Source organism: Melospiza georgiana, chromosome 1 (assembly GCF_028018845.1).
Source record: "Melospiza georgiana isolate bMelGeo1 chromosome 1, bMelGeo1.pri, whole genome shotgun sequence".
NCBI classification, from domain to species: Eukaryota; Metazoa; Chordata; class Aves; order Passeriformes; family Passerellidae; genus Melospiza; species Melospiza georgiana.
Genome location: NC_080430.1, coordinates 152,206,973 through 152,783,688, shown reverse-complemented (window position 1 = coordinate 152,783,688; position 576,716 = coordinate 152,206,973). Strand labels below are relative to the sequence as shown.

Genomic DNA, 576,716 nt, shown 5'->3' with positions numbered 1-576,716 from the left:
AAGAGTTTCTGTGGATAATTCCATATTCCTTAAATTTTCACACTGGAAAGTTTCAAGGAAACCTCTCCTTCTCTGGAGAGACAAGGATCCAGAACTAACCAGGCTAATGAGGCCAAGCCAATAAACATGGAAAAATGTGAAATTCTTAATCTATAATTCAATGGGGTCATGCCATCCCACCGGGTCCTTGGGCAAAGATGTGTCCCCAGCTGGGATTTCCTTGCACTATTTTGCATCCTTTTGAGATTGTTTGCTGGGCAATTGGGCTCTGGGTTGCAGGGATGCAGGAGTTGGAGGGTTTGTAGCATTTTTTTAGCCCAAGGCTGGGGTAGAGGATTTGTTCTTAGGCAGCTAATGAGTGTGTGGAGACATTTTAAAGTGTCCCTGTGGCCTGAAAAGGGACCCATTTACCAACAGCTCTGAAAGGGTTCTATTAGGCAGGAACTACCAAGCAATTAACGCTGCTACTTCTCATTAAAATGAGCCTCTTGAATGTAATTAAAGGGTTCCTCAACCCCTCAGGCAAGGCCAAGGGGCTGCCCGGGTGTCAGCTGCACTCAATGCCCACACCAAACCCTTGTTTAAATCTCCAGCAGGCATTTTACAACTCTCTCTCCCCCAGCCATCCTGCCTAAACCCGGGATTTTGCTTGTTATTCCTGATTTTCCTATTCAGGAGACAATTCTCTGTTTTTGTTTTGAAGGACACCACGCCTAAATTCCTGACCTCCAAGATATTCTCCTGCCTCCAACTGCATTATTGACTCACCAGCATGTCAGGATCTCACAGCTTTTTAGGTATCTGAGGCTGCAGGACACCCACTCTTGCACTATTTGCTAGTTTTTTTGTGTGTGCTAACAGTGAGATGGACTCTAGGAAATGACAATTTCTGTCTTCAGGTTTGGACAGAGCTGAAATCTCCTCGTGGGTCTGCACCAGGTGGCTACACAGAGGAACAGGGCATCCTTTTTTCGTGTTTGCAGATTGCTTTGAGTTGTCTGACTGTGAAATATATCTTGGGAAGAAAAGAAGCAGCCTTGGATGAATGCAACTACTTGGGAATAGGGAGAAAAAGAGTGACTTACAGCAAATGCTGTCATCTCCGAGTTCAGCACCTGTGGATGATGAATTTGTGATTCAGCCCTGATCCATGTACAAAGAGGTGTTGTAGGACTCTATTGCTCAGCTGGACCTCTTGACAGGAGACAAACCCAGGCATTTTCAAACGTGATTCATCTCTCAGCATTAACTGGTTGCTTTAGGATGAGAGGAATTTCCCTCTGGAAGTGCAAAGGAAGCTCAGGGCAGCTGGCACAGATGGCTCCATTGGAGGAATCCCATTCCATGTGTACAGAGGCACAACAGGGCCCAGCCAGAGCTGAAAATCTGTAATAATATCCACAATATGTGCTGTAAAATCTGTGATAATATCTGCAATAATAAAGGGAGCTGCTTCTGGGTCCAAGATGTGCCTTGGCCTCTCGGGGGGCTAAACTGATTTCTCAATCCCATGGCTGCTCCACTTCGCATTCCCACTGTTTATCTCCAAAGCAGCCTTCATGGAAAGCCTGGGAGAAGATGAAAGGTGATTTACACACAAAATTATAGAATCACATAATATCCTGAGTTGGGAGGGATCCACAAGGACCATCACGGCCATCTCCTGGCCCTGCCCAGGACATCCCCAAGAATCCCACCCTGTGGCTGAGTGTTGCCCAAATGCTTTTTTGGGCTCTGTCAGGCTTGGTGCTGTGACCACTTCCCTGGTGAACCCATTCCAGGGACCAACCACCCTCTGGGTGAAGAATTTTTCACTGGTATCCAAGCTAAACCTCCTCTGACACAACTTCAGTTTGTTGTTGATCTGTTCAGTTGAGTCCTGCCCTGCTCACCAGGGAGAAGAGATCTTTGCCTGCCCTTCCTCTTTCCTTCATGAGGAAGCTGCAGACCCCAATGAGGTCTCACTTCAGCCTCCTCTTCCTCAGCTGAACAAACCAAGTGGCCTCAGGAGCTCCTCCTGTGGCCTCCCCTCCAGACCCTTCACCATCCTCATGGCCCTCCTACGGTCACTCTCAGGTTCCTTTATATTCCCTAAATTCATATACATATACAATTAATGTTTAGAGCCTGCTGTGAGAATGTTCTTCAGGGCTTTGCAAGACTTCTCCAGGGCAGGTGGGCACCACCAAACTCTCACTCCAAAGGTTCTTATCTACAGCAGACATTATGTTTGTGGATTTAGGGATCCACAACAAACAGGACTCACCGCTCACTGCTGCTAAGAACCCAAGTTCATTAGGAGTGGGTCTTTTTTCCCCCCTTGGTTTTAGATGATTAAGAACTTTTTGATGGCTCTGCCCTGAGTCTTTGCACTGACTCAGTGGGCTGGATCTGTCTGTGGGGCCTCACCTGCAGGACATCAGTGTGAAGAGCCTCCCACCATTTGTGCCAAGGCTGTACCAACAACAGGAATAGCCAGGTACCACCGTGTGAGCACAACTATTCCTCAACAGGAGGTGGAGACGTGGACATTTCTTGTATCATGTAATCCTGGAATGGTTTGGGTTGGAGGGGACCTGAATGATCATCTCATTCCAACCCCCTGCCATGGGCAGAGACACTTTTAATAAGAGCAGGTTGCTCCAAGCTCCATCCAACCAGGCCTTGGACACTTCCAGGGATGGAGCGTGTGAAAAATGCCAATCACTTGGTTTTAAAATTTTAAAAGCTTAATAGTAATAAAATGGTTATAAAAATAGTAATATAATTAGAGTAATAATAATTTGGACAATTTGGATAAGGACAATATGAGACAATAGAAACAAAGAGTTATGGATGTCCAGGTGCCTTTTTCTGGGCAGTACGAGCCTGAAAAATGACACACGTTAACAGAGGATTAGCCTTTAAAAACAATAACCTGTACCATATTCATACACCTCATACATGATGCATAAATTCCATTCAAATGCAGGATTCTGTCTGGTCAGCGTCAACTTCTTCCTCCTAATCCTAACAGCAGCTCCAATCCTGAGCGAGGTGGGAAGAAGTTTGTTTTCCTGAAAATGGAGCAATAAATTCTCTTTCTCTGAACGATTTAGGTGTCCTGTGGCTGCTATCTTGCTGCTAGTTCATTCTTTTAAAAAGTATCCTACAAAACATACTTTCTATTTTAATATTTTGTTATAACCTAAAGCTATTGTTTTAGGTTTAACTATTGTTAAACCTAAAACTATTTAACACACTACTTAAGAGAATTAATACAGCATTACTCTCTAATACAACACATATAATATTCATTTTATTATTTGCGAAAAGCCAATCATAAAATACGCATTTTTCACAGGGCAGCCACAGTTTTTTTTTTTTGGAAACCTGTGCCAGGGCCTTGCCACCCTCCCAGGAAAGAATTTCTTCCCAATATCCCATCTAATCCTACCCTTCTCCAGCCTAAAGCCAGTAATCCTTTCTTCCCATGTGAGCTTGCTCCTTGAACTGAGCCATTTTTTGCTTTCTGGTGCCTTTGGAGCCTTGAGCTCCTGTTTATTTACAATCAGCTGTTCTGTTTAACTGCAGCACTGCCATTTCCTCTCTGCTGTGCTCCGGGATTCCTTTCCTGGCATGGAACAACCCATTCTTTCCCTCTGTTGTTCCCTGTGCCAAGTTATTTCCCTTTATCCCTCCCTCTACCCACCACCCCCATGGTGATTCTTTCACTGGAGATCAGCCCCATTCACTCGGCCTGGTGGATCTGCAGCCTGGACTTTATTTAATGAATCTCTCTGAAGCTGTTATCAGTGCTCCCAACACTCTTACCATGAATATTCATGAGCCAAGCCACTGCTCAGGAGCTATAAGGGAAGGCGACAGTGCCAGTCAGCAGCTGCTGTGGAGACGGATCCCAGCCTTCAGCTATAATTACACCCGGAGATGTGTTGTCAGAACAGCCCTCACTCACTCAGATTAGGGCATTCCTGATATTTCAGGCATGAAGAGGGCATTCACTTATTGCCAGCAACAATATTTCAGGCTTGATATTGCTCCCCTCACAAAAGCAACGCTGCCTGTTGCATGCTAAACATCACAGCAGTAATGCAGTGAAAATATAAAGAGTGCAGCCAGGGATGGGGCAGCTGCCTGCAGTGAAATGGAGTGATAAGAATTGACTGAGGCACTGCTGGGCTCACTTAGTCATCAATAAATGCTGTCTCCCCACACCCACAAATGATAAGATCTGAAAACAAATGTAAGCAATATTGATTTTTATTCTTTTTTTAAATTTTTTAAGCCTGGAGGATTCGCAGCAAGGCCTAAATCCCAACCCTTGGTGCCTCGGGAAATTGTTATTAGTCCTTGGGAAATGGCATTCCAGGGAAGGACATGGATATTCTACATCAGCTGCTTTGAGTGTCACGGGATAAAGACCAGCTATGCAACTGGAAGTCAGCTTTAGATTCAAGGGAAGGATGGCAGATCTTGCATTTCTGGACTAAGACTTGAAGAGCTTCACCTCTACTCTGTCATCTTATTCTCAACCAAATCACTTGTTGCACTCCAGCTTGGTTTGTTTATTCATTTTCTGTGAGAGAAGGAGCAGGAGCTTTCCCCTCTTTCTACAGATTAAGGGCTTGGAGCCCTGCTGTAATGGAAGGTGTTCCTGCCCATGACAGGGGGGTGGAATTTGGTGATAATCAAGGTCCCTTCCAAACCCAAATGAGATGATCTTGAAGGTCCCTTCCAGCCCAAACCCCTCTGTCATGTTATGATTAAATGAAAAATCCAGAAGCACCAAGCTTGTGGCTGCCTTTGGCATGGGACATCTCTCTGTGGTGCCAGCTCTCCTGCTCTGATGATTGGCTATTACCTCTGGCATCACAATCGGGGGAATTTTGGGCCTGCAAAAACCTCCTCTGTCTTCTGTAACTGGATTTTTGATTGTGGTGTTTGTTGTTGACCTGATTCTTTACCCAGTGGGCAGTCAGGAACTGGAATGGGCTCCCCAGGGAAGGGGTCACAGCGTTTGGACCACACCCTCAGTCACATGAGTGATTTTTGGGGTGTCCTGTGCAGGGCCGGGAGTTGGAATTGCCTTTCCAGCTCAAGATATTCTGATTCTAATCAACCAATCTCCTTAAACACCCTCCTATCCAAAATATGTGTATGAGAAGCATTTTGGCTTCAATAAAAAATGTCTTAATGAAACAGGGCCTTAAAATCTGGAAATGCTCATCAGGAAAGCTCTGGAAAACTTGGATTCTCTTCTCTGCACCTTGAGAACGGGACTAAGTTTGCTGTGGGGGGCCCATCTGTGCTGGCTGAGTAAAGATCCTTCAGCAAGTTGTCTGAGAATGGTCTTAAATATAAATTGAATTGGATTCTGGAAGGGACTATTGGATCAGTAGGTGCACGCTGCAAAGCTGAGTGAGTAACCAGGACCAGAATTCACAGCATGGAGAGAAGCCCCGAGGTCAGACTCATTCTGAATTCACTGCTTTAGCCCAGGTTTGATCATGGACAGAGATAAACCTCTCATCTCTGAGTGATTTACACCCCTCTGCAAAGGACTGAGCCTAAAGTGTTGTTCCCAGCAAGGACTGGGAATGAGTCACCGCAGTGAGTGAAAGGAATGAGGTAATGCCTGGTTTGACCACAGGCCATCGGGCTTTGGATGTCACAGCCAAAATGTGACACTTGTCTGAGTCAGACCCAGGCATGAAGCAAAATAGAAGAGTTTAAACCCTCTTTGAGGTGTTACAATAAATTGAACTACCCAAAACCAGCCGTGCCAGCAACTCAGCACTGCCTTGGATGGCACAGCCCTACTAATGATTGCAATGATGGAGAGGCAAAGGGGGGCATGTGATAATTCAGGTTGCTTGTATTTGATTTTTTTCTCTTTTATGGGTCTTTTCTCATTTTTTTGAGGCTGCATTTCTGTATCATCATGTCAGTCTGGTCCAGAACGATTTAATTTTGAATTTTCTAGTAAACAGAGTCAAGACTTTCACACAAAGCTGTCTGCCCTCTCTTCAGCAGTTCAGAACCACCCTTGATCTCCTTTTGCTGCTAAAGGTCTGATCTGCATTTCATTCAAGATTTACCCACTGTCAAATGGAAGTGTCCTTGGTCTCACCAAGCCTTCCAGCTCTGCCTCACTCTGAGTCACAGAGATGCTGGGAGAAGGTTCCTTGCCACAGGCAGGACACAGGGATTTTGTGGATGATTAAAAAAAAAGATTTATTGCTAATAAAGTGTCTGAATATTGCCAATGCAGTACCTAATTTTTAAGTCTGTCATATAATTACAATGGATTATTTTATAATCAGGTTGTAGTCACATCTTGAGTGCTGTGTGCAGTTTTGTGCCACTCACTTCAAGAAAGACATTTAGGGGCTGGAGCATGTCCAGAGGAGGGAACAGAGCTGGGAAAGGGTCTGGAGCACCAGGAGCAGCTGAGGGAGCTGGGAAAGGGGCTCAGCCTGGAGCAAAGGAGGCTCAGGAGGGACCTCCTGGCTCTGCACAACTCCTAGATGGGAGAGTGCAGCTGAAGGGGTTGGCCACTTCTCCCAGGCTCAAACTACACCAGGGGAGGTTCAGATCAGGCATCAGGGGGAATCTCTTCATGGAAAGGGTCATCAAGCATTGGAATGGAATGCTCAGAGGGGTGGTGGAGTCACCATCTCTGGAGGTGTTTGTGGGAAAGCTGGACATGGCACCCAGTGCTTGGTGGTGTTTATCCTAAGGTTGGAACTGATGATCTCAGAGTTCTCCTCCAACCCAATCAATTCCATGGCTCTGTGCTGTCGGGGTCTCTAGCTGGTCAAAGTGATCCTGAGAAAAGCTGGAAAGTCTCTTTTCCCAGCCTGGCGCTTGAAGAAGGAGTCAGGGCTCTTCATTTCTCAGTCTCAAGGTTGTTTATTGTATCTTATCTATAAAAAATTTTCTCTTGCCTTGCCGAGGTCCATCCAGCAGGACAGTTCCAGGCACTCTGCCTGCCCCTGGGGTGATGTTATGTCTTTATACTAAAAACTATGTGTACAATATTTACAATTACTTTCAAATACCTACCACCTATGCTAGACAGTGAGCTTCTACTCTAAACCAATCCAAAAGTGCCAACATCACAGCAGAAGATGAAGGCCAAGAAGAAGAAGGAGAAAGGCTGGACACACCCAGATCCCTCCATCTTGCCCCCCTGAACCCCCATTCTAAAAACTCCAAAATCTACTTTTTCACCTCATGATAAACTCACTATCATTCTACTTAATTTGTCGTGGCTTGCAGATCTTCATCTAAGTTTGGTAACTTGCTGCATGGGTCATAATCAAAACCACAGGCATTTTGGGCTCTGTGCCAGGGTCTCTGAGCCCCCTGTCAGGGGTCTTGGCTGCTCAGGACAGACAGAACGATGCCCTGGGTCCTGACTGGGTATGCTACATCTCTGACTTGCCCAGAGGCAAAAGAATGACACCCAAACCATGTCCTGTGGCTGCCATGATGCTGAGGGCAGGTTCTGCCTCCCACAGGCTTTTCTTGGCTTACGCCCATTCAAGCCTTTCCTCCTCCTGCACCAGCAAAAGATGCAGCTTGTGAATTATCCCCCGGCCCTGGCCTGTTTCCCCCAGTATTTACAGCCCCTTCCAGTCTTTACAGCCCTCCCTCAGAGTATCCCTGGTTATGAAATAGCTGCTGCTGATTCTTTTTCCCTGAGAAATAATTCAAGCACAGAGGGGGTCTCTTGGCACCCAGTAGAAAACATTGCTGCCAAAAAAGAAAATCTAAATGCAAATTTAGACCCACTTCAGGTTTCTCCCTGCTGGCAGATGCAGTCAGATCTCACTTCCCTTCTTCTCTCCATTATAAAGTCATGGGTATTTCCTAGACATCTCCAATGAGAGCCTGGGAAGAGGGAATGGGGGTAAGATTTTCCCCATTCCCAGAATTTTGCCAGATTTTCCCCAGAATTTTGTTTATCAACAAACAACGTTTATTTCTTACTGGCAGGTAGAATGCTCAACTGGGAACTTAGGACAAGGGGGAATGGCTTTAAGCTGAAAGAAAGTAGGTTTAAATTGGATTTTAGCAATAAATTTTTCTCTGTGAGGGTGGTGAGGCCCTGGCACAGATAAGTTTTTGACATCCCATCCCTGGAAGTGCTCAAGGCCAGGATGGGGGACTTGGAACAACCTGAGATGGTGGAAGGTGCCCCTGCCCATGGTAGAGGTTTGGAATGAGATGATCTGTCCGGTCCCTTCCAACCCAAAACATTCCATGATTTTATGATTTTCTGAACCTTTATGACTTTTATGACTTCCTCTGACTTTTCCCACCTTAGTCCTGGCCTTGCTGCATCCTCCTTTGCCTCCGTCCTTTTCTTGGCATTGCACTTGGTCTTTGCTCCACTGTAGGCAAAAGGAATGAGCTCTGTATTTTGCCCTCAAATTTTCCTGGAGAGAAGGCAAAACCAGTGAGTTTCCATTCAGTGCTGATGTCCAGACTTGCCTTTCTTTTCTGCATCAGCTTAAAACTGATGCAGAGTCTAAGCCTTTAGACTTTGCTTAACAGCAGGATGTTTATTCTCTGTGGCTGAAGAATCACAAGGACCTGAGCTTAGGACAAGCTTTTTTGAAAATGAAAGTCTTGGAGAAAGGATAATTTTTCTCTCTGTGGCTTCCGAAGCATTTTGGGAAGGCCAAAGTATCCTTTTCCCTCTTTCCTCCTTTGAAGTGATGGCCTTATTTATCCTCATGTATCTTGACAGGAATCAGGCACTGATGAGTTAAAGAACAAGGTAAAAAAGTAATAGGTATTTGCCTAAAATGCCATGTAAGCAGAATTTAGATATTTATATTCAAGAATATTTTATAAGAGTCTTGCTTGAATTATCTATGAGCTTGAAATATCTTAGTACTGAGGTTTTGGTGTCCGCAATTCATTATTCACCTAATTCTGAGCTAATAAGAAGTGAAAGCACCACCCACATTAGATGAGGCCCAGAAGAAATGGTCTTGTGCTGATAAATTTGAGTTTTGTGAAGTATTTGAGCTTTCAAGGGGTGGCACAGAGGAACAGCAGTGCCTGCACAGGGATATCTCCTGTGACCAGCTGATAAAAGATGTAAACAGACCTTTTTTTTCACAGATATTGAGCTTTTCAGAGGGAAGAAAAATCTTTTCCAGGCTCAGCTCTAGAGGCAGGGAGTTCAAAACAACAAACTTTAGTCACAGACTGGAATTCTGGTTTTGTTTATCTTGGTGGCAAAAGACAAAAAAAAATGTTTAAAAGTCAGTTCTGAGTGAAAGGTTTCTTTTCCCTCTTGTGGCATTAAAAAATCATAACCTAACTCAGCTAATACACACAGCAACCAAAATATCTCTGTAAAATGAGTAATTAAAAGGGCGTTTCAAATGAGTTAGAGACAGGAGTTCAGCAGTTTGGGAACAGATTGTCCCAGTGCCCTGGTGCCAAGCAAGAAACCTTGGGGAGAGGTCTCTGCCTCGCTGCCCTGAAATTTGTTGGGGTGTCTGACCCACACAAGTCTGCAGGCAACTCTTCCCTTTCTCATTTTCCATGTGTTTTCCTGGCCACTGCCCGGGGACATCCATGCACAAGAGGTTGGAGGGTGTGTGATGGTTTGCAGCAGGAATTAATTGGAACTGTGCCTTCATTCCAATTAATTGGGAAGGGGAGCTGGGAGGACTTGGGAGCTCTCAGGTGCAGGTGGATAATGTGGGAGCTTGGGCCTTGGGTGAGATGACCCCAAGATCCTGAGATCTTCAATAAAAACCATCCTGAGAAACTCAGCATTATTGGCAATGAACATTTGCATCCCAGAAAACCAAAAGTGTTCCAGGAAACCTCAACAAAAGCAGGAGCAGGTTGAGGGAGGTGATTCTGCCCCTCTGTTCTGCTCCTGTGAGACCTGCCTGGAGCACTGTGACAGCTCTGGGGTTCCCAGAATATGGATGTGGAGCTGCTGGAGTAAGTGCAGGGGATGCCATCAAGCTGATGTCAGGGCTGGAGACCCTCTCAAAAACACAACACAAAAATATTACAGGGTTTAGGGGTTTTTTTTTTTGGTTTTTTTTTTTTTTTTTTTTTTTTTCCAGTTAGGCTGTAGAAAATGGATAAAGATGTAGATGAAAAGAAGAAAAACCACCAGTGCTGACACCTGGCTCTGCTGGGTGGTACAACAGGACAAGAGGCAATGGGAAGAAACTAGAATGAAGGAAGTTCCACCTGAATGAGAGGAAGAACTTTGCTGGGATGTGACCATGCAAGGGAACAGGCTGCCCAGAGGGGGTGTGGAGTCTCCTGCCCTGGGGATAGTCAAAATCTACAATCCCAAAGATTGTGGACGCAATCCTGAGTTACGTGCTCTTGGGGATTCCCTGCCTGAGCAGTGAGGTTGGACTAGATGATTTTGTGTCCCTTCCAAGCCCAGCCATTCTGGGATTCTGGGATTCACATGGAGCTGAAGCACAGCACAATGGGTAGATCTAAGGCTCCTGGAGAATATTTTCCTTCCTGAGGTTTACCAACAGTGCCCAGGGCTGACAGCAAACCCTTGGGACATTGTTCACGCCAATCTGACAATCCCAAGTTATCACTTCCACGTGTTAACTTCCTGGCTCTGCTGTGGAGCCAGGCTGGGAGAGCTGGGAATGTCCAGCCTGGAGAAGAGGAAGTTCCAAGGAGACCTCAGAGCCCCTTTCAGTGTCTAAAGGGGCTACAGGAGAGCTGGAGAAGGACTTGAAACATGGCACGGAGACACAGGACAAGAGACAATGGCTTTAAGCTGAAAGTGAGAAGGGTTAGATGGGATATTGGGAAGGAATTCTTGCCTGGGATGGTGTGAGGCCCTGGCACATGTTTTTCCAGAGAAGCTGTGGCTGCTCCATCCCTGAAAGTGTTCAAGGCCAGGTTGGACAAGGCTTGGAGCAATCTGGGAGAGTGGAATGTGTCCCTGCCCATGGCAGGGGTTGGAACAAGGTGATCTTGATGGTCCCTTCCAACTCAAACCATTCCATGATTCCCTGAAAACATTCTGCAATTCCTACCTGCATTTCTTAGTTCTTTTAAGCTGAGATTTAAAAAATGCTTGGTGTTTGTCAGTCCAAAATATAGAGGTGTATGAACACAAGCATACAAACACAGAAAGAAATATTTCCATAAGAGGAATTATCCCAAAACAGGCCTACAGGAAGGAGTATCTTTTGGGTGAGTAGCAGGGATTAATCTTTTCTATTGTTTCTCTCTCCATTTTCAGACCATAATTTTATCATTTGTTGGACTGGCCTGGCAAAGCAAAGCTCTCAGTAAATGATATTGCCATGAAAACATCTCACATCTCACTGCCATCCCTGTGATATCCAGAGTGTGCCAAGGGAATGCACAAACCTGGTGCAAGACCCCGAGATGGGATGAGGGATCAAGAGCCTCAGCTGAAGTGAGGAAGATGAGGGGAAACGCCTTGTAAGATACTCAGACAGTGATGGAGAAGAGATTCTGTGAATGGAGAATTTCAGGAAAAGCTTGGGCTAAAAACTGGAATGGAAAGCAGTGACCACCTCTGAAGAGCAAGGATATCACATCACATTTTGGGCTGGCTTCAAAACAAACCCAGGCTTTGCAGAGAAATCAGGAGCTGGCCTATGAGACAGTGACTTAATTAATTTATGCAGCTGAAGCAGCACCTCTGGCTTCTTCCTTGCCTTTTTTCTGGGACTTACATGTTGGAAAGATAAATAAAGAATAAACTCTGTTTACAAATGAACCACAGGGCATTTTTGACCATTAAAGGTGTGAAAAACTGGACTGTGATGCTGCACCGCTGCAAAGCAGAGAATGCTGTAGTGAGAGCAGAGTTTCCATGTTTACAAAGCTGGGAGTTTATTGGAAATATCACAAACCAGTCCACTCACCTTCACTCAGGCAAGGTGGTGCAACATGAAATCCATGCAGGCAGGAAAGGAAAACCTGCAAGGACTGTCAGAGCTAAAGAAGAGTTTCTTTTAATAGAAAAGGCTGGAAGAGCTTGGCTGGAGCTGGAAGCTGAGTAGGAGTGGGCCTGGTCTGCAGACTCTGCCTCCAGACAAGCAGCAGGAAGAAGGAAGAATTATTTTAGCTGCAGGATGAAGCTGGCACCAGGACAAAGAGCTAAAAACTCATCTCAAATGAATGTTGGCAGTAAAGTAAAATATTTCTAAGCATGAAAGGCAAAGAAGGTTTTGGAACAGCCTCCCAAACGCCCACCAGGTTTGGGATAGGTTTGAGATCCACGTGCGAGCAGGACTACAGAAAAACCATGGAGCTCAAGGAGCAGAAAACTCTGTGAAGTCATACATCAGTCTGAGAAACACATCCTGGCAACTAAAACTAAAAGAGGAGACGTTTGGATTGGATATCAGGAAGAAATTCCTCCATGTGAGGGTGGTGAGGCCCTGGCACAGGTTGCCCAGAGAAGCTGTGGCTGCCCCATCCCTGGAAGTGCTCATGGCCAGGCTTGGAGCAGCCTGGTCTGGTAAAAGTTGTCCGTGTTCATGGCAGAGGGTTTGGAACTGGATGATCTTGAAGTTTCCTTTCAATCCAAACCACTTGAGCATCTAAGTCAAATCATGCTGCAAATGCACTGAAGGAATCCTCAAGGATTTGGGAATTCTCTCTTTCATCATTCCTGCTATCTGGTCTTGTTCCACAAGGACATGAATCCTTCCCCAGAGCTGCCTCCATTTCCATGTGTGGAAAATTAAGAATTTTCCATTCAAAAAACGTCCTGGAAATATGAAAATAAAAACAAGGTTTACTTCAAATATATGAACATTCACTCAAAGAGTGGTTGAGCATTGGAACAGATTTCCAAGGGAAGGAGTGGAGTCACCATCCCTGGAAGTTTTTAAAAAATGAGTAGATTAGCATTTGTGGGCATGGCTTAGTGAATGTGGTGGTATTGGATGGAAGGCTGGACTTGATGATCTTGGAGGTCTTTTCCAGCCTTCATGGTTCTATAATTTAGAGGCCACAATTTCCCCACTCACAACTTAAATGTGTTTACAGGAGATAAATATCCCAACAGTGTTTTCACTATATTTGATTAGGGTTTTTATAATGCTGCTTTTTTTTTTCTTTAATGTAATTTAAATTGCATTTATAATTTTGAAGGATGCTATTAACTGTGGCAGCTATAAAAACCTTTTATTTGTGTAAGGGCTGGGTAAACATTTTCATGGTGCTCAGGAGCACTGTGGGTTTGTCTCTTTGGGGAGCATCCAAATAAGTCTCAGCACAATCTCTAATGTCACCAGAAAACTTAAATTCTGTGAATTGAACAGTTTTAAAGTTTTTCCAAGAAAGATAACAATGAAACTGGTTCTCATTTAATTTGACTGCAGGCTGGATGATACTCCCAGGAACAAAATTCCAGTCTGGGGAAGCTGGAGATGATTCATTCACTGCCCTGTTCCTTTGGTAAATTGGCTTTCCAACCATGGTGGTTATAGGAAGAAAAGAAGTCCTTTGCAAACACAAAATCTTGGAATGATTTAGGTTAGAAGGGACCTTAAAAATCATCTCATTCCATGCCTTTCCACTATCCCTGGTTGCTCCAAGCCCAATCCAATCTGGGGCAGCCATAGCTTCTCTGGGAAACCTGTGCCAGGGCCTCAGCACCCACACAGTCAAGAATTCCTTCCAAATATCTAATCTAAACCCACCCTTTTTGCTTCAAAACCATTGTCCCTTTTCCTGTCACTCCATCCCTCATCCCAAGTCCCTCTCCAGCTCTTCTGGAACTCTGAAGTCTCCCTGGAACACTCCCTTCTCCAGGCTGAACTGTCCCAAAATCTCACAGTAGATCTGCTAAGGTTTAGTTGGTTAAGACAACTCAAAAGCTAAAAAAGTAAAATTTGGATTATTATTAAAAGGAGGAAAAAGAGTCACTCCCTGTATGACAAACCTGAGTAATTTGCTTGTCATTGTCGCCTGTGCAAAGATTCCATCCACCACTGTTACTCAAAAAGGTGTTTGTGGGGAGAGGAAAATTTACATTCCTGTATCTATTTGTTATTTACTGAGGGGAAAAAAAATCCCAGTTATGGATGGGGTTTTTTCACTGCCCAGAGCTTGGTATTCATCATCATGAAATAGGGGAAGGAGGAAGGCAAAGGGAAGCTTTGCCTGCTCTATTTCAGGTTTTCACTTGGGGCTGGATGAATAACTAAATAAAATATCCACTGTGCGGAGTCTTGTTCTCATACAGCCTGCAGGAAGTCACACAATATTCCCTACTTGCAAACAAGGAGTAACAACTTAATTAAACTTCCTAAAAAATCGTGTTTGCTTTTGCACACTACTGAGGAAAAGGGATCTTAGCTATGACTGCAAACAAGCTGTAAGAAATAATAACTTTTCAGGGACAGAAAAGGCCTTTTTTCATCCAGGTTTTCATGCAAAGAGTTTGTATTTGTCAGAAGACGTCAAGTTTTAATTAAAACCAGGAACACCTTAGAATTGGATTTAAAAGATTTTGAAGATAAAGAATTTTCATGCTTTGAAGGTGAGCAGTTCTTATTTTTTAGCAGATTTATCCAAAAAATTTATTTGTTTTTCCAACATTTGAAGACATTCTAGGTGAAAAATGTAAAGTGTTGTGGAAGGAGGGTTTTTTGATGGAAAGCCAGGAATCATATGTAAAGAAATACTAAAGAAGGATTGAGTTCTTTCCAAATAAGATTAATTCAGCTCTTCTTTTTTTTCCCTTTTAATTCTGAATCCTTCTGATATGAGGAAACCTACAGAAATATAAACTGGATTTACATATTCCTTCTTTTGTGCGTTTTCAAAAATGAAATCTGGCTGACAAGCATTAAAAATGACAAATTAGCAAAGAAAATAAACCAATGTTCTTTCCACCCTCTATAAATAAATCCCTGGGATATGGAACAGAAATCTGTGAAAACATTTGCTGTAAATGTTAGTTCAGGGCAGAGAACATAAAGGAAAATTTAGATATCATCCAGCATATGCACAAAGAAAGTTCTCCATGGTAAAATATCCATGCTAAGCAAAACCAGCCTGAACTGGAATTCACCTTTAGTGCGGTGACAGCCCAACAAATGTTAAAATGCAGCAGAAACAGAAACAAAACAAATCCCCAGGACAGCAGATTTTCCCAAATCCTCTTCTCTTACAGATTAAAATATTAATTATGTCATGAGAATCATGACAGCAGTGATTAATGTTTCTATAAGGAATGTGCTCTGACAGCCAAATCATGATCCCTCATCCCTGGAAGTGCCCAAGGCCAGGTTGGATGAAGCTTGGATCAACCTGGAAGATGTCCCTGCCTGTGGCAGAGACGTGGAACAAGATGATCTTGAAGGTTCCTTCAAACCCAAACCATTCCATGATTTTCCCATGTATCAATTGCTAATTCCACCAAATTTATGGAAGGGAGTTGAATTCAGAGTTCCGATGTGGGAACCCAGAACATCCCTCTGGCTGTCCAAGACGGCCAAGACCCCTGGCAGGGGACTCAAAAGCCCTGGCATGGAGCCCAAAACACCTGTGGGTTTGATTATGACCCGTAGAGCAAATTACCAACCTTAGATGAAGATCAGCAAGCCACAACAGTTTAAGCAGAATATTAGTGAAGTTATCACAGGATGGAAAAGTAGATTTTAGGGTTTTTGGTATGGGGATTCAGGAGGCAAGATAGAGGAAAATAGGTGTGTCCAGCCTTTCTCCTTCTTCTTTTTGGCCTGCATCTTCTGCTGTGATGTTGGCACTTTTAGATAGGTTTAGAGTAGAAGCTCACTGTCTACCATAGGTGATAGGTATTGGAAAGTAATTGTAAACATTGTACACATAGTTTTTAGTATAAAGACATAACACCACCCTGGGGGCAGGCAGAATGTCTGGAACTGTCCTGCTGGACAGACCTCGGCAGAGCAAGAGAAACTTTTTTATAGATAAGACGCAATAAACAACCTTGAGACCGAGAACTGAAGAACTCCGACTCATTCTTCAAGTGCCCAAGCTAAGCAAAGAGACTTTTAACAATCTCGGGATCACAGTGACCCAGAAAGGCCCTGAGACTCCATGCCTTTCCAGGAGCACCACGATGCACAAAACCCAAGAGTTGGTTCTTCCTTGTGTGGTACAAGTGAGGACCTACATTGAAACACTGGTGCTGCTACCCAGGGAACTGTTCATCCAACTGGAGTGGGGAATTTGGGAAGAATTTCTGCATGGAAAGGATGGTCAAGCACTGGAAGGGGCTGCCCAGGGAGGGGCTGGAGTCCCCATCCCTGGAGGTGTCCAAGGAATGTCTGGATGTGGCCCTCAGAGCTCTGGGCTGGTGACAAGGATTGGTCGCGTTGGACTTGATGATCTTGGAGGTCTTTTCCAGCCTCATTGGTTCTGGGATTCTCTGGATTGGGCTTATATTGGTCAGAGAATCAAAATTCCCTGGAGCCAGCTGAAGAAAAACTCATGGATTTGATTGAGACAGAGCCCACAGGACAAGCAAGACCACGTGGAAAACAGCCTGTCATGGTTTTGTATGAAAATAGTCAAGTAAAAATTTTATTTCTTTACATTGTCAGTAGAAAAGAAAAAGTTGTGAAGAGAAGAAAAATATTCTAAAAAAATTATTTTATTCTTACTACTTTTCTTTTAGTTACTATTAACAAAATTTTCTTTATACCCTTTTAAAATTTTAAATCTACTTTATCTTTCTCCTAATCCTACCTCACAGCAAGAAGTAAATACATAAGTAATTAACCAGCACTGAAGTCCATCACACTCATCAACACATTAATTTTAAAAAATCTCAAAATTTAAAAAAGAATCTTAAATTAACAAACCAAAACCACTGCATGGTCAAAGGTTTTATTTTTCTCACTAAACTTTTTGGTGCTGACGCTTTTTCCAGATGAAATACAAAACTTTGAGGGACTTGGTAGAAGGCTGAAAAATGTCAAGTGATGGTTGGGGATTGGAGTGAAGGGGAAGGAGGGGATATTTGGGTTGTTCATTAAAAAAAGACAAATCCCCTGAAAGGAGACATTTCTCATGGAAATATCACTCCTTTGAAACCAGACAAAAAAAAGCTTTTTTGTCTGGGACAGAGATTGAGAACAGTCTGGGACTGGGGTTGAACTGTGAATCCAAGACCTGCCTGAGCCACTGGAGGTTCACTGACTCACCTGGCACCCCGGAGAAATCCCATAATTTCTGGATAGGGCTCTGAGCAGCCTGATTTAGTGGAATTGGATGATTTTCAAGGTCCTTTCCAACCCTTCTATAATTCTAAAACTTTCTGTTTCTACGTGTTGTTTATCACATGAGTCTGTGGTTGAGAGGAGCTGCAGTTCCTCTCTTTCCCATGTGTCCAGAGTGGAGTTTACCTGACTTTGCTGGCCAAGAATACACAAAATAAAGGGCATTATCCTCTTTTCTCCTCTCATCCCAGGAAAGACTCACTTTCCAGATGGTTACAATATCATTCCAGAATTTTCTCTATGCCCCATAAGCTCTGAAAATGCATAGGATCTTCAGGAAAGCTGCCCTGGTGCACTTGTGTGGGATGAAAAGGCAGAGGAAAAGGTATTTAAAAATTCCAGCAGAAGTTCTGGAGGAAGGGAGGTCTTGAAAGAACAAGAATGGATTCCTCTTCTTGGTCCTAATTAGGATTTGAGAAATCTCTGTGGGTTAATGAAGAGCAGACATGTTGAAATGTCACTTATGCACACGGCAATTTAAGACCCTCCCTTTCTGGAGAGAGTTATTATGGGATATTAACGACCAGTGTCTCAAAATCACAATGGAAAATGAATCCTTGCAAACTGAAGACTGAGGAGGAGTTTTCTGGATGGATTACAAATGTGTTTAACACCTAACAGGCCAAAAAGAGAAAAATTAAGGAAGAAACAGCTGGAAGAAAGTGAATAATTGACAATTAGCACAAACTGTCATCCCAGGAACCACCAGAGCACCTGCTTGACAAAGCAACATTCTTTTCTCTAATGCATTTTCTCTAATAACATTTGCCCCTTTTCTTTTCAAAGATCAGTTAATTGAACTTAAACCTTAATTTAGTTTGTTTTCACCCTTTAATTGCCTCCTTCCATGTCCTGAAAATGAAGCTTTGCTTTCTGCAAGGGCTCCCTTTGAGTTGTTGCATTTAATACTCTGAAATTCTCTGGACTAATCAGAATCACTGGTTTGGACCATTTTTTCACTTTGATCAGGTTTATTTTATCTGTTCCTTAGACAGCAAAAAATCTTTCCTGTGAAGGTGAGGAGGCCCTGGCACAGGTTGTCCAGAGAAGAATTTCCATCCCTGGAAGTGTCCAAGGCCAGTTTGGTAGGGGCAGGGAGCAACATGGAATAGTGGAAGCTGTCCCTGCTGATGGCAGAGGGGTGGAGCTCGATGATCTTTAAGGTCCATTTCAACTCAAGCTTTTCTTTGATTCCATGATATCTGGAAAACTGGAGGCAAGTAGAGGCACCTAAAAAAAATTGTCAAGTTCCCAAACAACAATAATTTTGTGTTTCTCATTTTCTTAAAATCTGGCAGCTGGGGAAGCAACATTCCCTCTATATCATCCTCAAAGATTTAAGAATAAACTCTTTTATGGTTTGGTGCTCTTTTTTAAATCAAGAGTGAAAAAAAAAATCATTCAGGGACTATAATTCTTTGTACACTGAGTTTATCCCAAAGAACATTTTAACATGAATTCCTCAGTTTGGATGCTCCTCTGTTCATATTCTTCTGATCCACTTTGGACTCTGCTGGGGGATATCTGCGCCAACATTCCTTGCACCATGGCAATTTCCTGCTCTGGGAATTCCTTGAAATGACTCTAAAATGGTGCAACATTGCTGAATCCATTAGTCTCATCCCATAAAACAGGAGACACCTGCAAGCAGGTGGTATTCCCTGTTTACTGTAGTGTTTATTAGCTGGCACCATTCATAGGCTGTCTATATTTAATTCAGCACATTCTGCTTCAATTCACTGGCACGAAATAAAGCTCATAAAGCATCAAGGCTCTAAGAGAAACAGAGAACTTTATTTTCTGCAAAAAATCACCCTCATGTGTGGATTTTTGGGTGCACTAGGTACTGTGAAAGCATCAAAATGATGTAGAGTTGGTAAACCAAGATATTTTGGGGTGCAACAGTTATCATGGTCATGTTTGAAGATGCTGAGCAGGCAGCCAAAAGTGTCACTCAGTGACAGCACCCCAGCAGGGCCTATGACACACAAAGAAGAGGAAACAGAATTTGGATCACTAAAAATAGAGCTCTCCTGACATAAATGCCAGATTTATTTCCTTTGTAGGGAGGACAGAGCAAGGCTCTGAAGGTGCCATCCCTCTTGATCTTCTGTGCAAAGCAACCAGGGGGATATTTTTGTTTGGTTTGATGTTTGCTTTGAGCAAAAATAAACCAGAATAGGAACATTGCTGCTTGTTTTGACGTTAGGCATGTTTAGAGAGATATAGAAAGATGAGAGTACAAGAAACAGTTCCTTCTTTGGGTATCTTAAATTTTGTTATCTCTTGTGGGAATTGTTCTTGGAAATAGTCTTTGTCAAAATAAAATGGTTTGGCTTCAAAAAGAAGCCCTCATTGAGACCAATTTCCACAGAAAGTGACAGGTGAGGCCCAGGCACAGGTTGCCCAGAGAAATTGTGGATGTCCCATCCCTGGAAGTGTCCAGGGTCAAGGTGGATGAGGTTTGGAGCAACCTGAATGTTGGAGAGGGTGCTGAAAGACATCCTGGCCCACAGCAGGGTGTTGCAACGTGATGATCTTTAAGGTCCCTTCCAACATGAATAAATTCTCTGTTCTTAGCCCTTTTCAAGGCTCTTTTTCAGTTCTCAATGCCCTGACACAAGCTCTGACTTTTGCTTGTTGGTTAATTTTTTTTTGAAGATGGTATCCTGAGGATTCAGGGGAGACTTGTCCAAGCCAACAGATTCTCCAAGTGGCAGATTTCCAAAATAAAGAGACACAGCTCAGTCACCTCCAGCCTGTTGGGCTCAACTGGTCTTGGAGATTTTGAAGTCCCCTGCCCAGGCAGATGCTGCTTTTTAAAGATTTCCATTCAGAGATCTAAAATGTGTGAGAAGCTGAGAAGCAAAATCAGTGTTTAGAACCAGAAATCAGCAAAAATAGTGTTTAGAACTTGCCAGAGCTTTCAAAAATCTCAGTGTGGGAAGAAGAGTAAAAGGAAGGAAGGAAGTGTCGGAAGGAAGGAAGGAAGGAAGTGGCGGAAGGAAGTGTCGGAAGGAAGTGTCGGAAGGAAGTGTCGGAAGGAAGTAAGGAAGGAAGGAAGGAAGGAAGGAAGGAAGTGTCGGAAGGAAGTGTCGGAAGGAAGGAAGTGTCGGAAGGAAGTGTCGGAAGGAAGTGTCGGAAGGAAGGAAGTGTCGGAAGGAAGGAAGTGTCGGAAGGAAGTGTCGGAAGGAAGTGTCGGAAGGAAGTGTCGGAAGGAAGGAAGGAAGGAAGGAAGGAAGGAAGGAAGGAAGGAAGGAAGGAAGGAAGGAAGGAAGGAAGGAAGGAAGGAAGGAAGGGAAGGAAGGAAGGAAGGAAGGAAGGAAGGAAGGAAGGAAGGAAGGAAGGAAGGAAGGAAGGAAGGAAGGAAGGAAGGAAGGAAGGAAGGAAGGAAGGAAGGAAGGAAGGAAGGAAGGAAGGAAGGAAGGAAGGAAGGAAGGAAGGAAGGAAGTGTCGGAAGGAAGTGTCGGAAGGAAGGAAGTGTCGGAAGGAAGGAAGGAAGTGTCGGAAGGAAGTGTCGGAAGGAAGGAAGGAAGTGTCGGAAGGAAGGAAGGAAGGATGGAAGGAAGGAAGGAAGGAAGGAAGGAAGGAAGGAAGGAAGGAAGGAAGGAAGGAAGGAAGGAAGGAAGGAAGGAAGGAAGGAAGGAAGGAAGGAAGGAAGGAAGGAAGGAAGGAAGGAAGGAGGGAAGGAAGGAAGTGTCGGAAGGAAGGAAGGAAGGAAGTGTCGGAAGGAAGTGTCGGAAGGAAGGAAGTGTCGGAAGGAAGGAAGGAAGGAAGTGTCGGAAGGAAGGAAGTGTCGGAAGGAAGGAAGGAAGGAAGTGTCGGAAGGAAGGAAGGAAGTGTCGGAAGGAAGGAAGTGTCGGAAGGAAGGAAGGAAGGAAGGAAGGAAGGAAGGAAGGAAGGAAGGAAGTGTCGGAAGGAAGGAAGGAAGGAAGGAAGGAAGGAAGGAAGGAAGGAAGGAAGGAAGGAAGGAAGGAAGGAAGGAAGGAAGTGTCGGAAGGAAGGAAGGAAGTGTCGGAAGGAAGGAAGGAAGGAAGGAAGGAAGGAAGGAAGGAAGGAAGGAAGGAAGGAAGGAAGGAAGGAAGGAAGGAAGGAAGGAAGGAAGGAAGGAAGGAAGGAAGGAAGGAAGGAAGTGTCGGAAGGAAGTGTCGGAAGGAAGTGTCGGAAGGAAGTGTCGGAAGGAAGTGTCGGAAGGAAGGAAGGAAGGAAGGAAGGAAGTGTCGGAAGGAAGGAAGGAAGTGTCGGAAGGAAGGAAGGAAGGAAGGAAGGAAGGAAGGAAGGAAGGAAGGAAGGAAGGAAGGAAGGAAGGAAGGAAGGAAGGAAGGAAGGAAGGAAGGAAGGAAGGAAGGAAGGAAGGAAGGAAGGAAGGAAGGAAGGAAGGAAGTGGCGGAAGGAAGTGGCGGAAGGAAGTGGCGGAAGGAAGTGGCGGAAGGAAGGAAGGAAGGAAGGAAGTGGCGGAAGGAAGTGGCGGAAGGAAGTGGCGGAAGGAAGTGGCGGAAGGAAGTGGCGGAAGGAAGGAAGGAAGGAAGGAAGTGGCGGAAGGAAGGAAGGAAGGAAGGAAGGAAGGAAGGAAGGAAGGAAGGAAGGAAGGAAGGAAGGAAGGAAGGAAGGAAGGAAGGAAGGAAGGAAGGAAGGAAGGAAGTGTCGGAAGGAAGTGTCGGAAGGAAGTGTCGGAAGGAAGGAAGGAAGGAAGTGTCGGAAGGAAGTGTCGGAAGGAAGTGTCGGAAGGAAGTGTCGGAAGGAAGTGTCGGAAGGAAGGAAGGAAGGAAGTGTCGGAAGGAAGTGTCGGAAGGAAGGAAGGAAGGAAGTGTCGGAAGGAAGTGTCGGAAGGAAGGAAGGAAGGAAGGAAGGAAGGAAGGAAGGAAGGAAGGAAGGAAGGAAGGAAGGAAGGAAGGAAGGAAGGAAGGAAGGAAGGAAGGAAGGAAGGAAGGAAGGAAGGAAGGAAGGAAGTGTCGGAAGGAAGTGTCGGAAGGAAGGAAGTGTCGGAAGGAAGGAAGGAAGTGTCGGAAGGAAGGAAGTGTCGGAAGGAAGGAAGTGTCGGAAGGAAGGAAGTGTCGGAAGGAAGTGTCGGAAGGAAGGAAGGAAGGAAGGAAGGAAGGAAGGAAGGAAGGAAGGAAGGAAGGAAGGAAGGAAGGAAGGAAGGAAGGAAGGAAGGAAGGAAGGAAGGAAGGAAGGAAGGAAGGTGGATGAAATCTAAGTCTGCCTCTTGAAATACTGCAGGAACCAAAGCGATTTCTCCAGTGAATCATTATTTTTGTGTGAGATCAAAGGGCAGATTTCACCTCCTGGTGTCTCACAGGGGCTAGAGCGTGAAACAGCTGAGCCCCTACTGCAACACAAAAGAAACTAAAATAAGAAAAAAGAAAAGCTCACAGAATCTACCAATTAAGAGTGAACACAAATGTACCAAGTTATTCAAATGGTGGGGATCCACGGGGATATTTATATAAATAAACTCACCAACACTTTTTTTTCCTGAGCAAACAGGTTTAATGGAAGGTGATCCTGGGAGCTGTAATGAGAAGATCTTTCAGGTCCCTTCCTACTCAAACTGTTCCATGAACTTTCAGGATGTCTATCACCATTATCCCTGAAAGTTTTTCCATCTATTCCTCAGTCTTCCCCACTCTCTAATTCTAAGAATTATTACTGGGATAAAAAATTGTGTTCTTATCCTGCCACTTATTAAAAGCTTTAAACAGCTCCTGTTTTGCCCCTTGGTTCACAGTTAGAAAGAATAGACTTGACACATTTGGTTTAAATAGGAATAAACAGAAATCACTCATCCTGATAATATCTTGGAGGATGAGATTCCAGCTGAGCATGGAATTGGTGACAAGATGTCCAGAAAGGTTTGGAGAGGCCCCTGCAGTGCCAAGGTGATGGGTCCTGTAGTCAGAGATCTTTGAAGTGGATTTTCCCAAATTTTGAATTAAAGTGAGCATAAAAAAGTCCTCGTTGAGTTGTCTTTGTTTCTCTAAAGGTTTGTATTGCTGAACTCCAGCTTGATGGATGTTTTTTTTAAAGAAAGGTCTTTGGATCTGCTGGAGAAAAGGAGAAAAAAATCAAATTGGATTTGAAAACAAAGATGTCCTTTGATTGTCTTATAAAACAGATCCATTTCTCCCATCCTTAACTTTCAGTATTTTCTGGATTGTAAGAAAACTGAATTTTTGGGATCCCTAGGAAAAAGCCTCATCTCTTCTATATTTCATGAGGCTTTCTCACACATTTGCTGTGAGTTTCCTCATTTCTGCTTATTCTTAACTTCCCCACCTGGCCAGGTCCCCTTCCTGTTTTATCTCTGTCTCCAATGCACAGCTGGAAGTGGAAAGTTCCCTTGTCAGAGTGTTCAGCAGAAAATTACTCAAACAAATTGCTTTTCTCCCAACTTCTCTGCCCAAAACTTCCTAAGAAACATAAACACCGTGAGTAAAGGAACACAAGAATTGCACTCTCACACCAGGGAATCATAACCTTTTTTAAAATAACTCCAACTATTTCTCAAGTACCATTTTTGCTGTTGTTTTTGTGGAGTTGCTGCAGTGGCTTTTGGGTTTTGAGACACATAAAAATGAACATAACTTTTAAACACAAAATAAGCATAACTTTTTAATAACTATTTACTGCTTTATATTTTGACTGATTCACTGTCAAGCAGAATTTTGCGTCATTCCTCTTCTCCACTGATGGGTTTCTTTCATGTTTTTGCAGAATACCTCATGCTTGATATACTACAGGTTGGTCAATGCTGATTTTCCAAACATCCAGATTTTCAAACTATTTGTTATTACATCCATAACTTGTGCATTACCCTCAGTATAAGTTATGTTCCTACAAGGACTTCCAAAAAGAAGTCTTTATCTCAAGATAAAGATTTTCTATCAAAGCAAATATGATTTTAGTCGTGCATTGAATAGAACAGCATTAGCAGGCAAAGATTTTCTCTTCTAACCTTTGCCTGGCAGCATGTAAAATAATATTTGTTTTCCTTATTTGAAGAGGAAAATGAACTTGTTCACCTTTCTGTGAGTTAATAAAGGGAGTAAAACAATGGCACCATGAGTATCTGAGTTAATGAAGTTTATTCCCCTTCAGACTTGTGTCTTGCTGGTTTTGAATCTTGTGGAAATATAACCCTTGAGAACCTTTGAGATCTCTGCTCTTTTGCCAGAGGGGTTTTGATTCGGATGAATTAAAAAGCTGCAAGGAAAACACACAGAAAATGCAACAGCCACACACACATGACAGCCAGGTCATCACATCTAAATCCAGCTCAAAAATACTTTGGGATAGATCAGACCCTCAGGAATGGGCTGGAAGAGCATCCTTGGGGCAGAAAACAACCTCCTGCTCTGCCTGTCTCCCACCAGGATCTCTGGGCTGTGGATTGCAGTCCTTGAGAGGGGAATGTGGGAATATGAGACTGGAGGGATTTGGGTCCAGATCCAACCACCTCTGTCCTGATGTCCTCATCCATGTGCCAGCTGGAGACCTGCCAGTACAAACAGCAATGACTTCAGAATTCACAGGATCACCAAATCATGGAATATCCTGAGTTGGAAGGGGCCCACAAGGAATATTGAGTCCAGCTCTTGGTCCTGCACAGGACAACTCCAAGAATCACCACATTCCAGAGAACATTGTCCAAGATTTATGTGGGGCTGTCCAAGATCCTCATAAGGAGGGCCTCTCCAATGGGTCATTCCACCCTTTTAAATTCAATTCTTCCAGCCCCTGGTGTCAACAATCCATCCAAATGATTCTGGTTTGGAATTTTTAACATTTGAGTTGGGGTAGGATCCAGACCCAGAGCAAAATCCCACAGCATTTCAGGACTGAAGGAACAGATTGTTCCTGCTCAGAGCAGTTTGAAAACAGCGTGAAGAGATTCAGACAAGCAGACTCCAAACTCAGGGATCTCGGCACATCATCAATTCCAGTTTCCCACAGTCATTGCCCACAACGGCCATTAAGTTCCCTCACTGAAATTCAAAGAACTGAATGCGCGTTCCAAACCAATTCCCAAGATTAGCTGCTCCATCAGCTTCCCAAGGAGCTCCCTGTCCTGAGTTCCCTTTCTGTGCTTCTTGAAGACAGGAATGGAAATTGCCTCCTTCTTCTCCTGGGAACTTCCAAGGCCACCAGGACCTTTCAAAGATAAGTGAGAGTGACTTTGCAATGACATCAGGTCCCATGGATCCATCCCGTCCTCATCCATGCATTCCACAAATCTATTTTGTCTTAGTCTTCCCTGACTGGATCCTCCTTCCCTGAGGCTAAATCTTCCTTGCTGTGGTCCAGGAAACTGAGATTCCTGAAGGCTGATTTTACCAGCAAAGATTTAAATGAAGAGTACTTGAGCAATTTCCATGTTTCTTTGCCACCAGAATTCCCACCCTGCTGAGCAGCAGCCCCGCATTTTCCTCTCTCTTCCTTTTGCTGCTGATATTCCTGCAGAAAACTCGCTGCCCTTCATGTCCCTTACCAGATTTAATTCCAGATGGGCTTTGATTCCCCCATCCAGTCGTATCCATCAACTCCTTTTTATTGATTTTTTTTTCTGCAGATGGAATTACGTGGAGATCTACAACACAGGGAACACAGTCCCAGCTCCAGAGCCCATATTTGTTGGTCCATCTCACCAGGAGTTTTGCAGCTTTGCCAGCTTACACCACATATGGAGTCTTTTTTCTATGGGAAAACATGGAAGTGTTTTGTCCAAATAAAGGCAGGGAAATCTCACTGCATAGGGCTTGGAGGCAGACTTGGTTTTGATGCGTCCCACAAAAAGTCACAGAAAAAAGGGAAAGTACACTCGGTAAGGGCTGGAATTGATTTTTTACTATGGGATGGAATGCCAGGAGTGGTTTCTTCTATGTGAATATTCATGTAAAAACCTGCTGGGGTTTCTGCCAGCTCATATGGAACAAGAAAGATGCCTGTGCCACACTACATCCCAAAAATGGGGGTCTCAGGAAGAGGGAAGGCTGGGAAGTTGAAGGGGCAGAATATTTCCTTTGGTTTTTTTGGTTTTTTTTTTTTTTTTTTTTTTTTTTTTTTTTTTTTTTTCAAATGTCTTGTTAAATAGAACCTCTGATTCATATTTTTTTCATGGGGAAAGATTTCTGTATCAGGACTGCAAGGCTCAGTCAAAGACTTGTCTGGGGCTTCTCAGAGTCCACCTGGTGGGTTATTCCTGGAAATATTCCCTTCAGCAGTGACATCATTTGCCTTCCTCTTTTCTCTGTGATAATCTTCATTTCAGAATCAGCGAGCTTTACTTTTTTCAAAATTCAGCTCCTCAACACCATGAGGAGGCAAAAGGGTTTTCCTTTGCCTCTCCCATTTCCACAGGTTGTAAATGTTCTGTTTTCTCTGGGTATCATTGCCCAGTATTACTTTTATCAAGGGCCATTAACACCTCGAGTTTGGGAAACCACTGAATTTAAGATTTTTGAATGCTGATTTTCTGTTACTCATATTTTTTTTTTCAGTTCTTATATTTCTCCTGGTTATCTCCAGTTTCCCATTGGATCCTAGAGACAGTAAGCTGTTTCCAAAACACCCAGGATGCCAACTTTTCTGTTTTAAAGCATCCAGACCATGGATAACAGGTTTGAAAGCCATAATAACATCAGTGATACAAGGTACATATATAAATTTCCACTGCACACATCCAGACACTTTCAACTCAGGGAGATTTCCCACAGGAGAACTCAGTTTCTCCTGCTCTGATTTATTCTGATGCTTTATTCCTTTCCATCTCCATTCATCAAGGCTTGAATAGGATAACAGCCTTAATAGATGCTAATTAGCAATATAAACCATCCACTATGCAGTAATAGCAAACTCAGACTGAAAAAAGCCCTGTCAAAATAATGGTTGGGCTTGATGATTGAAAGGGGGAAAATGCAGTTGGATTCTTAATACTGGAGTGCAACTGAGAAAGAAAAGAGAAATTATTGCTTTTCCCATGTAGATTATAAGCAATTAAGAAGGGCATGGAATAAACCCTGGGACTTTCCTGTGTCAGCTCCTCCCTGTGTTTCAGGGTGCTGCAGGAGCTGAAACACAATTTTTGTGTGTTTATTGTCAGCTCTGGTTTGATCTCATGCTCAAGCAGGGAAGAACAACCCCAAACAGCACAGATTTCCTGCTGGAAAGAGGAGACACATTCTGGATTCAGCTCAGAGCCTTCCTTTCAGTGGGTGCAGATGTTTTGCTTTCACTTGGAGGATTGGTATGTGCTAATTGGGCAAAGAACAGTAATTAGTCAGGGTGTGTGGGAGGTGATTTGTCTGGATACCACCACAGAGCCTCCCAACAGGCCCAAAGGCTGGAACAGCCCTTGGGAACTCCCTGTTATTGCCTGGACAATTGGTTCACTGCAAACATCTGAAATTTGGGGTGTCTTTCTCCCTCTCCCCAAATCCTTTCTGCTCAAACATGGAACCATTACAGCCCATTTGGAAAACAGGCAATTTCCAAGGAAAAAGGAGGATCACTTCTGGCCATGCTGAAAGATTACATCAGACCACAGAATGGCATTGCAACAGAAATTATTTCATCCACGTATTGGCCATGTTGTGCAGAGAAAACCATTCCATAACACATGAACTTTACTAGATTTTAAAATATATTTTGTATAGTATTATATTATTATATTTATTAATTTGTTTTATGTATTCCATATATTATTATAACAGTATTATTATAATTATCATTATATATTTTGTACAGTCAAAACCCATAGGAATTCATGGGTTGGATGTTCATTGCTCCCAGGTAGTTCAGTTCTTACGAGGTATTTGGGTTGCTGTTGGATATGGTTTTCTTTTCCTCTGATGTTAATTAGGTTGTCATTCTCCTTTCTTTTATCTCTCTTTTCCCAGACCAGGTGTTTCAGATCACGCCAGAGTTGATGGTTATTGGTTATTGCAGTTAATGGTCATTAATTGTCTATCTTTTGTGTATTTTCTGAGCTACTCCCAATCTGCTGAGATGTTAAGACCTCATCAGACCTCGCCTGGTAAAACAATTTTTTGCAAAGAAACTTCAATTCCCTTCCCATGGGACAAAGGTGAACAAAAACCCCTGACTAAAGTTATATAAAAAATTTTGAACTTGGTACCATTTCCAACAGTAGGACCCAAGGGAATGGTCTGAAGTTGTGCCAAGGGAGGTTTAGGTTGGAAATTAGGAGGAGTTTTTCACTCAGAGCTGGTTGGACACTGGAACAGCTCTCCAGGGAATGGTCACAGCCCCAAGGCTGCTCAAAAAGGGTTTGGAGAAGATACTCAGGGACAGGTGGGATTGTTGGGATGTCCAGGACCAGAAGTTGGACTCAATGATCCTTGTGGATCCTTCCCAGCTCAGGATAGTCACCCTGGGAAAGACATTCTGAAATATTAGAATGACATTCTAAAGTATTCTAAAGTATTAATGCAATGCCCAATGTTTTAAAGCTGCACACGTTCTTGCCACATTCTGCTGGGTCATTTTAAAGGAGAAAACCAGGCCATTAACTGAACTTCACTTGTCACCAGCCTGTCCTGAAGTCCCCTGGCCAAGAGCAGATCCCTGCTCCAGAATATTTGGATGCCAATCAAAGTGCTGGCCATGCTGCAAGGATCAGCTGCTGGGATCATTCTGACCTCAGGAAAACCACAAAATTCCTGTGAATTTGGATGATAAAGCTCATCAGAGAAGGAACAACTTTTTCCAAGTTGGTGTCTACTTTAAAGTTGTTGGAACAAGCAAATTCCATGTTCCTGTCTCTCTGTTTATCCACCCACCTGCCTATTTATGCAGCTAATTTTCCTCAAGAGCTTCAGAGGTCCTTCTGGGTTGTATCATTTTGTGGGGAGGTTCTTACACCTCATGGGATCAGAAAAGAAATATCTCTCCCACCATCCAGCTTTTGCAAGCGAGATTTGGGGAGTAGAATGTTCATTTCCTATGAAATTCTGTGTGAAAAGCATTGGTTCCCTATATATACGTGTGAATACATATTTATGTGTATATATAAATATATGTATGTGCATCTCTGTATATATGAACATACACACACACATGTATATATAAATATATATGACGTCTGGAAGGCACTGGAAAAATTTTTGGGGACATGTCTTTCTCCTGCAATGAATGTTTTCCTGGAGAATTCAACCAATTTTCTTCTCTACCATCAAATTCCAGTGTTTCTCCTACATGGTCCTGCTTCTGAGGCATCTCTAAATTGGACTTGGTGTGTCCAGAGGAGATTTTGGTGTCTTCCTGCCTTTCCAAGAACCCAGGAATCAGAGTAAATTCCAACCAAGTGTCTTTTATTATATAATCTTGTTTATTACAAATTAGTCTACAGATGGTGTCTCTTTTCAAGTCCATCACTGAAAGCTGGAATTATTTTTTTGGTTGTTTCTATTTACAAACAACAACAACAACAAAAGATGATGAATTATCATCATTTATTCTGTAAAACCCCTGACATTTTTGGAAAGATTAAGTTTTTAACACAAATGTTACAGAACAGGAATGTCTACAGAAGAATGCATTAAATTCCAAGCAGTTCAGGCTGTATTTTCTTTCATTTCCCACTGCTCCTAATAACATTATTTGTTCCTCTCTAACCCAATCTTTCTCATTCTTTGTTGGTTTTACATTCTGCAAATGCCTGTGGACAGTTCTGCTCCCCTTAGTCAGGTATTAGACAAATTGCACACATTGTTTCCTTTTAATCTAATCTCCCTCCTGACATCTGAAATACTCAGAGTTCTTCACCATCCTCTGCAGTTTGCCAACACTTACTTGATATTTTGATGTGCTGAACCAGCACCATTCCACAGTGGGAGTCAGCTGATCCCAAAACACTCAGTCCTCTCTGTTCAGCAGCAGTTTTGGAGGAAGCATCTCATTGCTGACTGCACCAGAACACCTGATTTTGAGAAAACTGTTGCACTTGGATATTCTAATTAGAGACAAGGCTTGGCATCTTCTCCCACACAATTAATGACAGGACAAGGGGAGATGGCCTCAAGTTGCACCAGGGGAGGTTCAGGCTGGATATCAGGGAGAAAAAATTCACTGGAGGAGTGGTCAAATATCAAAACAGGCTGCCCAGGGCAGTGGTGAAGTTGCCAACTCTGAACATCACAAAAACCTTCTAAGGTTTTATGTTCTCTGTTGGACTTTGGTTCCTGCAGCAGCCAAGCCTGTCCTTCCACAATGTCTGTCTCAAAGGAAGAGTTTATTTTTTTAACTTAAAACTTGAAATTCATCACTGCCCTGACATCAGCTCTGCACCTTTTTTTTCTCCTTCCCCATGGCAGAAAAGCATATCATATTTAAAGGAAGGTGCACACCTGAGTCTTCAGAAAGAGCTGCTGCATTGCTCTTATTAAGAAAGTGAAGATGAGATGATTCATGTGGTCCAATTTCTTTGCCTTTCAAGAAAAAACAGTTTTCCTGCTCTTTTTTATACATCTTTGTTTGCTAGACTCCCCTGTCTGCCTGGGAGGCACATAAGAATATCAAGGATTTGCTACTGGTTTTGAAAATGAATGATGGAAGAAACCCAGGGTCTGGGATTTGATTGCAATGGAGATAAGCTATGACCAAAAAATTCTCATGGAAAAGGAGTGGAGCAGTTATTGCTGAGAGTTCCTGCTCTGACAGATGAGGATATTTCTACTACCAGCAGTACTCAAACACTGCAGAGCTGGATAAAACACTCAATAATAGACATCATCTCAAGGAATTTGCAGCATAAATGTTATGAAGCCTCACATCCATTAGGGAAAAAAATGGTGCAGTAAAGAGATTGTTCTGGGTTTAACTGCTGCAGCTGCTGCTTTTTAGGTTTTTTTTTTTTTTTCCCTTGTTGTCTTGTTTAGGTTTAAAGAGGATTTCTGAGTTTAAGAACCACAAAATTGACAGGTTTGGCAAAGACCTCCAAGACTATCACATCCAGTCTTTGACCGAATGCCACCATGGCCACTGAATCATGCCACAATGTGCCACATTTATTCATTTTTTTTACTTAGTCCACTGACCCAGCCTGTCCAGGTCCCTCTGTAGGGCCTTCCATGCCACAAGCAGATGGATTTCAATCCCAACACTGGCATGGTGCCCCTGGGCTCACCCAGGGAGCCTGGGTTTATCCCCTTCCCCTTCAAATCTCGTTTAAAGCCCTCCACCAGCCCCAAAACTCATGGCTTAGAACTCTTTTCCCCCACGAGACAGGTGAGACACCTGTCACCAGCAGCCTCAGTGCCCATAAAACACCAGAAAAGCCAAAATTCCGCATAAGACACGTGGATCCTATGGAAAAATAAAACCCCACTCAGAGCAGGTGTTGATTAGTTGGAGGGACACTCTTTATCAACATGAACAACGTGAGCAACCAATGGTGGGTGTTTATCCCTGGGACAAAACCAGAGAGCTATCCAGGAATGCCTCTGGCACAGAGAGGCAGCAGAATTCCGTGTGGGATGGCTCTGGCCAGCAAAGGAGTTGTCAGGAGTGGGATTCGAACCCACGCCTCCAGGGGAGACTGCGACCTGAACGCAGCGCCTTAGACCGCTCGGCCATCCTGACCTGTGGAACCTGTAGCCCTGCATCCTGAAATTCCTGTGAAATTGTTTTCCATCAAGTTTGTCTTTTTAGTGTGTGGAGCATTTCCTTGGGCATCCAGGATTCTCCTCTAGGAAGCAAAGAACAGCCTGAACTCTGGAACAGACAGGAGAGTGCAGCCAGGTAGGGGTTGGTTTCTTCTCCCAAGTAAAAAAGAGATAGGAGAAGAAGAAACAGCCTAAAATTGCACCAGGAACGGTTCAGATGGGATATTAGGACAAATTTCTTTAGTGAAAGGGTGGTCAAGGGTGGGAATGGGCTGTCCAGGGAAGTGCTGGAGTCACCAGTCCCTGGAGGTGTTCCAAGGTGTGTGGATGTGGCTCAGGGATATGGTGTGGTGGTGAGCATAGTGCTGGGTTAGTGATGGGCCTCAGTGATCTCAGAGGTCTTCTCCAAATTTAATTATTCTGTGAAAAGGCTCGGAGTTCTCTCTATCCTCACTTACAGCTAAGTTAACAATTAGTTAAGAGGTTAATAATTAGCTTAGGGTGGGCCTATCCAGTGCAAATACCAACCACCAGCTTAATGAAGGAGGTAAAAACCTTAAAGAACCTCGAGAATCAGAATAAAAAAAGAGCTACAATAATTTCTGGCATATCCCATTATCTCTGCCAGCTCCTTTTTATTTCTTTCTCTTTGTTTAATTTTTTTCTTTCCCTGCAGAGTGCTGGAATTTGTCCAATAGACTTTAGATGAATTGACAGCGGCATATGCATGAGCTGATGGCTGCTGCAGCGACAAGGTTTTCCCTTCCTCCAAAGCTCAGTGCAACTCCCCAGAGAGGATCTGAGCAAGGTCATCTCTTCCCTTTGAAGGTGGAAACAGGGGAACAGCAGGACTTTGCAGGGTCCAGAAACAGGGCTGAGGAAATTCAGTTTCAATTGAAAAGAGAGATTTCTTTCCAAGAGAAAGGGAAATTGAGGTAAGCAACAAATCTTCCAGACTGAGCAGGAGTGGCTCACAAAATATATCTGAGAAAGAGAAAGCCATGCAAAATAAATTTCACCCTTTATGCAGCAGATACTGGGGGGCTGGAACTTTAAGGCTTTTTCCAACCCAAACCAGTCTGTATTCTGTACTATTTTAAGGAGGTTGGGTGGTAAAAATCCATGGGCCTGAACAGGGCTGAGGGTCTTCATGAGGGTCTTCACAGGAGAACAGAGTTGATATTTACTGAGGCAGAAGGGGATAGGGCTCGGAGCATTCAGAGTCCCTTCCAGCTCAAACCAACCTATTATTCTATAGCTCTCTATAAAACCTATAACTATAAAATATATATATAAAAATATATAAAAATATATTTTGCATGGAACTCTAATAACTGTATCATTACAGATGAAAACTTCAGCATCCCTATTAACTTTATCCTGCTGAAGGATTTCCTGAGCTTTTAAAGGAAGAGTTGCAGGATTTCTATAATTATCAGCTGCTTCTGCCCACATTCCTGGCTGATGGGAAATCGTTAGTCTTGAGCCTTGGCTAATGGGCCATGTTAGAGACACAGAGGAGATTTTGGCACTACAAATTCGAAGTCTGTGTCGCCACTGCCTGTCACAAGGATGTGGCCTTAATGACAATGACCCTTTGCCCTGGGAGGCATCAGTGGGAGAGAAGGGAATCAAACTCCTGGGAATTGAGTATCAACCTGACATCAAAGCGATGTACCTCGTGTCTTTTATAAATTTAAAGGCAGAAATGGAGAAAAAGAGCAGGAGGGCAAGTCAGGGGTTTCTTTGTTGGTTTAAAAGACGTCCTGGTCAACCCCTGTTCCTCGAGCTTCTTCAGGCTCCTTCAGGTGTGGGTGGCATCTGGGTGTGGGTGGCCATGGGTGAGTAAGAAAGGTGTTTTGCAGAGCTCCAGCTGGCGAGGAATGAGCTGTGCAAGGCTCCGAGGGGGAAACACAATGCCGAGGGGTTTCCATTGGGTAAACATTCCGCATTTGGATTGCTTTGTAAGAGAATAAACAGCCGGCACAAAGGAAGCTGCCAACTCCCCATCAACACCACCACGTCCTTTTAAGGTTTTTTTTTTAACAGCTTCACAGACTCCCAGGCAGGATCGTGTAGCAGTTTTGAAATCAATGAGGCATTTGCCATTTCCCTCTCACCTTGCCTGCCTTTGGATTGGCACAGCTCCACAGATCAGGTTTTATGCCTGTGGATCTCTCTTGCTCTGTCTATTGTTAAAGCAAATGATGCTTTGGCTCATTCTGGCTTGGGAAAGGAGAAGGAGAAGGAAAGTTTGCTCATCATGGCAGATAAGTCATGGACTCAGAAGGAGATTTTGGAGGGTTGGGGCAGCTGCCACTGCTAAGAACGGGAGCAGATCCTCCCTCCAAGATCAGGCATCTTGAGGAGACCTCCTTCACTAAAGGTCACTTATCTAGGGGGACATCTCCAGCATTTTATGTCCCCATCCCATGTCCAGCAAGTAGGATCTTTAATCTGAAGAGGCCATAGCTCTCATTCCTCCTGTGAGAAGGGATCCTTGATGAGATTGTCTAACACTTTGTCCAATTTCATCTTCATGGATTCATGGAATGGTTTGGTTCAGAAGGGACCTTCAAGATTAACTGGTTCCAGCCTCTACCATGAGCAGGGACAACTTCCACTGGTTGCTCAGAACCCCTTCCAGCCTGACCTTTGGACACTTCCAGGGATGGGGCTTGAAACCCTTCAAGTCTGGGAACTCCACCACATCCCTGGTCAGGTTGTTCCAGTGTTTGATTGTTCTCGCTGTAAAAATAAATAAATAAAATATTTCTTATCTTGAGATTGAACCTTTTTGACGTGTCCACATTGGATGCAGGCTCCCACTGCTTGGCAGAGATTGTGAATCTAATCAATGCTCATTAAGGGAAACTATTTCAGAAATCTCTTATTTTCATTTATTACTTGACGCTGGGTGGAGAAAGGGTGTTCATTTCTTGAATTTTCTAAGCTGTGGAGGCCTTTAATTCTTCATCAAAAAGTGCAGTTAAATCAAAACCACTTGTTTAAAAATATCCAGAGTCTCATCTGCATGAGAAGAAAGGGAGAAGCTGCTTGGCCACAGCTTGGGATGTTGGATGGGGTTTTATATTACAGCCTGTACAAACCAACCTACAGAGAAATTTACTTTTGCAATTAAAAAAAAAAGGAAAAAAAGAATAAGTTTTGTACATGGATGTACCTGCGCCTGAAGTGCCAGAGGCACCTGTGTACAGTGCTGTCCATCCAAACATGAACCAGGGTGCTGGGATGTCACTGCCAGACCCTCGGAGAGGAGCGGGCACAGCAGCAGAACTGTGTGTCTATCCGTGAGCATTGCTGCCCTCTCCTGGCTCCAAAGCACACAAAAGCAGGGAAAGTCGGCTCGAAAAGGACGATGATGGCAGCAGGGAGCACAGGGATGGGTGCGGGACAGATGGGACCTGTGGAGATTGCTGCTGCTTTTGGGGTGAATGGGCTCATCCACGCTGCCGGCAGATGTCACCCCAAATAATCCCAGCCACCAGGGTCCTGCTGGCCAGTTCTGTCCTCCTGGTGGTTCCATCACTCGGCAGGGGTCACAGAACCATGGAATGGTTTGGGTTGGAGGGACCTTAAAGATCATCTCATTCCCTTTGCCATGGGCAGGGACACCTTCCACTATCCCAAGTTGCTCCAAGCCCCATCCAACCTGGCCTTGGACACTTCCAGGGATGGGGCAGCCACAGCTTCTCTGGGCAAGGCAAGGCAAGATCTCTCTGCAGAGGACTCAAAAGCTACTTTCAGGTAGGGGAACAGGGGTTTCAAGTCTTTCCCCATGAAGCTCAGACCTTCTTTGACCTTCCACATATTTGCTCAAGGCTTTTCTCACCTGTCAAGCAGTGGGGCTTTGCTGTGATTTCCCCAGAACCCATCAAGGGACTTGGAGTCTTTCTTCTCCCAGCAGACACTGTCTGCCCTAGAACAGGTATTTCTTCTCAAAAAATCACAAAATGGGTCAGACTGGAAGGGACCACAGTGGGGTCATCTGGTCCCACCTCCCTGCTCAACCAGGGCCATCCCAGAGCACTTGGCACAGGATTGTGTCCAGATGGTTCTGGAATGGGTCCAGTGAGGGAGACTCCACACCCCCTCTGGACAATCTGTTCAGAGCTTGGTCATTGCGCAGGACAGAAGTTTTTCCTCATGTTCAGGTAGAACTCCCTGGGCATTATTTTCTGCCTGTTCTTCCTCTTCCGTTGCTGGGCTCCATGGAGCAGAGCCTGGTCCATCCTCTGACCCCTCCTTGCAGATATTGCTGGACATTGATGAGATTCCCTTTCACTTTATTTGAGACTGAACATGTTCAACTCTCTCACCCTGGTCTCATAACAAAGATACTCCAGTCCTTCATCATCTTTGTTGCCATCTTCTGTTCTTCTCTCTTCACTTTCTCTGCTGCTGAATCTCTAGAGCTGCAGGCCCAGGTCTAGAAGACCAAATATAAGAGCTGGCACATGTTCTTAATCCCAGAATCAAAGTGTTTTAAAAGGTCCATATGGACAAAGTCTCACCCTCCTTTCCACTTCAAACCAGGGATTCACATCCCTGGCACCTCCTGGGACTTGTCTGGCCCGATCAAACTTACCAACTAGGCCAGAACACCATCAGGGAGAGGTTGGCAAGAAAAAAAGACCTTTGCAAAACATCCTGAGAGATTTTCTTCCAATGCTGGAAACGTGAAAGTCTTATTTGGGTCTGACAAGCTGTTGGCTCAGAAAAATCTGACATTTGCTGAACTGTTAACACGAGTTTCTGGAAAGATGTGCTTGGGTTTCTTACTCACATGGCACCTTCATGTGGAGCTTCAGGAAGAAAGAGGATCATCCCAACCTTTTCCATGGGAACAAGGTTACCTGGAGCAGTGCTGTGTGTGAGGGAGAGGGAGAAAAGTGTCTTGTTGTGGTGACAGGATGCCCCTTGGCAATCTGTCCCTGAATTTTGTGGGATGAATTCTAAATATTCACAAAATTGTCTTAGCAAATGTTGCCTCTGTTGGGGGAAACCTAATTAATTTCTTCTTGGAAACCCCTCAGCTGAAATCCTCTCCCTCTCTTTTCCTTCACAGGGAAAGAAATAAAACATTGGGAAATAAGCAACCATTCAGATTAATCATCATTTTTTCTCCAGTCAAGCAATATATGAAAAATATCTCCCCCCCCTACTTGAACCCTGCTGAGTGCAGGCCAGTCCTAACAGAAGAGAGTTCTTGAAAATAGAAGAGATAACTGGTAACTAATCACATGAAGAATGAAATAAAAATGAAAAGAAAGCTCTGAAAAATGAAAAGAAATTTCTAAAAAAGAAAGAAAGCTTCCAAAATCTATTAAGGAACACTTAGACTCTGAAGACCTTTGTATATGAAGCTGTGGAGAGCCTGCATCCCTGGATGAGTCACATCTCCAGCCAATAAACTTCATATTTCTCCTTTCCAGAAAGGTGTCTCCACCAATCCCAAGCACAACTTTTTCCAGCACATCTACTCCTTCCAGCAGCTTGGAAATGAAGAGAGGAAATTTATTCCTGCAGCAGACAGGAACACTTGGAAGAGCTGCAGAGCTGTCCACACCTAACTGTGGGTCAGCTGAAGCCAAACCCTTCTCCTTCTGGGTTTTCTCCTGTACTCACCAACCTCCATCAAATGCCAGGAGCTGCTGTTCCTGGCAGTGCAGCCAACAGTCGTGATTCCTTGGAGCTGAAAATAGGACGGTGCTGGCGGCAGCTGATGCTTTTGCTCACAGTTCCCAGCTGAGTGGGCTACCTCCAAAAAAGCAGATGGCCAGGGAGGAACTCCAGCAATTTGCTACCAAGCAGCTAAAAAGTCTCCTTCGCCCACAGCTCTGAGAGCATGCACAGAATTTCATGACACCTAGTGGGCAAGGCAGGCACAGTGACTTGTGTGGAGAGAAAGCCTCAGAAAAAAAAAACAAATAAATTGGCCCCGAGCAAAAGCAGGTATGGAATGAAATAGGAAAATAAAGAGAGCTGATTTCCTCCCTTGAAAGAGTTACAACCCCAGCAGTAACTCCAGGGGGAGACAGGGAAGAAAAACAGAATTATGGAGAGGGCAAGTGAATTGAGAAAAATCAAACATCAGGTTAGCTCAATAAAGGCAATTATATTCAGGCCTCCTCAGCCTCAGTCTGTCCTGTCTCCTGGCTGGAAAGAAAGCAGAGCTCTCTGAACAGGGACATCACCCAGAAAGTGCCAAAGAAAGGAGAAAATTTCCTAAAAGAAACTTGTGGATCTATATTACAAAATCAGAGGGAGAAACCAGGAGTGTGATCTCATAGGTGAAGTGTGACACTGGGACACATCACCCAAGTGTGGGATGTGGAATCCTCATGGCAGGGAACATATTGAGAAGCTGGATTGTATCCAGAGAAGGATCTGGAGCTTGGGAAGGGTCTGGAGCACCAGGAGCAGCTGAGGGAGCTGGGGGAAAAGGAGACTCAGGAGGGACCTTCTGGCTCTGCACAAGTCCCTGACAGGACAGTGCAGGCAGGTGAGTGTTGGTCTCTTCTCCTGGGTGACAAGTGACAGGATGAGGGGAAATGGCCCCAGGTTCCATCAGGAGAGGTTTAAACTGGACATCAGGAATAAATTCTTCACTGAAAGGCTGGTCCAGCCCTGGAACAGGCTACCCATGGACATGGTAGAGTCACCATCCCTGGAGAAGTTTAAAAGATGTGTAGGTGTATGTGGCACTTGGGGACATTGTTTCATGGTGGCCTTGGCAGTGCTAAGTCAAGGGTTGGACCTGATGACCTTCAAGGTCTTTTCCAACCTAAATGATCCTATGATCCCTTGTTTCTGTGTTCTCCCATTGTGCTTTAGAGACAGACTGCAACACATTAAAATCACCTGTCCATTCAGTTTTTAAACCATTTTTGATTCATCTTCCCTAGTAACATTATGACAATTTCATAAAAATTCAATTTCATAAAAATTCAAAATTCCCTCAATTTCCTTAAAATAACTCATCTCCAGCCATTTATTTGGAGGAATCTGACAACATCTGACCAGATGAAACCCATCTCAATGGACCAGAGCATCCTCACCTACCTACCCAAGGTTTTTGCAAGTTTTAGCACAGGGTTATACTGGAATTCAATGGATGGGAAAAAAAAGGGTGAATGCAAGATGGATTTGCAGGTCTGTGGTTTCCCAGTGTTTTGCAATTGAGTCTGAGGGGACAGATTAACCCTGAAGCTGCCAGGGAGGCTTCTGAAGCCATGGAGCATGAAATCAGAGATGAGGTAGTGCCATGAAGCCAGAGAGGACCAGTTTCATTCTTTAAGGACTTCACTGTGTGTCCACCACATCCCAGTCTTTCTATTTTCTGCCTTTTTTTTATCCCTGTGAGTGTCTCTAAACACCTTCCCTCCCTTTCCAGTGGCTCTAATACACATCCACCCTTTTCCTTTCCTACTAAATCACTCATCCCATTCTCCATCCTCCTGTAAGGAGCAAAGAGAATTTATTCAAGTTGCAAAATGTGGGGGTTTTTTCCCTTGCCCCAAGATTTTTCCCAAACCTTCTATTTGGGAGAATCCCCGGAGCTCCTGTTTGCTTTCAGTGATTACCTCAGTGACTGTTGCTGTGTTGTCTTGCTTTGCTTTCCTGGCTGTTCCTTCCCAGAGCTGTTTCGATTCCAGGTTTTCTGAGTTGTAGAGGAAAAGAAAAAACAATTAAACAAAAGAACTTCTTCCTTTGAGTCAAACACAAATTAGGCAACTGAGCAGACAGAAATGCTCACTGGTGCAGGGGAGAGTGGATTTGTAATCTAAATTACTGTGAAATAAAAGCATCCTCCTCCCTCCGTTCTCTAATTTAAACATTGTCTCCTGTTCTTCTTCCCTTTTGGTTTGACTAATTTAGTTGCCTTTGGTCTAAGGACAAGGAAATCTCATTTGTATATGGTAGAGGACATTAATTAAAAGTCCTTTTACTTCAAGCCCTGCTCCTCCTGCACTGACTGGAAGCCTCAGTCTGACTGCAGCCCTGGTTCCTGAGCAGGTCGGTAATTACTGATCTATACCTGAAGATAACGAGCTTAGGGATGAGCTGTGTCTCCCTGGGGGCTGGCTGGAAGGAGAGGACAGGCAGAGGGAAGGGGACACACCACAGCAATCCCAGTTTAGGAGAAGCTGTGACTGTTAGGAGGACAGAGCAAGTGTCACAGAGTCACAGCACCACGGAATGCTTTGGGATGGAAGAGACCTAAAATATCCTCCAGTTCCAGAGGTCCCCCATGTGCAGGGACACGTTCTACTGGACTAGGCTTCACAATCTGAATTCCAGATCCACAACTCCCCTGGACAACTTGTTCCAGGGTCTCATCACCCTCAGAGTAAAGAATTTTTTCCCAATAAAGAATTTTTTCCTAATATCTAACCGAAAGGTGCATTCTCAATTTGAAAAAAATTCGCCCTTGTCCTGCATTATTGAGATTTATTGAGTGGTGAGGTAAAGGCACAGGCTGGTCAGACAAGCTGTGGATGTCCCATCCCTGGAAGTGTCCAGGTTGGACAGGGCTTGGAGCAACCTGGGGTAGTGGAAGGCATCCCTGCCCTTACCATGGGGGTTGCAAAAAGATGATTTTTCAGTCCTTGGGGACGTTTAAGGGAGGAACAGAAGATGGAAAAACACAGAGCTGCAGGTCATTGGGAGAGGAACAAATGTAGGAAAAGTTGAGGGACAAAGGCTTTAAAAAGGCCTTCATGACTAGGGGCATCAGCACGGAAAGCACCAGGCCTCTGGGAGAAAGGGCAGCCATGGCCAGCAGGTCTTTGTGACCTGTGGTGACATCGTGCCCAGAGGCCATTGTGATATGGGTGCATGTCAGGAACCCCGGGGGCTATAAATAGCCTGCAGTGGCCACTTCCAGGAGAGCAGCTCTCTGAGGAGGCAGCAGCTTCTCTGGAGGCAGCAGCTCACCTGGGAGATTGTGGCCAATGTTCAGCAGAGCACTCCCACAATGTCAAAGAAGCAGGAGGAGAATGCCCATGGCCTGCCCCGTGAGGGGCAGCCACTGCTGTACCGGCGGCGGCAACAGGTGAGGGCTGGGGAAGGAGGAACAGCCTGCAGTGGGACCTGGGGGAAGCCCTGGGGCAGAGACAGCCAGGCCTGGCACCAGGCCATGCTCTGTGCAGGGCCCAGCACTGGGATGGCCCAGGCACAGCAATGGCCCAGAGGCAGCGAGCCCAGCTGGGAATCCGGCCCAGCCTGGCTGCTGTGGCCAGCACCTGCCTTGGGGCCAGGCCCGGGCTTGCAGGCACATGGGGGACACTGTGCTCACACAGACACCTCCATCCCATGCCTCCTCCTGCTACCCACAGGTGACCCTCAGGCAGCCACAGGCGGCACCTCAGATCATCTGGACAACCATCACACCCATCCCGTCATGGAGCCCCACCATGTCCTGCACACGCAGGGGCAGCCAGGAGGGCGGGCACTCAGTGCCCTGCAGCCGTGTCACAGGGCCACAGAGATTGTCCGTGTCGGACATGCTGCCTCTCCATGGCCCTCAGTTGACACTGGCGCCTCCACACCAACTCAGTGGTCAAAGCTCAAGAGCTTCCACGGACTGCATTAAGCTGCCCCCTCTGCCAGCAGCAGCCGCCTCTGCATCCTCTCCCAGAGGCACAGCTTGTGCTGTGGGCCCCATGGCATGGGGCCAGCCAGAGCATGTGCCACCTCCTCCATGGGGCACTCTGGCTGTGGCCAGAGCCCAGGGAACACCTTCCCTGGAGAGCACAATGGAAGGGCTCTGGCAGGGGTCAGTGGCAAGGCAGAGCCATCACCTGCCACCCGTGACACCTGCACGCAGCGTGCCACTTTGCACTGGGGCCCAGCCAGGTTGGCAGCACCTGGGATGCTCTGAGATGGAGGAGGTGATTGAGATGAAGGCAGGGCATGGTAGCAACACCTGCAAAGACCCTTATGGAGGCCTGGGCCCATGTCTGGTAGAGGACAGGTCCATGGTATGCACCTGCAACTGCCAGACATCAAATATCACTAAAGAGATGGCTGTAGAGCCCCATGAGCTGCTCAGTGCTTGCAGCTCAAACAAAGGCTCCACGGGAGAGTCAGAAAAGTGCCCTGAGCTCCTTTGCCCTGCCCAGTTGGCAGAGCAGAGCCCGGAATCTGGATATCTGCAGACCTGGAACACTTCTCTGAAGGAGCTGGAGGAAAAGCACGAGGAGGAAGAGCTCCCAGAAATACAGGCTGCAGGGGAGCAGGACAGGGACCTGCAGAGTGTGACGCTTTCCCTATTGAAAGGGGCCGAGGAAGAGGAAGAAGTTTGTGCGCTAGCTGGAGATCCCTGGGACAAAGGCCACAGCAATTTTCCCCTCCTATCAGACCCTGAGGAAAGCTCAAACTGCTCAGCTTCTCCTTTGTCTGGAGTCTCTGGTGAAGACAGGGCACCTTGTTGGCCAGACAAGCACACTGCAGTTTACATGCAGCAGTGCATAGAACTTGAAGCCAGGCTACAAATTATGCAGAAAAAGAGAGAGGTGCTGGAGAGGCTGCTGGAAGAGAAACTCCATGCAGAGCTCTTTGGAGACATTTTCTCCTCTGTGAGCAGTGAAGAAAGCCCCATGACATCCCGCTGTGACCTCATGGATCCATCAAGTGCCAGCCTGGAACCCGATGCAGACCCCTCGGTGCCACTCAGCCCTTGCAGTGTGACTGAAGACGCTGCAGCAGAGACACAGATCTTCTCTGAGCTGGTGTCTCGTGAGCTGTTGATACACTCGGTGTCTGACTCTGAGGATTCACTGTCCCTGGACACTCTTCTGAACGAGTTCCTGGAGAACTGTGATCCAGAAGAAGTGGTGGGAGAGAGGCACAGAGAGGTAGAGACCCCGTTGTCCATCCTGCCGCGAGATGAAGAGTTGGAGCCAGCGCCTACTCCTCCGGACAGCGACCTCAGTGACCAGGGGCATAGCGAGACTCTCGCCAGGGCACTGCCCCAAGGGCCAAAGGGGTTTGCGGGTTGTGCCTCGCCTGCTGATGCTGCGGACGAGGCCGAGGCAGCAGGCATGGAGGCTGGGCGTGCCCAGGCCGCCCCTCCCCAGGAAAAGCCCTGCGGGAATGAGCCGCCGGCAGGAGCTTGCCCGGTGCCTGCCCAGCCCCTGGCACGCCGCGTTCCTGCTTGCCCCGCTGGCAGCGCAGCCGTCCCGCAGCCCCCGGCCCCACGGCCATGGCGCTCCATGGCCAAGATGGCCGGGCGGGCTCTGCGCCACCTTTTCTCCTTCAGCTGCCTCAGGGGGCAGCCGGAGGAGTGAGCCCGGGGCCAGCAGCAGAACAATGGCCAAAGATGCCATGGCTCACCCTTGGGGCACCCAGCTCCCAGGGGCAGTGGCAGGTCCAGAGGGAACGGCTCCAGGGAGATGAAAAGGCGGGAGACATGGATGGATGGGTGGATGATGGCCAAGGCAACCACTTGCCAAAGGTAGGTCCTGCTGTTACAGGTCAAGTTTATGTTAAATTAGGCTATAGTTCAATTACATTGTGTTAATTACGTTATATTAACTGTTTTATGTTAAGGGTGGGCATTCTGATTAGAATGTTCTAGGAACAGTGTCCAGGGTTTGGTGGAGCAGTGATCTGGCAGGCAAGGTGAGGTCAAAGTGGGATTGGATGGAAGATCTGACCAATCATTCGAAACCCTGCAGAAACGATTGGTCCAGAATGAAAGTTGTTAAAGACCAATGAGAAGCCTGGGAATGGACCAATCACCATGCGGATCCAAAATGGACCAATGTTGGGCTCAAAGGGGGCTGTAAATAGGGGGAGTTTGGTTGAGTCAAGGTTCTTCTTTTTGGGTACTTGTTTTTTGGGGAGAACCCAGAGCACTCATGGTTAGCGCACTGTTCTGGTTTTGGCTCGCTTTGTGGCTACTGGGGCTTATCCTGGGTACTTGATTCCTTGCAAGTATTTTAATAAACGAGAATCTCTTTCTCCAGAGAAAGTTTGGCCTCGTTCCTATTTGTAACACTGCTGTCTACCTCAGCCCTTCACCCCAAGCCAACAGCAAGGCAGCCTGGTCAGGGAGAGTTGGCTGAGGAAGGATGACAGCGCTACATTGTAAAATCCCACAGAAGCTCACTTTAGCTCCAGGCCTCATTAGGAGCTGAGAAATGCTCCTCGGGCCTCAGCATTCCAGGTAAATAAAGGCAAACCCATTCTGTTTTCACAGGGCAATTAGGAAAATGCCTCCCTTCCTACCTGCATCATGGACTGGAGAAAGGTGTTAAGTCCAGATGTTTGACTGGTGTCCTCAACTGCAGAAGAAATACCAGGACCCCAGTGCAGAGAAGGGCAGGGAGGGGAAGGACTAAAGGAATACTGGTGGCAAGAAGCATTTCAGACTGTTCGGTGACAGACATCTTCACCTCCCCACTCCAGCCTTGCTCTTCCCCACAGCCTTCCAACCCCACTCTTTTTCTCCCTGCCACATCCCTGATTTTCTCCCACTTTCCTTCTCAGTTTCCTTTTTCCTTCCTCTTTCTATCTACCGCATATTTATTGTTAAATAAAATCCCAGTTGTTGATGTTTGTAGATGATGTCCTGAGAACCTTCATTTACACAGGGGCATCTATGACTAATTAGACCTTAATGTGGGCACTCTTCTGTACACCGCACTCGAGGTGTAGCCATACCAGTGCCAAGCACAGAAGGACAATAAATGCCCTAGTCGTTCTGGTGGCACTAATGCTGACACAGAATATCAGCAGGCCACTGGCATATTCCTGAACCGAAAGTTTTACCCACTTCCCAAACCCCCCCGCCCCCAGTAAGTAAAGAACAGAGATTTTGCTTGGCTTTCTTTTGTTAAAATTCTATTTCAAAAACACACTGTTTATAGTGTTTCACAGTAGTAGCTGGATTAAGTTCAAATGGAGCTTTCTCCTTTCTCATGATATTTTTACCTGGACTTGAAGACAAAGGCTGGGACGCATGGTGATGTGAGTGGGCAAAGAATTTGTCACTTTGGCACAGAGCTTCCTTGGCTGTGTTTAGGGGAGGAACGGAAAGTGGGACAAGACAGAGATGCAGTACATTCAAAGAGAAACAAGTGCAGGCAATGTCAATAGCAAAAAGCTTTAAAAAGGCCTTTGTGTCCAGGGTCATCAGGATGGAAACCACCAAGCCTCTGTGAAAAAGGGTGGCCATGCCCACCAGGCCTTTGTGACCCTCAGTGACATCGTGCCCAGAGGCCATTGTGACACGGGTGCATGTCATGAGTCTTGGGGCTGCTGAACCCTGCAGTGGCCACTCCCAGGAGAGCAGCTCTCTGAGGAGGCAGCAGCTTCTCTGGAGGCAGCAGCTCACCTGGGAGATTGTGGCCAGTGCTCATCAGAGCACTCCCACAATGTCAAAGAAGCAGGAGGCGAATGCCCATGGCCTGCCCCGTGAGGGGCAGCCACTGCTGTACCAGCGGCGGCAACAGGTGAGGGCCGGGGAAGGAGGGACAGCCTGCAGTGGGGGAAGCCCTGGGGCAGAGACAGCCAGGCCTGGCACCAGGCCATGCTCTGTGCAGGGCCCAGCACTGGGATGGCCCAGGCACAGCAATGGCCCAGAGGCAGTGAGCCCAGCTGGGAACACGGCTCAGCCTGGCTGCTGTGGCCAGCACCTGCCTTGGGGCCAGGCCCGGCCTTGCAGGCACATGGGGGACACTGTGCTCACACAGCCACCGCCATCCCATGCCTCCTCCTGCTTCCCACAGGTGACCCCCAGGCAGCCACAGGCGGCACCTCAGGTCATCTGGACAACCATCACACCCATCCCTGGGGACAGGCCCTCTCTGTTCCCCATCCCGTCCCGGAGCCCCACCATGTCCTGCACACGCAGGGGCAGCCAGGAGGGCGAGTGCTCAGTGCCCTGCAGCCGTGTCACAGGGCCACAGAGATTGTCCATGTGGGACTTGCCGTCTCTCCAGGGCCCTCAGTTGACACTGGCTCCTCCATGCCAGCTCAGCGGTCAAAGCTCAAGAGCATCCACTGGCTGTGTTATGCTGCCCCCAGTGCCAGCAGCAGCAGTCTCTGGATCCTCTCCCAGAGGCACAGCTCGTGCTGTGGGCCCCATGGCCCAGCCAGAGCGTGTGCCACCTCCTCCATGGGGCACTCTGGCTGCAGGCAGATCCCAGGGAACACCTTCCCTGGAGAGCACAATGGAAGGGCTCTGGCAGGGGTCAGCGGCAACGCAGAGCCATCACCTGTCACCTGTGACACCTGCTCTCAGTGTGCTGCTCTGGACTGGGGCCCAGCCGGGTTGGCAGCACCTGGGATGCTCTGAGATGGAGGAGGTGATTGAGATGAAGGCAGGGCATGGTGGCAACACCTGGAAAGACTCTTATGGAGGCCTGGGCCCATGTCTGTTAGAGGACAGGTCCATGGTATGCACCTGCAACTGCCAGCCATCAAATATCACTAAAGAGATGGCTGTAGAGCCCCATGAGCTGCCCAGGGCTTGCAGCTCAAACAAAGGCTCCACGGGAGAGTCAACAAAGTGCCCTGAGCTCCTTTGCCCTGCCCAGTTGGCAGAGCAGAGCCCTGTGTCTGGAAACCCGCAGCACTGGGACACTCTTGTAACAGAGGTGCATGAAAATCAGGAGGAGGGAGAGCTCCCAGAAATGCAGGCTGCAGGGGAGCGGGACAGCAACCTGCAGAATGTGTCGCTTGCCTTATTGAAGGAGGCCAAGGTAGAGGAAGAAGCCTCTGCCCTGGCTGGAGATCCCTGGGAAGAGGGGCAGAGCAAGCTTGTTCTCACATTAGACCCTGAGGAAAGGTCAAAGTGCTCAGCTTCTCCTTTGTCTGGAGTTTCTGGTGAGTAGGGGGCAGCTTCTTGGACAGCCGAGCATGCTGCGCTTTACACGTAGCTGTGCAGGGGGCTTGAAGCTAGGCTCCAAATTATGTGGAAAAAGAGAGAGGTGCTGGAGAGGCTGGTGGAAGAGATACTGTATGCAGAGCTCTTTGGAGACATCTTCTCCTCCGTGAGCAGTGAAGAAAGCCCCATGACATCCCTCTGTGACCTCAGGGATCCATCAAGTGCCAGCCTGGAACCCGATGCAGACACCTCGGTGCCACTCAGCCCTTGCAGTGTGACTGAAGATGCCGCAGCTGAGACACAGAGCTTCTCTGAGCTTGTGTCTCGTGAGCTGTTGGTACACTCAGGGTCTGCCTCTGAGGATTTGCTGTCCCTGGAAACTCTTCTGAACGAGCTCCTGGGGAAGTGGGAGCAAGAAGAAGCTGCGGGAGAGAGGCACAGAGAGGTAGAGAGCCCATTGTCCATCCTGCCGCGAGACGAAGAGTTGGAGCCAGCGCCTACTCCTCCAGACAGCGACCTCAGTGACCAGGGGCACAGCGAGCCTCTCCCCAGGGCACTGCTGCAAGAGCCAGAGGGATTTGCGGGTTGTGCCTCGCCTGCCGATGCTGATGACGAAGCCGAGGCAGCAGGCATGGAGGCTGGGCGTGCCCAGGCCGCCCCTCCCCAGGAAAAGCCCTGCGGGGATGAGCCGCCGGCAGGAGCTCGCCCGGTGCCTGCCCAGCCCCTGGCACGCTGCGTTCCTGCTTGCCCCGCTGGCAGCGCAGCCGTCCCGCAGCCCCCGGCCCCACGGCCATGGCGCTCCATGGCCAAGACGGCCGGGCGAGCTCTGCGCCGCCTTTTCTCCTTCAGCTGCCTCAGGGGGCAGCCGCAGGAGTGAGCCCGGGGCCAGCAGCAGGACGGTGGCCAAAGATGCCATGGCTGACCCTGGGGACACCCAGCTCCTCTCTGGGGCAGTTGCAAGTCCCAGAGGGAGCAGCACCAGTGGGTATTAAACTCTGGGTACACACTGATGCATGGATGGATGGGTGGATAGTGGCCAAGGCAACCACTTGCTAAAGGTAGGTTCTTCTGCTGACCCCAGCCCTCCACCCCAATCCAACAGCAAACAGCCTGGTCAGGGAGAGCCGGCTGAGGAAGGATAATAGTGCTGCCTTGGAGAATCCAACTGGAACTGACTTTATGTCTGGGCTGCATTGTGGTGTTGCATCCCCTCCCTGCCCCCAGGGAGGGGGTTTTAGGAACTGAGAAATTCTCTTTGGGCCTCAGCATTGCAGATAAAGGCAGGCAAACCCATTCTCCTATTGCAGGGCAACTAGGGAAATACCTCCCTGGATGTCCTTAGAATGGAGAAAGGTGTTTACCCCAGATGAGTCATCTGGGGTCTTCACTTGCACAAGAAGCAACCAGGACGCCAGCACGGTGATGTGCAGGGTGATGAAGGACTGATGGGACACTGCTGGAGTCAAGCATCCTGGACTGTCCTATGTTTGATCTCTTCCTCATCCCAACTCACCCTCTCTTTTCCTCCTCTTTCCTTCCCACTCTCATGTTTAGTATCTGTTTCAATCTCTGTACACATTTATTGGTAAATAGATTCCCTTTTGTTGAGTTTGGTAGATCATTTACTTGGCACCTTAATTCATGCAGAGGCATCTCTCACTAATCACACCTTAACAGGGACACACTTCTGCACACAGCATTCGAGGTGTGGCCACATCCATGCCCTGATGCGGAACTGTCTTTATCATAAAATCATTTTTCTAGAATGGGGTAATCCTGTACATATTTCCTTCACCTACCTCATCCCCTGGAATGGTCTAAAACCATGCGAGCTTATTAAAGTACAAATTCTAAACAAAAAACCAAAGAATTTATCACTCTTGTAGTATAATAGCCAAAGACTTTGGGAACTTCACTTGAACTCTTCTTCCAAAGCAGGTCTTGGGGTCAGCTGCAGCCTGCTTGGCTTGCCTTGGACTAACCAGACCAGATGGATGACCTAAAGTTTATTTTGGAGGACTGAAGAATATTCAAGCTCTTCCCTTTCTAGAGAAAACCTGGGCTCTGCTTGTTAAATCTTTCAGTGCTGGTGCAAAGTGGAATAGTCTGGACTTTAGGCTGAACCTGGAACCCAGCCCGATCCAGTGTGTGGATTTATATTTTGTGCTGCATGACATGACAGATTTTACTTCCTTAAGAAAACACTCATTTCTAAAAATATCTCCCTTGGAGCCTTGCTCAAAGCCATTTGGAAGACAGCTGGAGATAGAATTCTGTTTAGAGGTTGTGTGGCAACCCCCAAATATAAAAGGATCTGCTGTTCCTGTCCTTCACTCTTCTCATTAGGCGGTTTCTCCTGGAGGTACGGAGCTGCCTTTTTTGCTGTTGATGACTCCTGCCAATTCTCTTCCAGAAGATGGCAGAGGCCAGATTTGCTCTGCAAGGTCTTTTGGCACTGACAGCAAGCTGGGGATGTTATTTACAGAGGTTTTTTTGTGACAGTGCAGGGAGGGCCGAGGGACATTTGCCTGTGAATAGCAGCAAAATTTAAGACTCTGCTGTGGTTTATTTATGGCATGTTTCCAGATGCTGGGCACAGAAATAATTTGCTTAATAAATAATACAAATAAACAGACATCCAATGCCTTGTGCTCGCAGCCGACGGCCACACACAGAGTCACAGCCTGCCAGGGAGCTGGTGGCTTTGGAGCAGTTCTGTTTTCATGGAATCCTTCAGGTTGGAAAAGACCTTCGAGATCATCAGGTCCAATTTGTGACTGAATATCGCCACATCCAACAAACCAAGTGCAATGCCTACTCATTTTTGAGCACTTGAGGGATGATATCTCTACCATTTCTCTGGGCAGTCCATTCCAATGCTTAACCGTCCTTTCAGTGAAGAAATTTTTCATAATATCCAACCTGGACCTTCTCTGTCACAGCTCGAGGCTCTTTCCCCTTGTGCTATTCTTTCCTGGGAGAAGAAACCAACCCTCATCTCACTCAGCCTCCTTTCAGTGATTGTAGAGAGCGATAAGCTCTCCCCTGAGCCTCATTTTCTCCTTTTTAAGGTCTTCCTCAAGCCATTACTGCAATGAATGACCAAGGGTTGTACAGTTCTTTTTCCAGCTGTGTTCCTCTCTTTCCAGAGCCCCATCAAGTATCCCAGGGGACAGTGAACACATTAACCCCAGTGCTGGATGATGTGATTTCAGTATCTTTAGGCACCAGAGTTAACCTTGGGAGCATTATTACGACCACTAAAATCTGGGAAATTTAATTTACACTGTCAAATATCAGAACTGACTTCCCAGAGAAAGTGGAATCCCCATCCCTGGAAGTGTTCAAAGAGGGTATGGATGAGGACAAGGTTTAATGGGATTGACAGGTGGACTGGATGAACTTAGAGCACTTTTCCAACCTTACCAATTCTGTAATTCCTTGATTTGGGTGATGTCTCAGGTCCCCTCCACCCTGGTTGCAGAAGTGATGTGTGGAGTCACCACGCTGGCCTGGGCTTTGGTTCCTGGACCTATTTTAGGTGTCTCAAAGTGTCTAATGGGCTGTAGGAGGGAATGGGGCTCCTCTTGGCTCCCTGTCCTGTTCACCAGAAATATGTAAATGCATAGATTGGTTGGCTAAAGTTTCAATAAATTCAGTGCCAAGGCAGCTGAATCACACTCAGGCTGTAGAGAACTGGTTGATCTTGAAGGTTTTTTTCCACCCCAGCCATTCTGTGATTTATCTCGTCCTAAACCAGAGGTGCTTTTATGTCAGGTTATTCACACGCTAAATTCTATTCAGTTTGTTGACTGGATTGTCTTTAATTGTAATGAGAATTAAGATAAATAAATTAAGATAGATAAGTTTCAGACATCCCAAATTATGCAGATGAATCCCAGTCTTCTCCTGTGCCTCAGTTTCTCCACAGGAAGAATTTAATTTATGCCACTTTCTTATCTTGTAAGGCTAAATTAAAATATCAACATAGTCAACAGCAGAGAAAATGAGATCAGTATTCCTCTGTTATGTCTTCATGGATTGAAATGACTTGGTTGGGAGAAGACACCAAGTCTGGCTAAGATCAGACAGATAAAAAACATATTTAAGGCATTTTTTCCTCCTCACTTGCGTATTCTGGATGGAGTTCCAGAGCAGAGTTTTTATTCCCGTCTTTCCCCTGTTCTCTTCCCTTGAAGAGAACACATTTTCTCCATCCATAAGGATGAAGAAAGAGTCATGTCAAGAGCAGAGTGACAGTGGTAAATGGATAATAAATGTTTTTACATGAACTGTTCCAGTTATGGCTAGGGTGAAATCATTCCAGGAGACAGCAGGGACAGCACAAAGTAATTTGTAATCTTCAGGAGTGCATGTCCTGGGACACCCAAACCCAAAACACATGTTAACATCAGGACAGGGAGACTTTAAATGCTACTATTTAAAGTTTTTAAAGTTTAAAGGTGTGTCGGACAGAAAAAGGAGACAGAGGGTGCTGACAAATTCCTAGGGAAATCAAGGATAGTAGAGGGAAAGTATGTAGACTGGAGAAACAGAAAAAAAAGAGAATTATTAATTTTTTTAACATTTGGTGTCTACTCTGGAGCCTTTCTTCTTCTGTTTGAGGTAAATATTTAAAGTTCTAAAAGATGGAGGAATATTCAGTGAAGCCACTGGAGTTTATACCCAAAATTCCACATCCACCAGCTCTGGAGGAAGATTTTCATGACCCAGCTCAGAAGGAATCCTTTACATAAAACATCAGAATAATTTGGGTTGGATATCCTCTTTTGAAGTAACCAGTCCAAAAACCTGTTCTAAATAGGGCCAAGCAGTTCAGGTCACCCAATTTCCAGTCAAAATTTTAGTGTCTCCAAGATGATCCATTTTCTCTTAAGGAATCCTTTCCTTAGGAATAATAGGATTTTCCTTCACTTGGAGTATGGACACATCTTCTACTCCCAGCTTCCCCTTGGAAATCCTTGTAATTCCAGCCTTCCCAACCTTCTTGGTTCACTCAGTGTCTTTTTTGAACCCAAAAAAGGGTTCAAAAAGGGTTCACAAGGGTTCTCTCTTTTTGGGAGAACCAAAAAAAAGGACAGATTATCTGTATTTCTCTTTCTTTCCTTAGGCAGCCGGAGGTCAGTAACGTGCCTGAGGCTTTCCAGGTTTAATCCTGCTCCCTGAATAAAGGAGACAGGAGTCAAGTGACAAGAGAAAATGTGACCAATTCCTGGTGTCTTCCCTGCCCTTCTGGCCTTTCCCTGGTGCTTGGCACTGAACGGCAGCTCCTGTTGACAGTGGAATCAGAAAGGCCAAATATCTTTTAAAATCAGTTTATAATTAATTGAATGCTGGGATTGCCAGTCACTTTAATACATGTTCATTATCACTTGTCCCCTGTGATATAGGGTACAACCTGAAGGAATTGAAATTAATGGATGGCCTGAGTACCATTCATCAGTGATCAGCAGCAGCCACGGGGTGTGTCAGAAGCAGTTTCCTTCACAGTATGAAAGAGAGGGAAGGAAAAGTTCACACTTTAAACTTCCATTTCAATACACTTAAAAGCCAGATTAGAATGAAAAAGGTGTTTTTTCTCTCAGCTTGAAACCTGAATGCAGAACAAAATAATTCGATTCCATATTTGAAGGCACGTCCCACAGAGTTATTCAGTAATCAAAACACATTTGCTGTTTTCCCTTTGCTTTCATGGATACACACATGGAAATGTGTGAGTACTGCCTGAAATCAGCCTGGGCATTGAAGGAGCTGGCAAAGCTTGACCCATTCTCTGTTCCCAAACCACCCCATCCAGGAGGTGATGGAGTGACTCCACTGAGGCTTCTGCAGTGGCTTCAAAGGATCAGGCATTTGCTCCAGTGTGCACATGGAAGAAATGTTCATTTTCCCCCCAGAGGGACAGAAACAGGCATGTTCATATTGCTCTTTCCACCATTCTGAAGTATCCAGGCTGTTTGTTCATCCCAGGATCAGCTAATTCCCAACAATACCTTGTCCAAGAGGACTGACAGGGTTTTTTAGAGAGCCCTTCTGCCAAACTCTTCATCTCTCAGCAGTGAAGTGTGAATGTCTTCTTCTCTGGGTGACAAAAGTCAGAGGGAGAGAAGGAAAAAACTGGTGGCAAGTGGAAAGCTCAAGATAATGGAAGAAATTCCTGTTGGATTAAATCCTATAATTAAATGTTTGTCTGCTACAGACTTCTTTCTTGATGGGGAAAAGAGTCAAGTCAGCCTTTGGACTTGTGCTACCTGGACTAAGAAATCAGAGCATCTCAGGGAGAAGAAAAAATTCCTCTCCCCAATCCAGAGCCAAAGTCCAGGAGATCAAGCCAGTTCAGCAACCATCCTGGCAAATATCAATGCCTGCCTCCATCTACTCCTGCCTCTGTTTTAGGCAGACTGTGATTAAAGATCAGCATTGAACAGCTCACAGATCATACAGATAAGCCTAAACAAGCTGATAACATCACCTCAGGCCCTGAGAAATGTGTTTCAAGGGTGTTGGTGACAGATCTTCACCCAGAGCGTTGATGTGCCATGGTGGGAATTTTTGTCACTTTGAATTCAGCTCCAGCCTGGTGGGACTGAGCAGCTGCCGGTGCCAGACCAGTAACAAACCCAGGATGACAAAGTCATTCATTAAAGTTGGAAAAGACCTTTGAGATCAACCATGACCACTAAACCACATTGTGAAGCATCATTTCTACTCATTTTCTGAACAGCTCCAAAGATGGTGACCCCAGAACTTCCCTGGGCAGCCTGTTCCAATGCTTGACCACTCTTCCAGTGCAGATGTTTTTCCTAATATTCAATGTAATTTTTCCTATTATCCAGCTCATCACTGGACTGCTGCTATGGACAGCTCACACAGCAGAAAGCACTGCATTTTTGTCTTATGGTTTTCCTTCTGGAGAAGACCAAAATGTCTTCTGCCAACAGTTTAAGGGATGTTTTAGGGAACACTCAGGCTTCAAGGGATGAGTTTTGGGTGAAAATCAGAATCTGAGAAGACAAAAGATGCTGTGCAGTTAGGAACTGACCACTTTGCCCCTGTGATATGGAAATAGCTGTTCTTTCTTACTGCTGTCTCCATTGGCCTGAGCAGAAACGCTGGAAATACAGCTGGAATTATTTGTGCTTATATAATCAAGCCACATCTATGCAAAATTGCTTCTTAATGACTCATCACAGCACACTGTTTGTCTTCTCCTGCCAACCAGCTGACTGAGAGGAGTTGCTAGACCTCAGATTCCTCCCAGGCAGCCTCTATAAACATTTGAGTTTTATTAGCTGTTTATAAATTATATCAAAATACATCAGGCACCCATGGGCAGGGACAGAACAGCGATTGCGACATGTAATAAATAACAGGAGCATGGGATGAAAACAGATATATACATTTTAAAGTGCACCTGAGGCACATTAGAGTAATTGCATAATATGTTTTGACTTAATAAGAAGATGCACTTTGTGTAAAGACAGCGCTTAAAGTGGCTTTCCCTGACTGATTTATGAAATGTAAATGTTTACACATCCACTGTGTATCCTGGGGCTTGGAGGAATAAAGTCAAAACAACCTTGGGGGTGGGAATACATTTCGCTGGGTACAGGAAAATCCTCCTCTCACTTCCACTTGACCAAGCTGGAATTGTGATGAGCTGTCTCTGAGGACAAAATGGGGCTTAGAAGAGGCAAAATAGATGCACACAAACTCAAAATGCACATTTCTTCTCATATGACAAACAAAATAATGAGATGTTTGAGCAGCTTCCACGGGGAGATGATGGTTTCCCTGTTGTTTGATTTCATTGAGATGCAATGACCTAAACCTCCCCAAAAAAGGAATAAAAAGAAATGCTTTTTGTTGGTAAAATCAGACATTATGTACATAATTATGTGTATAAATTATACAGATATATAGATATGTGTATCCCCAGAGAGGGGGTGGAGTCACCCTCCCTGAAATCATTGAAAAAATGAGTAGATCTGGCACTGGGGATAAATTGTAGTGGGAATGGTGGTGTTTGGTTGAAAGTTAGACTTGATCTTGGAGGTAATTTCCAAATTTAAGGATTCTCTGATTTTCTGTATCCTAAGTCAGAGAGACAATTCTCAAAGGACCAAAGGAGAACAAACCAATAATTCTTGCTAAACCTGAAATCTCTGACCTTAGGCTTGACAAAGGACTTAACACTTCCTTCCTGGAAAAGACTTCCTCTAAGTTTAGTTCTTCTGCAAACTTTTGAATGAATGGAGTCCAAACCCCTCTGGGGAGATTCCCACTGACTTTATCAGAGTTTAGATCCAATTCAGTATCCCTAAGTGGGAATTCAGGATAGGCTCACCTTGAGTTAACACTGATCTTTTGAAAATTGTGGGCTTGTCTACATATTTTGAACACACACTTGTAGTTAATTGCTTATATGATGTCACCTATTTCTGGATCTCAGATTATTTTCCAGTTATGGATTCATGTGTCCTCTGAGGCATATTCAGTGTTGTCAGTTGGGCAGAATCCTTCATCCTTATTCAATAACAAATTTGGGAAGCGGGATTTCCGTACTTGTAGTGGTTGCACTGGAGGACAAACATTGTAAATAATGAACATCAACCTTTCCTCATCCTTTTTGTCCTAGTTTCTATTGCTGAGCGGATGTGCAATGAGGAAAATTAACTCCATCCCAGCCAGACCCAACACAAAGGCTGCACCTTGATTTCTCTGTCTAGTTCTGGACCCCTCATTTCAAGAAGGTTGTTGGAGTGCTGGAGAGTGTCCAGAGAAGGGCAACAAAGCTAAAGATGAAGGTTCTAGAAAGTGAGTCCCATGAGGAGTGGCTGAGGGAGCTGGGGGAACTTAACCTGGAGAAAAGGAGGCTCAGGGAAGACCTCATTGCTCTTTACAGTCACCTGGATTGCAAAGAGGAGGGTGAAGCCAGGCTGGGGGCTGGCCTTTCCTCCCTGGTAACAAGGGACAGGACAAGAGAAAAGAGCCTCCAGTTGCACTGGTGGAGGTTCAGGTTGGACATCAGGAAGAATTTCTTCATGGAAAGGGTTGTGAAGACTTGGAAAAGGCTGCCCAGGGAGATGGTGGGGTCCCCATATCTGGAGCTGTCCAAGGAATGACTGGATGTAGCATTCATTGCTCTGGTCTGGGTGACAACGGGGTGATCATAGGTTGGAATCAATAATATTGGAGGTCTTTTCCAACTTAAACAGGTGGGATTTGGTGAAAGAGGCAGACAAGCTCTGGGTGGAGCAATAGATAAAAGCTGCAGCTCTTGTCACAGTGCACAAAGGTATCAGAGCTAACTCAAACCCAGCCATGCAGCACAAAGCGAACAGGAGCTGCAAAATCCCACAAGAAGGATAAATTAACTCATGCTTCATTCCATCCTGGCTCACTTAATACACTGATACTTGAGTTAATGAATTTAAAATCAACTTGAATGCATCTCAAATGCTCTGGGGTTTGTAGACCTGGTTTCCACTTTTTTTCCACTCTGAAAGACACTCCATGTACCCAAGCACCTCTCTGGGTCCTGATTTTCTCTCTGCAAAAGGCACCTTTTTCAGTACAATGCTGTGAGAATAAACTCCAGAGTCCTTGGCTGATCAAGAAAGAGCAGATAATACCTCAAAATAAGGAGGAAAGCAACTTCAGGCACAGAATCACAGAATTAGGGTTGGAAGGGACCTCTGGAGGTCATCCAGTCCAACCCCCTGCCAGGACAGGGTCACCTGGAGCAGGAATGTGTCCAGGTGGGTTTGGAACATCTCTAGATAGGAGACTCCACACCCTCCCTGGGCAGCTGTTCCAGTGGTCTGACACCCTCCATGAAAGAAGTTCTTCCTCAGGTTGAGATGGAACTTGCTGTGTTTTAGTTTATGGCCATTGCTCCTTGTCCTGTTGTTGGGCACCTCTGGAAAGAGTGTGGCACCATCCTCTTGACACCCACCTTGGAGGTATTTATATGGATTGATGAGATCTCTCCTCTCCTCTCCTCTCCTCTCCTCTCCTCTCCTCTCCTCTCCTCTCCTCTCCTCTCCTCTCCTCTCCTCTCCTCTCCTCTCCTCTCCTCTCCTCTCCTCTCCTCTCCTCTCCTCTCCTCTCCTCTCCTCTCCTCTCCTCTCCTCTCCTCTCCTCTCCTCTCCTCTCCTCTCCTCTCCTCTCCTCTCCTCTCCTCTCCTCTCCTCTCCTCTCCTCTCCTCTCCTCTCCTCTCCTCTCCTCTCCTCTCCTCTCCTCTCCTCTCCTCTCCTCTCCTCTCCTCTCCTCTCCTCTCCTGAGATATTCCAGATTCCTAAATTACAGGGAACAACCAGGCTATAATGAAGAGCTTGCATTGTGCTCAGAGTTTGCAGCCAGTTCACAAAATGGACATTTAATTGGTGGTTTTATGAGTTTTCCTAAGCCTTCAGCAATGTCTAAATCTTTTGAAAATATGAACAGAGTCTGAAAGTGGAGTGACCCACAGCTGGACCATCCTGGTATTGGCTGGGCATTGGTCAGCAGGTGTGTATTGTACTGGTTGCTTGAATTTTATTTTTCTTTCTCTCTCTCTTCCACCACCACCACCACCACCATTATTATTATTATTATTATTATTATTATTATTATTATTATTATTATTATTATTATTATTATTATTATTATTATTATCACCAGTATTATTTTCTTCAGTTATAAAACTGTTCTTATCTCAACCCATGAGTTTTTGCTTTTCCCTTACTCCCCTCTCCACCTCCTTTATCTCTTGGACCTGGGTTTCCCTAACAGCCCGATGTTTACGGCTGGGATTGAAATGAGTTTGAAATCTTGGGGTCACCAACACTTGCCATCCATCTCCTAACCTTTGCTACTTCTTCTGCTTCCACAATTCAAATTCCCAACCATTCTCCATCCAAACTATTTCCAGAATTTCCCTCACAGTCTCTGTGACAAGTTAGCAGTAATTTTCCTTTCCTGTTGTCCAGTTTATCCTATCACAAATACAGGAGGGGATGAAGAAAGAGGTTCATGATTTTTCCCTTTCTAAGTTTCTTTAATTCTTTTCTGAGGTGGGACATGAACAAAAGTGGCATGAGGACCCCAATTTCTGTTTCTTCTTTCTCAAATCAGCTTCTCCCTTCTGGATGAGAATGGGCGGCTGTACTGAGGGCATTGTACCCAGTCCTGGCTTGGGCAGGACTGCTGGGGAGAAAAGGGAGAAAACACCCAGGTGTTTCCCAAAATTACCTCCTGTTGGAGTGTCAGCCTGAGTTTTCTATCCTGCAGAGAGCTGTTTTTCCCAATCCCTATCCTGGAAACACAGGCTGTGAACAAGCTGCTGCCCTAACTCTGGGAAAACCTTAATCTTCAAACCAAGGGTTAGGATTAGTTTGAGGCCTGAGGTTGGAATTAAATTCTGGCACAGAGGTGCAAAACTTCATAATCTTATTTAAAGGCAAGATGTGGTGGAAAGGGGCAAGAATTCTAGTAGGAGATGGTTCATATTAAAACTGAAGAAAGCACATAAGACATGAAGAGAAAAATAGGAAATAAGAGACTGATAGCATGGGGGAAAATTAGCAGGGGGAGAAAAAGAAGGAATTTGAAATAACCCCCACAAACCCAGACACAACAAAGCCTCTGGCATCTGCAGTGTTGCTCTGAGCTGGTATCAAAACATCTTTCTCCATTCCTAGGCTGTGAGATCTCCATGCTGGCCTGCTGGGACAGAGGAGTGTTTGTGTCACTGGTGCTTGTTGGTTGCTGTTTCCAGCCTGCCTGGATGGATTTGTCCAGGAGAAAAACAGATCTGGGGAGTGCAGCTGCCTAAGAGTGCCCTGGACTTTAAATCCCTGAGAGTTTCACAGAGTGAAGCCACACCTGTTCCAAATAGGGAAAGATGTTTTTGTGCAGGTGTTAGCAGAGATCATGGAAAGAGTTTTAGGCTGCATTTCAAGGGGCAAAGAGCTCAAACCAGGCTCACTGAACCCAGCCAGGATCCCAGCAGCACCACCATGTTCAGCATGTCCTCAAATGCCACATCCACAAAATTTTTAATTTTAAAACCAGGGATGGCTGCCCTACCACTTCCCTGGGCTGTCCATTCCAGTGCATGACAACACCTTTGGTGAAGAAATTTTTCCTAATATCTCACTCAACAGCTACTCAGCAAGAAGAGGAACGGGAGGTCTGGATACAGTTTCTCACAGGTCTTACAACAGTATAAATAAATTATTTATTTTTATTAGGGTTGTCCACATTTTTCACCAAGAATGAGTGCAAAAGGTTTTGTTCTGTTTTTCAAAAGATCTTTTTCCTCTCAGGCTGCAGGAACAACCTCACTCAGCTTCTATCATTTTGTTGAGATGCACTGCAATCCCTTCAGCTTTTCAATGAATGGATCCACACCTGTTTGCGTGGCCACGCCTTCAAAAAGATTTAAATTTCCCAAAAGGAGGCACAGGAGACAGCACCACCTGGGCTGGTTGGTGTGAAAAGTGCTGTGCCACTGCTGTCACCCACAGACAGCCATCCTTCCCTGAGCTCTGACTCTGAATTACTGCTGAAGCTCTGGCATCATCCCCCTGCTCTGTCTTTTTCCCTCTTAGGCTCGAATAAATTGTGAATTATTTGGGTTTTTTTCACCCACTTCTCCTTGCTTATCTGTGAAACTGCTCAACAACAAAAATCTTGGGCTTGCATGCAAAGTGAATTGTGCTTTTCAAAGAAATAAAGTGATAAGGTGAAAGCAGGGAAAAGCAAATTCTGAACAGTTGGAGGTTTTTTGTGGTTTATAAGCAAAAATAATGTGCAAACTCAATTTTCTGATACCCAGGCAGTATCAGACTATTCATGTGCTGCCAGTGAACAATAAAAGGAGGAAAGATGGTGAGGTGGATTGAACCCAAACACAATGGATTTCTCTAGGCTTCAGAGCTAATCAGAGACTCTTTGAGACACCAGAAAAGATTCCTGACTACATTCCCTGAACACAAAGCCACTAAACATCCTGTGGCTTCTGCCTCGTGCAATCAACCACAGCCCAGGGTTTAGCAAAAGAGAGATAAACTGGAGAGGAGGGTGGGAGGAGGGAGGTGCTGGTGGGTTTAGTGGATGTTTCTGATCTTCCCCAGTGGAAGAAAACAGGAATGGAATGGAATCAGGATGGCCTGGGGACAATTTCATCGGGAACAGGCTGCCCAGGGAAGTGGTGGAGACACTGTCCCTGGAAGTGTTCAAACATCACAAAACATTACAAAACATCACAAAAGTGAGCTGATGTGGCATTTCCTGATGTTGTTTATTTGGCATGGTGGTGTTCGGTTCAAGACTGGACTTGATGACCTCGGAGGTCTTTCCCAGCCTTAATGACTCAATGATTCCATGATTTTGTGATCTGCCAGCAGTCAATTCTTGGCTGCCATTCCCCTTCAGAGACTGCTCTTTCCCTGATGTCCTGGTAATTCAGCCCTGCACAAGTATCCCACTGCCAGTGTGTTATTTGTTCTTTTATCACTGCCTGTCTAGCTCCTTTCATTCTTCCTTCCCCGTTTCCCACTGTATCTCTTCCCCTTGTTTGTCCTCAGCAGCTTTTGTTTGAATTAAATCTCTTTTATTTACTCTCTGGGGGAGGGAGGCTGTTCAAGCTCCGTTTGCCTCAGAGCAGAGGCATAACAAGATGGGATGTGCTCAGCCAGCGGCATTTCATCCATCAGCACTATTAACTCAGGAGCAGAGTCCTTTCATTTTCATTCTTTCTATGTTTCCTCTGCGTCACATAACCAATTCTTCACTTTTGCCTACATCACTAACTCAATTTTTACATATTAGCCCCCTCCACCAATACTTTGCAGCCTCTATAAAAGATATTTATATTCTAATTATTGCTTTGGCCCCTGGTATAACTTCTAAGGAGATTAAACCTCAAACATATTTTACATAGAGCTGCTCCCTGCTAGCAAAGGTTTGTAGGAAACATCACTGGGAGTTTTGTTTAATCCCAAACCCTTCAGCCTTTTACATGGACACAGCTGGGAATGCATCCTGCGCCTGGACCCACAAGACACATGAGAGGAGAAATGGCCTCAAGCTGTGCCAGGGGAGGTTCAGGCTGGATATTGGGAAAGATTCCTGCACTGGAAAAGTGATTGAGTATTGGAATAGACTGTCCAGGGAAGCAGAGGAGCCACCAACTCTGGAAGTTAAAAAACCACTTCACAATGTGGTTTAATGATCACAGTGGTCAAAGGCTGGACTTGATGATCCTGGAGGTCTTTGCCAATATTAATGATTCCATGAATCCACTGTCACAAAAAGCCAAGACTTCCTGGTGAGGTTTTCTGGAAGAGCTTTGGAGGCGAGAAGTGAGAAAAAACTGCACCATGACTGAAAAACTGTGATCTTGGAGGTCTCTCCCACCCTTAATATTCTCTGTGAAACAGTATTTCCAGCAGGATGACAATCCCAAAAATCCTTTCCTTATTCCTCTCCCTTTCCACTAGAGGGCTGGAAAAGCAAAGCTTGTGCTAAGTGCAGTAACTCACACACAGAAACTCATTTATTCCTTGGGCTTCTGTGGTTATGCAAACTAATTCTTTTTGAATTAAAGAAGAAAAAAAAATGAACTATTTTAGGTATTTCCTTATTTCATCTCTTAAAATGTCAGCCAGGAACCTTTGCTGTGTGAGTCCACGATGGCACCACAGGCAGAATTTATATGAAACAAAGCAGAACCTTTATTTCACACTGGAAAAAAAGAAACACATTTGTGTGACTTGGAGTCTCCTGGGCCACAAACAAGGTGACATCTTTCTTATTTTAGACACATCTCTCATTCCTGTCCATCCATGCAGCCATCCATGTCCTCTGATGCTTTTATTCCATCAACTTACCTATTAATTTCCCTAATTATTTAAACAAAATTAGTTCCTGCCATCTGGTTGTCTGCCTGCTCGTTCCACTGGGATTTGACTCCAAAGCTGGTGTAGCTGTTGTTCTCCTACTGAGATTTCTGCCTAAAAAACAGCTTTGGGGTATGTTTGAAGTCATTTTCCTTTAAGGAATGCTGCAGATAAACAATTCCTCTTCCTGACTAGCCATGACCTCCTCTTAGGATGCAAATTACAAAATTGTTGGATGTAAATTATAAAGTTATCTGTGGATGTGAATTATAAAAAAATAAAAATATGCAAATATTTTGCTGCAGGCTGATGTCCAAGGCTAATTTTGAGGACAAATTTAGCTGCTTATCTGATACTACATTTAGATTGGATATTGGGAAGGAATTCTTCCCTGGGAGGGTGGTGAGGCCCTGGCAGAGGTTGTGCAGGGATTATGTGGCTGCCCCATCCCTGGAAGTGTCCAAGGCCAGATTGGACAGGGCTTGGAGCAACCTGGGAGAGTGGAAGGTGTCCCCATGGCAGGGGTGGAACAAGATGTTCTTTATGGTCCAACACAAACCATTCCATGATTCCCTTATTTTTAAGGACTTCTGGAGAATCAATCACTTGGAACTACCCACAGACTCAATCTCTTCAAGGCCCAAAGAAGGCAGAGAGTTCTTCTCCCACATTTCCTCATTTTTAGGGTAAAAGAAGCATCTTTTACCGGCCACTCTCTTCAGGGTGCACAGAGACAAACCCTGTTTACCAGCAAGAAATAAAAAAGCCTTGCTAATGAATTGCTGCTCTCTGATTCCTCCTCCCTCAAGCCTCCTGGTTAATGATGAGATGAACTGTTGCTGTTACATTACTCTGACATTTAGAGCACTCCGAAATTGGCACAATGTGCAAAATGGGAGAATTAAACACGGAGAAGGCAACGAGTGATGGCTGGGCGAGGAGGGGAGATCAGCCTTTGCTGACAGCAGAGAGTGGCTGAACTTTTTCCTCTCTCTGTGATGTGCTGCTTGGCAGAGCTGGCTGGGCTTCAGCAGAAACGCTGCCACAGTGAGAGAAAAGGGCAGAGAAGGAGGGAATGCTGTTTACACTAAAAAACCCAAAGTTGTTACTAAATAAATCCACAAATAAGCACTAAATATTCGTGTTTAGGAATCACATGGCTCAGACTGAGCTAGAAGAAATGCAGATTGTATTTTTTTCTCATAGAATATGGAATAATATGTGTTGGAAGGGGCCTTCAGGATCATTTATTACCAACCCCGTGCCATGGGCCTGGATAAGAGCAGGCTTCTCTTCCAAGCAATTAATTACATGAACAGAAGGAAAGTAGCAGGGAGAAAGTTTAAAACCAGCAAATAATATTAATAATAAAGCTTTCTGAAACTTTTGAAACATTCTGATTTGCACAGAGGGTAGCTCATGGTGTCCCTGTAGCTGATACCTTCTGAGTTACCAGGGAAGTTGGATTTGCATGGCAAATTTTTGTCCCTGTAGCTGATACCTTGTGACTTACCAGGGAAACTGGGTTTGCATGGCAAATTTTTGGTAGCGAATGGCTTCAAGGATGGTTTATGTGAGAAGCTGCAAGATTTCCCAATGTCCAACAGGGACAGTGGCTGCTGGCTCCAGGAAGGATCTGCAGCCGGCAAAGGTCAAGCCCATCAGGAATAGCAGGAACACCTCTGGGATAACAAATTTTAAAAGGGAAAAATGGCCTGTGTTGGCTAAGAGAAGAGTGAGAGAAACAGCCCTGCCGACACCAAGAGGTGAAGAAGGAGGGAGGGAGGTGCTCCAGGCACCAGAGCAGAGATTCCTGCAGTCCTTGGTAAGGATCTTTCTGCTCTCTAATACTTTGCAGTCCATTTTTTCAATCCATCACATCTTCCAGTTGCTCCCTGGGAAAATATAACAGAAGCCTTGTGGGTCAAGTTGAAAGGCAGGGAGAGATCACTCAGCAATTCCATCACAGGAAAACAGGCCTGATTTAGGGAAATTAATTTTATTACCAAGCAAAATCAGATAAGAACCTTTCCCCCACACCTCCCTCCTTCAGGAAGGAAGTGGCGGAAGTGGCGGAAGTGGCGGAAGTGGCGGAAGTGGCGGAAGGAAGGAAGGAAGGAAGGAAGGAAGGAAGGAAGGAAGGAAGGAAGGAAGGAAGTGGCGGAAGGAAGTGGCGGAAGGAAGTGGCGGAAGGAAGTGGCGGAAGGAAGTGGCGGAAGGAAGTGGCGGAAGGAAGTGGCGGAAGGAAGTGGCGGAAGTGGCGGAAGTGGCGGAAGTGGCGGAAGTGGCGGAAGTGGCGGAAGTGGCGGAAGGAAGGAAGGAAGGAAGGAAGGAAGGAAGGAAGGAAGGAAACATTCCATACTTTCTTGCAAGTTTCTCTGCCTTGCCTCAGCCTCCCCTAGGCTGTGGAGCATCAGGCTGACATGGAAATCCATTGGCATCTACATCCTTGGTTTCCATCTGCAGCTACTCTGCTTTCAGTTCCTCTGCTTCTCCTGGTTGAGATGTCACTGAAGCTCCTGTCAGGAGAAATAAAGATCAGCAGGGACTGACTTGTTCACCAAATCCTGCCCTCTGAAATTTCCAAGCAGGTTGGACAGTAGGAAGAAATTCTTTGCTGTGAGGGTGGAAAATGTTACCCAGAGAATCTGTGGATGCCCCCTGGAAGGGTTCAAGGCCAGAGTGGGGTTTGGAAAAAGCTGGTCAGTGGAAAATGATCCTGACCATGGCAGTGGGCTGGAACTGGATGATCTTGAATTACCAGAGAAGTATTTATATGAGTTTAGTGTAATAATTTGTTATCTCTAATATTTTCCAGCACTGCTGTGGCCCTCAGCTCCTTATTCCAGTTGTTTCCAGCTTCCTCCCTTCTCTGATGACTTCTGTTCAACCTTCATTTTGCTCTCCTTGCCTCCCTGTCCTTGCTTCAGTGGAAATGCAATTCACTGTCCCATTAAATTTAACAAAATTTGATGCAACTTAATTCTGGCCTGTTTTCAGTGGTTTTTCATTCAACGTGCCCTAATTCAATCTATTTCGACTAACTGCAACACACTTAAATGCAATTCCAGGAATTCCATTAAAAATAATTCGCTGCAGAGGAAATAAATAGTATTTGCTCCAAACAACCACCAATCGATGGGATGTGATTTGCTTAAATGCAATTGCATCCAACAGAAGGAAATTAAATCAAAGCTATGCAGTGTGTTGCAATTAAAATTCATCCCTGAGAATCAGGTCAAAGTTTAATTACTGCCAGAGAGGTTTTATTTAGCTTTCTTGAATATATTTATGCCTGGGACAAATTAGTAGCCCTTGATATCCTTGTGTATAACACTGCTATTGATGGAACATTTTTGCTGTGATTTTACACACATTGACCCAGGAGGTTCCTTCCAGCTCCACTTTCCTGTGTTTTGTGATGCTTTTTGTTTCAATAGCCTGCAATTGTTTCCCTGAGCTGCCGTGGGATGAAATCCTGTGGTTCCCAAATGCTCAGGTCCGTGAAGAGCACAGACATTTCCTGTTCTGCTGCTAAACATTCAGAGTCACCTCTTTCTGCTCCCTCCTCTGGAAGAGCAGAGACAAGGATTAAAGAGAAGCTGTTAGAGCATTTTGGGAATCAGTCTGGCTTGATATCAGTCTCCTGTCAGTAGGTCATCCTGCCTCAGAGATTTCCAGAAAAAATGCCTTTCCCTGTGCATGGGACTTCATTTATAGAACCTGAACCGTGCCTGTCTTGGTTGGAAAAGACAGGTATCTGCTAAGGAATGCAGGAGCATTCCTTGAAATGGAAAATGCAAAACCCCTCTCTTCAAATTATTATAGTTTTGAAATTAAGGCATTCTCAGGCAAAGATATGGGAGGAGGAATAAAATAAAAATAAAATAAAAATGCAGTAATACAAAACAACACTGACAGAGTCAGAATATGCCCTGACACCCTGTGTGTCAGGATGGTGGCACAGTCCCATTAAATGGTGGCTCAGCCCTCCTGCAGTGCCAGCTGTGGCTGTGTCGGAGCAGGGATCCTGGAGAAAGGTGGAGTTTTCCCCTGAAGGCCCAGTGGTAGTGTAGATGGGTTTGGTCCTCTTGTGGGAATCCATTGGGGAAGAAAGCTGCTCCTCTGGAAATCCAGTGGGAAAAAGCTGCTGTTGTGTTCTGAAACCTCAGATTATATCCAGGTAGGAATGCTTGGCTCCTCCCTCTGGGCGGAGCATCTCCCAATGGGATGATGAATTTTATCAGCCATGCAGTGACACTCACTGGTCATTAACAACAGAGATCTCCTGGAGGGAGGATTGGTTGTGGAAGAGATAAAGAAAACTGCCCAATGAACAGAAGATAACTGCCCCACCTCTAACAGATGGCAATAGAACACACACCCCCAGCCACATCTTGCATTTCCAACCTAAGACAGTTCCTTTGCCTGAGAGGGAAGATAACGGGTCTGCTGTTCACTTGCACCAATTGTGATCCCAGCTGGAGGCAGCTCCAGAGAGATTTGCCTGAATTTGTTCATCAGCAGCTTTTGGAAAGGGGTTCATCTCCTTCGGATGACATGGGAGTTTCCTTGTGAATGATTTGTCTTAAATTATATACAGAAAATTATCCTAGATTAAATGGATTTCTGTCCTCTGACTCAGAGGACTGGTTGAGATTTAAGTTGCACAATACTAAGTACATTTGAAAGAATATTTTTCTTTTTGCTCCTGTTCACTGTTTGATAAAAGGTGAAGGGTCTCAACCTCACAAAATTTATATCAATGTATTATTTGCTTCTCTAACTCGACCAGACCTTGAAGGCTTAATTCAAAAACACAATAAAGGCCTGAAAGAAACATTACATCCTTATAATCTATACATTGTGGTGTGATTAATATAATGTAAAACTAAAATGAAAAGAGAACATCCGAATGCGCCAGATAAAAAAAATCCATGTGAAATTCTTCCTTAAAATTTGTTAAAAAATCATTGCAAATAAAACACTCCTGAAAACCATTTATGTGTTATCTTGACCAGAGACAAAAGTGAATTCAGTTCTGTTTTAGTGGGAGATGGGTTTTGTCATGACTCACAAGGAAAAGAAAATCACAAATTTTTTCCCGTAGTTTGTCCCCTTTTAGTTTTGCGTCCTTCCTGCAGTGATTTGTTCACTTCTTCCTCTTTCTTCCTACTCTTGATCGACAACTTACAAAGCAAGGACTTGGCTTGGACCCCACAGAATCTCTTTGAGGAAAAGGAGGAAAAAAAGGCTTTGAAGCTTTGTAACGCTTTTTCAGAATTGTGGAATCTTTTTGCATTGCAAGATTTTAATTGGGGCTTCAGCTCAACACATCCAAATCAAATACTGGGGAAAAAAATTAAAAAGAAAAAAAAAGAAAAGCAAAGAACCCCAGCTTTCCAGACTTCCTGGGTAAATTGACACTGTAAAAAGCAACTCTGGGTCAGACTCATTAGTTTTGCAAATTAGTGAGCTCAGCATTACACCAGCCCCAACAAAATAAGGTTAAAATGTGTTGGTCTAATTAGATTCTCTTGTGCTATTTTTCATGGAAAGTATCAAAATATTAACAAAATCAGATAAACTCAGATTTCTCCGAACCAAATTGCACAAATTAACAGGATTTTGAAGGTCTCTGTAAAATCACTGAACACCATAGGGATGTGAAGGCTGGGAGAAATGTTCTCCTGAATCACATTAATTTCTCCTCAGGCCAGAATCTCACATTTCTGGTGGTTTGACACTCATTATCATTTCCTGTTAGCATTTGTCTCCCTATAATGAGCTGTGCAGTTCTGAGGGAGATGTGGTAGGTACAGGAATGATTAATATGGTAAAAAGGCAGATTTACACTCATTATTATTTCCTTCTGGTTGGCCTCAGGTCTACCTCGGACAAGATTCCTGTTGTGCGAAATTCTGTAAAAACACAGGACCAGAATTGAGGTCCAACCACAGAGCTGAAAGAATGAAGGGTTGGGAAAACTGAACTGTATCAGGAATTACAGCTTGGTTGGGTAAGAGATTCCCTTTGACTCAGGGATTTGTGAGGTTTCCCTACTCATCCAGGTTCAGTTCTTGTCACTGAAGTGGTCTGAATGGGCACAGAGTAAAAAACCAGAGTAAAATTCACTTTCTTGATTCTGTGATGTTATGGGTGGTTTAGAGCCCCTTCTGCATCAGGGAGAGAAAATAATTGACATTGAATAATCTAATCCCCCTTTCCAGCTTCTGTCACCCCCGTCAGAATAGACAGTCCTAAATCCCCTGTGCCAAAATGCAGGAAATCATGGATTCACAAAATCATGGAATCAGAGCGTGGTTTGGGTTAAAAGGGACTTTAAAGATGATCCAATTCCAGTCCCTCTTCCACAGGCAGGGACATTTTCCACTACAGCAGATTATTCTGATTTTATGAGGTTCTACCTTCACTCATGAGCTATGGACGTCCCACAGTAACTTTTCCAAAATCCCTCTCAGTACTTCCCTTTAATCTCACCCTTTATCTTGTAGGATAAGGATTGTGTATTTCTCATTTCAGCCCCTCTTAGATTAAAGCCGCAAGGCTCAGATCCACAAAAGTATTTACAAGACAAAAGATTTTAAAAGGGATTTAGCTCCTTAAACAGGAATTAAGCGTGCAAATACTTCTCTGGATTTCTGAGACTCAGATATGGCAGCACAAAGTGATTTATGAAGACAACAGAGAGGCTGGTTAATCAAGGAGACAGCTGCTCCTTTGCATTTTTTCTTTTTTTTTTGTATGGAACTTCCTGGAAGAGATTCATCCACATCTATTCATTCCTTCTTCTGCCCTAATCTTCTTTTCCTTGTTTTTAGGATCATTCCAGCACCCCACCAAGCAGTGACAGCCTTTGCTAACACCCACCAATGTCAATGACACATGAGCACCAGAGAGGAAATAGAAGTTTGTGTATTTATTGCACCATCAGTTCTTGTAGATCTCCTAGTTTATGCAAAACCGGCTGGAATTTTCTGTCCTTTGGGGGCTGAAGCTCATGAAAAGTTCTAGGAGGTGAAACCTTGAGGAGTCCCTTCTGTAGGAGGCTCCAGGTGCATCCCATCCATGGACCACATCCCTCATCCTTGCTCTGGGGTCTGGGAGTTGGCAGGTCCCAGAATATTTCTCTTGCAGTCCTGTTTTCTAATCAATGTGCACATGGAAACCGCCCTGGATCAGTCCTAAAATGACACAGTCCAAGTGTACATCCATAATTTGGTGGTTTTTCAGCAGCTTCAACAAATTAACAAATTGAGGGCTACTGCTGAAGGCAGGATGGTGTTAAAAAGGAGCTTTCTTTGAATGGTGGGAGAGAAAACCAACCCAGGTTTTTTTTCAAACCTTGCAAAGCCCTTCTGAGAACCTTGTCTGACCTACATAGCTCAGAGCGTGAAGTATCCACAAACTCTCCCATTTATTTCTCTTAAACTGCATTGAAAATTTTTTATTCTTTCCTTTTTTTTTTTTTTTTAATAGGGGAATACATAATCTTCCCCTAAAGAGAATAATTGATGAGAGAATTTATCACGTCCACTGCTTGTCTGCTCTGAAGGTTGATTTAACCTCATGATTTAAGATGTACATCTCAAATTCAGTTCTAATTTCGCTGACTTGAATTTCCAGCCACTGGAACTTGTTATGCCCTTTATTATTTTTTTTTTTTGCTTGGCTCAAGAGCAGCATCTGATAAGTAATTAGAAACTGTAATCGAGTCATCTGCTAAGCTCCGTTTCACTCCACTGAAGAAATCATGTTCCTGATTATCAGTGAAGGGCTCATCTTTCAATTTCAGATCAATCTCCCATCACATGTCCAAGCTATTCCCAACAGCTTCACTGTTATTTTTGTTGCCTGTTGAAGAACAACCAAAAAAAATTAAAAAGAGATATCTATATATATATATATATATCTTTTCTCGCCATGTTTTCTATTTCATAAGCCGTCCTGAATGGTAGTTTTTTTAAAAGCAGGAATAAAAAAAAAAAATCACACATCTTTGGTGAAAAAAAGAGAGCAGGAAGGTAGAAAAGTTCTAAGCAATGACAGTCTTTGACCTAAAGTAAAAGTGCCTAAACACAATGTACTCAGGAATAAGAGATGGGAGATGTCCTATGAGAAGGAGGACAATTTTCCCCTATTTCCAGCTTTTATTCTGTGCAGGATTTATCCTGTTTTTTCTGGCTGGCCTGATGAACAACCTCCTTACTGTTTGATCTCACAAATATCTGAGTTGATTCCTGTGCTGTCCAGAAAAGTGTCTCTGTTCAAATCCCTGAGAAAACTCTTATGTGTGTCTTGTCTCGGCTGTTGAAATGGCCTGGAAAGGCTCGGGATGGCCTTGGGGCAGCCCGCACTCCAAAGGACGAAAGGAGTCTTCAGGTTTTTTAATTCTTCAGTGTTGTTTATTAATTCTTCTCTACAATATTTTCTCCCGGCCCGACAGAGGTCCGCACAGCAAGCCAGCCATGAGCACACTGACCTCCCTTGGGGCAGCCGCTTATTTTTATACCAAAAACTAACGTGTAAGATATTTACCTTTTCCTCCCAGTACCTTTCACCCTTATTGACAAGTGCACATTCAGTAAGAACCAATCTCAAAGTGCCACCATCACCATCGAAGATGGATGACAAGAAGAAGAAGAAGAAGGACAGGACATGCCCTAATTCCTCCATCTTGTCTCCTAGAACCCCCCTGTACCGAGATTCCAAAACCTATGTTTTCACTCTATAATCAATCCATCCCTTCACCACTTATCCCCGTGGGATCCTCCCATCCTCATACAGGTGTTACGTCCTGTGCAGGATCAAAGTCTAGCCACCAAATACTTCTGGCAACGTTCGAGGACTTCTGAGCCCCCCAAGGGTTGTCTCGGCGACTTTGGACATCAGGAATGATGTGCTGAGTTCCCACATATGTGGATATGTAAATCACAGGAATCCCACTAAACGACTCTTTCCCCACATTAATCATATCCTAATCTCACATTATAATGTCAGAAATCTTCAACTTTTATGCATGTACCAAACCCCCAGTGATTAGAGTTCTTTACAAAATAGCATCTGCATAATTGCTTTTATGTTCCTTCTGTATGGTTCTGTGATGCACTCCATGATTTTCAACTTTCTTCCCCAAGAAAAAAGCACTGTTGCTTTCCAACTGTGTTGTCACAGTTCTGGTGGATGTAAAAATGTGTTTATCAGTAATTCAAATTCGGTTGATTATTTGATACCTCCTATAGCTCAGCTGTTTTTTGAGGCTGGGTAATTGGCCTGCATGGCTTATAAAAATGCTCTAAAGATTTCTTACATCTACACCTTCGTTTCCCCATCACCAAAGAGGATTTTGACACCAAACTGTGCTGTTTTTATAAGTCAAGGTGGCACAATTCCCTCCCACCTCTTTCTTCTTTTCACCTGATCCTTCTTGCTCTGTGGTGGACACGGGGGCATCACACATCTGGGGAAGGAGCTTTTTTCCCTTCCTTTTTTCCCTTTTTAATTATTGTTTCTAGCACATAATTCAATTTACACATCCTCTCTGCTTGATTGGCTTTTACCTCTGCAGCTCTGACAACAGATTGGTAAAACTTGACCTTAATAGCATGAGAAATATTCACAACACTCGGAGCTTTGCAACATTTCTATTTCTATTTCTATTTCTTTCTCTTTAGGCATCAGATATTGATTAAAGCTGGTTTTAAAAAATAAACCCTTCCACTCCAGAGAGTATGAGAATTTTTACCATAGAAAAATTCAAGCTTGATCTTTTTGGGAGGAGAAGGATTTATTTTTTTCCTAGTGGAATAAGGCAGCGGTGCAACAGGCCACCAGGGATCTTGTGAAATCTCGTTTCTCAGAAATCTTAAGGATTGGAGGCTGGATGAGGAACTTCCAGACATCTTGTCCAGCTTGTAATTTTGGAATGGGGAGCTCTAAATATAATTCAGAGTCAAGCTAGAGCCTTTGCCTGGATATTCAATCATTCCTGTGTTCTGATGCCACAGTTCATCACTCCATGAATCCCACTCGAGTTTTCCCCATGTTTTCTTCTCTTTGATTGTTCTTTGAGGTTCAGATATGGTTCTCACCAACTCAGACCTACCCTGCTCTCTCTCAAATCCTTTTTAAATCCCACTGGCATTTTATTAGCACTCTCTAAAGATGGCTAAGGGAAAATCTCCTGTCTGGACAGTGATGAGATCCAGAACCTTTCCACTGTTAAGGGCAAGAGATAACAGTGCCTGGAGTGATTCAGAGCTGCTTTAGGCATTGGAAGGTGCTCAAAGATCTCTCTGAAATCTTTTCTTCTCCAAGTCTTTCCATGATGTGTGTGCTTCTGACCTAAGAGATTTGACAAAGGAAAAAGAAATGATTTTCCCGCCCCACCCTGGTGTAGGTTTGAACCTGAATTATCCACGCAGAACACAAGGTGCAGTTGCACCATCATTTCCAGCCACAAAGATTCAAACAGACACAGCTCAGCCCAGTAATAAATAGGAGAGTTTAGGGCTAATTACAACAGGCCTTTTAATTGCCATCTGGAGTCACAAAATCAATGGAAACTCCTTGCTTCATTAAATAATTGCAGTTGCCAATAGCTGGAGCTGTTCCATTTGCAGATGTGCTAAAAACCTGTTTATTTAAGTGGTTATCTTGTTCCAAACTCCTCTTTTTTCCCCAAGGAATGAAGCCACAAAGCTGCAGAGAAAGGGAGGACATGAGGAGGAGGGAATGTCTTGGGCTGATGTGAAAGAAGTAGGGTTTGTGCTGCATTTTCCTCCAAATCTCCAGTAGTGCGTGGAGAGATGGAGGCAAATCAGCTTTGGTTTAAGTGGGAGAAAAATTTAATTTTTTTGGTGAAATTCATCATGTGGGTAAGAGCAACGTTTGAAAATGAAGTCACAAAGGTTATTCTTGTAGCCATGGACTAAATAAGATTCTGGAGGTGAAGAAATGAAGGAAAACTCATGTAAAAACCACTTTTTTCCCTTTACAAATCTGTTTTGTCTACTGGGAAAAAAAAAAAAAAAGACAGACCAGTAGCATGTCTTGAAAGCCCTCAATTACACCTCTCTGAACAAATCTGTCTTTTCATTTGTTATCTTTCTTCTACTGACTTGAAGTGCTCAAAATCCATTTAATCTTCTCAAAAATCCAATTAGATTTGTATGTTTTTGGAAATTTTACCTTTTCACGACAGGGAGAGACAACAAAACCTTCAACCAAAGGTTGAACTTTTGGTTGCATATTGGACTTGATGATCTTGGACACCTTTTCCAACCTTGATGAGTCTCCATGCTTCTAATAAGAGGAGTGGATTTAAGGAAATATCCCATAAGCATCTGGAATTTGCTCTGTCTAACAAACTTCATGTTTGCAGACTGATAATTCATGAATAAATTTGATTTTTTACCCCTAACTCCCAGGAAACAGGAGTTGTGGAGGTGAGCAGAACCAAAAGGAATGGACTTAATTGAAAGTGAGGATGGAATTGAGTTCCAACATTAAAACAAAAATGGGGCAGTCTCAGACTGTGGGATATTCTGCTGTCTGGAGACACTGGTGGCTTGTGCTCATTCTCTGCTCTCTTGAAACCAAAATTCTTCATGAAAACAACCAATTATGGAGCTTATTCAAAAGTCTCCCTTTGGTAATAAACAGCCTCTCAAACCAATCCAAGCCGCAATCTGTTCTCCTGCTGAGCTCCAAACAAGCAATCAGGGTTTCTCAAGGTATTTACACTGAATTGTAACAAAAATCTATTAGGATTAAGTGATGACTGAAACAAGCTGAACTGGAAAAATGAACAGCAGAGTCTATCAGCTTTTCCATCTCTCACCTAAATATTTATGAATTTGGTTTTTAGCAGCACCAACTGGCTGGGAGCTGCCTGAATGTGTGGATGTCTGAAAATCTTAGGTTCATTCCTTAAGGTCTGGATAAAGGCAGGGCCATCATTACCTATAAGAAGAAATCTTTATTTTTGGGAATAAAATCTGGGAAAGCACTGGGCATAAACAATAGGAACACTTTAATCAAATTTTGACTCATGTATCGTGCAACAAAAGAGAATACCTGACATTTTCAGGGAGCAGCCAGAATATGAGGGTAGAACCAAGGAAAGTCAAGGAGTATCATGTTGGAACAAAGCAGACAAGTGTCACCTTAGCATCAACAGCTTGGAACAGCCAGGAAATATTCCCTGGCTTGCAGCTTAAAATGAGCATTTCTGCTGTTCCATTCACAGCGTGCCTAAGGCAGTCTGTAGTGAAGGGTATTAAAGCATCTTTTAAAACACATTTCCTCCAAAAATGCTTGGCTTTGAGGGGACCTTGAACAAAAAGTGAATTGGAAACAAGGAGAATTATATAGCTGAATTCAGGTTCTGTCTGAGCTGTTTCAAGTGTTTGAAAGTGGAAGAGGAGACTTCATTCTTTGCCACGGGAATGGGAATTTGCCAGCAGTGCTTGCAGGTGATGTTTGGAATAATGGTTAAAGACTTATCAGTGTTCTTGAGTTTTGTATTTGCTCTCCATCCATCTACCAGAATCTGTCATATTTTTGGTCATGGTCCTGCTTAGAAGGGTTTTTTTGGTAGAAGTTTTTGGGTGATTCTACATGAGTTCATAGAATCAAAATTCATACAGTGGTCTGGGTTGGACCTTAAAAATCATGTAATTCCAACCCCCTTCCAAGGGCAGGAACACCTCCCACTATACCAGGTTGCTCCAAGCCCTGTCCAGTCTGGCCTTGGACACTTCCAGGGATCCAAGGGCAGCCACAACTTCAGCAGATAAAATACATGTATTGAAAGCTGCTGAGGGCAGTTGGAAATGAAGCTGCAAATATCCACTGTGTGGAATATTGCACTCAAGAAAGAAGCAGACTGTGAGGACTGGGGACTGATAATGATACCCAAAACAGGGAAAAATCCAAGTGTATCTCAGACCTTAAGGAGCAAAAACAAGAATACAGCAAATTTTGGGAGCTTCTTGGGCCTGATATTTCCTTATTTTTTTCATGTGTGTAAGTGACTCAGACCAGGCTGGAAAAGGGTGGGTGGAAGATTCCCTGCTCATGGTAGGGGTTTGCAACTTGATGATCAATCTAAAGCAAATCTAATCCAAAATATTCCATGATTTTATGCCTCTGTGACTCTGTGACTGCAACTCTCATGTACTCTGAGGCCTGGGTGGTTCCAGGTCATCTCAGTCATGGCCTGGTGAAGCTGCCTCTCTTCTCCAAACAGATTTTCCCATTAAAACAAGGAGCTTAGGAGCTTTTCTGTCCCCTCACAGTGCACAAGAGGAGACTGGGAGCTGAGCTGTGTTAATGCCAGGCTGTCCACCCATCCAATCCTTGTGCTCCCAGCCTTGTCAGTCTCACAGGTGTGTCTGGGCCAGATTAACTCGAGTTGCCCAAGCAGAGCTTTAAAATTGACCCTGTTCAGTGAGCAAGGGCACTCAGCCTTGCAAGGACAGATGGTGCAATTAAGGAGAGCAGCTCTGCTGCCACCTTCAACATGGTCACCCTCACTTCCATATGTGTCCTGTCATCTGAAGAGGGCTGGAGGCCAGCCAGACATCCCTGTGTTTGTGTTTCCTTGGCAGATACCACAGGAATGAGATTAAACAGCTCTGCTAGACCCAAAGATTGGGTCACCTTCAAGGCTGGTGGTGAGATGGTGACCCTCACCTCCTACAGAATAAGCAGCCTGAATTTTTATCCACTTTGGGCTTGATTTCCCATCTTTATTGCTCTGTGGAAGCTGAGGATCAGGGTAGATGAAGATGGTGTTCCTCTTTTTGATAACTGAGCTGAAAAGTCCCCCATGACAGAAAAACAATCAAGGAGTGACAGCACAGAGCAAATGTAGTGCAGCAGCCGGGCCAAGGATAAGGATGATGGACAGCTGTGGAGAAAGATGAGAAATTTTGGGGTGCTTTGGGAAGAGCATTGCCAGCAGATCAAAAGGTGCTTCTGCCCCTCTGCTCAGCCCTGGTGAGGCCCATTTGGAGTGCTCTGTCCAGGTCTCAGAACAGGAGGAACATGGAGCTCCTGGAATGGGTCCAGTGGAAGGCAACAAAGGTCGTTTGGGACTGGAGCATCTCTTAGCAGCAAAGGCTGAGGGAGCTCGGGCTGTTCAGCCTTGAGAGGAGACACAGCTGAGAGGGGACCTCATCCCTGTGTGTCCCTGTGTGCAGGGAGGGCTCAGAGCATGAACCAGGCTCTGCTCTTTGAGGCCCAGAAATGGCACCAGAGGAACAGGCAGGGACTGATCCCAGGAAATTCCACCTGGACATGAGGCAGAACTTCCCTGTGCAGGGACCAAGGCCTGAGCAGAGATCAGAGAGGGTGTGGAGTCTCCCTCACTGGAGATATTCCAGAACCCTCTGCACACAATCCATGTGCTCTGGGATGTCCCTGCTGGAACAGGGAGCTGGGACCAGATGACCCCACTGTGGTCCCTTCCAGCCTGACCCATTCTGTGATTCCATGACTTTGTGATTTTGGAAAACTCTCCCGTTTCTCTTATTTTGGTCCAAATGGGAATGAATGGATGGACACAACCCACAGACACAGGTCTGTGCCAGTTGTTGGACACTCCTATGTTTCTCCCCCAGAAGACAGAGAAAAGCTCAGGAATCTTTGACCAGCTGGTTTTCGTGCTGGGAAATAAATCTGAAAATCCAGTCTGGCAGATAAAGCTGCAGGAGCGTAAACAAGGGATAGAACAGTCAGATGAAGACTGAAATGTATCAAACAGATCAAACAATGATGGTGACTGTGGGAAAATGACACTTTGGGGGTCAAACTTTGATTCAAAACTATTTAGAACCTGTGTTTCAATGCCACAAGGACAACTACAGTGAAGACCAACAGAGAAACTGGGCATTAGAAGCATCTCACATAATGATATTCCATTAAATTCTCCTTTAAGCGGGCTGGTTTGCTCATTTGCTATGGTATGTTTTGGAAGTGATAAAGGTGTTATTTGAGGATCCCAGAAACTTCTATGCTGGAAAGAGGAGTTTTCCATTATCATTAGGGGAAGGACACTGGTGATTGCTCTGGAGCACACGTAAGGGCAAGCAGGATGATTCAGGGAACTCGTGGTCTTGGTTATGAGAAAATATTATCCAGACATGACCTTTAGTTAGATCACCTCAGATGGATAAAAACACATCCTGACTCTAGAAGATCCTAGAGGTACAGCCATGGGGAGATGTCCAGGACTTTTCACAGCAGTAACTAATTCAGAAATAAGACCTGATAGGAGAAAGAGGAAGAAGATTGTCAGAAGCCTTAGGAATCCTCAGGACAAATCACAGTAAATTATTTTGCAGCAAATGCCACCATACCAAAGGCTCTCATACCACCTGCCTCAGACAAGGAATGAGCTGGTTGGTGGCCATGTCAGCCCAGAATATGACTACCTGGGACTTGTAATGCATTAATGATTCATTAGAAAACTTGATTTAATTGTCCTGAGGGACAGGGCTTGGTGGAATCAAAGGTTGGCCTTAAAGCCCATCTGGTTCCATGGGCAGGGGCACTTCCCACTATTCCAGGTTGTTCCTAACCCCATCCAAGCTGCACTTGGACACTTCCAGGGATGGAGCAGCCACAGCTTCTCTGGGAAACCTGTGCCAGGGCCTCACCACCCTCACAGGGAAGAATTTCTTCCTGATATCCAATCTAAACCCACCCTGCTTCCATTTAAGTCCATTCCTCCTTGTCCCCTTGGTGACAGTTCTGGTGAAAATCTTTCAAACACAAATCAGTTTTTGTTCTGACAATATTCATGAAAGAATTTTAATGCTTCTCCACAAATCATCTTGGGAAAAAGTGGAGATTTTGCCTTCTCAGGTTTTTTCCCTGAGTTTTATTACCCAGCTGTCTAAAAATCCAGAAGAGATGAGAACAGTTACTGGTAAAGAAATGCATCTCTCCAAGATCTCCATGTCTTTTGTTACAACTGGTGCAGGGATTGAAACATTTATTGTTTTCCTGCAAGTTCAGATCCCACAATCCCCCATAACTCTTACTCTGACTGCTTTACAGCAAAATTCAGCCTTGAGAGGGCATGTGTTTCTCCCTGAGATATTTAATGATTGCTGAGCACAGGTAACTGTTTCTACCTGCCATAAAGTGTGGTTTGAGCAGCCATCAGCAAGAATTTGCAATTTAACGCCTCGCCAAGGCATTGTTTAATTGACAGTAACTCTCTGAACTCAACACTGCAATATTGAGGAATTAGACAGGAGAACAATTTGTGGGCAACAAGTAAGTGCTGAAGCCTCTTCCTCTTCAACTGTCTTGTCCCTTCAAGCTGTCATTCAGAACGGTCCCTCATCTCATTCTCCTCCACTGCCTTGCCTGGGTTCGCCTTGGAAGGGCTAATTAGCTGCTTGTCAGCCACTGTCTCCTCTTGAGTCCCGAAAAGGGGAGCTAAAATCAATTTGTCTTTCCAGCAACATCAACCAGGAAGGAAGGAAGGAAGGAGAAGACAGGCAGCAGAATGAGTGGCAGGGAATAGTGAAGCCCCTGAAAATAATTATGCTGAGAACTTCGACGAGTTTCTATCAGTTTGATGAGGAGAGTCTGGACTGAATTATTCTATTTAAAAGAGACAAAGTGAGGCACAAAATGGATTCACTTGTGGTCAACCATCAGCAGGAGAGGAGTTCATGGGAGTTTTTGTGGATAACTCCACTGGCACTGCTGCATTCAGTACCTTGGTCCCAGTTGTAGGGAGGTCCTTGCTGAGTTTAGGTGAGAGGTCTGGACTGCAAAGCCCACAGAGAAAAGGGATTTCTGCTACAGAATCATGGAATTAGGCAGCTGTTAAGGTTGGAAAAAGCCTTCAGGTCCAATCTTTGACCACATACCACTGTCAAAGCCCGCTAAACCAAAAAACAAAGTGAACATCACAAAATGAATAGTTTAGAGACCTAAGCATCCCAGAGATCCACTATGAAAGGCAGGATGCCCAGAGACACCAACGTAATTCTCACCTACTACTTGGTTTTTTTTTTTATTCTTGAGAAAGTTTTAGAGTTGCCACATTAGAGTGCTTTGGGTTGTTGGATTAATTTTGTGGAACTCTCTGAGGTCAGAGAATTTTCCAGTTGTTCGGAGAAAGAATTTTCTAAGAGTCCCCAGACAGGCTGTATTTTTTTAGGGAGTACAAACACTTGGCCACTCCAAGAAAAAAGGCAGTTGCATTTCATGAAATGCCATATATATATAACAATAAAATTCATTTTTCTCTAGGTGTTTTGCCCCTGTTTTTTCCTTCATCCTACAAATCCTTAGGGAAAGTCACTTCAGGGAAAAAAAAAGCTTTGAGGAAATTGCTAATACTGTTTAATACCTGGCTCACCACATCCAGGAAACCTGCTGTGCCATTGTCAGTGGATTTGAAATGAGTAATAACTCCAATTTTTGGGATTTCTGCTACTGGAAGTCATTATTTTTGAGCATAAATATTTTCCAAATGGTTGATTTTTGTGCAAATTAATTACTTGTTCCCATATTATTTACCACTGGCCCATTTTCCTCAAAGGAAAACAAAAACCCCTCTTTCCAAAGGCTTCTAAACAGTGATAATTAATATATGGCTTTTCTGGGGCACAGTTTGTTGCTGGATTCAGTTAAATCTCAGGGTTACAGAACTGTTCCAGCTTCAAAAAGCAAAATCCTTGTAGATGCTCCCAGGGAAGGCTCCAAAGCCAAATGGGAATTTTGAACTGCTCTGCCCTGTCTGGACCTTGAGGCAAGGCTGCAGGCAGGATTATCGCCAAATTCTGACCTTTTTTGGTCACAGATCTTCAGGTGCTCTTCACCTTCCAGAGGATTTGGCTGTAGCACCACAGTCAGTGCAAGGAAACTACAAAGGGCCACATCCACCCACCCCTTTCCCAGGTGAAACTTTTTCCTGTGCCTTATTTAGAGTCTTCCATGCCCTATTTAGGTACTTCCACAATAACTTGCAAAGTTGGAGAGAAAGAGACAGGGACATTGAGCTCATGCAAGATGTATGGTTGCATTTGTGAGCAGGAATGAAGATTGCCCCACTTATTTCCTCTGGAGAGGTTGAAAGTGCCTCACACTCATTTATTCTTATTTTTAACTCTAAGTGGGTGCCTGAATTGCATCGCTTTCAATGGGAAATGAAAAGTGTTTCAGTTTCCTTGATTCCTTCAGTTTCTATACTTCCTTGAGGGAAGTATAGAAAGTTACAAGTCACCTACACTGGAGTCAGTACTTCATCTTTTATGACACAGTTGAAGTAACACAGATGGGAAGGAGTCAAGCCCCAAATCTGGGCATTAAATTTGAAGGCGCTGACAAATAAAGGATGGGATTTATTGTTTTCGTTTTTTGATCATTTTGCTTGTTCCCTGGATGTCACCCACTGCGTGTGATACATAGGATAGGTCCACATCATATTTAAAGCCTCAAACTGGACAACCTCCAAAGGCTGCTGGTTCTGTTTTCATGTGTTGGTGCACCTGAGGACTCTCCATAATTTAGGCAGAATATCTGGTACAAACCCATACTTGGTGCACTTTCAGTCTCCACTACTCCAGCTTCTCTGTGACAAGAATTTCTGAGTGTATCCAGAGTTCTTTCCTGAATTCAGACATTGGGCACCTGCCCCTAGACACCCCCAATCTGCCCTTTTCCCTTTTAGGTCACACACAATCTCCTAGGTAGGTGGCACCTCAACTTGTGTAAGTCTTGGGACCTTCCAGGAAGCCCTGAGACCTTTCTGGAAGCCCTGAGACCCTCCAGGGTGAGGATCCCTTGTAGACCCTAAATTTCAGGTGTCTACAACAGATGTTTCTTCATCTGAGGCAGTTGATCGTGTATCCAATGTGAGCAAAGGAGGTGCAGTCAAGAGAATCAGAGAATTCACCCCTGGTCTACCCAAGGAACCTCATCTTTTTCAGGATAAGATGAATAATGGAAAGGTTGGGATTGGAAGGGACCTTCAAGACTGCATAGTTCTAACCCCTGTGTCATGGGCAGGGACAACCAGAGCAGGTTGTTCCCAGCTCTGTCCAACCTGTCTTTGAACATTACCAGGGATGCTGCAGCCACAGCTTTTCTGGGAAACTTCTGCCAGGGTCTCACCACCCACAGAGGGAAGAATTTAATCCCAAAATCCAATCTAACCCTGCCTCCTCTCAAATTAAAGCCATTCCCTGCTTGTCCCATCACCCCTTTTAAGAAGGACAAAACCTCTTCCCCTGACATCTGCTCATCACATTCCAAAAGTCCATGACTTCTTTGCCTGTTTCATTTATGTGACAGTTGTGGATGTTCCCTTTTAAGAAACCCTCTCCATATCCCTACAAAAAGCAGGACTTTCCAGACTCCTTGAGGTAGTTCCTGCTCATTTGAGGATGCTGGGGATCCCTCTAAGAAGGAATTATGAAGGCTTCCAGGGTTGGTGACTGCACCATTTCCCTGATACCCCGTTCCAATGCTGATACACTCTTCCAGGGGACATGGAAAGCTGTGACACACTGGGGCCAATCCAGATTGGTCATAAACCAACCCCTGACAGCTGTGGCCCAGCTCATCTTCCATTCCAAGGGCAGTGCAGCAGCTGGATGGAGCAGGAGGCTCAGTCCTGTGCAACTGTAATTTATGCCCTGACATGTGGGGAAATCTGTGCAATTCATGATTCCTCTACTGCAGATGTGACCTGTTCAAGCAGGACCCCACTTTCTGGGAAACTGAATTGTCTGAATGACTTCGTAGATGGTGCTTGCTCCAAACCTTGTGTTCAGTGTCTAAACTAGAAAGATGTCTTTTGATTTCTTTTTTCTAAGTTATGCTAAAATATACATTTTGCATGGAGAAGGGAAAGCAAATGAACAAGGCAGCATTCTCAAGGAATATTCCCTGGCTGCAACAACTATTTCAGTGCTGGAATAGCTGGGATGTTACAGCTTCCCTCCTCTGAAAGGGTCTCAAAATCTCCAGATCACTCCAGTTTCATGGTATTTCTAAACAAGAAATAGTAGAAATATAGTGATTATTGGTTAATAAAAATACATTTGATAGCTGTAATATGGCAGTTTTGGCAGATCCAGGACTTCACAACACTTTGTATTCACAATGTAAAGCATAAAATTACTCCTGGTCTAACCATGTGAACCCCATACCCACTCACAAAGCAAATGAAAATCCAAAACAATCCTGGCTAAATGGATGAGCAGCCACTGCTAGATTTTATAGCCACCTCATTGTAAGACCTCTGTACCTTCAAGCCCTTTGTTATGCATTTTAATCTCGAATTCCACCTAATAATGAAAGTCACATCCCTTCTTGGTGTATCCAGACAAACTCTTCCCACTCTTTCCTTCCCACCACTTGGTCCAACCGAGCAAACCCACTCTGATCTGAGAGATTCTTGCCAGGAGCAGCAGATGGAGGGTCACCAAATGTGCTATGTTTGCAATCTTTTCTTTCCCCCTCTTTGGTGTTATTCTTCCCTCTTCTAACATTTGACAGAAACCAGTGTGAAAACAGGAAAAAACGATGGTGTTCAGCCCTCTTTGGGGCTGTGAATATGAAATTTTATGGTGATGGAGAGACAAAGGTCACCCTCCTTCCCCTGTCCCACCTCCATTTACATTATAAATCTCTCTCTCACGTATAAATTGAGGAGTGTTGCTCACCAGTAACCTCCTTCCTCCAGAAATGTTTTCAGCTGCCTTGTTTAGACCTGGATATTCACAAACCACCAGGAGGTTTAATCTTATTTTCTAAAGGTGTGTGAATAAATTACCACAACTGAGGTGGAGCAGGCAGCACAAGGGGACCTGTGAGTGGGAGGTGAATGCCACAAGAACACTCTCATGCTGTGCTCTGATGTTGGTGCCCCACAGCTCATCCCTTAGGCTTCCATTCCAACAAAAGCTGGGATTTGTTGTTGCTATTATTATTATTATTATTATTATTATTATTATTTCCTGGTAATGTTTTGTACATCACAGCAACAACACGATAACAGCGAGCTCAGCGTGTTCAACAATATGTAAATATTTTCCTGTGGGAAATGAGATAGAAAATTCATGTCCACGGATTTCAAAAGGTCACTTAGGCAGCAGTGTTTGAACACCAGCAATCTGCATCCCAGCTGCCTCTGGCAATAATTCCTGTTTAGGTGCTTGCCAGGCATGGAGAGCATGGGAAGTGAGGTGTGTAATGGGGATGGAAGAGGGATGGAGATGGAGGACAAGAGACCAAGGCACCAAACAGGAGAGGTGAGAGAGAGACACATCAAGGAGGGTTCTTCAGACACAGAATTTGATGGTCTGAAGTTATGCTAAAGGCATTTCCTAAAATACTCATGTACAAATGGCACTGTTGTTTTGTTCCAGGGATTTTGCATCTCTTGGGGAAAAAAAAGGAATCATGGAATGGTTTGGGTGGGAGGGACCTTCAAAAGGAACATGGTGGCATTTTTGGGGGGGTCCTGTGTAGTGCTAGGAGTTGGATTCCATGATCCTGATGAGTCCATTTCTACTCAGCATATTCCATAATTTTGTGATTCTGTGATCATCCAGCTCTGACCCTTGCCATGGTCTGGGACAGCCTGGAAGTGTTGAAGGCTGGGTTGGATGGGGTTTGGAGCACCCTAGTCTAGTGGAAGGTGTCCTTACCTATGGCAGGGGATTGGAGCTGGATTATCTTTAAGATCCTATCCAACTCAAACCATTCTATGATTTTATGATCTTTTTTTGGGGTTTCCCATGGAGGAGGAGGCTTTGCACACTGAGTCCTGTTCCTGATTTATTTTAAAAATGCTTTGCTTTGCCAGGTTTCTTTCAGCTGACACATTTTATTTTCTTCATTGACTCTGATTTACATTTCCTACTCAGGCAACAACTCATGCACTTCTTTATGTTACTCATCCCTTGTCTTTAAGGCTGTTTATTTGTGATGGACTGCCATCAGCCCTTCTGAAGCAGACTGAAAAGATTAAGAAGTTGGAGATGACAAAAAGAAGAGCCTGTCAGAAGAGGGAAACCTTTAGCCTTCTTTAGCTGGGTGCAGAATTTTGGCTTGGAGGAGGTAAAATTAAAGTGGGTTAGTGTGTACATGTGGTTGGTGTTAGATCCTCTCCTCTGTGTTTCTGAATTCTGGGGAACTGGAAATTCCTCCTGAATTTGCAGGGATCAATGCACAAAGAGACATAGACAACTGAGTGGTGGTCCTGGGCCACAAGAATCAAGATGGGTGGAAGGTGCTGACACTTCAAATATCTCTGTAAAAATAATTTAAAATATCTTTGTAAGATTCATTTTAAGGTTTTCTTTAAGCAGGTCCTGAAGTTGAAGTACCTAAGAGAGTGTGCTTGAAAAGTGTGAAAATGTCACAGCATTTGGGGGGATACAAATGTTTGTTTTTCATCAGGGCCTCTGGGAAAGCACAGCACAAAGGACAGAAATCCCACATCACTGAAATGAGTCATTATTGCAACCACTTTTGGGCTGGGAAGTGGAAGCTTGGACTTGTTCACAGTGAGGAGCTTAAAGATCCTTCCAGTAACCAGGATGAGTTTGATAAAACCTGATTCTCCCTTCCTAAAGTCCTGACAAAGAGCTTTTACCTCCCTCCACGTAAGTTTTTTGATAATGTCAATATTGAAATAACATCCAGGCTTTCCTGCCAGGTTTTCACTCAGGCTTTTTTTCCTCCTTCTCTCTTTTTCTCTCTTGACAGAGGCTCATTTGGTTTATTAAAATAATGTAATGGAACTTTTAGACTTTTTTTTTTTTTTTTAACTGAGGTAAGGAGAGGGAAAAAAAATATAAAAAATATCTAAAATTTATGACTTTTTGCTTTTAGGAGGGAAGTATAGGAAGTTACAAGTCACCTACACTGGAGTCAGTACTTCATCTTTTATGACACAGTTGAAGTAACACAGATTGGTCTCACATACTTTCCTCTACATGGTCATTCCCAGGTATCAGCCTCTTGTAGCACGCACATTTTTTACTGATAACCACTTTGCACTGAGCATTCTCCAAGTCCCTCTAGCATGGAAAATGGCTGTGCAAGGAAAAGAGGTCCAGCATTGCTCAGAATTCTTAATTTTTTCCCTGATAAAAAACAAGTGCTGCCCCCTTGGAATGTAGTGGCTCCATATGAAATAAGGGATGAATTAAGTGCTCTGTGTTATGTCCCAAAGTCCTTCCAAGTTTTAATTTTCCATTTATAAAGAACACGATAATTGAGATTAGGTTTCTTCCCAAAACCAAAGGATTTTGCTGTCGAACATGGCATTTTTCTGCAAAAAGGAATTATTTACAGACACAAGAATTCCTGAAATAACTTTGTGGTTGCAGGGCCATCCCTCCATAGGTGCACACTGCGTCCTGAGCTCAGTGCGACATCCACAATTCCCTTCCTGCCTCTCATCCTGTTATCATCCCCAGGCGGGCCCTGGGTGCAGCTCCAGGAGTTGTTCCAAAGGCAGAGAGCCCAACATTCCCATACCTTTTGTTCTAAACAAGAAATAGTAGAAACATAGTGATTATTGGTTAATAAAGAGATTTTTGATGGAAGTAATATGGCAGTTTTAGCAGCTCCAGGACTTCACAATGGATTGGGAAAATCCTGATTTGCCAAATGATGACCCAAGCACGTGGGGTCTGGTTTGCTCTGTTGACAAAGTGGGAATGCAGAGAGAGAGACTGATTTGAATTTGAAAAAAATAGGGTTGTTTGGTGTTAATCCAGGCTTCCTGATACTGAAATGAGATATTTGGATTTCAGTGTCAGGTGTCTATCTTGGCTGGCTGCCTCCTGCTGACTTGCTGGGAATGGAAATCCCTCTTTGCTTCAGTCCTGACCCAGGCATGGAAATGTTTTCCAGCGGAAAGCCAGGGGAGATCTAGGAGCTAGGAAATCTTCCACTTTTTATTCCGTGGGAGATTTAAACCTGTTCACAGCCTGGATCCAGCCTGTGATGACACTGCAAACCTGCTTAAGAGCATTAGTCAGAATGCCAGCATTTATCCACTCAGCAATGACTCCTAATTCCCATTACAGGCAAATCCCCATCTCTCGCTGCAGCTTGATTACAACGGTGATTAATTTGAAAGTCAACATATTTACCCAAAATACAACATCATTAAAAAGACTAAACATAAACCTGCATATTTACAAATATCTTAACTTGATGTGATTAAAACAAACAGCCTCCTCTCTGCTTGTTTGGATCCAGGCAGATGAGCTTCTTTTCCACCTTTATATTTTCATGTCAATAGATGGCACTAGCATTTTCTCAATTTTTCTCTGCAATATTAGATTTCCTTATGATACTTCCTGCCCTCACTCGGGTTTTCAAAGGATGGAATTGCTCATTTCCAAGGGGATATTTTATCCTTAGTAAATATATAATATCACTCCAGTTTGGCTCTCAGCAAGTAAATCTTTGCATACTTCATAAAGCCTCAATGCCACAAGACTGATTTCTTTTCCCATTGTGAAAACAAAATGAATTTAAAGTTTTCATTTCCATACTGATGGGAGAGTTCACTAGGAAAAGCCTGTAGGATCTCTATATAGGGTGCCTTAAAAATCCTATGGATTTTACTCCATCATCCCAGTGAAAACAGAAAGACATGGATCCTTTTCAATTATATTTTTATTTGAAGAATGAGCAGTGGGTTGTATGAAAAGCAGAGATATTAAAAACTGTGAATAAGGTTCTCAGTTTGTTTTACTCTACTCTCACAAATACAAGAACTGGTGAAACTTCCCTTTTTATACCAGCTGAGCTTTTCTAACTAAACCTACATTTTAGGAAAACATATCTTAACATTCTAGCAGATGTTCTTGTATCTGTCAGTACAGAGTCCTCTTAAATTAAAACAAGAAATTCAGCTGGTCATCGTCATCCCAAACAATTTTTAGTTTCATTTGGCTGTGCTAAGAGAGGATGTTCATGTGAACATCTCCTTCATGGTGGGAGAACCAATGCATTTGGATATCAGAGGTAACAAGAGTAAACAGGGCCCAGATTCAGTTTGTTGTCTTGCCAGAGAAACTTTGTAAGAGCAGTGTCAAGACAAGATGAAAAGTTCGCAGTCCCAGTTCCTCAGATGTTCCTAAAAGCAATTTCTTCAACTTGTGAGGTTATGGTGAGGATTTTCTTCAACTTGTGAGGTTATGGTGAGGATAAAGATAATGGTAGGAATTTTCCTATTTCATAGAATCACAGAATCGTTTGGAGCGGAAAGGACTTAAAGACCTCCTCATTCCAACCTTTCCACCATCCCAGCTTGCTCCAAACCCTGTCCAACCTGGCCTTGAACACTTCCAGGGATGGGGCAGCCACAGAATTCCTGCACAACCTCTGCCAGGTTCTCATCACACTCACAGGGATGAATTTCTTCCTGTTATCCCACCTTAATCTACCCTTCTTCCTCTTCAAACCATTCCCCTTGTCCTGTCCCTGGAGTGCTTTGCCACGTGTGCCACACATTAAACAGGATTCAAAGGGAACTTTGGTGAATCCATCAGCTGTGGAGTCTAATTAATAAACATGCAAATCTCCTGATATCCACATATTGGTCCTGGTCCCAGTCCACACAGATTTAGGAAACAGCCACAAGTTAAATCAACAGCAGGTCAGTGATGGGAAAGTCCCCCTGGTGCTGTTCTGAGATAAAATCAGGTCATGACTCAGGAATTATGATGGGAACCCAAAGGAACAGGTGAGCCCTGGACCCCATGAGGTTTATTCTCCCCAGATCTCTGCATTACAGACAGATCTGTTTAACTCTGGCAGGTAATTGTCAGCTGGCCCAGGGCAGCAGCATTCTGCTGTTGCAATTTTATGCCTTTAACAATCGTGGTGCCTCCATTTATGAACACAGAACTAATTAACATGCCAGTTAAAACACCTGGGTTTTGACACAGGGGCAAGGAGAAAGTGCAGGAATCAAACCACTACAATTAATTATATTCACTTCTCAGAGCAAGGCACTGGTGTCCTGGGATTTTCTGCCTGTCTTCGTTGCCTTTGTTCATCTCCCTCCTTGGTAATAATGCAACACTTGTAGAAATTAATTTGGTGGAAATTGATTAAAGGTGGACATTGTTTGCCCAGGAAGGTAATTGTCTCTGACACCTGGTGTTGGGGAAGATGTGCACACAGAGATGCGGAAAGGTGCATGTTAATCTTCTCCTCTCGAGCTGGAAGTGCTAGGAGGTGAATCAAGGGGGTGATATCAACCAGAAAACATGGAAAGGAAGAGAAATAAAATGCAGATTACATGGAAGGAAAGTGAGTTCAGCTGCAGAATCCAGCAAGAGAGAGAATTATCAAGGAATCATAGGATCAGAGTATGGTTTGGGTTGGAAGGGAGCTTTAAGGCTGTCCAGTTCCATCTCTCTTAGGCAGGGATACCTTCCTCTGGACCAGGTTGCTCAGAGCCTTTCGTTCTTCCAGGGATAGAGAACTCAGGGCTTCTCTGGAAAATTTCTTCAAGTGTCTCTTTCCCTTCACAGGAAAGATTTTTTTCCCTAATATCTGATTTAATTCTACCATCTTTCAGTTAAAAACCTTGTCCTGTCACTAATTCCATAAATATAAATCATTATGCCTAACTGATTCAACTCAGTGAAAATCCACTCACACTTGAATATTTGGTTCTAATTTCTGGGCAATAATATTTCCTGTAATTAGAGTTTTGGCTCTGATCTTCATTCCTCCTCCAGTTTATCTGGGTAAGACTGTCCAGGGAACAGTTCAAACACATCTTGTAGTTCCTCCTCTAATAACTTGAATGGGAACAGGTTTGAATTAGTTATTTATTTATCCAGCCAGTCTGGAAGGTGTACCTGCCCATGGAAGGGGGTTGGAATGAGATGATCTTTAAGGTTCCTTCCAACCCAAACCATTTGAGGATTCTGTGATTTCTCCTTCTGATCTTACACACCCAGATGATGACTAGAGGGGAATCTCTCCATCCAGATGGTTTCAACAACAAATGAAGGAGAGCTCCATCCTCTTCCATCCATTTCTCTGCCAGCAGAAGTCGAAGTCTTGGGTTTCAGCTAAAACCAAGGATTGCTCTGTGCCATTTGATATCTTACCCAAGAGCTGATCCAAATGGATTTTAGCCTGGAAGTCAAGGATTAAGTTACAGACAAATCACTGAGGCATGAAGAAGAAAATGGGAAAGTAAGGAAAGGTGGTTATGGAAAAGCACAAAGAGCAAAATTCCAGGCAGGGACTAAGAAAACCCTGTTCTGATAACCAGGATCCCAACTGCCTAATAAAACTTCAGCAATATCTCCATTATTAGTGGAGTCTGAGATCATAAATGAAAAAATCATAAATGAAAAAGAGAGCAGAACAAAAATGAGAAGGAATAAGTTGGGAATGCTGCATCTTCATGAGGGATTTAAGAAAATTTGCTCATCTCTCTCTAACATAATTTCATATCTCTATTCCTTTAATATCGATTCTTTTTGTCAACCAGACAAATTATTCTGCAGTATTTTTAACACTTTTTCAGAGCACCATCTGTTTGCATGATAATTTCCCCCAAGTCCTTATAAGGGCTGTAATAATCCTTTCATGTTAACTTTTATTATTTGATTTCCAACTGCCTTAGCTCTGAAGGAGCAGCACGGGGAAATGTGTGTATTAACAAATAGCAGTTTCCCACAATTCCTACAGAAATTAATAATAAAAAAAGGATTAAGTTTCAACCACCTCATCAGGGCACAGTATTCACACAGGTGTGGGTTGGACTCACGAGGACAGAAGTGCAGAGGAACAGAACAAGCACAGCCCAGCTCCAAAATAAGTTAAACTTGAATGTTTGGGAAAGACTAAAGAACAGAGTAGGCAGAGATGATGCATCCTTGACTTTCTTCCATTTTCCAATAAATTTTATTTTGATATCTGAGACTGATGTAACTTGTCAATCAATTAATCTACAATACGAATCTTTTCTGAGTGTTCATTCAGCTTCAAAGGATGGCTTGAAAACAAATTGTATCTTGCAGCTTTTTCTCTACCTATTAAATTGTCTTTATTTCAACTTGAAATTTTCAGTTTTTCCCTTTTGGTTTTCTTCTCCCTCCTAAGGAGGTGAGAGTTAGTAGATGGGGCTGAGTTGTTGGCTGGGGCTAAACCACAACAAAATCTTTTTAAAAAATCACATCCTTTTGTTTGCTTTGTGTCTGCCTTCCAGTCATTTCTTCATCAAATTCTCGCAGAATAGGTGGTGTATGGCCAACCCTCACCCAGCTTCTCTAAATGCTTCTGATCTTCCAGCAGCAAAAAGGGGGACACAGATCTGTTGTGGAAAAGACTGGAAAGATTAAATGAATGGAGCTGAAAAGTATATTTAAATTTTTAATGTATATGTTTATGCATGCAGTACTCAAATGGTTCAGGTAATTAACCACAGACACACACCATAATATTCTATCACAACAAGGGGACATTTGGTGTTGCTACATTATTCAAAGGGGTCCTCAACCTTCAAAACTACCAAAATCCCCTTCCAAATACTTCTCCCTCCTCTCTCAAGGAAGATAATCCTGAATATACATCAGACCTGTACTGAGACCAACAAAATGCACCCACAGGGCATTTGTTGCAGCATTTACCTCTGTCATACATGAAATTTGGACCCTGTGCCCTGGGTGTTTCCTTGTTGGGAGCCAAATTCCCCATTCTGTGATTGTTCCCAAACTTTGGTAGTATAACCTTTGATGTTCACATTCCAATATTGGATTAAACATTACATGAAGACTTTGCCTTTCAGATTCCTTTTGCTGTACATCATAAATGTGCCTGCTCTGCAGAAGAGCAGCACAAGGACTTTGTTCTTTCATTCCAGCTGAGAGACAATGTCAATAGATAAGTGTGTATTAAAACTTCAAGATCGTTTTATTTAGACTTAATTCAATTAAACTTTTTTTGTGCTTTTGTTGGCAGTTTTCTATTAAGGTCATTCAGTCGAACTTGTACTTTAAAAGAAATAGCTGCAGAGCCTTGCTGCTTAATATACAGGAGTGCTTCAGGTGCCAAAGTCCAAGGTGAGTCAAAGGGAACTGTTCAGGTAGATCAGGACGTGGCAGCAAACAACCAACCCCAGCCAAGTCATTGCTGCCAACCCCAAATAAAGGTTCTTTTGTCACTTGATTGTTTAATTTGTGCCTTCTCTTTATAAAGGACCTGCTCACAGAGAAGGGTGGGACTGCACTGAGTTTGAGAAGTCTCAGTAGTGGAGCAGGGTCCCAAGAGCACTGAGAGTTCTCCAGGGGGAAAAGATCATGCTGAGTTTTAAGAACAGCAAAGATATTTTGGAATCTATGTGACAATCATCATTGTAAAGCACTGTGGGAGGACGGCTGCTTTAAAAGAACATAGAATGAGAGAATCACAGAATGTTTTGGGTTAGAAAGGACCTTCAAAGGTCATCCAGTCCAACCCTCCTTCAGTGGGCAGGGACATCTTCAACTAGACCAGGTTGCTCAAAGCCCCATCCAACCCAGCCTTGAACACTTCAGGGGATGAGGCATCAACCACCTTTCAGGGCAACCTGTTCCAAGGTTTCTCCACCCTCACTGCAAAACATTTATTCATTATTTCTACTCTAAATTTCCTTTTTTTTTTTTTTAATTTAAAACCCTCACTTTTTGTTGTCTTATCAGTCCCTGCAACAACTTGGCCCTGTTTTCCTTATAGGCCCCTTTGAGCACAGAAAGGCTTGTACAGCATCCAATACGCCCCCTCTCAGAGCCCACCTTCAACCAGATGGGAGCAAGGCTAAAGAGATTTGCATTTTGGATGGGATCTAAGTCCTGGAAGATGCCACCTGGTCAAGAAAATCAAGGAAAATGAGAGTATGAGGTTTGCTTGAAGCTTAAACAGATTTTTAAACAGACCACAATCACCCAGAATAATGGAATTATTAAGGTTAGAAAAGACCTCCAAGATCATCAATTCCAGGCTTTGACCAAACACTTCAGTTTTGGTGGGACCATGCACTGGGGCTTAGAAATCCCTGAGATATGAAACAAATTGGAAAAGGTTTTACTGCAACATCAGCAAAACCAGGAATCCTTGGCTGCTATCCCAGGTAAATTAACACTCATGCCAAGTGCTGATCTGCCTGTAACAAAGGCCTGTGAGTCTGCCACAAAGTGTAATTAATTGGATGGAAAGATCTCCCTGGATTTCAGTGGGATGTGCATCAAGACTCTCAGTGTCAAGGACAGGTCACTTCTGAAGGGACCTATCAATGCCAAACAGTGTCCTGCACACTCTTGGCTTTCACTTGTCCCAAGTCTGAAACTGGAGCTGGCAATAAATATCTTCAATTATTAGTGGAAATCTTCAGTTTGGTGATTTTGGGATGTTCCTGCCAATAGACATTTGCAGTGTCTTGGTTGATGTCTCTGCAGAGGCACTTCCTGTTTGCAAATTTCTATGCCTGAAAAGGTTCTCTGTAGTGATGTGAAACCAGGGATGCCAAGAACTGTGCCAAAGACCAAACTCCACAGATTTCATAGTCCAGACACTGAGATGTTTCAGACCTCTCCCCGTCCTACTTTCTCAATATACTATTGCTTTTTTTAAAAATTTGATTTCTCTTAAAAGAAGTCATTCTGTCACCTGAATGGAAAGCAGAAACAATAATACCTCACCAGTAGCTGACTGCAGGCAGACAAAGCTCATGAATAAATAATAGATAATAGATAGATAATATACAATTTGGGTTTGCTGGTAGTGCATGAGATCTCACCATGTCAAAGCTCTTTCCATGCATGTGTTCAACATGGTGCTGCTGTCCTTCCAAACTTCATTTAAATCTATCTTAATGAGTTTTAAAATGAGCAGAAAGATGTTAGAATTGATTAAGAGATACTGTTTATACTAGGAAAATATATTTTATTTTGTATTTTTTTTTTTATTTGTAAGAATAGACAAAAACCATTGCAAGGTGAATGCCAGTTTGTCCAGGATCGACTCTGAGAAATCTTCTTGTCAACTCCGGCACTGAATATCTTTTTTTTCCCAAAATATTTGCTTCTTTGGAGAATGAACAGTAGCAAACAGAGGGTTGGCTCTCAAATCTCTTTCTTTAAAGGAAATTATGGGGTAAGAAAAATAAGGTAAAGGAGATTGAACGACTCCCAAGAAAATTGCCAGAAAAACATTGATTTATACAGGTGCAGACCAAGTAAATATCCAGGAACACATTCAAGTCAATAAACTATGAATAAATACACTGTGTCCAAAATAACATGGACAGCAGGACCAGGGCAGTGGTGAGGCCTGGTGAGGCCTAGACACACTGGAGTGCTGTTTCTAGGTCTGGGCCAACAATTAAAATATTTAGGGGCTGGACCGTGTCCAGAGAAGGGAATGGAGCTGGGAAAGGGTCTAGGGAATGAATCATGTCAGGAGTGGCTGAGTGGGTTTAACCTGGAGAAAAGGAGGCTCAGGGGAGACCTTATTGCTCTCCACAGCTCCCTGACAGGAGGGTGCAGACAGGTGGGGGTCAGGCTCTTCTCCCAGGGAACAAGGGACAGGGAAAGAGGAAATGTCCTCAAGTTGTGCAAGGGGAGACTCAGGTTGGACATCAGGAGGAATTTCTCTGTGGAAAGAGTGGTCAAGCACTGGAAGAGGCTCCCCAGGGAGGTGGTGGAGTCCTGGTCTCTGGACGTGTTCAAGTGTGGTGGTGTTCACAGGGGTGTTGGGATGAGGGAAGAGACAAGAATGTTGACTCCATGTTTCAGAAGCCTTGATTTATTATTTTGTGATATATATTATATTAAAACTATACTGAAAGAATAGAAGAAAGGACTTCATCAGAAGGCTAGCTAAGAATAGAAAAAGAATGATAACAAGGGCTTGTGACTGACCAACACAGTCTGAACAGCTGGACTGTGATTGGCTATTAATTAGAAACATCCACATGAGACCAATCACAGATGCACCTGTTGCATTCCACAGCAGCAGATAATCATTGTCTGCATTTTGTTCCTGAGGCCTCTCAGTTTCTCAGGAGAAAAAATCCTAAGGAAAGGATTTTTCATAAAACATGTCTGCGACATTCAAGAAACAAACTGGATGTGGCACTCAGTGCTCTGTGACAAGGTGAGGATCAGTCACAGGCTGGACTCGGTGATCTTGGAGGTCTTTTCCAGCTTTTATGATTCTATGATTCTATGAAAATGGGGTTAAAAGAAAGATTTCCTCAAAAATGTCAGACATCTTGGTGGGCCTCCTGATTCTGGAGTGGGTGAAGTAGAAGCTCTCATCTCTATCACAGACTGTGTAAACACTATTTTATAAATCTCTTTAGTCTGATTATTCCTCTGCAAAGTGTTCAATTGCCACTCTTTTGTTACAGCCAGACTAGCGTATTCCTGAGATATTTAGGTAATTAATTACCATGCTGCTGAAGACTGCATTTCCTGAAGTTTACATGGATTTTCTATAATTGTATGATAGAATCATCACAGGAAGGTTTAGGCTGAAAGGGACTTTGAAGTCCATGTGGTTCCAACCCCTCTGCCATGGGGAGGGTCATGTTCCACTATTCCAGGTGGCTCCAAGCCCTATCCAGCCTGGCCTTGGACACTTCCAGAGATGGAGCAGCCACAGCTTCTCTGGGCAACCTGTGCCAGGGCCTCACCATCCTCACAGGAAGGAATTTCTTCCTACTATCCAATCCAAATCTGCTTTTTTAGTTTAGATTGTAGCTGTCATCACCCTAATTTCTGTGTGTGCTGTAGAGATGTAACTATGAGAAAGGAGTAGCTTTAAATTTCTGCAGTTTATTATCAAGATCTATATTGGCTCTTCTTGCCAGTTTAGCATCTTGAATGGCCCCACACATCAATGTCAAGAGAAAAGTTCCTGCAGCAGAAAGGTGATCCTGTTTTACATTTCCAAGTTCATCTGTGAGGTGCTGTTACGCACAGATTGAAGCATGAGATGCAATTATTCTGGAGCCAGGGAAAGGTAATAGGATGGCTCTACCTGACCTGACTTTGAAGTGTGGTTAAAACCACTTAAGAACAAGAAGAAATGTGGCTCCCTGATGCTCATTTTCAGGGGTAAAAAGTGAATCACAGAGTACAGCAGAAAAATATTCTCTTATTACCAGAAGTTATTCAAGGATTTGATGGAGATGTGCAACAGGGATGTGAACTGCAAGATCAAGTGATAGATCCAGGGCACCACAGTTGAAAATCCCATTGTGAGCTTCTTAAAATGCTGGGTTTTTCTTACATGCACAGAGCACTTTCGAAATCTAAAGATGGAAAAAGCACTCAGTGCTATTATGAAAGATTCCTCAATAATTGATTCACTATGCTAATCCTTCTCCAAAATCAACCTACATTCTTCTTTCAGTCTCTGCTGCTCAAATCCAGTCACAAAAATGGGGAAATGAACTGCTTGCAACCAGTCTCAACAGGGAAAAAGACCCCAGACTTCTCTTTCTTGTTGTTTTTCTTTGTTTATCTATTTGTTCTTGGTGTGTGGTTACAATTATTTTATTATCCCCTTCTTTGATAAGTTCCATATTTACTGAATAGAATTGTCTTCTGATATTTGATATTTGAAAGCTGATATTTTAATTTCAAACAATTTCAAAGAGCAGGAATGACCTGGATGCAGGAATCTGGTATTTTTGCAGCTCAATCTATTGGCAAAATCCATTTTCATGTAGTCAGTTTTTCAGCACTTTTGTACCTGTTGACCACACCAGGATCACTGGATTTCCAATTATAGAATTCCTGTAAAATTCCATTATGTTGAAACCGAGTAAGTGCAGCCAGCTCTTCTCCAGGGAGAAAATAAAACCAGGAAAAAAAGCCAAAAATCCTCAAACCAAGTTATGTTTTGCCATAGTGAATCAGACCTGTGTTCTTCCTGTCCCTGCATTAGAATAACAACCTCAGGGAAGGATACAGAATTTATCTTTGAGAGATCAGAGGGAAAACTACATCTAGTAGTTTCTAGAACCTTTGGAAAATACACTATATCGAGTATGGAGATCAAGACCAATTGACAACATTTTGAGTATCCTTGCTTGTTCCATTTTCTTGCCCAAAAGATTTTCAAAATTGGAGAAAAGCCAATATTTCCCTTGCTGAGGAAGCCAAGCCATAGAAAAGGGAATATCTGACTCCAGAATTTAAGTTAGAGGCCATGGGTGTGTGAATTACAGAATCACAGAATGGTTTGGGTTGGAAAGGACCTTGAAGATCATCTCATCCAACCCCCTGCCATGGACAGGGACACCTTCCACTATCCCAGGGTGCTCCAAGCCCTGCCCAACCTTCCTTGGATCCTTCCAGGGATGGGGTGTCCACAACCAAAAAGGCCAAAACCAACAGAAATCGTTGTTTTGCAGAAAAACGAGTCCTAACCACCCTCAGATCCACCATACCTTCTCAATTTGAATTTCTTGGCCTCTGCTGCATGTTTTTTGTGTTGTATCTCATCTCTGCTTTAATTTATGCAGGAATAATCACCTGCCATGTCACTCAGAGAAGGTTGGTTTCCCCTGTTGCTTGGTCCACAACAGGAGCATTGGAGCGGCAGCTGAGGGAAGCACATTCCTGTTCACAGTGAAGGAAAACAGCATCCAAAGACAATAACAGCAGGATGAGGTTTCCCTGTCTTGTGAGTTGGAAAGTCTTTGATTGGAAAAATAAAAAACCTGCCCAGTTTAGTTTAATATTTACCAAATAAAACCCAGATGAGCTCTTGTTGCTTGGTTGGCAGAGCAATGGCTCAGGGATAGAACAGAAAAATCACTGAGGTGAGACCCCCTTCAATGGCACTCTGAGGTCCTGTACATGAATTGTCACTGCTGTCATGTTTAATGGCAGTGGTGTAGATCCCACTTCTCATAATTACTCTGCAATAAACCAAAAACCAATTTTTCAATTGTTTCCTCTGCCGGTTGAAATACGCTCAGCATCTCCCACTTCCCTCAGTTCCTTCAAGCAATCATATGAATTTCAAGGATTTAATTGCAACTTGGAGACTGTTTTGTAAGACCAGAGGCCATAAAACAAATCTTATCAGCCTTGGTAGAGACACTACAAACAGTACTGTGGGTTTTGTGCCTTCAGGGGGAGGGAGAATGGAGTGGTTTGGCAGGGAAGAAGAGAAGGGAAAGAGAGGCGCAGAAAGCAGGTAGAACATGAATAATGATGGAATAATTTAGGTTGGAAAAGACCCTTAAGATCATTATTGCACCCTGTAAAGATTCACAGAGCGTGGAAGCTGCTCATCATGAAAATGCAAATGACTCCCTCTGATCTGAAGAGAGAGCAAAAAATAGTCAAGGACTTGCCAGGGTTGACAGGAAAAGTGTTCAAGCAGATGAGCACCTCACACAACCAGCTTAAATCAGGCACTGATTTTTTTATATTAACTCAACTGGTGTGCAAGGAAGAGAGAGATATTTTGATGGGAAAAGGGGAAGGAGGCATTAGCTGAAAAAGGAAAAAAGAAAAGTTTTAATCCTGTTGGTATAGAAAGAAAGGGATGCAGGATGCTTTTTCCTGACCTGTGCTTTTGAGCAAACCTGAGGGTCACTCCAGAGTCATGACAGCCAAAAAATCTCTCAAAATTTATTTCTCAAGTGAATATTTGCTTTCAAACATGACCCAGCTGCTGTAGGATGGGTGGGACTTTGAAGAGACCTGTCTGAAAGGCCACCCTCATGCAAACAATATCAGAAGGCCATTGTAGGATGAAAATGCAGGTATAAAAGGATTATTATTCAGATTTTATCTGGGAATTTATCTCTGAATGTCATGGTTCACCAGCTTTTGTGATGTGAGGAAATGGTTCAGGCAATGTGCACTACTTTGCAAAGGCGCAGCCACAAAACTTGGCCAGCACACCAAGATATTAGGGAAACGTTCCCCGAGTTCTTTTCATTACTAATGAAAATAAATAAGATTTTCACTTCTGTACATTCAGGTTAAAATATAAGAGTTACAAATCCCCAGTTCCCATTCCCTATTTTATGGCTGGAATATCTCCATGGGTTTTTGTACCTTTCTTTAACAGTCATAATGACAACTGCCAAGGAGTTTTCCAATTACAGTGAGACCATTTGCCTGATCCTGCTCTAGAATATTAAAAGAAAATCAAATTGAAGAGGGCTGATGGATGAAAGAAGAAATAAAAGGCAGACATGGGAAATAAAGGAAACTGACGCTAAAATAAAACCTAGGTGAGTTTTTTGTTTTGTTTTCTTTTGGGATGGGCTTTTTTGCGGGCGGAGAGAGAACATTGCTATTGTGATTACATTTAGCTAGAATGGACCAATCCTGATCATAAAATAGTCTTCATCTCAAAGAGACTGACAATCAGCAAATAAATCAAGGACAGGCTGGCACTTCATTTCCTCATTGTTTCTGAAGTCTGGCCTTGGCTGGGGATGATTTCAGCTGCTGCACCACTGGGATAATTTTGGGCTGCAGGGCATGAGGCTGTGGAGCCTCATGGTGGAGGGAACCACCAGTTTGGTGGCAGTGGATGCTCTCAGGTGTTCTCACAAACATCTGATTTTAGTCTTCTAAGCCACCAATATCTCATCCAGCATGGGAAGGAGGGTTGGGAATGTCCTCTATTCATAAGGAAGGCAGATTATTACCCCAACCCATGGGTGGATTGCATTCATTCCGTCCTTTCCTGGCTGGAATCTTCCAGGCAGCTCCACACTCAGTCCTTGGCATCAGTAGAATTCCCCTAGTAAATCCAGAGCTACATTCAATTCCTTCCCTGTCAGAGAGATGCATTAGGTCTTGCAGCAGGGCCTGCTCTCTCATTTCTTCCACAGAAACCCTGCAGGACTATTTTGGGCAGCCTAAAAGGAGCGGGCAGCTTCATCAACTCGTTCATGATTGACTTGGCACTGAACAAGCCTGTCAGGAGATGCAGTTTAGTGTAATCAGTATTTCCTGGGAGGCTGCTGAGCTTTTCTTCAAAGGCTTGGAACTCCCCTGGTTCTGCCCATTTAGTGGCCTGGATGACATGAAGCAGAGGCTTTTGTTGCTTTTATGTATTTCCTGAGTAAAACTTCCTACCAAGTAAACATTCTGACTTCCACAATTTTCCTGTCCAAGTTTCCAGTGGGAAATCACCTCCTTGCAGGCTGTCCCAGGGACTTCACTGGTCCAGGCTCCTGGTTGTGTGTGGTGAGAAGGGGCAACAGCAGAACTGGAAAATCTCCAGATCCATTTTGCCAACAGCTCAAGGTATAATCAATCTCTTTTCTTTTATTTTTTTATTTTTATCTTTTCTTAAAATGCAGTCTCTTGCATTCATTTATTCTTCTACTCAGCTGTGAGTTTGATGTCTTGAGACACCTCTGTGCAAATCTCATTTCAGATGGGTTCACTGGCTTATTCTTCAACTGTGAATTTTTTCCCCTTCTGTTCTGGCTTCAGGGACCTACAATAACCATCCAGCCCAGCTGCTTGACCAATTCAGGCCTCACTGAAATTTAAAGTGCATTTTCCAAATGAGTCTTAAACACTGGCGGACATGAGGCACCAGTCACTGAATCATAGAACCATTAAGGCTGGAAAAGACCTTCAGGATTATCAAGTCCAGCATTTGACCAGTCCCCACCTTGTCACACAGCCCAGAGCACTGAGTGCCACATCCACTCATTCCTTGAACCTCTCCAGGGATGGGAACTCCATCATCTCCCTGAAAAGCCACTTCTAATGTTCAACAACCCTTTCCATCAAGAAATTCTTCCTGATGTTCATCCTGAATCTGTCCAGTTTTCTTCTCAGGTTCCCTCCTCAGCCTCCTTCTCGCCAAAATACACAAATCCAGGTATTTAGTTCAGCAGCCCATCCCAGATCCCACAGATGGAGCAACAAATCCATCTTTTTAGACCTCAGGTGAGAACCATGAAGAAATGCAGTCCTGGAAGTCACTCGGTATCAAGATTTTATCCAAGCACCTCTTAGTCTTGACCAAGGAATTTCTTGGAGAATGTCTATACTCAGCCCAACTCCATAGATTTTTGGGCTGTGAAAGCAGAACATCCACAGGGCTGTGCTATTTCTCAGCCACTGTCAGTTGGCTTCCTCTTGTCATTCTCTGCATGTTCCTAATAAAGAAAATGTTCTTGTCATGAATTAACAACACTGAGCCCAATCTGTGTCCGGGAGAACATCAGGAGTGTGAAAAATCCAAAGCATCTGGCATGTTTCAGCAGGTTACTGGACTGTCTCAGGTTTTTCTCCGTGTTTTCATTATTTTTTTCATTAGAAAAATATTAATAACCAAGCAAAGGAGGACACAGCGTGTGACTGCTCAGTCAGTTGAGGAGGTTTTGTGCTGAGAGAGCTCAAAAAAGGGGATAGGTTTGTTCAAAGCCAGAAATTTGAAATCACTGGGGCTTAATCAGACAAAAAGCAAGTTTCAAACAGCTTTGGGTCTCAGCTCAAAGAAATGAGCAACTTGTGTGTCGTGTAACGTCCTCAGATTTGGGGAGGTGATGATGGTTGTCCCCCATCCATGGCCTGTGGCAACATAAAGACATGGAAATGTTGGAGCAGGTCCAGAGGAGGCCACAAATTTGACAATGGGACTGGAGCACCTCCCCTATGGAGGTGGGCTGGGACAGCTGGGGCTCTTCAGCCTGGAGAAGAGAAAATTGTGTGGGAACTTTCCAGCACCTTCCCGTACCTGAAAACGCCTCCAGGGAAGCAAAAAAAAAGGACTTTTCATCTGGAATTGCAGTGATATGACAAGGAGTAATGGGTTCAAATTGAAAGAGGGGAAACTGAGGTGGGATATTGGGAATGAATTGTTCCCTGTGAGGATGGAGGATGGTCAGGCCCTGGCACAGGTTTTCCAGAGAAGCTGTGGAAGTGTGGAAGTGTCCAAGGCCAGGTTGGACAGGGCTTGGAGAAACCTGGGACAGTGGGAGGTGTCCCTGCCCATGGCAGGGGTGGGACCTGATGGCCTTCAAGGTCTCTTCCAACTCCAGCCATTCTCTGATTCCGTGATTCAGTCATGAACCTATTGATGATAAACTCCCAAAACTCCTCTTTCTGGGGCTAAACTTCTGCATTTTCTCTATTTCCTGGCTGTCTCATGCTCACAACTTTCACAGGCAATGTTTCTCCCACTATTCCTGTTTTGGGAAAGGCTGCTTTCATCTGGCATTGTTACTCCTCCAGCAAATCCAAGATGCCATGAAATAAAAACTTAATCAAAAGATTCTCCGGCCAAGAGACAACATCTCCAACAGGGAAAGTTCACAAAGAGAAGAATGCTGGGGAGTGGGAGAGTCCTGTGGTGAGGAATCAGCTTTCTCACCCTTCTTGAAGCATCTACTGCTGCTCTTTGGAGGGAACAACACACTGGAGTAGATTGGACTTCTCTGGAGCATCTGTTCTTCATCTGTTACGTCACTCCGAGATACAGCAACAATTTTCATGTTTAAATGTAATTATTTCATAAATATTTCCTTCCGCTTGCAGGAAATCTAAATTTTTTCTACTTTTTCTCAAAGTTATTTCCTGTAGCCTAAAGCTGAAAGTTTGGTCTGTCAGTTTAGGGTTTGTCAAAACAATTTTTCCTGAGGTTGTCAGAGGGGACACACAAACAAGCACCACAAAAACCGCCCCAAAAACCAAAACCAACCAAACAACACAATTTAACATGTAAAGTCCATAGGAGCTCTTTGCCAGTTTTTTCTTCTGTTAACTTCTGGAAGAATTTCCTCAGAGTTGTAAGTCAGAAAAAGAGAAAAGAAAATATTCCAGTTCCCAAACTATACCAAGGGATAAACAGCAAAATGGTCCCTTGCAGACAGAGGATTCCTAGAAACTTCCGGCACTTTCCAGAACTAGACTGAGCTTTCCAGTTCTCTGCTTCTCTCTCAAGCTGCCCAAGTGGTTTCCCCACAGCTCTGCCCTAGGAAAAAGAATTAAAATCTTTGGTTTTGCTGCTTCTGGGACTTAGCCTTTGGCTGTGCTTAACCCCATATGATTAATTAATTAATTAATATTAATCCCATTTTTCCGTCCTCTACCCAGTCCCTTGAAGATATCTCATGTTTCTGTGCTGAAGAGAAGGAAGAATTATTTCCATGTGCTCCATTCCTTAGGAGCTCTTGGAATAACAGGTAACCCAATAAAACAAAAAAATTCTTAACCTGCTGATATAAATTTTTCTTCATTCCTCATCCCATTGGGTGGAAATGCTGTGAACATCAGCGTCAATTATTATTTTTGGTTATGTCTAATTAGTTCTTTCCTTCCTTCCTCATCCTCCCTTGTTCAGAACCAGGTGTGCCCCACATCAGGTAAAGCAATGCAATGTCATGCCACAAATCCTACATCCACTGTGTGGGAATATAATTTAAAATTATTTTGGAACACATGAATATATTACTGGGGCTGGAAGAGCCGAGGTGGCTTTGAGAGGATTGCTGGTAATCTGCTAATTAAAATGTAAATCTTAATTTTTGTTGCAGCACAAAACCTTACACAGCTGGACACACCTGAAAAGCACAGCCAGCTTTTGGTGAATGTGTGGTGCTTGTATTTTCTCTCCACACAGAATATTTATCCTTTTTTTTTTTTTTTCTGGGGGTCTTTAGCCCTTCAACTGAAGTGATAAATTCTCATTTCGTTTGCTTTACTGGTATTTCATTCAATCATGGCCCGTTGGCCCAAAGGACATTCTTTACACACCTGCAACAGAGGCAGAGAAATGTCTGGGGGAGGAATGAAATGTTTCAGAGCTTGGTTTTAAAGTTGTGACTTCTGAGCATAACAAAGTTCCTGGTCATGGCAGAGTTTGACCAGTGGAAAAGTTATTATGTGAGTTTGTGGGAAGATTTTCCCATTCATTGCATTTATTGTTTTTTCTTGACCTGCTTCCAACAAGATAAATGAACATAAAGGGCTGTATTTTAAAAGGAAGGAATGAAACAAGTGGAAAAAGCAGCATAACCATCACTGACCTGCAAGGAATCACGAGGCTCCTTCACATGATGGAAGGACAGGAATAACAGGTTCAGAAACAGAAACCAAAAGGACCCAGAATAGTAGAAAGAAATAGAAGAAAGCACCTTTTTTTTTCCTCCCTTGGCTGGAATAAGCAATGAATCAGTTAAAAGTCTTCAAAAGGGTGACATTTTTGAAATATTTTTGAAGCATTACTAGAAAGGTGCCGTTTTCCAAGAAAATGGGCTTCTTTTTCTTTTTGATATATACGAAATATACTGAGCATGATGCTGCCAAAATGCACTTGGTGGAGGAGAAAGAGAAGGAAAGAGGTAACAAAGCTCCTGTTTTCTGCCAGACAAGGGGTAACACACACAGGGTGAGCAGAAGGAAAAGGGGATGGATGAAGGACTAACAGCTTTCACCAATCCCTCTGGAAAACCTACCTTCACTGATATTGGGACAATATTAAGATCATAGAATAGCCACCAGAAAAAAAAATCATCGAATTCCAGAATGGATTGGGCTGGAAGGGACCTTCAAGACTGTTTCTTTTCAACTCCCTGCCATGGCCAGGGACATCTTCCACTATCCCAGGTTGCTCCAAACCCCATCCAACCTGGTATTGGACACTTCCAGAGCAGCCACAGCTTCTTTGGACAACCTGTGCCAGGCCCTCACCACCCTCACAGGGAACAATTCCTTCCCAATATCCCATCCAAACCCACTCTCAGATTGAATCCATCCTCCCTTGTCCTGTCACTACCAAAATCCTCTCTCCATTTTATTTGCAGGTTCCTTTCAGCTACTGGAAGGCCACAATTAAGTCACCCCAAGACTACTCCAGACTGAGCCATCCCAAATCTCCCAGCCTATCCTCACAGCAGAGCTGCTCCATCCCTCTGATCCTCTTGGTGGCTTCCTCTGGACTTCCTCCAACTGCTCCACATCCTTACTGTGCTGAGGACTGAACATGCTTGACCTTATTTTAATAATAGTAATAGTAATAATAATAATAATAATAACTATTAAATTAAGCCAGCTGCTCTGCTCAAGATCTGCTTCATCCTCTGGAAAAGGCCTTTTCCAGCATCTGAATCTATTCCCCTCTGCCATCCTAACCTTAAATCCCTTCTAACTGCATCCCTGGACTCCAGGTTGGAGGTGTCCTGCTCTTTCCTCAGTCCGTAGGCAATGAGGAAATTCCATGTGCTCATAATCAACCAACACAGAGCATGGCCCAGCCATCCCAAGGATTAAACTCCACTTTTAGATCAGGATTTCTCCTCCTGCTGCCAACCTTTTGATGTGTGCATTTCAGACAAATAATTACCTTGTCCATCGGGCATGCATGAAAACTCCATCACGGCAGACCCACACGTTCACCAGCTCCTCTTCACCATTAAATCCAATTTTCAAACATTTCTTGTCCTTTGCACAGTCCCAGAGATGCCTCATGTAGGTTTTTCTTGCTCTTTGAAGGGCTCTGCACATCATGCCTATCAGGGCATTATCTTCTGCTTATCAGTCACGCTCTCTAGTCCCTCATTACTCCAGTTCTGGGCTGCTATAATTAGACTTCGCATTTTCAGACTTCGCATTTTCAGACCTTTGTAGCAGTGATTTAGTTCACAAATCGAGGAGTTTGTTCATGACAAAATGTTTTCTTTCCTTATCAATTTCTTTCTTTTTTTTATTTTTAATTTGCCCAGTGAACCAAAATATCAATTATTTGCAGAGCTCTAATTTAGAGATGAAATTAAGGAATACATTTGCTAGACTCTGTTAACTATTTAATCTGCTTAACTAACGCCATGATGGATTCTCCATCCTTGCAACTATTAAATCAAGAACTTTCTAAAACTATAGTGGATTTTTCTTCTTTAGAAGTTAAGCTTTAGCATTAGCATTAATATTATATTTGAAGCACAAATTAGGACTGAAAAATCCTATTTCCTATTTCAACAGGCAGGAGGCCAGAGCAGGGAATTACAGCACTCCCTTCCAAGGAAATCACCTGAAATGCAGATTACACCATTTATGGTGATGTTGTATCTTGATCAAGTGCTCCAGCACCATTCATGTATGACTAGCAGACCAAAAACTCAACTCCAGCCCTCTCTGACACCAATCCTAAGGGCAGGAGAGGCAGAAATCAGAATTTCCCCTGAGGAGCAGCAGGAGACTCACATTGCCAAGGATGGATCTCCACTGAGGGAGTTTCTCTGGGGAGACTGGATTTTAAAATTTTGGCCTAAATTGAGAGTCCTAATGAGCCCTAACACATTTCAGCTGCTACAGGTGATTTTTTTCTGATCAGTCTCCCTTTTAATTCAAGGCATCAGGGCAGGCAGGGCTGCAAAATTAAAAATTAGCAGCACTTGTGCAAGAATAACTTCACTCAGAGGGTCTGGAGAGCTGTGGGGTTTTCGGAACTGCCACAGGTTCCTCTGAGACAAATCCAGGGTAGGATTGCAGGTTTAGATTAGATATTGGGAAGAAATTCTTCCCTGAGGGTGCTGAGGCCCTGGCACAGGATTCCCAGAGAAGCTGTGGCTGCTTCATCCCTGGAAGTGTCCAAGGCCAGGCTGGACAGGGCTTGGAGCAGCCTGGGATAGTGGAAGGTGTCCCTGCCCATGGCAGGAGGTGGTAACAAATGGTCTTTAAGATCCCTTCCAACCCAAAATATTCCATAATTCCATATAAAGTGACTCTACTTACGATGGCTCTTGCAACTCTCCCACCCTATTGAAGATTTACAATTTGCATCACCTTTTCAATCTGCAGCATAAATATGGCCACTAAAAAGTTAGCTTTAAAATAATTCACCCCTTAAAATTATCTTTTTCTTTTTCCTTTTTTTTTAAGGGAGTATGGGACAAGAAGAACTGAGATTGGATTAAAACAATATTTCTTTTTAACTCTTTTCCTCTTCTTTACTGAAAATAAGATGGAACATGGAGACCCAGAAGGGAAGATGTTTTATTTCATACAGTGTGGAGAGTGAGGAGGCTTTGGCCAAAGCTGGTGCCTCAGCCATTGCTATCATGTGTTTAATAAATATTTCTCTCACATCCCCAGAAGACAGAGAGAGTTGTCCTTTAATTTTAGCCCAAATATAGCTCAAATTTTTATCCTGACATCAGTCAAAGCTTGACCCAAATTTCATTGTAGGGCTCACAGCTCGCTCTGGAGTTTCTATTTAGCAAGAGCTGAGTTTTAGGTCAGTGAAAAAACCCTTCAAATTTCATGTCTCCTCCTTCACTGTAATTCCCCTTGCCTTTGAAATGCTGGAATTCACTCATTGCTGGAGGCAAGAAATGTGAACAAATGGACCACAGTCTAATTGAGTCTAATAAATCCTGTGTTCCTCAATAAAATATCACATTTTTAGTCCCCTGTTGTTTCTCTGAGACCATGCTGTGCTTTTGAGACTGCTGAGCACATTGCCAAGCACAAGCCCGAGATGTTCACATGCACCACAGAAATGTCATGTTTGCTGACGTAAAACCCACAGTTTTCACCTTGAAGCCACAATGACTGACCTGCAGCTCAATATTGATTGACCTTCAATTCAATATCCGGAGTAAAACTAACAGAAGGAATTCCAGCAAATCACACAACAACAAAAACATAACATTGTTTTCCCTGTGATTCACATCTTTCCTTCTGTTGTGTTTTCTGTCCGAGGTGAAGAAGATTAAATGATCCCCTCCCCAGGGGAGTGTTTTTAATTACATGCTGCTCCCACAGCAGCTCTGTAACAGCCTGGATGGGTTTATCCTCATTGAACCTGCAGGAGCCCAAGGTTTGGAATCTGCACTCACATTCCTCATTACCAGGAGGATTTATGGAAAGATAGTGACAGCGCCACCACTCATTAGGTAATTAGCTAATTAGTCCAATGGGAAGTTCACCCTAGAATGCTTCTAGGGAGAAAACCAGCTCAGACAATGTCTCTCACTATAGTCCAGGGAGTTTAGCAAGGAACAGGTCTTGACACTGGATTGTGACCATCCAGGTCCTTCCCAAATCACTGCAAGGTCACCAGGACAGTGAATATTCATCACATTTATGGTTTCTTTTTTTCAGCACAGTAATTTGGTACATCTTTGGTGGGTGGTGAGCATTTTTAGCCCTGTCAGGACACTGACAAAAGGGATAGAGCAAAGGGAGCTGGCAGATTTGGGAAGATCCCTCTGAGGAGTTGTTACCCTGAGGTTGTTTTCATCATCTTGACAGGACAAGAGGAAAATGGCCTCAAGTTGCACCAGAGGAGCTTTAGATTGGATATTAGGGAAAAATTCTTCACTGGAAAGGTGGTAAAGCATTGGAACAGGCTGCCTAAGGAAGGGTGGAATCACCATCCCTGGAAGTGTTCAAAACCCATGTAGATGTGGCACTTGGGGATGTGGCTTAGTGGTAGACTTGGCAGTGCTGGATCAATGGTTGGACTCAATGATCCAACTGTCCAAAGGTTTTTCCAAGGTGTAATTATCCATAAATGTTAAAAATTGTTTTGTATCTCCTAAAAAAAAAAGGGTCAGGACTTTTCTTTTAGTGCAGCCAAAGAAAATTCAGGGTTGTTGAAGTTATCAAAGTGCCTCTCCTCAAGTACCTTGATCCACATCACTCTCAGTAATGGCTTTGGGTCACACTTCATGGTTTTTGTCACCTCTGCTAAAAACTTACCCAGGAGATTCTTCATCCTCTAGATGCCTTGAATATGGAATCCTCGTAAAATAAAGTGATATTTTGAAACTTCAACAAAATTGAGTGAAGTCCCAGATATCCATGTTTGATATGGAGCATTAAGAGACAGCCCAGGTGATAAGGACTGATATTGTGTCCAGTGCCAAACCAGTTTGGGTTCACTTCACCTTTTACTGGACAGTCAGCACAGGACTGGTGAGGGCAGAAGGCTCCTGTGTCCTGCTCTAGTGAGTATCTGTGGTCATGGAAAGTTTTATTGGACCTCAGGATGATGGCACAAGAATTCCAACCTCCTGCAGGAGTAAATGAGCTTCTTAACCTGGTCCTTGGTGCAGAGACAACCCAAATTCCTCAGCAGGACCATCCTGGATTGCCCAAGTCTGTCAGTTTCTGTTAAGCTCCTGCCAAAACTCACCTAAAATCCAATGTTCTGCAAAAGTTGTTAGCATTTATTTTCAAATTCTGCTGCACCCATTAATAACCCTTCCCCTCCCTTTTCACCAAGGGGAATTTCTGTGTTTGCTTTATCCAGTGGTGCCAAGAGAGATAATTTTCACAATCAGATTTTAAAGAAAGTAGGGAAAATAATCCCTCTCTCACCTGCACCACCTTACTTTGAATTTCAATCTGACATTATTAGTATGTAACTAATGATGAATTCTTCAGAATCTGAGCTGCCAAAAATAGTGTGTTTATGCACTGAGAAGGAAAATGATGAAGTTAATGAACCTGAAGTAAAGTTTTGATCCATCACAGTAATAACAGCAGCATCATTCCTTACATTTGTCAAATGTCTCCATTACTGCAGCATCTCACAGTCATTAGTGCCTGAGCTCAACTGCCTTAGGAAAAATAACCCTGCATTTTATCTGTTAATATTTAAGGGACAAAAAAATTACAGGACTTGTCAAAATCCACCCAGGGCATTTGTGCTGTTGCTGGGAGCTAAATTCAGAAATCCCAATTCTCAGGGTAGTAATTTAAGCATCTGACAGAGCTCTGTTCACTTCCAGTCATTAACATACCACAAAAAATTTTTAAAAATCAGGATGCTGTTGGTATTGCTCTCTCCTAGACCTAATTTGGATATTAAGAAGGCAAGACTGGAAATGCTTGTCCTTGGAAAAGTGTCCATGTTTTAGTATCCAAAAAATGCTGAGAGACAGGAATAAAGGTGTGCCTTGGATATTTCTCTAAAACCTTTTAAACACTGCAGCAGAGAAAACACTGATGCTGTTTTCACGGAATCGGAGACTGGTTGGAATCAGAAACAACCCTAAAAATTGTCTCATTCCCACTATCCCAGGTTGCTCCAAGCCCCGTCCAAGCTGGCCTTGAACACTTCCAGGGATGGGACAGCCACAGCTTCTCTGGGCACCCCGTGCCAGAGGAGACTCTCACACTCTCACAGAGAAGAATTTCTTCCCAATATCCCATTTATCCCTCCCCTCTGGCAGTTTGAAGCCATTTCCCCTTGTCCTGGCACTCCACCCCACTCCCAAGTCCTTCTCCAGCTCTCTTGGAGCCCCTGTAGGAGCAATAAGTGAAATAAATTCCTGAGTGATGACCACAGCCTTTCATGCACATCCGGACTACCTCTTGTTTTTCAGATTGTATAACTGAGCAGGTTTTCAGGCAGCACATCCAGATTAATAATGTTCCTCTTTAAAGGCAGCCTTATTCCCTTTCCAGGTTCTACCTGGCAGGAATTTCCATCTTCAAGCAGAATCTTTTAATTGCTGTGTAAAGGGCAAGCCAGGATTGGATGGACAGAGTGGAGAAATATCCCTGTGGATAACCAGGGAGAACTTTCACCTGAACTAAGCTCTCAAGGAAGAGATATCTCTTCCCTCTCCTCCAAGATTTCCATTATGTTCCCTAGGAAAATTGAGGCCAGGAATGTGCTAGAAAATTGCTTTGTGGAACTAGTCTTTCCTCTTTACAGAGAGGAAAGAAAATTCTGCCACAGTCTACAGCAAACAGCCCCAAAGTCCATCTGAGGACCAGGAGACTCCTTGTCTTTATAGGGGTCAAATGACCTTCTTCTGCCCAATTTGCAATGGCAAATACCTGGCCATTTTTAGTTCATCACTCAGAGAATGAGAATTATCATCTCTAGAACAAATATGCAAGGAAGCTTAAATTCATTCAGACAGATCGAAAGTAAGAAACAAAATATCATCTTTTCATCAAGGCAGATAAATCACATTGCCCTTCACACCTCCAAACTGGTCAGAAAATTCCAGACATAAGTTCTGACCAGTCCTAACTCCACTAAGTCATGAGTGTCTGGAATAAAATAAAAACAATTGCCCAAATTTATGTTTTGGTGGGTTTTTTTCTGAAGTTTTTTGTCATATCCTGGCAGAGTCATCTCTGTTGGTCAAGATGTTGACTGACTCAGTTGCACTTGTCCAGCCTGGCCACCACAGTCCTCCTGTGATACTTCCTTGCTCTTCTTTTCCCATTTTCCCATGTCTTTTCCACTGGCCAGCTGACACTGAATATCTTAGAGCTTCATTTTGCTGTGGAGAGGACTTATTGTGAGCTGTGTTCTTGGAAACTTTTAAAAACAAGTTTTAAAAAATATCAGTTCAGGAGAGTGAAACAGATTCATTTTAATTCTGTATTTTCTCCCACTTGGAAACGTTGGCAGCTGCTTAAACTCTGCTCATGAGGGCTAAAACACTTCCTTATTCTCACTGCATTTTAATTTTCCCAAAATATATTTAATACTGCTCAAATATCACATCAAGGAAGACACTTCTCCCTGCTCTCCACCCTGACAGGGTAAACTTAAAGGAGCAAGACAAAGTGAGAGGAATCAATTTCCCCTTCAGCATAATTTGGAATACTAAATGAAAATGAACCATTTGCAGTTTTTGATGGCAGAATGAGGGAGAGAAGAATCTCTGCTATGCAGGTTTTGAATCCAGCTGTTCACAGGAGTGATTTCTTCCACAGGGCTTTGCCTGGGGTGGGAGTACAAAACCGTTTCCTATTTTCACACTTGAGCACAAGAGAGAGATCTGTGCATGGAGATCATTAAATTCACTCACTGACAATGATTTCTGCTGCTTTTCAGCAGCAAAAAAACTCCAACCTGGTCACTCCTTTCCCTTCCATGATCACGGAAAGAGGATCACTGAAATGTTGGAATTGACGTTTCCTGTTATATGAGGGCCCCCCCAACACAAGGAATATGTTGGCCTGTTCTAAGAAATCCAGAGGAGGCCACTAAGTTCATCAAGGGGCTGTCCTTTGAAAACTCAGGCTCAGAGAGATGAGATTGTTCAGCCTGGTGAAGAAGAGGCTCCAGGGAGATTTTAGAGCCCCTTCCAGTGCCTAAAAGGGACCAACAGAGAAGATGGAGAGGGACTTTTCACAAGGATCTATAGAGGTAGGACAATGGGGAATGGATTTATGTGATAAATTTAGATGGGGTATGAGGAAGAAATGCTTCCCTGCGAGGATGCTGAGGCCCTGGCACAGGTTTCCCAGTGGCTGCCCCATCTCTGGAAGTGTGCAAGGCCAGGTTGGATGGGGCTTGGATCAGCCTGGGATAGTGGAAGGTGTCCCTGCCCATGGAATGAGATGATCCCCAAAGTTCCTTCTAACCCAAACCATTCCAGGATTCTGTGATTCTATAAATATTCAAAGCAATGTTGTTTATGCAGCACTGGCCTCAGGTTTAATCCAACAGCAGACTCAGCAGTGCCAGGCACTGAGGAGGAATCTAAATGATGGCTTTTGTCTTCAGGACATTCCCAGTCCATTTAGAGGAGGATCCCACTGGAGAGCCAAAAGGAATAAAAGGAAAAATGGGCATTGTGATGTGGGTTAGCACATCCAGGGGTCTGTTTTCAGACTTCTGCCATGGTAAATGTCTATTATGCACTCACTAATTACTGTGTGCCTTCTCAATTCCCCTGCCTCCAGCAGACCTCAATGAAATTGGAAAAAACACAGTAAAAAGGTGAGGGGGATTATCAGGGAAGTGGAAAAATCTCTTTGCAAAGAATGAGTAAATAAATTAGGCTTCATCATTCCAGAAAATGAGACAGTTGGGAAGTGGCAGAGGTCTGCAGGGTCCGGAGTGGCCTCAGAAAGGGAGTGAGTGTTCATTCAGCATCTTCTTTTTAATGCAAAGCAGGACAAACAGAACAAGAGGTACTGGGATTTCTGACATGGAAATAGCAGTAGTATTATTTTTGCTCAAGATGAGCAAAATAATTCACAGCAGAAAAGAATAAAAGGACAGAATTTCTCAGTGTAGGACATAATAGTTGCTAAATATTTACACATCTTCAAAAATTGATGAGACAAATTAATGGAAAAAGTGTCAATCGGGTAAATACAATGATACCTTTTCCAATTCCAGAGGTATCTGCAGGGATTTAATTAACCTCTCTTAGTTCCAACCCTGTATTATCATAGAATCAGAGGATGGTTTGGATTGTAAGGGACATTAAAATCACCTAATTGCAAACAGCACCTCTCTGTCTATTCCTCTCATGCTGCCACTTGGTACTTGGGAGAAGAGATGATTCCCATCTTTTCTTCATCCTTTTTCTCTGGGTTCCCCCACGAAAAGATGGAGAGTCCTTATCTCTCCTTTTGTTGTTGATGTATTTAGAGAAACTGTGCTTTTATGTCCAAGTCACTGCCAGAAAACTGAAATTGGTGATTGCTGAGCACAAAAACCAAAGCCAAGGTGTTATTTTGTACCACTGTGAGCATAGGTTAAGTACAAAATGAGCCCAAATCAGGTTTGCTCCTGAAATTCTGTCTAGAAACAGCTGGAAAAGATCTGTGACCTCCATGGTGACTCTCACCACAGGAATGCCTCACAATTTGTGAGGGATCAAACACATCAGGGAAAAAAAAGGGAGAGAATCATTCCAAACAAAAGTCCATGAGTTGCTTTATGCCTAAAAAAATCAGACTTTATAAAAAATAATAAATGTTTCTCTCCCCATCTATCAGGGAAAAAAATACTGCATAAGTAAATGAAAGCCATAAAGAAGCAAAAGGGAAGATAAAAAGCAAGTATGCATTTATAAAATAGAGGCATATCCCATAAACAGAAGTGAGGCAAAGTATAAAACCTTCTCAATAAAAACCTTGAACATCACAAGGCATCACCCTCCTCTAATTAGAAACACATCTTGTGTCTTTTCAACCAGCAGTCATGATCTAGGTATTAAACTTTTATATTTTATTTTGCCTCACAGTGGCAGGTTGTATAATGCTTTGAAAATGAGCATATAAGTAAGGTTTATTATTATTTAAAACCCCAAAAGTGTGGATTGCAACATTTTAATTCCCTTTTTTTTTTTTTTTAATTAAACTGAACCAAGGCTGACAGCCTTTAGGAATTAATATATATGTAAGTATGCAGTCCAAAGACCTACAAGATCTACTATTACCCTCAAACAATCCTAAATCACAACCCTTCCCTGCTAATGCATTTGGCTTCCCATTATCCCTGACTTATTAAAGAGCTGTATGTGTCATTTGTAACCTCGAGTGTATTATAGATGGTTTATTTAACAGTTATAAGTCATTAATGTCAGGTTGCAGCTTCTCTTAAGGAAGGTATTTTTACTGTAAAAGTGGAGCCCAAGGTATGGATGGCTGAATAAGTTAAAAATCTTTGGATGCTGCTTAGTGTATAGTGGTTGTGAGCCCTCCATAATCTATTACTTTGGTAATTTTGACCTAAAAATCAAGAAGAGCTCCTGGGATAATTCAGTGATTCTTCCCCATATTTAATGGGGGATGAGGAGAATGTTACAGCAGATACAGCAGATGTCTGTCATAAGAGGAGGAGAGGGTGACATTTCATGTCTCTGCTGTGGTGGACAGTATTTTTGGGGTGATTTTCTAGCCCTTAAAGGAATAAAATAGCTCCTGGAAATGAAATACCTTGGTGTTTGATGCAGTTGAAAGAATCCTTGCTGATTCTCTATCTGGGTATCAGTAGATTCATACAAATGGATGTCCACCTGTTTCACCTCTGGAAATGAAATCATCCCTTTGGGACAGGTGGTGGTTTGTGGTGGCTGTCAGTGGATTTCACCAGGACTCTTCTAAGAGAATATTTTAGCTGAAAAGTTCCACTTGTCAGACTCCCAGCTCCTTACAGGGCTCAGCTGATCCATCAAGAGGTCTCTGCTCTGAACTCTGAAAAGTTCACAGCTCCTAAAGTTCCCCATCTGAGTCACTGCCAAAGTGGTGATGGCCACGTGGAAGTGTTCTTATTTCTGCAAAATATCTGTGTGACACCACCCTTTGCTCTTCTCTGATGCAGGGAAATCCATCAATTATTGCCCCTGTGGGCAATGGTAAAGTGTTGGAATCTGAAATGTAGGGAATTCTCAAAATTTTGGACCTGTAAGCTAAAGTTTAGAACTAAATACAAGATTTGATTTGAGACCTTGGAAAAGGCTTCTAAACTTAGGTAGTAGAAGTGAGAATGTAGATTTATAGTTTAAAGCAAAACACATTAAGTGAAAGAAAATTTAGAGTTCTAGAGCATAGTACTGTAGGTTTGTGTGTCATTACATAATTGACTAAAACTGCTTACAATGTAACATGAGTCCATGAAACAAAATATTTAAGGATTAAGTAAAAACATAAATATCCTTGTTATCAGTGTTTTATTGGTTAGTAAATCCTTAAAAGTTCTTATAACTTGGGGTCTTGTAACCTTCTGAATCATGCAGTAAAGATGTGAGCCAAACTCTCCTTTCCTGCCCATATAAAATATAAGAAAAATAAATCACATCATCTAAAAAGCTCAGAAGTCTTGTCTCTAACTCATTCAAAATTCCTTCAAAAATCGCCATAGTAAAGGACCTCACCTGTAAAGATCTGGAATTTCTTATTTGCTGCTTCTTGGTTTGTAGTTTGAAGCATGAGGAGTTATTTCCTGTCTAAAGAGTGAGATTTAATGAACCTCTCTGTATTATCCAGAATCAGAGGATTCTTTGGACATTAAAGACCACCTAATTCCAACCTCCCCTGCCTTGGGCAGGGACACCTTCCACCAGCAGGTGAAAAGATACTGAAGGCTCTTTGACCCTGCTGGAATACAATCTAAATTTCCAGGAAAAATAAACACATTGTGGATTTCAGAAATACAGTTAAATGCCCATCAGCTCCAAACACAAAATGCTCCTGATTCATATTGGGACCTCTGTACCCTGTTTGCCCTTCCAGCTGCCCACTGGCAGATTTCTGCAGGTTCTAACCAGGCTTCCCTCCAAGAGGGGAAGCTGTGGCAAGAACTTTCCTCAGTAATAAGCCCTGTAGGGACAGGGACTTTGGTTATTTTTGTGTTGTTTAAACACAGGTTGCCCATAGTTACAAACCATCAAAATAAGTGACATCTGCATTGGAGGCAGGGAAGAAAAAACCCCAAAAACACAACAACAAAACAGTTTCATACTCTTTGTCCAGGGTTTTTATGTTGTGCTTCTCTTGGGGGCCACAAAATTCCCTTCTGCCACTGGGAGGAAAGAGAAAGAAAAGCCATAAATCAGCAATGCTGAGGTCTCTGCCAGGTACAGAGCAAATGTGCAGAGAGGCAAAGAAAAGCAGATGCTGGCAGTACCCAGAGGGCTGAGTCTGCATTTCCCAGCATCTCCTGGTGAAAGATGTTTCTCTTGATTTCCACCTGAACCCCAGGCTGGCACATGAAGGGACCACTCTCCCATATCTCCCATATCTGGGGCTCCGTGTCTTACAAATCCAGTTATTTAAAGTGAAAATAGAATCATAGAATTGTTTTGGCTGGAAAAATCCCCAAAGATCATCGAGCCCAACCATAAACCCAGCAGTGACAGAGCCACCACTAACCCATGTCCCCAAGTGCCACATCCACACATCTTCTAAATCCCTCCAGGGATGGTGACACAACCATTTCCCTGGGCAGCCTCTTCCAGTTCTTTGCCACCCTTTGGGAGAACAATTTTTTCCTAATATCCAATCTAAAATTCACCTGACACAACCTGAGGCTGTTTCCTCTCATCCTGTAGTGTTTTGCCTTCCAAGTATTCAAGATTTTGGTTCTGTTGAGATCCTGTTCCAGCACGTCTCTCCTCTGATAGCCAGGAGTCATCCTCCCATTTGCAGTCAAAATTTATTTCTGGCCTAAAGAAACCTTTTTTTTTTCCTGCCTCTATTGACTTTTCAATGAAGTGTCTCTTCTCCCTCCATAACCAATGCTCCTGGTGCTCCTCTGTGTGATCATCTCATTTTAATGATCTAAGCCAGGTCTGATCTTTTTTGTTTCTTCTTCAAGAGCCGAGCTTTTCATTCCCTGTGAGACCTTCAATCACATTTTTCTTATCCTCACTTTTTTTTTTTCTTTTGTTGTTCTGGGATAATGAGATGCACACATTGCATTTATTTTATGGATTCTCCAGGAACAGGACTCTGCCACAGCTCCAAGAATTATTTCCACTAAGGAACTACTCCTGATACATCCTCACCCTCAATGGGTCCTGGTAATTTGGATCCTGAATGCTTTAAACCATTGTCACCATTATGGTTTGGCTGCAAAAATACGATTGATAGGACTGGGAGAGGATCTTCCTCGAAATCACATTTAGAGGAAAGAAAACAGCATTCAGAAACTGGCCTGTCCCTAGTTTTTAATGATCTAATCAAAGGCAAATTTCTCCTTGGCTGATGCATGTGGAAACAAAGATTAAAAGTGGACAAAGGTTTGAGAATTCAAAGAGGGACCAGACCCACAGAGACATTTTAATTTCTTCTGAAGTAAATGGGAGTGGAGTATTTAAATGACTTCATGGGTATAAATGACTAAATGGCTTGGTCTGCATGCTTTAAAAGGTTATTTTTAAAAGGTGTTTGGTCCCATTTTTGAAAGCTCTTTTAAAGTTTATTAAAGCTGAGAACTGCCACAAGAAAGATCACAAATCACAGAATGGGTTAAGTTTGAAAGTACCAAAATGGGGTCATCTGGTCCGCCCTCTCTGCTCAAGCAGGGTACATGGCACAGAATTGTGTCCTGACAATTCTGGAATATCTCCACTGAGGAAGAGTAAAAGGAAATCAAAATTTAATATATCTGATGAGGATGATGGTAGGTGTTCAAAAGTTTTGAGGAGGAAAAGTTACTTAAAAAAGGGCATCATTTTTTTGTCAAAAATCAGCAGCAGCATATGGAGCCTCTGAATCCCACTAAGAAATTACTAATTTTGAGATTCCTTAGAATATGGAGACAGGATTATTAAAAGTACTGCATTGCAATGAAGAAGTACAGGAGATAGGATTACACTGGCTCAATCTTTTCCATAGCTAATAAGCAATAATCAAGGCCACAGTTTTCAGTTGTGAGATGTTCTCTGCTCTCTTCCCACTTAACATCCACAGACAGACCATTTCATCCATGCTTTATTGTTTTCCATATTTACAGAAAAAAAAGAATTAGACTCCATCTGCAGCTTGTGAGGCTGCAAAAGGCAAACAATTCCCCCCAGACTGAAAGCAATAATAGGTTGTTCTCCATGCAAATTGGGCAAAGCAAATGCTGGATAATTGGCTAAAAATGGCTAAACTCAGATGATCTCTGTTCCAAACTGTCATTTGAGACAAACAAATGTATTTGCATGGGAGGAATTCTGCCAGGGTACAGCTGGAACAATCTGAATAGCTGGGCTGTTGATTCAGGCTAAGACTGCACCATGTGGGGTGGCTGGAGAATGGGGGATCAAAGAGACTTTGCTCCATAATTTTAGGGAATTGAAGAATATCCCTTGGGAAGCAGAAAGCTCCTGTGCTTGTGGATACCTTCAGGAATGGTTATCCTGGGACAGGCTAACAGAATATCTGGTGATACAACCAGTCTCTGATGACAGAGCAAACAACTGAGGAAGTTACAGAGTTGCATTTCCCTCAATATTCCCTCTTGAAAGCTGACTTACGAGTTTCTTTGCTGTTGAAAGTCTTTTGGGCAATGGCTTTAATTTGAAAAAAAGGATAAATTTAGATTGGATATATGTATCAGAAGAAATCCCTGTCACCTCCTGACCTGGAGAACCATCAGACTGGTAGAGACAGAGACTAAATGAGTTTTACGGCATCATGGAATGATTTCGTCAGAAGGCATCTTAAAAATCATCTTGTTCCACCCCCTGCCATGGGCAGAGACACCTTTCAGTGTCCCAAGTTGCTTCAAGCCCTGTCCAACTTGGCCTTGAACAACTTCAGGGATGAGGTATCCACAACTTCTTCGGGTAATCAATCCCAGGGCCTCACCACCCTCACAGGGAAGAATTTATTCCTGATATCTAATCATAATCATAATTGATAATCTAAATAATTTATAATCTAGCACTCACTCTCCATTGCAATTCAAACAAACAAACATTGCAATTCCCAGTTTCTCCTAATGAAGGCAGGCCCCAAAAGAGAGATAACTGGGGGAGCAAAGCCCAGTGATGAGCAACTGAGCGTCAGATGAGAGCAAAGTCCCCTCAGGAATGCACATCCCGACCATCTCCAGGGACATGGTGCTGTAAACACAGCAGGACATTTATCATGCCAAGGGTAAAGCAGGCTGACCCCAATCTTAATTGGATCTAGGCTGACAAACCCTCTGGCAGCTCCTAGGAAACAATAGTGGGATAACTGGGGAACGTGCATGGAATGTGCTGCTGTGTCAGCAGCTGTGCAGCTGGGCTCCTCAAAATCCATAAATCCATAAATCCTCATCAGAAGGAGGAGCCAGCCTAGGTTTAGAACACCTGGTGTGGGGTGTTCCTCACTCAGGGTCACCAAACATGGTGGTGTTTGCAGGGGTCCCAAGGACAAGGTGAGAGACGAGAATTTTGGCTCCATGTTTCAGGAGGCTGATTTATTATTTTATGATATATATTATGTGAAAAGAAAATTATATACTAAAACTATACTAAAAGCAAGAGAGAAAGGAGACATCAGAAAGCCAGCAAAGAAAGGAATGATAATAAAATCTTGTGACTGATGAGAGTCCCGACACAGCTGGACCTGTGATTGGTCATCAAGTAGAAACAATTCACATGAGACCAATCAAAGATGCACCTGCCACATTCCACAGCAGCAGATAATTATTGTTTACATTTAGTTTCTGAGGCCTCTCAGCTTCTCAGGAGATAAAAATCCTGGCAAAAGGATTTTTCATAAAATATGTCTGTGACAACCTGGTTGTGGGCAGGGACCGGGCAAGTGACAATCACTACAGAGAGGGTGGGGCAGGGGATGGAATACAAAAGGTGCCTTTTCCAAAGGTCTCTCTCTCAACTTGTTGTCATTCTGCTATGGAACAGCCTAGAAAGGTTGTTCCAGCAGGATGAAAGCTTTTGGTTAAACACAGAACCATGGAATCACATCGTTCTTAAAGTCAGAAAACATCTCTAAGTTCCTCAAGTGCAACAACCCCACTTCCAGGGTTGGTGACTCCACCACCTTCCTGGGCAGCCTGTTCCTATACTTGACAACCCTTTCCATGAAGAAATTTTTCCTAATATCGAATATAATCATCTCCTGTTGTAACTTGAGGCCAGTTCTTGTTGAATTTTTTTACACAGAATCACAGAATTAGGGTTGGGAAAGAACTCTGGAGATCATCCAGTCCAATCCCCCTGCCCAAGGAAGAGTCACCTGGAGCAGGTGACACAGGAACACATCCAGGTGGGTTTGGAATGTCTCCAGAGAGGAAGAATCCATGAAATCCCCGGGCAGCTGTTCCAGTGCTCTGCCACCCTGCATGAAAAGTTCTTCCGGACGTTGTGGTGGAACTTGTTGTGTTTTAGTTTATGGCGATTGCTCCTTGTCCTGTCTCAGGGTTCTGCTAACAAGAGTTTGGCATTGTCCTCTTGGCTTCCTCTTTACCTGCAAGAAGAGACCATTTTATATATATATAGATATATAGATATATAGATATATAGATATATAGATATATAGATATATAGATATATAGATATATAGATATATAGAACTAGATATATAGATATATTAACATATATGTATATAATATCTTATATAGATATAATATATATATTATAAATAACATACTACATAATATATATACATATATACTATGTATTTTAATATTTATATACATACATATTTATATAAATGTATAATAAATATATATAAATATGTATTTTAATAATGTATATAAAATCTATTCATGTATATAAATAAATATATTTATATACATATATTTATATATATAAATGTATATATATGTATATAAATATATAATTTTTTTCCTACCAGAAACCAGGGTCCAAATATTAAAACTATATGATCTTAATCCAACACACAAGGCACTGTGAGTTTACATGGCACAATCACAGTTAGAGTTAAAATAGCCAATTTGTTGCAAAGGCAAGAATTCCTTTTAGGCCTGGGACTGAAAAATAAAAAATGTTTTGAATAAAGAGTGAGAAATAAAGAGTCCACTTTCTTAATCCCTGTGGTGAAGAATGTCTCAGCAAACAGCTCATGGAAATGCCCTGAACAGAAGCATGGAGATGACAAGAAATGCAGGCTTATACAGGAGACAATTTGATTTTCTGTCCTGCTAAGAGAGAGCATTTTTAATTCTCATTCTTCCCATACCTGTCTGTCATTTTACCCTTTTCAACCCATTCTCCCAGTGCTGGTTCCTGACAGCTCTGACCTTTTGTAGCAGCTGGAGCACACGAGGGTGGACCTGACAACGTGAAAAGATGGAATCAGTGTTGGATTTAAGTGTAAGGATCAATCCTTAATATACAGCTATGTTTTGGGTTTTTAATAATTATATCTAATAAAGTAAAATAAAAAAGATAACATGGAGTAAATAAATAAATGTGCAAGCAGTTACATAAAATTGTGTGCATGCATATATGTGAGTATAGACAAAGTTTCAAGAAATAAATAACAAATATTTACAAAAATAAATATTTAGGTAAAATAATGCAGTTCCTTCTAGTAGAAATCAAAAATGTGTCAGAAAAACGCCTCCACTGACTCCTTCCCCAGACTGGCTTCAGAGTCTTGAGGCTGCTCAAGTGATGCAAGAAATTATAACAGATTTCTCGTCTTAACTTGTATTTGCAGTGTTTATTCCTCTTTTCCCCCCTGTATTTCTGACATCTCTACTCCTCAATAAAGGTCCAGAACCTTTATTGAGGAGCAGTCCAGAACTTTTATTGAGACTGTAGCAGTGTCTGCACTTTCACATGTCCATCCAACCTGCAAAAATAATAAAAAAAAATCCATAATTGTGTTTCATGCAATCACACCTAATGTAAGTAATCAAATAAATGGGCTGCTCACATTGACCTCTCTCTTTGTCTCCATTTAGCTGTGAATAATACCTGTGGATCCCTCAGGAATTTGTCCTTTAAAGACACAAGGAGTAATAAAACTTTCTACCCAGAGAGAATATTCTGCCTCAGCCTTTTGGCTGTTGGAAATTCTCCAGCGCAAGAGAAGTGTCTCAGATTTTGCGTCTCCTAAAAAGGTGACATCTCTGTGGTAAGAGATCAACCTCAGCACCACGAGGAGGTGAGGGACAGCAGCATTTTCCATATGGAAAGAGCTGTAATTAGGGCAGACTCAAAGATTTGGGAGCATTTCTTTGCTAAGACTGAATATTAAATCCTCACAGAATCTTCACAGAAGCAGCAGGAGTTTTACAGACAAGATGCGAATTAAAGCTGCCAGTCTACTCCAAAATCCAGACCTGTCTATCATCCAACCCTCCATCCTTTAAAGAGTTTCTATCCCAGGAATTAGGATCAGGAAATTGGAGCTATTGGAGATACAGAACAGGATCCTTTTCAGTTCATGCAGCAGGAACTTAAGATGAACAAATGGTCTACAGTCTGTTCCATCAGCAGTTATTGCTGATATATTCTCATCTACAACCTGGCCCAAACGTGTGTGGTCATGGCTTGCAGCTGATTTAGGCCAGGTTTGAGTTCAGGCTTCATCATGGACAAATAATTTGATATTTCTCATTACTGGTGTGAAGCAGTTAATACCACATAGAAATTCCCCATTCCCCATTTAAAATTGTTGACTAGAGCAAGCCAGGAAGCTGAAATGACATTCCTGAGGGTCTCAGACGTTTCCTTGACCCAGGAACTCTCTAAAACATATCTAATAACCAAATTTATCTTATAATAAATAAGGGAAATCATGAAGATACCTGAGGGAATCATGAAGATGTTGGACAAACTTCTCTGGCTGCAGCCTGAGGCCTTCTGGAAAGCCTGATGGAAACATTTGTGAGGAAATGTGGCCACAGAGAGCCTCTTGTTTTCCAGGCAAACAGACACCAGGAAAAACACTGGCATGAAGCTATGCCTGGTGAAGGTGATAAATCAGAGAAGAGGCCAGAGAATAACACAGGAATTGTGTCACTTCTCATGCTGAGAAAATGAGCCCAACCCAAACTCTCACTGTGTTTAAATCACAACATTCCCAAGCAGAGGCCAGTATTGGCTGTTCCTCTGCAAATTTTCAGTAAAGCAACCACACCAACCCTCCACCACTTCATTTTAAAGATCTTTTCTGCTCTACAGCCAAGGGTCAAAAGTTGAGGGAAATTAAATTACCAGAACATTGTTCTTTTATTTCATGGAGAAGCTGGAACACTGAAGCTCCAGATGGAGCTGCTGGAGGCCATGGCTGAGTCACATCTCACAGGGCTGCTGGAGTGTCCTCTTCTTTTTCCCCCCCTGTTCCAAGCCAGGTTGGATGGACACCTGAGCAAGGTGGTGTTGGAAATAGGAAATAAATGTTCTTTCATGTCCTTTCCAACCCAATCCAAAGCATTGTTTAGGTTGAGTTGGAAAGGACCTTAAAGAACATTAAGGGCCTTAAGGATCCTTTTGGATCCAATGGAATGAAGGAAGGGTGAGGACAACTCTTGTCCTGGATATTGCAGCTATAAATCAAACCTGTCCTTGAAACTGCATCTAAAATTTCAATTATAAACATCAAAGCCAATGCTACAGGCCCAAAACCTGGAGCTCTTTAAATGAGGAGCTGCTGAGCTCATTAAGCTCATTGTTGAAGCCCAGATTTGTGCACAACAGAGCAGATCCAGGATTCAGGACAACAAATCACAGAATCATGGAATGGTTTGGGTAGGAAGGGGCCTTAATGCTCATCTCATCCCACCCCTCTGCCATGGGCAGGGACAACTTCCACTGTCCCAGGGTGCTCCAAACTGCATCCAACCTGGCCTTGGGCACTTCCAAGGATGGGGCAGTCACAGCTTCTCTGGACAACCTGTACCGGGGTCTCACCACCCTCACAGGGAAGAATTTCTCCCTAATATCCAATCTAAATCAGGTCTTCAGATTAAAACCATTCCTCCTTGTCCTGTCACTCCATGTCCTTGTCCAAAGTTCCTCTCCTGCTCTCTTGCAGCCCATTTAGAAACTGGAAAGGCCTCTAAGGTCTTCATGGTGCTTTTTCTGAGAGAAAAATTAACTATATAAGATGTCTCCTCACATTTTGAATATTTCTGGAGGCAGACAGAACTATCTGTGGACACACAACATCCTCTGCTAGGATGGATAGGGAAAAAATCACTTTCTATGGACAGGAGATCATTGAACCAGGCTGTGAACTGAGTGTATGAGAGGTGTGAGACCTGGAGGAGCTACATCCCAAGAATCCAAATGTTGGTTCATGCTGCAGAGCTGGGGGGATAATGGGAATTATCCTTGCCTTTGTAATGGGATTTAATACATTAAGAAATCTCTCCTGTCTTAAATTCCATGTAAAAGCTAAAAGGGCACCAAAGACTGTGTGAGAATGGTGGTGGGTGACAGTTGCAGCTCGTGGGGATGAACTTAATTTAAAGGCCAATTGAATCCAAAATTTCCTCTGCTTTTTAAGCTGCTTATTCCAATGTTCCAGGTCCTGCAGGTAAAACAACCACTGAAACCTCTCTCTTCTCACCTTTTTTCAGCAGCCAGCAAAATAATGGTGAGACATGGGAGAAGCCACTCATAAATAGCAGGAATTAGAGGTAAGAATGGAGGCAGCAGTGCCACTGACTCCAATTCATTGTTCCCAGAGGATTTTTCCAACAGCTTCTTGCATGACCCAGCTCCTCAGTGTGCAAATGACTCAGCCCAAGAGGACGTTTCAAATGACATTTATTATTTACGTTTTTATAATGCCCTCGGACATTACTTCCCTTTCCCCCGTGTCCCCAAATCTTTCTTTTCATTTCTGCTCCAGGTTTCTCACTGAGCTGTATCATCACGACTGCGAGAGGCAGAGCTGAGGAATAAACAGTGTTTTGAGCACTGCGGGAGGAAAATAAATGCAATGCAACGGCTCATCTGTTGAAATTTTAGCTGTAACTGAGAGCACTAAAGTCTGCTCATTGTTTGTCAGGGAAGCAGTTTGTATTTCCACGTAGAATTTCCTCCCAAAAGGCTTTGTAGTAAAGATGATTTAGCAGGCAGAGCTCTTCCCTTGCTCGGTCATTTTGAAATCACATTTTGCTGTGTTTTCATGGGAACGTAAGACCAAGTGTGCAGCCAGAGTTTGCCTTTTTTTTTTTTTTTTTGTCCTGCAGCTCACAATTCTTGTTGCTTTCCCACAGTTTTTGTGTTCATTTTAGCCTGGAGGTGGCTGCTGTGAGGGGTAAAAACACAGGGATGAGGAGGAGCAAAATTATTTAAGAGTAACTCTCAGTTACAACTGAATGCAAAATGTTTTTTTTCCATTCTGAGAAGAACATTAATGGCCTGCCTCCAAATCTTCCTGTCCTTTCCAGAGATTTTTTATGCATTTCATTGCTCTTGAGGGAGAAAAAGCAACTCCTTCTCTTTGCTTGGAAAGTGGAGAAGCCACTTCAAGCAAACCTGAAGCCTTTGCTTGACTCAAAGAAGGGATTTTGCCCAAGGCAAAATTGGCCAAAATTGGCAAAATATTCCTCAGGATCATTCTGGGAGACAAGAAGGATCTTCCTTCCTTTCTCTTCTTATTTACAGTCATGTGGTGATGCCCTTTGGTCCTACAGAGCTCACCTGGCCATTCAAGGAGATGTTCAGGCTCTGACATTTTCCTTACAAATCTTCCTGAACACTCCTGAAGAGCAGCGGAGATAACTCATATGAGCAAAGGTGATGTCCCTGTCAGTGATGGATGACCCCTATTTTAATAAGAAGTCCCCATAAAATTATTTGTCTATGTTCCTCATCCATAAAGAGTGGGAAATGTTATTTATATGTATAAAATTGTCATTTCCCCCTGTATTGATGTCTGAGATGATCAGTTGATCCACAATCAGAATCATGGGATGGTTTGGGTTGGAAGGAACCTTAAAGATCATCCAGTTCCATCCCCTGACATAGGCAGAGACACCTTCTACTATCCTAGGTTGCTCCAAGCCCTGTCCAAACTGGTCTGCAACATTTCCAGGGATGGGGCAGCCACATTCACTCTCATTTTCAGGAATGCTGTTTGTGTGTCTGGGCGTGGTATGTAAATATTTCACATTTTTAAGGATAATTTAATGCAAATCTGCATTAAAGGTCACAATTATCACACAATCATACAAATCGTATCACATATCACACAATCATAGGCCAAGTGCTGATTAACTCTCCTACTTTGTTCTTTTTGCCCTTCCTTTATGGAAGATATTCATGGACAGGTTGTCACTTTAGAACACCAAGAGAGAAAAGTTTTCTTTTCCAGCTGCAAAAGAAAGGAGAAATAAAGGAGATCAAGAATTTATGAAAGATAGATTTGGCATTTCATCCCAAACCATTCCAGAGCTGAGGACAGATTGCAGATATCTTGGGCTTGTAAGTGGTGAATTGCCAGTGACCTTTGCTCACAGAGCAGGGCAGGGACTTGGGGATGAAAATTCTGTGCTGTGAGAAAGGGACTGACAATGCACTTTTGCCCTTTGCCAAGGAATGAATGGACATTGCAGCATGCAAGATACTCCAAATTCAGGCTTCTGCTGTTCTGGGCATGTTCAACATCTTCCCCTAAGTATTGTTCACTCCTGGAGGGAACAAATCCTGTCTGGAGAGACCTGAGGGGTGAGAGGTGTCTCTTTGGTGTTGAGATGGGTTTTATTGAAAGTGAGAAGGGATTGTCTCAGCGGGGACACAGCTGGGAGGCAGTGTGAGCTTGTGGCTGCTGCCCCAGAGAAGGAAAAATTGTCTGTGGCTTCTCTGATGCTTTCTTGAAAGCTGTTGTTGTTTGGAAAGAGACCAAAAAACTGCCAGATCCAAAGGAAACGTTTCAAGTCACTCAGTGCTTTGAACCAGGGAAATGTTTCAATAGAGGTTTTTTCCTTTTTGTAAAATGAAGAAAATTTAGAAATGAGAGGCTGCTTCAAATGCTAAATGTCTGTGTTTTGTATAGGGAAAAATGGGAAAATTATTGTCCTGCCTGTTTAGTTCCCCTCACTATTCCCCTGCACTGAAACCTCAAATGCCCTTCAGGCTCTTTGTTCATTTATAAGTCCCAGGAAATTGTCACCAGGTCAAGAAGGAAACTTGTCAAGAAAATACAAGGATATTTGAAAAATCAGAATCAGTAGCTCAGAATCTGTTCTCATCTACCCATGGACCGTTCTCATTCACCAACATCACTGGGGCATCACCAACCTAACACAGGAAATTTAGTAAAAATTTTTTGGAAGCTGCTCAGGCTGGCATGGGATGGAAACACAAATTCTCCGGGAATTAGTGCCCCAGGAAATTGTCACTAGGTTAAGAAGGAAACTTGTCAAGAAAATATGAGGATATTTGAAAAATCAGAATCAGTAGCTCAGAATCTGTTCTCATCTACCCATGGACTGTTCTCATTCACCAACATCACTGGGGCATCACCAACCTAACACAGGAAATTTAGTAAAAATTTTTTGGAAGCTGCTCAGGCTGGCATGGGATGGAAACACAAATTCTAGGAATTAGTGCTGACTACTGCAAAGTATCACTGTCGTCGTGATGCTGCAGCCTCGTGTGAAGGCACTGATGGAAAGGCAATAACAGCACTTGGAAAATGATAAGTGGCACATTAAACTCTGCTCCAGTTGCTCAGCTCCCAGCGATAACAAGCGTTCAGCAACAAATATTAGTTATAAAGATGCAGTGCCAGGAAATTACAGGCAGAAAAAAATCAATCACCTCTAAGGATGTGGATGCAGCACTAATCCGAGCTCGAAAAGTCAGAACTTCTGGGTTTGTGCCTGAAACACCCTGGCAGAAGATAAAGGTCTTATCACTTTGCTAAAACGAAAAGTGCAACTTTTGAAGAACTGATTTCTGAGCCTGTGGAAGAAATGCCAGCATTCATTTTGTGAATGAGGGATTTCAGTATTCCCTCTTCTGCAAACTTAAGGAAGATGGAGATATTGTGTGGTGAAGGAGACGGAATAATTCCCTGATTTGCGAATTCAGAGTCTCACCCTGTTGGTGTTGTTTGTAGAGATTCTACTTAATGCAAGATGAATAAAAGAAAATTTTCCAGCTCTCCTGGACTCTGCTGAATGGCTCAATAGCCTCCATGTGAATTTATAATTTGCTGTTGCTTTTCAAAACGCCAAACACAAAATGAGCGGGAGGAAGCCTCGGAGGGGTAGTTAGCGAGGGGATTGGGTTACTGGGGAAGATGATTGAAGAATCCCATTGTATTTGAGTTTTCCTGACATTTCCTTTGCAAGGAAAGGCAGGCTGAGATCAGCATTTCCCCTCTTCATGAAGTGTCTTATCTTGGCAGCCATGTGTTCCTGGGCTGTGTTAATGAGTGTGATATATAATACATTTCTCACCGAGCCTGATTTACAAAGGACGGGGTGAAAAACCTGCCATTCTGATGGGATGGGAATCTTAATGGAGCAGAATTTTCTGCAAATGCTACAGAGTTGTAAATAATGGAAGAAGGATAAGAATAGGCACGTCAAGTCAATACCTGAGATGCATCTTAATTGCTCGGCTCAGTACAAAAATGTAGCAACACATGTTGCTTATGGTGAACTCAGCTGGGCAAATTTTCATGGGTTTAGCTCAATTTGTGTGGCCTGCCATTGTTATCAGTCATAAAATCACTGAATAATGGAATGGTTTGGGATGTTAAAGATAACCTTGTTCCAACCCCCTGCCATGGGCAGGGGCACCTTCCTCCAGACCAGATTGCTCCAAGCCTTGTCCAAACTGGCCTTGGACACTTCCAGGGATGGGAATACATTTGTAAGGTCTTGCACCTGGGAAAGCATAAACCAGCAGTGCAGCATGGGCTGGGATCTACCCAGCTGGGAATCAGCTCTATGCAGATCCTGGAAAACACTGAGTTCTTTGTGAATGAGCAGAATCCTTCCATGGACAAAAAAAAAGCCAAGAGAATGTTGGGTGCATCAACAGTGTCATCACTAGCAGATATAATGTCATCATCCCACTCAACTCAGAGCCTGCAAGGCCACAGCTGGAATATTGTGCCCAGTTTTTGTCCCTGTCATGCAAAACGTTGTGGAGGGACTGGAGGTGGTCCACAAAAAAATGATCAAAGGTCTGGGAAACCTGACATGAGGAAAGACTGAAATTAACAAACTGTGCTTGTTCATCACTGAGAAAAGAAGGCTCAGGGGAAACTTTATTACCCCATTCCAGCATTTAAAGGATTGCTGAAAGGAAGATGGAGATTCCCTTTTTTTGAGCAGTCACATGGAAGAGAGGAGGGATATTGGGTACAAGTTACTCCAAGGGAGATTCTGACAGGACTCAAGAGGAAAGTTGTTCACCATGAGAAAAATGAGGCACAGAATGGTCTCCCCAGGGAAGTGGTGGAATTCCAAGCACTGGAAAATTTTAGGATTCAGCTGGACAAGGTGCTGGACTACTCTGTCTAGATTGTGCTTTGGCCAAAAAAAGGTTGGACCAGATCCTTGAGATTCCTTCCAACCTGACATTCCGTGATTCCGTGATTGAAAAGTAGGCTTCCCTGAGCAGAACAAAGAAAAACTGTTTGAATTAATTCAGAGGTGTCCACGAAGACGCTCCAAGAGCTGGAGAATCTCTGATTTGAAGCTAGGCTGGGAGAGCTGGGAATGTCCAGCCTGCAGAAGAGAAGGTCCCAGGGAGACCTCAGAGCCCCTTCCAGTGCCTAGAGGGGGTCCAGAAGAGCTGGAGAGGGAACTCTGACTTGATCACAAGGACATGTAGTGACAGGACAAGGATAAATTACTTTGAAATGGCAGCAGGATGGGTTGAATATCGGGCAGAAATTCTTCCCTGTGAGGGAGGAGGGCCCCTGGCACAGGTTTTCCAGAGAAGCTGTGGCTGTCCCACCTCTGGAAGTGTTCAAGGCCAGGTTGGACAGGGCTTGGAGCAACCTGGTCTGGTGGAAGGTGTCTCTGCCTATGGCAGGGAGCAGAATTGGGTGATGTTTAATGTTCCTTTCATCCCAAACCATTCTGTTATTCACTGGCTCAGTGAAATAGAGATGAAAACAGGTGGTGGCCATTAAAATCTGAAATGCTCCTTCTTGATTCATGAACTGCTCCTGTGACAAAGCACTGTCCATACACCAAGTCAAAACAAGACTATTTTTCTGGGAGTTATCCTTGGAAGTCCAGAGGCCAAACTTTCCATGGGCATGTACCTCAGGTGTTTATATCAGACTCCTTTCTGCTGCACTCAGGGCACTTCTTTAAAGATTGTTGCAATACAAGATTCCTAAATATACACCCTTAATGCAAGTGCCTTGATCCTGATGTTTACTAAACATCCACTTCTCCCAGTGGTTGGTTTTCCAGGAAGCAGAAACTTGGAATTGTACACAGTGAGTGTCTGAATTCAAAAAATGAAAAAGAAGTGGGTGGGATTCAGCTTGATGGGTACAAAATTGAAAGTCAACTTGGTTCAGTTTGGGGATTTACTTTCGTGTTTCCTTCACTTGTTATTGAATGTTTTGCTTCACCTTCAGGTTGTTAAAGTTTCAGAAAAGTCTTTTCCAGCTAGAGGCTGGAAACAAAAAACCCTGAATTTTATTTAGAGAGGAGAAGTCAAGGTGTTTTCCATCCACAGGATTTATTAGCTATTTTCAAAATGTTTCAATGGCAAATTAATACCACCAAAGGCATAACTTAATGTATTTACTGATTGAGGGGAATGGCTAATTGAACTCAATTGAAACAACTTAAAGGATAATTTTGATCCCTTTGGAAGTCCATCTCTCCTCTCCTCTCCTCTCCTCTCCTCTCCTCTCCTCTCCTCTCCTCTCCTCTCCTCTCCTCTCCTCTCCTCTCCTCTCCTCTCCTCTCCTCTCCTCTCCTCTCCTCTCCTCTCCTCTCCTCTCCTCTCCTCTCCTCTCCTCTCCTCTCCTCTCCTCTCCTCTCCTCTCCTCTCCTCTCCTCTCCTCTCCTCTCCTCTCCTCTCCTCTCCTCTCCTCTCCTCTCCTCTCCTCTCCTCTCCTCTCCTCTCCTCTCCTCTCCTCTCCTCTCCTCTCCTCTCCTCTCCTCTCCTCTCCTCTCCTCTCCTCTCCTCTCCTCTCCTCTCCTCTCCTCTCCTCTCCTCTCCTCTCCTCTCCTCTCCTCTCCTCTCCTCTCCTCTCCTCTCCTCTCCTCTCCTCTCCTCTCCTCTCCTCTCCTCTCCTCTCCTCTCCTCTCCTCTCCTCTCCTCTCCTCTCCTCTCCTCTCCTCTCCTCTCCTCTCCTCTCCTCTCCTCTCCTCTCCCCTTCCCCTTCCCCTTCCCCTTCCCCTTCCCCTTCCCCTTCCCCTTCCCCTTCCCCTTCCCCTTCCCCTTCCCCTTCCCCTTCCCCTTCCCCTTCCCCTTCCCTCTTTTAAAAAAATGAAATAAATAAGAAAAAACCCCACCAAACAACCCCAAATCAAACAACCCCATTCAGATATATCCTGGAAGAGTTCATGTGTTAAAAGTAAAGACTTTGCCTGGTCATCTTTTATTGGTGAAAAAAGCCAATAGTAAAAATAGTAAAAATAACCCAGACTCTCCAGACCACCCTCAAAACATTTTTAGACCCACTAACCTTGGTCATTTGCAAATCTTATGGTTCCCTTACACAGGACCAATGTGGCAGAAAGTTTGATAAAAAAGGAAAAAAAATCTTTTGAGCTTCTCCTTAGGTGTATGAACTTCCTTCCTACACTTGCAGGAATCTCCATCTCCTGCATGACAAAATTTTTGATAAAAGAGAAACAAAACCAAAACCAAACAAAGTCAACAAGCAAAAATACAAAACCAAAAAAACCAACCCCAATAGATAATAAAATCAGTTTTTGCAACATGAAAGCCACCAGAGCTTGTTGTTTTTTATGCTACTCCTCCCCACTCTATACAACATATTTTAACCAACTTTTTTCTTTAAATTATACACACATTAAACTTTTTTTAGCATTTATGGGAGTTTCTTTCAATGCTCTTTATTGCAGAGCTCTTTGCTAGTAAGCACATGTTAAAATAATCTTCTCCCTCGTGTCACCCAGCAATAAAATGCTGGAGAATGAGCTGGTAAATCTTAATGCATCCAGAAAAAAACCCAAGTGGGACAAAGGGATAAAAAAACCATCCCAAAAGCAAAACAGACAAAGTAAAGAGAATGAGAGAGAGAAAAATAGGAAAAGATTTTGTCAGATTGATTTTTTATTAAGAACCCCTACACTGGAATTCAGAAAATGAGAATATTTTTTCCTGAATCTTGGTGTGCTACTGCAATTCCTTTAGGAGATGATGGGCAGCTGGGAAAAGGGGATCAGGAAGGGAGTGCCAAGTTACAGGGAAGCCACAGGAGCATTTTGCTAAGGTGACACTTGGCAGGGAACAGGAGGAGCTGAGGTTTAACCACCATCTGTACTGGCAACTGAAGTGTTCCTCAGTGTCTCCTCATCCAGAAGAGTCACTCCAATGCCACATGGGGCTCGACAAGATTTCAAATCAGTTTAGGAAGAAATCCTATCCTGGTGCATTGGAGTGGGACCTGCAGGATGAACAAACAACTTATTCCTTTTTCCTGTTCTACCATTAACCTGCAGTGCTGAAAGGACACATCTTCATACCTTGAAATAGGGATGGAGAGCTGACAGAATAAATTTCTGTTGATTTAAGGCCCCATTTATCCCAGAACATGGGATAAAATGCAGCTATTTTGTGTCGGTAAAGCGCAGTGTTCGTGAACTGTAAGATGAGATTCCCAGTTAGATTTCCACAAGTATCAAGGGAAAGATATGGAGCAACACACCTGCTGTTTCTGCTACAGAAACATTGAATCTCAGGATCATTTGGGTTGGAAAAGAGCTCCTGGATCAAGTCCAACCTTTTGTTGAATATCTCCATGCTCACTAACCCATATCACAAAGTGCCACATCTATTTCTTTTTCCAGCACTTCTAGGAATGGTGAGTCCACCACCTCCCTGGAACTCTACCCAGGGCAGCCTGGAACTACACATCCAAAAATCCAGAGCTTGGATCTACTAAAGAGGAAACTAAATCAAGCACAGGTCACACTTTTCACTACAGAAATACCACAATCTCACTGGAAGATTTCTCCCTGATATTAGTTTAAGGTGGGAAAACGCAGTCCAGTCTGGAAGTATCAGAGCCATCTGAAATGCCCTTTGCTTTGTTGGAAAACATCCCTGGAAAATATGGGTTTCATGGAATTATGGAGTGTTTTGAGTTGGAGGGGGACCTTCAAGATTGTTTAGGGGCCCTGAGCAACCTGGTCTAGTGGGAGGTGTCCCTTGGGAAGAGTTTGGAATGTGATGATCGTTAAGGTCCCTCCCAACCAAAACCATTCTGTGATTCTTCAATGATTTGCAGTCCTCTGAACCAGTCTGATCAATACCCAGTTAATGAAAAGCACAAAGAGAGCTGATCACACACAGGGAAATTAGAAAGCAGGATTGGACTAATTTAATCCAAATTTATGGAATTTATGCAGTTTGTCTCCCTACAACCTGGTCATCCCTTGTTGAGTGCATAAAGAGAAAAGGGAGCATGTGATAAATGATTTAAATTATTTATTTTGGGTGTCTATGTTAAGATGCTCCAAACTCCCTTGCTGAGGTTTTCTAGCTCTCTGTGGACCACCACAGGAGTTTGGAGTCAAGAGCCGAGGTATCTGTGTCAAATCCAATAAAGTATTCTGCTTAAAATCTGGAGTCTGAGATTACAGAACCACCACAAAAGTGAAAGTTTTCCAAAAGTCCTGCTCAAAAAACCTCTGTGCCAGCCCAGAATCCTGTCCCACCACCTTAAATGAAGTAAGAGGTTTTCCATTGCTCTGGAAAACATTGTTTGTGTTTGTATTTACAACTCACTTGCCTTGGAATGCTCAGGGGAAATGTTTCTGTCATTTTTCCTTTCACACCAATGAAAGGAACCATTCCAGCTTGGCTGGTGGGGCTGAGGTGGTTTATTGCAGTGTGAGTAATTATATCAGGGACTTCACACATGAAAAATTAATGAAAGAGGAAACTGATTCATTTGTCTGATCTCCATGTGAAAGTACAGAATGAAACCTGGCAAGACAAAAAGTCCTGTTAAAACTTCTGGGAAGGTGATGCCTTCAACAAAGGCATATGTAATTGAGCATTATAGGGGCAGTTTCATTCCTTCATCCCCTGCTGCACCTCCCCATTCCAACCTCTTTAATTCACCCATTCTCACCCATAGCCCCATCCCTGGAAGAGTCCAAGACCAGGCTGGACAGGGCTTGGAGCAACCTGGGATAGTGGAAGGTGTTGGAATAAGAAACTCCTTAAGGTCCCTTCCACCCCAAACCATTCTACAGCTTTTAAAATCAGTTTCCTCTGGGTTTTGCATGGACCAAATTAAACCCATAATGTGTGAAGATAAATGTATCACTACCCCAGGACTGAGATATCACCCAGATCTTTATTAAAACTATTTTTCTTTTTAAATCACCTTAAATCACCTCCAAAGGTGATTTAAAGTTCTTTTAAATTCCCTCCAAAGGGAACTGAGAGAGAAGGAAGATGCTCTCGTGGTCCATAAGCCAGCTTGGAGACACCTTCCCTGCCCACAGTGACTAAATAGGAATGTGTGAAAGTTCATCTTTGATCAGTGTGCAGAGAAATAAAACTCCTGGAGCCAGGCACAGCTACCAGAACAGTGGATGGAGGCCAACAGCCAAACTCCTCTGGGAAAACCCAAGCCTGCCTGGGGGCTTAAGTGCATTAACCTCTGTATCTGGAATTTTCTTAAAGGACAATTTAAATTACAACCTTTTCATTGAACCAAAACAGAGATTTGAGCAAGCCCTGCAATATTTTTATTGTCTGTACCTTTTAGTGAATTAGAAAAAAAGATGTTTTAGTAGATTTTGGGGTCACTGCAGTCAACAGCTTCTTTGTGCTTTCTCTGTCAATCTGGCCCCTAAAAAAAGAGACTGATGCTTTTGTTTATAAAATCCAAGCAGGTACAACTTGTGTGGATCCAGGACTAAATATAGGGAGTTGGACCCATTTGATAAAGCAAGGGAAAAGCATCTTTGCCAATAGTCTTGCCAATGAGTAAAAAACGGCTTTAAATCAGATATTGTGGAGGATGGTGGTGTCAGCTGATGGTTAATTCAGGGAACTGGACATTAGGGTGGGAAGAACTTTGGGGAAGGCTGAGATAAAGGTCCCAGGAAGGATGAAGATAGGTGAGAAAATGATCCTTTTCCCACGTTTGTGCTCAAATATCTGGGGGGAAAAAAAAAAAAGAGAGAGAGAATGATCTGCTGCACAGAATCCCTGAAAATGATGGAGATAAAATGGGACAGAGGAGTGCAATGGATGAAAAGGCAGATAGGTCAGACCAGCCTTCCACTTGTACATGAATCTGCTTTTCTACTCAAAAAACTGCTGCTAGGGAGAATTTTTCTCATCCTGCTTTGCAGGGTCAAGGAAAGCACCATTAGAATAGCTTGTTTCAGGGCAGAGTGAGCATGGAATGTGCATGTTTAGAGTAATTTCCAAAGAACAGACAGAGGAATATGACTGGAACACCACAGGAAAACCAACAACGCCTGCTATTACTGGAGGTTTTCTTGTTTTCTCATGAGAAAGAGAAAAGAAAGAGGAAGAAGGAGTGAGAGGTGCAGAGGGAAAACAAAGTAAAAGACACGGTGGAAAAGAATAGAGGTCAAGAAAAAAAGGATAAAAGGGGATGGGACACAAAGACAAAACATCCAGGGGAAAGAAGAAGGAAGATTTGGACTGGTTTTGCCAAATATTTCTCATTCTCCAAATGAGAAATAACCAGGATCTGCAGTGCTGGCTGGGTGTGCAAGAACCCATCCAAGAGCAAGGGAGAGAAAGGGTGACAGGGATGGAGAGAAGGAGGGAGAAATTAAAGCAGCAGCGAGCGAAAAATAATCAAAGATAAATAAAGCCGACACAAAAAACGACTTTAATTTTCTCTTGCTGACACTCCAAAGTGAACCTCAGCAGCAGAGACTTTAATTTGCCTCCTCCCCACAGCCTCAGCCCCGCTGCTTCATCCAAGCCGGGGAGGCTGCTCCAAACCTCCAGCACCAATTTATATGCTAATGGATTTCGTTTGTAAATCAAGGCAGTGCCTCCCCCTCACCCCAAATTCACTGGTGCGAAGTGCTGTCCATCTCCACACACAGGGCTGGGAATTGCCCGACTCCGGAGACACAGAAGACATCAAATCCTAAATAATTGGATCATTGATGGAGTTCGTCCCCGTGGATTAAGTTGCTGTTTCATCCCAGCCCCTCACCTGCTCAGGAGGAGCCTTTCTAAGAAGTTTTATAATTAGTCAAACCTGGGAGAGGAAAAGAAAGTTCCCTTCTTCTTTTCCTCTCTGCTGTTCCCTGATTTCTTTCTTCAGAGCTCTTCTTGGAAAGACAAGGAATTGCACCACTTACATCCTATTTTCACTTTTGAAAGAGTCTGTGAGCACCTGGACAGGGCAAGTCTGCTACAACCTGCCATATCCAGGATGGGAATCAAATGGAATTACAAAGGTCCTGGGTTATTTGCATCTCCTGCTGGAAGACTCCTGAGGGACCAAAGTAAAAAAAATAATAAAAATCCTGATCTTCCAAAGGGAAGATTTCTCTGAAAGCTTTGAAAGATCAAGTCTCTTTTCTTAAGCAAAATTAGAGTTGTGTTTAATTCAATGCCAGGTTAAAATAAGATCCCCTTTGATCCCTTCTGTTCCCAGAGTGGATTTTGAAGGGAGGGAGGGAACAGCAAAAGAAAACAAAAATCCTTACTCTGAAGGATGCTGAGGGTGTAAAGTCCTTGATTATAAAGACACAAATTCAGGGTGGAAGTCTGGATGTGGTTTCTAAGTGGCAGAGAGGTAATTCCAGCCTGGAGACGGAAACTGGAACCTCTCACTGCACAAGGCTGCTCCAGAATTATGAATTCAGATTGGCAGAAAAGAACACGATTTTGGGTCTTCTCCTCTGGATTCTCTGCAGGGAACACAAAGGCTCAGTTATTTGAACAGAAAGTCCTTCCCTTGCCAAACAACCTTTGACATTCATTGGCTTTCCACAGGCCAGTGAAAACAGCTTAGTTTGGTATGCACAGGTTGTTATTTTGAGTAATTAACACCAGTCCTTAACACTCCAGGATTCCTAGACAAGTTTCCAGCAATCAATATCAAAAATGGGGAAGTTTCAGAGCAGTCATGCACTCCTACCTTTAAAGACAACCCCATCTTTGGCGATTTTCTTTCAAATTAGTTTTTTCCCAGGATTCTTTCTTGTTGCCAATTTTTGCGGTTTATGGCACTCAAAGGATTCCTCAGTATGAGCTACAGACAGGAGAAACCCACTGCTGAGTCTAGGCCGGACCCACTGGTTCTAAAGATGTCTTTTGGGTGAATTTCCCTCTTTTGAACACAGAAACTTTAAGAAATCCTGCATTAACAGCCATGGTTATAAATAACAAAAGACATTCACATTTCCCAGGCTGCAGGTCAGGGTCGCCATGGTCCAGCCCTGCCTCTGATCTCACAGTGTCCTTTCCCTTAATGGGAAGTCATTCCTAATGATTTTCAATGCTTATTTGCATAATTATTTCTACTTTGAGCCTGTGTTAACGCAGTTTGAGGCAAATGAGGCTGGCTGGGAGCAGGGTGGGAGATCTGGGGCCACCTGCTAGATTGGGGCCACCATCCTCGGGAGCTCAAGGATCCTTATGCCAAACTGGGGGAAAATGCTGGATAGACCAAGCCCAGGTGCTGGAGAGGCACATTTTGGGTGTGAATATTCCTATTGTTGCAATTCTGTCTGTCTGAGAAGAGGATGGAGCCATCTGTGCTGCCCATGGTTATGTGAGTGCTGTGTGTGTTGAGGAGTAAAGGCTCTGCTCTTCCAGCCTGTCCATGTCTGTATATTCCAGCTGGGAATACATGCTCCCCCACACTGATTTCCAGACTTGGGAACATGGATCTGGGAGAGGAGGAACACCATCAGACCACTGAGTGTGGCTGTCTCTACCACCCTTTTGTGGAACCAACAAATTCTCCAAATTTTCTCTTGAGCCAAAGATGTTTTTGTCTCCCAGTTCTCCCTCAGGTTGGGATTAGCACACTCTCAGGATCTCTAGCTGGTCACTGCGACACCAAGAAATGTTAGAAAGTCTCTTTTTCCAGCCCCGTGGTCGAAGAAGGAGTCAGAACTCTTCAGTTCTTGGTCTCAAGGTTGTTTATTGTTCCTTAATCTATGAAATTCTTTCTCCTGTCCTGCCGGGGTCAGCTCATCAAGACAGTCCAAGGCACTCTGCCTGCCCCCGGGGTGGTGTTATCTTTTTTTACTAAAAACTACATATACAATATTTACAATTACATTCCAATACCTATCACCTGTGCTAGACAGCGAGCTTCTACTCTAAACCAATCTAAAAGTGCCAACATCACAGCAGAAGATGGAGGCCAAGAAGAAGGAGAAAGGCAGGACATGCTCAGATCCCTCCCTCTTGCACCCTGAACTCCCATTCTGAAAACCCCAAAATCTACTTTTTCACCTTGTGATAAATTCACTGTTATTCTACTTAACTGTCGTGGCCTGCAGATTTTCATACAAGGTTGGTAACTTGCTCCACGGGTCATAATCAAAACCACTGGGGCATTTTGGGCTCTGTGCCAGGGTCTCTGAGACCCCTGGCAGGGGTCTTGGCTGCTCAGGACAGCCAGAGGGATGCCCTGGGTTCTGACACTACACTTCCAGTTAGGAATAACATCCTAACTCCCAATCTTTATTTTTTATTTTTTCATTTCTATTTTTATAATCAGGGGCTCTTTCACCATCAGCATCCTTCAGGTTAAAGGATTCAGCCATGAACCCCTTGATGTGCTTTAAAATTACTTAAAGGAGCCAGGCTCTCTAAGCTTGACCATAGAGGCTCAATTCCAAATATTCCTTCTAAGCTGGAATCCCCCTTTTCTGTCCATAGTTGTGCTGGTCTCACCATCAAGGAGACATCAGGACTTTAAACACCCCCAGGACCCCTCAGTTCCTGGACACACTCAGTGTTCCAAATGAATTTCACCATGTTCTTGCAAAATATCCTCTCCTGCCCTTTGCTGCTACTGGAAAGGCCTTTCCTGGTACACCCCAAGCCTGACATTTTATTTTTCCATGGCTGGGGATTGCCCTGGATGCATCCAAGCCTCTCTCCCTTGTCACTCCCATCTGCTGGGCCTCCGTGCATTTGGTTCTGTGAAATTCTGATCTGTTCCTCTCCCTGCTCTCACCAGGAATCTGCTTCTCCTTGGATGATGTCTCAATCTTTTTCTGTATTGAGAGTGTCCTTCAAAGTTTTGCCTCCAAATATTTTATTGGCAAACAACCATTTTTTTTAATCCAAGGCTTCAAATAAAAAATAAAAATATCAAATAAGTCTTCAGCTTAACAGAGGAACATTTATATTGATTTGTGTCTTACTCCTATCTTAGCTTTTTATGCCAACAGCACTTTTTCTTTATCTACTACTCACATGAATTCCCATTTTTTCCACTAACACCGCAATGAGATGTTTTGCTGAAAAGAGACAAAATATTCAGATATCAGGTCTAATCTCTCTTCAGATATCAGGGAAACCAGCTCCTTTATTTAATGAAGATAATTAGATACTAAGGACAAGAACTCTTTAGCTATCTGTGATCCATTTCCCATTTCCTTTTGATTTTACTAATTCTTACAATGGGTCCAAAGCCTTGTCTGACACTCAACAGGGATAAGCTTCGCACCAAAGTGATTTGCAGTGAGACCATCAACGAGGCAAATATTTTAAATCACTTTATTTTGATAACTAACAACAGATGCCAGCCCTGAAATCCAACCTTTCCCCATCACAGGAATCCCTGTCCATGGCAGGGGGAGTTAGATGATCTTTGAGGTCTCTTCCAGCCCAGGCCATTTTTGATTCTATAATTCTCTAATCTTAGGTCAGAAAGGAGTTTAATCCATGGGCAGCAACTGAGACCCAAAAATTCCTTCCTTACCTTCATCCTTTTCCAGAAAAATTCAGCAAAAGTGGCTGAGAGGATTTTGCACCTCAAGGGTAGCAGGGCTTGGCCTGAAGGGGTTTCTGCGGAGGAAGCAGATGGTCAGCATTTAGTCCTTCCCTCCAAGCCTGAATTTTCTGTGTTCAGGTCAAGCTCCTCTGCCTTTCCTCTGTGCTCCTGTATTTCCAGCAGGTTGCCAACACTTTTAAGAGGACGTGGACTCTTATTCCCCATGGAAATGCAAAACACCCACGAGGGATGGAAGCCTGTGCTTGCTGAGGCCTCAAAGCTCAAGATACAATATGAATAATGGGTACACGCATGAGATAATGTGAAAAAGCTCCCAATTATTTCAGACAATTGATCAAAGCCAAGAAACTCCTGGTATCCATTAAGGAACTCTTTGATTGTCCATCCCCTGAAAGCCCTCAACCCACACAGGGCAGGAGAGGACAACTTCTCTTTTCATTTGCTCATTTCTCCTGAACAGAAACTCCCCTGCACTTCCCCCACTTCCTGCAGAATTTGCCTCCTTCTTTCTCTCCTGCTTTCAAATCATTCCCAATATTTGCATAATTTTCTTTGGTCGTTGCCACACCTGTGCAGAGGCCACTTGTCAAAGTGCTGCTGCGAGGTGTTGTATTTTAATTTTGAATTTCTGTGCCTTTGAAGCTCACATTTTCCATTAGAGAGGAGAAAAAAATAGCAGCCTCCATCCTGCTGTGTACTGCATAAATCATCACTGAGTCCTGGAATGGTTTGTGTTGGAAGGGACCTCAAAAATCATCTCCTTCCAACCCTCTTCCATGGGCAGGGACACCTTCCAGTATCCCAGGTTGCTCCAAGCCCCATCCAACCTGGCCTTGGACACTTCCAGGGATGGGGCATCTACAAATTCCCTGTATAACCTGTGCCAGGGCCTCACTGTCCTCACAGGGAAGAATTTCTTCCCAATATCCCATCTAGATTTGCCCTTCTTCAGCTTAAAACCATTCCCCCATGTCCTGTCACTTCAGGCCCTTTTCCAGATTCCCTCTCCAGCTCTCTTGGAGCCCCTTTAGGCACTGGAAGGTCTCCCTGACCATCAGGACCATCTGTCCTCTCTTCTCCAAAATCCAACATCTGTCCTTTCTCTCCCAATTTAGAAGTCCAAAGGACTCTCTCACCCTCCTCAGGAGCCAGGAGATGTGGCTTTTCAAAGAAACAAACATCTGTGAAGCATCTGGATGGTGGGGACTTCATTCAGGAGTGTGCTCTTGGGACTTTATCTGCTCAGCTGCCACAGCTCCTCTGGCTGTTGTCGTGGCTGATGGCCTCTTCAGAAGCCACGTTATTCCTTCCTAATCTGCCAAATCTCTTTTTAGTTTGTGCTTTCTGGGACACAGGAGATGAGCAAGGCCCACATCACTGCCCTGGGGATTTTTTTTGGAAAATGATTGAAAATAGATCTCAGTGAACAAGCACCTGGAGATGTTTTCCAAAGAGATCTCTTGGTGACTCTGACTTCTTCCTGCTATGAGTGGTTTGGGGAAAATATGAAGGAAAAAAAAAAAAAAAAACAACACCAGTCTTCTTTCTTTATTTCTCTGTTTAGATCTTGTCCCCACAGGAGCTCAATAAGAGATATTCACCTCAGGCCCTGATTCATCTGGGACACAGACAGGAGCACAGTGAACCCAAGCACTCTTTGAGTCACAAAAAAAGAGAGACTGGAGAGAATAACGTCCTGTGCTGGTCCTAAATCTCCCTAGAATGTTTTCTTGCTCCACATGGGCCTTTTCCTATGTGATGTTGTAAAAGCAAGGTTCACTGTTATTTAATATATGGAAGGAATGCACAAAGGAAAATTGAGTTGGAATCAAACTAGAAGGATTTACAGAGAGATGTGAGACACAAAAGGGTAAAGGAGACCCTCCAATTGTGTCACAAATTTCAGAGTGCCTTCCCTTGCTGTTCAAGGTGCAGTTAGGTCCAATCTTAGTCTCAGATTTGGGCAATGATTTATGTCTGGTGGAATTATCCACACGAAGTTTATAATAATTAATACTGAGTACACAGGTTGGCATTATTGCAAATAATGCATTATTATTAATTCAGCTTGATATCAGTAACTCACTAAGGATCTGCCACAAGTAAAGATTTCTCCACCTTGGCCAAGGAAGGATCTCTCAGCTAAGGAATCTCAAATGTTGAGGGTGTCCCTGCTCCAGGGGAGAGTGTCTTGGCACACAGTCCAGCTGGAATTCAGGGACAACTCAACTGGGACTCATCCAGAGATCCAATATTGGGAAAAGGTCTCTTCAGCTTGAGGGGCAACCTTGAGAGGTGTCCCAGCTCCAGGGAGGAGATCACTTCCATGGTGGTTCACAGAAGGCTCACCTAGGTTGTCCTATTTATGGACCAAAGTGGTCAACTCAGAGTCAAATTTTACCAAATGGAAATGAATGAAACTGCAAGAGGGGAAAGAGCTGGAGATTCCCCTGGCTCTGGTCCAGGGGGTTTTCCAGATGCCTTCTGTCCCATCTGGGTCACCAGAAACTGATGCCTTGTGAAGGCTGACCTAGAACAGCGATCAGAGAGAGCTGAAGAATAAAGTAGGGATTTTTTAGAAGGCCTTAATGAATACACCTTGGGCATCACAAGAGCTCAGCCAGGGCTACACCCAAGATGAACCCAAAATGGTCACAAAATGCACAACCAGTCACCAGGTCTCACACTTTTATAAGTTTTGGTCCACTTGCATATTGGAGTTAATTGTCCAATTACAGCTTTAGCTTATGAAGACTCATCCTTCTTGTTTTTCTCTCTTCAGTCCACATTGTTTGTGCTCTTGGGCCTAAGATTTGGATCAGTTGTCCTTGGTTGCCAGCTAGAGAAGGAATTGTTTTGTCTCCCTACTCTGTGAAGAGAGCTCACCATCCCCTAATATGAAGCTCAGAACTACACACTAAAGCAGCACAGAATCTGAAAAATATAAAAGCTAAAACCTGAGGCATCACTTGTACCCACAAGTTTCTCTGTTCCCTGATAAATGAGCCTTGGAAAAGGCACCTGTTACTCATGCTTTGATCAGTGTTCCGAGCCCATGTGCATCGATGCTCACTGTGTAACTCTGCTCCCCTGTGGTTTTCCTGGAGGAGTTCTTGACTCAGGCTTTGCCTCCTCTGGGTTTTGGGCCAAACTACTGCTGGTTTGGTTAAGGGGTCGAGTGCATCCTTCAGAGCAGCCCAGGCAACAGACTTTGCATTTTCCTCCATTTTCAGCCTCTTCACAATTTCCAAGCACAGCCATGTTTTCCCAGTTTAGCAACCAAGACATACAAATTCTTGCATGTGCAATGTACAATTTATCCACCTCCACAGCATTGCTGTGCTTCATCCATGTGGGATGATGGTGAATTTAGAGTTAGAGAATGGGTTGGGTTGGAAGGGGCCTTTGGGATCATCTCATTCCACCCCCATCCCATGGGACACTATCCACCATCCCAGGTTGCTCCATGCCCCATCCAACCTTTGAACACTGCCAGAGATGGGGCAGCCAAAGGGGGTGCCAGGGCCTCACCACCCTCACAGGGAAGAATTTCTTCCCAAAATCTCATTTTAATCTCACCTCTTTTAGTTTAAAACCAGTCCCTTTGTCCTTTCACCATCTACCCATGTAAAAAGTCCTTCTCCCTCGTTTTTATAACCATCCCTGAAGTACTGGGAGGCTGCAATGAGGTGTCTCTAAGAGTTCTCTTTGCCTCAAGACTAGAGCCTGGGATGGCTTCAAGGCAGGACCACAGGGACACAGGAAAGTTCATGAGGACATCAGGAATCCCTTTCCGAGCTAAACTATTCAGTCACCCTCTCTTGCAGCCCCACCAGTGCAAACCAAAACCACACTGACCTCCTGCACCCACCACCTCGGGCGGTGCTTTCATTTACAGCCCCACAGTGAGAAGTGCTCTCTCCTTCCAGTCTCCTTGACCAGCGGTCCAATGTTTGGGTTCTCCTGCTCTCCCAGCCCATCACTTCATGAAGTGCCATTTCTTTCCCTAGTGTGACACAATTATTGAATTCTTTAGGTTGGAAAAGATTTTTAAAATCACCAAGTCCAACCCAGCACTGCCAAGTCTATGAAGGATCATGGAATGGCAGATGTAGGGTGAGAAACAACTCCATAGGAAGGATGAAGGTCTGAGACTCACCATTGAGCGCTGCTGGTTGAAGAAATGTTGGATCACAGCTCAGGGAAGGGGGAATTGAGCCAAGAGCCTATAGGGGCCTGCAGTCATTCCAGATTTTTCAGGATATTCACATTATTTAGGCCAGAATAAGAAAAATCATTTCATCTGAGAACCTACTGGGCTGTGATGGCTTTGGATGAAGGCTCTGGAGAGCAGCAGTCTTGGAGCCCATTTTCCCAAGATTTAGGTTTCCTGTAGTCCTGCCTATAATCCTGAAGTCTAACAGGTGATGGAGCAGAGTCAGGGAGAAAAATACATAATTTTTTTTTTTTTCTGGAAGATTTCAGCCATTTGAGGATGAGCACCAAGGAAGTGAATGATTTTCTGCTCAGTTAATTTTTTTTCATATTTTGCAAGTGATATCCTCAAACCCCTGTGCACTGAGCCATGCTCCTGCTCAGAGTCTGTCTGGTCATGCAGGAGGTGCCAGGGAAATCCAGGTGAGGTTGAGTCTTCCAGTACCTGATGGGGACAACAAAAAATGGAGAGGTCCTTCCTACAAGGGTACTGAGGGATTGGACAAGGGGAATGGCTTTAAGCTGAAGCAGGGTAAATTTAGATTTTGATTAAATATTGGGAAGAAATTCTTCCCTGTGAGGGTGGTGAGGCCCTGGCACAGGTTTTCCAGAGAAGCTGTGGCTGCTCCATCCCCTGGAAATGTCCAAGACCAGGTTGGACAGAGCTTGGAGCATCCTGGAATAGTGGAAGGTGTCCCTGCCCATGGCAGGGAGTGGTACAAGATGATCTTTAAGGTCCCTTTCCAATCCAAACCATTCTGGAATTCTGTGATTGGCTTTGCAGGGATGTGGGCAGGGTGGCATCAGAATTACCACAGCCCTGCTGGAAACTTTAACCCCACACCCCTGTCCTGTACCAGAAATTCTGCCAGATCTGTGCTAAATCTCAGCCCTTCACATCCTACCATATGGGGAAGGAGGCATCAGGCTGTGGGTTTGAGAAACCTAAATAAAAACAAACTTCCCTGCAGAGAAAAGGGGATTCCTCATGTCCTGCAAATGTACTTTATAGAGGGGTGGAGAGGATACAAAGCTGAAATTTGGGTAAATTCAGCCCCGTGTCATGGCTCTGGAAAGAGCAGGGAGCCCAGGTGGCAGCTGTGGGGCCAGGAGAGGTTTCCCAGCCCCCAGGAGAGATGCAAAGCACACATGGGATGCAGGCAGGGGCACTTTTAAAAAGCAGACAGGGCTGGAGTTTCCACCTCTTTTATTAGAAATAAGACACATTCATTTTGTGCTCTGAAAACTGTACAGAGAGAGAAAAAGGAAAAAAAAAAAGTGTTGACGAACACGGAGAGGGAGGAGGGGAAGGCATGGAAGGAGGGCAGGACATGGGAAAACAGGATTAACCAGAGGAGCTGAGCAGAGAAAAGTCGAATATCAACAGTTCTTAAACAAACATTTATCTCTGTAATTACATAACACCGTAAATGTCCTGCAAAGGCGGCTGCAGTGAATGGGTGAGCAGGGAAGGTTGGAGTGGAGAGGGCAGGCTTGGGTGGGCAGAAGGGAAGGGAAGGAGAAAAAAAAGAGAAAAGAATTAAAACACAGTAGAAAGATACCTGTATGCTAAAATTCATCATGTGTAATTATAATAATTACAATATCATACAACCCAGCATCTGAGGGAGGCCTTTGTGCTTTCCTGTTTCATGAATAAGCTAATATTGAACAATAATATCACAGTTTTATGAGTAACCACTTTCCGTATTTTTTTAACTATTTGGATTTATTTAAGCTTTCTGTTCCATCCTTCATATCCTATGGTTAATGGCAATGTAAATGCCACTGTCCTTGGAGATCACCCAGGTGCCCAAAGGGAATTCAAAGCAGAGATTTGCCACATCAAGCATCTCCCCATGGGGGAAGCACAGCTGAGGGCAGTGATTGCTTTGTGTCTTGTACCCATTGGTTATTTTTTCCTAAAAATGTGAGGTTTGGTATTTTTTAATGAAAAGGAGACCCAAGCACAGTAATAATTCAGACCCTGTTCAAGGTTTGCTGCTGTCTGGCACAATCTGGCCCCTCACAACCAGAGTTTGTCTCCATCCACCTCCAAAACTGGGAGAGTTGGTCCAAACATCAGACAGACAGTGCTGAGAATGACAAAAATAACAATAAAAAAATAAAGTCTGTGTGTAATGCCACTGGGATATTTTTTAATGATAAAAATGTTGCACAATATTTTTTGGGGTGGAATGCAGACGCCTCATTTTTTTTTTTTTTGTAAATAACCTTGAGAAATGTTAAATGAAAAAAAATTAAATAGTTATTATTTTTCATAGTGAATGAAAAGACTGCATTTTATGAGGGGGAATGTCCTGCTCTCCTGATCAGCTCCAGCTCTTCCTTCCTGCAGGACCACAAACCTTCTGCTGGCTCTGGGCAGCGGGGAGGGTGGAGAAGAGCCAGTGAGGGGAAAATAACCAAAACCCAAACCGAGTAAAGCAAAACAAAACATTGCAAGCCAGCAGTGAAGGGGCTGTGTATTCCCACCATCCCAAAATTTCCACAGAGCAACTTGCCTTCCACCTTCAGCAGGTGGCATCCTCACCCCATGCCTGAGCAGTCCTACGGCACAGAAAGGCATTCGAAATGACGAGAGCCAAAGAAAGGAAAGGTCTCGGGTTTCAAGTTCTCTTTTTATTGAAGAAAAGAAAAGAAGAAGGAAAAAAATAGATTATTTTGTTTGTTTTTTTTGTCTGTTTGTTTCCAAGTGGACGTTATTCGTGTTGTCAGTTTGTCTCAATGTCCTAAGGCAACGTCTCTGTTTACCAATATCTCCAGGTACAGCGGCAGATCTGTCTTTCCTTTTTTCTCTCTCTGCCTTCCAGGGAGGGGCAGCTTGGGATAAATTTGAGTCCGAAAGCAAGGACAAATAACAGAACAAAAAAAAAAAAAGAAAAAAAAAAAAAAAGGATGAGGCCAAGAGGACCTTTGCAAGGCCCGTGCTGAGTTTATCTATTTAACAGTCAATGACATGACCTACATTCTTCTTGTTGGTCTTGTTGTCTACCACCTTCCACCCTCTCCCTGGAGATGGGGCGAGCAGGATTTGGAGATTTGGAGCTGGTCCTTTCCTCCGCCGGGGAGGGATGAGAGGAGGAATCTCCACCTCTCCTTTTTCCACCTTTCCAGCCGTGGGTGACGCCACCACGTTCCCCTCCGCGGGGACCCGCTGTGACCGTGCGCCAATGCCAGGTCGTGGCGTGGCACCCAGCAGTGGCAATGTCCTTGTGGCCACTTCTTGGCGTGTCCCATCTCCTTCCTTCTTGGATGAGCTGGCGAGGGAGAGGAGGGAGAGCCAGGGATGTCCCTCCAGGATGGGTCTGCCCCAGCCAGGCCACATCCCAGCGTGGCTCCCGCAGGTGTCCCCTCTTGATGTCCCCAAACAACCCTGATCTTCTGGTGGCTGCTGGGCATCCTTCCACACCTCCCTGTGGCAGAGCAGGAGGGCTCCTGGTGTGCTGCAGTGACCCGAGAACATCTTAGCAGAGTTTGTCCCCTGCAGCCCCTCCCCACCCTCCTTCTCCTCCTCTTCCTCCTCGCTCTCTTCCAGGCTCACTCCTCCAGTCCTGCCTGGGAAAGCTCGTGTTGTCCTGAACCTACAGCTACTATACTCTATAAAGTAATATTCCCCCCTCTCTGCTGAGAACAATACAAAAGTTACTCCATCTTACCAAAGGTTTCAAAAGAAACCAAACACTTCTCTCCCTCGGTTCCGATTTAATTTAATCATTTCTTTAAAATGTGGTTTTGTTTTGTTTGTTTCGTTTTGTTTTCCGGAAAAAAAAAAAGTCCTTTTTCTTCCCTTGCTGCTCAGACCTCTGTCTGAAGGTCAATAATGTCTTGTCCCACCAAGGGGATGGTGGCCCCTGTTTTCTCCCACTCTACAGTTTTTAGTTCTAGGGGAGACTGTGCCACAGGTTCGATGTCCTTTTTAACCCATGCTGGCGGGGACTGGACTTTCCTGATGCCTTCCCAGGGTCTCTTGTTTGGTGTCTGCTGTTTTTCTTGCTGCAGGAGGAGGGAAATGTAAGAAAGGAGAAAGAGAAAGAAAGAAAAGTTAGTGCAAAATGCAAGAAATACCATGATTTTTACCTGCTCTTGTATCGACAAATCATTTTTGCCATGCAGCTTCTCATCCAAAATAAAGCCGAGTATCAATGAAAATGACACTTAGTGTACAAACTGTCGATTTTCAGAAAGAAAATGTTGTTTTTCTTTCCACTGCTACTTCCATCACTTAATGACTGGATATTTCAGCCTTCAGCTGAGGTTTTTGCTACTGAAAAAACAGTGTGGTTTTGAGAACATCAGATCTTTTTCTACTTAAACAGATGTAGTGACAAGACAATGGGTGATGGCTTTAAGATGAAGGAGGGAAGATTTAGATGGAACACTGGGAAGAAATTCTTCCCTGTGAGGGTGCTGAGGCCCTGGAATGGAATTCACAGAGAAGCCGTGGCTGATCCATCCCTGGAAGTGTCCAAGGCCAGGTTGGAAGCGGCTTGGATCAACCTGGGATAGTGGAAGGTATCCCTGCCCATGGCAGGGGGTGGAACTATAGGTGGAACTACAGGATTTAAGATCCTATAAGATCTATAAGATCTTGAAGAACTATTAAGATCTTAAAAAACTATAAAAAAAATCAAGAATTATAAGATCTTTAAGGTCTCTTCCAACCCAACCCAACCCATGTGTGAAATCCAGATTACAATGGATTCCTGAACACCCATTGCATTGGATGCACAGCTATTTGTAGACTCTTTAATTGCAGCAAAACCTGCTCACTGCTCCACCAGGGAACCAAATCTGTGCTCCTTGAGGAGCTGGAGCTCAGCTTGGAGGCTGAAAACATTTCCACCAACTCCACACCAAGCCCTGGAGGCGTTATTGACCCTCAGTATCCCCCCAGCACCCCACCATGGATATTGATCCAGAAAATCTTTCCATGTTTTTTCCTGACATGCACCAAGACAAGGCTCTGGGGAGGGCTGAGGGGATGGAAAATGGGTGTGCACCTCAGTGGGCAGAGAAATGAAAGGTTTTAACTGAGTTGTTCCACTCAACTTCTCCCCTCCAAACACCAGTGATGCTTTTCACACTTAATTATCTGCACAAAAACACTCCAGCACTGGGAAAGCAAAGGCTTCCCTGGAGGTGACAGAGCCCTTTTGAGCCACCTGCCAAAGGAGAAGTGGGAAGGGTGGGAGGAAAGCAGCTCATGGAGGATGACAAGGAGGGAAAACCCTGCAGAGAAGGTGAGGAGCCAGATGTGCCACCAGGACGTGTCACAGCTCGAGGCTGTCACCAAAATGCATTGACTGAGGGGAGATGAAGCCACAAAAAGCTGTGGGGTCACTCCAGGATGCTGCTGAGAGCTCCATAGGAAACTTCCATCCCCATCTGCTGCAGGCTCATCCAGCAGCCTCAGCTCCTCAGTTTGTCCTTCCCTGAGATGTTTTTGCCAGGCTGTTGTTTGTCCCAGCTCCACACTGCAGTGCTGACAGTAAAGCTGCTGTGGAATTATCCCTGCAGGGGCAGCTTTCCTTGGATCACCCAAGCCAGGAAATTCTGCTTGTCCAAACTTTAATGTAAAAATGAGATGTGCTTGAAGTTGGTCCTGCACCTCACTACTCCCAGGAGGAAGGCTCTGGGTGAGAGTTTTTGGTGATCAGAAGATGGGGAATGCACAAACCAGGTAAACATCTCCACATGAAGTGAAAGCATTCTGAAATTGTTTTCATTCAAAGGGAGAAAAATAAGTAAAGTACTTTTTAAAGACAATTGCTATTTGGGTTTGTTGTTTTTTTTTTTTTTTTTTTTAATGAGGTTGTGTAAAAGTATTACTCAAAAGAATGTAAAACACTAAATTCTTAATTTCTTGAAATCTGCAGCTGAGGTTTTTATTAACTGTACAATAACTCTATATAACTCTAAAATACAGAGTTTTCCTTATGCTGCTGGTGTTATTCTTACTTTATTCCATGATATAACACAACAGTGATTAATACTAATGCCGCAGAAAAAGTGTTAAAATTCGTTATTTATTCCATTATATTTTTTGGAATTTATTTTAGAACCACTGCAGCTAAAATTGGAAACCTATTTAACTCTTGTGTGTGTCTTGATGAGACAAGCTGGAAGTTTCCTGAAGGGAAATTTCCACCTACAGTGTTTTTTGGAGACCATCAGTCTGCCTGAAAAAATACAGCAGAAAGAAACACAGAGAAAAAAGCACAAATGGAGCAAAAATTGGATTGAAATTAAGTTTCCCAAAAGGTGAAGAAAAACAACCTTGGTCAAGACATAATTTTTTCCAATGAAAACCATTTTTTTCTCCTACTACTGCTGTGATGCCCCAAGTTTTCAAAGCTGCTTGTGTCCACAGCTGTATTAGAGAGCAGCACAAGTGATCTTATGCATGAAGTTCATAAATAATTTGTTTTTTCCCCTTAAACAAGAGCTCTTTTTTGATGGCATTATTTATGGCCACCTTCAGCACCAGGTTCTGTCTGCAGCCAATGCCTGTTTTAGCAGTCTCTCTCCATCTGCCACACTCCCGACCTTCAGCCTCTCCTTCATGCTGGGAGGATGCTCCCAGATCTGATCGTGCACCCTGAACGTGATCAGCAAACCTCAGAGCCCTCCCTGCCATGGGCCAGTGAGCAAGACGAGCTGCAAACACAGGGAGGGAACAGAAATTGAAGGAAAAAAAAATCCTAAAAACCTGACAAAATACAAAAATGATGAGCTCACACCTACAGCAGCGGCCTCTGATCAGCCCTGTCACTGGGGAACACCACGTAAAGGTGACAATAATCATTCAAACCCCAGATATTAAATGTTGTGAGATGCTGAGAAGAGAAAAAAAAATAAGAAACAGGAAATATTATTCTGGCAGTGAACAACTCCATTCTGCACCTGCATCTTGAATATTCTGGGCACTCTGTGGGCTTCCTGAGAGAAGGATAAAGAGAAAATTATAAATGTGGCCAGTTTCCAGCCATGGATAAAGTTATAGAGATTATGGCTGGATGTAAAAGAGGTTTGTGAAGCATCTTGTGGATGTTAGGAATGGACCACTGATGGTGGGAATTGGGATCATCCCTTCCAATAAAGGAACTCCAGAGCACCAAGGAGTGAGCCCTGGGAGCTGGGCCTGCCCACAGTGCCCAACCAACCTCCAGGCCACCTTTCCACAGCTCTCTGTCCATCCTGAAAACTTCCAAACTCATGAAAAGCACATGGAAACACTCACAAAACCAGCATCCATTCGGTGCTCTCCAGTGAAGCAGCACCACTTTGCATCAAGGGGTCTCTGGGAACAAATTCCTGCAGTTTTGGGGATCTTTTTGAAGATGCACCACCACAGCCTGGCCCTTTTATTATTCCAAGCTCCTTTTCACTCTGCCATGGAGAGGAGGCAGAAACTGCCCTTGGGTCTGACCCCACATGGTGATTTCCATCCTCCTTATGAGTGTGACATCCACCCATGACTGTGGTGGGCATAGTGACTCCAGAGGTGTTTATTCACAGTTGGAAGATGAAAAAGAGCTCTGGAAAATGAAGAAATGAAGAAGGGAGACTTGCTTTTAGTTCTGCATTTCTCAGGGAAGGATCAGGCTTCTCTGGTGGGTCTGTGAGGGAGGTGCTGGCTGCAGGAGGACTCAGTGCCCACTGGGATTTCTGAGCAAGTTAATCAGCCTGGCAGAGCTCTGGGAAGGATGCTGGGAGACAAAAGAAAATCTCCTCTTGGCACAGGACACCCTGGGAATTGGTAGCAGCCTCCTGGGAACAGCTCCCCTTTTGTTTCCCTCCATATGGAAAAAAAGTTTTTAGGGGTCTTGGCCAGTTGAGCAGCACAGGGAAATAGGCACTGGGCTCATGCTCCAACCCTGGCATTTCCCTCCAGCTTCACTGCGGGGTCTTTGCAATCCTTGCAGACAGGAGGGGAAACTGAGCTGTGCACAGAAAAGAAAGAGAAATCCTGGAGAGAGGGATGTGTAATCTGGCTGGAAAAGGCACTGGAGCTGGCTCTGTGCCTCTGAGACAGCCAGGGCTGGCCCCAGACAGGGGCTGAGAGCACCCGGAGCCAGGGACAGAGGCATCACTCTGGCCTGACACAGCCCAGGAGCTCCTGGGAAGGAGGGAAATGTTTATCAGTCCCTGCCTGGTGCCAGGGTTGTGGAGGGAAAAAAAGAGGGGTGGGAAAGGAGGGAGTACCCACACTCAGAGCTGGAGTAAAACCAGCTCCAGACTGGAGGTGTTCATCATCCTGCTGGCACTGGGAGTCTCCTTCATTCAGCCCTGACTTTCATTTTAGCTGCAAATTTTTAAGGTGGAGGGAGGGTATTTGGGATAAAAGGTGTTTAGGGTGCAGTGCCAACAAAACCCCCAAATCTCTGACAAAAACAGGACAAGTGCATTGAGATAATCCACACATCCTTCTGCTGGAGCTGGTCCTGGCAGAGTCACCTGTGCTGGACTTGTGAAGGTGTGGAAAGGTGATGGTGGTTAGTCCTTACCCTGGGTCTTCAGGGAATCATCACAAAATCACAAAATGGTTTAGGTGGGAAGGGACCTTTAAAACCATCTCATTCCAGCCCCTGCCCTGGGCTGGGACACCTTCCACTATCCCAGGTTGCTCCAAGCTCTGTCCAACCTGGAATTGGACACTTCCAGGGATGGGGCAGCCACAGAAACCTGTGCCAGGGCCTCAGCACTCTGACAGGAAAGAATTCTTCCCAATATCCCATCTAACCCTGACCTTTGTCAATTTGAAGCCATTCCCTCTTGTCTTGTCACTCCATCCCTTTTCCTAAATCCCTCTTCACCTCTCTTGCAGCGTCTTCAGGCACTGGAAGGGAGCTCTGAGGTTTCCCTGGAGCCTTCTCTCCCCCTGGCTGCACAATCCCAATTTTCTCAGCCTTTCCTCACAGCAGAGCTGCTCCATCCCTCTGATCATCTTGGAGTTCCACATTCTCCCTGTGCTGGGATCCCAGAACTGGACAAAGGTTCCAGGTGGGGTCTGACCAGAGCAGGATTGAGGGGCAGAATCCCCTCCCTCACCCTCCACACTTTCCTGTGCTGCCTCCAGGAGTCCAGGCTGGCTTCATCCTGAGCTCCTGTATCCCAACTCTTTTCCTTAGGAGCAGCATCCCTTCAGTGCATAAATACAGTCCGAGTATTTATATCCCTGCAGTGCATAAATACAGCCCAAGAGTCTGCTCTGATCTCCCACAGCTTGGATCTCCCACTTCAGCCAAACCCCATGAACTGCTCAGGCTGCTCAAGCTGCACCTCCCTGTGTTTGTTTTGTGGGGTTTTTCTTTGATTTTTTTTTTTTTTGTTAATTTTTAATTTTTAACAGCCAGTTTTTATGGTTACCCTGAATAACCTGAGGAGCAGCTTAGAGCCTTCCACTGAGCCCTCAGTGATAACTCCCCTGGAACTCCCTCCCATGCTGTCTTCCTTGCCTCTGGTGTGCTAAAAGGGTATTTCACGACCCAAATGGTCTCTCCCCACGACACTGATGACTGCAGGACCAGGATGAAGTTATTCAGAGTGTAGAGCAGGGAATTTGAAGGATAAATGTGGCTCACGCTCGTCTAATCCATCTTCGGATCAATGTCGATGAAAAGTGATTAGAAAATGGGAAAGCTGTCTTGCTTCTTTAGAGAATGATAAATTTTCCTTTCCTTCTCTGAAGGAAGGCTACTGAACTACAAAGATTATGCTTTTTTTTTTTTTTCCCTTTTCATTTAGGAGAAAAGCAAAATAAAAGGAAGTGGCTGGCTTTGTTCAGAATTTCATTAAATTAAATAGGAAAAAAGAGAGTAAAAACAATTTGTGGCTTTAACTTGGAGATCAGTTAGGAAACCTGAAATACCCAACATTTGCTGGGCTATAAAAATTTGTCCTCTGCTTCTGTATTCCCTGAAGTTCATCCATCCTGAAGGGGTGGCTGTGAGACAAATTCTAGCGAGGCCTAACAGCTGAAGGTGAACAGGCTCTGGATCAAGGAAGTCTTTTATTGACTCCAGAAAAGCCTGAAGGCTGCACAGAACACCTGTGGTCCCAGCAGCATGAGGAACAGGCTGTTTTCCAGAGCATCCCTGCTGTTAATCCAGTTGGTCCAATCCGAACCTTTTTTGGGACAATGCTTATGGTCTGTGAAGAGCCCACCTGGAGGACTAAATTCCCTAAAATGCTGAAAACACTCAGAGCTGCCTCATGGGGGTAAGTGGGGATCAAGAGCACCCAAAGCAAAATTGTTCATAGAGTCTTTTATTTGGACTCTATAAAAAATCATTAATACTTCAGAGTATAAAAACACAGGAGTTTCAATGAGCTTGTGGCACTGCCTGGTGTTGGAGCAGAGGATACAGGGAACAGATTTCTCTGGGACAAATTTTGTCCCCTAATTGTTGGGACAAAAGGTGCTGGATGATCTGCAGGAGGAGGTGAACTTCTGATTGATGGTGTATTTTGATACCTGGGGCCTGGCAGATGGTTTATGGCTGACTGAATTAAGATTTGACGTCATTTTCATAACAGAATTTATTGCAGTAATTATCAGACTTTATGCAGAGCTCCTCCCTATAAAAGCTTCACTAATTGGTCTGTTAAAATTTGCCTTTAAGCAGTGCAGGGAGGATGAAAGATGTGACACAAAGACACCCATCCCAAAAGTGGAGCTTCCCTTGCAGAGGGACACACAGCCAGCAGATTCCCAATGTTCTAATTCCTGTAGCAGAGCACACCAGGGAGACACAGCCCTGCCTGGGGATGAGCTGCAATATCCATCAATATTGAAAAAATCATAGAATTATAGAATCAGGGAATGAATTGGGTTGGAAGGGACATTAAGGTCATTTTATCCCACCCCCTGTCATGGGCAGGGACACCTCTCAGCATCCCAGGGTGCTCCAAGCCCTGTCCAACCTGGTCTTTGACTATTCCAGGGATGGGGCAGCCACAGCTTCTCTGGGCAACCTGTGCCAGGGCCTCACCACCCTCACAGGGAAAGAATTCTTCCCAATATTTAATCTAAACCCTCCCTCTGTTATCTTCAAACCCTTTGCCCTTTTGCTGTGACTCCATGGTCCTCTTTTCCCAACACTCCATTAGGTTGACAAAGCCAGTGCTGCTGGAATGGGCAAATCTCCAGATGCTCAAAAAGGAAAGCTCAGAAAAATCTCATTGTGAGAAAAGAAAGTGAGGAATCAAGACATAAGCACTGTCCAGAAGAAAATAAGGAAAAGTTAGGCAGAAAAACTTTGTATCTTTTTAAAATAGGATTTGGAGCTGGTGCTTTTCAGGATCAACAGAGATTTGGGATTTGAGAGCTGTGCTTTTTCCCAGAGAAGCTGTGGCTGCCTGATCCCTGGAAGTGTCCAAGGCCAGGTTGGATGGGGTTTGGAACACCCTGTGATAGTGGAAGGTGTTCCTGCCCATGGGATGAGATGATCTTTAACGTTCTTTCCAATCCAAACCGCTCTATGATTCTATGAATTACAAACTGAGTCCAGATTCTGCATGTGAGCTGCAGGACAGGAGCCAAAGCCATTCCAGCTGCAGGGAGGTGAATGTGGCAGGGAGCTCTTCAACATGGAGGAGAAAATCCAAGGAATCTGCAGAGCTCTGTCCAGCGCTGACCTCGGCACAAGCAAAGAGCTGCTGTTTAAAATGAATGCCAAGCCAGATGCTGGCAGGAAAAGAGGAATATGGATGTGATTCCATCTTCTCTAATGGAGCTGGATCAAAAGGATTCCTGCTGAGGGGGAAGCAGGAGCACCACTTCCAGTGCTATCAAAGCACAGGAGAAGCAAAACCTTGGCTTTTTTAAAAGCCTACAAAACCACAGACCCCTCTCAATGGCCAGCCCAAACTCAGGAATTTCTTTAGCAATTAACTACCAGGGAGCAGCAGCGTTGGAGATGTTAAACCCTGAGAACACAGATCTGTACAGGAAAAATATTTCCTGTGTAGTACAAAGCAGCTTGAAAATAACCACTACCCTGCTTTAATGTGAAGAACTCTCAGCTACAAGAATTCAAAGCTGGGTAACTCTGTGTATTTAGGAGGAAAAAGGGGAAGAAATTGCGTGGTGGAGCCTGCAGTCTGCCAGGCAAAGGTCAGGCTTTGAAAGGGAGAAACAAACTTGCAGCACGGTTTTCCAACAATGGGGTTTTTTCTTTTTTTTTTTTTGGTAGCAATTGGGGAGGTAAAGAAGGAGTCAAAGTGATGGGAGTGATTAGGAAGGAAGAACACTGCTGTCTGAGTCAGTCCCAAGCTAACATTCCAATATACATCCAAAACCTCCCTTATAGAAAGTGAGATTTATAATCCACGTGGAAGCCACTCACTGCTTATTGTAGCCTTAAAAATGAGGGTTTGGGGCATCCCAGATGCCAAAAGAGCTTTAAATTTCCATCAGGATGCCTGGTGGGGGTGGCTGGGTATTTTGATGCAAATCCTGCTGTGCTTGTCTCCAGGTCTTTGGTTCCTTTGATGCTTCCTGGTTGCAAATAAGCTGTCAGGGGGATAAATATTCCACACACACAGAGCTCATTCAGTTTTCGTCTCAGGGGCTGCACCAGCTTCCAGTTTGGTCTGGGATTAAATGGAAGGGCAACAGTGTGAAACTTCCACAGGTTTGGGAGGAGGGTGAGCACAGCAAACCAGCTGTTCCTGAGGTGCTATTTTTAGATTCTTCCGTCTCTTCAGGTGGTCAGAGAACATCTGTCCCAAATTCCAGCAAAACATGAGCAAAAAATTCCTGCCTACAACCCCAACATTTCCTTCTGAGTTAGGAAAAGAATCACCTCCACCTTCCTTGCTTCACCTGAAGTTGAAGACTGCAAGGGACAAAAAATTGACCACAGAATATCCAGAGTGGGAAGGGTCCTGCCAGGATCATGGTAAGGTCATACAGAGATCCATCAGTGCATTAAAAACCTGAGTTTTCAGCTTGGCTGTCATCAGATCTTGCTGGATGTCCTCCTACTCCAATCTTAATTCCCTAGTATGGAAAAATTAACTTTGGGAAATAATGTCTACACCCCTGAGCAGTCCATACAGCCACAAATCACAGAATCCCTGAATGGTTTGGGTGGGAAGGGATCTTAAATATTGCCTCATTCCACCCTCTGCAATGGGCAGGGACACCTTCCACTATCCCAGGTTACTCCAAGCCCTGCCCAACCTGACCTTGGACACTTCCAGAGATGAAACATCCAAAGCTCCTCTGGACAACCTGCCAGGGCCTCACAGGGATGAACTTTCCCCCAATATCCCATCTAAATGTCCCTCCTTCAGCTCTTAAATTGTCAGATTTTAAGGAAACACCAAGAGAAGAATGGGATGAAAGAACAGATTTTCTGTCTCTTTAGGAAAAAGGGTGGAAAATTCAACCATCACGTTTTATTAATCGTTGAGAATTTCTCCAGTTTTGAGGGTAAAATATGGTTTTTAGAACCCCTTTTAGAGGGGTTTTCAGCCATCACACAAAGGTTTCTACAAGCACATGTTCCTTTTTAGGAGGAGCACATGTGGTCACACTCAAAGCCATTTTGAGTGTGACCATGTTTTTATGCTGCAGGGAAGAGGTGGCCAAGGCTTGAGCAGCACCAGGATGTGTGGTCCTGTGTGCTTTGAACGCGGATCCTGCTGGAAAATGTGATTTTAATCAGGAATAGTTGAGGGTTCTTCCAGTGGGGGCATTTTAGAGTTGAGGTACAGACAAAAGATTCTCCATGTCACATGGAATAAATTTTATGCAATAAACTGGAAAAGAAAACATGGAAAAATTCATGTTCATTCCTCAAAGGAGGGAAATTCTTTATTATTGTACTCTGAGGCTCAACTTAGTTTACCATTAGGAATTTGCTTTGATTTCCAGCAAAATAACTGCAGTGAAACGATAACTGTGGCCAGTGCCACATCCCTGGGAATGCCTGGAATATGAGCAAGATTCAGACCTGACTGGCATTGCAGGAATTATCCTGCTTCCCATAATTCACTGACATACCAGCCCCACTCATTAGGAAGCTGATGGGAGTGGGAACATCCCAATCCCAGTGGGATGTGGATTAGGACTCCTCAACCACAGGTTGATGGAAAAGCAGAATTCATCCCCAAACCTGTCGCCATTTAAAATTCCCTACAACTCAAGTCTCTCTTCCCAAAAGGATTGGACAAGAGGAAATGTGCTCAAGTTGTGCCAGGGGACGTGTAGGCTGGATATTAGGAAAAATTTCTTCACTGAAAGGGTGGTCAAGAGAGCTGGGATATTGAATATTGGAACAGGTGCCCAGGGAAGTGGTGGAGTCACATCCTGGGAGGAATTTTTAGTTGTGGCACTTTGGGACACAGTTTAGTGGTTGGACTTGATGATTTAAAGGTCTTTTTCGACCTTTATGATTCTGAGTCCCTGATTATGTTTCCAGCTCTGCCAGTTACTTCTCCGGGACAGTGAGCAAAGGACATTTTTCTTTATCAAGTGTACATAATACTAACATTTATCCTAAGTTTCCATCTGTCAGGATACCTAAAAAGAGGAACACATGTGCTTGTATAAACCTTTGTGTCATGGCTGAAAACCCCTCAAAAAAGGGGTTCTGCCCTCAAAGCTGGAGAAATTCTCAACAATAAATAAAATGTGATGGTTGAATTTTCCACCCTTTTTCCTAAAGAGACTGAAAATCGGTTCCTTCATCCCATTCTTCTCTTGGTGTTTCCTTAAAATCTGACAATTTAGGAGTGCATGTGAAAGGAGCTTGTGTTTAGTGTGACATGGTAAGTGCGCTGGAGTACTGTGTGGATGGCAATTTACAATAAAATCCCTAAAAACCTGATCCCTAAAAATGGCCAGCACCATTCCTAGGAATCCACATGATGCCTGTCCTGTGCAGACATTTAATTCCAGCTTCATCTGCACTTTTCTCACCTTGGAGCTGAGGGAGGAGAGAGGAACAGCAAGAGCAGGACAGCATTGTATCCTGGAAAGGACTGAGGACAATGGGACGTGCTGCCAGGAGAGGTTGGGAAAATGCCAGGCCTTGGAGAGAGACTTGGGCGCTTGACTTCGTGGTTGTTTATTTAAAAGGGAAATCAGAGAGAACAGCAATGCAGGCAGATGGAGCAGACTCAGGAAATATCCCTTCTACTCTGGGATGAGGAAGGGTTCCGGGGTACTCCAGGATTCTGTCATGACCTTGCTCATGCAAAGCCACAAAGCTTTCTGCTGGTTAAGGAATGTTTGGATTCATGTCCATCTTAGGTTGAAAGATTTAGCTGGGGGTGTGGATTCTATTCCCATCTGTTAGAGGTGGAGCAGTTATCTTCTGTTAATTGGACAGTTTTCTTTATCTTTTCCACAACCAATCCTCCCTTCAGGAGATCTCTGCTGATAATGGGCCAGTGAGTGTCACTGCATGGCTGATAAAATTCCATCATCCTATTGGCTCAGCCCAGGGGGAGGAGCCAAACATTCCTACCTGGATATAATCTGAGGTTTGGAATATCCTTGACCCACTGCATTCCTAGAGGAGCAGCTTTCTTCTCCACTGGATTCCCAAAGGAAGACCAGGCCCATCTACACCACCCTGGACCTTCAGAGGAAAACTCCACCCTTCTCCAGGATCCCTGCTCCAGCAGAACCACAGCTGGCAGGAGGGCTGAGCCACCATGGAATGGGACTGTGCCACCACCTTGACCCACAGGGTGTCAGCTCCTGTTCTGACTCTGTCAGTGGTTTGTTTTCTTTTTTTGTACTATTGCATTTGTATTTTTAATTTTCCTAGTAAAGAACTGTTATTTCCTACTCCCATATCTTTGCCTGAGAGCCCCTTAATTTCAAAATTATAATGATTTGGAGGGAGGGGGTTTGCATTTTCCATTTCAAGGGAGGCTCCTGCCCTCTTGAAAAGACACATATCTTTTCAAACCAAGACAATCTCATGGAAGGGGTTGAGATAGGTCCAGGATGCTCTGCAGTGCAAATGAAAGCCAGACTCACACTGAGGTTTGTTTTATCACTGTCACCAGGAGAAGCACTCCATCGTTTTATAACCTAAACACACATGAAAGGGAAAACATCCTTTTGTTGTTCCTTTAATCCCTGTTATCTGCTCTTTGCCTTCTCAGGGCAAGCTGAAGATGGGGTCTGAGTTCTGATAGGGTTCTCAGCAACAAATGGTAGTAAAAAGGCTGAAAAAAACCCTTTTTATTTGACTTTTTATTGCTTTGGATATTTTTTAAACCAACACCCACTCCTGACTTGCCACTCCTGCTCTTCACAAGCTCCCCCTGTCCTGTTACATGCAAGAGAAAACTCCCAACTTGAAAAAGATTCAGTCAATATGCAAAAGCCACCTTCAGAACCTCCTTCAGCAGCTCAAAGCTCTTTCATGCTGACAGCGGCAACTTTAATTCTACATAGATGCATCTCTGAAATGCTAAAACCTTCCCAATCTATAAACCCCTCCTGCAAATAGACCACAGATTAGCTTTTACACCGCATTTAAGTATTTTTTGAGTTTACAGCTGCATCATACTAAAATAACTGAAAAAAAAAACAAACAAACAAACCAAGAGGTGACACTGAGTGAGACACATTGGGATTCTGGGCCATGCAGGATTCTTTGGTCTGAACCTGTAGACCCACTGCCTCTCCCTCTGTTACAATGGGCAGCCCATAATGACACCTTGCCACATGCAATATAAATAGGATTTGCTGAGGTAACATCTCTGGACTTCAGCACAGCAATGTGGGGTCAGAACACATGTAAGAATGTACCCCCTGTTGACAGAGTGACAGAATTATCCTTTGTCTCCTAAAAAAAAGGAAAAAAGCCCAGAGGTTTCTCTCCTCAATTAGGTGAAAAGACATCTCATAGGACCTTGGGGACTCCACCTCAAACTTAAGAATAGCCAATTGGACAGAAGCCAAAAAGTCTCACCAAAGCAATTTACTAGAAAAAGAAGAGAACAAATAAACGAATTACTTTTGTGAGGTGTTTTACTAAGAACAAGAACCTCCTGCCTTGGCTCAGTTTTTCTCTGTAAAGAGTTTTGTTATTTTGCCTTTTATTAAAACTTTTCTGTTTCCAACACTGCCACAGAAGCCATCCTGCTGATTTTATGCCATCTGAAGTGACTGAGCTACCTCGGGTGTGATATAAATCTCCAAGAGCTCATAAGACCTAGCTCGAAGAGACCCTTATATCAAACACAGACCAAAGGCTCTGTAGTGCTCTGCTTCCATCCAAAAATCCCCAAACTTCTTGTTCCATCACCCTCTGAGCTCTGCTCTTGCCTCCAAGGAAGTCTCATCAAAATAAACCCCACCAGTGCCACATCTGCCACATTGCAGGGGGGTGCTACGTCCTGGATCTGTTTTAGGATCATGGAATTCCTGAGGTTGGAAACGACCTCCAGGATCACCAATCCAACTGTTAACCCAGCACTGCCAAGGCCACAACTAAACCGTGTCCCCAGGTGCCACATCTACACGGTTTCTGAACACTTCCAGGGATGGTGATTCCACCACTTCTCTGGGGCAGCCTCCTCCAATGCTTGGCGACCCTTTCACTGCACAAATTTTTCCAAATATCCACCCTGAACTTCCCCTGGTGCAAGTGGAGCTGGTTCATCTTGTTCTATCACTTTTTACCTGGGAGAGAACACTGACTCCCACCTGGCTTCAACCTCCTGTCAGGGAGTTCTAAAGAGCAGAAGGTCCCCCCTGAACCTCCTTTTCTCCAGGCTGAGCTCCCCCAGCTCCCTCAAGTGCTCCTCACCAGACTCATAATCCAGACCCTTCTCCATCTTTGTTGCCCTCCTCTCCCCAGCCCCTCAATGTCTTTCTTGTCATGAGGGGCTTTGATTACAAATCACCAAGAATTGTTATAATTAGCTCACCTTGCCTCTTTTCTGACTGCAGGAAATTTAATTTCTTACTGTCAGCCTGGCTCTGCTGCTTGTTTTTCTCTTCAGCTGGAGCTGTAAGAATTCCTTGCAGCCCTTCAGTCCTTGTCCAGCTGTTTGGAAGGTGCCATCTGCCTGCTCTTCCTTATTTTATTAATTACAACATCAATTATTACAAAGGCTGCTGATAATTTTTTCCAGTCCCAGATCTCTGCCCCTATGAAAGGCTGAAAGGTCCTTCCCTGAGTCTGTCTCAGGGAAGGACTCCTTGAAAGGAGTCCCCTTTTCCCTAGAACTTTGCTCCTGGATATCACAGGACCACAGAATGCTTTGGGTCAGAAAAGACTATAAAAACAATCTCAATCCGACCCCCTGCCATGAGCAGGGACATCTTCCACCATCCCAGGCTGCTCCAAACCCTGTCCAAGCTGGCCTTGGATACTTCCAGGGATGGGACAGCCACAGGGCAACCTGTGCCAGGGCCTCAGTACCCCCAGAGGGAAGAATTTCTGCCTAATATTCCATCTAACCCTACTCTCTTTCAGGTTGAAGCCTTCGCCCCTTGTTGGCTGACACACTCTTGTCACTACATGACCTTGTCAAAGTCCCTCCCCAGCTCCTGTAGGGACTGAAAGGCCACAATAAGCTCATCTAGGAGTCTTCTCCAGGCTGAACAATCCCAATTTTCTCAGACTTTCCTCATAGGAAAGATGCTCCAGCTCTTGGAGAACCTTTATGACTTCTCTGGACCTGCTCATTTCCACATGCTCAGGTGATCAGCTGTCACAAATAACCTACATTTAAAAGTCTCCCCAAAATGTGCTCCCAACACCACACCTTAAATCCCACTGCTGTGGCCATCCTAAATATCCCATCACTGCCACCTTGGCCACTGCCTCAGCCCCACAAGGGAGGGGAAAATGCTTCCCCTCTTTCTGCCCTCTCCACTTTCCACCCTAATTTCCTCATGGTCATCCCAAAGTCCAGTTCCTACCCAAGAGTGGATGAATGGGGCACAAAGGGATGACCTGGAGGGGAATGACAAGGACAGACAAAGGGAAAACAACACCATGGACAGATATAGGGACAGACATCCTCCTCCTGGGCTGTGTGTGGTGCATGTATGTTTTTTGCAACATGCATGGTCAAAAACCAAATTCCTGTTGGTTCCCATGCTCCTGCTGGCACCAGGGGGCTTCTGGAAATGTCTGACTAACCTTGCTGTCCGTTGTTGGAGACTCCTTCTCCTTCTCTGCGTGCTGGAGTTTTCTGTTCAGGTCCTGGAACATGTCTTGGTGACGTTTCCTTGTGTGCATGATTTTCTGGAGCAGACACAAAGGGCCACAGGTCAGCAAACTCCATCAGGAACACGTTCTCCCCTCAGAGTTACATCATTTAACCCCAGCTCTGTCTCCCTGCAGGTGCTTAAAATAACTTCAGTATTTACTGAGGACCCACTGCAGCACTGCCTTTATTTTCAAGGTGAGATGGTGGGAGAAAGTGGGAAATACTAATTTTTGATGTAAAAAAAACAAACCTTAAACTTGCAACAATCAAATTTTTATGCTGCAGAATTTGAGCTTGACACTCAATGTCCTAAGGAAGGTTTGCTGCCCTCTTTAACTGATACCTGTCCCCATGCCCAGCCTTTCCTCAGTTTGTCACCTCTGCAAAAGTGTTCAGAGCTCACCCAAACAGGTAGAATTGGGGTAATTTCATTAGAAAATGCTCCACAATCTCATTTCCTTTTTCATTTGACCAGTCTGCATTTCACCTCTACCTTCTGCTGCCCAGAAGGAGAGGCAGGACAATTTCTAGAAGGATTTCCCTTTCCATGTATAAGCAGGCTGAATATGGATTTCCTGTGCTCTGGCAAGAGTGAAATAATTGGAGAGAGTGGCTCAAAAAATCTGGGACAAACATGTAGAAAGGGATGCACTCACCTCAAAATCTAACTCTGCATACCGGGATTTCCGCCTCTGGGCATTCAGGAGACAAAGAGATGGGTAAAAGTTAGTAAGAGGATAAAACAGGAAAAGTCCTTCTCCTTTCCCTTTTTCTACACCTTTAATGTGTTTTTCTGGCTCTCATGATGGGAAGTACCAAATATTTTGGGTTATTGAATCATTTATGTTGGAAGGGATCTTAAAACCAACCAGTTCCAACCTCCTGTCATAGGCATGAACACTTTCCACTATCCCAGGCTGCTCCAAGCCCCCTCCAGCCTGGATCACTGGGGTCTTCTCATCATGACTGAAACCATCAAAATGGGAAATAGGGGTAAAGATATAAAGGGGAAAAGATAGGGCAGGCCATGTGCCTGGCATTAAAATGAACAGCTTTGACAAATTATATTTTTTATTTTATTTTTTTTACTTTGTAGCACCTGTAGGGCTAAATGGAATGTGCTCTGGAAGTTGTGACATCGCATTCCAAAATATGACCACATGCGAGCGGTCCCTCTGGGTAATATGACACTGGCATTGCATCCTGGGCTACAGTTTCCCTAAAGTTCTTCTTTCCAACCCCCTGGGGTGGCGGGATTGAGGGCAGAGCACCACTCTGGGCTGAGAACAACACCGTGATTTCCACGCTCACCTCCAAGGAGCTCATGGAGAGGGTGGAGACGGTCTCGCTCTTGGACACCACACCCGAGTTCCCTGAGTCACCTGTATCACACAGACTGTTGGGAATCTGTGACTCGTTGGAGATGTTCTGTGGAGCCAGCTGCTGCTGCTGCTGGATCATGGAGGAACCCTGCACCTCGCTGCACGCCATGGCCACCGGCTCCCGCGGGGGACTCTTGACCACGAAGCCGGGGTCGGTGGCCATGCTGAGGTGGATGAGCCGTGTCTGAGGCATCTGGTCGATGTTGATGCTGTATTTGCTCTCATCTTTGGGTTTGGCCCTTAAGGTGGACGTGTTGGTGGGCAGGATCACGTAGCTGGTGTCCAGGGTCTGCTCCTGCGCCCGCGAGAGCTCCGAGTCCAACTTCTTGAAGATGTCCCCGTCACAGATGTAGATGGATTTCGGCGGCTGGTTCTTGTCCTTCTTCAGGGTGAGGGAGTGGTTGCTGAACTCGTTCAGGTTGATGGCCCCCAGGTAGTGTGGGGAGCCCTGAAGGTGCATCTTGGAGACGTTGGCTGGAAGACTGTTGAAGTTGGATGAGCCTTTCTGGTGGTTGAGTTTCAGTTTCTCCTCGTCGGGCAGCGACGGGCGCTTCAGGGTCCCTGTGATGGTCGAGGTTCTGCACGTGGTGATGTCTTTGTTGAGCACTGGGGAGAGAGAGAAGTGTCCTCAGCACCTCACCTGGGGTTTTGTTGGCACATCAAGACACCTCCCACAGTCACTCCCTGCCAGCACCTCTCCCAAAGAGGCACAACAGTGTTTAATGTTATTTGTATTTTTAAAATCCAGGATACCGAAGGCAAAATTAAAGCTAGGGAGGAAAACAACTTTGTTATTTTGGGAGAGTTCTCTGTGATGTGAGTTTTCCAGCACAACCATGGCCAAAACTCCCATCTAGGCCAACATGTTGATAACAATACCCTGAAAACCAAAGAGATTTTTAGATATTTAGTACATCTAGTATATGCATGTATATATGAAATTTATACATTATTAGCCTGTGGAGTAGAATTCTTTAACATAAAAGATTGCTTTCATGTAAAAAGATTATTTTGATTCAGGAAATAGCTGAAATACAACATTATTAATGATTCCTACAACCATAAAATCATCAAATGGCCTGGGCTGGAAGAGAACTTAAAAGATCATCGAGTTCCAGCTCCCTTCAAATTTAATTTTTTGTATTAACTCACTAAAACACTTCAGGTTGCTCTTTTCCCTTAACAGTTTCAGTGTTAATAAATAGGTATTTTGAAACACAGCATGTTTTGTTATGAATTTCAAACTGCTCTCCATAAAATCTTACATTCCAGTAATCATGGTAAGCCTTTGTGAGAGCTCATTATTTAGCAATTTTCAATTTCCCTTCAGGAGAGCAATTGGTGATGGGAATATTCCTTAAAAAGAGAGGAAAACTTTAAACTGAGGAGGAAGTGAACACGTCATTTGGACATTCATTCCTGCAGAACTCTGTCCACAAAAAAAAAAAAAAAAAATTGCCCATTTTCCAGGCATAACAATCTATTGCTCAGTTGATTTCAGGCCGCAGCAAAGATCTAGAGAAAATAATGATGCCAACCTTGATGTCTCTGCTGGGTGGAAAATCAGAAAACCATGGAAATCAGACTGTGGGGCAGGGACAAGGTGTTGTGGGCTACTTACCCAGGACTTCAGCACAGCAAAAGAGAAAGAAACGTATGTTCCCCTTTTACCCATTGCAAGGAGGAAATAAAAACAGGTAAATTGACCTATTTTTAGGACCAGGGACAAGGATTTTTGGGGTGAGCTGACATTATTCAGAGGAGGGATGGGCATCCCATGGCACTGAGGACACACTGACTTTTCTACCAGCTCTGAGTGGAAGTGAGGGAGATCAAACTCCCTGCCCCAGGACCACAGAGCACGCAAGGCAGGATGAGCAGGGCACCAAGGAGAATAAAAAGAGCTTGTAAAGAGCTTTTAAAGCTGAGAACTCTGGCAGCCACGAACATTTTGGCATTGCTGGCATAAATCAGAACAAGTCAAGCCCTTCCCTTGGGAGTCCCAGCAAGGTTTATTGATCCAGGCTCTTCTCCATGCTGTCATCAGTTACAGAAAATAGGTTTGGAGAGGTTTCCACTTGGCAATCTCCAAGCACGGAGTGGAATGAGCCTTCAACACTGAGCCCTGGAGCAAATCCTACCAGGGGATCAATGTGAGGGGGTTCTGAGTGGTCTCAGCCACATCTCCAATCCATCACAAGAGGGAAGATGGTGCCTCCAGGAGAAACGATGGCCAGAAACCATTGGACAGGTTCCTGGATTTTATTATTCAATAAGGAGAGTGCATGGGATGATGCACCACTCCAAAAGGTCTCTGAAATTAGGTTTATTATTGACTACTTATCTTGGCACAATCTAATAGCACTTTATGAGAGGAGCAGAATCTCCAGGCAGACAAATACAAATTCTAGAGTTGGATGCTGGCAAAAGAGGGGAAGCTTAGGCTATTGGCAAGCTGCTGATCCAGGGGCTCCTACCATGAAATCATGTGAAACAAATCAGCTCCTTCCCTTCCTTTGGGAAATTCAATTTGGGATGAAGAGGTGTAGTGGCAGATCCAGGATGGCTCCTCTAGAGGAGGAATCTGGGGTCTGCTGGGGTTTACACCTGACTCTGTGTCTGGTGAAGGCTCCCTGAGCATCCCCTCAATTCAGACATGGTCCCACACACGCGTTTTTCGTATGTGATTTCTTGGGACTGAGATATTTGATGTCAAAAGAGAAGGAGGGAGACAAATGAGAAGAGGCTGACAGCTAGAAATTAAATTAGAGAGTGTGAGACAGAAAAACAGAAAGGAAAAAAAATGGAGAGACCCTGAAAAGAGATAAATGGACAAAAGAGACCGTGAAATAAGATATCACAGGGGTAAGTGAGATAAATATACTGTGACTGTGATAAGCACAGGGAGAGGGAGTGAGGCAGAGAGATGGACAGGAAAAGATAAATAAGATATAGATAGATATTAGACAGATAAATGATAGTGACAGTGATAGACAATGCACAGAAACACAGTGACAGGGACAAATGTTGACAGATAGAAATACATAAATAACAGGTACAGCAAGACAGACAGTTGAGGACAGAGATAAATAAGTGATTGTGAGACAGAACGAAAGAGATGAATTATAGATAAATACATTAGAAGCAGATAAATAAATGATAGATGAGATAAAGAAAAGGATAAATGAAAAGGACAGGTAGATGTTTATAGAAAAGGAGAGAGGAGGGGAGAAAGAAAAAAGGCAGGGCAGGGAAAGGAGGAGAGAAAGAGAGAAAGAAAGAAAAAAAGAAGACAAGAAAAAAGGAAAGAAGACAAGAAAAAAGGAAAGAAGGAAGGCAAGAAAGAAAGGTTAATAAAAAGACAGAGAGAGAAGCTTTGTCATAGTGGTAAGTGAACACAGACTGTGCTGTCCCTGGCTTGGGAAGACCCTGGTTTGGAAGATATGAATTATGCAACTCCCAAGCAAGCTGCTATTTCTCTTGCTTGGCAGAGGGGAGAAGTCTGGGAGGGCAAATGAAAGCCTCAGTCTCTACAAAGGGTAAGAAAAATAACCTCAGCCAAAGGTCAGGCATGCCAGGACCAGGAGAGGACGAGACCTGCAGAGAGGAACAGGCAGCCAGGGAGAATCCAGGCAGCACAGACACCCCTGGGATTATTGGGAAAAGGGGCTGTCAGCTCATGCACATCCTCAGGATCCAGAGGAAGCTGTGTGATGAACACACAGCAGAAAGGAGCAGGCAGAGGAGGAGAGATCCAACCACTTCCAGGTGCACAGAAGAGCCTGGAGCCAGGTGGAGTGGTGGGAAGGCTCTCCAGATTCCAGACTTTCTACAGAGACACCCTTCATGAGCACAGAGCTGCCTGGGGTTGGCATGACCCCAGCAGGGGTTGCTGGAACAAAGAAGGATCACAGTAGGAAGAGATGGATCCCATCTCTTCTTCCTTGATGCTCTTCTCTGCCACTGTGTTACATGGCAAAAAAACAACTCCTCAGAGGCAAGGCTTGATCTCAGTTAAAAGGCCAAAAGAGCTACAGGAAAATAGGAAAAGCAAAGGGAAAATTCAGGGTGTTGCTTTATTTTGGCTTGGGTTGAAAGGAAGGGCAACCCATGTGAGCACATGCAAGGAACCAGGACACACACAAAGGAAACAGAAAGGGAAGGAAAAAAAATGGCCTAGTTCAATCCCCAAACCAGGTCACTTGCTGATTCTCACCTGTGATGTGCTCACCTGATCTACACGCCATGTCCACGTCCTTCTCGAAATCGGTCTGAAAGACAGAGAACAGAGAAGATGGGGTCAAAAGGGGGTAGTGAGGGACAGGAAAATTTGGAAAATGAAAAACCCTCACTTTGTTAGTGAGGTGGGCACAGCCTTTGCCAGGAGAATGGAGGGGAGAAGATTGGCTTGGATTTTCAAACATGGAAAATGTTTTCCCACCTGTTGGCTTTTGAATTTTATCACTGATAAAGCCAGAACATTGCTTTTCAACTGGGGTTCATCTCCTCATCCATTCACTTATTCCTGGGCTGCAGATTAAAATATCTTGCTGGAAAACATTTATGCACAACCCTAAAAAAACAGGGAACAGGTTCCTGGCCCAAAGTGTTTTGGATGTATCACTCCACACATAAATTTAAATGGATTCCCCACCCTTTATTAAAGAGATCTGGGGATCCTGCTGGGAATGCTCCACCCCCACTGGGCTTTTTTGTGATCTGTCACCAAGCCACAAGAAGTGGGAACAAGTCTCTGCTTCTGAAACTCTTAACACATAAAATCAATGGCTCCCACAGGCACAAAGGCTGAATAACTTTTTCAAGTGGTCTGCGCAGCCAAAGGGAACTCCTTTCTTCTCCCAGGAGGAGTTAATCCTGTTTCTGAAGCTTTGAGCAGATAACATTTCAAAGAACTGGATAAACTGAGTCACAGCAGGCCGTGAGCTTTCATGGAGTAATGGGGAAGCTGCAGACTGGCAAAAGGTAGAAGAGTTCACTGATTATTTCTGGTATCATTTCAGAAAGACATTTCACATAATTGTATTCATGTGACAAAATGAAATCCATTTGAATACTGAGAAGAATGTGGGAAAAATCCCCATCCCCCTGGGATAAACACTGAAATATTAGTAAGTTTAGAGCCAAGAGGTTTTTTAACTGTCTCAGCTTTCCTGATATTAATTTCCCAGTAAATTCTTTGGGATATCAAACAAATCTGAAAAGAATGGAAGAGAAATACAACTGAACTAACATTCGAATGTGCAAATGGGATGACACAGAAAAACATAATCTCATTTCCATGATAGGAGTTCCAGAAAAAAATGCAGCTCAACAGCCTGCACTAGTTCTGCAGATAAATAAATGAAAGACAGGTTTATATTTAATACCAGTCAACAAGATTTTGTGGGGAAAAAACAGTTCTACTCAGCTAAGCTCCTTTTCACTAGCTGGGCAGATTTGGAGATAAACAGAAAAGGTAACAGCAAAAATGTCATCCTGCAAAAGCTTTTGATTCCTTCGGTAATTTTACAACAAAATAACATTGTACCCCTCTAAAAATACCAGTGAGGAGTCATCACTCACAGCCAGATTCAGCAGCTTTTTGTGCTGGAATGTGAGGAAAGTGATTGTAAGCTCCCTGCTCCTCCACACACTCAAGGAAATGCAACATTGCTAAAAAACTCATAGCTGACACAGAATTTCCCAAGGTGGCTGATAATGGATGGAAATGTGGAGTTGTACAGAGATGCAAAGCTCCGGAACTTGGGATGGCGACAGCAGACTGACAATCACAGGATCCACCTGTTTTTCAGGTTGCTGAGAATCTGGAGGGGGTTATATAAATAATTTGAGGGCACGTGATTTACAGAGGGAGAATAAGAAAGCTCTGGGGGTTAACTTATGGGAAATAAGAGACTGAGGTTGACTGTGGTATCTATTACTAAACAAGCCAAAGCACCAGGCATGCAAGGGGCTCTCCAATTACCCACAATTAGGCAGAGCAAGAACCTGTCTGAAAATAAGAAGACTCTGCATTTAAATGAGAAATGAGGCACCTGTTTTTAGCAAACACCACCAAGGTGTGGTGGAATTAAAGCTCCGCTGATGTCTTGACTCCAAGATTGTGCTGTTTGAAATGAGGCCTCGTGTCCAGGCAGAAACTGCTCAGCAGTTCCTTCCTCAGTCAGGAGGGACTGGAAAAAAACATCACTGGGTTGTGCTGGAGCTCTAATATTAACCAGGAGCTCTTGGAAGTTGCTCAAATCCTCTGATTCTCCTGATACCTTTATCTTAACCTCAGAAATTAAATGTTTCTTGTATCAACTACATCATAACAGTGGAGCAGATGCAGGGCAAAGCCCCACAGCCTATTCCTTTACTGTTTGCAAAGGACTTACACAAGAGGACGACAATTTACAGAGCTTTAACTATTCCCAGTGAAGCAAAGTGAGCTTTTGAGAGAAAAAAATCCCCCGGAGACAGCATTTTTTATGGTAGTAACCCAACAGACTGTAATTAAAACAGTATTAAACTACAACTTCCTAGCTCCAGCCAGAACAAGGCAGCTTGATGGGGATTAAAAGGTCTGGAAGACATGGGAGGTGTATTTTGGTTCTTTATTTTTCTGGGAAAGAAAGGATCTCACCAAGATGTCTGCAAAACCTGGTGTGCGAGCTTGAGAACCTTAAAATTACAATGCAACGCCTCAGATTTGTGTGAAAAACTCCATTTTAAGGGCTGTGTTTGCTCAAGCAAAAGTTTAAAGAAAATAAGAATGGTGAATTCAGGATCTGGGATGGACAGAGCCCTCTGATTATCAGTTATGAGTTAAAAATCCCCCAAAAAACCCTACTAAAGGGGAAGTGGGAGATTTCCCTACCATGAGCTGAGCGTGTCCGTTCTGGAAGGACCCCCCTGAGTCTCCATTCCCTTCCTCCTGACGATCCACAACCCGGCACTTCACAGCATCCTGGACCTGCAGGGACAGATTGGCAAAGGTCAGAGTCAGGCTGACCAAACCACCTTAAATTCTGCTGAAATCCAAAACAAAAACAGCCCTTGTTAGATCAAAAGGACACGGACCCTGCTTTAGCAGCATTTCTTTCACAAGGTTTATGTGTTACATATTTCACACACTGAAGAGCAACTCTGAGTTTTTCAAGCAACCCTGGGTCACTGCCTAGGTCACTTCCATTTGCTTGATTTATACAGTCAGGAATAAAAATGTCCTTTATTTTGCAGCTTGCAATATGTTTTAAATGGATGCTCCTGCATTAATCATTGTATTGATGTCTCCAAAGTCTGTTCAGGATCCTGTAATATAAATCTGATCCCAAACTCACTGAAATAATTGGAAAAAAAAAAATCCTGGTGACTGCAATGGGAGTTAAATGCAGACTCATATTCATAATGCAATTAGTGGAAGGAGTCTCAGCCAAGCCAGTGGTGTAATTCCATTGATTTCATTGGCCTGACATAAGAAATTAATCTGTTTTACTGAATTTAAAGGAACTGTAAGAAGATAAAATTAATATTGAAAAAAAAGCCCCTTCCTGTCTCTGTTATTAATAGTCTCTCCACTCCGTAGGATGAAAAGAATAAAAGAAACATAAAAGATTTGTCCTTTTCTTCCCTGATATAATTCACCATTTTAAATCTCCACAGGGAGGCTGAAGAGAATTTCCTCAATTTCCTTGCCTGATTATTGCTGGCTGCACTTCCTAGCTGGAATATCAGGGTGTTAATGCCAGCACAGATTTCATCCTGCAAATCTCAGTGCATCTCGCCTCTCCTGAAATCACACAAATCACTTCTTTAATGTGGCAATTTTTGGAGGTGGGGTGTGAACATTCTGGAAATGAGAATTTTGCTGGTAAACAAGCAAAGCCTGACATGTTATCCCATCTCACCAAACTCCACCCTGATTCATCCCTCCTTCCCTCTGACTGAAAATGTCACGGTCATTTTTGTGGTCACGATCTCCCCCAAAGCGAAATTTGTAGGGTTAGAGAAGTGACCAACTGGCTGGGCACTTTTCCATGTGGTTTTTAAGGGAAATAACGTTAATTATGTAACAGATAATGACTCCTCCCTCTCACCTCCCGCCTGAGGATGCAGTGGACCATGACGATGACAAATCCCTCCAAGGAGTCGAAGACGGCGAAAAGGATCTGGAAAAGCGCCGAGCGCCGGTCGGTGATGGCCAGGACTGCAGACATCCAGGTGAGAGCCAGCAGGGGCAGCACCACGCAGGAGCTCCAGAGGGATGCCCTGTCAAGGGAGAGGCAAAGAGAGCTCAGCTCCACCTCACCCACTCCCAGGTGGGCTTCTAATTCAGCCTCCCGATCCCACCGGGATGCAGAGGGTTTCTCCAGCCAACATCTCCATGAGGGAGGCCTTTCCTGAGCCCCTCTCCCAGGGAAGCAGGAGGAGGCTCTGCACACTCATGCCACCCAAACAGAGGGGACAGCTTCCCAACGGTGCAGTCATGCATAAAAACGGGAGGTGGGGAGGAAGGATGCGGATCCCTCCCTCCTCCTTCCACACCCTTCCCCCTAATCCACCACCACGGCTTTTCCCAAGGGAAGGAGACAACATACAATCACTGCAGGTTGCCAAGGGGAAGGGGAACAGTTGCAGCAGAGACTGGTCTGTCACGATGGCTGTCGGTACTCGGGTCACAGACACTTGGACTTCCACAGCACATGGAAGACACCGACACTGGGACGTGTCACGCTTTCGAGTGACTCAAAACGGACAGGCAGAGAGCTGATGTGCAGACTGAAATATCTGCATTTCTCCTTTTAATCTACAGACTATGGTCCTCATGACACTGGGGACTAAAACCTGACCTGATCTAAAACCTTTCATTTCCCCATGGTCAGAAAATTTTCAGCTTTCTTGTGAGATCTCCCCAGCCGATGCTTTGGGGAAAAAAAAAAACTTTTTGCTCCATGTTTGACCATTCTTGTAAATTTATTCCTGTGTGGACATTAACTTGAGATTCAAGCCACATCTCCATTCACAAGACAGAAAACTGGACAAAACAAGTTTTCTGTGATGCTGCCCCAGGAAACTCCACTTCAGCTGTGAATGATGGCCCTGCAAATGGGAAAGCAGCTCTTTTCCCAAGGACTCTTCAGGCATCCATCTCTCCAACCAAAAAAAAAGATCCCAAACAATTTTAACAGCTGACTAGGGAGATTTTAAGTTGTCACTCATCCCATCTATTTGGCACCAAGAATATGAGGAGAATTTCTCTGTGGGTTTTTACCTAACAAACCAGAGAAGGCCTCGAATAACAAGAGGAGCTACGAGAAAACCTCCAAAATACAAACAAATACAGGCAAGACAAGAAATTACAGGACAGATACCATGAAACACGTTCAGCAGTACTTACATGGGACTTGCTCACCATTTCCTGATCTATGATCAAAGGTTTAATGTTTACTTGCTGGTTAGCTCACAGACCTCAGTGAGAGTTTTACCTGAACAAAGCTGGAGCTTGGATACAGGTTTGGACATCAGGATAGAACACCCTGGCTTCATTAAGGGTTTTTCAAGGATTGTTAACATCAGTTCTGCAATGACTACACACTAAAGTGACAGTTTATTTTTATAGTCAGAATTAGACCCTGTTTGCAAATATTCCTACAGCCTGTCCACACTCAGATCTGTTCCTTCATGGTATTATTAAGGCATTTAATTGACCTAAAGGAGCAGGGAAATGGAATTATTTTTCTTTTTAATTAGAACAAGCATTATGAGACCTCTTTGTAAGGTAAAGGACATGATATAATCCAATACCCTTGTAATTTTATCTTGGATGGCAAATGCTGTTCTTTAATGCCCAAACCAAACTGTAATTCCAAAGTATTATTAAAAAATACACAAAAAACCAGCCTGCAACCAAACAACTCCTAAAGAGAAATAACTTATTCCAATTCTCCAAAATCTGCCTCATTACACTGAAATCTCTCTTTGCTGTCAGTTGTGGTAGTGCCTTCATAAATCTGGCTAAGCAGCAACTGCATGAAAGAAAAAATCAGAGGCAGAAATGCTGAATGGAAAGATAAGACTTGGCTGATAAGGAACCTTTCTAGATGTGTCTTCCATGTAAGTGTCAGCCAACACAACATGGCTGAACAGATGAAATAATTCCAGCAGAAAGCGGAAACCATAAAGTTCACTAAAAGCTGCTGGGAAAGGTCTTTAAGAGACAACTCTGCCTCCTGGAATTATCTGGAGTGCCAGAACACTCCTGGTACCCCCATTCTGTGGATGTTACTGCCACTAATGTCCAACCTGGCAATGGATCTGAGCCAGGTCTCAACCAAATCACTGAATCTGGGTGGGTTTGCCATTCCTGAAAAGAACTGCAGGCTCATAAAAACAATGATCTGGATCTGGATCCAAGACTTAGACGTGGATTTGGGGCTGCAAGGGATGCTGCTGAGAAAGTAAATTATATGTAAATTATGTTTCTCTTCAGCAAATGGTCAGACTGGAATCCACCAGTTTCAAAATTTGCTTTAAGAATGAATTGTTTGAGTCAATTTGCTCTGCCCTTCCTACCAGGCGATGAAAACAACATCTGCCCTTCCAGCTCGGTTGATGGCCACATATTCAGCTGGATCAAATCAGGATTTTCCCAAGTTGTGCTGACTTACATCAGCTCAGAGTTCTGCTCTCTTTGTGATTCACCTTCCTGGTGCCTTCTCAGCAGCATTCATCCCTGACAAAATTGATGGAAATTCTGCTTGCTACTTAAATGCATCACCTTTATTCTCAGGCAGCAGGTGGCAACAGGTCACAGGAAATGGATCTCACTCTAATTTCACTTGCAGGGCTCTAGTTAGATTTTTGAAATATTAAACTCCAAATTAAAAGCTCCATTAAAGAAATCTGGTACAGGCTGAAATTTCAGGTGAAAACTCACAGGAAGACAAGTGGGTTTTCTGTGAGACTGCCCTTAATTCTACTTGCTGTGAGCTGAATTCATAGCAGGACTCATACTTCAACCACCTTCCCACCTGTCCCTTTTTTCAGGAGGCACGGTGAATCCTTAAAAGACCCCAGAATTATTTATAGGATTTAAGAAATATCACATTAGGGTGCTTATCACGAGATGTGATATGAAATGATCAATTGTTATACAAAGACATTGTGGCCACCTAATGGCTTTTCATGGATTAGCCATGATCAATAAATCCATTACTTTTATTGCTTGGGACAAAGGAATTAGCTGGCAGATCCTCTTATTTATCCCATTTTATGACAGCCCTCAGGACAAGTGACAGCAGCATCCCATCTGAGGTTGGAAAAGACCTCTAAGATCAAGTCCAAATCTTTTCCCAGCACTGCAAAACCCAGCACTAAACCGTGTCCCCAAGTGCCACATTTACACAGCTTTTAAATCCTTCTGGGATGAGGACTCCACCATCTCCTGGACAGCCTGTGACAATGCTTGATCATCCTTTCAGAGAAATTTTCCCCAATATCCAACCTGAATCTCTCCTGGTGCAACCTGAGGCCATTTCCTTTAATTCTGTCGCTTGATAGGAGAAGAGACCAACCCCAACCTAGCTGCAATCTCCCTTCAAGGAGTGATAAGGTCTTCCCATCCCAGCTCCCTCAACCACTCCTAATGTGCTCTAAAACATAGGATCTACCATGGGAAACACATGCTTTATGAAAGCACACACCAGACCCTGCCTTGGCAGCAAGGATTTGGCCAAAATGACAAAATCTATCTGTGGCTTTGTCCTTTTTGTAGCTGGAAGCATGGAGAGTTGTTGTCTTTGCAAAAGAAGCAGAATAAATGGATTGCACTTAGAGGAAAGCAATGGAAAGAGCAAAAAGAATGGGTTTGGAGATAAAGATCTACATGAAGAAAGATGAAGAATCCTGCACCCTGAGAAAAGGCAAGTGCAGGGGGACACACAGGACATGCCAATAAAGATGTAAAGGGCCATTACAAAGGGCAAAGTGATCAATTATTTTCATTACTCAACCTTGACAGAGCAGCAGCAACTTAAAGAAGCAGCAGAAGGAAAAAAAAAATCACTTTATAATTCAAAAGCAGCTCCTGGAGAGGAGCTCTGAAAAGGGAATTGGTTGGTGGACTCAACAAATAATGGATGGCTCCTTACACACCAGCAGTTCTGCTGCAGGAAAATCACAGTACAGGGATGTGCTTTATTTATTCTCTCGTGCTTCTCTGCTCCTCTGACTTGTATTCACAGAATTACAGAATCATGTAATGGTTTGGGCTGGAAGGGACCTTAAAAATCATCTAACTCCACCCCACTGCCACGAGCAGGGACATTTTCCACTAGACCAGGCTATTCACAGCTCCATCCAACCTGGCTTTAAACACTTTTTAAACACTTTAAAACTGTTTCTCCCAAAAGCAAGAGTGTTGTCCTGACTTTAGGGACACTTTCAGAGCAATCCCTGGGACTCAATGCCCATATAACCAAGATGGGAAACCTGTAACCAAAAAAGAGAGGAAACTCTGCTCGCTCTTCCCATCACAGGCAAAAAGGAAACACCTGCTGTGATTTCTATTCTCCCCTAAAAGATGATTCCAAGTAGCCACAATATAAATAATAAAATTAGGGGAACAGGAAATCAAATGCCTCTAAACTGCCCTGAGCAGCCTGGTCTGGTGGAAAGTGTTCATCGTGGGAGTCTGGAATGAGATGAACTTTAGGGTCCCTCCCAACCCAAACTATTCTGTGATGATTTTATGACACATGAGACAGGCAGGTGATGAGGCAGCTGTGACCAGACTGCTTCATTATTCACCTTTAATTAAGGAAGGTGTTCTCTGAGAGGCCAATAAGGACTTGCAGGACCCAGGTATTATCCCCAGGTAACAATAGGATTTCAAATTCCTTGAACCATGAGGACAACACTCTCCTGAGGAACAGACTCGTTCCTAGACCAGCCATGCATGGAAGCACTGACTCACATTAATCCTGGAATTACAATACAGGCAGAAAATTTGACATCCAAGACTTCCTAAAAGGATATTGAGCCAAGAAAAAGGGCAAAACCCTTAGATGGGAGATTTGATATGTGAATCCTAAGGATTTAGGAGGAATGATGATGATAAGGGTCATGAGGAACCCCTGACATTGGCTCTTGGGTGGGGTGCCTGGAAAAACACACTGTGCCAGGGTTTTAGTCTTGGGCCAGTCTCTTCCCACTGGTCAGAGCCTGAGAGTCCAGATTTCCAATGAGCTGCTTGGCAAGGATTCATAAAATCATGGAATGGTTTGGGTTGGAAGAGACCTTAAAGATCATTTAGTTTCAACCCCTTGCTATGGGCAGGAATACCTTCCACTAGACCAGGATGCTCAGAGCTCTATCCAGCCTGGCCTTGGACGCTTTCAGGGATGGGACATCAACTTCCATCCATCCATGCATCCATGCATGCATGCATCCATCCATCCATGCATCCATCCATCCATCCATCCATCCATCCATCCATCCATCCATCCATCCATCCATCCCTCCCTCAGCACTCCCTGCTATCTGCAGTGGATTCCCTCGTTCACAGCCAGCACCAAAAAAGGCCAAGCCCCTGAGACACGTTTTCCATCTCAGATAAAATAATTTTCACAGGTAGGAAAGACAAATTAATTACAAGGCAACATTTCACTGGCTGAGGGTGCCCTACAGGCAGCAATAAATGGGAGGAAATGTGGGAACCGAGGTCTTCCAATGGCAAAACCTGCCCAAAATCTTCTTCAGCACAGCCTAAAGGGAAGGATTTATTTAACCCACACCTGTCAAGTCCAGCTAATCTCTAACAAGTCACAGACATCCAAAGATTTCCATTTATCATTCCCCAGGTCAAGAAATCACACAATTTCCAGTACTTATTTTTCCACTTCTGCCACTCTTCTCTGCCATCAGTTCCCTCTGTTTTCCCTCTTTTACACATCCCCTTCTCCGACCACAGATCTCACCACAGATATTTCCAAAATCCAAGAAAAACAGTCTAAAGGATCTATTTCTCACTCCATGCTATCTCAGAAATAAACCTCTGGAATCTATGGGAAGGAAGCTGGGGAGGGCATGAGCAACCCCAGCAGGAACAAGGCAGGAACACCCTTGATGTGCTCTGAACTAAAAAATTGTGGCTCATTGCAGGTCAGGGAGGAGCCAGGAATCCTCATGGCATTAAATCCACATTTAAAGACTCCAAAACTGAATGACAAAGCTGCTGCAAGGTCTGGGAGGAGAGAGCCCAGAAGGGTGGCAGTGGCATGAAGAATAATCAGAGTTTTGCCTTTTTGGCAACCTCATTTACAAGAAATTTGGAGGAGGAAAATCAGGAACAGTTCAGCTGAAGGGGGAAGTGGGTCACAAGGGGAAATTAGTGAACTTGTTTGTGCATTCCTCAGTGCTCCCTTTGCAAGGATAAGAGCATGGGACACTTGAGGACAAATAACAAAATTGATACTGGACATTGTCATCTGAGGTACCCAATCTGCTGGGAAACAAAACAGAAAAAAAAAATCCTCTTACAAGAGCCCTCCAATTTCTGTCAATCCACTTAAATTAGAGAAGCAGGAATGAATAGGAGATCTGGCTTTCACATCCCTTTTTTCTCCTGATTTGGAGATGAATCAGAATTTGTGATTTATCGCAGACCAATGTCAGACACTATTGGAGAAGGACTTGAGACTGTTTAACTTTTAAAATTAATTTACTATGAACAGAAAGCCTCTCCTATTTAAGAGTCTAATTTATTAATAGTAAACCTACTGCTGGTCTAACATTGCTCTGCAGTTACAGGAATTCAAAAAGCAGAGCGAGCTGCTCATTCCAGACTTGTGATACACATGTCTGGACTGATTCCATCTCACCATCTCAGCTGGGCACTGCTGCAAAAGGTGAGTAAACGACCTTAGCAGTGAAAAATAAATCAAATTTTGTTCAGTTCTTCGTTTCACTGAGAAAACCCCAGAACCATAAAACGGTTTGGGTTAGAAGAGGCCTTAAAGAACATCTCATTCCAACCCCCTGCCATGAGCAGGGACACCTTCCAGGTGCTCTTGAGCTGATTTTCTTTTATCTTTTTACATTTTGAGATCTGGCAATAGGCTGCCTCTTTTAGTTTAGATTAATTAAAGGTAGGAATTTTCAAACTGCAAATGATCTGAGACTGTTTCCCTCACACGTTTTGCATGTACTAATTTAGACACCAAAACCAAAGTGTAGCATCGCTTGGATGTGATACAGATAATAAAATTTCCAAAAAGGAAGGAAGAAAGACAAACCTTCCCTCATCACTCTTCCTCCAACCTTAACCTTTGTGAAAAAAGCCAACCACATAAATAGCAATTTCTCCATCAGAACAAAGCTCTGGAATTATTTTTTTCTTTTTTTTTAAGCTAACTCCAGTGTCATCTAAGAAGAGATTTAACAGCATTTGACTTTTGTAACTCAGAGCTATGAAACGCTTTAAGATTTTGAGAATTAATTCCAAGTGCTTTCAGGGGTCCAAAAGAGGCAGTCAACACTTATCAAATCAGACCTGCAGGCCTACGAGGTATTAAACTTAACTTCAGCATTTCATAAGAGGAGAAAAAAACCCACTTAGAAGTGATTCACCAACTCACACTTAAACCACACTCAGTGCTCTGCAGCCTCTGGAGGAAAACACTCAAGCAGGTGCTCAAGTGGCTGACAAAGCTGGATTTTGGAGTCCCTGTCTACCACCAGAATTACTGTGAATCAGTACAGCTTGAAGTCTGGAACTCCAGGAATGGAGCATTAAACAAATTAAACATGGCTTGCAACAAATGCAGAGTCCCTTTGTCTTCCATGGGCTGGTCACATGCTTAAATCTTAAATCTAGGCATGTCAAAAAAAGCGCTTTTCAGGATCCAGCCCATCAGCTCCAGGGGTGTAGCAGGAGCCCTGCTCTACTCATGGCCCACAGAATGAGGCTGGGGAGAGCTGGGGGATGTCAGGGAGGTGGGCAGGGACATGGGGAGAGAAAACAAACACGGGCTGGTGAGTGCAGGGAAATGGAAGAGGGAAATAAAAAAAGGAACTGAAAAGCGAAAATCAAAATGAAAAGTAAAAAAAAAAAAAAAAACAAGGAAAAAAAAAAGAAAGTGGTAAGAAAGAAAGAAAGTAAGAAAGAAAAGAAGTTGAAATTAGAGGAACTAACATGGCGTTACTGGTGGCTGTGGCCGAAACTTCAGCAGAAGAAACTACTCCACACTTGGAACATTTGAGCGTCATGCCGTAAAGGGGCACTGCCATCTGACTGCAATTAAAACCAAAAGACTGAAACAAAACAAAACACTTCGCTCATGAGCACAAACGTCGAAAGGAAAGGGAAAGAGAAGCCAAAAAAGAAAGGAAGGAGAGAAGGGAGCCAACCAACCATACCCAGTTCGGGAAGAGAAATGAAAGACAGGCAGGAATTAAAACTCTCTCATCTGTACCACTCCAGATACGGGGAACGGGGGGAAATGGACAACTCAGATTTGTTGGTGCTGCTGGAGAGGGTGGAACTGTGTTGGTGAAAGTCTCGCCAGATTCAGGGTGTCTCTTTGGCACCCGGGGAAGAGAAACCAGTACTGCTCTCCCAGTCTCCCATCTCCTTCTTTTTGTTTGTTTTTTTGGGGTTTTTTTTGAGAAATTACTCTTTTCCCTCCTGGCCTTTTTGCTCCAAAACAAAAAAGGTGGCAGGGTTGTGCAGTAGAAGGCAAGAAGTAGGGCTGTGGGGGCTGTGCCTGCTTATCTGCTGTCCTAAAGCAATGCAAGGGATAAATCACTTCTTTTCTCTGACTGGGAGTTGGTGAGACCAGGACAGAGGCCACTCTTTGATTTTTGGTCAGGGCCACTTTTTGGTTTTTTGGTTCCCTCCCCGAGGCAGGATGGAACTCTTTTATGTCCTGAAGTTAATCCTGAGCTTGGATGTTTCCTTAGCCCCCTAACCTGCCCTGAAAGGAATCCAACTGGCTGATTGCTTCTGAGACATCCCTTCTCTCACATCCTGTTCTGGAGCCAAAAACATCTTTGGGATGAACCCTGAGAATTATTCCCACCTGCTGCTCCCACCTTCTTTTTTTGGATGGGACCAACCACAGAAACAGCCCACTGAGGGCTGCTGCTATGAGGGGATCTGCTACAGCACAAAAACCCTTGGGTTTCTTAGCAGCTGATGTGTGGGAACCACCCCCCATTCAGCTCCTCTTGACGAGCCCAGAAGTCACATTAACTTGGCACTGGCCCCGCTTCTTCCCAGAATTTACTGGTTGTGTGCTCTCCCTGGCCTGCACAGATCCACATCCACGTCAGATCTGGCTTGGAAAACGGGAAGGAGTCTGCAAAACATCCCGCAGCCCTTCCTGCTGAGCCTGGCATCAGAGAAGAAACGAAATCACTGCCAGAGGACAGCACAGGGTCCGTCATCCCCGGGGGTGTGGTGAGGACGCTGCTGAGGGAGGTTTGCCCCAACCAGGAGGGGTTTTACAGCCCTGCCCTGCCTGGGAGAGAGACCAGGGGGCTCCACAGAGCATTTCTTAGCTTTGGTGGCTCTCTGTTCAGTCTCACTGCAAAAAAGACATCCTGATGAGCACCAACACAGCAGCAGCAGTGGGCCCAGTGGCCCCCTTTCAAGTGGCTATTGATTGGTCTTTTCATTAATTACACCGACATAAATCATCATTCCCATCCAGAATAATGACTAAGGCATCCCACAGAAGCTTTCAGACACAGAGGAAATTAGCTCCTGTGTCCACAGATAAATATCTTCCAGGAAGGATGGTGTAAATCCTGTGAGGAAAATGGCTGAACCAAAGATAAAGTGGGTCTGGAGAGGCATTAGGTGCAAGACCCTTAAAAAATAAAAAGAAAATACAACAGCTTATCCCCAAATCTATAAGCCACAAAGAACAGATAAGCAGAGAGACAGAGAGAGGCAGAGATAGGCAGCAAAAAGAAAAAAAAGTAGATTGACTTGAGGAATTTGATGGGAAACTGTACCAGAAAAAACATGAATGACATTGAATCACAGAGAACTGGCCAGAAGACCACTGTAAACACACAATTGTAGCTGCTGTTGGGTGTGTTTATGCAGAAAGTTGCAAGCAGTGGGCACTGATGTGGGCACATTTATCTCCTAATTCCTTCTGGTTGGGGGCATGAGGTTGTTAATATATTGAATTTCCGTAGTAGGTTTAGATTGGCGCCTGTGCATATGAAAGGGAAGCTAATTAAATAATCACAGTGAATAATGCCTTCATTTAATTTAGCTTTTTCTGCTTCCTAAACATCCACAAACAGCTCATGGGCTTATCTGGTGTGTTCACTGGAGCCTGGACTTTGCTACCTTTTTATTGAGCAGTGCTTTCCACCATCCATAGCCCGAAGAGCAGGAGCTCCAACAGGAACCATTCCCAGAGGAAGGGCAATCCCAATCCCTTCCTGTCTCAGTGGATTTATCACCTTTCCCCGCTGTGTTTCTGACAACCCAGCTCTGTTCCACCCCATCAGGACACCTGCACAGAGATTATTTCACACAAGGTTTTGGGGCAAACTCTTCTTGGGCGGTTTCTGTGATCAACAGAGGTAAAAGAAAAGGTCCTCTAAGGGGGGGGGACAAGGCTCCTGTCTCTCCTCAGGAGTGGCAGAGGAAGCCCAGAGAGATTAAACCCAGCTAAAATTAGCCCTGGTGAATATCCCTGATGGTCTCAATCCTCCTCCCTGCCTGTGTGAGCACACAAATGTGGAATAAATGCTGGCTGAATACATTTGGAACTCATTTTAAAGGCTCCTGACATTAAAACATTCATTTTTTTGGTAGTAATCCCTTCAAGAGAGCTCAAACACTGGTGGTGGAGTTGGCCAACAGTAGACTGCTCTCTGGGATGGTTTTCTCCATTTCCAGACAGGTTTTGGCTTTTCTCCATCTCTCCAGGTATTCACACCCCCTTTCTCTACAGCCTGGTTTTGTGATCCACAAATAAAATCACTGCCACTAGAAAATCTGCATTTTCTGACAGATGTGACAACAATAATCACAGCTATTTCCACTAAGTACAGGGCAGAATTCTTGTGTCTCAGGAGAACTGTTGGTGCTGATGAATTTGTGACAACCAATCTGTGGAATGCATGCTGGGCTCCTCTTAACACCCAACAGATCTTTTTTTCCCTATTTTTAGGTTTGGTTTATTTTCCCACCCTTTTTAAAATTTGTTTTTGCAACACTGAACCATACTTCTTGCCTCTGCTAAAGGAAACACAACGTTTCTTTAGACCATCTCCTCAGGTCCAAACATCTCCAAGGCCGTTACTCAATTCTGATTTTCTTCAGATCTACCTTCCAACACGGTTCCCAAGCCCAGGCCAGAAGCAGAGAACTAAAGGGAAAGGGGCACCAGGGCTCTCAAAAGTGCTCCCACACTCTCAGCAGGGGCACTTGGGGAGGGAGAACAAAACCATTGAGCACAGATAAGGCTTAAAAGTGCTGCACACACACACACGGACACGAAAGAAGGGGGGAAAAAAGAGAAAAGAAAGAAAAAAACAAAGAACATCAGAAAAAAATGACTTTTTTGGTTTTGTTTGTTTTTTTTTTTGTTTGTTTTGTTGCCTCGCAGGTTTTGTTTTTAAAGCCCAACTCTGAGTGTGATCAATAACCAGCTGCTGTGTATTAAATAAGGTCACTCTGTGCAGTTTGGATTAGAGAGGGAGGGACTGAGAGGCAGCAACTTGCTGCTTTGCTAATCCAATAAACCATTTACTGCAGTGCTGACTTTCAAGTGCAATTACCCTGCTCCAGACCCTGCCTTGCAGCCTGGGTGTTTGGTGTTTTTGAGTTCTCTCTTTGTCAAGAAGGCATCATCCAGAATGAAGCACTTGCTTGCTAGCAGCTGCTCCAAGCAATGCACCAAGGTCACTTCTTCACTTATTTTTCCACCCAGCAGCAGCTGGTATCTCTGATCACCCAAATCTCCTCTTGTTTTATGGCCATGGCACTGCTCAGGCACTGAAATTCCCCTTTGCTGTACCCAGGAATCCCGAGGCTTGGTTGTGTCAACACTGCTGATAAACCATGAGCCTAAACAGGTCCCTGTGGTTTTCCCAAAATCATTAAGGTTGGAAAAGACCTCCAAGATCGAGTCCAACCTTTGACTAAACTCCTCCATGGTCACTAAATTCTATCACAAAGTTCCAGGTCCACTTGTTTCAGGAGGATTTCCAGGGATGGTGACTCCACCACTTCCCCAGGGAGCCTGTTCCGAACCCTGGTCATCCTTTCAGGGATGAAATTTTTCCAAATATCCAACCTGGACCTTCCCTGGTGCAGCTTGAGGCCATTTCCCTTTGTCCTGTCACTTGTTACCTGGGAGTAGATTCCAGCCCTCACCTCACCACAACACTCCCTATTTCAGGGAGCTGCGATGAGGTCTCACCTGAGCTTCCTTTTCTCCAGGCTGAGCCTCCTCAGCTGCTCCTGGTGCTCCAGACCCTTCCCCAGCTCTGTTCCCTTCCCTGGACATGCTCCAGCCCCTCAGGGTCTTTCCTGGAGCGAGGGGCTCAAAACTGAACACAGGATTTGAGGTGCTGGATTAGAATTTGCCTCTACCCTTGGTTTTGCCTCCACCACTCAATTAAAAAACACTTTTACCTCAACTACTCCATAGAGCAGTGTCAGGAATATTGAACTTCATCCATATTATCTACCCCTGCCCTCTGAGGCTCAGTGGAGCTCCCTTCTCCCTCCACTTTGACAGACAGGATATATCCACGGATCCTGCACTTTCTCCACCGGCCTCCAAAGGTTTCAAACTCTGCCTCCATGCAGAGGAACCACAACAGCTTTTGCTCTCCTCATTCCTTTGTGAATAATTTCTTCCTTCCAGAGCACAGCTGTTACCCACAGTGACAAATCAAATTCCTGCAGTGGACAATTGGGAGCAGACATCCTTGACTTTTCCAGCAGAGCTTCTCTGACTGCCACCAGAAGCCAAAAGGGCAGGCGAAAGGAACACACATCTGAGTTGGGCATCTGAGGAGACTCAGAGTGTCAGCCTGCCATTTCTGTCCCTTTCTCAGGGATAAAATCTGAGCAGACTGCAGGTTTGCTTCTGGAAATGGAGAGGAGAGGGGCTCTCATCCTGCTGGGAGTGTTGGCAGTGGCAAAATCGCCACTGCCAAAAGGTTGGGAGTAACCCAAGAGAGAGCCCTGCCCGGCAGCTGCTGCCCTGGGCAAAGCCCTGGGAGACACCAGGGTGGGGAGAAATGTGGAGTCAACTCTTGGATTTATACTCCAAAGGAAAACAGGTAGCACAAACCCTCTGGATTCAGGAATGGAGGCTGTGGAGAAGATAAAGAACCTCAGGAGGCAGCAGAGGTTCCTAACTTGCCTCTCCATCTGCTGCTCTGCTCTCTGCCAGACCTCCAGAACCCATTTCCTTCCACCACACACCACTGCTGTCCCTCAGACACCTGCCAGCCCTCAGACACAACCCCTCGGTCCCCCAGCTCTTGCCATGTGCCCACCCAGCAGTGGGTCTCTCTCTGCTGTCTCCAGCAGTTACTGACAAGAGCCACTTTGCTCTACCTCATTTCTGGGAGGATGTGCCAGCCTTGGCTGAAGCCATTTCAACAAAGAGATGAACTTTTATCCTTCCTCCACAGCAACACAAGGCTGCTTCTTTTTTGTGTCCTGCTGCACTGAATGACAGTGCAAAGATATTAAATCAAGTATGTTTTTTTCTTTCATTTTGTTTGAATCTGGTTTTGCCTTTTCATTTTTGTTTGCATCCCCAATCTCTTTTTTCACCCCTTGTCTGGTTATTGATCACAACCTTGGGTATTTTTGGTTTTTATTTTCACTCTTTACTTAGATGTATTGATAAGGCATACCCTGCCCGTTCCTTCAGTTTCTTATCTGTTATTCCATCTTTGGATACAAGTTTGTTAAAAACCAGAATGCCAATAACCATGTTCACCTGTCAAAAGAGAAACAACACACAAGTTTTGTTCTCAAGCGGGTCAGGTCAAGCTCGGTAACACAGAAGGGTTTCTCCCAAAGCCAGGTCACACCTCTGCAGGCCACCACGCCTCGTGTCCCTTGTTGTCCCCCCGTCCCACCTCCCCTGGCCGTGCATCAGTGAGCTCAGGACAGCAGAATGCAGCTGGCAGCAGGTCAGGGAGGCTGGAGAATCATTAAAATTGGAAAGAAAACCCTAGATCATCAAGTCCAACCCTCAACCAGGTCTCCATGAAGCAGGAGAAATTGGGAATTTCTCAGATTGGTGCAGGGCTGCTTGAACCCCAACACTGCCTGAGGTCCAGCAAGCCAAACTCCAGGCACAACAACAATTTTTTGGGCTAACCCAAATAGAGAATGGCCAGTACAGAGAAGAGCAGTGGGCTGAGACTGGCTGCTTCCCAAACCACCTTCTGGAGTCAGAAGCAGCATTAAGAGAATGCAGACAATGTGTCACAGATCTTTTCTGGTGAAACACCACTGCTGCTCTCAAATTAAGAGGTGGAGGGCTGCTGGGGCGAGTAGAGACATTATCTGCTCTGGTGGGGTGTCTTGGGAGATACTGCAGATGGCACAGCACAGAGAATTCCCAAAAAAATCAGTGATACAATTCCATGCAGTCCATTTTCCTCAGGGTGAGAGCAGGGTGTATCAGCATCCACCAGAAACAAAAATCCACAGTGGAACACAGGCTGGACAGAGCTGAGATCCTGCAGAGTGACCCCAAACTCCTCCCTATGCCTTTCCAGCTGCATCCACTGCTGCCAGCTGCATCTGCTGTACAAACCCCATCCCCAACACGTTAGCGACACACCTGCCCCACCCCTGCATGGAGGAGGTCATGATGGTGGAAAAGGAGACATTCTCCTGCCTTTGCTGTCAGTGGAACAGCTGCTGGTGGCAGAAACATGTGGTCAGTGCTGTTTTGCATGTGGAGCTTGCAGGGAAAGGTTTTAAGGCCAAATTCAGAGATAAATTAATGTGACTTTACGTGCTTGTGATTTTAAGAAATCCAAAGAGTCACCTGACCCAAAAGCAGGAACCAAACCTCTGCCTAATTTCCTAAATCACCCTCAAAACAATGATCAATCTTTCTGCTGGTTTCACCAGCTCACTGATATGGAGCCCACAGCTAGGAATTCACAGAAAATCTCAGAAATTGCAGTTAATTTTTTGTGTGCATCAGCTGCTGGGTCAGCGGACAGCTGAGACCATTTCTAGAGTTCACCATGGTATTGATTCAGAGAAACAACACTGGCAAGTCAGGCACAGTGCCACAGCCAAGGATCAGCAGGAAATCAAAGCCTGGTTATGAGCATGAAAAGAGAGGGTGAACACTTTGAAATCACTGATCCTTCACTGTGGAGGATCCAAAAAGGTTTTTCCTTGAGGTGCAGCCAGGTAGGAGGAAAGGTGGGGTTGAAATGTGGCTGGATCTATCCTAGGGGTGGCCAAAGTGTGCATCCTCACTCCTAAGGAGCAGAGGAGACAACAAAGAGCAGTTCTGCACTGGTTTTAATGAATCAATCAATTAATCCAGTACATTGATCGCCACGATCAATCCCTGCTCTGATCCTGGCTCTGCTTCTTTCCTAAGTCAGGGATACCACATGGATATTCTTCCAATAACATGCAGAGTAGCTTTACTTCTTTATCTTTGAGACAACTTCCAAAAGCAAAGCCTCAAGTCTGAAATTGCTGGAGATAACCATGACCTGACCACTGCTGACCCTGTCCTCACTTCATTCCATGAGCCTCCCCCTGCCTTCAGCCTGCACACAACCCACCAGGCTGCTCCACATCAGCTGGGCAGGCAAAACTGCTTCCAACAGCTCTGTGTTTAAGGCAGATCAGGATTTTAAGAATAAAGGTCAAACCTATATCCTTCAAAGCTGCAGCTGTTCAGTGTCAGTGGCCTGACTGTGAGTAATGAACATTGCTGAAGCTGCAGGCCAGCCACCTTCAGAGCTTTATCAACTCTTTGAGCTCATCTGTTTGCAGGTTCTCATTTATAAAAAGGCTTTCCATGCTTCTCCTTCTCCTTCCCCAAGCTCTTTGGTGGCTCTACCAGGGCAATATCCATTTGTCACTTTGGCCAGGAATGAGTCAGGGACTCTAAATGGAGGCGTGTGGCCTCTCTCTTGGTGCTGATCAGGGCCAGACACCCCCAGAGATGATTCACCACCAAATATCAGCTGCAGGAACCACCATTTGCATGTGCTGATCCCTCTGTGAGGACATCTCATTTCCTCTGCTTGGTGGTGAGGCAAATCTGAGCTGCCAAATGGAAGCAGGCTCCTGTGTTTTCCTCACACTTTAAAAGAGGAAAAAGGGAAAGATCACCTCCCTTGTTGTTGGCACAACAAAAGCAAGGTGCTTTGAGGCAGCAGAGCGACTCTGGGCACTACCAAAGCTTCCTCCCTCTGAATCTCTGTGTCACAACCCCACATGAAAGACCTCAGCTCATACCAATTTTGATTTCTCGCAGAGGAGGGGCCACTGCTGGCTGTTCTCTTTGTCACCCCGATGAAACGATGGCACCGAGGTGGTTTGATGTGCAGTGACAGCGCTGAGAACAGAGGCAGCCCGAGCTTTTGTGGAGTTATTCTCCTGTAAGCTCCTGCTGCTGCTGCTGCTGCGGGGCATTTCATCCCCCAGGCACTGCACGGAACAAAAGCCTGAACTGAAAAAGGAATTGGGAGTGTCAACAATCCCATTCCTGTGGGGCTCCTCCAGAGCCTCAGAGGGCATAAAGTTCCTCCACTGGATAAAACATGGGCTGGAGAGAAACTGCAGAAAGATGTGGGGGCTCAAACGTGGCTTTAAACCCATCAGGAATTGCTGCAGGAGGGATTTCCTGGAGCTGCAGCAGTTCTCAGATTCTTTCAGCCCTGAGGTTTCTCATGGGCAGTGAGGCCTCAGCAGCAGGGAAGGAACATCACCTTCAGTGACACCTTAAACTCAAATTATAACTGGCCAAGGTTGGTGTTGGGGCTGTGCTGGACAGAAGAATGGACTCCCCATGCAGGAGCTGGAGTTTAGGAATTCCCATTTTAACCCTGCCATCTCTTTGAATTCAAAGCAAACATGACATTTTTAGGATCAGAAGGGATCCCCACAGCACTGATTTGAAGATTTTAACTTCAATTTCAAACAAGGAAACTTGCTGACATGCACTGGCTTGGGATGGACCAGGAATAAAAGCTGGGTGTGAGGGCACAGCCTGGTGTGAAAACCATCAGGAACAGCATTTTCTGAAGGAGACAATGTCAGAGTTTTCCACCATCATCCTGCATTTCCATCCAGACACACAAAACCAAGGTAAAGCATTAATCAGATGTTAGGGGCTGAGAGCTGAGACACATTACATTTCAGAATCAACCCCGTCCCAAATTGTTGGCTTTGCTTGTTATTCCTGAAGGAGAAGTTCTTTGAAATACAAGTGGAAATAAAGAGGGGCATTCTTGGGTTGAAAGAACAAGGAAATTGCTATAAGATGTAGAGGAGAAAAAAAGAAATCTTTCAGACAAGCTTAAATACCAAAACGACAGCAGCCGCCGGTCCCACGAAGGCATAGAGGAGTCCTCCCTCTAATGACAGCCAGCAGCTGGAAAATGAAGAGAGAAGAGAAAGTGACCCAGTGGCAAATGTCCCCAACAGGCACATGTTGGCTTCTTCCCTCTGCCTGCCAGAGTTCAGCCTAGGAGGTGACACCCCACAGCAAAAAAATAAAAAAAAATAAAAATTCTCAGACTTTAAATCAAACAAATTTTGCTTCCCATCTCTCCTGAACTTGCATAAAGGCTCCTCTGCCTGGGGAGCTGCCTGCAGGATGACATTTGGCAGGGGAATTCATGCAAAATGAAGGAGAGTGCTCTGTTTCAGACCAGGTCCTGGAAGCAGCTGCAGCATTTGGCTGGCAAGATGATGCTGCTCTTGTCCTACTTACATGGGAGAAAGAGTGGAAAGAGTGGAAATTTTCCTCTGCTCATCTGCTGATCCCTGTGTCTTCCAGGGGTGCAGGACATTTCTTTCCTCCCTTTGAGATTGCCTCCATGGGGAAATTCAACAACATAGCAGCAAGGTGGGAATCTACAGCATTCCCTGAGTGGAATTTCTTATGGAATAAGCTGAATTTGGGGTGTGTGGTGCCTCTTCTGGAAACCAGCTCGTTCCTTCTCTCTCACACCACATAACCTGAGAAGGACATCTCCCTTCTGCACCGAGCAGATGTGGAATTTGGGCTCCAGAACTGCCTGGTGCCCTCTCAAACTGAGGGAGCTTTCATTTGAGACCTCTTGGTTGAGGTCGTGGACGTGTCCAAGGCCAGGTTGGATGGGGCTTGGAGCAACCTGGGATAGTGGAAGGTGTCCCTGCCAGGCAGGGAGTTGGAATGAGATGATCTTGAAGGTCCCTTCCAACCCAAACCACTCTCTGAGTTCCTGTTTTTCATGTTTGACTGTGAAGTCAGGAAGGAAAAGCTTTTCCCCCTTTCACTTGTGACATCTCCATCCTTGGAGACATTCAAAAAAGCCACCTGGGCACAGCCCTGGGTGACATCCAGGTGACCCTGTTTGAGCAGGTGCTTGGACAAAAAAACCCCCTTAGGCTCTGTGACAGCCATGAACATCCACAGCACACAGCAGCACTGGAGCTGAAATTCCTTTTTTTTTTTTTTTTTTTTTTTTTTTTTTTTTTTTTTTTTTTCAGGGAATCCAGCAATTCAGGGCATGGACACACAAATTAAGTGCTCCAGGATAGGAGAGGATGGGAATTTAGAGTGTGTCAGCAGCCCCTGGGAAAGTCTGCATGCTTTAACAGGGCAGAACCCTGGAGAAAATGTGGGATGGAGTAATCCTGTTTCAGCAGGAAACGAGCGTGCACTCAGCACAGGAGAAGAGCAGGAAACCACAATGGAGAGGGAACTTTCTCCAAGCTCTTAACTCAGCTCACCCTGCAGTAATTCACTTGCCCTGCCCTCAGCAAGATGCTTTCATCGTGCATCAGGAGCAAACTGATGCTCCCAGGGGGAAAAAAACCAAAAAGTCTTCCTGGAAACATTTCAGCTTTGTTGATCAGCCTCTTTTTTTTTTTAATTAAATCTCAGTTGCAAAAAAAATGTTAATTTTTTTTGTTGATCAGCCTCATTTTTTTTTAATTAAATCTCAGTTGCAAAAAAAAATGTTAAATTTTTTTCACCCCAAAACAAGGAACGTTTCTGAAAAGGCAGCCCCAAAAAAAATGGAAGTATTTCAAGCTGAGAATTGAAAGCAGGATATTCTGTTTTTCTCCAAGGTCTGAATCTTGTTTATGTCTAAATTAAACCAGTAATGTGCTAATTTAATCAATTCTGATTCCTTCCTGATAGCAAGTTGCTCTGTCACAAGCTGTCTGAGCAACTTTAATAATAAAATTAATAATCAGCTGAGGAGGGAGGGAGTAAAAATGAAGCTCTGTAGCTCTGTAACGACTGGAGGTCTCCCAAAATGCAAGAGGAGGGCTCCCAAATCCCAGTCCTTGTCCAAACCTTTTCATCCAATGCTCTATCCTGATTTTTGAGATATTTTTTCTCAGTGTCTCTTCCAACTGGTGGCTCAGATGAAGAAATCTGACAGCCCTGCACTGCAATTAGTGATGAGGACTTGGTGCACAGAGGGTTCTCAGCCCTGCAGGGTCCCTGGCAGCCCCTGCACCCCGAGGAGCACCAGGAATTGTCGAGGTGAGCTCACGCATCACCAAGCACCAGCCCTGATCCCTCCTGCCCTCCCTGCCACAGCACTTCTCCAAAGCATTTCTGAGGCTGTCAGAGGTGCTGGCTGCCAGCAAGGGAGAGGAAAGGGTGAGGGGATATCTGAGAGACAGAACTGACAGCAGAGCCCAGCCTAGTGGACATACTTTCAGCCCTGTGCCCACGAGGCACAGAAGTATTTGCATTTTGCTAAGAGGTTCCCTTGTACTTTCCAAGGGATCTCTTCAGTGATTTTTAAAATAAAATTATCACTGGAAGGGAGGAAGTGAGTGGTTTAACAATTCCTAAGCAGTGTTTCCTTGACTGACAGCAGCTCTTGTGTTCAGCACAAAAAAAACAAAACCCTTTTTTTTGGAAACCATCTGATCTTTTTGTGACTCTGTCACAGCACAGATGGAGGTGGTGGCTTTTGTCCTGGTCCTGGGAAGGGCTGGCTTCCACTGAGCCCTTTTTTACACTGTCCAGGCACAGCTCTCACCTCAATCCTGTGTAAAATGAGCCAGCACCAACAGAACATTTTGTAAAACTGAGATTACAGTCGGGAATCAGGGCTGGCCCACCAGTGCTTATCCAGAGCTTAACCCAGGAGCTGCTGAAGATACCTGTGGGTCACAAAAGCCCTGATGCAGTGACACTCCAGGACCCTGAGACATTTGCTGTGGTCTCAGCAAACTTCTGATGAGCTCTCTGGTGGGGAAGGATGCGAGCTCCCAGCACCAGTGGCACAACCTCAATTATTCACTTCAAGCTTTAGGAAGTTGTTTGTGAAGATTTAGAGGTCCAGAGGCAGTCCCTGGAGCACCAGCTAAAAGCAGAGTTATTATTCAGACACTCAGCCTAATCTAAGGAGGTGATCAGTGGCAGGTCCTTTAGACCTCTCGTACCCCTCAGACTTTGCCTGAGACTGGAAGTGCAGCCTCCACCCTGCCCCAGCATGCTCCAAACAACAGCAAAATATCCTTTCAAATGCAGTTCAGACAAGAGAAAGGAAAAATCCCCTTGTTGGAGTGTCCTGAGTAATAAAGGCTGAGTGGATGGCTGCTGGGAATCACCGCTCACAGAACAACAGCAAATCCAAATTCTGCAGCACATATTCAATTTTTAATCTGAACCTCTCTGTCCCTCCTCAGCTCAAGACTCAGGGCAGGCTGGCCAGCTAAATGGTAAATATTAAACATATAAACTCCCTAAATTTACCACTGAGGCTCTGATCTCTCTGCATTAAGTTTGGAGACACAGCCAAGCCTTTGATGGGGCAATTCTTGGTGGGACAGAGCCCTGTCAAGAAGCTCAGTTGTGTTTTCATTGTTAGAGAAAAGCTTCATCCCATGCACAATTAAAAAAAAAGGACTAAACAGGGTGAAATCCTGCTGAAGACTCTGATGGAGTTCGTTCCAGTGTGGTTGGGCCACCTTTGGCACATCCTGAAGATCCAGCCTCAAGACACATCACACATTTCACACCCTGCCCCTTCCACCAGCTTTGCCCTGAGAATCTTTAACACCAAGATTAATTCTGCAAGGCCTTCAACACTTGCAGCTGTCCCCAAAATGCCCTCATGATCATGTCCTGTAGCTGAATGTCAGGGATTTTTTACCACTGTGAGTGGGATGAGAAAAAAAAGCTGCTGTTGAGTGTTAAATTCTATGTTCACTTAAATATCAGAGCCCTACTTTGACTTCATGTCCACCTCCACCACAGGAGCTCATGCACTGCTCTTGGGATCAAAAATTGTAGGGTTGAAGATGCTTTAAAAGGCTCTGTGTGGTTTTTAAAAGTCCCTTGTGGTTTATCTTGTCAGCTCTTGTCCCCTCCTTCCCAGGGAGAAATGTGCTGTGATTAAAACTTTTGCTTCCTTCTGCAAGATGGAAATATTGGGCCTTGAAAGTCTGCAGTGCCCACCTGAAATGACCCATGAGTGCCCAGTGAAGGCAAAACTGGGATGAAAGGACAAGATCATCTCATTCCAACCCCCTTCCATGGGCAGGGACACCTTCCACTGTCCCAGGATGCTCCAAACCCCATCCAACCTGGTCTAGGACACTTCCAGGGATGGAACAGCCACAGCTTCTCTGGGCACTCTGTGCCAGGGCCTCATCACCCTCACAGGGAAGAATTTCTTCCCAATATCCAAGCTAAACCTCAAGTTTTGGAGTTCAGCTCTGAAATTGCTGCTGTGCAGTGCTGCCTTTGCTCTGGACGAGAGGTAAAACCAAGGGCCTCCCCACACAGAGCTTTTAAACCTTTCTGAGCAGGAAAAGAGGCCTAAGTGTGAATGCACTCCAGTCTGTCGGGACACCCTGCCCAGCAGGGCCCACAGCAATATTTGTTCCATGTTTTAAAATGCACAAAAGTGTAAATGTAAATCTCTCATTACAGAGATGCTCCATATTATTCAGCATCAGGGCTCATGAAGCCACCACTCAGTGCAAGTGAGCTCTGTTTAACTGTGGCTCTTGGGAAAGCCAATTCCAGCAGGAATTCAGAGAACTATGGAATGATTTGTGTTGGAAGAGACCTCAAAAATCATCTTGTCCAATGCCCCTGTCATGGGCAGGGACACCTTCCACTATCTCAGGTTGATCCAAGCCCTATCCAAGATGGTTTTGCACACTTCCAGGGATGGAGCAGCCACAGCTTCTCTAGGCAACCTGTGCCAGGGCCTCACCACCCTCACAGGGAAGAATTTCTTCCCAACATCCAATCTAAATCTATCCTCCTTCAACTCAAAGCCTTTATTCCTTGTCCTATCACTACAAGCCCTTGGACAAAGTCCCTCTCCAGCCTCCTTGTATGTCTTTTAGGAACTGGAAGGTACCAAAGTGTGAAATTGCAACAGGATGCAACAGCACTGGGGATGTCTGATGGGATCTTTGAGCTTGAGAGGAACTGTTGCTCTTCTCATGACTTTGGTGGGACTCACCAGCTCAACCCCACATTGGGAAATATGGAAAGGAGGCAAAAGAAGGGACCACAGAACCATGGAATATCCCAGAAAAGGCACACAAGGATCACTGAAACCAAACTCATCAAACTGGATTTTCTGGTCTGTGAAGGCCCCATCAAAACCAGATGTTTCTGGTGAAAAACATCCTGATAAAAGCGCTGGGAGCACAGGATCCCCTTCCATCCCTGGCTGGTTATCCACCCCTTGGATGCAAGGAGTAACAGAGCCTTTAGGGCTGAAAGGAACCAGACCATTGGCAGCCAAAGGAGGAGAGCTGGAGTGACCAGGCAGCCCCTGGGAACTCTGGAGAGTCAGCCCAGCCTCTTGGCCACCTCACCCTGTGCCAAATGGAGAGCAAAGCAGGAGCTCAGCAGGTTTTGTCACATGTTGACACCCTCCTGGCTGCAGTCTGTGGGGTGGAGATGCTGGCACAGTGGTCCAGGGCAGAAAACAGGGAGAGCTTTCCTGCATGTTCCTCCCTTTCCTGCCCAGGCACTTTTGTGTGGTCAACGTTGGCCAAAAAACTCTTTAACATTTTTGACAGAGCCACAAAGCTTGCTGCACCAATTCCCACCAGCCCATCGACAAAAAAAGAGAAGCAGAAATATCCAGGACCTCCCTCCCATCTCCCTGAGGCTTGTTCATTATGAATTATTCTCATGGATGTGCCCTGGAGCAAAGTGCCTGAAGGTTGACCCACGGAAAATCCAAAGGGAATTAATTTGAGATCTTGGTGATGTTTCTGCAAACCAGGCTGTGTTTTGTCCTCTCCTGAGTCAGACAACAACCACTGGGTCCCTCTCCACCAGGACACACTGAAGGTGGGACAGCCAATGCATCCTGATGCTGGCACAGACTTCAGGAATTCTGTCTGTGGATTTACACTCGAGAAATCCACAATCCTCAGCCCTCTGCTGTCGTAGACATCTTTTATGAAAAATTCTTTCCTTAGGATTTTTCCTCCTGAGAATCTGAGAGGCCTCAGGAACAAAATGTAAACAATGATTATTTGCTGCTGTGGAATGCAACAGGTGGATCTGTGATTGGCCCATGTTGGATGTTTCTAATTAATGGCCAATCACAGTCAGCTGGCTCAGACAGAGAGGCGAGCCACAAACCTTTGTTATCATTCTTTCCTATTCTATTCTTAGCTAGCCTTCTGATGAAACCTTTTCTTCTATTCTTTTCATATAGTTTTAATGTAATATATATCATAAAATAATAAATCAAGCCTTCTGAAACATGGAGTCAGATCCTCGTCTCTTCCCTCAACCTGAAACCCCTGCGAACACTGTCACACTCTGCCATACAAGAATTCAGCTTGCAAAGCAAACAGAAAACGCTGCTGTGCTGCTTTAATTCTCCCCTGCAATTAAAATGCAAACCCTGGACCATTTGGCCGTGGGTGTGCAGGATGTGGTGGGAATTGAGGGAGAGCAGGAGGTTCCACATGACATTTCCTCAGTGGGACGAGCGGAGCTGCATCTGCTGCCGGCCACATCAACAGCTCCAGTCCCAAACATTGCCCATGTGGGCTGCAAACCCCTGCCCAGGAAGGCTCTGGAAAATTATGGTATGTAGTAGGGAAGAGCTTGACTTATTGCTACATAAAATATTATCCTTGAACTGTCACTATGGGTGAAATTTCTGAGGTTTTACACAACAGAGGGAAAAAATATTTTCTCTTTTTTCCTTTTTCATTTAAAGTCGTATTAACAGTCAGCTCTGAGTGATGCATTTTTTACCTCTTCCATTATTTCTTTTCTGTTTTCCTTCCCCCATTATGAGCACATAAAAGCCTCCTAAAGACAAAATCTGTGGAATTTGGAAAAGAGGCAAACACAGAATGCTGTCAAAACTTTGGTTTTCTTAAGTCAGGCTTATTCTGCTGCTTTTAACTTAGCTGAGCAATTTTGAAAATGTGGAGATAATCAAGCACAAAAACATATTAAAAAAAAAACCAAACTGGTTTTAACTTTTAAACGTCCTAAACTTTAAATATTCCACATTCATCCCCTTAAAAAATACAATAAAAAGCTCTAAGTAAAAGGCATTTAGATCAAAGTGATGTCACAAATACAACAGTTAAACCTAATTAGTCCCTATGAACTTGTTTTTAAAGGAACACACAATCCAGCTTGGTCAGATGATGGATTGAGGAGGCAGGGATGCAGGAATTGTCCTGCACATGGAAATTTAGCTCCCAGCCTGCCTCCTGAAGTGACTGGGTTTTGACAAAAAGGATGGAGGATAAAACAAGGGGAAAATAGGAATCCTTTACTCACTAGTTCACGGTACCGTATCCCTTGGCTTTAGTAAATCCCACAGAAATGGCAACCACCAAGGCAGGGAGCCCTATGGAAATGAAACAGGAGGAAATTGGTCATTTCATCACATATGCAGCCCTTCTCCCACTCAAGAGTCACCATTTTTCCCAGAATTATTCCAGCATCATCCATTTCAGCCTGGGACAGAGACTGAGCTCAGGACTCTCAGAACTAAAAGCAAGAACTTTAATTACTCCTGTTATTTAAATAAATACCATGAGGTGCAGTCAGCTCCTGCCTTGCTGTGGTCTCAAAAGTTGTGGGGGGTCTTTTAGCAGATTCAGATGCATAAAATTTATTTATTTTATTCTTAGGTTCTTTATGGCGTCTCTGAAATTGGAATATTCAGCCACAACCCAGCTCTAAGAACCCAAAGATTAAGAGTTTTGTTTGCACTCAGTGTAGGATGAACAACCCAGGTTCAAACCTGCCCCAAATGAGACAGAAAAGGAAACTAAACCTGAGTTTCCCTATCCCAAACAGGTTCCCCAAGATCTGTAATGGAGCAGATTCCTCTGAACAACAATGAGAAAGGGTTTCAGGTCTCTTCCAGGTTCTATAAGGTTCAAAGCTCAGCTCTCCCCTTTCCCTAAAGAAATGTCTGGAGATCAGCTCGTAACATCAGGTTCTTCAGCTCTGGAGGTCTCCATGTGGCTTTTTATAGCCCTCCTCTTTGTGGCAGGAGGATTTAAGCCGTCTCAACACTAAAGATGGGAAAATCCCATTAGGAATCAGCAGGATCAGTGGCCAGCTGGGATTAGTGCCCCTGGACAAGGCCCTAATTCATGAGCTGCAGAGGGCACGGCAGGTGACTGCAGGAGATCCAAGGAATGTGCAGGCACAGCTCCCAGACATCATTGCTCTGGGAAGGGGGTCCCTCAGCAACACAAATCATCCCAAGGCTGATTAATAGTGAAGCTCTGCAGCAGCTGGGAGCCACAGGGCCAAGCTGGCTGGAATATGGAGCATTTGAGGGTTATCCTGCAGGGAAGGGCTTCTCTGCCCATGTGAGATTTCCAAGCATGGGTCACATTTCATCAACCCAAACTCAACGTGCAGTGGGTTTAAAAAGCGTCTCTTTTAATATTCATTCCTTTCCTCTTTCCTCTCCTCTCTCCTCTTTCCTCTCCTCTTTCCTCTTTCCTCTTTCCTCTTTCCTCTTTCCTCTTTCCTCTTTCCTCTTTCCTCTTTCCTCTTTCCTCTTTCCCTCCCTTCCCTTCCCTTCCCTTCCCTTCCCTTCCCTTCCCTTCCCTTCTCCCTTCCCTTCCCTTCCCTTCCTTCCTTCCCTTCCCTTCCCTTCCCTTCCCTTCCCTCCTTCCCTTCCCTTCCCTTCCCTTCCCTTCCCTTCCCTTCCCTTCCCTTCCCTTCCCTTCCCTTCCCTTCCCTTCCCTTCCCTTCCCTTCCCTTCCCTTCCTTTCCTTTTCCTTTTCCTTTTCCTTTTCCTTTTCCTTTTCCTTTTCCTTTTCCTTTTCCTTTTCCTTTTCCTTTCCTTTTCTTTTCCTTTCCTTTCCGTTTCCTTTTTTATTCTTTTCCTTTTCCTTTTTTTCTTTTTCATTTTTTCCTCCTCCTTCCCTTTCCCTTCCCCGTCCCTTTCCCCCTCCCTTTTCCTTTCTTATCTTTCCTTTTCCCTTTCTTATCTTTCCTTTTTTCTTTTCCTTCCTTTCCTTTTTCCTTTCCTTTCCTTTCCTTCCTTTCCTTTCCTTTCCTTTCCTTTCCTTTCCTTTCCTTTCCTTTCCTTTCCTTTCCTTTCCTTTCCTTTCCTTTCCTTTCTTTTCCTTTCTTTCCTTTCCTTTCCTTTCCTTTCCTTTCCTTTCCTTTCCTTTCCTTTTCCTTTCCTTTCCTTTCCTTTCCTTTTCTCTTTTTCTCATTTTATCCCTCATTGACTCTTGCTCAGCTTCCTTCACACCTCATCTGGATCAATCCTGCCTGCTGCATTCCCTAGGGTGCCATCCATACAGCATCCCATGGGAAGAAACCACATGGGAGGGGACATTTTCAGGAGTACAGCTTGGTGCAAGAGACCCTGGGAAAGAGGAAATTTGGCAAAGGACTCCGCCAAAAATAGCAACTTGTTCTTCACAAAGTGCTTCTCTCCACGTGGTAATTATGCAGAAATCCAGAGTGGGGCTGTGAACTTGGCAGCTCCAGGGACTGGCTCATTCCAAGGCTGGGTGAAAGCCTCAGTTTGGGCTGGGAATGGGTCTGGACAAGGAGCAGCTGCTATAGGTGGCAGCTATGTCGTGGTAGTTTAGCCAAAGAGAATCATAATGAGAGATGCCAGCCCTGGGAGAGCTGTCTAAGCAAAGTTAGATGGGATTAGATTGAAAAAATCCCCACCAAAAAAAATCAGATTTTAATCTATTTTTTTAGATTTTATTAAATTAGATTAGATTTAGATTTTTAGAAAGACATTTATTCCTAACTGGCCTGTTCCATATACCTGGTGTGGTGCAGGCAGCACCAGCAAGGCTTTGGGGCTTTCTGCACAAAGGGAATTTAACACTCACAATTCCAAGTAAACCCATTCAAAACCTCTTTCAAAGAATTTTGTACTTCCAGGTCACAGGAGAATCAGGCCATGTGTTAATCATGTTCCACTAGAGAAGATGTTTGCTAATAATTCCCAAGAGCCATTCTTGTTATAAACAGCTGAAGACCCACTCAGAGGCTGAGCGATGGCAGCATTAAAAATCCAGCTGTGGAAACTATGCCAGGGTTATAAAAATCCTGACAAAAAATATTTCTTCTTTATTGGGGCTAAATATGATGACTGCGCTGTTCCCAGGGAACAATTTATCTGTCTATTCTAAACCAGAGAATATCCTGAACTGGAAGAATCCACAAGGATCATCAAGTCCAGCTCCTGACCCTGCACAGGATCACCCAAAGAGTCACATCGTGAACTTGAGAGCATTGTCCAAGCATGGACAAAAATCATTAATAATAATTATTACTAATAATAACTTAAACATTGAATTGCAAAGTTGCACATCCAAGAGGAGACCAAAGAAATATAAAATAATCCTCCCTGCTGCTGAAATTCTCTGCAGCTTCAATGAGCTACAGCTGAGAGAAGCTGAGAACTTGGCAAAGACGTCTCAAACGACGGCTTAGAGAAATGCAAATGTGCAAAGAGGGGAAAGGGGGGAGAACCAGCTCATGACAAAGTGAATTGTGCTAATTATTTCAGATTATGCTCTTTAAAACATATTTTCGGCTTCTTTCCTCTTACAAGTGCCATTAATCCCAGCTCTACAGCTGAAGTCTAGCAGGATGCTAAATATCCAAAATTCCCTTGCCGCCTTAATAGGCAAGAGTGTTCTTCATTTCTTGTCCTAACCTACTCCAAATGGTTATTATGCATCATTTATCAGCAGTGCATCCTAGCTCAGAGCTGACTACATTTTACTAGCCATGGAAATTATGCTTCTACACATGTAGGGAGATTTTTATTTTTTTTTAATCTGTACAGACTACAAATGTGAATGCTGCTCATCCAAAATTCCCTTGGCTAACATGCCCATCTGTCCCAGCTTTTACAAATCAGGGGGGTGAAAAATCCCTTTTTATTACCTAGGAAAGCTATTAGTCTGTTACATTTGATATCCCTGATGTTGCTGTAGTCACCAAGGAGGTATAAACATATGCATGAGCACACCCAGGCTCCTGCAGCCTGTCCTCTGCAGGTATTGTGGTTCTGCTCCTGCTAACATGCAAACCCTGGATTTTAATAACACAATTTATTCTCTATTGTAAGCAAAAGCTTAGGAGGGAAAACGTAAAGGGATGAAGGCACGGCAACGAGGACGGCTCTTGATGTGCCAGAATAAATCACATCAGGGTGCTCGGTAAGCACCAGAAATCTCTTGCCTGGGGTGAATTGTGAGACTTCAGTAGTAAAATGAGGCATTAATAGAGCTCAGCCACACTCCTTTCTTTGCTTTGCCTCCTCACTTCTCAGCAACTTTTTGTGCCACTGCTCCTTTCAAACACAGCCTTGTTATCATTTTGAAAGCCCAGGTTTATGGGTTTGTATTTGTTTTCTACTACAGAATGCATCATTTAAGGCTAATAAATTAAACATACGGCAGAGGCAGAGGAAGAAAAATTAGTTACAAGCATCTGCAGCAGTCTCGCAGTTTATTTGTCTCCGAAAGGCGCTGCTGCCATGGAGACAGGATTTCAGAGTTTGCTTCACTCCAGGTTGCTCTGCAGAATCTTAGAACCATAAAATCACTGAGGTTGAAAAGACCTCGAGGATCATCAAGTCCAACCAGGTCTAACACTAAACTATGACCCTAAATGTCACTACTTCATGGGTTTTTGAGCGCTTCCAGGGATGGTGATTCCACCACTTCCTCGGGCAGCCTGTTCCAATGCTTGGCCATCCTTTCAGTGATGAAATTTTCCCTAATATCCCATCGAAACATCACCTGGTGCAATTGGAGCTGCTACCTCTTGCTCTATAGTTTTACCTAGGAGCAGAGCCTGGCCTCTCTGGCAGCACCCTCCTGTAAGGGAGCTGTGGAGAGTGAGAAGGTCCCTTCTGATCCTCCTTTTCTCCAGGCTGAGCCTCCACAGCTCTCTCAACCACTTCTGGTGCTCCAGACCCTTCCCCAGCTCCACTGCCATCTCTGGACATTTTCTAGCACCTCAATGACTTTCTTGTAGAGAGGAGACCAAAATTGGAGGTTTGCCCTCAGCAGTGCCCAACACAGAGGGACAATCCCTGCCCTGGGCCAGGATTCACATGGCTGGTATCATGTACCAACAGAACACACCCAACACGGAGGGAGACAGAGAGAGAAAAGTAGAAAGCAAGAAACAGACCCAACCCCAGAAAAAACCACTCTTGGAGCACCCTCTAAATCTGAACTCGACTCCTCTATTTTCGGGTGCGCCGGGCAGGAGGCTCAACTTATGGATATATACTTTTAAGCATTTCAGCCCTTCTTGAAACCCCTGCAAGGGTTCCAAGCACTCTCTTTCAAGCCTCCTGAGGAGCACCAGCCCCTCCTGCAGCCTGGCCCTTCTCTGCTCCACAGCCCCCAGATCCTCACCCCATCCGAGACACAAGAAGCGCTTGCGGATGATGCGGTTCCGTAACCGGCCCGTCACGGCCATGTAGGACTGCCAGGCCTCGGTCAGCACCCAGCAGAAAGAGGAGAGGAAGAAGAAGTGCAAGAAAGCCGCCACCAGCGTGCAGATCACCTGCAGAGAGGAGGAAAGGAGGACACGTGAGAGGAGAGGCAGGCGGAGAGAGCAGCAGGGAGCAGAGAGGAAGGAGCGGGGAGATGATTCCAAACCGGGCTCTGGAAGGAAAAGTCATGGAGATCAGGACATGGAAATACTGTTTTAGAGGGGGCAGGCTTCTCCAAAAGCTTTGACTTAGCAAAGATCAAAGCCTTAAATTTAAATACTACGTGGAAATCATTTGCTCTTAAGCATGAGCTTTAGGATAAAGCCACAGTTAACACTTTAGAAGAATTGTGGAATTACAGAATTGTTAGAGTGGGGAGAGACCTTAAAGATCGTTTAATTACAACCTCCCCAAAACAGGCAGGGACACCTTCCACTAGAAGTCTGAGCACACATCCCATCCTGGTGCTTTCTTGGCTTCGGCAGGATATATTTAATTTCCAAAACATCCAAACTATTGCCACGATCCGTACAAGGCAGGGGGGACGGAGTAGTTAGTAAACAGTGCACTAATCTCAGCTCAAAAGGTTTGCAAAGCACCACGTCCCTGGCAGCCCAGCCATGGAAATGAAATCTGAGGAAGGTAATTTGGATGGTGCCCCTGCCAGAACAACAGGGCTGAGTGAAAGAGTTAAAGCTGTGAGAGCTGGGTGAAACCACGGCTGCCAGGGGCTGGGAAAGCACTGCAAACATGAGGGCAGAGTTGTCCAAGAAAAAAGAAAGCAACGCCCCCCTAGATTAGAAAGAATTTCATAATGGTGAGCTCTACTACTTGGTGGGGAAATCTCACAGGGGAAATGCAGGCAGCTTAAGCCATTTAAAATTAAACTGGGGAAAGAACTGGCAAATGCATTATGAAGAACAATCCCAGAGTGCCAGGGAGATGGACTGGAAAGCTGACAAGCTCGTCTTTGTTTTAACTCAGCAAGGCCAAATCTTTCACTGGTGCAAATTGGTGCCGCTCTGTTTCACTCAGCCAGTTTTCCCCCCATCTGGGAGCTGAAAACTGTGAATCAATGTACTCGAGAAGGAAGTGATGGGAAGAAACTCCAGTGGCTCCTGAGGAGAAGGGAGAGCAAATAGATTTTAAAAGTGACTATGGATGGAAAAAATATATGGCTTCAGGCATTTGGGGGAGGTTTATAATCAAGAATTTCTTTGCTTTGAGTTACATGGGGAAACATGGACTTGGTTTTATGGTCAATGAACCTTTCTCTTTTTCCTCTTTTTTCAACCACCAGCATCTTTCAAGCCACAGCTCTCATGCACAGAGTGGCTTTTATCATGATTTTATCAGATTGCTCTCGATTCATCCACTGGCACCACCCGACGTTATCAGAGGCTGTGAACAAAAACAAGACCGTGTGTTCTCTGAGATAGGAATTGTATTTTTTTTGTTCCAGATTTGCATTTGACACCAAATCCCTCCATATTCTGTTTAAAAGTGGATTCAGGATGTCAGTTCAGCACAAATAACACAGCTCAATATGATAATGTCCAGTAATTTTCACATTTTACAAGAATCCTAAAAAAAGGTGGTTCCTATCCATAAGCTCACAAACCCTATATGAAACAGCAACAAACAGAGGATGCTTTCTGGAATGGATTTCAAGAGATTGCTATTTTATAACCCCTTTTTTTTCTTTTGACTGATATCAGGTACTACAACACTGCTCACATTGCCTTTTTGATTTTGTTTCAAATCAACACAGCTCTTCCTTGTAAAGGGGAGAGAAAAGCATTGCTATACAATTTTATACAATTTTACACAGAGATACATTTGGGTTTGTTGTTTTTTTGTTTGTTTGTTTGTTTTTTGTGGGTTTTTTTTCTCAAATGAGTAGCTTTGACAAAAAGGGAAGAAGAGAGGAGGGGAAGACAAAAGAAATATGCACATCTCAGCTGGATCAGGATGAACTCATCACCTCAAATGAACTTGGCCAACTGATAGGCAGGCAAATATTTGCTTCTGCAAGCTCTGCTGCAGGTTTTCCCCTGCTTGTAGGGAAAACCAAACATCCCCATGAAGGGCTAAGCACAGGGATATTATGTCCCAAGATCCAGCAGAGTCTGTCAGTCTGTCAAGGCCATTAGCCCTTGTTTTCCTTTAAGAGGAGAAATCTGCTCCCTTCCAGCACAAGCCTTGGAGACATGGCCACTTCCTGCAGCATCCCTTCCCTTTGTATCCCCAGATTGCTGACTGTAATTTTTTTTTTTTTAGCCTTTTCCCAGGCCTTTCATCTTCAAAAAGCTTAGCAAATCCAGGCATGGAATCTCGCCTTTGAGGTTACACGGATGGAAATCCAGGGAGAATTTGACATTTCCAGGGAAGCCGATACCGCAGAAACCTCCCGGAGAAGCCGCAATTATAAATCACCAACATTTTAAGGCGCTCTATTATCGATAATTGAATGTGAATAAAATCTTAATTTACACTCCTTCGTCTCTCCCCTGTATAGTTTTCTCTCTCTGTTGCCTGCCAGAGACTGTTTACTAGATGGCTGAGAGGAAATCCAAGAATAACCTTTCTATTTCTGGGGTTTCATGCATATGGATGTGCAAAGAGCTAATCTGCCTCCTGCTATTGCTGCCGGGAGCTTTGAATCCCCACCAACAGCTCCCAACAGTGAACTCCCAGAGTCACGGGACAAAAAATCCACCAGGGAGAACCTGGGTTCATAACCGTGCTCTGGAGGAGGTGGGAGAGGAGGAACACATCCAGCTCCTGTCCTGAGGTGAAGAAGAACCACCAAAGAGGAGGTCCAGCTGTGGTTGGTCCTGTTGAGCATCCCTCAGCGCTTCATCCCACGGAAAGAAGCTCCCAGCACACGTTTGGTGTGGCAGAAAACACAAGCAAGGAAAGCAGGAGTTTGGGTCTTCCTCTCTCCACCTCCTGCCAACCATGGAAGATAACTCTGCTTTGGGAGGGAGATTCTGAAGGGCACTTTGTGGCGGGAGCAGAGCTGGCCGCTTGTTTCCACACTTCTCTGCACACACAGGGCTCCAGCAGCTGGAAAGTTTTTCCTAAAACAACCTAACCCAAAGGGCCTTCCATAGAAATGAGTCCCTGATTCACTTACTCCTTCAGCCTCTCTGCAGGAATCATAAAATCATGGAACGGCTTGAGTTTTGGGAGGCACTTTAAAAACCACCTCATTCCAACCCCCTGCCATGGGTAGGAAGATTTTCTCTGCGCTCAAAGCTCTGTCCAACCTTGCCTTGGACACTTTCAGTGTTGGGGCACCCACAATTTCTCTGGGCAACCTGTTCCAGTGCCTCACCATCCTCACAGGGAAGATTTTATTCCTGATATGCTTCTAAAAGTGACACCACGCTCATGCTGCCAAAGCAGGGGCTCAAAAAACCCAGCTGGTCACTGGTTCCTGTTAAGCAACAACTAATTTTTCACTTCTGATTGTGATTTTGGCAGCAGAAAGAGTGGAGGAGGCATCTTGATTCACGTTTTTTGGCTCAACAGAGCTATGATGGTCAGAGCATTTGGGAAGAGGGGAAAATTTACCAAGAGGAAAATATTAATGGTGAGCTGTGATTTGTCATGCCAGACATCAACACAGAATCTGAAAGTGCTTGAGCTGGGAAAAAATCATAGAGGCAACACATGCCTCTCCAGCTGGGTCTGTGGGAAGAGAGCAACCAGTGCTCGTGGCTTGGAAAACCACACTGGGTCTTGCCTGGGCTGCTGGAGTCACTCTGGGATCTGCTCCGAGTCCCTTGAGGCCCTGCAGTGCTCACGGTGCATCTGGCAATGCTTCCCATCCCCAAAAAAAAGGTTGGACAGTTTTGTGCCTGTGTTCATTAACATCTGCCAAGTACTTTCAGCTCAGAGTATAAAAACTGCCGGAGAAATAAATGTAAAGCTGAGAGGTTGTTTGTTTGGGGTTTTTTTTTAAAGCCTTTTCTCAATCTGTCTTTGTAATTTTTTTGAAAATAAAATGGTTAAAGCCTTGCAAATCACCACGCTTCTTCACCATGCCATGTGCCAGCTACTCTAGGCAGATATTCAAAAATATCACATTGGTTTTAATCAAAGCCCTGAGGATGCTGACAAATTATCAAAGAGAGCGCGAGAGAGAAAATTGAAATCTGCCATTTAGCCGTGTCTTTGACATGTCGCTAATTAACAGATGGAGGAAAAATGAGGAAGCGCTGCCTGAATGGATCATTTCAGTGCTAAATCAGGGGGAAAGCAAACAAATAAACAAAGCCCCAGTGGATCCCTTACCTTGTTCCGGGTCTGGGTCTGCCCGATGAGGATGAGGGCGTTGGAGGAGATGATGGAGAGGCAGAAGTTGATGAGGATGACGGAGCGCTCCGAGCGGATGTACCTGCAGCGAGAGAAGAGGGGAGGGAGACCCACCCTGTCACAGCCTGCCCTGGGTGACCTCTGGAAAGCAGCAATCCAGGCCAGGCTCTACAGAATTGCCAATTTCCTGAAGATTTTATGCGCTGGACAGACAAGAACGAGGCGGGGAAGGGAGGGGGAGCAGATGTCTCCATCATCCCCATCAATGCTGGAGTTAGGAGCCAACAAATGAGGGGCCAGCCTAGCCTGAGCCCCTCCTAAAAACAGTAGAGTGCTGCAAATCTTCTTCAGCTCTGCCTACTTGAAACGGGGGCTTGAAAAGGAGCTTGAAAGAAAACAAACAGCCAAACACACGGAAAAGATTCCCAACCAAGAGCCACAGGCATGCTGGCGATGGAAGCAGAGTACAAACACATGCACCTTGACAACAAAGTGTGTGTGATTCAGCATTCCACTTCCTTCAGCCTAACAACCCCTCCTGGGGTGAGAAGCATTGAGAAGCATTTCAGGCTTTTATATTTTTATTTATTTATTTAATTTTTTTTCTTTTTTTTTTTTTTTTTTTTGGTACCACTTCTCCAAACTAGGTCAAATATGTAACTGCAGCTGTGGGTTTGGGACATCAGGGACAGCAGTTTGGGAGCTGTTGCTGCCTTCAGCACCTTGCAGGAGCCAGATATTTGTCATTTCTGATTTGCAGCAGAGCACCAGGCTCACTGCCGAGGTAAGTGCACCACAATTAATTCAAACCACTGGCCAGGGAGGGAAATTTGAAGGCACTTTTATGTACCCGATAAAACAAAAAGGGAACTGCAAAGGTGCAAGTCCTCAAGGACTGACTCAAGATCTGTGACCACACCAACGTTCACACACGTGAATTATCTCAAAGATGCTGCAAGTGCCCTGCCTGAATGCCAGATGAGTGAAGAGGAGATGCTGATGCTTATATAAATTAGAAACAGATGTATTAATCAACCAGCTCATCCCTGGAGGCTAATGCAGGATTATTTCCTATATTCCAGCACATCAACTATTTATGTTGGGAATTTAATTTCATTAATTAATTTTAGCCAGAGTGAGTTGGTCGTGCCTTGGCTGCAGAGTTTTGAGTTTCTGATGAGGAGGGCAGGATGGATTTGCTGCACATGTGTGTGTTCTGCCAAGGGTAAATCTGTGCTTTAGACCTAATGAAGGCTGTAAAACTTTGATTTTTCAACTCCCCCTTGAGCTGTACCTTCAGACAAACATGTATGGTGAAGATATGCTTTCCTGGATGCCAAAAAAAAAAAAAAAAAAAAAAAAGAAAAGCAAAGGTAGCATTAACTCCTACTTAATCTGCTGGAAATCTGGTTTATAGGAAGTTCTCCCTGAAACACTCCCAGCCCCAGAACAGGCTGCAAAATGTAGGATCCCTCCTCAGCAAGAAACTGGGTTGATAGGCTGCAAAATGAGCTTCTGGTTCCTTCCACAGCCAAGCTGAGCCCAAATTTCCTGACTTTACTGGGCTCCATACAGTGCTGGGCATCACCTGGACCCTGCTCCTTTTGTGACTGGAGACCTCAACTTTTTCAGGCTTTCATTGTGTGAAGTAAAACCTCAAATCTCCAGTCAGGAGCTTCTATGGGGCAGAAACAGAGATTTGGACTCTGTCCTGGTGGGAAGGGGATGTAATAAATCTGTCTAGCAGCACTATGATCCCGCTGCTATTAGCAGGAACTTCTGAAGTCTCCACTGGTCAGAAAAAGGTAAGAAATGACTTGACTATTAATCTGCACTTTAATGTAAGGGGAGATAATCCAGCTGTTTTAAGACTTTTTCCCCCTTAAGCCCCCATAAATCAACTCTCCTTTTTCCCTGCTTCCCTTCACACCCTGAGAATTTATCTTGTTCTCCAGATCCCTGAACCTCCAAAGAACAAGATGTGGGTTGGCAATGAAAAGAATCAGAATAATTTAGGTTGGGGGAAAAAAAAGTAAATCTCAAGTTCCCAGTCCAATGCTATGCCCAAAAATAGGACTGATTTCAAAGTCAGATCAGGTTTCTCAGGGTCTCATCTGACTGAGATTTGAAAATCACCAGGAACAGGAATGCTACCACCTCTCTTGGCTGACTTATTACAGCACTAAACTGCTTAACTTAACTGCTGTCCTGGTGAAGGATTATTTTGCTTTATATCCAGCTGGGTCTTTTCCTGCTGCAGCTGGTGCCTATAGACCTTTCCCTGCCTACCTCTGCAAGTTGCTTGGCTTCTCCACGACTGTTCTTTAACAGCCTCCTCTCATGCAAGTTTGTTCCCTTTGCCTCCTTTGACATTGTGCAACTCCCTCAGCATCAACTTGGGATGTGCTGGTACCTCTGCTATTGGGGGGATCCAACACTGGGCACCTTTTCCAGGAGTGTTCAGGTTGTTAAAGAAGACATTAAACAATTTTGGCCACTCTACCAACCCTGACCAGCTCTTGATTAGCCTCAAACCTTTGACCACTACCCTCAAATCCTGCAGGAATTTCATCCAGATATAAAGCCACCAATCCAGTGCATAATTCCATGATCTGGATACAAAAATGCATTTGGAGACTGTGTTAAAGGCCTTGGTAATGTCAAAATCCACACCAGCTGCTTTTCCCCCCTGTCCGTATCAGCAGTCATCCCATCCCAAAAGGAAAACAGGGCAGTCAGGCACAACCTGTCTTCCACAAATCCTCACTGTCTGTTCCCAATCGCTTCCCTGTCTATCATTTTGCCTGGAAATAACCTTTAGAGCTACTTGCTCTTTCATCATCCCAGGGGCCATGTGGGCTGACTGGTCAGTTGTTCTCTGGATGCTCCTCCTTGCCCTTTCTAAAGGTGGGGGGAACATTTGCCTTCTTCCAGCCTTCAGGAAGCTCCCCAGGTGACAGAGAGTGGCTCCACAGTCACACCAAACATCTCCCTCAGTGCATCCCATGGATTTGCAAACTCCCAGATACCTTAAACAGTCCTTGTCTCTCTTTTTCTTGGCACTGGGGAGCATTTTCTCCCCTGGATTCTGCCTCTGTGGAGGAATTTGGGTGTCTGGGAGCCAGCCTAGCCAGCAGAACATGCAAAAAGGCACTGGGTACCTTCACATTTTCAACTTCCTTATCCACTGGGTTGCTTGTCCCACTAAACACCATTTCCTGGGAAATCCCCTGATGCTGATGTACCTCCAAAACCCACTCCTGATGCCTTTCACATCCCTGACCACTTTCAAACTCAGCTGAGCTCTGACCACTCTAATTCAATCCTGAATTCCTGGGCAATTCTTCCAGAGTCCTCCTTGGTAGCCTGACCTGGATTCTAAACATTTCCTTGTTAAGTTTCTGCCCAGTCAGAATGCTAAGAAGACCTCCTGCCACGCTTGCTTTTTTTTCCTTCCATTTCCTCTTCTCCAGCACAGGATGCTCCAAAGAAAGAAATCACCATTTACCTCCAGACCCTCTGGCCAAAGAAATCAGGCATTTGTATCAGAGGGGGAAAAAACCCATAGAACTTGATGGGTTTTGCCCAAAACTACATCTGCAGCAAAGACAGAGCTACTGCAGGGTGTTGCCTTGCTACACCTCTACTGACACATGGATTCTGTCTACTTATCAAAATATGCTGTACTCAGCCACAAAACTGGGGGAAAATCACTGCTAATTTAGGGAACTTCTGCTCTAGCCTGTGTCCTACAATCACAGAATATCCTGAGTTGGAAGGGACCCAAAAGGATCAGCAAACCCAACTCCTGGCCCTGCACAGGACATCCCAACAATCCCACTCTGTGCCTGAGAGAGTGTCCAAACACTCCTTGAGCTCTGGCATATTTGGTGCTGTGACCATTCCCAGGGGAGCCCGTTTCAGTGCTAAACCACCCTCTGAACTAAGAATTATTTCCTGATACACAACCCAACCCTCCTGACACAGCTCCAGCCATTCCCTCAGGTCCTGTCACTGGTCACCAGCGAGGATCCCCACACGCTGTGTGAAGCCCTGCACCAGCTGAGACAGATGGAAAAGGTGGGAAAAGCCCACAGTCTGTTTCTCTGCCCCCATTAGACTCCTCTCCTCTCCACAAACACTGAGTCACTGCTGCCTTCTCACCGTGTGTACACACATCCCTCTCCACACAGCCACTTACTCATCCCTGCCACCTCCCACCAGGGCCAGGAGTGCCTCAGCATCCCCAGAACAGGCAGAGCTCCTGGGTTTAAAGCAAAGCAAGCCTAAACAGCCCCTCGAGAGCTCATTGACAGGCACTCAATCAATCCTCAGGAGTGAGGGAAGCTGGGGCTGCTCTCTTGCAGTGATGCAGCACTCACCCAGCTGCTGCCAGGGACAGAGCTCTGCCCTGCCCCACATGCTGATGGGCTGGTGGACGAGCTGCTCAATAGCAGGGATCAATCCCGTGCTATGGAAAGGTCACTGACTCCAGAGGCTGTAGAGCTGCAATGAGTTCAGGGATGGAAAACACATCGGGGCACTCCTGAAATGCCACTGTGTCAAGGAGCTGCTTGAAAAGAGGCATCATTTCACCTTCTCTGACCCCTGAGTGGTTGGGTTTTCCCCCACTTTTTCATTTCTACACCAGTTTTCAATTTTTTCTCTCAATTTTTCCCCACACAGGTGCTGGAGCACGTGGCCCACACACAGATTGTGCCTCCAGCTGTGACCCAGGACAGGCAGTGCAGGGATAGAACAAGGTCACTCCACTTCTGTGGCCCACTGTGTCACTGACCCCTCTGTCGAGCCTGCTAATAAGACCAGAGATGCACCATCTGCAGCAGGGATTTTTTGCAGCCATCTGTCTGCTGGGAACTGGAGTGAGGCCACCAACAGGCCACCAACAGCCCTCGAACAGAAACAACTTCCAGTTTCCAACGGGGCCGTGCCAAGTTGGCCGTGTCTGAAGGGATCACTTGCCTCAAAAAACGCTCGTGCCATTCATGCCAGTGGCTGAGTAGGTGCCACCAAGGAGCAGCCTTTATTTGGGGGTTTTGAATGGGGAGTGGAGGGGAAATTCATTTCCTCCCTGATATGTAGCTGAGATCGCCTCCCTGTTGCTCTTGCACCTCTCTTCTTCGCCGTGTTCCTCTCCCTCTTTCTCTCCCTCCCTCCTTTTCTGGTTCCCATTTACACAAACAAACCCTAGCCGGGCAAAATTCTGGGAAAGCTTCCAGATTGTCAGCCTGAGCGAGCTTATTCATCAGAAGTGTTTCATACTCAAGCTGGGTCTATGGATGCATGCTCCAGATGCCTTTGTCCAGAGTTCTGAATGGGAAATTTTCCGGCCAAAGCTCCACAAAACAGCTGAGCTCTGGTGAGTGCTCTCCACACAAGATCAGGCAGCCAGGACATGAGGAGTTTCTCTCCAGCACGGTGGAAAAGAACCACTTTGATGCTGCTCCTGTGTTTTGGAGACAATAATACTGCTGATTCCATTTCTAAGCACTCCTCCAGCTGCTGTCTATCAGAATATACAACATTTAGGGCAAAACAAAGTGGGAGCCAGGAGATAATGTTGGATACAAAGTTCCTGAGGCCATTAATAGGAAAGCACATTCACGTCCAGCAGCTATGCCTAAAATAAAAAGGACACACAGAGCGCTCAGGGCTCAGCCACGGGAATGCTGTGAAGTTTGGAAAACATGAAAACATGATCTACAGAGAAGAAATGGAACAAACTCAGCGCACCAAAGAGAAATTCTAGAGATCATTCATTCATGCTTTACAAATATTTACACAGAGAGACTCAGGATAGAGAGCCCTTCAATCAAGATATAGCTGGTCTCAGGATCACTTGGAAATGCATGTCCATCCTTGGCTAGCTCAGAAATACCCATTCAAGCCTCCCTTAAACGTGTCCTCCCATTCCTGCTGATCGTTTTGGCCATAGGCATAAGGCAAAGAGTGGAATGAGAAATTAAACAGAACACATTTGAAACAGGTCAGGCAATTTACTGTCCTCAATAACAGTAAATATTGGAAGGGTAGGGAGGGGAGCACAGTCCTGGAAAAAAATACATCATGTTATTCCAAAATGGCTCTGGCATGCTCCAAACTGATTCAGCCTCATGTCTGAGCTTGGGCTTCAGATCCTGACCCTGTTTCTGATAGGAAAGAGAGGGTGAGGCTCGAACGCTTGCTCTTTAATCTTCTAGCCTGACTTTCCACTTGATCCTGACACCAGTGACCCCAGCAAGTCACCTACCGGCGCTGCTCAGTGCCGCCCAGCCTGAGGAAAAGCAGGAGAGGACAAGGACTTGAGCACATCCAATGATACCCCAGGCACGGAAAAACCTGAGTTCTAGATAAACGTTATCATGATCAGTCTTCAGCTGCCAAAATTAACCAGCCACTATGCACTGTCACAGTATCAACAAAAAAAAAAAAGATGCATTTTTTTGCTCAGTTTTTACTCGCTTGTTTCTTTCCTCTATCAAAGCGCAGGAAAAAGTTATCTCAGTTCAACCTCTAAATGGAATTTACCCTTTCCTTCCTGCTGAGAAGAAGCACTGCACAAAATAAGAGCCTCACGCTGATCCCTTCTCCCAAAAGGATCTCCAGTAATACCCAACTGTACTCCCTGCAGCCACTCCATTTGGATTTCACAGAGATTCACCTGGTTCTGATTTGTCTTTGCTTGGCCTCGAGCCATGAAGGTCTCAGCCTGTTTGCCGTGGATTTAGGAGAGACATGGATCTCACAGGATAAACTCAGACCTTGTTCAAGGCAATACAGGGAGAAAACCACTTGCACACCTCGGGTCTTCCAGCTTAAGAGTCACCAGAATGTATCTAACAGGGGCATGGGCCAATTGTTCATTAAAGCTTTGCTTCAAAATCCCTTCAGCCTCCATAAATGACCCAATTTTAGGTTCCACCTGACCTGTGTACAGGAGCTGTCAGCAATGGGATGTACTGAGGGATCCCATATGCACCTGAAGGCAAAAAGTAGCTAAAAGTTTGGGGAGTTATTTAGGTGATTTAAGGTTAAGCTCCTGAAAAGTTCTGCCAGTTCTTCAGGCCAGATGTTTTTCATGGCAGGTCACAGAGGTTTGGATGTTCCCAAAGAATTCCCTTGCAGCAGCATCTGCCTGCCAAGAGAGGCTCTGTGTGTCCACCTCGCCTCTGACAAGGTTTCCTGGGGTACACAAAGGCATCGAAACCAGCACGAGGCTTTTGGAAATGGAACAATGTCCCTACATGAGGGCATGGCACTAATTTCACTCTGCTAATTTCTCTGGCACTGAAAGGAGAGAATAATGCCAGCTAAGCCACCAGGAGGACTTTCTGCAGGGCCCGCTCATTCCCAAACAGTTCCTCCTCAAGCACCAGGCACCCAAAACCACAGAACAAACATTGCAGGATCCGTGTAGGTCAAAAAGACAATTATTTTCCCCAAAAAGAAGAGAAAGAAATGAAAGCCATACCTCCAAACAGAGACATAAATGATAATCAACAGCAAAAGTGTCAGCGAGGATACTCCACAGCCTACAATTAACGTGACAGAAGGGACCAGCACCTTTTCCATGTTCTGAAAGAGAGAAAGTGAGACATTAAAAAGCAAGTAGAGCCAGTTCTACCATGAAAATTCAATGGCAAGAATTTTCCTGTTTGTTGCGGGGTCCACTCAGCTGACTTCCACATCACAAACAAACAGGGAAGGAGACCAGGATCTGTTTCAGCCTGACCCAGCCTTTTTGCTTTTTATTTGGACCTGATTCTGCTCCCACAAACCAGTGTCAAACCTGGGTAACAATTCTGATATCCATGGAAGGCAGGCATGTGAAAGGTGTTATGAGAGGAGGATCGGGCTCTTCACATCCAGTGTGAAAGTGGGAAGATAATTAATGAAGCAATAACAGAACAATTACAAACAAGCTCTTCTGGGACGGCGGTGATGAAGGGTGGAGGATGAAGAGAAGGTGAAAATTTTCCACCAACCACAAACATTCATCTGGAAAAGGATGAAATGAAGCAAGGGGAGGAAAAACAAGATGTGCATCCTCCCCAGGGATCCACTATCCATCAATTCACTGCTCTTACACCACTGCACAAGGCATTTTTTTCATAGAAAAGGGGATCACACAGGCTGGAAAACCTGGTGTGGAATGGCTCTTTTTTTCTGACTGAATACAAAAGAACATCAGCTCTTGCAATATAAAGAGCAAACACACGCTGTAACCTCTCTAATGAAACTCTCTGAGCATCCTGTGACTGTAACTACCCAACATCTGCCACACTGATATCACTGAACTTGCCCTGTCCTCAGCTCAGAGCGAGGAGCTCAGTCCCACTTGGCTTTCTCTGCTGCAGGCATTTTTTTTTTCCCCCCTGGCACGTTTCTTATTTCCACATCAGTGATCCCTGCTGGCAGGAAGGCAGAGAGAGGCACAGAACAGACACCCAAGGACCCTCTGTTTGGGGCCACACCGTTTGCAGAGGACAGGGAGCCCAGTCAAGGTTTGTCATTAGATTGGCACAGCACCAGCGCCTTGCACTTCACTCATGGAGATGAGATGGCTTCTGACACAGCAAGGGCTTAGCACAGGAGATAAAATAAAAAAAGAAAAGTAAATTATGCATGAATTTGGGAATGAAACAGGCAGTCCTCTAAGGACTTGACTACACCGTTTTTTTTGGCAGGCATGAGGCTGCTCTGCCTGAACCTCCAGTCAGAGGGGTGCCATGGAGCTGAGGCTACAGCAGCTCTGTTCCAGGCTACTGAGCCTTCTGTGAAGCAAAATACATCAGGCAGGGCTCAGTGATGGGTTTAAATGGAGCCTGGCCAGTTCAGAACATGGACAAACCAAACCTGTGTCCACTTACTCAAGGCCCACAGTCACAACAGGGTTGTGTGAACAATCCTGGTACACAGAGGTCAGAGCTGAATTGTCCCTGAATTTTTGAGGGCTTGGGAAAACCCTCCTTATTTGTTTATTTTGAACAAGGACACCTCTCACAGCTGAGGGGAATTAATGAGGAACAGAATTTTCACCACTCAGAGGAACTGTCAGGAAGGATGGAACAAGAACTTCCAAAATTTAGTGACACACTGTAGAAGCCTAGAAAATAAGAGGACTAACGTGAATGTCTCAAACATGGATGGTCGCGGAGCCAACCAAGAATTGTTGGCAATAATACACTGAAGAAAAAGGTGTGGCTGCAGAAGGGGCCATGCACAGGTAGGGCAGCACTTTCCTGGGAAGAAAAATCCTTGTTTTGGCACCTGGAGATTAGCACAATTCAGCAAAGTGCAGGCACAGGAATGAGGTTGAGAAATGGGCATGGATTATAGGATGGATCAAGACCACCCAAGATCCCTGAAGGCTCCTACCCAGTTCCAGAAAGGTCTACAAGAACAGGCTGTCCATGACAACTGATCTGCATGGAAAGAGAGACATCTCCAGAGAAAACTGATCTATAAAAAGGTACTCCCTGGGCTCATGGGCACCCCAGGACCCTGGACACCCCATCAGCTGGCTCAACCTGGAGCCAGCATTGGTGATTTCTCTTTTTCCCTTTCCTTGCTTCTCCTTTGTTTGTCTCTCCCCCTCTTTAATCCATCTCCTTTTTCCCTTTCACTCTACCCCTTTATCCAAAACTCACTACCACGTGCTGGCACCAGATCAGGGACTAATAACAATTTCTGTTTGTAATTCACTTATAAATCTTGGGATCCCTCTGTCTTCTGCCATTCCTTTTGATCAAAAATTTTGGGTGCTTCCTTCCCCTTAAGGGTGGGATGTCCCACACAGTCAATGGCTTGAGTACCCAGCTGGCACCAAAAGGAGTACAGGTGGTCTGAGGGATCTTCACTGGGTGCAGACCAGCTACAGACAAGAAACCTGAGCCTCACCAATCCCTCCTGCATCTCCCTCTGCTTTGAGATTCCCAAAATGCTCATGAAAGAGATGTTTCAGCTCTCCTGTGGATTCTTTCCCTAAGCCTTTACAGACACTTGGGTCACTGTGATTTTTTACATCAACTCCTCTGACTGCGGTCCCACCCTGAGAATTTACTCCTGCCAAATCTTCATGCAAGGTTAGAAGCATGTTTTTGGGAACGAGGCAAACATAAATTTCAATGAAAATATCAACGCGTTGATTTTGTCTTCCCATCAAACAAAATTGAATTTGGACATCGTCCAGGCAGGGTGAGTGCTGATATCGCATATTTTGCTCCTTATAAATTGAAATGTGGAAAGGACTCTGATTTAGTCAGGTGGGGTGTGGCAGAGATGGATGTGTAGGAAGCCACAGCTTTGTTTGTCCCCCCTGCAGAATCCTGGTGGACAACAGCCCTGTCCCAACCCAGAGGTGCATGGCTGTGACAAAAGCACTGTGGAACACAAGACACTCAGCCATGGATGGCTCCTTGCTCACTCCCTCCAAGCTCTTTCCCAAGCCCTTCCCTCTCCCTGCTCCCCCCTTACGGCAATCTGAGTTCACATCGCACAAACGGTGGCCTGGGATGAGCATCGATTGTGACATTTGATTTAAGTAGGTCTCATTTCACTGACTTTTCATGGGTAACTGGATAAAAGTGGGGGAGGAGCTCCATTAAAGCAAAGAAAGCCCGACATGTAACTCATTCCTAAACCATCAAGGGAATGGAGTTTGGTTTTTAAGAGATGAGCAGGCTGCCTTCCTAAATCCCAACACTGCAACCCCAGCTGCTCTCCCTTCCACATCCTCCCTGAGATCTCTCCACCTCAAAAGACCTCAGATTCTCTCACTGCCTTCTCCATCCACTGTCCCACATCATCCATAACCCTCTCAGAGATCCTGAAGCTAATTAAGGATCTTCCACATATACTGGATCATTCCTAGATCAGATGTTTGCTTCTACACAAGGCATTACACAAATGATGACTGGCCAAGCTTAAGCCAGGCTTTAGGGTAATAACTGATCTCCATCTGCAGCCTGTCCCACAGGAAAGGCTCTGATCTGCGCCTCCTTCTTTGTCCTACAAATTTTCACAAATTTCATGTTTAGAAGAAAGGCTTTTGCTGAAGAGATGCCATGAAGCTCATCCCTTCACTCTACAGGAAAGAAGGATGGGCCCAGCCCTGATGGGATTTTTGTTGGAAGGGGGATAACCACAAAAATCGCTGGCTGCAGGAAGAAGAGGAACTTGCTCCTTTGGGAATATTCAAATAATTAAGGTTGGAAAAGACCTTTAAGATCAGCAAGTCCAACCATCAACCCAACACCACCACCACGTTCTCCACTAAACCACGTCCTCCCTCAAGTGCCACATCCACATTTTTGATCACTTCCAGGGATGGTAACTCTACTATTTCCTTGTTTCAATTCTTTACCACCTTTTCCATGAAGAAATTTTTCCTAATATCCAATCTAAACCTCCCCTGGTGCAAATTGAGGCCATTTACTGTTATCTTAAGCAAGTCCTAAAGACTTCAGCCCCAATATCTTAGGATTCTGCTTTCTTCCGTCATTATTAAGGTTTCTTTGTCTTCCCCACCTTCCTTCTCTATCCACCAATCTTCCGTTCAGCAAACAAATCATCATTTGTTTGGTTTTTTTCTCACTAATTAAACCCCCTGACAGAAGGTGGTCAGATGCTGCAGGATCTGAGCCTTGCGAGGGAAATTTCCTTAAGGAAGGAAAAATTGGAAAATCAAGGTTGGTTGAAAAAATAAAGATGCTGCCAACAGAAAAATGTGAAGGTAAGAGAAGGAACAGCCCTATGGGATTTTCACAGCATCAGAGCTGAGGAAAAAACTGGTTATTTGCAGAAGAAAAAACTGATATTTGCAGGCCAGGAATAGGGTCCCTACCTGCCTGGACTGGAGGTGGTCCCAGAGAGGAACTGCTGAGAGGGGCCATCCAAAAACCCCCCAAAACACAGAAAAAGGTGTTCCTGTTTGGAGCTGGAAATAAAACTTTTCCCTGGGCCAGTTGGGAACAGAGCAGGTCGTTCCGAGTCGCAAGGGCTGCGGTTCTGTCACCAGGCATGACAGGGGAGGAGGGAGGCAATCAATGACATCAGCCAGGATGGAAATAACGAGCGCTGCTGCCTGGGGCCACTCTCTGTCCTGCCACCTCGCTGCTCTGCCTGGCAGGGCAGAAGGACACTCTTCCTTCCCTTTACAATTTCACCTTGCTTCCTTCTTTTTCCTTCTCTTCCCTTCTCCCTAATTTTTGCTCTCCTTTGTCTTCTCTGTCTCCTTTCCTTCGGCTATTTCCCACGGCGTATTCTGCCTTTTCTTCTTGCTCCTAATGCATTTTTCCGGCTCTCCCCCCTTTCAAATTCTCTGCATTTCTCCCCTTTCCTTCTCTGGCTTTCTGCAGAACGCTGTGAAAAGCGACTCGATTTGAGTTGTGCTTTTTCCATTACCCTGTTCTGGCTCCAGGGTCAAACAGGCTCCAATTAGAACAAAGTATTTCTTAATGCTCTGCAGTTTGCCCCAGACCTTACAACCAAGCTGTTCTTTCTGCTTTTCCCATCCTTTATTCCAAGAAAGCCTTGAACAAAGTCTTTATAGGCACAACATCACACCAATAAAATAACTGAAAAATTAAACCATTTATTCTGCTCTGAAATTAAACACAGGCACACAAGTTTGGAATTTGGGGGGACTGGGTTTTGTTTGGTTTTAGAAACGTGTTTGCTATTCATAATAGTTGCCTTGAGCCTGACTTCCTGCACATTTGAAATTAAAGATTCATGAAGTCAGAGAATTGCAGGAGCTCCAGTTGCAAGGGACATATCCAGCTTTACAACCCAATTTGCTGCTTGGAGCAAGACCAGCACTAACATCAGGTGAGGCTGGTGATGGCTTTGTCTGGATTTGGGAATTCTCCAAGATGGAGAGCTCCCGTCCCATAGGTGCCCATTCCAGAGCCACAACTCTCTATTGGCAACAGAGTTTTTCATGAGGTCGCACAAGAGGAGGTTTAGATTGGCTATCAGGAAACATTTTTTTTGACTGAAAAGCATTGGAATAGGCTGCTCAGGGAAGTGGCGGAACCTGCATCCCAGGAAGTGTTGAGGAAATGTCTGGATATTGCACTTAGGAGATGTGGTTTAGCTGTGAACGGGGTGTTACCAGGTTGGACTCGACTGTCTCACAGATTTTTTCTCGACCTAAATTATTCCACGCACCTCCCGAGCTACAGTTTGTCTTTTCCCCCTTGTTAAACCACCAGGCACAAGCCAGAGGAATTTGGTTTTATAATTTTTGTAACTGTCCCACAGGCTGTGACCAGAGTGCCCTTTACATCTTTGCAAGACCGAGCAAGTCCCTCTCTGTCCCCTCACAGGTCACAAGCTCAAAGCATTCAGGGCTCATTCCACTCTCCTGACACAGACCTGGACCAGCTGGGTGGGATTTACTCCAAGAATTGTACAGGAATGGTTTTGCTGTGCCACTGGCCCAAAGGCTTTTTACGACTCCTGTGAAATTTTTTTTAAGTCACACTGTATTGATTTCACTGTTGGTTGGACAACTCTTGTCAAAGCAGGGAGAGAGGTGTCAAAATTGCTGGAAAATAATGCTTTTAGCAGGGCTTACAGAAGCAAACAGCTTCCAGAACAAAACGAAGGTTGAAGGACCAAGAGGTGAATGTGCTCTTGTCAGCTGCCAAAAACATACCAATTTTTTTTTAATCATCAATTCAGTCAGATTCAGGATTTCTCATCCAGGCTCAGGCCCTGTGGATATCGCATTTATACTTTGTTGGGATGGGAAATTTCCATGTGCCCTGGGCCTGCTCAAGGGAAGGCTCAGTTTTCTCTCCCTGGACCAGCAATTTCCTGCAGAAAGACAGGGAGAGAGGGAGAGCAGGACACGAGCTCTCATTCCTGGTGGATGTCAGGATTGGGCCAGGGGTGAAATGAGATTTTTTGGTGGGTCAGCTTTGTCAGAAGTCTACAGGGTTCACTCAACTCAAAGCAGACGAGCAGTGAGAAAGGACCAAAAAATTCCTTTTTTTCCACTGAATCACAGAGTAGTTTGGGTTGGAGGGCACCTTTGAAATCATCTAATTCCAACCCCCTGCATGGACAGGGATGCTTTCCACTATCTCAGGCTGTTCCAAGCCCCATCCAGCCTGGGATGGGGCAGTCACAGAATTCCTGTACAGCATGTGCCAGGGTCTCACAACCCTTACAGGAAAAAGTTTCTTTCCAATATTTCATATAATTCCACCCTCTTTCAGTTTAAGCAATTCCCCCTCATCCTCTCACTCCATGGCAGCAATGGCAGTGCCCAACAACACAAAATACAGGCCCATACTGGCTACTAAAATTAAATTTATCCTGAATTAAACCTGTAAAAAAGTCTTTCTCCACCTTTCCTATAACACTTCACATATTGAAAAATAAAAATAAGGTCTCCCCAGAGCCTTCTCTTCTCCATCATTTAACCTCTGAGAAGGGCTTTGAGGTCTTGGCATGAAGGTCACTTAGAGGCATCATTAATAAATCATCTTTTCACATCTTCTTCCTGGCAGATGTTACACCTTCTCAGCTCAGCCCCTGCCACTGAGAGCCAGGTCCAGAGGATTTCCACCTTGCTTTGCTTCCCTCCTATCAAAATCACAGACTTCCCATGTCAAAGTTAATAGTCACCCATTATCAGGAACACATTTGTAGAGCTCAGGGCTCCTTTTATGTTATTTGGCCAGTCTAAGAGGCAATTCTGTGTAATTACAGCACACAAAAATCACCCGGAGAGATGTCTTAACACGCTACTATTTATTAACAATCACTAACTCTTCAGTGAGTATTGACTCCTCTCACAAGATACAACATTGACAATTTGCTTTTAGTAAATAGCTTTGAAGAAGTTTTCAGGGCAGAGGAGTGGTCACTCAGCCTCTCCTTAATGGGAATTGTCAGGATAATTTCCTCCAGGCTGGCAGGGGATTACAGGAGTTAACACTGGCCATTATGTACCTGCCAGTCAGCAATGCTCACTGCCAGGATGGAACTCCCAGAGCCTCAATGTCCAGTCCTGATGTCAAGGATGGATGGATCAGCTCCATATTAATGCTGAGGAACCCTTTCCTCCTCACCAGACAGCTGCTCCCAAATGTTTTCACCACCACTCTTTAAAACCAAGTTTTATTCGCTTTATTTGTCTCTACCACTGTACCTTGCTCATCCAAGCAACTGAAATCCTGGTTTTATGGAGCTCTGATGAAGATCCTTGAGTCACCCTGCATCCACCCCTCTGCCAGCTGTGGCTTGGGAAGCAGAATGAGGAGCTGGGGACACCAAGGAGGAGAGCAGAGTCTACCCCCAGCTCACCCTCAGGTCAGCTGTGGACTCACAGCTCCATCACTTAAGCCAATCTTTCCAAAGGCCTCTCAGCTGTTCTGATTTAAGTGGCAAACACTGGCTTTATCTTCTTGGGGGCCTATTTTGATCCCCTGGACATGGAAGGGAATAATACTGCCCCTCCATCTCTCTTCCAAAGCTTAATTCAGCTTAGATTCCTGCTGTGTGCAAATGCCTTGGGGGGTTCCTAGGGCTGTGTCACAACAAAAAAGCACCAGCACCTTATTCTCTGCTGTGCAAGACCTTTGAGAAGGATGGAGGAGAGATAGAAGAGAGCTTTTGGCTTAAGTGTTTGTGAGCTGGTCAGATGGCATGGCTGGTTTTTAAACCTTTGCTTTCTATGCATATGGAAAAATCATTCTGTTCCAGCCTTTCCCTTTAAAGAAGAGAAAATAAAACCAATTTCTACAATGAAGCTGGCAATAATCAAAATGGCCAATTCCTCCACGGGCAGCAGCTTTTGCTTCTGAGAAAACAGGGGCAGAAGCGAACTTTAATCACGTTGTGCAGCAGCACTGACACAGGCGCTGCTCGAAACAGCAAACCTCAATCTCCCCGTGTCAGTCCTGGAAAACCAAATGCTCCAGGATCCACTCCACTGCCCTGAGATGAAGTGGTACAATGCAGGTATTCATACAAATATTCAAACCAGAGGGGACTTGTCCATCCTGCTCAGTGCAACATTAATTCTCTAAAACTCCTTGAAATGAGGTTGTGCTGAGGTGAGGGTCGGCTGCTTCTCCCAGGTAAGACAAGGGGAAATATGCACCAGGAGAGGTTCAGTTTGGATATTAGGAAAAATGTCTCTGTTGAAAGGGTGGTTAAGCATTGGGACAGGCTTCCCAGGGAAGTGATGGAGTCACCATCCCTGGAAATGTCAAAAAAATCCAGGAGTAGATGTGACAGTCCCAGATATTTTTAGGGGGTGTGGTGGGATTTGATGATCTTGGAGCTCTTTTCTAACCTGAACACTTCTATGATTCAATGTCCTGAACACTGCTGGCTGCCACAAGCTAGGACACATCCAAGGAGCACAATAAAAATTAAGAATTAGGGACAATTACAGGAGCTGTTAGAGCTGCTCCTGTTCTCCATGCCTCTGCCATGAAACTTACAATTATTATCATTATCATAATAATCATTGTTACTACTACCACTATTACCATTACTGGCATTATTTTACCATAGGGACATATGCTTTGTAACTACTTTAAAAATGAATCTTCTTTCCTGCACCCTCCTGCTTGGAATTGCCCTTTCCTTGTGCTACATAGAGAACAACCAGTTCAAATTCCATAACAGACGTGGAACCTCATTGCCCTTATCCCTTGCAGCTTCCCAGCTGAGCACCTTGCAGGGAAATGTGCTAAGATTTACACATAGCTAAAATAAAATAAGTCCATAGCAGACTGGGAATGGAAAATGAGAGTAGAATCCAGACTGTGTTTATCCTGATTTAAGCAGTATTTTGGTTCCATGCCAGGCGACAGCGTTTCACCAAATTACTCCAAACCAGCCCCGCTGTTTGTTTTACACTATCAGTGGCACGCTGAAGAGCGGTGCCAGAGCAACAGCTCTCCCCACAGCATGGGCAAAACGTTCCTTCCCCATTCCCCTGCATCCTGCCCTTTGGAGAGACCCGCCTGAGGAATGGGGAACACCTGAGGTCTCAGTGTCTGCAGGATGGCTCCTGCCCCAAATATTCAGATCCCACCTGCCGACCATCACAGAGAGCAAATACCCACTTTCTCTTTCCCCCTGCCTGCTGAAGAGCAATCCAAAAGAAAAACCTTCCTCCAAAGCACAAGGAATGAACATTTGGGCAAAGACTGAAGCATCTCTTAAAACCTGACTTTATCCAAGACCCTTTAATTCAGAGGATCATAGAATATCCTGATTTGGAAGGGACCCAGTGGGATCATCAAGTCCAACTCCTGGCCCTGCACAGGACACCCCAACATTCCCATCCTGTGCCTGAGAATGTTGTCCAAACTCTCCTTGAGCTCTGTCAGTCTCAAGGCTGTGACCATTCCCTGGGGAGCCTCTTCCAGTGCCCAACGACCCCCTGGATGAAGAATCTTTTTCTGATATCCAGCCTAACCCTGACCCTGACACAGCTCCAGCCATTCCCTCAGGTCCTACCACTGTCACAGAGAGAAGAAATTGGTGCTGCCCCTCTGCTTCCCCTCGTGAGGAAGCTGCAGACCCTGATGAGGTTTCCCCTCAGTTTCTTCTCCAGGCTGAACAAATATTAATTACTTCTTGCAGATGCTCCCATCCCTCACTATTCCATCACTGAAGATCCCTGACCCAAACTAAGGCTGAACCAACAACCTTGGAGCAAAACACCCTCAATTTACTGCCAGCCCTCAGAGGCTTTCAGGGCTTTCTTGGCTAAGAAAAGAAGATGAAGGGATTTCAGCCATTTGGGTGATTCTGCTGTTATGAGGATAATGACAGCTTTATTCCCATTGCAATCTGAGGAGCCCCAGCGTGTTTCCATCCCCAGCTGGTCACTGGGGAATCACTGGTGCAAATTCCCTCTGTGTGGAGCAAAGATCTCCAAGCAGCCCTCGAGGAATCAGCCTCCAACCCCCAACTCATTCACAGCTGAGTGATTGGAAAGCAAAGCTGTAACAGCCCCTGGATTTACAGCTGTGCTGAGCTGATATAAACAAAATCAAAAGTGGCCCCAGCAGTCAGATATTCCCCACCTGGGGAGATGCTGGCATGATTGCCATGTTTAAAAAGAGGAAAAAGAACCATTCTTCATGGAAAATGAAAGCATTGTCTCACTTGTGGGAAAAGAGGGAGTCATTTTGCTTTCACAGATTTATTGAATATATTCTGTATGTTCTTGAGTTGAGCAGGGCAGGTAGGCAGCCAGCAATGGAGCTGCAGCTGAGTTTTGGCTGGCTGTAATCACACCCAGCACAATATCAGTTTCTTCATTAGACACTCCTCACATTCAGAGGGACATTTTGAGCTCAAATACACCCCATTACAACTCTGACATTACTTTTCCACACATAATGCCCATTTTTGCTTAAAGATTACCAAAATCTTACCAGCAGGTTTATCTACCCAGCTATTACCTGACAGCAAAAGTATGAAGGGCAGAAACCTTTCATAAACTGCTTCAATTTGGGCTTAAATGAACATAATAATAATGACTTATCCATTTCCCGCTGCATGGCAATTTAAGGGCAACCTCAGCCTTTCTGCAGGGCATAAAGGGCTCAGAGGTGAAGCAGATTGTCAAATTTATCTAAAGAATTGCTTTTCCAGGCCAAAGTACAATGGAGACGGGTGCAGAATAATAGAAGCAACACTCAACAGTTTGCCTGACTCTTTGAACACACCATGCTCAGTCCCTGAAGTGCTTTGAAAAGGAAGATAATCTCATTTAGCGCTAATTCTGACTCCCACCCCATGAGCCCATGAAACCCAGCCTCCAGCACCCACTCGTTACCATTTTCAAACAAGCCCCTTTGTGATGCTCCCACGCCGTCCTCCTGCCTCGGGAGAAGCTCCCCGAGCACCCAGAGCTCCAAACCTCCCCTGTGAAGCCCTGCCTGGTGCAGAGCCCACAGCCCAGCCCTGGCAGATGTGACCACTTGGCCATGACTAAGAACCTTGTGCTGTTTACACGGGCCCCCACGCCCGCCCCCATCCCAGCATCCTGGGGTTCCAGATGGAAAATTCAGCTGAATTTCCCACACTGCTGGGTCAGGGTGGCTTTGTGGCTCAGAGCTGAGCAGGCTGGAGTGGTGCTGAAGCTCCTGGCTGGTACAAACTGCAGGTTGTAAATATGAGATGACAGCGGATCGACAGCTACAGGTGGAAGTGGGAAGTTGTGGACAGACTCGGGGATTTTTGGCTTTTCCACCTGCCTTCAGCCCACTCCTCCCACTCCCACCAATGTGCTGCCCCTCTGCTGTTTTCCTCTCTTTTTACACAGCAAGGCACAGGCACAAAGGGATCTACATCACAGAATTTCAGGTGAGAGAGTGGAAAAGACCTGACAAGCTCAGCTTACGCCTCAGCCTGATACAAAACCATCAAAACCACCCCCAGCCTCTTCAAGAAAACCTGTGCTGATGGAGTCTGGGCTCTTGTCTATCCCTGCAGTCAGAAGGTTTTCCCTCGTGCCTGAATTAAATCTCTCACTCTGCAATTTCAGCCTAATCCCCAGCAGACACAGAAAGCAGATTATTCCCCTTCCACAGCCACCTTTCAACCCGTTTGAAGATTATCATCCTCTTTCCCCTCAGCCTTTTTTACTTTGAGGAAAGAGCCAAAATGTCTCACAGAGCTCAGCCATCAGTGTGGAGGCACCACACCAAACATCTCTGACACATCGTCCCCTCCCACACGCCCTCCCACACTCTGGGCTGTGCCAGTCATCCTGCCTGGACCCAGAGCAGAGCAATGCCAGGCAGGTAACACACTCTTGGTTCACATTTCTGGCCCTCAAATCTGCTCACAAGCGAGGCTGAGCGCTGCTTTCTGAGCTCTAGGAAAGGGGAAAGTGGGAACTGGGAAGCCCCTGGTGTCCTGGCTTAAATCCACAGCTCCTTAGCAGAGCAGTAAGCTGTGGCAGGGTAATAGGGCAGCTGTCACACTCACTAAGCTGCCTTCGTGGCAACGAGCCATTAAGCACTGCAGCTCAGAATAAGCACCAAACCCCTCAGGAATGCCTGGACATGCAGCATCCCAGGCATTCTCGGTGAGGCTCTAATCTGAGCTGGAGACAGGGGACCAAACCCAGCCCTGCTCCGCTCCTGGGGTCACTTGGTTAGCGCCGGCGCCGCTCTCGCCTTTCCACCAAAGGGTGAATTTGGCTCGGTCTCGCCTTTCCACCAAAGGGTGAATTTGGCTCGGCATTACTCACGCTCCAGCACTGAATCCCACAACGGCTTTAAGCTCCCAGCCACTTGATCCTGCTCCTCTCCCACGTCCCCTTCAGATGGAGAGAGAGATAGATACAGGAGGGTGATGCAGCATTTGCCTGCAGAAGAGTCCCTGCCAGGGCTGCGCTGAGCTCGGCGGCTCCGGCTGGCGGGGGCCGAGCCGCAGCCCCACGCTGCTGCAATCCCACCAGCTGGAGTTTTGTCAGGAGTTAAAGAGACCTGGGTGAATCCACCAGCGCTGCTGAGCAGGAACTCGGGGAGGAGGGAAGCTGTCAGCTGGGAATATCTCCCCAAAGTACCCAACGGATCGACAGACAGCGAAATCCGCAGACAGCCGCCAAGGAGGTGGGATGCTGGATGACTGCTTATTATGCTGAGCCAAATCCTCCTATTATTACCTCCTGTGCTACCTGTCTTCTTCTAATATATTCAAGTGTTGTCTCTGCTAGAAGCACAGCACAGCGCTGAGAGGGAATTCCTATCCCACTCGTCTCTCATGCCTTGCCTGTGTATGTTCCAATATCAATCACTTATTTGCTAATGGGATCTTTTATTAGGTATCTGTGTATGGCACACAGCAGTGGCAATCTCCAGTCAATTCTTCCAGCAGAACAACAAACCCAGGCTGCCTCTGGCACCTGGAGCACACCACAAGCTCTGTCACTGATCCCCCTCCTCTTAAAACCCAACATAAATCACCTGTACATCAACTCCGGGTCCTCTCCAAAATCAAATGAGATTTAACCTGAATTTAGTCTGCAACACAAACTGACAGATCCCACATCAGTGACAGAGCAACACTTTAAAACCAGGTAATTCCAGCAAAGCAAAGATGTAGGGACACAATCCAGTACTTTCTGTTAAGAGGGGACTTTAGAAAAATAATGGACTTCTCTCAAGAGGGGGTTAGACCGTGGGTTGGCAAGTTTGGCCCCCTAAGAGCATCACACATTCTCTCTCCTCCTTAATCACATTAACAGAGAGAGTAGGAGGGGGAAACTGTCCGCCCAGCTGGTTCCTACCCTGTCTTCTCCATTCTATCCACGCCTGCTGAAACTCAGGAGGGCTAAACTGGATTTAGTGACAAGAGCCTCCCTGCTGAGCACAGCAAAGAGCAGCCCGTGATTTACAGAATCACCAGCTTGCTCCTACAGGCTGCCACGGACCTTGGGGGAAAAGCACCCCAGAGAAAACACAGCAGCTGCTCCTGGAGATGGGCAAAGCCCAGAAATCCCCAGCAGCACTTAGACCACATCCTTCCCCAACCCCAGCACGGAGCTCTCCTGGGATGAGCAGGAGTCCAGCTGGAGTGGCCCTTTGCCACTCCCACCTTGGCATCTCCGCACCCAGGGAGAGTTCAGTGGCAACAGAACTAATCCCCAGGAAATCTTAGGCAACATTTCCAGCTCAAGAGGCACAATCAGCTCCCTAAGAGACACTCTACACACAGCAGCATCCTGGAGAGGACGGGGTGATTGCAGGAAGAGGTGCCAGCATTGCGAGCGTGGGAGCTCGCAGAGGATTTGGACCTCAAAAAGCCCAAATGTTCGTGGCTCAGCAATGTTCACCCTGGCACAGCTCCTGCCAAATGGGCAAGAGGAGGCTCCTAATGCTCTGTCAGGGAAATGACAGCACTTGGTGCTTCCTGGAGCACCCTTCAGGCTGGGGTGCAAATGTGCATGCACAGAGCCTGGGATGTCACCTGCAAGGGTGCTGCAGCTGGAGAAAGGGGAAGCAGAAAGCAAAAAAGTGTTCAGCTCAAGGTCACAATTTCACTGACAGGCACAGAAAAGATCTGGCTGTAGCCTCAACAACACACCCAAATACACCAAACTCTTCCTTAAACCCCTGCACAACCTGACCAAAGTTTGATGTCTCAAAGTCTGGCAAAACTGAAAATTTCTCTTCCTCAGAAAAAATCCAATTTTTGAATTAAAGAGTTAAAGCTGCAGAAAAAGCAGAACCAATATTAACTAAGCCTGGGAACTGTTGTGAACATGACAACTGTCAGTTCTCAAGGTATGCAAAAGGCTTTGTTCTCATCCAGACTCCAATTTCAGGCGATAAATGATGGAAGAATATAAATGTAAAAATGTTCACCTCCAAATGAAGTTGTCCAGTCTTATCTAAATAAAACCAATATAAATTTCCATCAAAATGTTGTCAGAATTGCTACACTCTTACAAAATATTTGATTCATAACATTAGCTCTTTTTTTTTTTTCTTTTTTTTTTTTTTCTTTTTTTCTCCTGGGAACCTGGATCTCCTCCCTGTGGAAGAGAGGCCCTACAAAATTTTAGGAGCTTAAAATAACCCACCTTGTGTGTGTGCACTGTCCATGAAGTACAGAGAGCTCCTGCAGCACAGGACAATCTTTTCAGGGGGAAGATCCTTGGGACACAACAAGATCTTTGAAGGTCCCTTCCATCCCAAAATGGGAGGTTTTGAGGGACAAAAAAAAAGAAATCTTGTGAGTTTAGAGAGGAACTTTAGCTTCATGGGTAAGATGCACACCAGGAAAGGTGCTTCCCATTCTTGCAAACTGGAGAGAACACTGAACAATCCTGGGATATAAATCCTGGAATCATCAAGGCTGGAAAATATCTCTGAGATCATCAAGTCCAACCATCGACCCAGCACCCAAGTACCACATCCATTTATTTCTTGAACACTTCCAAGGATGGTGACTCTACCACTTCTTGGGCAGCCTGTTCCAATGGTTGACAACCCCCTTTCCTTGAAGAAATTTTTTCCTAATATACATTCTTTTAGATTTGCCACACTGGCACAACTTGAGGCTCTTTCCTCTCATCTCACAGGTCAGCTCACTGCCTGGCCAGCACTCACTCAGGGCCAGATCTGCTACAAAAACCCCACAAAACTCAACAGCTGCTGGTTTTGCCTGTCAGAAAACACCAACACAGAGGTGAGATGTCCCAAAAATTCAGTGCAGACATAACAAACTCAGCACCCCTACAAGTTCCTGCCACCGGCTCTGAATCTTCATCAAGCCTAGGAATGAGAGGAGAGCTCAGATGCCTCCCTCTGATCAGTTTTCTGCAGACAGGACCAGTAAGGAGGGGGGAGACAACAGAGATGTATTTGTCAAGTTTTACACCAGCCCTAAGGGCTGCACAAATCACAAAAGCATCAGTTTGGGCTTTAAAGATCATCCAATTCCAACCCCCTGGTTGGACAGAGACACCTTCCACCAGACCAGCTTTCCCAAAACCCCATCCAAGCTGTGCTTAACCAAGCTTTAAAGCTTGATTGACTTTACAAAGGCCAAGCACAAGGTGGAAGGCAGCAAAGACAACACGAGCCAAACTCAGATGAGACAACCAAAGAGTGAAAGGCTTTGCTGCTCATCCTCAGGCTCCTGCTCCATTTCCTCCTCATCTCCAAAAATTGCCAAAATATATTGAAAAAGCGACCACCACAAGGCTAACATGCAGCTCTGTGGTTTCCTTTTGCCCTCATTCTCTGTTAGCACAGCTACTGTGCAGGTGTAGCACCACAGGCATTGCCCTTCCAAGACAGTCAGGTTATAAAGCTAAAACAAAAAGACAGTCCCAAAATGCTTGTCTGTGTTCCTTAATTCGAGAGGTTTTAATCTTTCACGATGGTCAAACAGCAGTTGTGCCAAAGCAGGGCATGAGGCTGCCTCTGTCAAGTGGAAGCAGCAGGGGAAATCAAACACAAATCTGAACTCCAGCTTTTGAGCTGGATCCATCACGGTTTAGGGATGTGTGTCTCCCAAACTGACTCAAAACACAGCACATTCAGCCTCCAGCTCCACTGAAATCAAGGAAAACTGCTTCCTTTCCTACTACACCAGCAACTCTCAGGTCCCAGCCCAGGCAAACTGTCCTTAGCCAGTCCCAAATCAGCAGCAACACTCGTCCCAAAAGCCTTTTTTCATTGCAAAGGAGCTGTGCCTATAGCAGGGTTACAAATATTTCAAGCTGCCAGGGCCAAAGGCTCCAGAAGGGAGATTTATAGCAATAAATAATATTAATGACACAGGCGGACGGAGCTTCTTGTCCTGAGAGCTCCAAAGGCACATGAAAAACTGCACCATAAATGTCACCACCGCAGACACCAACGATGACGAGATGCCACCTCTGGGGACGGGAGGCAACGTGGGCTTGTTCAAAATGAGATTTGGGGAGGAAAGTGAGGGAATGAGGAGCTGGATGAGACACAGACATGCAGGCTCACAGGGCAGGCACAGGCAGGAGATGGGTCCCAGCTGGTTCAGCCAGGGTGATGCTCCCCATCATCATCATCAAACCCTTGGACTGGCTTGGGGGATTCAGGAGATATCCAAGCCCCAGTTCTCCCCCCAGCACAGCCAAAAGACTCATCCAGGGAAAAATGAGTGGACTCAAGGCTGGGAAAAAATGAGCTGGGAAAACATAACCCAAGCAGCAGCCAGAGGAGTTGGAAAGAGGGCAAAAGAAGCAATTTTAGGCCTAAACCCCAAAGGAGCAGCTGTGAGTTTAGTTGCAGATATAATAAAACATGCCTGGGGGAAGGAGCTGTATCCTCCTGCAGCCAAGCCCACTCTCAAATGCAAAAGTACTTGCAAGGATGATAAAGGGCTGATATCCACCCTGTCTTATCCAGATAACACTGAAACACCTGGAGCTGATGGAGCAGCAGCATCTGGCCACATCAAATTAACCATTTTTTCCCCAGATTGATTAATTAAATAATACCAAGCAGTGTGTGAACATAAAATCTACATAAGAGAAACTTCTGCTTCAGCCAAGGCAAAGATTCCCTTTGCTTTCCCCACACTGCCTGATCCTCTGCCCAGTTCCAGAAGCTGGATCAGCAGAGGACCTTCACCAGCAGCTCAGCTGCACATCTGGGCTCGCCTCATTCCAGGCTTTGCCTTAGAAGCCTCCCTGCAGCAGAAATCCCAATTTATTTTCCCCAGCCATGCAATCTCCCAAAACTTTGTCAGGATATCTCTGAGTCCTTCCCATGCAGGGCAAGGCTCACTCGTCAACCACAACCTCTGGAGCCAGACCCTAAAGCTGCCGGAGCTTGGGGTGAAGGGTGTAGCCCTGCTGCTGGAAGGACACAGGTGACAAATCCCACCTGAGATCACCCTGTGCACCTCGAGAAGGCTGGGAATTCTCCTGGAGAGCACCAGTCCAGCAGCTGCTCCCCTGCCCGCTTGGTTTATGGTGACAGGACAAGGAAACAACAGCCCATGGAGTGCAGGGATGCCAGGACTGATGCAACCAGCTGCTTCCAGAGCCCTTCCAAGCAGGAACACGCTCCCAGCCCTACCTCTGAGCATCCTTCAGCCGGAATATCTCTACCTGAGACCACAGAGTCGGTGCCTCTGTCCAGAGGAGCCCAAAAGCTGCTCTGCTGAGGAGCCCAGAGCCCATTTCCCAGCCCTGTGGTGGCTGGGCCTGCTCAGGGCCCAGGCAAACACAACCAACACTGTGTCTTTAAAACCACTTCAGTGCAGATGTTGTTTCCATGGTAACTAGTGGACCAAATACATTAGTGTTTCTAATAATAAACCAAACCTTCATCTTGGAAAATGTGATCCCCCCTCTCCCTTTACCACTCCTCACCCTTCCTTTCTTCCTTTCCCCTCCCCTTTTGCCGAATTAAGCCAGCATTTAACAAGCAAGCCATAATTAGTAAATAATTGCAAGGGCCCAGTAACTCCCAGTGCCCAGGCAGATGGAGAAGCTTTAGGTGGAGGAGGGGGTGGCTTCTCTCTGGGAACCTGGGAACTGTCCAAAAAGGGATGAACTACTTAAAAAAAAAAGAAAAAATAAAAGAAAGAAGGAAATAAAACAAATTCAAAAGCACAAGGTGGAAGAGAGGAAGCGTCTTTTGACCACCCCAGCGCCGTCTTTAATGCCCTGGCACCCTCTCCGTGCTCTGACTCAGGGTGCAGCCGCCCAGCGATAATTTCTAGGAATCTCGCACTTTTTTTTTTTTCTTTTCCGGAGGCTCCGTCCGAAGACGCGGCACCGACTTGGTGTCCCCCGACAAGCGGCCAAAACTTCTCAACTCTTCCCTTCCACTCTCCCCGCGATTCCAGAGTGGGAACCCCTCCACACACACACACCCACACACCCCAAAACTGCGCGGGGTAGCGGGAAGGACGCCGAGGCGGGGATGGAGACGGCGGGGAGGGATGGAGGGAGGGAGGCGGAGCGGGGCGATTCCGCCCCCCCCCCCAAAAAAAGCCACGTGCGGAAGATTCCGTGCGTGGGGAGCCCACGGCAGCGAACACGCCTGCGGGGGCCGGCGGCTCCGCACGCTGAGCGGGATCCACGTCCCAAAGCACAGCGCAGGGATGGAAGGATGGATGGGGAGGATGAGAGGGAGCAGCGCGGCGATGTCCCCGCGTGTGTGTGTCAGGGTCGGGGGGAAGGGGAGAGGAAGGACGGCGGGGAAGGAAGGAAGGGGGAGGGTTATGCAAAGCCTCACGCTGTGTCGCCACGGTCCCGGTGACACCGGACTGCAGCAGCAGCAGCGGCGGCAGCAGCGGCGGCGCTCGGAGCTGTCCCCGCCGCGGTACCGGGGATGCTCCGCTGCATCCCGGGCGCGTCCCTTTCCCTCCCGCTCCATTCCGCCCTGTCCCCCGCGTGTCCCCCACGCCTACCCCGGCCCCTGCGCTGCTCGCTCGGCGGGACTCACCATGTCGGGGCTGAGCTGGGCTAAGATGGCGAAGGCGGAGAGCCGGTCACACAGGCACTTGGTCCGGGAGGCGTCGAGCGGGACCGTTCGGCAGCCGCGCCAGGACCAGGCGCCGGGCGGAGAGGCGGAGGCGGAGGCTCTGCTGGAGGGAGGGAGGAAAGCACGGAGGGAGGGACGGGGCGGCGGAGCGGGGAGAGAGGGAGAGAGAGCGGCCGTCAGGGCGGGCGGGGAGCGGGCACGGCGCCCCCCGCCGCCCCCATCCCACCAAGCCCCGGCGGACCTGCGGCTCCATCCTGGTGCTGGTGCTGGTCCGGTCCGCGGCTCCCCCGCCTCGCTGTGACCTCTCCATCATCCCCACACATGTGAGCGGTCCCCTGCAGCCCCCGGGCTAACCGGTGTCACGATCGCCCTAAGCCTATAGCCCTGCCCCACATATCCCACATACACCTGCCTAACTATATAGCTATTTCCCACATATCCCATATACACCTCCCTGACCCTATAGCCCTGCCCCACATATCCCATGTACATCCCTCTAACCCTGCAGCCTGCCCCACATATCCCATATACGCCCTCCTAACCCTATAGCCCTGCCCCACATATCCCATATACACCCCCCAACCCTATAGCCCTGCCCCACATATCCCATATACACCTGCTTAACCCTATAACCCTATAACCCCACATATCCCATCTACATCTTCCTGACCCTATATCCCTGCCCCACATATCCCATCTACACTTTCCTGACCCTATAACTCTGTCCCACATATCCCATATACACCTCCCTAACCCTATAGCCTTGTCCCATATGCCCCATATACACCTGCCTAACCCTATATCCCTGCCCCATATATCTCATATAAACCTTCCTAACCCTACAGCCCTGTCCCACATCTCATATAAACCTTCCTAACCCTGTAGCCCTCTCCCATGTCTCATATAAACCTTCCTAACCCTACAGCTTTGTCCTACATATCCCATATCCCATATACACCTCCTTAACCCTGTAGCCCTGTCCCTCATATCCCATATAAACTTTCCTGACTGTATAGCTCTTTCCCACATATCCCATATACACCCCTCTAACCCTATAGCCCTGTTCCACATGTCCCATATACACCCCTCTAACCCTATAGCCCTGTCCCATATGCCCCATATACACCCTTTTTCCCCTATAACCCTGTCCTACTAATCCCACACACACCTTAACCCTACAACCCTGCCCCACATACCCCATATACACCTTCTTAACCCTATATCCCTTTCCCACTTATCCCATGCACACTTTCTTAGCCCTATTCCCAGTCCCACATGTGCCATATACGTTTCCTTAAGCCTATAGCCCTGTCCCACTTGTTCCATGTACACACCCTAAACCCCACAGCTCTGCCTCATTTATCCCAAATACCTGTGCACAACTTCCCACCAATACATGCATGCACAACCCTAAACCCCTGTGACACCCAACATATAGATCCGCACGTGGGACACATGGATAAAAAATCCTACACAACCTGAACACACCTCCCCATCCCTGCAGTCCTGTCCCACATATCCCATTTATGGATGTAACACTATGGACCTAAAATACACCTCACTGCCCCCACAGCCCCATACACCACCAATCCCCTGCTCCACACCCCATATAGATGGGTATAGACCTCTCCCAGCCCAATTCACAGCTTCACCCCTCCCTTGTTCCTTCTCCAAAGACCAGGCCAGGACCCTCCTGAGCCCTTCCCCACATTCCCAGAGCTCTGGGCATGGCAGGGATGTTCCTCCCTCATGGTCAGAGGGACCTGAAGGCATCAAAGGGACAGATCCCTGCTTTCTCCTGGCATCCTTGCAGCCTGGGGAAAAGCAGCAGAATGGGGAAGGGGCCATAGATGGGGAAGTCTCCACAGTCTTCATCCCACAGTGGGGTGGTTTCATCAGGGAAAATTATTGCAGCCCCATCTCTGTGCGAGCACAAAGGGCTAAGCCAGGGAAAAGGGGGATCTGCTGCTCTGCCTCATGTGCTGGGACAGTGGGGACCCACAACCTGCTGTCATTTTCCACCCATTGCTTCTGTGTCTTGTCCATCCTATCTCCTGGGATATGGTCACTCAGGGAGTGCAGATGCAGAGATCAAGTGCAGAAATTCAGTAGATGGGGAGAAGCTCAGCATCCCTGTGCATAACCTGGGCTTCACAGGAGCCTGAGACAGGATGAGGAGGCAGAGTAAAAAGGGCCATCTGCTTCCACTGAAGGGACATGGGGAAAGATGTCCCATCTCCCCCGCTGACCATCCTCAGAGGAGGGGACCTGGGCAGCAATGCCAGCAGCGAGCCCAGGGCAGATCCAGATGGAGCCAAAGCTGCTCAGCAGCCTTGGGTGCACCACAGATGGCCTGGACAGCTCCGTGCTGTTGGCTCCAGAGACCTGCCCTGAGCCTCTGACAAGTTCTTTGCAGGTCTTGACCTGGTGCAGGCTCTGAGCTGCTCCTCACACAACGATTCTGAGCCTCCCTGTGCCACCATGGCCTGGGTGACAGAGCACCAGCACGTCCTGCTCTCAGTGTCCCCTCACATCCTGTTCAACATGTGACACTGAGCCTCCCTGAATTATTTCTGGTTTGGGTTAGAGCACTGTTCATAGTTTAAAAAATAAAATAATTTTATTTTATAAAAAAGAAATAAATTTATATTTTATATTTTTATATTTTTATTTTATATAATATAAATAAATTTATATTTTATATTTTTATTTTTTAATTTTATTTTATAAAATATTTTATTTTATTTTTATAAAATAACAAAAACAAATTAATTTTACTGCAGAAGTTGTATGCAATACACAGAATTTTTTTTTTTTTTTCTGGTGCCACATTTTTGAATATCTGGACCCTACTAAATGTCTGAATGTCCTATCCCTGGGAGTGCCCAAGGCCAGGTTGGATGGGGTTTGGAGCATCCTGGTCTAGTGGAAAGTGTCCCTGCCCGTGGCAGGGGGTTGGAACTAAATAATCTTTAAGGTCCCTTCCAACCCAAACCATTCTGTGCTCCCGTGCTTCTCCACCCATCCATCTCATGGGGCATAAATCTGTCTTCTCTGGATCAGCAGCTCCTCACATGATTTTCTCTGAGCTGTCACATCATTTCAGACCCTGGCACTGTTCTTTGCTCTCTTTCATGAACCTTCTGACATCCCCCAACACCCTTTTTGGAAGGGACCAGGAGATCCAAGGCCAGTCTCATGGGAAATCTGAATTCTGTATTCTCCCCCTCTATGTGCTGCTCGTATTTCCAAGATCTGCATTATTGAGTTGTTCTGTTTATCCACTGTCACTGAGAAAAACGCCTTATTTATGATGTGTACAAATAATGATAAATTTCCAGACTCCAACAACCAGTTCTGTATTCTCCTAGAAAGTATTAATTTAGCTTGACAAAAATCTATTTTCCATAAGTTGATTGCTATTAATGCCTCTGTTTTAATGAGCATGCTATTATTCAATTATAATCATAATATTACCCACAATCCCTAAACTTTTGGATCCAATTTGAGATGGATATTGTGCCTAAGACAGATGTGAGGCTGCGGTGCTTACACACACATGCTTCTCTCTCCAGATTTGGGGAACTCTTCCACCTGTCTTTTCCTAAAGAGCAATGATGCCAAATTAGTCTTAACCTGCTCTTTTAAAACCCTCAAGTTCCAAATTGCTCTGTCTTGTTACTCTTGCATACATCTCACTTTGCTGGATGATGTATAGCAGGTTTTCCAGCTGCTGGTGTAATGAAAAGTATTTCATTAGGCTGGGATGTGGATTAAGGAACCAGGCTCTCTTCCAATTACAGAATACAGGCGTTTATTGAAATTCCTGCATTATTATAAATAAATCTGTCATTTCCAGCTAGTAACAAACCAATACCATCAGGATTTATTATGGGCTTAGTAGACTCTGAATTTTGCTTTTTATTCAGTTTTGCTGGTCTGGAGAATAAAATTCCTATACTTTTCCTTTTTTTTTTTTCTTATATTTTTCAAGCTTTTAATTTGCACTGCTTGCTGTCAATTTATCCTTTGTCCAGATTTCCACAGCACCTTTGACTTTCCCTCTATAACAGACTGTTGTGTTGTTTGGGGTTTTTTTGTAGATGTTGGTTCATTTGGCTTGTGGTGGGGTTTTTTTTTAGCTGAGGGTTTTTTAGTGCTCTTTTTCATTTATGGTTTTGAGGATATCTAGAAAACTGCTTTTAAAAGGCTCCTAATGATAGAATTTTGGAATCCTAGAATGGTTTTGGAAGGGACTTTAAAGATCACCTTTATGCAACCTCCTGCCATGGGCAGGGACACTTCCCATTAAACCAGACTCCTCAGTGTCCCACTCAACCTTGGACACTTCCATGGATGGCACACCCACAGTTTCTCTGGAAAACTGGTGTCAGCATCTCTCTGCTCTCACAGGGAAGAATTTCTTCCCAATATCCCATCTTACCCTGCTCTCTGACAGTTTAAAGCCATTCCCTGTGTCCTGTCACTCCAGCCCTTGTCCAAAGTCCCTTTCCAGCTCTCTTGGAGCCCCTTTGGGCACTGGAAAGGGCTCTGAGATCTCCCTGGAGCCTTCTCTTCTCCAGACTAAACAACCCCAGGTCATCCAGCCTGTCCTTTCATCCTTAACTCTACCCTCAGCTTTTTTTTCTGTCTTTTTTTCTGCCTTTCTCAACAAATAGAAATGCTTAAATCTCCCATTTTTAGGGCATCAAATTTGTGTACATTGCCACACACAGACACCCCCTGCTCCAAGGAACCCGAACTCTCTTCAAATGTGGGAATACATTTGCCCTCACATCACTTCCAATCCCAAAGCCCAGCTTTACTCATTTACCAGCTTTCAAAGTAGACTAGGACAGATCTGGGCCATACATCAACAGAAGTAACCTCATCCAAAAGGAAGAAAAAAAATAAAGAAGGAAAATAAATCAGAAAACCAACAAGAACAGGAAACCCCAGGGAAAGTATCAGAAAACAAATAACACTCCCCAGATGCTGTGCCTGGTCTCACACTCCCATGGCAGAAAAGCTGACAGAACAGCACTGAATGCAATATCAGGATAAAATCTATCCAGGGCCAAAGCCACACTTGACACAGCCTGAAATCCATTTCTAGATGCACACAGAAAGTGCACAGCGATATTGAGGCAAGAAAAAAATTAAAAATTAAAATAACCACCTTTTGCTCTTCAAAGACCTGGTCTGGTTCCTGCTTATTTATCCTGTTGGACTCAAAGAAAGCAACTGGATCAAAGCCATCCAGTTCTTGCTTTAAAAGCTGCTATAAATCACATAAAGGATGGGTGATGTGGATGTGCTGAGTCAGGAACTTGGTGTAAATCACCTCAGAATAAGTCCAGCTACATCTTTTAATGAGAAATGAAAATCTGGCCTTCATTACTACCACTGATTATTAATTAATTAGTCATTACCAGTCATTAAACCACTCAAATGCTCCAAAGACCATGTTCATTCCTCTGGTTTTAATATCCTCAGAAGAATAACTTTTCTTTCATCCTTTCCTTCCTCATTCCAAATCTCCCTAATTACCTCTTCTCGTTGCCCTGCAACCCTTTGGATACGAACACCTCTGCACCCTGTGGGCATGGAGCTTGGAGATGGGTTGGGAAAACCAATTTGGAGGTAGGAGGATGTGAGAGAAGAGCCAAGAGCCTCTTCTCACTGATTCGCAGCGTGGATGTAGAATCCTGGAATGGTTTGTGTTGGAAAGAATCTTAAAGATCATCTTGTCCCAGCCCTGCCATGGGCAGGGACACCTTCCACTATCCCAGGGTGCTCCAAGCCCTTTCCAACTTGGCCATGGATAATTCCAGGAATGGGGCAGCTTCTCTGGACATCCTATGCCAGGGCCTGGTGAATTTATTCCTTGTATCTGGTCTGAATCTCCCCTCTTTCAGTTTAAATCACTCCCCCTTGTCCTGTCCCTCCATCCCTTGTCCCAAGTCCCTCTCCAGCTCTCCTGGAGCCCCTTCAGGCACTGGGGCTCCAGCCCTTGGAGCATTTCCATGGTGTCCTCTGGACTCATCCAGCACCTTCATGTCCTTCTGCTATTGGAAGTCCCAGAGCTGGATTCGTTGTTCCAGGTGAGGTCTCACAATAATTCCTTGTGATTTTGAGTTGTCTCATTCATGGTTTGTGACTGTTTGAGCCTGTCCAGCATCACCTGCTGCAGATCCCACACTCAGTACCACTAAAAAAAGGTATTTCTCTAAGGTCCAGGGAAACACATCTGAGTGAGTTTTGGTCTTGCTGGTTGCAGATACCTGCCCAGGTGCCAAGCTGGGAGAGCTGGGAATGTCCAGATAGTGTTTGGTTCAACCATCAAGTATTACCAAAGACCTTATAGTTCAGTGCAGACTTGAAATCCTTAAACTCAAATTTCAGAATTCAATCACTGGATTTTGCCATCTAAAGATTATTTCACTGGCAGCAATTCAAATTACACAGCAGATAGATTGAAAAAGGGCATGTTTCACATTTGAATGCAAAAGTCATTCACTTTGGGCCTGATGAAAAGCTCTGGAAGACAATGTGCTATTAATGAACAGGTCCACATGGAGAGGAACATTTGTGTGTTCGTGTGTGCCTGCCTGTAGGTTCAGGTTTCATTTGTAAAGCAGTAGAAAAGCCTTTGATTCTGCCAAAAAATACACTGGATTTGTGCTGGGAAATCCGTGCTCAAAGCTCAGAGGCAAAGAAAAGGAGCAGAATTTGAGTTCTTCACAAATATTGAATCCAGGTACGCTAATAAGGGAGCGGAATTATTTCCAGGCGGTCTCCAGAGTGGAGGCAAGAAAGAGGAAACTCCACTAAAGGGAAAACGTGGGCAGAATATTAGAGGAGAGTGTAGTCAGAGTGATTACAACCCAGTCAAAGGAATTGTAGAAATCCCCAAACCAGACTGGCGTGAAAAACGTTGTATGGGGAGGGTGAGCAGGGAACCTGACAAGTTGGTTCTGTCTCCAACGTCCGTGGTCAGATTTATCTCCGGTGTAATTCCAATGATGCTGCACAGGAAAATGTCTCACCATATGTTACAACATGACTCTGAACATCATTTGAGCACTTGATGGGGAAAAGCAATTAAGCACTGTCTTGTAGATTTAAACAGGAGCTAAGCACACGCTTAAGGACTTTCTCAAACAGAAATGCTGCTCTGAACGGGAATTTGCACAAAAGGAAAGCTTTTTTTATTGTGGGAAGAGCCACGGAGCAGAGAGAGTTTTTAAAATTGGGGGAGACGTTTGAGATCTGAAAAATACAAGGAATCTTCAGAAGTTTTCCCCAACCCAACCAGCTCTGTGGTTCTCTGACTGTTCTTGTTTCACGTGGGCCATTCCCCCTTCTCCAACCAGGCGAGTGCTTGGCACGGGTCCAGCTGGCAGATTGATTATTAATTTGGAGAACAAACCAGAGATGAAGTCAAAGTTAATCCTTTTTGTGGGATTCCCAAAAGCAATTTTCATTTCCAGCCAAAGGCTGCCCCAAAGCGCCTTTCAGACACTTTGGCTCTGCACAATAGCCCGAGATGCAAAAAAAACCCCTGCAATCATATTTCTGCAAAAAGTGTGTCAGAGTCACTGTTTGTGCAGGACCTCAGGGCTGAATTAAAGAGTAGATGGTTCCTAAGAGAAGGGGACATGAAAAGGCTTACAGCTTTGGAAAAAAATAGGCTGATTAAAAATAAAATAAAATAAATCTTTGATTGGCTGCTAAAGCAGTAACAAAGGATCTCATGCCAGAGAGGTAAATGCTGAAATTCATTAAACACTAAGCTAAATGTGGGTTTAAATCAATCTTTAACACTGCAGCTGCTTGGAATGTTTTGAACACCCTCAGTACCAGAGCAGTGATCACTCTTTGCTTAGTTGAGACCTTCCTAAGAACTAAATAAAACCAGCAAAACTCTTTCACAGGGGTCATTCTGTTATCCAAGAGATAATTTTCCCTTTCTGTGATCAATCCCCTGGTTCAAAGACAGGCTGAGCTCTCAGTTATGCTGCTGAAAATCCTGAGAGACATCTCACACATCCAGCAAGGCAGTGTAGGCTTATTGGAGCAAAACCAACCCTCCTGGAAAAATCCTGCACTTCTGAGCCTCTGAATTTGAAATGTACCACAAGTTTGGTAAATCCATGTGGCTCAAAATGAAATCTGAAGTTCCAATGAAATAAAGGATGGCCCAGCAATATCCCTACATTCATTTAAGGAAATCAAAAGTCATCAACCTTATTTAGCTCAAAACCAAGAAAGCCAAATGTGTCCTGGGCTCCTGTGCTGGATCCCCATGGTGTGGGCAGGTCAAGGGAGAGCATTGTCCCTCTGCTCTGGTGAGACACAACCTGGAGGGCTGAATTCAGTTCTGGGATCCTCAGCACAGGAAAAATGTGGTCCTGTTGGAATAAGTCCAGACGAGGCCACGGAGATGCTCCAGGGGCTGGAGCCCCTCTGCTCTGGAGCCAGGCTGGGAGAGCTGGGAATGTCCAGCTCCAGGGAGACCTTAGAGCTCCTTCCAGGGGCTCCAGCAGAGCTGGAGAGAGAATTTGGACAGGGAATGGAGTGACAGGGCAAAAGAAATTATTTAAAACTGAAAGAGGAGAGATTCAGACTAAATAGAAGGAAGGAATTCTTCCCTGAGAGAGTGGTGAGGCCCTGGCACCGGGGTGACCAGAGAAGCTGTGGCTGCTCCATCCCTGGAATTGTCCAAGGCCAGGTTGGATGGGGCTTGGAGCAACCTGGGACAGTGGAAGGTGTCCCTGCCCATGGAATGAGATGATTTTGAAGGTCCCTTACAACCCAACCCATTCTATGAGAAGGAAACTGAGGCACACAAAGGAGCTATGAATGGATGCAGACCTATAAGAGGGCACTCACAGAGCTCGGATATTTGGAATAAGCAGTCAATACTTTCACACATCCCTTAGCTGAGTTTCCTGGTTTCTTTACAGAAATAAATAAATAAATAAATAAATAAATAAAACCTCAACAACCAAAACCACTATAAAACTTCCTGCTAAACTACTCAGATTACTCAGTTTCCTTACAAGTTTTGCTTGGCACTGGTGGCCTTTACTCACCTCTACCCCAGGAGCACTGGCACTACCTCTACCCCAGGCCTGGCACTGAACAGAACAATATTCTGTCAGTCTAAAAAGATCAATAATCAGAGTAGCAGCTATTATTAAATTAGCTCTTAAAATATATATATATATATATATATATATATATATATATATATATTAAAAAAAAAAACCCAATGAAAATGGAAAATGTGGAAAAGGAAGAAAAAGCATAATCTTGATCCAGTTAGTTGGTGCAAGGAAAATGAAACCAGAGCAGAAATATTAACTTGATTTTATTTTTCAGCGACCCCTAATTCAAGGTGTTTGGAGTGATTTCCTTCAGGAATCACAGAGGCAGAATTAAGATAACAGTGATTTAAGAAAAGATTTGTGATCTGTGGGAAATTAGGAATACTTCGGATTTCCTCTTTATGTATGTGTGGGAGAGAGGAATGGGAAAAGATATAAGGAGGTGACAAGCAGGCCCTTTGCCCAGCTGTGAATTCATGAGCACAGCACACTGAATTGCAGCATTTTCAGGGGAAAACGTTATTTTCTATCTGCAAATTAGGCCCAGAAAAAAAAAAAAAAAAAAGAAAAATAAGAAGCAGCCCATATGCAGCCTCTAGTCTGAAGCCTTAATTAACATAAACAATGTTCAAACACACAAAGAAATAGATATTACCATTGAAATAAAGCATATGGCTGGCTAAATACCCCGAAGATTATCTGGAGATAATCTTTTCAGGCACCACAAGTGCAGCTGATGCTGAGCTCTAATGATTCTCATCACAAGGCCAGGCCAATCCCACCAGAGAGGGAGCTCAGCACTTCCCACCATCGTCATCCTCCTGGGCTTGCATCCTGCCTTTCAAATCCGGAGCTTGTGGTGGAGAATTAACAAGCATTTTCCCTCTTTACAGCCCTGCCCCACTGCTCCAGAAGAAGGTCTGAAATGCAGGAATCATCTCTTGAAGGAGAAATTTGTGCCATGGCTTGGTCTCCAAGCAGCTGCTTCAGTCAGGGTTGTGTTAGGTGGGGATTGGAGCAGCCTGGTTTGGTGGAAGGTGTCCCTGCCCATGGTAGGGGGTTGGAACTGGGTGATCTTTAAGGTCCCTCCCAACCTAAACCATGGTTGTATGGAAGGGTGGGATAGGGGATAAATTTGCCACTGGGCCCACAGCCAATTTTCTTGTGTTCCCATGCCAAAGTCCTTTCCCACAGGACAGATATTTCGTTGGGATGAGCCCCCAGAAGGGCTCCTCTGTCCCACCCAATATTCCACTGAACAATCCTGAAAATGGCTCAGAATTTTCATACGGAAAATGTGACACCATAGCCCAGGCAGAGGAGGAATGGAGAAACCAAAGGCACTCGGCCTTGTGTCTCTAAATCAGAAATGAGCATGGAAGTCCCTGTGAGGTGTCACAATGTTCCAAACCAGCTCAAAAGCCCCTGATCACAAAATTCGGGGGAATTCCTTCCTGACCCATCCCTAGAAGTGTCCAAGGCCAGGCTGGATGGGGTTTGGAGCAACCTGGGATAGTGGAAGGTTCTGTCCCATGGCAGGATTGGAACTGGGTGATCTTTAAGAACCCTTCCAACCCAAACCATTCTGTGATTGAATTACCTCAGTTCTAGTGGTTGTTTAATAATTACAAATCTGGTGGCTCCCACAGCACCTAGTTAAAATCAGAACTTGAAGTATCATGTGGGAGGGTTTTTTTGTTTGTTTTGGTTTTGAGGTTTTTGTTTTGTTTTGTTTTCTGGTTTTGTTTTGTTTTTCTTTTTTGGAGATTTTTTTTTTTCTGTAAGGCATATTTGAAGTCTTTTTGTCCTGTGTATTTTTTTTCCTTTAAAAGAATGACATTTTCCAGCTCCTCTACAGAACCCTGTGAACAGAAAAGCCAACAGCTCCCTATAATCCCTTAGCTTCGTGGCTTTAAGAAGAAAAAAGGAAAATAATTCTCATATTTAGTCACACTGCAAAACCTGCCATCATCAGGTCAGCTCATGGCAGTGGCTGCAGAAGATGACCTTGGACTGCTTCCATGGAATCATCAAATCATGGAATTGTTAATTTTGGAAAAGATCCTTAAAATCATCAAATCCAACCATGAACCAGCACCATGTACACTACTAAACCACATCCTCAAGTGCCACATTCACACATTTTTTTATCTCTCCCATGGATGGTGTCTCCACCACTTCCCTGGGCAGCCTTTTCTAATGCTTGACCACCCTTTCCATGAAGAAATTTTTCCAAATATCCAAAATCTCCACTGGCGCAACTTGAAGCTGTTTCCTCTCATCCTGTCATTTGTTACCTGGGAGAAACATCTGACACCCACATCACTACAATTTCCTTTCAGTCTGTTTCCACAACAGATCAACAATTTATTCATCCAGGTCTTTATCCTCTGCACTTAAATTTCTTATTGTCATCCAGAGCCAAAAACACCTTTACAGTATTTTTGGAATCCCTTCAGTGTAAGAAATCTGAGCCATAACTCCTAGATTAGGAGCTGTGAGTAAGATTGCAAATAAGATTTATAAATAAAATAAAAATTGTGCAACATTCTAAATAAATTTTATAAATAAGATATATTTTGAGGTAAAGCTGCCCCATTGGATCTTTTCTGCTACCAGAGTATCAGAACAATAAAAAATAGAGAATCATCAAATAGTTGGGTTGAAAAAATGTTTAAGTCACACTGATAACACAGAACTACAAAAACCTACCACTAAACTGTGTGCCACATCTACACATCTTTTAATTCTCCTCAGTGTTGGTGATTCAACCAATTCCCTGTCTTGCATGAACTCGTTGGGTTTCAAGATCACCTTGGGAAAAAGGCAAAACCAGAAGCTACTGTGAAAATACTGTAAGCAGAGGTTGGGACCTTCTGAAGCCGACTTTTCCAAGTGGAGGGAAGTGTATCAGTGGGACAAAAGGGGGATGGAAAGATGAGCAGGAGGACGGCTGCTCTCATTATCATACAGGGCTGCCTTCCAGCAGAGGACAAGGTGAGAGCAGCGAGTGATGGATCTGCCTCCCTCCCACCCCTGTGTGACATTCACAGCTGCTTATCCAGGCCTTGCAGGATGCTTCCCTCCAGGGGCAGCTCCTCTGGTGTCCTTGAGCTTGCATGGAAATGTTTTGGCAGGTCCTGCATGGCAAGAACAGGAGCCAGGGCTGGGCTGTTGTCCCCTTGTTGTACTGCCCTGCAGGACCCTCCTGAAATTGCCTGTTTGAGCAAAGGTGTTGTGTGCATGTTGCCGCTGGACACAAAGATGTTCTGCTCTCTCCCTCAGCTTCCATGTCAGCTTTCCTGCTATAATTTCCCAATTACCACAAGATGCCAGAGCCCTGGGGATGGTTTTGCAGTTATTGCCTCTCCAGCTAGGAAGGATCAAACTGGATCATGGTCCAAAAGATGGGACTCTGCTTTTCTGTTTAGAAAAGGATGCGCTTCACATCAGGAATTAACCTGCAGCTGGTCCAGGCAATCCTCTTTCTCTGCCCTGAATAACAGCCAGTCATCTTGTAATCACTCCTGAGAAACTGGGAAATTTTCCTGTTTTCACAGAAAACAACAACCAATGCACCCAAGGGATGAGCAGCAGCTTTGTCACATGTACTGAAAATATTCCAGGGAAAATCCTCCAAGGAACTGAGTGCATTAGCAGGACCCACCATCTCCTGCACCTGGACATTGTTGTGCCATGCTCAAGCCTCGTGGGAAAGATGGGAAGAATGGGAAAACAAGGTAGGGAATGATTTTGCTGAGCATAGCAGGTGCCAATAGAAATGTAGGACATTGCAGCCAGCAGTGAACGAGCTGGAAACGCTCCCTTTGGCTGCTCAAGGATGTACAAATGCACTTGGATTAAAGGCTGGGAGAGCAATGCAAACACCTGGGAGGAGATGTCTCACTCACACCCTCTGTTCTCACATGTCCTGTTCACTGCTCAGCATTTCCAACTCCATGAATGGCCCCAACTGAGCCTAAAATCCCTCAGAGCCCCCAGACCAGCCCTCAGCCAGAGCTCTGGGGAGCAGAAGGATTGACATGACCCCAACCATCACCCCATGGGTGCTCACACCAAACCCTGGCAATGGTTTGGGGATTTTGGAATTGTCCACTTGGGGATTTTGAACCCAAAATCTCTGGTGCATGGGGCTGAAAGGAGAGAGGGAGATGAAAGTTTGTTGCTAGCTCTGAACAGAGAGCCTGCACGTCCCAGCTCTGGTCCAGATCTCCTGTCCCTTGTGCCCTCTGTTTTTCAGCTTCCCCCTCTCTGAAATATCCATCCTGATGCTCTTCCCAGCTTTCCATGGCAAAGCCAGGGATGGAGGCAGGCAGATTGCCTCCTGTCTACCTCGAAACAGCACTTCCCAAAAGAGCAAACAAACAGTGCTGCCAACATCCCAGCCCTGTCTCCAAGAGCACAGGAGGCCCCAGGGCCAGGTTGGGAAGAAGGATGGCTCTCCTGCTACCAAAACCCCAGCTCCAGGGGATGCTGCTTCTCAGAAACCTAAATCAGAACATTTTAATGGCTGAGCACAGGGCTAGAGGATAGAGAGACAAAGAAAAATAAATCAGGCGGATGACAGAGGGGCTGGGAAAGAGAGGAGGTAGCAGACGGTAAAAGAAATTAAATCAAGAAGCAAAATTAAGGTGCTGCAGGCAAAGATGAAGATGGTGGATTAAAGATTAACCGTAACCAAGATGGAAATGCGGCCCTTTAAAAGTACAAATTGCTTCAATGCATTTCACAAAACCCACTCAAATCTCCTAAGAATAAAGTTTTCACAGATGCAGCTGGATCACAGTGAAAGAGATATCTGGACCTAAGAACTCTGGATGGCTTCACACCATCAAGTTAAAAGCAAAGGGAAGGCAATCACCCTTAAATACTGAAAGCCCTGCACTGAAGTAAAGGAGAGGGGATGCAAGCAGTTGTTAGAAAGGGTTTGGCACTGTGCAGATAAATTCTGGGGGTATTTTCAAGTCACTCTGAATCCAGGGGAGCTGCTGAGCCCTTTGGGGCTGTCTGCTCTCCAAGCACTTCCTAATTTATTCCTGCCAGCTACCTCCAAGGGAATGGTGGGTGAGCTCCACGTGGGAGTGCACCTTTCACACCTGCTCCTTCACAGCCCGAAGGAAGAGACAGCTCAGCCAACATCCCCATCAAAGTGGAGCAGGTAGAGCAGGTTCAGCCCTGGGCTCCAGCCCTGGGAGCAGAGGATCTTCGTCCCATCACAGCACATCAGGTTTTTGCACTGCTGCACATTCCTGTTCTGGGATCGCCGGGAGAAAGGTCTGTCATGCATTGCCACCTCCTTTTAGCACCAGCAACTCACATTTTCCACTGCAGCATCTAAGACCCCGTTCCTGGGAGAGTGAAGGGGGTGGAGGAACTGGATGAGGTAGTGATGTTCAGTTTTTAAAACCCTGAGGTGCTTTTTTCAAATGATGAGAGTTTCCTGGGTGATACAGATTTAGGAGCACCCACAAAAGAAGCATGGAATGCTTTGGGTTGGAAGGGGCATTTCAAGCTCATTGTAATGAGCAATGACCAAATTAGACCAGGCTGCTCAAAGCTGCATCCAACCTGACCTTGGACACTTCCAGGGATGGGGCAGCCACGACCTGCCTGTGTGAACCTGTCCCTTATGGTGCAACCCTTCTCCTGGCACAAACACAGCCTTGAGCCTCCCTGTTCCTGGCAGGATTCCCATGAGCAGAACCTCAGGGAAACATCAAAATCAAGCTCAACATGTACTTCAAGCCTCCAGCAGGACATCAGAGAGCTCTGAGTCAGGTGAGAGTAGGACAACACAGGTACACACCCCCACACGGACATGGGGATGCTGCTCTGAAGATGAGAAGGTTTAGTCAGCGTGAGCTCAGCTCGCTGCGCTTTTTTCCCTGCCACGGCTTTCCTTTGGTCCTTCCTTTCCCTTTGGCCTCCTTTTCCTCTGCACTCCACGAAATGAGCATTTCATGGGAGCAGAGCAGCCAAGTGAAGCTGAGCTGGCAGCTCCTTGAACGCATGGAATGCCTCCCTCGTTCCCAGCTCGAATTTCGGAAAGCAACATCTGCCTGCTCCTGAAGGTCATTTGGATCCTGGATCGGGGATGCTGCACCACCTCCTCATTGCTATGCTGTGCCTGGAACAGCCATAAATGTCCTGTCACATGAAATGCTGCTTCATTACAAGTTTTGGGAGGGAGGGGACAAATAAAATGCAAAGCAAACGGCAAAAAAACCACTCTGATGAGACCAGTGTGATTCCTGGGTGTAGAAAAGAATCCAGAGGTTTTGCTTTGGATTTGCACTTGTACAAGGGGAGAAAACCTGTAGGAAATTGAGATGATGCTAATGCAGTGAGGGGGCTGGCGCAGCCATGGCTAAATAAACGCTAATAAATAAATAAATGCCGATGTTTAGGATCGCGCTGTCCCCTCTCCTTGAACACGCCGTCCCAGCCCTCCTGGGGGCTGATCTGATGTTGTCTCACCAGGGGGGTCGATGTAAACATTTCCCTGGTGGGCAGGGCCCGGGTGGATCAGAGGGAAGAGGGTGAGATCCCTCGGTCCCTCGGGAGGAGCGGGAACACAGTGAGGAAGCTGGATTCAGGCTGCTGGGAACGGTACCCTGTCACAGCTTGGCAGCTGTGAGGATGCAGGGATGCAGAGATGGAGGGATGCAGGAATGCAGGGATTCAGGGATGCAGAGATTCAGGGATTCAGGGATGCAGGGATTCAGCAAAGCAGAGGGTTGTCGTGAAGCTGGAAAACAGCACAGCAAACTTCCCTTCTCCAGCCCGCACGGGCAGGAGCTGCAAACACAAATCAAGCTCCAGACCTGCAAAGCTGGCAGAGGTTTTCCTGCAGGAAGGTTTCTCCTGCCACACAATCCCAGTGGTTTTAAGTAGACTGCATGACTGGGTCTGCTCTAATTCTTGCTTTTCTGCCATGGATGTCTGGGAGGAAAGGCATGGAGCCACAGCAGCCCAGCAATTTTGCAAGGAATAAGGAGCAGGTGCTGAGCAGAGCCACACGGCTCTGCTTGTGCTTTTCTCAGGAAAGCAGGTCACGGGGGAGGAGGGGGAGTCCTTTCCCAGCTTTGCTACTGCAAATGTATTTAACCAAAGCCATGCTGGTGCCCAAACACTCTGCTGGCCCCTCTGGAGCTCATGCAAAGAGGGATTGCCATCAAAACCTTTTAAAGCCACTTTCTGCTAAGGAAAAGTGGCTTGCAGAGATACAAGCTGGTGGAAGCCTTTCTACTCCCAGTAATATTTCTTCATTAGGCTTTCTCCTCTCTCCTCCCCATCGTGCTGTATCTCTGTACATCTGGAATCAGAAAGGACAGAGAGTTCCCCAAAAATCCCAGGCAGTGGACTTGGCTTTTGTTCTATTCTATTCTATTCTATTCTATTCTATTCTATTCTATTCTATTCTATTCTATTCTATTCTATTCTATTCTATTCTATTCTATTCTATTCTATTCTATTCTATTCTATTCCGCTCCACTCCACTCCACTCCATTCCATTCCATTCCCACTTTCAGTGACACCCCTACGTTCAGCCACCCACCTTTCCCAAACTGGACAGATGTTGCAGCATCTGTGCAAGCTCACACTCAACTGTCTGCTTTGCTTTTTGTGCTGAGGTTCAGCTGAGGTGCAGTGACAGGTTTGGGAGAGCATTCATCCCAAAGGGAATTTCTGACTTCCCGCCTAGTGAGGAGATGTAGAATATTCCTCAGCTAATTAAATACTTGCCAATTATAAGGCAGCACCAATGATGACTGTGCTGGCTAAGGCAATTTTTACTGAAAAATGTCTCTGCTGTCCTGTCTGGGCTTTGCAGCACCGGGAGTGGCCTTTATTGCAGGAATTGCTGATGGTGCAGCAGCAGGCACAGTCCTAGGGGTGAAATGTCCTTTATTTTCTCCCCCCACAACCTGCCCAGCACTAAAACGCACATAAACCAGTGCCAAACACATCTATCTCTGCCTCCTCCCTTGGCAGGGCAATCATTTCAGCCCTTCCTCTGCACCTCCTGCAGACCTGAACAGATTCCCTGGACTCTGCTTCCACACTGGAACACGGTTCCAGAGGGAAAACCAGCTCCTGCTGCTCAAAGGCTTGTGGTGCAGGGATCAGGGCTGGGTGTGTAGTTCCCAAGCTGGGAAATTCAGAAGTCCCCATGAGCCTCACTGATCTCTCATGGATGAAGCCAATAACAGCTGAATGCACTCAACCCTCCTGGCACTCTCTTTGCCAGGGCCCAGGGGAGGCAGGGAGCACGGGGATAAAGCCAGGCAGTATCACCATCACAGATGAAATGCAGATGAAATCCCAGCAGGAAGCTTTTATCCTCTGGCTCAGGAGTGCTCGGTGCCAGGGTGCTTCCTCCGAAATCCAAGCTGGCACCTGGAGCCAGGGATCTCCAAAGGAGATCAGATTGCAGAGGGTGGGAAAAGGGAGATTCCTGCTGCTGCAGCTCCTTCCATCCCAGCCAGGAAGGTGGGCAGAGGGGAATGTCCAGAGGAGGGAAGCAGATAAACATCAGAATAAGGAATAAAGGAATAAACAGTGAAGATTTTACAGAGAAGAAACTTTCTGGAGCCACCAAGGAAGCAGAACAAGTCAGGGAGAGAGACTGAGTGTCTAGAAATCAAGGGGGGTCTGAGTGCATGAAGAAAATTGATCAGAACATTTAATTTGACACTCTGGAGTCCATGAAATGAAAAAAAGGTGGAAACCACAGTGCTAAGGTGTAAATCTGGCTGTTTTCTCCCCAGCCCCTCCGAAATGTCCCTGCCAAAACTGCTGGCTTGTGAATCAAGGTCATCCACACAGAGTGAGCAGAGAGCAGTCAGGTAGGTTAGGACCAAAGGGATAAAGCTGCTGGTCCCAGCCTTCACCTGCCCAAGGGTAACAGAACTGAGCAGGAAAAGTACAGTGGATGTGACAGCTCCCACTCCATCCTCCTGTTTGATCTTCCTTTCTTTCCTGAGATGACAGGAGGTGTCAGAGTGAAGGAGCGCCGCTCACAAGCTGGGGGCTCCCAGGCCACCTCTTCTGAAAGATTTTCTGGGGAGGGAGGGAGGCCAGGAGGACAAAAATAAATGCTCATTGTTCAGGGGAGCTGAGAGCAGGTCCCCGTGTCGCTCCTGCTTCAGAGCAGCAGAAAATGTTCTGAGAGTTCCTGTCAGTTCTGCTGCATTTTGAAGCCGTCTCACCCCTGCAAGCCTCCAAAGCAAAGTGACACTTGTCATTGGACCAACACTGCTAAACCCTCCAAAAACACTAATCTGGGTAAAGGCAAATGTGAAAGAAAAGTCAGAGCTGTAAGTGACCTAGAAAAGGAGTTGTTTGGGGTTTTTTTTTCAGCTCCAGTTGCAATAACAGCACGCTGAAAGCTGCGAAATGCTGGGGCATGACAGTAATAGGAGTCATGTAAGTCCTGGTTCACAGACTGCAGCAGCAGCTCTTTGCTGGAGACAGAGCAGGCAGGACAACCTCAGCTGCCTCCCAGATCCCAGGAGGAGCTGGCAGAGCTGGCAATTAGCAAAAGCATCTTTTGCACTCGTAAACTGAGCGAGTTGGGCAGAAATGAGCAGGGAAGCCGGGAAACGCCCGGTGCTGCGATACCGTTTCTAACAACACTTGGGAGGTGCTGATGCCTGAGTGGAGACAAACACAGCAGCCCTCCAGAAGCGGGGGTGGAGAGGGGAATTCTTTTTATAGCTACCTGGAAAATAAAATCAAAATATTTTTGTCCGACAAACAGGATATTCCTGGGAACACCGTGGTGGAATGCACCTCACTATCACTTCAAACTGAATTTTAGGAAGCATTTCTTTACACAGAGGGTTGTCAAACACTGGAACAGGCTTCCCAGAGAGGTGGTAAATGTCTTAAACCTGTCAGTGTTTGAGAGGGATTTGGAAAACCCTCCTAATAACTTTTGGATAGCCCTGAACTGGTCGGGCAGTTGGAGCTGATGATTGTTTTAAGTCCCTTTTAACTGAAAATTCTATTCTATTCTATTCTATTCTATTCTATTCTATTCTATTCTATTCTATTCTATTCTATTCTATTCTATTCTATTCTATTCTATTCCATTCCAATGGCAATTCTGGGATTCTTCCCCTGCCCCGCTCCACGTGTCTCATGCAAAACATTTTCAGTCTCCCCCCTCACCCTGAGCTGTTTCTCTTGGGGACGAGCAGCAGATTCTCTCCAGGGACTCATCAGTGCAACTTTAATGACTGGAAAAAATCCTTGGTCTGTAACACAGCCACAGCCATGTGTGTGCTTTCCTCATCCCTTCATTCACCTTGATCTCCATGTCTTGGGCATATCTAAATTACACCTTAGGCATCAAAAATCTCTTCCCTCCAGGTACCTTTGTAGTTGAAAGATGATTTTCGCAGCCAGGACCCAGATCCTGCAGTAATATTGGACACAGGATCCACTCCACTCTCTTTGTGTGCAGCAGCTCTGGAGACACATTTTTCTTGGATTTTAGGGATTTGCATCACAGAGTTCTGCCTCCCTCATCACTACCAGTAACCAAACAGTCCCTTGGAACAGATTTTAAATGTCAGAAAACTCTCCAGCAGTGTTTTGACCAATACTTGGGATACCAGGACTGGAAAAGGTCTGTCTGAACACAATTCCCAGCAGCAGTGATACATTACTGCAGCTCCAATTTGGGCTGGCATGGAAGATTAAAGGTAAAGAAATTCCAGTTCACAGCAAAAAAACCTGCAACAGCCCTTTGCCCAGGCCCCAGCCTAGGATTATGGGTGAAAAAAATCACATGTATATTGATAATCCCTGGGATAATCCTGTGCAGTGCCCTTGAAGCTGTCAGGAGCCTTGCTGAGGTCTGAAGATTGCTTCCTTAAGATTTGACATATGAGTTCTATGCACCATTAAATAAATAATAACCACAGCTAAAAAGGAATAGCACTCTCTTGGATCCCAGCTCTTCTGGGCTCCTTCTTTCCCAATACAGGTCACAGTTAACTTTTATTCAAGCCACCAGCAGAGCCCTGAGAGAGGGCAGGAGAGATGGGCTGCGGCTCTGCTCTGCTCCTCCTGGGTGACAGAGGAGAAATCACTCCCTGGGTTTCTCCTTCCCCACCTGAAAATGACACAGCTCTGGTTCTGGGGACAGCCCGTCGCTCATCAGTGCAATTATGACCCTTTCCATTTTTGTCTCCTAGGCTGGCTGGTGGTGGATTGGATCCATCACCCAAAAATGAAGGAGACTGATGTCCTTCCCACCCATTTTGATGTCTGTGATACCTCAGGTTTTATCTTTTATATTTTTCGGATTCTGTGCTGCTTTAGTGTGTAAGTTGGAGCTTCATATTAGGGGATGGTGAGCTCTCTTCACAGAGTAGGGAGACAAAACAATTCCTTCTCTAGCTGGGGACCAAGGACAAATGATTGTCACAGACATCTTTTCGTGAAAAATCCTTTCTTTAGGAGTTTTCCTCCTGAGAAGCTGAGAAGCCTCAGGAACAAAATGTAAACATTGATTATCTGCTTCTGTGGAATGCAACAGGTGGATCTGTGATTGGTCTCATAGAGTTGTTTCTAATTAATGGCCAATCACAGTCAGCTGGCTTGGACTTTCTGTCTGAGACAGAAGCTTTTGTTATCATTCCTTTGTATTCTTAGCTAGCCTTCTAATGAAACCTTTTCTTCTATTCTTTTAGTATAGTTTTAATGCAATATGTATTATAAAATAATAAATCAAGCCTTCTGAAACAGAGAGTCAGATCCTTCATCTCTTCCCTCATCCAAGAACCCCTGTGAACACCATCACAACTGATCCAAATCTCAGGCCCAAGAGTATAAACAGTGTGGACTGAAGAGAGAAAAAACAGGATGGGACTTCATAACCTAAAGCTGTAATGGACAATTAACTCCAATATGCAAATGGACCAGAACTTATACAAGTGTGTGAGACCCTGTGACCAGTCGTCCATTTTATGACCATTTTGGGTTCATCCTGGATGTAGCCCTGGCTGGGCTCTTGCACTGCCCATGGTGGATCCATTGAGGCCTTCTAATAAATCCCTACTTTATTCTTTACCTCTGTCCAGCCTCTGTTCTAGGTCAGCCTTCACAAGGCATCACCTGCACTTCCATCCTCAGCAGGAAGAAAAGCAGGAAAGGCTCTCCTCAAACCCGGGAAGATCAAGGCTCTTGCTGGGTCAGGCTTCAGGCCACCACCATAAAATCACAGAGTGGTTTGGGTTGGAAGGGACCTGAAAGATCATCCCATTCCAACCCCTTTCCACAGGCAGGGACACCTTCCACTATCCCACCTTCCCAAGCCCTGCCCAACCTGGCCTTGGACATTTCCAGGGATGGGGCAGCCACAGCTTCTCTGGGCACCCTGTGCCAGGGCCTCACCACCCTCACCCTGCCATGCACCAGGCTCTGGCACAGGGTGAATTTATTCCCTCAGAGAGAGCCAGCAAACTCCCTCCTGACATCCCACCAACATTCCACATGTCCATTAAACCCCCTGGAGATGCAGCTCTGGCCTGAAGCAGAAGGTAGCTCTGGGAGATGAACACTCATCTTCCAACTGGTCAGCGCTGTAATTGAATTAAAGGATTTGCAAAGCCCTGGAAAGAACCTTGACAAGTCTGAAAATCATTCTGTTCTGTGAAATTGGGCTTTCTGACCTCACTGCATCAGTTATTTTCCTGACTGAGGGGTTAAAGTGCATCCAAATAAATCTGATGGGCAGGACACAGAGGATTTGTCCTCTCCAGGAGTTTTGCTCATTGCCTTTCAGGATGGCCACTGGGAGAATCTGTCGAGTTCCACATTGACTTGGCTGTCAGAGTAGGCTGAATATTCCATGTTTTTTGCTAATCCTCTCTGCCATGGGGCTGAGAGGACATGGAGAGCTCAGGTGGATGCACAGGTTGGTGTCTCGTGCCCTCATGTCAGCAATCTCCCAGCGATGGCCTTGAGTCTCCTCATTCCACCTCATGAACACCAAAATTCACGTGGTGACATTCCCTGATGCCCACACAAAACAAAAAACACAATGGGAGCTCTTCTGGGTGACCAGTCTGACCATCAAAGTCACCTTTAGATAACCAGTTCTCAGTGATAAATAGGAATACTTATTTTTGCTCACTAACAGGAGCTCCTTGCTCCCAGATTCCCTGACATTTCCAGGAGCTGTCTGATGTTATTTAGCACAGCAGGCTCAGGGAAAACTGAGGCACGAAGCTTACACTGATTTGCCCAGACACACAGAAAGTTCATCATTAAACAAAGGGCTGCATCCTGGGCACTGTGGCCTCTTTTTGCTGCTGTTTTAGCAGAACATTTCATCTTCTAGCATTTCATCTTCTAGCATGGTGCACAAGCAGTCAGGTGAAAATGAACACAAGTCCTTTTCTCCTCTTTAAAACAGGGGCAAACTTTGCCCATCCTTGTTCACAGTGTGCCAGTTCTGGAGCCTTTTCCACCATATCCATCAGCCCTACCTGGTCCATCCTGCCAGTCCATCACCATGGACTCAAGAACCTGCACCCTGACCATTTCTCATGGAATCCCATTATGAGAATGAGGTGTCTGGGACTGGAATGGACAAAATAGATAAAATTAGATATTAGGGAGAAATTATTTTCTGGAGGGTTGTGAGGTCCTGGCACAGGTTGTCCAGAGGAGCTGTGGCTGCCCCATCCCTGGAAGTGTCCAAGGCCAGGTTGGATGGGGCTTGGAGCAACCTGGGAGAGTGGAAAGTGTCCCTGGCCATGGAACAGGGTTGGAATGGGATGATCTTGAAGATCCCTCTCTACTCAAACAATTTTCTGATTCTATGATGAAGCTTTAGAAAAACAAAATTTATTTTGGTTGTGGTGGATACTACTGTTTCTCACTTGCTGTTCAAAGATTCATTAAAAAAATTAGGCATTTTAAGAAGTTCATCTGAACTTGCCTCAGTCTTGCAAGAAAGTTGAACAAAGAAGCCTGATGGGGAAACTTCTTCGTGTGTCCTTAGTAAAGATAAAACATAAAACATCACCTGCTCAAACATCTACCTAGTACTGATGGTCCTGAGGCACTTGTGGTCATAATACACCTTCCTGAAATCATGCACAGGCTGCTCTGGAGCCCTCAGCTCCCAGCAAATCCAACATTCCAGAGGATACAGACCTGGAAAGATCTGCAGGTTTAGAGGGAAGTGGTGCTCTGTACCCAGACAGAATTTCTTGTGCCCATAAAGGCAGACTAAATCAATCCAGAAAAGAAGCACAAGGAGATAAAGCGACTCCACTCTGAATTTCCTCCCTGCACCTGAGCCTGCCTTGAAGCTGGTTCAAAGATGCACCCTGTTGTGTCACTGGAGTTAGAGCACACCAAAATCAGGCATCAGGTTTCCCCAATCTGCCTTTTCCCCCCACATTTCAAAGCCTGGAGCTGTGATCCAAAGCTGTCCACCAGCACACACAGTGCCTGGGCTGTGCTGTTACAGCCTGGAGTCTCCTCATGCAGCCTGGGAAGTCAAGTTGGATTTCCACCACAAGCCACCCTCAGCAGCCTGGCACGTCCAGGAGAGCTGGCAGGGATGCAGGCAAGACAGGGATGCAGCCACAGAACAATGGAATGGTTGGTTGGAAAAGATCTTCACTTTTCCAACTCTTGGCCCAGCAGTGCCACGTTCACCACTAAACCTCAACCCCAAGTGCCACATCTGTGCATCCTTTAAATCCCTCTGGGGATGGTGACTCAGCCACCAGCCTGGGCTTGACTACTCTTTCTATTAAGTAATTTTCCCTAATATCCAGGGATGCAGGCAAGACAGAGATGAAGCCACAGAACCATGGAATTGTTGGTTGGAAAAGATCCTCAAACCAAACTCTTGACCCAGCACTGCCACGTTCACCACTAAACCTCTCAACCCCAAGTGCCACATCTGTGCATCCTTTAAATCCCTCTGGGGATGGTGACTCAGCCACCAGCCTGGGCTGCCTGTTCCAGGGCTTGATTACTCTTTCCATGAAGTAATTTTCCCTAATATCCAATCCAAACCTCCCCTGGTGTGACTTGAGGCTGTTTCCTCCTGTTGCTTGTTACCTGAGAGAAGAGATTGACCCTCACCTGGCTGCCCCTCCTGTCAGGGAGTTGTGGAGAGCCATAAGGTCCCCCCTGAGCCGCCTTTTCTCCAAGCTGAGCCCCCTCAGCTGCTCCTGGTGCTTGTTTGTTTGGTTTGTTGTTTGGTTTTTTTTTCAGAATACACAGCACAAACACATGTGAACACAGAAACCATCCCAAACCTCACGAGGCTCCAGCTCTCACCCTCAGCACTGAGCTGAGGTTGGGAATCACTGAACCCAAAGCCCCTTCCCAGTGGGAGCATCCTCCAGGTGTCAGTGTCTGGCTTCTGCCAGGTCTGTAGAGAGAATTCATTAATTCCACCCATACTCCCAAATTGGCTAGGGAAGCAAGGGAGCATTTGATTCAGTGTCTCTGAATCCTCTGCCCTCTCCCTTTCTCCCTTCTGTCAAAAGCCATTAAATCCTGCTCTGCTGGCAGGCAGCAAAGGCCCTGAGTTCTCCTGCTCAGCTTCTCCTGCATCCTGTGCAGTGAAAGGCACTGGAGAACAACCCAGCACCTGCTTTCCCAGTTCCATGGACAATTCTGACCGCTGGGAAGGTCAAAGGAGTTCAACTCCTGTCCCAAGCAGGGATGGACACAGCCCCATGCTCTGCTGCTTTGTGCTGACAGAATTGGCCACCTCTTTCCTGAAACACCTGGAATCCAGGTAACAACTCCCAGTCCCTGATCTTAGGGGACACTGTCGCAGACATCTTTTCATGAAAATCCTTTCCTTAGGATTTTTTCCTCCTGAGAACCTGAGAGGCCTCAGGAACAAAATGTAAACATTGATTATCTGCTGCTGTGGAATGTAACAGGTGGATCTGTGATTGGCCCATGTTGGATGTTTCTAATTAATGGCCAATCACAGTCAGCTGGCACGGACAGAGTCCGAGACAGCTGCCTTTATTATCATTCTTTCCTTTCTGTTCTTAGCTTAGCTAGCCTTCTGAGATGAAACCTTTTCTTCTATTCTTTTAATATAGTTTTAATGTAAGGTATATAATAAAATAATAAATCAAGCCTTCTGAAACATGGAGTCAGATCTCCGTCTCTTCCTTCAACAGAAGACCCCTGTGAACACCATCACAAGACACCAACTAGTCCCTGATTTTCTCCCCTCTTATTTCATGCCATGAGGAGTTGGGGGCAAGGGAAAGAGAAAAGAGAGGCAAAGATGCCACCCACGAATCTCAGAGTCACTCAAAGGGGCTGGGATTAACAAATCAAAATCAGGAGGTGTCTGGCAAAACTGGCCCTTGAAATCTGCCCTTCTTTGTGCTCCCAGCAGCCCCAGAGCCCAGGGATAAATCCTCAGGCTCGGGAGGTGTGACTGAGTCTCACTGCATTGCCCTGTTTTGTCTGCTCTCACCCAGGGCTAGGAAAAGCCTCCTGGGACCATAATTCCATCTGCCTGGTTGCACACTGTGAGTGCAGTCAGACAAACTGAATTAAGGGATCTTTCTAACTGGGTTTAACACAGGGGAACTAATGGGAATATTCAGATTAACCTCCCTGCATGCCCCTGTGTAGCCAGCACAAGGCTTTCTTCCCTCACTGACATCCCCTCACAACATCCACAGGAGCAGTTGGGGAAGGCAGGATTTGCAGCTGAAGATGTGGGGAATTGAACTGATTAAGGGCAATGGAGCTGGAACAGGGGGACTGGCAAACACCAGAACATGTTTGGGGTCACATGAAGGGCAATGTTGTTCCTTCACAGCTGGATTGTTGCAGTAAAAAATATATATAATTTATAATTTGTATAAAATTATTATGTAATAGATCATTAATAGATCCAAAGGGGAGAGCAGTGCATTAATTTTTCACAAGGTTTTAGGGTTTTAACAGACCACCAGGTTAAGGGAGGTGACGTCTGCTCTGCTCCTGTGAGACCCTTCTGGACTGTGCCCAACTCTGAGGCCTCCAACTTCAGATGGACATGGAAATGCCGGAGAGATTCCAGAGGAGACCAAAAAAATGATCAGAGATGGTGCCCTTCTTCCCTGGAGCCCGGCTGGGAGAGCTGAGGGTGTTCAGTGTGGAAAAAAGAAAGTGTCAAGGACACCCTGGAGCCCCTTCCAGTGCCTAAAGGGGCTCCAAGACAGCAGGAGAGGGACTTTGGACAAGGGATGGAGAGCCAGGACAAGGGGAAATGGCTTTAAGCTGAAAAAGAGTGGATTTAGGTGAGATATTAGGGAGAAATTTTTCCCTGTGAGGGTGGTGAGACCCTGGCATAGGCTGCCCAGAGAAGCTGTGGCTGCCCCATCCCTGGAAGTGTCCAAGGCCAGGCTGGATGGGGCTTGGAGCAACCTGGGATAGTGGAAGGTGTCCCTGGCCATGGCAGGGGGGTGGAACTCGAGGATCTCTGAGGTCCTTCCAACCCAAACCATTCTTTGACTCTGTGAAGTGTCTGTATCTGGGGGAATCATTCATCCCTGTCAGCGCAGACAGGCTGTGAGTGCCTCATCTACAGCTCTGGCAGGGTCATTGATGCTCTGGGTGACTGACAGGGGGAAAGAGAAGCTGCTTCTTGACTTTGGAAAGCTTTGCTTCAAAAGACAGGCGCTGGGAGATGGATTAACTGATGTGATGAGCAACATGATTTCTGTGGGATGTTAGAGATAAGACAATTCCTGCGTGACACGTTTCTGGTGGTGGGGAGTAGAGGAACCAAGGGAGCTGTATATTCCAAATGGAATCAGACCAGCAAGGCTGGAATCACAAAAAGCCCCAAAAAGCACCCAAAAGCACCAAAAAGGAAAGAAGAGTTAAAGCCTTTCTCTTTCAACAAGTGGTGTGGAGCCCATGGAATTCACACCGTGTCCTGCTCCTTGTGCTTCCTTCAAGGACTTTTCTTTTATTGATCCCTTTTATCCTGTGCAGTCAGGAATTCAGACAGCTTGGGATTCTGCAGATTTGACACTGGATATTCCACCAAAAAAAAAATGGGAATTTCAAGCCAAGCAGCTGCACTTCAAGATTTGTGGAGTATCCAGACCATAAACACTAAAGAATACAATTACCCTATGAAAAAATTATACAAACAGTTCCTCCTTCTAGGATATTTTGGGGGCTCCTCTGAGTTGTTCCAGACAAAGGAAATGAACAAAAACACCCTAAAAAAACTTGCTCTGACACTTCAAAACTCTCCCAGTGGTTTGTGTCTCTGGCACCTCCAGGACCAACCCACACCCTACCCCTCAAGCAGCTCCTGTTTTAAAAAATCCCATAAACAGGACGGTCCTCAGCCTCTGGAGCTGTATTTTAGGATACCACGAGTTTCCAGGTGATTTCACCTCACCCCAGAGCTGAGGCAGTGTTTGTTCTGTTCTCCAAGCCTAACCTTGCTCACACAGGTCACCTTCCTAAACAGTGAGGTATGCATTTCCTCACTGATTTGCAAATCAGGTAGGTGAACGGCTTTAATTACTGGAACAATCTTTCCCAAGGGAAGCCGAGGGTGTCCTTGAATTAAAACCACAGATTCCCGAGGTGCTTTCTCTTCCAAGAGCAGAAAAGCTTTTATGCAAATATTTTGGAAGACTTGGAAAGGCCTCTTAAGATCAGTTATTGTAATGCCTGGTTATTATAATGCTTAGTTATTAAAATGAGACAGAGGAGCTGCTTGGTGGAGCCAGGTGTTCCCTGAGGGATGAGGGTTCCCCTGGCAATGCTGGATCCCACTCTTTGTGTGTCTGGGGTTGGATTTCACAACTGCATGGTCTGATTTTCTCTCCTGCACCAGGGGCTGAAATACAAGCACTCAGCTGGATTGGAGCCTGCTGTCACCAAGGAGGGCATGAGTAGTGCTCACCTGTTGCAGCCTGATCCCATGTTGCCTCTCCAGACCCTTCACAGGATTTTGAGATGGATAAATATCTTCTCATTCCAACCCCCTGCCATGGGCAGGGACATTTCCCACTATCCCAAGTTGCTCCAAGCCCTGTCCAGCCTGGCCTTGGACACTTCCAGGGATGGGACTTTCCTGGGCATTCCAGTTTCCAGGGTTCCAACACAACCCTCACACTAAATAATTTCATCCTAATATCTAATCTACTTTATTTCACTTTAAAGCCGTTTCCCCTTGTCCCATCACTCCATGTCCCTGTCAGACATCCCACACTTTGTGGTTTGTGACTGTCCCTTTCCCATCTCACACCAGTTCTCATTTACCTCTTTCCATGCTCAAAGAACATCCAAACACAGCTTTGATGGCCCGAACCCAGATTCATCAGCCCCATGGGGCAGCAGGACTGCCTTGCAACACTGAATAGCCCCACACCTTCCCCTGCAGCCACAGAATCATGGAATTGTTAAGGCTTGAATAGATTATGGAGCCCAACTCTTGACCCACCATTGCCATGTTCACCACTATACCTCATCTGTGCCACACTCACATGGCTTTTTGGACACTCCCAGGAGTGGTGACTCCACCACTTCCCTGGGCAGCCTGTTCCAAAAATTCTTCACTTTCCCAGTGAAGAATTTTTTCCTATTATCCAATCCAAAGCTCCACTGGTGCATCTTGAGGCCCTTTCCTCTCATCCTGTCACTTGTTACCTGGGAGAAGAGACTGACTCCAACCTCATTAAAATGTCCTGTCAGGGAGTTGTAAAGACACAAGAAGTGGTGCTGTCACCACCAGCAACAAACCTTGGCTCTGTCTCCCTGTTCCCATTGCCAAATGAAGTCCCTGAGCAAGGCAGGTGAGAAATGAAACTCTGGTGAAGCACAAGAACATGACCACACAACCATGGATGTATTTATCAACTCCTCCCCTGTCCCAGGAGGAGAAAGAGGGAGCAGGAGACCAGATCCTGCCTGGGTTTTCACTTCATCAGGGCTAAGCAGCCAATAATTACTCCAGATGAATACCCTTGGAGGAGAGCCAGAGAATCCCAAATCATTCTCTGATTTCAACTTTCAATTTACCCAGCCCATGCTAAGCTCATTAATCACACTCGCAGCACCCAACACAACAGAAATTAGTCCCTGATCTTCTCCCCTCTTATTTCATGCCATGAGGAGTTGGGGGCAAGGGAAAGAGAAAAGAGAGGCAGAGGTGCCACCCACGAATCTCAGAGTCACTCAAAGGGGCTGGGATTAATAAATCAAAAATCCATTGTTAATAGTACAAGCTTAAATATCCATCTAAATGCAAATGAATGAACACTCAAGGGTTCTTCCTCTTTTTCTTATTTCCAAGTGCTCTGTTTGACAGCTCCATCTTTAGAGGAAGCACATGGTCACTAGATGATTGTCTGATTCTAATTGCAATTTTACAGTCCAACCCTTCACGGCCCATGGATTTTAAGTGGCCTTTAAAGGATTTTGGCTTGCTCTGGATGGGATTGGAAGCTCAGGTGTCTGCAGGAACAGGCTGGAGATCTCATGGGAGGATTGCTCCAGGTTTCCAGCCTCTGTACCTGCTCAGTCACAGGAGACAAGGTGTTAAATCCAGAGGCTGGGTCACTGGAATCAGGTGGAATTTGGGTCACCAAATTCTGCAGCCTCAGGTGGGTGACTGTGAGTGTGAGGACCCATCCTTGGAACAGGAACATGGAGAGTAGCAAAAGAGGAATCTTGAGGGGTCTCAGCATCTTCTGAGAAAGCAACCTGATTCACAATTGTCTCCTGTATCCTATAATTTTTCTTCCTTGAATTCTAAATAGTCAAATGTTTGCAAAAATATTAAGGTATGGCTTAAAGGTTTGATTACTGGAAGGTGGACCAGCTCAGTGGAATTAATAATGTGGAGGAGAGGCCATGTGTGTTCTGACAGAGAATGGCCCTCGTTGGGCCTTTGCTCTTTGTGATAAGTCTTACCTGGAGTATTTAGGAAGGAATAGGATGGGTGGTTTCACAGCTGAAGTGGAATGAGTGGGTGACACTGGCCACTAGACGCATTGAAGCATGGACCCCCAAAGAACACACTGTGAAGATGATAATTCAAGACACAGCAAATGGGCATTTGCCATCAGCAGGCTGGCTTGGGCTGCAGGGAATGCAGCAGCAGGGAGAACAGGCAGGGAAATGATGCTGTAAATCCATTAAATTGGTCACAACTGGGAAATGGGATTTCGCAGAATGGTTTGGCTTGGAAAGAACCTTCAAGAACATTTAATTCCAACACCTCTGCCATGGACAGGGACACTTTCCCCTAGACTAGGTTAACCAAAGCCCCACCCAACCTGATCCTGAACACTTCCACGGATGAGACATCCTTGATTTCACCCATTTGCACAACCACCTTATGAGACTGATCAGTGGGAAAACCTCCAGGCCACGGAGAGAGGTGGTAGGAAGGAGACGATGGGAGCAAAGATGGGAACCACAAAACAGTGGCTGAACCATGGGATTTCCTGGCACAGAGCCACCAATCAGAACCTCTACCACATACCAGGCAACAAGTCCAGGGTGCAAAAGTTCTTGCTCCAAGCAGAAAACAATCACCCAAAATTGTGATTCCAACCCCTTGACAGTTCCAGAGCGCTGTACAAGTTTGAGGTGAGCAGTCAGGACTGGGTTTGCATAATTTGCCTTTCATTAGACTTTCCCAGGAGGCAGTAGAGGTACCAAATCAGCTTTAAAATGTTGTGCAAATCAGCTTTTAAATTATTGCACAAATAGCTTGGCAGCTCCCCTCGCCAGAGCTCGCCGGATCAGCTCTAAGTTTTGGAACATTGTCCAAGAAAAATCTGCTGACATCAGGATCTGGGGATTTTCAGCTGCCCAAGATTGTAAATGTTGGTTGCAAACCCTTGCAGGCGTGCACACACACCCCCTAAAATCCCAAAACATGGGGGAAATGGAGGCTTAGCAGCAGCATTTGCACAATCAATCTGTTGGGGGTTTGGAATCCATGCTTGAAAACTGAACCATGGCCTTGGTGCCGAGAAATTTCCTGCTCAGTCCTTAGCTCCCATTCTTTGGTGCCGTGAGGATGCAGGGATGGAAGGCTGAAAGGAGTCCCAGCATCCTGCACTCCCAGAGGGACAACAGGCAGCCCAAGAAGCTGCTGAGCCTTGGGAGGAAGAGTGTGGAGAAGCCAGAGCTCCCAGGGCAGGAATTCCTGGTCTAGGGGGTTGGAATGAGATGATCTTCAGGATCCCTTCCAACCCAAATCATTCTCTAGGATGAGGCAGAGCTGATGATGCTGAACTGGGCACTGCTTTGCCTCCAGCTCAGAAAATCCATCCAAACCTCTCAGTCCATGCTCAGCACTGGGCAAACTTTCATCTCTGTCCCATCAGGCACTTCCCAGTGCCAGCTCTGACAGATTCCTGTACCCACTCTGAATGGCATCCCTGTCCCTCAGCCACTCCCAAACTGGATTTTGCTCTTTTCATGCTCAGACTGCAGCTAATTAAATCCAGGTCTGAGCACTGCAGGGAAACATCTCCATGTTCCTGGACACAACCCTCTCTCTGCTTTTGGAAAGCCAAAAGTAATAGGATGGAGTGCAGAGCAAAAGGGGCAATGGTTCCAGCTCCTGCCTTTACTTGCCAAAAATTGTGTTGTTGTACAAGTGCTTTAATTCCATTCCAGCATGGAGAAACAACAGATCTAGCAGAGCAGGCCAGCTCCTGAACCTGTCCTCCAGTCCAACCCTCTGTGCTGACCCACACACTCTCTGACACACAGAAAATATTATAAACTCCCCTTTTGTTAATTTCTTAAAAGTCCACCTGCATCTCAACCATCTTCTGACACTGGAGCAATTTTCACTAGAAGCCAGAGGGACCAGTTCTGCCCTGGGCTACAACACAGGTGTGATTCCACAAGCAGGAAAAACCTCTGGGTTCTTCAGCTTTGCTTTGGATCCACTCAGAGATGCCAAATTAATCCCAGACCAACGGGAGCTGAGCTGAGTGTAAATATGTTGCCTGCCTCTGTGTGCATATGCTACTTAATGGAGCATAAAAGGACAAGAATGGAATCATTTTTCAAATGCTGCTGGTAATAATAATAAATAATAATAATAAATGCAGGGGCATGTGCCAAATGTCTGAGATCTCAAGGAGAGGAACTGACTGCAAGCAGAAGAGGAGCCAGGTAGCTGCTCAAACTGAGATGCAAAAGTCAGTGAAGTAAAACCGCCATTAAATCAAACACTTTGTATCCTTGTCAAGTTCACTCAGGATTTAAGACCTCACTTTCAGAGTGAGGTGTTTTTGGTTTTTTTTCCTAAGATGCACATTCTTTGACAACTGCTCCCCAAATGGGATTTATGGTCCCAACTCTTTGTGGTAACTTGGGATTGTTTTTATTTTTCCCTGCTGGCCACAAGCACATGACTCAAACCCTCCTGAACAGCACCAGTCATCGCTGGAATTCTGGCAAAAATAATTTTCTATATCACAGCAGCACAATGTAAAGTTCACATCACCTGAACTTCACCTCCACAGGCCATATTTGCAACTGATTTTTTGTTACTCCCCTTATGGTGCATGATTTGGGGTGAGCCAAGCACTGCGGAGAGTCAAGCACGGCTGTGCTGAGCTCAATCTGAAAACTTCCACAGTCCTGGGTCCCAGTTCATGCATCCTTTATGTGGAAAAATCCAAAAGAGCACTAAACAACAGCTCAGAGAGAAGCAGTGCATGTGTGAAGGAAGATACACTCCCCACCAGGGCGAAGAAAATACTGAACAGAGAGAGCAAGAACTGACACATTGCTGCTAAAATTGTGATGATTTCACCCAAAAAAAGCAAACAGACCTGTGAGAATAAAGCGAAACCCACAGAACTCACCCATCATTTTCATCCCACAGGATGCAGGTCTGGTTGGTGGTTCCCTGCCAGGAGACAAGAAAGGGAAAATAGGAACAAATCAGTGTCACGCTGCTTGTGGAGTGTCTGCACTGGAATGGAGAATGTGGGGCCTGTAAATCTCCTTCCACTGCCCTGAGGATGGGGTGTCTGGGATACACCAGAGGAGCTGTCATGGATCTCAAACCCTTGGAATGGCTTTTGCCAGCCTGGGATTGAAAAGGCAGAATAAAACCTGCCTTGGTTTGTTCTGCATCACGAGCACTGCAGAGGGATTTGACTCTGCCTCTCTCCTGACTCAACCCACGGATGTTCCTCCTTATCCCTCCTCTCACACAGAATCCTTTTGCTGCTCCCTTCTGGAAAGTGGATCAAATACAGCCTCTGCTTTCATGGGACAAAAGCACAGCCCTGCAGGAGGGGGTCAGGTGTGTTTAAAGCCCTCTGGAAGAGCTTTGCCTCTGACTCCAGCTGTCTGAGACAGCTTTGGAAAATCCCTCCAGGACAGTCCAAAGACACAACAGATCTTAATATTCATGTTGTAGAGCCTCAGGAGGGCATCTAACCTCTACAAGGATGGACCTTGGGGTATGTAAATGTCCATCCCATAAATCTACTTAGGATTGAGCAGAGGAACCTGGAGGGAATTTTTGCCTGTCTTGGAAAGCATTGAGGACTACAGTAATCTTCCAGAATTAATGGGAACAACCTTTCCCCCTGCCTTTCCCTCCTCAAGGAAGACCATTGTTACATGAACTTATTTTAATGAGTGCACAATTATTCCTGTGTGATGATGCCCACAATGAAATGGTGTGAGCTGGGGACAAGCATGGCCATGTTCCCTGTGCCAGCAGTGTCACCCTCCTGCTGCTCTGGAAATAAAGTTTGTTTTATTTTATTTTTTTTTTTGGAAGATTGAAGGGTCCTGCACCAACAAAAAGATGTCAGGAGCCCATCAAAACCGCATCATCCTTGCAGCAACACATTCCTGCCCTGCAGGTGCAAACACAGCCATGGGATGGGGCAGGTTCTCAGGAACCACTTACGTTGTACAGGTGGGAGAATTCGATTTCCAGAGGGGTGAGGAGAGACCGAGGGAATGGCTTCACAGTCACAGAGATGACTTTGGAGTTCAGAACAGTGCTGTTCCTGGGGAGGAGAGTGAAAAGAGAGATTATAGAGGGATTTTTGTGGCAACCATCACTGGTGGTGCAAGGTTTAGAGTACACAGTGCAGAAGGGGTTCACCCCATTATTATAAAATAACCCCAAATGCATTTGCTGCTGATGGACCCCATCCTCTGCCCTCTGGGCTCCCCTCACATCCAATCTACATGTGTCCTTCCAAAATCAAACCATTTTATGAACCTTATCCAACTCAGAATATTCCATGATTTCATCTGTTTTCCACAAAAATAAATCCTGTTTTGCCTCTCCAAGGCTGGCTTAGCCTGCACTGCAGTGAGGCTGAGGCATGGTTGCTTATCCATGGGGCTGGAGGCATTGGTGTGTATCTTCATTCCCTGAGGACCAAAAGCAAATGGAAGAAGGCCAAACCTTTCATGTAGATGTCTAAATGTCTCTGCCCAGACAAACATTGTAATACATCTGGCAGCCCTGGGAGATTTGGCTCTTGGGAGGGGCAACATGTGAGGAGGTATCTCCCCCTTCCTGGAAAGCCAAATTCTTTGTAGGCACTTCCCTGGATGCTGAGCATATAAAAATACAGAAATTCCTCATATTTTTTCTGCATTTTATTGGTGTTTAAATAAGAAAAAGGTCCCCACAAGCAGCAGCTGGAAGTGCTGCCATGAAGGAATTGTTAGTGGAAGTGGTAGATCCAGATCCAGCCCCTTGATATCCATGGACAAAGAAAATCCTTTCTTATCCAAATCTTCACTAAATCTGCAGGTACTGAAAATCTTTCATTTTTCTCTCTGGATTTTATTTTTATTTTAAAATATAATCAAGTGGGAAAGATTTGCACTTCTTTAACAGCAGCTGAAAAAAATAGTGTTTAAAGAAAAAAAAATATTTGGAATTGTCCATGGATGTGTAAGTGGATACTCAAAAAGCTACTGTTCCACCAACACTAGAGGGAACAATAACATTGATTTAACAGGGAAGGAAAAAAAATCAAAAATATATCTTTTCTTTAACAAAAAAGGGAAAAACTAAACAAGAAAAAGAAGAAATAAAATAATGAAGTGACAAAGCCCAACTATCACCCTGCAGAGGAAAAGTAAAGGAGTAAATCAATGGGAGCAGGCAGCTGTAAGAAGCTCAAAATGGGATCTGCTGAAAGGCAACCACCAGTGCATGTCTTCATTACAGGCTGTGTCTGCAAGGGTCAGTCCTCGGGTCAGTGCTGCTGAATATTTGCATGAGCAGTAGGGATGACACAAAAACCTCCTTGTGGAGGCTAAGGAGCAGGTGAGAATCGATGCAGCCAACACAGACAGAAAGATAATTTGATTTTTCAGCGTGGCATGTTGTTGGGACACAGGAGTCACTGGTGTGCAGACCGTGAAGGGTGATCAGAGGCCAAGAAGCTGCAGCTGAACCAGAAGTTGAAGGACGTTTATAAAAAAAAATGGAGAGCAATTTTTTACATGGATAAATAATGCTAGCACAAGGGGGAATGGTTTTAAACTGCAAGAGATGAGGTTAGGATTAAATGTTGGGAAGAAATTCTTTGCTCAGAGGGTAGTGAGGCCCTGGCACAGATTCCCAGAGAAGCTGTGGCTGCTCCATCCCTGGAAGTGTCCAAGGCCAGGTTGGACGGGGCTTGGAGCAGCCTGGGATAGTGGAAGGTGTCCCTGCCCATGGCAAGGGTTTGGAATGAGATAATCTTGAAAATCCTTTCCACTGAGATGAAGCAAAGAGCTTCTGTCTGTACCCTCCTTGTCTGGATTCCACTGTGCTGTTGGGTTCAATTTCACTTTGAGAGGAGGAAACAGCAAAGGGAGTTCAAAACAGAGACATAAAATCAATCCAGGTGCCAGAAAACAAACGAAATTTATCTCTTGGAATGCCTGTCTGATAGTTCCTTGCACATGGGAGGGCTTTTCAGTCACCCACCCGAAGGCCAAGTGCCTGGAAGTGAAAACCAGACAAATTCAGCCTTAAAAAGAGAGGCAGGCTCCTGGCAGAGAAGGTAATTAAGCAGCTGAGCAGCTTGTCGGGGGTGGAGGAGGACTCAGTGTCACGGGGAATCTTTCAGGAGGAAGATGAGTCGCTTTTCCTACAAGCACGTTGCAGCCCAGCTTCTGGGAAGGAAACAAACACGGAGATCGGCTTGAGCGGGAATTCAGAGGAGCTCAGAGGGCTCCTGAGTGGCTACCAAGGGTGTGCAAAGGGCTGTGAGCACAGTGCTAGCTACAAAGGCTGGTGGCTCTCTGCTGTCCCTGTCCTCTGCAGCAGAGTCCAGCTGGGACCAAGCGCCTCTCTCACCTCCCTGGTTTGGAAAATCAGGTTTTGTGTACAGCCCATCTCAACTGTCACAGCTGCCAAGATCTGCTGGGCTCTCTGGATCCAAGGGGACAGAGTAGTGTGTGACTCAGAGATGGAATTGCTGCTTGGGGGGAGGTAAATTGGGACAATTAGGAACAGCTCAGCTGGTGCTGTTTGTTGAGTTAAATCTACTTTTGTTTTTCTTTTTTTTTCCCTTGGAAGAATCACTCTTCATTGAATCAGAGTGGATTCAAATCCAGGGTCTGTATTTCTTATGTGTACCCAGGAACAGCTGCTCTCCTCAGTGGTCAGAAATATTTTTTACCCGTGGACAGCTACGTGGTTATTTAACAACATTCTCCTTTTTAATGCTGTGTCCATTTCCACAGCGCTGAAGTAAGAGGTGTTTTACTGCTGCTGCTGCTTCCATTTATCTTTTTTTCTTTTCCTTTGACTCTCCACAGGTGATTCAAGACTCGAGATTTTTTTAAAGAGGGACTGTCCTTTAATTAAGGAACATCTTAAATCAGCTCTCCCCTGGGAACGCTGTTTGGAGGCTGTGGCTGCCGCAGCTCCTGGTTATCAGAGCTCATTCCCTGCTTGGCCAGAGAAAGCTGAAATACCACTGGATCATTTGAGCCAATGATGTTTATTGCCCTTCTGATCTAATTCCCACTGCTGTAATGGAAGATATTACAGAATACAGTTGGCTGACTTGCTAATTCCTCTCTGCACTCACTCGGAGCTCTTTTGCCATTGCCAGTGCTAAATCTGGAGGTATTTAAATGATTATCGGTGAGGAGAGATGCACTGGTGTTTATGGTAAATGGGCTCACGCTAATCAGTGCAGAACAGATTTAGAAGGTGCCTTAGGATGCTTAATTTACTGCCTCAGTACCAGTCATTGGGGAGAAAAAAAAAAAATTAAAAAACCAGAAAAAGAGTGAGAGGAAAAGGAAGAGGAGCGAAGAAAAGGGAAGGGAGTGCTGAGCACAAAAGCTTTGGTGCCTGAGGCAGACATGTGCAGCCAGGCATGCTCTGCTCCCCTCTCTCCTCCCCTGCCTGATTTCTCTGTGCTGCTGTGCTGTGCTGCTCTCCAGGGCTCAGTGTGGCTGGCAGCTCCCCGGCAGCTTGGGAAGATCAGGGCAGCTGAGCATCCCCCATCTGTCAGGGCTGCCAAAATCCCCCCTGACCAGGAGGGCAGGGTGAGGTTTCACTCCTGGAGGGTGAAGGGTGGCAGGGAAAGGCAGCACTGAGCTTCCTCCCCTCGTGTCTGGGGTGCTGCACAAAACATTCCTGCACCTCCAGCACGCAATGCATGAGCCTGGCTCCACCTGAACATGGGGTCAAAATATTCCCACTGCAGGTAAAAATCTGTCTCATTGCAGCCAGTGATTGCTGCTTTTCCCTGGGTAACAAGTGCTCTGTAGGCAGAGGGCTCATCCTGGTGATTCCCCAGCTGCTCCCCATGCCCTCTTACCTCTGCAGGGAGAGGATGTTGCCCACGTTCCGGTAGAGCACGGTCCCAACCACGAAGACAGAGGAGTCATCTGACACTGCAGGACACCAGAGGAGAGGGAAGAAGACAACAGCACTGAGACAATCAGGGTGGCAGCTGTCCCCACAGGACACCTCAGGGCAGGATTTGGCCTCTGGAGGAGCATGGCCAGTGGTGGAGGGCCATGGCTAATGCCAACATCACTGCAACAGGATGTTGTCACCTTTGGGGTGACCCAGCATCCCAGATTTCTGCCTTCACCAAGGCTCACCCTTCCCAAATGGTGCTCCCCCATACAGAAACCCCCAAATTCCTCTGACAGCACCACAGCAGCCAAATCTGAAGGGTGAAAAGGTCTCTTGCAGCCACCTCGAGGCCTTTGGAGCCGTCCACAGCTATCAGCCATCAGAGAGCAGAGCTGAGCTGGGGCTGACAAGGCCAGAGGGAAGGGGAGAGGTCCCACTGAGCCTGCTCTGACCCCAAAACTCATGTGCTGCCTCTGGGGGCTGCAGCAGATCCAGATGAGCCTCTGAATCATCTATGTGACCTCTGGGCACGTCACTTGACCTCCTCCTTCTCCTCTTATTTATCCTCCTCCTCCTCCACTACCTCACGGTGCCCCAGGTGCAAAAAGCCAGAACTTCCCTGATAAATCACGGGCAACAGAGGCAGCCCTGGGGCTGGATTTTTGGGGGAGAAAAAGGAATTGGCTGTGTGGAAAGCAATGCTGAAGAAGCCTGGGAAAGCACCAGGTGGGGTTTCTCTGATATCTTGTACTGAGGCTGAGCTTTGTGTCTGCTTCATCACTGCAGGACAGGCACAGCTCTGCATGTCCATCTTTCTTATCATCAAATTGGGATATCTGCTGAGCACATAACTGGGAGGGACTGACAGACAGGCTTGCAGAGCAACTTTGTCACCCAACTGCATAAATCAGAGTTGGCCCATCTAAATCAACTGTTCAAAGTCAGCTCCCAGCAGTGAGGGGGTTTGGATTTGGTCTCATGAAGCTGCCTGTCTTCATCACTTTGCTCAGGATAGCTGCTCCTGTTCCCAGAGAAAAGTGAGATCAAAACTGATAGAGGTGGATTTCTGCTGGAATCACTGAGTAACCCCTCCAAATCTACACCACCAGCACGAGATATTGAATAAAAGAAAGGCAAAAGAGGCATGGGTGGTACTCAGGAAACCATGGAGAGGGAGCAATGATTGGAAATTGTTTCTTCAGGGTGGATGTCACGTTTTGTTTGCTCAGTCACTACAGCTCGGGGTCCCTGGGGCAGGTCTGTGTGAGGATACTTCCAACAGAAATCTAGAAAACAGCTCCATGGGGAGCTGGACACTTTTGGGACAGCCCTCAACATCAGAGCAGGATCAGCTCTGTCGAGGTCTGGTCCAGCAATTTGTCCAACAGGTGATTAAAGATTTCAAAAGGTGAAGCCACCACGGCTTCCACAAACTGGGATAATGCTCCCAATGTGCTCCAGCTTCTCCCAGGGAGCTCACACTGCCTGCAAGGCACAACAAAACACAAGGAGTGCTTGACAAGGTCCTTGCTCTCCCAGTGACTCACTGTTTACCCTTGGGGGTGCCACTTAACTGTTCTTGGCCTCAGATTTCCCAAGCTGAAGTGATGGCTGATGCCATCCCCAGCAGGGAGCCCCATGACAAAAGGTCCTGGTGTGACAACTCGAGGCCAAAGGTCTTCTGTAGCAACAACTCAGGCTCCAGCCTCTGTCCCAAGGAAGGGGGAGCCAGCAGCTCTCAAAGCCATGAGTGCCAAAAGCAAATCCCATCATCAACCAGCCCAATTTAGAGTCCTGCTTTTGAGAACTCGGGGCTCAATCCTGCCAAATGTTGTCTCTGCCTAAAGATGAGCACCTTGAGTGTGCTAGTTCCTGGGACCCTCATTCATCAGACCATCCCAGAAACCTCCAGTTGTTTTGGTTTTTTTAATAAATAATTTTGGGTTATCCTAGCATGCAACGAGAGATTTCCAGATCTATCAGTGAGGCCAGCTTCGTTGGGGCATCACCTCCATGCTGGGGCTCCTATCTATGCTCTGATGTGGAGCCTCAGTGATAAATGCCTCTGAATTTCAATTCTGGGGGCAGGAAATTTCACACAAGGGCCATAAATTCCCAGATGTATCAAAGCTTGTCCAAGCAGCAGACTCAGCTGCTCAGCCTGACCTGTTGACTCCCAGCTACTCACCCTCAGATGGCTCCATCAGGTTTGGATCCAGGCTTGGAGGGCAGCTAAAGAAGTGTTTGCCAATTTTTCCTGCTTCTTTAGGGAAAGATGAACATCCACACCCAGGCACTAAACTTGCCCCTGAACTTTTGTGAGGAGTTTAGTTCAAAATCTAAGTCAGGCCATGTTTGAAAGCCTTATTTGCACTCAACAGTGCTTCGATGCCCAAACATTTGTGACCAAATCCAGCTGATCTGGAAGAGGATCTGAAGACCAAGCAAACTGAAGGAACCACTCTTAGAAAATGAAGGAAAAAATTGTGTTGGCTGTGCTGCCTACCTGAGAGCCCTGAAGACAGGATGCTCTTGGAGACAGTGACCTTGTCCTCCGAGTTCTTGGCCCAGTCCACCATTCCCCTCCAGCCTTTCATGGGGAAGGTGATGTCGGTTGCTGCGTTTGCAGGCAGTTTGTGGATACCAAGGACTGGGGAGAAGCAAGAAATGAAACCAGTGAGTGAAACCAGCTTCAATAAGTTCCATGTGTGCTCAAGAAAACATGGGAAGCATTAGTGGGGAATCAGAGAGATTGGGTCTTGGGAGCCACAGGAGTGATGCTGTCTTGAGGAGATGTCTGTACATGAAAGAAGATAAAAGCAGGGCTTGTGCTTTGCTGAAAGGGTTCTGCCTGCATTACATCTGGCAGAGGAGAGTCTGCTCCAGCACCTTATCTCCAGGAGTGGTCAGCAGCAGCTGATAAGAAGTGGGAAGAAGAAGAAGACATCTCTTGGTTTGCCCTCCCAGCAATCAGCAGGACTTCCTCAGCTCCTGGCTGCATCCAGATCATCAACTTTAACAGCCACCAATGGACCTCTCTTTTGTGCACTTTCCTAATCCCATCATGAACCCATCTGTACTTTTTGGCTTCTGCAACTTCCTCTGGCAACAAGTTCCACGCTGTGATTGTGCGCTCAGCATCAATCAAACACTGCCTGCTGTTTGCTCGCTGCCTCCATTGGCTGCTGGGCTGTTCTTGTGTTCAAAAAAATAAAAGAAAGAGTCTAATTCTGCCCAGTTCATCATCTGTTCTCCATTTGGTAGATATCTCTCAGATCTCTCTGTGGATCTCCCTTCTTCCTCATGAAATCCCAACTTCTTTGGAGAAAAGCCACGCTGTATTTATGCCCATCCATGTCTTCCCCCAGACCTTTTAATATCCCACCACCTGCTGCCTCCCCTCCTTCCTTCTCTACCCACAGCCAAGGTTATCCATATTGCACAGTAATTAACAGCTTTTGGGGGTCTCTTCCCAGCGTGGGGAGTGCCAGTTTACTCACCCAGATTGTCCGTGACTTGGTAGGAATCCCGGAAATCTTTCATGCGGAAGCCGATGACATCAATGAAATCCTCCACGAGCCTGAACAGCTCCTTGGCATTTGGCCCTATCTGCAAAGAGAGGCAGAATTTGGAGTGGATCAGATCCTAATGAGAGCAGCAGGAGCTTCTCTGCAGGCAAAGGTTTCTGCCCTCACAAGTGAACTGGGAGCATATGTTGGGTATAATGGACTGTTATGGAGCTGTGGAGAAGGAGGACTGGGAAATCACAAGAGGAAGCCAAGAAAAACAAAAAGAAAAAAGAAAAAGAAAAAGAAAAAGAAAAAGAAAAAGAAAAAGAAAAAGAAAAAGAAAAAGAAAAAGAAAAAGAAAAAGAAAAAGAAAAAGAAAAAGAAAAAGAAAAAGAAAAAGAAAAAGAAAAAGAAAAAGAAAAAGAAAAAGAAAAAGAAAAAGAAAAAGAAAAAGAAAAATTATATAGTGACACTCAGATTGATAGAACTTAGGGTGGAGGGCATGATTTTAAACAAAAGGAAATATTGGAGACCCTCTGGAGAAGAGAATAACCTACCCATCTCCTTTGATAAAATCACAGAAATGCAGAATGGTGTAGGTTGGAAGGGGTCTTAAAGATCATCTCTTTCCACCTCCCTCTATTGAAAGCAACCAAACCAAAGAACAATTGTGGTCTAATGCTGAATCTCAGGCAGCCTGGTTTTCTCCTTTCCTGTTTTGTTACCAGGATATCAGTCTCTGAATCAAGTTCTTGGTCCTGGGCTGTCCTGGAGTTTCTCTGCCTCATTTCTTTCCTATTTTTCCCCATTGATAGAGACATTGGCAGTGACTCTTCTTTACCTGTACTTTGCCAACTTAAGACAGAACTGTTAAACAATAACCAGTTTTCCAGTGACAGATTCCATAAACTATAATCCACTTGAAACAAGCTCTGCTGACTACCTGCCCTCTCCTCAAAGCACGTTTGCCCACAGGGGTGCAGCAAATGCCACAAGAGGCTGAATAAAAGCAGTTCAGCTCCTCTTCTTTTCCTTTTCTACCACTTTCAGGGTGTTTTCAGTTCCTCACCATAATCCAGACATTCTGAGGTGGCTGAGTGAGCTGGAGGGACAGCTGGGGACAAGCAGGATGGGAAGGAGGCAGGAGGAAGCCTGGGCCATGGAGAGTGTGGGCAAGGAGCACAGGGGTGGCCATGCGTGTCTCTGCCTCTCTGTCTATCCAAGGAACCTTGGTAAGACTCAAACTGTCTCAGGATGACAATAAAAAGTCCTGCCAGTACAGCAGGTGTGCACAGAAGGAGGAGAACTGAGTGAGGATGCTATTTTTAACTGCACACTTTTATATTCCATTACAGATTGAAATCACAAGGTCAAACCAAATCCAGGCTGCACTAGATGCTGCATTTTAGGTTTTACCATAGAATGGTCAACAAAGCCTCTTTAAAAATCATTGTAGCCCTTCTCTGAATACTTTTATGGGATGTTTTAGTTTTTATTTTCCTGGAACAGTATCTTTCTGCCTGGGGGATCACAGGGCATTGGAATGTGTGACTGCAATGAAATAGGGTTTATTTTTAATGAGCGAATTGGGAGCCAAAGGCTTTGTTTTAAAAGAATTGGTTGATCTTATAAAATGCAGGATGTGATTTTGGTCCAGCAGTTTTAAGGGAGAAGCACAGAGACTGCTAAAACCTCTGCTGGCATCCTGTTCACGGAGATTTCTGTGTCCTAAAGTCATGGTGTTGGGCTGTCAGCTCAATTCCCACTAAAATACAGACCAGGAAAACATTCTCCCCGTGATGTTCCCAATCCATGTGTAGGTCATGGTGGTGTGGGCAGTGCCTGCCTGGAGGTGCAGAGAGCAGATTGCACAGGGAGAGCCACTGGGAACAAAGTGCCACACAGGGTGAGCTGTTTTTAAGGGGTTCAACAGGGTTTCCCTGTTGTCATGACAACTTGACAGTCTCCTCTGCTCAGTGCTGAAATACCTACAGGCACCTGGAGTATTTGGGCAAAGAATCACAGATTCAGAATATGGTTTTGTTTGGAAGGGGCCTCCAAGGCCTGGCCTCCAATGTCTGGCCCAACCCACTTGCTCAAGCAGGGCCACCTTGCCCAGGACCAAGTCCAGATTCTCCATCACACCCAGAGCCAGACCATGACACCCTCATCTAAATTCAACAGGAAAACACAAAATATCGGGAAGGGAAGGGAAGGGAAGGGAAGGGAAGGGAAGGGAAGGGAAGGGAAGGGAAGGGAAGGGAAGGGAAGGGAAGGGAAGGGAAGGGAAGGGAAGGGAAGGGAAGGGAAGGGAAGGGAAGGGAAGGGAAGGGAAGGGAAGGGAAGGGAAGGGAAGGGAAGGGAAGGGAAGGGAAGGGAAGGGAAGGGAAGGGAAGGGAAGGGAAGGGAAGGGAAGGGAAGGGAAGGGAAGGGAAGGGAAGGGAAGGGAAGGGAAGGGAAGGGAAGGGAAGGGAAGGGAAGGGAAGGGAAGGGAAGGGAAGGGAAGGGAAGGGAAGGGAAGGGAAGGGAAGGGAAGGGAAGGGAAGGGAAGGGAAGGGAAGGGAAGGGAAGGGAAGGGAAGGGAAGGGAAGGGAAGGGAAGGGAAGGGAAGGGAAGGGAAGGGAAGGGAAGGGAAGGTTGCTGAGCTCCTGGCAGAGTTGCTGTTGTATGATGGAAATGTTTTTGAGTCCCTGTCTCATCTTCCGGACTTTCAACAATTGTCTTTTTCACAATTGCCAGCACTTGTTAAAAAGTTTTTCCCAGAGGACATTCCTGTTTGGTGTGAAGATAACTGGACTCTGGTGTTGCTTTGTGTGTTGGGTGATTTTTTTTTCTGGATTATTTGCTGTTTTCAGATCTTTTTGAGGAATTTTACAGGAGCAACAGCTCACAAAAGAAATGTTAAAGGGACACAGGAATGTTGTGACACAACTCCACAAGAGAGAGCTCAAATGGGGCACACAAATCTAGAGCCAAATAAGACACAGAAAGAAAAAACAACACCACCAGCCCCTAATACTTGAGAATTCAGCTACAGAATTGTTCATAGAATCTTAGAATTGCTTGGTTTGGAAGGGACTGAATGTTCATCTAATTCCAAGCTCTTGCCATAGGCAAGGACACTTCTTACATCTTGCTCAAAGCCCCATCCAACCTGGCTTTGAACACTTCCAGGAATGAGGAGCTCAGGACTCAGCAGGATCCCTAACCTTGATAGGAGAGAAATAAAACACAACTGAACCCAGAAGCTCAGAGAAATAAAGCAAAACACAACTGAACCCAGAAGCTCAGCCAAGCAGACCCCAGCTCTGAAAACCCCTCCAGTCCTACATCTTTTCAGCTAGGTAATCAAAGCTACATGATCCCACTTCTTTATCTTAGCAAGAGGAAAGAGTGGAATTACAGAAAGACATCAGGATTTCCAATTCCCAGCTAAGTCTGACCCTTGAAATTCATGCCAAATTCGGTTTGCACCACCAGCATTTTACTGTTCTTCATGCAGAGAGTCTGGCTCAGAGCTGAGATCCTGTGGCTCCCTGAGTTACTCCTTTAATGTGACTCAGCCTGGAACTAAGCTCTTCTGAGGAGGTCATGTAGATGCTTGGAAATTCCCCTCCTCATGGCTTAACCCTGTGCTGAAAGCCTCTTTATTCCCAGGGAAGGTGCTGAAGGTTCATACCAGCTGAGCTTCCTCCCATTTTTCCCGGTTTTCCTCTGACAAAATGTTGCTGATGATCTGGACGAAGTTCTGGAAAAGGGAGACAAGAGAGGGCAGGAGAGATTGTTATGCAAACATAGCCCAGGCTGGGAAGGTCACATGAGATTTAAAGATGCTCCAAAAATGTTCTCATGATCCCATTCCTAAAAGGTTCCCGAGCATTTCACAGGTCCCCAAGGATGTAAATGGCAAAACAAGTTTTAATAAGACTTTTTTCCCAACAATTTCACTTTAACTACTGTATCTTCTAAGGCATTGGATTGGGAATAGGTCTTGCATCCATTACTGATGATTTTTAAGGACAGATATGGTAAATATTTGACAGAAACTGGTTAAAATCAGATGATCTTCCATTGCATAAATCCTTCCATATCTTTTTTTTTTCTATTATTTCTGCTGTTTACAATATATGGAAACCTCAGGATCCCCTTTAGCTTGTGACCAGGCAGGAGATACAGAGATGGATCAAGAGGGAGCTGTCCATGGTAGAACCTTTGCAGCACACAATGAGAAGGAAGGAGACAGGAAATTTAAAACTATTGATTTTTTTTTTTTCTCCAGTTTTACTACTCTGATCAGTTTAATGTTTCAAGTCATGAGGTGATGACCCATCCCAAGGGTGTATCTGGTAGCTGTTGGATATAAAGAAAGAAACCACGATGATATTTCCCTACATTAACACCCCAGTACCCAATGCCACAGGATCATTTTACCTCAAGTCATTAGCCTGAAATCCCTACCAAATAATGTTCTCATATCCATTAGGCTCTGCAGTGAAGTGCTATCATGTTGAAATTGTTCAGAGTGACCTTGGCTTTTAAGTTCTCAGTTTATAAACCAAGGAAGAACCGCCTTGAAATAAGAGTTTGTTAATACAGAACGACATTTACACTGGGAAAAATATTAATCTGATTTTCCTCAGCACTGTATCAGCTATGATCAGTGTCTGTAATCAAAGCTGGAACCCTGAGCATGGACACCTCTCTAAGCCAGCCTTGGGCTCCAGGAAATGCAGCTGGGCTCACCTGCACATCCCCAGAAGTCGGGCTGTGGTAAGCCCTACGGAAGATCTCTGTCATGTTCCTGAGTACATCCATGGTGGACAGCAGGTCCCCACTGTAGCTGGTCCCATCCTGGGAGATTTCCACAAGGTTCTGGAGCACATCTGACAGCCCATCTCCCATCAGCCCACGCTGAGCTTTGGCAAGGTGTTCCCTGGTCTGAGAAACAGAAAATAAATTCTAGGAACACTTTTAGGGACAGTCAAAGTCGAATTAATGAGCTCGGAGAAGGAATTGCCAGGGGAAGGTTTTTGACCTCCCTCACAATTCAGAGTGCAGATCAGATGAATCTGACAATCTTTGCTGGCCTGAGAGCCTCTGGTATTTTTAAAATTATAGAAAAGAGTGATATCTTCTAAATTATCTTCCAAGTGCCTCTAAAATGACTGAGAACTGAATTTTTCTATTTTGCCCACAAAGAAGAAATTGTCCCACTACAAAGTTTCTTCTGTTCATAGCCTAACAGAATATTTATGCCCCAAAAATCTTGTTTTCTTACAATCAATTTGGAACTATTTTAGGACAGATTATACCTTACTGTGAACGGGAGAGATCAGTTCTCCTAAAGGTGGCAGGAGACCAGCAGAAATTTCTCATAACAATGAATTTATGATTAACAAAAATTAAGATGCTTATTTAAAAGTGATGCAGCCACAGTTATAGTTAATGACAATGTGATATGAAAGGTCTGGAAAAACCCAGATTCTGCCAAGCTGGATATTAAAATATCCTGAAAGGAACCATCTCTTGTCCATGGAGTGCCCATGCATCACAAGGTAGGCAGAAAAAACAACATAAAATCAAGGTAGAACTGGAAACTCTTTTTTTCCCTCTTTTTTTTTGTAACTGTAGCCATGCAATAATCATTTGGGAGGATCCTAAACCTGCGGAGCTGAGCAGGGGCTGCCTTACCATCATCTGTATGTTCCTGTAATCAATAGAAACACACTTGATGTACGTTGGAGGCTCCCAGTAAGCGATACCTTCTTCATCTAAGATGCATCTTCGAAGGATCAGCCCTGGAAGAATGAAAGAAACAAACATAGGAGTGAGGACAAGATGAAAGGTCAAACATTCAAACATTTGTCATGAGTAGGAAGTCATGGGACAAGAGGACACACCTTCAAGTTGTGTCAGGCAAGATTTGGGATGGATATTAAGGAAAAATTCTTCACTGAAAGGGTGGCCAAGCACCAGAACAAATTGACCAGAGAAGTAGTGGAATCACCATCCATGGAAGTGTTCAAAACAGGTGTAGATGTGGCGTTTGAGGGTGTGGTTTAGTGGTGGATCTGGAAGCGCTGAGTTAATGGTTGGACCTGAGGATCTCAGAGGTCTTTTCCAACCTTCAGGATTTGATGGAGATCACCCAGAACTGGTCAGTGCACCAATTCAGACTCAGCTACCAGCACAAAGGGCATCAGAGGCACCTGCAGATGTCTGAACAAGCCTTTAGGGAGGATTATCTTTATTTCCTTCTCCTGCCTTTTACTACTGTAGAACAGCAGAAGGAACTGGGCAGGAAAACAAAAACTAACAAATTGAACGTAGCTAGTCAGGGTGAAGAGATGCTTTCTTCTGCCCTGGTGGCAGCATTTTTCCTGGTTTGGGAAGCCCCACGAGCCTCCCCAGGTGGTTTGGTCTGGTACTTGCAACTAAAGCAGGGCTTGTGCTGCCCACGCAGCCTGGAGGGGAATAAACACCCAAAAGCACCAGTTTTACATCAGCTGAAACTCTCTGAAAGCTGCTTCCAGTCCTCCCCCAGGCCTCCCCTCAGCTCCAATCCACAGAGGGCTTTGCAGTGGTAATCACATGCCTTGTGATGTGGAGGAACAGACAGAGAGGAGGAATGGGAGAGGGATCACCCTGATGCCTTTTGGAAAGTCTCTGAGGATCAGGTTTGCTGGGTCTGCAGTCCTTTTGCTGCTGCCAAATGATTCAGTGACCTTTCTTTGGGTACAGCCCTCCTAAGACAGCACTGGGGATGACACTGATTGTCCCAGCTGAGTCAAAGAGAGCTGTCTGCATCCAACCCTCTCCCTCAAACAAAATAAAACCTTTACACATTATTGACACTGCTGCCACTATTTCTGTTCCTTCCTGGCAGTGAGGAACATCCAGCTGAGGACAAATCCCACCACCAGCATTGCTCCTGGAGCCTTCTCTTCACTACCTTCCACTCCTGTGGCCACAGGTAACACCTGGATGCCCATATCCTTTTACTTTACACCAAAACAATCAGACCTTCAACTTGAGTGCTCAAAGAAATTTTTAGAGAGGTGCTGAGGTTTCCAAGTGTAAGTGGACAACAGAATTCAGATTTCCTGAATTTTTAGTGTGGCAGTTGAAAGTCAGGAAGGATACCACAAAGAGGTTAAAATTGTTTGTGAACATAACTGATGCCAATCATTTGCACGTGAGAAGACCATGATTCTAAAGTTTAGTTTTGAATCTCACATTTATAAATTATTAATTATTACATTTACAAAAGAATATATTATTGGGACTGCTCAGGTATATTAATTTCAAATAAACACAGATTTAATTTTTTTCTTGACAAGCCTTTAAAGTTTTATTATGTATTGCCACATATAGAAAACTGAATGTCTTTGAGTTCTGAATGAAAAGAACAAAATAATGGACAAAATATGTCTCATACAGCAGCTGCTTTTATGGGGGCTGGAGAGAACTGCAACACCCAAATCCAGAGGAGCCTAAAGTTCTACCTGCTCTGCAAAGCTTTTTGTAGATAATGGAGGGAACGTATCCCAGTGTTCCTTAATTTCAAACTTTCCACAGGATGGATGGAAACCACTTCAGATTATCCAGTAGCAACTGAGATGTTTGTGCTTTCACAGCAAAAACAGAAACCCAGACGGAGTTAATTTAGCCATGGACAAAGGGAGGGAAGTCCACATGCCTGTCCTGTCTAGGACACAAAGGATGAAGGATCCCCTGATGAGAGGCCACCTGCCCACCATGCAGTCACCCTTACCAGTGGCATTGCGGGGACACCGGACTGCGGCAGCATCCCCGGCTGGCGTCTCCTTCCAAACCACAGGGCCAAGACTCTCCTCGTCACAGATTTCATGGGGCTCTGCCAGGACAGAAAAACTCTGTTGGTAAAGCTTCCTCCTCAGCAAGGACATGGGAAAGGGAAGTATGGGAGCGTGGTCTGTGAGCCAGGAGGTTGGAGCTGCACTCCCAGCTCTGCCGGTGCTTAGTCCCTCACAAAGTCACTTCACCTCTCTGGAATTTGTTCTGCCTGTCTCAGAATTGGGCATTCATCCACACCAAGGATTAGCTCACTAGAATCCATGGGAAAGTCCACTCACATCCTTGCCTTGCCTTGGGGCAGTTCTTTGCAAGAAAACTGCTGTTGCTACCCTCTACTAAAGAGTTTTATTCCTTAATTTTTAATGGGCAGATCTTTTGTGAGTGAGCTCCATGACTCCACACTCCACCTCTGCCATCCCTCAGGGTCATCACCTTCAGTGTTGGATGTATCTAAAATGAGGCTTGGCATGAATCAGTGGATTAAGAATGAAGGAAAGAACAAGCAATAAAAAGACAAGATGGACACATCCCCTGGGTGGTCTTCATTCTGATTACTTCCATCTTGTGCACAAAAGAGAGCTGATCTGAGCCCCACAACTTGGAGCTGCATCAGAAGCTCATTTCCAAACACTGCTGCAGAGCTCAGGAGCCTGCAGAAATGTTTTTTGAGACATCACAGAAAAAAAAAATCACTGGAAGGATGGTTTTGGAAGCTTCTGTCTATGGGTGGAGCTGAGTTGGTCCTGGAGTTGGTGGGATCTGGGAGAAAAACATTCACTACAGGAGGTCTTTGTGCTGAGAAACTCATTATTTACAACATGTAAAGCAGAGGGAGCCATGAGGATGGTGTTAAAGCTATTTGTCACTCCTGAGGGAGGGAAGGAGAAAAAACTTGATTTAATAGTTTCTGATTACAGTTTTTATTCATTGTGCATTTTACATTATTTAATGTAAAATTTCCAACACGAAGGAAGATGAGTTTGTGCCTGCAGCTGGTCAGGACATGTCCCACTGCTGCTCTGGGACTACCCAGGGACCAACCTGGCTGTGGGGAGAGCTCAAAGCTAAATTATGGGCATGGCAAGTCCTGCTTCTTTGAAGAACTCCTACAGGACCCAGCAAGCTGCCTGCACATCACTGCTCCTGCAGGCAGGCTCCAAGACTGCCCCAAACCCCAGCTGCAGTTCAAAGATGAATTCCTCCCCAGTAGACACTGGGAATGAATAAGCTGAATTCTCTACCTGGAAACAGATGCTCCTTCCCCTGGTTTAAAGTTCCCTTGTGAGTAATCACTATTGTGATGGAGCCCCGGAGGGCAGCGGGACCCCAGCTGTGCTCTGCACACAAGCATGGCTCATCCCTGAGCCAACAGCTCGTGGCTTCTGCAGATAAGCCAGAACAGGGGTGGAAAAGAGGCAGTTTCATTTCCAGCCTGCTGACATGGAGCTGTGGGGCAGAGAGATTGAATAACCCAGTTGTGACAGCACTTGGTCACCCACAGAGCCTGTCCCAGAGCAGGGAGATGATTTCCAAACTCTTGTCTCTGTGCTTTGATCATAGTCACACATTGTCCCATGGTTCACAGGAGGGTTCTGGGGTATGGAAGCTTCCAGCACCCTCAGCTACAAAGCAGCAGAGCACATTAAAAAGCAGAGAGGGAGAATGTTCACATGCCTTCTCCCCTTTTCTCCCCTGCTGGCCTGTCAAAACTTCCTGGTCTCGTCACCCCTGCAGTGTCCCTGGGGACCACTGAGGGATGCTGTGGATCAGAGATGCTCTTTAAAAATACACTGATTGGAGTTATCTTGCCAGTGAGCACAGGAGCAATTCCCAGGCCAGGAGAGAATCCTTCCCTTTCTTCTTCTTTTTTTTTCTTTTTCATGTTGCTTCACAACAAAATCCCTTTTACCAGAGTAACCTATTTGCACTGGGAGATTTTAATAACTAACCCAATTAAGTTCAATTCTTCTGCTCAAATCGAATCACGCCAGCATGTGATACTTTCTGGAGAACAAATTGAGCGGGTTTATTTTTAGCCTCTGATGTTTTCCCCACCTTTTCCTTCCCTTGCAAATTAACAACTGCAGCGAGACCCTTCTAGCTGTGAACCCTGGCAGGCCCCAGTGCCTGAGACTTGCCTTTTTCCTTTTGAGCACTGCACAGGCATCAACCCCTGCGGAAAAAGAAGAAAAGATCGGGCTTGTTCTGCCAGGGCCCCAGCTGGCACACACTGAAGCTGAACTAAATCTGCCTCACTCTGTAGACACCACCAGACAACCCGGTGCTAAGATTTTCTGTGGCGAGGGAGAGCTTTGTGGCAGAGTTAGAAGAGATTCTCACACACCACTGCTAATTGAGAGGCACAGCTTGTAAGGAGAGGTGATGCCTTTCATTAAGAGCGTAGCTGGGAAGAGTGACAAGGCTGTCACACAGCTTCTTTCTCTGTCATCTCTGAGCTGAACGTGCTGGAACTTCCATGCTGAAGTCCTTTGGCTTTCATCTCTTTGTCTTCAGCACTTTGTGAGGGAGTCTGAGGGATTGGCTTGGCCTCCACATGGAAGATCTGCCCCCAGGTACTCCTGCATCAAAACTGCTGCCCCCTGTCCTTTAGGGAGATGCCCCTTTCCAGTAGGAATGCTGGGATACTGCCATGAGAATCTCTCCTGTCTCTCACTGAGCTGCTCTGACAATTAATTACCCTTTCAGTCAAAGCTCATGGCCTGTTACAATCGATGCAATCTGACTGCAAACATCACAAAGGCCATTGATTCCCCAACAGCAATTTCACCAGGCCCTTCAACTCAGATTGAGGAAGAAAGCAGAAATGGTGGGCAGGACTTTTTTTGGCCTCTGTCTAGTCTGAGAGGTAGACAGAACATTCCTACTTGGAAGTGTTCACTCCAGCTTGTTTTTCACATCCAAACCCAGGTTTTCAACTGCCTACAGCTCACTCACCCTCTATTCAGCTTTTACACTCTGCAGGAGGATAAGATTTGGGTAAAGCTCTGGCAGATGCAGACACATCCTTTTCTTAAAAATTTCTACTGGTGTGAAGGCTTCCCAGAGGTAAAGGGTGGGAAACCTGTGCAGCATCCTCAGCACTCAACAACTTCATAGATTTGAGACTCTGATACCAGTTTTTGCTACCAAACAGTTTCTCTTTTCCTCTTGTAACCCTATGGCAACGAAAAGATGAAACTACCAAGGCAGGGCTGGTGGGATTGACCAAATATTCACTAAAACCAGCACAGTTGCACTGGGTTATGCCACAGTTAAATCTAGACCTTGTGTCTTGTACGCGGGACATGGGTAGGATTTTATTAGATTACAACCCTTTGTAGCATTCAGATCTCTGACAAATGACATGGAAGCCATTCCTAAAATCCAAAATTCCAAAATTCTGCCTCATTCAAAGGAAAGCAGGAGAGGTCTGGGGTACATACCAGGACATTTTCTGTCATTGCACTGCTTGTACTCTTCCTTGGGACCCTGGCAAGTCTCCCCACCGAAGAAGGGGCCATAGCACACCCGGTCACGTCTCTGAGTGCCACCTCCACATGTGGCAGTGCAGCTGCCCCACACTCCCCAGGCCTGCCACTTCCCATCCACTGAAAACAAAAAAAAAAAAAAGAGGAAAAAGAGGAGAAACAGCCTGTTATGTCCCAAACATCATCTGCAACAGAAGGAATCAAGATCCAAAGGTGAGCAGAGGAACACAGGGTGTGTAGGGCAGGGTTTGGTAGGAAGGGAGATCTCCTGCTTTGAATCTTGGTTTGATCCCTAACAGACATAAATCATTGCTCCCATTCCCATCCCATCAGTCCAAGGGTGGTTTTGTGCTCTTCTCAGCACCTCCATGCTCTGCAAAAGCAGCCCTATCTCTTTCCTCAGGCTGAGATTTGGGTCTGTGCTCCTGAACACTCTTCCCATGGGCAGGGGTTTAACCTGGCAGCCACATCTGCCAGGCCAGTTCCACATCTGGAGTTCACTGGGAATGTGCAATTCATGGGTGAAAATAGACCTTCATGGAGAAGATCTGGCTCAGGGATTTAGAGAGATCAGCAGAGCCCTTGGGCAAAAAAACATTAAGAGACCTCAAATAAACCTCCCTCCAGCTGTTTCCATTGCACTGATGCTTCATGTGCCTTGGAAAAAGGTTTGGGATGTTGTCTCATTCCATTGTATCTTCTCCCAGCATCTTTCCAGATCCAGTGGAAATGTGACTTCTTTTATGTTAAAAATGACATTTATCAAAATTCTGCTTCTTTTACATTAACAATGGCATTTATCAAAGCACCATAAAAATGTTAATTAGCCCTCACAACAAGCCTGCAAGGTAGGGAAACATTCTCCTCTGCTGTGCCACAACAACTCAGTGACAGAACTAGAACAGGGCCTAAGTGTGCTCTTTACTATTTGGGCTTTTAATTTTGAGTTACCACATCATCTTGGGTTGAATAATTCCTTTTGGGAAGGCAGGAGATCCACGCCTGCTCCAAGAAGTAGACAAAACTTACTAAATAAGAGGGGCAGCACCAAATCCTGGGGCTTTATTTAGTTGTATTTTATGTAGTGCAAAGTATGACCTGAGTTGCTTTGACAGATAACTGAAATCAGTGAGACAAGGTTGTCTTAAAAGGGGTTCTGGAGCCCCTTTTTGTCTTTAAAGGTCTCCCTAAATTGCAAAGAAAGAGTGAGATTCCTAAACATCAAAACCTACTTGAGACCATGTAGGAAAATCCAACACCTCTGTTAAATACTGCAAATAATGGTGCTACCAGAGTGTAAAAGGATCCTCTGAAGAAACAGGTAGATCAGGATGAATTCCAGTAGGAATTTTTATTATTATTACTGTTGTTATTATTATTACTGTCATTGCTGTCATTATTATTAAGTCACAGGTAAGTGAAGTGACAAATCTTACACAGACATGAACAAAGGCTTTATTGCGACAGACCTTTCTCACTGATAAAGTTTAAAGCTGAGAGACAGTGGAGGATCCCCCATTTGCTTGAAATATGACTGGGAACATTGAAATGGTGGGAGGAGAGGACCAAAACAAAAAGAGGAGGAAACCTGAAGTCCTGTGGAGGCAAGGGAAGGGTTTCATTGATATTTTCATTGGAGTTTTTTAAGCTCATGCTGAAAAGCTGATATCTAAGGTTAGAAAGACACATTCCCTGTGGGCAATCACTCACCTCTCTGGGGTCTCCTGAAACATTTGCCAGCAATGGATTTTGGCTGGCATATGTTGGAACTTTGGATACTAAGAGTTTTGAGATTTTTGTCTTGAGGAGCGCAGGTCTCTGCTTTAGAACAGTAGCTAATCCTTCTTCTTCACCTTTTTGTTCATGGGTTTGGGTGGTATTTTATAATTAGAAAAGTCCACATTGCAGACTTCAAGTAATTATTGGTTAAAAGTGAAAATACTTTAAATATAATTTCTTAATTAGATAGTTTAACCTTAACAAACCTTATAGAAAAAGATAGTTAACCATTTTATAGCTAGTTAGTGGAATGCTGTAAAACTCACAACTTGTAAGATTGTAATATAAGCTATTATTAAATATATATATTATATGATTATAAGCTATAATATAGATTATAAGAAATCTAAAATGTAATATAGATTATAAGAAATAATAAGCATTTAAATCTGAACACAAAATACCATCTTGAGCACTTTCAATCCCAACCTTAACAAAAACAAAAAAAGAAACCAAAAGCCAACAGGCACAGTCTGTTGTAATGATCCAGATGCGCCGGAACGGGTGCAAGTCTTCCCCAAACAAACATTTTACTGGGATTGCAGAGGAAGATGGGCCAAGAGGAAGAAGAAGGCATTGTCACCCACCTGGGCACTGGCGCAGGAAGCAGTCACGGGTCTCCACCCAGTGTCCCTGGCACTCGGCTCCGCCGTAGGAGGGCCCGTTGCACTCCCGCGTCCGCTGCTGGGTCCCGTTGGAGCAGGAAGCGGAGCACGAGCTCCAGCTCGACCATTCGTTCCAGTTGCCGTCCACTGAGTGGCCCAAAGAAAGAAAACGAGCGGAATGTGAAAACCTTTCCCTCTGGGAAGAGCTGCGTGGTCAGAGCCACTGGCCTTTGCTGAGCAGGGAGCGAGGAGGGGAGATCAAACCAGAGCCACAGAACTTCAAAGAGGGCAGAGATTATAAAAAAAAAGTTCGGGTGACTGTGGCAACAGGGATTCTTGGGATCCTCTGAAGCCTCCAAGAGTCCCACAGGATGCAAGTAACATTTTAATGTGCGGTAACATTTTAATGTTCCGCACTCCACTAATACCATAGAAGTTGAAATTGTTGATATTCCGACATGAAAGTCCAAGCTAATAACGTTGCCAATCACAACACAACATCACACCAGAGAGTGTGGCTCATGTTTTCACTAAACACTTTGAAGGGAACACTACATTACTGTGAGATTTCCTATTTGGAGCCATCAGCACTTTTTAAAGGGACCCATTTTTCAGCAGAGCAGTGCATGAATCTGTGGAGAGTGAACTTTCTCAAGCATGCAAATTCTCTGTTTTTCATTAAAGCACAGCCAGAAACTCGAATCACAGTGTTATTGACAGGAATCCACCCTTCCATGGCTGGGAAATGTGGAAGCAAAGGTGTGCTCCAACAGAGGACAGGGAACAGGGTGAGTTTGTGTGGTCAATGTACTTCTCTCACAGCTGTATTAACTCTGAAAGGCTGGAGATGTTTCACCCAGCAGTGTCTTTGATAATTAAATAGAGGAGGGAGGGACAAGGAAGATGATAGGGGCGGGGTTGAAGAGAAACAGGAATACGCCTTATTATCATGGTGTGGACTGAAGCATTCCCCAGTGTGGTGGTTACACCCTAATTGGTCCCTGATCAACAGATCCATCACCCAGTCTGCTCTTCCTGGAGCATTTTTCTCATTAACAGTGGTCATCATGCTCTGTTTAGATCTAATTAGCTGCTAGATCTCACTTGGGAAAAACAACCTGAATCTCTGAAAAGTCTGAATTCTGGCTTAAATAACATTGCAGCTCGTTTTTTGTTGGTTTTTTGTTTGCGTGTTTTTTTTTTTTTTTGCTTTGCTTGTCTGTCCAAGAAAAATAAATTCCAACTGGTCCCCCATGTAATCTGCAAGGAATTGATCAGCCCTGTGTAATCCCCATTGCAATTGAGAAGTTTTTGTTTGCAAACTCAGTTAAAAAAAAATGTTAAAAGCATCCAAATGAGCAACTGTTAACTCAAGGGGGATCACAAGGTGTGCAAAATCAGGCAGGCATAAATGCATCTCCAAAAGGTGCTTGTTTTTAACAATCCAACCATTTATGTTTTTATTGTGCATAAATTCAAGACTTCGTGCCAGTGCCTATCAATCCCAACGAGGGAAAATGTGAAACACAGTGTTTGACAGGTGATTATTCTTTGGAAATGATCCAAAACTCCACCAAGTAGGTCCTACCAGGTATAAATTAGCATGGCATTTCTGACTGAAGGCTGTGCTGCTAAGTTCCCATGGACTGATCATAAAATCATGGAATCGTGGGATGGCATGGGTTGGAAAGGTAAAGATCATTTAATTCTACTCCCCTTGCACTATCCCAGGTTTCTCCAAGCCCTGTCCAACCTGGCCTTGTACACTTCCAAGGATGGGGCAGGCACAGCTTCTCTGGCCTCATCACCTTCACAGGGAAGAATTTCTTCCTAATAATGATGCTGCCTGCCCCTCATAAACATTTCCCTGTGTTGGCAAAGCGAGACTGCATTCACCACATTCAATGACATTTACCAAAAAACTGCATTTATCAAAAAAAAGATTTGCATTTTTCCAACACCATCCCTGCTGCTGGTGATTGGCAGCTTATCAGGAGAGCAAGCATTTGGAGATGGCAAAATAAAGGAGTCAAATTCATAATTTGGTCTTTCAGCAGGGGATTGGGAACAGCTAATTTCCTTGTAGTTATTCACAAGCTGTAATTTCAGAAACGTTTTTAAAAAAGAGGAAACAAGGGTGGCTGTGCTGCCCCTCCAGGCACCTTGCACTGATGCAAAGATGCTTCTTGGTCAGGATGCTGTGGGGTTCCCATCACAGCAACTGCCAAGGACTGCTTGGTGCCATGGTCACACCACAGTGGGAGTCTCTCAAAAATGTTCATTTTGTGGTGAAGGCATTGTTTTCCTTCTTTTTCCCTTTTCCAAGGACTTGGGGCCTAGCCTGTGGCCTAGGATGTGAGGCCTACCCTGCTCCTCCACATCTCAGGAGGAACAAAGGCCCTGTTGTTCCTGCAGCAGAGCACTTTTATCAACTGTAGCCACAAATCCTCAGAGCAGGGTGGTAATAAACACTGAGAGTGTCTGGGGTGTCAAACACCCATTGTTGTGCTTCAATGATTCCCCCAACGCCGCTATCATTTGGCGCTGCCAATTCGCTGATTGCCTTTGTGGCACTAATTAGAGCTGAAGCCTTGCAGTTGGGCTGCTTGTCTTTTCCACTGCTGTTTCGGTCCCGTATTTATTTGTATTTAAATTAATTATGGATCAATGTTAACTCAGGGTATGCTTTATTGCCCAAGCAATGCCAGCTCTGACTTCTTAAATTTGTCTTTTTATGACAGAGTCAATTTGGTGTCTGGGAGATTCTTATTCCAAGTAGAGTCTTCTGGACAGCAGCCAAATATCCAAGGATAGTTACTTGGAGTGAAAACTCTATGGGAAATGCCAGGAGGCTTCTCACTGTTTTCACAAAGTTCTCATCCCTCCCACAATCCCTCTCCTCCTCTGGGGACATAATAATGTCTCATAATGATTCTCATTAAACTGGAAAAATGTTAGTTGACATTATCCAGGGATAGGGAGGGAGTTTTGGGGAGCTCTCTTGTGTTCAGATTGTGTTCACCAGGATACTCAGAGTTAAATTAAGGGGGACTCTGTGGTAAACCCAGGGCCTGTCAGAGGAAAGAAGCCTCCGGAACATAAGTGGACTTCCAGGTTGTAAAAGTAATTTCACCTTGAGGTTCTTTCTGATGTTTCAAAGTAAAACTCGAGGAGAGGCATTTGGAAGTGAAATTCAGGGGCAGGGAAAAGATTAAAAGATTAAATTTGGCATTGGAGGCCACTAGGAGTCTCTTATTTTATCTCACCACCCAGAGCAGGATCAGCCACAGAGAAAACTTGCATTTATACAGAATTAATGTACAGACAAGTAAAACTATTAATTAATTCCAGTACAACAGACCCAGTCAGGCAAAATAACTTTAAACAATTCAGTGGGGGGAACAGGTGAGAGGCTTAAGATGTTCTTGGAAATAGGAGTGGCAGCCACATCCAACCCATGTAAGGTGTCCTCTGCAAGAGATCTCACAGGGCAAACCTGAACCTGAGACATCTCTGAGCTGAACAACCCCAGAAAACACCTCTAGGTTGCTTCTTCCATGAATCCTTTCCTCAGGATCTTCCTTGGGGTAGTTCAGAATTTCTCTGGAGTCAACTACAGACCTTGATGAGCCATGAGAGAGACACCGAGCTGGGGACACCTGCTGGAGGGGAGCTTTCAGATCTGTCACTGTCCCTACCTGGGCAGAGAGCGATGTTGCAGAACTTGGTTTGCTTCTCCGGGCCCTCGCAGGGGTTCCCACCAAACTGGGGGGGTTTGCAGGTGCGGGTCCGATCCCTGTAGCCTCTCCCACAGGTGGAAGAGCACAGGCTCCATGGAGACCACTCGTCCCAGGTGCCATGCACTGCAAGGGAAGCAGAAGAAGTGACTTTTCTTTCCCACAGGAGGCCTGAGGAAGTGAGGGAGCCCACAGGGCACAGCTTCTTCCCACCCGGAATGAGCAGCGTGTGGGAAGCTGGAGAACAAACCAACCCAAAATGTGCAAGAGGAACATCAAGTAATTTCTTATGCTTTGCTATCAACACCAAGTGTCTGCTGCTTTCCAGTCTTTGAAATAAACCAAAATGCACTTTTAGCTGATCTTAATTTTTCAGAACTTTGAGTCAATGGGGCATTTTTTAAGCAAAAGATGGATTTAGCTAGAAAGGAATAGAACCCCACTCCCCTTAGGGAAGCATCATCACCATAATTTTGTTCCTTCTTTTTTTTCCTCCCTCCCAACATTTTCTCATCAAATCCTCAAAGACTACAACATTTTAAGGCTTTCAGAAAAGCTGCAGTCTGTCTACTGATTATTATCATAGGTCAGTAACACCTAAGAGGCAAAGTTAGGGAGACCTGGAACGGTAAAATGGAAGGGGCAACATCGTCCAACAGTGCTCAGGACATCACTGGTAGCTCCTGGAATTAGACATCTAATTGATTTTAATCTAATCTAATTAGCCTTCTAATCTATACTAATCTAATCTTCTCCAATCTAATCTAATCTAATCTGGCCAAGTTATTTATGGAATTTTAGTCACTATAATCTCCAGAGGCCAAATGTTATAAGAATGCACTGATCTCTCTAAAGAGACTTCATCCCTTCCAGCTTTACCAGAGAAGCTAATGCCAAATCAATAATCCTTCAGAAAAAGAAGAAAAACAAATAAACAGGGACTTTTCTGGTCCTTCATCAGTTGTTAATAGTGATTGGTGCCCCAGTTTCAGGAAAGGGGGTTAAAAACTAATTCTCACCAGGCATCTTGCATGATAAGAGATAACCAGAGGAGGAAACACAGGAAGGAACATGGATGATGATTTCACCATGGATGGTGGTTTCACCATCATAGAATTATTTCTGAACAAAGATATTACTGGTCAGGAGAAATGAATAACATTCTTAACAGCAAAATTCTTCAAAATAATCATAGAAACCTAGAATGGTTTGGGTTGGAGGTGACCTCAAAATTCATCTCCTTCCAAATCCCTGGCATGAGCAGAAACAGCTTCCTCAATCCCAGGCTGCTCCAAGCCCTGTCCAACCTGGCCCTGGACAATTGCAGGGATGGGGCAGCCACAGCTTCTCTGGGCACCCTGTGCCAGGGCCTCACCACCCTCACAGGGGAGGATTTTTTCCTAATATTCAATCTAAACCTACTCTCTTTCAATTTGAAGCCATTCCCCCTGTCCTGTCACTAAATGCTCTTTTAAAAAGTCCCTCTCCATCTTTCTTGTAGGCTCCAGTCTCCTCAGAAGTGCCTACAAGAAAGATGGAGAGGGACTTTTATTTTTTCACCATTTTTTTTTTTTCACCAGAATTGTTCCTGACCTGGAAATACCCCAAAAGGCACCTGCCTGCAAGTGTACTGAGTTGGACTTCAGACAGCATGGTATTGTCCACACCATGTAAAGCAGGTGCCCATCTTGTGGTGCTTGGTCTATCAAGAGTCTCTCTATGAGGCCTTAAGGCATGAAGAGAAGGATCAGGGAATAAAAACCATCTCCCTCCAAGAATTGCAGAATCATAGAATGGTTTGGAATGGAAAGGAACTGAAAGGTTATTGTAATATTCTTGCTTGATGTCTGGGAGGAATGATGAGGAGGGCTCCATCTTATCAGAAGGCTAATTTATTACTTTATTATACTGTATTATGTTATACTATACTATGCTAAAAAATAATTATAAATTACTAAATACCAAAATATAACCAAAAATTGTGACTCTTTTCAGAATCTTGACACAGCTTGGCCCTAATTGGCCAATGAGTCAAAACAACTCACACTAGAGTCGAATCAAGTAATCACTTTAAGTAAGCAATCTCCAAACACATTCTACATGAGCAAAACACAGGAGAAGCAAATAAAATAAAAACTGGTTTTCCTTTCTCTAAGGCTTTTTGCTGCCTTTCGGCTTCTCAGGAGAAAAACCCTAAGCAAAAACAAAACATGTTTAGAGAATGTGAATGCCACAAAGGATCATCAAGTTCCAACTACTTCCCACTATCCCAGGTTACTTCAAGCCCCATCCAACCTGACCTTGGACACTTCCAGGGATGGATAAACCACAGTTTCTCTGGGCAACCTGTGCCAGGGCCTGCCTGAAATATCACAGTGGAGACACCACAGGTAGCACCATCCCAGTTGCTCCAAGACCCATCCAACCTGACCTTGCATACTTCTAGGGATGGATAAACCACAGCTTCTCCTGGTAACCTGTACCAGGGCCTCCCTGAAATATCACAGTGGAGACACCACAGGTAGCCAATGTCCCTCCCCTGCTGGCCACCAATACCTGGGCACACAGCAGAGTTGTTGCACTGTCTCTGCTCCCGCAGAGGGCCGCTGCACTGGGTGCTGTAGGAAGACGAAACGCAGAACCTGGTCCTGGTCTGCCAGCCCTCCCCGCAGGTGGTTGAGCACACGCTCCATGGGGACCATTCCTCTGCTGCAGGGTCACCTGGAGAGGTTGAAACACAAGGTGAGGATCTTTGGCATCCTTGCATCTCCAGGGAAGAGGTTTCCAAGTGACGCTCGGCCGGCTGTGGGATCTGTGAGACTGCAATGTGTCCTGCAGATGGGGTGAAAGATGGGTGGGAGGGTGTGAGGGCATTGGGGAGAAAATGTGAGATTGAGAATGGGCTAAAGGGGGTTGTTTGGGTACTGTGTAGAGCTGTGGGACACACACATTATGAAAAAAAAAAAAGGAAAAAGGATGCTGTGGAAGCATCAGTTCATTGGGAAGGGCAAATTCCACCACTGAAGGTGGTGGAGCCACTCCAGAACCTTGTGAGCTGGGATAGGGAACTTCCATTTAGAGATTGTACCAACAGAGATTAGACAGAGTATATGTATCCATAAACTGTCCACTTTTAAGTGCTCAACCCCTTTTCCTGCCTTTGCACAAACTGGCAGAGGAGCAGTTGACAAAGTAGAAGGTGATGGTGCCTAAGAAGTGTCAGCTGATGAAATCCCAGAAAGTTTTCTTGGCATCTCCTCTACCTGTGGAGATCTGCTGTGAGCATGTGATACAGAACAAGGATGACTCTTCCAGGGCATCACACAGTCCCTATCAACTGCTTATCTGATGGGGCAGCATTGGAAAAGCAGCTGAAAATATACCATTGATGGGAGTGAAGAGCACTGAGATGTATTCCCTTTGTCACTAATATTCCTGCTGGGACTGTTTCAGCAGCCACAACCTCCAAATAAGTCACCCTAAGTGTGAAATGAGGAAAGAAAGGATGATTTTCCATTAGTTTTCACAGTTAATATTCTATCCCTTGAAGAAAAATTCTTTTCTTCCCCATATGGAAACAGAAGCTAGCTCTGTTCTATTTAACCAAGACATGCATTGTTTGGGTTTTTGGATTTTTCATGGATTGCTAATAATTACACATAATAAACCTGGAATGTAGCATTTGGTATGTATAGAACACAGTCATATGGCAAAAAATAAACCAGCATAACAGAGGGACAACCCCTTCTTGTGACAAATTCTTCAGAACCTCAGACTGCCCTGTGTCTCATCCCAAAAGGATGCATTTGGCAATCTGTGGGTGATATGAAGGATCACAGCACTGGTAAATATGACTCCAAGGGTCATCCAGGGAGCTTGGATGTGCTACCCCACACCACCACCCCTTTCCCTAAAAAGCTGGGCAGAAGATGTTGCATTAAATTCTGGGTCTGCAACATGGAGAAGGAAACAAACTCTGCAGCTGGAGATCTCAGTGAGAGTTATAAACCAGCTGCATGAAAATGTCAGAGCAGGAACTGTGGTGGGGGCTGTAAAAGTTGGTGACCACCAAATTTCCCAACATTGCCTAAAACTGTTCACGTCTGGGTTTTTCCTTGGGGTAGTATATTTAATTTAAAATTTATTTATATTTATATTTATATTTATTTACTACTGTTTTCCACGTGCAATGAAATTTCAAGCATTTGTGGCTCTCATCAATCTGCTCTTTGGGATTTTTTGGGTATTTATCCATGTTGTTTGCTATGTGTCATGCTTTTTAGCACATCTGCTTTGAATGTCTCCTGTCATTCCGGCAGCTGGGATTTAAAAATACACCCACTGATTGAAGCCTGTTGAATTAATATGTGTTGAGGGGGAAAAGTATAGAGGAAAACCTGTCTTTGCTGTAAAATTAACATTTGTTGTCTGGACACAGAAAGAGGTGGAGGTGAGGATCAATCTTTCTTTTCCCTGCCTCATCTGCGCCATTGCAATGATTATCATGAGATGCAACTGCTGTTGTTCATTAAGCCAAAGTTGCTCAAAAATGTTTCCTTTTGTGTTTTATTTCATTATTCTGCCCAGTTGGCTCCAGTTAGATGAAAGTTATGGGCCACTGGTCCTTCCCTGGGATGTGTAGGAGACATTGTGTGTTTCTAGGCTTTGAGGCTCCAGGAAAATATCAGTCCCATATCCTGTTTCACAAGTATCAGATCTCCTGGTAGAGACAGATTTGCATTTCCATGGCAATTTTCCAGAGCCAGAGTCCTGCCATGCTCCAAGCTCACTTCCAGTAAATTACATTTATGGTACCACCAGTTCATCATTTGCCATCCAGAGTATCCCAGACTCCAGTAGATCCCTCTCAGGCACACAGATCCCAACCGTTCCTTCTCCCTTGCTGGCTTGGATGCTCCATGAACCCCTGGTGCCTTTCCATTTCCCCATCCACCCTGAGCAACATCCTCAATTCTGCACCCAGCAGCACCCAGTCCCTCAGGGGCAGGCAGCTGGGGGATTTTGGTTAAACACTCCAAGTTTGGGTTCCAAAATCTTTCTGGGAGGCCAGAGGTGGGACAGGAGAAGCCTGCAGAGACACAGGAACCTCCTCCATCAGCAGCTCATGGTGTGAAGAGCCCACCATGCCACCAACCTCCCTCTCAGACCTGGCTGAGGTTTTGCAATCTCCATATTCAGAAGAGTTCTTGTGTCACTGGAGGAATGAATGGCATCTCTGAACCAAGTCCCACCTCTCCTGCCTCTTTCCTCTTCATTATTTCTGGCTTTTGCCCTTTCACAGCAGAAATAGCTGTGCTTAGAGGTAAATATCCTCAATTATGGTCCCTCACATTGCATGAATCCCTGGCTTTTAAACCCATAATACAGTTTATTTTCTAAGTGCTGGTGACTCCCTTGGGCTTGGTGTCATTCTGAACCAAGCAATTCATCTCAGTCCGCTGGGACATTACATCCAGCCTAGTCTCAAGCCTTGCACAAATTTAACTAATTTTCAAACCAAGCAAGACCCAGTTCTGAGACACTCTCAGGCATGAGACAAATTCATTCTCTACTTGAGAGAAACACAATAGTACCCATCATCAAAACTGCGAGTGAGAAGAATTTCTGCACTCCTCTGGGTCAAATGGCAGCAAATGCAAATTACTGAGTGAAGCATATTGCAATTATTCATCCCAGAAGTGGATTTTGATAGAATGGCAAGATGTCTGCCATGCTCATTGGGTTTGAAAGCTGCCTAGTCCAGCTCAGTGCTGTTTTGTAATTCAACCTGCCAGAGATTATAGAGGCATGGATTGGTTTGGGCTGCAAGGAACCTTAGAGGTAACTTATTTCAACCCCCTGTCATGGGCAAGGACACCACCCATTATCCCAGGTTTCTCCAAACCCCATCCAACCTGGCCTTGAACATTTCCAGGGATTGGACTTCTTTGAACAACCTCTTCCAGGGTCTCGCCATCCCCATAATGAAGATTTTTGTTCTAATATTGAATTTAAATCTACCCTCCTTCAGCTTAAATCCATTGCCTCTTGTCCTGTCACTCCATGCCCTTGTCCAAAGTCCCTCTCCAGTTCTCTTGGAGAATCTTTAGGCACTGGAAGGGGCTCTAAATTCTCCCCAGAGTCTTTGCTTCTCCAGGCCGAACAGCCCAAACTTTTTCAGGCTGTGTTCATAGCAGAGTGGCTCCAGCCATATTTTCTTTATCCCCAGAGGAGAAGGGGCCAAGCCCTGCCCAGCATCACCACCAGAGCCTGCAGGCAGCTATCTCAGCAGGGCTGACTTCTGATTAGTCCTGTGATGCCCCAGAGTAGCTTGGGGACTAACAGGAATGTCCCAAATGATTTTTCAGGGCTCTCTACCCCACTTGAAGTGGAAAAATAACCCTTGCTGCTCCTACAGATCCAGGTGCAGCAGATGGAGAGGGTCCAGCAAGTGCTGCAGAATGAGACAGGCTGGGTGTTAATCCACAAGGATTTGGCACTGCAATCCAGGATCACTCCAGCTCCTGGCTGCAGCGTCCCCATCAGTGCCTGCAGCTGCTCCATGACTCCTCTTCCCTCAGCACTAATGGAGCAGCACATCCCTGCCATCCCTCTGCCAGGAGCCCTTCCAATCTGGGGGTCTGTCAGTCTGACATCTCCCCATGTGCCTCTCTCTGCTCACATCCTGCTGCTGGCAGAGTCCTCCTGAGCCAGGAGAGCCCATGCCAGGGACCTGCTGGGCTGGATCTGGCTCCTGTGCTGTTGCTGGGGGAGGCACATGGGCAGCCAGCAGCACCCTGGCTGAGAGCACAGCCCTGCCACAGCCTGGGAGCCAACAGGACCTGGGAACCAGGAATGTTAAGGGCTGGCAGGAGAAAATGCTGCTCTCCAGCTGGCCAAGGCCATCCTCTCATCCTTATGAGATGGCATCAGCTGATTTCTGTATTTCATCTTTTTCCAGGTCTTGAGCAGTTGTGAAATGTCTCATTCCCTACATTGTGCCCAAAGGGAAGTTGTGGGCTTTGCTTCTTCATCCTCAGCTAAAAAAAATCCCTCTAATCCCTTTGTGGACTGCACCCCCTGTGTCCACATCTCCTCCATCCTGGTTTCCTTCCAGCCTGGGACAGCCACAGGGATGTGGGAAGCTTGCAGCAGGACAATGCACATCTCCCAGCCCATGCTGCCCTCAGGGATGCCACAGCCCAAGCCAGCCATGCTACAGCGGTGGCCACAATGGCAGAGAGGTGACAGAGATGTCACTGAGCCCAGCTCCAGCACCCAGCTGCACGGCAGGAAGAAAGGCCAAACTATCAACCTGATGGCTGAGTTACAGGCTGGAACAGGAGCTCTGGGGAAGCACCTGGGATCAGGCAGAGTAGGAGCAACAGAGGCCTGCCTTGAAGTGCCTTCCCTTCATTTGGACAGAGATTAAGCTCAGCTTTTCCATGTTGTAGCAGTGCAAAAGTCCTCCCTCTCCTGCAGGTTTTACCAGACTCCAGGGATCCATCCTGCGGGCCGTGGAGCTGCTCTCAGTGGAGGGAGCAGAGTCTGTGCAGGGTAGAGAGGGAATTGAGGCTGACCCCTGCTCTGTGTTGAAAACCACAACCCCAACAAGTCACCCCCAGATACTCCACACCACACAGACTCCGGATGCTGCACAGTGGCCAAGTCCTCCTGGGCTGGGTGGAGCACAGGTAGCCCACACCAGAATAGGACCCTCTCTCACTTCTAATCAAATCACATGTCTGAAGCCTTTCTAGAGCACAAAATGCTGGCAAGGTCACTGGGCAGTGATTTTTAACCTGTGGCCAGGTTCAGCACGCTGTGCTTTGCCTGAGACCCCTGATGTGTTGAGATCCTGCCACGACACACAGGCATGAAGGGAGAGCACAAAACCTTTGCAGACTGAATCACAGAAATCACAAGATGATTTCGGTTGGAAGGAACCTTAAAGATCATCTACTTCCAACACCCCTGCCATAGGCAGGGACAGCTTCCACTAGACCAGGTTGCCCAAACCCCTTTCCAGTCTGGCCTTGAACACTTCCAAGGATGGGGCAGATCAGATCTGGCAGACATCTAGGTCGAATTCATCCCCATCTTCCCAGATCATGCTGTCTGATATTACTACACATTATTCCCCTCTGTGGCAGAAGGGTGGAAGGTCCTGCTGCAGAACCTACTGGAGACAAGTCCTTGCACATCACTAAAGACCCAGGGACAGAGGAAACCAATTCTGCCCTGTCTCCACCAAGCCCTGCTCACCCTCTCTCACAGCCAATGGGAAGGCATGACATGGACGTCAGCAAAGGGGCTGCATTGCACCAAGGTCAGCTTTCGCTTCATGAACCACGTGTGCTTGGAAAATTCAGACAAAGCAGTGACTCAGAAGTAGGCAGGGTGATGGGAAAACATTCTGTGGGATGGATGTTCTTGCCAGGGCTTTGTGTCTGTCCCTTTTTGCCTTCTCTGGCCGATGGTGACGACACAAAACCCCGCGGGATGATGGAATGGGAACACAGGGGGCGATGACCATTGGTTCAGCGTGTGACAACACAGGGGGAGCATCCCCCACACTGACCTGGGGGGAAGGAGATGGCTTGGGGAGGGAGGGAATCATTGAAACAGTGCAGAGAGCCCAGCCCAGCTGGGCAGTGCAGTGAGCAGAGCAGTGTCCCAGCTCCAGAGGCCGCTGTGGGAGGTCAGAGCTTACCTATTTGAGGTGCAGGGTACCCGTAGTGCTGCAGTTCGTCAGGGTCCTCTCGCTTTCTGTTATCTGTGGACCTCAGCGATTGGCTTCTGGAATTATAGCGTCCATTGGCTATGGCAAGGTAATGGGTCATGTAAATACACCTCAGTTCACTCTGCAAGATCTTTCACTACAAAGGTTACACGCGTTAACAACAGCCACCTGCCACGTTCCCCTGATGTGACCACCTGCTTTCCAACCCCAGCACCCCTGGCCACCACTTTTCCCTGGGGTTTCAGCACCAAACCAGCCTGAAAGACTCAAGCTGGTTGGCCGTTCAACCCCTTTATTTTGACTAAGATTTGGGACCATGCAGATTATGATCCCTTATGTCTGGTCTTTAATCAATTTCAGTGGTTTTCTAGGGTGTCTGCACTCCTTGCTGCACTTGTGGAGGATTCATCCTCTTCAGACGTGCTGGCACTGAATCCCACCATCCCTAGTGGTGTTTTGAGATTTATGGTGGCAACTGGCAGGGTGGATTTGGTGGGAAATTCTGCCTTGCAACCAGCACCTGCTTCAAAATGCCCTGTAGAGGAGCCAGGAAACACTGAGTGGAGCAGGCAGGTGAGGGCAGGTGGAAAGGAAAGGGTTATCTCAATAGAATGTCTCCTTCACAGACTTTACCCTGCCACCAGCAACAAAGAGAGATGAAAGTCTGGTCTCAGCAGAGTACCAACAGTGCTATAGCGGGGAACTTTTCCTTCTCAGTGAGAGACAAGCTCCTGACCCTTGTGTCCTACTGAAAATCTCCCAGTGGAGCCCACGGTGTGAGGTTCAGAAAGTAAATAAAGCATCCACAGTAAACCAAAGGCATTTAACTATTCCTTCCAAGCCCATGCTCTGCCAGCTTTTCATTTTCATCCTGCATGGATCAGCGCTGAACTGGCTGGAGGGAAAACTAAAATTTCTGTTGTCTGTACTACTGGACATGCTGTAACCCTGACATATTCCCTTCCTAGCAAAGAGAGAAACAACTCAGCAATAACAACCAAATTCCATCTACCAGGAGTGCCTGCTGTAAATTAGGAGAGCTCAGCTGACTCCACTGGAGTCACACAGAATAGCAGAGAGCAGAGCTGAGCCCAAGTAATCTGTGATCTGGCAGCCAATTTGTTTCCAAACAGCAAGTACCAGACACAAGATCTTTTCCCCCAAGGAGGCAAAACAGTCAGACATCTTTTCAGGAAGTATGAACTGCCAAGGGTTGAAATGGTGACAAATTTGATCCCGGAACCCTGAGAAAATTAATAAAGGTTAATGAAGCTTCAGTGTGGTGGCAGGAGTCTTTATTGCCATCCAAAAAGGGAAAGCAGAGGAGGCAGAGGAATGATTCAGAGAGTCCCTGCCAGGAGCCAGGCTTTATATTCAGCAGTTTGGATCATGGGAGAGTTTGTGAAATTGTATTATTTACCATCACAGTTGCCAGAAAGCAGAACTTGAGGAGTCTAGGAATTGTCACATGGACTCCTCCAAACGTTCCCAGCACCAGCTGGCTGCTGGCTGGAGGGGATGGGATGGGGCAGTCACCCCCCTGCCATCCTCTAGGGAAAGATACCCACAGCCTGAAATCAGGACCACAAACATCCTGAAATCTGCAAACACCTTGTTTTTGCCTGGCTCCTTCCTGGAATAGAGAGGTTTCAAAACCTTTGCTTTTAATAGCTAAAAATCATGGGACTTTCCTGTGGGAGATTCAGTTCAAAAAAGACAAACTCTAAGTAGTTTTCCAATACTCATTTTTTTGAATTTGTTAGGAGACAACTTATTCCCGTATTTGGGACTTCTCACATCCCCACCACCCATTCCTGGTTTTGCCCACACACTTTCATCTGCTCCAATTTAAGTCCTCTCCATGAAATCTCACAAACCACAAGAACACACAAAAATCTTCATCTGCATCACATCCCATGGGCTTCCCACAGACTTATTTAGGCTGGGAGGAGAAAGTGGGGCTGGGCATCAAGGAGTAAATGTGTGGAGCTTGGATGGCTTTGTCACCTTCCCAGAGCAAGGAAGGTGACAGGGAAAACCTGGGATTGAATATCCCAGAAGCAGTGTTCACAGATGGACAGAGACATAGGAAGCAGCACAGAGGGGAGGGAAGATAAAAGAGCAAAATAGAAGTTTTAATTGCAAGTCTAACACCCTGAACCTCATCTCAGCAATTATTTGGGACTGTGTCACTGACGTCTCCTAATGACTTACCCCAGTCTTGAAGGACTGAATGATTTCCTTTGCTCCTTGACAGGTATGTCAAGTCTGCACTGTTATTTCTCATGCTAATTAAAGCCAATCAGGCCTAGAGGCTAAATGAGCAACTCTTCTAGCTCCCCCCAAGCTTCCCCCCCTGCCAGGGAAGCTCCACTGCTGCAGGGAGCCTTCCTCCCCTTTGGAAAAGCAGAGAAGCCAGTTTGTCTCCATGTAACACAGAACACAGCTGAGATCTGACCTGAACAGTTTCCCTGGAGAGATGCACAAACCAATCCTGGTTCCCAACAGAGCAGGGAGACACCAGGTCCCCTCAGAACATGGGGAAGTTTTGGTGCAAGTCCTACTTTGCTGTGGGCACCTGAACTTTATGGGGTGGAGGTCAAAACCTAAAGGCAGTGGGGACCTGGTTGGATTTCAGCAGCCTTTTTCCCACAGCAGGGTCAGTGGAGAGGAGTAATCCCAGGATTAACAGAAGACCTAGACAAAATTTACATCCCAGCTGGATAAATGCAGTGAAAATGGCACAAAAAACCCAAGCACCTTTCCAATGCCAACAGGAGGAATAGAGGGATAATGGTCTTGGAACCAAACAGGGATGTTTCAACTGCAGGCAGAGGCAAGTAGATGAGATTTTGAAGAAAAACACAGCTCAAGTGTGGATGTGGAGGATGATCAGCGCTGGCAGGAGTGGGAATAGCAAGCAGGTGACCAACACTTCTAATGAGAACATGCCATGTGTCAGACACCACCCTGCAACACAACCCAGGGGAAAATAAAATAAAGGCAGAGACTTTGAAGTGCTGTGGGCCAAGGTTTTAACATCCAAATGTGTCACCACAGCTACACAACCTGTACTCATCCCCCAAACAGGAGAGGCAAAGAAAATAGCAGGATCATGAAAATTATTCAGGCAAGGTGGGATGGTGGAAATGAGGGGATGAACCAGAGAAAAAAGTGGAAAGAGATTATTTAAAAAATACCCAAAACATTCAAGTGAATTTCACTGCAGTAAAACTGAAAGGAAATGTGGTGGTTATGGAGTTTTTGGAGCATCTACCAGCTGCTAAAGAATAAAACTGAAAAGTACAAAATTACTGACAATCCCTAAACCCCAAAGTCTCAGTGGATGGAGAAGAGGGACATTTTGGAGGCCACTGGATGTATTGCAATTACACCCAAATCATTTCAATTTGAACATCTGAAATTTGTGAAAACTGGAGGAGATCTGTGACTCTCAGATATGAAATGCCTGAACCACCAGTAAAAAGGGGGACAGGCCAAAGTCTCTGCAGCAGCAGCAGAGAGGAGCTTGCAGTGAGTTCTAGCCTGGCCTGCAGGGAATGATGCTCCCACACATGCTCAGGATATTTCTGCTCTGTGGCTGCAGCAAAAAAAAAAAAAAAAATTAATGAGAATCAGGGGCGGCAGAGACTGAGACTGAGGCTCAGCTTTGGGAATGTCATGTGGAACAAGCATTCCTTCACAACACTAACAGCTGAAGTGCTGCATCCTGAACCTGCTGGAAGCTGAAAATCCAGACTGGAACACCAGGACTGTGCCAGGGTCACCCTCCTGCACCTGACATCAGGATGTGGTCACCCCTTTCCCAGCCGTGGGGAGCTGTGGCTTCCCAATCTGCATATCCATAAATGTCAGGGCTGGTTCAGTGCAGCCTCTGCCAGATGGGATGGCAGGACTTCAGCTGGCTCCTCTGCTGGTTCTCCTTCCCCAGGAATAAATGCAGACTGCCCACATCTCTGATTGTTCTAACATCTCTCCAGCACTGCTAAATTCCGACCCTGGGGTCGGGGCTGTGACGTTCCTCCTCTGGTTTGGATGTTGCCCATCCTTGTGAGGACCCTCTGCCTGCCAGGTTGTGAGCAAACCCAGAACCCTGCAGCCAAAAAGAGCCACTGGAGCACATCCCCCTCCATCCACAGTGGGTAGACCTGGGAAGTTCCTCTGCAAGCCCCCACCACACATGAGTTGGCATTTTTTCCCCTCTCTCTATAAAACAGCAGCCAAATCCAACAGAAGGAGGAAATCTCCTCTGTCTGTGCTGGAGAGGGGGGTATCACCAAGTCCTTTATCAAGGCAAAATCAGAATTACAACAAAAACTTTGTGTTTTTCTTCAGCCACAAAAAAACCTTCATGTTTTCCTTGAGCTGCCACAAATAAAGGCTCTGCCTAAGCCAAGCTGCTGTTACCAGACAAAGTTTCCTTCCCAGTCTGGGATGAGTCTTCAATACAGTTTTTCCTCAGCATTTTACAGCTTTTGTTTTTGCCCATGGAAAACTTACCTGGCTCACTTCCTGTTGGGCTTGGATGTGTATCCCTGGGGAAATTTAGCCAGAAGATCATCAAGCAAGAGACTCTAGCACATGAAACAGTTGAGATGGTGGCCCAAAACGAGTGGGAAAACACAAAGACCACATAAAAATGGTACCTGTGGAGTCATTCAGCCACCCCTGTGCAATGATTTTAACCTCTGTGGCTTCCAGGCAACGTGTTCAGACTCAGCTCTGGGGCCCAGGTGTCTGCACCCACATTTTGGCTGGCACAAATCACAGCTCTTGGAAGAACTGAGAGGTTTCTCCTACCATTCCCACTCCTTCATGCTGAGACCTGCTGAAAGCCCACCTGGGGGCTGCTCTGGAAGAGGAAAATGGCAGGACCTGGGCAAGGTCCACCTGGGGGAAGAGCTCTGTGACAAGATAGCTCTGGAATGTTTGCCATGGCCTGGCAAAATAAAACAACCAATGAAAGCCTCGAAGATGTTCCACAAAAGTTCTTCTCAGCAGCTCCAGGGAGCTGTCATGACTCTGAGAACCTGCTCCAGAGGCAGGAGATCCAATTAAGCAGCTAAAACACTCTTGCTAATCACTCATCAGCTTCTGAGCCACTTTGGCAGAAGTGGGAGAGGAGAAGTGAAAGGAAAAAGATGGGTTTATCCTTGTTTTGAAGGTGATGGTTTTGAAGGTCTTTGTTTCTCTAACCCAACTTGCTTGGCCAGCAGTTTCTCAGTGGACAAGTTTCATTTTACCTCCACAGCAAAGAGGAAAATATCAGGGCACTCATCCCTGTTTTGTTCTGCTGTTTTATCAGGATTAGAGATGGCCCTTTGTTCAAGGAAAATATGTTTTCCTGCTTTTTTTTTCCTACTAGAAAATTAAGATCTCAGCTATTCCACAATACCTGAAGAGCTAGTCAGGTGTTATGCAAGCTGCTTAAATGCTGAACAATTAAAGATAAAGTTGTTCTCCCGGCCAGTTCCTTTTTTTTTTTTTTTTTTTTTTTTTTTTACTTTTTCTTCATTTTATTCTTTTAATTAAAAAGAGAAATAATTAGAATCTATTTAACTGGAGCTTATAATGAACACTTAGAATAATAGTTCCAGGGAAAGAACGAACATTCTACTCATCCCTAACAAATCTATGAGCAAAAGTCAATACGAAAATAACAGTGACACATTTAAAACAGGATTTCTATTCTACTTTTAAATCCTCTTAGGTTTTGGTGCAGATCAAAGTAAAGAGAAGGAAAAGATACGTGCAAGAAAATGAAAAACCCTTCTTGGGTCAAAAGTGCATCTCTTTGGGCAAAGGCAGCCGGGGACAGACTCACTGAGAGGCAAGTTCAGAGCCAAGTTAACAGTTTTGAACAGATTTATCTTGAAGTAGGACACAGACCTCAAGATGTGCATGGAGAAGTCTTCTGGAAAGATTTATTGCTCACATATCCCCTCAAACCCTTTCCAGCATGAAAACATCAAAATGGGGCTCAGCAGCTTGTCTGCAAAGAGGGTCTTGGGACAATTAATCAGAATTAATTTATTTCAATGGAATAAATCAGTTTCTGCTGCCCAACTCCGTGTGTGTATTCTCCTTCCAAACTAGGACTTTCCACTTAGCTTAAAATTCCTTCTTTCCAAATAATCTGAGATGAACTAATCTCATTGCAGTTTGGAGGAGGAATTGGCTGGGAATGCAACGGAAAAAGGACAGGAAGACAAGTGAAGTAATCTATTGAATCATAGCCCCTTCAGGTTTTTTTGCACTTAGGATTGGCCTTACTGATTGTTGTGGTCCGGAAAAAGTTAAGTAAATAATGAGTAAAAAGTGATTAATTCTTCACTGCTGCACTCCATGCCATGGAAATCCAACCCAGCCTCCATGGTTTTCCTTGCCACCACAACCTCAGGAGATCTAACATGAATGATCTAACATGCTTCTGGGGAAAATCAAGGGAAGATGTTACACCCCCTGCTCAGTGCTGATGAGGCTGGCCCTGGAAAACAGAATCTTCCCCCTCCACCGCATCAAGAGGGCTGCAAAAGAATCAACCAGGTCCCATGGACAGCTTGGGAGATGGTTAGGGATGAGGAAGGATGTCCTGCGAAGAGAATCTGGGGAACTGGGTCTCCCCTAGTTTATCCGGCATAGGAGGGACACATTAAGGATGTTTTTTGCCGGCTGTCCCATGTGCTCCCATGGTCAAAGAGTGACCAGCCCTGAAGATCCCCCTGTCCCACTCCCAGTGCCATCTCTTCCTTCACACACCAAGACTGGTGTGGCCCTTCCTCCAACTCCACTCAGGCACACCATAATCCCACAGCTGGACCTTTTTTCAGGACCAGCTTCCAGGTCCTTGCATTCCTACTCTCCCTGCCACAAGCCACAGCTGAGTCATGACTTCAAAGTCACCACCAAGCATGGGGGACACGGATTAAATATCCCTGGGGTGGGCAAACCTCAGAGGGAATTTAGCAATTGTTAGTCAAGGAGATGGAATTCAATATACCAAGTTTCATTAAAGAAAAAAAAATGTCTAAGCCTAATTACAACATATTTTAAATTTATGGAAATGTTAAAAAATGCATGAAATCATTTTAGCCCTTATTAGAGGAATATGTTTATGTCCCTTTATTTGAACTTCCTCCTTATCAGGAGATACTTCCCAGCCTTTGAAGACAGTTGAATTTTCCTTAGTTATTTGACTAGTCAGAGGAGTTATTCAAACATTCTCTATTCTGAATTTGAAATAAAAAGAAGGGAATAATTATAACCAGCCATTTGCTTGCATTTATTGGGCTGAGCTGTGTCTGCAGTTGGCTTTGCCTCTTCATCCCCCTCCCAACACAGCTTAAAGCAGTAGAAGAACTGGGGATGAAAGTGCTGGAGGTTCACCAGCTCAACCCATCAGTATCTGATGGTGTGGGCACTCTGTGGTCTGTTCTCTGGAGAAGAGGACCTGGAAGGAGGATGCATTACAGGGGGAGAGCGGAGCACACACCGAAGCCTTTGCATCATTCAATCCCTGTCTAACAGCCAGATCTTTCTCTTCATCTTATCACCAGGGGCTTCCATTTGTGAAAGAAAGAAAGGGGCACTGCTTTTGAACTAAACTAAGAAGCAAGATTAACATCTCTCTCAGCTTTAATTATTTGGGAGAACTGAAACAAAATGCTTGTAAGGACGTGGCGCCAGGATAAGAAAACCTGATGTAAGCCTGCTTACAGATTCCTATAAATTCTTTGGGCTGAAGGCCTGGAAGGTGCAGGAAGACTGTGCCAGCACGTGTGCGTGTGCATGCGAGACAGGCAGGGACAACGGGCAGGGCCATGCACAGCCAAATCCACACATTCCCCTGGGCTCCCTGCTCCAACACAGCCCTGGGGCAGCTTCCCCGAGCCTCAGCAGCACCCTCCATCCTCGATGGGGATGAAGCCATCCTCCTCCTCCTCCCGGGAGCCGCGCGTGCAAGGGAACATGCCTCCACTTACTATTGCAAGCCTTCCTATTGCACAGCCGTCCTTCCTCCAGCACTCCCTCGCAGGCCAGGCCCTCGTTGGGAAGGGGCTTGCAGGAGCGCATGCGGGTCTGCAGGCCGCCCCCGCAGTCCTTGGTGCAGTCGCCCCAAGCCGACCAGGAGTTCCAACCACCTGGGCAAGATCCAGAAAAGCCCCGTCAGCCTCCGTGAGAGCCCAGAGCCTGCCGTGCTCCAGCTGCCAAGACTCAAAACTGGGGTGTGAAAAGTGTGAAAATATGGCCCTACGCAGATATTTACTGTATGTATTTTGATGTGTTGATTAGTAGTGCTGTATTAATGTTTTAATAATATGGTAAATGTAGTCTTGTATTTAAAAGGTAACTTCTGTAGTTAAAATAAGAACTATGTGGTCACAGACATCCTTTCCTTAGGATTTTTTCTCCTGAGAAGCTGAGAGGCCTCGGGACCAAAATGTAAACAATGGTTATCTGCTGCTGTGGAATGCAACAGGTGGATCTGTGATTGGTCTCATGTGGTTGTTTCTAATTACTGGCTAATCGCAGTCCAGCTGTCCGGACTGTCTTGGTCGGTCACAAGCCTTTGTTATTCATTCCTTTTCTATTCTTAGCTAGCCTTCTGATGAAATCCTTTCTTCCATTCTTTTAACATAGTTTCAATATAATATATATCAGAAAATGTTAAATCAAGCCTTCTGAAACATGAAGTCAACATTCTTATCTCTTCCCTCATCCTAAGACCCCCGTGAACGCTGTCACACTATGTAAGTGGGATATTTTCTTATGAAAGGAATGAGGCACTCACACCAGATAGCAGCCACAAGACACCTAAATCTTTCAAAGAAAAGGAATTTATTGTTGTCTTATCAGAAGAAACTGAATTTTTCCTGCCTAGCTAAAGATCGAAGGCGCCTTAGGATTAGGAGGAAGAAGTTGACACTGACGAGACCGAATCTTTTGTTTGAATGGAATTTATGCAACATATAAGAGGTGTATGAATATGCAACAGGCTATTGTTTTTAAGGGTTAATCCTCTGTAACTCCGTAAATCTTTGGTTCTATTGTCTCCTATTGTCCTAATTCAAGTTGTCCAAATTATTATTACTCTAATTGTATTATTATTTTTATAACCATTTTATTACTATTAAACTTTTAAAATTTAAAAAAAACAAGTGATTGGCGTTTTTCACATGGGGTGTCTCTAAAAGTGGTGGGACTGGAAACTGCAGGTTAGCCCAGTGTCCCGGGTTGACTATTGTGAGAGTCTGTCTGAATTTTCCCTCATCTGCCTTACGATCGTCATTTGGGGACCACGGAAGAGAAGACCCCCCCCCCATCTAGCCCTGTAGGAGAAAGTCACATGCCAAAGGCCCCAAGACCTGAGAGCACAGTGCTAAGTTATTTGTTTTCACAGGCGTTGTTTGCTGTATGCCACACTGAGCCCAAAGAAGGGGGCACCGTGCCCTTTTTGCAACAACAGCCTTGGAAGCTGTCCCACCTCTCGGCCTGGCTGGACTTCTCCTGAGTTCTGGGTGGTTTCCCACAGAAGACCCTCACCTGTTTTACAACCACTGTGACAGACAGACTGAGATGCAAGAAAACTCTCCATCAAGGACTGAGACATGGAACCCCCATGTGCAAAGGCCCCTCTGCTCCTTCCAAGGACTGGGACTGAAACCCCCAGCCCGGGGGAGGTGTGTGGGGGAGGCAAGCTGACCAAACCAGGAGATGTTTGCCTGAGATATTGTGACCACTGGACTAAGAAAACAAGGGCTCTGGTTTACTGCTGAGAACATGGACTACCTGTTACATCTATTCGTTATTGTATCTGTTTCCCCCCCTCACAATTTTCAATAGAATTATCATAATAAAAACCTCTGAGTTAGCTAGAGATTTTGAGATCTCCCTGACGTAACAAGTGGAACCTCGACTGGACTGGACCAAAGGATTTCGTCTCTACATTGGGTAGCTATATCCCTCTCTCTCTCTCTCTCTCTCTCTCTCTCTCTCTCTCTCTCTTTTTCTCTATCTTTTTCTCTCCCTTAATCTCTCTATCTCATTTTGCTGTGGTCATTCAATAAAGGTACATTTGTTTTGATTATCATTGCAAACGCCCTTGTACCGTGTCGGTTCTTTGTGCATCCTGAGATCAAATCCACGAACCATCACAAACTCTGTTCGTAAGGATGGATTGTGACACTATATGATGCTTTTATCCCCAATAATTTTGTTCTGTTTATGCTGAATAATAAGTTTTCCACCTTTAAGACTTGTTCCAAGAGTTAAGGGGGAGAGAAGAAGCGGCAGTTTGTTTTCAGAGACTGCACTCGCCCCTCCACATTCCTCCTCCTGGATCATGTTGTCTGCGGCTGGACAGACAGCAGGACAGAGCTCTCCTTTGTTTTAGTTAGTTTAGCTAGCTGAGGCAAAGAAGTTCCCTGCACTGTGGGGTTTTTTTCCCTTTTCTTTGGAGCTGTTTAAACCTGCTCTGACTGAACACCCAGCAGAGCACCGGCAGCTCCACCTGTGGCCCACTAGGCCGAGCCTGGGCCGTGGCATTTCCAGCGCTGGAGGGGAGACTTTATGAGTTGGTCATCTCTTTTGGAGCAGCAAGGGGTTTAATTGTTTAATATTTAATTGTTAATATTTAATTGTTTAATAAACAGGTTTTTTTCCACTTTTCTCCAAGGAGGTTTTTTTTCCTGGACCAGCTGGAGGTAGGGGCCGACTGAAGCTGCTTTCCAAGAGGAGCCCCTGTGGGAGGTTCTCTCCAAAATTTGCCCTGAACCAGGACACCCAGAAAGTCAAGAAGAGGAAGGCGGAAGCATTGCCTGACTTCACACTGACTTCTCTCCAGTTATCCCTATTTCTAGAGTTTAAGAAATGTTTGGACAATGCCTTCAGGCACAGGGTGGGGTTCTTGGGGCTGCCCTGTGCAGAGTCAGGAGCTGGACTTCAGTGATCCTTCGGGATCCCTTCCACCTCAGGATATTCTGATTCCAACCAATCCTGCCCTTCCTGTGCTTACTGTGGCAAAGAGCTCCCCTCTGACAAGACCCTATGTCCATTTTTGTTGTGCTGTCCATTTTGTGTTCTGTTAGCTTCCAACCCCAGAAGACACAAGCAAAAACCACTTAAAGGTACAAATCCACCATCAGTGAGGTTGTGCCTCCTCCTTCTGCCAGCACACAAACACACAATGTGAAGACAAGGAAGGTGAGAGGGGATAAGGTTCTACCACTCATGTTCTCCCCAAAAAGACATTTCCTTTCCCCACACTGCAGACCCCACCAGCCACAGAAAGGCACAGCTCTCAAGGACAGCTTTGGTGGAGGAATAACATGGGAATGACATTCTCCTCCAGCACCCTTTGTAGAACCCACAGGGAACATGATGAGGGTGCATTTTTGGCTCCTCTCCCAGGCCATGCTCAGTGCTGGTGTTAGCAACACTCAGCTTTCCCCACATCAATCTATAGCTCTGAAAACTGATGGATCCACCAAACTACCTGGCTGCAAGGAAGATCCTGCTGCTTAAGGGAAATTCTGAGCCTCTGAAGCCTTCTCCACCCTGTGTCTTTCCAGCTTCCTGCCAAGAGCAACTGGCCCAGGTGGAACGTCCATAAATACTGATGGCAGAATGGACTGTGAAGACCATCTGAATCTGGCTGGCCTCCCACAGTCCAAACACCTGCAGGGAGCACAGCAAGGCTGAGTTTTGGGTTGTAAAAGTCAGCAGGGGGTTATCCAGTCCTTCCAGGTGATGGATAAGCTGTCATACCCCTCAGTGGTCAGTTTGCTCCCCATCGGCCTCATGCAGCAATCTAAAATCTGCTGAAATAAGCCCTGGCTTCACTGTTCTGCTCCATCGTTTGTCCACCTCATGGGGAGGAGCAGAGGTGGCCCTTCAGCCTAGAGGTGGCCACTTTCACATGGCTGCTTTTCCTGCTGTGAATTCTCTCATTACCCACAGCTACCCTTGGAGATGTTTCAGGTCCAGGGAATTCAGCTCTGTGCTGTGCTCAGGCACAGATAAGGATAATGAGCTAAAGATGCAGGGTTTTTTGAAGACAGGAAACACTGGGAAAATTTTTGTTTTTAAAATAAAAATGAAATAACCCACACTCCCCCATTTTTTTTCCCCCTTGCCAACAGCCAGAGAATTGAGAGATGCAGATGATGAACTTCAGCTGACTCAGCCTTCCTGAATTGCTGTTTATGAGACTGTGGCTGTACTATGAGCTCTGGGCTCTGCTGGTTCCTACACAGGACACCAGCCTTGTCTGGAAAAAAGAGCCCAACTAGGTGTTAGATCAGAATTTAGGGACATTATCAGCACCCTCTTGCACAGAGATGGTCAAACACTTGTCCACCTCCACAGAAAAATCCCACAAGTTCATACTCTGCTACCTCCAGCCTGGTTGTGGTTCAATTTTTCCCTCCAAGACAAAGTGAAAATAAACACAGGCTCAGCAACATTTCCACTGCAGAAGGCCATGGAAGCCACTCAGACTCTTAATCATGAGAATAACATGGAAAAATGGAGCAGGAAGGAAACGGAGGGCAGTGAACTTGCCAGCAAAGTGCCCAGAGATCCTGGCAGCAGAGTGGAGGATGGAGTTGTTACTGGCACAAAACAAATACTTGACCTTGAAGAAGACTGTCTTTCCCTCATAGGTCACTTTCTGTGCTGGTCACTTTTCTAAACAGCACAGAAACACAGGCTTGTCTTCCATTTCCTTATGGAAGACAGATTGTGTTTCCTTTGTAAGGGAAACCATCAGTGTAATGGGAGGTATCCTGATGACAGCCTCGGGCTGATCAATAGGATATCTGTAACCAGACACCTTTAGGAGTTAATCAGCTCCTGGCTTGCCCTTTTCAGGATGTGTCTTCCATCTCACTCTCTTGCAGATTAGGAGTGAAGCTGGGGAAGGGAGAAAGCAGTTTCACGCCAGCCTTGGCTCGAATTGTGTTTTATTTGGGATGATTTTTGTTGAGACAAAATACGTAATTTCTCCAGTGTCTTTAGAAGTTATTTTATATTGTGTTTGTAAGCAGAATATGGGCCCAGACTCGCTGGCTGTCATGGTGTTCCCAGTTTGATAATGGATTATTCAAACAGTTCTGCACTTTGGGATATGACCCATTATGGCAATGATCCCCTAAATACACAGAGAAATTAATGTTGTCTGGTCTCATTTCATGAAAGAGGGAGGATAATGAAAGTGCCAGTCTCTGATTTCTTAAATCACAGAATCATGGAATGGTTTGAGCTGGAAGGGACCTCAGAGGACATCGAGTTCCACCCTCCTGCCATGGGCAGGGACACCTTACACCAGCCCAGTTTGCTCCAAGACCCATGCAACCTGGCCTTGGACATTTCCAGGGATGGGACAGCCACAGCTTCTCTGAAAAACCTCTGCTAGGACCTCACCACTCTCATAAGGAAAAATTTCTTCCTCATATCCAAGCCAAACCTCTTTTCTTTTAGTTTAAAGCCATTCCCCCTTGTCCTGTCACTCCAGGGCTTTGTAAATATTCTCTCTCCATGTTCCTTGTGGGCTTCTTTCAGGTACTGGAAGGCCACAATTAGGTAACCTTAAAGCTTCTTTTCTCCAGGTTGAACAATCTCAATTCTCTCAGCCTTTCCTCACAGCAGAGCTGCTCCATCCCTCTGATCCCCTTGGTGCCTCCTCTGGACTCCTCCAGCAGCTCCAAATCCTTCCTGTGCTGGGCCCCAGGGCTGGGGCAGCTCTGCAGGTGGGGTCTCACCTGAGCAGAGCAGACCAGAACAGAGGGGGTGACTCTTACTCTGCTTATCCTCATCAATGGGAGAACCAGGCAAAATAAGATAAAAACCTTCATGATCTCAAATCCTTAACTGGAATGAGATCAGTTTATGAGGTTGAGCTCAGATAACTTCCTTCCTCTCCTCAGTCCTCAGTTTCCATCCCATTTGTGAGCGCTAAAGAGGAGCTAGAGAACTACCAGGGCACTTAGTAAATCAAGCCAGGCATTTACAGCCAAGACAAAGGTATTCCCCACTTTATGGAGCGGTCCTTTTTTATCATCAGGTAGTACCATGGTCCTGACAAATTAAATGCTGCATGTTATTTATCTTGTTTATTGGCTGTCAGATAAACCTTTTGAAATCCTCCTTCTTTTCCTGGGTCTAGTCCTTCACTGCTTCAAGTGATTTGTCTTTTTTAGTGGAGCTGTAAACAAGTGGTTAAGGGTCTATTATATGAAGTTATTCCTATCCCACATTTCAGGGGGGAAAATGCTGTGCCATGAGGAAAACACAGGGTTCTTGTGCCCACTGCTGCATCTGGTTTCTGGGAAGGAGTGGATGAGGGAGCTAAGGGGGGCTCAGCCTGGAGAAAAAGGCTGAAGGGAGACCTCATCTCTCCCTACAACTCCCTGACAGGAGCTTGTAGTGAGGTGGGTGTCAGCCAAGTAGCAAGTGACAGGATGAAACAGCCTCAAGATGTGTCAGGGGGAGTTTTAGATTATTTATTTGGAAAAATTTCTTCACAGAAAGGGTTGTTAAGCACTGTAACATGCTGCCCAGGGAAGAGGTGGGGTCACCAACCCTGTGAGTGCTCAGACAAGTTGTGGATGTGGCACTCGAGGACATGGTGGTGGTGAACATGGTGGTTGGGCTTGGTGGTCTTTTCCAACCTTAGTGATTCCATGGTTCTGTGAAAAGAATGACCTAAAATGGCTGTGGAATGATCTGCAATGGCTGTGGTGTCACACAGATGCTTTCAGCACAATGCAGAATCTGCAGAAGGGATGCAAGTGTGATGTGATCCCTGCAGAGGCTGCACATCTCTCAGTCCATCCCTCAGTCTCTGCTGGCTGAGCTGACACAGCTCCCATGGACTCCCTACCCTCTATAAAACATCCATCCCCACTTGCCCACCACACAATCTCTTGCTCTGCCCTTTCTTCCATTTTGAGCATGAGGTTGGATGTTTTTTTTTTGACGCTGGGAAGTGAGGAATCCACATGAAATGCAGTGCAGGCTTGTCCTGAAGTTAATGGGATCCTTTGCAGGCAGTCCTTGCTACCCCTGGAGTCCTGTTCCACGAGCTCTCAGCAAACTGCTGCTCCCGCTGATCGATGCGGGTTGAGTTGCCATCTGTCCTTAATCCACAAATAATGAGGCTGCTGCAACTGCTCTGTGCAGGGTTTTGCTTTTCAAAGGCACAGAACCCTCTGAAGGTCACACACCCAACCCGTTCCCACTTTGTGAAGTTTTTCTCAGCTATGGCCCTGTAGAACCATGGAATTCTCTCATTTTGCCCTTTATCTCCCTAAAATGGAGGAGTTGTGGCTCATGCCTCTGGTTCCAGAGGTTCCCACCACAACCAGCAGCTGTCACCTTGATCACAAAGCCAGGTTTAACTTGTGTTTTTTATTTTTGGAGAGCAGCCCAAGCTCCTAGAATGTGTTTTAAGGAAGGTGGCTCTTGCATCTGAGGCTCGTGGTTGGTCTGAGTGCCTGTCATTCAGAGAAGCCTTTAATCCAGTTTCTAAAGAGTTTTTTGATCCTCCTCAGTCAGTTCTTATCATGACCACAGACTAAAACAAATTACTTTTCATGCAAGGCTGACCCAATGCATTTTAATTCTCCGGTTAAATGGAGAAAATTCTGAGGTGGTTTACATCAACCAGCAGGCTCATATTTGGCTTTTCTCATTCTGAATCTTAAGTAGAGATTGCAAAATGAATGAGTCTTTCCTACTGCAAATTAACTGAGAGGGTTCCACTTAGACACCTCGTCCAAACACCCTTGATCTTCAGGAAGATGAGCATCCCAATCCGGAGTTTATCTTCACAGCTGACAGCTGCAATGTGTCTCAGATGACAGTCAGTCAATCATGCCTCTTAATTTAACAGCAATCCCTTAAATTAGATGGCAGTGACAACAGTAAAAACTAAAGAATCTACACAAGACAATCAATAAAGCAAAAGGGGTTTTGCTGATACTCCACATCCACCTCTGATTTTGCTTTTTTGGTTTTAGCCTCTCACTGACCCCAGCTGAAGACACGTCTTGTTGGCAGCTGTCTCCAACTCAGTAGGTCAGGGCATTTTGTGTCTGAAAAACATATCCAGACTGCAAAAATCCCACCACAGCTCTGTGTGCAACCACTGGGAATATTTGTAGTGGAATTTATATCACAGTTTCTGAATCATCTCAATTAGCAAATGAGGGGGAATAATGTCATTTCTTATGTAAATAGTGGGGAAGGATACTGAAGGGAGATCAAGAATGAGATTGTCTTACACCATCTGAATCCTGAATTTTTTACACAATGGGACAAGTCAGGGAGCTGCTCCTTTATCACTCTCCTTTCTAATGTGCTGGAAAAGAGCAAGTCCAGAAGGGGTTATTCTGAAGACATCCTTCCATTACACCAATCAGTGATCATTCCCTGGAAAGTCATACATTCAGTTTGTCCCTTCTGAGGGAAAAAAAGGAGAGAAATCTTTCAGGGAGATGTCTCCTCCTTGTGCCCCATGAGATGAAACCCACAACAGCACAAGGGAGTTGCTCCAGTGGGTTCCTTGTCTGCCCTTTCCAATATAAATCCCATGAAACATTTTGCTATTTTGCAGATTGTGCACATTAATATAAAAACCAACGCCCCAAGCTCCCTAAAAAGCATAATAATTCATTGCAAGGACATGCAGTGATAGGACAAAGGGGAATGGGTTTAAGCTGAAAGAGGGTAGATTTAGATTAGATAACAGGAAGAAATCTCTACTATGAGGACAGTAAGGCCCTGGCACAGATTTTTCAGGGAAACTGTGGCTGCCCCATCCCTGGAAGTTTTCAAGTACAGGTTGGACAGAGCTTGGAGCAACCTGGGATGGTGGAAGATGTCCCTGAACAAGAAAGGAGGCTTGGAATGAGGTGATCTTCAAGACCCCTTGCAAACAAAACCATTCCATGATTGTTTGACTTTTCTCCATGAAAAGGAGATGGGTGAGGGGAGAAAAATTATAAATGTGCATTAAAAGTTCATGAGCTGCAGGGCAAGGTAACCAGGGACTGACTGCTCCTTGAGTTTTCTAGCACTGGAATTGAGGAGTGTCAAATGAAATGGGCGGGAGGCAGGTGCAAAACCAGTTAAGGATATAATTTACAGACACAGAGCGGTGTCAAAGGGTGCAATGCTTTCACAGCAGGAAAAAGCACCAAGGTTTCCATGAATATAAAACATAACTGGGGAGATGCATGAAAGACAAACCCATAATTGGTAGTAGATACAAAGCCAGCAGCTCTTGTCCAGAAGTTCCCTGGGCTTCAAGCTGCTGAGTTGTGCAAAGTTTGAAAGGACCTTCAGGATCATTGAGTCCAACCCCTGACCTTGCTGACCAAATCACAGCACTCAGTGCCACATCCAATAATTGCTTGAACACTTCCAGGGATGGTGATTCCATCACCTCCCTTGGCAGCCCATTCCAATGCCTGACAAGCCTTTCAGTGAGTAAATTCTTCCTGATGTCCAGCATGAATCTCTCTTGGCACATTCTCTCTTTTCCTGTTGCTGGTTGCCTGGGAGAAGATGTCGAGCCCCACTTGGCCACAACCTCCTTTCAAGCTGTGTGTTTGTCTTGTTCTGCTATTTTCCCTTGTTAGCCACTGCTAATGAGAGGATATTGGGCCAAAACCCCCCTGATTTGGACAACAAGATGGCACTGGTACTTTCCCAGCTTGACCTCTTCCTACCTTGACTGTAACTCTGTGGCTCTCCCTCATGGAGATGTGGTCAGGGCACAGCCAGCTACAGGTCAGGTCAGTATTTCCCACCACCAAAATTGCCAAAACCTGCTCAGGTCACCCCTTTCTGGGCACCCAAATAAATGATGTGATTTTTTCAAAGCTGCTGAGTGGCCAAAGCTGCCACAGATTCCCACAGCATTCCCCAGTCCCTGCAAATGAAGGTAACGAGGTCAAATCTGGACAATCATTTAGGATCAGCTTCAATCTCCCTCTGCTCTACAAATCACTTAAGGAAGATGGAAATGAGGCCAGCATGCAGCTTTCAAGGAAACCCAGCATAAAGCTGTGCTTATTACGTGAATCCCTGCAAATGAAACACTAGGGATAAAGAGAGATTATTTATGTGGAAATGGTGGGGGAGGTGGGCAGGGAAATGAGAAAGGGAATGTTTAGTCTGGAACTGGAGATCAAATAAAACCATGGAAGAATCTTCCCATAAGAAAGCCATAGAGGCCTAATCACTTAACTCATTTCAAAGCAGAGCAGGCAAAATATCAGAGAACAGACTTGTGAGGAGAAATCCAGCCTGCACCACCAGGGAGGAATGAAATGCTTCTCCGCCCTCAACCTTTCTGAATTTGTATAAATCACACCAGAGCTGGGTTCATGCACTGTTTGTTTCTTCACATTGCTGCAGACCCCAAAGCACAGGGGGGACAGATTTGCTCAGCCACATGTGTCTCCCTATGGTGAGGAATATATGATCCCATTCAAATCTAACTGTGCAGCCCAAGTTGAGTGGAACCTTCCCTGATACCAGCATCACTATCTATTTTTATAAAAGACAGCCAAAGGAGAGCATTTGTGAAATTTCCTTTCATGTCTTTACATGATCTGTTGGGGGCGTTGTTTAGGGGTGTGCTTGGCAGTCTGGGTTAATGGCTGGACTCACTTGTCAGAACCCAGGACATTCCTCTGGCTGCCCAGGATGACTTCAGACCCTGGCAAGGGGCTCAGAGACCTTGGCACAGAGTCAAAAACATCTGTGCCTTCGATTTTAGCCCATGGAAAAAAATTACCAACTTTGTGTGAAGATTTACAAGCCGCAAGAGTTTAAGTAGAATGATAGTTAATTTGTCACAGGGTGAAAAAGTTGAACTTTGGGCATTTAGAATGGGGGTTCAAGAGGCAAGATGGAGGAATCTGGGCGTGTCCTGTCCTTCTTCTTCTTCTTCTTCTTCTTGTCCTCCATCTTCTGCTGGGATGGTGACACTTTTGGGTTGGTTTAGAGTAGAGACAGACTGTCTAACATAGGTGATAGGTATTGGAAAATTATTGTAAATAAAGTACATGTAGTTTTTAGTATAAAAAGCTAACACCACCCCAAGGATGGTCAGTATGTGCCACAACCCAACCTGCTGGACAGACCTCAGCAGGTCACAGAAAGAATGTAATAGATAAGGGAAAATAAACAACCTTGAAAAGCAGAACTGACATATCTTGACTTCCTCTTCAGTTGTGGGGCAGGGAGAAAAACCTCGGGAGCCATTTCAACCACAGAAACCTAAGAATCACTGATCTTAGACTGAGTTGGCTTTTCCAACTTAAACAATTCAGTAATTCTCTGTTCCATCTTTCCTGGCTTGAAGAGCCATGATTTTCATCTATAAAACCTTTGCAGAACACTGCATAAACCCATAAGCACCATGAAATGCAACACCCAGAGCTCTGCAAGCCCATGCAATTCCATCTTGTTCCAGCTGAAGGATTCCTGCGGTCCCCAACACTGCAGTTTCTCACTCCTCCAAGAGCTGTGACATATTTCTTGTTGCAAGATCACTGCAAGGCAGGGCTGTGCCAGTATTGTTTCTGCAGGATGAACTGAGGAGGTTTTGTAAAGCAAAAAACATGCCCATCTTTACAACACTGAGAGAAGTCAAATTGTCTTCAGCTGAATTTCTTCCAGGAGGACAAAGAGAAAATCACCTGGGAGGACAACTCAGGTGCCAAGTGTCCCCTCCCAGAGCAGTTTTGATGAGGACACCACACAATTTGTGTCCTGGCTCCACAAACAGCTCCGAAAACAGAGGCAGAAAGGCAAACTCCACCTGAGGCAGCACCTTTTCACTATTAAACCAAATATTTAATGTGAAAACTCCATAGGTTTTGTTAGGCACAGCCAATCCCTCTTCACACAGAGATGTGGATTTTGCCTGGAAGGGGAGCAGAGGTGGCTGAAAACCACATGGAAGTGTTTTTTGTGTGGTCACCTCTGAGGCAGGCTGGGGAACAACCAGGTTGTCAGCGGGCATTTCTCCTGCCAGGGTCCTCTCCTTCTCTGAGCTGTTGGACACACCCACCCTGTACAGGAAGATGCTAATCCAGGCTGCCTCTGTCATTCCCAGCTCTGCCCTTGACACCTTGTTTGTGTTTTCCACCGAAGAAAGGAGAAGGTCTCAGGCTTCTCTCTGTGCCTCTGCCTCCTTCCAAGTGCCCTCATTAAGAGGGGGCAGCCAGAATGGCTGGCTCGTGTAACACTTGGGTGAAGAAAGGGAGAGTTTGGGGGAAGTTAAGTCATAGAATAGCAGAATGTTTGGTTTGAAGGAAGCTTAAAGAACATTGAGTTCCAACCCTCCTGCCATGGCCAGGGACACTTCCCACTATCCCACATGGCTCAGAGCCTCCTCCAACATGGATTTGAACACTTCCAGAGATGAGACAGCCACAAATTCTCTGGGCATTCTATGCCAGGGCCTCACCACTCTCTGAACAGAGAATATCAACCTGAATTCCCCAATTTCTTCAGTCCCAGGAGAAGGCAGGGATATATTCAAACCACTGGAGGCACCCAAATGAGAAGCTCCTTTCAGGCTGCTTAATGAGACTTGCAGGAGGCAGCAGCTGCAGTTCTGCATCTGGGATAATCACCACGTGGTATCCAACCCAACATGCCTTGGCACCAAGGACAAGAAATCAATATCATCAACCTTTACCAGCATTATAATGACGAGATTAATATTGATCTTTTGACATTAAGGTGTGGCATGAGAATCCTTAGAATCATTGCTGGGAATCTGAAGCTGGGGCGCTATAAACCAGACTGCAGGCACAGCAATTTGCTCACAGATCCCTCAGAGACCCTGGATTAGAATGAATAAAGCAATTCTCAGCCTGATTTGTAATTGACTGCTCCCAAAGTCATCGCATTTTCTATCAGTGGAGAGAGGGGATTATTCACACGTGTCTGTCCCTTCAAAGTCCCAGAGTGGCACAAGGAAATGCCAATGGAATTTGTGCGGTCCTGCAGGTTGTGGTCTCAGCCTGTGTTTTTAGCCTGAAAACTAAACAGAAGTTAAGCTCTTGTTCTTTACAATGTCTTGATATAGGACACATATTGCCTTGCTACAGGTGAGGTCTCCCTCTGATTTCTCCTGTAGTCACCACTAAAAGAAAACCTTTTCCCCAATGAAAGCATCTCCACGAGAATTTCTTAACCCTGAGTCTGCTGATCCAGTCCCTCATACCGTTAATCTTCAGCCCTGAGAGATCAAGGTCTTAAAGGTTTAAACCCCTTTGTTCCTAGAGGCAAATCTGATGTGAAATTCCCTTGGTCTGAGGTGCTGCTTAAGAAAAGAAAGGCAGAGAATCGAGTGATTAAATCATCACAGAGGAGGAGATGCCACCAAGGCTCAGCATTTACCCAGGAATTTGTAAACGACTTTCCCTGTTGTTCCCATTTGCCATTTATATTCCAGCAGTGTTAAGAGGCCTTGAGTAAAATGAGACTCGCTCTGGGATTGGCACTCCATAGGCAAAACAGTCACAGACAGTCCTTGATCCTGAGAGCCTGCATTAGGCAGTGCCCAATCACTGCTCTGATTGGAGCTGCAGAGCCAGGGAGGTGAGTGTGTGTGGAGAGGGCAGAGAGGAGTGGGTTTAGTAACAGATACACAGGGACTCAGACCACTTTACAAATTATTGACCCTACTTAATTGCTAATCGTCATGTGCATTAGCTATTTTTTTTTCCTAGGAGGGAAGGCAGACAAATATCCCTGTGCTACAAGATTGTATGAACAAATAGGCAGGTCCTGGGCGGACCAAAGGTGGTGTTTTCCTCCCAGCACATTCCCCAGATTGACTGGAAATTAGTCTATATGAGAATAGAGGATGGAGACAGATGGTGGAAGATTTCCCTGCCTCCTTTTTCCCTTTTTGCACCCTTGGTGCTCAGAAGAGTCAGGAGTGGTTGGGTTATCCTGGATTGCCAGGACTGTTCAGGATGAAGAGCCAGGGCACCAGGTGACTGTCTCTCCTATAACACTCCATGAAAAGAGGAAAAATCCCTTTGGATAATGTCATTGCAGCCTTCCAGTAGTTAGAGAGGGTTTAAAAAGGAGGGAGAGTGAATTCTTTCATGGACAGATAATAAGACAAGCAGGAGTGGTTTTAAAGTAATGAAGGAGAGATTTAGATGAGATATAAAGAAGAAATTCCTCACTCAGAGTGTGGTGAGACATTGGCAAATGTTGCACAGAGAAGCTATGGCTGCCCCATCCTGGGAGCGCCCAAGGCCAGGTTTGGATGGGGTTTGGAGCAACCTGGGATAGGGGAAGGTTCTGTCCCATGGCAGGGGGTGGAACTGGGCGATCTTTAAGGTCCCTCCCAACCCAAACCATTCTGTGATTCTATGAATGCCACCTCCCCTAGAGATACCAACTGCTTGGCCAGCAATTCTCACTTCACACAAGGCAAAAAACCTCTAATAATTGTATCTACTAATCACCAGTGACTGCTGTCTGAGAAGTTGTGTCACATTTTATTTTTCTCTAGGACAGCCCATGAAAGCCAAGAGCGGGAAGCTGCTGAGGAATGGATCTGCACTGTCTGGCTTCAGAGGCTTCCCAAATGTCTCAGGTTGGATACATCTATTTTTTCTTTTTTTTTTTTTTTGAGCACATCAGTATGAGCCAAGAGCAACATCTACTGGCCGAGCTGTTTAGCAAGACCAAGTGTAGATCTGGTACAACCCACGGGTTTTACACATCTGTGAGATATTTTTAGGTATTACTCTAAAATCAGGATTAGCACCAGCACTTCCCAGCTGTTGCCACCAAAGCAAATATCTCAGCCCTGCACACCTGGTCTTGGCTTTTACCCATCCCTAATGTGAAAATTGCTTTTTAAGCTCATTGTGTCCTGGGTAGCACATCTCAGTAGATGGAAGTATCTGTGTATCTCCATTTCTTCTTAGCAAAGTGTTCCTTGCATTTCTCTTTGAGGTCTTCTGAGATAAAACAGGCTAAAGGGGAGTAGCAGCCCATTTAATGCCACCAAAACTGCAAGAAACTTTCCATGGGGGGATTCAAGTGGCCTAACATTATAGATTAAAAATAAAGGGTTCAAATTTGGAGGCTGAGCCTTGCATGGTCTCTCCTGGTGGGAGCTAAGAGAATGTGTGGACTTCAAAACAGGAGCTCAGCATAAGAAATGGTGCTGGCAAAGCTGGGTTATGAGTAAAGGTTATGGGAAGGGGCTTCACCTCCCAAAACTGTCCAAATGAGTCAAATTCAATGTTATCAGCTCTTGGGGTTTTTTCACAATCTGTCTCAAAAGGCAGCATGGGAATGTGTGGGAATGAGAGGAAGATATCAGTAAAGCTACACCCAAGAAATGTTAGCAAGAAAAAAAAAGGAAATGGAAAGACTGTGAGTTCATCTTATTAGGAAGAGTGAGAAGAAACCCATAAAAAACAGGCATAGCTCATGTCTCCACCTCTGCAGCCTGGAGCACTCAGCTGTTCAGGCACTGACAGGAGAACAGAGCTCTGAGGGACTCCAAATCAATTACACATAAAACACAATTTCCCCCCCTCACGAGGGCCCTTTCTACCAGCAGAGCAGGATTTAGAGGGGAGTAACACAAAAGCAGCCTGATCTGTATTCTGAGCTCACTGCAAGATCCCAGACCCCCCTCTAGAGCATTGCCAGGTGAGCAGCAAACAGCTCAGGTGGTTTTAGAGCTCTGTGGTGCAGATCTGGCCACTTGGGCACTTCATAAATAAAGCAGGAAAATAAGAACTCTGAAAAAACAGACTTTATATTTGGCCATGTTGCTAGAAACACTCATTCCTCTCTGCTGATTACAGAAGGAGGCTAAATGACCTTCTTAGACATCAAGGATGTTTTTTGGTCAGAGAAATCCTTCTCTCATCAGGGAGGAGAGATGGCAGAGAACCACAAGTGGTTAAAATGAGCAGGAACCTCAGGCCAAAGCTGTATGAAAGGAGAAGGAACAACCCTGCCTGCTGCAGGCAGGTGGTGAACTCGCTCTATGCAGGTGCCTCTCCTGCTCCTGCTGACTCACAGCCACGTCCAGCTGTCCCTTTGGCAGTCCCCTCTCAGGACAGCACCTGCAGGTGTTCTGGGCAGAACAAACTGGAACCAGGGCACCTGAGGTGTGCAGGGAGCTGTGCCCTCTGAAGGGGCAGGACCAGCACTCTGGATGTCTGCTCAGGCTTGTTAGAAATCTCATGCATGACTCCAAAAGAGTCATCTTCTCTCTGCCTGGTTTCCAAGGTGGGACTGTCTCTGATGATGATGGGAAACAGGATGATGGAGGAAGGTGCTGAAACTGGGACAGGAAAGACAAATTTTGCTCTTTGTGGCCATGATCTATGGACATAGAACCCAGCTGGAAACAACCCTGTGGTTTTTACTAAGCCTATTGTAGTCCAAAAACCCCACGAGATCCCACAGTCGCCATCTGATCCAGAAAGGGATTGCAACCAAACCCAATTCTTTGGACAGCTGTGGTACCTGCCCACATAAAACAGTCAAGACAGGTAAGGTAATCTCATGCATGACCCTAAAAGAGTCACCTTCCCCCTCTGCCTGGTTTCCAAGGTGGAAGCGTCTCTGATAATGATGGGAAAGAGGATGATGGAGGAAGGTGCTGAAACTGGGAGAGGAAAGACAAATTTTGCTCTTTGTGGCCATGATCTATGGACATAGAACCCAGCTGGAAACAACCCTGTAGTTTTTACTAAGCCTGTTATAGCCCAAAACCCCCACATATCCCAAAGTTGCCATCTCATCCAGAAAGGGATTGTAACCAAACCCACTTCTTTGGACAGGTGTGGTACCTGCCCACATAAAACAGTCAAGACAGGTAAGGAAGGGTTTTTTTCTAATTGATTCTGGTCCATAGATGCTGGAAGGGCTGAATCTATGTAGGATCCCCTTCATGGGGAAGACAGGAAGGTTATTGCAGGAAAATGAATCACCCAGCTCCTCCAAAATGCAGCACAGACTGGGGTTTGACCCAATCCCAACAAAACCAGGATTAAGATGGTCATTAAGGCTCATTTTACCTCTTCTTGAGGATGCCTGACCTTATCCAATGTTTTGTGGTGATTTCCCACAACTTCCACTTGGTTTCATGCACATTTCTGGACTTCAGTGCAGCACTTGTGGGAGGAAAGGGAAAGGCCAGGGGGAGTTTGAGTCTTCTTCCACTCTCTGCCAGAATAATCTCCTGGTTACAGCAACTGGTGCATGGAAAGTTATAATGACACGTGCTTGGGAAAAAGGAGTTGTCTTAAAGCTAAGAAAAAAGATAACTCCAGGCTACAGAAGCCCAGGGGTCTGGTTTCAGCCTGATGCCTCCTGGAAATTATCTATTTCTAGATAAAAAGTGGAATCAAAAAGCTGCATCCAAGCAGATGGGCTGGTTCTGATCCCTGGCTGAGCAGGCACACGAGGATCCACACAGGTAATGCGTGAGCAGAGGCCAAATAAAGAACAGAACAGCAACCCAAGACAGGAGGGGCACAAGCCTGAAGGGAAAGGTTGAGCTCTGGTGTCTCCCTGAATAATACAAGGCACAAAATATCCTGTTACCAGCCTGGGGAGCAGACAATTAAAACACTACTTGAAGCAAATGTCTCCTGACTCTGCCTCAGAATTTCAATTAGGCTGGGAAGGCTTATTGCACTTAAGTGCAGGTTAGTGACATTTCAGGAAAAAGAGATTGATTGGGAGCTGGGTCACAGCTCAGCAGCAGGGATCTTGTCTAGGGGCCTGTCCTTAAAAAACAATGTGTGATCTCTGCGTGGCATTTTCCTTGTTTAGCTCGTTTATGTTTCCTTTGAGAATGAATAATCCCAGTAGCCAGAGCTGTGTCCCCTCCTTTCAAACACTGCCTGCTTTTCTTCCTGATTTCCTTTTTCAAAGTTCTTTAAGCATCCTTAGGTGTCCAAGCAGTATTTTCTCTGGCTCTTCTCCTCCTCCTAAGGTTATTAACCTTCTCTTGTCTTGAGAATCAGGTTCTGAATAGCAGGAAACTTTTTTTCCCTTACTGGTTCACCAGCTTTGCAGAGCTATGAAAAACAGGGGAGGGTCTGCTACTACAAACTGCAGGTACAAACAACTTCACTCCAGCATTTCTCTCTGGAAAACAAAGTGGGGAAATGCCTTCAACCAGCTCAAAAACTAACAAGAATTATTGGAAGACACCAAATGTGCACCAGGAAAAGTCGAGCAAGTGATAAACTCATGCAGGACAATGCACCAGGTCCTTTGGTCTGGTGAGTGGTGACTGAGAGTGCTACAGCTTTTGGGAGATGTGCATGAGACAGGATTTTTTTTCCCTAACTCATCCCAAAATTCATTAATTCCTCACCATTCCCACACATCTATACTGAAACTGCTGTAACCACACAACTGCATGGACTAATAAAAAATATCACACAAAATGAAACCCTCCCAGATGGAAACACTCTGGTCTAGCACTTAAACTCCAGCACAGACAAAAACCCTGCTAGGGACACACCCTGGGGAGATGATGAGCAAAACAAATAATCAGATATTATTAAATCAACCAGGAGAGGTTTAGAGTGGATTTTAGGATTTCTTCACTAGAAGGGTGATCATATTGATTCCAGTAGGAACACAGGTACTAAGAACTGTGTAACTTGGGACCAATGAACATGGAACCAGTGAATTTCTCTGGGTTTTGACTATGTAAGTATGTGAAAAATCTAGTAAAATTCATGTGTGGTTGAAGGATTTTCTCCACACAACCCATGCAATGTGTGGACGAAATTATTTCTATTGCACCTCCTGGCCAGAATTAAGTAATGCCTTGATTCTCCAACAGTAAAAAGAAAAAAAAGTAAATTGGAGAATTTCTGTTTTTCCTTCAGTTTCAGTGACACAACCATTAACCCAGTGCCAGGCACTCAGAAAAGAGGAAGCAGCCATCTCCCATCCCAACTTTTCCATTATGATGCCAAGTGTGGAGTTCTCCCATCCTTCTCACTCCTCATCCTCTCTCTAACCTAACATTCCACCTCTAACCTCAAACAGAGCCAGCCTGCACTCAGCAGGCTTAGAAAAACCTTTCCTAAAAGCCAGGCTGCACCTTTGGAAAGGGATTTGGTTGTGCTGAAAGGCAAATATTTGCCAGGGAAAGTTCTGGTGGGTCCTTCAGGGATCTCTGCACATGAAGGGCAAATTATTGGTGCTCGCTGCTTGGAGCACAGTAGTAAAACATGATTATTTTTTTTTAATTTTTTTTTCCCTTCACCAAATGGTGTTTTCTTTTCCCTTGGTCAGCTCTGAGAAAGGTTTTATTATCAGAGGAAAATCCATTTTGTGCTGCCACTGATCATTCCCCATGGAGCCCCTCAGAAACCACCCTGGCCCCTTGAAAGCACCGTGGAGGTTTTCCAACGCCCCTCCAGCAGATTATTTCTCTCTGCATCCGTGGAGTGAGATGAATCAATGGGGGACCCAGGAGGGTTATTTTGCCCATGAATTATTTACACCCACTGGGTAATACTTCATTTTAGACTGGCCTTGTTTTACGCTTGTAATTTTTAATTCTTATAATTCCACCTCCAGCAAGCAGAGGCTCCTGAGAGCAGTAGATTATATCTCAGCGGGCACACTCTGGGATGCATAAATAACCTCTCCTCTGCTGACAGCACATGGGAAATGGGCTGGGCTTTCACTGAGGTCCCCCTCCTCTCTCTCTGTCTTAAAGGAATCTTTATCTCAGTGCAGCTATTCTGTAACATGCCTCTGTTTGGTAGCAAAAGAACTATTTAAATGCAAATGTTGACTTTTTGCCAGGGGCTGGAGGGAAAATACTTGTCTAATGATGTCCTTCCAAAAGTACAACTGGTGCTGTTTGTAAAGGAATTGCATCAGGAGGAGTTGGGACTTTGGTTCCTTGCACTTCTAAACGTCTCTGCCCACACTGACTTCTACCTCTTGAAGTCATTGCCAGAAAGAAAAAAATTAAAATAACTCAAATATATGAATTTTTATAAAAAATATGCTAAAAGCAAAGCAGTCTTTTGATGAGATTTCCTCTTCCTCTGAAGATGGAGGAATTGGGATCACTGCATGCTCACTCAAGTTTGGGATGTTTGGGTTTTGTTTTCTTTTCTCCTCTGGCTTGGGTGTGAGTTTTCAGACATTGAATGTCAGGGTGACAGGGTCTGCAAGGTGACTTTTGGGCTGGGGCCCACTTGGATGGGAAAGAGGAGATTCAGACTCCAAAGGTTAATGAGAGGGAAAGACCTGAAGGGAAGAAGAAATGGAAAAAATGCCTGGAGCAGGGTGATTAATTTTGGCAGGGATAAATCAGCCTTCACTGTTTTGCACCATTTTCCTCTGCTGATTCTGATTTAAAGACAAAATTAGCCAGAATTTCCAGACTTGCTTGCAAACCAAACAGCCCAGGGATGCTGAAAGAAGACCAAAGTTACACCAAACAGGGGAAGGGAAAAAAACACAAAATACCCAACCAACAACCCCACAGAAGCACCTTCAGCCAGAGAGGGAATTAAACACATACTGTGGGTTTAAATTTGGGCCATGCCCCCTGCTCCCCATAATAAAGTTTTGTGTAGGAGCAGGAAGGGCTCAAAACAATGGGAGACAGATTTATGGGATCCATCAGGAGTGGATGGAGCAGTGCCTGGAGATACCAAAGTCTTCCTCAAACAGAGAATGTTGGGAAGGGGTGGGTGAGCTGTTAGACCTGTCAGACACAGGAGCTGCAGCAGGAGCTGGAAGCTGGGAAAAATCCCAGTGGGATTTAGTGGGTCTGCCTGTGAGATGCTCCTCCTGAGCCAGTCCAAGGCTTCCCACATCCTTCCTCATCCTCATCCTTCCCCCTCCTTCCCCTCTCACAGCTCGGGCTCTGCAGGCTGATGAGCTCCCGCCTGTGCGATTTGATGTAGCTCAGTTACCAAGGAGACAACAACGATCTGCAAAGGGGAACCTTTGTGGCATCCGGGGGAGGAGAATCGATGCAGATCACTCAGGGCTTGAGGATGGCCCCAAGCCCAGAGCTCAGGAGCAGGGAAGCAATTGTCCTGGTCCCTGTGAGGTATCCCAGGCAGGCTGCAGCCTAGAGGATGCCCAAAATACCATTTCGAATGAGATCGGTCAGTCTGTCCTTAAAGCAGTTAGACTGTTCAGCTGGGACACTGGAGATGAGAAATGGTGTCTTTGTCTAACATCACCCTACATCTCAGTGATGGGAAAATAAAGATCACCTAAAGCTCCTGCAGTTGTGAAGAGCTGGAATTGAGCTTTGAATCATTCTGCTTAGATCAGGGCTAATTTTTTAGAGTGGGGCAGAAAAGTTTGGCATCTCCTGCCATTGTCCTGGCCATCCTTTTTTCTTTACCCTCCCAAACCAAGGGGTTGTCACCCTGCCCTGACACTTCCCCAAATTCAGGTGGAGTTTACAAGTGCAGAAGGAAGGGTGCATTGCTTCAGAAGTCAAAAGAGACACATCTCTAAAAACAAGGATTATGAAGGATAATAAACCCCTTTGGACAGACCAGTGCTGCTCTGACTGTTCCTGACCAATCACTTCAAGTTCTGACCCAGCATCATCCCAGCTGGGACTGGGAAAGACTCCTTCCAACATTCCCTCCCAGTGATCCCACCTGATGATCAAGGCATGGCCACGAAGGATGAGTGCTGAGGGACCTCACTAACTGGAGAGAAGTTGTTTAGTAAGTGTCTGAAGAACAGGGTTAAAATCCAGGAACTCAGGGGATGATCCTTCCTCCAGCAGCTGGGAAAGAGGGAAAATAGAATTCAGTTCTGTACATTCTCCTCGCCTGGGGAAGGCTCTGTGGCTGAGTTGTCAGGTTGAATCTCTTCCCAACACGTATCCTGCAAATAACTCCTTTGTTCCTTTTTCAGCTCAGCAGCTCAAACTCCAAGGCAGTGACAGTCTCCCACAAGGATTTCATGGGAGATGAGGGAGGCTCCTCCCTTGTGAGCTTTGAGATGTTCTCTGCATGAAGGAGGCTGTGAAAAAAGCACTCGAGATATGGTCAACCCACAGTGAGCACCTGGTTGGAAGGCACCTTAAAGACCATCTAATTCCACTTAAAGATCATGTAATTAATGGACAGGGGCACCTTCCACCAGCCTGAGTTGCTCAGAGCCCCATCCAACCTGGGGAATTGTTTTGTAATCCCAAACACCCACAAGAGACAGGAATAAACCTGGGTGTGGTAGCTCTTTCATTGCTTTTCCAGAACAGATTTTTAGGGATGAACTGGGTAAGGATCAGGGGTGGGTTGAGTAGCTCCTGCCTAGGGATGGATGAGCCAGTCCCAAGGTGGTTCTGGTTCTTGAGTCTTGATACAGTAAATTAAAAAGGATGGTCATCATTGTTACAGAAATTTCAGACTGGTCTGGGGACAGATTTGTTTAGCCAGATTTTTGCCTCCCCACCCTGTCTGGGCAACAGCAGGAGCTAATTTTGGAGGGCAGAGAGGGAATGTGGAAAGCAGACCTGCAGTTGTCATGACAGGAATCTGTGGGAATGATGCACATTTTCAGCTGTTTCTCTGTGCATCAGTTTACAGGAACATCATTCAGGCTGGGGACATGTGGGAAGGATAAGTCATTCCCTGTCTGGCGAGCCCTCCAACTCACCCAGCCTGGAACACCCACAGGCCCTCCCCAGGCTACCCTGGGCTCCATCTGCACTGTGCTTTTCAGGTAGAAGCTCTAAACCACTTCCCAAATCCCCAGCCTGCAGAGAATCATGGTTTGGGTTGGAAGAGAGGTTAATCTCATTCCAACCCACCTTCAGCTATCCCAGGGTGCTCCAAACCTGTCCAACCTGGCCTTGGACACTTCCAGGGATGGGGCAGCCACAGCTTCTCTGGGCAACCTGTGCCAGGGCCTCACCACCCTCACAAGGAAGAATTTCTTCACAATATCCAATTTAAACCTTCCCTCCTTCATCTTAAGGCCATTCCCCCTTATAGTCCTGTAACTATATGCCCTTAAAAAACAAATAAATATCCTGAAACAACACCATTGGTGGGGGTTAAAAATCTACAAATGGAAGAGCTACCAAGACCTCAGAAGATGAACAAGAGTTTCATAAGTAATGGATAACATGAATTATTTTTCCTGAACTCATTTTCCCATGGCTCACAGAGCAGCCACACAACACAGCTGTGCTGGAAGAAGGAATAAAAAGGTTATTTTACCTAGCACCAAAGTGCAGCTGATTCTGATGTGGAACACCCCAGTTTCCAATTGACAGTGATTTTGGGAAAACCACACTCCAGCAGTCGTTCCAGAACTTTCACACCCCAGGCAAGCAGGATCTCCAGGCTTAAGATGCTTTTCCAGCACCTCTGTGATAAGATCTCACTCAGAAGCAGGAAAAATGAAACAAAACAAGCGCAAAAAAACCCCTCACAAAATCCAGCGACAGCAGAGCAGCAGATCCAAGACCTCAGCACAGAGCAGAGCAAAGAGAGTTCACCAGGGCATTAGATGATAAAAGTTCCCTAAAACTCTTTTTCTTAGAATATCCAAGTTTTTTCGTGACCTAAAGACAATTTTTTCATGGAAGCATCTGGGTCTTTCTGTGTTTTTAAATAAAAGAGGGAAACTCTTTTAACAGAACTCAATGTTCTGTGTAGGACATTCCTGCTAGACCCATTTTGAGGGGGAGCAGGAAGACAAGAACTGGAAGTGTGTCACTTCTGGGGGAGTTAGGAGGAGATTTTTAAAGGGTTTGGAGAAATAAAAGGGCATGAAATTCAAGACAAAACACTTCAAGTGGGTGAAAATATTCTCCCATGTCTAATTAGGAATTAGAAGAAGGTTCAAAAGGAAATGAAAGATCTGTTATGTGAATCATAGAATGAAAGTTCTGTGACGTGAATCACAGAATCATGGAATGGCTTGGGCTGGAAGGGACCTTAAAGATCATCTCATTTAGGTTGGAAGAGACTTTGATTGTCACCTAATTCCAACCCTCCTGCCATGGGCAGGGACAACTTCCACTATCCCAGGTTGTTACAATCCCTGTCCAACCTGGTTTTGGACACTCACAGGGTCAGTCACAGCTTCTCTGGGCAACATGTGCCAGGACCTCACCATCCTCACAGGGAAGAATTTCTCATAAATACCCATATGAGGATCTAGAAAGAAAAGAAACATTGCTGTTCTTGCACTTGAACTCCTGGGAATGGGTCAGTAAAAAGTCCACCTTGTGGTACAGCCCAAGGCAGAGTGGCAGCAGAATTCTTCCCTGGTCCTCTTGCCCTCTGCAGGTTTAGGGGACAGTTCCATTAGTCCTGGATGGGAGTATGTGGAAGGGGCTAGCAGCGGGCCTGTTAGCTAAAGGAGCGAGAAGTAAGAAGAAGAAGAAGAAGCTGATAAGGAGCTTTCTCCAAGGCCGTAACCAAGGAGATCGAGAGAAGGAAGATAAGAACATTCTTCAGCTGGATGAAGCATTTTTAGAAAGTTAGGTGGAGTCAGAGTAACTTTTCACCAATGGCATGGTATTGAATTATTGTGGCCAATAGCTAAGGTAGAGGAAGGGTAAACAACTGGAAAGTGTATAAAAGATCAGCCATTTTCATTAATAAACTGTTGCCAAGTGTTACTAACTGAGACTGCTTGTGGTCTCTGCTTTGTGTCGTGACCGCCTCGACTGCGACATTTTGGTGACGCCGACGTGATAAGAACAAAGTCGGTGGGGGCCCATACGGGGTCCTAGTAATTGGCAACCGTGACCCACTGGGACGTAGTGGGGGAGGCGGCGTTGGTGCAGCTGAGAGTGGCAGGTGGAAGCCACAGGGAGGTCCGGACCTGATTCCCTTCAATCAAGACACCTGGAAGTAGGTGAGCCACCAACTAGTAATAATGGGACAAAATTTATCTAAAGAGGAAGAAAGTGTTCTGTCTACATGGAAAGTTTTGTTAAGAAATAAGGGAATTAATACGTCAGACTATGAGCTTCGTAATATATTGCTGTGGGCTAAATCACAGAATTTTGGCACTGATCCCAAAACAGCATTTAGTGTTAAGGCATGGAAGAAAGTCGGGGACAGACTTTGGCAAGTAATTCGAGTGGGAGATAAAACAGCTGTTGATTTAGCAGTAACCTGGAACTCGCTCTTTGAGGCTTTAAAGGAATGGAGAATAGAGAGAGAAACGGAGCAAGATGCGGACGAAGAGTCGGGGCTGATATCTGACGGGGGGGCTGAGGTAGAAGGGGGCTCTGATGGGGAACTTGGTGAAGAAAGTTCGGATGCCATGGGAGTTACCCGGCATGCTGCCAGAGCTTCTGGGAAAGCTGCCAAAGCTTCCGGGAAGGCTGCCAGAGCTTCTGGGAAAGCTGCCAAAACTTCTGGGCAACCTGCCCTAGCCTCTTCTTATCAGACTCCTAAGCCTCCTTATCTCACACCTGCGCAGCAGCTCAAGATGGTGCCCGTATATACTACACCGCTACGCCAGGTAGCTGAAATGTCTTTAGCAGAGAGAAAGGTCCAGCCATCTGCCCCCCCGCTTCCCTCCTCTCTGGTCCAGCCGTCTGCCCCCCCGCTCCCCTCTGAGATGCTTGAACAACCTGCAAGGCCATATCCTCCTTTACCTGACAGTGACAATAACAGTGAGTCAAGTGATGAGTCGCCCGCAGTAACACCTGAGTTGGGGCATGGAGCTCTGGTTTCTTCATCTCCTAAGAGCTCTAGTCTTACTGCCCCATGGACTTTGCCTCCATGCCAAGTCACTGTGCTTCCTCGACACCCTCAGGAGTTTTGGGAATTTGTTAGGAGGAAAGCAGTTGAAGAAAAGAACTGGGACATCATAGAAAGGTTAGGTGCTCCAAGAGTACCTCAGGAGAACAGTGCCATTGCAAATGTTGCTTGTGATAACCCTATGGCTTTTCCAGTTTTCAAAGCAGCTCCTGGAACAGGACAGAACGACAGTCATCATACCTTTGCCTGGAGGGTTGTGCAAGACCTCCAATCAAAAGTAGCTCAATATGGTATTAATTCCTCAGAGGTAATGCAATTAATACGTGTGATTAATGCAGATTTGCTTGCACCTTATGACATCACTCATCTTGCTACAATTCTATTCCAGCCAGTACAATATGGTGTATTTCAAGAAACTTGGAGGCGAGTGGCTGAGCGCACTGCTTTAACAAATGTGCAGTTGCCTCAACACGACCCTCGTCATGCTGTGGGTGTTGATGCCCTAATGGGCTCTGGGCCTTTTGCTAATCCAGATTTACAGGCAAGGTGGGATCCTTCGATTTTGGCACAAGCTCAGCAAATTGGCATGAGTGCCTTAACTAAAACAATGGAAATGGCAGCTCCAAAACAGAAATATGTTACTATACAACAAGGAACAAGAGAACCATTTTTGCAGTTTGCAGAAAAACTTGCTGCTGCTATTGAGAAACAAGTAGATGATGAAACTTTGCGAGACAAATTGTGTGTACAATTGGCTAAAGAGAATGCAAACCCAGATTGCAGAAAGATTATTGATACTTTGCCTGGGGAACCCACCTTGTCTGACATGGTTACTGCTTGCTCGAAAGTTGGTTCAGTCGAGCATAAAATGGCAGCTCTTGCTGCAGTGTTAAGACCTTCAGCGAAATGTTATAATTGTGGACAACAAGGGCACGTAAAGTCACAGTGTACTGTCCAGAAAACAACATTTAGGCCAAGTGCAAGTAGCGACGTTGTATGCAACCGTTGTGGTAAATCTGGGCACTATGCTAAGCAATGCAGAAGTAGATATCATGTAAATGGTCAGCTATTGCCGGGAAACCCAAAGAGGAGCGCGAAGGGGCGCGTGGGGAAACAAATACCCCAACAACCACAACAGCAAATGCGGGCCTTCCCAGCCCTGCAAAGCTACTCATTTGCGAACAATACTCAGGGGCAACAAGCGGGTCCGCAGGGATTGATATACCCACCGCTGACACAGTAACCATTTTAACAAAAGAAATATGTAAAGTGCCTCTTGATGCCTATGGTCCGATAGGACGGGGATTGAGTGCGTTTTTGATAGGGAGATCAAGTGCTACACTTAGAGGTATTCATGTGCATCTAGGGCTTATTGATGCTGATTATTTAGGGCAGATTCATGCTATGGTATCCATTGATGACCCTCCTGTCACTATTCAGAAAGGAACTTGCATTGCTCAGCTTGTACCTTTTGTGAGTTCTGTTCCAAATGCAGTGGACCGAAGTCGCGGCACAGGAAGCTTTGGATCGACAGGAGTACCTCAAGTGTTTTGGACTGAGAAAGTAACAGAGAGCCGTCCAGAAAAGACATGCACTCTCACCGCCAGTGGATGTCATCCAGGAACTATATCAGTAACAGGTTTGATTGACACTGGAGCAGATGTCACAATACTCTCACGACTTTGCTGGCCTCAATCGTGGCCTCTCACTCATGCAAGTTTTGGACTCCTCGGGTTGGGTGGTGCTACAACAGGTGGCCTGTCAGCCATTGTAATTAATGTGAAACATCCTGATGGCCAACAAGCTAACATCAGACCCTATGTTGCCGATACTCCTCAAAGTTTGTGGGGACGAGATTGTTTATCTCAATGGGGTGTCAAAATTACTACGGATTTTTAATGGGGGCCACTGTGTTGCAGGGCAATGAACGTCCAGTTGTACCCCTGGCATGGTTGACAGACAAGCCTGTCTGGGTTCGCCAGTGGCCCCTGACTATTGAAAAGCTTACTGCCCTGCAAGAATTAGTTTCAGAACAATTACAAGCAGGACACATTGAGGAATCATTCAGTCCCTGGAACACCCCCGTTTTTGTAATAAAAAAGAAATCGGGAAAATGGAGACTTTTACATGATTTACGGCAGATAAATGCTGTAATGGCAACAATGGGAGCCTTGCAACCAGGCCTTCCTACACCCACGATGATTCCACAAGAATGGCAAATAGTTGTCATTGATCTAAAAGATTGTTTCTTCACTATTCCATTGGCTGAGCAGGACAAAGAAAAATTCGCATTTACGGTGCCTTCTGTAAATCATGCTGAACCCGATAAAAGATATCAATGGAAGGTACTCCCACAAGGCATGAAAAATTCGCCAACTATTTGTCAATGGTTTGTGGCACAGGCCTTGTCAAAAGTGAGGGAGCAATTTAAAAACTGCTACTGCTATCATTACATGGATGATATCTTGTTGGCATCGGACAACAAACAACAGTTGTCAGCTCTTAAACAATGTGCTGTGACAAATTTGAAAGACTTTGGCTTGATTATTTCTCCAGAGAAAGTGCAGGAACACATGCCTTGGAAATACCTAGGTATGTTGGTGACCAACACTCAAGTTATGCCTCAACCTGTAAAGTTAGACATTGATGTTAAAACTGCTACTGATGTACAGAAATTGGTTGGTTTAATAGGTTGGATTCGATCATATTTAGGCATAACTAATCATCAGATGCAACCATTGTTTGATCTGCTGTCAGGCATCACTTCCTCCACTGATGAGAGGCAATTGACCTCAGCGGCAAAAAAGACCCTAGAAGAAGTTGAATTAGCCCTAGCACACAAATTTGTTAACAGGATAGATCCCTCTGTTGGTGTTCAATTGTTTATTTTGAAAGACCATGAAATACCATGTGGAATACTGTGTCAATGGAATGATAATTGGGAAGATCAATTGCATATTTTGGAATGGATATTTTTATCTTTCAGATCTCGGAAAACAGCTCCAGGACTTTATGAGCTCTTTGCAGATATTATCATCAAGGGTCGCAGGCGTTGTCATGAGATTTTGGGACAGGATCCTGTGACCATTGTGATACCTGTGCAACAGTGGTATTTTGAATGGTGCTTTCAAAATAATCATGAATTGCAATCTGCCTTATCTTGTTTTACAGGCCAAATCTCGTATCACTTGCCTTCTCATCCTGTTCTAACACTGACTAAAGAGATTCCTTTTGAAGGCAAGCAAATTTGTTCTCCTGTTCCAGTGGAAGGTATAACGGTTTTTACAGATGGGTCCGGGAAAACCGGAAAAGCAGCTGTGGCTTGGAGAAAGGATGATCACTGGGAATATCAGACAGTGATTCAGCAGGGATCTCCTCAACTGGTTGAACTTTCTGCTGTTCTTTTGGCTTTTACTTTGTTTCCTGGTTCTGTAAACATAGTTACTGATTCAGTTTATGTTGCAAATTTGGTTAAGCATTTAGATCAAGCAGTGTTGTATAATATTCAAGAAAAACCATTGTTTACTATATTAGTGAAGTTGTGGACCGTTATTGGTGCTCGAAAACATTCTTACTTTATCATGCACATTCGCAGCCATACATCATTGCCAGGATTTTTTGCTGAAGGCAATGCCTATGTAGACTCTTTAGTAGCTGCTGCTGCAATCAAAACTGTACCCAATGTGTTGCAGCAGGCAATTTTATCCCATCAATTTTTTCATCAGAGTGCTCAAGCTTTACAGCAGCAATTCAAATTGTCTACTGCCGAAGCAAAATCTATTCTTTCCTCTTGCCCCGACTGTCACATGACTCATGTCACTCAGTATTATGGTACCAACCCTAGAGGTCTTTCTGCATTAGAAGAATGGCAAACTGATGTTACAAAAATGCCAGAATTTGGTCGCTTTAAATATGTGCATGTTTCAGTTGATACTTTTTCTCATGCAATGGTTGCTTCAGCATTCACAGGAGAGAAAACTCGAGATGCTATTCGTCATTTTTATCATGCCTTTTCTATTCTAGGTGTTCCATGTCATGTAAAAACAGATAACGGCCCAGCATATGCTTCGCAGAACATGCAGGCATTCTTTCGTGCTTGGGGCATTGAGCATTCAAGAGGTATTCCACATGTTCCCACGGGCCAAGCAATTATTGAAAGAGCTCACGGACTTCTTAAACGTCAGGTTCAAAAACAAAAAGGGGGAATGCAACAGGAGTCACCTCAAGTGAGATTAGATAAAGCTGTTTATGTGTTAAACTTCTTGCGTCCCCTACCTGACTCACAGTTATCTCCAATCTTTTGCCATTTTTCTTCTTTGAATTCTAAGCAACCAAATTTCCATAGAAATGTCAAGGTATGGGTCAAGGATTTGATTACTGGTATATGGTCTGGTCCAGTGGAACTGGTAACCTGGGGAAGGGGTTATGCTTGTGTTTTGACAGATAATGGTCCTCGATGGGTTCCTGCTCGCTGTGTCAAACCTTACCTAGAGCGTGCGGGAAAGGACAGGATCAATTGCTCCGCAGCTGAAGCAGAACGTGCGGATGACACTGGCTAAGACCATACATCAGTACTTAAAGATGGATGAAGGAAGAATGGGAATTTTGTTGATGGTTGTGATTGTGATTTTGTGTGTCCCCTCTCTGCTTGGGTTTTTGCAAAGGGCCCTGCAAAAATCCATAGCAGCTGTATTTACAGGTCAAAAAACAAAAAGGGGGAATTGTGGAAGGGGCTAGCAGCGGGCCTGTTAGCTAAAGGAGCGAGAAGTAAGAAGAAGAAGAAGAAGCTGATAAGGAGCTTTCTCCAAGGCCGTAACCAAGGAGATCGAGAGAAGGAAGATAAGAACATTCTTCAGCTGGATGAAGCATTTTTAGAAAGTTAGGTGGAGTCAGAGTAACTTTTCACCAATGGCATGGTATTGAATTATTGTGGCCAATAGCTAAGGTAGAGGAAGGGTAAACAACTGGAAAGTGTATAAAAGATCAGCCATTTTCATTAATAAACTGTTGCCAAGTGTTACTAACTGAGACTGCTTGTGGTCTCTGCTTTGTGTCGTGACCGCCTCGACTGCGACAGGAGTAGGTATTTCTGATTAGGTGGGAATTGCGAGGAAAATAAGAGAAAGAAGAAATGGAGGAAAGCAGCCCTGACAACAAGTGATAGGACAAAGCAAAATGGCCTCCAGTTGAACCAGGGCAGGTTCAGGTTGGATAACAGGAAAAATTTCTTGACTGAACAGTGGTTGAACATCGGAACAGGCTGCCCAGGGAAGTGGTGGAGTCACCATCCCTGGGAGTGTTTAAAAACTGAACAGACCTAAAACTTTGCCAAAAGGTTTAATGGACAAGGTGTTTGGTTGACAGTTGGATTTGATGATCTTGGAATCTTAATGACAGAGGAGGGAAGGGAAGGGAAGGGAAGGGAAGGGAAGGGAAGGGAAGGGAAGGGAAGGGAAGGGAAGGGAAGGGAAGGGAAGGGAAGGGAAGGGAAGGGAAGGGAAGGGAAGGGAAGGGAAGGGAAGGGAAGGGAAGGGAAGGGAAGGGATAAATTACTTTTTTCTACTAACTTCTCTCTGAAAGCCTTGAAGATATTTAAATAAAGATATTTATTCGCGTGGGGAAACTGAAGCACAAAGACGTTAAATTTTTTGCCCAAAGACATGCTGGCCACCCACGAGCAGAGATCAGAACCCTCTTTCCTCTGTTATGTGAGACCAGGGAGAGTCACTTGACAGGCAAAAAATCCATTCAGGAAGGGGTGAATGGAAGGGGTTGGACACCACATCCCATCATCAGCAGCCTTAGAGAGGCTGCATTTGCAGAGCTCTGGCTCCAGAGCTCAGCTCCTGATGGTTGTGTCTCCCAGAGTGAGAGCAGCATCTGCTCGGTGGAGCAGGGCACAGCCAAGCAGAAAAAAAGGTCAACTGCTTCCTCCCCCCACTCCCCTCCAGGTTGGAAGCAGGGAGAGCTCTCCACAGCACCGTGGATGTTCCCTGGGCTCCTCACCCCCCTGAAAATCATCCCACCAGGCCATGCGAGAGCAGCAAAGCACCCCTGGGGCCAGCGCGTCGCGGGGGAAGCAAAGCGGAGGAAAAGCCGCGTGCTTGCAGCCGCCCTGGCTCTCAGAGAGAAAGAAACAAAACCAACCAGTCCCTTCCCCATGACCTGAGCTCACCCCTGGGTGCAGGGAACCTTATGGGCTGTGACATAGGAGCAGGCTTGCAGGAGGGGATTGTGGCTGAAGGGGACACGGCGTAGGTTCGGAGTCGTCGTGGGGGTCTGGGAGTTCTTCCTGCTGCCTTGATTCAATGTGACAAACTCATTTCTTCTGCAGCGTGGCTGCGTTTAACCAAATGGCAACTTCTGTCCTGGGCTGAGATGTGGCATTTGGGAGGGCAGAGCTGTGGCATTTTGGAGGGCACAGTTGTCTCTCCCAGTGAGGCCCCACAACCACACTGAGCTAAGTCATTCGTGGTAAATGTTCTGTCCCTTCCTGCTGTCCCCAAACTTTATGGGGAGACCCCAAAGATGAACACACAGCTTCAGACGTGGCTTTAATCCTCTAACCCAGCATCCCAGACCCTTTTTATCCCCTCCTGCCTCCTTGCACCTGCTGGAAATCATTTGGATCTGCAGAAGTCGGCTGTGCATGCATCACCCTGAGTCTCCATGCTTTGGGGAGCTGTGCCCACAGAAATATAGAACTTCCAAAAATTTGGGTTGGAAAAGACCTTAAAGATCATCTCATTTTACCCCCTTTCTGCTCGACCAGGTTGCTCCAAGCCCTGTCCAACGTGGCCTTGGATAATTGTAAGGATGGGGCAGCCACAGTTTCTCTGGGCACCCTGTGCCAGGGCCTCCTGACCTTCACAGTGAAGAAATTCCTTCTCTGGAGCACTTACAAAGATAGAAAGCCAGGTGTTCATCTCTAAATGGCTCCAAATCCCAACTTCTTCCAGAAACCTGATCCAGCTGGTCACAGACCAAGCATCCAGCTGCCAAGCTCAGCTCCTTGAAGTCCACTCAGGTTTGAGGCCAGGTCACTCTTGCTCATTCAGAATATCTGAATGGTAAAACATCCTGGACAAACACCCCGCTCCACCCACCCCCTACTTCCAGCAGGATCCAGGGCATCAACACTGATCAGCAACAGGAGCAAAACCCTTTCCTTTAACGCCCCAAGGTAGCCAAGAGCACCACACCAGGGACAGATTTGAGCCCTGCAGGGAAGAAAACATCGCTTTACTCCCTGAGAGAAGGGAGAGCTTTGCTTTCAGAGGAGCAAATGCCATCTGTTCCCATCGCCCACAGATCCGGCCACGCTGCGCGGCTGCGTCAGCGCTCCGCCGAGCACAAGGCATCAGAGACAGGCTCCAGCAGCAAGGAATGCTTAACCCTCCTCCATCCTGGCCAGCAGGATGCTGCCAGGACAAAACCAGGCCACACTCAAGCTGGCAGTGCCCAAAATGTGGCCTGAGAAGTTGCTCCAAATGTCCCTGGTGATGCCGCATCCAAGCAGGGAAATCTGGAAAACTCAGGAGGGAGGACTGGGGAACGCAGAAGATTGCAAAGCAGAGGGAAGACAGCCAGGTTTGGCTCATTGCTTCTGGCCTTGGAGCACTCTGGTGTAGCCAGGAAATCCCTTTCACACCCACAGGAGGAGGCCTTCAGCAGCAAAAGAGCAGGGAAGCTCCTTTGGGATGGAAACCACCTCTACCAGAGAGACCTGGAGTAAACAGGGCAGAGGAAAACCTGATTCCTGTGCTTCCTCCTCCAGCTGAAACCTGCTTTGTTCAGAGGGCTCCTGTATCCCTGTTTAATGATCCACTCTGCATTTACATTTAATTAGAGGAATGAAAGAGCCAATTAACAAGATCTACACTGAATGCAAACAAAAGGGATGGCTGGTGACTCAGCTGCAGGGGCAGAGCCAAGAGCTGGGGCTTTGCAGGCAGCTTAACCAGACCTCAGGTCCTTGTGCCTCCTTTCTGACAGCTCGGGAGTTGCTCCACGCTCTGGTCCCCCTCATGGATCTAAATTCAAACTCATCCCTTTTTTTCTCCCTTGCAAAGTTGGTTTTCATCTGGATAATAAGCAGAGCCACTCACCACATACTGTAATATTGCTGATGTGGGGGGAGGCCAAGACCTTGCTCAGAGAAAGGAGAGGAGGCCAAAGCACCCTCTCAGGATGAATTTGGCTCACTAGAGTCTCAGAAATTCCCCAAAGAACACAACTCCCTGTGCACAGCTGCTGTGGAGGCTTTAACTTGCACCCCTGGAATTTATCCTGGACCACCCCTCCTGTGAGAGCATGGCTGCCTGTGGGTCCTCACAGCCAATCAGACCAAGTAAGTGAAAAATAAGCTTTAAAAAAAGCTTATTTTTTTGGTTTTTTAAGCTACACCAGCTCCCCATCCAATGCTGCAGGTGGTGGCTGCTGAGGAAGGAAGGAGAGGCTTGGTGCACTGGGCTGTGTGAGCTGGTCCCAGCCCTTCCTGCAGTGTGAAAATCAGGTGCAATGAGGCTGAAAATGCTGCCAGTGCTGGTCCAAACTGAGTGAACAGAACCAGGTGTGTCAGCACAAGCTCCACCCTTCTCACAGGGCTGGAGCTCATTTATCCCAGATGAAGAAACATCTCTGTCCTGCTGTCAGCCAGAGCTTATTTCTGAGCCTGGCTCCACATTAAAACAGGCATGGAAAGGTGTAGGTGAGGAAGATTCCAGATGGAATCCTTGCAATAAGAGGTCAGGCTTGAAAGGAAGGGAGCACCAAGAGGGTGGGGAACACAACCCCCAGGCAGGGCCTGAGGATGATCATGAAGAAGGGGCAGGCAGGAGAAAAACCTGAAGGTTTGCTGAGGGTGATGTGAGAGCAAATCTCAGCAACTATGAAAGGGGAAACCTCCTGAAGGTTTAGGCTTACTGAGAGCCTCTTTTCAATTTTAATGATTGATATCTTTGTTTGCTTTAGTGCTGTGGAAGGACAGAGCTTCAGCAGTGGAGGAATACCATGGCATGCATAGGCTTTAGTAGCATTCTGCCTGCAGCGCTCTCAGCCCTTAGGGATAGATCCTACAGGGAAACCTCTCTTGGAAAGGGAATGGAGAGGAGCCAGTGAGGTCAGGTGGTACCTCATTTCATCCCAAAGATAATAATTTCAGTCAGAACCAGTGCAAAGCTGTGCTCAGACTGAGATGTCACCCTAACCACTCCTCGTCATCCTCCTCCACTATCCAGTTTCCTTGCTAAAGATCCTGACTCCTTCTCTCTGAGGCTTATTTTGGGATAGGTCAGGGCCTGCCCTCACACCCACCACCCACCTCGTGGAGCAGCTCTTTGTTGGCTCAGAGGGGAGCTCGGGATGACTTGCTGAGGAGTGAAATTCTCCATTGGGGCCAGCTGGAGTTACTGACTGTCTCACACGGGCCCTGAGAGCTGAGTTCCTCTGCTGCTCAGTCAGTCAGCTCAAATCAGAGCTGAGAGACAGGAGCTCGTGGCACAAAGAGATCAGCACACCATTTACTGCACTGGATGTCCCAGATACAGTAATGAGGGTTATGATCAAACTGAGCTTGGAGAATGGCACGTCCTAGGACACATGTGCTGGCAAATGAATCCCTGTCATTACCTGATCTGCCCAAAGCTGAGCTTCCCTGCCTCTCACTGTGCTGTCAGTAAAGATTTTTGAGTAGTGAGCAAGAATTTTCAGTCTGGACTCACTCCTCTTAATGGTCTCTGCCGCTCTTTTGCTGAGCCACCTCCAGCTGTGCTGATGCACAAGTGAGGAGTGTGGATCCATTATCAGAGAATAACCTTGGCTTGCCCACCCTTGGCTCTCACCCAGAGCAGCAGCAGATGCCCCAGCCATGACCAGAGCACAAACAAGAACAGCCCAGCATTCTCACCTCCACAAATGAAGCATCACAGAGGTGACAGCACCTTCAGAAGATGGAATGGAGATTTTTTTCCATTAGACAAATTATTATTAAAGACCAATCCACTTTTGTTCTTGCTCACCCTGGTGTAAAATCAGAGCCCTTCAGGTGAGCTGAGGAGTGACCCCACCTTTGCACTGAACTCTGGTTCTTTCTTGATTTAGGTTGAAAAGATTCAGTATTAGGCAGGCAGCAAATGGAGTAATCAGTGTGATGGATAGAGGCATCCTCAGGGCACAACATATTTCATCACTGAAGCACTGAAAGCCTACACTGGGCCACCAGAGATGTTTCCTCTGTGCCACCCACCTGCCTCCTTCAATGCTGGACATTGCCTCTCTTTTTGGAGTAAATGCCAGGATGTCATCATTTCTCAGATGATTCTTTTCCTAAAAGAGAAGCAACTCCATGACCAGACTTTAATCATACCAACCACTGGAGTATTTATTGACTTACAACTCTTCCCATCCAGCCTTGCTAAGAGCCATCATCACAGCTCAGGGAGAGCTGGTGCTCAGCACTGTGCATCTGTTTGCTAAAAGATGCCAATTGCTCGTAAGATCTGAGTCAGAATAAAGGAAGAAAAGAATAGGAGGGGGAAAATCATGTGCAAAAATGCCTCAACTTCTTCAAGGTCATGGGTAGATGAAGGATCAGAGCTTAAGCTCTCCTACAAGGTTCTGGACCAGCATCTTTAGACCCCTCCCATCACAAGACTAAGCTAAATTGGGTGCTGAGCCCATGTCACGCACTACAGATGACACACTCCCAATATAAAACTAATTTCAGCATGCTGCACCATAAGAAAACACCCACATGGAATGAAGTTTAAACTAACATTATTTTTCTTCTTTTTTTGGCAAGAATACATAAGTGGCAAGACCAGATGTTTCATGAATTCATGCATTCTTATCGGCTTGTTTGCCTTCAATAAAAGCAAAAATCCAGAGCAGAAATGTGCAATCAATATTTGGGTTTTTCAGCCCAGAAGTATTGGGCAAGGTGGCTGGTCCAGGTTTTCCCTGTGTTTTATTTTTACAAAAACGTCATCTAAAACTAAAACAACAAATTCACTTTCCAGGTGCAGCCAAAGATTTTCTTCAGCCCCAAAGACTCACAGCCCTGAAGGGACCTTGAGCATGGGATCACAGAATGGTTTGAGCTGGGAGAGACCTTAAAAATCACTCAGTTTCACCTTCCACTATCCCAGGTTGCTCAAAGCCCTGTCCAACCTGGCCTTGGACACTTCCAGGGATGGAGCAGCCACAGCTTTTCTGGGAATTCCATTCCAGGGCCTCACCACCCTTAAAGCAAAGAATTTCTTCCCAATATCTAATCTAAATATCTAAATCCACTCTCCTCCAACTGAAGGCCATTCCTCCTTGTCCTATCACTACAAGCCCTCGTGAAAAGTCCCTCTCCAGCTTTCCTGACATCTGGATAATTCCAGATCTGCCTCTACCTCCTCCTGTGCATCTCTAGATGCAGCCCACTGACCTGTGCCCATGGCAGAACCTGAAGGGATCAATCCCTCCAAGATTCCCATTTATTCACATCCTGCTCCACAATCCTAAGGAGCCCATGGGCTGGGGAGGCCCCACTGGCTAAATGACCCATGGCTGCCATTTCTATGTATCTTTCTAATGTTTGTTGAAGAAACATAATAAGCTTTTTATTTCTTAGTTGCCTTCAAGAACAAACAACAGGGAAAAAAAAATGTGTTGTGCCTCAGGCAGTCTTTTTTATTACCTTATATAGAGTTCATGCAATAAAGTCCATTAATTAAAACATGAATATTTAAAACTGCTTTCAAGAATGGCAGCCTTATCTCACCAGAGGGAAGAAGAAAGAAGAGGGGGGAAAAAAAAAAGGGGGAAAAAAAGTGGTAAAACACAAGAAAGGCAGAAGATAGTTCATTTTGCCAGAGGAGCATTCAATTATTTAATTGCTGAATTAATGCTTTGTCCCCAGGTGACACTGGATGTTCATTTGCAGAGGGAGGATCTGGATGGGAAAAGGTGGGGAGGGAAGGAGCGGGGGCGACGGCGAACACTTGGATTTTAATTAAAATGTGAGGTAGACAAAGTTGTCATTTCTGTGAGTGCTGCCTTTCCAAGAGAGGACTCCCTCCGTGGAATGGTCCTCGAAAGCGGAACAGCCACAATTCATCCACTGCACTGAGGACTGGACAGGGAGAGGCAGCTCAGCTTCACAGCACCCGCCTTGGAGGGATCCTGCTCCTCAAAAACACACCGGAGGGTCTTGGAGTAATGGGAAACAGCCCCCAGGGTGGAAAATGGAGACAGGAATGGGAAATGTGGGAGCCAGGAGTGTATTTCAACCCCTGCCCTGGGCTTGTGCACAGGTACCACACCCAAGCTGGGATGTGGAGAAGGAAGGAGTTGAGGAGCAGCCAAAAGTCTCCAAAACCACAACTCTCCAGTAAAAGCCCCCAAAGCCAGTGTGGATGCTGCAGGGGAAGATGCTGCATGATAAACCTCATATCAGGGAGTGGAGACAGCTTTGAGGAAGAGCTGGGGGTCCCTAGAAGGGTTCAAACCACCAGTCAAGCACAAACTGAACTTAAAGCAGATCAAGAGCATTGAATGGAGGAAGAGAAGTCTGTGGTGTGGAGGGTGGGCAGAGGGATTCACGTCCCACCTGTTTTTGGGATTTGGGGACACCTTTGGCTGATGCAACCTCAAAGAAAGTCCTTCTTTGTCCCCTCAGAACCCCAAACCATCCAGGTTGTCCTTTCCCACTGAGGTCCCAAGGCACCCTGAGGAACCCCACAGTGTGATTTGGCTCTGGAGGGAACAACAAACTTTGCTTTTCCCACCTGTACAAACAAAGCCATCTCCTCCTGAAATGCACCAGGAGGCACAGAGAGGCCTCACGGCACATTTTGGGAGAAGCAGGGAAAGGTTGAAGGATGAGTCAGCCTCTTGTGCCTGCAGTGAGTTTGCACAGTGCAGGTCTCCATGGATGCTCTCCATCCATGAGCCTCAGCACTGGGATCTGCTCATGGCTGGGTTGGAAGAGACCTTAAAAATAATTGGAAGAGACCATAAAAATAATTTGAAGAGACTTTAAAAATAATTAAGTCCCAACCCCCTGACTTATTTTATTTGTTGGGTGTATTTGTTTTGGTTTAGAGTCAGTTTGGGAGAGAATTTTTAAAGGTTTGGTTTTTTTTGGTTTTTTTTTTAGAAAAGTAGATTTAATTTTTTGGTTTTATTAAATTGGTTTGGGAAAAATGTTTCTTTTTGGATAAAAGTGGAAAAATATTTATTAAATAATAAAACTTAATATTAAACAATAATTATGTTCTGTTCTTGTTTTACAAGAGATGACAAGCTTAGAAAAGTTTTTTTGGGGGTTGTAGTTTGGTTTATTTCATTTTTTATTAGTATTTTTGGTGTTGGAAATGTGGTTTAGGCTTGGCTTGGTGGATAACAGGTGGGAGTTGGTGCTTTTTTGGATGTTTAGAGTAGGTTTAAATAAGTTCAAAGAGGGTTTAAATAGGTTTAAAGAAAATTAAAATTAAAAAAACTATCGTTTAGGGAACTTTTTTGTTTTATTTAGCTAAAATTAATTAAAAATAAAGGAGGGTTTTGTTTTGTTGTTTGTTTATTTCTAGATAATAGCAGTCTAGGAGTAAGAATGTGGAGGAGTGAGTGTAGTGTTTGAAAAAAAATTGTGTGGGTTTTTTTCTTTCTATTTTTGGAATAAGTTTTAAAGGTGTAAAACTTATTATTTAGTATAAATAGCCTGTCCAGCCTGACCTTGAAATCTTCCAGGGTTGGGGCAGCCACAGCTTCTCTGGAAAATGTGAGCCAGGGCCTCAGCACCTTCACAGGGAAGAATTCCTTCCTAATATCCAATCTAAACGTGCTCTGCTTAAACTTAGAACCATTCCTCCTTGTCCTGTCACTACATTTTCTTGCAAAAAGTCCCTTTCCAGCTCTCCTAGAGTCTCTTTAAGCACTGGAAAGGACTCTGAGGTCTCCCTGGAGCCTTCTTTTCTCCAGGCTGAACATTCCCAGCTCTCCAGCCTGGCTCCACTTTCCCCTGGGTGCACATCCACGCTCCAGACCCAGCTGTGTGCCTGTGCCTCTCTGGACATGCACAAATGGAGATGTGCCCCAGGGCAGCTCTGTGCTTCACCCATTCCTCCCTCCACCACCTCTTCACTCATTTTATTTCCCTTCTGTGGTATTAAAAGCATTTCTTTGGGTGCCCAGTGCCTGCCCTGGCTCACTGAGAGGAATTCTGATGCAGAGAGAGAAGATTCAAGACAAACACTCCTCCACAAACCTTTGAAGCCTCCAGACCTATTTCTGGCATTTCTCCAAAGCCTTTTGCTCATCCAGCCCCTCTCCAGAGAGCTGGACCCACTCCTGCTGGGTGATACCCAGCACATATTGGAAACTCCATATCTCCTCTTGTTCTGCTCCTGGCATTTTTGGTTACTTTTTCATAGGTCCCTTTGCCTCCTGCACCCAGCACAGGAGCATCCCCACCCCAGGAGTGGAAGTGAAACCCCAAAGCCACAATAAGCATGTGGGACCATGAGGGAGAAGTCCCAGAACACCTCATAAAATTCTGTGCCAGGTTTTCTTTGCAGGTAGAACCCCAAGGAAAGGATATTTCTGGGTTAATCTGTCTGATTTATATTCCTTCAACCACTATTGGAGGTCAGTCTCACCCCAAGGAGGCTTAGTCTATGAAGTTTCTGGTGAGTTTAAGCTCAGCCTGAGTGATCTTACCAAAACAATAACTAATAGAGCAGTTAACTGGTTTATCTGACCCTCCATCCCATCCAGGCCAGAAATGCTCCAGATATTTTAAGCTAAGTCCAGAAAAAGCCCCAGGAGATGCTGGTAGCAGGACAATCCCAAAAGCATTGCTGGAAAATGAGGGTCATGAGGGATTTGGATATGAGCAGCAATGGGAGGAGTTGAGATTATCACAGGAGACTTCATATGGTAGGAAATTTCATCCTTCCCAGTAATCACAGAGCTCTGTTTTTCAGAAGGGACAGTAAAATGCCAATCCAGCAGGCTCAGGAGTGGGGACGGTTGGGCATGGTGTTAAAAGCTTCAACTTTTCTCTTCCTCTGCTCTGAAGCAAAATAAATTCAACAGATTGTGCCAAGACCAAACCCACATGGAACACTCCACCAGCTTCAGTGGGAACAGGCTCAAGCACAACACTGCTGAGCTGGGACAGGACACCAGGGCAGGTGGAGGAAAGGGATGGCACACAGGGGACACTACAGGGGGATCTGCTGAGCCAGGAGAGCCAAACCTGCCCTGGCAGTGGGTGGGATTCATTGTGGTTCTCCCACAAGCTCTGTTTTCTCCTTGATGATCCCTCAGCTGCATTGGGTCCATGGAGGCAGCAGGCTGAACTCCCCAAAAAGGCTTCCTGAGCTCCTTGGTGGCCCAAAAGCACAGAAGCACGACAAGCAATCTCCTTAATGACTTCCTTATGGCTACATGGGGACTCTCCTGGTCCCTTATCTTCTTCATCAAGAAGATGATGATGCCCCCCAGCAACCCAGTCATCCTCCTGAGCAGCTCCTTTGCTGCCTTCTGTCAGCCTTTGTTGGGAAGGATTAAAGTTGGACAAGAAAGTCTCACAGATATGTGAACTTAGCAGAAAGATATTTGAATGAAGAATCCAAAGAAGGAATAGAGATGGAAGCAAGTTTTGATATAGAAGAAAAGAATTGCTGAGCCAGTCTTACTGGATAACCAAGGAGGCAAAGGGTGTGTTAGTTAGAAGGGGTTTCTATGACTTAGAGCAAAGGATAAACCCACCTCAAACAAGAATTTTTACCAAGCAGAAAAATAGCACAGGCAAACAAGTCAGCAAATGTTGCAAGTAGAAGAAAGGTCTCAGAATTTTCCACTGCAAGAAAACTGATAAACAATTCTAGCTTAAACTGTAATGTACTAACTATCAGTGATTGGAGAATAGTAACATGAATATGGTAGTTATAGTAGTTCTGATAGGCTATAGATAATAGTTAAGGTATAGATTGGTTCTACTGTATTAAGATGCTCCACAAAGAAAAGTTTATCATTCATTGTAACCAAACCCAAAGGGTCTCCAGGCCTGTCTGCAGCTGGAGCTGACAGCTGTAGGCACAGGCTCTGTTGTCCATGACCCTGGAGTGCTGTAACACCTTGGATGGAATAAACTGCATTTTGAAGAGCCACCTGGAGTCCTGTATCCCTCATTTTGGCTCTTACAGGCTCTTAGAAACATCGCTGATCTCAAGTCATGGCATCACTCCTTGATCTTGGCTGACCCTAAAGAGGATGCTCAGAAGGTTGGAGCACCTCTCCTATGAAAACAGGCTGGGATAGTTGGGGTTTCCCAGCCTAGAGCTCCAGGGAGACCTGGCACAGGTTGCCCAAAGAACTGGTGGATGCCCCATGCCCTGGGAATCTCCAAGGTCAGGCTGGATGGAACTCTGAGAAATCTGGTTTAGTGGAAAGTGTCCCTGCCTTTGGCAGGGGGCTGAAATGTAATGATGATGTTTATGGTCCCTTCCAAACCAAAGCATTGTATGATTCTATGAATTCCTGCCAAGCAGGACATTAAAATGAAAAACAAACAACTAAACCCAGCAAACTAAACAAAGGAGAAAGAAAGGGCATGAAAAGGAGAGGATTTTGTGGACAGAAATTGTCATCAGTCAATTTACTGATAATTCTTTAACTGACCCCTGCTAACAGGGAAGAAAACAAGAGTTGAATAAACCCAGCTGTGAACAGCAGTCCTTGCACATCTTCCTGAGTGTTCTTCTCCTGAGAATGGCCAGTAGCCTCTTTCTAAGCACATCCAAAACTGGAATTCTGGTGCAAAAACCCTTCTAATCCAAGCCTGTAGAGATTATTTAGTCCCAGTTCCAGATTAATTGCCATCAAGAGCAAACTGGTGCCACCCAGCACTACTTCCACCAAGCACAACTGCCCAGACAATTGGTGGATGCCCCATCCCTGGGAGTGTTCAAAGCCAGGTTGGATGGGATAGTGGGATATGGAAAGTCCCTGCCCATGGCAGAGGGTTGGAGGGAGATGTGTTGAAAGTCCTCTCCAACCCAACCCACTCTGTCACTCTGTGATCTTCATGGACTGGAACTGTTCATGGAGGCTAGAGTGGCATCTCCCATCAACAGGGCAATTTTGCCTGTGGGTAAATTCACATGCACATCACCCTTGACTTTTGGCCTCGTTGGCCAAAGACTTTTGTTGTTGCCTCACAGGGCACAAACTATAAAGCCCTGAAGTTCAGAGCACACCTTAACTTCTTCCTTGCCCACCTGAGCTGCTTCCTTGCCCAGCTGAGCTCTGGGCTGGGCGCTTATGGAGGTCTAATGGCCAACATGAACATATCCCCATCATCCCCACAAGCACATGCCCTGAAGTGCCTTTCTTCCAAACCTCTACTTCTGACCAGAGCTGGTAGGAATGGGATTCTGGTGACAGACTTGGTTACAAGTTTAGTCAAGTTGTGGGAAGGAGATACCAAAAGTAACCTTCAATTTGATCCAACAGGCACTTGGGATACAGACATGCATAGGAAGTGCAGACATGATTGAATAAAGCCTTCCATGTGGATGGGTTTAGTCTGGGAGAGGGAATTCCCTTTATTAAACAGGGAAATGTGATGGAATCGCTGTTCTCTTTGTCCTATCCCAGCCTCCAGGAGATCCTGAAGCAGAATCTCTGTGTAGGTCCAATTTGATCACGAGTCTCAGCAAAAGCTGAGGGGCCAAAACCCTGCATCTTGGTCCTTCAGACTTCAGATTTAGGATGTTAACCAAAAAAAGAGTGGCAGCACCTCTGCTCCCAACTGCTCCTCCTATTTTCAGTGCCATACACTGAATTTCATCATTTTTCTGTGGTTTGGGCCCCTTCAACTCAAATACAAATGAACTCCTGACCCAAAACTAAAGAGCAGGGAAGTGCCAGCTTCCAAATCCCAAAATCCAAACTGGCAGAGACCAGGGCATCCTCCTTCACATCCAAGCAAGGCGGAAAAAGGCAAAAAAGCCAGGAACTTGCGCCAGTTCCTGCCTCAGGGCACAGGGAAGGATCAGACTCCTCAAAGCGCCCTGGAAACAGCGGGGCAAAGTTGCCAGGGCAGCCCATTTACTTCGGGAAGCTGGAGCTGCAGCTTTCACAGCCTCCAGGTCCCTTCTTTACAGCTCCTAAACACCGTGCAGCTCCCAAGCCAGTAACTGTTTGTTTAATGACATGGACCACTCCAGACCCATTGAGAGCATTCAGCTTAATGAGGTGTGTGGCAATTATCGCTCTATTGAAACTCGAGCCAGGGAACACAAAGAAATATATTTAAACTCAACAGATCTGCAATTCTGATGCGCCAAAGGACGTCCTTTCCCAGCCTGGCTGTCTCACCGTGCTGGAGGATAAAATATGAGATTTCAGTATCAAATTGTTGTCTGCAAGAAGGGACTGTGCCAAAAGGGAATTCAGCGGCTGGAGGTGACATTGGCAGAGCCACCCTGGAGACACAGAGCTGCTGAGTCCTCCCCAGGATGCTTGCTGAGAATCCCAAACCAGGTTTCTAACCTAATTATCCCAAGCTTGCTCCAATACCATCCTGGGGAATGTGGGATTGTAGGAGATAGAATCAACACCCGTAGATGTTGTCAAAATTTCACTGTAAGAATGGGAAGATGTGGGAAGAGAGATGAGTCGCAGAGGTGTTGGTGATGCTCTGGAAGTGTCACCGAACCTGCAGGAGAAACAGAAACTCTCCAACAACATTTTCAGTGTCGGAGAATCAAGGCATTGCTTTATTCTGGCCAGGATGTGCAATAGAAATAATTTCATCCACACATTGCCCAGGTTGTGCAGAGAAAATAATTCCATCTAACATGATCTTTACTAGAGTTTTCATTATTGTATACAGTCAAAACACCGAGAAATTCATTGGTTCAATGTTCATTTGTCCCAAGCAGGGCAGTTCTGAGTATTTGGGGTCTAGGGAGTTCAAGCACCAAACAGGTGAATCAAACACCTGAAAATCTGTACAGACTCAGTTCCTTTCATAAAAAAAAAAAAAAAAAAAAATCAAATTTTCAGCCTTGCTCCCATTACCAAATATTTAGGCTAAGTGGTGAAAATGGACAGGAATGCCTCTGTGCCCTCTCCCTTTGAGGTGTCAGCACCATCACCCTCATTTTCTGCAGCCTTAAAATGGAAAACTACTCCGGAGACATGATGATTTTGACTCAGGTGTCACTGTTTCCCTGCACCTTAATTTCACCTTGTACTGCCAAACGAAACATTTTGCAGTGACTGCTATGCAACCTGAATACGAGAGGATGTAAAAAAATTGAAAATAAAAAACAAAAAAACAAAACAAAACAAACAAACAAACAAAAAAAAACAAACAACAAAGAAGAAAGAGAGAAAAAAGGGAAACTGAAAACCCGAGCCTTTCACCAGGCTGCCACTCATTAAATTACCCGTAAAAGTCCCCGTCGCAATAACGGGAGTAGTTGCCTGTGAAACTCCCTCAGCAACTGGATGTAAATTCCACCTTTACTCTCCCTGCGACAGCGACGGGCGCATTGAGCCGGTAATTGCTGATGTTTCTGCATTGTGATCATGTCCACAAGCTGTTGGGTTCACAGTGGAACTGATCGCTTCGCTCTGCTCGTTTTTCTCCACCCCGTCCCTGTAGGGATGGATCTGCAGGGATGGGTTCAGCGCTGAGAGCAGCCGGGACACGGAATTTCTGCCCTGTCACTCCACAGCCGTGCTTCACTCACGCTTCATTCTCCCTGGGATCCCGTGAAACACCAGGAGAGGGGTGGGCTGGGCATTAGGAAGGGTTTGTTTGCTGAGAGAGCGGTGAAAAAGCAGATCAGGCCTTTTAGAGAGGTGGTTGGTGTCCCATCCCTGCCAGTGCTTAAGACAATGGCTTTAATTAAACTTTTGGTCAGGCAGTGGGATTGGGTAATCATTGCAGGTCCTTTCTAACTGAAAACTGTTATTCTATTCTATTCTATTCTATTCTATTCTATTCTATTCTATTCTATTCTATTCTATTCTATTCTATTCTATTCTATCCTATCCCATCCTATCCCATCCTATCCTATCCCATCCTATCCTATCCTATCCTATCCTATCCTATCCTATCCTATCCTATCCCATCCTATCCTATCCTATCCTATCCTATCCTATCCTATTCCATTCTATCCTATTCCATTCCATTCCATTCCATTCCATTCCATTCCATTCCATTCCATTCCATTCCATTCCATTCCATTCCATGTCTAAGGTCTTTGACGATCCCAGAGGAGAAGTATTTGGACAATGCTTTTAATTAAACTTTTGGTCAGGCAGTGGGACCAGATAATCATTGCAGGTCCTTTCCAACTGAAAACTATTATTCTATTCTATTCTATTCTATTCTATTCTATTCTATTCTATTCTATTCTATTCTATTCTATTCCATTCCATTCCATTCCATTCCATTCCATTCCATTCCATTCCAAGTGTAAGGTCTTTGATGATCCCAGAGGAGAACAGTGGGGCAGGCAGGGCTTGTACAGGTCTGTAGAGACCTCAGTGTTTAAACTGAACCAGAATCCCCCTTTCCAGCCCTCAGGGAGGAGTTGAGGAGTTCTCCACATTTGCCTCATCCATAAAACATCCTGACCACGGGCAAGAGGGACATTCCCAGTGGGACCTGCCCATATGGGTGCAGAGGGGATTCCCCGCAGGTGACAAGGTGACCCCTTTGCCACATTTCAGGCTCTAACCAACCTTCTCCTGCAGGAGCTGGGAAGGAATATCAGGTCTTGCTGTCAGCTGCTGAGATTTGGAGTTAAACTGGGGGGACACCAAGTAAAATCCCCAATGATTCCAGCAGTTTACACAGGAAAATTTTACACACAAGGAGAAATCAGAGCTTCCTTGCCCTGTGTTTTGCTGTCCGCCTCTCACCACATCCAACCTCTGCTCTCAGGGATGTCCAGGGACAGACAGAGGTGGAGAAACGAGGAACTGGAATGCAGCACACCTTCCTGAGAGGCACTCACCCAAATCCCTTTGCCATCTGGTTGGCAAACCCAGCACCAAGGCAAAACCAAAGCCAAATACCTTTGTCTGCAAGCTCAGCTGCTCCAGCCAGGGGGATTCTTGCTGGAGGAACAGAGCATGTGTCATAAGGAGCTGAAGATGTCAAAAACAGATTTGAGATCTGCCCCGTGGCAATTACTCACAGCTCTTTATCAATCTCTGGAGCTTTCATGGCCACTAAAGCTCATCTCAAATATAGGAAATGTCTTATTGAGTTATTCCTGCCCTGGGTGAGGTTGGAGGTTTGAGGGGAGGGCAGCTGAGCCACTCAAGGTAATTCCTGCAGCAAGCAGGGTGGGAATTGATTCATTTCTGCAGCTCTGGCTCCTCCTCCACATCATGGACCCCACTCAGGAGCCACTGAGCCACAAATCCAGGCAGAAGCTCAGCCCTGCTGAGGAGACCAACGCATGTTTTGACCAAAAAACACACTGAGAATGAAGTAAAACTCCCAACAAGAGATGTTTGGAGAGTGTGTCCTGCAGTGAGAGATTTATGGAGCCCAGCCTACTTAATGCAGCAGAGGCTGAGAAGGAACTTGTTCATGGGCCTCTCCAAACAGAGATCAGACACTCTGAGACACCTTAATCAATGTGGCAGAAGTGGAAAAGCACCTAAAAGTGGAAGATGAAACACGACTAACAAAATAGAAGTGATGAACACAGGTGAGGAAGGAGGATTTGATTTTGTTCAGAGCAACGGGGACAGCAAAAGAATGGAAAAAATTTAGCAGGAAAGGCAGGAAAATCCCCAGCACTTCAGTCTAGCATTACTGTGTTCCAGTTATCTATTCATTATAAAAACCCCTCCAGCCCTGGAGCCACCTAATTTATCAAGAAGCAAATACTATATTTTGAGGGGCATTTTTAACCTTGCTTTGCAGTCAGCATCCTGGATCTGTCCAAGGTGGGGATATGAAGAGCAGAAGGAGCAGAGAATGATGTTTATCTTTTTGGGCCACCAAAATGTGACAGCACTGCAATGGCCTTCCAGGAACGCTCACATGGAGACAGGACTAATTAGACATTCATTAAGTGCCTAACTCAGCACAGCACTTAAGCACACATTTAACCTTCTCTCATTACAAGGTCACATCAGCATCCCTGTTAAAGCTCCAGCTCCAATTACAGAATCCAGCTCACATTTGAGAGGGCCACCAGCACTTTCAGACTGTGAAGAACCAATGCCCAGCATTTCAGGAGGTTTTCCGTTCTTCACCCTCCTGTCCTTGCCCCCAAACCTATTCCAAAAATGCCAATTTGCATCCCAAAAAAGTGAGTTTACATCTAAACATCAGGACCTACAAACAAACCTCTGCCTTCTTCCCACATTTCTTGAATTAGCCAAGGGATATCTGATAATGGCCAAAAATGGTTTCCATGTTGAATAGTCTTCTCCTGGAAAACATTTCCAGTTCCAGCTGCCCAAGATCTCAAAGCATGTCTTGCTGATCACCAGGACAAGCTCCACGTGCAGCAAGACCAAAATACCTGAGGGATAACCTGATGGATTTTCTGCAACCCACCAGTGCCTGCTGTACCCTCTGCAATGTCTGTGTGGGGCAGTGAGTGCAAAGAGAGTCTCACTAAACCTGGGAAGGAAATGTGGAGCAGTTTCTCCTTCCTCCAGACACTGAATAACAGATGCTCTAGATAAGACAGGGTGACTTTGGCAGAGTTTCTTTGTGAAGTTCCCCAGTAAACGATCATAAACTTCCCTGTGCACCTGAGCCAGGTGTAAAATCACTGGCCATGAGTGAAAACTGGCTGTCAGTTATGTTTTCTTGAGAGTCCCTTTGGTTCTGGAGCAATGGGATCCTCTTGGAGTGAAGCTTTTCACAGGGATCTCACCCACAGGCCATCCATGAGCCAAAGCACAGCTGTGTCCACTGCAACTTCTCATTGTAGATTTGCACCCATCCATTTGTTTTGGAATAAAAAGACACATCAGGGAAAGTCAGATGTCATATTTCAGTATGGTATCTGGCAATTCATAGGATGGTTTCAGTTGGAAGGGACCACAAAGATCGTCTCATTCCAACCCCCTGCCATGGGCAGGGAACCTTCCACGTTCCTTCTTGTGCCTTTAAAGTCATCAGAGTAGATCAGCACAACTCACCCATCTCCACTTTTTCCAGGATGAAAGTGTTAACACAGGCCCAGAAACAACAAATGACTCAGAAAGCAGCAAGGAAGGAAAAATAGCAATGATAATAATAATAAAAAAAAAAAGAAAAAAGAAAAAAAAAAGCTTGTTGGGGAAAAAAACTCCGCTACAGATACAATTGGAACAGCAATGATTGCAATAACCAGCATCAGCACTTGGAAATCAGGAACCCTATCAAAATATTCCACCCACAAGATGCTGTTAAGGGATTGCTGACTCCCTGTCCAAATTGGATCTCGCCTCCATCTTCCTGATCAAGCCTTTGCATAAATCAAAACAGACACAGTGACAGACAGAGCAGCACATGGAGAGCCCGGGCACCCTGCAAGCATCGTTGCTGTGTGGATGGCATCCCACCAGCCAAGATGATAATTCCCTGTCTCCAGTGTGGAGCAGATGTGAGCAGCCAGCAGAAAAATTATCTGCACTCTACAAATATTTGACACCCAAAAAGGATTTTGATTCAGCCACCCTCGAGCCTCTTTCATATTTACTTGGTGGGAACATTCAGGCACTCGAGCTGGACTAGGAGAGATCCCTACAAAAGCCAATATTAAGCTTGAATGCTTCAGGATTTGCTGAAAATCTTATTTCAAATTTCACCTTTGGTTGCAGTGAGAAAGGTCACACTGCTTGGGTGGAAAGCATAAATCACCCAATCAGCAAATTCCAGGCATGACACATGACTGAACTCCGAGAGGCTCCTCAGAGCTGTTCACACAGGAGAAAAGGGCATTGCAAGAAAAAAAAATAAAAGCCCAACCCAAATCTGGAGAGCCTTGTGCTCGTGGACAGGGAGGGAGACACGACTGAAGAACTAATTTGTAGGATTTATGGCTCGGCTGTGCCTTCATGTATTGATTCACAGACCAGTGAGAAGCAAAATCTCCCCCAAAATACACTGACAGAAGCACGAGTACCTGATCATACCCTGATCTCCCAGCTAAGGCCAGGATGCAGTCTGCAGGAAAATCACTCTGCACAGCCCAAATCTGTGCCTGGTCACCTCCTGCCTACTGCAACAGCAAATCTGGCCTCTTCCCCTCAACCCTGAGAAATCCCATCCTCAACAGGGGCGGAGAAGCCAGGAAGGATCCCCAGATTCCTGACCCAGACAGATGTCAGCTTTCTGCTGGAGGCAGAGGACATTTCAGTCCAGCACCTGAAGAAGATGAGACCTTTTGGGGAGGCTCAGGTAGGGGTCTGAGACTCTCTGAACTGCAGGCTGCATTCCCTGACACCTGTGTTGCTGTTCAGCATCACACCTCTGCTTTACATAACCTGCATGCCGGGGTGGGAGCTGAGAATAAACACCCTGGAGCAGACCTGACACAGGCAGTAAGAAAAGGCTCCACTTCCAGACATCCCCCTGAGTCCCTTCTGCTTGGCAGGACCGTGTCAGGTCTCTGGAAGGAGCATTTCCCTCTCCAGAACATGATGGGACTTCAGGATCATCCCACCTTACTCACAGCCCTTTTTCTCATGGCTCTCCCACCTCCCCAGTCCCTTTCCATACTCAGGACCACAATCAAAACCCAGTGAAATATCTGAGGAATGAGCCCAAGTAACCCCATGCAAGCAGCACGGTGAATTTTCTTTCTGAAAGCCTCCAGGAGGAAAACAAAGCTGAGAACAAAACCAGAGTGCCTTCTGTTGCCACCCCCTTTTGAACCAGACCCAAGAATTAAGTTTTCCCTAGGAATTAGAAGTGGTTGATAGGGCTGCCTGCCTTGGGAGGTAGCTTGGATCCTGTTTTCTCTAGGACATCTGTAATTACTTTGGAAAACTGCTCACCCTCAGGTAAGCAGCTCCCTCTCAGCAGCTCAGAGGCTGCAGGAGTAAAACAAGCAATGAACAAGCCCCAAGAACGAATTGCAGAAACCCGGGGAATATTTAGGGGCAGCTGATTTGCAATTCCAGTCGCAAAAGGCTCATAAAGAGCCCTGTGGGTTACCTGACCTGCCTGTCGATTGGGAAATGAGGATTTTCATGCCAGGCGTCCACAGATACAGACACGGAGGTTACAGGGACGGTGTGAGAGCAGAGCCCAAGCAGCCCTCCCTCCCCAACACCCCCTCGACCACCCTCCACTCACCCAGGAACTCGGCTCCGTTGCTGTCCTTGGGGCTGCTCACGCAGTTCTCCAGGTAAATCCCATCCTTGTAGCAATCCTCCTTCTTCCTGGTGAAGCCCAGGATCTCGCTGGCCTGATCCAGGACCTCCCCTCCCGAGCAGGAGCACGGGGTCTGCATGATGCCACACGGGTGGGAGCTGCTGCTGATGGCCAGGCAGGCGTCCAGCCACTTGCAGAGCATCTGGCAGGCGGCTTTGCTGGGGTTCCTGTTGCCCACCACCAGGTACTCCACGGAGAAGTCCCTCTCCTGAGCCTTGGTGGGCTTCCACCTCATGGGCCAGGTGTCCACGCCCGGCGGGGCCGTCTGCTTCATCTGCAGGAATTGTTTGTTGGACTGGAGGAAGGCAAAGCGGGTGGAGCCGTCGCAGAGCTTCAGGACATCGTCGAAGCTCTCCATGCCCAGGTAGGTGCGGGTGGACTCCAGGAAGGAGTCGAACTGGTAGGTGCGGATGTGCTGGTGGTCACATACGCCGGAGGGCTTGAGGATCTTCATGTACAAAGTGTACCTGCGAGGGTCGGGGTTCTGGATAATCCAAGAGCACAGGGAGGAGTTCAACGGGAAGACGGCGAAGGAGGAGAAATACCCAAAGAATTTCCCTTGGACCAAAGTGGTGCAGGGAGTTTGTGCCAGGTCCAGAGCGACCACGGTCCACACAAAGTAGAGTGGAGATACCAAAAGCAGGTTCAGGGCGGATCCAATGCTCCTCATCCTAGGTCTCGGGTCCTCTGGAACTCAAAGTAAATGTCAAGCAGGTGCCAGATCCTGGACATAACAGGGACCAGCTTAGAGGAAAAGCAGAGTTTAAGAGGCTCTGGATCCGAAATCAAGCCGATCCTCCCATGTCTGGATTTGAGCTCCCTCCTGTGGCCATAAACAACACCTGGAAAAAAACAGGGAAGGGAAGGAGGAGGGGAGAGAAAGAGAAGAGATTTGGGATTTGGTCGTTTTGGCGGTACTTTGTTGTTGATGCTGTTTTTATTAACCCTTCACACTGCTGAGAACCCACATAGCAGCCCCAGAACCCGCACTTCTCACGAAGAGAAGATGCAGCCCCACATCACCATCCCTAGACTTGGTTTGGGGCTGTCCCCATCCCCAGGCTTGGTTTGGGGATGTCCTCGTCCCCAGGCTTGGTTTGGGGTATCCCCATCCCCGGGTTTGGTTTGGGGTATCCCCATCCCCGGGTTTGGTTTGGGAATTTTCCCATCCCCAGGCTTGGTTTGGGGATCCCCATCCCCAGGTTTGATTTGGGCTGTCTCCATTCCCAGGTTTGGTTTGGGGGTATCCCCATTCCCAGGCTTGGTTTGGGGTCATCCCCATCCCCAGGCTTGGTTTGGGGGTGTCCCCATCCCGAAGTTTGATTTGGGGGTGTTCCCATCCCCAGGCTTGGTTTGGTGGGTGTCCTCATTCCCAGGTTTGGTTTGGGATGTCCCAAACCCCAGAAGGGACCAAACTGTGCCTGACCCGGGGGTGAGCACAGCTGTGATTCTGCTCTCTTCCCAGTGCCCCTTGCCCATGCAGATCCCTCTGCTGAGCCCAGCAGAGCCTGGACTGTGGATCTGAACCGTCTCCCCAAAGAAAACAGGGTTGGTATCTGGGTTAGGGAGGCTCCAGCTCTCTCCATCCCCAGGGAGCTGGTTCAACACAGACTGCAGGCTGCACCTGGGGAGGGTGGGCTGGAGGTCAGCATGGCCAGCTGGGCTCTGCCTCCCCTCTTCCTTCTGCCAGCACTTTGTTTTTAGCCACTTAATGCCCTTCCTTTTCACTCTCCCTTCCACCAAAACCATGCAGGGAAGGGAGTTGTTGCTCAGGAACCCAGCTCCGGTGGAACCCTGAGGCCAGGCAGGATAATGGATGGAGCTGAACACCCAGTACAGGAGCAAAAAAGGACAATAGAGACAGATTTTATCTCTTCCCACATCAGGCACCCACCTCTCCTTTCACCCCTGAGTACTGGACACCCCAAACCCTGTGGTGCCAGGCTTAGAGCATCTGCAGAGACTGAGAGCCCTCTGTGCCGGTGCCAGGACCTCCTTCAGCCCCCAAAACCCTTCCTCCAAAGTAGAATCCACCCTGCAATGCCCTAAGGATGCATTCCCTGCAGCCTCCTGTGGCACAGATTCCTCCTTCAGCCCAGCTGCCCAGAGCCCTGCTCCCCCCATGCCAAAGGGGCACTCGTGTACATCTCCCTCTCTTACCCCAACAAATGACTCTCCTGTGGTCCCTTCCCTCCATCTCCTCTTTCCAGGAGAGAAGGGAGAAGAGGAAATAAATGAGTAGCAGGACTTTCCTTATCTCATACCCCCTCCCACAGTTGTCCACCCCCAGATTTGGGGAGGGGTTCAGTTAACAGGACAGGACGGGCAGATCCTCAGAGTGTGGGGCAGGACTGTTGATCACACAGCCATTGCACATTTTCCCTCCCACCTTTCCAGCTTTTTCCCTCTGCGTTCACCCCAGGTAGAGAAAATCAGACATTTCCTTTTGGGTGAGGCTCATCCTGACCCTGCAGCAATTGCTGCCTCCACAACAGATCTGCTTCCCCATTTCCAAAGGACACAGGGGAACCTGGGAGGAAGATTTCCCCCTATCAAGTCAGAGAACTGCCATTATTTGGGGAGACTGAGCTGTTCATAGTGAAAGGAACTGCTCAGGACCTTTGCACTGAAATGCAAACGGCCCAATGCCAGAGGGGCAAACATCACCCTGGGTTGCAACTTCCAAATAATTCAGATGGTCTGGGATGTGTTTCCCGTGATCAGGGTGGCACTGCCGGGAAGGAATTATGGTGAGAGACTGTGGAGAGCGGCATCTGCATCCAGGGAGGAGGGAAAAGTCGTTTTCATTGCAGCCACTGCTCCAGCTCCAGTGCTGCCATCTCCCACCTCATGCCAGGCTCTGCCTTCCCAGACTGCAAACAGAGGGAGCTTTACAAATTCCCAGCAAATCCACAGCTCAGGCAGCTAATCCCAGCCCCAGGAGAGACTGAGAAACAAGAGATGAGAAGCCCACAGACCATCCTGTGAATCCGAGGTGAGATGAGAAGCTAAATGCATCTCCACATTCACTTGGTTTCTCCCCCTGCTCTGTATCAAAGACTTCTCTCTGCATCTCCCTTTTTCTGCCAAAACCTTTTCTTTTGGGCAGGAAAGGGTTAGGGAGCTCCAAAGTCAGACCTGCTGTTTGCAAACTGTGTTTCATCCCTGGCTTCAAATCTCTGCAGCCCCTGCCACCACATTCCTGAGTGTGTGCTAGACCTGACACTAATCAGCACGGAGTCCAAATGCATTTGGACTTAAATTTTTTACAAGTCAGATCCCCACTCCTGGCTGGTTTGCAGTCTACAAAGCTCGACAGTGCAAATCTCCCCTTGCCAGGCTCCTGCCTGCCTCTGGGGCCAGGATTCAGGAGTGAAAAAGGGATGAAAACCTGGTCTTGCTTGCAAAAAGACACAGGCATCTACCAGCTTATAAATTTCCTGATTAGCAGGAGGGGTTGCTGTGAATATTTTAAATATCAGATTCCAGAGCTGAAAGGCTCTTGCTTTATCTGAGAGTCTGAGGGGGCCACTGGCTCTCTCAGGACAGTGCTGGAAAAGCTCATTCTGTTTGCAAATCCAAACTCTACCCGACCTTCACCCTGCTGAGCCAGCCAGGGATCAGAGAATTATGGAATATATTGAGTTAGAAGGGACCCACAAGGATCACAGAACCACAGAGCAGGTTGGGTGGGAAGGGACCATAAAGATAATTTTGTCCAACTCTCTCTCACCTTCCACTACCCCAGGTTGCTCCAAGCCCTGTCCAACCTGGCCTTGGACACTTCCAGGGATGGGGAATCCAGAATCTCTCTGTGCAGGGCCTCAGCACGCTCTGAGTAAAGAATTTCTTCCCAAAATCCAATCCAAACATGCCCTCTGGCAGTGGAAAGGCAATCCCCCTTGTTCTGTCACACCATGCTCTTGTAAATAGTTCCTCCATCTTTCTCATCATCTTAACCTCTGGTCCAGAGCAGAAACCTGCCTTTCCTGGTTGGAAGCAGGAGCCAGCAGTGCCTCCATAGCAACCAGATGATGAGGAGACAGGGTTTGTTTTTGAAATCCAGTCCCTAATGGTGACTTCAGCTCCTGGGATTCAGCCCAGGCCTCCTGCTTGCCACAAACTCAATTTTTTCTCACGCTGACCACAGACCTGCTTCTGTCTGAGGATGTGGAGAGCACAAAGCAAATTCCCCCCTCACTGCCCCTGTCTGGGAAAGGCACCATGAAAACCAACAAACTTAAACCAGACCTGTTATGGTTGTTAAGTCTCACAATTGATTTCCCCTCAGTGCAGTCCCATCTGGAAGGTTTCACCATAAGGAGCATAAACATATTTTTTTTCCTATTTTAACTAATCCCTGCTGAAGTGGGAATCTTTACTTAGAGCAGGTGGGCAAAGCCCCCTCCAGACCTGGATTTTTGGGTCAACAGGTGTTGAATGTGGCAGAAAGATGCAACAGGCACCTGAGTGGCTGATGTGTGTCAGCAGAGATCCATCTCCTACATTTCCATCCCAAAAAAAACTTCAAGGGGGCATATAACCACAGGCTACAGCCTGCAGCTGGGGAAGGGATGTTAAATGAGTGAAAATCAGATTATTGCAATGGTGGAGGTCACATTTCTATGGCACACAGTTAAATTTACCCACATTCCCATGGTTTTTGCCACAGTCAGTGTCTAGTTAGCCTAGGCTCTTTCTGGAATTCTGCGTGATGGAAAACATCCCTGCCTGATTCTATCCTTTGGCTCCAACTTGGAGCACACAAAACCTCCCCAATCCTTTCCTTCCATCTGTGCCTGGGAGATGGGTCTGGCAGAGCAAAGCCTGGGGACAGCAGGTGACATTGGAGCACCTTGGGCTGTCCTTTGCCTGCATTTCTCAAGGACAAACCAAAATATTGTGTGTGTGTCCCTGGCAAAAATGTTTTTTTCATCCCAAGAAACCCACAGAAAGAGGCTGAAAAGCTTGGTCTGAATGGTCCTTCTGCCCTGGCTACCTTGTGCAGGTGTCAGGGGTGACAAGGAAGGGGATTCTGAAGAGCTGGGAGCCACCAGTGAGTCTCCTGCACCCTCACACAATTACTGGGCACAGCCCTGGTAACTTTTTCTACCTCCTTGGTGAGCATTTCCCATCCCACTCTGGCATCCACTGGATCAGAAATCCTCTGGGACAGACCTTCACAGTTCAAATCGAAACCAGGCAAGAATTTACCCACAGGTTACACCTGGGCTGCCCAGGGGGTTTAGGCATCCAGTTTGTGCTGGTCCCAGTGAATTTTGGAGCCCAAGGGGTTTGGGCATCCAGTTTATACTGGTCCCAGTGAATATTGGAGCCCAAGGGGTTTGGGCATCCAATTTGTGCTGTTCCCAGTGAATTTTGGAGCCCTATGGGTTTGGGCATATCCAGTTTGTGCTGGTCCCAGTGAATTTTGGAGCTCAAGGGGTTTGAGCATCCAGTTTGTGCTGGTCCCAGTGAATTTTGGAGCCTGAAAGCCATAGAATCATCAAATTATTAAGGCTGGAAGAGATCTCCATGGTCACCAAGTCCAAGCTTTGACCACCATGGTGGGCCCTGTCTTCCTGCAGGAATGATCCAGGTCTGAGGCTGGATTTTGCCACCACCCTCGTGTTCCTGCTTGATTCCTGCACAGGTTCTGCACCCTCACATCCATCCTGTGGGGAGTAAAATCATCCTGATTTTACCCACAGCAGCCTCCACCCTCTGCCTGACCAGCCCAATCCACCCCATCCCACCAAGGTGGACACCTCCAAACTGGCATGTCCAGCCCTGAGCTGTGCCCAGCCCATGGATTGCAGCTCTGCCTGGGCAGGAGGAGCCTGCAGGATGTTTCCATGTCCTGCTTTCCAAAATCCCTGCATGGCACAGTTCCTCCCACGAGGGAAGGGTGACATCCCTGCTGGAGCACCCACCACCTTCCCTGCCTGTGCTGGTGATGCTCCTGGAGCAGCAGCCGGGATGTGGCCAATGGAGGGCACTCTTAGCCATGCACACAAACCCACAGGCAGACAAACACTCCGTGGAAAAGAAAAAAAAAAAGGAAAAAGGAGAAAAAAAAGGGAGAAAAAAAAAATCAAGATGGCTGCAGGAAGGGCATCCTTCCCCACTGCTGCCTGTAGGAGCATTCCCAACTCCCTCTCCTGATCTGTTCCCTCTGGTTCAGCACTTCCAGCTCCTCTTTCTCTGCCCACTGGCTCCAGATGTGCCACTGGCCAGGATTTTTTTCCCTCTGCTTTTCCTCCTCCTGACCTTGGTGCAGGGCTGACATCCCAGCAGGGTGAAAGCCACTCTCACCGAGATAATCCTCCCTTTCCTGGGGCTTCCCATTTCCCTGAAAGAAAGTCCCCAGATATCACAATAAATACCCTTTTTGCCCGAGGCAGAAAAATGCCTGGCCCTGAAAAGTCCCTTGCCACTCTGAGAAAACACAGTAAAGGAATTTGTTCTGTCCTTATTCACAAGGAACTGTGAGCAGAGAGAGAAAAAAAAAAGCTGCAACAGCTTGGAAATTTTGAGGGGTTTTTTTGTGAGGGAGCAAAGCAGAGTGGAAATGCCTGGAAAAACACAGTGGCATCTGGGAGCTGACAGCACAGAGAGGAGTCAAGAAGGGCTCAGACCTGAGTGTTGTTTGGCTGCAGTGGCTCTGCTGGGCTGCAGCGACAGGAGTTAACCCTGGAAGGCACCCACAGAGCTTGGACAGGTCCCGGAGCAGCACCTCTTCCATAAAATCAGTGCTCCAAAATCAGGGTTTTTCCTTAGTACTGTTTTTTATGGTCCATTTTCCATCCCTGGAAGTGCTCAAGGCCAGGTCTGAGGGCTTTGAGAAAGGGAAAGGTGTCCCTGCCGGTGTCAGAGGGGATGGAATTAGATTATATTGAAGGTCTTTTCCAACCCAAACAACTCCATGATTTTCCAGCCACAGATTTCTGCATGGTCCCCTCACATCCTGGAATATTTGCTCCATCACTGAGGACTGATGTGCTTCCCCCTGCCTCTCTCTGAGTCTCCTGAGTGCAGAGAAAGCCAAAATCTCACCTGCCTGTTGTGTTAATAAATGCTATATATACACACACCAGCATCCTTTATCTCAAATTTCTCCCAGCTTCAAGCAGGAAAAGGCACCTGCAGACCCCAGCAGATATGGAACAGCCTGAACAGCATGAACAGGGTGGGAAATGTTTTATTCTGATGGAAATTGGCTTGTGGGTCAGGATCCTGATCCTATTTCAACTTTCAAAGGCTGGAAGAAGGGATTTGGGGAAAGGGAGAAGGGAGGGCTGGGAATGGGAAATATCTCAAAATGGATCATTCTGGGGCTTTCAACCACAATTATGAAACTCCAAAGCCCCTGAGCTTTGGTTGAACCCTCCCACCTGTGATGTCCTTCAGCAGTGGCCAGATGGGGAGACACAATCAGGGGGAGCCAGATTTGAATCCTGCTCCAGGATTTGTGCACTCTGTCAGTGAAGCATCTCTGCCAATCCTTCCCCACCTGCAAAGACGGATGTGAGAAGCATCCTCTGCTTTCCTTTGGGGGCTCCATGGTCTGAAGAATTCCAGCAGAGTGCTGGAGATGGTGATTCATTTCCAACCAACCTGGATTTCATCCCAAAAGGAGATTAATTTAAAGACTCAGGTGTCTGTTCCTGATGATGTTGACTATAGATGTGCTAAAAACTCTCAGGGTTTGCAAGGTCAGGCTCAGTTCCTTGCTCTGGATGATTTTTTTTCCAGTGGGTGGGATCAGGGGACAGCTGAGCACAAAGACCGGAGCTCAAAATCCAGGATCCAGTCAGAATTCTGTGGGGAAAATCCTGGCCAAGCAGGAGGGCCAGCTGTGCTCCAGATGTGACTGCCTCAGGACTCTGTTGGCTCCAGCACACCCTCACCCAGGTGTTTTCTGTGATCTCTGTGCCATTCAACCATCATCACATCTCAATCCACATCTATTTTTCTCCTCAGCTTTTCTCTGTATGGGTGCAAATCCCTTGGCCTTGCCTCTTGGGAGCCCTGGCAGGACTTGGAGCTTCTCAAGGATTTCCTAGGGGTGGCTTTGATGTCCTGGCACAACAAAGTCAAGGAGCATGAGGGGGCTCTTGGCAGAAGGTTGTTGAAGGAGGTCATCATGTGCTATCTCACCCTGCCTCAGTTTACCTCAGTTTAAGGAAAGCAGACCAAAATCCTGTCACAGACATCTCTTATGAAAAATCCCGTCCTTAGCCAGGGTGGGATGTCACATGATGACCTACCTTCAATCCTTTCCTTAGGATTTTTCCTCCTGAGAAGCTGAGAGGCCTCAGGAACAAAATGTAAGCAATGGTTATCTGCTGCTGTAGAATGCAACAGGTGGATCTGTGATTGGCCCATGTTGGATGTTTGTAATTAATGGCCAATCACAGTCAGCTGGCTCAGACAGAGAGCCGAGACACAAGCCTTTGTTATCCTTCCTTCCTATTGTATTCTTAGCTAGCCTTCTAAAGAAATCCTTTCTTCAATTATTTTAGTATAGTTTTAATGTAATATATATCATAAAATAACAAATCAAGCCTTCTGAAACATGGAGTCACCTGCTCATCTCTTCGCTCATCCTCAGACCCCTGTGAACACCGTCACAAAATCCCCATTGGGAGTGGAGTTACAGCAAGCCTGCTGTGAGTTCCCAGGCATTTCCTCACTCCCAGAGGAATCCACAACCCCTCTGATCCTGGTAAAATCAGCTTTTGCTCCATGCCAGCATCACCCATTCTCCCTGCCGGGCCCAACTTCCACCCATCTCCATCAGTGATACCAAAAAAATACCATGGATTCTGCACCAGCAAATCCTAGAAAATCCCATTTTCCCTTATTCCTGCCTGCCAGTGCTCACAGCCAACCCTTTGGGGTCGTTTTCCCTCCATCACCACCCTGCTACTGAGTGTGAGTGTTACACAAGAGGGCCTCTGAGGGCAAGGTCACCCCAAGGAGGGAACAGAAATGCTTCCATCGCTGCTCATTGGAGCTGGGAACCGGGATGGGATTGATTGGGAATGCAGCTGGAGGTTAAAAGCATGGGCATTAGCTGGGGAACTAAGTGGGAACCCCCCAGGGATAGGGGGTGTTTAGGGAGGGGCTGTGTGTGCATGAGGCTCAGGCTTGCACAGGGACATGTGCACAGGGATGTTTGACACAGCTAAAACTGGGCTTTGGGATTCCTGGGGTGCACATCCTGACCCTGCTGACTCCTGCATCCCGCATCAGTCCCATCCTCAGGCTCCTTTTCTGGCCCTTGGGGAGAAAAGCCTTGACATAGCTCCTGTTCCTGTGGCTGAATTCCCTATTCCACAGGGTCCAATGCTCTCTCCTGAGCTGTGCCCTGGCCTGGTCTGGGGTGGAGATTATTGGCTGGGGCAAAAACCTCACCAGGAAGTGTCCTGAGATGTGTAGGCAGTGATGTTTCAGTGTTTCAGGCCAAAATTTAGGAAGAAATTCTTCCCTGGCAAGGTGGTGAGGCCCTGGCAGAGGCTGCCCAGAGAAGCTGTGGCTGCCCCAGCCCTGGAATTTTCCAAGGCCAGGTTGGATGGGGCTTGGAGCAACCTGGGATAGAGGAAGGTGTCTCTGCCCATGACAGAGTTGCAACTGGGTGATCTTTATGGTCCCTTCCAACCCAACCTTTTCCTGGCCCATGGCACCTCAGAGCTGCCCAAGGGAAACCAAAGGAGACCAAGACCCAAACAGCTGATTTTGCAAACAGTTTTGGGCTAGGATCTGCACAAACCCAAGTTTTAGTGCTTCTCCCAGCACCAGGAAAAGAGATTTCCCAGATTTCCCCTTTGCTGCTCTCAAGCTCGTACCTGGCTGAGGATAAAGAGCAGCAGGAGTGACCAGAGGCCTCTGACCAGCCCCAGTGCATGGAAAATCTAATGTAGGCTCTTCTTCTGGCTCCTTCCATGGCTTTGAATGACCCTGCCTCAGTTTCCCCCCACCAGACAAGCAATGTTTCCACTCCCCCAGTGATGGGGATGAATTTCCTGGGAGGCAGCTGGGAAAAGATGGAAAGACTGCATCAGAGTCCAATTTTACATCAACCCTGAAGGTGCACCATGCTGTTTTTGAATGCTGCTGCCTCAGCAAAGTTAAAACTGGATTGGGAACATTTCCCCTTCTGACAACAGGAATTCAGCTTGTAATTTTTAGGCATTCAGTTTCCAATGCCCAGTGAGGACATCATTAAATCACACACAGAAGTACTGTGAGATCCTATGGCTCAGATTTGCAATTTTCCAGCAATGGCAGGATGGAGATTCAGGCTGTGCCTACAAAAGACACTTAGAACACAGGACGTTTTAGTAAAACCAGAGCTGTGACCAACCCTGGCCTTACTTTCACTGTCCATAGAGTGAGGACTACGAAAGAACTTCAATTCCAGGATCGCTTTAGTGATGGGAGAGATTCCATCTGCTTCCACAGGCTCTGAACTGCTTGTCATAAAACAGATGGATGAGATGCAAAGCATAATCCAGCTTTGGAATCTCTGATACCACACTGAAGTAGGCAAATGGGAACTTCCCAGAGTCATGGAGGTGGCAGAAATACCTGAGCTTGAGCAGGTGTGGAACATTTCTACCAAGCTGAGCACAGCCCCTAAAGGTGGAGAGAAACAGAGACAAAGCAAATCCCTTTTGAAGCCCCAAGTTTCCATGGTTTTGGATCCAGCCATGACCTTGAAGCAGCACTTACAAAGCAGGAGAACAATAAATATGTGTGTTCCTGCAGCACCTTCTCCCCGAGGTCCACATGGGGAGCAGCAGTGAATCAAGGCTGGTGAGGCAGGAGCCATCCTCACTGACCCCAAACTAAAGGAAGTAGTTTTTCACACAGCTCATAATTCACCGAGGGACCTCATTGCCACAGGATGATGTGGCGGCCAAAGGCATAAAAGGGTGACAAAATGGATTAGGGAATGTGTGGACGAGAGGTCAAACCATTGCTCTTGAGCAGGATGGTCTGGGTGCAAGTGACAGTCTCAGTGTGGCTCTTTCTGTGCTTTTCCTTCAGCCTTTCATGGGTTATCCAGATGGATTTGGTTGGACTAGGGTGGATTGCCCCAACCCAGGGCAATCCTCAATTTCAGACTGGGGGATGATGGATGAAGAGTAGCCCTGAGGAGGAGGAGGGTTTGAGGATACTGGTGGATGAGAGTTTGGACACAAGCTGGCTGTGTGAGATGGCAGCCAAAAACCAACCAGATTCTGGGATTCTTCAAAAGAAGAGAGGCCAGCAGGGTGAGGAAGGTGATTCTGCCCCTCTGGTGAGACCTCAGTGCTGGATCACTCAGCACAAGGAAGGCGTGGAGCTGGTGGATGCAGAGGAGAGCATCCAAAAAATGATCCGAGGGCTGGAGCCCCTCTGCTGTGCAGACAGGCTGGGAGAGCTGGGGCTGTTCAGCCTGCAGGAGAGATGGCTCTAGGCAAATCTCATTGCAGCCTTTCAAATTATTCAGAAAGCTTGTAAGAAAGAGGCTGAGATGCTTCCTACCAAGGCCTGTGGCAACGGGGCAAGAGACAGTGGCTTTAAGCTAGGTGCAGGTTGGATATGAGGAAAGAATGTTTTATAATGAGGCTGGTGAGGCCCTGGAAGAGGTTGTTCAGGGCTGCCCCAAACCTGGAAATGTTTCAAGCCAGGTTGGGTGGGACTTGAACAACCTGGTCTTGTGGAAGGTGTCCCTGCCCATGGCAGAGGTTTTGCAGCCAGATCCCTCCAGGGTCCCTTTCAAACCAAGCCCCACAATGCTGCTGCCCATGGAAGCAGGGGAGTGGAGTAGATGATCTTTAAAAATCCCTTCCAAAGCCAGTGATTCCACCCTATGATTCCATGATCCCATGATTCTATATCTCTTATTCCTTCCATGATTCCATGATTCTATATCTCTTACTCCTTCCACGATTCCATGATACCATGATTCTCTGTCTCTTACTCCTTCCCTAAATAACCATTCTTTCATCTACCGTAAAAAAGTGCAGGGATATTATATCAAACCACAAAAATTATGTTCAAACTGCCAAACCATCTACAGAGCCTGAAACTAGAGTGCCACAGATCACATCCAGGTTGTTAAAACCCCCTCCCAAAGTGGGTTGGCCTGATCCATCCTCCCACTCCACTCTGTGGGAAAGCTGCCCTTGGGATGGATGGTGATCTCCCCTGACCTAAATTCCCCTGGATTGTCGTGCTCATCCCCACGCAGGGCTGTGCCTGCTCTAACCCTGCTGGACAGCAAAGCATCCTGCCTGCTCTGCTCCCTGGAGCCTCTCCTTTCCCTCACAGGCTCCTCAGAGCAGAACCTGCCTTCCAGGCTCCCCTGCAAGAAGCCCTGGGATGCTGGAATGCAGGGAGGCTGGCACAGGGATGCAATCACAGCACAGGCGTTAACAAGCTGGATTATTCCTCGCATCTCATCCATCAGTCTCATGACAAGCAGTTCAGGATTTGCATAAAGGAGACAGATGTACTCTGTTCCCCTTTCCAGTCCTCTCTCCAGGAACCCTTGAGCAATGTGACGTGGGAAAGGAGATTATTGGTGAGGGGTTATTGGGAGGCAAAATTCTTCCTCTGTTCTCCCTTTTCTTGCCTTTGTTCAATCACAGGAGATGATGGAGGACATTACAGAGTGATTTGTGCAGCACTGAGGATGTGCTGGTTCGGGGCTGGGGTTAGTGAGCTGTCTGTGTGCAGCCTTGATGAAGATGAAGGGCTGAAGGAGAATGGTTTATGTTTATTCTGAGGAGGGCTTGGGTGATGCTTCATCACAGGGATGACAGCAGAATCTGGGATTTTTACACGCTTCTTTATTTGTGTGAGTATTTACTTGTGGATCAGAGGAGAGGAAAACAGGACTGAAGAGCTGGAGGGCAGCTGGAGGTCTGCAGGCAAGAGGGCTTAAATTTAGGTTACTACACAAAACCCAAGACCTGGGAGGGGAATTCAGCTACAAAGCCATGTGCTGGCAATTCTTCTTGCCCCATTTCCTCCAGAGAAATATTCTGAGGCTCTTCCTTCTGTTTCCAAGTCAGCAGTGTTTAGGGAAACCTCAGCCCCAGGTGTTCCCAAGCAGCCCTGCTGTGACAAACCCACCTGTGCAGCACAGGATCCTGTTTTAGTGAGCCAGGAAATGTAGGAATGATGAGGAAGGTGCCAGGGGGTGAGGGTTGATGCCTTTTTTGCCTAGAGGATGGACTGGGCAGGGATATTATGGAAGTCTCCAATCTCCCAGGACAACCCCTGGAGGGGCTGGGGCATCTCCACATGTAGCTCCAGGCTGGAATCCAGCTCAGCATGGTTGGGAATGCAAGCCCCCACCTCGTGCCAGACACAATGAGCAGATGGCCCTCCTTTAGTTCCTGAAGAACAGGAATCCACATGCCAAATCAATGCTAATTTGCCCTTTTGCTGTCTGTCTCCACAGGCTACCGGCTCTGCTGCTGGAGGATAAGGAGCAGGGGCTGTGTTTTGGCTCTGGGACCAGGCATGGCACAGCTTGTGGACACATCCCCAGCCCTCCTTCCCTCTGAGAGGGGCTGGAGAGAGTCCCTTGGCTCAGCCATCTGCCACCATGTGTCCTGGCACTGCCTTGGGCCAAAGCTTCACCGGGGAGCATGGAAATAATTAATTGCTCTGGATGATCATGGGACCGCTCTGGTGCCTGCCCGTAACCCTCAGTTATTTATGAGGAGAGGTGGAGCCTCAGAGGAGGTGGGTGTTCCCTCAGGTGTCCCTGCAGGAACTGAGGGGTGGGGAAGATCAGAGAATCATAAAATCATGGGATGGTTTGGGTTGGAATGGGCCTTAAAGGCCATCCAGTTCCCACCCGCTGCCATGGGTCCAGCCTTCCACTAGACCAGGTTAATCAGATCCCTGTTCAGCTGGGCTGGAATCCCTACAGGAATGGGAGTCCACAGACCCTCTGGGCTGCCCCAGCTCTCTGATCTCTCTCTAGGGAGCAAATCCAGATATCACCTCTGTGGGATCAGGTAGAGCCTGATCTACCTGATTTTGCATTGGACCCACATCAGTGGGGGGCTTTTTCCCTGTCTTACCATTCCCTGCACATAAATCATCAATTTTTTGAGTAGACTGTGACCCCTGCCAGTACCAGCAGCAGATCAGAGCACTCCCCTCAACCCTCAGCAATCCTGACCCAAAGAGCAAGGTGAGGAAAAGCATTGATCCAATTTCTTTTTGTCAATGCTGCCCTTTGGTAACTCACAAAAAGCCGAAAAACATGGGTAGAGCTGGTAGGTCCCGGTTAGGGGAGCAGGAGCATAAAGTTTGCTGCCAGTGCTTTTCATGAGAACTGGATCAGTGCTTTTTCCCTCTCCCTCCTTCTCCTTTGCCTTTGCAGAGTGCGACAGCGTGGGGATGAATCGCCTGATTGTGCGCTCCTCTTTCCCCCACCACGCCGCTCCAACAGCAGGGCTGGGGGATGGAAAAGGAGCCCAGCTGCCTCTTGTGGGCTGTTCTCTCTCCACCCACCAAGCACTTTAAATCAGACACAAATTAACACCAACTCCTGGCATCCTTTATTAGCCAGGATTGGCTCAGCCTGGGTTTGATTTGCTTCTATCTTCTATTTTAATATTTCACATCTTTCCACCCCAGCCCCACCTTCCTGGAGAGCGCACCTAACAATAACAGCAATGCACTGGGAGCCCTTCAGCTCTTACAGGTGGTATTGATTTCTGGTTTCTCAGGCTTTAAACCATGCACTGTGCCCCAGTAGGGGACAGCAATCCCTCAAATGTTTCATATTTCTGGGATTTTTTTTCACCCAAACTGCTCTCAAAGCATCGTTGAGGGAGAAGCGCCATGCACAGAGTCACGAACATGATGAACGTCACCTTTAGGGTACAGAGTGTTTGCCATTTGTCATCTGAGAGGGAAATTATGTAAGATCTCCTCTCCAGCACAGGGAATTGAGGCAGCTGAAATCTGACTGCCTAATGTGGGACATGGTGCTGGTGAAAACCTGATTCCTGCAAGGGATCATTGTCTCCAAAGGCTCCACAGTGGCTTAAACAAAAGGAGATGTCCCCACACTCTGGGAAAGGTGGCACCAACGTGGTCACTGATACCCATCATGATGGGAATCCAGGACCAGAATCTAGAGAAGAGCCATCACTGGTGGAGATGCACAAAAGATTTTATGAAGTGCCACAAAGATGGTCAGAGTGCTGCAGCACATTTCCTCAAAGACAGGCTGAGAGAGATGTGGCTGTTCAGACCAGTCAGAGAAGAGAAGAGAAGAGAAGAGAAGAGAAGAGAAGAGAAGAGAAGAGAAGAGAAGAGAAGAGAAGAGAAGAGAAGAGAAGAGAAGAGAAGAGAAGAGAAGAGAAAAGACTCTAGAGACACCTCAACACAGCCTCCCAGTGCCTTAAAGGAGCTTATAAAAAGGAAGGAGAGGACTTTTTACATGAGCAGATAGGGACAGGATAAGGATCTGTGATTTCAAACTGATAAAGGACAGATTTAGATTAGAGATTAGGAGGAAATTCCTACCTGTGAGGATGGTGAGGCCCTGGCACAAGTTGCTCAGAGAAGCTGTGGCTGCCCCATCCTTGAAAGTTTCCAAAGGCAGGTTGGATGGGACTTGGAGCAACCTGGGATAGTGGAAGGTGCCCCTGCCCATGGCAGGGAGTCAGGACTGAATGATTTTGAAGTTCCCTTCCAACCCAAACCATTCCATGATTCCCTGTTCACAGGGCCCTGTCCCTCTTATCCTCCTGTTGTTTTTAGTCCTCATCATCAACATGCTTGATGGAGACAAGATGAGAAGAACAAATAATGAGTTTCCTGCTGGAAGCACCATGGAATTGTCTGTCTCCTCCTGGCTGGCTGCTTGGCCACGTTTGCCAAGCCGCGCACTATTCGGCAACTGTCAAACCTTTTGTGGATTTCCATCTCTGCAATATTCGTTTCTTAGCAACTCTGTTTGCTTTGAGAAAAAACAAAATGTCTCTGCCTGTGGCGTGCTATTTCAGGCAGAAACGGTGCTGTTTCAGGTCCACGCCAGTCAGAAGGACCCTGGTGAAAATGGTCCTGTCTGCCCACTCACTCTTAAGAGGACTGAGTGAAATTCTTATTTGTTTCCTGCGTTCCACCTGCCGCATGGAAAGCGCAGCAATCCTGGGCAGGGGCTGTGGCAAACAGCTCCTACTGCTACACTGCTGTTCCACAGCCTCTGCCGTTCCTGGAGCCTGGAGGAGATTGTATAAGCCAGGTAATGAAGGTACAAGTCAGCAGCAAATTTTACAGCAGAGCACAGTTCCAGTGAGAAAATACAGTTTGTGACCCCTGTGTACTTTATTGGGATTGTCCTTGGGCTTGCAAACTTTGATTGGATCCAGGTCTACCAGAAGATTTGCCAGCGCATCCTGCTTGAGAGAAAGACCAATGAACTTGGAGGGCTGACCTTGTAAAAAAAGCTCAGCAACAATTTCTCCCATGCACAACATGACACAATCACTGTGTCATTGCAGGATCCATGTTTTAATTTCTTTATTTTCATGCCATCACAGAATGGTTTGGGTTAGAAGGGACCTTCAAGATAATCTCATTCCACTCCTTGCCATGGGCAGGGACACTTTTCGCTAGACCAGATTGCTCAGTCCTGTCCAACCTGGCCTTGAACACTTCCAGGGATGGGGAGTCCATTCTGTTGTTTCATTCCCACCAAAATGTTACAAATCCAGTCTCTCTCTAGTGAAAACTGGAATGAGTGGCCCTGAGTGGCCAGCTCCTCTGCAATGTAAGTTTTATCCTCCTTCATGAGTTCCCAGTAAGGCTAAAGACACACAAACTGACATTAAACAGCATCAGCACCTCTTGAGATTATGATTTAGGAGATCTGATCGATTGGAAACTAATTCCAATTAAAAACCAACCAGGCAGAAATGCTGCCTCACTTCACAGGCTCAGGAAGGAGCTGAATTAAATAAGATCCCAGAAAAACAAATGGGACTTGAAGGCATTTAGCATCAGTGGGGGGAGACGGATGAATGGAAATGGGACTTTTAGAAGGTGAAGATCAGCTGTGCTTTAAATATAACTGCAGACATCAACTCTCCCACCCAACACAATCCCTCTATTTTATATTCTCAGTCTGAGCCAAGTTGAGTTGAGTTGAGCACATCACCCTGAACATACCCCACACCTATGAATTCCTCGGAATATTTAGGACAGGATAGAGATCTCACCCACTCAGTCTGCTCCTAAAGGAGCATAAGGCTCCTTTACTTCTCCATTGCTCTGTGCCCATGGGAACTGCTGACCCCCTGATGTCTGATTTGTAGCATTTTATGCACTTTTCAAGTGGCTCAAATAATGATGATTCTCAGTATGAATCCAAAAATCCCCAAAAGCTGGTTAAAAAGCAGGCTTGAAAAAGAGGGAAAAAATAAGACTTGAATTTTAAAGATCTGTCACTGGCAAAACAATAGGTGCAGGATGAGAATAGAGGGAGAGAATAGAGGGAAGGAACTCAGCAACCCCAGAGTTAAAATCTTGAAGCCTCACAGGATTCTTCACTGAGAACCAGTGAAGTTGGACATGGAACTCAAGTGGTGTGGGAACTTGTAGAGTTTGTAGCCATTTTCTAGGGAAATAAGGACCCTCCGTCTTTGATATAGATCCAAAGTTATTCACTGACTCCAAGGAGCCTCAGTGACGTCAGCGGGGCCAGGAATCCATCTCTTTATTCCTGAGCTGAATGCCTACATATTGTTTTCATGCAGCTGTAAAGACCTCTTTTATGCATCTTCTTGATTTTTCTCTGGCTCATTCATCCTGATTCATCCTCCTCTGCTCAGAGCTCCTTGAATATCCTGCAAGAAGCCCACACACTCAGACACATTCTTGCCCGAGCCTACATCACAGTGTACTTGTCCAAATAATTTTTACAGAAATAAAGTTCCTGCCTTGCAAGATTGCCAAGAGCAATTGTTTTGGTGAATCATAAATACTGCAGAAAGTAAATGTTGTTTCAGGTTGTTTGTTTCCACCCTTGGCAGACCAAGCTCTAAGGGTACCCACATTCCTCAGGAAATTGAGATTTTAGTTCAGCAAATAAACAATGATGACAATGGATATTCATCAGGAGAGTCCTACATTTGACTCTGGGAGGTGAATCTGCAGAAAATCATGAACTTCTCCCTGCTAAGAATCACCAAAACAGCAGCAGAAGTACGGAAGTAAAGATGTGTGTGCATCCTCACCTCTCTGCTCAGCATCCTCACCTCGCCTGCAAACCACCCTCTCCAGGCTAAGGGTGAATGACCCAGGAAGATCCTAGGGCCAGAAAGAGAAGATCAAGTAGATTGTGCCAGTGTAACTTGTGGGTTGAACCACATTGGAGAGAGGCACTGTGCATTTTATCTGAAGCTTTTTCAAGGAAAAGGACACAAGTTGCCCAAGACTTGACAAAACAGGGGTTTTTTTCCACTCCCACTTTAACCACTGGGTTTTGATGTTTAAGACGTAGGCAGGTCCACCTGAAAGATGAGAGAGTCATGGATTGTTTGAATTGAAAAGGACCTTCAAGATCATCTCACTCCAACCTCCTGCCATGGACAGGAACATCTTCCATTAAATACTCAGAATGAGTGATTTAATCCATCCTTGGATGCCTAAAAGACAGAGATATAAATCTGAGCTGTCCCCTCAAGATTCCTTGGTCTTTCTGTGGGAAGAAATGGGAATCTGCAGCAGGGAGTGATTTTGGACAAAGCTCCTGTGGTGCAAAGTCTTGGGCAGTCCCTCATTGACAGAGGAGCTTCCAGGAACACATTTTGGGATCACTGCTGTCCCCATGTCTTTGGGAAGGGCCTAAGTTCCCATGGACAAATTTATCCATGGACAAATTCCTCAGCAGCACTGCTCATGGGGAGACAGAAACTGGACCTGAAAATAGGGATCCAGATGCCACTTCAGGACTAATGCCAAAAGAGTTGTCGAGTCAGGGTCCTTTTCTAGAGATCACTCTGGATCTTTTTCCTGATATCCATGGAAGATCCTTATCTTCTTCAGCTGATACTGATTACAAGGCCCTCTAAATTTTACTTTAACACAAATAATACATAAAGGTAACTCTGTCATATTTCATAATATGGTGACTGCAATTCCACTCCTGTTAAAGAGCAATTGCAGTGTAATTATGATAAGTGTGTTCTCTGACACGCTTTAATACCACAAATACAAATGTAACGTAATTATGCTCCATTACGATATATATTAATATTGCAATTGGATTTTGCAACAATGCAATGACATAATTGGTAATTATGGGATGCATTGCATGTATCAGTGCTTCACATTTGTGCACACACCCCCTCGTGTCTCAGGGAAGAATTGAGTGGTTCATGGTGTGGCTGAGAATAAATACTGTAAATGTCACTGCAGTGCTGTACATTCAATTCAGGTAGCACAGGGACACCAGAGAGCCAACACAAACCACTCACTCATGCAGTTAATGTTCTTATTATATCAACAGAAATAATTATTGATTGAGGAAAAAACCAAACCACAGTATAATTATGTTTTAATTGCAATATAATTCTGCTGTAATTACACTTTTTCTGTTATTTGGCTTGGCCAATAACAATCAGGTTAGTGAGACATTGTTCTCATAATTTTAAAAGATTGTATTATTGTGTGATATTGTACAGCATCCCAAGAGAAGAGGTTTCATCACTGATCAATTATTTCAACATAAGCCTGGATTAGTGTTGGAAAATTAACAATAAAGAGCAACACTGCTGAGTAGCCTTCCTGAACCCTTCATGGCTCTGGCATTGCCAAATCACCGGCACTCAAAAAATCTGAAAAAAAAAATTACATGGAAAGATGAGATGCCAGAAGTGGGTCCTTACCCTCAGTTTAGAACCCTCTGTCAGCTTTTCAGGAGTCTGTTTGAAAAAGCCAAAGTCTTTGGAGTGGAAAAGGAAGATTATTCTATCCAATTCTACATTCTCTCCCCAAAATATCACTCGATTCAAGAATACCCAGGAAATATGAGAAAGAAGGTTATGGATGCTGATTCCACTTTTCTCAAGATGCAATGCCATGAACAACCCCTGGCTCCCTCCAAAGTAATTGATGATGGAAGATGTTGTTCCAGAGAAACTCTAAAGAGAATTTTGTTACTTGTCTCAGAAACCAGAAAGGTCTGGGAGACCTCACAAGTTACAAGAGACAATTATCTCATCATCAGCCTCGGAACATTTTTGTGCTCAAAGCATTGGCAAGAACAATTAGTGTCCTCCCTGCCTGCATTCCCCCTCTTATTTTCTATTCATTAAAAAAATAATAAAAAATCAAACTGAATGAAAAAGTTGGAGAGGGAATGAAATCCTGTGTGCCTCCTGGATACTCTGGATGATACAGTAGCCATGGCAACAAGCAGTACAACAGAACTCCTTTACCTTTGATTTTTCCTTTTTTGTCTTAATGTTTACAAGAAAAGAATCGAATTTTTGTTCCCAGTTCACCTCCTGCATAGGCCGAGCAAAACACTTTGCACAGTTTCTCATGAGGTTCTCCCTCTTTTTCATCACTTACATGTGGACATGACCAAGCTCCATCTGAAATCAGTTTGTCTATGAAGTTTTCATCCCTTGTTATTAAACCTCCTTCCAAAAAGCCCCCAAAACAACAGGAAAGGAAGGTGGGAGGTGAGCTGGAGACATCCTGAACAGCACAACAGTTCAACACTGACTCATTCCCACAGCAAACCCCAGAGACCAAAGGTTCTGGAGGGTCCCAGGAGGGATTAAACAGATTCACGGAGGCACAATCGATCCATGGTTATAGAACAGGGCTTTTTTCAGACACAGCTCGAAATCAGAGAAAAATAATCATCCCTCAGTCAGTAACTGCTGGATGTAAGCAGTGAGCACCACAGATGGGATTACTTTATACTCACTCCTTTCTGCTTTTCTGCTCATTGGCATCTGTCTGGAAAGAGGTGGAGTCATCATCCCCAGAGTTTTAAATCCTTCCCATCCCTGGAAGGGTTTAAAAAATGTGCAAATGTGGTGCTTAGGGATGGTTTAGTGGTGACCTGGCAGTGTTGGGTTAATGGTCAGAATCCATGATCTTAGTGGCCTTTTCCAACCTGAATAATTCCATGATTCTCCACTATTTTTACAAGTTCCATTAATCATTGGTCTCACCCAGAGTGGCTGTTACAGATTTTATGTTCAAAGTCACATCCAGCCTTCAAACTTCCCACCTGTCCTGGAGAGCAGAGGGATGTTGGAAGTGAGGGGTGATTCCAAGAGAGGATCTGAGCCAGTGATCCTTGGATCAGCATTTGACAAAGGCTCTGGCGTGGTCCCCAAGCTCAGGAAGGATCTCAGGTGAGATTCCCTGTCTGGAAAATGCCAAAGGATGCAGGAAACCACGGATATGGGCTGCTCATCTGAGCTGTGTCTCCAGGGCTGGGAAGGGTTTGTGAATTTTCATGGCATTCCAGGAAAACCTGAAACAAGCACAGTGGCACAGGAGATGAGCTCAGAGCCATGGCCCAGTGCCTGCCACTGCAGAGGTGTTCAAGCCTGGTGTTTTATGTGGGTTTCCTTTTTTAAAATGAGCTGATTGCAGGCCAAGGCTCCAAGCAGAAGTTCAGGGTGGTGAGGGCCATACCCCACTGACACCAGATTCACCCAGATCCTCTGAGAAAACAGGGCTCTTCTTGACTACTAGGAAAAGAACTGGAAGTTTTTTGTTTGAGGTTGTTTTGTGGTGGAATTTTTTTGTTTGCTTGTGGCTGTTTTGTGGTGGATTTTTTTTTTTTTTTTTTTTGTGGTTATTTTGTGGTCGATTTTTTTTGCCAACAACCCCCACAGGAGACACTGACTGGAGCCAGGCTTTGACTTTTGCTCTTTCTCGCCTTGCCCAGCAATAACACCACGGGTACACAGAGCAGAGGAACCTTTACCCCTCGTTGCAGCTCCAGCCCTTCCATCTCTCCTGGAGCAGGCAGGCAGACTGCAGCAGCTCCGAGAGGGGCCAAGTGTTCTCATGCTGCTCCCCAGAGCCAGGAGGCTGTGGCAGAGTCAGGCTCTGTGCTAGGGCTTGGGCTTGCAACCAACGCTGACACTGCATTGCAGCACTAGCAAAAGTGGGGAGGGAGGAAAAACTGATGCACACCCTGCAGGGAAAACAGCAGAGGTGGGATCATCCTCCCCATCTCTGGTGGGAATCCTGTGTCCAGAGGGGCTGTGCTCCCATGGCACTTCCTCACAGAAATGCACAGAGGGAAACCTAGCACTGACAGGTGAAAAAAATAAAAAGAAATTAAAATAAAACCCAAACTCCCAAATGTGTAAAGCATAAGCCTAGCTGAGCTGGCACTTCTGCTTCCTTCCACAGCCTAACTCATTACTTTATTGAGTGCTCTGGGATACTTGGGAGTGTGAGCCTGTGCTCTTAAAAAATACACCACTGTCCTACAGTCAATTCCATTCGTGTTCAATAGAAAGCAGATCAGGCTGTAACAGAGCAAACCCTGCCAGAACCAATAACTGTACAAGCCATGGTGTTATGCTAAGATGCTGCTTCAATAAATTATCAGCTAGGAAAAGTCTGGATCCTTTAACACTCCAGAGATTTGTGACTGCGCAAACCTGTGTATGGATACAGATAAATGCAGTTTAGCAGATTCACTGGATGCTATTGGCTGAGGATTCTCTGAGTAACAAGGAATGACACGTTTAAAACCCTAGGTTAAAATTGGGACTGGCTGGCCCATCTTCAGAGATGAAAAAAAGTCCATATTTTAGGTACACAGTAGCTAAAGAAGGGGAAATCCTGCATGTCAGCCCCCAAATTACAGTTTCTGTGTAGAGAAAGATCTGTTAAGGATGGTCCCAGTGGATCTCTGGGACTCATTTATGCTGTCAGGTCGTGGTAAACACTGAAAACAATCTCCAGAAGAGGAAATCAAGGACTGGCTGGTGAGAGAGAGGAGATTTGGGAGGACCACAAACAAAATCTACGGAAAAATCTGGGGACAATTTTCCTCTTTGTGGGAGAAAAGCCATTCAGTTGAAGAAGGACTGGAGGAATGGATGGAGAATAAGTCCACTGAGAAATAACCCAGTGAATTCTGTCCCCCCAGCACATGGTTAATGCTGAGGACTCAGTGCCATTCCTGGAGGTCTTGAGGAGTCCCTCGACATGGAGAGAGCTTTTCCCAAGAGTTTGGATGGTTTGTTTCAGAAATCATAGCAAGGCTGCTCCTGAAAGAAGCCACCTCATCTCTTCCTGAGCGCCACACCCTTCCAGGTGTCCTGAGCTGTGTCTTCTCACGAGCAGAGTTTCTGTTTTGGAGACATCCCTGAGCCTCTGGCAGCATTAAAAGTAGTCAGGTGGAATCTATGAAGCACTTTCCTACTAATCTACAGGGATCCAGCTTTCTCCTCAGAACTGGGGCAAAAAATCGATTAAGAACTTCCTGTAAGACCTCAAGAGACTGAAACTGGCTGGAGCATCCACTGTGTTCACCCAATCTTCCCTTTTGAAACATCCAGCATATCTTTAGTGACCCAAAGGCCCACGTATTTTACTGTTACATAACAAAAATACTCAAACAAAGCAGGGAATGAGGAAGGGGGAGAGCAGCTACGAACCATGGACTGAATTTTAAGTCAAAGAAAAAAAACAAAAAGTTCCCTGCCCAAACATCAGCCCAAGTTCTCTCCCTCCCTCAGTGGGCGCCCAGCTGAACCACAGCCTCGCCTCATTGCCTGGCTGATGAACTCTGAAAGACTGCAGCCCCAAGCAATTCTCTTCCAGGGAGTTTCCTTGCATTTCTCTTTGCAGCCTGTAATCAGATATGAAGCTTTTTTGGGAGGCATTAGCACAGATGACACTCTGCAGAGAGGAATTGTGTTGCAGCGTCTGTAAGTCCTCCTTCCCTCCCCAGCTGATGTTGCTATTATTGTTCTGCAGTTCATAACAAGATGACTCTGAAGCATTTCCAATTCGTCCTCTTGACACAACCCTCCAAAAATGATCTTTTATTCCTTGCCATGTTGTTGGGAAGGATGAAAGTTTGACAAGAAAGTCTCACAGATATGTGTGCTTAGCAGAAAGATTTTTGAATGTAGGATCTGAAGAAGGAATGGAGATGGAAGCAAGTTTTGATATAGAAGAAAAGAATTGCTGAGCCAGTCTTACTGGATAACCAAGGAGGCAAAGGGTGTGTTAGTTAGAAGGGGTTTTTATGACTTAGAGCAAAGGATAAACCCACCTCAAACAAGAAGATATTTTTACCAAGCAGAAAAATAGTACAGGCAAACAAGTCAGCAAATGTTGCAAGTAGAAGAAAGGTCTCAGAATTTTCCACTGCAAGAAAACTGAAAAACAACTTCTAGCTTAAATTGTCATGTACTAACTTTTAGTGATTGGAGGATAGTAACATGAATATGGTAATTGTAGTAGTTATGATAGGCTGTAGATAAAAGTTAAGGTATAGATTGGTTCTACTGTATTAAGATGCTGAGCAAAGAAAAATATATAATGCAATGTAAGCAAAACTAAAGGGTCTGGAGGTGAGAGCTGTAGGCACAGGCTCTGGTGTCCATGACCCTGGACTGCTGTAACCTCTTGGATGGAATAAACTGCATTTTGAAGAGCTGCCTGGAGTCCTGCATCCCTCATTCAGGCTCTTAAACCATGTGTCCCTTGCCAGATTGAGTTCCTAGGGTGGCAGCAGAAAGGGGAGCAGGTAGATGGTCCAGTGTGGCAGAGATCTACTCCATCTCCAGGCCAAGCCCATCTGGAGAGGGACTTTGACAATTGAATTTCCAGATCTTGAGCTGGGAACAGAATTTTCCATCAGTAGCATTTGTAAAATGAAACAGTGCTGACACATTAAATAATGGAGCTTGTATGAATTTTATTTAATTTTGCTTGTTGACTGGTTTCTTCCCAAGAACCCAGATTTACCAAAAATAAAGGCAGTTGCTTTTGCAGTGCTGGAAGAATTCAGGTTTTCCTTCCAGGAGAACCTATTTACAGCAAGATCTGCTTTCTTGGGAAGGCTGAGATGGAACAGCTCAACTTCCCCATGTCCTGGAGAAATGCCACCATGGGAAGTTGGCTTTGGGCAACTTGGAATGAAGAACGGTGAATTTCATTTCTAGAGGACTGGCTTGATTCCTGTTTGGACCACTGAGGAAAAGAAATGTAAGTTTCTTTTTGGATCAATCATGGAAAAAAAAGTCTCTTTTTAATGGCTCCCTGTTGAATTTTGTGGTCCTTCCTGAATTTTTAACCAGGTTGGTGTTTGCACCTATGAAAATACAAAGCAAACAAATACTAACAACCCTACTGATGATATTTTTCAGTGAAACTGAGATATTTCTCCTCTGCCACTTGAGATTTGGTCTGAGAGACACTGCTAGGGAAGGATGGATGGAGTCCAGTACCTTTTTGCTTTCACTGTTTATTTTAATCTCTTCAGTCCCACACCTTTTACAGGCATGAAAATAAGCTTCCAAGCAAAGATCTTCTGCTGGTATAAACCAGAAAAACTCAACCCTATCAACCAAGAAATGTCATTTCAAAGTGACTCATTATTTTTTAACAAGGGACCAGAGAAAGTTTCCTTTCTTACAGTCAAATGATGCCTCTCCTTAGCAATTCAAGGGAGTGAGGCTGGGGAAGTGTCTGGAACACAAGTTTTATCAGGACTGTCTGAGGGAGCTGGGATTGTTTATTTTGGAGAAAAGGAAGGTCAGGCTTCTTGCTCTCCACCTGACAGGAGGGTGAAGCCAAGTGGGGGTCAGTCCCTTCTCCCAGGTAACAAGTGACAGAATGAGAAGAAATGGCTTCAAGTTGCTCCAGGCAAGGTTTAGATTGGCTATTAGGACAAATTTCTTCACAGAAGGGGTTGTCAAGCACTGGAAGAGGTTTTCAGGGCAAGCTGTTGAGTCACCATCCCTGGAGGGACTGAAAAGACTGTGTAGATGTGGGGTTTAGGGACATTGTTTAGTGCTGGCCATGGCTGTGCTGAGTTAATGGTCAGACTCCACGATTCTAAAGGTGTTTTACAACCTAAAATGCCTTTTGTTCCACTGAAGGAATTAAAAAAACCACCATGCTCCAGCATCCTAGATAGCTTTTGATCCCTGAAAAAGAAACAGCGTGGCTTGACGTTCTCACACCGCCAATGAGCCAGGCAAACAGTGCTCTGGAGGGTCCTGTCTCACACCCTCTGGGACTGAACAGCAGTGATTGCTCAGTGCAATAATCCTAAAAAAAGAGCTGGTCATTTTCCAGAAGCTAATGACAAGTTTGTTAGTTAATGGCCCAGATCAGAGCCAAGGGCGATTAATGATCTAACAAACCAGTCGATGAACTGGTAATGAAGACCAATTATGATCCGTATCCTCACCCCCCCAACAAAGAATCCCCTTTTATTAGTGTTTTCTCCCCTCTGAAGAGGGTCTTGGACAAGCTAGGGGCTATTTCAGGAAATTGCTGGCTCCCTGGAAATCAATAACCAATCAACACCTGGAGCTCGTGCTGAAGAAATGCATATGCCAGGAAACAAACCCTGCAAGAAACATTTTACCTAGAAAATTAATGAACCCAAGATGTAATGTGATTTGCCTTAGACTCAGCTGTTCAACAGCTTGTTCAAGGGACTGTTTTTTCTTTGTTTAAATCCCTTGCTAAAAATTTACAATGTAGGGGAAAAGCACATGGAAGGGGAAAACCATTTTCTAAGTTATGATTCTGACTGAGTGACCAGAATGAGCTCCTTTGCTGTGATATTCAGGGAAGCAGGTTTGTCCAAAAGGGGCATCCATAATGTAGGGATGTTATTTTAGGAACTGGAGAGCTCACAACAAACTTCCCAGGTCCTTAAACAACCCTGGGTGGTTGGGAGAACATTGAATCATAGATAAGACATGAAGAGATCTGCTCCATCTCCAGGCCAAGCCCATCTGGAGAGGGAGTTCTGACAAAGGCATGCAGCAATAGGACAAAGGGGACAAAAAAAATCTAGGAAAAGCTCTGCCATGTCTCATTTGTATATCCAGCACTGCACTCAAAGCTAATGGCTGGGTTCTTTTGTCCTGTAAATTCAGAAAAACATCCCTATTTCCTTTCTTTGCCACAATTCCTCCTGCACCCATACAGCAGGAAAAGTGGACTCATGTCTCTATTGTGCCTTTATGTAGACAGAAAAAAAATTAAAATATTTATTTGTTCTTCTGCATTAGTTGTATCCTCATCTAAACTTCGAACTCACCAGGTCATTGAAAGCTGTTTGAAAAGATATTCTACCATAATACTTCTTAATACTTCATTTCCAGCAGCATCAATAAAAAACATTATCTGGGGTGAACACATCTCTCCTATTTGGGATGAACACATCTCTCCTACTTAGGATCTAGAACTGCTGATTCAGAGGCATTGGAGGAGACTCTTCCTTTCAGTATCCACCCAATTTCATCACCAGATAACTTCTTCTGAGGACATCATATGGCAGCAGTGGGCAGTGACAGACTCTGCTTAAAAGGGAGTCAAAATATCACTCAGGAGATTTGGGAATTCTTGGAGCCAAGGGCTGGGGACCCCAGAGCTGGATACTGTCCCAGGATAGGACATCTGCATTCTCCTAAGTCTTCTGTGGTAGAAGTATGAAGAGCTTTAACTCCAACAATCAGCACTTACACAAGATTTTCTGCTGGTTTTAATAGTGCTGGAGGCTCAGAGGAAGGAAGATTGGTACAAGCATGGGAGCCTTCAAGCAGTCAAGAATGGCAGCATCCTCCTCCAAGTGATTTATCCCACCAAAGAGCTGAATCACTTCTAGGAGCAGATGATGGTGGTGGTTTCAAGGTCTGGCTGTGATTTCACGCCTGGTTCTGCCACCAGGCTGTGGCTTTGTGGGGAGCAGTGGGAACAGAGCACTGGTGCAGTCTGCATTGATGGCAGCAGCCCAGCCCTGCTCTGGTTGCTTGAGCTGCACTGGTGTAAATCATCTCTCATCCCCCCACGATAATGTGAGTCACTGATCCTGGCACTTGGCTGTCTTGGCAGGTCTCCCAGAATCTGTTGCATGGCTCTCAGCAGCCAGGGGATGCTTTCAATGGGATTTGTGGGTAGAGGGATATTGACTTCTCTGTGCCTTGGTTTCCCCGTTGGTGGAACAAAGCTAATAACCCTTACCCACTCCTTCAAATAAGAAAGGAAAACCTTATCAAAAAACTTAGCCAGCTGTGGTTTATGTAATGCTCTGTGATCCTGTGGCAGAGAGAACTCTAGGAGAGAAAAGTCCAGTTATTCTGAATAGTTTTAAAAGTCTCTCCTCCACTCTGTCGATTGGCTCATGCTGATTTAATCTCTGAACTCAGCTGAGCATCTGCTCGCCCAGAATTAGCCCCGGGGATGGGAAACCCGATTCACATTCCACTTGCAACCTGCAAGGTGAGGCCCTGATCTTTTCTGCCAGCTGGAGCTGGTTAGAGGGTATTGTCTTGTTTCCCTTTTTAAACGCTGAGCTGTCCTGCTAAGTCTTGTCTCGCTCCTTTGTTCCCTGGTGATCAATTTGATCTAATTCACTCTTCTTTTTCCACACATTTACAAGTTCTTTATAATACAGCACCTACTACAGCTGCCAAACCTTTTTTTTTTTAATTTCAAGTTCTTCTCCCCCTCCCCCTCCACTTCATCCAATCTTTATTAATTAACTAGTTAATAACCATCAATTATTCTATAAATAAATGAGTGGCTGAGCAGCCTCTGTGCAGTGCTTTCCTCCTTCTGAGCAGCATGGTACCAAATTCTCCAATTCACAGTCTTTGCAGCAGCAATTTTAATAGAACAAAATTTGTACCCTGGGACAGACTTTTTGCTGTTGCCCAAGAACAGAACATTTCAAATGCTTTGAGTACTAGAGAGCAGTGTTAGGACTGCCATCAGTCTTCTGAGCTTCCGGAAAGTTAAAAAATCACAACAGAGCTCCTCACTTCCACAGGCACCTTTCTAACACCTCAGCTTTTGGAGGAGGCCTTAGGAAATGCAGCCATCCATGCCAGTCCACTAAATTTGGGATAGGGGCCATCAGCTTTTCTATTTTGGACCCATGCAAACCCAGAGGGTCAAAAACTGGTCTTAGTTCTACCAGAAGAAACAGGGAGGCCAAAGAAATGTGAATGGGACTGATATTTCTCTTCAAAACAAGATAATGGACTGGGAACTGTGTTGAATTGATTCCCAGGTTTGTGTCTTCCTGAGTGCTCTCAGGTTAAGTCACTTGGTTCTATGCCTTGGCTGCTCCACTGAAAATGCACTGTGGGGTTCTAAGCCTTCCTTGGAACATCTCAAGAAATGCTTTGGGGTCTCCCATGAAAGGCTCTGCAGCTGCTACCAGCAGGATCACAGAAGATTCATGCAGATGTGAGTGCTGAGGGGATCTGCAAAATCGCAAATCACAGAATGGGTCAGGCTGGAAGGGACCATGGTGGGGTCATCTGGTGCCGCCTCCCTGCTCCAGAGCACAGGCACAGGATTGTGTCCAGACAGTTCTGGAATATCTGCAGAGAGGGAGACTCCACACCCTCTCTGGACAACCTGTTCCACTCAGTTGTACCTTGCACAATAAAGAAGTTTTTCCTCGTGTTCAGGTGGAACTTTCTGGGCATCAATTTCTGCCTGTTCCTCTTGCACCATGGAGCAGAGCCTGGGCCCTGCTCTGAGCCCTCCCTGCAGACACTGCTAGTCATTTATAAAGTCCCCTCCCAGTCATCTCCTCAAGGCTGAAGAGGCCCAACCACCTCAGAATTGGCCCAAATCTCTCAGAAAGTCCCAGTGTTTTCTGTTATTGCCCTCTCCATAACAACATTGCAGTGCCCTTCTGCTCTGTCACATAAACAGGGAGCTGAGGGCGCTCAGCCTGGAGAAAAGGAGACTCAGGGGTGACCTTATCACTCTCTACAACCCCCTGAAAGGTGGCTGTGGTCAGGTGGGGTTGGTCTTTTTCTCCAGGTTCTTGAAGAACCAGAGGACACAGTCTCAAGCTGCACCAAGGGAAATTTAGGTTGGATATTAGGAAACAGTCTTTTTAGAAAGAGTGTTAAAGTACTGCAATGGTCTGCCTGGGGAGGTGGTGGAGTCACCATCCCTGGATGTGTTTAGAAACAGACTGGATGTGGCACTCAGTGCCATGGGGCTGGGTTGGACTTGATGATGTTGAAGGTCTCTTCCAACCCACTCATTCTGTGAATTCTGTGAATTCTGTGAATTCTGTTAAACCCAGAGGTTCCCAATGCCACCAAGACCAGACCTGTTACAATCCATACAAGAAGGGAGCAGGGCAACTTTACAGATGAGACCATGGGCATAGCAAAATTTTTGAGGTTTACATTGTTGATATGGGCTCCAGATGAGCCAATGTTTGGTTTTGTTCACTGAGACTTGGCTCATCTTCTTGTACCTATGGCTGAGGTACTCCCCAGTCTCAGTTTTGGATACTTTTCCCTGTGACTCCCCCAGAAAAGAGATTTATCCTTTCCATCACAGAAGATCAGCCCTGTTCTGGCTCAGTCTTCCCCCAACAAGCCCCTGAAATTAACATCAAAATTCTCACTGATTCTAGGAAAGAACATGTCAGGGCATTAATTTCTTGCTCTTCCTCCCCAGAAGGAACCATTTACTCTTCTCTCCCCTGAAACACTTGGAGAAATTTTTCACCACTGCACTGATGGAAGAAATGACTCTGCTTAATAGAAGCAGATAGAAAAAATATGAGGTCATTTGGTCACAAATGAAAAACTTGCCTAGTCTCATAGTTTAGTGCTGAGTTTGCCTGGCCCCTTTTATGATTAGATTATTACTTATTCACTTATTCGTCTATTTAATCATATCAAGGAAGAGTGCCCTACATGACCCTTATGGGTACTTGCTGATTCCTTTGTTCTTTTATTCTGCTTTTAACTGAGATTATTTCCATACAGGTTCCTTTCATAATGAGCCTTGAATTATTGTACTTTATCATCCATAAGGTGCTTCTCTGGTTTGCTGGTGTATTCCTTTCTACCCGAGCTATTCCTGCAGGACACATTTCTCTTAAATGACTCACAAGGATCAGCCATTCACAGAGTCCTGGATTTTAAGGATGGCTGGGCCCTTCTCTTTCTTAACCTCCTGAAAGGTGATGGCCTTAGACATTACATTGTTCCTGAACTTCCTGGCTGTCATAGTGGGTCTTTCAAAACTAACACAAACTAAATCAAAAGGTACAAAACTAATACAAACTGAATCAAAAGGTACAAAGCTTGGCAGGCACTAAGCACCAGCAAAATGTGTGAATGAATTAAAATTTCAGATCTCTTTTTCCTTTTTTTTTTTTTCTTTTTCAAATTTTACCTCAGCTTCCTTAGCCAGAAATTTGGGGGTTTGTGGGTATTTTTAAGTAAAGATGAAACAGATTAAGAGACAAGGGAATATGAAATTCTACATAGGACATGCTGTTTAGAGATTTCTTGTGAAGTTGTCCCCATGAACATCTACAATTGAAAAATTGGCCCGTGTTTTCTTGTTGCATCTACCTGGTTTAACTAAGAGTCATTTCATACAGAGAAGCTTCTTCTATCACAACACATCCATGAGACAGTAATATTATCCTTATCTCACATTAAGGAACTCATGGGGAAAAAGGGGACTTTTTATGTCTGTATTTCTTAGTTAGCAGCAGAGGCAGAAGGAAAATTACTGGGTGCAGATTCTCAGTTTTATTGCTCAGTCATTAGACCACATCCAATCACCACCTCAAAATGTGTTATGATTTATTTCTATTTCTGCTTATCTTTCCTTAGTGATGGGACTGCATTGGGTGACTTCTTGGGTTCCTTCTTAGCCTCACCCCTCATGTATCAAGCTGGAAATTGAAATCTGCTTGTAAAATCAGAGGATCCTTTTGAAACAGCAAAAAATGTAAGAGACAAGTTGTGAATCTGCAATGGCACCCATGCATCTCTTGCTAAGAAAAGATGCAGCAGTAGTCAAAATTTCATCTTAATTTTATCTAACTGACCAGTCAGAAGTACCCACTTTAATCCAAGCAATAGGAAGGACAAAGCTCAGAAAAGATGACTCACATCCTGAGCCAAGGAAAATATAAAATTTGCATGTTCAGCTTTGGTCCAGAGCACAGGAGTTTGGACTGACACTCTTTCACATGACTGGCAGCTGAAAGCTGTGTCCTGGGAGACAACCTGGGAAGAAAATATGATCCAAGAAATTCCAGGGAAGCAGTGGGGCTCTCTAAATGCTGCTGTCCTGCCTCACCTCATGGGCCAAAGGTCACAACCACAAAGATTTCATCCAGCACAGGAGCCGTGACCTGCAGCAATCTGTGCACGGCCTTGGAAGGGACAATACAGACTGTGGGAGGAAAGAGCTGGAAAATGTGCCAGGAACCTCAATGGCACTCATGGCACTGAACTGCTGCAGGACTGGCCTTGGAAAAGTTCACAAATCATTGAGTGGTTTGGGTTAGAAGTCACCTTAAAATAATTTTATTCCAACCCCTTGCCATGGGCAGGGACACCTCCCACTAGATCAGGTTGCTCCAAGCCCCATCCAACCTGCCCTTGAACACTTGCAAGTGATTCCCATAAATCCATGGCTTTCATGGCATTGCATGAAACACGTTGAGTCCCACACCACCAAAATACTCAGGTGTGAGAACATTAGAGGCGTGGAGCAGAGTTTGTTGGCACATTACGAGTCAACACTTAAAATATGTGTGTATGTGTGTGTGTGTGTGTGTGTAACCATGTTTTCAATTCCTCCACCTACAGTGATCCCTCCAACCTACTTGGAGAAGGTTCCTGAGCCCAGCCTCCACAAAATTTGAAGAGGAGTTCCAGGCCCTTTTTGGTTTTCTTAGTAAATTGAACCAGGATGGACCAAACTTCTACAGCAGATATTCATTTAAGTCCCTCAAACATAGTTTATGTCCAAATACAGGACCTGAAACCAATGGATATAGACAGTAGACGCCTCATCTCCTAGTTTTATCTGTTTTCACAGCGGATACTTCCATAAAAATAAGTTTTAATGCTCCTCAAGGAGGCAGTCGTAATATAGAAAATGGAATCAGTGAAGAGTCACCACATGGGACTGACTCTCCAGATGGGCCACAGCAGTGACTACTCTGTCACTGTCAAATTGTGTGATTTCTGGACATTTGAGATGTACAAGAACTCCAGAAAGAATTGGTGCTGCAATTCCAACTGGCATTTTACTGGAAAACAAGCAGTGTATGCTCACTGGTGTTTGAGCAATGCAGAAGATTGGCCAGCATGTTAGACAGAAATATTCATCAGAATTTCTTCTGCTATGACCAAAAACTCCAAGAACCAAAGTAGTGAGAAACTTGAGGAGTTCACATGGGGAGATTAGAGAGACAGTCTTCAAATACAGCTAAAAGTTGAAAAAAGAGCATCCATGGATAGGTGCCTGGTAGGAGAAAGAAACCCTGTCCTTTATTGGCCAGACTCAGAGTGCGCAGGAAGATATGATCAAGGACAGTGTTTGCCCTGAAAAAATGCAATTTTAATTCCTTCAAGAGGGTGGGGAGTGAACTTGACTCTCTGAATTACGTTCATTCACAACACAGAATCAGAAACACCTTTACAAATAATATCCTTGTCATGCTGTGCTGTTGTTAAAGCCTGTGGGTTTTGGAGGGACTGGGAGCCAGGCAGTGGTTTAGACAAAAGCTGATCAGGATTCTGAGCAGTGATTAAAGGACAGGTTTATAAAAGAAGCTGGCAGATGATGAAAGGAATTTGTCAGGTGATGCAAGCATGAAAGGCAAACAAATAAAAACAAATTCAGGAAGTAGGGATTTCTTTTTGAAGGCAGAAGAATCAAGTGTCTAAAAGGAGAGGGAAGGGAGTGTGGAGATGGAGAGGAGACAAAATTGTACTACCAGAGAAAAACCAAGTTTCAGACATGACAACCCAGTGAAATAGTTTATTACTTCAGCTTTCTGCTATTTGTTGCTGTCTATTTATCTTATTTTATTAAAGTACTGAATCCATCTCTTTTGTGAAGTGTCCATTATACAGAGTTAAAAATAACTTTTTAAGCCTCCTGTGATACAGATTACAGCAGGACCAATGAGTCAAAAAGAGAGCTATTTCTCATCTGCTGCTTCTATTTCCAAAAACCAATCACATGGATGTGCTAAGAGGGACTTAATAGGATCAGAGCAGTGATTGGGATCCTGGAAGGAAATGGGGTCACAAACACAGGCTTTCTAAAAACTGAGGCCTAAAATTATATTTTACAAGGCCAAGTGGAAGGTCCTGCTGTGGGTTGGAGCAACCCTTGGTATCAGTACAGGCTGGGGAATGAAGGGATTGGGAAGAAAACAGGGATTCTGCTGGCTGAAAAGTGGGACACGATCCAGCACCATGTGCTCACAGCCCAGAATGTTCACTACACGCTGAGTTTCTGGGATTATCCTCCTCAGCAGCACTCTGGTGAGAGGAGAAGGCCACAAAGGGACCCTACTGCAGCCTTCCAGTACCTAAAAGGGGTTTGTAAGAAAGATGGGGAGAGGCCTTTTAGTAGGGCCTGTAGTTGTGGGAACCCAGGGCATCCCTCTGGCTGTCCAGGACGGCCAAGACTGCTGCCAGGGGGCTCAGAGACCCTGGCACGGAGCCCAAAACACCTGTGGGTTTGATTATGACCCGTGGAGCAAATTACCAACCTTAGATGAAGACCAGCAAGCCACAACAGTTTAGATAGAATAATAGTGAAATTACCATGGGGGGTAAAAGTAGATTTTGAGGTTTTTGGTATGGGGGTTCAGGAGGCAAGATGGAGGGATCTGGGCATGTCCAGCCTTTCTCCATCTTCTTCTTGGCCTCCATCTTCTGCTGTGATGTTGGCACTTTTAGATTGGTTTAGAGTAGAAGCTCACTGTCTACCATAGGTGATAGGTATTGGAAAGTAATTGTAAATATTGTACATGTAGTTTTTAGTATAAAGACATAACACTGCCCCAGGGGCAGGCAGAGTGCCTGGACTGTCCTGCTGGATGGATCTCAGCAGGACAGGAGAAAGAATTTTATAGATAAGAAACAACAAACAACCTTGAGACTGAGAACTGAAGAGCCCTGACTCCTTCTTCAAGCACTGGGCTGGGAAAAGGACTTTCCAGCTTTTCTCAGGGTCACTCTCACAAGCTAAAGATCCTGACATGTTGTGATAAGACAAGCAATAAAGATTTTAAACTAAAAGAGGGAAGATTCAGTCCAAATATGAGGGAGCAATTTTTTACCACGAGGATGGTAAAACACTGGGCTAGGTTGTTCAGAGATTGTGGTAAATTCCACAACCCTGGAAACATTCAAGACAAGGTTGGATGGGGCTCTGAACAACCTGGTCTACCTGAGGATGTCATTTTTCTTGGCCTTTAAAGGACATTTGGTCCAATCAAAGCTATTCTTTGATACCATGGTTGAGTGAACAGGTTTATTTTATCACCATGAACACCCTGCCAACACACCAAGGTGGAAAAATGTCTTGGTTGGCTTCCTGACATTACCCCTAAAGACTGATATCCTCCCAGCTCACCCACTCAGCCTCTTCAAACATGGCAGAAGAAGAATAAAAAGCAGAAAAAAAATAGGACATGACATACTCAGTGGGGTTCTAAATTTAATCATTGTGGGGGATACCAAACATCTCATCTCAGGTTTCTCTTGCTGGGAAGTAAGAGGTGTGAAAAGAAAAACCCAGCATAGAGGGATTTATGATGATATAGCTTAGAAAATGATGGGGAATTGGTCAGAGAAGAATTAGATTCTAGAATTAGCTTCTAGAATAATTAAGATATAGTAGAATTAGAATAAACCAGAATTAGATTCCAGAATAATTCTAGAATTAGAATGATTTTCACAGTTCTGGCTGTTCCCACACTAACCTGGCACTTGGCTGTTCTCATAACAGGACAATTCCTGCAGGATGGACTCAGGACCAAGCAGGACCTGCCTTTCCCTGGTGTTTAAACATCACGGGCTGCTGTTCTTTGGGAGAAGAGTGAAGATCTCCTACCTGGCAATCTCAGCTCTGAAGGAGCCCTTGCAAGTCATAAATGAGTGTCCATCACCTCTTCATGAAAGGACTCAGAGATGTTTTGTCCATGTTGCAGACTTGGACTTCAGGCAGAAACATGGAATAACTTTTTCCTAAAAGTAAGTTGTAGTTTCCTGCTGATTAAATCAACTCTTCTTTGGAGGATTTGTCTCTCTTTGCAAGCTCAAAAAATGAAAGAGTCTGAATGGAAATGTCTGGGAATACAGGGGAAACAGGGAATACATCTCCAGGCTCCTTTTGAGCTGGAAATATTCACTTCACCGGCATCTTATTGAATCACAGAATTGCAGAACATCCTGAGCTGAAAGGGACCCACAAGAATCATCCAAGTCTGACTTCTGGCTCTGAACAGCCCCAAGAATCTCACCATGCATCTGTAGCTACTTAGCTAATTACTGCAACAACCAGAGAGCTTAAATACATTGTAATATAAATATATGTACATATAAATGCATCTATAAATGTAGCTACATATATAAATGCATGAATGAATATGTATTATACGCAAATATATACATATATATTTATAAAAATACATTTGTACACGCATATAAATACATTATATTGGTTTAGGGAAAAAGATAAAGGCAACAGCTGCTGCTTCAAAAAAGGGAAAATAAAAACTCTGGAACAAATTTCTCAGACTCCTGTAGGGCTCTCTTTTACAGCAGCTCTCCCAGGCATAAAAAGAAATCTTTGCTGCCCTGGGTAGAAGGGCATATCAGCCCTGCAGCTCCACTGTTACGTCATTTAATGCCTATTGCCTGGATTAATAGGCCTCTCAATTGAAAATACTTTTTGGAGCAGAACTTGGCTGCAGCTGTTTTCCTTTCTGGGGATCTCCTACAGTGCTCTATAAAGCAGCAGATTAAATACTGATGGAGCAGTGCTGGGAAACAGCAATTGTAGCTGTGGTGATTGTTCATACTTATGCCTGGACATTAGAGCTCTGCAACTGAGTGAGAGAATATTACTGGAGATGATGGGGTCGTGCTTTGGTGTACCCAGACTCATATTGAGGAGGTATAAATAGAGCAGCAAACACCTTCACAGGGCTAAAGGTGCATTAATTATACTTTCTGTGACACTCTGTAGTCTTGGTAGAGATAGATACACTGGTGATGCATCCTAGCCTTGAAAATCCAGGTGCTCCTTGGATTTATTAACAGCAGAATGGTTTTCCCTTTAAACAAAACCATTTTAGGAGGTTCAATATATAATTGATCCTGTAATATAGAATCTGGATCAGCATGGCTGTTTCTCATTCTCCTGAAGACACTTAGCAAAGCCTGATTTGTTTATGAGAGTCCTAGGTGAGAAGGTTCTGGAGAAAGGAATGCTATCCCATCCTTCTTCCCTTGCTCCTCATCCAAGGCCACTGGATGCAGGACCTTTTCAAGTATGGGCAGCATTGTTCAAACACAGATTTTTGTGGAGCACAGAAAGCCCAGCTGGCAGCATCTGCTCCCTGAGTGTCCCCACACCCTCTCACCCCAGGAACTGGGACCAGTGCTGTGTGATCCCAGGCTGATGGGAAGCAGCATCATCCCCTTGTGATGCCAAGCTGAAGTCAGCAGGAGCCATGGCACGGCAGGACATTTTCCAGAGTGGGTTATGCTGGATGCTGACCCTCCTCTGAGGTGCTGATCTGGTCATGGTGTGCCCTGCAGAGAGGCCAGGATCATTTTTCCCTGGGATTGCTCTGTTGTCTGGGTCTGGGGATGGAGGTGAGCAGATTTCATTTTCTCCTCTGCCCACCTTGACCAAGAACTTTGAATTATTCATTCATTACTTGTGATGTGGCTGTACCTGGCTACAAATTATCAGCACCATCAGCCTCAAGCAGCATGAGGTCTCACAGCTACCTGCTAATTCCTGGACTAGCAGGAACTTCCAAACATCCATCCTTGGTCCAGAAAGTCCTTCCTACTGCCATCCTTGTGTGCAGATTGCCCAGAGATGTTCCACAACATCCTCCCCATCTCTGGAGCTATTCAAGGCCAGGCTGGATGGAGCTCTGAGCAACCTGGTCTCATGGCAGGGGGATGAACAGGATGATCTTGAAGGTCCCTTCCAACCCAAACAATTCCAGGATTCTGTCATTGCATTTTAAATTACAGCCCAGAATAGTGATGCAAAAGGGATATCCAGTAAAGATTCTGACAGACACTGGCCTGACACAGGTCACTCCTATTTTCCTGCAACCAACATCACAGAGTGCTGCTTAAAATACTGCAGCATCCAGGGTTTGGGCAGAAACCTTAAACTCCCTGGGGACAGAAATGCACTAAGAGGCAGCCTGGTATTTTGCCTCTAGCTGAGAGGGAGCAGAATCACAGAGTTGGTGGTTTGGGTTGGAAAGGGACCTCAAAGATCATCTTATTCAACCCCCCCGCCATGGGCAGGGACACCTTCCACTACACCAGGTTGCTCAGAGTTCCATCCATCCATCTGGCCTTGAAGACATCCAGGAATGGAGCACCCACAGCTTCTCTGGGCAATCTCTGGGAAGATAAGATGTTTTTTATCTCTTCCAAACAATCTCCTGTGTGGGAAGGTCACCAATCCCTATCTGCTGCCATCCTAGAAACAAGCAGTTTGAGAGGAAGTAGCTGTCAAGGAGAGGAGAACAGTAGGAATCTGGGAGCAGATCTGATGCTAAACCCAGGCTTTCTAAAGCCTTATAAATGTCAGCCTTGTTTGTTTTCAAGTGGGTGGTGGGAATAGAGCAAAGGCTGCTCTGTGTTACTCCAGTCTGACTAATGCTGCCAGAGCCAGGCTGGTGAGCTGCTGATGAAAATGTAACTCAACAGGTCTCTGACACCTTTAAACACCTCTCCCTGCTTCCCTAGGGGAAACCTGGATCTGAGGTCCGTGGGGATGATGTGAAACGGCAGCAGAGGCATCCCAGAGGGATGTGCAGCCAGAGGCTTGCAAGGGAAAGAAGCAGAGGAAAGTTGTGATGCTGTCGGGAAAGATAATTCCCAGGGGTGTGGGAAGCTCGACTAAACAGCTTTTCACTCTCTGTTCACTGCATTGAGGTCACCCTGCCACACACCCACAAAAACCAGGAGCTCCTCTTGGCCATCCCCCAGTCAGCAGTGCCAGCCTGCTTCTCTTGGGAGCAGGAGATGTCAGGGTTTGAGGAGCATCATCAGGATAATAGCAGGATTGCTGTTTTTACTCCTAAATTATGCATCACCCCCCCAGCACACGCTCCCAGCAGGTGTCTGTCTCCCAGCTGTACAAGGCCACTGTCAGCTCCACGCTTGTCACCAACCTGGAGCAGCTCAAGAGGAGGTGGTCCCACTTCTCCTGGGTGCTCCCAGGCATTTTAAACATGAAGAGGAGGTGGTCCCACTTCTCCTGGGTCCTCCCAGGCATTTTAAACATAAAGTTAGGTCAGCAAATTGAGAGCCATCACTGGTGGAGAAGTAGGGACCAGAAATGGTTAACAACTGAGGAACAGTGACCTACCTCAGTGTGCTGTGAACAGGTGATGGTCAGAACTTTTAAAGCCAATCACAGCAGTCTCACCTATTTTATATCATCATGTCCACCTGCTTTTTGAGACAAAAAAAAAGGGATTTATTTTTGCATAAGTAGCTTTACTGAGTCTCTGTTGGGTCTAGCTCAGCCAGGATTATATTGGCTTTTCTGCAGCACAATCAATACAATTCTTTCCAGTTTAATTTATATTTTTTTTTTTTGATCAGGTGAGAAAGAGAAGACATCCAAAAAGAAGCTGAGCAGTGAAGTAGAAGAGTCACAGTGCTTTTGTGCTGGCTCACTAAGCTCCATTTTTCCTGTGCATTATGACCTGTGGTCCCCTTACACAGCAGGACTGTGCTGGTTCAAAGCATGGTGTGACTTACATGTGCCTCACTAGAAAAAAGCTTCTTTTCTTATTGTGGTGCATTCACAGCTCTGGCACGAACCCATAAGTGCCCCATAAGTGGTAAAGACAGGGCAGAAGCTGAACTTATCTCCAGGGAGGGAGCAGAACTGGAGAAGGGAATGTAGCGAAGCTCCTTTAATGTGGATGATGAATGCCTGACCTAAGGGGACTGACTGCAGCAAGTGACCTTTCCGACATCAAGACTCCTTCACCACAGCCTGAATTAGCCTGTGATCCTTGCAGAAAGGACCCTGGGATCTGTCATTCTAGATTCAAAATGCCTTTTAAGGCCATCTGCCCCAGGCCTGACCCTGTTTGCTTTCTGATCCCAAATAGGTACCATGGTCATTTCTGGAAGCAGGGAGCACTGCCCTTGCACACACAACCCACGCAAAACCTCTTCCCAAACATCCAACCCGCGCTCATTTCTTTTCCCTCTTGGACTCTCCTTTGAGTTGATCTTTCCAAAACACTGACCCAGTGACCCCATTCCCTCCCCCACCCCCCAGCCCTGCCCCCCGCAGGTCTCCAATTAAATCCAAAATTGCCTCTGCACAAAAGCAGCTCTGTCAGCTCCATTCAGAGAGGAACAAGTGGCCTGAATAGCTTTGGGCACACTGGAAACTGAGAAACAGTGTGGTCTTGTGTTAAAGTTGAATGGTGGCGAGGGGGGCGGTTGGAGGTTGAGGGGGAGCCTTGAATCAGTTAAAGTAATTATTGAGTCATTCAGGAGGCTAGGGATCGAGCAGGATTCTTCTCCAACAAAGCCCTGCAATAGACACATAAGGCATTTCACCCCTTAAGGACGTCTTGGGCAGAAAAGGAAAGTATCAGGTATAAAGCAGCAATTTGTACAAGTCAGAGCTATTGTGATGCTCTGGCCTCTTGTTCCTCTTTCCAGATGGTTGATCTTGGACCTCGCTCTTCTTCACTTCTCTTTTCAATTCAGGGAGTGCAAAGGTCTAATTCAGTTCTTGTGGTGCAGGGGGAAACAGCTGAGGGTGTTTACTTACACGGTGCAGACAAGGGATTCGATTGCTTTGTGTGTCCTGGGCTCATCTCAGCGGTGACAGCCGGGGAAACGCTGTCAGGATCATCACACAGAAAGCTCTGTCATTTTTCTGACAGCCCACACCAACCTGACAGCCTCCTGAGCAAAGTACTCTGGGTGCAACCCAGACCCTAAAAACTGTCACCCATCAGCTCAGAGGGAAGGCCACATCCGTGGATGTGTCAGTGGCATCCATCAAAAACCACCCCACAGGGACAGAGGGGGCAGACAGGGATTTGAAAGGCCAGAAGAGGAACTGTCCAGCAGGAAGATGAGGCTGCAGTCCAAAAACAGCAGTGGTTTTCTGCAGAAGTTCCTCTGCTGCTGCTGCAGGGCATGAGAATCTCTCCGAAAGCAAGCTGTGATTCAGGGGCAGGCAAACAGGCTCTGTTATTCTGTCACTGAGCCCAGTAGCATTGCATCCACTGCAGGCTGCCTCTCCCTCCTCTGAGGGTGTCTCAAGACATTTTTGGACAAACTTTTAGTCAAGAGACTCATGTTGATGCTGTACATGTCAGGCTATATCATGCTTATCAATCAGAGAACATTGAAAGGACAAGATCTGTAGCAACAACTTAGTTCCACTACTCATTCCAGGTCAGAGAAAACTGCTTAATATTCTTTTTTCAGTCTTTTGACTGTTCACACTGAAATGTGTGTCCTTAGTGACTAGCCCATCTCAGGTAATGATCCAATAAAATTTGTTTTTTTCCCTACTGAGAGATTGGGATTTCAATATATTTATAAGTTATTTTCACTCATTCACTTATTTTTTTTTTTCCTTGGTGAGCATAATTATTTTTTTCAATGCCACAAAGGCAAGAAGAGCCATTTGGATGGCACGCTGGTTCTTGATATCAGCCAGAGCATCAACAGATTGCTGCTCCTGCTCCTTCTTGGGCAGTGTGTAACAGTCCTGCTGTCAGAAACACTCCTGTGTGAGGGTAAAAACCAGTGCACATCAGCTCTTCTCCCTCCCAGAATCTGTTTTCCCTGCCAATGAAATATTCACTGTGTTTGTTATTACTTATTCACACTGCAGCAGTTTGCACAAGTGTGGGCCACTCAACTGAAACTATTAATCTCTCATGCACATGTCTAGCGTGGAAGAGGTTAATAAGAGATTAAGAAACCAGAATAATTCAATATCTGATGGAGTTTTTTTAAAAAATGTGATCAAATATTTGCACAAGACCAGAGATATTTAGGATTTTGACAAAATTACCTCCTTCTCTCCCTTTGGGTAAAAAGTTACAATTTTGCAGAGCTTTTCACTGGCAAATGCCCTAAATATCAGCTGCATGCTTTTCTCCCTAATTACCAGAGCTGATAATAATCCCACTAAAATTCAGCATAAGGTACCATAGAATGGTTTGGGTTGGAAGGGACCTTCAAGATCACCCAGTGTGGGTCCCATGGGCAGGGATACCTTCCACCAGCCCAGGTTGCTCCAAGCCCCATCCAACCTGGCCTTGAACACCTGATGCATCCATGCACACAGTCCTAGCAGGGAATTGTTGGAGTCCAGGAATATTTAATCAGTTTATTTCTGCTTAGCTAGGCCATGCTCACGTGTCTAAGATACTTCCAAAGTGTGACATGATATAGAAAGGACTTACCCAGGTTTCCTTACAGCTCTGTGCTGTGCCAGTGCAGAAATCCTCTTAGATAATTCTGAAATTGTTTTCACTCCTGGAAGAAACTCCCTCTTTCTCCCTGACACAGTCCTGGGGTCCTTCTCCTGCTCGACCTTTTGCTTCCAGCATCTCTCTGCTCCTCAGGCTCCTCTCAGCAGCTGGGGGCTGATTCCTCCCCTCTCACAATAATTAAATGTGCTACTACAACCTGCTGAGTCACGATTTGGCACAGCCCAAGGCAGTGTCATCCCCCAGAAGATGCTCACGGGATCCTTGCACGTGTGAATCTGTGACAGCAAGCACGTGCAAAGGCTGTCAGGGCACTTTTCATGCCTCTCATGCCACACCTTCCTCACCACAGCAAAAACCAGGTTTTTAAGCAGAGCATTCCCTGGTCCATCCTGTGACCAGGATTGCCATGAGTGACAGCACCAAGAGAGGAGATAAATCCCAGCTAAATCCACCAAAACCAGGAGCAGGACTCAAGCTGAGCTCATCATGAAAGCAAAGGTGCTTCATGCCATTCTTACAGCAGGCAATTAGCCATGGACTGTTAATGACTTGGCTGGCCTTTGTGGGAACTGCTCCCAGGTGGAATCAGAGCCACTGGAGCCTGACTCATCCACGCTGTCCTGACAGAAATATTTTGTACCTCGAGCCCAGAAAAGGCCCATTACCTTGGAGCTGAGTTTGCAGTCCCTGCAGCTCTGCTACAGCCAGATCCTGCAGGTGCTTAAGCAGCTGTGGAAGAAGTGACACCTCCTGATTGTGCCACCAAGCTGGAATGGGAAACTCTGAGCCTGCTCTGCCCTAAAAGAAGCCTTGATCCCTTTGTTCATTGCTTGTCTTTGGCACAGCAGGGGCAAACCAGGGTTCAGGCCTCATCAGCTCAACGATTTTAGAGCTTGTTGCTCTAAATGAACCATGGATGTGGCCCTGTGTGTTTAACTACAGGATGGAATGGAGAAGAGTTTTAGCCACAGCTTTTAAGCCCTTCCATTACACTTTAAAAGTCCTTCCTTTTACAGTCCTTTTCTCCATCCTCTATAAAGAGAAGGGCAGGTTTACAACATCCATCACAGTTAACAGGGTGAAATAGGGCAGGGGAGTTGATACTTCCAATTGTGCAGGAGCCAATTAAGGTTTTTAAGCAGAACATTAAAGTCATAAGACACTTATCACCCTTTTGGAACCCATCCTGGAGCAGTTACCTTCTATTTTCCCAGCTTTACCTCTCTCCCTGCTTGGCTCCAGATCCATTTCCCTCTAGGCTAATCCTACTTTCCTATGAGCTTGATATGAATTTAAAATATTGTGTTCAATATTTGGAGAGGAATCACAGAATCACAGAATCACAGAATCATTACTTAGGAAAAGACCTCTGAGATCATTGAGTCCAGTATTAGACTGATCCCCACCTTTTCAACCAGCCCAGAGCACTGAGTGCCACATCCAGATGTCCCTTGAACATTTCCAGGGTTGGTGACTCCACCACCTCCCTGGGCAGCCCCTTCCAATGCCTGACCACCCCTTCCAGGAGGAATTTCTTCCTGATGTACAACTGAACCTCTTGTGGCACAGCTTGAGGATACATCCTCCTGTCCTGACAAATGGCTTTAGTCTAAGAGGAGAGAAAAAATAAAAACATTGTGTTTTTTTCCCCCTTTTCTCTCCATTTCCAGAATGATTTCATGTTCCTCTTGAAGTCACATATGAGGCACAGAGGAAACAGTGGGCAGACCTTGTCAAGGTAAGTGAAATGCATTATGCCTCTACAAGGTACCAGCCAACTGTATCATTAACGGCAATGGTAATAAAAAATGCAGCTCTCTCTCACCTTAAGGGGAATTTGAGTCACTGACATTTTAATTAACAAGGTTCCCATCTCCCAGCATCAAGTCTGCAGCCTGCACAGCTTCTCCTTGCTGGAAGGGATGGGAATCAGGTGTCTTTTGCTACAACGATTCCCTGTGGGATGATCTGTCCTGGGCTCTGGGGACTCATCTCAGGAAGAGCCATACATGGAAAATTATGATATTCCCCATTTTAGGAGCATAAAATCCAGAGGAAGGAGTTGCAGAGAGCAGGGTGAGGGCAGCCAGTCCACATGAGTCACAAAGAATGTACAAACCTGGAAACAAGTGAGTGGATGGGAAATTTAAAGAGATGGAACTAGGGACAAAACCTATCACAAAAATCTGGAAAAGATCATGGGATTGTAAATTACTCTAAATCACAACAAGAAATATTTCTGAAGTCTTTTTCACATCCTCCCAAGCCATGGACCAGGCTGACCAACCCCTGTGTTCTGTTTGTTACACAGGTGAAGCATGAAGCATCTCCCCTTTTTCTTCCCTGACATTGATGGAGGTTAAAATGACACCAAAAATTAACAAAACAACTTTTTTTGCTGCTCAAGACAAGAAATCTTTGGTGCAAGGAGGAACTGGGAGATAGCTGGAAGGAGGCCAAGGAGAGAAGGGATGAAGATGGCTTTGGCTCTAATAGAAAAGCCTACACAAAAGGAAAGAGAAAACATGGATAATCCCAGTATCCATGCTGGAAGTTCCCAAAAATAGGTGAGATTTGAACAGATGCTACCAGGAACCAAGTTACATCCAGCCCCTCTATCAGCCTGGCTGGCACATTGACCAACCAAGCCCTTCACCCACCATTCCCATCAACATTACATGGACAAAGCCTGGCATTAGCTCATTACATGGAATACACACAGGAATGATTGGAAATAAAATGTTTTTGTGTGTGGTGTGTGTTCTAAACTGTGATAATGAACCACAGAAGGGGCAGATGCTTCTCTGTCATTGGAAAATGTTGAATTGGACTGGATCTAATTCTCCTGCCTAGTCTGAGTTGGGGACTTTCAAAAACTGCTGAATGCAGCTCCCTGGTTTTCTCCACACAGATGGCAGATCATCCTGCTCCCTCCTGGCTTTGAAATGGAGCGAGGCCTCGGGGGTCCTCTGTTCTCTGTGCTGCCCAGAAGCAAGGAGCACAAAACATCTTTAAAACGTCTTTATTTGGTACATGTTTGGTTGGGAAATCTCTTCAGCTAGAAATGATCCCAGGTTAAATTCAGCAAAATTGTTTGAACACCCCCAAAATATAGATCACAGAATCACAGAATGGTTTGGGTTGGAAAAGTCCTTAAAGTTCATCCAGTTCCAAACCCCCTGCCATGAGCAGGGACACTTTCCTCTCAAACAGGTTGCTCCAAGCTCCATCCAGCCTGAACATGATGGAAATAAGGACGTGAGGTCCCATCCTCCAAGCTCATGCATTTTGAAAGCCAGCCCATGCAGCCATAAGACAGAAGTTGACTTCTGCAGCCTCTCAGGGTGTCGATGAGATCTGAGATTGCCCTTTTCCTGCCTCCTGAGAGTCACAAAACCCTTTTTTGACTCCAATATAAACCTGTACAGCTCTTTCATAACAGCACATTTGCCTCTGGGTATTACCTTGTCTCGACACAATCCATTTTTAAACACCAAAGCTGCCAGTTGGCGCAGGCTTGAATTGTGTGTCTGGAAACCAAATGGTTCTTTGAAAATCGACAAAATCGTATTTACAAGAGCAGCCACTCCATCAGCACCGTCAAATTAATTTTTCAGACGTGATATTTTTGATGAACTGCTTTTCTTCCCTCACTTTCTGGCACAAAGGTCACCTCTGAACTCTGTTTCATCATAGTTCATTTATAACCATCTTTAAAATATTTATAAGGACAACTCATCTGTTGTTTCCACAATGTCTTTTCTCCACTAAAACTTCACCCATGCTACTGGAAGGCACTGACCACCACTTGGTTATTTGGATGCCTCTCTTGAAAGCAAAGTTTTGCAGGTGCAACTTATCTTTGCAAATTTGACATAAGCAGCAAATCACGCTTGATCTTTGAGGACCATTTTGATTTTTTAGGGAAAAAAATTGGTTTTAATTATGAATGAATATTCTTTGGTTTTGAGGCACCACAAGGCAGTCTAAGCTCTTTAACAGAGATGAAGAGAGAATCCCATGTGGATTTTGGCAATGTCTTGTGTATGCAGTGGTGGCAGATGTGATTTATGGGACCAAGACACTCTTGTCACCAGGTCTATTGACTTCCTGCACAAGGACATCACAGACAAACATTCCCAAACACCTGGAACTGCTGATCCTTGGATGCCCTCCATGGCCAAACCCATATTTTCTAGATCTAGCCCCCTGGTCACAAAGTGGTGACCCTGGGATGGAAATCTGTACAAAATCCCACACAGATATCAGGGAGGCAGAAGTGGAAGATGGAATCAAACCAGTTTTGATGTGTTCTTTCCAACTTCATAAACATGTGAAGGAGCTTGGTTTTCCTAAGCACTTCCCTATTTCATGTCTGAGGTCTATGTACAAATAGAAACAGGATTGTGCACTGTTGGTATAACAGCAGGTAGAATAAGGGGAAAAAGAGTGAAGGCAAATAAAAACAGCGATAAAACTTTTGTAAGTCCACAGGACCATCACATCTATTGTCTGCATCATCCAGTGGTTCCTGCATGGAGCTAAAGAGCTTGAAGCTGAGCTAGGACCTGTTTTTCAAAACCACAGGCAGCTCAGAGTTACACATTTTGAGCAATGGAAAATCAACCACTTCCCTTGGGAAGTTGCTGTAGCAGTTAATTAATTTTTTCCTGTTAAAAATGTTTGCCGTGGCTCCAATTTGAATTTGTCTACGTTGCTCCAATGAAGGATTTCATCAAGACTGTTAGGAGCTCGTGGTACTTGCACTCCACCTCCATAAGATCTTCAAACACTTGGTAAATATTAGAGAAACCTCAGAACATCCCTGTGAGACACGGAAATGTAATTACCTTAGCACGTTCCATGGATGAGAACAAAGGGAGAGGGGAATTGAAATTCTGCTCAGGCAAAGCTGAGAGGTGAATCAGGTGGGATTCCCAGGAATAAAAGCTGCCACCTCCATTCTCTGCTCCATGGGACTGTCTCCTGCATCCATGCTTGAGGCGCAGTCACAGTTATGTGTCCTTCATAACTCAAAGAAAACCCTAAAGAGGGGAATTTCTAGAGGGTGACTGCTCCAGGAAGGTCTGAGGCCACCAGGAGCAGCCAGATTAGATCTCCCTTTTCTCAGTTCCTGGAATCTTGCACTGATCCACACAGGATCTCTTTTTGTTGTGAAGCTTGATAACAGGAGATACTTAATGGAGACTCCAGCTTCTCCTCCCCAAAGCCAGCAAGGAATACAGAAATTACTGCAAAAATAGTGGCAATTTCCAAGATATCTCACTCAGGGTTGTAATTCCCTCAAGCCCCTTTACAAATCCCTCATCCCTTTACAAATCCCTCGTCCCTATTCCATGTTAACCCCTCACTCAGTCAGTGACTGGCACTTTTTTGTCTCCACAAGCATTTTCTCCACTACTTAGCCTCCAATGTCACCCTCTCTTCTCAAATGGGATTATATGACATGGTTGGCTTGGTGACCTAGAAGGTCCCTTCCAGCTTTATGTTTTAGTAGAATATTAATGACTCTGCTAATTCAGAGCTGTCTGACCTACACTCTGCACAGCCACAAGCAAGACGATCTCTCTCTCATTATAGCTGTCGTGCTCTCAAATAACCTGTTCATGCAAAATGCATGCGCAGGTTTCTCCTTCTCCCTGCAATACAGAGATTTCTCTCTATCTCCCCCCCCCCCAAAAAAAAAAAAAAACAAAAAAAAAAACCCAAAAAACAAAAATAAAGCCAGGCACTGTTCTGATTATCTTTTCTGTAAAACATTTTGGAGGTTATTTCCTTATTATTCCAAAACCAGGAGTATAACTATGAAATAAACAGAGTTCTTGGTGTGAAATAATTGGTCTTAAAAATCTGGAAGGAATCTAATGGGATTCATTTATCTCATATACCCCCCGCCTCCCAAATAATGCAAGCGAGGGCTGGATGAGTTGTCGGGGATGGAAAGAGGCTGCTTCTGTTCCTGCAGATAAGGATGGCTCCTGCTTGCCTTCAAGAATGCACTTTCCCTGCCTGTCACCTTGGAAGCTCAACCAATTCAGGCAATTTCAGGTACCTGTGGTGCCCCAAGTGCAGCACAAACATCAGGAAGTCACCTGGAGGTCTCCTTCCAGCACTCAAATGAATGCCCAGAAGGGTGGAAGAAGGTGAAAAGTGGAGCACACCACATTTATGGTTCAGTGCCACCTCTGAGGAGTAGTGCAGGCACACCAAGGGCTTTTCTGTAGCTCTGAGGAGTTTGGAACAGATCCCCAAACTCTCTTCCCCTTGTTAGACCCCACAGGGGGATCTAAGAGTCAAAATGATGGACCAAACTCATAACCTGTGCTGTGCAGGCATGGAAAGCTCTTCACTTTACCTTTGGATCTCATAGGAAATGCATTAATAAAATTGTTGCATAATAACAACAATAATTACAATGGATTTTTTAAAGACTTGTCAGCAGATTTTAGGAATGTAAATTTTATGCCTTACAGATTCAGGCCTTTAGCCAAAGTTAAGCCAAAAGAGAGATGGCAGGGGAATAGGAATTAAAGATATGGGTGAGTGTGGAAGGAAAAAAAACCCTACCACCTCTACCACACAGCAACATCAGATTGATTCATATTTCAGAATGGGCTGGGAGTTAGATTTAGCCTGACCAAGGACAACAACTATTTGCAGTGCTACAACAGACTGTAAATCTTGTGTCAGAGGCTGGACAAGGGGCGATTTCTCCCCTGGAGCAGCGTTTTGCTGGCACTGGACTCCTGCTGGTGCTGAAGTTCCCACTTGCAGGTAAAATAAGACCCTCATTTCCTTGCAACTTAATATCTGAAGCTTGGGAAAGATTTCCTCCTACCAGGCTGGCCATCTGTTATCCTTCCTTAGTCTCTTCAGACTTCTAAAGATATCAGTAATTTTCCTCCCTGTCTGTCAATTTTATAGAAATGATACTGCCTTTGCATTTCTCTCCTGAACTATTTCTATTACATTATTGTACTTCCTTTGTTGCATTTCATGATTAATATTCTCATTAAAATCTCTTTTACAGGCAGCTCTCTGGCATATTCTGATTTTCTGGAGCTCAATCCTTAAACATCTCCAGTTCCAAGCTCGTGTCTAGTCAGCATCTGCTGTTTGCCAATAGTCTAAAACCAGTCAAGTCTTGTACAAACCCAGAAATTTTGCAGATCACTGGGATATCTCAAAGGGAACCCAACTGGGAAGCCACATGTCCTTACAGATATTATTTTACAATGTGCATAAATCCTCATCCCATTGCAGGATGAAAGTCTTTTCTGAAGAGAATAGAAACAGATTCTTTTAAAAAAAGTAATTAGAATATTAAAAAGCCATCGGAATTAAAAAAAAATAAAAAAAATAAAAATTGTAGAAATTTAGTTTGTGTTTTCTCAGAATGGTGGAAGCTTGGGCTCTTCCTGTGCCCAGGGAGTTGGAACAACTTTGGGAAGGGTCTGCAGGGACCAATTGACTGATGGAGATGAACAATTTGGTTAAGCGAAAAGTTTTCCTTATTTCTTTCCAACCATGACCCAAGGGCAAAAGCCACTGAAGAACAACAAACTCTCTTAGTGAAAGGCCTGCTGATCAACAGGGAAGCATGGAGCACAATATTTTGTTTTAGTGAAATATTTGGCATGTCCTGCAGCGATCAATGCCAGAGCTTTGGAGGGAAAGATGGCAATGGACTATAATTAGCTGTGATAACTCCTTACAATAACAACCATATTCTGGTTTGAATTATTCATGACCCACTGCATTATTTATGGCAATTGCAGCCTTTCTCTTCCTCTGGTAATGTGGGGTGGTTATGTTTTGGGTATTTCTCTCTCTCTTTTTTTTTTTTTTTTTTTGCCAGACACTATGTTTTAATTCCTAAGCATGGGAATAAATAAATAAATAAGATCAGAAAAAGAAAGAAAAAGAAAATTTTCAGCAAGAAAGTTTTCATTCTCTGTAGGGGATGAGGTGGGAGCAACAGGCTGTGAGTTTCTGTGTTCTTCATCAATTCCATAGCTTTCTGACAAAGCAGGATATGGAATGCCTAATTGGAAGCAAGGAGGGACTGTTTCTTTGGGAAGAGACAGGCTCCTCAGCTTTCTCAGCACGATTTCTCACCGAGCAGATGGAGGGATTCAGCTTACCCCCAAGGTTCCCCCACTGAAGCACCTGAGGAAGAGCTTGGTCAATGTTCTGTGCCTGACTGATGTCTCTGCTCCCAGCAAATTGACCCAACAGCCGGGATTTCCCTCTCTTTATCTTGAGAGATGCATTGTTTAGTTAAGTTCCAGCTAGAAAAAAGAGATGAGGGAGGTATTATGCATTAAAAATTAATTTACATTGGCAGCCCGAGATAATGAAGCTCTCTATTCACAGACCAGGCACTTAAGGGCTGCTGCTTCAGTTTCTTGTTGCTCCACCTCCCATCCTTGTCCTTAGGAGAAAATTTCCTTAGGAGAAAATTTCCTGGGAGAAGAGGAGGTCTCTGCCTTTCTGCAGGGAGTTCTACTTGTCTTCTGGTCATAAAAGGATCAGTCCTTCAGGAATGAAGGCTCTGAACCAGAAAATCAGAGAAATAACTTCCCTTTCCTGTAAAGTCAGGAGTTAATAAGGAAAGGAAAGCAGATTGCAAACCTGATCTGAAGCAGATTGATGTTCATAGCAAAGCTTCTTCCTCCTATTCAATGGCAACCATTATCTTGGAATTATTCCAGCCCTGGAAGTGTCCAAGGCCAGGTTGGACAGGGCTTGGAGCAGCCTGGGATGGTGGAAGGTGTCCAACCCATGGCAGGGGCTGGAACAGGATGAGCTTCAAGGTCCCTTCCTACCCAAAACATTCCAGGATTCTGTAGGAACCTCTAAATGTGCTTTAGTCCAACGCCCAAATTTTGGGGATTTGGAAGGATCTAAGATCAAGAATTACTGATATTTAACTCACCAGATAATCCTCCAGCAATGAAAACTTTTTATCAACAAAATTCAATTTTCACCAAGACCTAAAACATCTGTTTCATAGTTTTTCTGCACAGATTTTACAGACCACTGGCCCTTTACAGCAGCTTCCACACAGAGCTGTTCTGAACTGAAATGTTTCTTCCCAAGATATGAAGCAATTCCCACTTTGCATCATCAGGTTGGAAATACTACTTGTCACCACATCCTCCCTGAAGAAAAACTGCTACATATCTCCCAAAAGGGAATGAGAGTAATCTAACAGTCATATGAATGAATTAATTAATAGATAACTTGTTAAGAGACTGATGGAGGAGCTGTTATCTCAGGTCCTGATACATGGCATGAAGCTCTGTGTTGTAAAAAAGGTCACTGTGCACACCTTTTACTAATTATTATTTTCCCAGAGCAGAGGAAGGGCAGTGGTAACACTGATCAAAGAGTCAAAGAATGTTTTGGGCTGGAAGGTTCCTTTGAAATCATCTTGTGCCAACCCCCTGCCATGGGCAGGGACACCTTCCCCTGTCCCAGGCTGCTCCAATCTCCATCCAGTCTGGCTTTGGACACTTCCAGGGATGGAGCAGCCACAGCTTCTCTGGGCAACCTGTGCCAGGCCCTCACCACCCTCACAGTCAAGAATTTTGTCCTAATATCCAGTCTAAACCCACTCTCTTTTGAAGCCATCCCCCTTGCCCTGTGACTAAAAGCCCCTCTCAGTGGCCTCTCTCCATCTTTCCTCTCAGCTCTGTTCAGGTACTGGAAAGCCACAATTAGTTCACCCCACACCTTCTCTTCTCCAGGATAAACAATCCAAATTCTCTCAGCCTTTCCTCACAGCAGAGCTGCTCCATCCCTCTGCTCATCCTGGTGCCTCCTCTGGACTCCTCCAACAGCTCCATGTCCTCCCTGTGCTGACCCCAAGGCTGGATACAGCTCTGCAGGTGGGGTCTCACCTGAGCAGGGCAGAGGGGCAGAATTCCCCCCTCACCTGCTGCCCACACTGTGGGAACACCCCAGGATGCCTTTGGGTTATTTTTGGCTGCTTCATGTTCAGCCTCCCATCCCCATCACCCCCAGTTCCATCTCTGACACCCCAAGGGCATCACTGGGTGTTGGATTTCTGGACCATTTAAAGTCAAATAACACCACAAGACATATTTGGCACTGAAAGAGCTTTTACAAAACTTGGCTTTGAGGCCTGCCAGCTCCAGGGTGATCTCTGTGTGCCCTGGAGACCAAGAGAGGACAGACACCATGTTCCACCAACAAAGACTCTGCCTTGGGTTTATGATGCATTTCAAAAGCACCCTCCAGGTTGTGAGACTTGCCCCGTATGATGGGATAAAAACCACCCCTCAAGGGACTCTTCCAGGTTCCCCTGACATCTAAAAGCTGTGCCTTGAAGCTTGAGATGAGACAAAAAGGTGAAATTCAGTGGGAGAAGGAGGGTGAGGAAGTCACAGGACCGCGTCTTTAGGAGAGCTCCCTGTTCTGAGCTGTGCAGAGGATGTGTGAATCACTGCTGAGCTGACTGTGCAGCTTTCACCCCCGCTGCTGCCTCTCCCCACCGGCAGCAACTGGGGCACAGGACACATTCAGTAGCTGCTGAATATAATTAAGTCTAATTGCAAAGTTAATTGTTGAGGAGAAGGGGGGTGGGGGGCAGAAAAACAAACAGCGTGAAGCTAAGTGAGGATATCAGAGCTCAGCAGTCTGATACCCTCAAGACAGAGCTGGAATTCAGCTTCCTTGCCCCACATTCACTGCATCCTCCTCTGTGTGTGTCTACCACTCCTTGCTTCCCTCAATGAACACCAGCAAGTGCCAAACCTCCCTCTCTCCCCAAGAAAGGATCAGCTCTATTAGCAATTAAAGCACCAAGCAGCTCTGCAGAATTCACTTGAAAACTTGTTCAGGCTGGGACTCAAGGAGAACCAGGGCATCTTGGTACTAGGAGGGCTTTTTTTTGTCTGTATCATAAGCCTGGCTGTCCGTGGTTATATTCCCAGATGATATCCATGGCTGGAAGTTCATTGACTAGGACAGAGCCATTCTGCTGCTACAGCTGCTGAGTTATCCCTCAGATGCTGCTTCATTCAGAAATCAAGCTTCATGTCTTCCCAAACCTGACCTACTCTGACAACTCAAGGCCTCCAGCCTGAAGGGAAGTCCCTGAGGATATTTTAACTGTGGAGTGTGCTTGGAGACATAAGAAAGAGTGAAAAAATTTGTTTGCTCTCAATGCTGATGGGCCTCAGGGAAGGGATATCCATCCTTCAGGGCTTAAATTCAGCATAGAACTTTTGGAGATTGGGATGGGATGTGCTGTTTGTCCACAAAGGGACCAATTGTGGCCACTGTCAGAGGTGGGACTTGGGACTGGAGACCCCAAGGACTATGGTACTCCCAGCTCACTGGTTTTGGTGTGAACAGGACCTGGAAGCATTTTCCAGCACTGAAAGAAGAGTGTCAGGCAGGGAATGCTGGGAATAAAAGGGTTTGTGATATGGCAGCCCAAGCATCCCCAGACAGTCACTCTTCTGTGATGCAACATTAAATATCAATTTGCAACTGCAGTGAATTTCCTGTTCATTCAGGGGAATTTCTTCTCCACCCCATGTTCCATGCAATGTTGGTGTTTCCCAATGCAAAGAGCCAAAAGGAGGGAAGGAGGAAAAAGCACATCAGTCATCTCTTTAATTAAAAAAAAACCCAAAAGAGGAGAAATGAAGGCTCAGCCCCCTGAAATATGCACAACAATCAAATTCCTCCTGTTTGAGTCACACAGTCAGCCAACATCTGTGCTGGGTGATGCCAGGTAGACTTGAACATGTCCGTGGGCACAGGTAGGGTGTTGAGAGTTGATGCAATAACCCCAAGAGCTGGGCTTGCTCCTCCTCTGAGCTGTCACAGGGGAAGCAGCACCACCAAAACCTCTTCTGGCTCCAAACCCCAAATCCTCTCATGGAACAACAGCAACAGCCCCCAAAAAGTCATATTCACGTCCAAAGATATTTTTTGACCACAGCTCTGTCACTGAGCTCAAAGACCACAAGAGAAGTGCAGAAAAAGGTGTTCCCATCAAGGGCAAGCAAACCAACTCCTTTTTTCCTCATCATCCACAAGCAAGAGTCACGAGATTGTTACACCAGCGACGAGGATGCCAGGGATTTGCACTGGGAAACATGGAAACAGGCCAGGTGATTTTGTGGAGGAAGAGGGTTCTTTGATTCCCAGCAACTGTTATTTTTTTCTGTTGTTTTAATGTAATCAGCAGGGAAGCAGGGTGAGAGGGATGAAGGAGATCCAGCTGTTGCCATGGCAGCCTCTAGCTGGCCATCTCCCACATCCCTGGGGTTGCTCCGTGCTGTTTTCCTCCAGTGCCAGCTCCTGGTTCCACATCAGAGGAGTTTTCCTCCTGGGGGAGGCAGGGAGGGAGGGGTGAGCAAAGCAGTGCAGAGAAGGGATCAGAAATCTTGGGAAGAGGGGAGAAGGAAGAATCACAAAAGGGTGGTGAGGAGAGACCACCAGGCGTGAAGGTGAGTGCAGTGATGGATGGAAGGGAAGAGTTTAAAGGCAGAAACAGCATTTTCTTGGTGGAGACAGGCAGACACCTAGAAACTGATCTAATTTGGACTGACTGGAACTTCCCCAGCCACAAGAGCCCCTGAAAAAAAAAAAAATACTCCACTCCTTTCCCTCTAAACCCATCTCTTGGCTTCTGCCACAAATAGCAGCAGTGCTCTCCGAGTTCAGGCTCCAAGTTTAGTCTCTGTCACGTTCAAGATCTTAATGCAGCCCAGACGTTAAAAATTCATGTTCTGGCAGTTCCCATTTTCACAAGGGCCTGTTGGAACTAATGATGTTGCCTCTGCAAGCACTTCATAAGTTAATCATATACTTTCCCTTCTCACTTGCCCGAAGATGGGAGCAGGGAAGTTATGCTCGCAAAGTTTCAGAATCTGTGGCTCTTGTTTGAGGCAAATTTTTGTTCCTTTTCAGGATTTAACCAACTTCTTGCTGAACACTCCAGGCAGGAAATGTGAGGAGCTCAAAGGGGCGTTTTTGGGATCAAGTGACCGAGACTTACCAAGGAATTTTCTACTTTCCTTAGTTTTAAAAGGGAAAATACATTCAAAGGTTAAAACTCACAGACTTCCCCATAGTTGGCATTATGCAGCTCTGGAGGATCCACTGAGAGTTTGCTCCATGCGCCACAGGAACCCTTCTCTTGCTGCTTTAATGTGGTGCATTGGGGTTTAGCAGCTTGTAGGGGTTTTCTTCTAAGGAAACCTCTTTTTTAAGGGTTCCTGTGGGAACTTCGTTCATGTTTTGGTGTCTCTGGTGCCCCACTATAGAGATGGGCAGGTGCTGGTGTGCCCAGTTCTCAGGCTGTGGCTGAGATCAAGGTGCACGTGGGATATCAGAAAATCTGATCAGGTATCACAGCTTCCTCACAGACATGGCAGGGCAGAGGTTTGTTGTTTTTTCCTCAAGTAACAAGAACAGTCAATGGTAACTTCTCTTTCCCTCCCCAGTTCAAGTTACAAATGGAGCTTCCAGTCCTTGCTCCTCTTTCCCTTCTTCTCCTCCACCTTGGGTTGCTGCTTTCCACCAAACTTTATCCACGGCATTTTTTAGGATAATTTTTCACCAAAGCTACAGATCTTGCTGCACTGGGATCCTTTTATATTCCTACTCTAACTCCTGATTCGTTTCACTCTTCCTGAGCATCACCCAGGTGCTTGTCCTGTAGTCAAAAGTGTATTTCCCTCTGGAGAAAAGGAAATTTGCAGCACAAATTATCCCAGTACCCCTTAACCCTTCTAATCCCACTGATGTTCTCTTTCATCCTCCTCAAACTGAAGGCAGTCCGCTGATTGTTCCTTCAGCACAGCCATGGGGAGGAGGATTAGGAGGAAGAGAGCAGCTGGTTTCTGTCTTCCTGGGATTGTTATCACAGATCTTTTGTTTTCACCACCAGGAAAGGGGAATCACAGGGAAAAGCCCAGATCAGAGCAGAAGCAAGAAGGAACAGGCCAGAGGGTCATTTAAATCAATGGCCACACACAGTAGTTGCATTAATCTAAAGCAATACCAAGCTGGGGATATGTGGTGTGATTTCAGAGGCAAAAATAAAGATTATCATTGATGAATATGGATAGAGATGCTACACTGAGAGGTTTTTTTTTTTTCTGATGGTTTTTCAGGAATGGAACTCTCCTAAACATAACAAGGAAGTTTTTCTCTCCACAAAAATTGCTGAAAGCATTGGAACACCCCTACCACTGATATTTGAAAAGGAAAAGACAGTTTGGGTTCCACAAACTGAGCATGAAGTGTAACCTAAGCCAGGTCAACACCCAATTTATGATATAGCAACTGAGGAGGATTAAACAAATTAATAAAAATAACTTAAATAATTTATCATTCACATGTTGGGCAGGAAGGGCCACAATAAAAAGTCATCACAGAAGGGGAATTAATCTCAGGAGAGAAAAACTCTCCTGATTTGAGTGCAGAGCATCCCAGTGACCCCAGCCAAGGACCAGAGGGCACTGTCTGTCCTGGCAGCATCAGGAACTCCAGCCCTCTGTGACGTTTGTCCTCCTGCTGCCCTTTGCAGGCAGGTGCAGTCACAGCTCCCCTGGGATGGTCACGTCCTCTGATGTGCCCGAGCAGGTCAAGATCTGTAATTTTCCATTCCTGCAGCTGATCAAATGTCAGCGCTCTGCCAACCTTCAAGAAGGTCTGTTCCCCTTGGCACCTAAAAAAATCTCTTCCCCTCAATCCCTGTTTGGAATTTAGGAGAGGGGCTCAAATCTTTAAAAAGTTATGGCAAAAAGGGAATTATCAAACTTCTTGTTTGTGTCACCTATTTTTCTCCATCCAGTCTGGCATCTTTTTCCATTTTTCACCCAGGACATCTCTTTGTTTCAAGTATTCAACATCAAAAATATTGATTTTGAGGTTTTGAATGATCCTCAGCACCCTTCAAAACGCTGAAAATGCTGTGGTATCACTGTTGTCGTTAGTAATGAAGGGATGGGACTATTTTTGGGCTAAGAAGGATTTATTGTTTAGATAAACATCAGTTTCTGAGGCTGTGAGATTCTAAAGGAGTAAGCTGTGAGCCATAGTTTAAGAGTAGTCACAAGGTAATATATTAACTTTCTAACTTAATAGACAGCTGTCACAGGTTTTATTTTGGTTTTTGAACCTATTGTTTTTACTTACTTCTGTTGCTTTGTGGATACTTTTGTCTAATAAGTTTCTGTACATATACATTTCCATTATAACTTCTAAACTTTTAGCTAATCTATGCAACCACACCCTTACATTATAAACCCTTCACCATCTTATTAATAGTTTTTCACTTACTTAATGCACATTCTTACTTACAGTTATAGAAACATAAGTTTATGATTTTTCTGCTCAATGTCTGTGCATTGTATTTTTACATCAATCCAAGCCTGCAGATCAAACTCTTCCAGTATCTGTGAAAGTTTCTGTTTTTCCAATTCCCATACTGTGGCACAAGAGATTTGGAGCTGCTTTCAGAGACCAAGAAATAAATCAGCATAAAACGGGCCCCTCCTCTGCAGAGAGAATGAGGAGATGTGGGATTTCCTCAAGAAAAAAAGGAGTGCCTGCTGGTTAGACGAAATTAGTGACACAAACTTCGTGGTGTCTGTACTGGGAAAGTCCTTGGTGGCTTTATTTATTTTGGCTGGAGGGTTTTCAAGGCATCCATGGGCTTAGGAGAGTTTTGGGCAGGACCTGTGACCAAACATTTGCCTGTGCTTTACTGGGGTGTCTGTTGAGCGTAGCGGGAGCCACATCCAGCCAAACCTGGGCAGGAGACAATCAATCAGTTTTTAATCATTGTCCTTTGAAAGAGGCTGTCTGGGAGGTGGGAGAGTCACCATCCCTGAGAGTCACTTCCCACCATTCAAGGAAAGCCTGGATGTGGCACTCAGTGCCATGGTCTGGGTGTGCTGGGTTTGGGTCATGGGTTGGACTCAATGATCTCAAAAAGGTTTTTTCCCAACCTAAATTGATCCTGTGATTCTCCATGGAGTTACACCCTCCCTGGAGAGGTTTATTAGTTCACATTCACATACCAGGTGGGCAAAACTTGGTCTATGCTTCTCCTCCAGAATTACCTGGACACTTAAACCAACGTTAGCAGCAACTCAGGGGTGTTGGGACTGCAGCTGTGGGTTTTTGCTCTTTTTTGGCCACCAGTAGGTGAAAGCAGAAGTGCAAATGGACAATAATAAGTTGTCATAAGTTCCCCAGTCACCTTTTCTCATCAGGCTTTCAGCCAGACACCAACACTCTCCATAAAGACAAAGAGATTAAATTAGAGTTGACCTTGAGTTACACTTCCAGGCAGCTTGGGTTCATGACAAGTCTTGCCTTGGAAAGAGTTAGTGGATCAAAATTTGGTTTTTCAGTTCCCTGTCTCAGCTTTGATGCTACAAAACACCTTTTGCAATTGTGGGAGTTGGAAGTCTTGGATCAGGAGCACATTATCCTCTGATGAAAGATGAGGTAATTAATCTCCATTTGGACTCTTTTTCCTGACCACAGGTGTTTTATGTGTAAATCTTGTGATTTTGTTTATATGGAGAGTGGAAACCTCTATTTAGAGGAGCAGGGAAGAGATGCTTCCTTGCCACCAAAGTGGACAAGACCAAAATCTATCAAAATTTTTAATATTTATTTTTAATGTTATTTATTTTTAACCCAACAGACAAATTCTAAGTGTCACAAATACACAACTAAGAAGAAAAGAAACCCACAGAGCTTCAACACTCCTGGCTGATACTCAAAAAAAAAATTAGCAGGGCAGTTACTTAAGATGGATAGAAAGAAAATTTTTCATGGGAGTAAAGAGCCAGTGGGACTCACTCACACAGGTCATGGGAGGAAAAGACACAAAGTCATTCTTCACACTCTGATTGGCCATTAATGACAAATAGTAATTAGCAGTGTAAGTAACCTTTCAGCAGAGCTTTTAATCCTCACACATTCAGGCTGTTTGGGATGGCACTAAGGCTGTTTAGGTTGAAATCAGCAGGTTTTTAATCTCTGTGATTTAGGTAATAGAAAAGCCACTATAGGGAAAGAGAATCATTTTTTCCAGGTAAGGAAAAGATTAAAAGTGTAGTAATCTGCAAATGCTGTTGCAATTCAGCAGCTCTGCATCCTGTATTTTAATATTTAAAAAAAAACCTGTATTTTTCTTTTAGTATCCCATTTTCAGAATTAGATTCTCATGCAACCTTTACCATGCTTTGTAAATCTTCCAATTCCTTATTATCCAAGACATTCTCCTCTTACCACCATCTGATAATTTTTTCTTAGCAAACTCCTTCTACAGATGGAAAATCTTCAGATTTCATAAATCTGGTGGACCTGGGCTGGAGGGAGAAGGAGGAACAGGCAACAGAAGCTGTAAGAATATTTTACTGCCTCTTATTTTCCTTCTTCTTAGAGAGCTTCCCCAGGCCCTGAGATATTATAAAAAATGCCTTATTTATTATCAACTTTTCAGCACTCTTTGTTCTGGTCACCTACTCAAAAAAGGAACAGAATTAAATGTATGTATATTGAAATAGGTGAAGAAATATGTGCAATCTGAAATAAGCCCAAATAAATAAGCCCCAATAATAAAGCCCAATCTGAAACAAGACTTCAAAAAATCCCAAAATCTGTATCTGGAAGGGTTATTATATAACTAACATATCTCATTTTTAAAAAATCTTGGAAAACTTCCTGTACTTGTTATATGTGGACTTGCTTGAACCACTTTATGATTGAAATGATCGTGATTCACAATCTATATTTTATCAAATATAATTTGGTATAGAATTCAAGTGAAGGGATCATTAATAACTGACAGGCAAAGAGAGTTTGGCAAAAATCACTGGCTAAAAATTAGTTCTGAGATAACGTGTTCTGACTGAAAAAACGGTTCACAAAAATTTAAAAATCTTTTAGCAATGGATTTAGGGAAAAGAAGGGAGGGAGGGAGGGAGGGAGGGAGGGAGGGAAGGAAGGAAGGAAGGAAGGAAGGAAGGAAGGAAGGAAGGAAGGAAGGAAGGAAGGAAGGAAGGAAGGAAGGAAGGAAGGAAGGAAGGAAGGAAGGAAGGAAGGAAGGAAGGAAGGAAGGAAGGAAGGAAGGAAGGAAGGAAGGAAGGAAGGAAGGAAGGAAGGAAGGAAGGAAGGAAGGAAGGAAGGAAGGAAGGAAGGAAGGAAGGAAGGAAGGAAGGAAGGAAGGAAGGAAGGAAGGAAGGAAGGAAGGAAGGAAGGAAGGAAGGAAGGAAGGAAGGAAGGAAGGAAGGAAGGAAGGAAGGAAGGAAGGAAGGAGATTAACTGGGGTTTTTGTGTTAACAAAAATTAAAATGTATTGCTAATACTATTGAATTGTGTGTATGTATATTATTAATTGTTACAACTACCTTTGTCAGCTCATTTTTCTCAATCAATTCAGAAAACAAGCACATAGAAAGGATTTGAATTTTCTCTCTGAAACAAATTCACTTTCATTTCAAAATGCCTCTTGTTTCCCAGTTTCAGCAGCAGAAGAGCTCAGGGGTTAAGGAGCTGTCACAGCCTGAGTAACAATTTGCAGCCTTGGATTCCAAGTGGTTGCCTAGCAGTAAAAGACTCCTTCCACACCACTCCCAGTTGGAGGTGTTCCCTATTCCATATATATACTTAGCTATAGAGGCCATATTTAGGGAGATATACAAGATTTATTAATAGGAGCTCCCTGTCAAAATCAGAGTATTGAGTAGAACTGGAAAAAGCCAAATCCTTGCAAAAGCAGTGGAGCATCACACACAGGCAGTGGCTCGGCATGGGAAATCAGTGTTGGATTTGCAGAGCAACAGATGCAAAATCAGCTACCATTAAGCACTTTTCTCAAGGAATTTTTCAGGATTATTCCTTCAGCTTGAGAGAAACCCTGGAATGCTACTAAGTCTACATAATTCCTCATAAAACATCCTGAATGTGTTTTGGTTTTTTAAGAATATATATATAATGACAGAGGAGATATTCATGTTCATTCAGTGTGTCCTCAGGCAGAACGAGGCCATTGACTCTCATCTGAGAATTCCTGTTTTAATTAACCCAAAATTCAGCAAACCCCCTCCAGTTATACCTGGCTTGTGTCTTTTTCCCCATGAGCCTTTCAGCAGTGGTGACCAATACCACAGTGGCTTGGATGCCATTTTTTCCCTTTAAAAAGCAGAAGTGATGAGCTGTGCAGAAGGAAAACTTGTATTTATCCACAAGGCAGAGTCTCCTGACCCACCCCATGAGTTTGCAAAGGCATCAACCATCCCTTAACCCCCTCCTCATGGGCAATGCATGGCTGTTAATGATCTTCCCTTTCTGCTCCATAGATCACAGGCAGAAGCCATCTGGCTTTTCCTCGGACCAGTGGAACAGGCTTTCCATAAACTTGAGGCTCTTTTTCCCTATTTAGGTCAGGAGTTAATATCCCCTATCACAAGGAAGGGGTCATGTCCTGCTGTTCAAAGTCAGCCCACTCCACGAGGGCTGGCAGGATGAGCTGCCCCCCTCATGCAGGGAAAGCTGGGCTGAAAGGAGACCTGTGCCTGAGCACAGCAGAGCGAACAACACCACAATATGCTGCCAAATACTCACAGTGCATCTTGAGTGAGCTTTGCACAGAGGCCTTTTCTGGTCTAAGACACAAGAGATAAAGAAATTGTGCTAAATCCCCCCTCTTCTTTTTTTTTTTTTTTTTTTTTTTCTTTTTTTTCACTTTTTTTTGGCAGAAAATGCTACACTGTCCCAGTCTATTAGGCTTGACTTGCTGAAAACTGAGAGGTCAGAAGGAGCTACCCTAATCTGCAGTAAGTCTGGCCCCACCATGCTGTGTGGGGAGATTCTCTCCCTGCAGGGTGAAGGAGTTCAAGCCCAACTTGCGTAATGAGTAAAATGAGTTTCAGCATCTTGAGAACCCTAAAAATCCTCTTGCTCAGATCCCATGGATTGACCTGGCCCTGTCTCCACAACTGTCCCGGCAGCTCTGGGGAGCAGTGCTGCAGAGGTGACCAGAGGAGCTGTGTTTTTCTCCTTCCCACTCCACCACACTCTCAACCCTGCCAGGAGAATGGCATCCATCCCACATATCTCAGGATGTCGGCACTGTGGGCAAACCACAGCTCCCAGCTGGATTTGTCCCTCTGTCCCTTTTCACTGCTACCTGCATTGAAGGCAAAAGCTGAGCCATGATCTCTGCAGCTGGCAAATCCTTCTGGGACAGGAGTAATGCCCTGTCCTGAGGTGTGGGACAACATCTTTTCCTGTCCCCAAGCACCCATTGTCCCCTACAAGGAGGAGAGCTGTCCCCACCAGCACAAGGGAGGCAGGGGACAAGGACGAGCAGAGACAGTCACTCCTCTAAACATACAAAATTCACCGAAAAACCTGCCAGGGGGTTACACCAACCTCCTTCCTCCTGCTCCCTCGTGGGCCAGCAAAGCAAACAAGGCAAAGGGCTCTGTTGTTCCAGACCCCTGAGCAAAGAGAAGGGCGACAAAGCCGCCCATCCTCCCCGCCTCGCATGTGACGAGCCACAGAAGAGCAGCGCTGCTGCCAAGCCTGGGGACTAAAGGCCAAAGAGAGAGGAGATAGAGGAGCACAAGGGGCTGCTTGTGTGGGTTTTGTTTGGGGAGTTATTTGAAATTCAGCAGCGACTGGGCTTGGAGAACAGAGTCCACTCAGAGCCTCTCTCTTCCCATTCATCCCCGTCCCGGCGAAGGAGGGAGGGGGGATGCAGGGAAAACAACCGGGCTCCTCATGAGAATTCCTGCCTGGAAGAGGCAGCCTGTGCCCACGGGGAGGCATTGGAACCTCGGCTTCATCGGGGCAGGACAAAGCCCTCATGCCAACAGCAGCCTGGTGTCCAAGGAATCACTGGCTTTTGGCAAAGATTTGCCACCTCCACCCTGATGGTCAAGTCTTTTTGTCTTTTTTTTTTTTTTTTTTTTTTTGCCTCTGCCTTAGTTTCCCCCAGGTGTGACGTGAAAATAACACTGTCACATTTGGGTAATGAGGACATTCCTAAGCTAAAAGCTGAAAAGGAGTAAAGTGATTTCAGCAGAGCAGAAAAAAAAAACCGGCAGAAGATAAAGACAGAGATTGGGTAAAAACAAATAGCACGCTGTGAAAAAGACAATGTATCAATCTGGGACACAGTGAGGGGGAATATTGCCAGGTTTCCAGATATTAGGAAGACACTATCTTTGACCATGTCTAAAATATTAGATCCTTTTTTGTTCTCAGCTTCAAGTAACATTGAATTCACAGTGAGACAGGGTTGCAAAGAATGATCACTTAGGTGACCAGACTTGCCACAAGATACTGGTGCACTTGGCTTTGCAAAAGGAAAATGAAGAGAAAATTAAAATGCTATAATTAAAGCTCTAAAAAGGAAGCACCAGAGGAATTTTAGAAAACCTTCAAATTAAAGGGCAGTGATGCTGTGAGAATAGACAAGCTTGATTTGGCAAAAAAAAAAAAAAATATACCTAGGTTGAGATTTTAGCCTCCAGAACAATTATTGTCCAGGACAGTCAATCTTGTATGATTAAGAAGGAAATCTCCCTGCTAATGTTGAGGTGCATTTCATTAGGAAAGCCTTTGGAAAGTGATTTTCCAGTGCTGTCCTTCTGTATTTAATGCAGAAAGGTGGAAACTTCACCCCTCTGCAGCTCCCACCTATAGAGCTGGACAGGACAGGGCTTTGCTTTTCTGTGCTTCTCCACCCCTGAGATGCCTCCTCTGTTTCCCCTCAGGTGTTTGGTGACTCATCAGCAACCCAGTGAAAGTTTTCTGCTCCAACCTTACATCAAAGCCTCCCATGGCTCAAGGACTCAGGTGACAGCCTGCAGTGTGACTGATGACCTTCTGCAGGCAGCAGAGACTCCTTCCATTTCTCTGCTCATTTTTAATTTAAGGTCCTCCACCTCTAATGCCTTGTCCTCAAGGGTACAGAGATTTTAGGAGTCCAGGGAAAATTCCAAGGAGCAGCCTCCTCCTGATAAGATACGGAATGATGTTTAAAGCTGGAACACTTCTAAACTGCTCTGTCCAAGCCCAGCAGAACTTCTCATTGAAGAATGATCCATTCTATGATTCTCCTCTTCCCTGTCTGAGCTTTGAGCCACAATCTCCTGGTAAAACCTCTGGGGGATGTTGAACACCATGGAAATGGGGACAGAAAACTCTTCCCCTCCTGCCTGACTTTCCTCTCTCTGTCAAGCTGAACATTCTAGGAGAGATGAAAGAAACCAATGGTGAACCATCTCCTTCCCCTTTTAACAGGCAGAAATCTTTGCAAATGGGCAAATCTGAACCAAACGGTGAAGTGATCATTCTGAGCACAGTGGCCCCTGACCTTTTCCCGTTTTTATTATCCTTCTCAATCCCACCCTCACATTCCTCCTGTATTCATTACTTTCCCCATCACAGGTACCATGAGCATATTTGGAATCACAGAATCATTTAGGTTAGAAAAGATCATCAAGCCCAGGCATTAACCCACTTATTTACAGCAGAGGCACAAGGTTCTTTAGGACTTTTCTCCCCACAGGTGTGACTGAACCTCCATCCCATGTTTAAATCTCGCCTCCAAGGCCAAAGCTGGTCCATTTAAGTTGTCTAATTTTGAGCAAATTTAAGTAAAAAAATCAGATTTTCAATCTCCACATGCACAATGAACCTAAATTACATGACTTTTTCAGCCAGGATGCTGATAAATGTGGCTCCAGTGCCAGAGAGACCTTCATTCCCTGTGAACTGCTGCTTTCAGTTCCTGGGATGCTGCTGTTCCAGAGACAGAGCTCCTTGGAGACCGAAAGAAAAGATGCAGAGGCAAATCCTTCACTCCCCATGGAGACTCTATTCAGTCCTTATTACTGTTGGGTAATCTCCTGCTCCTTTCTGACATATCTCTGCCCTCAGATTCTCATTCCACCACTCTCGTAGTACCTGGCATTCAGATCAAAATTTCTTAAGTTCTGTGATTATGAAAGACAGATGATACTAAAAAACAAGTACAAGCAATATTTAAAATAAAACCTGGGTGTGATTTTTGAGTCACTAGAGATCCTTGTCATGGTCCATAGTCAAGATTAAAAAATAAACAAAACAAAATTAAGCAACCCAACATTTGACAAGCTCCTGTTTTATAATTTCCTTTTTTTTTTTCTTTTGGCTTTGTTTCATTACTCAGTGAGCAAAGATGAGCCCCAAGATCTCTCCACTCAGAGAAGATTGTTCTATTGCAAGTTAAACTGAGCCTGGGTTTCAGGAAAAAGGCTCAGGAGGAGCAGCAGTGTGAACCTGCTCAAGGAATGAGGGATCTTTCTTCACCCCTAACATCCCAACTAAATGGTGCTTGTCCCTCACCACTAGCAGGTATTTTGGTCCCTTTTGTCCCTTGCCACCTTGCTCATGTCCCCAAGTCTCCTTTGTTGCCTTATTCTCATTGCAACAAAGGAAAGAAATTAAAATATATGTAATCAAACAAAAAACAACATCCAAAAAAGCCCCAAAATTTAAAAAACTCCACTCATTAATATAGATGGAGGCTGAAAATATGGATATTTCACTGAAATCTTGAAGCAAATGGCATCTTCTCAGGAGAACACTGTTGTGGACACAGGCACATGTGTTTTATTTATAGCTCAAGTTTTACTGCAGTCTCTCAATCAAGCATGGCCAGGGCTGTGTGTAGGCAAATGTGGCTCATTTCTCCCCAGCTCAGCTTTAAAGGGCAGTTAACAGCTTGTCTGGGGGGTTTGGTAAAGATTTTATGAGCACAACTTAATCACAGAGATAGAAAAATGTTGCCACAGGAATGCAGCTGCAAGAGAGGGAGGCAGATCCCACCTTGCTGCCCTCCCAGAGAATGGACTGTGACCTGGGGATGCTCCCATTCCTGCCAGAGCCCTGACTGAGCCTCAAATCTCCCTCCAAGTGCTCCATCATCACCTCTTGGAAGCCTCTAAATCAAGGGAAGGCACTTCTCTGAAGCTTTACCCAACTCCTGCCACAAGCCACAGCATCCACGGAGCTGTTGTGGGATGGACACTCCTGGCCAGAGGAGTTCACAACAATTCCCAAAAACCACAACGATTCCTGCTGCTGCCTTTCCTTCTCTGCCCCTCTCTGATGTCCTCTGCTCTGCAAAGACACCTCTGAACTTATTTAAGATGCTAAAGTGTGGGTACACAGAACACAAGTGCTGCAGGTAAAAATCAGGTGGTAAATTTAGGCTAATTCCTCTTGGTGTCACCCCATTCCCTCTCTTCCCTCCTTGAAACTCCCTTAAAAACTGTCTGAATACTTTCCTGGAATAAAAAACAGTAACAATTCTTCACTATGACCTCCTCTGAACATTATGTCCCTTGCCTAAAATTTGCTGTTGAATTTAAGGGATGTGCCCATATCACGTGGCCATGGCAGGACCCACACCCAGACACCAACACCAGGTCACCTACTAACCCCTTTGCACCTCACCCTGACTCTGAGCTGCATTTTCCCCTGCAGCCTGCAGCTCTGTCCTCCTGTCCTGCATTGTGACAGGCTGGCAGAGATGGTGTTCCTTCCCAAACACCCAGGAATAGATCTGGGCCAGTTCCATTCCCTATAAACTTGCACTTTGCAGGCTCAGATGTCATCCCTGACGTTTAGATCCACCACCTCAGTCAATCTTCTGGCTTAAAGCAAAGGGGAGGGCAATCAGAATCTGCCTGACACAGCAAATCTAGGGAGGAGAAAAGGGGGGAATCAATTTTTATAATACGTGTTTGGCACCACATAATAGATATAACTCTAAATGCAAGCCATAAAGTTGGAGAGGATTATAAATTAAATCCATTCTGTCCCTTTTTAAGTAAAAAAGTGACCTTACCATAGAATTAAATGTGGGTTTTACCCAGTGATCTATGGAGCTGTAAAAGTGCATTGTGGCAGGGGGATATTCCAGCACAGAGAGGAGCCCCCAGACAGGCATCTCAGCCCATGAGCTGCTGCTTGACTCAAAATGAGCACAGGGCAACAAGAGCTGAGGATTTCACCCCTCTCCCTGCCAGAAGGTGACTCATGTCCCTGCTGGGAACAGTCCCTGGCCACATTTTCCTCTGAACTGGGATCAGTGTTGGGATGAGACAATGCTGCCTGAGAAGATGTTCTGAAACATTTCTAAAAATTAAACAGTCTGCACAAAACCAGGCCAGGTTTTGGATCTGTGTCCTATCCCTGTTTGGTTTACCAAGCCCTAAATATGGCACAAGAGGGGGGGAGGATTAGAAAGTGTCCTGGGATTCATCTAAATGCCCCAGTGGTGGTGAAAATGGGGATGGAAAGTCCTTGATTGCTCATGTAGTGACTCCATCCCCCTGCTCCAATAATCATACAGAAAAATCTGAAATACAAAAGACTTGACATTGTAACCCAGCCCAGAGGACACAATTTAGGATGTTCTGGATGCTTTTGAATGGCCAGAAATTATCAGGTTTTGTCTCACAAGCAAATGTGGTTTTGAAGCCACTGCTGAGTTACAGGTTGATATTTGTGGATAAAAGCTCTCTGAGCCTGTGGGAGACTTGGTGCCCCCTGAACATAACACAGGACTGAAGGCTGTTCCACTTCCAATCAGTACAGCAGTGAGGAAAATCACTTCCCCCATGAAACAGATGCTCAGGGAAGTCACTGGTGTGTTACCTCATTACTGCTGAGAAGTGGTGCAAAGGAGGAGCCAAGAGCCTGCCCAGACACTGAAAGTCACTGAAACTTGGACAAAAAAATAGTGCTGCCAAGCCTGGCTGTCTCTTTCTGTGTGCACTGGACTGGTGCTGCTCTGCAAGCCATGAGCATTCATCAAAGAATTAGATTAGGTTTAGTTTGGATATTGGGATTTTTGTTTTTCATTATAAAGGCTGTAAAATATTGAAATGTACTGTGCAGGCAGGTGGTGGGGTCATCATCCCTGGGAGTGCTCAGAAATGTGTAGACATGGATGATGGTGAATGAGGTGATGGTGGTGCTATGACATGGATGATTGGGAATTTGGTGGTGGCGATGCTGGGCTGATATTTTTGCCTTGATGATCTTGATGGTCTTTTTGAATTTTAGCAATTCTGTGATTCCATGGAACAGCAAGATTGGATTCAGGAAAGCAGCCCAGATGGTCAAGGTTATGTTGGAGACTCATCTGAGCTACCATGGATGATGGTGAATGTGGTGATGGTGGTGCTGTTGACATGGATGAGTGGGAATTTGGTAGTGGCGACGCTGGGCTGATATTTGGACTCAATGAACTTGAAGGTATTTTTGAATTTTAACAATTCTGTTATTCTATGAAACAGCAAGATTGGATTCAGGAAGGCAGCCCAGATGGTCAAGGTTGTGTTGGAGACTCATCTGAGCTGCCACACTCCACTGTGCTGGACTGCGATGCCAGTGGCTTCCTTCTCATTTTAACCTTTCTTTTTCTCCTGGTCACTCATTATTTATTAGCATTATTTCACTCAGAAATGGCATTTTTGCCTGCAATTGAACTGTTGGGCTGCTCAGGGACAGAACCCAATCTCAAGGATCACCCGATGAACTGTCCCAGGAGCTGGACTCAATAATCCTTGTGGGTCCCTTTCAACTCAGGATATTCTGTGATTCTGTGTGGAATCCATCCCCACCATGGATTTTCTACCCAGGAAATACCAAGCACTACCCAGGGGATGGCATGGGGCAGGGATTATTGCTAATAAACCTTAGGATCAGGAATAAATCACAGGAATGAGACACAGTGAGAGTTTTGTTCTGTGGCAGTGAGTTGCACAAGGTCACCAAGTCAAAGAACAAGCCCTGGCCTGTATTGTTAATTAACATTTGATGTGATATTTCATTGATTGAAGATCTGCAAGGGTTCATACCCCTGCACACACGAGAGATGCTGGAAGAGCAAAGTACTGGCAAGGATTAATCAGAAAGGAAAGAAACTCTGACAAACTCTGAAACCCACCTCCACTCCTGAACTAAGAAGGAAAGGTGTTTCAAAAAATCTGATTTTACAGACCATAACCATGCTCCACACCAGCCAGAGCCTCTACCAGCCACCATGGTGCCAACAACAGCATTGTATTTACCCAGGTCTCCTTGCCATCCTCTCACCTTGAATATTTACCAATGTTAGAGATTTCATTGTTAAAGGGGAAGAACAGTTACTACAACTAATAGCTCACTACTGATTTATGAGATAAAAGGAAATAGCCATTAATCAGCAGATGGTGCCCTCCACCTCCCAAATCTGCCTGTCACACTAATGCAAAAATACCAGGCTTTGTGCTGTTGCACATTTCAAAGCTATTTATGGTTAATATTTGGCAAAATTCAAATACTGCAGACATCCAGGACCTGCTGTGGATCAAGTCAAGAACATCTGGAGGACAAGACTCACCAGCAGGAGTCCTGATATCCAGGTAAATAAATACATTCTCCTGAGGGAAAGGGTGCAAAATACCAGTTCACAGATAGTAACAGCTCTCCAGGAACTTCACAGAGGAAAAGTGCTGAGCTGGTGATGAAGCACAATCTCAAGACCTCCAGATGTTGACCTTAGCTCTGCCAGAGGTTCACTTTCCATCAAATTCAAGCCACAGACCAAGCAGCTGCCTCTGTGCTCGGGAGTTCTGCATTGGCCATGCTCATATTCAGTGTTGTGCAACACACAGTGATCAAGTGATGTATATCCAAAAAGGCTCATCAGGAAAAGTGCAGAGGCACAAGATAGTGTTGGTCAATAATTTGGGAAGAAATAAAGCATAATAACTTTAAATGATTCAGTCCTTTGATGAGCCAGGGAACAGCCAATCAAGTCACCACAAAAACTGAGAAAATCAGGGTTCAAGAAGAGCTCCAGCTGCCAGTGCTTGATGAGGGTGACTGGACAGAATAATTACACCACTGAAGTCACCTTCCAGACTGGGAGCCAATCTGCAGGGCTTAAACCCTCTTTGAAATGCTCCTTCTTTGACTGTCTAAGGATCTGCAGCCTCCAGAGCAGGGTGAGCCCCTGAGTGGAAAGGTTGGCTGGGCAGCACCATTAATCCCCCACCCTAGTTGTGATCCCTGCTCTGGGGTGATTGATTTCCTTCCCCCCAGCTCCAAATGCTTTCCACAGGGAGATTATTACACTGCCTGCTCTGTAATCAGCAGCAACTTCAAAAGGGCTCAGCGCTGAAGGAAAACCCCCGAGGGACGTGTGTGAAGTGGGAAACAAACACAGCATTTGGGTTGTAATTTGAGGTGGGAAGCTGGGGTTTTAATAACCACCTCTCCACGGCCTGCTGGGCACCTTGAGGCTCATAAATTGCATTTATGAGAGCAGGAGGTTGCAAGGAGGGCTTTGAGCCCACGTGGAAGGCGCCGTGCCCGGCGTGGCGCATCCGCGGCGCTCCCGTTGCGCTGAGCGCTGTCAGAGAAGAGCACTGCTGACCCAGCTCCAGGATTGGGAAGAGCCATGTCCCATTTACATCCAACCACTCTTCTGAGCAAGGGAAAGGAGTTGAGAAAAAAAATCAGTGCTTTGTTTGTCCCACATTCCCCTTGCCAGGCAAAATGGAGAAAATTGTGGTGGGATCTTCTACAAACACGTTTAAGGCCTGCTCAAGGCAGGGAAGAGGAAGGTGGATCAGTTCTCTCAGCCTTTTAAACTGAGCTCCAATCCAACAAAGATACAAAGGGCTGATAGGGATCACAGCTGGCTTTACCAACCATCTTCCCCATCCCCAGCAGTTTGTCCCATATTGTGCCTGATGCTGTTGGCAGCCAGGTGATATTCTCAGGAGCATTCCAGGATGGTCCTAGAGGTACTTTTGGGAAAACCATTACTTGTAATCACAAGTCAAAAGCCAAACCAGGCAAGGGAAGGACCCACCAGACATCAGCACCACAGAACAAGGAAGGAGAAGTTGCAGCTTTTGGTGGAGTATCCCCCCTTTCCACATCCTGGAAAACTCAACTGCAGAACAAGCCAAGGCTTTTCCCAGGACCACAGAAGAAGATATCCACAAAAATATGAGTATTTTGTGATATGGGAATAAAAGAATGTAAACATCACATTTTAGGGCAGGGTGAGTGCACATTTCTGACCAAAGATGCTGTGGCATTGCCTCTGGTCACAGCCCAGCCAAAAAAATCAGTGTAAGACTCCAGAGAGATGCAGGGGTATGGAGTTGGCAAGAAGGGCCTTGTCTAGAAAACTGAGATCAAGTCAACAGGACATCAAACCAGGCCTTTGTCCAAACACAGGGAAGGACAGTCTCTACTTGAGGGGTTGTAAGCCTGTCTCACACCCTTACAAAAGGTTTTTCTTCCACTCAAAACCTCGGATTTCAGACCCCAGATCTCCATCCCTATCGGATTTCCTCCCTTTTGAGGAGGACGACACAAAGATTGCTGCCACACAGCCCCACACTGGAGTTTGTCTTGCAAAACAGCTTTCAGTTCATTCACCAGGACATCTTTGAATATCCTGCAGCTCCTGAGGGCATCTGTGTCCAGTGAGGGCATCAAAACCTGCAGTACTTGCGTCCCATCTCCACATATTCACATCCAAGAATCACAGATGCTCGAAGGTGGAAGAGGCCTCTGGAATTCCCCTCCTGCAAGCTGCTTCACCATCTCCCTTGATCTTGGTAGAGGATATCCAGACTGAGGATTCCCCATCTGGAGAATGTCACTTCCAGTGGCATTTCCGTGCCTGCAGGCACTTCCCACAGCTTCTGCTCCCTGAGGGATGCCTTGGGTACATCCACAATCATGTCAGCTCTCACAGCAAAGGATGCCCCTCCTGGTATTTCCACTCATCCCACTTAAGTGGATCCCCCAGCCAACTGGCATTTTTCTGGGATCTCTCCCAGCTTCCCCCCTGCCCTCCCAGCTCTGCTGCTCTTCTGCCTGTCACCATCTCTCCTGCTGGTTGTAGCATCATCTCCATCTGGAGACTCTGAAAGTCCTGACAGCATTGCTATCCCTGGTAACATATCTGAAAACCCTGAGCTGGCAGGAGCCAGCAAGTGACACAGGACAGGAAATATTTAACATTGTTCATGTCATTTTTTTAAAGCATTCAGAATATGCAGTGAACATTAATTCACTGTCTGGTTATTTCTTCACTTGCCCTCATGGCTGACCTGGAGGTGGTAGAATGAGTGATTGGGAGGGCAGTACTGTATCCAGTGATGGGATATGAAGGAAAAGCTTGGGGCTGTGTCAGGACAGGTTTATATTGGAACAGGGAAGAGGTTTTTCATCCAGAGGGTGGTCAGGAACCAGAACAGGTTCCTCAGCATTCCAGTTTGGACAACACTCTCAGGAACATGGGGGATTCTCGGTGTTGTCCTGTGCAGGTCTAGGAGCTCGATGGTCCTTGTGGTTTCCTTCCAGCACAGGGCATTCTGTGATTCTACTGAAATGTGGGCAGCTCAGAGTCCCCCAGGCCTTCTCAGCACTTGTCTTCCCACAGGTGGACATAATTCAGATGCTCCTTATCACAGTTTGACCCTCCTTTGGGCTGCACTCACCAGAGCAGACCAAGCACAGGAATGTCTTTTGTCACAGACTCTCCTTAAGCCAAAACCCACCCCTGCAGCCATCAGAGCTTCCCTAGAAAGATGTTGTGCCTTGGGGAATGCATGCAAGGCAGTGTCTGACCACTGAGGAACCTCAGCACTGCCAAGCTCCATCCCCAGTGTAAGAGCCAAGACAGCTCAGCCCTGCTCAGGGGGGAGGTTCATTGACATTTAAACATTTAACATCACCCACGACCTGGGAGGCAGCAGCTGTGCAGGCTGCTAGGTTACAGAGATTTTTCCTCTCCTCCCATCCCTGATTTCTGCCATAAAAATCAGAGGCTCTGCTGTAATTTTACCTCCACATACAGATATTCCTGACGCACATGCAAGAGTCCAATTCCCCCACCATCAGCTGCACATGGTGAGATTGCACTAAGCTCCAAAAAGCAAGGGGCTCACCCTTGCCCCTTTCCTTGTATGCAGGAAGGTGTGGAGCATTTTGTTAGCAATTAACCCTTGTTTCAGCTCAATAGAGCTGATCAGATTGTGGAACAACATCTGAGAAGAGGAGATTAGCAGGCCAAGCTCTTTAGTACTTAAGGCACCAATGCAGCTACTCAAAATCAGATTTCCCTTTCTTCCCCAGCAGTTGATTAAAGCCTTTTCAAGCAATTCTTTCCAACCTGCAGATGTTTAAGTCAGGTGATAGAGATTTTTTTTTTTTTTCTGGCTGGGAAATGGCAGCAGCATGGACCTGAAGTATCTCAGAACAAAAATCAGGTCCAGAAAACAGAACTAAGTGTGTGTCTGTCTGTACACAGGCACTAAAGCAGAGCTTTGGTAGACCTGACCACAGGGCAAACATGCAAAGGCTTCAGTTCCAGAAGGGAGAAAACACTCTCAGAGCAGAAGCTGAATCCAGAAATAGCCTGTGAGAGGATCAATTTCTGCTACATACTGATTTATTCAGCCCTTTCATGGTGGCAAAGCCCTCTATAACAAAATATCTGATTACAGGACTATGACCATAAATTCCCCACGCCCTGGAGCAATGGCCAATGAATAACTGACTTGTTAAGGGAAGGGCCCTGCACAATGAATAAATCTACCAACAGGGCTTTCGATACAAAAGACCCCACTGGGACAGATTTCTTTGTGAGGGTGTATCGACTTTCATTTGCAGGAACCAGCAGATATTTGTTTGGAGGAGATCTCCATTGTTACATTGCTGCTCAACAACATCCAGCACAAAGCCTGACTCCTTGATTGATTGGAGTATCCAACTGGGCTGGACTATACAAAGGAGCATTTTGCAGTGCTCCACGAGGTTCTCCTGGAAAAGGAGGTGTTTAATCCAGAGGAAATCCAAGGCCGGTGTAGAAATTACCTGCTTCATTATAGAAGGACCTCAAGAAATTAAGGACTGAGAAAGGACAGGAAAAGACGGCTCTGGAGGAATGTTTGAGGGTGGACACGTGCTCACAGTCAAGACACAAGAAGAATAAACCATCCCTGGGGCTCAGCTGGTGCCCTTCACCTCGGGATCCCAGAGGAAATGTGATTTGACCACATCCAGCTGGACACAGAGCTGGCACGGAGCCACACAGGGGAGGAGGGAGCCAGGCTTCCCCATTTCACAAATGAGAAAACACCAACCTGCAGAAAGACCAAAGTCTTAATTAAGTGTGCCCTGACCCCTGTCCTTGGCCCACAGAGAGAATTGAACTACAGCAGTTTTTAAAATCGGTCACAGGGGTTTGGTGCTGGGCAACCCAAACTTCATCAGTTTGTGGAGCTGTTGGCTTGCAGGATCATCCCCAGGGAGACAGGAGCACAGATGGGACAGAGACAAAGCATTTCAGCTCCAAATCTATTCTAGCAGGATATCATGATGACCCCTATCCCAAAAACATTGAGACAGAGAGCCGTGCTAATTCTCAATGAATATGGAATAGGGCACGTCTGCCAGGAATGGGATATTCCTAATAGCTGACAGAAGGGAGGAAGAAAAGAGCCATTTTGCAAACAGCAAGGACTTTGTTATAGGACAGCTGAGCTCAAAAAACTGAGGGAACATCTCCATCTAGCAAAGCCAGCCTGGGAACAGGCAGCTGACAAGGTGAGCCTGCAGGTGGGAGTGCTGAAATCATGGCAGGAGGTGTCTCAGGACCTGCCTCTGACCAAAACTCAGGGTTCAGGAAAAGAGCTGGCAACAATAAATACCGGGACATGCACGTGGCATGCACGAAATGGTGCCCCCAAACACATGCAGGATTCCTCTGCCCTGCTCCCAGGCCACATCAAGCCAGCAAACAGCAGCTCTACCTGGAGCAAATCACCAAGCTAAAACCACAATGGTACTTGAAACACTGGAAGGAGGAATTTATATTTTATATATCTTGTTTCATACACTCACTTCAGCCAACATGCAGTGCACCACAAGAGGTGACACCCATCTGTTCCAGTTTTTACCCGTCCCCAAAAATATCTGTATTTCCTTACTAGGTCTCTGTCCATTCTTCCTCCACATGCTGTTTGCTCTCCCTGATCCTCCCTGTCCCAGGGATAAGGCAGGACACCAAGCAGGGCAGAGTTTGCCACTTCAACAGCTCATTTGTCATCAGTTGGTCACTCCTTAATCAATCTTTTAGGGAGGGATATTTCAGGAGAAAATGCAGAGGGAGTGGGAGAAGGAAAGTAAGAAACCATCTCCGGTTTAATTTTGATAACATTGGCAGGGAGTGATTCTCTCCAACAAATTAAAATCAGCAAATCTCTCATTTTCTCTGACAGAGGTAACCAATTAAAATTTTCATAAAGGGGGCAGTGATGTGTGTCTGCCAGACAGAGTCACCAATCTAGCAGCCCTCTGATTTAAAATATTATCTTTCCTTTCCTTTTTTTTTTTTTTTGTCCTCTTCCCTCAGAGCTTCCTGGAGCAACACGACAGATTATCTCAGCATAATCAGACTAATACAAAACCCTCGCTCTGAGAGGCACCGCGAGGAAATTCTGAACTCGAGATGTGACGACAAATGGATGTTCTGAAGGGGACTTCATTTACTGCTCATTTTCCTTTTCTTTATTTATTTTTTTTATTTATTATTTTATTGTTGTGCTTTGTAGCCTCAGCACTCTGCAAACCACATTAGAGAGCCAAATATCACACGGAGTACATGGAAGGGAAAGGGAATTACGCTCCCCCCGTGGGCTGCCCTTCCAGATTGCTCTCCAAGAGAGAAGTTTGGCTTCCAGTTGATGGTTTTTTAGGTCTGAATAAAATGCCCCCAGTCATGGGCCAGGGATGGAGTGGGAGAATTTCCTTTTTGGCAGCAGGAGCATTAGGGAAGGGTACAGGGCAGGTGGGACCTCCAAACACTGGGATGCTGGAGACTGGGGTGGCATCTATGGTGGTCCTAACTTGGGGAAATGAGGATTGCCACAGCTCCCTGCCATGGTCGTTTCGGACTTAGAGGGCTGATCTCCTGTGGATTTGGCATCTGATGGGGCCATGTATAACTCATAAAATCACAGAATGGTTTGGATTGGAAGATACCTTAAAGATCATCTCATTCCACCCCCCTGCCATAGGCAGGGACACCTTCCACTGTCCCAGGTTGCTCCAAGCCCTGTTCAACCTGGCCTTGCACATTCCCAGGGACGGGGCAGCCACAGCTTCTCTGGGCAACCTGTGCCAGTGCCTCAACTCTTCACAATAAAGGATTTCTTCCTAATATTTAATCTAAAGGAAAGCAGTGAATTTCAAGTCAAAAAGAACTCCTGCCTCTCCAGCACAGATGGGTCATTCAAATGCTGTTTTTTCTCTGGCAGAGATTGGTTCAAGGCAGCTGAGATGCCAAGAAGGAGACCCCTGTCCCCACCTTGGGAACTGTGCATCAGTCCTTTTCTTCCTCTGCTTCAGACTCCCAAATCCCCACCCAAATTTATGGATGGACATCAACCTCCATCAGCATTTAACTCTAAGTCAAGTTTGCCTCAAACACAAGCATTACCCTCCTGCCCCTTTTTAATCCCAGCAAACCCCAGGCAAGCAGAGAATTTGGGGAAAGAGCCATGAGAAGAACTCAGGAGCGTCTTGTGAATGGTGAACACTGGGATGTGATGGGGACCCCTTGGCTTTGTCTGCAGCCACATTTTAGCCATTCCAGCATGTTGTGACACTGAGCAGGACCCTCCTGCAAACCTCCAGGCCAGGTGCCAGCTCCCTTCCCTTTGGAGTCTCGCCTGGGGATGTGAATTTTCTCTGAGGGGAGGAGGTGAGCTGGTTCCAGAGCCAGCCTGTCATCCATCTTGAGGAAAGCACTCCTCTCTCTTTGCACCTCTCCTGGAAAGGTGGGGACCAGCATTCCACAAGGCCCGGAGAAAAGCTCAGAGCCATTTGTTTACCAGCACAGGTTTTCCTGGAGCTAATTAATGAGCCAAGCTGATACACCCTGCAACAGGTATCGATGACAGAGGATTTCCTGCCTGCTGCACTTAAGCAAGGGAGGGGGTGAGGCTGGATCTGTGTGCAAAAAGCTTCCCCTTCTCCTTTTCATCAAAAAAAAAAAAAACTGGGAAAGAAAAGCCACCCACACTGCAGGAAGCCCCTCTGCCATCTCCCCCTGGAGCATGGGGCATCATCCCTGCTGGATGACACCACGGGTGGATTCCCAGGACCAAAGTGCTCGGGCATCCCTTTCTGCCACTTGCAGGGAGTGAGGGATGGTGTGGAAACCCCTTGGAGCTGGGGGCTGCCTCCGAGCCCCTTCCCAATTCTGGGCATGGGAGTAAGAGAGCTGCACTCGGCATCACTTCCACTCCCGTGGAGAGGTGGTGGGAGCCTCTGCTTTCACAAGGATGCTGAAATTGGGGAGAAGAGGGGAGGAGGGGGGATAAAACGTGCGGGATAGCATGGTAAAAAAAAAAAAAAAAAAACCAAAAAAAACCCCGAAAAACATGGGAGGGGGGGAGCAAAAACTCAACGCGAAGGCAACGCTGGAGAGTGGGAAATCAACCCCATGGGTTTCGCGTTTCGGGCGCGGGGTGGGAGCCAGCGCTTCTTGTGAGCCGCAGATATGCTGTGGGTTGGTTTTTCTAAATTTATTTATATTTTTTTTAGCGGGGGGGAATAGCGGAGAGCATCGCTCCGCGGGCTGTGCCGAGCATCCGAGCGCTCCGGGGGTGGCGAGCGGCGATAGCCGGGCGGCGAGCGCCACCTCCCCGCCGCTCTCCGCAAGCCCCGGCCGCCCCCGGCAGCTCCCCCCGCTCCCGCTGCCGCCCTGGGGATGGGGGAGGCTGAGGGGGAACCCTGGCACAAGGTGGAGATGCCCGATGCCCGAAGCCTTTTCCCAACCTCTCCCTCCGCGGGGTTGCAGCGGGGATGGTCCTGATGCTGTGAGAGGGATGGAGTGGGATGTGTGGGTTAAGGGGTTTTGCTAAGTTTGACGTGGTTGTAAAGGGGGTTTGTGGGGTGATGTAAGGTAGGGAAGGGTTGTGGAGGTGTCCCAGAGCACCTCTGGGTGCCTGCGGGGCACAGGGTGATGCAGGTCTTGCTGGGGTGGCAGAGGATGGGATGTGGGATGCTCCCCCAGCCGTGGTGGTTGCCTTTGGCTGCTCCTTGGGGTGTGATGGGGGTTCAGGATGTCCCCCCGACTCCCCCACACACACACACAGAGTTCCCATCCCGGGTATGGGGTCTGACACATGGTCCCTGCCTCATTTTCCCTCACCTAAGGAGAAGGGGCTACAGTCATCAATAGAAATCCCCTCAGCTTTGCAGCCAGCCCTTCCCTGAGCCTGAACACCTTCACTGGTCGATTCTGGGGATTCCAAGCCCTTCTCCCTGCACCCAGGGCTCCGCAACACCATCCCAAGTGCTTTGAAAAGCACCAAGAGCCCTGCTCCTGCCCTTGCTGTGCCTTGTGCCAGCTCCTTTCTGGTTTTCCACTTCATCCTCGACAGCAGGAGCGATGCTGCACCCTGACCCCTCTGTAACACTCAGAGCAGTTTATGGAGGTCCCCTGGGTTTTCCAAACCCCTGTGCCCCTCCGAGACCCCTCAGACAGGATGTCCTGCGTGCTCAGCCCTCTCCTGTGTCCCCTGCCTGGCTCTGCCCCGTCCCCTGGCAGTGCGGCTTGGCTGAGCTGGTGCAATTCCTCAGCACCCTCCAAGGGTAAAAACCTCCCCAGCTCTGCCCTACCACCTCCTTCCTCTTCCTCAGCGAGGTCTTGGGCACAGGAAGGACTGTGGGACCCAGGTTAATGAGTCATTAATTAATTAGGGACCTACTTAATATGCACGGGGAGTTGTTTGTTTCCTTTAGCAAGCCCGGACTTTGGATGAGATCCCAGCCCTGCGAAGCCTCCAGCCTGGTCTCCCAGCTGATAATAGATAATACAGATATTTCAGCACCAGCCAAAGCAGAGTCATCATCATTAATACAGAGCCCTCCCTGCTACACCACGGAGGTCACCAGGCAACTCCGGGGGGCTCAGCCCTCCTGGCTTTCCTCAGGCTCTGCCTGGCCAGGTGAGAGGGAACCTGAAGCGATCAACAGGTCACGGGGCTGGGGAGGTGCCCCCTGCACCCCGAGCATCCCTGGCTCCCTCCCAGCGAGGCTTTCGAGGCGCTGCGATTTTCGCTCTGCCGCGCACGCAGCTTTGGGCATCTGTCAAAGTAGCTCCGCTCTTCCTCAGCCCCCTTCCTCCCCTCCTCCTCCTCTTCCTCCTCCCTCAGCCATCAGCTGTCAGCTGGCCCTGGCAACTCGGCAGACCCAGTGTTGGAGCTGCGTTGATCGGAAAGCCCTGGCTCTGAAGGGATGGGGCGGTCAGGGATGGCAGGGGGTGTCTTTGTGCCCTCCATCCCTTTGACCTTGCCTTGATGCTCCCCTCCCTCCCCGCTGCTCTCCGTGCCGCTGATTCACAGGGGCTGTTTGCTTGGCCAGGTCAGGATCAGGGACACGAGTGTGAGTCACAGCCGAAGGTACCTGGCAGAGTTCATCCGCAACCCCCGTGCCTTCCATTCGGTGCCTGCTCTCAGCCAGGACTGAGAAGTCCCTTTGAAACCTCCACCTGATCCCCCTGGATCCCTCTCTTCCCCTTGGCAGAGCCATGGCTGAAACACCTCTCGGTGAAAGTCTGAGGATGCATCAACAGCCGCCCTCCATCAGCGAATGTCAGGCCGTGAAAGGCAAGGGGGCGGTGGGGGAAGAGGGAGAGACAAATTTTGCGGTTCATTCCCACACAGGGTGATTCAGAACAAGATGCTTTGTAATTACGCATCCCTGATGGAGACTCCTTCTCTCTCTCCACCCGCTCTCTCCCCCGGCGCTCCCCAAAGAAAGGCAAAGCCGTGCCTGGGCGCCAGCATCCCCGGGGGCAGCGTGTGTGTGGCTGTGTGTCTGTGTGTCTGTGCCACACTAGGAGCTCTACGGAGGCTAAAGGTTAATTTTCACCCCCGCTGTGAAGCCAAGTGCTGAGAAATGGCAATTTGGGGGGGCACATGAGGAGCTCATCGCCTCCTCCAGCCCTGGGTAGGTGCCACACAAGCAGCGATGCAAGAAGGGACCCCCCCACACCCCGAGGAAAAGGGGGAAGGCAGGAAGCTGCCATGAGGGTAAATTCATGCCCGGGGCAGGCAGCTGTCTGTCCTTCCGGCACTTTGTTTGCCAATATTGCGGGCTGAGGAGTCCCGGACCCCGGGGCTGCCCGCGGAGGCACCGCGGCTCCGCTGCACTTTGCAGTTCAGCCCCGGCTGGCTCTGCAGCTCTCCTGTGGCGATCCCCCGCTCCTCTTCCCTCGCCTGGCTGCCTTCTATCCCCCCAGAAAACCCAGTCCCCATCTCCCTTCCCCGGGACACGTCTGCATTCCCCCCTCCGCATCCTGCAGACATTCAATATTTTCCGCCGGTGCTTGATGTTTGCCCACAGGACCCGCATGCACAAAAGTTAAAACTTCCCGTGTCAGGGAATGATTACGCTCTTATCAGTCCAAATTGCTGAGTGGAAGGGGACGGGAGCATCCTCCGGGTGCTGTTTCCAGGGGCCAAAGGAGAGGAGTGGGTGCCCAGCGCTGCCCCCATCGCCGTCTCCCCCGGGGATGGAGTCAGACCCCCCTGCGCTCCAGGCAAAGCCGGAGAAGTCGCGTTCCCCCTTTTCCCTCCCCTCCGTGGAAGAAGGAATTGTGGCCGGGAGCCCCTTACCTTGCCGAGCTCCCCAGGTTTTATATCCTCCTCCTTCCCTTCGTCAAATTCCAAATGGAAACCAGCAACATATCCAGGGGTAACCAGCCCAACATTGGGCAGCGCGTGAAGTCCAAAAGGATGGCAGAGCTCTCTCTCCCCCTCTGCTTCCTCCACTCTTGCCTCTACATATATATATACATACACATTTATATATATATATATATGTGTGTGTGTATATATTAAATGGAAAAGGGGGAAAAATCCTAAAAGAAATGGGGGTGGGGAGGGAGAGGAAGGGAGAACCTTTGGTGTCTCTGCAGACAGGCAGGTAGAAGAGAAAAGCTGAAAATAATTAAGCCGTTTTTTGAGGAATCCTTAGGAGAGGGGAAAAACGCAGTTAAAAGCCAGTAAATCATTAGATCCAAGCAGACAATCAAGTCTTCTCCTTTGGAAAAAAAAATATACAGCAGGGTTCAGAGTAGCTTTCCCAGCAGCGAGGAGCAAGAATGGTCTTCTTCAGGAAGATATGTTTGTTTAAAATCCACTCGTCTGCTTTTCCTTCTTTCTCTCTCTTCTCCCCCCACACTTTTTTTTTTTCCTCTTAAATTTATTTATTTATTTTTTCAAAATTCTGCTTCTGAATCTCTCTCTCTCTCTGAAACTAGATCCAGTCTTTGTAGCCAGGGGCTGCATTAAGGATTACATCAGGCTTTTATAAGCTTTCCAGATCACACATTAGAGTGAGAGAGAGAGAGAGAGAGAGAGGGAGGGAGGGATAGGAGGGAGGGATGAAATGCACACACACACATACACACGCACACGCACGGATCGGAGCTTTGTAAAACAGGCAGCTATAGGCGAGGACCCGAACTGACACGGTATCGCATCGGGCATGCTCCGCTAGCCTCCAGCAGGAGAGGATGGCTGGATGGCTGGATGGCTGGATGGATGGATGGATGGATGGATGGATGGATGGATGGATGGATGGATGGATAGATGGATGGATGGAACAGAGGAGCCAGCCACAAGCCGGAGCGCTCTGCCGGCTCAGCAGCAGCGCAGCCTCCTCGGGACAGCTTAGCCCTAAGCGGGGAGAGCCAGGAGGTGAAGAGGGAGCCGGGATGGTGGTGGTGGTGAGGATGGCGAGGCTTCTGCTTCCCTCCCCTCCTCTCTCCCCCCCCCCCCCCCGCTCCCCCAAAAACCTGCGGAGGCTCAGCGCGGAGCGGTGCCGCTCGCCCGCAGAGGGATGCGCAGAGACGCTGGTGCCGCTGCCTGGGTACCGGCAGGGAGAGGGGGGTGCTGGGGCTCTCTCATCGCTCTCCCCGGAGCTGGCAGCCCGGGAAGGGGAACGGGACACTGGTCAGGGCGGCGGGGACCAGTGGAGCGGTGGATCTCAGCCCCTCAGCCGCGGGGAGGGAGGGCGGGGATGGGGGGACCTCCCCCAGCACCCCCCAGGCTCGGCCGTGCCTTTGCACCAGGGTTTGCCCAGGCAGAAGACGGCGACAGCCATTAACCCTTTCCTAATTGTTTAAATTGTACCTCTTTCCTAGCATCCCCCTCAACTCCGTGCTCCATTAACCCGAAATTCGGGCGGCAGTTGGGGGGTCTCGCATCCAGGGTAGCAGGAGGCTGGGGAGGGGGGAAGGGAAAGTTTGAGCAGACGGGAGGAGGAGGAAATGGGCCGAGGTGAAAGGTACGGGCTACATCCCGGCAGGTTGGGGGTAAAGGTGCTGCCTCCAGGTTTGCAGCCTGAGGAAGCTCCTCCGGCAATGAGGAGCTTGCCGAGCAGAGAAAGGGGGTGGGAAGGGGATGGAAGGGAGAGGAATGAGGTTGGAGGTGTGTGGAGAGCCGGGGGACTTCAGCATCCTGTCAGACTTCGGGACCTGCCCCTTGTTGTTAACCCTTCCTACTCCAAAAGGGGGAAACCAACCCTCTTTCCCTGACAAAATCACCTCCCTCCCTGCCCGGGGCTGCTGCTCCCCCACCAGGGAAGGGGCACAGAGCTGTCCAAGGGGCAGAGGTAAAGATCCCATCTGTCACCACCCTCTGTCCCTCTGCCTCAGGGAGGGAGAGGAGCACCCCATCTCTCCCCCCAGGGACTCTCCAGGGCATCTCCACCCCCTCCTCCTGGCCTTCTTCCCCTTCCCTTCACACAGCGCTTCAGCTCCTTTTCCACACCTTCAAACCTTTTGCATCCTTAAAAAACTCCTGGGAGAAGGAGAAAAGAAAGAAAATTCTCCGTTTAGCCGAGCTGAGCTGCAAAGCCTGGCAGTGGAGGAACGCAGCAGAGCAGCCTCTCATCCCCAGCCAGCACTGCAGCATCGCTGGCCAAAGGCATCTGTGACATCTCCAGTTAAGCGGGGACGGGAGCAAAGGGGCAGCTGGGGCCTGAAATGCAGCGTTTCAGCCGACAGGCGGCTATGCTGGATTAGCGCCGTGCATGCTCCGAATGGAAATCTCTCCCTTCCCCTCGGCAGCATTTTGGGAGTTTGTTTTCCTTCAGGAAGGCTTCCCTGTTCCTCAGAGTCAAACAGAGATTTCTGCTCTGTTTCTACACGTCCTCAATCTCCAACCACCTCAGGTGTCAGCAGGAGAGGGGAAAGCTTTGGAGGGAGACAGGGAGGGTTTGGCAAAAGAAGTCCAGCCCTAAACCTCAGCCTAAACCTAAACGTAACACTAATGCTAATCCTAACCCTAGCCCCAACCCTAATCCTAACCCTAAAATTTTTCCTAAATTTAACCCTAATCCTAACTCTAATCCTAACCTTAAATTTAACTGTAAACCTAACCCTAATCCTTATCCTAACCCACACTCTAACCCCAAAACTAATCCTAACCTCAAACCTTATCCTAACTCTAATCCTAACCCCAACACTAATCCTAACTCTAACCCTTCTTCTAACCACAACCCTAATCCTAATCCTAATCCTAACCCCAACACTAATCCTAGCCCTAACCCCAACCCTAATCCTAACTCTAATCTGAACCCAACCCTAATCCTAACCCTAAACTTTACCCTAACCTTAATCCTAGTCCTAACTCTAATCCTAACTTTAACCCGAACTGTAAACCTAACCCTAATCCTTATCCTAACCCCAACCCTAACCACAGCCCTAATCTTAACCTCAAACCTCATCCTAACCCTTATCCCAAGCCAAACCCTAATCCTAACTCTAATCTGAACCCCAACCCTAATCCTAACCCTAAACCTTATCCTAAATTTAACCCTAGTCCTAACTCTAATCCTAACCTTAACCCTAACTGTAAATCTACCCCTAATCCTTATTCTAACCCCAACTTTAATACTAACTCTGATCCTAATCCTGCCCCTAACTCTGTCCCTGCCCCTCTGAGCCCCGTGGAGCAGCTCTGCCTTTCTTTTGCAGTGCTGGGGGAAGAGGGGAGCACTCACCTTGCCTGTCCTGTGTTTGGGGAGGTCAGGAAGAGCGAGGTACACTTGGCCTCTTCTGTGTTGCAGGGCAAAGAAACCCAAGCAGAAGGACACAGCACCAAAACGTGCTGCTGACCAAACCAAACCCGTTTTCTGTTACAGTGGGGCCTGATGGAAAACTCATCTTTGTGGGAATGGGGAGTTGGGCTCCATGAATCTGAGAATTGCAGAATATCCTGAGCTGGAAAGGACCCATCAGGATCATCAAAGTCCAGCTCCTGGCCCAGGACCAGGAATCCTACCCTGGGACAGAGAGCACTGTTCAAAGATACTGACAAATGTCACTGCAGACCATGTTTTTCCAGTTCTAAGTAGAGAGATTTGTGAATTCCTACGCCCTCATTCAACAAGAGGTTAAACATGGCCTACCCCTCAATATCGCTGATGTGCCCATTGCTCTCTGTGTGCCCTCCAGGGAGAACTCAGGGTGAGCTGGGACAGCAAACAGGATGTGAGGATTTGGGGTCTGCAGATGTCTGAGGTACCCAAGTGCAATAATTCACCTGCTCTCTTCATCTGTGAAGTGATGAAGGCAAAATAAATTTAGCATAAAATGGATCTGTGAAATTCCCTGCAGCAGGATAACTCTGAGGGCAAAGAAGGCCATTGGAAGAGCAGGAGATACTCTCGAAACATCAGATCTCCCCAGAAATCTCAGTCTAGGGGGACACAGACCCTTCCTTCCATCCTGCCAACATAACCCCAGCATGGGATCTGTGGGGAGAATGATCTATCCTGGTAGCATAACAGATTTAAAGGCACCTTGTGTTTGTGGTTCTCCCTTCTGCTCCCCTTGCAGGGACCAGTCCTAGGTCAGCACAATTTCTTTATGACACAGAAAGCCCTGAAACAGAGATATCTGCCCTGTTTTGCTTGAAAATGTGCAGAAATAACCAAAAGACCTCAGTTCAAACTGGCAACCTCTATCCCATCACAATGTGGTGTGAGGACTCCTGAAGTTCCTCAGGGCAGATATGGGCACCATCAGCACCTTCCAGTGTCATTCCCAGAGGAAAAGAAGCAGACAAGAACAGCAAAACCAGAGGTCAAAAGTCCCAAGAGCAACATCATGGTGGTTCTGAAAAGGCAAACCCACCCCTAATTCCCCTTGGTGAGGTGCTGGGTGAGTTTTGTGACAAACACAAACTCTGCTGTCCAAAAACACAAACAGGAGTGAAGTTTCTCTTCTCTTCTCTTCTCTTCTCTTCTCTTCTCTTCTCTTCTCTTCTCTTCTCTTCTCTTCTCTTCTCTTCTCTTCTCTTCTCTTCTCTTCTCTTCTCTTCTCTTCTCTTCTCTTCTCTTCTCTTCTCTTCTCTTCTCTTCTCTTCTCTTCTCTTCTCTTCTCTTCTCTTCTCTTCTCTTCTCTTCTCCTCTCCTCTCCTCTCCTCTCCTCTCCTCTCCTCTCCTCTCCTCTCCTCTCCTCTCCTCTCCTCTCCTCTCCTCTCCTCTCCTCTCCTCTCCTCTCCTCTCCTCTCCTCTCCTCTCCTCTCCTCTCCTCTCCTCTCCTCTCCTCTCCTCTCCTCTCCTCTCCTCTCCTCTCCTCTCCTCTCCTCTCCTCTCCTCTCCTCTCCTCTCCTCTCCTCTCCTCTCCTCTCCTCTCCTCTCCTCTCCTCTCCTCTCCTCTCCTCTCCTCTCCTCTCCTCTCCTCTCCTCTCCTCTCCTCTCCTCTCCTCTCCTCTCCTCTCCTCTCCTCTCCTCTCCTCTCCTCTCCTCTCCTCTCCTCTCCTCTCCTCTCCTCTCTCTCTTTTCTCTCTCTTTTCTGTCTCGATTTTGAAGGTGGAAAGGCTGAGCTGGATCTAGCTGTAATTCTCCTCTTCCCCCTGTCAAAGGAAAACAGCAAACTCAAGAGAGATAAACAAAACCTTTACCCGCATTTTGAATTTAAAACATGTTGGTTGCACAGAAAACCCCTCTTGTTGGCAGAAGGAAAAAAACAACCCCCCAAAAAAAGGATGGGAATATCCATGGTTAAATGGTTAAATGTAGCACCTCTGGAAATATGCAAAGAGATTTTGGGAGAAGAATTAAGCTGCACACTTCAGGAGCCTAAGCTGGTCTCAAACTACAAAGTACGTGAGAGAGACATGAAAGAGCCAGAGAAAAACATTTTCTATCTGCCCAATTTTTCCACCTTCTTTTGAAGCACAGAGCACGGGCGGAAAAAGGCTGTTTGGGCTGGGAGCTGCTCAGAGCTGGTTTGGGTTTGTTAACTCTGTCCTCCCACCTCCCACATTGCAAAGGTAGGCTGGTTGTGATGTTGGAATAATAGATTTGCCCCAAAAATCTGCTGGAAGCATAATTGCAATGTAGAGAAACTGAATTAGGTTGTTTTGGAAGAGTCTCCTCCTGCCAGTGGTACCCCCAGATATCATAGGTGTGGATGAGGATGGCAAGGGGAAAAAAAATAGGGAATACCAGGGATTCCCAGGGGATCTGTTTGAGAAGGATAACTGCAAAGCAGGACAGCTTGTAAGTAATCAGTTTACTTCCCCTCCAGCAACAGATACCACTGTGTTTGCATCTATAACACTTTCCATTTTGTCTGGTTAAAAATCTCCTTGAACAATTCAAATTTTGAGGCAGCCACATCCCTCTGCTGAAGGGAGACATGGGATAACTCAGCTCTTGAATGGGATTTTCCCATGCCTGCCTCTCAGAGGACTGCTGTGTTTTCCACCTCGCTTTTGTTGTTGTTAATTTTTATATATTTTAATGACTTTTCATTGCTGTTGCCAGATGTGGTTTCTGCTGGCAGTGGCTGCTCAGGGGTGTTAATGCTCAGGTGTCACGGGTCAAACCCAGCAGTCCTAGCCTCTCCTAAGGGCAAGGAGAAAACTCCTGCTCCTCTTCCTATGGGCTGAATTTATTAAAGTGTAGCAATTGTCTGTGTTCAAGGAATGCCTTTGCTCAAACTCCTCCATTTTTGGACAAGGCTCTGAGAGAATTCTCCTAAATGGGAATTTAGCATCAAGCTCATTTTATAGACTTGTAAAGTGAGGCAAAGCAGATGTTCCAGCTTTCCCAAGCATGGGAAATCCTAACTTCATCCCTCTTCCCTGACCAGTCTTCTTTGCATGCCAGGGCCAGGGGACAATTCCATGGAGCCCCAAAAATGGCATTAGTGAGGGGAACAAGTGCCAGCACAGGTATGGCCACAGCCAGTGATGGTGGAGGGAGCTTGGATAAGTGACTCTTGCTTTGTTGAGGAAGCCAAGCTGTTCCCAGAGTCCCAAAGCTCTTGGATGACCAGGGAAGAGGATGGAACCCCCCTCTGACAGCATTTGTGATGCTGGCCCTGGCAGCAGGAAGGAATGATGGAGCCCCAAGCTCAGATGTTCACAGCTCCTCTCTTTTTCCAGAGCTTTGAACTGATCCTGAACTTTCCTCTTTCCCCTCTCCCTGCCCAGGAAGGGAAGGACTGAGGAGGAGATATTAATGAAGTTCTTCTGCTGGTGAAGATCCTGGGACCAGAGGCTGAGAACCAAGAGTGAGAGCAAATGCAAAGTGCACCTTCATGTTATTGCCAATGAAGACAAACCAGGAGCACCCCAAATGGTCACAACAAAGAGAATTTCTCTAACAAGTGCTCAGCTCTTCCTTACCCTTGTTCAGAAACTTTCTTCAGGAGGGAAAGTGCTGAACACCTTCTAAAAATAGCAATGTTAATAATAATTACAGCATGTTTACAGAGTCACAGGATGGTTTGTGATGGAAGGGACCTTGAAGATGATACAGTTCCACCTCCTGCCATGGGCAGGGATACCTCCCATTATCCCAGGTTGCTCCAAGCTCCCCTGATCCTCCTGGATGGGCAGCCTGTAGCAGACCCCACTCCAATGTCACCTGTCTCTGCCCTCCCTTAATGCTGACCCATAAATTCTCCCTTAGCTCCTCATCCACCCTCAGGCAAAGCTCCATGTATTCCATCTGCTCCTCAACACAGAGGGACACAGCCCCTCCTCATCTCCCTGTGCTTGTCCTTCCTAAAGAGAATTCCTATTCCTGTTCTTCCTGTATCCTTCCATTCCACCCCTCCAGCCCCAGGAGTCATCCCAGCCCAGCCAAAGGAGCCATCCCACCACATCTCTACTGTGCCAACAAGATCACAGCCCTGCAGAACACACATCCCCAGTCCCCTGTTTCATTCCACATGCTCAGGTGTCAGAATAGAGGAATTTAAGCTGGATCAGTGACCAAGCCATTTGCCTGTGTGGAGTGCCTGGAATTCCTTTGTGCTGCTCTCCAGGTGCTTTCCTGCTGACCTGCAAATCCCTCTCCAAGCTCTCGGCATCTGCTGCTGACCCTGGCACCACACTGGCAGGAGAGGGATGGATTGAGATTCCCCTTCCCCTGGGAACTCTCTTTTCCCACACCAGCTGCTGGGAGCTGCGAGCCGCTCGTTTAAAACCCCTGGTTAGCACAAAAGGTTTCTTTGACGGTGCAAAAGCCGATTCCTCTGCAGAGCTCTCAATGTGCTTCCCAAGCAGAGCCATAGATGGCAGTACGTGGTATTTACAGAGTTATTTCCACGAGTAAATCTTCTTATTTTAGCAGAAAGTGAGAGAATTTCATTTCCTTGTAGTTACAATGCGCTCAGAATGAGAACTCCTAAATCAATAGGGAAAGCAAGAAAAGCCTCCTTGCCGGAGCACCAGCAGACAGAGCTTGAAATGCAAAATCCCTCTGTGCTCTACAGGATTCTCTATCCCCTTTCACAGGGATGATACCTGAGGAGTTGAACAAGAAAACAATTTTCCATACTCGAAAAAAGTTGAAGACCTCTCAAGTGACTGTCACAAAAGCCTGAAATAAGCTCAAAATTCTGGGCTCACTTTCACAAACCAGCAGTTGAGCGTGTGAATATGAATTTAATTCAGGCCAGATAAAATATGTTACTTTGACTTCAACTTACATTTCCACTTTTTTATTGCTTTAATATCACTAGGTTAGTTTCAAAAATCCAACGTAATTTAAAAGTAACAATGTTTGGGATTTTTCCCCCTCCTTTTCTCCTCGTTATAGTAAAACAATTCTTTTCCACACACTGAAGTCTAATTTCAATGAACTGACATTTCTAATCTGAAGTATTGTATTGAAGTAATATGCAACTTGTTGCACTTCCTGATTTGTTTTGCATTAAAATTAATTAATTTCCCCAAATCCAGCTTGTTTGGCCCTTGAAGGTAACTGGTGACTGATCTCCCCCTGTCCTTTTCTCAACCCAGGAGCCTTTCATTAATTTTTCTTTCCCCTGTCCAGCTGACAGAGCCGTTTAGGAGGATGCCTGACATCCAGCCGGTGTCAACCCATCACAGTCACCTCCTTGTCCCATGTTCCCAACACCCAGGCACTTAATCTCAGCTGGTTTCTTTACATCCAAGTATCCAAGTCAGTTTTTCATAGATGTCAGAAGAAAGAAACACAAAAAAAAAGGATCTCCAAAAGTTCACACATTGATGGTTTCCAACCTTGTTTTTAATATTTAGACATTTTGAATCACCTCCCAAATCTAATTCTTGTGAGGCCAAGGGCTTCCAGGCTCCCCCAGAAACCAATGGAGCTGGGGAGTGCTCAGCACCTTTAAGGGTCTGTTCCTTTGATGCTCTCTTGAATGGAAATCTGTGGTTTTCCAATATCTGTATTTGACCTGAGCATCCTGAAATCAAAGGCTGATCCTGTAGCTGTGTAAATCATTTGACATAAGCTTATGTAAAACAAGTTTGATCCCATAATTTATAGCCTATTGAAATTGGAAGTCCCTCAGTGGAAGTTGGGATTAATACCTAATAAGGGAAGTAAAAACAATTAAGAATAAATAAGCCATTCACCCAATCTCAGCCTTGTAACCTTTGTGTTTGTTCTATTTTCCCTCAGATGTAATTATAATCTATGCTGGGACACGTCTGTTTATGATAATGGAGGCGTCATTTATCAGAGAACTTATCTCTGCCTCCTGCCATAAATCCCCAGAGCAGCTGGGATGAGCCTGGCTCTGGAGCCAGGTGGTCCCAGCACACACCTCATCCTTCAGTGTTCAGAAAGGCTCTGCAAAGGCTTCCAGCAAAGCTCAGAAGTCCTGCAGGTGCAGGGATGGTTTCAAAAAGCCATGACCTGGATGCAGGGCTGCATCTAAAGCAGAAAAACCAGGAGGGGAGGGAGGGGATTCTCCACTGCTACTCTGCTCTGGTGAGATCCCACCTGGAGTGCTGCATCCAGCCCTGGGGTTCCCAGCACAGGAAGGAGATCAACTCCTTGGGACAATTCCAGAGGAGGCCACTGAACTGACCACAGGGCTGGGGTATCTCTGCTCTGGGCACAGGCTGGGGGAGTTGGGGCTGCTCAGTCTGGAGAAGGCTCCAGGGAGGTCTCAGATCCCATTCCAGTCACTTCCAGTCACCAGTGGTGTCCCTCAGGGCTCTGTACTGGGGCCAGTTCTGTTCAATATTTTTATTGATGACAAAATATGAGGGGATTGAGTCTTTCATTAGTAAATCTTCAGACAACATTAAGCTGGGAGTGTGTGTCCATCTGTTGGAGGGTAGGGAGGGCTCTGCAGAGAGACCTGGAATGGTTGAATGGATGGGTGACCTAGGTTGGCTGTATGATGCTTTTATCCCCAGTCATCTTGTTCTGTTTATGCTGAATAGTGAGTTTTGCACCTTTAAGACTTATTGCAGAGAGTGAAAGGGGGAGAGAAGTGCAGTTTTTTTTTCCTCCAGACACTGCTCTCACTCCCCCACATTCCTCCTCCTGGACTGTTGTTGTCTGCGGACAGACAGCAGGACAGAGCTCTTTTGCTTTTTAATTAGTGTTAGCTAGCTGAGGCAAAGAAGTTCTCTGGACTGTTTTTTTTTCCTTTTCTTTGGACCTCTTGAAATCCACTCTGGACTGAACACCCAGGGAGCACCGGCAGCTGCAGCTGTGGCCCACCAGACCGGGCCTGGCCTGCGGCAATTCCAGCCCTGTAGAGACTGATCAGAGACTGAGTGAGCTGCAACCCAGGGACGGGTTTTTTTCAGTTTGTCATCTCTTTTAGAGTGGCAAGGGGTCTCATTATGTGATATTGTTTTGGTTTTATTGTTTAATAAACAGGTTTTTTCCACCTTTCTCCAAGGAGGTATTTTTTCCTCCTGGACCAGTTGGGGGGAGGGGCTGATTGGATCTGCTTTTCCCACTGGAGCTTCTTTGGGGGATTCTTCCCCAAATTTGCTCTAAACCTGGACAATGGGCTGAGTCTAACAGGATGAAGTTTAATAAATCCAAGTGCCGAGTTCTGTATTTTGGCCACAATAACCCCCTTCACAGGCTGGGGATGGTGTGGCTGGGCAGTGCCCGGGCAGAAAGGGACCTGGGGGCTCTGGTTGACAGCCAGCTGAACATCAGCCAGTAGAGTGCCCTGGTGGCCAAAAAGGCCAATGGCTCCTGGCCTGGGTCAGGAATGGTGTGGCCACAGGAGCAGGGAGGTCATTCTGCCCCTGTACTGGGCCCTGGTGAGGGCACACCTGCAGTGCTGTGTCCAGCTCTGGTCCCTCAGTTTGGGAAGGACCTTGGGATGCTCGAGCACCTCCAGAGCTGGCAACGAGGCTGGAGAGGGGTTGGGAACACAAACCCTGTGAGGAACCACTGAGGGAGCTGGGGGTGCTCAGCCTGGAGAAAAGGAGACTCAGGGGTGACCTCATCACTCTACAACTCCCTGACAGGTGGTTGTAGCCAGGTGGGGTTGGTCTCTTTCACCAGGCAGCACTGACAGAACCAGAGGACAGTGTCTCAAGCTGCACCAAGGGAAATACAGGTTGGATATTAGAAAAAAAATTTTATGGAAAGACTGATAAAGTACTGGAATGGTGACTGGTGGAGTCACCATCCCTGGAAGTGTTTAGAAACAGACTGGATGTGGCACTCAGTGCCATGGTTTATTTGAGGTGTTGGGGCATGGGTTGGACTTTATGATCTTTAAGGTCTCTTGCAACCCAGTCATTTCTGTGATTCTGTAATTTTTCCCAAAGGAGCTCCAAGAGAGTTGCAGAGGGACTTTGGACAAGGGCAAGGAGTGACAGGACAAGGGGAGATAGTACTAAATGGAAACAAGTAGATTTTATTCAGAAAGAACAAATTCTTTACTTCAAGGTTCAAGACACACCAAAACAGGTTACCCAGAGAGGTCATGGGATCTCCATCCCAGGAGATGTTCAAGGCCAGGTTGAATGAGTCCCTGAGCATCCTGGTCTAGTGGAAGGTGTCTCTGCCCAAGGCAGGGGCTTGGAACTGGACAATCTCTAAGGTCCTTTCCAGTCCAAACCATTCCATGATTTTATGCTACACGAGTCCTTCTCTACTTACTCTGCATTATTAAATCTAAGATTAATCTCTCTGAACAAATTTCAGCAAATCGTTTGTTGATGGTGCTCTTCTAAGGAGCATTTCTGTCTCTTCTCACAGCTGCTTTCCTTAATCTGAAAATAAGTCACTTCAGACAGAAAGAACAGGTTTTTCTCCCTCTGAGTGTTGAACACAACATCGTGACTTGTGCATAAAGCCTGTTTCAATTATGGGTAACTTTCTTCTGTCCTGTTAAACCTCTGTGAAATCCATATGTACTTAGGGACGGAACAAGAGAACAAAATTAAATGTTTAAATGAGCTTAAGAGACAGTCATGTCATGTTAACCTCAAAATATGCAACCAGTGTGACTTTCGTATGGGTTTTCTCTTCTGTTTGCTTTTTTTTTTTTTTTTAGTTCTTATTTTGAATGACATTCAAGTTTTATAGCCCACTTTAGTGCTAGAAATTGGTGGGGTTTGAATAAAACCTGACTCATTATTTTCATATGTACTTCAGTGGAAAGCAAGACCAATTTTACTCAAAGATATTTTTCATCCAACCCAGGGAGAACATAAACTCTAGAAACCATGTCCCCCTCTGGTTTGAGAGGTTTGGGGTTTAGGCACAGCCTTTGGAGGGTTCTGGAAAACCTCGAAGGAAATCCAAGAGCCACATTAGAACCAATAATGTACCTTTCATGTAGGGAAAAGCTGTTTATCTGCTCGGGAAACATGGACCTGAGGAGATTGAGGCAGAAAGAACAGTCATGATCCAGAAATGTGTCAATGGAGCAGATGACTCCAGGGCCAATTCCAGACCCCTAATTCTAAAACTTTGATCAGTCCTGACAACACAGCCTAAAAGCCTCCATGCTGATTGGATTGTCCTTTCCCTCTTCATAAATGACATTTTCTTTCTACATTTCCCTCAAAGAAGGCTTCTTTATCCAGGGGCTCATTTAGAACATAATGAACCATGTTTGTTCGCTTGGGTTTGTTTTTTTCCTTTTCTTTTTTCCTTTCTAATAGTGTTTTTACATCAAAATCTGCATTTAGAGCCAGATAATGCTAATTTCAAGCCTTGTCTTTCCATTCCTCTCCTCACAAGCCTCTCAGAACTGCAGAGTGCCAGATTCACTGAGTAAGTCTGGGATCAGCAGAAAAGGCTAAAATCCAAGCTGAGGCATCCATTGGTGCTGGAGACAGGAGAAAGCAGAGGAGACTTCATTTTAAATTTGTTTATTTGGGGCAGGGCGTGAGAAATATGTCCCATATCAAGGGACACAGAAATCTTTAAAACAAGGGAGGCACAACCTTGTTCTTCTGCTCTGCAGGTGTGCAGGGACGTGGGAACAGTTGTGTCTGGATATTTTGTCCCAAGCACCATCCTGATTTTCTTTCAGCTTCTACAAACTTGATGATCTCATGCGTCTTCTTCAACCTTGATAATTCTAAAATTCTATGACTTTACCCCCAACTCCAGTGCAGCTCTGCTGGGAAAAGCCCAGGAGCTTATAAAGGCTTAGCGTAATGGGAATAAAGATCTCCAGGGATGCTCAAACTCACAAAATCAGCAAATCCACAGGAGTGTAGGAATGGCTTGAAATAATTGGAAGAGACACAGAACATGCTACTCAATACAGCTGCATTTTCCTTCCCTGAATCCACTTTCTTTTTGCTCAGTAAGCTGGTTTGCTTCAAGCTGCATGGAAAACTTGGAAGACACCATTTCTTTCCTCATGTCACTAAAATACTGAGTCAAATAGCAGAATTGTAACATTTTTACATGTGTGATGGTGTTGAAGCCAGTTGATGGTGTCAAACCCTGCACATTGTAAAGTTTCTGGGGCAGAGACCCTTTTCTGCTTTGCCTTCCTTGAGGTTTTGAGGAGGAAGGGCGTAGACAGGACAGGAATTTATAGTTTATATCATTATTTTAAAATGCACAACTCCTCTCCTGGGTTTCCCAGATATCTGTGTCTTCAGAGATACATTTCACAGATAAAAACCTGATAGTGATGCACAAATGGAGGAAGAATACAATCTCTTATCTGCAAACAAATGGCGCTGTAGTAGCAATGGTCCCACATTTGAACACAAGCATGACCTTTGCTTTGGTCAAATTGACATAAAAGTTCTACACAGATGTTTGGTAGGAGCTGGTGATGCATCTTCCCCATTTTCCAGAGTGGATGTCACTCCACTGACACGGATTTAGACAAATCCATGAAGAAAAAGTTCACCAGAGCATATTTAGAACAGTGTTTGGATGTGAATTCCAGCACAGAAAGGAGAAATGGTTCTAGGATTTGTTTGCATAGGACTGACATTTAAAAGGGAAGGCTGATCACTAAACGAGATGAGAACCCAAATCAGCCTGAGCTCATAAAATATTCTAAGCACAACACTAGGCCACAAAAATAGTTTGGGTTTGGGTTAGGCTTTTTAGCAATTTCCAAAGGAATTATGGAACAATAGGTTTTATACTAATTTTCAGTGTCTATCTCCATCAGAATAACACATACCTGTGAAGAGCAATCTTTCTTACTTGTTGAGTCAGATACTTTTGGGCTAAATATAACTGTGAAACACATGGAGAGTACTGGGTGCCTGGTGGAAATGTCTCCAGTGCAGAAAAAAAACAACAGGAAAAATGCCAAAGTAGGTGGTGAAAAGCTGGTTTGGATACAGACCCTGGCTGGGCTACAGCTGAGTCCCTGTCCCAGGCTGAGAGAGCCATCAACACTCAGGATGGGGATAAATGGTTGGAAGAATCCTGCAAAAACATGTCCCTGTACCAAAAAATGTTGTGGAGAAGGTGAAAAGTGCACAATTAGCTGAAGTAAAATGGACCAGGACTCATACTAGGCAGTCTTTTGGGTCTAATAACCTCTGCTTGCTCAAAAAAAAAAGACAAAAAAAGAAAGAAAAAGAGAGAGAGAGAGAAAGAGAGAAAGAAAGAGAGAAAGAGAGAGAGAGAGAAAGGGAGAAAGAAAGAAAGAAAGAGAGAGAGAGAGAAAGAGAGAAAGAAAGAGAGAAAGAAAGAGAGAAAGAAAGAGAGAGAGAGAGAGAGAAAGAAAGAAAGAAAGAAAGAAAGAAAGAAAGAAAGAAAGAAAGAAAGAAAGAAAGAAAGAAAGAAAAGAAGAAAGAAAGAAAGAAAGAAAGAAAGAAAGAAAGAAAGAAAGAAAGAAAGAAAGAAAGAAAGAAAGAAAGAAAGAAAGAAAGAAAGAAAGAAAGAAAGAAAGAAAGAAAGAAGGAAAGAGAGAAAGAGAAAGAAAGACTAAGCCAGTTCCATCCCCTACCCACAGGGAAGGAGGAAAAAGAGGTCGTTCCATCCCTTAGCTCCCTGGTTATCCTCACCTGGGGGAGATGGTCGGATGGAGCCTGTTTTTCATTTAAGGTGCTGTTTGTCAGGCGCAGCAGCACAGAGAGATGGATCTGCAGAAGGTGCTGCCATCCCCCTGTGGGCACCCTCACAGAGGGAGCGTGTTCAGCCTAACAAAGTGCCCGGCTCCAAATCCAGCCCCAGAATCCAGCCCTAAGCCAGTTGGATGAATTTGCAACAGAGATTTTAACCAAGTCAGTGGCGAATATTCCTCTTCCCAAAAGCCAGAGTGGAAAGGTATTTTCTAAATGTGCATTTGCTGCCCAGAAAGGCAATCCTAATCAGGGTGGGCAGCAGGGGAAGTAAGGGTTCTGCTCCTTTGCTCCTCTCTGGTGAGATCCCAACTGCAGAGCTGCATCCATCTCTGGGTGCCCAGCACAGGAAGGACCTGGAGCTGTTGGAATGAGTCCAGAGGCAGCATCAAGGAGATCAGAGATTTAGAGCAGCTGTGCTGTGAGGAAAGGCTGAGAGAATTGGGATTGCTCAGCCTGGAAAAGAGGAGATTCTGGGATGGTCTAATTGTGGACTTCCAGTGCCTGAAGGGAGCCAACAAGAAAGATGGAGAGAGACCATTCAGGAGAGCCTGGAATGACAGGAAAAGGGGAAATGGCTTCAAACTGAGAGAGATAGGTTTAGATGGGATATTGGGAAGAAACTCTACCCTTTGAGGGTAGTGAGGCCCTGGCACAGAGAAGCTGTGGCTGCCCCATTCCAAGAAATGTCCAAGGCCAGGTTGGAAAGGGCTTGGAGCAACCTGGGATAGTGGAAGGTGTCCCTGCCCATAGGAGGGAGGTTGGAATTGGATGATCTTTAAGGTGTCTTCCAGCCCAGGCCATTCTATGATTATTCTTTGATTCTAAAGCCATGTCCTCATGCCCATGAAGGATGTTTGCCTCACATCGTGCTCCTTCCATGAGACCAGGCTGTTCAAAACCCATCCAACCTGGCCTTGAACACTTCCAGGGATGGGGTAGCCACAGCTTCTCTGAACAAACTCCTCCTTCTCCTTCTCCTTCTCCTTCTCCTTCTCCTTCTCCTTCTCCTTCTCCTTCTCCTTCTCCTTCTCCTTCTCCTTCTCCTTCTCCTTCTCCTTCTCCTTCTCCTTCTCCTTCTCCTTCTCCTTCTCCTTCTCCTTCTCCTTCTCCTTCTCCTTCTCCTTCTCCTTCTCCTTCTCCTTCTCCTTCTCCTTCTCCTTCTCCTTCTCCTTCTCCTTCTCCTTCTCCTTCTCCTTCTCCTTCTCCTTCTCCTCCTTCTCCTTCTCCTTCTCCTTCTCCTTCTCCTTCTCCTTCTCCTTCTCCTTCTCCTTCTCCTTCTCCTTCTCCTTCTCCTTCTCCTTCTCCTCCTCCTCCTCCTTCTCCTTCTCCTCCTTCTCCTCCTTCTCCTTCTCCTTCTCCTTCTCCTTCTCCTTCTCCTTCTCCTTCTCCTTCTCCTTCTCCTTCTCCTTCTCCTTCTCCTTCTCCTTCTCCTTCTCCTTCTCCTTCTCCTTCTCCTCCTTCTCCTCCTTCTCCTTCTCCTTCTCCTCCTCCTCCTCCTCCTCCTCCTCCTCCTCCTCCTCCTTCTCCTCCTCCTCCTCCTCCTCCTCCTCCTCCTCCTCCTCCTCCTCCTCCTCCTCCTCCTCCTCCTCCTCCTCCTCCTCCTTCTCCTCCTCCTCCTCCTCCTCCTCCTCCTCCTCCTCCTCCTCCTCCTCCTCCTCCTCCTCCTCCTTCTCCTTCTCCTTCTCCTTCTCCTTCTCCTTCTCCTTCTCCTTCTCCTTCTCTTCTTTCTTCCTCTAGAGTTATTTCTGTCTGTTAGTCTAGAGTTATTTCTAGTCTGCTGCTTATTCTCATTTATATTTAAATGTTATCTGGAGATCTAGAGCAATTTCTGCACTCCTTGAGGCACTGATCATGATGCGCTATTTCATAAACTGAAATATAGGAATAACAGGTTTTCCATTTTTGCTTCCAATTCCTCAAGGTAAGCAAATAAATGAATAAGTTGGAGGCAGATCTTAAATAGAACTAAGAAAAATAAAAGAAAATCAGCTGACTGAAAATGGAAAACAAACAGGCAAACAAGCTTGGCACATCCGAGTTTAAGTGAATGTTGCCTTCCACCCACAGTGAATTTTTTCATGTTGTTTTCAAGCTTTATAATTTGTTTCCTCAGTACAGCAGAAAAAAATATCTAAATGGAATATCTTTTCAAATTAAAAGAAATAAAAATAAAAGCGAGTATCTTTTACTTTTAGAAGAAGAAGAATATGAAATATTTTGATTTTGTTTGTTATTCTAAAGATTAAAAAATAATCAACCCCTCTGTAAAAAATTCACATGGAGTTTTTATCAGTTTAGAATCTACCTTTTCCACCAAAATTCTTTCAGATGGAAATTTTTGGACTGCGTTAGAGCAAGTCACAAAATAAGCAAATCTGTGTCTGGGGAACTGGAAGTGCAAACCTGTACTTCAGAATAGCAGTCCCCTTATCCTAGTCATAATTCCAAGTTTTAAGTCACTGGCATGGAATAAAGGAATCACTTGCTCTGAAATTGTCTAAAATCAGAGAAAAGTAACTGGTAGTGAACTGCAAAATTCACTCATTCATAAATTCAGGGCTATTTTAAAAAATATTAAATATTTCTGCAATATTTATGAATAGCCTGAATATTTTGAATATTTCTGTCAGACAAACTGCAACTTTAGGGGTGTGCCTTACTCCAGCATGTATCCACGAATCCCGCAGTGTTCTTTAATAATTTAGATTAATAATTAAGTATTCAAGAACCTCCTAATAGATGAATCACTGTCTGAAGTAGGAAATTAATCTTGTCAGAACTCCACTGATAAACTTCCTGTGAAATGATATTGATACTCCCTTCTCCCAAACATCTGTTCCGTGAGGGGCACTGGAGGATCGGGAACTTTCATGTCAATCCACCAAGTGCTGACACATGACAGGGAGAGGAAGCTTTGATTTTTTTCTTCTCTATAAAGAAGCACAGATACAAAGTTTTGAATGAGCTGCCAACCTTGGAATTCTTTACTGAACTTTGAGTGTCTGAAAATCTCCTGGAAATTGCTCAGCAGGAACCCTTGTAAATCAATGGAAAGAATCATGGAATGGTTTGGGTTGGAAGGGACCTTAAGGATCACTGAGTTCCAACCCCCTACCATGGGCAGGGACACCTTCCACTGTCCCAAACTGCTCCAAGCCCCATCCAGGCTGTCCTGAGACACTTCCAGGGATGGTTCATCTGCAGCTTTTCTGGGCACCCTGTGCCAGGCCTCACCACCCTCTGAGTAAAGAGTTTCTTCCTAATGTATGATCTAAAACTCTCCTCCTTTAGTTTAAAACCATTTCCCATTTTTCTTTCACTATCTGACTGTGTAAAATATCACTCTCCCCCCTTTTTTATAAGCCCATAGTAAGTACTGAAAGGTCACAAGGAGCTGTCCCCAGATGCTTCTCGTCTCCAAGCTGAGAAGAGATGAAGAAATTGATCTCTTCTGAAACGTAAGTGTTCCACACACCCTGATGGCCTGGCTGGGATCACCATCAAGAAGAGCTGAGCTCTGTGTTGACCTCAAATGAGCCGTTTCCCCTTATTGAGTGTCTCTTGTTTCTCCACACTTCTGCTTTGGGTTCATTTCTGCCTGAAGACACCCGAAACCACAGCAACGCTTGCAGTGAGTCTGTTCCTACCTGTGTGTGACTTTGCTGATTAAAGCAAAGGTATATTCCTGCTACAAGTGTAAAATCCCCCTATTTTCTACCGAGTAAAGCACAGGAGGGCAGAGTTTCCATCTCTTCATAAGGGCTGCCCTGACTGCCCACAAATTTTGCAAAGCAAAGTTGGTCAAAGGGACAACTGGGGACATTGTCCACAGCATAGGAGGGGCAGGAGAAGCTGCTCACACCTGAAAGGTTGACCTGTGAGAAGAAATCTTCAGGGACAGAAACAAAAAGCAAGCTGAGTATAAAACTGTGGAGAGAGAAGAGCTGTAAGATGGATCAGGTGAGGGTTTCACCAGTGGGCATTAGGATCAGGGGTCAGTCTGTGAGAGAACACAAAGGATGTGAGATAATCTGGTATCCTGAAGGGCCTTCATCCTTGGAAAACTGGCAGAGCTTGTCAAGGAGGCAAGAAAAAAAGAAGAATTCACATTAATGTCCAACAAAATAATTCTGAAATACACCTGCCTGACGTCGTGTCCTTCTGAGGGGTGTTACCTTCCTTCCTCCTTTTCTGTTTGCTGTGTGGTCTCATCAAATAGCCCACAAATGTGGATTCCCACTTTGATTTTCCTGCTGGACCTTTCCAGCTTCAGCTGAGCCTGGGAAAGCAGGTTAGGTGGACATGGCCAAATAAAAAAGTAAGCAAAACTCAAGGAGACATCTCAGGACACTTTTGACTGTAGAAACCAGCTTTCCATCACATATGAAGTTCTCAGTGTTTCAGGCGCTGTATAAATATTTAATTTCAAAATATGAACACAAACCAAAAAAATCATCCAGTCTGCTGTCGAGGTGCAGTAGGGGAAGAGCTGGAATTGTGAGAGGAGCAGACTACAGCCCTCATCTCCTTAATGATGCATTTCTCACAAAACACTGTAAAATCTTTCATGGTCTCAGGCATCTTCAGGAGTTCAAGAAAAAGGGACAAAAAGAAAGATGGGGTTAACTGCAGATCATGATAGCAATTATTGCTGCCTCAAACTCTTACTGCTGAGAGCTCAAATTTCTCCAAACAATAAATTAGCCCCTAAACTTCCCTGGTGTTAGCAAGTGGCAAGCTCAGGGAAGAGGATCAACCTCTCCCAAGCACTAATTGAAACTCAACAGGTTTCTGCTGCTATCACAGCAGCTCTGTTATTGATTTTCCAACAGCAACACTTGTTTCCCAAGCAAGGCTCCTGTATAGATAATAAGGCTGCTGCTTTAAAAAAAAAAAAAAAAAAAGAGAAAAAAATACAAAAATAAAAAAATAATAATTGCCTCTCCAAGCCTTCATTTTCTTTCCCATTCCAAATGCAATTGCAGATCTCTCTGATAGCTAATAATTTAATGGTCATTTATGTACAGTTTAGGGTCCATTGTTAGCGAATAAGCCGATTCGATTAGCTTGGGTCTTGCATTCATGTAAAACAAATACATATCAAAGCAATTAAATGTGCAGTTTAATCACTCCTCAGCTATGAAGAAGACAGTTGCCTGAAGCTCCCAGCATTTTTCCTGCCTCCCATTCCCAGCTCCTGATGCCAGAGAAGCGAGAGTGGGTTTGGAAGCGCTTATTTAGCACAGCAAGGTACAGGAATCATTGACCTCAGTATTTCCCAGGTGGGGAGGCTGAAGCCCTGAGGGAGAAGAGGTTTCTGCAAGATGGGGAAGGTGTCAGCAAGACTGGGAGTATTTTTATTTTTCCCTCCTTGCCCACATGTGCTTGTGCCCCACAAGGTTTGGTTTTCCCTCGCAGCCCTCTCCCACGCAGATGAGTTAGTGCTGCTGGGGCCTGGCCTGTTTGTACACTGACAGGCAGAGGATGGGAGGCCACAAAAGAGTTGAATTTTTAATTAAGTTGCTACTCTGAGAAATGAGGGGGTGATCTCATCTGCCCTCTGGAAGGGACCCTGGAGGGAGATGAGTCCTGCAGAGGGTGCCTGTTGCTCCTCGCTGACACAGGGGATTCAGGTAAATTCAGGTTCTTCCATCCAGGGCTACTCAAAGCCCAAGGAGACCACCAATCTCTGCCTAAGCAAAACCAGGGCCCTCTCTTTGTCCTCTTGTGAGGTCAGAAGGCAGCTCTGCCTTACTTGGCACTGATTATTTATGAAATTTCCTCCATTTTTTGAGAATATTCCAATAGCCACCCTTGGTTTGGTGCTTCCCCTGCTGCGCCCTGGGAATCTATTTCCTTTCTCATGACATGACCAGAGGAATTGATCCAGGTCAACATTACAACATCCCTTTTTGATGAAAAATTAGACTGGTTTGGGTTGGAATTGACCATTAAGGCCATTCAGTTCCAACCCCCTGCCGTGGGCAGGGACAGCTTCCACTGTCCCAGGTTGCTCCAAGCCCTGTCCAACCTGGCCTGGAATATTTCCGCAGCCACAGCTCCTCAGGGAAACCTGTGCCAGATCCTCAAGAGTAGGAAATTTCCCTGACTGTCTGCTGCTGTCTTATCTCCTAATTGGAAGTGTGCCTGGTCTGAGGGTTTTTAACTCAAATGTTTTTATCATTTTTTATAGTTCTGGTATCTACAATCCTCAGCTCATTTTGGTCTATCTATCACCCAGGCCTGGACTGATCCCAAAGCATCCCTGGAGCTAGAAATCTTGAAGAGTTGTTTTGGAAAATAGCAATGAAAAGGGTTTCCCAAATCATTGCAAAAGTCCAGCTCCAAGTGCCTCTTCAGGTTAATCACTAGAAACTCTTTCTTAGCTGTCTACAACTGGTTTAGACATTTCTGCAGACTAGGGAAGGGAAGATTGAGAAAACAGATGGAGAGTTTCAGTCTTCCTAGAGGGAAGCATCCCTGCAGGGTGTGGGAGAAGCTTTGGTTTATATCAGAGCAAAATCAACATGTTCAGCAAAGAGCAACTCACAGTGAGAACACCTCACAGGGAATGAGAGGGAACAGCCTTGAGTTGCACCAGGAGAGGTTTAGATTGGATATTTGGGAAAATTTCTTCACCAGAAAGGTTGTCAGGCTGCTCAAGGAAGTGATGGAGTCCCCATACCTGGAGGGATTTAAAAGATGTGCAGACGTGGCACTTGGGGGTGTGGGTTAGTGGCGGCCTTGGCAGTGCTAGGGGAAGGGTTGGACTCCGATCCCAGAGGTCTTTATGACCCAAATGATTCCATGATTCTCCACCATCCCTTGTGTTATGTGGTGGCTCCAACTGGCTACTCTTCTGCACAGGTCAGGGAGATGCCATCACCTCCTTTACTGATTTTTGGGGAACATCAGTGCTCAGAGTGTGCGCCAAATGCATTGCAGAGGTCTGGGGTCTCAAAATTCAGGTGATGGTGTCATTTTAGTGTGGGATTCACCTGACCTGTGTTTATTCCCTGAATATCACATCCCAGTGGGCAGAGGAAGGCTGAAACTCCCAGTGGATGATTCATTTGACTTTCTTGTCACATAAGTCTTCATACTCAGGTGGTGCAGTGGTGGAACAGCTGTCCTGTACTCTGTCGCAAAGTGGTGCTGAGAAGAAAGATCTCAAATTCCTGTATATTTAACTGGAGCCATTTAAAGAACAATGTCAGGCAAACAGAGCCTTTAGAAAAATAAAAAAATTTATATATTTTTTTTCTTAATATACAGATGAAGGACATTGGTACATGCTTCACTGATGATCTGTTCAGTCTAACAAAGGGAGTTTTTTTCAATCCCTATTTATGTCCATTTGCAGTTTTAAAATTCTGCAGCCAGACCCTCTCAGACAAATCTCTGTTCTTCAGCTCTATTTCCTCCCAGCTGAAGCTGTTTTTTTACTGATGGCATCTGCCTGTCTTCGCTCAGGATGTTAAACCCAGAGGACCCAAATCGAACCACCTTTCCCAGCAAAACCCAGGCAACAAGCAGCTTTTTGCAGGCCTTGCAGATCAAGTCCAAGTGACTGATTTTGGAACATCATTATGTCAAGCACTGTCCTATTTGTACAGAGGCTTTTAAGGAGCTGTCAGCTTTCTTCTTTCTCTTTTACACTGCCTTTCCAACACTGTCACTTCAGCTGAGCCTGGCAGCATGGAAATGCCAGGTAGCAGCAGTGGCAGTCACAAACTGCAAGTGCAAAGCTGGTGGTGCTCTCATTGCTGCACCAGGAATGAGGAGCTGGCTGTGACACTCACAGAAAATGTCAGCTTGGGCAAAATGCTTAAAGAAATTAAAAAATTACGCTATGAGGACGGTCTGAGAGAGTTGGGGTTGTTCAACCTGCAGAAGAGAAGATACTGGGCAGATCTTTGAGCCACTTCTAGTGCCAAAAGGGTTTCCAAGGGAGCTGGAGAGGGACTTTGGACAAGGCTGGGGAGTGATAGGACACAGGGAAAGGCTTTCCACTGCCAGAGGGCAGGGATGGATGAGATATTGGGAATAACTTCTTTACTCATAGAGTGGTGAATCACTTCTTTACTCATAGGGTGGTGAATCCAGAGAAGCTGTGGCTGGCCCATCCCTTTAAGTGTCCAAGGCCAGGTTGGATGGGGCTTGGAGCCACCTGGGATGGTAGAAGGGATCCCTGCCCATGGTCTCTTCCAAGCCAGACCATTCTGTGATTCTGTAATTCCCTGAATCTGTGCCCTCAAACCAGCACTGAGCAGCCATACCTGGAATCTCTGTCCCATTCCAGGCTTCCCAGTAAAAGAGAGACAAGAGCACTGGAGAGAGTCCATCAGAGGTCATGAGGATGATTAAGGGACTGGAGAACCGTTCCTATGAGAAAAGGCTGAGATCTGAGATTGTTCAGCCCAGACAAGAGCATACTTGGGAGGATTTTATTAATGTCTATAAATACTTGAAGGGAGAGTGAGAAGAGGCTCTTTCGAAAAAGGGAGCATAAACTGAAACACAAGAATTTGTTCCTAAACAGCAGGAAACACTTTTTATTGAATTAAGGGTGACTAAGAACTGGCATAAGTTGCCCTGAAAGTTTGTGAAGTTTCCATTTTCAGAGATTTTAAAGAGATGTCTGACATCATCCTGGACTATTGGCTGTAGGTGACTATGTTCTAGCAGGGAGGTTGGACCAGATGACTTTCATAGGTCACTTCCAACTTCAACCATTCTGTGATTCCGTGATTCCATGCATCACTTGCTCCCTAAACTGAATGAGCTCAGTGTTCCCTGTTATTGGAATATGAATCCCAATATTACCAGGTAGATTGTGCCTGGGCCAGTGTGACCCTCGCTGCTGGGCCAAAGGCGGCAACTGTGGTGCAATCACCCCAGAGACACCTTTAGCTTGCTGGACGTTGCAGCTGGGCACTGAACAAGTCCAGGCTTGGTAGGAACTCCGTTTACCTCAGGAGTGAAGGCTTCAGGCAATGGTGAGGAGAAAGGAGACGTATTCTGATGCAGAGTTAATATCCAGAGCTTTATTCCATGGTCACAGAGGTGTACCAGCTCCAACAGAATACCGAGCACATGGTCTGATTGACCTTTTAAGCTCCAGGGGAGGGGGAGGGAAGGGACAGGTGTGCCACCAACCAGGTGGGAGGGGGAGGGTCTCAAGGGACGAGGGACACACAGACAGGCCAGTGACCTCTGGGCATAGGGGCATCCTTTGAACTTGACCAACCACAGGACGACCTTCCTGGAATGTTAAGCCTGATTGACAGGACTCACTCAGCAAGGGGGCGAGGGGGAAGGGAGAGAGGTATTGGCACACCTGGGGAAGGGACCCGGAAGTTTAAAACAGGATATTACAACACCCTGCAACACCCTGTGCTACACATGACAACAAAACTCAGCATAACTCAGCCCCTTCTCAAAGTAAGAGAGTGTCCTGGTTCAGGGCAAATTTTGGAAAGATTTTTTTTTCAGATTTATGTATAGGTTAAATGGGATTGTTGAAGGGTGAGTGGGTTTTGTTGACTATCTGATTGGCTTTCTAGCTTACAGATTATTTTGTGGATGGGGATTATGGTATTTTGATTTGTTTGGTATTGTTGGTGGTGTATTGTTGAGGTGGTAATCGGTATTGTTGTTTTTTTACCTTCAGGAGTCTTATTGCAGATGGGAACTCAGAAATTCAGTGCATTTATTCCTGAGAAGGCTGAATCCTCCCCCCACATCCCACCTACCTTTTTTCTCTGTCTTTACCCTTTCTTTCCCCACTCACCCTGTGAATTCTGTCCATGTTTACAGGTGTAGATCAGGGGCAGGGCCACACTCAGTCTCATTCCCCAGAGCCACCTTGATGTGCTCAGCATTGGGACTGTCACCCCTGGGTTTTTCTCACACGGCAAATCCTGTAACAAGTCAGAATACAGGTCAGCTAAAAACACTGTGAAACCTGGCAAGCACTTTATTAACTGCTGCTCTCTGGCTCCAGGATGACTTGGGGGATTCAGTAAGTGGGTTAAGGAGTTTTCCCATCAAGGTCAGTGGCAGGAATCTGGTGCAAAGTGGTAATAACCACAAGGAGTTTTCAGGCCAACAGGAAGTCAATAAGTTTGGGTTTCAGCTCCTGCTGTGGCAATAGGAACATTTTAAAAATAAACTCTCCAATAATAAGAATGGAGGGGTTTGTTTTTTTTTTTCCTTTCATTTTTTGTCCTGGACAGGGAAATGTATGAATGATTGCAAACAGCACTGTTTTCTCCAAAGCAGTTTATGGAAAATAAAGGAGAGGACAACTCCATCATGAAGGCATGGCTTTGGTACTGAGCCCAGAACCATGGGACAGTGGTCCCTGGATGCTGTCCTTCATCTTTGCAAGTCCCAGTGATTAAAAATGTCTGTGGAGTCCAAAGCATGTGTCCTACCTAATCGGGTTGAGTTTTAATGCTGGAAAAACCGAGCTGGATCCTTTTCTTACTGAGGAAATTTTGGAATAAAAATTATTCCCAGACTGGACAATGTGGATTTAGCACTGCCAGTGTTAAGAGATATTTTTCCACACTGAGACGTGAGGATACATTTTTCATGGCCAGTTGGTCTGGTTGCATAATACTGAGGCCATCTAAATCCAAAACCAGGTGGATGCTTCCATTAGGTGGCTGATAACCTTATTTGCACATTTATCATGGGATGGGCTTGATCACAGTCTGAGCTAAAGATATGGAGGAGTTGTTTACAAGTATTTCCACTTTTTGACTTTTGTGGGACCCACCCTTCCAGTTTGAGCTGCCTATATTTAGTATTTCCATCCACTGCCCACTGTAGTAATGGCGACTAAGTCAACACATTCAGTGAGAGCAGTGATGTGATTCATCAAACCTCAGAGGAGCATCTCCTTCAGGATAAACCAAACCTTGTCCTGAACTTCTTCAGTGGCACTGACTTGCTCTCCTGTGACAAGAAAGAGAGCCTGGGTTTAATTGTTCAGTAGGCTCTTCCCCACTGGAAATGCACAAATATTAGGACAAATCTCATCCCTGAAGAAATGCACAAATATTAGGACAAATTCCATCGCTGAAGATAAATCAGGTGAATACCATCCTGAATGTCTGAGAACAAGACAATCTTCACTGCCTGGCCATGATGCTACCAGTCTGGTAACCAGATGTTCTGAAATTCTTTCTTCCTGGCCCTCCTGTTACAAAGACAATGCCTTGTTTCCAAGGCATTCCTGTTACAAAGACAATAAATCCCCTTACAATGGGAACTCCATCCCACAGCTGTGGAAAAGATTTTGGGAAAGCTCTAGAGTGGTCTATATTCCACAGATCTCTTGGACTTTTGAAAGCCAAGTTATAAGCATAGAAATTAAATTGAAGCATGTCCCAGACCTGTCTTGACTCCACCTTGGCTTCTGAAGAGGATCCATAGGATCCTTGACCTACAAGGTCATTAAAACATTAAGTGTCATTCCTGTGTGTCCACCATCACAACAGGGAGGTGAACATGAGTTGAAGACTCATCTGACAGGAAGAGGGAAGAGGGCAGGGGTCAGAGATTCCCTCCTGTGCACAGCACTTGAATGGCCTGGATTATCTTGCATCTGTGGACCTGTCAGGACTGCCACCAAGCTCACCAGCCTGACATGGGCTGGCACACCAGCAACCCTCTCATCTGAGCTGCTTGTTTTCTTGTTCTTGTGATTTACTCCAGGGTCACATATGGCTTGGCTGGGTGTTGGGGTTTATTTCTGTCAGCACATCCAGATATATCAATATTAATTGTTCTTTCACAGCTTTGGCTACTCCCCCTTTAGCAGGAAAAAATATAAACTCCACTAGTGATGAATTCTTAGTTCACGCCTATAAATCAAGACTGTGAACTCAACCCTGGATTATTATTGTTTGTTTACAGATGATCAGTTGGGAAGATGGAGAGGGACCCAAGCACTGCTGTCAGCAATATGTTGATGAGCTCCAGTGCCTTGCAGTGATGCTTCCACCCTCCTTGTAATCTGTCAGGATGCCTACAAGGAAAAGCATCTGGCTCCCACTCAGCCTAGCAAGACAGAGCACATCCTGACTTTGAAAAAAGAACTTGAGAAACTCCCCTTGTCACTAATTTTTTTTAGGAATTTGCTTTGTCACTTTGTCCCAAGGACCTGTTTGCGTCTGCAATTTACCGTAAACATTAGTTAATAGCTGCATCCCTGGGTTTAACAGTGCCTACAAAGGCGTTTCATCAATCTGGTCACTGACAGGCTTCCTTCAGTGACAAGAGCACCTAGGAGGAAAAGGGAAGGAAAAGGAACCAATGCAAACATGTTGCTATGGAGAAAATGAATGGAATCCTCATTGCACATTACATGGCTTAAAAAGCATAAAAATCTTTAAATGAGAAGAAAAAATGTGGGGAAGTTTGAAAGAGATTCAATATGTGAATTAACTTCAGACATATATTCTTTTCATCAGAGGAGATGAAATCCAATTTTTTTTTTCTTTTAGCCTCCTCTCTCTCTTTCTCTTTTCTCTCTCTCTTTTTTTATTTTTTCTCAATAAAATAGCAGTCCAAAAATAGCAAGAGTGGGAAAAGTAAACTGGCAGGTATTAATTAGCTGGACAGGTAGCAAAAGTAAAACCTCCACAGCTACGTACTCTGGAAATTCCGGGGCGGAGTAGGAGGGGGCAATTCACATTTAAATATTTAACTAATTTGATTTTTTTTTTCTTAGCTTTCTTATTGAGCTAGAGGAAAGAAAGATGGAGATTGCTTGGATGTTTCTCTGCTGAATTTCTTGTCTTTGTTCACTTCTGATTTCTGCATGAAAATGACCAACATTTCCTGCAGGAACAGCCAGTGCTCTCACTGCAATGTCCCAGTGCCTTAGTTCCCCCTGCTATTCCTGGACCTGAGTGCCTTTGGAAACCAAGGCTTCAGGATATAAGTAGGAACACAGAAAATCAGGTTATTGTTTAGCTCCCATTCCCTTCACTGCACTTAAAGAAAACAAACTTGTTTTGCTCATTCAAAAACCTGCGAAGATATTTTTAAACACTTACAAAATCCCAACCCTTATTTCCTGTGTCTTTCATGTTACAAATGGAAAGAATTTCAAAGCCAGTCCTTTTCAGCTGATATGAGAATCAGAGGCTGCTGAAGAGGCTGAGCATCAACTCCTTGCCATTTCTGGTGGCAAAGTGTTTTCCCATAGATCCACAGCACGTTGGATACAGCCTGTACTTCCACCAGGTCTACAGAGCTGGAACATGAGATATTAGGAAAAAATTCTTTACTCTGAGGCTGAGGAGGCCCTGTAACAGATTGTCCAGAGATGCTGTGGTTTTCCCATCCCTTGAAGGTTGGATGGGGCTTGGAGCAAGCTGGGATGGTGGAAGGTGTCCCTGCCCATGGCAGTAGCTTGGTACTAGATGAGCTTTAAGATACCTTCCAAACAAAAATATTTTGTGACTTTGTGATTCTACTACAGAAAATTCTTTCCAGGACAGCTTTAAAAGCTACAAATTTCATACTTTTCCATATTTCTGGTAGGGACAGCAAGAGAAAGACAATTTTTTTCCTTATACAGTCCTATTGCTGATCATTTGGGTGAGCAGAAGTCAAGTTTCTAAGACCTTATCAGTTCTTGTTTTTTCTCCTATGGCTCCCAAACAGGAATTCAGGTGTCATGCTCCTCCAGAGAAGAACCAAAAGCAGGAGCTGATTAATGGACTGTACGGACATGACCCTGACACGTCCATATAATCCATAGCCCAAAGTCCCATGAGGGCTTTGTAGTCTCTGATCCAACACCATGTCATCCCTTGTCAACCCTGAGCTGGAAATTATCCAGGGTTGTGGTTGATCAAAGACTGGGATTGAACAAGAAACAAAAAGAATATATAGGACAACACCACAGAGGGCTGATTGCCTTGAAATGATAACCAGATTATTTTTTTAATTTCTCAGGAGGCACAAGTGTGGAGGTCACCTTTTTTCCTTCTCAACGTGTCAAAACAATTTCCTGAACTCTCTGTGGAATTGCCACCAAGGTTAATTTAGTGTCATAAGTCTACGTTTCCCAAGTTTCTACTCCTGGAAGCAATAAAATACGGTAGAAGCAAGGAATCAGATGAAATTAAAACACCCTAAGACTCATTGCACCTGTCTGTCTCATCCTTATTATCTGTAAAATAACCTGAGAGTATTACAGAAGAGAGGAGTATAATTTGACATTATTAATATCATCAGTCAATCTTCACCTAATGCTGAGATGCACAAATGCTTGTGTTCCCAAAGACAGGAATGCTTTGTTGTGTTAGGAACACGACACCAAGAGTGACTGAACACATTAGAAAAACCCTGATACAGGAATTTCCCACTCTGCTGCTCACTCATATTAATGTGACGGTGTTCACAGGGTCTTATGCTGAAGGAAGAGACTAGGATACGACTCCATGTTTCAGAAGGCTTGATTTATTATTTTATGATATATATTACATTAAAACTATACTAAAAGAGTAGAAGAAAAGGTTTCATCAGAAGGCTAGCTAAGCTAAGAATAGAAAGGAATGATAACAAAGGTTTGTGGCTCGGACAGAGAGTCTGAGCCAGCTGGGCTGTGATTGGCCATTAATTAAAACATCTACATGAGACCAATCACAGATGCACCTGTTGCACTCCACAGCAGCAGATAACCATTGTTTACATTTTGTTCCTGAGGCCTCTCAGCTTCTCAGGAGGAAAAATCCTAAGGAAAGGATTTTTAATAAAAAGACGTCTGCGACACATTAACACATTCCAAAGCAGAGGACAGAGCATGGAGTGATCAGGCAGCTCAAGAAATTCAAGGTAGGAGTTTCTTTTAAATATTTTAGCAAAATTAGAGAAAATCAAAGAAAATCACCAGTGTGATCCAACAGCTGATGGAGAAAGAGCCCTGATAGCAGCAGGAGGAGAGGATGAATTCACCTGGTTCTTTTTCCAACAACATTTCAGACTGACAACATTCAACTTCTGTTTCTTGCCTCTCATTACACTTTGCTTTTATCTCTTCCCTACACGAAGGTCTAAATCCCTTGGACACATTGAGATGTCCTTTTCTTTAGATGAAAGATGGGAGAAGAAACAACAGATGGATAAAAACCAACGGCAGAGCGCAGGGAAGTCATGAGACAATCTGGTGCCACCATGCTCAAGATATTCCTCCTTGCAGTTTTCTGCAGGCACTAATTTCTGCAGACAGATGCTTGGGGAAGGTTCTCAGAGGTAGGTGTGCCGTAACTCCCACAGCTTGGGAATCTCTGGGCTAGAGGAAAGAGGATATTTTTTCCTCCTTATGTTCCAGAACTCAGTAAAGTCCTACATCCTACACAGAGTACATCTCTGCTGAGATGTTTTTCTAATCCCACCTGCAGTCTCCCTCTGTTTCTGTCCATCCCCAGCACTGACAAGGCTCCTTGGAAGTCAGCATTTCCACCAGAAATGGTTGAGGGCAGCAGGAACCTCCCAGGAGGTCTTAAAGAGAAAAGAAACTCAAGCTGCAATAAAAAAAAAAAATCACTAGATATGAAAAACTTTTTTTTTTCAGCAGGGTAATAGTCAATCTAGGAGGTTTCTTAGTAATCTGTTGAGAGAGGGAGGTTCCATTGGAAACCATGGATCCTTCCCTCCTTGTGCCATGGTGACAATTGTAAAGTGTGCAGTAACATCCGTGCTATGAGAAAGGACAGCTGACATGTCCCATGAGCTCCAAGACAATCACCTCTGTACTAAACATTGCTTGATTCTGCTGCTTGGGATGAAAAACAGCTTGGAGATCCTCCATGGGGCCACCAGCACCAGGGGAACAGTGAGGGGCAGGATCCAGGCAAGAAAATATTGGAAAAGATGGAGTTCCTCCACCTCCAGGCAATTCAGCTGCTTTGCTTGAGGTTGCCATTAATTGGCACCAGCCCTTCTTTTACATCTGTGGGCACGTTCTGAGATCATGGGAGATGGTGGGGATGAATTCTTGATTCTTCTTCAGACTAAAGAATGAAATTTTTGCTATTATCCTGTTCTGTGTGCATTCTGATTGTTGGTGGTTTGGGGTTTGTTGTGGGTTTTTCTGTTTGTTTGTTTTGTGGTTTTGATTTTCATTTTGGTTTTCATTGTTTGTGTGCTTTGGTTTGGTTTGGTTTTGGTTAGTTTTATTTTTGTTTCTGTTTTTGTTTTGTTTTTGTTTTTGTTGGGGTTTTTTTTTGTTTTTGTATTTTTGTTTTTTGTATTTTGTATTTATGGGTTTGGTTTTTTAAAATTTTTTGTTTGTTTTTTGTGGTTTTCGGTGTGGGGTTTTTTTTATGTTTTGTAAAAAACTAATATACTGTCAAGAGGATTAATAGCAAATCACAGAATTTTTTGGGGTGGAAAGGACCTTCAAGACCATCTACCATGGGCAGGGACACCTTCCACTATCCCAGGTTGCTCCAAGCCCCATCCAACCTGGCCTTGGACACTTTGAGGGATGGGAAAGCCACAGCTTTTTTGGGAACCCCATTCCAGGGCCTCCCCACCCTCTGAGTAAACAATTTTCTCCTACTATACAACCTAAACCTTCCCCCCTTCATCTCAAAGCCATGTGAAGCCACTTTTGTTGTCACCAATCACCTCCTTGTTTCTTAAAGCATAGTTTCCAGGAGGATTTGGTCCATGATTTTGCCAGAAAAATAAGTGAGACTGACAAGGCTGTAATTGCCTGGATCTTCCTTTTTTTCCCTTTTAAAACATGTGGGTTATTTGGGGTCTTTTCCAGTCAGTGGGAACGATGCCAGACCAGGGACCTGCAGGTGGGTGAGCTATTTCAGATGGTTGATGTAGATGACAAAATGATGAGAGAGATCAACCCATCAGGAGCTGTTTCTTCACAAACATCCATGGGAGATTTATCTGTCTGCACCCATCTCTGAGCTGATCCTGTGTCCAGGTTGGATTAGAGGAGTTGCAATTCAATAATCAATTAATGCTCCATCAAAGTACATTTTTAAACGTGAACAATACTTACTCCACTTGGAAAATAGAGTGGCTTCATTTTCCCTGATGCCCCCAAACACTCACTTCTGAAATTTTCCTAGGCATATTCATAATGACAAGTTGATGACCCATTTAATTCCTGTACAAAATGCAAGTTTCTCCTGCTTGGCCCACTCCCTCTCAGAGATGCTGCTGGGAAGGGCAAGCACAAATGAACTTTCTGTACTGGATCTTTTCCTGCTTTCATAACCTCACACCTTTCTGACAGGTGCAAAACCCCAGAGGGTGTCGAGATTAAATTGAAACACTTCCTGAAGCCTTGCAGAGGTGCTTATTTGAGAGGAAGAACTGCTAAATTTTCCACAGGCTGAACTCAATTTTTGCCATCAGTAACCACTCCTTTTCCAGTCAAAACAGCAACACAAGTTTAATTTCTTTAGTTCAAAGGGTGTAAAAGCATTCACTGAAGACTGAGTGAATAGTAAAACTGCAAAGCAAAAGTAATCTAAAAACTTGAAGAGACACTAAAGGGGGTTAAGTGCTTCCATGTAGATCAGAAACTTCCAGCAGAAATCATGAAAAGTGATGCTGGGAGAAGCTAAAAGACATTTTATTCTTACCTAAAAACATGTATCCATTAATAATTTAGGTGTCTATTCTTCAGGACTTGACCTCACCGAAGAGAGACAGATATTAACACATCACATAGTATTAAAGACTAGAAATATCTTTTTTTTTTTTCATTTTTTACTAGTCAAGCTGGAGCTTGATATATGCAGAAAATTAGGTCTTTTCATCCTCAGATTAGCATCACTTTTTTATCTGTATGTGAATATGAAGAAGAGACTTGTGCAAACACTCCTGTGGAGAAACACACCAGGATTAAACCTGTTCCCACATGCTAAAAAAAAAGTGGAAAACTTCCACCTTTGCTATCCTGGCCATTGGAGTGTCAACTTTATCCATTCAGAGAGTCAGCATTTTATATCAGAATTAATTGAAATGGAAGAACTGCTGTGAGGGTTTCATCATCAGGAGGGAAAACAGACAATTTCCCAGACCAGAACAGATCAATTCAATGTCTGGCAGCCTAGAGGGTTGTTCTTTCTTAAAAAAAAATCCCACTTTTCCTTCAGAGCAGCAGATGATCCAGTTATTAGCACTTGAGTCTGTGGCAACCCTTCCCAGCTGATCCTTAGGGCTCTATAAAACAGCACTAACAACTCTGATAGATTTTTTTTCCTTTTTGAGGGAAAGGGCACATCATGGTTTACCAGAAATTGTGCTAGATGCCAATTAAGCCAAGGAATTTTGGAATTTTTTTAGTGAGGATAAGGTTAATATTCAAATCTTTTTTTTTTTTTTCTGCAGCATACTATAGAAGCCTAAAAAAAAAACCCCACCAAAAACCAGAATTAAAACAAAAAACCCAAACAAACTAAACAGGAAACAAGGAATCTGGTCTTCTGCTTGAGTAACCTAGAGGTTCCAACACACTCAAGAAATAATATCTCTTAGGGATGCAGGACTGCTCTGTTGCTCCATTGCCTGCAGGATTTCCTGGGATCGTCAGGGAATTGTTTCAGGGAAGTGTCTCCAACCATGCAGGACATGTCTGGGACATGAGGACCAGACTTTTGCTATTGATTTATGGGATTTATGGGATGGTTACTCAGGTCCCATAATGATGGGAGTGTAAAAACTACAGAGAGACCCAGCTCAACCCATTCCCCACTGCTCATGGGGAATGCTCAACACAACAGGACAACTCAAGGCTACTCGTATTTGAAAATTTGCCTTGGCCAGAGGGACACAAGCATCCCCCTAGTTTGTGCAACAGGCAGCCTGCTCACCTTTGGCCTTTTTTTTCCTCATCAAAATATTCAGGAGAAGGCTTGAAAGATTTTGGGAAAGCACAATTTGCCCTGAGGGACACTGCACTGACAGTAGGATCTGAGGGAAGCTGCTGAGTGTTTTATTTTGTTACCTGTAGCACACAACGTAAGCAAACAATGATCTGAACCATCCCTGGGCAAATCACTACCCAAGAAATGCTACAAAGAGCATTTCATCTGGAATTCTGAACACAGATCAGAGTCTGGAGAGCTTCAGGATAGTCCTGAAAATGGTAAGCAGAACGAATAGAAGTATTTTGAAGTACAATTGCAAAGAATTAGTGTCAGAGGAAAGAAGTCGAAGAGTAGTATTAATTTTTTTGTTTCCCTCTTGCCTTGTGACTTTGGGGGGCTATGAGTCAGAATGAAGTGTTATTCTCTAAAAATACCTTTTGGGGACTGGCTACAGGTAGGCAAGAAATGAATGGCAGAGCTGGGAGAAAATCAGATACTGCCTTCAATGAAGTTGGAGAAGAAGAACCAGCTCCTAGGTTCCAAGTGAAATGTGGGATGTTAGCAGGACTTCAGCTGATGAAAAAGCTTCATAATTTATGTATTTCTTCTGTTCCATAGTACATCTTCCTTCAATCCAGCTGCTCCTTCATTAGACCAAATGCTGGAGCAAGTCTCTGTGGGCAGGCTACATCTGGCATATGAATATGTAATTATATTTCTCTGTGAGTGTCCAGGTAACTGTGACATTTGGTATCTAAGAAGATGATGTGTTATCTAGGTCAACTTAAAAACAATCAAACAACAACCAAAAAATCCTTCCAGAATTAAAATAAGAACATGTCCTGGTCATCAGCTCTTTGGAGGATGCATTTTTGTTGACCTACCTTACACAGTTCACTGTTTGGAAGGAAGAATGGAAGAGCAATAAATGCATGAAAAGTGGTCTCAGAAGTGTTACAGACAGAGAAATCTCTTAGGGGATTATGAGAACATAGATTTGCTTCATGTACTTTCAAAATCCACCATGTTTATCATTTTCAAATGAACCTGTTTCAAAGCAAATTTGGAACTATTACTTTTGCCAACATGAGCAAAACTAATAAAAAATAAAACTGAAGCTTTAAAATTATTGGATATTGTCAACTGTGTAAAAATTATGATCAAATATTTTGGTAGGAAAAAATTTTTTGCAAAACCCTAAAAAATGAAAGATTTCCAAATATGCATCAATTCAGAAGGGAGCCAGAAGCTTCAGCCTTACATGTTTTCTCTAAAAGACATGAAGGCAAGAATCTGGAATTCGGGCACTCTGAGATTTGAGAAAAAATGAACTCTAGATCTGACATTTGCAATTCTGACCCAGGCCTACACTTCTCACAAAAGTGTGATCTGAATTTCCTTCTCAAACCATGCCCCAAGCAGGCTGAGCTCCATTCCAAAGAGCTCTGCTCTGCGCTGTGGAAGCAAAAAGACTTCAGCCAAAAATAAGAGTCTGAACCACCACCTGTGATTCATCTCACCTTTGCTGGAGGTCCTGAAGCTCATTCTCATTTCCTTCCCATACACATATGAATTTTTAATCTGGTGAGGAACAGTGCCTGTGCTGCTGAGAACTGGGACTGAATGATGAGTTGAACTCGTCTAATCAAACTTGCTTTCCTGCACAACATCAAGCTGCCTGCTCTGCTGCCATCTGCCCCTCTGGAAAGTCTATTATCTTCACTACCTTCCCTGTAATAAAGTGGAAGGACTCGTGGTCTGGAGGCAGGACCTGTGTTTCTCCTCAGCTCCAGGAGCTCTGGGTGTGCACTTCCAAGTTCCTCTGCATAAAAATACGGAGTGCATGGATGGATGTGACTTTTGTGCTGAGGTCAATGTGATTTTCTGGGCAGGCTTATGGGGCCTGACTCAAACCTGATTTCACTGTTATGGTATCAAATGTCATTTAGCTAATCACAGCTCTAATTTTCACACAGCACCTTCTGGCCACAGGCAGATGTGGAATTTCAGAGCTACTCCATGGAAATAGGAACAAGACTTATCCAACCATGCATCTGCCACCAAGGGAAATGAATGAAAGGGAAAAGGCTCCCAAAATACAGCTGGAAATAGATCAGCAGAAAGCTGGTGAGCAAAGGGGCAGCCACAGTCCTCATTGGGCTGGGGTTTGATGTTGGATGGGGCTTGGAGCAACCTGGTCTGGTGGAAGATATCCCTGCCCATGTCAGGGAGGTGGAACTGGATCATCTTGAAGGCCCTGTCCAACAAAAACCATTCTGGGATTCTCTGGTTGGAAACCAGGCTGGCTCCTGATTTTGCTGAATACATCAAGGCTCCCAGGAAGATTTCTCCCCTCATGAAATCAGTGCCTGGAGAAGTGGATCCCTGTACATCAGGAAATGAAGCCTCACTATCAACACATGCACACTCTTGATTATACAATTCTGGATCCACCCCTCAGCTGCTTTGCCAATTCTCCCAATCCTTTCATTCTCCTCCCTGGACAAAAATACATCAATTTATGCCCTTGCCCATTACCAGCCTGACTTACCCCTGTGTTTATGCAGCTTGTAGCTCTGACCTTTCCAGTGACTTGACCATTTTTAGCATTTCCTTGCATTAGAAATTCCACAATCCCCTTTCCTGTGCCGTACTCATTTGCCCTTTATCTTTGCCCTAATTTTTGTTCTCCTAACCATCACCCCAAAGGGGTCAGCAGCCCCAGCTCTGGGCAAACCTTTTATAAAGGGCTTGAAAACCTCAGAGTTGTTCCACCTTTTAAGTTTTATTGATCTCTATAAAAAGCTCAGCTGCTCTGTTAAGGGCGTTACGTGGATGAACGCACACAAATGATGATTCCAGCCAGAGGGAGGGAAAAAAATGAAAGGAATAATGTTTAAAATTTTTAACTGTTCAGTGGGGTAAAATCAGAGTTATACATTGGCTTCCAACCCTCATATTCTTGTTACCAGGTTTTGAGGCGTCTCCATGCTCCTCTTAAGAGTGGGTTGGTGGCTCAGGAGAGAGATTTGATGGTGTTCAAACGCCCAAAGACACGGGGAGATGCTTGGAGAAGACTTCAGACCTGTTTTCACCTGAAATATTGCACACAAATATTAAGGATAAAACCTTTAAAGATCCATCTGGAGACATCCATGTGAGGAACCACATTGTCCTTTCTTCTGTGTTCCACAGAGAGGCATGGACATGAGAAATGACTCAGATTTAAGCTGGGCTGAGTCACTCCTAAAAGATGCTGAGTTTTTTTACCACAAAAGAAATCCCTCAAATCCTCATCACTAAAAGGATAATAAGCTCCCCACCCTTGCCTCTGTGTGTGTTCATCTTGTCTCAGATGGCAGCTCTCTCGGGAAGGAATTATCTCTGAGTGTATTTTCAAGTGGCACAAAGCATAATGCAATTAATCACATTTTGTTCAATGATATAAATTAGGAAAACAGCAACAAACACCCTGGAAGTTTAACAGTTTTTGTGTCCTGGAAGAGTTGGCCTGAAAACCTGCCCGTGACCCTTGGAGAAGCTTTGGTGCAAGGTGCATTCACCCAATCCTACATCCAAACAAAACCACCCAATTCCACTGCACATTTATGGCCACATTTTAGTAACACGCAGAGAAACTTGCAGCAAAATAACAAAGGAAGCAATTCAGGTGGGCGCATCTGAGATGAAAGAGTGGAGGAAAAATACTCACAGTAGGTCTGAAAAGAGACAATTAATTGAGGGAACAAACTGTAGAGAAATCCATGCAGGTCCACCCCTGAGATGTGTCACTCACACTCTGATTCTGCCTTTGTCATGGTGTCACTGGTAACCAGCAGGTGCCCCAGAGATGTATTCAGCATAATTCAACCAGCCTGTTGCCATCAACAAGTGAGGTTAGATGTTAGAATTACTTTATAGAGGATGAAAAAACCCCACCTGTTCTCCAGGTATATAAAAATAGAATGTTTCATCAGCATCTTCCTCCTGCTCTGGGCAATTTAGCAGTTACAGAAGTTAGTAAAGCAAGCAGACTATCAATTGTGTCTTAATTTCTTTTCTCTGAAATAAAAAGCGAATCAATGCACAATTAACAAAAAATATGCTGTAATAAAAAATATTCTTTTCAGTGCTGAAAAATATTGAAGTGCAATTTTCCTTCTGGAAAAGAGTCAAAGACCTCTTAACTTCCAGCAAAAGCAACATGATTTTATGGTCCCCTTCTTCTTCCTGAGCTGCTCCTGTGGTCACTGTTGTGGGTAGTCTGTGCTGGTACAGCAGGTCCACTTGTCTCTTCTCCAGCCTTATTTTTCTTCTTGCTGTCAACACCACGAAATCAGACAATGGTTTGGGTTGGAAGGAACCTTTAAAACCATCCAGTTTCACCCCTGCCATGAGCAGGGACACCTTCTACCGGATCAAGTTTCTTAAAGCCCCATCCACCAGCCTTGAACATTTAATCAACATTTTCAAACTCAGCTTCCCAAGAAATCCATCTGAGACTTGGAAAACTGAGATTGTTTCACCCCATTCTTCTCCCCAACAGCTGCTGAATTCTTGGGCTAATTTCAGGTAACTCTTGACAAACACAGGAAGCTGGAGGAGAGCCTCATGCAGAGAAGTGGCTGTTGCATGTCAGCTTTTATTAGATAATAAGGAGCCCACGTCTGAGAGGTACAATCAGAAAGGTATTTTGAACGCTCACAACTGAAAGGAAAGCTTTGATCATACCCTGGGTCAATCAAGAGAGACAAATCCAGGGGATTTCACTGATCAAACAGGTTTGGGCTTGCAACATCATCCTCTACCCCTTCGAAAGGTGCAGCTGCTGCCAGATTAAGAAAATCAAAGACTGGTTTGTGCTGCCACCAAAGGGGACAGTGCCCCTTCCTCTGGCATCCCTGGTGATGTGCTCACACAGCCTCCCACGAGTCTGCTTGGCATTGTGGTCACACACAACGACTGCTCCACTCCCTGATCCAGCAGAAGAACACAAATTCTCCAAAAGAAGAGGCAGAGGGAAAGGTGATCCCATCTGTGCTCACATCCATGGAGGGAATGCTGTGCCTTTGGCTCACCAGGCAGCAATTTAAGCCAAATGTAAAGTTACAAGCTGGCAGTTTCATGAGAGCCCTGGACAACCATTGGTCCATTTTTTCCTAAAACCATGGAAAAAGCCACGAACATACACACTGGGAAAACTGTGGGAATTAATGCTTGAAGGTGGAGCTGGTACAGAAGGAGCATTAATATGATCTTGGGACCAGTGGTGTTTCATTCCATACCTTCTCTGACTGCATCCCATCTACTCAACTCCCTCTCTGCAGTTTTCCCATGCTGATTCCTGTGGAGAAATTACCTTTGTGCAGGATTCAGCACCAAAGGAAGGTCTCTGCCAGCTTTCCCACCCCATGGGCACCACAAAAACGTCAAGACCACAGCAAACATCACTGATGCTTCAGTTGTTGTGAAGTGTCCTGCAGTGTAAGGAAGGCCCTCATGATGTGTTAAGGGATGGCTTGGAAAAATGAATGATTTCTGAGGGGAAACATGAGGGGCCAAAAGATGCTAAATAAGGTAATAACAATTTAAACTCCCTTCTAAAACAAGGAGCCCACCACAAACACCAGGAGAGACCCTTTCATGCTGAGCTGTGGAAGCTCTTTGCTGGATGCTGCTGCTGGTGCTTGCATGGATTTAAGAACAGTTTGGATAAACTCACAGTGGAAAATCTGCACGGTGCTGCCTGGTACCATCACCCCAGCTCTTGTTCAGGAGGCCTCTGAGCCCTGCCCGGCTTGGGGTGGCCCGGGGATGCATTTTCAGTGCATTTACTCAGCTCTTGCCCTCCCCTTGACTTCTGCTTTGGCTGCTCAGGGCTGCCCGGTCCTTTGCTCCAATCCATCACTGCAGTTGTGCCATCCTAGGGAAAAGCTCCTGCCCAGATATCTGAGGGATCCAACAGTGGGAACTGGCTGATTTTCTGCCCCCACCTCATTTTGGGCAGCATCTCCCTTGTGATGGTGTTCATGGGGGTCTTTGGATGAGGGAAGAGATGAGGATTTGACTCCATATTTCAGGTTTGATTTATTATTTTATGATATATATTACATTAAAACCATGCTAAAAGAATAGAAGAAAAGGTTCTCAGAAGGCTGGCTAAGCTAAGAATAGAAAGGAATGAATAACAAAGGTTTGTGGCTCGGACAGAGAGAGAGCCAGCTGTGCCGTGATTGGCCATTAATTACAAACAAGCACGTGAGACCAATCACAGATGCACCTGTTGCATTCCACAGCAGCAGATAATCATTATTTACATTTTATCCCTGAGGTCTCACAGCTTCTCAGGAGGAAAAAGATCCCAAGGAAAGGATTTTCATGAAAAGACGTCTGCGGCACCCCCTCTCTCTCCCCTCTCCTCAGGGCTCTCTTTACTGAGCCAGATGTGAAAATTCAGCCCCTCCTGCACCCCCTGCCTTATCCTCCCCTTCCCTCCCAACTTTCCCTGCTGCTGTCCTGTTTTCCACAGCAGGCATCCCACACCACCAGAGAGATGCCAAACAAAGGGGCTGACGTGATGCTCCTTGCCCACCAGCTCCTCCAAGTTCTGCCAGAACTTTGGAATGAGAGCTGCTGGGATTCTGAAATTCCCTTTTAAAACCCTGCCTGGAATTTGCTGAACAATTGCCATTAACAGGGAAGAATCTTGGTCTCTATTTAAGAGAATCAGAGTGGAGAATGTTGAAATTCAGAGTGCTGTGAATCAGAATGAAGAGTGTTGAAATTCAGAGTGGGGCTGTCTCCCCCCTCCTTTTTTACCTCATTTTTGTCCATTTTCCTGCAGCTGGTGGGGCTTTCTCAGCCCAGGAAGGGGCAGAAGGAAGATCCATGTGAGGATGCAGCTCAACCTGCCCCGCACACCTTGTGCCCACCAGCAGCTTCCCCCACACCCCGCAAAATGACAAAGGAACCTTGATTACTGACTCACCACGCCAGCTGAAGGAGAGAGGGGAGGGAGGAAAATAATGCATTTATAATAGTGGGCTCTGAGCCTGCTGCTGGGAGATTGGCTGGCATTTCAGCAGCTGAGGGGGCTGCCCCGTGCCTGAGCTGTCTCACTGACTCACCTGCCACAGCAGCAGCAGCTCTCAAAGGCTCCTCGGCAGGAGTGGGAGAGGCAGAGGCAGGGCAGGGAGGAAGATGCACACGGCCACAGACATGCAGAAGGAGGGATCTCTGCTCCCTCCCCTCCCAGTTCCACCCCAGACAAGCACATGTGCCTCTGAGGTGTCTCTCTCCTCTGTTTGGAAGCAGGACAGAAATTTGTGTGGCTTTTCAGCCCCCCTCAGCATCCCATCCATGTTTGTCACAGAATAATGCAGCATTGAGGACGTTCAAAGGTGAGAAAGGCAATTGTTCTGTCTCACCTGCTGCCTCACTTCACCAAAATGTCACTTCTTTTTCCCTTTTCTATACAGGAGCCCACAGAACAGGTTTTTTCTGGGTGCTGGACCCAGCCTTGGGAAAGGAGCAATTTCCCCTCACCAGGGACTGACCATGACCATCCCTGATGAGTCAGTGCAGCCCTTTGCCCTGAATACAGACTCAGGAGACAAATTCTGAGTTTCTGCAGGACAAACTCCCTGTTGAAGATTGCAATGCAAGATGTTTTCCATTACCATCTGTATGGCAGATTACCTTTGTCAAGTGGGCAGTTTGCCTTATCTCTCTCTTTGAGTGACCACATTCACACCTCCCTGGGAGGGGACATCTGCTGATAACAGACTATTGAATGTCACTGCATGGCTGATAAGAACTAGAACATCCCATTGTGAGATGCTCTGCCCAGAGGGAGGAGCCAAGCATTGCTGCCCAGATATAATCCAGAGGTTTTTGAGACACCAGCACGGTTTTCTCCACTGGATTCTCCAGAGGAACAGCAGCTGCCTCTTCTTCCACTGGATCTTCAGAGGAAGAATCCATCCTTCTCTACAGGACCCCCTTGCTTCAACAGAACCACCCCTGACACTGCAGGAGGGCTGCAGCCACATTTCCCATTGGACTGGTACCAACAGCCTGACCCACAGGGTGTCAGGTTGGGTTCTGACTCTGTCAGTGTTGTTCTAGTGTACTGTATTGTTTATTTTATCCTTTATTTTTTTCCCCTATTAAAGAACTGTTATTTCCTGCTCCCATATTTTTGCCTGAGAGGCCCCTTAATTTAAAATTTATAGCAATTTGGAGGGGTGGGGGGGGTTTACATTCTCCATTTCAAGAGAGGTCCCTGCTTTCCTCAGCAGACTCCTGTCTTTCCAAACCAAGACACTCCCTTTCCAATATTCATAAGTGATTCCAGCACTCTATGGATAATATCAGTGTTGTTTTTAATACCAACTACCTTTTCTCTTTGGGAATTTCCTCAGTGTTTTAGAACTATGGGGTGAATTCCTCTTCCTATCTCAGGTGCTGCTCCATCCTACTTCCTCTTTTCTTTTTCCTACTTTCTGCCATCCTACTTTTTCCTACTTTTTTCCTACTTTCTGCCATCCTACACCTCTTTTGTTTTTCTCCTTAATAATTTTCATGCCATATCAGGCTGCCCCAGCCCATTTCCATTTATTAATCCCTCAACCCTTGCTACTTCCTCCTGATTTTGCAAGTCCTCTGTATGAAAAAAAGACACCATAGTATCTGCCTTTGCATTGACAAATTCTCAGAAAATAAATGGGAAAATGGGGAGTTCTCCTATGTTTTTTTCATCAATTTAATTCATGAGCAGGTGCCTTCTGCATTAAAACTTTATCACTGGTGAGTGGATTGCTCAGAGCCCAATCCACTCACCTCACCACTAATGGCATCCTCAAAGGATTTAGTCTCTGCTCTGAAGGTGTGTGAGTGCATCCCTGAGTGGAAAGGGAGAGCTTTGATATGGCGTTATCAAAAAATCAGTAAGGGAGGATGAGGAAAAAATGCCTCCAGGTCTGGGGCCAGGGAAAGGAACATCAATGGTGCAGAGGGGTGGTGGCTAGGAGATAATTAGCAGTAAAATTTGGATTGATAACCAGGATGGTCTCTTGGATTCCATCACCTGACTGGTTAAAGCACCTTGGAATGCAGAGCCCAGCCTCGCAATGAGGTGTCCATGTGTGCTTGCAGCTCCCGAATGCTTCCAGATTAATAAGAATTCAGAATGATAATTGGTAACTGTACACTGTAATAAACTTCCTCTCATTTCCAGTCCTCCTACAAGCCAGAAAGCACCAGAATCCCCAGAACATTATTATTCAGGACATTAAACCCTCAAAGGAGAAATCTAACAGCAAAGCACAGGACTTCCATCCAATGCAAACAAAAACTCAGTGAGAGAGGGAAGGAAAGAAACCACTAATTCCAGGGAATTTTGTTCCTCCTTCCAATACTGTAAGCACATGGGTGAAGCTTTTTCCTTTCTCCCAGCACAGAGCACTCCAGTGTTTGATTTCTAGCCTGAGGCCTTGTTTGCTGCCTGGCTCCTGAATCAGACTTGACTGGCACAAGTGTGATTGGGAAAGCTCGCAGTTGGTTCACTCCTGGCAAAACAAAAAGAAACAAAAAGGAAAAAAAATAGAGGGAAAAAAACCCTCAAACAACCCTGAGGAAAGAAGGTAGGGAACACCACAAAGGAGTTTAAAAGTTTGGGGAAATGTTGGTAGCTCTATCTTCATTTCCAAGAATTGCTCCTTTCATATCCGATCAATGCTGAGCTGGGAGTAACTCCCCAGGATGGATGTGCACACTGCACTGAGTTATTTAATTTCAGCTTGTACTGGAAAACCATTTCAGTGGTGTTTCCTGTTGACTGGTGCTGTTCCTTCCACCTCTGACGCACTGGGTTTGGGAAGTTCTGCACAGGGGAGAAAATTGAATTAGAAACATTGGCAAAAAGTCAAAGTAGAGAGAAACCCTTCAAAAAGAGGGAATAGGGGAAGATGAGGCAGCCACATGGCAAGGGGAGAGGAAAAAGTTGGTTTTGTGCTGGGAGGTGTGGTTTAGGGTCCAGAACTCAGCTGGTTTTCACTTGGGTCTTATTTTTCTGGCTGTTTTCTACAGTTGTTGGTGTCTTTGGCTTGCTGGATGATGGTTTGAACATGTTCCTTTCCAGGCTCTGTTTTCATCTTCCCAAATTGAGAAGATGGGGGCTGTCCATGCTCTCCTGTGCCAACTCCAGGGTTTTTACCAGAGGCCAATACCCCCATGTTGATATTGTAAATCCTTTCTCATCTATGAAAATTTATTTTTAGTGGAGGGAAGACTCTGGCTGGCAGAGGAACAGCTCCCTTTGCTCAGCTCTTCATGCCAACAGCCAAATTTGATCAGCAGGGCTGTACTCTTCTTCAGGGAGTCACAGGTCAGGAGTTTTCCTGGCATGGTACAAGCTGGTCAGAAAGGAGCAGAGACACAGATGGAAGTGGGGTGGATTTGGGAGTCATGGATTTACCTTCACTGCCTGGCTGGGTGCTTTTCCCACATCCTTACTCCAGCAGAACAATCTCCTGGCTCTTCTGCTATCAGCTGTCCTGTCACCCTGTTTTTTTTAAGATTTTCTAAGCCTTCTGATGTTGACATTCTTGTAGTGAGCTTTCTCACACACTTCTTGTAAATAACTCATTGTTTTGCATTCGTTTATGGAGGAGGAGACTGTTGGTTTGTCCAGTGTCATTGGAGAGGTGGCACTATCAACCTCCAATCCACTGTCACTTTTGGAAAGCTATATATGTTGGAGTCAGAAAATAAACTTCCCTTTTTTATTCATCTTGAGAACAGCGGTGTGTGCTTGTGTTTTTTTTGTGTCCTATAGTGACACTGTCCAGTGTGGGATTGTGGGGATCCATTCTGCATTCCCTCACAAATTCTGGGAATTGACTTCCCAGCAGTTCAAGGGAGAGGATTGTGCCCCTCTGCTCCACTCAGGTGAGACCCCACCTGCAGAGCTGCCCCAGTCCTGGGACACAGCACAGGAAGAAATGGAGATGTTGGAATCCAGAGGAGGCACCAAGATGACCAGAGGGATGGAGAAGCTCTGCTGTGAGGGAAGGCTGAGAGGATTTGGGTTGCTCAGACCAGAGAAGAGAAGGCATCAGTGGCCTTGCATAACGTGGAGGGAGCCTACAAAAATTTCTGGGAAGGCATTTTACAAAGATATGGAGTGCCAAGGAAAGGGGGGAATGGCTTCAAGCTGAAAAAAGAGTAGGTTTACTTTGGATATTAAGGAAGAAATTCTTGCCTGTGAGGGTGGTGAGACCCTGGCACAGGTTACCCAGAGAAGCTGTGGCTTCCCCATCCCTGGAACTGTCCAAGGCCAGGCTGGACAAGGTTTTGAGCAATCTGGGATAGTAGAAGGTGTCCCTGCCCATGGCAGAGAGTGGAATGAGATGATCTTTTAAGTCCCTTCCAACCCAAACCATTCTATCATTTTCTGACATTCTTCAATAGTCTGGTGAGTCTGGCAGTGTGAATCCACTGACTGAGAGCTTTGCAAGGAGCCCTGCAAGCAGCAGGTTCATGGAAAGGTGGCAGGGAAGCAGGAATGCCTTTCCCTTCTCCCTTTCTCTCACCCAGGTTCTGAGTTGTGGGACCTTATTCCCATCCTTTTTTACAGACCTCTTTCAGCATGAATTGCTTCTTAGACTCTTTTATACTGACACATTTGAATTTATTCCTCTGTATCTCCTCATATCCAGCATCATTTCAGTCTTTTCTGCCACCAGTTCTCAATTATGAGCCATCCAATCTACTTTTCTTCCTTTGCTCATTGGTTCAACCCTTAGTGCTTTAGGCACGTTTTAAAAAAAGTCATGAATATGTTCAGAACTGACTTTGTAACTAAGATAATTAAAACCTCTACAGGTCCTGATTCTATTCCATCCTCTGTGCTGTGCCTGACCTTCTACTTGCAGGTTTTTTTACCTGGTTTCCAGTCCACACATTAATGGAAATAAATCCAAACTTCCCTAAATTAATGCATTGAGTAAGTTTGGTGAAGACACAAAGGCTTTTTGACATTTTCTGGGTCTTGATTAACCTGTAATGAAGGAGAAATATCTTCCTTAGAATAATTTGCTGGATTGCTGATCCTCCTTCTCTTGATCTTTGTTGTTAGGTGGATCTTGTGGTGGTTTTAATTTTTTTTTTTTTCTGCTGGATTTTCAGCTGCTTCCAGAGGAAGCCCAGGGTAGGAATGAAGTGTCAGTCAGATTCCCCACCAGCTGGCCTGTGAATAATCAAAGCTTTAACCATGCATAAATAACATTTTATAAGGATGTCCTGGATGAACATGACGACAAAAACTCCTCCAAGTCTCTCCTTTGCCATCCCTCTCACCAAGAGGCCAATAAATCCTTTTTAGCCACCTCAGCAGCAGCTCCCAAACCCCAGAGAGGGATGCAAGGAGCTGACCTTCTCTCCCCTGCTGGTGTCAGAATCAGAGCAAGGAGTTCCTCTCCCACACACAGCACTCGACTCTCCACTTCTTATCCCACTGGGAATGCAGGCACAGCACCTGCCCCCACATCCACGGCAGGCAGGCAGACACTCCAGGCAGGATGCTGTTTCCAAGGCAATGCTTATCACAAGGCTCTGGGAAAGGAGTCAGGGGAGAGGTGCAGGACAACACAGGACTGGCGAGGGAGAAAATAAAAGCGACAAAAGAGATCAAAACTGAGATATAAGGGCTGAAATACTGTGATAGGGGCAGCAGCTGGGAGTGGGAGACTGGGTTTTAGAATATTTTTGGGGTTTTTTTGTTTTTTATTTTTTTGTTTTGCTTTTGGGGTTTTTGTTTGTTTTTTGGTGGGTTTTTTTTTTTTTGGTTGTTGTTTTTTGTTGCTTTTGTTTTGTTTTGTTTGGTTTGGTTTTGGGGTTTGGGGTTTTTTGGGGGTGTTTTTTGGCTTTATTTTTAATTTGAAACACAGTTCTGAGATGGACAGAAATGCTTTGACTCTGATTTCTTACCAGCTGCCAGCCTGCAGGTTTCGGATCCAACCTTTGCTGGTCACACCCCCCCATGTTCTCATAGCTGGTCAAGATTTTGCACCAAGGCTTTTCCTTGATACAGCTGGGCCTGAGGAAAATTCATCAGGAGATGTTGCCCGAATTTTTTTTTTTTTTTCAGGTTTCCCCATAGCAATAATGGCTTTTCTCTTGCTGGACTTCACCCCAGACTCTGTCTTTTTTAAACCAGCCCCAAAAAGAGCAGCAATGAGTTTATGGCACAACCCTCCCTAAAGGGAAATCCTTGTTAGAAAAGTGGATCCAATCAATGCATGGATCATACAGGTATAACACAGGAGTGCAACTGCACTGCTAATGAGCTCATTTGGGAAGCGTCAAAGCCTTTCAGAGGCAACATCTGAACTGTTTTATGGTGTGTTAAAGAACAAATTGTTCCCTGTGAGGGTGGGGAGGCCCTGGCACAGGTAGTCCAGAGAAGCTGTGGCTGCCCCATCCCTGGAAGTGTTCCAGGCCAGGCTGGACAAGGTTTTGAGCAACCTGAGATAGTGGAAGGTGTCAGGAGGTTGGAACTGGATGAGACTTTAAGGTCCCTTCCAGCCCAGGACATTCTGTGATTGTGATTTCAGCCACAGCAAGACTGTTGAGGTTCCCTCTGCATGGAGCTCAGTGGGAATGCAGGAGACTAAGCAGGATGAAATCCTTCCCCTTCCTCTTGGAGCATTTGTGTGTGATGCTTGTGAAAGTAAAGGAAACACTGGGAAGTGGGGGAAGACAAAGCTCTGCTTGCAGGTTTTGTTGTCAGTTGTTTTCAAACCAACAAGAAAGGAAATGTGGAAAAGAGGGCTTTGAAAAGAAAGGGAAAGAAACAGAAAACACCCCCCACACACTTAAAAAAAAGTAAAATAAATACCTTCCCTCCCTGGCAGCTCAATATCACAGGGTAGGGAGGCATTTTCCTTGCTTGCAGCATTTCCTGTGTCCGCCTTCCCACTGGGTCTTTCTGGATTTGTGAAAGGGAAAGGATGTTGTGTACAAAAGGGACCAAGCTGCCTGGGTGGAAAAGCGATGGGGTGGACCAAAGGGAGGGAAAAAAGGAGTCAGGAATAATAAAGGACACACAAACATCTTGTGCAAAGCAGAGGGGTTTGGACCACTTAAGCAATTAAGCCTCTTGTTGGACTGTTTATTCTCGCCCAAAAGGAGAATTGCTGATTGGTGACCAAAACAGCATTTTGATGGTTACCATGGGGGTGGAGAGAGGGAGGTGGGGTAGGAATGAGGCATTTTCTGTGTAGGGCTTTGAGGGAGATTCAGTATGGCAGGAAAAGAGAGGCCTTGTTAACGCAGCACCGGGGTGGTCCTTGTGATGGACAAAGCAGACAGGAGCCCTTGGCATGGCTCAGCACCACCCCAGCTTTGCTGTGCAGTAGGGCAGGAATCCTCCAAAGGAGGAGAGGGCTCCTCCAAATCCTCCAAAGAGCCTGGAAAGAGAGCACTGGGATCCTCCCTGGATTTAAAGTCAGCACAGACCAGCCTGAGAGATGTGGGGTACAAGAGTTTTTTTTAAATTCAGGAGTTCTGCTGCAATCAGGGTCTACTCAACCAGGGTTCACCTCATCCTTATCTTTCAAAAAGCTGTGGTGGATGTAACAGCAAAGGAACTGAAGCACGAGGGTTGGATTGGTTGGGTTGAACCAGGCTTCTGACACATCCAGCAGTCCCATTTTCCAAGATGCCCATAAACCCCCAGATCCAATCCCAAAGAAAAGGCTGGAAGGTTCCTAAAAGCACTGCTAGAAGAGGTTACCCTGTTAGCATGATGTGCCTGGCCAAGGTATTTTGTCCCCAGGGAATCCAGCAGTGTGGGAAAAGGTGTCTGTGCTGAGTTTAGTTTCTATCCCATGTCTCTTCCATGTTTTGCTACAGAACTACAATTCTATTTTACTCCAGCACACCAAAATTTACCCGGCAAACAAGGAGCAGCAGTGCCTGATTGCAAAAACAAATTTATACTTGGATGGACATTCCTGACCACCTTGGAATTACTTCTTGTTGAACATTTCTTCCAGGGAAGTTGCACTGGATGTAGCTAACCTAGGTAAAAACCAGACTTTTCCAGGCAAAGCTCTGGAACTGCCCAAAGAAATGGTGGAGTCACCATTTTTGGGGGGGATTCAAAAGAAATGTAGATGGGGATGTGGTTTAGTGATGGCTTGGCAGTGCTGGGTTAATGGTTGGACTCAATGCATTAAAGATCTTTTCCAACCTCAATGATTCCATGATTCCATGACTATGTGACTATGATTCAAGGATTCCATGGACAGCTCACTAGCAAACACCATGAATTCCTGCCTAGAATATCACCCATTTCTGCAAGATGGAAATGTTTGCTGGAGCTTTCAGTCTCAAAATGCATTTCCATACCATGCCTTTTAGATAGAGATGATTTCAGAACTTCTATTCACTGCCATGAGTCACTTTGCAGAGAAAACTCTGGCAAAATCTGAAAACCTTAATTTCAATTTGAGGTTTGGAGCCTGGTTGTCCTTATCTCCCCCTGCAGTCCATGGAAGAGAGAGGCATGCAGCGACCTGGTCTTGTTTAAGCAGAAATTTGGGAAGGTGGGAAGCATCCAGTCCATATCAGGATGTCCAATTATCTCTGTTTTCAGTACAGGTACCAACCTGAAATTACCTGAATCAAGGCCAGCTCATTGGATTATGTTTGCACTGACCTCTGTGTGCTACACAGATGTAACACCCAGGGCAGGACAGAAGAAGCAGAAATTAGCTCAAATAACTCATTCTAAAAAGCTGCTCCACAGTCCTTGATGTATTCTTGCTGCCTTGACAAATCCTTGTCTCTGACTATTAATCATATTAAGGCAATCCCACCACTAACCCCGGACTGCTTGTTCTTTGCTTTGCTTGCAGAGTCTTGAAGGAGCAGGAAGATGCTGCATCTATTCAAACACCTCCAACAAGAACTGTGAGTAAGCAGCCTTTGGTCCTTGCTGAGGAGTTTTGGAGAGCCAGTCTTTAAAAATGCAATTTATGGAGAGGGGTTTTGTGCTAGAACAGTCATTGCTGCTGAGCTCAGTCAAATGGGAAAGGAGGAAGCACAAGTAGAAAAATAATTATTCCATAAAAATGAAGAAATAAGGGAGAAATAATATCAGCCAACTTAGAGGACCACTGAGTGGTCAAAGTGTTTGCATGTAAATTTTTGTGTCAGAAGCAAAATCTTAGAATGTTTGAGGAAGCACAGTATGAGATTTCTTCCTGGGCAGGGAATGTGTCTCTGCTTTTGGCAGGGCTTGGAGCTGGGTGATCTTTAATGCCCTTTCCAACCCAAACCATTCTGTGATTCTCACTGCCAACATCTGCCAGGCTCTCCCAGGCAATCCTGGAAGAGTTTATAAGAGCAAGACATGGGAGTACAAAACATTTACAAGGAGTAGGCCAAACTGCTGGATTTCAAGCTGATAGAAGCTGACAATTTGCAGACATAACAGGTAAATTAGTTACACCAGGAACATTTATCATAATCAACCCTGCAGTGTGAGCAGTCCTCCAGGAGGAACAGCAAATAACCAAAGAAGAATGCTGTCGAATTTTTTTAAGTATTTCCAGAAAAACAGCTCCTAAGAAAAAATCCTAACAGACAGGGCCAGACAGAGACAGAACTCAGAGAAACACCGAGACTGGATTTGAATGTCAGCTCCAGCTCTCTCACTGAAAAAGAGACTCCTGAAAGCAGGGAGGCTACCAAAGTCTCAAATGTGACTGTGACCAACATAGTTTTTAGCCAAAGCTTGTCTGGATCTGATCTGTTCCATACAGATAATTATTATGTGAAAATTTACACAATAACCCCACAAAACAAAAACCATATAAAACATCTTATTTTCTTTCTCTATTTTGTCAGCCTTTTAATCAGACATGAATAAAAAAGGTGCTGCCCTAAGTACCAAACTTTTGACTGGAGATGTTGAACCCTTAACTTGTGAAAGGAGCTTCAACTTCTGCATGGTGACACCGAAATATAAATTTAGCTTCCAGCACGTGCCCATCACACTCCTGTGCCAAGGAGAACACACCTCAGACACCTGGAGTCTCCAGCCCTCCTGCTCTTCTTTCTCTGGCTGAAATCTCAGCTCACTGACAGGATTGATTCAATCTACATATCTCTTTTTTTCTTTCTTTCTTTCTTTCTTTTTTTTTTTTTTTTTTTGCTGATGTTGTTTCATCCCTTGTCTCTAATGGGAATATATTATCTTTAACTCTTCTCAGAGCACTCAAGATGACGGGAAAGCTGTTGAAAATAAATTAGACTAAAATAAACTCCAATTGGAAATGCTAAGTACTGCATGTTCCTGCTTTAGGAAAATGAAATACTTCATTCACATTCCTGAAACAGGACTTGGGACCATTTCAAGTGTTGTGACTTTTTTTAAATCGTCCAAAAATAGTGAGCGAGTTTTATAAATTCTTACTTTTCTCATATGATAAGGAATGAATTCATTATTAACAGAGCTTTCCTCTCTATGCATTTAATCAGAGCTGGGCCTCATTAACTAAAATGAACACATATTACAAGTGATTTTTGTCAAGTGCCTTTTTGACTGGTCACCAGGGACCACCTGAACACATCTATGCTGTAATTAATAAAATCAAAATTGAAATGTTGTTGCACCTAACATACCTTTAAAGGTGAATTTGGCTTTCTGCTAAAAGCTGGGTTTGGTCTAATTTGGAAGAGAATCATAGATACAAAGGATGGTTTGTGTTGGAAGGCTCCTTAAAGACCATCCAGTCCCACCCCCTGCCATGGGCAGGGACACCTTCCACTATCCCAGGTTGCTCCAAGCCCCATCCAGCCTGGCCTTGGACATTCCAGGGATGGGGCCACCACAGCTTCAGGAATTTCCCAGGGATTTCTATAATTTACAAACAGGTAGAGGGACAGACTGCATTGGAGAATCCAGAGGAGGTGTGGACTCCACCTTCCTTTGTGTCTCATTTGTGGTCCGAAATTTATTTTGCTTAGAGCTCCTGTTCCCCTTGTCTTCTTTCCAAGGACAGTATCCATGTATATTAAGCTTAGACAAAACACCAAAGCACTCGAAAATGACATACTGCAAGCACCCTTTCCTCGAGGAATAACCTTCCAGGACGAGCTAGAGGATTTTCAAGGGAAAAAACAAAGTATATGAGGGTGGAGTCCCCTGGGGGCACAGAGGTTACAGAGGTCTCCCATTTGCCCAACATATTTTCTCCTCTTTCCCATCCATTTACCCCACCCCATTTGGTTCTCTTGAACCCTTAAGTAATTCCTCTCTGCCCTCCCTGTCTGCTTCACCTTAAAACTGATGGTCTGTCTTTCCAGGTCACACTCCTCTCCTGAATTGTTCTTCTCTAAGTTCCCCAGGTGGTCCTTGCAATCTCCATCCCTATTAATCCCTATTCCCTGTGTCCTTGTCCTGACTAAAAGCCTGGGGGTGACCAACAGCTGCTGCAGCTGGAGACACCTTGAAGTGAAAAGCTTTGGAAACAGAGCAGGGACATCTCATCTCTTTTGAGGTTGCCCCACAGGGGAATCAGGCAGGGAGTGGGGAAGTGAAAGAGCAGAAAGAAGCTTCTCTCACAAAGATCCTTTGCCCCCTTACACCTTTTCCCTCTCATCCCTAAGGTTTCTCTACTTCTTTCTCTACCAGACATAATGGGGAAGGGTAATGGGGTCGCTGTAGGGGCACTGTGTCCAGCCCCACAGTATTGGAATTATTACACCACAGCCTGATAACTTCTGCAGAAGGTGAAGCATAATGCACACAGAGCAAATTCCTGCTGAGATTCTGCTGTGTCACTCAGTGCGCTTTGCAGAAACATGATGCAGGTCTGAGAACCCTGGGATGATTAAATTGCAATAAATACCACTGTGAAAAAAGATGTTTGTAGGTGGTTTGAACCAGTTATGTTTTAGAATTGTTAAAAAGAGATTAAAATGTTCATTAATGGTTATAATAAAGTCACCACGTTTACCAGCCCCTTAGGGTATTGTGTTTAGATGCCTCCCCAAAGTTTAAAAGGGTAATGAAGATGATTGTCCCAAGCTTAGACAAGGAAAACTCTGCAGGCAACACTGCAAATTATTTCTTTCATATCTCATCACGCAGCTTCTGTTGTGGCGCTCACCTAATCTTTTAAGTGACAAGCTCTGACCTTTGAGTTTCTGATAATCCCCATTTGCTTTGCTGATACCCAGCCAAACCTACCCAATTTTTCACTTTGGGCCAGCTGACAGGACCTGGGTTAGGCTGTGGCTGGGGAGTTCTCAGACCTGTCAAGTCCTGTATGGAATAAGAGACTCCTCCTTGTGCAAAACTCTCCCCCAGCACTGTCCTGCTCTGCCCTGCAGCCATCCTGAGCCCCCAAATGATGGTGCAGAGCAGGGGGGCAGCAGCTGGCAGGGCAAGGTGCTCAGCAGAGCTTTTCTAAATATTCTTCCCTTCCCTGCTGCTGCTGAGATCCTCTCTGTGATGGTGTTCACAGGGGATCTTGGATGAGGGAAGAGATGAGGATCTGACTCCATGTTCAGAAGGCTGATTTATTATTTTATTATATACATTACATTAAAACTATACTAAAAAGAATAGAAGGAAAAGTTTCATTTCTGAAGGCTAGCTGAGCTAAAAATAGAAAGGAATTAATAATAAAGGTTTGTGTCAGACAGAGAGTCCAAGCTAACTGGGCTGTGATTGGCCATTAATTGTAAACATCCAAGATGGGCCAATCACAGATGCACCTGTTGCATTCCACAGCAGCAGATAATCAATGTTTACATTTTGTTCCTGAAGCCTCTCAGCTTCTCAGGAAGAAAAATCCTAAGAAAGGATTTTTAATGAGAAGATATCTGCGACCCCTCTGCATGCCCAGCTGTGCCGTCCTGCCCTGCCTGCAGCAGGAGAGTGGGATGGACAGCAGGGATGATCAGACATCCCTGAACACACGTTTTTTTTCCTCTGTGCCAGAGCTGTGAAAAGCCCCAGTGAGCACTGCTGAGGGAGAACCCAACAGCTTGGCCAAAACCCCTCCCTTTCAGCCCCTCTGTGCAGCAATGCTTGCTATCCCTGCATCTCCCACCCCTCCAAAGAGCTGATAATGCAGGGCTGTCCCTTCAGCCCTCTGCCCTCTGTTCTCCTTTCCACCTTGTTTCCTGGAATCTCCTCTTCAGCTCATTCCCAGACCACTCATTATCAGTCAGAATAACAGAATAACAATCTTTGATTCTGGTGAGGCTCTGGCACAGCTTCCCAGAGATGCTGTGAACTCCTTATCCCTGGAAGTGTTCAAGGCTAGTCTGGATGGGGCTCTGAGTAAGCTGGAAGACATCTCTGCTCATGGCAGGGGATTGGAGCAGGATGACCTTTAAGGTCCTTTCCAAGCCAAACCATTCTATATTTGATGTTTTTGTGATTTTGCTCACAGTGCTCAAGCAGATCTGTCTCTATCATGACTATTTTCAGTGGTGTTGTAGCCATGAAAATCTAGAGAGAAATTCTGATTCCCAGGAAAGGTAGCTCAGATCTGGGCACAGGACATGAACTCTTCCTATTATAATCTTTTTTCCCCCTGCCTTAGGTCACTGAATGAGCCTCACTTTGCATCAAGGCAAATCCTGAAGCCCTCAATTAATGTTTTACAGTTTTTTTATCCTGTAGACTGGACTCTTTCCTTTAAAGACACATGAAAATGAATCTTCTCAACTGTCAACTTTGCACCTCATTAGGAGCAGTGTGAATCAGAAGGAAAAAGAGACAAAAAAAAAAAAGGACAGCAAATTTCTATTTCCAAAATAGCACTCAGTGATTTAATGGATTCATACACACAGCTCCAAAAACAAATGGTTGATTAAATTAAATCAGATTAAATAAACAAAAGAAGCAAAGGGAAAGCACAGATAAGAATTTGGCTCAGTGACTGGTATTATTAGGCGGGGAAAAACAGTTAATTTAAATTTTAAGAAGGATGCTGTTTGTCAGGGTGGTTTCATTTAAACAGATCTATTCTGTCCATGACACATTGCCAGATCTTCTCTTTGTGAAGCCAACAGGGAAAATCAGTGTTATTTTGCCAGCCCTGTACTATGAAGAGACTGGGATGTACTGACATGAAGTTTTCCTGCACTGTGGGCAAGATTTATTTCTGCTTTAAAGCATTTTGTGCATGGGCAGCCACCAAAGCATGCTGAAGCCACCTGTATCTTGGTGTCCAGGGGTGTTCCAGTGCCAGGGATCTATCCCAGCAGCAGTTACCCAGCAGAGCTTTCACTGGTACCAGTGCAGGTCAGGGGACAGTCAGGAATATGAAGCATCATCTGAGTCATGGAGATTCACTCAACCTTATAATTCTTATATTTCCTCAGTATTCCTGGTTTAGTAATGTACCTTTAGCATTTTCACATTATGACCTTGGGTTGTTTTTTCCTCTTTTCTGGATGGAAACAAGGTCCAGCTGAAGGTTTTCATTGTATGCCCTTGGTGGTGATTTCTGGTTGGCAGTTCTGCCTTTTCCCCGTCAAACACTCAGCCATGGGGAATGTTACCAGTGGCCCATTCTATTCTTTCTCCAACTCATCAATATTAATTAAACAGGAATCTACCAGCATTGATTAGGAAAATGCTCCCATTAGCTGCACAAATGAACACCAAAGGAAAATCAGCAGGGACATCCCTGTGGAGAGGATGCCACAGCCAACACAGGGCTCAGTTCTGAGAAGGGAACAATGAATGTTCTTGCTAATCAGCCACCCAAATATTCATAGCAGCAGAATTAAAAGAGGACAGATTTTCTACAGAATTGTGAGCACAATGTTTTGTAAACAATCCTGCCACCACATCCCCAGCTTTCCTCTCATGCACAGAACCATCTCCTCCTACTGAGATACAAGAAGGACCTTCCAAGTCCCGAGTCTGGCAACGCATCAGCCTTGCAGATCCCTACATCTCCAGGCCTCCACAATCCTCAGACTCCCCAAATCCCTCCAGCTCATCCTCGGAGCCCCTGAACTCCCATCCACACTGTCTCCAGTGCCTCTCAGGTACCCTCGTGATAAGTTTATCAGAAAGCAGAAGAAGCAGCAGCAGACACATAGAGACTGATGTGCCACCAGGGCAGGAGGAATGGGTCATTCTGGTTGTCATGCTGAAACCCTGCCTTGCTAAGGCTAACAGACGAAGTCTTCTGTTCATTTCTAGGGACAAATTATTGGGGATTTGAGTAATTCTTTCAGTCTCATTGAAACTGGCAAGCAGACAGAATCGGTTCTAGGAGGGGGAAGCAAGACTGGCAGTCGGCTAAGACAGACGGACAGTTGCAGTGTGATCATGTTAAAAATGAAAATCACGGTAAAAACCCATTTCTGAAATGTATCCAGAGGTTTAGCTACCTGTCACTCCATCCTGAAGTGCAGCTAAATGGTTTTGAATCAGACAAATCTCCAGTGGGATTGGTTGGTGTGATCCCTCCAGCTGCAGGCAGTGAAATGTGCAGCCCACTCCCACAGAAGGACATCTCAGGGAAAAGGAGGGATTAAAACAAAAGCAGCATTTCAAAGCTGGAAATCTCTCAGGTGGCCATTGGTTCTGATCACCCAATGGTAGCATTTTTTCATGGTGTCATATGAAAAAAGCCAGCCCAAGATATCACATGCTCTCTGCTCTGGAGTCATTCCTGGCTGAGCTATCTGAGGTCCCAGATCCAGATAAACATCTGATCAGCATTCCAGAAAACCTGTGAGTGAAAGCTGTCCTCCTGAATAGAGGTGTCAGGAACACCTCAGGAAATACAACAAGGGCAAATGCAAAGTTCTGTACCCAGGGCAAACCTCAGTATCAACACAGACTAAAAATAAATTGCTTGAGAGCAGCCCTGGAAAAAAAGGAATTTGGGGACACTGGTGGATGAAACCCTGGACATGAGCTAGCAATATGATATTTCAGTCCAGAAAGAAAATTGTAACCTGGGCTGCATCAAAAGCAACATGGGCAGGAGGTTGAGGGAGCAAATTCTGCCCTTCTACCTGCCCAGGAGTGCTGCATTCCAGAACAAAAGAGACATGGAGCTGTTGGAATGAGTCTAGATGAAGTCACGAATGTGATCAGAGGGATGGAGCATCTCTTATATGGAGACAGGCTGAGAGAGTTGAGATTGTTTAGCCTGGAGAAGAGAAGGTGGCAGGGAGAATTTAGATCTTTTCAAGTGCCTAAAGGGGGTACAAGAGAGCTGGAGAGGGGACATGAGTGTGCCGGGATATGACAAAAGGGAATGGCTTTCTACTGAAGAAGCATAGATTTAGATTACGAATTATTAGGAATAAATTCTCAATTATTAGGAATAAACTCTTGACTGTGAGGGTGATGAAGCCCTGGTACAGATTGCCCAGAGGAGCTGTGGCTGCCCCATCCCTGGAAGTGTCCAAGGCCAGGTTGGATGGGGTTAGGAACAACCTGGCATAGTGGGAGATGTCCCTGATTATGTCGTGGCAGTTGGACAAGATGATCTTCGAAGGTCCCTTCCAACCCAAACCACTCAACCTTTCAATGTGAGAGAGTCACCTCATATTCCCCATGTAGGACTTGGAGTGTGGGTATAAATTGTTCCTAGAGCTGCCTGTAACAGCTCAGGTCACTGATGAATCTCAGAAAATCCCTGTTGCCTGCATGTGAAGCCTTGACCTCTCACTCATAGGCAGACCCACATCCCAAACACAAAATGTGGGATTTTATCACCTCTGCATGGACATTCACTCTTCAAACACTGATGATAATCCAGAAGAGAACAGATCTTTTGTAGTTTCTGTCACCTCTGTCACCCCTGTTCAGAACCCTTTGGACACCCTGGGAGCTCCCAGAGTACAAAACTTCCACCCATTTGCAAGCAAAGCCCAGCTCTGGATGTAGGTGCGACTCACCTCACATGTGGCACCCAAAGTTCTCATGGGTTACAGATGTTTTAGGCAAAGATAAAACCTCCCTGCACTTTGCACTGTGGGATTTAAGTTGGGAATGCAGACCTGGCCACAGTATTTTTAGTTGTGATAGTAATAATAATAATCACAAGGACTCAGATGTTTAAGTTCAGCCCTCGAGAGACTGTGACCACAGAAGTCTAACAGCAAGGAACAGCCCCATCTGCTTTCCCATCTGAAATTAGCTGCAAATAGTCTTGTTATCCACTCGGCCCAAGCATGTCATCCCAAACCCCTGCTCAGCATATGCTTTTCAAAATACATTAGCTTGGTTCTGCAGGGTTTTGGCAAAACATTTCCCATCATGGTTTGCAAAGTCATCAAAATCTCAGCCTTCCTGAGGAATGTGCTGATTTCGTTTTGACGTTGCTTAAAACCAGCTTTTACATAATATATTTCAGCATTTAGTTGGTGGAGTTATTCCATTTGAAATATATATTTAGGATGCATTGTTTATTCTGATTTATTTTATGTTAGAAGCTTATTTATTATGTTCTCTTTTATTCAGCATTTATCTTCACGTTTAATTTTATATTCACTTTCTTATTATAATTCCATATTCCACAGCTTTATCTAGGAAAAATGAAATAGTAGAAGTCAAACAAAAATAAATGTTGGAATAGTTTCAGTGATATATTCTCATTGACCAAAAAATGTGTTGCTTTTTTAAATGCACGAGAGGCAAAAATCAAAATATAGCATTATATCACAGACTGCAATGAAAAAAAAATATCAGAACTATTGAATTTCTCATAAAGCTGAGTCTCCATAACTCTCCTGGCTCACTATACATGCTGATATATTTATTCAATCATGCAAATATAAAATACTCTCTTCCTAATACTGACATTGCTCGTGTCATTAAAAATTGATTTACAAATATTTTCGCTTTTCTGAATAAATACTCCACTTGCTGTGATTTTTTTTTCCTTTTTTTTTTTTTAATTACATCATTATTATTCCTGCATATTTGACGTTGCTTGTTTACACTCGCTGGGTTTGGATCCTCTTCAATCTGACTCTAGATACATCCTGCTTCTCATTAGAAGAGCTAAAGAGCACACAGATCCTGCCTAAGCATATGTGGCATGTGCTATTCCTTATCCTGAGGCTGGAAACATTGATTTTCACAGTGAGGGACAAGAAGCAGAACACTGCAGATCTTGCTAATTATCCCTACACTGCAAATTCAGACGGAGAAATAAAAACCTGAGAAGGACCAAGTCCTGAAAATTGTGTGAGATTTCCCTCTGCCTGTAATTCTTCAGCAAGTTTTCAGCTGACAAATGCATTTGGTGAGAGCCAGGACTCACACATGACCGGTTGGTTTTTAACCAAAACATGTGTGGTGAACCCATCTCCCGTTTGTCTTTCCTCACCCTGCTCACAGCAAAGCCCTGAATCACAATAACCTGCCTTCCCCTCTCGCAGTGAGCAGAGCATTAGGTAGAGATCTGCTTTGGTTTGTGATTGCTTTTTAATGTCTTTTCGCTACAGCAGATAGGCCTGACGTCATTAAGGCTGTTGTTGTTATCTTTTGAGAGGATTACTGAACACATAATTGATATCAGTTTCCCTCCCATTAGAGATTTAGGAAGTTTGGTTGTATTTATACAAGTGGGTTTGTATTGTAAAAATATTCTATGAGACAAAAGAAAAAAACCGTATCATTTCATTATGTTCCTCAGTGCTGAGGGATTGTTTTGGGGTTGCTTTGGGTTGATTTTTGCTTTCATTTTATGGATATTGAACGTTGTTTCATGTAACACTAAACTTTATGCAGATATTGAGAGGCCAATAAAGTCGAATACTGAGAAGAACTGATGCAGAAAGATGTCCAGGAAAGCCACTTCCACCTGACAAGGGCTCTCCTGGTCTCACTCCTTTTTCTGTATGCACTAATAAATCCTCTGTTTCTTTTCTTCCTTCCAATGAAATTCATTATTCCTGAAATTGCTGAGTAGAGCAGCACCCAGTCAGTCCTCCAGTGAGTATCTCAGACAGGCAGAGAAGCACAGACAACCACCAGAGACATTTTGCAGGACCTCACACTGGAATTGCGCAGCTTTTTTATTGAGCCTGGACCAGCAGCAGCATCCAGAGCTGTTCTTTATTTATCTCAGCTCCTGCACCCACATCATGGGGAAAGGGACTTTATGTGGCTCAGAGGATGAGCATGGGTTGGATGAGAGGGTAGAAGGAGGCTCTGATACACCCACAGTAAATCTCAGGGCATAACCAGACACAACTTTTCAGTTTTTCCAGCAAAGCCCACTTCCATGTAGGGTTTAACTTATAACACAAAGCTGCCTCTGAAGTAGCCAAAAAGCTGCCTTTGAAGTAGCCAAATCCAATTACATAAATGTCCATATTCTGCTTGATTTCTTCTTAAAGATATTTAGAAGGGAGTCTCTTCTATATTAGACAGAGAGGAAATGGGAAAAGACAGCAAAAATCATAAAAAACAAGCACCAGTCCCTCGAGGCAGGAGTGAAATTGTACAGAACCAGATGTGCCCACTGCAGAAACACCTTTGCAGAGCTCCAAGGCTCGTCAGAGGCTGTCTGAGAGAAGCAGCAGGAGATTCCAGCAGCAGCAAGGACTGCTTAATGCAAAGGTTTATTTATGTCTCCTCTTTCGATCTCACTTTGCAGCCTGGGGAGTGAAGCCCCAAACATGTTTGACACATTTCTATTTCTCAAAGCCAAGCTTTTCCCACCAGCTGCTCTTTGCTCCACTGGCAATATTTCCCCAGGGCAAACTGGAGTCACCTGCCCAAGGTAACCCAGGAGGAATCCTCACAAAAGGCACTCAACTGTGCTTTAATTTGTGGGACTGCTCCCTTTGGTCCCAAGATAGACCAGGCTGGTGCCCTGGACTATAAAAGACCAGAACAATTAACACTGATTTACATCCCCCTCACCTAATAGAGATGCCTTTCTATTTGCCCCAGGATGGTGGGAATGTCTTTGAATCACATTAATCTAGTTTTCATAGGAAGACTGAGCCTGCTTTTGAATTTACCACAGTGGTAATTTCATGGATTTCGTGGATTTGGTAGGTGGAGATCTTGGAAGTATTTTCCTGCCTTAATGATTCTATGATTCTTTAGGTGTTTCCATTGCACTGAGTTTATAAAAACTCTCTTGCTGGTTCTTACCTCGTCCTTTGCTTTGGTTTCCCTCACCTTTCAGAGTATTTGGATCAGGGACACAGCCAATCAATCTCTCAGCAATCCTGAGCTCTCAGGTTACTTTGCAGTCCTGGTCCTTGAGGTGCAATTTGGATGCAGTCTTCTCAAAAGGAAATGGATTTGATAACAAGGCAAAATCAAAGAATCATTTGGGTTGGAAAAGACCCTTAAATTCATCGAGTCCGACCCCAGCACTGCCAAGTCCACCACTAAGCCATGTCCCCAAGTGCCACATCTACAGATTCTAAATATCTCCAGGGATTTAAGCCACTTTCCTGGATCACAGTGACCACAATGAGGTCCAAACCCACCACACAGCAGGGACAGTCCATAATACCTTTGGAAAAAGTAAAAATTCCCTGATGTGGTGTGCATACTGAGTCTTAAATCATATGAGTTGGGGACTTTTCCATTGCTCACCAGCTTCTTAAAAAGACCCCCAAATCCTCCATTCTGTGCAGAAAAGTTTCATTCCTGAAGGAGTGAAACTACAGGTAAATACTACAGGTAAATAATCTGTTTAACCAGGGAGAGGCTGCCTGTTAGAAAAAGGTGATAAATCATCCTGTGATTTAAAATCTGAATTTAATTTCAGACACAAAAAAAAAGGGGGAGGAGGGGAGATGGAGCATTAAGAAACTGGTATTTTGTCTCCAAAGTAATTGAGCAGCGTGTAATGAGGACCAGCAGGGACAGATATTCAAGGATGCAGCACTGTTTCCTGAAACATGAACAGATGGAAAGCAACTCCTGTGTGTTGCTGATGACTCCACCCAGATGCCTTTGTGCTGCTTCAGTGTTTCCACTTCCAAATTCACCATTTCCAGGGAAGGACTGATCCTGTAGCCCCATTCCATCACCTGGGAGAAGTTCTTGGAGGGAGGTATTGCCTGAACTACATTTGGGAGGCATGAGATGAGTTGACTCCTGAGAGGAAAGTCATGGAATCATAAAATGGGTTGGAAGAGACCTTAAAGATCATGGAGTCCCAACTTCCTGCCATGGGACACCTTCTGCTATCCCAGGTTGCGCCAAGCCCCATCCAGCCTGGCCTTGGACACTTCCAGGGGTGGATCAGCCACAGATTCTCTGTGCCAGGGCCTCAGCATCCTCTAGGAATACAGCAAGGTCTGGAGGTGCAAATCACCTGGGATCATAGGATTCCTTCTCCCCTATCAAACTACTGAGCTCTCCAATTTACTCCCAAGTCCTCCAAATGTGTGCCAGCACCAGCACAGATGAGTCAGGGGCAGGACTCAGATTGATTTTTCAGAAAGAGGATCTGCAGGTAGGCAAACATGGGCTCATGTATGAACTGAAGACGTTCCTCCTGCCCTTGATCTCACAGGAGAAAGGTTTGACCTTGAGAACAAGGACATTGTAAACCTCTAACATCTTCACCTATCTTTTTAATTTTTTTTCCCTCTGAGATGTAACATGAAACTGCTCATATTATTTTTTTTTTCCTCACAAAATACTCTCTCCCTGCCAAAGTGGACTGGAGAAGGCCAAGGCTGGAACAAATTGAAATCTCCAGGTATCTAACAGTCATTTCAGCTTCTCCACATGATCCTTTGCACTGCTGGGCTTTCTGCGGTCGAGTTGCTATTTCAGTTGACATCTCCAGTCACTTCTATTTCTTGAAGAAGTGGAAATGCAGAGCCCTGTATCCGATGGGTGCTGATCTGCAGCACCATGAGAGCAGGACCTCTCCAGGCAGCCTTTGGTGAGAAAGGCAAGACACCCATCAGCAAAATATTCCTTGAGAGCCATTTCTTTTTAACACCTTCCAATTTCCTGGCCCTACTGCTTCTGCATGAACTGCTTCCACATGAGTAAATGACAAAACTCTAGCTCACGAATTACCACCGACTAGTGGATGGCTCCTGTGCTCAGCAGCTACCCACTCACATGATGTCTGAAGCTGTGTGTATATTATTCCCTGAAGTACCAGGAATGTTCTCATACATCTAAATTCAGCTCAAGATTTGCCGTGGTTTGTGCAGCGATTAATGGAAAGGTCTGAGCTTATTTCGTGCTGCCCGCGCCATAATCAGTTTACTTGGGGATTCACGTCGGGGATTAACAATTTTGCAAAGATTGTTACATCAGATACAGTTCCCAGAGGTGAAAATGCCATTTTTTGACATGATTAACTGAGCAAAGTTGCAGTTATAAATAGACATACATAGGGCTGGCAGGAACCAAGAAACTGAGTTGCAAGGGGATGCTCTGAGCTGGTTTTTACCCCACCTGATGGTTTCTGTCACTCTTCAATAGCACTGTAGTTTTTGAGAATTTTCCCATACCTGTTGAACTCCTGGGACCAGGTGTTTTGCCAGTGTAAATTTAAATCCATGCCCAGTTTGCATTGGGAAAGGCCAGTTGATGTCTTCACACCAAAATATTGCACATTGCATTGCAAATTGCCCGACACTTAAAGCAGAGAAGAACTCCAACTTATTTCATTGCTGTTACACCCACTTTCATGTGGTGTGAAGTGCAGCAGATTTCAGGATATTTCAGTTTAAAGGACTGAATTTTAATGAGAGTATCTGTTAACCTCTCCAGTCCCAGCTATTTCAAACAGTCTGTAATTCAATGCAAACTCACTCTGACAACTATTTGGCCTCTTCAAAGAAATCTCTGCCTTTTGAGAGGTCTAGGAAGGCTGTAAAATGTTCTTCATTATTCTTTAAGCACCATATAAAGGTGTCTTTGTCTGTTGCTTGGTGGATAACACTGTGCCCATGGGGATGGACCCAGGTATTGGATTAGCTGGGATCATGGATCAAAGTCCCCTTGATCCAGCAAGTGTCCGGAGTGATCCCTCATACTCCCAGAAATCTCCATGGAAAGCTTTGGAATGGAGGAGTTTATACCAACCCATTTTGGGAGCCCTCTCTGTGACAGAAAAAAAAAAAAATCTTCAGTCATTCACTTATGAAAAAGATGTCACACAATGGATCTGAGTGTTAGATGAGCTTCCCTGCTCTCCTGCAAACAAAAATAATGACATCTCATACACAGATAAAAGGAAATGTAGGGGTGAAGAAAGCTGCCCAGCCCCTGCTTGAGATACAACAATTTCAGAGCCTTTCTTCTTGCTTTTTCACTTCCAGGTCGCTTCCTGGACCTTTATGCACATTTTCTTCCATCAGCTTTTGCTTCAGTCACTGAAAAGAAAAGGAAAAAAAACAAACAGAAACTCGGTGGCCAAGGGTGATGCTGTTGAGCAGAGCCCGCCCTGCCAGCTTGCTATTTCTGGCTGGATCCTTTTTAAACTTGTGGACGGCTTTGTAAGCCTTATTTACACTTATTTACCAAACTCCATCTGACAGAACACACAGCAGCTTCCCTCCCCTCCTCTCCGTGGCTCTGCAGAGAGGACTCATGCAGGCAGAACCACAGTGCCCACTGAATGGCAGAAAATGTGATGGGAATGGGTGTGAATCCTTGCTGCTGCAGGAACAGAGGAGGAAAAGGAGCTAGAGAGACCTCTCTAAGTGACCCCTGCAGTCTCAAACGAGGAGAGCAGCGTTTCACACTGGGTGAATAAAACACCCTCTTCTGATTCAGGGGTTTTTGTTGTTTTCATGATTTTTTTTCTGGGATGGAGGGAGGCCCACTCAGACGTGGGACAGAGCAGCTGTTTAACAACACAGAGCAGCACCCAAAATCAGTGCCAGGCAGAAATTCTGCAGAGACATGAAATGCCTGGGAAAAGTGAAGCAGGTAGGATGTGATTTCTCGGCAGTTATCACAGCACCTCCTGGAACAGCACTAATCCAATTTAAAGCAGCACCTGCTTTGCTGAGCTCAAGAGCACCCTCAGCATCACACTGGGACCCTGGAGTGGAAATAACCTGAACCTGCTGCAGCCCCAGACAGGTCCTAGAGCACACTCCTCCAAACTTTGGGTTTTTCTCTGCAGAGTTCATCACACATGGGTGAGATTCTGCAATATGGAAATCCATGTGAGATAAATTCTTCCAGCCCATAGCAGGGATCTTACAGCTTTCTCAGCCTTGAAAATAAAATTAAATGAACATGGCCTAACCAAACCACTAGAAAAGGGACAAGATGTGCTAACATTAAGTCTAGAACAGCCATGAATGAACCTGCAGAAGGATCATTAACATTTAACAGCTGGGCTTTGGAACAAGATGATCTTTATGGTCTTTCCAACCCAAACCATTCTAAGATTTTATGATTCTATGATTCATGGGTTCATCAGCAATTTCCTTCCTAAGAATTCTTTGGTCTTTTCCTTTACAGAACAACAACATCTTCATAACTCTCCCACAAGAGCTTTGGGCTTCCTTATTGCTTCAGGTGCGTGTAAACTCAGAGTAACTATGATTAGGGTAAGGAAAAGTCACGGGGTTGACCTCTTCTCTCTCTCTTCTCTTCTCTTCTCTTCTCTTCTTCTCTTCTCTTCTCTTCTCTTCTCTTCTCTTCTCTTCTCTTCTCTTCTCTTCTCTTCTCTTCTCTTCTCTTCTCTTCTCTTCTCTTCTCTTCTCTTCTCTTCTCTTCTCTTCTCTTCTCTTCTCTTCTCTTCTCTTCTCTTCTCTTCTCTTCTCTTCTCTTCTCTTCTCTTCTCTTCTCTTCTCTTCTCTTCTCTTCTCTTCTCTCCCTCCTGCCTCCACAGCCTGATCATTGGAATTTCAGCCAGAGCTGGTACTTACCTGCATTTAAAACATGATTGCTTTTGGCATAAGGGGCTCTGAGAGTTTGAGAGCAGCTTTTGAAATCAGAAAGATGCTCTCACTTTTATAACAGAGTGACTTTCAAAGGGAAACAGGGTCTGGTGGATTTTAAAGTAGCTCCACAGCACCTCACATGAGGATGGGAGTTGATACACTGATACATCAACCAGTGCAGGGAAGGCTGGAGGACACTGAATAATTATATATAAAAATAAAATAATAATTATGGCCCTTGGAATGACTTATTCCCTCTCTAGAAACTCTAGGAACTACCTCAACCCCTCAAAGTGTGACGGTGTTCACAGGGGTTCTTGGATGAGGGAAGAGGCGAAGGATCTGACTCCATGTTTCAGAAGGTTTGATTTATTATTTTATGATATACATTACATTAAAACTATACTAAAAGAATAGAAGAAAAGGATCTCATCAGAAGGCTAGGCTAAGAATAGCAAAGAAAGAATGATAACAAAGCTTCTGTCTCGGACAGAGAGTTTGAGCCAGCTGACTGTGATTGGCCATTAATTACAAACAAACCAACATGAGCCAATCACAGATCCACCTGTTGCATTCCACAGCTGCAGATAATCAATGTTTCCATTTTGTTCCTGAGGCCACTTAGCTTCTCAGGAGGAAAAGTCCTAAGGAGAGGATTTTTCATGAAAAGATGTCTGAGACATCGAAGGTCATTTCTTGCACATGATGCTCTCTCTAGGAAACCGTGAGGGAGAAGGATTTGAAGGATCAGGAGCTCCCTCTGCTCTCCTGCTCTGCATCCACCTGGCCAAGCTGACGGGTTTCAAACACATCTCACATCTCATCTCCCTGGTGAGATCCCCGAGGAGAGCAGACAATGGATTTAATTTGAAAACAGCACTGGATAACTTTTTTAATAACCAATAACTAACGAAAAGTGCGCTGGCCAGAGAAATTGTGAAACCACAGAAACCCCTGGAATAAATAAATAAATAAATAAATAAATAAATAGAAGCTCTGCTTTACTGGAAGTGTTTCTGTAGTGAAACCAACTGCAGTGAGAGGAGGAACAGCCCTGCCAGTAATGGATAACATTTATCACATTCACGGATTCATGGAGCCATTCTGCACACCTGAGGCTGCTAACAATGTGGGGGACGGGGGGGAGCTGCACTAAAGGCCAACATATGGCAGTAAATCTGGAACAGCTGAACACTGGGATAAATTCACTGCAATATTTCCAAATTTTTAGGGCCGTGACTTCCCAGTTGCCCTGTAAAGAAATATCAGTGCAGGGGATTCAAAGCATCTTTTCATCTGTGAGTTACACTGGGAAAAAAAAAGAGTGAAATTCAGTTTTAAGGGCAGATTTCCTGCAGCTAATTCCAGTCATTAGGTATCAACTATAGGATTCTACAACGGGATTCTACAACAATCAGGAGAAACAGCCTCCTCTGCACATCACTTCTCACTTCACCTTCTTTTGGGAGCCTTGTTCACCCACCACACAGGGAAACAAAGATGTGTGACCATCATGAGGCTGGAAAAGTACACACAGGGTTTAAATTACTAGATCACAGAAGAGAAAATTGATGTCTTAATTTTCATTTTACTGATTATTTGTACCAGCCCTCTGTTTACCTTATTCCTGCAACTCTCAGAGGCATGGGAGGGAATAATTAAGGCATAATCTTTTTTTGCTTGGTAAAATATGGAGAAATAAATGGCTGCTAAGATTGATTAGGGGCTGAAGTGAAGCAAAAGCCTGGGGTAGATTTCACCTTGCTGTTTCTCAAAAGAATGATGCAAAAGAAATTGAAGTCGAGCCTTTTGCAGGTAAATCACAGGCCCAAAGTGGGAAAAAATAATCCCTGTGCACAGCTCCTTTCTTTGAGGTGACTGAATTGTTCTGTAGCATTTCTGCAAAACTGGAGCAAAATCAGTTTCTTTGAATGGATGACCACGCTTCAAAGGAAAATATAACTGAAAAGCCAGTGTGAAAACCACATATAGGATTTTCTGAACCTGGTGAGAAGTTGGAAAACAACTTCTGTCTGTCCCAAAGCATCACCAAAGGGTTGTGGGGCCAGGATTGATGCCAAAAATCAATCAGGAGGTTTAAATTCCAGGCTGAAGTGAAAGTGGGGCCATGAGTAACCCAGGAGGATGCAGAGGACACAAGGAGGGTTGAATGGGCCAGAAGTGTCTGCCAAAAAATGCAGAAGAAATCACAGAAAATGGGAAATCCCTTCTCCAGTAAGATGCTTCATCTGGCAGAGTAACAAGTCATGGTGCCCTAGAACCAAACTGGCTTTTCCTCTTTCCCCGTTCTTTTAATTTTTCTTTCTATTCCTTTTGATTTTCTTTTTCTTTTTCCCATTTCTTTTTAATTTTCTTTCTGTTTTGCTTTTCATTTTTTCCCTTTCTCATTTTCTTTATTTTGTCTCTTTTTCTTTTTCTTTTTTTTTATTTTTCAGTTTTCCCCCTCTTTCCCCTCCTTTTTTTTTGGTTCCATTTTCCTTTTCTGTTTTAAGCATTTACAAAGTTATTCTATTTTAGAAAGTGATCAGTGTTAGCTCATCAGCTAACATAGACCTCTTTCTAAAATGGAATAACTGCCCACATGGCTGAATATCTGCTTACCTGATTTTTCCTCCCACTCTTGACTCCTGCTGCCCAGCTCCCTGCCTGAAGGCAAAAGTGTAAATGACAAAATTGTGGAGGTTGGCAAGCAAGAACCATCACTTCAATATTTGCTGACAGGCAAACAATGTTTTTGTTGCAAAAATAGTAGTAAAAAATGATCACATGAAAATTTTGATGTTAAAAATATTATTTTCATTAGCAAATCATCCCAGGTGAGTTTTTCCCCCATTGCGTGGATCACAGGGAATGATTTGTCCTCTGGGCAGAGGCAGCTGCAGGATTGAGATTTGATTTAGATTTAGATTAAAAAATTAGATTTAGAGATAGAGGATGAAAGGGTCAAATCTGAACATGGTCATGAGTGTGGCTGAGCATTCACAGTCCCTCTTGGTGTCCAATGATGGCTCCACCCCTGGGCACAGCTGTGTCAAGGATTTTGATTTGATGATCCCCATTCTGTGATTTTGACCCCATGATTTCTGACTAGGAACTCGTGATCCACAAATTCGTAGTCAGAAATACGAAAATGTAGTCACCATTGAGGTGTAGAGTGAAAACAAACTCTGATCAAAGTCATGCTGGTAGAGCGTTATTAGTGCATGGTAGAGACCTGCAGTTCTAAAAAGTGATCATGCAACAAAATAGTGATACTCTGCCCTTTCTTGATCCCACAACAACCATAAAATGTGTTCAGCTGAAATATTTAACACTTTACTTGTGGATGGGATGATGCCCAAACCGAGGGAAAGCTGATGCTGTGGAAGGTGAACATTTTTCAAATGCCACCTATGGATTCACACTTCCCTCTCTCGTATTCTTGTCATGTTTTCCTACTTATCTGCAGGTCAAGTATTATTATGAAACAGTAAAGACAGAGGTAACTTCTTATTGATCTGGAAAATAAAGTGGGAGACACAAAGTGGAGAGAACAAAAAACCTTGCTGCAGTCCTTTGAAAATTAACTCAGCATCTGTGTTTGGGCCTTCTCCTGCAGATTGTGGCAAAGGAGGAAGCTGAAAGGAGAAGAAAGATGTGCAAAAGTAACTTTAAATATGTTTTTGTCCCAGATCCAAAAGGATGAAGACACTAAAAACAAGGAGCTTCATCTTGAAACCTTCCTGGAGATTGATGGAAGCAATCTTTTTTAACACAAGGAAAGCACTTGGATTTGATCAGTGGCAAGTTAGAGATCACCAAACTGAATCAAATCCCTTCTATTTTTGTGATTTTGACTTCCTTCTCTTCCACCTCCTCCCATTTCTGATTCCCAGGAGAAGCCCACCAGAAGCCCACCATGTTCCCTGGGAGGGAACATGACCTGAATTTTGAGATTGGGTTGCAAAATCTCCAACCAGAGGGGAAGGCTCAGAATTCTGAGCTCATGAATTTACATCCTGAGAGGAGGGAAAAGCCTTGGTGAAGGGTATGGAGAGCTTATTACAACCTGTAGCTTTCTATAGACTCCTGCCACACACATCTATGGCTCCACCTCAGTGAACAGCATCATTTAAAAACCCTCAAGCTCAGTGGATTTTTAGTCCATAAGGGATGAAATTTATCATTGACTTCCATTAAATTCCAGGGAGCTACACAAATTGTGCCAGCTGAGAGATCTCAGCCCTCAATAGTCCATTAGCCCCCTAACCCAGGTAGGAAAATATTCCTATATCAGACCCACTGCCACCTCACTCCTCATCTGCCCTTCTTTTACGTAACACCACCTCCACCATGATGGATTTACACTGTAGTGCCGGAGGAAAAAAAAATCCATCCCTCTACTTTTTTTCTCTCCTTTTCTATCCCTTTTCTCTCCCTCTACTTGTTTTCTCTCCTGCTTTTCTATCCCTCGAAGGCCCAGTGCTATCCTGGCATTCTGAATTGGGGATGATAAAAAACAGTTCAGGTGTAGGGCACATGAGGAAAAGACAGCAAACCTGCAGAGTATCAAAGAGATCATTTCTCTCAGAAGCATCCACAGAAATGAGAAGTAATGAGCTGACACCTCCCAAACAGCTTTTCAGAATGCAAAGCATTGGGCAGCTGGTCAGGTGGAGAAAAAGAAACAACCAACCAACCCTCTTTCTTCCTTCTTTTTCCCCTTTCCTTTTATTTTTAGCCAGAAGATGTGTTTAGTCTGGGGTGAAAAAATCTGTCATGTTGGTGAGATTGTCCCCACCACAGCTCCACTCTGAAGAGGACAGCTACTCCAAATGGGTCACTTCTGCTATCAGCCACGGGGTGAGCACAGCAGTGGCTGATTAACAGCGTGGGGAAAAAGCCATGTAGGACAAGGATGAGGTGAAACCTTGCTCTGAAACAGAGCTGTGGGAGAAATGAGGGGGGTTAGGTTGTAATCTTCCAGGAGCTGCAGCCACAGCTGCAGCAATGAGCCCTGGAGTTCACAGCTCTGGGTTGTTTTTGCTCTGCTGCAATGCTGGGCATATCTGTGCCCTAAGATAGTCCAGGCTGAGGCTCAGAGCTGAGTTCAGTCTGCCTGTGAGGGTGGCAGGTGTTAGGACAGAAAAGTGTCACCTGAACTGAGAGTCCTCAGTGTGTCCCTGCAAAAGCCACTGCACTGGAGATTGTTTCAGCCATGTCACAGCTGAGGGAGGAGTACCCACAAACACCAGTTTTAGATTTTCACTTCTATCATAGAACCATAGAATGGTTTGGGTTGGACAAAATCCTCTTATTCCAATCCTTCCACTAGATCAGGTTGCTCCAAGCCCTGTCCATCCTGGGTTTGAACTCTTCCAGGGATAGAACATCCACAAATTCTTTGGGGAACCCATGTCAGTTTCCCACCACCCTTTATTGACCTGAATCAACAGATTTTCAATCTCCTTCTACACCTGACAGTGAGAAAGTGTAGGTGGGATTTGTCCTGCCTGTCTTCAGGTGTCCATGTCTGCATGGGATTTCTGGCTTCCTGTAAAAGTAGGTGCCAAGTCACCGGAGTCAGTAATGTCACAGGTCTGCTCATACTCAAACAAATTCCTAAATTTTGTCAGACAAATAATGCCCTGAACTTGTCTCAGTGAAGAGAACCTGGTGTGACTTGTTGAGATGGAGACACCTGTATTGAAGGTATCCATGCAGGTCAGATAGATTTCACCTATAAGGGAGTGTTTGGAGAAGATTTCTGGCTTGTATATACTTTATTGGAGTTCACTCCAACGACTCCAAAGAAGACCTCGTGTGATCACTTGGCTTCCTGTTTTGATTACAGGACTGTCATGCAGACATCAGTCAAAAATCAGAGCTCTTGTCGCATCTGGTCTAGCACAGGCCATCAAAAACCTGCCAATAATGATTTTACTGGGAAAAAATATCACAGATCTCTCTTTGCAAATGGAAATAACTGTGCTGCCTAAATTGTGAGGCATCTGCCACAGCACCTTAAAAGCTTCCAGACTCATAAATCTGAAAGGGAAGACTTTCCCTCCTGAAATTAAGTTTTTTCTTTTTTCCTTAACCAGACATGCAATTTATTCCAGTATGACCCAACTGCTCACCACACAAATGAGTAAGAGAGGAGTAAATGTAATCATTCAAATGCAACTTTATGTAGATCAGTAAAAGAAAACCAAAGGAGAGATTCAATAGCAAACTAAACTTTGAAATTTGAAGTCACATATGAATCTTGAGGTATCCTGGGACTAGATCTGCATGGATGGAGAGGCTGATTTCAACTTGCAGCCTTTATTTAGAACTGAACACTGATGTCCAGCCAGCGAGATGTGGATTCATGTTTATGAGCCGCCTGGCAAATACTCACGCACCTCCCACAAAAACCCTCTAATTAAATGTTAATTAAATGCAACACATTAGGTTTAGCAGACTCTCTGCTGCTGAGTTATATACATACACTGCAGACACTCTAATGAAATACTTGACTTTGATTTACGAACATGAATGCAGCTAGGACTGGGGCTCGAGCTGGTATCTAATTTTGCACAAAACAAAGGAGGCTGCCTTGCCTCTGCTAATGGCTCCAGCTTTTTAATGAATACTTCCAGCCATGATGTGATTACACAGTGACTTACGGGCAGGGAAGAGACACAAGCAGAGAAATGCTTTGCATGGAGGGCACCTCCTCTCTGGGCAGTGGGGAAAGATTTTGCCGGGTCTCCAGTGGCAAACGCCCTTCAGCCACCACAGTGATCTCATTTCAGCCCTCGTTGCTCTGGCTGCCATCACAAAGCCTTTCCTGATCTGAAGGGATGGAAGCAGCAGGTGAGGCTCAGATTGTGTCATGCCCGTTACAGTCAAGATGATGAAAGGCCACGGGTGAAAATCATCAGGAGAAAATCAGAGGCGTCACTTCAGGAGTCAACTCGTTTATGCAGATGGCTCCTGATAGAGCTTCTAAATTCACTCATTTCACATACAAAATAATCAACACATTGTTAACCTTAATTTGGCTTCAGAGTAAGAAAATACCACAGAATCACAGAAATATTCTGAGGTGGAAGGGACCCACAAGGATCATTGAGTCCTACTCTTAAGTGAATGGCCCATATGGGGGTCAAACCTACAACCTTGGCATTGTCAGCACTGTTCTCTAACCAACCTAATTCTGGCCCCAGTATGGAGTTATCTCAAGTTTTACTTATTTTTATTTTTATTTTCTACCTGGCCCCTAAATTTCCAGTGCAGACACTGACTGACAAATTTAGAAAAAAATTTTTAAGTACTTCTTATTCCCAACAAGCAAGGTACAGCCTGGTGCATAGGACAACTGAAACTCTAGGATTTATAATATTGCTCATTTTCTCCTGTTTTTTTTTGGTAGAATTCTCCCTTAGTGTCCAGAAATGAAGGCAGATCCTGTCATGCCATGCATTACAGCTCCTCAGTGATAATCAGCACCTAGCATGGGGTATGAATCCATGTGGCATCCACAAAATACACTGGTTAAGGTACAATATTTTTTCAGCTTCCCCAAAGCTCTGAGACTACTGGAAAGTAGCCACCTGCCAGGGAAACTTTCACTAATCCTTCCCAAAGACTCTTGCTGGCTCTTGGGCAATGGCTCACACAGCAAAAATGCAGATTAAACTGCCCCATGAATTTCTGAGGCTTTGCAATGACCTCAGGCAGAATTTGTGGTGCTGCCCTGATGTCAGTAACTGGGTTGGAGACTTTTAATATTGGTTGAGATATCTCCTGCCTCCACTGTGATTGAGTTCTTTTTAAGCTCACATCTATTTCTCCTTAAAAATGAGTAGATTGTGTCTCAATATGAAGAAAAGTGTTGCTCTCCAAGCAAACCTAGCAATACAGAAAGAGAAATTTGAAAACAACATCCCTTGCTGAAGTGGCAGGAGGCTGAAATCACTTGTGGTGTGTAGTACTTTGAGATTCCCAGAATGGAAGACGCAGCTGAAATGCACATTACTGTCTCAGGGACAAAAAAAGGAGAGATCAGATGAAATAATGATAAGAAAAGGCAAAATAAATTAGTTGCTCGCCTCCCTGAGGGCAGGCTGTGCCGGTTTTATGAATGTGAGAACCTATTCTTGGCCTTGCACAGGCATCTGTGAAAAATGTGCCACCGTTTTATCCCTCTGCGTGCCCTGCCAGAAGGAGCGAGCGTGGCGGGAATCGCACGCCTGACACATCCCGCAGGAGGGACTGACCACGTCGTTCTGGAGGGCTCCACCTACACCACGGCTGACTAAAGGACCAGCAAGGTCAGAGACTACCTTGGATGCAGTCCTAGAAAACCATCCAGGCGCGCTAAATAAAACAGAAGCCAGTAGGCATCTGGGGAGAAGTGATCTTAATGCGTTCGGATCAGAGATGTCGCCGGCAGAAGGCTCAAGCAGCAAAGCTTGGGGCACGAAGACCATGGGGAACTTTACCTTAAACACAGGTCCTTACCTGTGAGGAAATAAAAACAGATGCTGGGAACATATCATTATTCCGTATTGCTAAGTGGGAGCTTTCTTTTAGAAGTCCCAGACTTGACAGAAGAGGCTGTTGTAGGAAGAAGCTAGAAAAAATGGACATTCAGGCATTTTACTTGTTAGCACAAAGCTGCAGAAGACCTGAACAGTCCATACCCATGGAGAAAAATTATTTTAAAGGTATCAGAAAAACATATTGTAGACATCTCCAGGATGGAGAAAGTTCACACCAGGCAGTGCCTCTACTCTGAGTTCCGAATGCAGAGAAATTTTACCCCTCAGTCTCTATAAATAACTCCCTTTTTTTTTGGCAAGACCAGGGGGAATTTTAAGGACTTGTATTCTTCAAGGGACACCATATGGTGGTTTTGGCTCCAAAAGAAGTGCAGAATGTAATTTTGGGGGCTCAAAAGGCACCTTAATTAACTATAGTCATCCAGGAGTGGAACATACCATTGAACTCAACTGATGAGCTACAAAGACCAAATTATGCTGGTGTTAACAAATTATGCTGTCTGTTGAGGAAATTGAATTCTTGTGCCAGCCTAGCCTTTGTGGGTTAAACTATTCCCCAGCCACAGGAGCTGAAAACATTGAATGAAGTTGACATAGCTCCAATCTAAAACCTATGAATCTTGAAGCTGTGTCTGTTTCAAAATATCCCTTGATTTTTGAGATTTATGGCCTGAATATTCATAAATTCCATGAAGTTAAGGTACTGTTTTTTCCCCCTAAAAATCATTAGTTCTTTCCTTCTCTGCACGGAACAACTTGTAAATTTTCCCTTTGAAAACATTACAATATATCACTGGCTCTCTGTCCTGGTTTCAGCCAGGGTAAGGTTAATTTCTTCTCAGTAGCAGATTTTCCTTAAAAGACTTCAAGAGAGCAAAACAGAATTTTAAAACAGGTTTTAAAACTCGTTTGTCCTCCTGTAGCCCAGACTCATCTACTTCCAGGGTGGAATGAACTGAGAGAAGCAATTAAGGGTGATAAAATCGAGTTAATTCTGATGAAACCCAAATGTTAAACACTGCAGTGAAAGTAAATGCTGCTTATCTGTCTGTTGAGGGGGACAGTGAGAAGTTGAGCAGCAAATTATAAAACATGTAAGAAAATGGACAAGTGAGTTGTCCACTCTGAAGGAATCATGTGAACAAATCAATGGCCACCAGAACTTTAGGTTGGCCACCATGAAATTAATTTTGTAGCAGCAGCAAGGACTCAAACACAAAACTGATAAGTGTTGGGATTAGGCTGTCAGTGGCATGAGAGAAAAAGGCAATGCTTTAGCTGAGGAGCCTCGTGGTCTTTGATCCACAGGGAAGAGTTATGGTTCCAGGGGGTGGAAGTAGATGATTTTTAAGGTCCCTTCCAATGCAAAACCTTCTATGATTCTTCTATATGAAGAAAAAAAGTGTATTTCATAAATGAGCAAACTCAAAACTTTGTATGAAGAGAAAGTCACCGGTCCCATGAATGTGGGAAATATTAAAACCTGGTTTCTTCAAAAACTGCATCTCACCCTTTCTGTAGACGATTATGCTAAAATTGTAGTTTGAATTCAACTCTATTGGATGTCAGACAGAAAGATTTTCCTAATGCCCAGCAGAAGGGAGCAGGAGTGAAATCACACTTTGATGTCTGCAATAGTCAGGACCATTCTCCCAGTGGAACCAGTCTTCATTTCTTTACCTGGGAATCCAACCATTTTCACCCAAGCTTGTGAGAATTTAATATTTTCCTTCTGTCAGATTTCACCTATATTAGCCAGCAGACCCAAAAGTCATGGGTAAGCAACAACTGACAGGCTCAAATTGCAGCATCAGCTAATTAAGTCCAGAACTCATCAGTGCTGAGTTATGACACCCAGAGCTGTGGAGGTTGCCAAGCCAAGGAAGATGCACTGAGACAGAGCTCGTATTTGGTAAAAGAAAAAATAAAACAGAAATATGTGTGTAAGTAGTTTGAAGTGCAGGGGAAGATCTGAAAAGGAGATAAGTTTGAAGAAGACACAAAACTGGGAGGAATGGCTGCTATGCCATAGGACAAGAAAGTCATGGGAAATTTGTGGGTGTTAAAATTGTCTTTCCCATTTTAAAGGAGTAACCAGTGGTCTGCTCTAACAATAACACACTGAATCTTTCATGTTGTCCACAACCAATTATGCCCAGAACTGGGATCACTTTAATAACAGAGGCGTCAGCTGCCTGCAGACAACCTGTGATTAGGCTTGGTTCCGTCACACCTACCTAGGAAATGGGCACCCACTAAACCTGCTGGTCTTGGCTCCTCCCTCAGGATCAGCACCTTGAGAGGTGACTCATCTTCCTCTCTCCCCACACCTGGTCCCCCTCCCAGATTATGGTGGGATGAATCACCCTATGGAAGTATCACTCAAGCCCTAATAGATATTGAGGAAATCTACTTTGTTGTCTTAATGGTACAATTCTCAGTTGGCTTAAAGTATAAATCCAGCCTAGAGAATGTCTTGGTCGCTGCTGTGGCTTCTCTCCCTCTGGGGCATGAGTTTCCTAGGGTTATGAGATGGGATTTCTCCATCACAGCAGTATTCCAGGTGGCAGAAGCAGCCTCCAATTCAGAGAGCCCCATCCCTGCAGGAGTAGCACAACTTTATCCAACCCCAGCTGAAAGCTCGCTGTCACAAATGATAAAATCTCTTTATATTGACAGGAAATCGTTTGGAGCTGCAGGAAAGAAAAAGCCATCAATATTTTCCCTGTGAAAGCCAGTGCTTGTTTTTTCCAGTGGTTGCTGGTGTGTGTTACGTGGATATGAAACTTTGAGGAATGAGGAAGACACACATGACTTCAGAGACTCATCTTCACCATAATTTGTTTATAATCTGCATGAATAAATTCCATTCAAGTGACCTTGAGGAAAATATTAATAATATGATAATAGATCATTTGCATACACTGCTGAACATGTTGTCAATTCAAACAGAAGGGTTTGTCCAGAGCTCTGTCAGCAAACAGAGAAACAGAACAAGTCACTCTGAGAGTAACCCCTACATCAAACCCCTCAGCTGATATCTGAAAATATTGGTCATGGGCTTGACTTTTTGGTTAGATTTTTTGAATGCCAGATCACAGCAAGAGACAATGGGACTTGAGCATTTTAAAATATTTTTCACACTGTTCAGAGCTTGATTTCACTCTGTTTTCATGTTTTATCTCCTCATGATTTCTTGTATGCTTCAGAATTCCCTAAACATCAGAAAAAATATTACCTGACTGTAAGAAATGACAAAGTCATTTCAGTTGTTCATTCCTTAAGATCCACTTAAATTTGAACCTAATTTTATCATCAATGAGTTATACACAAAGAACAAAACACGAAACCAGCCTTGCCCACACAATTTTAGGTATTTTTACTGTGCTGTACCTTTCCCTGAAATAGAGCTCTGATAATTTCTTTCAGATGATTTAGAAACTTGAAAATTTCATCTCAAGTTGAAAAAAAAATCCATTCTGTGGACTTATCATTTTCATCTCCCTTCGTGGTGTAACTTTCCCCATGGTGATCACATTTATTATGGGCATGGAAAGGACAGTCTCACACATGAAATATGTGCTTTGTGTGCTAAAAGGGCTCATTCTTCAAAGCTGAGAAAAATTTTGAGAGAAATTGACATTAGTGTATAGAGGAAATTGTGAATGAAAATTGAGAGTCTTTTAGGAATAATTTATTAGCTGGTCCAAAGCCAAGCATCCGCAATCAAGAGAGGATAACTTTAACTAAAAAGCCATTAGAATTTCCTGATAAAGTGAAAGCCTCAAGTAGAAGTTTCTATATATAAGCCTGTTATCTTTGTGGGCATTTATTATGGCTATTTGCTTCTTTACTTCTTCTGTATATACTGGACTTTTTTCATGCAGATAAAAAAAAAATGCATTTATGTATTTTTTTTTCATAGAATCAGAGAATGGTTTGAGTTGGGAAAAAACCTCTAAGATCATTGAGTCCAACTGTTAACCTAACATTGTTGTCTTCACCACTAAACTGTGTCCCTAGGTGCCACATCCACAGGTTTTTCGAACACTTCCAGAGACTATGATTTCACCACTTCCCTGGGCAGCCTGTTCCAATGCTTGACCCCTCTTCCAGTGAAGAAATTTTTCCAAATATTCAACCTGAACCTCCTTTGGTGCAACTTGAGGCCATTTCCTCTTGTCCTATCACTTGTCACCTGGGATATTTTTATCATTTTGCACAAAGTCTGAGCAAACCTGGCTCTGAACCCTTTCCATGATGCGGCACCCCCAAATTTTCCAGGCAGCCTGGTCCAGTGTCTCACCATGTTGCATTGTCCAAATTTTCATCCACCAGTATCACCATGTTCTTCTCCTCAGGGCTGCTTTCAATCCATTCATCCTCCAGTCCTTATTGATAACACAAGTGCAGTACCTTGCACTTGACTTTTTATGAACTTTTTTTTCATTTTTTTCTTTACTTGGTATTTCTTAGGAATCCCAGATGAGGGGGCAAACAGAAAAGGATGAAGTTTTAAGAAAGAATAAGGTAGGAAAATCTCAAATTGTCAGAAAGTTGAGATAAGAATGAAGGCAAGACTGTGAAAGGCCAAAAATTTAACTGTCTCCAAGTAATGCCATTATGGAATATCCTCAGCTGGAAGTGACCAACAAGGACCATCAAAATCCAACTCCTGACCCTGCACAAGGCACCTCCAACAGTCCCACCATGACCTGACACCATCCAAACAATTCCTGAGCTCTGTCTTGGAGCTGTGAACTCTCTTTTCCCTGGAGAGCTGTTCCAGTGCCTGACCACTCTCTGGGTACAAAAACTTTTTCCTGATATCCAGCCTAAACCTCCCCTGACACAACTTCAGCCATTCCCTTGAGTCCTGTCACTGTTCACCAGAGAAGAGATCAGTGTCTTCCCTCATGAGGATGTTGAAGACCACAATGAGGTCTCCCCTCAGTCTTGTCTTCTTCAAACTGAGCAACGCAAGTGACCTCAGCTCCTCCTGAAGCCTTGAACAAACATTTTCTATTCTGTTTTAGGACATCTCAAAACTTGCTGAAATTTTCAGCCTTGGCAAGGTTAAGTTTCCACATACCTGGGGATCCCAGAGACATTTCCAGAGGATATAAGGGCAGGAGTCAGTAGGGGTTATGGCCACAGCAATAGGTCATGGGGATGGAGAAGTCCTTTAGGACAACCTGGGCCCATTCCAGCAGCTTCATCCAGTCAAAAGCCAAGAACAGGGAGCACGGGCTGCACTCACAGAACAGAATGTGAATTTCCAGCTCACGGGGGCTGCAAACAGGAATTTTGGAGCTGAATGGCAACCAGCCATGACCTCCCAACACAACATTGTGGCAAGAGCAGCCTTTGGCTGGCTGACCAAGAGAGAAGTGAGTGGGAGTGAAAAGCAATTCTCTATTCACAGAGAGAGTTGGTCAAGCTGGTATTACTGAATTTGCGGCTGATCTTTTTCAAAAGGTCACTGGAGGTTCTGGAAAGTACTGCACTAGAAGTTCAGATGAAGAGAAAGTTTCCTTATCAAATGAGACATAAAGAGGTCATGCTGTTTATTGAAAAAATAATAAATAAAGAAAAGCAGTGCCCACGTTGTGGCACAGACCTACCTGCACCAGAGGAAATTGTGGCTGTTGAAACTTTTCAGTCTACTAGAGAAGGGCAAAGCAAATACCAAAAGAAGAAAAATCCAAATTAGAGGAAAGACACACATTATTAACGGTGATTAATCACTGAAACAAACTATCCAGGGAGGAGAACAGAATCTCATCTCCTGATGTTTTCAGAGCAAATGTATTTGCTTTCTCAGGCAGGATGCTTTCAGTAAACACATGTTATTGATCTTGATACAGGAAGAGCCAATAGAATTTAAGAAAGCGTTCAAAAATATGACTTAATGACCCTTATTCTCTTATCTCTTCTTCTAAAGATTTTATGAGTCTATGAATTGTACCCAATTAGCAATATTTAGTAATTACAGAGATAATGAGAACACCCTGCTTACATCAGAACCAAGATAATTTGCATAAAACACCTCCAAACAAGCACAAAAGCCTGCCAGACAAAAATTTACTATCAATTGAAAATGGGAGGAGTGAAAATACCCTTTTTTTCTGCCCCATTGGTCTTTATTCTCATTTTGTCTCAGGGAATTTGTTCTGGCCTGGACATCTTTGGTCTGGGTGTTTCTGTCCCTGTCATTTTGCTTGCAAACCTTTCTAAAAAATTGATATTTTCTCAAAATGTACAATCTCCCCAGTTTGATGTTTGTTGCAGAGGCTGAATGCAATCCCTGAGTTTCTCTTCAGTCTGGGTGTTCAACACTGCTTAAGAACACCAGTTAGGAGATGTCCCATATGGCCACCCAAAAGTAGTGGATATTCAGATGACTAAAGGAAGAGAGTCGTAGATTGGTATTTGATAACAGAACAAATATTAAGGGCTGTCATATAATGTCTGTGCAGGAGTTGGTTTATGTTAACATGATCTCAGAGAGAATTACACAGTCCAAAATTATAGCATCACTGCGTTATTATTATTATGACATTATTAAAAAATGCCAAAATTAGCATTTGAAGCCATTTTCTTCCCTTAACTAGCTAATCTTCCCCCAGAACAATGCCCTGTAACAAAATATAATGCAAAGTCTATCAGGCTGGGAACAGAATGATTCTGGGGGCTGGAACATTAATTAGGAGTAACAGGATTCAGATTTATTCTATTCCCATTCATCAACACAGCTTGGGTCCTCTTTTTCTGATCTGGTTTCTGTTGTTTACCTGCTTCTCTTTGGCTTGTTAGTAAAGCATCCAGGATTCCCAAGCAGTCTCCCACCTAAATACTGCCAGACTTTGAATGGGTTCATTTCCAAGAGGAGATGAAAGCAGCGCAGTTGTTTCAAAATGGGCATAGGCCAAAACATTCAACACTCACAGCCAACTGCTCATGAACTGTCTACACACCAAGAGTTATTGGCAGGCAGCGTATGGCAAATGTGCTGCTCTTCAGAAAACTGTGATCTCTTTGTGAGCCACTTTTAAGTAGATAAACGGACCAAATGGCTTGTTATGAATTATACACACCATTTCTATATGCCACCAGATGTGTTTCAGTGTAAAACCACCGGTCTGCAATGATTAGTTATCAAGTTGGAGATGAGGAGAGCTTGGACAGGCATTTTCAGCTTGCTGGCTCTTAAACCCTTGCCAAGCTAAATCAAATTATGCCCAGATATCAAATGGTGCCTAATGAACTCCTGTGCTGATAATGAGCACCTGTATTTCTCACTGCTATGTCCCAGTGTTGCAGCAAAGATTGATTGGGAGAAGAATTGTTGTGTGTGGGCATAAAAGTGGCCACTGCAATTACTGCAGTGATTGTTGGCCACCACAATGTCATTGATGGCAAGTCAGATGAGGAAGAGTGGGAAAAGGTTTGTCCCTGCGCTAAATACAGATGTGGATTCACATCATCCCTTGCTATGCTTGAAGAGTATCCTTGCTCTTGTGATGGAACTTCCGCTTTCCATCACAATACATTTTTGCAATATTTTTTTTCTAGATTTGTGTTCTGTAATTCACTTCAGATCAAGTTGTACCCCTTCACTCTTGCATTCAGGGAAGTATCCTACAATTCAAGACTTTGTATGGACAGTCACACATACGCTGTGAGCTTTTGTCAGCTTCTCCATGGAGCTTTCTCTCTCCAACAAAAAAATCATGGAATTGTTTAGGTTGGAATACTCAACTAAGATCAGTGAGTCCAACTTTTCCACCAGCAATTCCAAACCACCCCTAAAGCATGTCCTCAAGAGTCACACACAGAGCTTTTAAATCCCTTTGGGGATGAGGGCTGTACCACCTCCCTGGGCAGTCTGTTCCTATGCTTGACCACATTTTCCATGAAAAAAAATTTCTTAATGTCCAACTTAAACCTCCCCTGGTACAACTGAAGGGTGTTTCCTCTTGTCCTGTCCATTGTTTCCTGGGAGAAGAGATCAACCCGCAGCAGCTACACCCTTCTGGCTGTGAGTTGTAGAGGCTGAGGTCTCCCTGAACCTCCTGTTCTCCCTCATCAGACTTGTGCTCCAGCTGCTTTCCCAGCTCTGCTCCCTTCTCTGGCCATGTTTCAACATCTCAATGCCTTTCTTGTTGTGATGGGTCCAAAACTGACCCCAGGACTCGGGGTGTGCCCATCAGAGAGGGATAGTCACTGCCCTGTGACACACTAGTGCTGATCCAAGCCAGGTGCCCTTGGCCTTCTTGCCCACCTGGGTACATGCTGGCTCATGTTCAACCAAACCAGCACCTCCAGATCCTTCACCACCAGGAAGCTTTCCAGCCACAGGAGTTTTAGATGAGTTTTACTTTGGAGGGGAATAAGTTCAAGCAAAATCTACCTGGAAATTCATTTGGGAAGGGCAGTGGGGAACTCAGTCCCTGGAAAGCCAACTGTGTCACAGACATCTCTTATGAAAAATCCTCTCCTTAGGATTTTTTCCTCCTGAGAAGCTGAGAGGCTTCAGAAAAAAAATGTAAACAATGATTATCTGCTGCTGTGGAATGCAACAGGTGGATCTGTGATTTGTCTCATAGAGTTGTTTGTAATTAATGGCCAATCACAGTCAGCTGGCTCGGACAGAGTGTCTGAGCCACAGACCTTTGTTATCATTCCTTTCTATTCTTAGCTTAGCTTGCCTTCTGCTGAGAACCTTTTCTTCTATTATTTTAGTATAGTTTTAATGTAATATATATAATAAAATAATAAGTCAAGCCTTCTGAAACATGGAATCAGATTCTCGTCTCTTCCCTCAACCTGAGACCCCTGTAACACCATCACACCAACTGTATAGGACACAAGAACATACAAAACCCCCCATCCTTCCCTCTCTCCCATGCCATAATTTCTGCTTGAATAGCAGGCTGATTGATAGTGGGGTGCTCACCCAGGCTGGAAGGTGAACTTTGTCTTCGTGCTTACACAGCCTGATTTTAATTTAACGTTTCTCTTTCTCCCTTGTGGTCTCCTCTCCCCGCCCTGCTCTGCGAGTTCACTGGGTTTTATGAGTTGTATGCTAATCATTCTGCCAGGGCTGGGCTCATCCATCATCTGGGCTCCAGTGGATGGCTGGATGGATGGAGCTGGGTGTCTGTCCTCCTCACTCCACACCCCACAGCCCCAGCAGGCTGGAGGAACAGGCTGGTGGGTCGGGCTGGACCTGCTGGGAAAAGGAGAGGAGAAACTGCTTGGTGGAGTAGAAACGGCATGATGGAGAGGATGCCCATTCCTCTCCATCATCCTGGAAGTGGATCTCCTCTCTCCACACAACTTTTCCTCCAGACAAAATGATCCTCCAGAAGTCCAGTGTGAGGATGGGGTGCTGGGGAGCTCCAAAAACAGCATCAGTGTCAGCAAACTGTCAGGAACTTGCCTTGCTCATCACAGGGTTTGGGGAACTGCCAAGGACCCTACAGTAATTCAGGTGAGTTTCTTCCCTGCTAAATGAGTTTACAGTGATGAATAGTGTTTTCTGGGTAATTTAATAATATTAATGGGATCTCATTAGGCTGGCATTCATTAACATTCTCAAAGGTGTATCCCCTGCTGGCAGTCTTTGGGAAGACTGGGATGGAAAAGGAAAGCCAATATCCTAATTCATTCACATCCCTAAATACTTCCAATGAGGCAAAGGTTTTAAAGCACTTTATTGGTTTGGTTTATTTAATTTATGTCGCTCTTTGTGTACTGTGGTTTTATTTCCTACACAGGCAGTAAAACCAATATTGTTTAGCCGAAAGTGCCCTCAAGAAAAATGATATTAGAATTAGAAATAGATATCAAATGGCCTGAATTATTATTATGACCATTATGATGCAAGAATCAGATGATGGAAATGCAATAATTTACTCAAAATAATTCTGTCTTCAGAGCTCAAGTAACCTCTCTGTATGAGATAGCTGAGCTGATAGCACTGGTAGCTGTCATCTCTGCCACTGCTCCAGCTATTGAAAAGGGACTGGCAGGGAAAAGGTATTCACTGAGTTTGTTTTGATCTCTCAGAACGAGATTGTCTCTTTGATTTGCATTAAATTACACCTCTCACTCTGTGGAACTCTCTTCTCTTTTTTTGCTCTGCAGGACACACAAAGGTAACAATCACCACCAACAGCAACCAGAATAACAGGATCAGGAAAAAGAATCATTCCAGAAATTTGTGTGCTGCCGTGGTGCTCCAGGAGATCCATGGTGGCAAACTGAAAGGGGAATTTAGGTTAAAATTTATATTCAAAAAGAAATCTCTCAAAATATGTTTTTGTGCTTCATGTTCTCCCTGGCTAGATCATAACATTGGGTGCAGTTAAATTTTCTGAGCAGATGACAGTTTTCTGCAGAATTTTTGTTTGGAGACCAGTGCAGGAGACATTACTTATATTTAAGTAATGTGCTCCCTGATATTCACCTTACTGAATTTCTCCCAAATTTTCCTATTCATATAATTTGTCAATACCTTTAAAGAAACACTTATTCCCAGAAGCTCATACAGTCAAATGAGAAATGCCTCAGTTTTGAGAGAAACTCTTATTTTCAGTAAATATTTACTTCTCTTTCTGAAAAAAACACTCAAACAACTCATCCTTTATAAAATTGAAATTTCAACTTTAAAATATTTTTAATTCTTTTTATGTTGTATGGTGATGAATATAATTTTGGATGGTGAAGATTTAAACAAGCTGTTTCTGTGTTAGAATGCAAAAAACAGTGCAGACAAAAGAAGTGATATTTTTAATAAAATGTGTTATTCCATAAAAATACTCCCACATTTTTCATCACAAATTTCAGATAGAATTTTTTTTTTTTTTAATGCCAGCTGTAGCTCACCTCTGGTACCAGAATGAAATCCCCATCATGATAAAAGCCTCCACATCCTCAGAGCTCATATTTCATGCCATTTTTGCACCAGAAGAGTGAATAATTCAGCAGATTGGAGTAATGAATCATTTTCTCATCCCAAGGTGGCTGCTGCTCACGATGATTAATACTGATTTATATATTACTCATGACAGTCTCAACCAGGTCAGGGCCTTGCTGTGTGACATCCTGGATGGGAGACACTGAATAAACACTTCCTGCCCCAAATTGCTCCCAGTGTAAGGTTTTGTTCTTTTTGGCCTCACCAGTGGGTAACTGACCTTAGTGAGCAGCCTAGCTTCACCCACACCAGCCTTTGAGAAGAGTGGGGAAGGGAGAAAAAGGGAGGGAAGAGAAGCAAGGAAAAAGGGAGAAGGGAAAAAGGGAAAAAAGAAGGAAAAAAGGAAGAAAGAAGGAAAAAAGGAAAAAAAGAAGGAAAAAAGGAAGAAAGAAGGAAAAAAGGAAAAAAGAAGGAAAAAAGGAAAAAAGAAGGAAAAAGGAAGAAAGAAGGAAAAAAGGAAAGAAGGAGAAAGGAGAAAATGAAAAAAGAAGGGAAGGGAAGGGAAGGGAAGGGAAGGGAAGGGAAGGGAAGGGAAGGGAAGGGAAGGGAAGGGAAGGGAAGGGAAGGGAAGGGAAGGGAAGGGAAGGGAAGGGAAGGGAAGGGAAGGGAAGGGAAGGGGAAGGGGAAGGGGAAGGGGAAGGGGAAGGGAAAGGGAAAGGGAAAGGGGAAGGGAAAGGGAAAGGGAAAGGGAAAGGGAAAGGGAAAGGGAAAGGGAAAGGGAAAGGGAAAGGGAAAGGGAAAGGGAAAGGGAAAGGGAAAGGCCATCTGATTGTATAAAAACCTTGCCAGTTTGTCCTACCTTTGATAAACACCAGTTGCTTACTTTTTTATTTTTCAGCAGATTTACCTCATATCACCTGGAAAAAAACGGGATGAATGAGATGTTTTTGCAAACAAGGAACCCAGAAAGAGGCATTTCCAGGCTTCCTGACAGAGTTGTTGGGGGTTGCAGTTACATTATTCAGCTCCCCATGCTGGGATATGTTTAGGCTTTCTGACAGGCTGAAGTCCCTGGGCAGCAAGGAGCAGAGAGATGAAACACAGGTTATGCACAGCTCCATTTCTGTGCCTTTATTAATAATTTTGAAGAAAATAATAAATGTATTTTCAATATAGCAATGCCACCAGTTATGTGATGATGTCCCTGCAAAGGTAACAGGTTGCACCCAGAAGGAGAGGTGAGCATTGGACAACTGTGAGACAATCACACAACCACTACATCTTCTCAAAATAGCAAAATGGACTGAACTTTCTGAGAGCAGGCTTTTTGGACATTTAAAAAAAGGAAGAAAAAAAAAAAAAAAAAAACCCGTATTTTTGCTTGTAAGTGGAGTTTTTGGGTTAGGATTTCCCATTTTCTCACAAACATTGAAGAAGCCTGTTGCTGTTGTTACTATTATTGCTGTTGTTTCATGATATTACTAAAAAATAATTATGTTAGTACTATTAAATTAAGCATTATTGCTATTTTGTCCCAAGCACAGATTAAAGGACTATTGCCAAACAAAAATGATAAAAATATAAATAAGAGGAAGCCTGTCTCTGTCCCCTGCTTTGTTCCACAACATGGGACTACCCTGCTCTCCCTGGCATCCCTCCAGCCCCTCCAGGTGCTGTTTCCACACTGAAACAGGAGAAGGATGGGGTGGTTGGTACCTTTTGAAAAAGTGCTGCTTCCCTTCTGATCCTTATATTGTGCTCAGATTTATCCCTTATCTCATCCTGCCTCATACATGACACCTGGGAGTGCTGTGCTCAGTGGTGTGTGACACTTTTTAACCCAGAATCTCATCCTTCTGCCTTCCTTGACAGGTGTTTTTACCCAGTCAGCTTTGGAGGGGTAAAAATTAAGCTCATGTAAATTCAAGACAGTGGAGTTTACCCACAGTTCCCTTTCCCATCCCTGTCACTCCATAGTGAGGAATGGGATTTCTCTTCAGGAATCCTCTGTGATTTTCTCCCTGAAGGGAAAAATTAACTCAAGGGAGCCTGACTCACACATGCCCAGCTCAGACGTGAAGTGGTATCTGCAGACTGGGACCCAGCCTCATCTATAAATAGGACAGTTTGGCTATGGAATCAACTCCTCTTATCTGTGGGTGATGCCCCTGTAAAGGCATAGATAACTTTATGATTCAAGAGTATCTGTCCCAAAATATCCAGAAACTGCAGCTGCAGGGCTACACCAGTGATGCATCAGTACCAGCAGTGTCTCCTCCACTGTTTCCTGCTCAAAATTCATCATTCATTACGTTGTCCTACACAGGGAGGGACCACCCAGCACTGCAATTTCCTCCAGCCAGTGATTAGAATAACAGGGATATAATTCATTTTCTTAAAAAAAGGTAATTCCAGCCTGCACCTTCTGCCAGAGAACCCAAAAGCCGTGGTGTCAATTTATCCTGATCAATAATTTCTCCCTAAAAAAACGAAGTACTGTTCCAAGTTCATGTGCGTATTCCAAACTTGGAATGTCCTTTTAGGAATGGATAGGTCTGGGATTGCCTATTTCTTGTTCTTTATCATCTATCTCCTTGCTTTGTACTATTTACAGTGCAAACTTTGCAATTGGAAAGTTAAGATATTCTCTGTTTTTTAAGATTTTGTTTCTTCTCAGTTTCTACAATCTGATCTTAACTTCTGGGGTTTTTTGGTGTTTTTTTTTTTTTTTTCCTGATGGTGGGTCTCCATCTCACTACTTTTCTTTAGGAAGATTAACCCACAGACACATATTTATCCATCATTGTTATGTAAAGGTCCCATAAAAATACTCATTCCAAATGGAAATCTCATTCATTCTCCTTGACCCTGACCGTAAATGTCCTGTTGTCTTTTCAGTGTCTGTGCTTCAGGGGTTAGAACCAGATGATTTTTAGGGTCCCCTCCAACCCAAACCATTCTATGTTTTTATGATTCTCTGCCTTCCTTCCTCTCCTGAATGATCCAGATTAAAACTCAAAACACCAACAAGCCACCACAGCGTTTTCTTTTGGCTCCTTCCTCAATGCATTTCCTAGACTGCCCTACATGCCCTGAATGCTCATCAGCTCCAGAATAGATTTGTCTCTGATCCACCTATCCAAATCGTGCCTGGGTTTTGAAGATTCACCCTGGCAAATAACTCTACAACCTCCCCTTTCTGATCCCTCTGCCAAACCAGTGGGCCAAGGTCTTTCACATCTCTCCTGGGCATTTTTTCTCTGCATCCCTCACAGGTAACATTGGGAAAGTCACTTCCCCAGGCTATTTTTACACATCTCTGTTGACTCCAGCAGTTCCCTGTGTACATAAAGGTACTGTGCAGTTTGTTAAACACTGTCTTGCTTCTCACCTCCCTGGTTTTCTGCTGCCAAGGTGCAAAACTTTCCTCATGGACAAGATTCCTCTCTACCCAGTAAACCTGTGCCCTTTTCTGGTGTGACCATCAGTCTGAGAGCCCAGCAGGCACAGAGCCCTGGGATTCAGGGTAGGATTCATCTCACCACCCCTGCTAAGCCTATCACAGAAACATCTACACCAGCTCCTTGCCTGGAGGTTCCCTGTACAATCAGTGGGAAAAAAAAAAAAAAAGAAGATACTCCAGGGTTCAGCTGACCCACTTTATTTTGGGATGACTATTCCTAATGACAAAAGGTATTGTACACAGCTGTACAATGCTCCACGGCCTGAATTGAGTGGATCTCTCACAGTTAGCTGAGGGCAGGTGTTTCCTGTGAAGACATCACGCTTAGATGAACCCTGTTTATATTACCAAGTGTAAAAAGAATTTGCTGCTGTGAAGTGCACCACATTTTTTTTTTATTTTCCACAGTGAGGTGAAAGCATTTAGTTTCCTTGCAGGAACAAGCCACTGGCAAGGTGTAGGCTCTGAATACCAATCCAGAAATAACATTTAAAGAACTGACTGCTTCCTTGGGAATGAAAGCGCAGACAGAAAATTTATGGGCATTCAGCCTGGCCCTTTTATTCAGCATCCACAACCATTTCCACACAGGACATTTTGGGTTAATTAGGTCAGCTCAGATTAGTCACAGCCCTCCTAACGAATGTTTTTAAATAGGTTTCCCTCCTTAGGGCTCTGTGGAATTAGTAAGAGTCTCGTCAAAATACACGGACATAATAGCCTTTTCTGGGCTAGGGCTTTACAAAGTTTATTTAGAGAAAGCTATTTAAAAAATCCAAGTTCTAGTTCAGCTCCCTGTGAGCACGAGGAAATAAATAGTGTCCCTGTAGTGCAAAGATGTGTCCCTGGAAATAAACAAAATAAGGGATACTTGCCATCTCTGCCCTTTGACTCCAGACCTCCAGACCAGACTGATGGCAGGTTGCCCACAGACTCAATAAAATGTGTCCATTATTGCAGTCTGTAAAGTAGAGCACTGAGGTCACACTGCCCTGCAGAAAATACTCAGAGGAAGGGAAAAAAAGGTCTCTTTTTTTTGTTTTGGTTTGTTTTTTTCCCTCCTTTTTTGCTTTATGTGAATGCTGTCTCATGTCACCCATGCCAGCCTAGATCAGCCAACCCTTGTCCCCAGCTGTCACATTGACCATCGCAGCTCAGAAATTTCCTGAACTGATGGAAAAGGTTTTGTGGGATGTTATAGGCCCATGTCTAGTGGTGATTTCTGTGTGTGTTCCCCAGGGCCATGGCCTGTAAATCTGGGGTTCCACAAATCCCTTTGGAACCATCTCTAAAAGAGCTGCAGTGATCCCCATGTCCATGGTTGGGCACGGACACGGTCAGAAGCTGTGGAATATCCTTCAAACCTGGCTGTTATCAAGCCTGGATCCATCAAATATTCTCAATGATAATGGACCTCCTGCAGCTTGAGCTGGTCTTGGAGATGTTTCAGCATGGCCAGGAGTTTGTCAGGTGTGCACTAGGGCTGGGTGAAGTTGTTGTCCTCATGGCACACTCTCTCTGGATGGATATAATGGTGGCCACACCAGCTCTGGCCAGCCAGAACTCTGCCCTGCCTTGTTGTGCTTTGTCTCACCCCCCAGACACACAATCAGTGATGGTCAAGGCCATTCCAAGTGTAATTGATGTGTCTCCAAATATTGTGTGTATGTTCTAGAGGAGAAAAAGAGAAGGAATGGGGCTAAAAGTGTGAAGCTTTGGACATTATTTAACCCATTTCCCATTTCTGTTCCTTCTGACTCCTCTTTTTATCCTGCTAGGGATTCCCCAGATTTCCTTCATCCTGACATAAGAGATCCAGAAACTGTTCCCAGTGATTTGCCCTTGCCCCTCAGCATTGGCCTCAGACAGATTTGTCCATCTCATCCTCAGGGGTGGAAACAGGACATGAAGCTGCTAATGCTTACTGAGGGAGTGGTTGAGGAGATCATCAAACAATCCTCTCCCCTGGGGCCTGCCAGCCCACCCACAGTGGCAAAACACTCTAGGGAAGAAGATCCCTCAGCCTGAGAAGGAACTGTCACTATTGGCCTCATTTCTTATGTTTAACTCCAACTATGTGCTGGTTTCAACCTTTCCAAGCCATCCCTTAAAGTGTTCTCCTCCAGTAGCTGTGTTCCTGTGAATATTTTTGTTCCCAAATGGAGAGCAGAAGAAAAGTGTCCTTCTCCCAAATGCAGCCTGGATTACAACCTCATCTGATGGAGATGCTAGTGGAGGTGAATAAAAGAGATAAAGATGTTGCCTTTGAAAGTGAAGTGACTAAAAGATGAACAAAGTCAGAACCACCATTTCTCAGGAGCAAGAGATTCTTGGGATAAAGAGGGGGCATTGCAAACCCTGAGTGCAGCTCTTCCCTGCTGCCTCCCTGTGGATGGACACCTGTGCACAGGGATAAAAAACTCCAAGAATTATTTCTGGTAGGACTCTCTCCCAGAGCACAATAGAAACACTCCTGAGATCATCACTGGGAATAATCCCTCTAGAGACTGATGTTCTGGGATTGCATAGCTGTAATCCCCAATAGCCCCTACCAGGAACACTTCAGACCCCCAGAGTTTATCTGAAGGTGATTTATCACATCCCAAACACTCCTGAATCCTGGAAGAGAGCTGGATGTGTCCCTTTCTCAAAAAGTTTTGAATGAGAGGGGGGAGTCTACCAAGAATCATGTCCTCTTCCCTATCCTTGTTCCATCCTCAGTCCATCCTTGAGACAGCATAAGGACAAATATTTGCCTTTAAAGCAGACTTTTTATGTGAACTCATTGCAGCAGGGAAACTGACACTGCTCCCAAATCCACTACACACTTCAGGGGTCATTTTCACAGGAGGGAGTAACAAAGAATTCAGATACTTCCACTCCTTTGTGCTACAGGTATGTTCAGCACAGTAAAACAACATAAAATAAAAAGAGAAAGTAAAATGCATAAATAAAATGCACAGAGATAACACAGTAAGAAGTGTTGTTCCAAAAATATGTGGCATCATTTATGCAGCCCTAAAAATTATGGGCACTATTATTGTGAGCTGAAGTGGTTCCTTGAGTTTGCTTTTACATCTGCCTTGTTTAATGGTGGCTACTCCTATTACCTGCTGGTAATGGTGCTAGAACAGCTTGGGGGGAGTCCTAGGGAGCAGAGGGTGGGGAGAATAGAGGGATACATCCAGAGGTACTGGAGTCTTGTGCCGCTTTCTGGCAAACAGAAATTCTGTGACTTCTAAAATAAATTTCTGCTTGTGGTCACAGAGATCTTTTATGAAAAATCCTTTCCTTAGGATTTTTCCTCCTGAGAAGCTGAGAGGCCTCAGGAACAAAATGTAAACAATGATTATCTGCTGCTGTGGAATGCAACAGGTGCATCTGTGATTGGCCCATGTTGGATGTTTCTAATTAATGGCCAACCACAGTCAGCTGCCTCAGACTCTCCAAGCCACAAGCCTTTTTTATCATTCCTTCTTTTGCTGCTCTTAGCTAGCCTTCTGATGAAACCCTTTCTTCTATTCTTTTAGTATAGTTTTAATATAATATATATCATAAAATAATAAATCAAGCCTTATGAAACATGGAGTCAGATCCTTGTCTCTTCCCTCATCCTAAGACCCCTGTGAACACGGTCACAGCTTGTCTCACTGGATCATGGACTGATATGAAATTATACAAGTTTAGGGCAAAGCTGGGTAAAAACAGACAAAATACCACAGTTCAGCAGCTGTGTGTGAATCCTTGGGCAATGGGCACACAGGTGTCCAGGAAAAGCTTTTGGAGCAGCCCCTACCTGAGTTCTGTAAAGCCCACCTGAAATTCCTAAAGGGATCAGGCACTGGATGCATCATTCCAGCTCCTGTTGTGAATCTGACACCGCCCAGACCCTGTCTCAGATTTGGGTTCTCAGGGTGGACTGCCACCAGGAATGACAGCTGTGGGACACCTTGGGAAACTGATTGGAAACACCTCAGGGGTGTATTTGTTAGCTGGGAAAACGGTTTTGGGGTTTACTACTGGGAAGGCAAAGGCGATGTCTTGAGAAGGCTGAGCTAGAGCAGAGACTGGACAGAATTAAAGAATAAAGTAGGGATTTATTAAAAGGCCTCAATGGATGCACCTTGGGCAGCACAAGAGCCCAGCCAGGGCTACACCCAAGATGAACCCAAAATGGTCACAAAATGCACAACTGGTCATGAGGTCTCACACTTTTATAAATTTTGTTCCGTTTGCATGTTGGGGTTAATTGTCCAATTACAGCTCCAGATGATGAAGTCCCATCTTCTTGTTTTCTCTCTTTGGTCCACATTGTTTACGCTTTTGGTCTGAAACTTGTAATGGCTGTCCTTGGTCCTCAGCTACAGCAGGAATTGTTTTGTCTCCCTATTCTGTGAAGAGAGCTTACCAACACTTAATGTGAAGCTCAGAATTACACCTGGCAGCACAGAATCTGAAAAATATGAAAGCTAAAAGTTAAGGCATCAAAGGAAGAATGGAGGCAGGGAGGAGGGAAAGTGGAATATGTCCTGCTAATGAAGTAACAGACACCAAATTATCATAATCTGGGTACCTGAGCCCTGATCCTGCCCATCAGCTTTAGCATTTTCCTCCCGTCTTGCATCAGCAGAAATGAGGGAAGGCTGAAATAACCTTCAGGGTTGTTGGACAGAGAAATGGACATTTTGGGGAGGGATCTTTTGTCTCCTGAGATTCCCTCATATTCTCATTCTGAATTTTCCAGCAAGACTTCTGCAAAGGGGATTTCCTTCATGACTGTCAGTTGTAAAGGGAGTTTTTGAGATGGGGCCTGACCACTAAAGACCCTCCAGACACCAACATTTGGATGTTTCTGGCACAGGACTGATGTGATTTGAAGACCTGGAGGGCCTTTACACAATGGAGTGAGGTGTCAGTCACCAAGAGAACAGCCAGAAGAGTTTGAGCCCCCCCTTGGATGTTCATTGAATACTCTGGAGTCTCACATGAAAGATAGGGAGAAACTCCTAAAAAATATCTTGATTCCAAGCTGGAATAAAACTTTGAGCCTGTTGTAAACTGAAATTGCCTTGAAATGGCTTGGTGACCTTAGAGGTCTTTTCCAGCCTAAATGATTCTCTGATTGTAACACAGGCAGATTTTAGTGGGGATTCGCAGGGAATGGTACTGCCAGGAAAACAGTTTGGGGACCTATATTAAGTGGTGGGATAAAGCCTGTGATGAAGACAAGACACAAGGACTGGTGGGGATAGCAAATGGTCCATGAGAGATACTTGGGGAAAAAAGATTTACTCTAAATGGAACTACTACAACCTCCTGTGAAAACTGGGTGTTTCTTGACTTCGAGAAAAAAACCCTGCCCGAGCCCTCTGTCTTCCAGTCTGCCTCCACTTCTACCTGGTTATTGATCACCCCTGGGGAGTTTGGGAAGTCCTCTGGACACCTGCACCTCAGGCAGAGAATTTCAGAGCTTTGCATGTTACAGAAAAGTGACAGGAGGGGTGTGAAAATGAGCCACACATGCTGCTTTCATGGCTGAGACTTGATGTGCCTTGGATTCAGAAGCAGCCCCGATTAATACTCATCCTGCACTCACCAAATTAAATCAGGCTGCTTAAAATTAAAAATACATATTTATTTTAGCCAGCCTGAGTATTCTGAATGAACTGAAAAGGAAAAAGGACGGAATATTACAAATGAGACAATTAAGCAAAGCCAGCAGAAGAAATTGTATAAATTACAGTCCTGTGATGAACACAGGGCTTTGATGCAAGGGAGGGGAGCTGGCAATGATTCCAGAGATGGAGAGTGGTGGGGATGGGGGGTAGGAAAGGACTGAAAGTAGAAATAAAAAAAAAAAAATTAACTCTGAGAACATTAGTATCGATTTAGGGAGGTAATCAAGGGGAAAGAGTCTCAAGCAGGCAGGACGGAGTGTTAATGGTAACACATGAATGCTGTGGCTCCTTCAGCTGCACAACTGCACTTCTGGGAGAGCCTGGATCCATCCCTGGCACCTCCTGACCTGGCTGCATTCCCAGCACCTGCCAGGTGAGATGAAGCTCCTGGGTGTGAAGAAGGATTAGATGAGAGCTGAAGGCTCTTCCCTTGGACAATGCTCGGGATGGTACCAGGAGCAAATGGAAAGGGACGTTGCTGCAGTCAGGGAAAAGCCAATGGGAGAAGAGACAACTCCCAGAGCAGCATCCTGCCAAATTTTGATGGTTTTGGAACAAGTAAAATTCCCAAAAACTCTAGGAGAAGAAGACAAAGTTTGCCATGGATATTATTCACAGTTTATTGGAAACCAGAGATGCTCAGCTTATTGCAGAATCTGGTCCCAGACAGGTGAACTCCTCCTGAATGCAGAGCAAACAAGATTTTCTGGTGAATACACTGAAAATGTTCCCAGAGCACACAAATATTCCTGATGTGAGGAGGATCCTGGTTAATGTGGCAGGGACACCTCCCACCAGACCAGGTTATTTCAAGACCCATCCAAGCTAGCCTTGAACACTTCCAGCCACAGCTTCTCTGTGCCAGGGCCTCACCACCCTCACAGGGAAGAACTTGATTTCCATTGTATGTGTGTGGTTGGACAATTTCTATGCATGTTTAAAATATATGGTCTACATTTTTTTTTTTTCTTGAACAATTCAGCGCAGTAATATTTTGGTCACAACCAAATCAAATCTCTTTGGGATTAGTTTTTCAAAGGGGAAAATAATTTCCAAGCAGAGGCTCGGGCTGTCAGTGGGGGAGATTTAGAGACTGTTGAGTGAGGCATGAGCTGGATTAAAGCAGTGAATGGGCCTTCCATACTGATTTTTACTTCATCCACCTGTCAAGCAGGCATTTTCACCTTTCACAACTCCTACTGTAGCTACAAAATCATGAAATCACATTTTCTACTGCACCCAATGGCTGCCCCATCCCTGGAAGTGTTCAAAGCCAGGTAGGACAGGGCTTGGAGAAGCATGGTCTAGTGGAAGGTGTCCCTGCCCATGGCAAAGAATTTGAAATCTGATGGTCTTAAAGGTATCTTCCAACCCCAACCATTCTGTGATTCAACAAAATACTCCTATAGAAACCCTTTTAAATCCTCCAACTGAGTGTTTTGTGTTTGATTTTTTTTAATACTATGAATCACTGCCTTGGGCAGTAGATCTGATTGACTCTGTGCTCCTTCAGTATCTCTTGGCAGGTGTTTCTTTCCAGAACTCTTATCTGTAGGTCTGAGATCTGAGATCTGCTTGATCACTGAGTACCAGAGCTATTAAATATAGCATTCCCTTTCTTTAGGAGCTTCCTGCAAACCCCAGTTTAGCTGTGTACTGCAGAATTATATATCTAAATACATCCATAACTGCTATATAAATGCAAAGTGGTTATTATTAAGGGGAGAAGAGAATTGCTGTATCCATCTAAATAATATGCTGGTAACTGTCAAAGAGCAAATACACTTTCTGCTAACAGGGTTTTTCTAATTCTAAGAGGAAGAATAACAGGGCTGGAGGCTGGAAGACATTTAGCAGCAAATATGAAAATGGGTTTGTTTGTTCCCCTCCTTTGTTCTGCTAAATTCTCTGTGCTTTGCTGCCTGCCTGTTTTCCAAAGCTCCAAAGCACTTTCACCCTGCAGCAAGCTCTGAAAGCAATTTCGCATGGCCAGCAGAGCTGAAGGAGGGAGTGAAGGGGAAACAGATTGACTTTACAATCCAAGAAAATGGAACAGGGCATGGAGAGAGACCTGAGAGACAGGCAGGTGTCATGAACCAAGACAGCAGCCACAGGTCTGTGTCTCATGAGGCCTGGATTTCCCTCCCTTTAGCTTTTGTACTTAAATATGTATATATATATATACACACACTATATATATATATATGTTTACATCTTTTGGGGACAAATACTTTGTGGAAGAAGAATTCTTCCATTCCAGATCCTTCCACTGAGTCCATGTCTGTCTTGGTTTAGAAAGACAGGAGTCTGCTAAGGAAGGCAGGAGCCTCACCTGAAATGGAGAATGTAAACCCTCCCCACCCCTCCAAATTGCTATAAATTTCAAATTAAGGGGCTCTCAGGCAAAAATATGGGATCAGGAAATAACAGTTTTTAATAAAGAAAACAAAACAAAATAAAATAAACAATGCAGTACACTAGAACAACACTGACAGAGTCAGAACCCAACCTGACACCCTGTGGGTCAGGGTGTTGGTACCAGTCCAATGGGAAATGTGGCTGCAGCCCTCCTGCAGTGTCAGGGGTGGTTCTGTTGGAGTAGGGGCTCCTGTAGAGAAGGATGCATTCTTCCTCCAAAGATCCAGTGGAAGGAGAGGCAGCTGCTGTTCCTGTGGGGAATCCAGTGGAGAAAGCCGTGCTGGTGCCTCAAAACCTCTGGATTATATCTGGGTAGCAATGCTTGGCTCCTCCCTCTGGGCAGAGCATCTCACAATGGGATGTTCTAGTTCTTATCAGCCATGAAGTGACATTCAATAGTCTGTTATCAGCAGATGTCCCCTCCCCAGGGAAGTGTGATTGTGGTCACTCAAAGAGGGAGATAAGGGAAACTGCCCACTTGACAAAAGACAACAGCCATACAGATGGTAATGGAAAACATCTTGCATTGCAATCTTCAACAAGGTCTGAGTCCCCAGCACAAGAAAGGTGTGGACTTGTTAGAGCAGGTCCAGAGGAGGCCATGAAGATGATCAGAGGTTTGGAGCTCCTCTGCTGGGGGAGCTGGGGGTATTTAACTGGAGAAGAAGAGGCTCCAGGGAGACCTCAGAGCCCCTTCCAGTGCCTAAAGGGGCTCCAGGAGAGCTGGAGAGGGACTTGGGGCAAGTGATGGAGTGACAGGATAGGGGGCAACAATTATAGAGGACAGGTTTAGATTAGATACTAGAAAGAAATTCTTCCCTGTGCGGGTGGTAAGGCCCTGGCACAGGTTTCCCTGAGAATTTTTGGATGCTCCCTCACATCCCTGGGAGAGTCAGGTTGGATGGAGCCCTGAGCAATCTGATCCAGGGAGTGGCATCCTGCCCGTGGCTGGGGATTTGAAATAAATGATCTTCAAGATGCCTCCCAACACAAACCATCCCATGATTTTATGATTCTATGGCAAGGGAATTGTATTTGATGCAATCAGGTGGGTTTCTGCCCACCCTACATGCCAACTGAAGGTAGCTGTTTTCCACACTGCTCTGTCTTCATCAGCTGAAAGCCACACAAGAAACCAGCTGAGACTTAAACTCTGCTCAAGCAGATGAATGGCAATGTTTTCTTCGGGGTCTGCATTGCATTGCACACTTCTATTTTTATATAAATTTTTTTTTTCTGTTCAGAAAAATACATGGTGTTGATCAAAAGGGAGCTTTTATAATATTTTTATTTTTATTTTTTTTTAGCTTTACATTTTTTGTTGTTTTTGCTTTGGTGGAGTGTTCAGGAAGGAAAGGGAAGCAGAACTGCAGTGGAGTGATGTGTATTTACAGATTGAGGCAGATAAAAGGTGCTGTCAATCATTTTGCTTCATGAGCAACAGAAGGCTGAATGAGTGCTCAGGAGAATTTATGGGTGTTCTGTGTGATTAAACTGCCAGAGCTACGTAAGAGCACTAGAATGAAACAACAATAATGAGAAGGCACTACAGAGATGTCCTGCTCAGATCCAGACATGATCTAACACAAATGTTGCACCTCATCTGACACCCCCTGACCCTTCTTGGGCTGTTTTGTCCTCCTCACCACCTCTTCTTCCCCATGTTTTAGCATCTTCTTGCTATTTTAGGCAGGGATATCCCAAAGGTGAAGAATAAAAGGAGAGAATCAAATGTGACATCCTCTGACACATGTGGGACTTGTAGGGTTGTCCAGTTTATATGGAAAAGAGAAGTTCCATGGGAGAACTGAGGTACCGGGATGTGAGGACCTGCAAGGTCCCAGCTGGTTGTGATGCTCATATTTTGGATATGGAGGATTCACAGGATGTTGAGAACTGTCACTAAAATGCAGACAGTGAGGAGGGTTGTGGCTGAGGAATATTTTAAACTTTTGGACATATTAGACCAGTCTGAGGTCAGCCACCAGGAGATGCCAGAGGGAGACTCCCTGTGTTACTGTTTTGGACAGAAAGGCCAACATTCTTCTCATTTAACTTCAGATTTCTGTACTACAGACTTCCTTCCTCTCAGTTCAACACTGAGAATCCCAACAGCCACTGGAGAGACACAAATATATCTCAGTGCTTCTCATCACATCCTTTGGGAGATCCTGAAGAACCATGCTCCAAAATTACCTGTTAATTCCCATTCACTACAAAAAGAATTTTCATCAGTGGCTCAGATGCAGAAGTGTCTCTTGTAGCTGTATAAAGCCAAGGCAAAATCAATCCCACCTCAGGAGATATCTGATGAAAGGGAAACTCCTGAAGCAGCTACAAAGAAATGGCAATTAAAGGGGCAGATGACACCATGAGCTGGTAGGAATCCCCAAGCAGCTGGAGGATAAGGAGAATCCCTCACAAGTGCCATAGGAAGGGTAGAAGACACTAAGCATGGAAATTAAAAGAGAAAAAGCAGAGTCCATGGTGAGTAAAAGGAAAATGGAGTGCTGATCTTAGCTTTGGCTTGGGAAAAGCCATTGGAGAATTCTGAATAAGCAATTCCAGTGCTTGGGGCAGGCACTGGGATACAGATTAGCAAGTGGAATTGGCAGAGGGGAGATCCATACCTTGAAAGCAAATGCTCAGGGAGGTTGAAGATGAGTGGTGACAAATGAAGTAATTTTTTCTTTTGATAAAATAAATAAAATAAAAAAAAATTAAAAATTTTAAAAATTAATAAAATTAATAAAATTAATAAAATAAAGCCTTCCAATCCATTTTCACAAATGGTGAAATAAGTAAATAAATAAAAGTGGGGTCAGCTACACATCATCTTTCTGTTCAGTATCTCACCTTATGAAAATCACTGATACCACAGATGAGGGACAAACTCTGGAATAACGGCTGGACTTGGACAAGGACAAGGCAGAAAAACCCCCACAAACATAAGCTGGATTTTTCAAACTTTATCAGAACAGCTTTGTTCAGATGATCCCTAATGTGGATGTCATCAGTTGTGTCCCATCTCTGGGGGTGTTCAAGGCCAGGCTGGATGGGACATTGACGAGGTGTAGTGGAAGGTGTCCCTGCCCATGGTAGGAGGAACAAAAGGATCTCTGCCTTCCCTTCCAGCATAAACTATCCTGTGATTCTATGATTCTGTTTAAAATAGTTTGGGGAGACAGTTTTTATCAGTGTTCTTGTCATTGAAGACCTTGTTCAAGAGCAAAATTATGTGAATCCACTCATTGAATGTGGCACCAATTCCCTCTGTAGTATCAGCTTAAATTTATCAAAAATCACCTGCCTCAGTTTCCAGTTGCTAAACAGGTGTAAAACTTGTCCTTTGTCCTGCTTACTCAGACTATAAATGTTCTGGGTTACTTTAGGATTTACAGAAGTACAACCCTGACCTCTTCTGAGGTCCTGGAAGCACCTTACTATAGCAAACAACCACAATTTCTTGCAATTTTACTAAGACCTTTCCTCCTTCTGCTTGTCTCCATATCCATACACATGAACATTAATCCTGCCAAAAGAAAAAGGGGGGGGCGAAAAAAGGCAGAGAGAGGAGTGATAAAAATTCAGTACATCAAACTGACTCTTGTTGATTTACAGTGGGTAATTATCATTCTTCACACATGGCTGGTCCCCTGTTGTGGGAAAGCAGAGCAGGTGGAGCAGTGCTTGTCCGAAATCCTTCCTCCACCTGCAAACTTCCCTCACGCCTGCAGCAGAGAGGAATTGTCAGGACCAGACAGAAGGACAGGAGGGAAAAATTGATGGAGGTAGCTGGAAAATACGCCTGGAAAAGCTGAGTTAGTCCATACTTGAAATCTTCCTGAACATCCACTTTTTTTGCATTTAATGTGCCATGTCTTGTAACTGAGGGGGGTTAAAAAAATAGCAGTAAAATTAAAGGCCATAAAGTAGTATGAAATGATAATTGGAATTATTCAGGTAATGGATTAAAACTATTCCAAGTACTCAGATCTAAATCTGAATGGTGAAGGAGGGGGAATAGCAGAGTAAACTAATAGAATTTGGAACTGATTTTCAAAGAATACAAAAAATTATTACTGGTAAAATTTACAAGTGCCGTAGATCACCCTCGCTGCTGCCTTGTTAGTAACAGGAATATCCAATTCCAAAATGAATTGGTCTCTGCTCAAAGTAATTCTTGCTGATGGTGGCAAGTTGTTAATTAAATTACACTTTTGCACTGTTCGTTTTGAAAGTCTCTGGAAAGATAACTCGAGCTTCGCAGTTTCAGAAATGAGGGGGAGAGGGGACCAAGCACAGATTTTTTAAAGATTTCATGGAGAGGGAAAAAAAAAAAAATCCCTTCAGGGATATGCTCACCAGGACAGGATTTTATCACATAAACTCTCCATGGCAGGATTTTAGCACAGAGCTTGAGTTTGGCTCAGGCCGTGTGGCTGTGGATGTCTATAGAGTTGAGACTGAACATGTCAAAGCAAGTTGTCTCTATAATTAATGAAGAGATATAGGCACTTTTAAGCAGTGATTCACCTGACCTTTTTTTATAAATCTGTTTCATGATCCAATGAATCATGTCCTAAATTCCACTGTCTGTGTTGACTAGCTGTCCATTTACTGACTCAATTTATTCTCCATTCGTTTTGACAAATATGTTTATTTAATAAGATGTACTCCAAGCCAGGAAATGTAAGAAATTACCTCTTTATGACTCCAATTTCATGCTCTTAGCCTAACTGTTCATGAGATCCAGCGGTCACGGACAGGGGAGTGGGACTGATGGACAGGCTGATCCACTGGAACAGGTCTGACAAACCTCTCTAAATCGTGTTTATGAGTAATTAGCTCAAATTCTGAATAACAAGGTCTAGAGGGGAAGGTTCCCTGCCTATGGTAGGGAGGGTGGAATAAGGTAATCTCTAAAATTTGTTCCAACCGAAACCATTCCATGGTTTTGAGATTCACCACCAAGTCATCCACATTTAGAATCTGGAAATCTGATATTGTTCCAATAAAGAGACAATTCCTTCTCTGTGGAGAAGCAGAGGCAAGGGTCCCAGTTTCCATTTCTAGAATTGCTCTCTCTCAATTCAAATCCAAACCAAAACTGGGCTCACAAATACCATCAGATATTCCACAAAATCATTGTGGAATCATAGAATCTTCAAGGTTGGAAAAGATCATCAAGTCCCACCAATTCCCAACAGGAGCTGCAGGTTCCTGATGGGATGATCACACATTGACTAAATTATCTGCAAACTCATTTTTCCCAAGGGCATGGGCAGGCAAGGCCACCTATCCTGGAAGGCTTTACTGTAATTAGGATGAATCTAGCGGGAGTTTTCTTCCCATTCTCTTTAGAGATTCTGATACCACGTTTTGGCAGCAGGAACATGTGGTTTTGCACTCTGTGGGAGAATCCCATGTGGGAATCTCCACTTCAGATACTCTGCAGGTTTACTTTGATGTTCAAAGTGGAATAATGGAATTCTAGACTCATGGAATCATTTGGGTTGGAAGGGACCTTCAAAATCATCTTGTTCCAATCCCCTTCCATGATCAGGGACAACTTCCACTAGATCAGAACCTGACCCAGCCTGGCCTTGAACACAAGTAGAATTGGAATTATCTTAGTGCATTTTCTAATGGTCACAACTCCTCATCCTTCAGAGGTCTTCTTCCTTCCCCATCCAAACAGCCAAAAGAGCAGGAGAGCGAGCTCAGAGCAGAAAATTCCTTGGAATGTGGGACTGGGAAAGGGAGAAGAGGACAATTTCACTCATAAACCTGCCACCCTGATTATTTTGTGGCCAGAACCAGTCCAGCCTTTCTGTTGAAAGCCTCATGCACAGAAGTGTGGGGTGAGGAAAACAATGACACCATAAAATGTGCTACCTTTTGAGTGGTGAGCAGCAGGGGATGGATGTAAAAGGGTAAAAGGAATTACAGTATGAAAAATTGCTTTCTTTGACAGAATTATAAAATTATTGGGTGAAGGGAAATTTGCAGATTTAATATGCCAGTTAATGAGTTGACATTTGAAACAGTCTCACACAAAGCACTGCTCATGATATTAATTGATATTGTCTGTGAGAGGACTGCTGAGTTTAAAATTGGTGGGAGCATAGAAAACAAAGGATAGCCTTTATCCAAGCTGGTGGGCACCCACAGAGAGGTCTCAATAAACTTCAGTTGTGGTAAAAAGGACTAATAGTGTCTTTAATTAAGTGCTAAAATCCAAGGGGTTCTTTTGCCCTTTTTTTTTTTTTTTTTTTTTTTTTTTAACCAGATAGAAAAATCAAGATACCGGGAACTTAAAGTAATTAACTGTGCACAGCATAGCATTTGCAACATTTGCCCTCTCTTAGTGACTGAGGAAACAATCACAGAAGAAGATTGATGAAGATCCCTCAGCTCTGGTCCCTTTACCTCTAGTGATTGGAAGAGATGCCTCACACAAGTACTTGAGATGACAAAAATTCATATTCACAATTTCCTGAGAAATCACAAGATAACAAAATCTCTGGTTTTGTGATATACAAAATTAACTCCAGACTGGCAACCAGCTCAGCCAACCAGAGACTCCTCAGTGTGGATATCTTCATGTGGCCACAGATAACACAGCATGCATAGCAAGTTTAATTAATACATCCTAAAAACTCTTCCCTGTGGGAGGGCAGTGACCTTGTGCATGCTGTACCAAAGGAGAAACAGTTCAAAGGAAATAGATCCCCTGTGCAAACACAGCAAGAAGATAAATGAGAGAGAGATGGACAAGTGCCATGCCTCCAAAATCCAAATCCAATGCTTTAATAGGAGCATGTCCTGCTTTGGGATACAAGGTACATGTGAGTCACAAGGAGCTGTCACTTGGATCACAATGTGAATCAATGTCAGATCAATCTGCTTAAAAGCCTTATTAGCAAGATGGAAGACAGAGGTTGGAGAATCCTGATGGCTGCTGTGGGTTGGAAACTGGTACAGAAATCAAGGCATCCCTCACAAGGGAAGAAACAACAAAATGGGTTTAATTTCTCAGGAATTAAAGTCCTGTCAGGAGCCTGTTAATGGAGAAGGTCATAGAACTGTAGGATCACAGAGCGGTTTGGGTTGGAACGAACCTTAAAGATAATTTAATTCCAATCCCCTGCCATGGGCAGGGACACCTTCCACTATCCCAGGTTGTTCCAAGCCCTGTCCAAGCTGGTTTTGAACACTTCCAGGGATGGGGCAGTCAAAGCTGCTCTGGGCAACCTGTGCCAGGGGCTTACCACCCTCACAGGAAAGAATTTATTCCTGATTTCTAATATAAATCCACCCTCCTTCAGCTTAAGGCCATTCCCCCTTGTCCTGTCACTCCAAGTCCTTGTGTTAAATCCCTCTCCAGCCCTTTTTGGTGTCCCTTTAGACATTGGAAGGAGCTCCAAGGTCTCCCTGAAACCTTCTTTTCTCCAGCCCCCTCTTCCAGCTTGTTTCCATAGCAAAGGTGATCAACTTCAGCCCTGTGATCAAATTAGTGGCCTCCCCTGGACTCAATCCAGGAGATCCAAATCTTTCTTTGTGTTGATGACGTGCAAAAAAAGTGAGAAAACAAAATCCCTGATGTTCTGCACAAGAGTTACAGGTGATGTGTTTTGCTCATGTGGAAAAAGATCCTCAGGAAAGAGCCCGCCTTGAAAATCTTTGCAGAACATCCCTAGAACCTCTCTTTGGAGAAGGCAGAGGCAGCAATCCAGGAGAGGCTGAGAGACTGAACTGCAGGACAAGTCAGGTAACAGCCTATTTTGTTTTTCCTCCCGATGACACAGCATTGTAAAAGCCACTGCTATTGCACAAGATGTTCAGTAAAACACAATAAACCCCTCATTGTGAGCGACCTGAAAAATGCTGATTAGAGACTCAAAAGCAGTGTAATAACTTGTGATGAAAAAGGAAAGTGATAACAACTGGGCTGAATAATGATATCTGAAGTGCTGAGAAGCCATCCAAGAAAAAAAAGAAGGCATCAATTAAAAGGCCACGCACTTTGGGATAGAAAAGGAAAAATAGCAGTGGAATGTGACCCAGTGATAGAGGGAGATGGCTTACGATGTCTAAGAAAAAGTGTGCAGTGAGTGTTTCTTTTTAATCCCTTTGGAATAACAATAACAGTGGAAAATTAATATCACCTTTGGGTGTCAAAGCCTTTGCAGTTGTTCAGAAACCAGGAGCATTGAAATGCATATCTGCTGACAGAAGTGCATTGGATGTTTTAGGCAGAGTGATCTGCACCCTGAAATTCTGAAATGTAGGGGCAAATGGATGCCTTACATTTGGGGTCAGCTTTTGAGAAAACTTTAAATGTGGGAGAAAATGCAGAAAGAGTGGGAGTGTGGATGTCATGAAATTAAACTGATCTGGGGTTGCAAAGCTGCCTTGTGCATACTTCTGCAGAGGAACAAACCTTCCTAAAGCATTTGATGTAGCAGTGATGACAAAATTAGCAGATGGAGATATTGGTAAAACACATGGCAAATAGATGAAATTGATAATCAATAACAATTAATCCTCAGTGGGGAAAAGAGGAGTTTTAGAGGGATACAGAGAGGGGATTTCTTCACCTGATCTACACAACGTGTGCACCATCAACAATGGCATTAGTAAAAACGGATAAGCAACAGATAAATAGTAACAAAATGATTCAGTGAAATGTTCCATAAAGAAGATCAGCCCAGCCCTGGAGTTTGTTCCCTCCACGTCTGGATAAGACACTGACCATGAACTCCCAATGCAATACTGTGGCAAAAAGACTCAATTCAGTTCTTGCTTTTAGAGTGGTGAATATGAATAGAAATTTATTGATGTCTCTTGTTTCTCTCATGCTTCTCTTTATTTTAATTTTTTTTTTATCTTTCGACACAGGCAAAAAAGGAATACAGAAAGGAGGAAAGGATGGGTAAAATGCATATTGAATGCTGATGGATTTTTCAAAAGGTTTCACCAGATATCACTAAAACCAGGAAAATTTGAAAATTACAAACAGCCATGTTTTGTGTTTGTTTAAGGAAAAAAGTCGTTTTTATCTAAAAGAAAACTTTAAAAGAAAATATTGCAAATAGCTCTATTTAGGACTCTGGAAGCAAGAGTGAACTTAATGCCAAGGAAGGCTCTGTAGAAAGTAAATGAGGCACCAAAAGACTTTCTAACTGCTCCATTAGCCCTCTTTCATCTTCTCCATCTATGACACAGCCAACAGAGACACCCTGAGAGTCTCAGAGCAGGGTTTTTAGCGGCTTGCTGAGGGATGCTATCAACTAACTGCGGTACAAACCATCCAATTTGCACTGAGCTCTCCCAGCCCAGTTAATTCCTGCTGTAATGGGACAGGCAGAGGCTTCAGAGAGATTTATCATTTCTTTCCTTCCTTCCAGAAAAACACAGGAATGAAGGGCACGGAGCCACTGCCAAGAAGTTGGACGGTTGTCATTTCAAGTGTAATTCACCCAGAGCCACTGGAGAAGCACCAGCCTTGGTGGGCCTGGAGCTGCAGGATTAATGGAGCTGAAGCAGAGCTGAAGCTTTTTGCATGCGATTCAGGAGATGTCTAGACTTTGTGAGAAACCTGCTAAATTGGAGTGGCAGGATTTCGGGAACAGGGAAGCTCTTCTTGCTCTTGGCAGGAGGATCGGCGGGTGGAGGCGGGGGAAGCTGCAGGATTGATGGCTGGGGGGTGTCTGTGTTGGGAGAGTTGGCAAAGGGAGGCATTATCTGACTCAGGAATTCTGTCTCTAAATAAAAGTGGGGCATGCCCAGGAGGGAAATTTGGGGGCATCTCTTGTGTGAAAGTAATGGCCCCTATGGCAAAGCTGCTGTGGAGCACTGAAACAGCTGAGGAGGGAGGAAGGAGAACTGTTAAGGCTGATGGATCAGAGAAATCATTTAAAGGTCTCCTTTCCACAGGAAAGCATCCTGATTTATCTTCATTTCTGTTCAGCCTTTCTTCAGGTGAGATTTTCTAACAAGCAGCAGAAGAAGAAGTCCCCAGAAGCCATCTGGAATAAAATAGTGGTACAAAAGGCTGCCCTAGGAGATCTGGTGGTGGTTTCTATAAAAGAGCAGGTGTAGTAACCTTCCAGGTGAACCTGGACAGGAATTTCTGCTGTTTCAGCCTGTTTATTACTCAAATTCCCTCACTCTTTCCCCTCACCCCATCTTATTTCCCAGACCTGTGTTATTATCCTGGCTCCTGCACGAGCTCCAAATATTCAGTTTATCAGAACCAATTATGTCAGACTTTTTTTCCCAGGACGTGGTGATGGGTCTTGGGAGCAGAGGAGAAGCAGCAGAGGTTATGAGCTGGCAGCAGAAAGGCTCTGGATAGTGTTTCACATGACATTTTCCTCAGGAAGATAAGGAAGCTGTTGAAGATGGATGTGGAACAGCTGGGACTGACAAAGGGATGATGCTTGTCACGCTGTCACAGGGAATGTGCGCATCCAAGGGGAACCTGCAGGAACTTGCCAAGATATCCATGCAGGAACAAATCTTGCACAACTCACCCACTCAGCTTTGCCCACAGACTCCCATCCACTTTTTGAACCCCTGGAAAGGTCTCTAAACCAGCCATGGTTCTGAGAATGTCACTCAAAAAAATGTGGAGCATTGGCAAAGGCAGAATAGGGGAGAGCAGGGAGAAGAGAGAGCACCTTCCAGTACCTAAAGGATGGAGAGGGACTTTCCACAAGAACATGTAATACCACAAGGAGTGATAGCTTTGAGCTGGAAGAATGGAGATTTAGAATAGATATTAGGGAGAAATTATTTGTTATAAGGGTGGTGAAGTCAGCTTGGTCAGAGACATTGTGGACTCCATGGAAATGCTCAAGGCCAGGCTGGATGCAACTTGGAGCAACCTGGTCTAGTGGAAATTGTCCCTGCCCATGGCAAGGAGGTGGAATGGGACGATCTTGAAGGTTCCTTCCAACCCAAAACCTTCTGGAATTCAATAAGAATTAGGAGCCAGAAAATTGCCTTCAAGATGTGGCGGCCATGTGATGCTTGGCCTTCCAACAGTGTGAAATGATGAACCTGAGATGACCCTTTAGCTGCCAGAGCTTCTTTTGTGGGGGTGGGAGAATGAAGTGAGAGGGAAGGGGATGGGAACGGGGGTTTCTGTGAGCTTAAAAAAGCAGAGAAAGATGTCATCACACCCGTTTTGGCTGCTTTGCACAATTTGTGCTCTGGCTGGGGGTGGGAGCCCGGGCAATGCAGAGATTAAAGCTGGTAATCACAGGGAGGAGAACATTTGAGGGCCTGACAGACCCACAAAGTCTCATCTACCACAGAAACTGGTCATTTCCTAAATCTTTTGCAGAAGACACCAGAGAATGAGTCTCTTTTTTCACTGCCTGCTCTCATTCTGTCACTGCTCTTTTAATTTTCTTTATCTATAACATTAATAATCCTAAAGGTATTTTTAGTGGGTTCCCTAGGAGATATATCTCTCCCAGTCTATGGGTTTCCTTGAATACCAACAGTTGAATATCCTGATATCATAATTATCTGCTAAAAATGATCTAACTTTTTTTTTCCCCATAAAGAGTTTCCCACTAAAAATATCCAATAAAATTTGTTTTCTAAATTACCTCCATCCTGTGAAAGTGCCTGTGACAGAAAATAGTTTTTAAAATGTCATTTGTTGCTGCTAAATTTTCAAATTAACTGCAACTTTAACGAGAATTATTGCTCCAGACAATCCCATATGAGATCTTCCAAACTTTTATCTGTTGATATTTGCCAGCTACGATCGTCTTTCATAAATCAGAGTGCAGAAGTATTCAGTAGTTTTAAGTGTGAAAGCTCATTTGCTTGTTTGTTTACCAAAAATATGTGAAGAACAGCCTCTTTTTTTTTACTGAACAGGCGTTTATTCAGCAAAGCATTCAAACCTCTGATGTTCTTTGCAGGTTTTTTCATCGAGCCCAGCTTGAGCAACTGCAGATTTTGTCACATTGCTGGCACCTATTTTTGCATCCACCTTCTTGAAGCCCACCCCTCGTTAACACAGCTGGGCACACTCACAGCCAGAATCACAGAAGCGTTTGGGTTGGGAGGGATCTGAAAGATCAACTCATTCCAACCCCTTTCCATGGGCAGGGACACCTTCCACTGTCCCAGGTTATTCCAAGCTCCATCCAACCTGGCCTTGGACACTTCCAGGGATGGAGCAGCCACAGCTTCTCTGGGCAACCTGTGCCAGGGCCTCACCACCTTCACAGGGAAGAATTTATTCCCAGTATCTGATCCAAACCCATGCTTCTTCACTTTAAAGCCATTCCCCCTTCTCTTGTCACTCCATCCCTTGTCCAAAGTCCCTCTCCAGCTCTCCTGGAGCCCCTTTAGGCTCTGGAAGGGGCTCTGAGGTCTCTCTGGAGCTTTTTCCTCTCCAGGTTGGACTCCCCCAGCTTTCTAGGCTGGGTCCATGGCAGATGTGGTTTCTTAGGTATCTTTGATCCCATGACAGGACCACAACTCTTCTCTCAAGTCCACACAGATTCTTAATAATCTCATGCATTACACTACCTCAAGGCATTAGCCTTCTTTTGGTAATCCAAATAAATCCATCGGGACTTCATCTCAGAACCCTTTGCAGTGGATTCTTGCTGATTATTGAGATATGGCTTTCCCCTCCAGAGGACACTGTTTATTTTCTCTATTGCACCACTGCAACTAATTTTCCTTCTATGGAAATTATGGAAATGATGCCTTCCTGGACAGCTGGACAGCTCTTTTGATACCTTTCTTTTAATGTAGTTTTTTGTTCAGTGTTTTTTTTTTTTTTTTTTTTTTTGGTTTTTTTTTTTTTTTTTTTTTTGTAATTCTGTATTTAATTAAAAAATATTGATACCAGGGTCATTTGATGCCTTTATAAAGCTAAACCTTGATACTAAACTTACACATTTCATAAAATAATGAAATCATAGAATTAGACAATAGTTTGTATTGGAGGGAAGCACAAGCATCATTCAGTTCCAACCTTCTTGCCATGGGGCAGCGAACCTACCACTGCACAATAATCCATGCCAGAATAACTACAATTAGTAATTTCAGGGGCAAACTGGAACCCAGAAATGTTCTTTCAGTGTACTCTGCATGAAAAAAACTCTATTGCCTCTCATTGTTATTATATTAATTCATTGCATTCAGACAGCAGCAGCATCCAGACACTATATCAACATCCTGCTAAAGGACAAACCCTTCCCCAAAGAGCTTAATACTGTACCAGTTTTATCATATTGCTGAACATCAATTATGCTCCAGCTGCTCTCTCCACAAAGGTAATAACTCTGTTCTTTACAGGCAGGGTCTCAGGCAACTTTCTCATATCTCAAATAAAAAGTCTTTAGAAAACTGATCTGATTCCAGATTATTACAGGGCTGGGGAAACACTGACCTTGCACTTTTAAGTATATGGCTTAAAGAGGAGCGTGAAATAACACCCAAACTTGTTGTCCAGGGAGAGAGACTATCTTTGCCCTTCCCTCACCCACTTTCAACAAAGCTTTTCCCACCTGATATTTCCTGGGCAGGCAAAGACTTTCAGGAGAAGGAAGCAGGAGCAGGTAGCACAGGGGAGATAAGACAGCAGTGATATAAAATGAAGGTACAAGGTGCCCCCAGCCCTGCATAATCAATGCCCTAAATCAGCCGAAACATCCTGCCCAGGTTCAGGAAAAAAAGCAGCAGTTTCAGGAGCTGCTTTGTTTGCCTTCTGCTTGGCCAGGGAGAAATTTGACAGTTTGGAGCAGTAGCTCAAACTAACAAGTGTCTGTGTCCTCACTTTGCAGGGGAGGCAACAAGCAGGCAGTGAATTTATGTGCTGGTGAGAAGCACCTTATTATTTTCAGCAGTAAATTCAACTCTGCAGACGAAGAGCTCTCACACTTTGTCTCACAAGCATCAATGCACACTTGCATGTGAGAGTGCAATCATGTCAATATTGAAATATTTGCATAACACCAGAGATAATCCCCCAGAAATGCATTTGTAGAAGGAGAGACCATCAAGATAATCTCATTCCAACCCCCTGCCATGGGCAGGGATGCTTTCCACTGTTCCAGGCTCCTCCAAGCCCTCTCCAGCCTGGCCTGGGACATTTCCAGGGATGGGGCAGCCACAGCTTCTTTGGGCAAGCTGTGCCAGGGCCTCACCACCCTCACAGAATTCAGGAATTAAATTTCAGAAGTCAAGAATTTCCTCCTAATACCCAGTCTGTAAATGTAAACCTGAACTCTTTTGGATTAAAGCCATCACCTCTTGTCCTGTCATTCTCAAGGCCGTGTACAGTTAAGGGTAAATCCCTGGATAAACATGGAAATCAGTAATGCAAAATCTCAAACAACTGCAATGCAGCTTGCCAGGCTGTGGAGAGCCACCTTTTTTGTAATAGCAATAACCCAACCAATGACTTCCTCAAAACAGGGGATTTATTAAAATATGGGATGATTTCTTTCAAGAAAAGTTATTATTTATTTATCCTAATGACTATTCAGGCTTGTTCCTTCAGATGTCTGCAAATTCCAAAACTTGCAAGGCTACAAATAAGATGCTCATCTCTGGACAGCAGTGGCCACGTCCTCCAACTCACATAATTAAAGGAAATGCTTATTTTAAGAAGCACAAGACTCAGATCTGTGGCTCTTTCAGCACAGTCCCACCTGTCAGCTGGCTGTGGTAGCTATCAGACTGCATTGTTCCTGTGCTCACTGTGGCTCAATCACACAAAATCCCAGTGGGCTGGGCGGTGAACACACTTAAAACCAGTCCCTGCAGCTGAGCTCTTGGGCTCTCTGCTTTTGGACGAGTCCTGCTCAGGACCCTCTGCTATCTCAGATTTCTGCAGTGATGTTGGAGATGCTGGAAAGTGACTCAGTAAAGGAATTGGAGATTCACAAGTGCACAGATTCCATTGTCTTCACCAGCACTCACCTCATTCAACAAGGCCCAAACAGCCAAAAAGGAGCTGGTGGCTGCAGAAGGACATATTAGCATCAATATGTGGCTGTAGCTGCATTTTTGTGCTTTGTTTTGCACCCAGAACAGCTTTCCTACATATGGCAGAGCTCATCCCAGTGATTGATCTGCCTCATTTGACTTCCCAGTTCCACAGCTGATGGAGATTTTGGGGAGGAAGTCCATGCAAGCATCAGAGAGAGGCAAATTGGGTTTTCATGGCCCCATGCTACTTTATCCAATTATGATTCCCCATGCGAGGGCATCCCACTGGGGGCTCACCCTTGGATTCACTCTCCTTAATGACATTCAATCATTTTGTGCTGAAGACAGTCATTTTCATAGCTGCTTGCATAATAAATTCAGAGTTACATGCTCACTGGTTCTCTAATTACACCCCATTCCTGCAAAACAAAATGATTAAACTGAATTTTCACTGAAAAAAAATTGTGAGTCAGCACTTTTCTTTTACTGATAAAGTTTGGCCATGTTTGGTTTTGTTTGATATTTTTTTTTTCTGCAAATTGAAAGCTTGTATTAAAAGGTTAGAACATAGAAAATGATTGGGCCAGTGGATAATTGTCCATTGAGTTTATAGGACATTCTGAATTTCACTCCTGGCCTAAAATTATCTCAATGACCTTGGGAAAGTTAACCTGCATTGAGTTTGGAGTTTGTGACACTTGGTTATGCACAAGTAGCAGGACTCATGTAAACTCAAGGAGTTTCAGATCTAAAAAAAAATAAGGAAATATCTCAGTAACTGTCTGGTAGATAATGGAGAATGAACTATTCATCTATATTTAGATCAGCCCAATCACACACCTTGACATCAGAGCAGTAAATCTGGGAAGCTTCAGAGGAGGTGGTGGGAACCATCAGATCCACAATCACAGTGATTAGACTTCTTTCTATTTCGGGTAACCAGTGCTGAGGTTTGCAAGTGGCTGCTGGCTCAGAGCTTTTCTGGGCCTCTTGGGCTGGCAGATGTTATTGAAATTGACTCTGCAGCGGGTGATAAGGTTGAGGATAAAATTTTGGGTGTAGAGCCACTGGAATTGGTCATTCCAGGTGTTAATTGTGCCAGTGATTGCAAGATGTGAGATTAAAACAGTTCACGTTCTAAATACAGTTGATTATGGGGAAAAAAATAATGAAAGGGATAAGCACAAACAAGAAAGCTCCATTAGGAGGGGTCTGACTGCTTTCATAATACATTCCCCAAAATTCTACAAGCCTTCTGGAAATGGCCCCAAAGCCCTCCAGCCCTGCTGGCTACAGGAGATTGGAGATTTAGGATTGTCCCAATGGAGAAAATACTCCTATGACCTTGCTGTGGTCACCCAACCAGTCCCCACCACTCCCCTCCTGTCATGCAAGGGAATATTTTCATTTAATTATTTGTCTACACAATCAAAAAAATACAAAAAAACCAGAGGTGAATCTATAATTTAAAGGTTTTCCATACATAACTGATAGGTCTTCCTTTCCATCTTGAAAATTTTGGTTAAAACCACCTGTGCAATCAAAATTTAATCTTTTCCTAGCCACAAGCCACACTTGCCAACACAGTTTCTATTGCAGATCAGGAAGATTTTTCCAAAATATCATTAAATTATCTCTTGTGGCTACAGCCAGGAGTGTGTCTATGGCAGCAGGGAGCTCAGTGAGGGTTTTATCCCCTAAAATCAATTTAGTTTTCCCAGAAAAATCTACTGCAGTGTCTGTACCTGAGCAGGAATTTTTGGTACAATCTGCTGCAAAGGCTTGGCCTGAGGTGGGATTCATCCCACCTGACACATGGGGCAGGTTTTGTTTGATCAAATAAAGATGGAGATGAGATGATCAATGCCCTAAAATCCCCTGGCTCTGCTGACTCACTCTTCCTTGACCTTAAAGGGAGCCCTGATGGCCTCAGACATTGGCACTTCCAGAACAGACACTTTACTCACCCAAATCCTGCCCTAAGCAAGTCCAGCTCACTTCACCCAGTTTCTTTCCACACCCACACAGAACTTATCTGCCCTTACACATCCAATTTGCTTCCCTCAGCTCTGGCAAAGGCATGGTTACATTGGTAGATATTAACATGGGAAAAATACTCAAAAAATTCCACCTCCTTCTCCTGCTGGCAGAGAGCTTGATCTGTACAATCCTCATCTGTGGACCCAGTGAGCATAAACTGAGCTCAGCAAGCCTGACATAACTCAGGCAAATGGACCAAAATAAAGGAGTTTTCCTTCTGGAAGGGCAGTTGGAGCATGTGCTGTGGGGACATCACCCTGGGCTGCACTTGGTGGTGGCTGCAATGTGGAAATGGTTTTGTCCCCTCTGTGTCTCACTGCAGATCTCCTCCCCAGACCTCACACTCCCAGCTCCTTCATTCTGAAGCCCCTGCTGGAAAGCTCTGCAGTCCTTGAGGGCATGTCAATAAAGGAACAGAGTGAGTGTGATCATTGCTGGGTGGATGGAGGATTTATGCCATCACTGTTTGTTTCCTGCTGCTGGATTCTGTCACCTCCCATCCCTCATCTTTGCTGCTTTCTGACGCTGTAAATTCTTCCCAGCACAGAACTTGCTCTCTAATTTTTCTGTTAAATGTCTAGTCTACAAATGAGTCCCAGCCATCCTCATTAACAATACTTTGTACTTATTCCTTCATAAACTGATGGATGAAAAGCTCCATAAAAGCACACACACAAAAAAAAGGAAATTATTTCCCCCACGAGGAGGGTTTGCAAAGTCATTGCTCAAAAGAAGCCAGCAGACTTTCCCATCTAACTCAAATCCAACACAGCACAACTCTGTTGCCAGAAGCATATCTTGTTTTCCTTCCTTTTTTTTTTTTTTTTTTTTAATTTTACTTTATCTGCTGGTTGATTCACTTATGAAATTAAAGGAGATTATAATTTTAACTCTTTGGTTTTAGAGCCATGAGCAAGGAAAGCTACGAGAGCTGCCATCTGCAAATTGCAAGAGACATAAAACCAGTGTAAAATAAAGGGAAAAATATGCATTTTCCACTTAGCAATATATTTCAGCAGAAGATTAATTTGCTGCCTGACACTTGATGCTTATTGTTTGCAAACTCCAGATCTGCAACTGCAAATCAAGCTGGAAAGCATCATCTAATCAAAGAGAGGATAATTTAGCAAGAAACCACTCAGAACTGTCTTCCTTTCAGGTTATCTGTGTGCATGCACATTAAAACAGAGATGCACTAACCTGGTGCATATCTGTGTCCCTGACAGCCTCCTTGGACAAGCTGTGACTCACTGACCTTTATTTCAGGTGAGGGGAAGAGGTGCTGATGCCCTTTCACAGAGACTCAAGAAAACACCCGGTCCTCGAGCTCTGCCAACTCACATTTCAGGGAGATGCATCCAAATGGAAACAGAAGAGAAAATCTAAAAGAGGGAGCAAGGGAAAGCAAGATCCTTTGCCCAGTTTTTAATATGTGGTGGTTCAGGTGAGAAGCTGGCACAGTGATCCGGGAAATTCCTCTTCCCCCACCTTTCCATACATGTAAGATGTTATTAAAAGTGTGAACCTGCAGTACAGCCTCGAGCACACTGCAGAAAAAGCACTTCTGAAAAAAAAAAATCTAGACTTGTTTGAACCCTATTAAATCTTTGCTTCACTGGTTCTAAGCCTGTCCAAGTCAACCTGAATGATTATTGTTATTATTAACAGAGTGCAAAGTGGGGAAAGAGAGGATTTTTTATTTAAATAGGTTATTCTGCCTGCAGCTGGCTGTGCTGCAGAGGCCTGGCACCAGTTCATATTACAGGCATTACCAAATCCTTGGAGCTTTTCATGGGAGAAGCTTACTCTGACTTTCTCATTGACTCTTCTCTCCCCTATTTATCACCCATAGATTGGATGATGTCCTCTCACAGCAATATCTGCAGTTTTAGAAGCCATCTCTGCACTTCTGTCCTCGTGTTGGGACTTTTCTGTGGGATTTCTGTTTCCTGCTGCTTACCAAATAAATAATTTTTGTGATTTTAATGAGACTTTCCTCTCCTTTCCTACCTAATAAAGTCAGCTGTGGCTGTGTAAATCTGTAAAAATTCAGCAGGAAAACCTCAAATATGAGCACACTAAAATAAAAATACTGTGTCTAATCAAAACACAATTTCAGCCCATGTTTTGACTGAGAGTGGTAACAGAGTGCAAAAGAAAGGCAGCCAGGCTCTGATACTACACAGTGTGTTAATAAACTTAAACAGGTTTTTTTTTCTATTATTTTTTCCCTTCCCCATCCCATGGCAAGCAATGCCACAGCTCAACAATGTGTTAATAAACTTCAACAGATTTTTCTCCATTATTTTTTCCCTGGAAGCAGCCCCATCCCATGGCAAGGAATGCCACAGCTCAACCACACTGCCTGTGAAGAACCTGCTCCATTTCCCCATCCCTGCTCCACACCCACTGTGACTTTAGCCTGAAAAGAACCTCCCTAAAATCTCTTTTCCACGACTGAAGTGTGCACATCTATTTAATCCTTTTCTGTGCTGCTGCAGCTGTTCCTTATCATCCTTCTGGCATCTTCTCAGAGCCTTTTCCAGGGCCACTAAAGCCTGTTGAGAGGGGACGACAAGCACCAGACACAATATTCAAGCTGCAGGTCCAAAATGCATTTCTTCAGTGGCATTATGATGATTTCTGTTTGGTTTTCTATTCCCTCCTTAATAATCCTTAACATTCAATTTCCTCTTTTGATTGCTACAGAACAATGAGCTCATAATTTCATTCAACTGTTCATTACAAGACCCAAATGCCATTCCTGGGCAGCAATAATCAGCTCAGAGCCCATCACCATGCACGGAGTTGGAACTGCTGTTTTCCTTGTGTGCAATGCTTGGATTGAATGCCACTGAATTCCACCCAAGGTTTTATTACCCAGCAATCAAAAATTCTTCATGGGTGGTGTCAGGAAGCTCCAAGTCTGGGCTGATCCACAGGAGAAGGTGGAATGAAACACAAAGGCAGCAGCAAGGCAAGGCAGGGACTTCTTCAACAGGGTGAAGGAGTTTTGGAGAATCATAGAATTATTAAGGTTGCAAAAGGTCTCTAAGATCATTAATCAATCACTAAACCATGGTCCATCACTAAACCATGTCCCTAAGCACCACATCTACACATATCCTGAAAACTTCCAGGGATGGGGATTCCTCCACTTCTCAGGGCAGCCTGTTCCAATGCTTGACCATCCTTTCAGTGAAGACATTTCCATTACTCAAATAAAACCTTCCCTGGAGCAAATTGAGGCTCTTTCCCTATATGTGAGATTTTCTGAACAGAATACACTGCCCCCTCACTTCTCCCTTGGGGAGAGAGCTGGGGTATGATTCTGGTTCAACCATTCGTTCTTATTTTCTTTGCTAGTGCAGCTTTTTTTAAAGGTGGGTGTTTGAGCCTTGCAGTCTAATCGAGCAGTTTACAGCCTACCCAGCTGACAGCAATAATTTGACATTATAAGTTTGCAGCTCCTTTCAATGTGTGTGATGTACCAGATCCCAGAGTGTCTCTCCTAAAGTATCTCGAGATACTTTCATATCAGAGAGTGTTACAGAAAAAAAAAACCTGAATGCTCCCAACTCTTTAACCAAGACAAGTAGAAAATCCTCTCATGTAGCCAGATAAAGTTATGTGTAAATTTATTCCTTACAAATTTAGCCGCTTGAGACAGGTTATATTAAGACTTTTCCAGTTTGGACTTCAGGAATCCTTGAAAGAAGGGCTGGACATGACATTTTCTGGATGGCATAGCCAGAGGTCCAAATAAAGTCAGCACTTGGAGGCAGATCCATCTGAAAAGCTGGAAGGCAGGGTAGGTGTCGCAGACAACTTTTATGAAAAATCCTTTCTTTAAGACTTTTCCTCCTGAGAAGCTGAGAGGCCACAGGAACAAAATGTAAACAATGGTTATCTGCTGCTGTGGAATGCAACAGGTGCATCTGTGATTGGCCCATCTTAGATGTTTATCATTAATGGCCAATCACAGTCCAGCTGCCTCGGACAGAGAGCCCAGCCACAAACCTTTGTTATCATTCTTTCTTTTCTATTCTTGGCTAGCCTTCTGATGAAACCTTTTCTTCTATTCTTTTAGTATAGTTTTAATGTAATATTTATCATAAAATAATAAATCAAGCCTTCTGAAACATGGAGTCAGATCCTCGTCTCTTCCCTGGTCCAAGAACCCCTGTGAACACGGTCACAGGGTAGGTATGGATGCCAAAAACGAGGTACAACCAAGACTTCCCTCAGGCTGCCCAGAGAGACTGTGGAGTCTCCTTCACTGGGGATATTCAAGAAGTTCCTGGATTAAATCCTGTGCCATTTGCTCTGGCATGACCCTGTTTGAGCAGGGATGTTGGACCAGATGACCCCACTGTGGTCCCTTCCAGCCTCACCCATTCTGTGATTCTGTGTTAACAGGAGCCCTCTCATCTTTGGTGCAGGGATTCCAGACCAGCTCCACCACTCCAGACCAGCTTTAGCAAACAGAGGCACAAATAATGGTCAGAGCTTCTTCCATGGGGAAAAAAAGGAGCCAGTGAGATTTGCTTCTATAAAAACCTCATATTGTTCCCACTTTGGTAATAACCCAAGATTCACCCCAGGGGAAGCAGAACAACATTGCCCCAGCACTGTTTAAAGCACTATTAAAATACTGTTTAAGGGGATTTGGGAGAACAGGTAAGGAAATTGTTCTTATCATAGGAAAGTGCACAAGGAGATGGGCATTTGGAAATGTGCTAAAAGCTGGGTTATTGCAGTGCTGTTACTAATGACTACAATACATCATTTCAACGTGTTGACTTCTCTTTCTTTAATTTCCAGATTATCCGGCTGTTGCTTATCCTCCACCCATTCTGGGAGTAAACAGAGGCATGTGCTTGAGCTGCAAAAAAGTTACTTTCAGCAGAAATTAACTTGTGTGGACTTTTCCTGGTTTATTTTGTTTGTTTGTTTGTTCTGTGGTTTGTTGGTTGCTTGCTTTTTTTAAAGAAAATAAAATCTTTCAGCTTTACCTGTTGGTTTTTCCTTTTTCAATTTTCTTTTGCAATTTCACCTTTGTAATATTTCAATGATTTCAGAAAGTATTATATCTATTCTAGAAATACAAGAAATGCTGTCAAAGAGTAGTTGAAATCCTTTGCATAAAATTCCAGGGGAAGTCTCTGAGAGGTCTCAGAGGGGAAGCTGCTGCTTGGGAGGTCCAGCTCAGAGCACTCAATGTGACTGAAATTATGGGTTCTGACCAGGTTCCAGCAAGAGGGGATTTTTTTCACACCTTACTGAGATCTCAGGCAGAGGAATCTGCTGGGATCGCTTTGGGAAATCTGATTTTCTTTTCCTTTAGAACCACAGAACAGTTTGTGTTGGAAGAGATCTTAAAGATCATCCAGTTCCAGCCCCTACCATGGACAGGGACACCTCCCATTATCCCAGGTTGCTCCAAACACCATCCAACCTGGCCTTGGACATTTCTAAGGATGGGGCATCCACAACTTGTCTGGGCAATCTGTGCCAGGGTCTCACCACCCTCACAATAAAGAATTTCTTCCTGTTATCTAATCTAAATCTAACTGTCTGGAAGGATCTTGAAGAAGTCCTGAAATTTCACTGCCAACTTCAGCTGCAATAACTGTGTGCAACTCTTTTTCAGATCAATAGTTCAAGGAAAAATAGGAAAATTCCCCAGAAAACCTGAGTAAGACTCCAGTGGTTTTGGTGAGACTGCCCAAAGTTCCTCTGTGAAATATACAGAAGATCTGGGTCTATCTGCTATATTTTCCCTTCTCTGCTTTTGAAGACACCCCAGGGAGTTGAAACGGGATGATCTTCAGGATTCCTTTCCATTCTATGATTTTGTGATTCTTTTTCTCTCTCAAGAGCTCTCACTTTTTATTTTTTTTTCCAGGGTGCAGCTCTGTTTTGAAAGGGCCATGAATCACATCCATCAATCTTCAGGAGAAAAATAATCAACAGATGGTTATTTAAGATCACATGGTGCCACTGAGATCAGGAGATGCAGAAAGAAACAAACTCTCTTTCCCTCTTGCTTATACTTTACTGAAGTGTTCAGTCACATCCAGCCTGAGAGGAAACACATGAAGCCACCAGTGCTTTGTGTGTGGGACCAAAATCAGGCCACAAAGCTCCAGTCTCAATTAGAAAAAAGCTTCTACCCTTTTTAAGTAAAAGGTGAAAGACAGGAGTGTTTTCAGACCACATAAAAGAAATACTGGATTGCTGAACACCAAATAGTTTGATCTCAATATTTGGTACAACCTGCAGCTGTTTCTCAAGCTGGCATCTTCCATTCCCAGCAACATCAGCAAGGCCACATCCAATTTTAATGCCAACAGATGTGAGGGAGAATCCTCAAAATGAATATTAGACATCTCTTATGAAGGTATTTTAGATTACATGTTAGGATAATTTTATTGTTATATAATTAATTTGTGTGATTTTATTGTGCATATTTTATTTATATATTTATATATTTATTGTATATATTTTATCTATTTTATGTAATATGTATTTTAACATATATTTTATGTTACAGTATTATATTTTATATAATAATATTTAATATTATATTATTTTAAATTAGGTATTAGTATGAAATCCTTCCCTGTGAGGGTGGTGAGGCGCTGGCACAGGATGCACAGAGAAGCTGTGGCTGCCCCATCCCTGGCAGTCCAAGGCCAGGTTGGATGGGTCTTGGAACACTCTGGTCTAGTGGAAGGTGTCCCTGTCCATGGCAGGACGTTGAAATGAGATGATGCTTAAGGTCCCTTTCAACCCAGACAATTCCATTTTTTCAGATATTTTCATCTGAGCTTGAAGTGAGTCTCAGAGGTGCCAACAAGCCATCACAGTAATGGGTTAACTTAGAGAATGGCTGCAAATTCTGATATTTTTGCTTTGGGCAGCTTATTTTTAAACCCCAGACCATTACAAAAGATTATTTTTTCATTGGACATCTATTACCCTCCTTTGGTCTATGTTTATACAAAACTGGACCTATCCAGGAGGGGAACCCAGGGCACAACAGAATTTTCTCCCTGCCTTGGAGCCAGCTGCAATTCAAGTTGCCAATGGGCCCTTGATATCTTGGAGAAAAATGTTTTTGGGGTCTTTTTATGTCATAATATCCAAGTCTAGGCAAGTGAATTCATTCTCCATGACAAGAAGAAGCCACTTGATGTTATTACAACAAGTAAAAGTTGAACTCTTCAAAAAGTGATGGCCCTTTGGTTGAAAAACTCTTAAGCAGGTGGTAGGATTTGAGGTAAGCATTTTTGTCTCATTGTTGTTTGGGTTATTTCTGGGAAAAAATGGAACTGTAGCTAGAAAAATTTTCCCTCAAAAATATTTTTTCAAAGTTCTTTTCTAAGCTGATTTCTAAAGAAGGAAGAAGTCCATGGCCTGGAACACACAGATAAGGTCCTATAAAAACTTGTCACTGAAATGTTCTTTATGTTTCACGGAAAAATACAACAATTCCCCCTGACACACACACCAAAACCCCCCAAAACACAAACCAAACAAAATCTAAAAGGCTAGAAGGAGATCTGTAGAATTGCTTACCTGGGGGAAATAAAGCATGTTCAGGGGATATTTTTGAGCGCTTTACTGGGAAAATAGTCTTTCAATTTCCAGCAGATCTTAGAAATCTATGTACGTCCTGCAATTCCATGTCCTTCATTTATTCCATTACATACATGAAGGATGAGGAGCACGTCCTGGATGCATCATTGTACCTTGGCCATTTGTTTCAGCCAGAGTTTCCTACCTGAGTATGGAAAACCTTCAAGTTTCAAGTATTTGACCCCAACCTGCTCTTCCCACAGCTGTGGGGTGAAGACTGGAATTGCAGAAATCTTCAGAACTTTCCCATCATTTCCATCCTGCTCTTGTGAACGACGTTTTTGTTTCCTTCATGCTTTATCTCCTCCCAGTGACCCTCTGCTTCAAAATGCACATTGGAACAGGACAAAAATTCATTCCAGATAGTCACTCCCAGCTCCCAGAGCCCACCTGAATCACCCCAACATCAGTGTCTGTCATGAGTAACGCATGGGATGGAACCACACACAGTCTGTTCCAGGCACTGAAACCATGGAAACGCTCCTGACATGAGCTGCTCCTTGGGATGATCAGAGGAAATGGTGGCTCAAGGAAGTTTGTCTTGGCTACCTCTGTTGCTCCAGGCCAGATCATTATGAAATATGAAAGATTTCAGGTGCCAGACTTGAGCCCCACAAGGTTGTTGACAGTTTTGGCAAATGGAAAAATGTAAACAAGTCCAGAAATGGGAAATTGTGGAGTTTCCTCAATGAAATCTAAATATTTTGAAGAGGGAGCACGAAAATTCTTCCCTGTGAGGATGGTGAGGCCCCTGGCACAGCTTGCCCAGAGAAGCTGTGGCTGCTCCATCCCTAGAAGTGTTCAAGGCCAAGTTGGACAGGATGGGGAGCAATCCAGGATAGTGGAAGGTGTCCCTGCCCAAGGAAGAGGACTGGAATGAGATGGTCTTTAAGGTTCTTTCCAGTACAAACCATTCTGTGACTCTGTGACCTCTTGGTCTGACTCTGTTGAACCAAACCACCCTCACAACCTTCAGCTCACCTTGGAGGCACAGGGAAGAAATTCTTCCTCATGTCATATCACAGACATCTTTTCATTAAAAATCCTTTCCTTAGGATTTTTTCCTCCTGAGAAGCTGAGAGGTCTCAGGAACAAAATGTAAACATTGATTATCTGCTGCTGTGGAATGCAACAGGTGGATCTGTGATTGGCCCATGTTGGATGTTTGTAATTAATGGCCAATCACAGCCCAGCTGGGTCGGACAGAGAGACCGAGACAGAGCCTTTGTTATCATCCTTTCTTTTTCTATCCTTAGCTTAGCTAGCCTTCTGAGGAGAACCTTTTCTTCTATTCTTTTAGTATAATTTTAATGTAATATATATCATAAAATAATAAATCAATTCTTCTGAAATATGGAGTCAGATCTCTGTCTGTTCCCTCAACCGAAAACCTCTGTGAACACTGTCACAATGTTCTTGTAGAATTTCCTGAGCATCAGTTCCTGCCCATTCCTTCTTGTCCCATTGCTGGGCCTCACTGAGCAGAGCCTGGTCTCTCTCTGATCCCTCCCTGCAGACAGGGACAGACAGGGATGAGGTCTCCTCTCAATTGCCTCTTTTCAAGGCTAAAAAATTATGCTCATGGCAATTAGACCAGTAGCTAAGATTAGATTTAATATCCCACTCCTCAATGTCCCCCCAGTCCCAAAATCAATCTTTCCATCCCTTAGGCATCATCTTTTCCATGCTCAGAACAGAACACCCACTCCAGTACACCTGATACCTCTCCTATCTATTTGGAAGTGTTTCCTCTGCCCCCTCTAATTTTGGGGCACATTTAAATGATCCAGAGCAGCCAATGCATCTAAAATCTGCATGATTTGGCTCAGAAGCAGCAGCTAAATTTAGTCTGTACTGTGAAAGTGTAGAAAGGAGACAATCTCAGGGTAGATATCCAGTTATTTTACAGCTTTTTGAGTCATCCATGTGGAAGCAGCAGCAGCAGCTGAGTGACATGGAGTGATGCAAACACTGCAGCGGAAAGACCCCAGTGCTAACAACAGCTCACATGTGTGGAGGGTCTTTCACTATCCAGCTTCAAAAGGGATCAAAAAGAAGTAAAGCAGCTCCTAGGAGTGCTTCATCCACCCCTTCAGTGATGTGGAAGAAAGGCTGGATGGACAGATTCCCGAAACATCCCCAAGCAGGCTTTGGAGGACATTCCTACTCAACAGCGATGAAAGAAAACCTGGAGTGACACCAAAGCCTGAGCTGGCGAGCTCTGGAATAACTTTTCTCACCTGAATAGGTCCAGAAGAAGTTGAGACAGAGCTTTAAATAAAGATATTTGAAAATGAGTGGCTTCCAAAACTTTCCTCAGCTATGCAGTCTGGTGATGTGTCTGAGCACAGCTGGGAATGGACCCCAAATCTGGATGTGAACCAGGGCCTGGTCAATATTCCTTGGTTATGTTTCATTTCTTACCTCTTTCTTTACTTTTTGTCATGAGAAGATAATGTCTGGTGTTCATGAGCACAGCTAGACTTCTGATCTCACTCCAGCGAACAAAATAAGTCAATTTTCTCAATATGTGTAAACTTGAGATGAAGCAAAGCAAGACACAACCCTACCAAATAATGGATATGCCTAGCAATCTGAAGTTTCTGCTCCTATGTAGTTACTTAATACCCAAAAATCTCCACAATTATTCTTTCAGGAGAGGCAGCCAAACAGTGCTGCACGTTGCAAATTATTCCAAGACAAAGATGTTTTCTAGGTAATTACTGCTATTTAAATTACCCTGCATGTGCAGCATGAGTGGCAGATATTAAAATGAAGAGATGACTTAATAAGTTCTAGTTATCCAGATGTGTCATTCTTGTAATAAGATGAAAAAAAAGAGTGTGGTTATATTTCAGACTTACCAGGTGTACAGTAAATAAAATTAGTTTATTGTATTTCAAAATCCTCGTAAGCAATATTGCCCCTGCTAGAATTAAGACAAATGACACCAATAAAATAAGCAGATTAGGATATATTGTTTTTATGTGTTGAATCAAAAGTGTGTGTAACTTGTTGACATGAACATTAAAATTGTTGTGAATTAAAAAATCAACTCCCATTAAAATCTAGTGGAAGGTGTCCCTGCCATGGCAGGGGGGCTGGAACGAGATGATTTTTAAGCTCCTTTTAACCCAAACCATTCTATGATTCTATGAAAATTAATTATTAAAGAGGCAAAATCACAGTGAATGAGAATTGGGCAGCTTTGAGACAATGGAGAAAAGAATTCTTGGTACCTGAGTTTCTGTTAAGGCTGCACAGCAAATATTTTTAAAACAGGGATTTCAGCTGCTACTCAGATACACCATAACTGATCCACTGATAGACCTCAAGCGAAGCAAAGGCCCAGGGAGTAATGGCATTTTAAGACTCTCTCTTTCAGCTAGAGTTGAGAATTGATCTTTTTTGATCAGTCATGAACACAAGAAAAATAGGGGATTGCTCCTGCACCTCTCAGCTGAGGCTGAAGCTGGAGAGTAACCAGACAAGCTGGTTTTATCCCAGTACAATGTGTTTAGATTTGTCTCATTGCAAGGTCAGGTTTTAACAAACAATGACAACAATAGACAGGGAAGGGGATTGTGCCTTGCAAAACACGTTCAGCCAGGCAAGCAGAGCCCTGCTAAAATGGGAAATGCAGTCTTGGATGGCTGGGCAGGGAAACCCTGAGTGGAGACAATTATTAAAGCACCCAGCTTTAAAGCATCTGCTTTAGAGTGTCTGCTCCTGCTGCTCCCCACTGCAGAAGAGGCTGAGAAACAGGAGTGGGCTCAGGCTGAAGGTCTTCACAGGCACGACCTCAAAAACTGGAGGGATCAAAGAGTTTGGAAGAAAAGAGGGATTGGATCATCCATGTTTGGGAGTTGCAAGCTAACCTGCACTCCTCTTTTGGATGTGATGAAAAAATTGTTGGTTTTAGGCAGCGGAATAGGTTATGCAAGACCTGTTGCCAGGTTGTGCATCTGTTTTAGGGATGGTTTGTTAGGACCATGGAAGTAATCAATGAGTGTCTCATTCAACACATACACGGGCATTAAAAGTGAGTTTTCTTCTGCTTTCTCTGTCTGTTTGATGCAACCATGAATGTCAGGGCTAAGAATTTTTAATAGTTTCTTTCAAAAAGCTGGATGCCCTCTTGAGTGGGATTGAATAATCTTCACATATATCTTTACCCAGAGGGATTGAGGACTCCCCATCCATGGAAGTGTCCAAGGCCAGATTGGATGGGGCTTGGAACAACCTGATCTAGTGGAAGGTGTCCCTGCCCATGGAAGGGGGTTGGAACTGGATGATCTTGAAAGTTCCTTGCAATCCAAACCAATCTCTGATTCTATACACGGAATAGCAGCAACATTTCCATTTAATGCACTGCTTTAGAATATATATATATATATATATATATATATATATATATATATATATGCAAATGATATTTTCACAAGAATTTTTTTTTTATCTGAGAAAGTTAAGTTTATAGAATATCAACTATTTTACTCTGAGAAAAAATAAGCAATTTCCTCTGGTTTTCTGCAACATCATATTTGGCTTTTACCCAGGATTTTCAGGACCGTTTGGGTTCCCATCTTTTCCAGAGCTGGAAGTTTGGGTTTCAGGCTCCTCAGAGAGCTTCAGACATGCTTGAAAAAGATTTAGAGGGAAGCCCTTCACAACTTCCTCTAAACTGAGTGTGAGAGTTCCCTTTCCACAGGAGATTAGAGTTTCATTCTATCTCAGAATAATTATCTCTAAAAAGAAAACAGAGGGGATTTTTCAGTGGAATTCCCAGGGAGTTCCAGTTTTGAGCCAAATCTATAGATAGACTCAGTTTATTCTGTGATCAGAAATAAACTGTGAATCTCTCTAGCCAGTATGGAGAATCCCTCAAGACTCTGACTTCATACAGGAGTCCACAGAAATAGATGGGCTGCTCCTCTCAGTTAAATCCTTGGCAGAAATCCCACCCTTATTCCAAAAATGTTTGTAGTGAATCCACCCCTTTCTAGATCCCAGACTTCCCAGGAGGGCAGAACAGATCTGGCTGACAAAAAGTATGTGTGTGTGAACACAACTTTCTTCCATTTTCAGTGTATTTCTTGGTTTAACAAAGGGTGTCACCTCCACATGCAACTTATACCTTGCCTACAACAAGGATGGCAATACTGGGATACCCCATTTGGGCAGGGAAGTTGCTGGATTTGAAATTTGGGGACTACAAGATATGGAGAAGAAAGAAGTCAAACTGAGCAGTGCCATCTGCTTCCCAAATTTAGCAAGAAAGAGAATAGAAGCTTAAAGTCATTGAGGCTGAAAAGAACTCTGAGATCATCAAGTCATTGTGCTCCTAAATCCTCAAGACCTTACAATTTAAGGCTTGAAGCATAAAGAGGGTAGATTTAGGTTAGATATTAGGAGGATGTTTTTCACTGTGAAGGTGGTGAGAGACTGCAACAGGTTGTCCAGTGATGCTCTGGGCCCCCAATCCTACAAATTGCTCAAGGTAAATTGGATTGGGATTGGAGCAACCTGGTCTAGTGTAAGGTGTCCCTAAACTTGGCACAGGGGTCATAACAAGGTGATGTTGAAGGTCCCTTCCAGCCTAAACTGTTCTATGTTCCTATGATTTTATTAATTAAAAACATCACTAATAAGCCCATGAACCCTAACACCTCTGTTCAGAGAGGGTTGCTGGAGGTGGCTCCTCCACACAACCCAATTGTGTGGTGGAGGCAATAGAGCCTGAGCTCTTTCTGCCTGTATTTGTAGTTGGTGCGGGAAAAATTCTCCTCTGAAAACATCCTAGGGCAGCACTGTATGTAAGTTTTGAGGCCCATCTCAGGAGATGAAGACCCAAGATTATGTAATTTATCATGCTGGTGTGGCTCCATGCTCCTCTTGTCCGTGTTGCCTGTGTGCTGTATGCAAGTCTCCTTCTGTGTGCAGGCATTTCCTGGGACAATTCAATTCATAGAATCACAGAATAAATAAATGGTTTGGTTGGAAGGGAGCTTAAATAAAATCTCTTTCCATCCCCCTGACATGGGCAGGGACACCTTCCACTAGACCAGTCTGTTCAAAGCCCCATGCAACTTGGCCCTGAAAGCTGCCAGTGAGGGGAAGGCCACAACTTCAAATTCCTCTGAGTATCCTGAAGCCCTCAGCACTAAAACTATCACCCTCAATGCCTTCTGTTGCTCAGTCCTTCTCTGAGGGCCTCCAGTCCATTTGTTGCCTCCTGGGGAGCTTATTTGTCTCTACCTCAGGCAACAACAATTCTGCTCTCAGTGAAGCCTTGCTCCAGCTCTCAGATTTCTTCAAAAAAAGTGTTGGTAAGGGAAAACTGAACAAATCAACAGGGCCTCAGTTCACCTCCACAAGAACCCCACCTGGCTGATTCTGTCTGCATTAAAAAGTCATGGAATCTTAGAATCAAACCATTCTTTATTCCACGCAGGCAGTGGGCCTGAGTCACGCGGCCATGCCCGTCACGAGCGGCAGAGCCGGGATGGGATGCGGAGGCACAAACCATCCCTCTGTACTGTATGATAATCAACAAAAAATTAGCTGCCTAAGGGAACCAGGAAACTCTGCCATGAATGCAGCAGTTAGAGACTGAGCCTATTTATTTAACAGGTGTCCCCTGAGCTGGGATGCCAGGCTCTGTTTGCCAAATTTGCAGAGAGAGGAAGACAGCTTGAATAAATACGGGCGAGAGGAGAGCAGTCCTGAAGCCATTTTCTTTGTGGATTGTTGTGTTGTTCTGGTTTTTTTTTTTTTTTTTTTTTTTTCCCCAGCAACTTTTTATTGTAAGAAAGTCTATCCTAGTTCTTGGCTGGAAGTATTTAGACAGCAGGAGCTGTGCCAAAAATCCAGTTTCTCTCCTCATAATGGTGCAGAGTCCAGCTCAGCCACAAAGCAAAGTTAGCTCTGCTGGATGGCTTCGTGATTGGTTTGTTTGTTCAGTTTAATTAAAATACAGTATGGGGTACATTTTGGATGAGAAGCCATCCCAGGCTGTCAGGGACCAAGAGCCAACAACAGCTGTGCTGAAATGATCTCCTTCCCCATTCCTGTGCCGTGGAAACACAAGTTTCCGTGTCTGGTGCTGCAGCACCGAGAGGCCTTGGATGGCATCCGATGTCACAGCATGAAACATTCCACACAGAGCATCTGGGTGGTCCTCGTTCAATTTTTGGAGTGTTTTCACACAGTCTGGAGGAAAGGGATAGAGAAGGACATAGAGGAACTGCTGCAGGCATTAATTCCAGTGCAAAGACAAGCAGCTCATAAATGGGTTTTCACAGAAGACACAGAATCACAGAATGGGTCAGGCTGGAAGGGACCACAGTGGGGTTGTCTGGTTCAACCTCTGCTCAAGCTGGGCCATCCCAAGGCACAGGGCACAGGATTGTGTTTCCAGATAGTTCTGTAATGTCTCCACACCCTCTCTGGGATCTCTTCAGGGCTTGGTCACTGCACAGGGAAGAAGTTCTGCCTCATGACCAGGTAGAAGTTCCTGGGCACCAGCTCCTGCCTGTTCCCTTTTTCCCATTTCTGGGCCCCACAGAGCAGACCCTGCTCTATTCTCTGACCCTTCCCTGTAGATATTTTAGGCATTGATAAGTTCTTCTCTCATTTGTCTTTTCTCAGGGCTGAACAGGCCCCACTCGCTCAGCCTGCACTCATCAGAGAGATGCTCCAATCTTTTGGGGATGTTCAGAACAAAGCGAATCCTGAGCCACCTCCTGGCAGATCTTCTCAGGGAACTCTTTTCCCATACATTTCCTGTTGCCTTTCAATCATGCCAGAAAGCCAATGCAAGACAGAGGAACCAGCAGACTCATGGAGAGGGGCCTGCAGCAGCCCTGCCTGACAACACAAGCTGAAGGCAGTGGGTAGAGTAAACAATCTGCTCATCTGGCAAAAAATGCACAGAGAACATCCCAGACAACCACACCAGAAACTCTGTGAGCAGCAGGGGAAAAAAATACTTTGTCCAACCAGATGTTTTGCTTGAGAAAGGGAGAATTTCCAGACACTGTAGAAATTTTCACTGACTGCTCCTTACAAGCTGCAGCAAATATTTACCAGCTGCACTGAGAAATAATCTGATAAATAAACAAGATTACATTCTTTTCACTTAATTTTTGTGTACAAGGCATTGCCCCAGCAATATCAGCTACATAAAGCACACAGATCTGGATGACCACAGCCATCTCCAAGCCATTCCTTGCTGATTTCAGTGATGAACAGGGATGACATTTACATCTTATACAGCCAGGGCAGATAGGTGGGAGATGTTCATCCCCGTGGTAAGACAGAGAGATGTGAAGGTCCTGCTCATTCCTCCATCCTCCAGCAGCTGTGAGCTGAATGAGCACCAGTGTGAGCCAAAATCTGTCTCAGGTGTCACTCGGTGGTGGCTGCAGTGATCAGTGCATGACAGAGGGCAGCTGTCGTAGATATCCTTTTGTGAAAATCCTTTTCTTTAGGATTTTCCCTTCTGAGAAGCTGAGGCCTCAGAAACAAGATGTAAACAATGGTTATCTGCTGCTGTGGAATGCATCAGGTTTTGTCTGTGATTGGGCCATCTTGAATGTTTATAATTAATGGCTGATCAAGGACCAAGCTATCTCAGACAGAGTCCGAGGGAGCTGCCTTTGTTATCATCCTTTTCTATTCTTAGCTTTGCTAGCTTCTGAGGAAAGCGTTCCTTCTAATTCTTTTTAGTATAGTTATAATGTAATATATATATATATATATATCATAAAATAATAAATATAGCCTTCTGAACATGGAGTCAACATTCTCATCTCTCCCTTCACCGGAAAACCCCTGTGACCATTGTCACAGGCAGCTCACTCCAATCCTGCACCACAAACTTTTGTGCCAAGCGTTTTCCATGGTATAAAATTAGATTTTGTCTTTCAGCTTTGATGGGGACACAAGCTTGAAGGACAGGGCTGGATCCCCTCTCTGGAGAGTTTGGAAGAGCCCAGTCCTGCTCTTTAGAGGCTGAGTTCATCCACACATCCATTTTTGCTGCTTCCCATGCTGTGCTGCTCTGAGCAGCCTCTGCCAGCACCTCTGTGGCAAAACCTTCTCCTCTCTAATCCCCCCAAAAACAGCTCCTCATGGGTGACCATGAAATCTTTGCCCACCCTGTCCTGGAAGGACAGAAGCCAGGAGAGGGAAACTGCACCCTGTGCTCCTGCCAGCTCTGATTAAAGCAACAATGATTGAATTATTTGTGTTGCTCCTCCAATTTCTACCCTAAAAACTCATCAAAGCCTGAATTCTTCTTGAACTTTAGAGCAGGGAAGAGAAATGAAGATGTCTCTATAGGAATAGAAAGCTAAAATAGCTGTGTTTCATGGACCTGGCTGGAATGACATTGCCAGTCCCAATCCACAATCTAGTAAAGGGCTCTGTAATTAATTCAAGACACCCAAAGTGTTTTCACACAAATTATCAAGCCTATGGGAGAAGTTTGTGACAGCATTACAAATTCATAGGTCTGGGAGAGAACTCAAGAGGTTGCATAGTTTATTTTCCTGTCCCAAAGCAAGACACAGTATTTCTAGGTCACTGTTGATGGATCTTTGTTTAAACTTTTTTTTTTTTCAAGGCTTCCCATGATGGAGATGTTGCAGGCAATTAATCTCAGTATTCTGCAGTCCTGACCATTGGAAAATCTCTCCTGATATTGCAGAATCACACAATTATTTAGATTGGAAAAGATCTCTGAGACTGAGCCCAACTTTTGACCCATCCTCAGCTCGTCACCCAGCCCAGAGCTCTGAGCGCCATCTCTATTTGCCCCTTGGACACCTCCAGGGATGGGGACTCCACCACCTCCGTGGGCAGCCCCTTCTAATGCTTAACCACCTTTTCCATGAAGAAATTCTTCCTGATGTCCAACCTGAGCCTCTCCTGGCACAATTTGAGGCCGTTTGCTCCTGTTCCCTGGAAGCAGAGCCTGATATCCCCTCCTGTCAGGGAATTTTGCAGAGGCAGAAGGTCCCTCCTGAGCCCCCTTTTTTCCAGGCTGAGCCCTTCCACTTCCATCATCTGCTCAAACAACTCAACACAGCCCAAAACATCTTAACCTTTTCCCCTGGATTTCTTTAAAAAATCCCTTTATAGATTTGAACAGCACTACCATATTCCACTCAGCCCTCTGAAGGAGATAATTATTTCAATATTCCCCCACAGGTAATTTTTTCCTGTTGGCCACTCTTTTGGCTCCCGCTAGGTATTCCTGAAGTAGGACAAATCTCCATTCTGGAAATGGAGTGCCCCACTTTACATAATCTCCTCCAAGTGAGGGGTCCCCAGGGGTGAGCAGAGCATCTCTGCCAGGTTACACAGCCTCGAACTGTGTTCATCTTTCTCATGGCAGCCCAAGATGTTGATTTAGGGGCAGGTTGTGATTCATTACAGCCTCCAGATGTGGGTTTATTTATTTTTATTTTTTTCTGAGAGTTGATGTCTGATCAGTTGTTCCCAGCCCTGAAATTAATTAGGAAATTACTGAAGTTAAACTTCCTGACTAAGGTCATGATGGAATGAAACCAGGCTATAGGGTGAGTGTAGGAACATTTGTTTCCTTGCTATAAATTTTACCATCATGGTCAAGATCTGAATTTTCTTTGGCCAGCCACGGATCTACTGATAACGGGACTTGGGGGGAAAGTAAGAAAGAGGATACAAAGGGAATTTGATCTTTTCTCAGTGGTTTTTCCAGATTATTCTCAATTAGTGACATTGTTTAACCCCAGCCAGCAAAGAAGCCCCACAGAGATGCTCATTTACTCCTCTCTGGTGGGAAGGGGTAGAGAATTGGAAAGGCAAAAGTGAGAAAACTTGTGAGTTGGGATAAAGGCAGTTTAAAAGTTAAAGCAAAAGCCATACACAAGCAAAGAGAGCAAGAGAAGGAATTCATTCCTCACTTCCCATGGCCAGACAAGAGTTCAGCCGTGTCCAGGAGAGCAGGACTCTGCACAAATCCAAACCATAGCCTCACATCAGCTACTGTGAAGAAAATTAATGACCTAAAGTAACACCTTCTCCACCCATTATTCCATAGCATTTACAGCCTGCTCATGTCCCACATTATCCAACACATTGTGTTACCCTTCAGTCCCCTTCCCATCACTTCATATAACACATAGATATCATTCCTCTAATCTATGGAACAATCCTGTAAAATGTTCATAACATGCCCATAAAATGCCCACAAATATCCACAAATGTCCACTGAGCGCACTTAGTCCATGACTTTGGGCTCCAGCTGCGATGGTGGTCACTCAGGAAAGGAAAGGTGATGTGTGGTGTGGAGTTTTTGTGCCCCAAACCCAGTTCACTGCTGCACTTGCTGCTCATAAACCTTGTCCACTGATTTGGGTGGTTCCTGGGGGAATAATTCCTAAAAACATGCACCTCAAAACACAGGTCACAACAATTTTAAGGTATTTCCATTACAATCCCCACCCCTGCTCCTCTTAAGTCAAATTAAAGGGTTTAGTATTGAAATGAGCTCCTGTCTTTGCTCTTAACCCTGCTTGGATTTAACCACAGGCTGCAGCATTTTGGAATGTACCCACTCCAGCTGGAACCATACCCATGAGCTATAATATCTCCACGGTATAGATTTAACCACAGCAACAGTCTCTTTGGACAGATACCTGTTCCAGCACAAGCTGAGGTCCATCCAGGGATGTTTCTGCTCCATCATGGACTTCTCCATGGTCACAAGCTTTGAGGTGCTCCAGTGGCACAACCACTGATGCTTTGGGATGTTCCTTCTCCAGCCTTGAGGGTTATTTTGGCCACAATCCTTTCAGAAATGTAGCACAGAAAAAAACTCGGTCTTGGATCCTTCAGCCTGCTCTGGTGTGGCACAATCACAGGCACAGATGTTTCAGAGTGTCTTTTTCTCTCATGGACTCATCCACAGGTGTCATGATCCGTCCTTACGAATGGGTTTCGTGATGGTTCATGGACTTGATCTCAGGGTGCAAAAAACTGACACGGTACAAGGGGGTTTGCAATGATACACAAAACAAATGCACATTTATTGAATGACCACAGCAAAATGTGATAGAGGGATTAAGGGAGAGAAAAAGATAGAGGGAGAGAGAGAAAAGAGAGAGGAGGGGGGGGGGATAGAGCTACCAAACGTAGAGACGAAGTCCTTTGGTCCAGTCCAGTCGAGGATCTGCTTGTTACATTGGGGAGATCTCAAAATATCTAGCTAACTCAGAGGTTTTTATTGTGATAATTCTATTGAAAATTGTGAGGGGGGGGGGTAACAGAAACAATAAGGAATAGACGTAACAGGTAGTCCATGTTCTCAACAGTAAACAAGAGCCATTATTTTTTTGGTCCAGTGGTCACAACCTGCAGGCAAACATCTTGGTTTGGTCAGCTTGCCTCCCCCACACACCTCCCCCGGGCTGGGGGTTTCAGTCCCAGTCCTTGAAGGAGCAGAGGGGCCTTTTCACACGGGGATGTCATGTCTCAGTCCTTGATGGAGAGGCTCCTTACATCTCAGTCTCTCTGTCATGGTGGTTGTAACACAGGTGAGGGTCTTCTCTGGAAGACCACCCAGAACTCAGGAGAAGTCCAGCCAGGCCAAGAGGTGGGACAGCTCCAAAGGCTGTTGTTGCCAAAAGGGCACAGTGCCCCCTTCATCTTCTCATTGGGCTCAGTGTGGCATACAGCAAACAACACCTGTGAAAACAACAACTTAGCACTGTGCATAGATCTTGAGGCCTTGTTGGCCTGTGACTTTCTCCTTCAGAGCCAGAGATTCTAGATAGGGGGGTCTTCTCTTCAGTGGTCCCCAAATGATGATCGTGAGGCAGATGAGGGATATTTTGGACAGACTCTCATGACAGGTCGTGTTTTCTTTGGCCTGAATTCACTCTGGAAGTCCAGAGTGTCCAGTGAAGCAGCACAGGAGCAGCAGTGACTCCCTGGCCATCTGCCAGGGCAGGCACATCCCTGCTGCTGTTATCAGAGCATTCCCAGGCACGGCACAGGGGTGGGATAAGGAGATAAGAGCAGTGCAAGGAAAGAGAGAAAAGAGCACTGACAAGCACCGGGCTCAAACAGATACTCAGGCAAACACAGGGGCTGCCAATTAACAGCTGGGCAGTAATAACAGCCATAAATTCAATCCAGCACATCCCATCAAACCTGGTGCTGCCTTGAACCCTTCCTTGGGTGCCACCCA

General features: G+C 45.0%; 1 protein-coding gene and 1 non-coding gene across 15 annotated transcripts; both read right to left on the bottom strand.

The window, feature by feature from the left end:
• Nucleotides 1-31,794: 31,794 nt before the first annotated feature.
• On the bottom strand, nt 31,795-31,877 carry TRNAL-CAG (transfer RNA leucine (anticodon CAG)). Its single transcript has one exon. It is a non-coding gene; the product is annotated as a tRNA-Leu (tRNA).
• A 112,514-nt stretch (nt 31,878-144,391) lies between these two features.
• Nucleotides 144,392-442,702, bottom strand: ADGRB1 (adhesion G protein-coupled receptor B1). 14 transcript variants are annotated; one of them, XM_058020414.1, is made up of 33 exons: nt 441,819-442,702; nt 360,153-361,072; nt 309,026-309,184; nt 300,993-301,100; nt 294,836-295,000; nt 292,242-292,405; nt 288,525-288,699; nt 286,114-286,278; nt 282,609-282,710; nt 280,526-280,632; nt 279,578-279,772; nt 278,514-278,582; nt 274,826-274,934; nt 273,832-273,975; nt 271,282-271,357; nt 267,396-267,498; nt 266,332-266,375; nt 233,283-233,424; nt 213,809-213,912; nt 212,588-212,611; nt 206,296-206,398; nt 201,914-202,064; nt 196,812-196,881; nt 189,371-189,437; nt 185,704-185,789; nt 179,990-180,088; nt 171,894-172,065; nt 170,675-170,770; nt 168,011-168,065; nt 163,724-164,400; nt 163,069-163,104; nt 162,343-162,447; nt 144,392-147,205 (listed from the first exon to the last, which is right to left on the bottom strand). In XM_058020414.1, the coding sequence occupies exons 2-33, from the start codon at nt 360,898-360,900 to the stop codon at nt 147,008-147,010; spliced, it is 4,818 nt and encodes a 1,605-aa protein (XP_057876397.1). In that variant the 5' UTR covers nt 360,901-361,072; nt 441,819-442,702; the 3' UTR covers nt 144,392-147,007. The 14 variants fall into 14 exon arrangements, with proteins under 14 accessions (XP_057876397.1, XP_057876373.1, XP_057876381.1 ...); XM_058020390.1 differs by having other exon boundaries at nt 212,588-212,683; nt 233,283-233,421; XM_058020398.1 differs by having other exon boundaries at nt 212,588-212,683; nt 288,525-288,689; nt 292,241-292,405; nt 441,819-442,701.
• Between the last annotated feature and the right edge of the window lie 134,014 nt (nt 442,703-576,716).

Bases quoted from the DNA above. Each gene is read 5' to 3' on its own strand.
- ADGRB1 (XM_058020381.1), bottom strand. From the start codon at position 360,900: ATGAGGAGCATTGGATCCGCCCTGAACCTGCTTTTGGTATCTCCACTC. The intron at 309,185-360,152 runs GTGAGTGGAGGG...GATCTTGCCCAG, and splicing joins CAACGGAGCCGAGTTCCTGG to GTGGTTGGAACTCCTGGTCG. The intron at 273,976-274,825 runs GTGAGTAAACTG...GCTTCTCCCCAG, and splicing joins CCAAGTCACGGACAATCTGG to TCCTTGGTATCCACAAACTG.